Raw genomic sequence first — 576716 nt, 5'->3', positions numbered from 1 at the left:
CCGCATCATAGCATATAATAGTTCTCAAATAATATCACGGGTGTGGTGAATGAATAAGTAGTGGGATTTTATAATTTAAAAATACCAAGGAATTGTGTTCCTATCCAATGACAAGTTATAACAATGCTTTTTTTTTAATCCAATAATCCTCAAATATGTTATCTTTGTCTCGTAGGTTATCAGGTATTATCTTCCTGACCTGAATTCATGCTCTTGGCACTGTTTTTGTTCTTAGCACTGCAGCTAATGACGAGTTGGAGAAAGAGACTGGAAGAGGACGCCTGTTTACTGTCTCTCCTATTGGTCGAGGTCCTGCCTGCTGTTCTGAAGACTGGCCACAGTCTACTTTGAACTTCTTTTGGAATCTCTTAGGGAAACCCAACTTCTTTGAAAACGATAACTTTTACTTTTTTTTTTCTTTTTTTTTTTTTTTTTGCGGTACGCGGGCTTCTCACTGCCGTGGCCAATCCGGTTGCGGAGCACAGGCTCCGGACGCGCAGGCTCAGCAGCCATGGCTCACGGGCCCAGCCGCTCCGCGGCATGTGGGATCCTCCCGGACCAGGGCACGAACCCGCGTCCCCTGCATCGGCAGGCAGACTCCCAACCACTGCGCCACCAGGGAAGCCCTGAAAACGATAACTTTAATGATTTCTCCTCCTTTTTTTTTGGCTGTTAATCTAGAAAAACTGAGGCAACAAAAGGAAAAAGTATCATCCGAGATTTACTCTGCTTCAGCTCTGCGTGCCTAACGGTAAAAGTAGTTTAGTGTTAAAGAAGTCCTTTTAGCACTTCAAGGATCAGCTCCATAGGGATTAAGAGAGAGTAATAAACTCTGTCCGACTGCGCTGTAATTGTGGCAAGAGCACTCCAGAAAGCCCCTTGAGCAGATGCAGGAGAATTTCAGAAGCCCAGGGCAAGGGTCTTTGCCTCATCCTCATTCTCTCTCTTAAAAACACATCTATTGGGCTTCTCTGGTGGGCTTCTCTCCCGTGGGCCATGGCCGCTGAGCCTGCGCGTCCAGAGCCTATGCTCCGCAAAGGGAGGGGCCACAACAGTGAGAGGCCCGCGTATCGCAAAAACAAACAAACAAAAAAACAAAAGAAATCTATTATAGGGCTGGGCAAACATTTTTATAAAGGATCAGATAGGAAGTGTATTACTTTGGGGGCCATTTGGTTTTTGTCACAAGTACTCAGCACTGCTGTTGCAGTGCCATAGGCAATACATAAATGAATGAGCAGAGCTATGTTCCAATAAAACTTTATTTACAAAAACAGGCAGCCGGACTGGATTTGGCTCACAGGCCATAGCTGGCTGACCCCCGACTGATTGGTCACGGAGTGTTGAGATGTATGGTAATACCAGCATGTGGGGATTCACTAAGATTCTCACCCAACCTCTCCCCACCCTTTTTTTCTTTGGCCGCACCATGCGGCATGTGGGATCTTAGTTCCCCCACCAGGGATCGAAACTGTGCCCCCTGCATTGGGAGTGCTGGTTCCTAACCACTGGACTGCCAGGGAAGTCCAAGACCCCCTTTTTTTAAAACAATATTTTGTTTTCTTTCTCATTATGAAAATGAGACATGATCATTGTAAAAACGTACAGAAAAATAGAAAAGATAAAAATGATGCAAGAGGGAGGAGATATGGAGATGTCTGTATACGTACAGCTGATTCACTTTGTTATACAGCAGAAACTAACACACCATTGTAAAGCAGTTATACTCCAATAAAGACGTTTTAAAAAAATCATCCATCAAACACACCACTTTTTAATATTTTGAGATATCTTGTTTTGTTTGGGATTTTGTTTGGTAGAATCAGGATAATGCTGTATTTACAGTAAGTGCAAATTTACCGAATTCTCGCATTTTTATGCTAATTCCTATGTAAGTTTAGACTAATTTTACTAATTTCTACTTTATAGATTATTTTTTCAGGAGCCATGAGAAACTCTAGTGATGTCACTTCTCTCACATTTACAGTTAGAGGTTGTGGTGCTTGAGATTTGGAGCAGCTTACACAGAGAAGGGAGTGGAAAGGATACTGCCCAGTGACTGCCAATAACACATTCCAGTAAGGTCAGGGTGTAGAACAGCCCCGGAGAGGAGTGTGTGTGTGTGTGTGTGTGTGTGTGTGTGTGTGTGTGTGTGCTCGCGCACGCGGGCGCGTGCGTGTGTTGGGGAAACAACTTGTTACTAATATAGTTTCCTGAGGCCCCTGTTAAAATCTCTATGTTATAATAAGCCTGTCAGGAAATTCTGTAGAGGTAGTGTACAGTCCAAGGTTTGAGAAGCACTGTGGGTTCACGGGGTTCAGGACATGCCACCCCCAAATACAGCCCTTTGGCACACTGAATATTTTAAGCTGAAGGAGTCTGAGAAGACAGCAGCAACAGGAAGGTCACTCTGACCTTCTCTCGCTGTCCGCCCCTGAGACCGGTCATAAAACCCTCATGTGAGAAGTGCCCTCCCTACACTCAGGAAAGGAGCATCCTTATCTCCAAAGACAAAGAGACGCCGAGAAGAATGCAAACAGACAGGCCTTGCTAATTTTCCCCCAGTTCACTATGCTAACCTCACACTCCTTAACCTATCATATTCCTCCACGAGGGTCCGCACTCCATCAAACCCAGCACAAAAATACTCGGCTGTTTCTTCAGGTCCTTAGGAAGGCTCCATGTCATGTAAAAATGCGTATGTATAAATTTACATGCTTTTCTCTTGTTAATTTGTCTTTGTCAGTTTAATTTTCAGACCCAGCCAGGGACCTTAAGAGAGTCAAGGAAAACCTTTCCCTCCCCTGCAGGGTATATGAGAGAGGGGATTCCTATATTGAGGAAGCTTTGACCAGTCTGTCACTTCAGGTCAGGACTCTCTCTAGCTCAGATGACCCCACTTTTTTCCTATTGCCCATCTTGGTCATTTATCTAATCATCAGTTTCCACACCAGGGAAGGTAAGGAGTTCTGACTTAATGAGTTTACAGGAGGCAATATGTAGAAGCTGATGCCTAAAAATACAGGTGCTTGGATATTTTTGTGGCTTTCACATCTCACCTACTGTCCTGCTATGTTCCTAAAATAAAGTTCTCTCTATTGTGTTGCTGAAGAGGGGTGAACTTCTTGAGGGAACAAATGGGGAATCACAAAAAGACTTTGGACAGGAATGAACTAAGCTAGACACAAAGATAAAGAACGGAAATAAGTGTAATAAGGGTCTGTTACTGTGTAGGGTAAAAATGATAAGTTGGAGAGAGGTTTCCTCTCTGGCTCATGTGAGATCATATTTGCTCAGCAAGTTAGTCATACAGGGAAGCTGTAGTGATAGTGTTTTTAATGTAGAGAATTTAATTTTTTAAAGAATTTGGAAACCAGAGACTTGCAGTGGCACTGATGGGAATACAAGCTTAGCCATCAAGCAGTCCACGGGTGGGAGGCTGCTGCATCCCACAGTATCCCTTGACCATAGTCATGCCCCTTCTCTCTTCTGCTTGCCTGTCTGGGGAATACAGAAATGATAGATGATAGTATCTACCTCTGGGTTGCTGAAAGGATAAAATGAGATAACCGCTGTACATGCTGGTGACTCATCTAGAATAAATGCAGAATAAATGCTGCTCTTGTTTCTAATAGAACCAGTGAGGTAATTACAAATTCTCCTTGCCTGTTCGTTCTTGCAGGCATTTTATTGACATTTTACTTGCCATAGTTTGTTTCTGTACATGTGTAAAGACAATAAGACAATTATGCTATAAATTGCACCATTAATTCACTCCAACTAGACTTCCCTCAAATTTATACTAATTAGTGATGTTTACTTGTAATTTCAATGGAAGTTAGAGTGATGTTTGCTTTGCAATACCACTGGCAGGGAAAAACATCAGTTTTTGTTTTTTTAAAGAATAAATGGAGAAAGCTCATATAAAGTGAAGATGAAATAATGACTTCCAGCATTTATTCAATCATGTTGCATGCTACTTCTTAGCAATAAAAATTTCATTTACTATGCGTGCCAGGTAGAAGGAAGACTGGCCTGGTGCACCAAATAAGGATAAGGAAAGACAGAAAACTCAGTCTTGTCACTCTCGTGGAGCGCCATGCTCGTTAAAAGTAAATAAATTTAAAAAATTAATCTCGAATCTGTTTCCAAAATGTTCAATAATTTGAGTCTACCCTAACAAACATAGGACACGTCAATCATCTATTTAAACTGTTTAAGCAGGAAAGCTCAATTTGGGAGGCATGGGGGAGTTGGCTGTTTGTTTATTGGCAACATGGTTTATTATTTTCAAAAATCATTGGTGTTCTATCCATTCTAGCGGTGAAACGATCCAAAAGGCTCCCCTTGCACAGAAATCCGGATTTTCCAAACGTGCCAACCACAAGAGTCACCTGTTTAGACATACTTTCCCAGACAGCTCGAGGAAATCAGCATGTCGGGTAAGTGGCTCTAGTCATCAGACAAGTTTGGGCAACACTTCCCTGCAGCGGTTCTCAGCCCTGACCTGTACCGGAGTCTCCTGGGGAAGAGAAAAAGCAGCCGCAGGAACAACAGATGCCCAGCCCCCTTCCCAGACAAAGTAAATCAGCCTCTCTGGAGTTGGCCTGGCCACTGATGAAAATTTTTCAAAAGCTACCCTGATGACGCTAACCATCTCAGACCCCGTCCAGAGGTCCCCTCCAAGGCAACCTGCATCACAACAAGAGCTTCGTCGAAGGTTGACAAGGCTCTTCTAGTGCCTCTCAACAGAACACATACCTTTCCACCCCAGGGAGGAGAGATGTTTGCTCCCCTCTCTCTCTTCCCGTCACACCACCACCAACAAAAGCAACTCACAATCTTGTCAGAGGTCTTTTTCTTTATATTCTTGGCCATTGGAAGCCAAGTGAAGAGGGACAGGGTGAGGTAAACCTATCCATTCCAAAATCATTCATTAAAGTATGTTAAATAGTGTCACACTGCTCTTACCCAATCAAATGCCCCGGAAAACTTGAACTGGCAGTTTCTGTTTCATGTCCCATAATCAAAACCATGAAGGATCACTAGCATTCGCGTCCGTGAATTCATTTAGACAGTTTTCTTTAATTAACGATGAAGACACTACAGTTCTAAGTACCAGACAGAATTGGGGCGGGGGGGGGGGGACTGAAAATAAGCATAACACTATAAAGAAAACTTGGAAAAAGTGAATCTAAATAAAAATATATACCTGGCCTGGTATCCATTACATATATACATAATACATATGTTATACACATATATACAATAAATGTTTTGGTAGCAATACAGACCATGCATTGGTCCTTTTGAACACAGATGAAGTAGCACCGTGAGCAGCACCACCCTCTTAAGATGATAAACCAAACCGCACATAGATTAAACGAAAAATATATACGTATTTAATTTGGCCTGCCCTGTAGCCAAGACACGTAAGGAAAGAACCTTGGAAGAAAAATGGTTCCGGGAACTACATTCTTAAGCCAATAGCAAAGTTCTAAAAAGAAAAAAAAAAAAAAAAAGCACTAAAGATGTCTAGACAGATACAGACAAGTTTTCCTGTGTACTGAATTTGTCCTATCACGTGGCATATTGGTTAACACTGGGGAAATTAACAACAAAAACAAAGGGAGAGATTTAAATGCCAGGTGAATAGCCAAAGTCTATAATACCAGATCTCTTGGTGTATACATCACAGATGCCATCATCAATGAACTAGGAAAGGAAGACAACTCTCCAGCTATGCCCTATGTTTTTCTAATCGTATCAGCTAATTCTAAGCTCTTGATTACTGATAAATTTCATTAAGAGTAGGGTTAAACACCTCCAACATCATTCCACCACTTCCCAGCACCTAATTTGATGCTCTGGTTACAAGTAGGGAAGGAATCCAGTATGCCATCTGACCCACACCTTCTCTATCCATCCTTAGGAGACTGATTTACAGAGCTATAGAAGGACCCCCATGATCTTCTCTGACTTGGCTTTGGAAATGACCAACGGCACCAAGTGTTTAACCCCTTGATGGTCTACTGACCACAAGGCTCTATTTGCCCTCCATGACTAAGCTCACAGAGTGGAGGTCGTTCTCTTACATCTGGCAAGGTCATATTTCCTCACATCCCTAGAAGTGTATGCTTCTTCCTTTCCAGTTTCTCAGCAGCCTATATAAATGCAGCATTCATACTGCAACTAACATACATGAGGTCCTAGGAACACTTACTCCCCTGTCAAGTCCTTGCAAAGGAGCAAGTTTCTATCTGGTCTCTATCCATTCTCCTTCCCAGGCCTTCCAGGGGGTCCTGTCTCTCCCCAGCCAAGGTCTTAATTCCTGCAGTGTTTCTGGTTTCCATGCCTCCTTGTGTGACGGACTGACCTACCGAGCCCTGACAAAGCAGTCGGAACGCTGCACATTAATCTCATTTTTCGCGGTTCTGTTATCAGTGGATGATGAGCTCCCCTTCCCCATTTTGAAACCATCTGCGGTGAGTAAAAATGAAAGTTTTCAACTACACGGCGTATTGCATTCAGGATGCAAGACTGAACAAAACAGGGCCTCAGTATTGTCAAATACTGTTTCTTATAGTTTAGAAAAGCTGTTTAATACTTCGAATGTCTCAGATTTAAAAGACAGCTAGGAGGCAAGCGTCAGCGAAAGAAAAGTTAAAAATCTCTACTTCTGGCTAGATGATTTTTAGAAAATCCATTTTTGCAGTCAACGTAGATTAGTCAAGAGAGTCCCTGACCTTTGAAAGTTAGCAAGAAACAGCCACAAATGTAACATCAGTACTGAATTGTCATTATTGACTCAGGTGGTTGATCATTAATGGATTCTCTTCACTTTTAGCTGGTTCTAGGACTTTTATTTTCTTTTGCTCAGAATAAAGATATCATCAAAGTCATGGAACATATTTGTTCTTTCCACAAAGGAGAATTTTAAAACTCTGCCTAAGTCTCTAAGGAAGAACACTGTAAAAGGTTGGTCTCATGAAGAAAAGCCACTAACTTACAGGTTAACCAGAGGCCACTAGAAGTCCCATTCACGTAAGCCTTTGGCTGGCCTACAAATACTTTGAAATGGATAAAAGCCAAGTCTCCTGAATAGGAACTGAACACAAGGACTTAGCAGCTAAAGGTCAACCCCTCATGTAGACAGAGCAAGAGTTTTTGCCTCAAATACCAGCAACTTCCAGTTTTTTAAATGGGCGAAGTTTGATACCACCAGAAAACCCAGCTCAGGGACCACTAGAAGCAGCTTAAATAAGAATGCCTACCTTGATACTGTTTGACTCAACAAAACGTCAGTGAAACAGAAACCAAGAGATGGCTTTTTCCAGTCTGGTTCATTTCTTGTTCTCACCCAGAATATGTTGATAACCCCACATGCAGAGGTATCTTGGTGATACATATTCAAAGTTTAGGTTCCTTGAGAAATAATAACTACCTTTACAGGAAAATGGGTGGGGCTGACTTTGTTCATTGATTTCTCTTTAATTACTTATGTCTTCAACGGAAGAGAGTGGACAGCTTGTCTCCTTCCTACACAAGCAAGAGTATGAGTCAACATACTTGAAAAAATGAAAGTTAGACTAAGAAAGTCTTTTTTATAAAGAGTAAAAAAAAACAACAAAAAACTTTCATATCAAATTTTTTAAATCGGCAGTGTTCTCTCCTAATAGGAAGTGATGTCACTCAGTGAGTTCCTTGGAAACAATGGATTCTTATGACTACAGACCTATTTATCTTAGAAACTGATGAGCATGCAAACGATTGGAATCTGCAACGATGAACATCGTACAAGAGTCTGTGAGGTCCATGCCATCCGTCTGAGTTAACGGTAACACAGGCCTCAGCAGGGTGAGGGGTTCCACTGATCTCCACTCCCTTTTGAGTAGAGCAGGGGGTACCTGACCCATTGATGAGCAGCCACTGCAATGGCCCCCAACCCTGGCCCCTTCCTGGCAGCCCCTCTCCCGCCCAGGGAGATCAACCCTTCAGTGAAAGAAAATGTTGGCTCCTCTCAATAGCAGGGCCGGGACCTCCTGATGGAGAGTTTACATGGACTCCGGGGGAGTCTGACACTAGCCTTAATTCACTGAACCTTTAGGAAGTTTCCTGGTCGAAGATTCAAAACTCTGTAGGCAATTTCTTGAAGTACGTCCATTGCCATTTCTTTTTCACAAGGAAAAATTCCAAGATGTGTGTACTTTCCAAACAAGAAAAGGATTAACATTTTCACTGCTGGCTAGATGTTTCCATAGCAGGTCATTATGCTTTGATGTGCTCTCTGTGCCCTGGGTTTTATTAACTAATCATGCATAGGCCAGTAGCCACCGGGGCAAATGGACCAAATTACATTCAGTTAAATAATGTAACACTGGACATTCTCAGAAAACATGAGATAAGAGTCTTAAGGAAAGTGACATGTAGCCCTGGTCATGATAAAAAAACATGTTCTGGAATTTTAATTTCTGGTTAGAAATGAAAGAAAAGTATTCACTTGTCTTACATCTTTCTAGAGACAGTGCAGGAAATGAAAGATCCTAACGTGTGCAACAGAAAAAAAAAATGGTGGCAATGGAACAGGAAGCTTACAGGAGTGGGGGAGGGGAGAAGAAAAGATCAACAGTCTCTAGTTTATTATGAATAGAAAGAAATTTCCAGAATTTACAAACACCCACATTGTTCATTCCAAAGAGAGCTTTTGATTCCAAGGGATCACCCATGTCGCCTCCTCTTTACAGTATATACAATGGAAGACACTGAATGCCTTTTCTTGTAATTTTGCTTCCATTCAATTGCCAATTTTAAGCTGACACTTGAAAATACCCAGTAGAATATACCCTTCTTCAGTTTAATTAACATGGCCTATTGCCTTACAGGAAAAAAAAATTACGAAATTAAGATCAGCTCTTGAAAGGATCTCAGCTCAACATCAGGGCTATATTACAAGAGATAGTATCAGCAAATAGAACTATACAATTGAGAACCATCTATGGCACTATGATTCTTATTATATTACTTTTCTGAATTACAATCTTAAAACAAGGATCGTACCCTACTCTACTCTTGTTAGCCTTGTTTTAAGCATTTGCTCCACTCTTTACAACAGAACATTGTATACCTCAGTTCCACATCCCAAAAAAAGATGTGCTGTAAGAAAAGTTACATTTTAATTAAAAAAATTACACTTATAAATCAAAAACCTATGTTAAATATTTAATACTCTCTCCACCCAAAGCAAACAGTTCCGTATGAAATAATTTACAATGATGCTCTGTCGTACACGGTTTCAGCAGCAGATGAAATGTGTCTTGTAAATGCAATGAGCGTAAACCCATTCTCTTGTGGCACGGTGGGGGGCACATCAGCTCATGTGGCCAGCTAAGTCCTTAAGGTCGAAGATGAAGTTTATGCAGACTCATTGTTCTGGTGTCACAGTGCTTTTTTCTTGGCACGATATAGAACGTGCAGTTCAGTCAACAAACTCCTGAGGATTGTGTAAAGTAAACAAACTGAAATGGGTGCATCGTACCATCTACTGAGGAGGAAGATGTGAGGTCCTGGTTGTGAATCATGAAATATTTAGAGTCTGGGTACCCATGAGTTAAAGGAGGATTTGCTGAGGTCATTTAGGTCTTCATTCTGAAAAGGAAAACGAAAGAATTCGTCACCACGGGCATCTCAAAACGCACGTTTGATAGCTTTTTAGGGTTCTTCTTTTAAAAGGGGCAGCACCTTTTAAAAGGGGCAGCTTCAGATAAACTGAAGCTACAGGCACAAGCAGTACTGAGTACTTCAGTACAATCAACAAACTGTACTTAACTTTCTTTCAAAATGCAAGCGTCTAAAGCAATCACAAACTCAAGATAGTCAATATTAAGTCAGTAAACCAATCGATGTGATTTGGAGGTTTCAGAAGTTTAGCAATACAAAACACTTTGATGTTCTTATGATCAAAACAAAAATGTCCACTGCAGCTTTTGTGTAAAACAACTACAAAATATGGTAAGCAGGTCACAGTCAGGCTAGGCTTAATCTTCTTTTGGTTAAAAGTCAACTACAGACTTTAGAATTTGAAGTTGCAGGGCTTAACATTACAAAATCTGAAATCGGTTTTTGACCTGACATTGGTTGACAGGAGAATTTTAGATGCAAAAGGAGATCCAAGCAAAAGAGACCTAGTTAATCATTAACTAAAGCAAGGGGTCCCGATTTAGGTCTAACAGAAATAAGTTATTCTGGCAGAAATACAAAATTTCTTCTATGCGATTTAAAAAGTCAAACCTCAAGGGGTGCTACCCATTCCCCTCCAGAGAGGAGACACCTTTTCAACCTCATAAAGCCTCTTTTGCTCTCAAGTCTTAACATTAGATAATCCTTCTGAGGTCCCCATTTTTCATGCATCCAAAAGGTATCTATAAACATCAATATTTATAGAATGTCCTGAGCAGTAGATGGCACAGAATAGCTAATCAACATACCTGTTGAATGAGTAAATGGTTGCATTAAGTACTGTGGAGGATACAAAGGTGAATTCTGCTATAGGCTCTGCTTTCTAGAAATTCTAGCAAGGAAGGTAAGCTTCACTTACAGACAGACGGAATGCAAAGTAGAAACGGGGTGAATACCATGATAGAGGCACATAAGCAAAAAGCTCTGGAGGTATGGAGGTGGGAAGGACACTTCTAGCTAGGAGAGTAATGGAAGCACCTCGTTGACACACTTGGCTTGGTTTGGCAGAAATGGAATAGTTTGGGGATGTGGAAACAGGGGTGGTGTTTCAGTGTTGCATCTCCAGAGCCCAGCACAAGGGCTGGTACATAGCAGGAACTCACTAAATATGAGCAGAACGAATGAAAGGGACAAGGCACACTTTCCACTGGGGGCGCAGGACAAAACGAGGCCCAGTGGGACGACAGCCCAGCCCTGGACAGGCCAAGTGAGGAATGTGGTTTTGTCGGAGCACAAGATATCTGCAAAGGCGTAGGAGGAGTGACGTCTACAGACGCAGGTTGGGGTGGGTGGTGAGGAACCTTGAAGGACAGGCCAAGACGTCTTTAAATAAGGGAAGGGACCGCAAGGACATGCTTTGTGATATGATCAACACGCAAGCAGTAATGATCCAGGTCAGCCACAAGGACAGCGAGAGACTAGAAAATCCACACGAGGTAAATGTTGACCAACGTAACTTTTTCTTTTCTCTGCCTCTCCTCTTTGAAGGAGAGTATGGCTGGGACCAGCCAGCATTCACCAAGTACAGAATGGCTTTCAGAGAGGTTGAAATTTGCCAGATGAGGACTCAGTTTTACCAGGAGATTTCTGTTCATTTCACAGTCTTAACTCCGCCCCAAATGACAGAGAAAGTCTATTTTTCTACTTACAAATAAAGCCTTGACATGGAGACACCAAGGTAAAAAAAACAAACAAAAAAAGCACTCCAGGCTTATCTCTTTAATTGCCAGAGAAACAGGATTTACTGTGAAAGCTACAAGTGAAAGAAAACCTGGCCTTTCAAAACTGTACTTTCAAGTTTCTCCTGAATTCACACTGCAATCTACCAAAATGTTCCTACCAGGATATCTACATACAGCTTAACACAGCTTCATACATCCCTGCCTAAAATTAAGTAGGAAGGCCATAGTTTATTACAAAGGCTTGAGACAAACAAACCAACCACCAATTGATGTAAAATGGGGGAAAAGTTAAGGATGCACAATGTGCTTTTCATTTTACATCTGGCTCTCATCCAGGACAGCTGAATGAACAGCTTAGCACAGGAACAAGTCGTGTCATCACACGTGCCAACCTGCATGGATGCAGAAGGGCACAAATTGGGGGCCCTTCGAGGAGAGGAAAAAAAAAAAATGGCTTCGCCAGATGCTGAAATCTATTGCTTTGGGCCACTCAGAAACCATCCTTGTAATTTTCCACAAGTAGTATGTTCAAAGAGCAGGAAATAAAAGGATATAACAATTCCTTCATATACCTTCCACTCCAAAATCTCGGCATACTACTTTTCAAAGCCTTTATCGTAAATCCTGATCAACACATGTCTCAGCCACTAACGCCACCTACCAGCACCATCAACTTAGGAGTCTAGAAAGAAGTTAAAGTGGGAAAGTGGTAGGCGAGGCTGACACAGAGGAAATGGGAACAGAAGCTATAAACAGACGATAGAGGCCTGGAAAAATTTAAAGAGAGAGTCTGAAGTTCACAACTGTTTATCTTTGTGCAAGGGTGTGTGTGTGTGTGCCTGTACATAAAGTTTAGCTACTGAGTAAACGACAAAGATTTTTAACAGACATCCTCAGCGAGGACTCTTCCTTCCTGCAGCCACGTCGGTGTCTGCATACTTATTCCAATCTTGCAGACATCGTTCGAAGCATTTTTGGAATGCCTTCTTCAAGTCCCATTTCTTTCTTGCAACGGCCTTCTCAGCCTTGGGCATATTCTTTTGAATGGTCTCTACAGCAGCCAGTTTGGCCGTCTGAGGGCACATTTGATCTTCGGAGACAGCCAAAAAGCTTTGAGAGCCAAATACGGTGAGTAAAAGAGCTGATTAAGCTGGATAATGGTTCGTAGCGAGGTATTACCGAAAGCCAAAGAACTCCAAACACTAAAGTTCCCAAACCATAGCTGTTTACCATTGCTGTAATGAGTTTTGTCGGAAAGGGACTCTCCTAACACTCCACACAGACCCTAGCAGACGCCTCACGGGACTTCAGTTCATCGTATGCCCGCCTCTACACACTTGCAATCAAGAAGGGCTGTGCTTGAATAAAACAACTTACTTGAAGAAGGGCAACCGTGTATATCTGTCTGCATGCAATATAATCTATATTCATACATCTCTGTAACTTGGGAATATGTAAAAAAAAAAAAAAGCAATACTAGCCTCCCACAGTCGTTAAATGCAATAAACATCTGTTGAGCGACAAATTAAAAAAATATACAATGATAAAGGCTGTGACGCACGTGCTGAAAAAGAAGACATGGTAACGTGTGTTTAGTGCACTTGATATATACAACTCCAATCGACTCACAACCGACCATATGAGGCAAATATTGCTACGATGTTTTACAAGAACTCATTTGTAGCTCTCATAAACTGGAAACGGAAAAAGCAAAACATATCCTTGGAGAAGAGCTGTGCAAATATCAAATGGTGATGTTCCTGTTATACATGCTCTCTAGTTACATCACTGGGGAATAACTTCTGAACCCAGAAATACGATGCACCTGTCACAAGATTTAGTAGCAGGAAATTACATTTTGACAAAATTTCATCACCACATCAGCATCTACGGTCCGCATGTGTCTTCTCACAGGATAAAACCCACCTAATCCTGTTGCCAGTAATGAAAAATGTAATTTTTAAAGCATTATCAAATAAGTCAACACTTGGGCAATGCTGCTTGAGACCTATGGATTATTGCATTATTGTATCCAGCAGGAATTTACATCTTCTGGACTCGACCCACTTAAACTATGCCGGCTAGAGCTGAAAAACAAAGCTTCCGCTTCCCTTCACACTATCTCAGCCTACCGATTAGTCTCCACAGAGTAAGCAGCTGAAAACAGCATAAGGTTATGATATGGACCCACACCCTTTCAGCAATGCATTTTTAGTCAAACCCATTGGCTAAAAGTTTTTATCTTGTATTTAAATGCCTTGAAACTTCCTGTCGATTTGTTGAGCTAAGCCCAACATGGTTAAAATACCTGGTTAGAAAGTTACTAGCGGTTTCTGCTTTTACTAAGGAGATGGGAGTATAATACTGTAAGTTGCTTGGCTGTTGTCATGTAGGAAGATGTAGCCAGAAAGAAACTCTTATTTATCCAACTATGCTTGAAAAAAAAAAGTAACTATAGTAATGACTTTTCTTCAATGGAGATCATTGTTTGAGATCTTATATTGTAGATTCAACTAGAAAAATTCATATAAATAAATTCCTCCACTTGAAGAAATGTGTCAAAACTGCACATTTCTCTTTCCCTTAACATAAACAGCTGTGACTTAAAAAAAAAAATCTTGAGCGTAATATAGAAAATTTACGAGACAGTAAATGTAAAGAAGGAATAAACATATAATTCATTATAAACATTATAATTCCTGTCACCCAAGGAACACCACTATTCAGCTATGGTTCTGATTTCATTATTTACTTAAAGGATTTGAACTTTTAGTATTCCATATTTAATGTCAAAAATATTTTAAGTTGCGAGGAAATAATGTTTTAATCACATTTAGGTCTTTCCCATTCTGAAAAATCTGTGATGAGAAGATAGAATGTTAACCAACATTTTAAACCTTCTTGGTATTCTACCCTTTCCCATCCTCCCAATTCATTGTGTATGGGGAGAAGTATGACAATTTGAAAGCAGAAAGAAACCCCTCTGGCTTCCTGGGTTTGGTTTCCAAAAGCCTAAGTCCTTAAGGGAGGGGCACAGGCAAAGTATTCAGAAGAGCCAGGAGGGTAGGGGGAGACTACTCTCGGAGGAGAAAAAGGTTACCTTTGGCTGGGATCAGAGGGAGAAAAAAGGTGGAAGGGATGTGAGAGCAGAGAGGTGGGTAGGGAGCTCTGCACCTTGCAGGATGCGGAACACAGCACCTGTGACATCCTCCTATATCCTGTCTTCCCAGGTCTGTTGATTTCTCACTTCGCACAATTATATTCAACTGTGTACCCCTAACCATGAGCACAGTTCATTTCCTCAGCTACCTCATTGATGCTACTGTAGTTAATTCACGGTACCGCTAATTTAGAGCTGATCAAGTCTTCCAGAATGCTTACCTATAACACCGTATAACACACTGCAAAAGTACTCTGTTTTTAAGCGTACCTGAAATCTGAAAAACAGGCCCAGTAATTTTTTAAAAAAATCATCAGTATCAAATACATTTATAGTCCTGGTAGTGTGTAGGTGTTCCTTATTTTACCATTCACCATGCAATCTCCGATAGATAAACGAAAGCATGGATGCATCTGACAGAATGTGAAACCCCTTCTGAAAGGAATTTCCTGACTTAGAGCTTGGGTTCTACCATGTGGGTTTGATGGTAGCATCTAGGGAGGAAGCAGCATTACCAGCCCAGCTCTGTTAGCTACGGTAATCACCCAAAGAAAAGAACGTTAAATCCAGAGAGCTTGAAGTTTGGGCCAAGGGGAACATTTCTCTGCTCTTCACAAGGTACGGCTGGGAGGTATGGGGGCAAGCTGAGACTTTGGGAAAGGACAGATCTAAGTAGTGAAAAAGGCTTCTGTTTTAAAGCCTTCAGACCATAATCACCAAAAAGAAAAAAAATCAAGTTAGGACTGAACTAAAGAAGTCAAGTTAGAGATAAGACCCAAGATGTTTGCTACTTTATGTTGAAAGGAGAAAGCCGTTTTTAGCTAAAGGAAGGAAACCAACATCTTAGGCCAGAATTGAGCTGGAAAAGACTTGGTTTCATGGTCTTAAATGGCAAAGGGTAACCGATCGGCCAAGCCAGAGCTTTTTAATGGAGCTGCTTAAATAGCAGTTTTGCCTGGTGCGAGTCACATGGGGGAGGGCGGGTGAAAACAACAAGGCTGCTGGCCAGCCCTTCCAGAGCGCAGAGTTGCCAAGGAAGGCTATTCGGGGAGAGTTGCCAACATGTGAGAGGCCATCTCGCTCCAGTTCCCCCTTTGTCCCAGGGAAAGACCTTCTGGCAGGGCTGGTGACTTCAGGAGACCACCAGTGAAGACAGGCACACATATTACGCAAAGGAAAGAAGAAAGGGAGGGCGACCGTCACGCCTGTGGGCTCCCGATGTGGTCCAGCGGAGGGGGGGGCGGGGGCGGGGGGGGGGGGGGAAGGGCTGTCAGCGCCGTGGATTTCTCCTTCCCCAACAACAAAGGGCAGAGGGAGGAGGGTCTGGAAACTTTTCCAGAGAGTTAGGGATTTATGGAGAAGATAGATTTAAACAGCAACAACATATGGTTCTCAGCAATGAAAAGTATTCCGTCAACGATCTATTAAGGAAATCTGAATAAACATTTAGAAATCTTTTAAGGCAAAGAATATACACTTCAGTTATTGCCCATTCTTTTCAGTAAAGACAGAGCATGCTGATAAGGCAAAAGGTAATTAAAAGATAAAGCAAGTGGGGGTCAATACCATAACGGTCTCCCCCCAAAATGTAAATCCAAATGTCTCAGATCTCTCTTCTGCCAAAATTCTAACAAGTCCCCACATACATGATCGTCAAGGTAGAGGAACTCAGAAAAACAATCCCTCTAACATTTCACGTCAGACCACATGTGCTGGGAGACAGGAAGCTTTCGTTTTAACAGAGCTCAACCAAAATAAACCTGTTGCTTGAAGACATGAAAATAACAGGACATCATCTTCCCTACCTGAGGACACAAGTCATAAAAGTCACTCCTTCTCGTGCCTTTGTGGGAGCTAATTCTGCAGTTTATTCCTGACTCCCAGGAAGTACCATCCCAGCTCTGAGGTTTATATTGTAATTTCACATTGGTTTTTTTTTCTTTTTTTGGTGATGTTCAGAAATACAGGACATAGGTTTTGTTTGTCTGGCTCTGATATCAAACTACTAGACTTAAATGAAAATCACGGCTTCGTTTACAACATGGTGTTTGCAATACCGTTTCCGCAATTAGGCAAAAGGAAAAGCAAGCAGACCTAGTCCCCTTGCCTTTACTTTTTCTGTTAAATACTTCATAGAGGTCGCATTCTTTGCCCACTCCCCGGAGTCATCTCATAAATTGAAGAAAGCAAGTGCCTGACTTTACCTTCTAGTAATTGTCCAGCTGCTCAATTGTTTCTCATCTACCATCATCAGCTTTTCTGTAACAGCCCAGGAACCAGAGCACAGAACAAGTGTTCTCACAGACAGCCCTACCGTCTGCAGAGGGCAGAGGCAAGGATCATTAACGCCACTGACATCACTTTTGGCAGCTGGAGAAAAGGGAAAACCCGTGTTTAATTTATTTCCTAGTTACTGCAAGTTTTAGTCGGAGTCCCCGATAATACAGGTTGCGGTTGACTTTATGGAAGAGCCTGGTAATGCAAGAAAAATGTACTGAACTGAACAAGCATCTTTCAAAGGAACCACGAGGTACCTCAGCCATGTGGCCCTGATCTCCTTCCCGTAGGTGTTTTGGTCATTAAACTGGCCTAACACAGGACAGGGCCATTCCCAGCTGTTCGTAAGAAGGTCAAGCTCAGAAGGAAACTTTCCCTACTACACACCTCTAATTAACATCTCCTTAAACGCATCAGCATAAACCACAGACAAAAAGGTTTTAGCCTTTGTCTGTCTTCTTGCTTTGAGTATACCAAGGGGGAAGGTTGGGCAGAATTTCATCTGGGATTCTTTGAAGTTAAGCGAGCTGTCCCCCCCCACCACCGCTTTTTTTTTTCTTTTTTCTTAAGCAGTCTAAATCATGAAAGAATGCTCTCTGAAACCAACTGAAACAGATCATAAATATATAAGTATATGGCAGCGTATTTCAAATGTATACAATTCTCATTCATTTTACCTTAAGAATTCTTGTTAAAGACATGCAAGGCATAAAGATCTCTGGGCTATGAGAGCAATAATTAAACAAAAGTCAACGTGAGGGAGGATGGAAAACTGGACCATCCACCTTAGACTACAGAAGGCCAGAGGTTCTAAAATAACTGGCTTACTTTAAAGATGAGCGTCGTGTTGCTTACAATAAAGTAACAGAATAAATGTGTTTCCCTTGGGTTGCCACTACCTGAGTGATACGTGAGTAACCTGTAAGCAATTTTGAATTCTAAAATGTAATTTAGGAAACCCCGTCCAGGCAGGTTATTTTGAGAATGAAGATAGAGCCATTATAGGGCTGCTAATGCTTTTTAAAGACTGATCAATTTTAACTCAGGGCTTATTTCCAAGTTAAAATTTTAAAAAAGACGGACAATGTACATTATCTCTACTCTCCTTACCCTTCTCTCTGTCATCTTGGGAAAGTTACCAACCCTCCTAAATCGCAATTTTTTCACCTGTAACATGGGGCTAACGGTGCCCATTCCATAGGGTTATCACTGAGGTTCAATGAGATAATACATGAAAAGGTCTCGTCATTGTGTTTCACACATCATAAGCCCTCAGTCATTAAATCTTACTGGAACCACTGTCATGAACAACTAGAAATCCTTGGATCTCATATCCTCTCCGGATACCTGAATACACACCAGCCCAAAACGCCCTGGTGGGAAGAGGAAGCAATAAAGAATCCACAGACCAGACGGCAGCCAAGGACCAAAGGTAGAGCCAAGGTTAGGACGTATCTTGGGAAGAGAGACAAAGTTATTTCAGAAAGGAGGTGGGTACGGGGGCAAGGCCAGAACAAAACGTAAAAGTAGTAGTAGTAAAGCTAAAAATATGGCCCTGTGACACGATTTTAGACAAAGACCTGCTTACTTACAAAGGGCACAGCTCCAGTTAAATACCGGGACGGAGAGCGTTAGCAGATCTTTGAGCAGGTCTTCAGTGAATGCCATCCACAGAAATGTCACGGAAAGGCCACTTCTTCTGTTGCTTTCCCGGAAGAAATTAGAAGCTTGAAGTACCCCCACCCTTTCTAAAGTCGGCTAATGAAAGACTTATAATGCTACAGGGAAGAATTTACAAAGAATTCTCATGAATAGGCTTAAATGGATGTTCAAGGAGGTTCTTATGCACGATTTCCAGGTGCCAAAGCATGTTTCTAATTGTCGGGGAAGGAATTGGGCGGCTTTTGTTTCCGAATTCTTTTCCCCAATCTCTCATCTGAAGGAACCGAACAGGAGAGGGGCACAGCCAGCCGATGCTGCCTGAGTAACTTGACGAAACACTGAAATTGCTACCAGATGCACACATCTAATCGTTGGCAGCTGGAAAAGGAGGGGAAGAAATGGGAAAGATAATCTGCAGTAATTGATAATGTATACATCGCTCGCGCCTCGAAGGTCTTTGAAGCAGACAATGGTGCAGATTTCTAACTAACCGCAAACACTTTTTTTTTGTCTCAGATAAGGAGGCAAATTCTTCCAGTTGACGAAGAGGGGCAGACGTTTCGCCCACTGACCCCAAGCTCCTGGTCCTTTGCTTTCACCTTCCAAGTCTCGCTTCCACTGTGCCCTGTTCCTCCCTCTTTTCTCCATTATCTGACATCTCGGCCATGTCCTTTTTGACTTGGAAAATGGCATTTGCTAAAAAGTTTCCTACCAGCATGCTGAATTAAGCGCATCGTGTCAGTGCAGTACTGAGCTAGCTGGCTGGATGAGCCAGAAGCAGTCTGAGGACAGCTGGGCCAAAATCCTAATGAAGAGGTGGTGACAACTCTTAACTAAGGAACCCTTATGAAGAATACTGATCAGTGACTGAGGGGATCACAGTCCCAAGCGAGGTAAATGGGGTCTGTGAAGGCGACCCCCAGGCCCACTGGAGTGCCAGGCAGGAGTCATCGGGACTGAAGTGTGCTCGTGGGGCTAAACCCACTTCTCATAAAAGAGACCCTCTGGCCTCCAAGCATTCCACAAAGTCTCTAGAGCAACAGTTCTCAATTTGAGGGGGTAGGAATAATCTCTCCTTTCGATGGACACTTACCAGTGCCTGGAGACACTTTTGGTTGTCACATCTGGGGTTGGGGTAAGGTGAGAGGGATGCCATTGGCATCCAGTAGGTAGAGGCCAGGGATACTACCAAACGTCCTACAGTGCACAGGGTGGCCACCTACAACAAAGAATTACCTGGCCCAAAATGTCAGTAGTGCTGAGGCTGAGAAACCATGTTCCAGAGCTATTGCCTGTAGCTGAGAAAATGGAGGAAGCCATGCACACACTCACCAGCTGATTCTGGAGTTCACATCCATCACTTCCCCAGTACTCTTCTAGGGAAGAGTTGGAGGGAAGAAGTGTTCCTGTTCCGAGGCTTGCTTTATTGCTGACTGTCACACCATGACCTCAGAGTCCCAGTGGATGCCTCCCTATTTACCACTGATGGAAAGTTACCTCTACTGCATCCCCCTCCCTCGCGACCTTTTTACTAGAAGCTAGCTGGTGAATCTGATTAACCAGTCCTGCCCCATGTTTTCATATGTCCCTGCTCCAAAGGAAAACAGGAACTTCCGGATGCAATGCAAAACACTGACTGAAGCGGGGAGAATACCAGGATTACTGAGGCCAGAGCAACAGAACTGGGGGAAGACCAGCAGGGTGTGATGCTGCTCCCCTATTCTGACCACGGAAAAGAGATCAACCCCACAAGGAAATACATCTGATCACTCCCACGTCTGTATCTCTGCCCAGCTTAGCCAGGACCTTCTGTATGGTCCTGGACCAGGCATTTGACCTAATTTTGCCTCCACAGTGTAATAAAGTGAAGAGAATACCTTGTCCTCACAATCATTTGCAAAACTCAATGAGATAACAAGAGAAGGACACTGTGAACCAGAAGACACCTTCCTTATGTTACTTGTTACTATTAGTCCCCCTCATTGCCCTTCAAATGTCTGGGAGTTAAAACAAACAAACAAAAAAATTAAGGATTCGGTCCCCTCGGTTCCAGAGTTAGTTGACTTTTTAAAATACATCCACTGACTTTGTTCTCTAAGAGGCTACTCCTAAGTCACCCACATGTTTTGTTTTGTTTTGTTTTTCACTTGATGAAATAAATACCCACCTTGGAAGATGATTTATTACCAAAAAAATAGTCAAAGTACAAGACTGAGATAGAAACAGCAACTGGAATTTCTAAATATAAGATGTGTTCCCAGGAAGACACTTTTAGGTCTGTTTTCCCTAAACTTAAACTTGAAGAAAAATAGCAGGGTCGGGGTGGGAGGTTGTGGTGCAGGGCACTGCACTTGTACCATCATCGATGACAGGATACAGTGTTTGAAAGCCTAAAACCTAGACAATGAACAGAGAGAACAAGTTGATTTCCAGGTAGTTAGATATGAAGTTTTTCTGAATGAATCCTAAGGTAATGGTGATAAGAACAGAGCCTCTTTCAATATAGCCACAGAAGCTGCTGTGGTCCTAAGGTACACAAAGAAAACAACAGCTTCTCTTCTTTCTAGACTGTAGCCTGAGCCGCTGACAAAATGCCTTCAAAATAAAACCGAACCACACAATTTCAATATTACTATCCACCAGAGACAGGCTATAATTAACACTTAATTAACAGCTCTGTGATGAGCTTTGCTTAATTCTGCTCAGAAACTGCCTTACATTTTTTCTGTAAAACCGTGTCACCAATGGACAATGGCCTACCCGTTTGCTTGGTTTCTCCATGCTTTTTTTCCTTAACAAGTTAAGGAAGAATGTGACTAGGTCAAGGTCCAGGCCAAGACAGAGTCTTCAGAGATGCTCCTTTCTTCCTGTCTTCCCATTCTCAGCTCTCCTCACTCCCAACCATCACAGCTCCTAACAGGGCCTCTAAACACAGCCACTGACTTACCACACACCATTTCTTCTTGGAGCCTCCCTAGAGAACTTCCAGTAGAAATAAAGGCTCTCCCAGAGTCTTTCAACAGAGGTGCAAGCCTTGAGAGCAACCAGATCCTTGCTAATTTCCCATTCTAATGCACAGCTAGAGAAAGTCAATAGGAAGGTGACTTGAGAACCACTGGACATGAGTAAATAAGCTGAGACCCTTCCCCATGGTGGCCTTCTGCCCCTGCCTTTGACCATTTAGTGGTTTAGTAGCACTTCTTCCAGGGATAGAGCCAAGAAACAGAAGGAAAACTCAACAAAAATTCAACTAATATGATACCACTTATATGTGGAATCTAAAAAAATGATACAAATGAACTTATCTACAAAACAGAAATAGACTCACAGACATAGAAAACAAATTTATGGTTACCAAAGGGAAAAGGGGGATAAATTAGGAGTTTGGGATTAGGAGATACACACTACTATATATAAAATAAACAAGGTCCTACTGTATAGCACAGGGAACTATATTCAATATCCTGTGATAAACCATAATGGAAAAGAGTATATATATATATATATATATATATATATGTATCTGAATCACCTCGCTGCACACCAGAAACTAACACAATATTGTAAATCAACTATACTTCAATAAAAAAAAGAAAAAATCAACTTAGCAAGTTTTTCCCACCTGAGAGTTCTATCAAAGTGGTAAGGAGGTTCAGACAGTGACTAATCAGAATACATATCTGGATGACAATTATCCCAATTTTTGTTTTAGATGCCCCATTCCTATTTCTATAGGCAACTTCTACTCCATGACCAAGTCACTGTATAAAGGGTTCATGGATTAATAGGAACAGAACAATCAAAGCAGTCCCAGGCCTAGTATTATCAGGACTTTCTTGATCGTGTGGTTAGATAAGAGTTAAAATCATAATTAAATGAGTTGCCCAAGCTCATGAAACTGGTTAGTGGCAGCATTGGGGTGAGACTTGGAGTTTCCCCACCCCCAAAGTAGCACTCTTTCTAACCATGAGTCATTAAAATCTCAAGAGCCCAACTCTTTAGAAAAACAAAACGATCCCAGTAGAAGAAGAAGACAGGGTGGTATTCAGTATAAGTGCAAAGCAAGATTCCTGGCAGCCAAGTCACTCAACTACAGTGAGGGGTTTCTTTAGGTGACTCATGTCAAGACACAGCAGAAAAGGACCTCCCCCAAAGTCTCTGAAGACTACACATTTCTTGTAAATGAAGATTACACATCAATTTAGTTCAAAATATTCACGGGAATTGAGATAGACAAACACTTGCTAAAAATATTTCCACTCTTGTAGTATTGACACCATGTCTGACTTTGGCCTCCACTGTTAAGGCACACTAGAGAAAAGCATAGAGAAAATAATAACCAAATTACGAAGAGATAAAATAAAGTGGTGCTTGTCGCACTTTAATGTGCTTAGGGTCTCCTGAAGATTTGGTTAAAATGTAGATTTTGATTCTCTAGGTTTGGGGTGGGACCCAAGATTCTGCATTTCTAACCAGCTCCCAGGTGACGCCAGGGCTACTGATCTGAGACCACACTTTGAGTAGCAAAGGAGTAAAGAACCTAAAAGAGAAAACATACCATTTAATTGATAGAAAAGAATAATAAGAGGGCTTAGCTGGGGAGTTATAAGGAGGACTACCCTGTAAGCCATCTGTTCTCCATCTCCATAGGGTAAATGGGCTCAAATTGCAAAAACAGCTTTGAATTGAAACACGAAGGAAAATTTCCAGGTGGAAAAGGTTCTAGAAGAGTTAACTGGAGAAGAATAAGAAAGCTCCGCCTCCAGGGCCCTGGAACAACACATAGGATCTGGATGATTGCAGAGAGGACATTGGGGACGATAACAAGAGTTACTGTAGATGTCCTTAAGGGACTCCACACTGATGGGTTCGTACCCTGTCTAGTGTTCAGGCCATCGGAGACTGAGACTGCTGGATTGGGAAAAGGGGGATGGAAACTGTGACCCAATACATTCCTATCTCTTTCAAAAATGAATGCTGATTACTTTGATGTCTGGCAGTTTTGGTCAAGGGGAACTGAGGAGGGCCATGTGTGTTAGCTCACAGACGACAGAACCAAAATAAACGGGCATTCCCCCAACTCAATGAAATGTATGCATCCTGCCCTCTGCCGTCTTTTACCAAATAAACCACAAGGCATAAATCAGAGGTTAATTCCCAACATTGCATCTTTATTATCTGAGGGGACCCGCAGGTGGTAAAAGCCACCAAATTGCCTACTCAGATTTTATCTCAAATAAATGAGCAGATTCAACATAACAATTCAATGATGATAACAATCTACGGCACTCTGAAATATCAAAAGTACTGATACAAAATATGCTTCCCAGGAGTATTAATTCATCCTCTAAAATCTTTCTTAAGGACAAGGATGATTCCACATGCAGATATCTCACCCCAGGACCATCAATGTGCGCAGAGGAAGATCTGGAAGCAGCACATTGGGTAGTTAACAGGGGAAGCAGCAAAGCCATCATGACTTAAAGGTATCAAAATTTGGAAAAGACTGAAAAATAAGCACAAAAAAGACAGTCTGTGGGTGCTAATAATTTCCCTTCAGGTCAACAGGCGGTAGCAGACTGGTCCCAATCTCTAAAGGAAGGCAAACAGCCCCAAGTCCAGAGCGTGCCCATCAGTCTGATTTATCAGGAAGTCAGTTTACAAGATTCCATTTCCCCATCAATAAAGTTTCACAGGAGTACAAAGGCCTTCATTATTAGATGGTAATTTCATTCACTGGGCAGGACCCTGTGCTCTCTGACCAGGAGGTACAAGTTTTTGGGTCTGGAACACAAGCCCAGGCAAGACAAGCAAACATTTCTAATGGCTTTAGGAAACAGCAGGAACATGATGAGGTGGCCAGAGATACTCCCAAGAGCTAATTCCGAAATCACTGGCTGGGCAGTGCAGTTCACACGCCGTGCCATTCACATGACTTGTTACCCTACCCAGGTGGGACAGAGTGGGAACACATTTCACCAAGATCTCTGGGATGCAACAGGAAGTGAAACTGCCTGCAGGATACTCGCTGTTGGACCCACGTGGGCACCGCACAGTGGTAAGACCTTAGCTCCCCCAGTGCCACTTACTGGGACTCAGGCACTTGGTCAACCTCAATGAGCTGCAGTTCCTGGTAAAATGGCATTAAAAGTGCCTAACTCATTGGCCTGTATCAGGGATTAAAAGAGATGGTGACAGTAAAACACATGGCACCGATCCTGACAACTGAGCCAATGCAGAACAATTCATTCATTCTACCCAGCAGCTAGAAGCCACCAGAAACCATAATGGGAGGGCGACAGATGAGGAATGAAAGGGGAAGGAAGGTACTTGATACTGAAGCTCTCTGCTCTCAGTCATGCCGCGGACATGTTTGCAGAGGGGAGTACCTCAAAAAATGTTGTCAAGGACCACCTAGAGGGCTGGGATAGGGAGGACGGGAGGGAGGGAGACGCAAGAGGGAGGGGATATGGGGACATATGTATATGTATAACTGATTCACTTTGTTATAAAGCAGAAACTAACACACCCTTGTAAAGCAATTATACTCCAATAAAGATGTTAAAAAAAAATGCTGTCAAGGAAACACCAGCAATTACACTCATCGTATGATACCACTGGTCTCAAATAAGGAATATTGCCCGAGTTACAGCTGTTTTAACGCTGGGTATGAAGGCGCTTCCTATCCTGCTTTGAGCTTACAGTTTTAAAAGTTGATCCATTATTAAAATGGATTGTCCTTAGCAAGTATAAAGCACCCCGAACTCTTATAACCTGAATGTTTATATTTCACTAGCTGAAAGGAAAAACTATATCTAGGCATGGTGGAATCATACCATACTCCACGTATGCCATGAAGTTTAATTTTCTGAGACTGTGAAAAGTTCCATTTCATTAATATCCTTTCCCCAATAGTTCTTGAGGTTTCTTCTCTACAACTCTCTACTTGATTTATCAGTGTTTGGTACATAATTGGCTCTCAATAACTGTATCGTCTAAAAAAGTATCTAAGGAAAATCATATGTACTCACAAACATATTCTAAGGTCCGTAAGACTTAATTAAGGGTAATTTCAGCCACAGAAAAACTGGGCTCTGAAGTTTTTGTGAGGTTTCCCTCACATTTGGCAGTGAGTAAAGCAGGGGTTTGTCAATCCTTTAAAAGTGTTATCCCCTTTTGCTAAAAAAAAAAAAAAAAAAAAAAATCAACCAATTTTTTAATGCTACAAGTATGACTAAGAAAATACAGAAATTTTACTATTGATTATCACTGTTTTCAAACAATACAAGCAATATGAACTCTTGTATCCTCCTCCCTCCCTAAATATTTCAGTAAACCATTCCTGCGGTGACGGTGTGGTATATAAACTTACCAAACCCACTAACACATCACAGTCACTTAGTGTCTCCCTCAACAACATAGCCAACATTTGTTCCATGTCAGGCACTGCATTAGGGGTTTTAATTATGCATTATTTCATTTAGTCCTCATGACTATCCTGAGATTGTATTACTACCCCTGTTTAAAAACAAAGAAATTGAGGTTCAAAAAGGACGAGCAAATTCCTCCAGATTTCAAAGCTAGTAAGTGGGGCAGTTGGGATTCAAAGCCATGCTCTTGACCACAAATGTATAGACAATGCTATAAAAAGCATGGGTGGAAGTGTTGTCAAACCTCTCATCTAAGTAGAGTCCACTGGAATATACAAAGTTGTTTTTATGAAAGGAAATGGGGGGTAAGCTTCGTGTTTACAAAGGGTAATGAGAAATTACACAGTAAATGCCATTCTGATAAATCTAAACGAAATCAGCTAAAACAACATTTCACATAATAGGCACCTGGATATCAGAAATGCATTCACTTCGGGAAAATAGTTTGCAAAAGAGACTGCCATCATAAAAGCACCTTTTTATCCTTTAATTCGCGCCCTCCTGTAAAAACACTAAATATGAAATCTCTCATTCCTTGAAGACTCTAGACAGTGGTAGACACAAGCAACCGGGTATGACTAATAGATTCTGATAAACAACACAAACAGAGCCCTAAGGTAAAGAGCAAGGCCTGACATTTATGGTCCCCATAAAATAGAAATGCTTTTTACTCTAGGACTGTAGCTCTACTGGCCCAGTGCTTGTAGCTCAAGATCTAGTAGACGCAGGGCTATTTTTATCTGACAACTTTTCCTTCAGTTCTTCCATCCTTTATTTAGAAAGCCAAAATAAAAACCAGAAAAAGTATACTTCCAGAGCCATAAGCCATACACTAGAATAGGTAAAGAGAGGTCCTTTGACATTAGGAGCCACGAGATAACAGAAAGAAGGTTAAAAAGTAAATCATAAACAGCTGCATCTCCCCTCCCCATTGTTTACATTCTTAGACATCCACTTTTAAAAAATATTCCCTGTGAGATCAAAACAGCCTGTACTCTGAGAAGGGGCAAACAATGACGTTAGCTTTAAGATATTACACAGTTTACATATAAACAGACCTGAGTCTGTGTGCTTGATTCTGGTTGGAGAGAACAGATCTGAAGGGCTCAAACGGAGAGCTATCATTGTGTTAATTATCTGTCTACAGAAAACTCTAAAATATATATGTGACCTTTAAAATGCTATTTAGCTTGAGTGTATGTTCCCCATTGTACGGTATAGGATACTACTGGTTTCACTAATCAAAATAACCCAAAAAGCTTTTTCAAGTTGGACTTGGATGGCGCAAGGCCTGGATGACACTGGATGCAGTAATTGGGGGCACTCTGTCCCTTCATCCTCTACACTTCCCTCCCTCCTGTTCCCAACATTTTTTTTTCCCCTTTCCCCTAACACCTTCTCCCTATCACTCAGTGCCACCCATACACGCTTGTCAGCATTGCTATTGATACTCATCGCTGTTGATACTATTGCCCCATACCAATAACCATTGTTTAAATTCTTGCCTTTGAGCATTACAACACTAATGCATCAATAAAGGAAGCTTAAGAGCATGGATCTCCCCCTCTTATCATCACGTATGTACCCAGGAGAGAAAAAGGAGGATTCGAATCTCTAAAATTCTAGTTCGTTACATTTCAAGACATCAGCAGTGGGCAAAACGGCTTTACAACACGACGTCCATTCACAGACCTCATGGCATTTACTTTCAGTTGTCCGTATCAAGAGAGAGACTTCACGTTCCGGTTTCAACTTAACATAAGCCCCCTTCCATCAGAAGCAGCCAATTAACATCAGTGGTAAGAGGGCCAATAAACTCAGGGAGATAAAAGATTTGGCCGCCCTGAGCTATCATTAAGAAATCATTTATCCTATACCCACGTGTCTGAGGTGCAAGCCAAGGTGAATCACCAGCTTCATCCTTCTGAGAAAGTGCTGATGTTAAAATCTGGCATCGATGACCTCGCTGAAATCAAAACATATGCTCCATGGAAGGTGGAGAAACAGCCCTGGATATCCCTGTCACTCACCACTGGCATCCCTGTGGTGAATCACTGTTGCCCAAAAGTTTCCAAGGACTGTTTGTAAACATTAACCCTACAAGAGGTCAATGTCTTGACATCCAAAAAGGTGGCACTGAGTGTTTCACACGCAAAGGTTTAATGATGAAACAATATATTCTACCTTTAGAATATTAACAGGAAAGGTAGTTTTGAAATCAGATAACTCACTGATCAATTATATCCTTATCGATGCATTACAATAGCAATGTGAATTCAGACTCAATGGTCCAAACGACAACTCAGATAGAATTATAGGGAAGCACTGAATTGTCTCCTTTAAGATATGATGGTTCCGAGAAGGCTTTTTATTCATCTTTGCTGCCCAGATTCATTATTAAAAGGGTTGGTTTACGTGTGTAAGTTTGCTACGGAGGGAAGCAAAAACATCTGCAGAACCATGCAATGCCCTGGAATGAAATTCTTCTAATAAAAGATTTATCACTAAAAAAAAAAGATATAATGGTTCCTCTCCTTAATAGCCTTCAGAGAAGGCAGCTCCAAGTAGCCAAAGAGAGGTCTAGATGCTTGTGTGCTTGCTTTCAATGATGAAAGGCAGGTGTAAGAAGTACAAATTTGATTATTTATAAAGTGCTGCAATTAATCGGTCATGACAAATGACAAATGAACTTCTAAACATGGTACCTGCATTTAATAAAGGGGAAAATAAGTACTGGGTTCTTGAGTCTGAAGTTACAAAGGTTTTGACATCGCCAGCAAACCATGGCAGCTGGCAAACATCCTGAACCATTAACCACCAAACAGCAGCTGAAGCAAAGTCACATTCCAAAACTCAGCAGCATTTCCTATAATGTAACAAAACGTTGATGTGCAGGGAAATTTATTTCCTTCACTAAGTCTGAATGAAGATCATGTGAGCGGAGAAGAGCTCATTATGATCAAAGCAGATAGAAATTTTCAAATGTACTTAAAAAGTGAATGAAAAACAACACAGCAACTCATTATTTTCAAAGTTCATGCAAAGGCAAATAAAAATCATTTTCTTAATATAATTTAAAACATGCCACTTTCTTTACGCTAGCGAAAACTCGAGAGAATCAAATGTCACAATAAAATGTAAATATGCCACAAATCACGAAAACACATTGAAATGTTTTGTCTCCTAGAACTCTGTTAGAACATATACACAAGGCTTAGATGAGAGAAAAGTCACTTGCAGGATAAGCCCACCCTCCAAACAAAAAGTCTTTTAATTTATGTGCATAAATTAAATTCAGGGTTGGTTTTGTTTGGGTGGGTTTTTTTTTTTTGCATTGTTTGTTTTGTTGTGTTTTGCCCTAAGACAAGATTAAAAGTTAACTTTAAAACCAAGATTTGATAAGTGGCTTTACTAAAAAGTTATCTGAAATATTAATTCAACAGAAGGTAGCATTAAGAATCTCCTCTCTATTCCTTGGAGCGAGTTGAAATACCCAGTTAGTTTATAAAATGTCAACAGAAGAGGATCTCATGAACAGTAAATCTAATGGTGTCCGGTCCACACTTTGCTACTAAGATAAGCAGTCATCCTTTTTCTTTGCCCTCTTAATCTGCTGCGGCTCCATTAGTAAGCCCCTAAAAATGTAACCTGGCATTTACACTCTTGTCCATCTGGAATGTCCCTACGTCAGAGGAAAACCCTCACCCCCCCCCCCCCGTGGAAGATGAACAAGTACACAGCTGGCAGAGATCTGGGCACGTAGGAAGGAACCCACTTAAGTGCGTACATCCACATGGCTCAATGGTTAATCCCTCCTGCACCCTCTTCTTCCCACTTTCGGATGAAGCTAGTGAGTAAATGAGTGTTTTTATCACTGAATTCTGTACTATTATCAGACACCAAACAATTCCTTGTTGAAAAGGTATTGCAAGAACAAAGCATAAAATCTCGCCGTCAAAGCTGTCTGAAGTCCAAGGTGCTGTCTTCTACCGTCACTAGAAGCCTTGGAAGCAAATGCGCACAAGGCTGAGGCCAGTCTTGTGAAAGTAGCATTGTGAAATCTAACCCTGCACCTCTGCCCCCGTCCCAGCGGCAGACTCACATATGTGCATTGCAGTGGAGATTCGGGAATTGCTGAGGTTTTCCATGCCACTTCCATGAAAACCAACACTTCTAGGTTTCACTGCTGGCTCCTGATGTGAAGCTAAACTTAGAAATAAAGCTGGGCTCTATATCAAGCTACATCACCTCACTAGCTGTGGGCAGGAATGTGAACATACAGACAATTCCAATCCTAAACTATTGGTTTTAATGAGCAAAGGACAATCAAACCCAACTCTCCAGATAATTTAACTACAACAACAGCGTAATTGCTTTGGAATGCTTCTGGTATTAAATTTGGCTTTTGTTGAAACTGAGGTTTTGACATTGTAACCACGGGGGGTGCTATTTACACCATCATCTGTAGGAAACAGTCCTGAGTTGTGCTCAGGTGGTTGTGAGTTTTATTAAGCCTACCAAGAGCTATACCAGAAAGAGTTGGAAATTATCCATTTTATCTCTGATACTTCTTATATAATAGACTTGCTCCATGCTGGTCAACTGTCATTTACAGTGACAAAGTTTTGCTTCTTATTGATATTTACACTGAATAAAGAATGACTGAGGTTTCAAAGAGCTTTTCCTTCTTTCCACAAAGAATCCCAAATTGCAGACGGTACAGGTTCTAAACTTTGAACAGAACTAAGATTTTATAGGTACTTCAATAAATCTGAAATGCTCCAAAGCCAAGGAATCTGCCCAAGGAAGAGGTGTTTGACCTAGTGAAGCTCCAAATTGTCAGCCTCAAAACTTAAATGACTGTTTCGTTAACGTCATTTGGAAATCACGACACAGCCATAAGCGTGGTCACGAATAACAGAGGTTGCCAAGTGACACTGCTTTCCTTTGTAAACTAAAGAAATATTAAAGTTTATCATTATTTTTAGCAAAGACCCCTAGTTACTGGCTTGTACAGGCACTTCATTCTGATTATCCAAAAAGCATGTAAGGCAGGGCAAAAATGACTAATCTATACAAAGGGCTGATGTGTAGCCCTACATCAATACAATCCTTGCTTACTATAGAAGCACTCTCAACACAAATCAGAAGGCTCCCTAAGGCTCACTTTCTTCCAGCAACTGGCAATCATTATTTTCCAGAACAACACAGATTTGACTTTGGTTTGATTCATTAATTTAGTGAAGGTTTTAAAACCCTTGCTCTTTGCAAATATAAAAATGCACTCTCACCATCTCAGTGTGGCATCCTGACTCAGAATCAATGAGTTCTTCGGGAAGCCATTACATATGTCATATTGCACTAACAATTAAAGACACATAACTCATGCCTGCTGTGATATAACCATCCAAAATGCCATGAGACCACAGAAACGTAAAAAAGAGATAAGGAGCAAAAAATCACAGTATAAGTTTTACCTACCATATCTACCTACAATTTCTGTTGCAAGAACTCAACTCTGCTGTTATAGTCGGAAAGCAGCCACAGATAATACATAAGGAAAGGGGTATAGCTGTGCCACCCCCCCAAAACTACAGAAACAGGTGATGGCCAGATTTTGGCCAATAAGGCTAATTTGTTGACTCCTGATCTAGTGTAAAGTCAGCAAAACCACATGTTCCACTGTAAATCAGGAATAGGAATACAGGGACCCTGGTGGTCCAGTGGTTAAGACCCCATTCTTCCACTGCAGCAGCTATGGATTTGGTCCCTGGTCAGGGAAGATCCTACATGTCATGGGGTGTAACCAAAAAATTAAAAAATTATAAAAAATTCTTTTCAAAGAATTTGTAATAAGAATACAAAGGGACTGCACATAGAAACCAAATCAGGGGTGGGGTGATGGGGGAGGGATGGAGTGGGAGTTTGGGATTAGTAGATGTAAACTATTATATACAGAATGGATAAACAACAAGGTCCTGCTGTATAGCACGGGAACTATATTCAATATCCTGTGATAAATCATAATGGAAAAGAATATAAAAAAGAATGTATACATATATGTATATATACACTGAATCACTTTGCTATACAGTAGAAATTAACACAGCATTGTCAACCAACTATTCTTCAATAAAATAAATTAAAAAAGAAAAACAAATCAGCTCAGAGTAACAACCTTACAAACAGAAAACACCTTTCTAATGCAAGGAATCAGGTAAGGAAAATAGGTAAAAAGAGGCCTGCCCAAGTATAAATAGGTATTTGTTATTCTTACAACATACTGTAATACTATTTTGATCACCCAGAAGAGGACAAGACTACTTTCAGAACATTCTGTGTCTTAATCTTCCTTTAAATGCTTTTGTAGTAAAGAAGACACAGAAATTTTCTGAATGGAAAGATAAAAGGGGAAAAGAGACAATACTTTGAAAGGCAAGGGAAGAAGAAAATTAGCATAAGGAATAAAGGACCTGCAGAGACTGCATGGCTGAGGGGCTTACACTGGAGGGTCTTGTTAGCTTTAAATTCACCATTCCCTAAACATTCCCCATACCATCCTATTTTCGGCTTCTTTTTATTCAAATTACTACATTTTTGGGGTTTTTCTTTTTATACCATATTGTGGTTTCTTCAGTCCTCAAATTATGCAAGGTTCTGTATTAAGACTCTCTGGGAAGGCTACTATGCATATTTATGACAAAAATATTACAAACAAGATCCACAAAAAGTGCCATGGATGCCACATCTCAGATCCTGGTGGTTTCCCCCCTTTGAATGCCAACAGGACAATGAAATGAGCCATTCAGAGAGCATGGCTTTCAAAAGATGCCATCTGCTTTCCAAAGGCAATACAGCAGTAGAAATAGTTCTCTCCGTCTCTCGCACCAGCAATCCAAAACATTAGATCATAGTGCATTGGATTTCCAATGGCCACGGTATCAACATTTTTGTGGTCTTTCTTGGTTTCTATAAGTTTTATCTCATCTGGAATTATTCATTATTCTCACAGTAAGTCCAAATCAACTTTAAATGCCATCAAAAAAAAAGACCCTACAGAAATCCCGCATTCACAAAAAACTTTGACTTCTGATTTGAATTTCTCTTTAGCAATACCCAAGCTACTCTTTTCTTCATTAGCAATACCAACAATGAACCTCAGGGTATTAACATATCCTACTTATATCCTACTTAATATGATAATCTTTGGGCCAGTCACTTAGTAGTCAGGACTTCAGAACTCATTTGTATCAATGTTGTACAGTAAATGAACTCCAAATACTAATACTAAAATGAAAATCCCTAGATATAACTCTGTAGAGGGAGCATGGGTAACCTTTAACAGCACACAATCCAGTATCATTTCTACTCCATTTGAAAATGAGTTTTATGATTTCTCCCCATACCAGATTTTCTAAATAACGTTTTGCTTTTGCTTTTACTGCACTAATAAAAGTGTGTGCTCCTTTGGCAATAACAAGGGATCACTAAAGGAATATGACAAAATAATCAGATTTTAAAATACGGAGTTTTTAAATTGCTATGGAAAGTACTCCATAAGCCTGACACATGAAGACCAGGAAAAAAGAGAGAGAATGAATGAGGATAATGTTATGAATCCAGAAAGATGTTGAGACAGATCACAGTGGTGGCATCACAGCATCATCTCTGTACAAGAATGATCTACAGTCTAACTTTGGTGTTGGAGTCGTCAAGGTCTTATGCTCATCTATAGGTGAGCAGATCAGAACCGGGTCAACTGCCTAACTGGTTTTCTTACAAGATTACATCCCACACGCCACTAATGAAGTGCTCCCTAAAAATCTAAAAAATTACAACAAACTAGTGAATGTAACAAAAACGAAGCAGACTCACAGATCTAGAGAACAAACTAGTGGTTACCAGTGGGGAGGGGGGAGGGACAATACAGGGGTAGGGGAGTAAGAGGTACAAACTATTAGGTAGAAAATAAGCTACAAGGATATATTATACCACATGGAGAATATAGCCAATATTTTATAATAACTATAAATGAAGTATAACCTTTAAAAGTTATGAGTCACGGGACTTCCCTGGTGGTCCAGTGGTTAAGAATCCGCCTTCCAATGCATAGGACGGGGATTCGATCCCTGGTCTGGGAACTGAGATCCCACATGCCACGGGGCAACTAAGCCCACGCACCACAACTACAGAGAAGCCCGAGCACCGCAACGAAACATCCCATATGCCGCAACTAAGACCCTGACACAGCCAAAAATAAAAAATAAGTAAATATTAAAAATTTTTTTAATAGAAAAGTTATGAGTCACTATATTGTACATCTGTAACATATAATATTATATAGCAACTATACTTCAACAAAAATAATTAATTAAAAAAAATAAAGACCTAACAGTGCACAATCACACTGATACGGTGGTTACAGAAATGCTATCAGTATAGTACTCAGAACTCTATTGCCCAAACTTTGTTTCTTGGTAATTCTCTTCAAAGCCAAGAAAATCTGCTTCTATTTCCATTTCCTTCCTCTTGGATTATATCCCTATCTATCCCAATCTCGCACTAGCACTTCATCAATTCGTATTTCTTTCTTAGAAAAAAAAATCTGCTCAAACTCACCTCCTTCAGGAAACACAGTGGAGCTGACATGGGAATTAGACACTAGATAATCCCCTTAAGTAGCAAGCCCTTTATGAATAGCTATTTGTTGTCAGACAAACTTCTTTGGTCGGTCCTCTTGATGCAGCTGTCTTCAGAACTGGTCCATATCCAGTTCTAAGGGCCAGGAAGAATTTTTATGGGGGTCCTGTGAGGAATCGATATCTTACTTGTGTTTACTACAAAGCTGGTTAGCATCCCTCTGTTCCAGTGAGTTCTTGAAAACAACCCATGAGCACTAATGGTCTTTCTTGGGTTCACAGGAGTGAAATATCCCTGGAGCTTTGCCACCTGCCTGCTTAACAACTGGCACCACAGCTCTGGAACAATGAGAAACTCCAATGTCTACTTAGCAAAATTTGGGGAGCAAAAGAAAAGGGCTTCCCATGACTGTCTTCTGCCACATGCCTAAAAGAAATATGCAGGATGCCTTTATCAGCTGAACATAACTGGTAGCAGAAAAAGGTCATTTTAAAAAGTAAAGTCTAGGGCTTCCCTGGTGGCACAGCGGTTGAGAGCCCGCCTGCCGATGCAGGAGACACGGGTTCGTGCCCCAGTCCAGGAAGATCCCACATGCCGCGGAGCGGCTGGGCCCGTGAGCCATGGCCGCTGAGCCTGCGCGTCCGGAGCCTGTGCTCCGCAACGGGAGAGGCCACAACAGTGAGATGCCCGTGTACCGCAAAAAAAAAAAAAAAAAAAAGTAAAGTCTAGGGACTTCCCTGGCAGTCTAGTGGTTAGGACTCCGCGCTTCCACTGCAGGGGGTGCAGGTTCAATCCCCAGTCGGGGAACTAAGATCTGCATGCCACGCAGAGCAGCCAAAAAAATAAAATAAAATAAAAAGTAAAGTCTATTTAACACCGGCACCTGATTTTCATAGTGAAAAAAAAGTGGGGGGTGTTGAATGGAATTTTATACTGGAAAACTAAAATGTTGGACATATTGAAACTAAAATATATGGGGAAAAGCTCTTTCACCTTATTTTAACAAAAAAGTCTCAGTTGCATCTACTGGCAAAGTCTCAGAATGAACAGAGTGTGCTTGAGTGTTCATTTTTTGGATTATTTTTCCATCATGTTTCATCTTTGACTTCTTGTTTGGTTTTTACAGAACAATCACATGAAGGATCATTTCTATAGAAATATTCAAAGGCTTTACCAATTTCCCCACAGGCCTCTCTTAATCCTATTTTTACCATGTGCATTAGAAGTACTAAAAGAGTCATTATCTTTGATTTGTTTCTTCAACAGGTGACTCCTGTAATTCTGCTAGACCTTTACTTGTCATTGACTATTTGTGAATCCCAGACCTTCTTTGACATCACTTTCATTGACTTCGTGAAATCCTGCATCTTTTGCAAAATGCACATTTTCAATGTCGAATTAAACCGATGGAGGCACAGTCCTTGGTATTAAGGATAGTACGATAATAAGCAAGGAGAGAGTTTTAAAGTGGTTCACTCATTAGTGAGTATTTTTACAGCTTCTACTTCCCAACTAAACCCTTCTAATTGCAGGAACTCGGATCATGAAGATCACTCTCCCACCACCAGCCACCCAGCCACCACCCTATTGAGGGTTTCATCAACCCACTAGCATGGCCCCATGAAACCACTAGAGCTGGCTGTCCAAAACAATGGTCACAGAATTAACACCTTAAAGCACATGGCATATCCAAACATCATAAAAGTTAACTTGGCCAACATCTTCCAGGAAGTAGGTAAAATCCAGTTTAAAAAAAGCAATAAAAGCCCAAGCTAACTCACTCTACCTGACTGATGCCATATGTTTCCATGATGGGTTTTAAATGTCACAGAAAGAATGCTCTGAAAGGTAGGTGTTGGAGCAGACTAGCATCTAGCATACAGAAGAGTAAAGGATTAAAATGAAGTAATACTGTACTTACTAAAACATACAGACTTCCACTCAGTCAACTGGCAGCCAAGTGATATCAGCCAGTTTAAATTTGGATCTCATAACCTAAAAACCAGTTAAGATACAAAGAGTGCTGAAATAGGTACAAGTAGTAATAGGGCCAATAATGTGAACAGGTCATGTCAGGTGACATGGATTCCAAAACAAAAATGACTGAATCAAGGTATATAAAAACAGGGTTAAATTATTTACAGTTAGTAAGCTTAAATCAATGCTCCTACCCCAGCAGGAAGGGCCTTTGCCATTCTTTATGAAGAACTGGGATCTGGCTTTAAAGAAACCAGATTAGGTGTGTCTTGCAAGGAATGTGTCAACGATCACCAGGTAGGTGGCCAAGCATCCAGACAGGCCTGGAACTAGGACCAAACTGTAGTCATAATATTCAAAGGGCCCAGTTTGGCCAATGGGCATCCCAGAGGCCTGAGCAGTAGGCTGCTATGGCAAGACTAAAGAGGAAATCCCCTGAATGCACCCCTGGGTGATGCTGGGAACACTTCTAGGAAAATCTAGGTCACAGGTGGCTTTAGTTCATATCTAAGAGGTCCCAGCTGATTGGCTCAATCAAAAGAAGAACTCCAAACAGCAGAACTCCATGTCTCTCCAATAGGAAACTTGGTAGGCATGTTGGGTGGTCCTGGCATATAGGCTAACCTTCTTCATGGGCTTCCCATCACACTTAGAATGAATCCAAATGACTCATCACAGTCTATCAAGCCCTCCAGGATCTGGCCCTAACCTACTATTCCAGTCACCTCCCCAGCCCCTCTCTCTGCTGCTATGGATGGGTGGGAACATGCTGGAATTGTTCCCAGTGTAGGACTCCATCTGCTGCTGCCTTTCCTGAGAACAGTCTTCACCAGCACACACTTGCCATAACTTTCTCCTTCACCTCATTCAGGTGTTTGCTCAAACACTGCCTACTTCTCTGACTACCCCGTCAAAATCAGCCCACGCTACCTTTCATCTCTATCACTTTACACTACTTGATATTCTCTGTAAGGCTTACTCCCTGAAATTATATTATTTTTGTTTGCTTGCTTATCATTTGTCTCTTCCACTGCAATAATATATACTCCATGAGGACAAAAACCTATTACTCTGCCTGAGTCACTAGAGAATCTCCATTTTCCAAAAACATGTCTGCGCACAGAGTAGGGACTCAACAAGTAATTGGACAACACTTAATGACAACAAAAAAACCTGACGATCCAAAACCTACGGGATGCAGCAAAAGCAGTTCTAAGAGGGAAGTTTATAGCAATAAAATCCTACCTCAAGGAACAAGAAAAATCTCACATAAAAACTCTAACCTTACATCTAAAGGAACCAGAGAAAGAAGAACAAACAAAACCTGAAGTTAGTAGAAGGAAAGAAATAAAAGAGATCAGAGCAGAAATAAATGAAATAATAATATAATGTTTATTGTATTAATAAACATAATATAAATAAATTGAATAAATATAAGACTGGACACTATAAAACTCTTAGAGGAAAACACAGGAAGAACACTCTTTGACATAAATCACAGCAAGATCTTTTTTGACCCTTCCCCTACAGTAATGGAAATAAAAATTTCCATTATATTAATAAAATAAATGAAATAAAAACAAAACAAAATAGCAAAGATCAAACAAAACAAAACAAAACAAAATAGCAAAGATCAATAAAACTAAAAGCTGGTTCTTTGAGAAGATAAACAAAATTGATAAACCTTTAGCCAGACTCATCAAGGAAAAGAGGGAGAGGAGTCATTTCAAAATTAGAAATGCAAAAGGAAAAGTTACAACAGACACTGCAGAAATACAAAGCATCATAAGAGACTACTACAAGCAACTCTACACCAATAAAATGGACAACCTGGGAGAAATGGCCAAATTTCTGGAAAGGTATAACCTTTCAAGAGTGAACCAGGAAGAAATAGAAAATATGAACAGAGTAATCACAAGTAATGAAATTGAAACTGTGATTAAGTCTTCCAACAAACAAAAGTCCAGGACCAGATGGCTTCACAGGTGAATTCTATCAAACATTTAGAGAAGAGCTAACACCCATGCTTCTCAAACTCTTCCAAGAAATTGCAGAGGAAGAAACATTCCCAAACTCATTCTACAAGGCCACCATCACCCTGATACCAAAACCAGACAAAGATACTACATAAAAAGAAAATTACAGACCAATATCACTGATGAATATAGATGCAAAAATCCTCAACAAAATACTAGCAAACAGAATCCAACAACACATTAAAAGGATTATACACTGTGATCAAGTGGGATTTATCCCAGGGATACAAGGATTCTTCAGTATACACAAATCAATCAATATGATACACCATATTAACAAACTGAAGAATAAAAACCAAATGATCACCTCAATCGATGCAGAAAAGCTTTTGACAAAATTCAGCATCCATTTATGATAAAAACTCTCCAGAAAGTGGGCATAGAGGGAACCTACCTCAACATAATAAAGGCTGTGTATGACAAACCCACAGCAAACATCATTCTCAATGGTGAGGAACTGAAAGCATTTCCTCTATGATCAGGAACAAAACAAGGATGTCCACTCTCACCACTATTATTCAACATTGTTTTGGAAGTCCTAGTCATAGCAGTCAGAGAAGGAAAAGAAAGAAAAGGAATACAAATTGGAAAAGAAGAAGTAAAACTGTCACGGTTTGCAGATGACATGATATTATACATAGAAAATCCTAAAGATGCCACCAGAAAACTACTAGAGCTAATCAATGAATTTGGTAAAGTTGCAGGATAACAAAATTAATGCACAGAAATCTCTTGCATTCCTATACACTAATAACGAAAGATCAGAAAGAGAAATTAAGGAAACAATCCCATTCACCATTGCAGCAAAAAGAATAAAATACCTAGGAATAAACCTACCTAAGGAGGCAAAAGACCTGTACTCAGAAAACTATAAGACACTGATGAAAGAAATCAAAGATGACACAAACAGATGGAGAGATATTCCATGTTTTTGGATTAGAAGAATCCATACTGTGAAAATGACTATACTACCCAAAGCAACCTACAGATTCAATGCAATCTCTATCAAACTGCCACTGGCATTTTTCACAGAACTAGAACAAAAAAATTCACAATTTGTATGGAAACACAAAAGACCCCGGACAGCCAAAGCAATCTTGAGAAGGAAAAATGGAGCTGGAGGAATCAGGCTCCCTGACTTCAGACTCTACTACAAAGCTACAGTAATCAAGACAGTATGGTGCTGGTAGAAAAACAGAAATATAGATCAATGGAACAGGATAGAAAGCCCAGAGATAAACCCACACACCTATGGTCAACTAATCTATGACAGAGGAGGCAAGAATACACAATGGAGAAAAGACAGTCTCTTCAATAAGTGGTGCTGGGAAAACTGGACAGCTACATGTAAAAGAATGAAATTAGAACACTCCCTAACACCATACACAAAAATAAACTCAAAATGGATTAAAGACCTAAATGTAAGACTGGACACTATAAAACTCTTAGAGGAAAACACAGGAAGAACACTCTTTGACATAAATCACAGCAAGATCTTTTTTGACCCTTCCCGTAGAGTAATGGAAATAAAAATTTCCATTATATTAATAAAAATTAAAATTTCCAATAAAAATTGTTTATTTTTGTAAACAAATGGGACATAATGAAACTTCAAAGCTTTTGCACAGCAAAGGAAACTACAAACAGGACGAAAAGACAACCCTCAGAATGGGAGAAAATATTTGCAAACGAATCAAGGGACAAAGGATTAATCTCCAAAATATATAAACAGCTCATGCAGTTCAATATTAAAAAAACAAACAACCCAATCAAAAAAATGGGCAGAAGACCTAAATAGACATCTCTCCAAAGAAGACATACAGATGGCCAAGAGGCACATGAAAAGCTTCTCTACATCACTAATTATTAGAGAAATGCAAATCAAAACTACAATGCGGCATCACCTCACATCGATTAGAATGGGCATCATCAGAAAATCTACAAACAACAAATGCTGAAGGGGGTGTGGAGAAAAGGGAACCCTCTTGCACTGTTGGTGGGAATGTAAATTGATACAGCCACTACGGAGAACAGTATGGAGGTTCCTTAAAAAACTAAAAATAGAATTACCATATGTCCCAGCAATCCCACTACTGGGCATACACCCAGAGAAAACCATAATTCAAAAAGACACATGGACCCCAAGGATCATTGTAGCACTATTTACAATAGCCAGGTCATGGAAGCAACCTAAATGCCCATCAACAGACAAATGGATAAAGAAGATGTGGTACATATATACAATGGAGTATTAGCCACAAAATAGAACAAAATTGGGTCATTTGTAGAGACGTGGATGGACCTAGAGACTGTCATACAGTGTGAAGTAAGTCAGAAAGAGAAAAACAAATATTCTATACTAACGCATATATGTGGGATCTAGAAAAATGGTACAGATGAGCCAATTTGCAAGGCAGAAATAGACACAGATGCAGAGAACAAACATATGGACACCAAGGGGGCAAAGCCAGGGGAAGTGGTGGTGGTGGTGGGATGAATTGGGAGATTGGGATTGACATATATACACTAATATGTATAAAATAGATAACTAATAAGAACCTGCTGTATAAATAAATAAATTAAATTAAATTTTAAAAAAGACTGAAGAAAAAAAAGCAAATAATCATTGACAAGATGAAAACAAACCGAACCACAGCCAAAGGGCTAATCAAAGGCATAAGTGTTTGTGTACTACATAATATGCCAAGAGTTGATTGGCAAAACTGTCTTGAGCACTCTTCTGTATTTGCTGACCTTAAAGTCCATTGGAAACTAGACCGTGGCTATGACCAATTTGTTTTTTTATTTATTTTTAAATTTTTTTAAAATTCAAGTATTGTTGATTTACAATCTTGTACCAATCTCTGCTGTGCAGCAAAGTGACTCAGTTACACACATATAGACAATTCTTTTTTTTACATTCTTTTCCATTATGGTTTATCACAGGATATTGAATATAGTTCCCTGTGCTATACAGTAGGGCCTTGTTATTTGGCTATTACCATTTTGGATGCCCTCAGAAGTTCACTAAGATCTTGGTTCTTCTTGAAAGTCATCAGAGCTGACGGAGGCAGGATAGCTGGTACCTCCTGTGACCCATTCTCCAACAGCTTTGTAATAGTTGTTTGCATAACAGGACCACTCATATTCTACATATTTTATGAAACTCTATTCTATATATTTCAATACTGTTTATGCAACTGAAGAGATGATCAGAACCTAAAAACTGGTACTAGAGTTCTCCTAATCCAAGGCTGCCAAATCGCTCTATGACCGCAAGAATGCTCTTAGAGCATTGAAGACGTGCCGAAGATTGCAGTAAACTGTACAGAGTCAGAAAAGAGTTATGAACAAACAATGAAACGGAAGACAACTAAGGACACCAGCCCTTGCCCAGCCAAGGATGGACACTGGCAATGCAGAACATGGACGTTGACATCTGCTAGTTCAGGGCTTCCCTGGTGGCGCAGTGGTTGAGAATCCACCTTCCAATGAAGGGAACAGGGGTTCGTGCCCCGGTCAGGGAAGGTCCCACATGCCGCGGAGCGGCTGGGCCCGTGAGCCATGGCCGCTGAGCCTGCGCGTCCGGAGCCTGTGCCCCTCAGCGGGAGAGGCCACAACAGTGAGAGACCCGAGTACCGCAAAAAAAAAAAAAAAAAAAAAAAAAAAAAGAAAAGAAGACTGTCCAGGCTGTCTTCAGGAAGTTCAAACGTTAGATCAAAGTACTGCAGGCCTCCAGCTCCCCATGGAACCATAGAGCCACTTCTGGGCCTGGCCATCCAGCCAACCAGTCAATGCACGGAAGACCTAGACACGCAGGACGTGTCATTTCAGGCTTCCTAAGAGTCTCACAGGAGGCTAGAGACCTTCCATTTGAAAAGCAACAACTTATCAACCCATCATCATAACATCAAAGTACTTTAATAAAGTGATCCTTTTATTAGAAAAGGGGGAGATAATAGGGAGGGATTCCTGGTTGTTCTCTCTAAAAAACTGTGCATCTATGACTCTGGGAAAACAGGTGCATAAAAGAAGTCATAAGCCAATGAAATAGTCTTCCAACTTTTCTAAATGAACTCCGGGTTACACTGATAACAAGCATACATTTATCTTAGTTAAGACATATCATCCATTGATTGCCTTACTATTACGTAAGATATACCCTTTCAAGTTGTGTAAAATATAGCATCACAGTTTTCATTGTTCTTCTATATGAGAAGCATAGGCACTAGGAAACATACTCCTCTCCCAGAAAGGAAACAGGAGGTTGAAAAAAGAGCACTAATAAAATCCCAGTAGTCATAAATGCATTTTTTTGTTGTTGTCGTTGTTGTTGTTTGTTTGTTTTTTTGCTGTACGCGGGCCTCTCACCGTTGTGGCCTCTCCCGTTGCAGAGCACAGGCTCCGGACGCGCAGGCCCAGCGGCCATGGCTCACGGGCCCAGCCGCTCTGCGGCATGTGGGATCTTCCCGGACCAGGGCACGAATCCGCGTCCCCTGCATCGGCAGGCGGACTCCCAACCACTGCGCCACCAGGGAAGCCCCATAAATGCATTTTTAAAACTTTATGGTAACGGTTGACTAAATCATAAATACAGGCAGTTAATTACCAGTGTTCATAAATTATTTTCAAGCAGGGCTAATAATCAAACACTCTACATATAAAAGAGGAAACTTCATTTAATGAGCAATCTTTTAAATCCTTTAATTATTCTCATAAATTACAATTTTTTCCCAACATATCTTTGAAACTTTGGATGCTTCCTGCCCAATAGAATTTTTTCAAAACAACCCTCAAAAATAATAAATTAAAACTAAATCTGAGTGTGGTCCACTTAGCTTCTTTGATAAATTCATGATCATATACTTTGCCCACCAACTCCTCTACTCTGCTTGGTTTTTTCCTAAGAGTACTTACCACCATTTGAAATAACTTTATCTGTTGATTGTCTGTTTGTCCCACTATAATATAAACTCCATGAGGACAGAAACTAAATCTTATTCCCCAGCCATATTCCTAGAACCCAAAACAGTGCCTGGCATTAAAAATATGTGAGGAACAAATGAACCAACAATTAAATCTGTAACACATCCACACACGGAGCCCACATATAAAGGTGAATATGCGTAATATATTTTAATATGTATGTAAATTAAAATAGACAAAGCTTTATACACATGCACATCAGTATGGAGTATAGCACGGGGAAAAGCATCAAGCTGGAGATGACACATTGGAGTTCTTGGTGATGCTACCACAAAACAGCTGTGTCATCCTGAGCAAGTTACTCAACTTCTCTGGGCCCGAGTTTATCTATAAAATGAACATTTTCAGCTTTATCATCTTTAAGGACACTTAACAGTTCTAATATTTTTCTTAATAAATTCTAGAGACTCAAACAACAGTTTACATAATCCACTCTACATAGAAAACAAAACAGCAAAATAACTAAAATTCTCACTCCTGACCTCTGGCTAGTTATCAATCATTAACTAACTATGGCCAGTGACTAGCTCCCAAAGTGTCACACAGTTTTACATCTCCTCCAACTGGCCCCTTTGTTCTCATTTGTTCTCTATTTCCTTTCTCCTTGGCCAATGGAGCCACGTGCTCTGAATTCTGGGCTACAAATGCACCTACTGAGCCCCTGAAATTATCGTTCTGGAGAGCTCACTAATGCTTTGCACTTGAGCATTGGAAAGGGCACCCTGCAGGAAACTCCTCTACAGCTATGTGTACCCTATCGCCATTATCCTTCCACAAAACCCGTGACCTTGACAAACGCAAGTCAGGACCAAGAATGAGCTCACACCTGAATACTCACTCTCCCCTGTGGCAGGGGTTGGGGGGAAGGGGGTACTTTCAAAATCGCAACACCACCAAAGCCATTTTATCCCATCAAGAGTAAAGCAGCACTCTTTCAGCTATTGGAGCTTTCACTCTCCAAAGCTTCCTTTCTTTAGCACTGGTAAACTGTACCATTGAGATTCTAGGACCAACCTTAAAGAGCTCATCTAGTTCCTTCACTAAGTGGGTGAGTCATTCTTTCCTTTCCCTATCACTTCAAGATGGTCACCCTTCTGCCCAGCACAGCAAGGAACACCAGGTCTCTCTGGCAAAGGGTGCTGAGACTCCAGAGTAGAGATATTTATCAACAAGAATTTTGTGGACGAAAACATTCATCACCACCCAGTAATACTTTTATTTTCCATATTTAGTACATAATTAAATACACAGGAACTATAAAATGCATGTACATACTTCCTTTTAAAATTTAATAAATACATTTCAGTCTTTAATCCTGATTTATACTTTCAGCTTATAAAATAATTTAGCCCACGTGTAGAACTTTATTTTTTCTATGCCCAGCTAATAAATGCAACCCACTTTCCTAGAATTTCACTGTACAACACACTCAAGCTTCATGAAACAAATATCTGAACTAGAGAGTCAGAGTCAATGCATCTTTTCAGGCACTCAATCACAATATACCCGGTCCAGCCAAGATGTCTAAGAAGCTCACTGAATTTGAAAAATATTTTTAATAAGGAAAGAACATACACCAAAAGCACCCTTGTGTTCTAAGGGCAAAAGGGGAGCGGTGGGATTGAAACTCAAACCACTGCAAACCTTAGGCTCGAAAGGCAATTCATAGTTTACACCTGCACTTTAACTTGATCCAAACAAAACTGTAAGACAGATTGGGGAAATTATCACTGCATCCAATTTTATGGACCAGAAAATTAGGTCAAATAATGCTGGATCCCAGGAAGTGGCCGAATCAGGAATACAATTTACATCTCCTCTTTTCCAGCCCGTGCTGGTTCTGTCATATCATTCAACCTTTCCTGTATGATAGGCCACCTAGCCTTGCATTACAATATATACAGAAGCAATCCTATAGGCATAAACACAGTAGATGGGCCAATGGGATGAGTCAACCATAGTACATGGTTCTTCTCTTAGAGTAAATACCATTGAGTGGTAGGAAATGAAAGAGTCTTATCAAGACAGGAAAAATGATGCTGGTAAATTCTCTCTGGACCCCTGAACCCCCTCCCCGTCCCTCCCCCCTTTTTAATCCTCTTATAGAAGCTGATTACAGGAAAAGAAATCAGGAAAGCAGAACTGAAACCAAAAGCTTATCAGACTGATAAGGATACTTATACAGGATGCAGTAAATTACCATTGCTTCCTGTTTTAAGTATTCTTATCTGTAGGACACTAAATTTTTTTTCACCACAGAACCTCACATTTAGGACACATCCCAAAATAGAATCTTCTGATCTTCAGCTGTCAGCTGAAGTTGTTTCATAAATAGCCCAGCATATGTACTCTGGAGGCTTGCTAACACTCTAAATGCAAATATAGTCCAGTCACACCAATTCCTCTTAGGCTTTGGTGGCAATCAAGAACGTGCAAAATCCAGCAGCCCCAGGAATTCTATGGAGGATCCCATGAATGTCCCTAGTCAATGACCTATAGCACTCTATTTGGATATTTCTGGAAATTTTGAAACAAAAGCCATTAGCAGATATAGATCCCTATTTATAATATATAGTTCACCAAAGAACATAAGATTTATTTCAGGTCAGCTAATTTTTAAACAGTCTTAAAAATAGCTCTTGTTCAGAGAGTCATTTTGGTGAAAAGGATGTGTTTCAAGAAACCCCTAGGTCTTTTAAACAACTCTTCCAGGGGCTTTCATAGTCAACAGGTACAGACAACAAAACTGATTATACGGGAATGTGTTTGAAAAATTACTCATGTAATCCAAGGATAAAATACATGGAGACACACACATGCACACAGGTATAAAAGACACCTAGCTATAATCTTTATGATCTAGTATGTCAGGAATTCTATTGCCAGAATCACACAACAAGCTGAGACCATTTCAGAGAAAGAGAGAAAAAAAACCAACGTCTGTGTTTTTAAAGAAAAAAAAAAAAGACTGTGGAATGGGACTATGGCACAGAACATAAACGATAAACGGCCTGGGATTTTATGGTATTTGAACCAAACATCTGTGCCTTTATGGCCCTCTTATCACTCCCTCCTCTAGTTACCTGCCCCAGAGCACATCCACCCCAGCTGGGTAAGAAGGGGTTTTACCCTGGTCAATGGAAGTCACCCTAGGAGAGTAGCCTTAAGGTTGACTTCACCTTGAATTATAGTAAATGCTCAAAAATTTTTGCTAAGTGTTGAGAGATTCTATAAATAGACTCTTCGTGCCCCTTTTAGCCAATTGCTAAGTAGCTGCCTTTTTTCACACCCGGGTGATAAGCACAGATTCTCACAGAGTGGCCCCTTTATGAGCCAGGAACAATTCTGCAGTCCAGGAAGGGAAGCCCTGTACCCAGACTACAAGTCCAGACAGCGATGAACCTTGTGGCTGCCTTGTGTGAACCACCCAGAACTCAGATCAGACAGGAATGCCTGGCCAGTTCCAGATTCCTACTGGATGTCCAGAATCGATGATGACCAAGCTCACATGAAGTGGATTAACTTGATCCCCTGAGACCTGGGAAACAATCACTGTAAGAGAAAAATGGATATTGTAAATATCTATAGTGAGGCAATATTATAAAATATTTTTTAAAAGACTACTAGTAGAAGGATTCATGTGACTGTTTAAAAAAATCCAACCAGCTAGGTCCTTGAAGCAAGAGAGCTTAAGAAGGTGATCACAGTGGCTCCACTGTGATACAAAAATCTAAGACCTTCTGCTGCCACTGAACAAATAAACACTGACACAAGCAGATTAGAATGGGGGAGAACTGGAGAAATCAGAAAGCAAATCTCCAACTGTACCCTGGGTTACTCCAGAATGCTGGCCAATTCTGGGCAGGAAAAAGATGCAGAATATTTTACAGGTTTTGAAAAGAACCACAAAACTGACTTGAAGGTCTGAGAAGTCAGAATGCCAACTAAAACTTAATAATGGTGAATATGAAGGGAAAACTGAGAGATGACTTCACAAAGGTCTTCAAACACATGTAGGAAAACATCTCATAAAAGGTCAATGGTCTGGATAAACAAACTGTGGTGCATCCATACAATGGAATATTATTCCCCAATAAAAAGAAATGAAATTGTCAAGCCATAAAAAAGGACATGGATGAATTCTTTTTTTTTTTTTTTTTTTTTTTTTCGGTATGCGGGCCTCTCACTGTTGTGGTCTCTCCCGCTGCAGAGCGCAGGCTCCGCACGCGCAGGCTCAGCGGCCATGGCTGACGGGCCCAGCCACTCCGCGGCATGTGGGATCTTCCCGGACCGGGCACGAACCCGCGCCCCCTGCATCGGCAGGCGGACTCCCAACCACCGCGCCACCAGGGAAGCCCGACGTGGTTGAATCTTAAGAGCATACTGCTACGCATAAGAAGCCAGTCTGGTAAATGTACGTTACGCACTGTGAGATTCCAATTATATAACATTCTGGAGAAGGCAAAACTACAGAGATGATAAACAGATCAGTGGTTTATCCCCAGAGGCTGGGGAGAGGGGAGGAGGTTTAAACAGGGAAGCACAGGTAATTTTTAGGATAGTGAAACTGTTCTGCATGATACTGTAATGGTAAACACAAGACATTAAGCATTTGTCAAAACTTAGAACTTGATAGCAAAAAGAGTAAGCCTTAAGTGTATGCAATTTTTTTTTTTTTTTTTAATTTGAGAGATCAGTGATTACGGGTGGAATGTAGAATGTGACCGAAGCATCTAGATGTATTACAGATGCATGAAGCAACCTCACTGAAGCATGTGGAGATTACCAGGCGCTGACCTAGGTAACTGGAAACAGGCACATCTACAAAACTAAAGGCAAAAGAAACTGCACTCTAGTTGATAAAGTCATTTCCTATAGGGCATGGGTTGACAATTCTGACACTTCTATGTACATATATGTAGTGGAACTGAACAAATAAGTAAATGGATGAAGGATGGTGACAGCCACTTTTGGGGTGGGAGGTGCAGATAAGCAAGGGAAGGAGGCTAGAATAATCCATACAGAAATTTATTAGAGTTTATACATTAGTATGAACTCATGCTTAGCTTAGTATAGTCACAGATGGTTCCATGCAGAAATTTTTATAGATATGTGTATATATATAGGGGTTAGTATACACACATACATTTCCTTACTCTGACAGCTGAGAGGGCAAAGAAGAAATAACATCCCAGTAGGAACAAACACATCTAGTGCCAAGATCTTGGTTTCTAATACAATTCTCCAATAAAAGGAATCAGGGCTCCTTGGAGAAACCGATGATTCTAGGACTGGGGCAGGAAACAAATAAGATGATCATGGAGTATCTTATAGTAACAGAAAGTAAGGAGATGCTTAAAAAAAAAATACTACTGAGTTAATAATGAGCAATAAAACAAGTAGTTAATTATAAAAATATTCACGTATTCTGCTCTCCAAATGGTTTTCAAACAACTGTAAGTTTCCTGGCCACTTTAAAGAACCCCAAATTGTAAACTGTATTTGATCTAATTATTGATTTTTTTATAGAAAACTTGGATGATGCAAAATTTCTTTCAGAGGCAACTGGCTCTACAATTAAATTTCAGCAATTAAATATTGATATATATTATACCTGAAACCCAGAAAGTCATATTCAGTTTCATGAGCATTATCCAATCACTTATGAAATATTTTATGTTTATGGCCTATTTTCTTCTACGAATTTCTGTTTAAATTCATTTCCAGTCTTATTTCCTCTTTTAGCAAACTGATTAATAACAGTACCAATGTTGTTATGATTTCTTGTTTTATCTTCTGCACGTTTAAATGTATTCATTGTTTTATCTTTAATTTGTTTTTAGAACCTTACAAAATTTTTTTTTACTACATAAATTTAAATCTCCTGATAAAAATATAACTTATATATTCAATTTACAAAAAAATAAAAGGACAAGGGTCATCACTTGTCACCACTACTAAAATCAGAATGAGGGAAATAGGGCTTCCCTGGTGGCGCAGTGGTTGAGAGTTCGCCTGCCGATGCAGGGGACACGGGTTCGTGCCCCGGTCCGGGAAGATCCCACATGCCGCGGAGCGGCTGGGCCCGTGAGCCATGGCAGCTAAGCCTGCGCATCCGGAGCCCGTGCTCCGCAACGGGAGAGGCCACAACAGTGAGAGGCCCGCATACCGCAAAAAAAAAAAAAAAAAAAAAAAAAAAGAATGAGGGAAATAATCTCAGATTTCGTCACCATAAAAGCTGGTAACCACTAGAAAAGTTACCTCAAAATGGTGGAATTTACTCTCGTGATGTATGGATGTAACAGGAACATACCTGAAGATCCTTAATAGTAAATTACACAGTAACAGCAAAATAGAAGCATTTTTTAAAGAGTAGTTTCAAGATACTGGTCTTTCCTCACATTTTGTATAAGGAATAAATGCAGAGAAAAGCAAACATATTAAATAACTGTCCAACAGAATTTTCAACCAAAACTTCAGAAGAGAATTGGTATGACAAATTACCAGTTTTGCATAATAGTCTTCAAAAGAAACCTCTTAATACGCAGTGAAAACTATCAATACTACCATCCAAAACTACGACATAAGCTGTGGTTCATGACACCAGCACACACACGTGGCCCAACACACAGTGGTGGCCACAGCTGTGGCCAGTCTTTTCCAGCGCCTCCTGGAGACATCACACACCCCGCACACCCTTCCCATGGTGTCATCTGTTCTAGATCTTGCCTTTCACCTAAGACAATCTTCTCTCAAGCAGACACACACGAATTTCAAGTCTTTTCAAATCCTGCCCTTTGACATCAGGAAAATCTGACTTTGCTTCATTTGTGAGTCACAAGGCAACCTTAATCATGACTGAAAATCCCCAAGGAGTACAAATGACGTACTCAGATCCAGGCAAAAGGACATGATGAGTTTTAAAGTAAAAGTACATGAACAAATCAATGTCAACCCCTCAAGTCCAGAAAAAGGGCCAGTATCCCTATTCCTTCTCTCAGTGGATGTTATTTGTCCCCCGAGAAGGCTGATCCTCTCTAGCCTCTCCCTCAACCAGTCCTCATGAAAAAAGCTCTATGAGGGTCTGAATTTTCAGGTGTTTTCTTTACAGTTGTAACTCAAAAACTTAGGGATATGCCTGACACTCAGTAGTATCTCACTAACTCCTTGTTGCATTCATTAACCACGACTACAAACATTTTGAGTCCTTGGCGATTCCCCAAAACTATCTTCAAGACCAGTTATGATTTCTTCAAATTTCCAGGTTCAGTAATTACAACAGTTTAATGATGGAATGAATGGAAACATGTAAGACAAGAAGTACCACCAAGTGTCAGACAGTGGTAACGTAGCTAAGAAAAACTCTCTGTCCTCCTGAATAGAATAGGATTCTGCTCTCCAGATAAATGAGGTGTTGGCACCTTTCCCACACTGTGGTTTAAAAACATATGGTCCCACATTCATTCATTCAGTATCTACAACAAATAGTGTCAACCAAATGCCAGACACATTGCACTAAGCATGTAAACCCAGTCAACCACCTTGGCAGAGAGAAAAATAGCCTAGCTCAATACCCGACACATACCCGCTGGAAACACTTTCAAATTTTAGCAAGTAGCCTGAATGCCAATGTGACGGTGCAGGACCAAGAAAACTGAAGTCCTATTTAAAATAAAATAGAACACATTTATGTTACAGATCCTGGGGACTTGTGGAGTTTTATATGAAAGGATGACAAATGTTTTGCTATATGTAAAATTGCTTGGATGTTAACTGTTAGCGTAATACTTAAAATGTCAAGCAATGTTTAAAAAGAATTGCTGTAATAGCTGAATAGCTAGTTTAGAACATACATTCTACTCCTTTGGTCATCAAATTAGCCCAGCCTTAATCAAGAGCGGAAACGGGAAAAGTCTCATATCTTGGCAATTAGGGTCAACTGCTGAGACCAAGGTAACTTTTTAGCAGTGTAGTAAGAAGTACCACACTTGCAAAATGGACTCGTTTAAATTTAATTCCTTTTCCCAGACCTTACCTACATTTTAGTAGAAGGGCTAATTAGCAACAATATACTGGAGTGGAATAAAAAGAATGAGCATAGGGACAAGTCAGAAGGCTACTCTATGAATCACATACTTAACAACTGGCCTCTTTTTAAAAATAGAGGTAACTATGATACAATAATTATTTTTCAAATACTTTTCTCATTGCTTTTGATATCTTAAACCTCAGTGAAAATGCTATGCTCTGACCTAGATCAGTAGGCTACAATTAACATCAGAAGAACTCTATTAGCAGAATAAAAGTTGATGAACTACTGTTGGAAGCAAAGAAATAAATCTTGTCAAAACAAAGCAAAGTTTCTGTCAATCTTTAAAAGAATGGTTTGGGGGAACAGAGGAAGTTTCCAAGGATTTCAGACACAGCAATGAGGCAGCTGTAATTAATTTTCCCCAAGTTTTCATATCCGGTCATATCAGATTGCAAAGACTCCTGTAATTTTGTTTGACTATTTTTTTTAATATATTGTTAAATCTGAATATGATTTTTTAAATATTTGGCAAATGAAATGGCTTGAGGTACTCAAAATATATCCAACAGTATTGTTTTTGTTTGGGATTTTTCTAAAGCCGCCTTCTCCTTGGTTCAACAACTCTCTCCAGAACTGTTTGTTGATATACAAATTTTTAACTCGGCAAGCATTTTGTGTGCACCTCCACAGATACTGGAGTCATGAAACAATTAGTGACACTACTCTCAAACAGTTTACAATTTTTAGTAGGAAGGAGTAGCATTAATCCAGTAATTAGAGCCAGGACAGGGGTTTCCAGCATCTCTCAGGAAGGGGTAAGCTTTGTAAAAGAAAGGAAAGAGACTGGGTGCTAGGTACACTGGAACCCAGCAAATCGAATACTCTAAATGTTTCCTTTGATCATTTAAATGTATTGATTTTACATTGCAAATGCAATTTTACAGATGGTGAAATCCATTCTGAACTCATCAGAGCTAAGAACTCTTTATTTATGTCCCTAAATACCTCCTGCCACTATTTTTTAAAATAATACTCCCCAAGCCAAAAAAAAGCCTGAAGTTTCTTTATCTCATGAGTAACCATAAATCATCTCAGTTAGGGTGGTGAGGAAGCCATAGAATGGGGTTCTATTCTTAGAGAAGAGACATTCATTTAAAATCCACCAAAAAGTAGCTTGTGAATTAGATCGAATTGGGTGGCATGGGTTTTTTTTTTGTTTTTGTTTTTGTTTTCACACACACACACACACACACACACACACACACACACACACTGTATTTTATTTTTACAAGAGATAAATAAACTGACACCAAGCATTGTAAATGGGTGACCACAACAAAAGCAACAATGATTGCAATTACCAAACACGAAACACACTCATACTAGGTCATGATATTAACATTCGGTCCAGTATGTGGCATGGGTTTTTGTTGAGGATTTCATCCTGCAAAGATGCTTTCCAAGAGCCCTGGTGGCTGGGAAGCAGGCTCTGAAAGGACAATAACATTCCTCCTGCGAGTTTCAAGCTGGAGGCTAAAAGCACCAACCATTCATTTTTCCGTCTTGAGACACATTCCTCACCCGGTTCAAAGGCCCGAGAAACAGCAAGCCCGCACACTTTCTGAAGGTCACCCCTTGCAGGGACTTGCGAGGGACCAAGGCTCAGGCTGCAAGATACCTTTAAAGACCTAGTTTTAGGAATAGAACCCTTTTTACTGGACTATACTTTCCATATCCTAACCCTCTGCCGCACCTCCCCACTCCCCCCCACACACACACGTGCGCGCACGCAGACACGCACACACACACACGCAGTAAAGTTTAGGCAAAAGGGAAAGTTTTAACTATAATCCCAATGTCCAGGGCACCCTACTAGTGGAGGTAAAATATTTTCAGAAATTAAGTCATTACCCATTCTTTAAAAAAAAAAAATGTAATATTTATATTCCTTAATCTTACCAGAGGGATGGGGATCAACTTTGAAAGAATATTATTGTTTAGCTGTGGTTTAAAGCATGCACTGGAATTGGGAAAGGGGGCAAAAACAGCAGGCAAGGGAGGAGTTGAGCAGGGTAGGTAGGAGTTGCCAAGACTGGGTTATAAATACCCTCACTCAGCCAGCCCCTCACAACACTTTAGGGATCTCCCTCCCCTCCCTCTACCATGACATACTTTATACAGTGGCCCCATTTTGTTTTGTTCTGTAACCTCAGGAACATTTAAGACATTGGGGATTCTGGTAAAAGAAAAAGGTAAATACGGCCTGGTAGAAGATCTGGGGCAAAGAGTTTTAACTCCAGCTTTGGTTTTGAGTGGGATGTTGCCAACCCTTTGGGTTTGCTTTCCAATAATAAGCAACTCTGCATTACCCAGATCTGGGCTTGTGCTCAGGTGGGAAAACCTCTTTCAACCCATTTGAAAGTCTTTGACTCCATTTCAGTCATTGCTCCCCATCTCTCCTCACTCAAGTTTAAGTTCTCATCCGGTCCAGCTTCCTGTGTCCATGGGAAAAGGGCAGTCTTGGTGAAGAGGCAGAGGGATCGTTCAAGATGCCTCATGTCCTCGGGCTCTGGGTGCCTTTCTAGGACAACATTTCATTTCCAGTCCTGTGTGAGCCGCCTGAGGACTGTTAGAAAGTATAATTCTCTACTCTAGGAAAATAGCATGAATATTTTCACCAACCACCGATGGCATTAAAAATATAGACAACAGCCTCTGGTACTAGAAGCTCCAAGCAGTCACTTTTTATGTTTTTCTCAGAGGTGAACTTCTAGCTCTCAGTCATCCAGCAAGAGGCATTAATTCATTTGAACTCTCAAAACTATGAGACCCTAGTGTCCAGAAAGTCTTCACAAAGATCCTTAACCTTTATACTTAATCCTACTACACTATATTAAGAACTAGTTATTCATTCAGTCTTGGGGTGGGGGGCTAAGGGGGTTGGGTGCCGAATACTTGAGTAATACCATGAAAATCTGAAAATTCAGACACCTTCCCCTTCTCCATCAATTAGCACAAACACCTCAATGTTAGAAAAGGTGACCATTTCTTAACTAATGCTTTTCCTCCTTCGTGGGTTATGTACTTCTTTTAACCTGAGTATTCAAAAGAGGCATGGAAAATAAAGAGTACTTTTCTTTTTCCCTTTAACAAAAACAAAGCAGTGAGTCTATTGTAAGAGGTATATTGTCTGCTGTGATCCTTTCGTGCAGAAATGTGGGGTCTGTGTGTGTTCTTCCATGGAAGACTGAGCTGTTGGACATTTACCCAACTTTCTATTACTATGCTTCAAATTTTATGAGCAGCTCATCTCTGGAAAGATAAACAAAAAACGAGCATTGGTGGTGGCTTCTGAGAAGAGAAGCTGGGGAACTGGAGTGGCAGGAAGGCTTAATTTTCACTCTATACCTTTAAAAAAATGTTTAAACCACTTGAAACTTACAGCACATGCATGCATTGCCTATACCAAAATATTAACGAAAAAAATAGTGTGAATAGATACAGCAAACTATCATAAAACTTGGTGGTCTTTAAAAAAATGCTTTTTAATGTTTCTGGAAGAAACTACTATAAGCTTAAAAACAAGTATGACTGCACACCATCAAAACAAATAGAGAGAGAGAGAGAGAGAAAGCTTAAAAAAGAGAAGTGGCAAAATCTCAAAGAAGATTATACTTCCCGCCAGAAGGAAGCACAGGAACCAGAGGTCAGAGGCTTAGAGGTTTTCACTACTAAAAATAAAAACCACCTACCCAAAGGGGGAGAAAAAGTCCTTGAATAATAGAGCTTCTAAGACCAAAAGAAAAGATTTTACAATTTCTTTCGCAGCCCTCATCTTCACCCCATGTTTCCTAACACTGACCAACCCGTGACGAGTACTCACAAAACTCCTGTGCATTTAACACCTGGACCCCTCTCCTGGCTGCTTCACTTAGACCAAAGATATCTTTTTCTTGCTTCTTGTAAATATTATGCTTGCTAGCAGAATGGCCGAAAATGCACCATTCTCCCAAAGGAGAGTTTCAACAGCCTTATAAACTATTTAAGTATGCTTGTGCTACGGTGAGGCAGGAAGCCATGGTTAGATAGCTGCAAAACTTTAAGGCAGATGGGCACTTTAGCCCTGTAAGTATAGGAAAAATGCAGATTTTCATGGACTGCACCTTCTGAATCTCAATATTTCCCCCCAAGTAAGCTGTGCCATAAGAAACTTGGTAATTACTTGGATGAATCCTCCTCGCTCCCATTTTTGTCCCCGTTTCCATGTCTTCATCCCCATCCTCTTAACAAAATACGTGTTATTTGGAATACCACAGGTGCTCAATGGTGTTTATTGAGGCAAAGTGGGGGAGGGGAATCATAGTTTAGGGCCTGTCTGGCCAAAGGCAGATCAGTTATTTTGGGGTTGGGAGGTGGGTGGCCTCCATTATTGTAATAACGGAGATGGAAAGTTCTTCTGATTATTCCCACAATCCCTAAAATTCAAGGCTAAGTATGATTATGTTTCATATCCCATAGAGCCCTTTTAATAATCTTTAAAAGAACAGGGAGATCATCATTGGAGAATATTGAATAGTAGTTAAATACATAGTAATTACTGAATATTTCAGAGAACTTCAATTGCTCTATTTTTAGCAAATGTCTTTTTTTAAAAATTTTGCCTGTCTCATTTAGATCATAACCTTCCTAAAAGAATCACAACTTTCTGTGTAAAATATAACTTGTTTGCCACACTAGATATATATGAAGGAAAACAACACCAAAAGAATGCCTCTTTGATCATTTCAACAAACATAACACAACTATCAATTTCTCAAGATTAACTGATACCGTTCAGTACCATGACCTAAATATGTCAGGGAGGATCAGAGAACTCACATCAAAGTATTTTTTGGTCAACAGAAAAAAAGGGGGGGAGGGAAGTTTATCAACATCTTTTTTCTTTACTACAACTTGGGTTATACTGGCATCTTCTTCAGCCCGACCAATTAGCAACCAGTGTATATGGGTTTGGCTCCAACAGGGCCAGGGGTGATGGTGGACAGTGTGACACAGACTGGAAAACAGCAACAACAAACACAGGGAATGGCAAAGGAAGACAATAAAGGCAACACAGCTTAATAAAATATTCAAGGTAGGGTAATAAAACCACAAAAATCTCCTCTCTGCTTGAAGATAAATACAATTAAAATTATAGTCTGACCCACGTATTTAATTCCACCGCTATCGTTCATGAAAATGCAGAAAGGGGGTTGAAAAAGAAAAGCAGCCTTTTCAACATAAACACATCATTTGTAAAAGCTCTGTTATTCAAAGATCACTGACTCACTGAAGAAGCACAAATAACATTTATCCAACCAAATCTGTTTTAACAAATAGATTATAGTAGAGCCTGCAGCAAGATTATTAAAATGGAAAACTTTCCTCTTCCCATAGATGACAGTACCTTATATTTATCTGATCTATCTTCCTCCTATTCCCATAAATTAAGAATGGGAGGGCTTCCCTGGTGGCGCAGTGGTTGAGAGTCCGCCTGCCGATGCAGGGGACACGGGTTTGTGCCCCGGTCCGGGAAGATCCCACATGCCGCGGAGCGGCTGGGCCCGTGAGCCACGGCCGCTGAGCCTGCGTGTCCGGAGCCTGTGCTCCGCAACGGGAGAGGCCACAACAGTGAGAGGCCCGCGTACCGCAGAAAAAAAAAGAATGGGAGAAAATACTACCATTTCTATACTGGCAGATAAGAATAGAAACAAAAAGATTATATTTACTAGTCTATCATTTTAAAAAGCTTTACAACAACTCTTTTTGCAACATTTCACAATAGTTTGAAATGAGTATACAATTATACCATACCAACATCAAAAATGAATTCTGTTAAATTAAAATTCAATGTGATTACAACTTCTGAGCCTGTTTCAATAACATTTTTAAAAGAACTTTTAAAGTTTGCCATATAGCTATGGACTCACAAGGTAATGAAATAATAAGTCAATTACATAATTATAAATGTGGTAGAGTATCTATTATTTTAAACACAAGAAAAGTATTAGGGGACTTCCTGGTGGCACAGTGGTTAAGAATCCACCTGCCAATGCAGGGGAAACAGGTTCGATCCCTAGTCGGGGAAGATCCCACACGCCGCAGAGCGGCTAAGCCTGTGCACCACAACTACTGAGCCTGAGCTCTAGAGCCCACGAGCCACAACTACTGAGCCCACGTGCCACAACTACTGAAGCCCACACGCTTAGAGCCCGTGCTCCGCAACAAGAGAAGCCACTGCAATGAGAAGCTCACGCACCGCAAGGAAGAGTAGCCCCCGCTCGCCACAACTAGAGAAAGCCCATGCACAGCAAGGAAGACCCAACGCAGCCAAAAAAAAGTATTAGTATGAAAAAAAGTTACAGAATCTTTAGTGTGAAACTGACTTCAAACTAATCCACAAGAAGCTATTTTCCTTGAATACAATTTCAAGTAACTCCGTAACATGAGGAAATAATTGAGGAAATGGATTTCTTTAAAACAAAGCAAAACAAAACCTTAACATTGTGAAATGTTCCATTATACTAAAACTACCAACCCACCAAAATAAAAGGAACCATTCATATACCATACAGCTAAGAAATATATATGATTATAGCAGGAGGATTGGAAAAGCATTAGGTCAATGAAGTTTTGATTGAAAAAGTCAATAAACTATTCTAATGATTTATGAAATACACATGGAGGTGCCCAAAGGGTAGGAACCTCTGAATACATTGGCAACTGGACAGTCAGGATTACACTGGGTCAGCAAAGCACTGTACAGCTCAGACGACCAATCAAAAATCCTGAAGCACAAAGTCGGACAACAATGATTTCTGCCAGCAAGAACTTTTTCACACATCTAACAGAGAAAAATGAAACTAAACAAAAAATTGTGCACAAATTCCTATAGTTCCCAATTGCCCTCTCAGATTTCCTCTCCATTCACTCAAGTGGATACCTCACTGAAGGATTCTGATGGAACAAATGAGAAACATTGTCCATAAACAGACCACCAGCGCAAGAAGGGGTGATTTCCAACATAATAAACAGAATAATGTCATAGACATGGATTGGTTAAAGCCTGACCTATACTGTCAGGTGGGGAGGGATGCTTCCAACAGCTGACCTTAGGGAGGAGGGAGAGGAACCGAATCCAGTCTAGAGAAGGTTCCAAAAATTTAGACTGGTGTAGTCAGGAAGGTTTGTCTTAAGGTCTGTTAAAACCTGAAAATGCCCCCTCCAAACAAGAAAGGTTAAAAATCAGTCCTGAATCAAACCATAAAGAGTGATCCAGGAGTTAGAACAGGACAGAACAGTATATTCTAATGCACTTCATTACAACCCCATCAATAGCTTCTTCAGAAAGAATCCTCATTACAACTGACCCATTAAAGAATATCAGCCATTTTCTCCAAAATATCCCTACGTTTAGAGCTGCAAAGGAAGTTAGAATAATTTAGAACAAAATTCTCCAGTTACTGGTGAGGAAATATGTACAGAGAAATTAAGTGACTTTCTCAAGGTCGCTCAGCTTAGTGAAGGGCACAGGCTGTGCTATAACCCAAGATCTCTGGCTCCCAGAAGCTGTTTTTTCCATTGTATCATTCAAGATAGCATTAAACTACTTTCCGGGAATTCTGATAAACAAACAAAAAAAAAAAAAAAAAAAAGGAGGAGGGAGGGAAGTATACCCTTTTGGATTCCAAGTCTCTTACTCTTAAGACAATCTTGGAGATACTGTGTTTATCTGGGGGGCAATCAGATAAATGACTCCAATATATGAAATTTTTTATGGATTTATTTTTAACACAAAAAGCTACCCAAACAATGGCAGGAATTAAGAGGATTGTTAGATGCTCAAAGTTTTCTGGAACAGCAGAGAAGCTCACTCCCGCCTGCTCAGAAGCAGTATTGGGGCACAGAATTACTCAAGGGCATAGAATCACTTCCTTACATTTTCACCTGCGATGTTTCAAAATGCTGCCTTTGGGGCTTATGATTCAGTGATTGCAACAGGGATTGCTGGCTGGTGAGAAATGCTTATTTGAGAGGGATGGGGAGAAGAAAATACTTCCATGGTATTTCTCTTTGTTATTTCCCCTCTTTATTGTACAAACGACAAATCTGAACAAATTTCCGATCTCATCTGGTACCACATTTCACACAATTTTGGTTATGTGAGGGAGCACAACACAAAATCTAGCAAGCTTTCAAAATCAGTTCGCCCAGCCTGCCCTGATGAGCTGTCACTAGGGCTGTCACTGGTCAAAAGACAAATCTGTTTTTGAGAAGCAAGCAGCATTACCTCCAAGCTCAGTAAGGAACCCTACCCAAGCCCTTGTAACGAATTTCTAGATTCTCACGATTTGCAAGCAAGCTACATCAGACGTTTTCATTTCTCAGTGAGCTCCCATGGGCCGAGGATGGTCAGTTTTTGTTGATCTTATGTATCTTGGTGCTTTGCAAACTGCAAGCACTCAATAAAGGGTTGACCCTAACGTAATTTCAAGCCAAATGTGTTTTCCGAATGATCCCCACACGGTGCCAGCCACAGCATTTGTATTTCCTACTCCGTTTTTTTCTCTCCTCCCTCCCAATAGTAAGAGAAGTAAATGTAAAAATCTTGAGCCAACCCAATCAATCCTACAACCATGTGCTGCAGAGCTCCCTCCTGCTTGCAGATTTCAAGACAGGAAGGTGAAGGAACAGGAACGTGGCGTAGTAGTAAACCGTAGTAAAGAGAGGAGGGAAACAAAATGGGGCACGTCACATGGTCACGGCCTGGATTTTTCTCAATTAAATATAAGAGGAAGCGTGTGTTTCCGGCCTCTGTCAGTGGGCTGGTTGGACTTTCTCATTCTTAGGATTCTGGTCTAGATGGACAAGAATAAGGCCGAGTGCATAACATCCTCTGGGAGGGGGGTGGAGGGGGCGTGTACTTGCCTCAGTTCTGTGGGCTCCAGAGGGAGGGGGTGGAGGGAGAGGGGTGGGCTACGGAGGCCCGGCCCGCAGCCACCCCCGGACTCCGGACCAAGGCCCCCAATCAACCCTCGCCCGAGGCCCCTCCCCACCCCTGCTGCGGCTCGGCCTACGCTCGCGCTGATTGGCTCCGGCGGGGCCAATCAGAGCCCGGCTGCCCCGCCCGCTCAGGGCCAGACTCTGTACTGCTCTGCAGGGGCCGCGGCTCGCCCGCCACCGCCACCTCACACCACGCGCCGGAGAAGGGACCCGGCCGCCCCCGCGCCCCCAGGCGACCGGAGGAGGGCCGGGCTGGAGTCTTCTTAGGGTGGCCTCAGCCTCGCTGCAGATCTCCCGACCCCAGGCCAAAGGGGGCTTGCAGGAGGCAGGGGGAGCCAAGCCCCAAATAAATAGGGAGGAATGCAGGAAGCAGAGGTGACCGAGGAAACGGGAAAGTGCCAGAGCCCAGAGGGTGTGCGCCAGACAAAAAGGCCACACAGCGAGGGGACAGGAGGGAGGGAGAGGGAAGGAGAGATGGGAGGTAGTCGTTGGAGGTAGGCATCCTGGAAATCACAACTAGGAAATGCAGTGAAAGGAAGAAAAATGGCCCATTTTGTTTTTCAAGGGCACGTAACAAAATGACCAAAAAAAAAAAAAAAAAAAAAAGGAACCTTAAAGCAATGGCTGGAGTCTGTGTCTTTGCCAAAGCCTGCTCTATCTGCCCCGCTGCAGTTACAAAACTAACACACAAATTGCAGTAAATGCTGGTTGAAGGTAGATGGGCTGCTATGCCCTTTCTGCCCTCCCTTTTGGGCTCTCACTGTACTCTCTGCGGAGAGTAGGCCACAAGTACTACGAAATTATGAAATGGAGCCAAAAAGAAAAAAAAAGACAATGGCAGGAACATGAAATAAGAGGTGGGAAACAAGGGGCATAGGAGAGGGGGATAAAACAATCCAGCAGGTCAGAACCCAGAGGAGACACGGATGGCCAAGAGAGAGAAGAGAAACAGAAAAGGTGGTCAGACAGAAGGTGAATCAAGGGCAACCAGTAGTCCTGGCCACCTGCACTAAATACCTCAGAAATGTTCCAGTGAAAAATATTCAACAAGAAGAGCTGTTTAAAATGAGGGGTTAGGAGAAAGAGCACACACCTCTGAGCCCCTCATTCTTTTCCTATTTCAGGTTTTACCTGAGAAACAGGAAAGATAGGCAAAGATAGCAATTGCTGAGGAAGTTAGGAAAACAAGGTTTTCACAAACTAACACACTCATTCCCAGGCAAAGTGGTTTGCCACAGACAGGTTTGATTTCTTTTTGTTTCAGATGATAGTTGCCTATCGCATCACATCTTTAAACTCAACAGGGCAAAGGCAGACAAGCAGAATTCAGGATGTAAATGTGCCAAGTAGCATTTGGTACCTCACTTAAAACACACACACACACACACACACACACTCACTCATCTCTCTCCATTTACATCTTACAAATACACATTTTAGAATTTTTATTGCATGGTGCTATCAAAGCATGGTCTATTGCTACTCCAGGATTATTAAGGATATGCTTATATGGTTGTTCCAGAATATATTTTCCCTCAGAAAGCTAAGAATAGAAGATTGTTTTGTTTTGGTTGGTTCATTTTTAGTGTATCCTCCATATGAGGAGGATTTTATTTTAAAGCCCTTTTGAAAAACAAAAACTTTATTTGGTCATCAATTTCCTTCAGAACAAAATATTATTTATTCTACTCTCTTAAAAAACAAAACCTGTTCAAATTAAGAAAACAGGTGAGGAAAACATTGTTGGTTAGCCTCATCTTTCATCTCCTTTAAAAGCAAAATCTTAGTTCTGCTGGGTTTTTTTCCCTTCAAATTCTCATTCCTTTATAAGTGAAACACTTTGCAACACAAACAGTTAAAGTGGTAGAGATTCACATTTCCAAAGACATCATTTGAAATAACCAAAATTTTTACTGTTGAGGTAAACAATTAAATCTCTCTTCTAGAGAACGAATCATGAAAATAAATCTTGAATACTAATCAAATAAATGCTTTGTGTAATATATCACATCACCTAAAATCTTAGTTTGAATGTCTGTATACCTGTACCTTGTTCTACAAAACAGAAAATGATATGGGTCAAATATTAGAAACTGTTAGAATCAAGGAGACTGTGACCACATAATAAAAAAATACCTTTCAATAGGAACCCAATACACACATGAATTTCTTATGAATGGACACACATTAAGAAGAAAAAATGCTTTTAAAAGCTCATTCGGTGAAGCATATATAAAAAGACTATCACAAGATAATCAGTTTGTCAGAATAAAGTGTTTGCAAATGCTGGAAATTTCTACATTGCCAATTCATCTCATTATTTGCAAACTATACTCCTCTCCTCCTCCCACAATCATGACCACCAGAAAACAGTCTCAACAGAACCAAGGGCAGGCTAATTTCCTATTACAAATGTTTCTCGTTTTCAATACAGCCTTAGCCACAGACCACCTGAAGCCAACTTTCAACATTTACTGAGGCATCTACTCTTGAACTTAAAAGGCAAACAATAAATATCCTACAAACGAAGAGTACAAGGGTTAGCCCTTACATTCAGCGCAGATGAAAACCAGACTCTTCCATTTCCCTGACTTAATATTCCTTCTTTTCAATGTAAAAATGTTAAGTAATTTTACAGAAGATGTACAGTAGCCCCAATATGACCTGTGTGGTGTCTCTGTGCGGGCCTTTGCAAGAAAAGACAATTGTAAGGCACACAAGCTGAGATGAATTTTCATAACTCTTAACTCAGTAATGGGTCCCAGACGCACGCAGACTTCACTGTATAAAAGCAGCCGTGCCTGTGAGGTTGTGGGTCAGTGTGTGAGTAATATTTCATAAATCTTCATGCAGGAAGGAACAAAAAAAAATGTCGCCAATAATTATGTTCTAAAGAGAGTCACAGACAGGTATTTCTTTAAATACGTAAGCCTAAGCAAGCTCTTACTTCTGAATCTTTTTAGGGCAACAGGAATAAAAATTGATGCTTCCCACTGCTATTTATGTTGCCTTGTTATTGTGAAATCACAGAACCAAAGTACACAGAGCAACTTGATAAAATCACCCTTAAGAGCTCTGAGAAATTACCTTTACATGAAGGGCTTAGCCCCTGTATTAATAAATATTTTTATAGAACTGTCCCTTCCAGAGACTGACCTAATTGTATAGTCAAAAGAAAACTTCGATAAAGAGATCAAGGTTCTTATACATGAACTTCACAAACCTCAGAACTGGTATGGTAGGATATATGTCTCGGAAATACCAAAGTACTTCACTTGGGAACCTCAAAGGAAAAAGCCCTCCTGTGGCTGCTCCTACAGATTTATCGGGCCATCAGCCAGGTGTCATCTCCTGTGCTCTGACCCCTCCCTCCTAGGAGTGCACTCCCTAGAGAAGCCGTGGGGAGGAGAGGGAAGAAGGCGCGGGGGCAGGGGAACAGAATTCGAGAGCAAGGTTAAAAGCAATTTTGTCTTCTGACTTTTGTCACCATGAAACGCACCTGCTGTGATGTCCAGATGAGCTACTGGAGGTCCTCTGGCGGCTTCTGGAAACTGATGCTGGCATAGGCGCTTAAATCCTCGCTGGAGCGGCTGGTGGAGCCGCTCTCGCTGCGTCCCAGAGGCTGATGAGGAGGTGGGGGAGGAGAAGGCTGCGGCGGGGCGGGACGCTCTTGAGGGCTCTGGTTGAAGTCCTTGACCAAATCCAGGTCTATGTAGTTAAGCCCATTCTCCAAACCCCCGGCGGCCCCGCACACTTGGGCCAGCTCCTTGGGGGCTCCCCCGAGCTCCCCAGGCCGCAGCCACACGTTCTCAAAGGAAGCAGAGCTGTGGCGTTTCACGTCCTCCGTGCTGCTGCTGCCACCACCGCCGCCCCCGGCTGCAGCCCCCCCTCCGAAGGGCACCGTGTTGCCTGCCCGGGTGGCACTGGGCGTCGAGGAGAAGGTCTCGGAGCTGTGCCGCCTCCTGCACCCTTGCGGGTCGGCACGGATCACTTTGGCACTCTGGTTGCGGTTGGGACTGAGGTTCACCCGCGTGAAGGCACTCGAGCCCCCGGGTCCCTGCGGGCCCCCCAGCAGGGAAGAGCGGGCCGCCAGCTCCTCTGCTCCTTGAGGCGCGGCGGGGGAAGCAGAGGCCTTCGAGGATGAGGAGGGCGTGGCCGCGGCGGCCCCAGGCAGGCTGGCCTCCTCCACGAGGCCGCCGGTCCGCATGTCCGCATAGCTGATGGGGGCGACTGGCGAGGTGTCCACGTAGCTCTGCCGGGGACAGCCCATCTGCATGGTCATGTAGTCACCCCGGCTGCTGGGCACTGCCCTGGTGGGCCTGCACACGCTAGCAGCTCCAGGGGGTGCCGGGCCCATGCTGCCCGGCTGGACCCCGGGGCTCTCCCGCCAGGCGGCCCTCCGGCCCGGCCCCAGGTCCATGTTCATGTACTCTTCCGCGCCCGTCTCCTCCTCTCTGGGAGCCGGCTGGAGCTGGGATGGACACCGGACAGAAGGCGAGCTGTGGGAAGCCCCCGGGCCTGATAAGTAGCCCTGCTGATCGCTCCCAAATTCAATATTCACATATTCCCCCGGGCTCTTGGGCTCCGGAGGGGGCAGCAGGGGCGGTGGCGGCTGCGGCTGGGGCTGCGGCTGCTCTCGGGCCCGGGGTAAGGTGCTGGCCTTGGGATCCCCCAGGGACAGCCTCGTGGGCCGGGCCAGGCGGCTGTTGGTCTGGGCAGCTGTGTCCACCTTTCGAGGCAGATGGGGCTGCAGGACCTGATGGTGGAGATGCGGGAGGCCGGGCTCGGGCCTAGCCGCGCAGTATCCCCCGCCCAGGCTGTCGCTGCTGGTGGACGAGGAGGAATCTTCCGCCGCCGCAGCATAGAGGAGTCGACCCGAGCTGGAGGAAAGGCGGTGGTGCTGGTGCCGGGCGCCCTCCTCCAGCTCCCCGGGGCGCTGGGTGTGTTTAAAGGACCTTGGCAATGAGTAGTAGGAGAGGACTGGCTTGTGCTGGGGGTCCTCAGGGCCATAGTAGCAGTCGGAAGGGCTGCTGGTGTTGGAGTCTCCCACTGGCGACATGTTCATGTAGTCACCCGTGCAAGACAACAGCTTGCCGCTACTGCTCTCCACAGGGAGTTTGGGGTGTGGCAGGGCGTGAGAGTGGTGGCCCCCTACCCCATTCGTCCAGAGCTTGCCATAGCTGCTCCCAGAAGGGGCGGCACCGCTGCTGCCGCCGCTGCTGGGCCCGCCTCCAATGTCAGGAGAGCAGCTGCCGCTTGGGGACATCATCATGTAGCCATTGGGGTCCACTCTCTGGGGATGGCGTCTGATGGGGTTGATGATCTGCTGAGGGGCAGACACGCTCTTGGGGCTCATGGGCATGTAGTCCCCACTGCCCTTTCGGCTCCCGGGCACTGGGGCCACCCCTGGGGACATGGGCATGTAGCCATCATCGGTGTGGAGGTTGGAGGTGTCTGGGCGGTGGTGGCCCACACGCCGCTCCAAGGGGTGCATTTCCAGACCCTCCTCTGGGTAGGAGTGGGTGGGCACGAAGGCGGAGTGCCGGTGGCTGGGCACTCGGCCTCCACTGCCACCTCCTGGTGGGTAGGCAGGCATCATCTCGGTATATTCCTCAATGGAGGCCACAGAGGACTGGGATGGGGTCTTCTGGTGGGAAATGGTAGGTGACGTGCCAGCAGAGTGAGTCCGCTTTCGGAACCGATTGTCCAGGTCTGCAGCACTGGCTGCTTCATCCCCTGTCAGGGCTGGGCTCGTGCCCAAGCCGGCTGCCGGGATGTAGCGGGGACCGTTGCCACTCCGAGGCAAAATGTAGTGACCATTGGGGGCCGTGAGGGTGGAGGCCCCCTTGCCTCCCATGCAGATGTAGTTGCTCAGTTCCTCCTCACCGCGGGCCGGCGGGGTGTGGCCCAGGGAATCCGGGGTGACACTGCGGAAGGAACTTCGGAAGTCGCAGGGACTGGAGCCATACTCATCAGAGGAGATGAAACCGCCATCACTGGGGGAACCGGACACGGAAGCACTAGACCGCCGCGGGAAGAGACAGTCCGAGGTGGAGCCGTGGCCACTGGTGCTACTGGACGATAGACTGACCGGGCTGGTGGCGGAAGGCGAGCAGCGAGAAGAAGGCATGGGGATGGAGCGGCTGTGGTTGAGAGGCGGGTGCAGCCGGGAACTGCCCCGATGCCGGTGGGCATGGGTCCTGTTGGTGCTGGGACTCACAGGACTGCCGTCCACAGAGGCAGGGCGAGACATGGTGCCTTCGCCATCACTAGAGGCGCGGACCCGGAAGGAGCCCTGCTTCCCGCCCACCAAGCTGGCCGGGGAGGTGGCAGTGATGCTCTCTGTGCGCGAGCGGCGGGTCAGCCCCACCTGGCTGGGTGGAGGGTTGTTGAGGTGATGCCTGCGCAGGGGGACACTGATGGGGTTGGAGCAGTTGGAGGAGGACTGGCTCTTGCTTCGAGGGCGGAACTCATCGCTCATGGCCCGCATGGCTTCCAGGATCGTCTCGTGCATGTTCTGGGCCACCACAGAGTCATCCACCTGCATCCAGAACTCCCCGGGTCCCGTCACTGCGGAACGGCCCACTTCGATGAAGAAGAAGTTCTCTGAGTGGCCACAGCGCCTGATGTTCATCAGCTGCAGCACCACCGCGGCAGCCTCCGAGTTCAGCTTCACGAAGCTGATGGTCTTGCTGGTCAGGCAGAGGCGGTAGATGCCAATCAGGTTCTTTGTCTGACCCAGGCCCTTGGGTTTCAGGATCACCTGCCAGACTTCCTTGAAGGCGGGTCCTGGGGGCACGTCCCCGTAGCTCAAGTCCTCCCCAGCCTCGCCAAGGCCGGAGCTGCCACTGCAGCTGCCCCCGCCGCCTCCCGCCCCGGGGGCCGCGGCCCCGTCGTGGTGGCCCTTGGCACGGTTGTGCAGCTGCAGGAGGGCCTGGTACCAGCTGTCCTGCTCGGCCTCGCTGTCCGCCGCGATGGCAAAGTGCTCGTCCCGGGTATAGAGGGCCACCAGGTGCTTGTTCTTGGAGTCGGCCCGCTTGTTGATGTTGAAGCAGCTCTCGAGGGGGATCGAGCGTTTGGGGGCGCTCGACTTGTGCCGCCACTTCTTCTCGTTCTCGTAGTACTCGAGGCGCGCCGGGCCCCCAGCCTCGCTGGCCGCCCGCAGCACGAAGAATCGCTTGTGCATGCTCTTGGGCTTGCGCAGGTAGCCCACCTTGCGCACGTCGGAGAAGCCGTCGGTCTCGGGAGGGCTCGCCATGCTGCCGCCGCCGCCGCCGCCGCCGCCGCCGCCGCCACCGCGCGGAGGGAGGCGCCGAAAAACAACCGGGCGGGGGGCGGAGGCTCCTCGCCGCGGCCCCGCACATGCAAACAGGGCTGGAGGCGGCAGAAACCCTGACTCCGAAATCCACGCCGCCCTCCGCGCCGGGGAGGGGCAGTAGAGGAGGACGCAGCAGCTGCGCCAAGGCAATAGCCCCGACCGGAGTTTACTGGCGTTTCATGCCCTGCAGGGAGGTTGCGCGTCCGGCGCGAGTGCAGCCCGGATAACCCGAGAGCCAAGTCTCCTCTCAGCCGCCGCGGCCGGGAAGAAGCATCTCTCGCCGCCGGGGCCAGAGTCCGGCTCAGGCAGGCGGCGGCCGGGGGTCCTGGCGTTGCCCCTCCAGACGCGCGCGCCTTCCCTCCTGAGTTCCCCTCTGGAAGTAACGATTCCCGAGGCAAATTAAATATCCTTGGGCAGGGGGAGGCGAGCTGCCAAGTCCCAACGTTGCACGGGGTTCTCCCTCCTCCTCCTCCTTCGCCTCTTCCTCCGCCTCCTCCCACCCCCCCCCCCCCACCGTCCCCGCCGCCACCAGCCGCCCAAATACCAGCTCAATCGCAGAGACCGCGGCGCTGCGGCCGTTGCTGCTGCTGCTGCTGCTGCCGCTGCCCGCGGACGCGTCCTCTGCAGCCCCCGTTCGGGCCCATCTCGGCAGGCGGAGAAAGTGGCTTTTCCACGCGAAACACTACTAGGCAGCCTGGGGAGCTGGGGACGCGCCAGAGGGACAGGCTCATCCCTGCCCCTCGCTCCAGTCGGCAGGGGAGGAGGGGGGGGAGGACTAGGGCAGGAGACGAAACGGGGGGAGGCTGGGGAAGGAGTCGGGGAAGACGTCTCTTCCCCGGGAGGCGCTGCCGCTGCAGTTACTTCTCCCCTCCTCCCTCCTCCTCGGAGAGTTGCCGAGAGCCCCAACCAAAACAAGCGGCGACGTCTGGCTCTGCGCGCCGGCCCCCTCCGACCGCGCCGCCGTCTCACTCGGAGGAGAAAAACACGTGACGGAGCCTCTGCGCTCCGCAGCCTGGCCGCCGCCGCCGCCGCCGCCGCCGGGAGGCTCCCGCCCGGGTCTCTACATTCCCGGCCGAGCCCGCCCCGCGCCCGCCCCTCTCCGCCCCGCGGCCGTGCCGCAGCGGGGCCCGCGCCCGGCCTCTGCGCAGCGCTCGGGCAGCGCCCCTACGCGGCCGCCCGCCCTGGCGCGGAGCCTTCCTCCTCGCGCGCCACCCAGGGCGCCCCCGGCCCGCAGGAATCCCCGCCGCGGGCGCGGGCGGGGGTGTTTGGGTGGCTACCAGAAAGCACGAGGGGAGTCTGGGAAAACGCGGGGGGGGGGCGAACTCAGGAAGACGCAGGAGCGAGGGTGGGGGGCGACGGGGGGGCACTGCGGCTTCAGAGCCCAGCGTAGGAGGGCCCGGGGAGGAGGGGGCGCGAGAGCTGGGCTGGATCTTACCTAACAGGTAAGATCAACCCCTCCGGAAGGAGGTTTCTAGTCAAGGCTTTTTCTCCCTGGAAATATAAAGGCTGGATTTCAGTTTCAGGGTGATAGGCCATGGTGAGATCTGTATTTCGTGTGAGGTTTTCTAAAGGACTTCTGGGCCAGCCTTCCACCTTGGAATCCCCGCATTTGCTGCAATGAAGTACCACGAAAAAGCAGAGGGACGCCCAAGGGCAGTGATTGGGGGGGGGTTATGGTCACTCCAAAACAAGAAGAGGGATCCCTGGGAAGCGTCGTATGTCTGGCGCGGTGGGGTTAGCTGCTGAGGAACTGAGGGAGAAAATGTCAATATCACTGCTTCTCCCCCCCCACCCCGCCCCATCCTAGAGAGAGGGCGGGGATTCACACCTTGGGATGAAGGCTTGGGGAGAAAATGAGACTCCCGGCCCTTATCATATTCTGAAATTTATTTGTGATTTTTAAAAGATGTTAGGGACCTACAGAGGGTTCATAGGGCCAGAACTCTACTGTGTAAATATTGGCTGAAGTGTTTGTTTCACACACAGCTTCCACACCCATTGAACCACCCCGTACAATTTTTACCCTTGACCACAAGGATAATCGGGAGAAAACAGGATGGTGCCAGCTCAACTGTACAGAAAAAGGCTCCACTTCATGAGTAGAACAGGTCAGCAACTTGGGTCTACTTGCAGAGACTCTTACACTGTTAGCTTGCTGTCTCAGTGTCACCACAAGCAAATGCTCCCCAAAGTTTTTGTTTGTTTGTTAAACTGACCTGTAAACAAGCAGTTTGTCCCCTGCTGGTCCAGGTGGCATTAAGTACCCTTAATAAAATGACGCTTGTCACTCTTTTTAACGCTATCTTATTTTCCCACCCCATTGCTGGCCCGTTTTGGGGTCGCCAGCTCTCAAGCACTGCAAGACGCTCGCCGGGAAACGCAGCAGTGGAGGCGCCGGGCATGCTCAGTGACGGGACCCGCTGGGAAGCAGAGGAGCGCGCCTGGGCCTAATACCGGGCTGAGGGGTGGGGGGAGTTTCTTGGGGAAGCCTGCTGATTGGTGGGGCTGCCTGTCTTTCAAGCCTTGCATTGCAGGAGGGAGGTGGGGAGAGAGGGTGAGGGTACCAAGGTAGGTTGCAAAGCGTAGTTAAAAAAGAAGAACAACCAAAGACGCCATTCAGCAGCGTGTGATACGTGAATTGGGGGAGCCGGTATCTGCAAGGCGGCTACTCCCCACCGAAGCCTGGGAGCTTCTCATTTCTTCCCTCACCTTCTTATTCCGTGCCATCGTGCAGCCTCATCTCAACCTGGTTAATATATTACTTGTGTACTCACTGTTGAATTGAAAGCCCGCCCTTCTCCACTTCTGACAGCTTGGTGATGTGGGCACACGTGCCCACTACAGCAAAGCTATAAATAGCAGATATAATCTGGTAACAAGGCGGCAATAACAGTGACCGGGATTCTGGGGGAATAGCGTGCTTTACGGGGAGCAGAGGAGGGAGATGTGAAGCAGGGAAGTCTGAAGTTAGTAGTAAAGTATTTGTGGGGTTTTACCCTTGGAGAGGTAAAAAAAAAAGGTAGAAGTGTTGTTTACTAGTAACAATGTAATCTAAGGCCAAAGGGCTTTTTAAAGGTTGGATGTTTAGCGCGGGGCCGGGGTGGAGAATATTTCAAATTTTGTAGGAAAAACAATCCCAATCCATTTACTTCTGAAATGATCCCCCCCCCCAAAATAAGCTAAATAAAAGAAATACACCTATATGGAAAACAAAATACTCTTTTCTAGAAGAAAGAGTCGTCTGGAAGATCAACTTAATTTGCAACTATTCTAGAATAACCTTCACAGAAAGGTTAGAATTGTGATCATATAAAATTGTTATTATAAAAGCTTTAAAAAAAATCTCAGCGGGAAAGGATTTCTGCTTTAAAAACACTTCAGTGGCTAATATATTCATTAGAAATCATGAAATAAGCCATATTGCTGTGACATTTTGTTCCAAACCGATGGATTTCACGTGGTAGATAATCACTGATCATTGGATGTTCTTGTCCTTTCTTCCTACTTGCTGATGTTTTACTACCAACGTTAAAGGTGGTGAATATTTAGTTATAATTATACTACAGTAATTTCATATTTTCTCTACTTTTTTGTTAATGGGTTGAGATAACTCTGGAAATCTGGTTCATATACAGAATAGAAAGAGACGCTTTTGTGGAAACTAACTGAAGTAACTTGGAGCAGGTATACGTATTACCTTGCCACCGTATGCTAAATTAGTCTTGAGGTGTACTGTAATGAAATATGCTGTATGAAAAATTCACTCCCAACAGAAAATTCACAGAAACCAAAAAAGCAATCTTACCAAATATATTGCTCAACGCTGCCATCTATAGGACAGTTAGAGATGATTTACGTAACAGGCTAAAGTGCGTTTTAAAACTACAAGAGCTGAAATAATAATACATCAAAACACTGGGACAGCTATGTTGATGTTGACAAATGCAGTGATGATTCCAGGAGTTAAAACTTTACATGCCATGGGTGCACTATGGGGCAATATGTCTACAATTAGCTTTAAAATGGAAATATCCGTCTGTGTGTGACACTCTCAGGGACATCATACAAACTTTATAAATTATTACATAATTTCCCTAAAGTGATCTCTAGCTATAAATTTATTTTAGTTATGAATTAATCTGTTATAAATTAAACATTTTATATATGCTCAACATAGAGAAGTATAAGTTACTGGCATAAATAACAGAAATGAGAATTGAGTTGGCTGAAGGGACAACCAACCATTTGAAAATTAGAAAGTATTTCTTATATCAAAGTACATGTTTTACTTAAGTTAAATAGGTCAAAACTGGAGGAGCTGTTTAAATATTTTCAACTCTAGAATTAATTTTGACAATTTAGAATGATGCTTGAAGGAAAATCAAAACTTGTAGATTTTCTCACTTTAGTGGCTTTTTAAAATTTTAAGAGAGCTCTCAATAGTAAGCAATATTTGAATGGCTACTCTGCAAGGCAGTATGAAAAGTATAAAAAGAAGCAGCTTCTTACACCTTTTGTAGGGTAATAAGAGAGAAAATAAAGATAATTGATAACTAAAGTCACGTGTGTGTTAAATGTCAAATAAGTGGTATTTACTTAGAGCAGGTGGATGGTAGGTGAAATAACCAAAGAAATCTTCTGGAGGAAAGGAGCCTTAAGCTTGAACTTGAAGAGTGGATATAACTTGTAAGCAACTGGCAATTTTTTCCCAGCCAGGCGTTTTGGAGCACCTCCTTGGGTTAGACATTAGGCTAGCCACTGAAGATATAAATATCTCAGACATTATCCTGCCCACAGGAAGCTTACTGTGAAGATGAGAGACGAATACAATTACAAGGTACTGGGATCTCAGAGCACTGTGATCTCAGATACCATAAAAACCAACTGCCTTCTGATTTAAAAGTCATCAATCACAGACACAATTTGGGACCCTCCAGATGTCTCTCTACTTAATAACCTTATTTTCTCTTGTAATTAAACTCTTTCATCCTTTTGGATTGAAAATGTGAAGTAGTGAAATTAAAATAGTGAGCTGAAAAGTCACATGTAGCTGGAGAGTCTGCTAGATCAATGCATCTCAAACCTAAGGATCTTGTTAAAATGCAGGTTCTGATTTAGAAGGTCTAGGGCAGGCTGAGGTCTGCATTTTTATCACGCTCCAGGGGACGCTGATTCTGCTGGGTGGGTGGGTGTGGGCACCACCCTTTCAGTAGCACAGTTGTAGGTGACTAATGATTAGTTTAAAGGCACAGTAATACGGTGCTGTGAAAGGCAAGGGGGATACTTACATTTTAGGATTGTACACATACCAAGAACTACAGCAATAAAAACTCTACTTAACTGAGACATTATGGCATTGAGGTTTCTCGCTTTTCAATCACAGGTATTAAATTTTTTGACAAGTGTGAAGAGTTATTCTCTCTCAAACATTTGTGTTAGTGTTTTCCAAAGTGTGATGAAAAATGCAGAGTTCTGGCTATATCCAAATCCTACTGAACCAGGATCTCTCAGAGAACGCTGGACCCCCCACCAAATGCATTCTAAGAAGTATTACAAGAGAATGTTATTTACGCTAAAATTTAAGAATCACTGGTTTAGGCACACAGGAAAATTAATTAAATACCTTGGGAACAGGATTTCAGAAAGACACTAATACTTTCAAAAGACAATTTCAAAACAGTTGTTGGTTTTGGTTAAATAAAGCATGAAATAAACAGATGGATAAGGTTGAAAGACAGGGAGAAGGTGAAAATTCTATGCCACTATTTAATTTTTCCATTCCAGAAATTTTACTGATTGGTGACGTTTTTAGATTAGTCCCTAATAACTGACACTTATCTAAGAGACTTGCTTTTACTTTTTAAAAATTTTCTTGATTTCTTTAATTATTATATTTTCATTTTCTTTTGCATTCTTTGATGAGGATTGGGAGTTTGTCAGTCAAGTTAACTGAGACATTACTGCATTGAGGTTTCTCTCGTTTCAATCACAAGTGTCAAATTTTTCTGACAGGTGTGAAGAGTCATTCCCTCTCAGATATTTGTGTTAGTGTTTTCAGTGGTGATCTGCCTGCTCCCCTAGGTGACCTTGCTTATTATGCATGTGGACATTTGCATAGATGACAATACTTCCCACAAATTTGCTTACTGTCTTTCAGTTTGGCCAAGGTTAATTGTGGTTTCTTTGATAGTAACACAATTGACAAAACAAAAATATTTTCTTTCTCCCTAACAGCTTCTTCAATTTCTCTACTCCCTAATTCCCCTCCTATGTCATTTCAGCTGACTCTAAAAGGGAGCACTCTTCAGGACCACCAACGGGTGGTTCAGGACCACGGAGAGCGTGAGAAAGGGGCACTTCCAAAATATTCTAGTCATGCAGGTGGGAGAAAAGATGACCCTGGAATTGTTGCTGCACAACCTTCACTTAAGGAATAGCAGTGGAATTCTGATTCTCTGATATTTGGGAGGAATTATTTTTCAGAACATTAAAATGTTCCATCAGTGTTTTCCAAACTTCTTTATCGAATTCTATCTAATGACAGATGAGAAGACACCAAAAGTAGGCAGAGCTAGAAGCTGCCAGTGCAAAACGTCTTTTAAAGTTTCAAGTTTATGATGTGCTACCTTTTATGTAAATTTTCACATTTTTTCAGTTATGAGACCCACCCGTCTACCATAGAAGCGAATGGAAATCATTCAGAGATAAACGGAGTTGGAAACGGATAATTAGAGGAGTGTGTGAGGGCTCCAGTCCTAGGTTTCTAGAACTGCCCTGGGAACTTGCAGCTCATCTTTCAGTTCTGTGAACTACGTAGAATCCTTTCAGTAGTTTTCCTCCCCTCTACTTTTAATTTTACTTAAGCTAGTTTCATTTGAGTTTTGTTACTTGCAACTGAGTGTGTCCTACTAATGCAGATAGGTGGGATTTAGACAGACAAATGCGAAGAAAGGTAATCCTAAGCTAGCAGCAAAACAAGATCACAGACAAGGAGGCAGGAGTGTAACTTGGGGTTTTCTGGGACAGTGAAAAAATTGGCTTAAGAAAATTGGAGTGGTTTATAAGGAATAGATTTAAATAACTTCTCTGTACTACAACTGAGTAGGAATATAAATTGTTTCAGCCTCCTCAGAAGGCAGTTGAACAAGAGCTATAAAAATTTCAAATGCATATGCCATTTGACCCAGTAATTCCACTTACAGAAATGAATTTTATGGAAATCATCATACAAGATTCATTGAAATTTATTTTGTAATAGAAAATGACTGAAAGCAACATACATGTCCATCAATAGAGAACTTATTAAATAAGTTATTCCATATTGTTGAAATCCTGCATGGTCATTAAAAATAATTTAGGAAACTTATTTGTGTCACTGTGGAACAATCCTTACAGGAAAAAAAAGGCAAAGTCCAAAACTGTATTAAAAGTGCTATCATTTATGTTTTTTTAAAAAAGCACAAGTATATTTTTAAATACATAGAAAAAAATCTAGAAGGGCAAATAAGAAATCTTAGCAATAGTTTTCTCTGGGAAAGGGATTCTTTTTTCCCATATTCTGTTATAGTGCTTGTTTGTTTTTTCAACTATATTCCTGTACTACTACTTGAATTAAACTACTATAATTATAAATAACAAGTACAGAACAATGAAACTTTTAATGATGTGTAATAGTTATCACTTGCTTAGGAATTTCTACGTAGCCATTGTTTTAAACCCTTTTATATACTGGGTTGGCCAAAAAGTTCGTTCGGTTTTAAGTAAAAATAAAAGACATTTTTCATTTTCACGAAGAACTTTACTGAACAATGTATTCACTAACCGAACGAACTTTCTGGCTAACCCAGTATTTTCTCGTTCAGTCCTCACAGCAACCCTGAGAAAGATGTTATCCTCAAATTGCAGTTAAGGCTGCTGCAAATAAGGCTCAAAGAGTCAATGTCATAATTCCCAACTCTGACTCCAAAGCTTCTGTCTTTAACCATTCCACCCTTTTGACTCCAAGAGTTGCTCCTGACTTTGCTGTGATACCACCAAGGACAGATTTCTGTGGATAAAAACTAAATTTCCTTGCAGACAGTCAACGACATCCAATAAGGATTCTCTTCATAATGGCTAACAAAACAAAACAAACTTGTCCTTCTGTACCAGGTGCTTAGATTTGGTGCAGCAGCTTTCTTAAACTGACAGTTAAGGTACACATCACCTTGTCAATTTCATCAGCAAGCAATGAATAATAATAGTTTCTCTCTCCAGCAGTGAGAGCCATTAAATTGTTTAATCAGGATAACGACAAAGTTGGCCTTTTATGTTGGATAAATCAGTCTTGGAGTTTTCCAGGATGGATTTAGAAGAGAGAAGGTTGGAGGCAGAGAGGTAATCGACATGGAAATTCACTGGGCATCTACCCAGAATTCACCTTCCATCTTTTCCCCAGAGTACCCTGATACCCTGTGGATTAATTCATAGAAGGTGACTAATTTAGGCCTTACAACTGAATCGTCTTGGTTCAATGGGCTCTGCTGCTTACCGTCACTGTAAATGTTGATGACTTATCTAACCCACCTCATGTCTCAAGTATTAATAACATGAGAATTATGATAGTCTCACTGGATCATTGTGAGATTTTAAACAGATAGTTCTTGTGTTATCAGTGCTCAATAAATATTGTCATCATCATTATTGTTGTTGTCTTTAACCACGTGTCTTGAATGGGATTAGTCCCACCACTCCTCATCTCTCCCACCTTCAATCCCTCACCCCATGCAGAATAGGGCCTACGATGTAGTGGTGAGGTCACAGAAATCTTATTGTTAAAGAAGTTGCAAGAGTTTGCCAGGTTGACTCTCGCCTTAATTTACTTTATTTTTTCTTAAGTATCACCAGTTATATGTGTTAAATATATCACCAGACAAATGTGTGTTAAATAAAGATGGCTGAAAGAAGCACTCCAGGTATGAGACTCTCTGAACAATGGTGGGAAAGTCTTGAAGAAAAGCAGGCATCCTGTGTGGACTGGAAGAAAAGGAACACACAGCCTGTCTATAAATGAGATCATGTACGTAAGGCATTAAGCACCTGGTAACCATCATGGTTCCATTATAAGAAGTGGAGACTACAAATTCTTTGAGGAGTCCTCTTCATTTGAGAATCATTCATAGCAGGCACTCAATACTCCATTGTAGAATTGAATATTATTACATTAACCTTGAGGGCCCACACAGATGACTTTGAATGCAGATCAAAGAGCTTGGAATTATTTGGCAAATAATGAGGAGCACTTGGTATGATAAACAAGAAAAGTAACATGAGCAGATCTGAAAAATAGAATAAAATGGAAATCTTGGGCAGGGCAGGCTAGTTAGAAGCCTGTTTCAAAAGACCAAATGAGATAATGAGGGTCTGGGTTACGTTTGTGGTGGTGGAAATGAGGAGGAAGGAACACGTGTAAGAGAAAATTCAGAGGTGGGGATGATGGGCTTTGAAAACAGATTGACTGGGACAATTGTAAGAGAGAAGTCAAACATGACTGGGATTTTAATCCTGAGCAATTGGGAGGATGGTGGGACATCTGACCACCTTTTTTTTATTTTCAAGAAATGAAAGAGTGTATTATGCACAGAAATAGTAGTCAGAAGTCAGCATGTTTGTGCCAGTTCCCAGTCCCCCTACGTCCTCCAGGGTGACACAGTTGGCCGATATGAATTTGCACAGAGAGTGGAGAGGAGTTCAGGGCCACAGGCCTCAAAAGCAGCAAACAAGCCACCCTCCATCCTTGCCATCCCCCAGGACGTGGGCAGTTACCAGCAGTCACACCGTGTGCACCTTGACCTATTTGGTTGCCAATATGACTAGCTACAGAAACTGCTCTGCCTCAGAAGACAGATCCACCTACAGGCTGGCCACTCAGCAAGAATTTTAGACTGCTTTGGACCCACTGAGGTCCTTGCCCCTCCCAACACCATTTTTTTGAAGTGCACACATATGATCAATTTTAGTTTTATTTTTTTGAATTGTATTTTATTTTTTTTTTTTTTTTTTTTTTTTTTTTTTTGCGTTACGCGGGCCTCTCACTGTCGTGGCCTCTCCCGTTGCGGAGGACAGGCTCCGGACGCGCAGGCCCAGCGGCCATGGCCCACGGGCCCAGCCGCTCCGCGGCACGCGGGATCCTCCCAGACCGGGGCACGAACCCGTGTCCCCTGCATCGGCAGGCGGACTCTCAACCACTGCGCCACCAGGGAAGCCCTGTATTTTATTTTTTATACAGCAGGTTCTTACTAGTTATTTTATACATATTAGTGTATGTATGTCGATCCCAATCTCCCAATTCATCACACCACCCGCCCTCACCCCCAGCTTTCCCCCCTTGGTGTCCATACGTTTTTTTCTCTACATCTGTGTCTCTATTTTTGCCTTGCAAATCGGCTCATCTGTACCATTTTTCTAGATTCCACATATATGCATTAATATAGGATATTTGTTATTCTCTTTCTGACTTACTTCACTCTGTATGACAGTCTCTAGGTCCATCCACATCTCTACAAATGACCCAATTGCATTCCTCTTTATGGCTGGGTAATACTCCATTGTGTATATGTACCACATCTTCTTTATCCATTCGTCTGCCGATAGGCATTTAGGTTGCTTCCATGACCTGACTATTGTAAGCAGTGCTGCAGTGAACACTGGGGTGCATGTGCCTTTTTGAATTATGGTTTTCTCTGGGTATATGCCCAGTAGTGGGATTGCTGGGTCATACGGTAGTTCTATTTATAGTTTTTTAGGGAACCTCCATACTGTTCTCCATAGTGGCTGTATCAATTTGCATTCCCACCAACAGTGCAAGAGGGTTTCCTTTTCTCCACACCCTCTCCAGCATTTGTTGTTTGTACATTTTCGGATGATGCCCATTCTAACTGGTGTGAAGTGATACTTCCTTGTAGTTTTGATTTGTATTTCTCTAATAATTAGTGATGTAGAGCAGCTTTTCATGTGCCTCTTGGCCATCTGTATGTCTTCTTTGGAGAAATGTCTCTTTAGGTCTTCTTCCCATTTTTTGGATTGGATTGTTTGTTTTTTAAATATTGAGCTTAATGAGCTGTTTATGTATTTTGGAGATTAATCCTTTGTCCATTGATTCATTTGCAAATATTTTCTCCCATTCTGAGGGCAGACTTTTTGTCTTGTTTATGGTTTCCTTTGCTGTGCAAAAGATTTTAGGTTTCATTAGGTCCCAGTTGTTTAGTTTTGTTTTCATTTCCATTACTCTAGGAGGTAGGCTAAAAAAGATCTTGCTGTGATTTATGTCAAAGAGTGTTCTTCCTATGTTTTCCTCCAAGAGTTTTATAGTGTCCTGTCTTACATTTAGGTCTTTAATCCATTTTCAGCTTATTTTTGTGGATAGTGTTAGGGAGTGTTTTAATTTCATTCTTTTACATGTAGCTGTCCAGTTTTCCCAGCATCACTTATTGAAGAGACTGTCTCTTCTCCATTGTATATTCTTGCCTCTTCTGTCATAGACTAGTTGACCATAGGTGTGTGGTTTATCTCTGGGCTTTCTATCCTGTTCCATTGATCTATATTTCTGTTTTTCTGCCAGTACCATATTGTCTTGAATACTGTAGCTTTGTAGTATAGTCTGAAGTCAGGGAGTCTGATTCCTCCAGCTCTATTTTCTTCCCTCAGTACTGCTTTGGCTATTCGGGGTCTTTTGTGTCTCCATAGAAATTTGAAGATTTTTTGTTCTAGCTCTGTAAAAAATGCCACTGGTAATTTGATAGGGATTGCATTCAATCTGTAGATTGCTTTGGGTAGAATAGTCATTTTCACAATATGGATTCTTCTAATCCAAGAACATGGTATATCTCTCCATCTGTTTGTGTCATCTTTGATTTCTTTCATTAGTGTCTTATTATAGTTTTCTGAGTACAGGACTTTTACCTCCTTAGGTAGGTTTATTCCTAGGTATTTTATTCTTTTTGTTGCAATGGTGAATGGGATTGTTTCCTTAATTTCTCTTTCTGATCTTTTCTTGTTAGTGTATAGGAATGCAAGAGATTTCTGTGCATTACTTTTGTATCCTGCAACTTTACCAAATTCATTGATTAGCTCTAGTAGTTTTCTGGTGGCATTTTTAGGATTTTCTGTTTATAGTATTATGTCAGCTGCAAACAGTGACAGTTTTACTTCTTCTTTTCCAGTTTGTATTCCTTTTGTTTCTTTTCCTTCTCTGATTGCCGTGGCTAGAACTTCCAAAACAATGTTGAATAATAGTGGTGAGAGTGGACATCCTTGTCTTATTCCTGATCTTAGAGGAAATGCTTTCAGTTCTTCACCATTGAGAATGATGTTTGCTGTGGGTTTGTCATACACGGCCTTTATTATGTTGAGGTAGGTTCCCTCTATGCCACTTTCTGGAGAGTTTTTTATCATAAATGGGTGTTGAATTTTGTCAAAAGCTTTTTCTGCATCTACTGAGATGATCATATGGTTTTTATTCTTCAGTTTGTTAATATGGTGTATCACATTGATTGATTTGTGTATACTGAAGAATCCTTGTATCCCTGGCATAAATCCCACTTGACCATGGTGTATGATCCTTTGAATGTGTTGTTGGATTCCATTTGCTAGTATTTTGTTGAGGATTTTTGCATCTATATTCATCAGTAATATTGGTAATTTTCTTTTTCTGTAGTATCTTTGTCTGGTTTTGGTATCAGGGTGATGGTGGCCTCATAGAAGGAGTTTGGAGTGTTTCTTCCTCTGCAATTTTTTTGGAAGAATTTGAGAAGCATGGGTGTTAGCTTTTCTATAAATGTTTGGTAGAATTTACCTGTGAAGCCATCTGGTCCTGGAATTTTGTTTGTTGGAAGATTTTTAATCACAGTTTCAATTTCATTACTTGTGATTGGTCTGTTCATATTTTCTATTTCTTCCTGGTTCAGGCTTGGAAGATTATACCTTTCTAAGAATTTGTCCATTTCTTCCAGGTTGTCCATTTTATTGGCATAGAGTTGCTTGTAGTAGTCTCTTATGATGCTTTGTATTTCTGCAGTGTCTGTTGTAACTTCTTCTTTTTCATTTCTAGTTTTATTGATTTGAGTCCTCTCCCTCTTTTTTGTGATGAGTCTGGCTAAAGGTTTATCAATTTTGTTTATCTTCTCGAAGAACCAGCTTTTAGTTTTATTGATCTTTGCTATTGTTTTGTTTCTATTTCATTTATCTATGGTCTGATTTTTATGATTTCTTTCCTTCTACTAACTTTGGGTTTCGTTTGTTCTTCTTTCTCTGGTTCCTTTAGGTGTAAGGTTAGAATTTTTATTTGAGATTTTTCTTGTTCCTTGAGGTAGGATTTTATTGCTATAAACTTCCCTCTTAGAACTGCTTTTGCTGCATCCCACAGGTTTTGGATCGTTGGGTTTTTGGTTGTCATTTGTATCTAGGTATTTTTTGATTTCCTCTTTGATTTCATCAGTGATCTCTTGGTTATTTAGTAACATATGGTTTAGCCTCCATGTGTTTGTGTTTTTTACGTTTTTTTCCCTGTAATTTATTTCTAATTTCATAGAGTTGTGGTCAGAAATTATACATGATTTCAAATTTCTTAAATTTACCGAGGCTTGATTTGTGACCCAAGATGTGATCTATCCTGGAGAATGTTCCATGTGCATTTGAGAAGAAAGTGTAATCTGCTGTTTTCAGATGGAATGTCCTATAAATATCAATTAAATCTATCTGATCTATTGTGTCATTTAAAGCTTGTGTTTCCTTATTAATTTTCTGTCTGGATGATCTGTCCATTAGTGTAAGCGAGATATTAAAGTCCCCCACTATTATTGTGTTACTGTAGATTTTCTCTTTTATAGCTGTTAGCATTTGCCTTATGTATTGAGGTGCTCCTATGTTGGATGCATATATGTTTATAATTGTTATATCTTCTTCTTGGATTGATCCCTTGATCATTATGTAGTGTCTTTCTTGTCTCTTGTAACGTTCTTTATTTTAAAGTCAATTTTATGTGATATGAGTATTGCTACTCCAGCTTTCTTTTGATTTCCATTTGCATGGAATATCTTTTTCCATCCCCTCACTTTCAGTCTGTATGTGTCCCTAGGTCTCAAGTGGGTCTCCTGTAGACAGCATATAGGTGGGTCTTGTTTTTGTGTCCATTCAACAAGCCTGTGTCTTTTGGCTGGGGCATTTAATCCACTCATGTTTAAGGTAATTATTGATATGTATGTTCCTATTACCACTTTCTTAATTGTTATGGGTTTGTTTCTGTAGGTCCTTTTCTTCTCTTGTGTTTCTCACTTAGAGAAGTTCCTTTAGCATTTGTTGTAGAGCTGGTTTGGTGGTGCTGAATTCTCTTAGCTTTTGCTTGTCTGCAAAGCTTTTGATTTCTCCGTTAAATCTGAATGAGATCCTTGCTAGGTAGAAAATCTTGGTTGTAGGTTCTTCCCTTTCATCGCATTAAATATATAATGCCTCTCCCTTTTGGCATGTAGAATTTCTTCTGAGAAATCAGTGGTTAGCCTTATGAGAGTTCCCTTGTATGTTATTTGTCATTTTTCCCTTGTTACTTCTAATAATTTTTCTTTGTCTTTAATTTTTGTCAGTTTGATTACTATGTGTCTCAGCGTGTTTCTCCTTGGGTTTATCCTGCCTGGGACTCTCTCAGCTTCCTGGACTTGGGTGGCTATTTCCTTTCCCATGTTAGGCAAGTTTTGGACTATAATCTCTTCAAATATTTTCTTGGGTCCTTTCTCTCTGTTTTCGCCTTCTGGGACCCTTATAATGTGAACGTTGTTGCACTTAATGTTGTCCCAGAGGTCTTTCAGGCTGTCTTCATTTCTTTTCATTCTTTTTTCTTTATTGTGTTCCATGGCAGTGAATTCCACCATTCTGTCTTCCAGGTCACTTATCCGTTCTTCTGCCTCAGTTACTCTGCTTTTGATTCCTTCTAGTGCATTTTTCATTTCAGTTATTGTGTTGTTCATCTCTGCTTGTTTGTTTTTTAATTCTTCTAGGTGTTTGTTCTTTAATTCTTCTAGGTCTTTGTTAAACACTTCTTGCATCTTCTCAATCTTTGCCTCCATTCTTTTTCTGAGGTCCTGGATCATCTTCACTATCATTACTCTGAATTCTTTTTCTGGAAGGTCGCCTACCTCCATGTCATTTAGTTGTTTTTCTGGGGTTTTATTTTTTCCTTCATCTGGTACATAATCCTCTGCCTTTTCATTTTTTCTGTCTTTCTGTGAATGTGGTTTTCCTTCCACAGGTTGCAGGATTGTAGTTCTTCTTGCTTCCTGGTCAATTTTAGGTATAACTGGCTTGAAGTTTTTTCTTTTCTTTGCCCAAATGTAACCTTTTTTTTTTTTTTGCGGTATGTGGGCATCTCACTGTTGTGGCCTCCCCCGCTGTGGAGCACAGGCTCCAGACGTGCAGGCTCAGCGGCCACGGCTCACGGGCCCAGCCGCTCCGCGGCGTGTGGGATCTTCCCGGACCAGGGCACGAACCCGTGTCCCCTGCATCGGCAGGCGGACTCTCAACCACTGCACCACCAGGGAAGCCTCCAAACGTAACCTTTTTAAGTTTTCTTCTCTTAATCCTTATTCATTAACTCTGTTGGTAACTGACATTGATTGTCATCATGAAATTTCCCATCAGTAATTATATAAGCTAATTTCTGCAATAAGAATAGTTGAAATTATTTTTCTAAGTTCTAAAATAATATTTCATCATAAACAACTCCCTAGAGTCTGCCTTTTGGAATCCCTCTTCTCATCTAGTTTGGAGATTCGTTTCTAAAATAGGGATCATGAATTATTTGTAGTGAGGTGGATGGACCTAGAAACTGTCATACAGAGTGAAGTCAGAAAGAGAAAAACAAATACCGTACGCTAAGATGTATATATGGAATCTGAAAAAAAATGTTTCTGAAGAACCTAGGGGCAGGACAGGTATAAAGACACAGACGTAGAGAATGGACTTGAGGACATGGGGAGGGGGAAGGGTAAGCTGGGACGAAGTGAGAGAGTGGCATGGCATATATACACTACCAAATGTAAAATAGATAGCTAGTGGGAAGCATCTGCATAGCACAGGGAGATCAGCTTGGTGCTTTGTGACCACCTACAGGGGTGGGATAGGGAGGGTGCGAGGGAGACGCAAGAGGGAGGAGATATGGGGATATATGTGTATGTATAGTTGATTCACTTTGTTATAAAGCAGAAACTAACACACCATTGTAAAGCAGTCATATTCCAATAAAGATGTTAAAAAATATAAAAATTAAACCACGCCCACAGTTGCTTGAGGAAAAAATAAATAAATAAAATAAAATAAGGATCAGCACATCAGATAATACAGTTACTATATATTTCACCCAAGCTTTAAAAATGCATTGAATAGGATAGAGAAGATGTGATACATATATACAATGGAATATTACTCAGCCATAAAAAGGAACACAATTGGATCATTTGTAGAGATGTGGATGGACCTAGAGACTGTCATTCAGAGTGAAGTAAGTCAGATAGAGAAAAACAAATATTGTATATTAACGCGTATATGTGGGATCTAGAAAAATGACAGATGATCTTATTTGCAAAGCAGAAATAGAGACACAAACATAGAGAACAAACATGTGGATACCAAGGGGGGAAGCGGGGGGTGGTGTGGGATGAATTGGGAGATTGGGATTGACATATGTACACTATTGATACTATGTATAAAATACATAACTAATGAGAATCTACTGTATAGCTCAGGGAACTCTACTCAGTGCTCTGTGGTGACCTAAATGGGAAGGAAATCCAAAAAAGAGGGGATATATGTATACATAGAGCTGATTCACTTTGCTGTACAGTAGAAATTAACACAACAGTGTAAAGCAACTATATACTCCAATAAAAATTAATTTAAAAAAATACATTGAATATTTTACTGCTTAAATCCTCTAGGTAATATAGAAATCTTTGGAGAATTTTTATATTGTATTAATTGAAGCATATCAAAGTCGATTGATTCAAAAGACCATGAATTCTACCTACATAACAGGAGGCAAAAGTAAAAATTAGTAATTGCAATTTCTATTCCACTTCATTAATTCTAGTTTAAGCTACTTTTGGTGTGTTCTATGGAGGAAAAGGGTTATTTGAAGAGTTGTCACTATATTTGTCTCTAGCAAAACTAAAGTTTCTTCGTTTGTTTTTTTTTATTCCAGTTGCTCACCAATTGGAAGACTGAGTTTTCCAGGAATTCTTCAAAGTATAATTTTCAGGACTCTGGCTACCAAAGGCTAATTCTTATCTTTCTCTAAGTTATAATACATTCATGGGTTCTTCAGACATTAAAATAAAGGTCAACCCTTTAGGGTGAAGGGAGTAGAAAATAAAAGAGGCCATTTATAGCTTTAAGTTCTTTCTTTATATAAAGAACTGCTCTGTGTGCCTGGTTTGTGAGGTGATGCTGACGGCCCATCTCTCCATGGGCAGGTGGGGCCACCTTTGTCACTGTGTCTGGCTTCAGCTAGGACGTGGATTCAATAACATTATGCTGACTCGCAGGCTACAAAGCCTCTGACGCAGGGTCATCACATCTAAAGCTTGATTTTATGTCAGTAGCTGACCTTCTTTTCACCTTCTTCCCCATGGACTTCTTAACTTAGTATTTCTAAAGATATTATACAGTGCCACCTTGCTGACTTAGACGAGGCAGTGACAAATTTAATGTTACTTCACCTCTGCGAGGGAGAATTTAAGACCCATCACTGTGTCCAGAACCCAAGTAGCGTATTTGAATATTCTGAACTGCAAAACTGGTTGCATTAACTAGACTGGAATGGAAATGATGAAAAGAGACAAGCTGTGCAAGGAATTATCAGTTTATCTTCTGGAGAAGGTTATCTCAGAGGTCAAACATTTCTTTTGTCTAACAATGCTTGGAATAAAGAAACATCCCTACTTATAGTCAAGGCTAAGGGATGAATAATCTCTTAAACTGTGCCCCATATCCAAGATGCTGTTATTTACAGGGTGTGAGCACAAGATAGAAAACACAGGTCTAATGCCTTTTCCTGATCTCAATGTTTTTAAAAGGAAATTTGCATTTTGGTTCACTTTTCACTGAAGCAAAATGACAATTTACATTTCAATTGTGGTTTTCCCTAGGCACGGTGTAGTTCACTGAACATGTCAGTCTATCAGCATTTTCTACAGCTGATGTTTCGGTGTCTAAAATGGTGTGACAATACCACTTTTATGATACTATTTTTCTCCTGTGTAAGAGTGCATAATGAGTTATATACCCCTAATAATATGTTTGCCCCCTGAATGTAAAAGCAGGCAAGGTCAGAAGTTACATTAATCATATGGCAATGGGCTCATTTGGTCAAATGTCATCAGATAATTTCCTGAGAGCTAAAAATTAGTCAAATTATTGGCTTAACTAAAATGCCTAGTGGGTTAAAGTAAATGATTATTCAGTTCAGTCACAGACAGTTGATCTGGTAGGCCTAGTTGATGATGTTCTAATTAATGCATTATAATATCAATCAAAAATTACTTACTGGGCACCGATCAGGTACATTACACTGATATTCAGCAGGGAGCCACGAGGAAATAACCCACTAAGACATTAGCTAAATGAAGACATATACTGAGCAACCATAAACTGCAAGCTAATGGGGTAGACATGTGTCATTATGAAGTATCAACCTGTAACTATGGGATTGAATGACCTGAAAGCACAGATGTGCTCTGGATCACCCAACCAAGCAGGGATCCAAAGGATCCAAAACTTAACCCTCTTTAAATCACAGCTGTCTCTGCCTGGGAGAATAGAGAAGATACAGAAGTTAAGGCTGGCAGTAAAATGACCACATAGCCTGCAAATTCTCAAAGGGAGGAACTCCATTAATAACTATTAGAATCATCTGGGGATCGTGGTGTTTGTACAAAGTCGGACTGCTAGAAGCCACCTGAGACCTAATTAATGCAAATCCAGCATGCACATTTAAAATAAGTTCTTTAGTTAATTGTAAAGTAGGTGGTGTATAGTTCACATATTGAGAAATACACTTTACGGTTTCACATAGAACCCTAGGTCTATATCATCGTTCCCGTTTGTTTTGGGAAGGTACAACTTAAGTGTATTTTTAATGTATATCAAGTCTAGTATACGGGTATAAGAATTCAGAACCATGATAACATTTTCAGGTATTATTTCTATTACTATTTGTCTTATTTCCTTAAATCCGAATTTGCGAACTGGTAGCCTACTGGCCAGATGTGGTCCATAGGTAGCTTTTTAAATTGGCCCAAATAGTATTTTTAAAATTAATTTTCAACATTATAGATTAGAAGATGATACATCAAAATTGGAAATTCTAATTTCTCTTTAAAAATCAGATGATCTGAGAGCATCGGCCCTCGATTCCCAAATGGCCTCAGTCAGCCAAAACTGAAGAGCAGCTGCCCCTTTTGATGGCCAGTCTGCCATAATCCCATGGCTCCAGATCATCTCCCTGACACCATGGCCAAGTGTCAGGTGCCATTTGTCACCACGATATTTCAGATGCTGTCTTCGACCCCGCCCACTTGACTCATTTATATCACCTGCCTACCTCCTCAAGGCACTGGAGTTTGTGACCCTGTTTTAAGGGTACTTCAAAACCAATTGCTTTTGTACAGTATTTGATGATGAAGACAGATATTCCATGTTCAGACTTGTTCGACTGTATCCCCTTGGGATGCCCGTACTATGCTCCTAGGCAGAATCTGGGCTAATTCGTTTAAAAAATGCCCATTAATCAAAAGAAGGTTCAATCTAACTCAAGCCTTTCTAAGAGGCTACACAATTTGCTATGTCTAATTGATGTGCATATTTTATTTTGTAAGTTTTCTTTTCCTTTTTTTTTTTTTTTACAGCAAAAGGAAAGATACTGCTATAGAGACTGTCGTTTTACAGAAAACACAGTTGGTTACAGTATTTTACCAAAAATAAAAATAAATAATGGTTTTTAAAAAATACTCTAAAAACTCACCTTAAATCAAGCACATGTGATCAATAGCCCAAGAATATTCAATGGGCAATTCATGTCCTATGTTTCCTTCATTCCATAAAAAAATATAGTTAAAATATTTTATATTATTTCTCAGCAGGACCTTGAAAATCAAACATGTTGCCTTTTCCCAAGACCAAATATAACCTGGCAATGGAAAAATAAGCATTTTCCTTCGTTATTTTTACTCCCTTGATTGTGTTCACTGAAAATAACTGTCAAGAAAATTCAAGGTAAAAAATCTGTTAATGAAATATCGCCTGGGTTTAAGTTTGAAAACTACATGTCATGATGTTATTTCTCTCCTGCAGTTCAGGTCTCCCTTCTACCTAGGACAGCAGAAGCTCTGTGGATTAATTCATGGTGATTTAGGTTTGGGTTCCAAGTCTCTCATTTTTTGTCTCTGTGAACTTAATACTACTTATTTTGCTTCTGTAAAATGCGATAATAATCCTACTTCATAGACTCGTTAGGAGGATAAATAAAGTACATGGCACAGGTTCAATAAGTGATAGCCTTAATCAGTGAGGGTGACTCTTTCTGAAATTGACTAAAGAATATTTTATAGGACCTAAGAAAAACTCCTGAAAAAGTGAGTAGTAAACCCTTGTTTCAATTTTCCTTTTAAAGAGATTTGTTTATCCAACAAAAGAAAAGGCAAATGAATATGTTACTCATGACAAAGCACTGTTTAGGCTAATAGCTAGTCATCACTCCTACCTAAGACTCTTTCTCAGTCTCTAAAAATTAAAGTCTACAGAAAAGTAAATGTTTCTTTTAAAAATTAACTTTTATTTTTGAAAATAAGATCAGAAGAGCTATTAACACAGATCCAAAAGGGAGTTACCAGAAAGTCAGCTGGTCTTCCAAAGAATCGCGCTCAAGAAATGGGGCCTCTTAACTGGTCCAGGAAGGTGGGCAAGCAGCACCCCCAGAGCATCAGTCAGACCTTTTCTGCTCTTCCTCTAGACCTCTGGTACCCCCATTCTCTTTTATCCCTGCTACTCAAGCTCTTGTTTTTCCTCCTCAAAGCAGAAGATCGAATATGAATGATGGAAAGGTTGATATGACAGTTAACATCTTTTTGAACCCTTACTACGTGTCATTCACTAAGATATACATTTTATGTGTATATATATCAATCAATCCTGACAAGAAGCCACAGAGGAAGGAATTATTGCTCCATTTAAGAGGTTGGCCAGATCACACAGTCTCTGGGTTGGCCTGGGACCCAAGCCTGGTTTGCCTGAATTCAAGCCAGTTATAAATGCAATAATGATTAGTAGTGTTTTCTATTTTTTTTTTAAAGTAGTGAATTAATATTTATATTTTTTTCTATTAAATTTAAAATAAGCAACTTATTCTTTGCTTGAGTTTGTTCCAGAGTTGCTGACTTTGTTTAGTTATATTTTTTTCTTTGTTTTTTTCCTATGACTTACTGGCTCTCAGTAGATAGAAAGTTTTAAACTTAAGTTGTTTTTTGAGTCATGCATTATTTTATAATTTAGGAATTGTCTTTGTAAAAAGCTGTAATTGCGTCTCATGGACATCACAGCACAAGACATATTTATTAAGTAACTGTCAGCTATATTTAGTTTATTGACTACTTCTTGATTCTACTTTCTTCATTCCAAAATATAACAGAACTGTATATTCTCTCCATTTTTCTATACCATTAAAGTTTTACTTCAACTTAAGTGAATTTTTAAATGTTAAAAATTATGGTGATTCTTTACATCTGAAAACTTTATCTTCCCTTTGGCTCAGCAACTCTTCTAGTCACATTTTAATATCTTATTGTCTTCGTTTTTTTTCTAATGTGCCATTTATTTTTTTCTTCTAGATCTTGGAATCTTAAAATGCTTAAGCTGAAGGAGACCTTGGAAATAATTTCATGTGATTCTCTCATCTTGCAGTTGAGAAAATTAAGTTTTGGAGGGTTTGAATGACTTACTCAAGACCACATAGCTAGTGCTATAGCTGAAAATCACATTCTGTGCACTTTCCAAGTCTCCTATGCTTTCCTGCTCATTGTAAGTAAAAATCATTAGAAACTAAAACCTCTCTTAGCCTCCGCAAATAGCTTGAAAGTTCTGTGTAACAATAATTTCTACCATAGCCTGTTAGACCCATACTCCCATCCTGACCTTGCCTCCTTGATATCTTCTTCTTTTATAGCTTACATTATTTTATTCAATCAATTAATTTTAAGGTTCTGGGCTATTATTTAGTCAAATGAACTTAATTTCGTTGGGATGCTTGTTCTTTGGTGCACATGAAGAGAGAAATATTTAAGAGTGAGCCGTTCAGCTCAATGGGTCATTTGCATATCATATTTTTAAAACAAGTTTGTGCTCTACTTAATATTTGGAGGTATGGTCTTGAATAGATGTCAACATTTTCTCACAGCTGAGCCCAATGGCACTTGGATGTCAGCAACTTAAAATGGGTAGAATAGTGTACTAGATTTACCCTGGAAATTGTGAAATAAAATTCATATTTTATGGCAAGACAAAAAAACTTAAACACAAACAATTTTCTCTGCCCTTTGGCCTCCTCTCTCCCCTCTACTGTGTATTATATATCTGCATTATGCGCCAACCAAACCTTCCCTATTGGGAGAAATACCTGCTCAGCCAAAAAGAGCAACATTCTACTAGCACCAAGACAACTCTTTAAAAGATAACATTCCTTCTCGACTTTGTAAGGGGTCACGATGGCCCATCACTTTGTACTTACAGATCTGGATTGTGCAAACTGTCTATGTCACTTAATGTACAGCTCTCTGTCTCAAAAACCTATGTAACTACGCTTTGATCTCTAACAGGCAGAATAGTTCTTGGAGCTTTCTGAGACGCTATTCCTGGGTCATAATCCGCAATTTGGCATGAATACAATTTTCCATTTCTTTCTTAAATTGACTGATTAATTTTTGGTGGACAAAATTTAAGGTTAATAACCTTTTTCTTAAAAAACATTTTTTTGTTCTTTTAGGAAATGCATACTGAAGCTCAACACCCACCAAGAGGCAACCCCAGTTTTTGGGTACTAACACCATCCTCTTACCCCACCACTGACCAATCAGAGGAAGGTCACACACCCTACAGACCATCCCCCACTCCCCCTGAAATTTTGCCTATAAAAACGTTTCCCTGAAAATCATCAGGGAGTTGGAGTCTTTGGAGCATGAGCCACCTATTCTCTTTGCATGGCCCTTGCAATAAACTTTTCTCTGCTCCAAACTCTGATGTTTCGGTTTGTTTGGCCTCACTGTGCGTCAGGCACACAAACTTGGGTTTGCCAACAATATGATTCAGAAAAATGGTGTGTGTATATATATAACATATATCAATTAATATATTAATATTAATATAACATACATATATAGAGAAAGGGAGAGAGAAACAAATGTTAACATTTAGGATATTTTGTGAATATGCAGAAATTCTCTGTACTATTTTTGCAACTTTTCTATAAAGTCTGCAATTACTTCAAAATTAATTAAAAACATAATTGGCAGCATGAAAACTTACATGATATGCCATTCACTTAAGACTGGCATTCTGATAACTTAAGAAAAATAAACAGTGACCTGTAAAAAACCTCTTTCACTTACATATACCTAACATTCTCGGATAAGTGGCAGCCTTTACTTATATAGTTAGCTCTTGAATAACAAATCCCCTGGGAAAGGGATGCTGGTGTTAGAAGTCAGGTGTGTTAAATTAAAACAGAAAAAGAAACATCTAAATTATGTCAAGTGGAGCTATCTGTGATTATAGTTGATGTCAAAAATTCCCACCTCTTCTGCTCTGCCCATAGCTTCTATTTTTCCTAGTCCTATTGTAGTAAACTGGACAAAACCTTAGCAAAAATTCTGCAAATTTTTCTGCTGTGTCTTTTGTCTCAGTTTCTCTCCCTCCGCTCAAGATCCCTCTGCCTCTGGTTCCCTCTAGTCAGGACTGCCACATGCTGGGAGACAGGTGGATTCATTGACCTTTAATAAATTCATTCTCTCCTAAGTGTTCCCTCAACAGCCCTACATTTTAAACAAGTTATGTCTAACTGTGGAGGGAAGGGCATTTTTGAAGAGATTTTAACTATTAGCAAACAGCTGTGTGTATGTGTGTGTGGATATGCTCCCATGAGCCCAAAGAAAGTCTTAAAATCACCGTGGAGCACTTGCGGAGAGGAGAGATAGCCAGAATGCCTGCATCATCTACTGCTACTGTCATCACAGCCTCATTTCCCATATTTTGATGCAAGTTCCTTTTTGAATATTTTTTCCTAGCAAGAACATCCACAGATATTCCTTTGCTAAGAATTCATGATCTGAATTGTTTTTTCATAAAAGACATATACAGTCTTCATGATGTATTCCGCCAGATTTGAGGCGATGTGGTTTAGGAAGGCTCCTATGAGGTCTCAAACGGCACATAGAAAATGTGACGTGGCAGTTTGGAGTGAAATTATTCATTGTAGTCATGGAAGCATCAGAATTTTAGCTGATATGAAAACAGAAATGGCAGTCACAGGTGTAAAAGAAAAATGCTGTTAAAGGATGATTATTAAAATAAGCTGCTTATTTAGGATTTATCATTTGAAAGAAAAAGGAACTCTCACATAATATTCTACAATTGGGGTATCTGGAAACCCAATTTAATTTTTAGATAATAATCATGATGAGTCAAAATAAGAAGATATATCCAAAACACTCAACGGGAAAAAATACTTCCTAAAATAGAAAACTGAAAGACACACAATCATTCAAAATAATTCTGAAATGGATAGTAAGTTGTCATTTTCACTTTTTACAGTTCAGATAATTAATGAAACAATGAAAACTTTATGTAAACATGTACGTGAATAAAAACAAAATTACCTTTTATGTGGACACTGATGCATCCAATGCCAAGCAGTGCTATAGACACTTAATACTCAGAATAGAAATGTGGGGACTTCCCTGGTGGTCCAGCTGTTGAGACTCTGCTTCTGATGCAGGGCGGCCAGGGTTTGATCCCTGGTCGGGGAACTAGGATCCCACATGCTGGGAGGCCAAAAACAAAACAAAACAAAACCAAGAAGTAGAAATAGTGTATTAGAAAGTTTGAACCATTAATCCCTCTGTCCACTAGCTTTGTGAGCTTTGCTAAATTACTTAGACTCTCTGACCCCATTTCCTCATTTACAAAATGGAGGTGAAGTGCCTGGCACATAGTAGACACTCAACAAATGGTGGCTAACAGTAGTTATAGAAACAGTTGATTTGTATTGAGTGTTTATTGTGTGCCAGGCACTTTGATAAGAGGTCTCAATGCGTTACCTTACTGATCAAGTAGAGGTCACAGTAGTGGTAATAGTGAGATCTTACAGGATGTTAGAGGACTGAGAAAACAATTTTAAAATTTACTAAAATGGGCTTCCCTGGTGGCACAGTGGCTGAGAGTCCGCCTGCCAATGCAGGGGACACGGGTTCGTGCCCCGGTCCAGGAAGATCCCACATGCTGCGGAGCGGCTGGGTCCGTGAGCCATGGCCGCTGAGCCTGCATGTCCGGAGCCTGTGCTCTGCAATGGGAGAGGCCACAACAGTGAGAGGCCCGCATACCGCAAAAAAAAAAAAAAAAACAAAAAAAACAAAACCCCCAAAAACTGAAATGATACTTAGTTGTAAGAAAATAAAATCTGTATCTGAAGGTCTTAGCAGCAGAGAGTCAAGGGTTGTGTTAAAGTTCAGGGAATCCTGAGATGGTCAAGCTAACACCCTTCCCTTCTATAAGAGCTTTCAGGGGTACTCAGCCTCCAGCTCTCCCACTGAAGCACCGTCATTTCTGATGCTGAGATGACTATGGCCTCACCTTCTCCAGATCCTCCCAAGAATCCAAGTCCCAAGAGAGAGCCTTTGACTGACAGCTTCCTACTTATATTTCTGCTCCATTAGATTGACTGAGAGTTGATTAGTGACAATTGATATGCAATTATAGTAATGGCCATAATAATGTCAGGATAATTAACCATCACAGGTCTACTGCAAGTGCATTGCTCCTATTTGTAGTTTTAGTAATACCTTATTACTTCCAGAACTTCTATTGGCCGTAGAAGGAACTCAATCATGATAGATTCTTAATTCTATATTCTTCATTTAAACCAATGAAAAGCCACTGAAGTTTTAAACCACCCATTTCCATATAAAGACTCAAAGAGAAGATCATTGTAAGAATTTCTAAAACATGTTCACTGATTGCATTTTTATTATTAATTTTTTTCAAGTGGTATTTAGTATTCTCTGTATTTTACATCCATAATCTACAGCTAAGCTTACCCATTATTCTTCTAAAACTTTTTCCCATTCCTTTTAGTCCAGTATCTATATTATAATGCTCATACACCAAGATTATTGGACATAATGGCATACCCTTTTCACTCATTTTTTTTTTTTTTTTTTTTGCGGTACGCGGGCCTCTCACCGTTGTGGCCTCTCCCGTTGCGGAGCACAGGCTCCGGACGCGCAGGCTCAGCGGCCATGGCTCACGGGCCCAGCCGCGCCGCGGCATGTGGGATCTTCCTGGACCGGGGCACAAACCCGTGTCCCCTGCATCGGCAGGCGGACTCTCAACCACTGCGCCACCAGGGAAGCCCATTCACTCCTTATTCTTGATCAAAATAATAACTCTGTTCGTATGCTACACAAAACATAAATCACCCTAATGACTGATTCCTCATAATACTGTTCTCACTTCACTATCTTTTTGGTTTTTGGTTTTTTTGGTCTGGAATTCTCTTCCATTCACCTCAGTAGGTCCAATCCCACTTACACCTCAAGGAAACTATTCAAGTTTCAACTCCACAAAGCATTCACTCATGTCTCCAGTTCCAGTCAATATTATCTTCCTTTAAAGCCTCAAGTTAATTTAACTAAAACTCATTAGAGCAGTTAGCTCTTTCTATCTGGTTTCACTGAAATTTATGTAGATCCCTCCACTCCAATACAAGACTAGAAGTTCCTAGAGTATGGCATCCATAAACAACTTTGAGGTAGAATCTACATACCATAAAGTTCACCCAATATCTGTGTATAGTGTGTCTTTGTGATCTTTATAAATTTATAGAGCTGGGTAACCATCTTCACAAACCAGTTTTAAACATTTCTATCAGCCCCAAAAGTTTTCTCATGTCCATTTACAGTTAACTCGGCTTTCACCCCCAGTTCCAAGCAAACACTGATGTTTTCTGCCTCTATAGATGTGCGTTTCCTGGACGCTTCATATGACTGGAATTATGCAACATGCAGTCTTTTGGGTCTGGTTTCTCTCAATTAGCATACTGGTTTTCTTTGGGTTTTTTTTTTTTTTTTTGCGGTACGCGGGCCTCTCACTGCTGTGGCCACTCCCGTTGCAGAGCACAGGCTCCGGAGGCGCAGGCTCAGCGGCCATGGCTCACGGGCCCAGCCGCTCCGCGGCATGTGCGATCCTCCCGGACCAGGGCACGAACCCGTGTCCCCCGCACTGGCAGGCGGACTCTCAACCACTGCGCCACCAGGGAAGCCCTAGCATACTGTTTTTGAGGTTCATCCATGTCGTAGGATTAATCAGTAGTTTGTGTCTTTCTTATTGATTTATCTATTCAACACTTGATAAGCATTTGGATTGTTTGCAGTTTGGGGCTATTATAAATAATACTGCTTTGAAATTGGCACACAAGTCTTTTATGGACATGTGTTTTATTTCTCTTGGGTAGATTCCTAAGAGTGGAATTGCTGGGTTGTATCATATGTTTAACTTTTTTAAAAAGCCACCTATTTTCCAAAGTGGCCACACCATTTTACATCTCCAGCAGTAATTCCAGTTTCTCCACATTCTTCTTTTTTTTTTTTTTTTTTTTTTCTTTTTGCGGTACGCAGGCCTCTCACTGTTGTGGCCTCTCCCGCTGCGGAGCACAGGCTGCAGACGCGCAGGCTCAGCGGCCATGGCTCACGGGCCCAGCCGCTCCATGGCATGTGGGATCCTCCCGGACAGGGGCACGAACCCGTATCCCCTGCATCGGCAGCCGGACTCTCCACCACTGCGCCACCAGGGAAGCCCCAGTGTTTTCACTTTCATGCAGTTCAAAACATTTTCTGATTTCCTTTGTTACTTCTCCTTCAGACCATGAGTAATTTAATTTGCAAATATTTGGGTGATTCCCCAAATTTCTTTCTATTATCTATTCCTAATGTAATTCCATTGTAACAGAGGACATAATTTGCATGGTGCCAGTACTCTTAAATTTACTGAGGCTTGTTTTATGGCCTAGCATATACACTATCCTGGAGAATGTACTTCTTAAAAAGAATATAAATTCTGCTGTCACTAAGGACAATGGTCTATACATATCTGTTAGGTCGATAGTGTTGTTCAAGGTTTCTATAGCCTTAGCAGTTTTCTGTCTAGTTGTTCTACCCATTATTGAGAATGTGAAATTAAAATATCAAATTATTGTCTATTTCTACATTCACATCTAACAATTTTTGCTTCATGTATTTAGGACTGTTTTGGGTTCGTGTACATTTCTAATTATTATAGCTTCTTGATGTACTGACCTTTTTATTACAAAATGTCTGTTTCTAGAAATATATGTCTTAAAGTCCATTTTGTCTGACATCATTATTGCCACTACAAATCTCTTATGTTTTCCATTTGCATGGTCTATCACTGTTAAGTACTATTAGTCTTTTCATCATCACAATACATAACGCAACTTTGTACTTACTTTTATAGTTGTCCTTTTATTAATTTGCAAGCTTTTTCGTAACAATAAAGCATAAATTCTTTGATGAGTTTCATATATCTTTCTGTATAGTGTTGGGTATAATAAATACTTGCTCCATTACAAGGAATTAGATACCAAACAAGCTCCTCTTTAAAATAATAATCCAGTTGTGTTATTTGCTCATGGTGTTGTTGACTCATGTTTTCCCACCTTCAGTCCAGGTTTTGAAAGCTGCGAATGATACTCACCTGCCTTTCTGCCAGTTCCAATCCTAGATTTATGAAATGTACAAAGATTTTTTTACCACAACTCCTCTGTACTCAAGAATCACATTTTAGGAACACTCATTTAAATCAGATGGCTTAATCTCAGGTATTTTTGCTCTCCTGCAAAACTTTGATAAAAATAGAAAATTGTCCAGACAATTACACAGGTCTCAAATATCATACGTCATGTGCATAATCCTGTTTTTTCTCACAATAAAGATACAAGAGTACTTTTGAGCTTTAGGAATCATTATCTTACAAAGTAATTTAATAATTGCATAACTTTTGTGTTAAAGGACTTCTTCAGGCATTGATCTTTTTGGTATTTTGAAGCCTTGCCTCAGTAGAAGGATCTTGCTGATTGCCACATATGTTAATGTTTAAGATATACAATTATTATCCAAGTGATCTGTTTGTCAGTTTAAATGGGGATTGAGTATGATACGTGTTGATTTCAATAGGCTTTAAAAAATTCTTGTCTGATCAATGAATCATATAGGACAAAAAAGGTCATTTTTTAAAACCTAGACTTTTTCTTTCCTCTTAAATGGGTATGAAATTTTTCACTGATGTCTGAAATTGAATAAAATTGCCTAAGTATACTCTTAATCCCCATATACAAAGACATTTTTATGAGATTACTGTATTGAGACTTCTTGATTTGTGGCTCCCTTAAAATCACGTCTGTATTTGATATATTCATATAAGGACAAGAAAAATGATGCAATTATAGAAAGGTGTAAATGGTGTTAGAGAATGGAAGATAAGGATTAGCATTAATTAAACTGATGCATAATATCATGGATCAGGATAAAAGGGAATCCTTTCTTTTTGAGAAATTACTTTTATTTTTTCTAGGGAAATACACAAAATACTTCTATTGGCAATTCACCTCCACCCTTCAGTTGAATTTCTATTTCCAGAAATGCAGTTTCTCAGTGTCAGCCAAACTTTCTGATCAGCATATTGTTTTCAGAAGAAACGGATAACTTGTAAGGCTCAAGGAACATAGTTGCAAATTGCTAAGATTCTTCTTTATCACTTGAACGTCTGTTATATACTCTGCACGTGAGCCAAATCTTCATTTAAATTCCAAACTCCATAATAAACATTTCCATGAAAAATTCTTGCAATACACAATAACAAAAGATAGTCAAAACTCTTCTGATTCAGGCAGTTTTTGTTTAAGTAGACTATCTAAACACAGCTGCCACAACTTCCAATAAATACAGAGCAGCATAAAACCACCTGCACTTGGTTTCGTCCTTGGAAAAGACGCATCTTCCCCCTAGTTGTTAGAAAATTCCGTACCAAATAAGATAGTTTTCTCATATTGCATGAAATACAGCATTTGACTTAACCTGACTCCTACAACCCAACATAAAACCTGTTTCAGAGCAGAAACAGACCCATAATTAAAATTGCATCAAATGATACGTTCACAGAAATACTTAACACCTAAAGCCTTAAACGGACAGACAGACATAGAAATGCAGCCTCAGACTGAGACTTTGGGTTGTGAAATGTACACCCACGACCTTGTTTTGCAGGCCTGCTTTGTAACCGCGGGTTCCGCCCTGAGATGGGTGATGGGCCGCTCTCCAGCCGTCTGATAACTCATGAAGATTTCTGTCTCTTCCGCCATGCATTTCACAGGTAGTATGTGACTCCTCCATGCAACAGGTCCTGAGCCTGCGGCAGGGCTGGGGCCCGGTAGGGCAGTTTCTCAGTTGCCACGCGGCCCAGCCGCCGCATCTCCATCCCGCGTCCGGTCCCTCGAATGTAGGCCAGGCCGTTCGCTTGCGTTACCCACGGTGGGCAGCCAATAGTTACTTATGGCAGAAGGAATATTATTATCTACGTGTCACTCGGAGCTTGGAGGACGAGTAGAAAGTACAAGCCCTCCACGCCGCCCTCGGCCGCGGTCCTTTCACCGTCGAGCCTCCTCCAAGCCACCGCCACCGCACGCGGTCCTGGGTGCCAGCCCGCGGGGAAAAAAAGAGCGCGGTCGCGCGCAACTGAGCATGCGCCGCTGCCCGCCCGCCCCGCTTTACGGCCCTCCCCACCCTCCACGGGGCCCGTGGGAGCTGCGTCGCGAAATCAACCACGCTCTCTCCCCGCCCCTCAGGCCGCTGGGACCTGGAGCGTCCGGGAGCGGGCGCCCGTGCGTGATGACGCACGTGGTCGCGAAGACGTGGGGACGCAGGCGGGCCGTATAGAGCGTGAGTTTTCGCGTCTGTTCGGCGCCGCTGCTGTCGTCCGTTGCGCGCCGCGTCTCTCGCCTGTTCCCAGGGCCGCGGGCGCTGGCGGCGGCGGCGGCGGCTGCGGCGGCGCTGCGGGAGGCCGTGGGCTTCCCTGGGGCCAGGCGGGGGCGGGGTTGGAGGCGCAGCCTCCGCTCCGTGGGAGCTCTCAACAGGTCCGAGAACGGGGAGGGAGTTTCCCGGAGCGAGTCTAACGGGGGGGTCTCTTCATCTTCACTCCCGTCTTTGCTTGAGGCCGATCGCACAGGGAACGACGTGCCCAGGCCCTGGGTGGATGGCGTTGGCTCTGGCAGGCGCGGGGCGGGGGTGGGGTGGGGTGTGGGGGGTGTGGTTTAAAGGCACGTTGCATCAGCGACAGTTTGTAGTTTCAGTTTCTCTTGGAAGAGTAACTCTGTTTCTCAGAACAAGTGTGTGGCAAACAATCCTAATCCTAATCTAAGTAGTGGTATTTCTCCTAATACGGGACAGGAAATACACTAAAAGTATTTAATCCTTTTCTGTCCAGGCCTTAAAAACTTTTACAAAAACGGATCACATGCTTATATGATTTTCCAAACCGAGCATAAACTCAGTGTTACTGTCAAAATAAATTATTGCATAGTCATGATTGAGTCATCGAGATGGGTTAGTCTCTTTGCAGTGACAGCTGGACTTTGCTCTTTTTTTTTTCCCCCTTTGGAATTGCTCCTTAAAAATCTGTCTTATATCTCACATTTATATGCCACTTTTTGCTGTCCTAATAACCTTTAAATCTAAAAACTTCTAATTTGCTGCTGGTGTGGCAGGGCTTAGGAAAGCAAATAATCTTAGAAGAAGGCAGTGCATTGGGTTCCCAAATTGTTCCAGGGCTACCAGCATCAACGTCAGCGGGGAACTTGTTGGAAATGCAAATTTAGGAGTCTTACCCCAGATTTAGTGAATCAGAAATCTATTTTAACAAGACTTCGAATTGATCCCAAGGCACCTGTGTGCTAAAGTTTGAGAATTACTGGCCATAGTGATAAAGAACAGCCATTGTGAAGTCACAGAATGGAATTTGAATCCAGGTGAAACCTTTCTTAGGTGTAGGACCTGGGACAAATTAGTTAAAGGTTACTTCATAGGACTGAAAGTATTCAGTGTAAAAATGCCGGAAAAGAGTTTAACACACGTGGAAAACAAAGATGAGATGTTATTAAGGAACTTGTTGGAACTGTCTAAAGTAAGTACATAGATTGTGCTGAAAGGATTCTTCCTTGATTTAGATGTGAGTTGTAGTGCACAGATATTGTGCCTCTTTTGCTGCTTAGAGGGCAGTTTATTTTTATGGATTCTCATTATATTGTATACGATTGAGGCTGTCGAATGTAGGATATTCAGTTAATACCAATGCTGTAGTATTTTTAAGAACTGCATTAGTAATTGTGTTAAAGAGCAGTTTTTAATTCTTTGGCCTTTTGGTTTTTTCAGCTTCATTGTACCTTCTTTTGACCCAGAATTTGGTAAAGAAAGTAGAGTGGATAACTGATCAGAGATCAGCCTTAGCCTTAGAGTTGAGAAGTATTATAGAGCAGTGACTTGGAAACGAGAGACAAAACTGAAGATGTTTCTGTCCTTTTTTCCCCATGTGTCGTACAGCTCCACAATAGCAAAGAAGTTCTCATCATATCTACTTACCTGTGTTTTCTGGAAGCATCACAGGAATTAAGTTAGATGTGCCCTCCATCTGCTGTTTTTACAGAATGTCAGCTGCAGTGTTACAGCTTTTTCCTTCCCCTTTTCAGGGGGTTGGTGTTGGGGGGATAAAGAGAAATATTTGGGATTTGAAGCAGCTGACCTAAAGCCTAGACTCATTGTGATGTTGAGAAGAGTCTGTAGCCCCATGGCCGAAACAGCAGGTCACTTTGATTAGAGTCCACTGCTCCCGAGGCCACCCGTGGCTCCTGGGTATTGTGGGTGAGTTTTCAGATAACTGTGAGTCAGTTTGGATATTTATACCCTATAAATAATTTTGTTAATGCTAGATTAACACTGTCCCATCATGAAGTATTCACTTTTCAAAGACCCCATTTTTCTTGTTCACTGTGTCAGAGAGGCTGATCTTTAGCGGTGGTTTTGGGTCAGGCACACACCCTGCTTTGAACCCCACCTCTACTACATACTGATTGTGTCCAGTAGACAAGTTACATCCTCCCAGCCTGAATCTCCTTTCCTATAGAGTAGGAGTCGTGGTGTGTGACCACCTCAGGACAGTGAATAAAATGAAATCAAGTGGAAAGCATGTCTGTTAACGCCGAGAGGCTCAGTAACTGGTGCATGTTGGACAGGGGAGAAAAGGTAGTTATTACCTCAAACCTAGCTTGATCTCATTCATTTCCTCGTAATATTTTTATAAATGTAATTTTATTAATTACTTGACTGTGCTGCTTTTCTTTTTAAGCAAAATGCTGAAGAGCTTTCACAGTATTGTGAATGAGAGAAAGCAAGCACTTTGGAGAAAGTTAAAACTCTAAACCTGGTAGAAAGGCACCATTTTCAGTTCTATCAGCATAACAGAGCAACTTTCATAAATTGTTTTGAGTGTTTACTGGAAGGTCAAGGTCAGCGGGTGATTACTGTTTAAGTATCTACAGTTAGTTAATGGGGACAGTCAGCCACAGAAGGGGGCACTTTGTTACAGGAGATGAGACTTCACTGAAGACATGCACCAAAGAATAAGAAAATGCTGTTATAGCTCTGAAATCATTATTTTTCAATATGGATGCTTAATGATTGGAAAGTGAAGAGTTTTATGTTCCATTTTAAAAAATGATCAAAAAATCTCATATTTCTGTATATAGTGCATATGAATATGTGAGCATGGAAACGACTTGAAAGGTGTCATACTAGGTCATAATTTCGTTTACTTGGCAATGTATTATAATATGGAGGTAGGGACAAATAATCTATACATTTAAGTAAAATTAGGTAAATGCATGTGTATGTAAAAATTCTTTTTAAAAACCATTACAAAGATAGAAACGCCTTAGAAAGATAGATGGCCTTTTATGCTGTAGCTCTAGTCATCTAAGCAGGGGGCCTCAGATTTTTTAGCAGGGGACCCTCTTTAGCAGCATCTTACCTGTAAAGCTCAGGAGCTGAGAGGTTTTAAGAGAAGAGGGGTTGAAGGGCATAGGACCTGCCTGCTGGGAGCCTCCTGCAGTGACACTTCAAGGAGTCCGTGTGACAGGGTGTGAAACCATCTGTGGGGTAGAAATCCTCAGGAGATGAGCTGTACCTAAAAAGTCAGGTGTTGAGAATTCCTGAGTGGGATCCACAAACTTGTTCTGAAGACAACTCCCAGGGTTATCAGCAATGTCAGACATATGTATAGTTTCTCATGTAGAGAAGTGAGAGATTATATTATTTAGAAAAAAAAATCCAGCCTTCAATCCGACCCATATTATATAAAAATAGGGAGGAATCTATGCACATTTTTTGAGAAATCATCTAAGTTTTTACAGTACGCGGGCCTCTCACTGTTGTGGCCTCTCCTGTTGCGGAGCACAGGCTCCGGACGCGCAGGCTCAGCAGCCATGGCTCACAGGCCCAGCTGCTCCACAACATGTGGGATCTTCCTGGACCGGGGCACGAACCCATGTCCCCTGCACTGGCAGGCAGATTCTCAACCACTGCACCACCAGGGAAGCCCAATTTTGTTTGTTTTTAAATCCCTCTAAGCTGTGACAGCTGTTACCACGGTTAAAACTTTAATATTTTAACTGGCTGTTGTTTAGCATTACAAATGACTCAAGGAAAAAGAAACAAGGAGTCAATGGAAATAATATTACTTGTGTTTACTGTCCTTTAGTATTTTGTTGTATGAAAGCAGCTGGTTTGCATTTATATGGTAAAGGGTTTTTCTTAAAGAGTTAATTTTTAGTTAATAGTGAGCTTTCATAAGAAAAACAATTTCAAATGCTAAGTATTAGCTAGATTGTTTTTAATAGCGATAGTAGTAATATCACATTGTCCTTTTTCACACATTGAGGAGGGTTTCCTGGTGACAGCTGGAGCATGGGGGAGGGGGAGTCACTTTCAATCAACCAGCTGCTCTCTGCAATATCATGATGGTGATATTTCAAAGCCTGTGGATAATTCTGGCTGTATTCAGAAGAGATAATGTATCAAATTTCTGGGAAGCAATAGATAGTGTGCAAGAGCCCTTTGGAATCTAGCTGGTAGCCAACTAACAATGTGTACATTCAGGTTTGCATGTTGGTATTATTTACCATCTCGTTTCTTGGACATTGTTACATGAGCATCATAATTATAAAGCAATAAAGTCTAGTTCCATGGGGACAAAAGGCTCATTAGTTTATGGAGAGGAAGGGAGAATGGAAAACAAACTTTGGGGATTGCTGTGTGCTTTTACATAATATGCTATTTCATTTCTTCTTCTGATGACTCCAGGAAGTAAGTGGAGTTTTCATCATCCATGGATAAGGAAACTGAAGCTCAGCAGGACTGATTATGTGATTTGCCCAAGGCCACGTGCTAGTAAGTGATGGCATCCAGACTTGACCCCATATCTAGCTTCAGATCCAGGAATGTTGTCATTACACCAACAGCTGTTTCTCCACAGTGTTCACTTGCTTATGCATTTTTTTTTTTTTTTAATTTATTTATTTATTTTGGCTGCACTGGATCTTAGTTGCAGCATGCGGAACCTAGTACCCCCGACCAGGGATTGAACCCAGGCCCCCTGCCTTGGGAGCACGGAGTCTTACCCACTGGACCACCAGGGAAGTCCCACTTATGCATTTTTAATCCAAAGTCACAATATCAGGATAGTATGAATGAAAGTTAGATACATATTACAATGACTTCAGTTTTATATAAATAATATATAAGGGTGTGTGTGTGTTGGCAGCCACTTCTAATTTTGGAATTTTTTCTCTTGAAAGTCCCTTGGGCAACACTGTTAAAGAAATTTTGCTGTGTTTTTTATATTACAGATACCAGAAATTTTCAAGGATGTGTATTTTAATGAGTCAGTTGTGATGCTGAGCTTGAACAGATGTAGGAATAAATAGTGTGTGCTGCTCATGTAGTAGAAGTTCCTTCACATGGAAGTATTCAGGGCTTCCTCTTTCTCTTTCCAAGGAATGTTAATTTTGTATTAATAAGGGACCTTTTTGCTTTCTAGATGTTCAGCCTGTGGCAGACCTTTGAGATGCTGTTTGTATACCCTCCATGTTTTGGTTCTCCTGTTAGCTAGAGTGTTGTATGTACTCTGAAAAATGAGAGTTGGTGATGCTTGAAATAAACTAGGATCTGCTGCCAGCCCTTGGCAAATTCCCTAGTATCTGTGTGGGATTATTTGACTACAAACAACAGAAATTAAGTTAACTAAGTTATCCAGATAACTTATTCAAGAACAAGAGGTTTATTGGAAGTATATGGATGAGCTCGGAAAATCTACAGAAAAACCAAACCACAGGACTGCAGCCAGATGAGCTCTTGAGGCTTGGGTAGACTTTGATAGATCTGGAAAATTCTTTAAGTTAATGTTCTGAGTATCAGATGCAGAATTTGTTGGTCTTAGTGTCTCTGCAAAAGTGTTAGATTCCAGGAAGAGAGTTATTATTCCAGTCTCGGTCACTGTTACCCTTGAATCAGTGTAGGAAAGGCATCCTGGATTTCTGGTCCCCCCCCCACCCCGCCCCGGACCACATCCAATGGGGGTGAGAGGCGTCTCTTACCTGTTACTGAAAGAATGAGGTGTTAATGCTGGGCAGAGAAAAAGAAAGGAAACAAAGCCCAAGCCGTCCCCACCACCTGGTAATTAGTGGACATCCTGTGTGCTTGTGGAACGTGCACAGCTCTGACGCCTAGCATGCTTCTCCCCTCTTGGCCAGTTCTTGTGTTGGGAGGATTTCAGTTACGTAAATAGTTCACTAACGTTTCTTACATGAGTTAGTTTAAATGGGGTTATGGCTATCACTTTTTCATTGACTTTAGGTAGACAAACAAAGAAATCTGGTGTGGAGCGAACCTCAGAATAGAATTACTTAAATCTTCTTGAAGGGAGTGATGGTGGGATGCTGGCATTGCTGCTCCCTGTACGTCTCCTAGTTTAAGGACCTACGTCTGCAGGGCTGTCAGTTGGAGAACTTTAATGAGCCCTCGTTAAACTAAAACTTGTAGCCCGTGAGAGAAGGAACCAGCTTATGACTGATATTGGAAATCATAAGCGGTGATGGATCAGAATTGGAGTTGGCACTAATTCACCTCACTGTGGAGCAAAAGTCAAGATTATATACAAAATCCAGTATTCCATTTTTCACGTATAAAGATAATCTAATCATTTCTGTTAAGACTATAACCCTTTAAAAAGGAGGGAAAAATAAAAAATTTTGCCATCTGACATATAGTTTTTTTAATCCTAGAATGGAGGCTCATTAAATTCTCAAATGTAATGGTCATTTAAAGATAATGTTGACAAAAACTCTGATTTGAGATTTTATTACAAAATTTATCTTAGTTAAAAAAAATCGTTTCTATTTTCATGTGCCTTCCACACACCCCATCATACTGTTTTTTTAAAATGTATGTGTAATTGAATCACATGATGCAGTTTAAAAATGTAGGATCAGAGCCCAGAAAAATGCTAATTGGTTACTAAGTTATAAAGACACTTTAAAGCTATTTAAAATTTTTAATCTTAAGCCTTATTTTATGTGTTGATATGCATTAAAAACAGTATCATTTCCCAATTTATGATTTTATATATATAATCTCATTTAATCCTCACAACACTGAATATTGCTGCATTATCTCCTCGTACAGGTGAGGAACCAGTAGTTAAATAACTTTCCTAAGGTCCCATGGCTGGCGTATTGTGGAGCTCTTACCAAAGTCCATGACCTTAATTACTGACCTCTACTGCAAACGTTAATATTGCTAGCCCTGTGTATCATTTTGACAAAAAGCACTGTGACGTTTCTTTTTCCAGAATCTGTCTGTTTACCCCAAGTTCCCTGACAACTTCTTTATGTTTGGAAACTGTTCAAATGTGTTGTGTTATCCATCATCTCGTGCTTCTGTTTGCTGTGAGTATGGCAATAGCTCCTGTATTGCAGTGTGCCCTGTGAAGCCTTTTGTCATTTATGTCTTAAAGCAGTCTGACAGCCTCTCATGTTGAATTCAGCCAGGTTGCTTTTCATTTAACAAAGCTAAGTGTTGCTTTCTAGGTGAAAAATAATTAAATGCTTTTAAAGATGTATTTGATTAACAGGAGGCTGATCTGTGTAAATTAATTATAACTGTAATGATGTCATAGCCTTGTCTTTTGTTATTAACGCGATAATTGACCAGAAGCTTGGAAGCTTATTGTAACTGACAGCGGTTTGACCTTGTATGCTGTCTAGAAGTGAAACATGCACAATGCATGTAAATGCAGTTGGTTTTTTGAGCTTCATGTGTTGTCAGAGCATCTGATCTTGGGTTCTTACTTCACTCTTCCCTTACTTCTTTGCTGAAATTGTTACACTCGAACTGAATATTGTACTGATATCTCTTACTAAAAGCATCTGACCAAACACAGATGTTGTCTGTGTCCTTGAATAACTATAATCAGACACGAAACCTTGGCACATTTAGGACATAAAGTCAAGTAAACAAATGCCAAAATTAAATGAACCTTGGTTTTAAATTCCATGTGAAGGAAGGTAAAACAACTTTTGGTAGAGAAGACATAAAGGGAAAAATAGTGGGCATATTTGCTAGGTTGAAAGAGAATTTTTCCCTTTTATTCTAATTTACCCAAGAAAGTTCAGAGAATGTGGTGTTTAAATATTTGAGTGATGAGAGCTTCTAACTTGGGTGATTTTGGTTAAAGAATGGGATGGTAGGAATAAAGCACAAAGTGGATGTGGGATAACAATGGCTAATGAGCAGCAGTCCCTGGGTGCAGGCTGTCCTCCCTCCCACATGCTTTAGACTAGAGGAAGAGTCAGCTCTGCCAGAAGTGACATAGGCATTCCTAAAACCACCATACTATGTGAAATCACGCAATAAAAACCATAGAGCTATGGTGCAAAGGGTGTTAGGAGCAAAACACTCAAAAAGGTTGTCAGTGGCACATTACAAAAGAAAAAGATAGGAACCTAATAAAATGACAGCACGGTTTTACACCTGTTAAATGCTTAAGAAATGCAGAAGTACATAAGAAATATGGCACTTTACCTTCAAAAAGTCCTGAACTTTGCTTTCAGAAGCGATTGTCAGAAGGACTGCAGCTTGTGAATTATTGTCAAGTGGTGGAAGAAGGGTTATCTGGATTGGATGTCAAGTCATAATTGCAGATGTGGATGGGTGGAACTCATAAAATACTCAGCGAACTGAGGTAGCTGGTAGGTGTTTGAGGTGTGCAAATGTGTACATTTGGTGAATTTCTATGCAGCTTACTTTAGCTGGGTGCAGTTTGCTGCCTTCACCTGGTGCTTGTTGCTGATGAAATTGTGCAAAATCAGATGCAAAATTTGCATCGTGCTCCAATTGTTCCTTGATATATATTGATTGCATTTGAACAAATTTGCTTGTTTCAAAACAAGCACTATAGCAGAACTGACCGGCCTAATGAACTTAAACTTCCCTAAGCATATTTCACATATTTCCTGTCTCTGTGCTAGCAGCACATGCATGCTATTTCCTCTCTTTAAAATACGTTTCCTCCTCTTAATTACTTTCTTTCAAAGTCTGGTGCAGGTGAGGAAGCTTCTCTGAGGTATTCTCTGAATTGAATTAACTTAACATTTTTTATATTGGCACATATTTGTACATTATTTGCCCATTTCTAGGTAATGTCGGTTCTAGAAATGACTTAAGACAGAAGTTGGTAGTAAAGGGGGAAAAATTAGCAACCAAATGGCTGAGCAGCTCTCAACAGAAGAAAGCATACGTGTTTATTAGGTGAAATTAAGTTTTTCTAGCACTGATGGGATTTTGCACAAGGAACAGTAAAGTTGGAAGAGTGTTTTACAGCAATGTGAAAATGATTACTCTGTGGCAGTCCCTTGGGTGAGTGAGACCTATGTCAAGGCCTAATATGAAGGTGCATTTCTGCAAAAGTCATTCTTCAAAGGCAAAGTGACGTGATCTGACCATGCAACATTTGGAGATTTGGCAAAACACAGGGCTAAAAGTTGGGAAAGTGTTCCATTATACCAGTAATTCTTAAAAGGTAGAAAAGATGTTTTTGCCTCTCTGTGGCTTCCTTCTCAGATTAAACCTTACTTTGCAGGATGGGGCCTGGGGGTGAAAGCATGCCAAGCAGGGCACACTTCACATCCTCCCGCCATATCCCTTTCTTTCCGGAGTTCTTGCCAGGCAGATGCCTGGTCCTGGGGGGAAAAAGTCAGAGAAGGCACAGGGGCTTCTGTTCCTCAGCTTCTCTATTTGTATAGAGTATATCCCCAAATGAGAAAAGTGACGTTTGGATTATTGTTACTTTTTCGTTTTTAATTTGATTTTAAAAACAGATTTTTGTTGTTGTTTTTAAAGCTATGACCATGATAACAGTTACCAAAAGAAGCTGGGTATTTGAACATTGCTTTGTACTCTTAAATATAGATCTACAAGTTAAGTTGTATCAAGAAACAATTACATTTGGTAGAGTAAAAGTTTTATGTTCTGAGATTTTCTACATTTGAAATATTTCAAAATGCATATACATTTTGGTGTGTTTAATGGAAGTCACCAACTGCACTTTCTTAGGAAAGACAGTTCTTTATGCTCAAATAATGTCTTTCCTAATTCTTCTGGTGGTTGAAGTGTCATATCTCTTATTAAGAGACCATAGGAGTGACTTCCTGTTTCACCTCTGACATGTAAAGAGCTTGGAGGTCATCATCCAACAAGAAGAACCTTGAACAAACTGAAAATCAGTGACTTTTCTTAGATCCATCAGAGAATTGAGGTCACAGGGCAAACTATCACACCCAAATCTGGAGATACAAGCTCATTTTGAGAATCACAGCCTAAGACCGTGCACACAGTGGCAGTGCCCAGTGATGAGTAACTCAAAGAGATGGTTAGAACTTGGGCTTATATAGCATCTTAACAAAATAACAATACTTTTTTTTTTTTTTTTTTTTGGCTCTATTGGGTTTTCATTGCTGCACGCAGGCTTTCTCTAGTTGTGGTGAGCTGGGGCTGCTCTTCATTGCAGTGCGCGGGCTTCTCATTGCGGTGGCTTCTTGTTTCAGAGCACAGACCCTAGGCGCACAGGCTTCAGCATTTGTGGCACACAGGCTCAGTAGTTGTGGCTTGTGGGCTCTAGAGCACGTGCTCTAGCGCGCAGGCTCAGTAGCTGTGGTGCATGGGCTTAGCTGCTCCATGGCATGTGGGATATTCCTGGACCAGGGCTCGAGCCCGTGTCCCCTGCATTGGCAGGCAGATTCTTAACCACTGCACCACCAGGGAAGCCTGAACAATACATTTTTAGAGAAGTGACAAGGCAAAGGAAAAGGACTTTGAGTTTCTAGGGCAGCAAATGGTAGGAAGGCAAATAGGTGGGGGAACTAATGGAAGATTAGGGCTAGTTAGTAAAGTTTGTTGTGTAGATTTTTTTGGAGCCAGTTGTAAGGTTTTCTCTGGTGATTAACTTTTGTCATACCTGGTAGGGGGAGGGGGGAACACCTTCACAAATTCATGTCCTGCTTTTAAGCAGATGGGGGGAAGCAGAGAGCTTTAGTTGTATCTGCTTTTTCTTAATTGCATTCAGCTCAAGATAATCCTTATGCCAAGTGGCATATTTGGTGTTGCACATTCTGCTACCCTACAATCAGCTTAGCTGGAACTGAACCCCTGATGGCAGTAACTCGTTGGAACCCTTTAACAGTAGTTTTGACAAACAGCTGGAGTGTGAGTGTAGGCTGTCTTGAGAGTTGAAAACTCGCAGCTTTTCTGCAGACAGACCTGACTCACAACTTCATTTTAAGAACAAGGACTCTGGAGCCAGATTATCTTGGTTAAAATCCCCACTCATCTGTAAGATGAGGAAATAATACCTGCCTCATAGAGTTCAGAGGGTTGAATGGGATATGCCAGATGACAAAACTAAAACGATTTAGTAATGAGTTTGATATCCTTTATTCAAAGGAAAGCAGTCCATAGATTGGGGGAGTAGAGCGCTTCACAAGCAGTGGAGCATTCTTCCCAGGGGATTTTGGGCCAGAGTGAGTTTTATAGACTGTTAGAAAAGTCAACGAAAAAAACAGGGTGTGGTTGGCTAGGGGGTGGGGGGGTTTCCTTTTGAGGCCAGCAGGGCCTCCTTTCCAGGGTAAGCTGAGCTGGGGGATGGTGATTGGCGTTAGGTTTCCTGCACAGTGAGGCAGTTCCCATAAAGGCAGGCCGACATAGGGTTAGACTTGTGACATGGGCTGGACCACTGGGACGGCCTTCATTTTGTGGGTCCCAATATATGAATTCACTTTGTCAGGTAATGGCACACGTGTAAAGTTTGAGAACAGTACTACCAAAGATGATCTAGTACTATATAAGTGTGTAACTTTAGCCAATTATTTGACTTTTTTATTTCACCAGTATTGAGGAAAACTTGAAATCAGTAGCAAATGGGTATTTCTGTTTCATTAAAACAATAGGTGAGATTTAATATGTTTACTGTGAGCTTGGCATTATTCTAAGCACTTGGTGTTTTCTGTTTGTTAGTTTTAAATTTATTTATTTATTTTTTGGCTGTGTTGGGTCTTCGTTGCTGCGTGTGGGCTTTCTCTAGTTGCAGCGAGTAGGGACTACTCTTTGTTGTGGTGCATGGACTTCTCATTGCCGTGGCTCCTCTTGTTGCGGAGCACGGGCTCTAGGCACGCGGGCTTCAGTAGCTGTGGCTCGCAGGCTCTAGAGCGCAGGCTCAGTAGTTGTGGCGCACAGGCCTAGTTGCTCCACGGCATGTGGGATCTTCCCGGACCAGGGCTCGAACCTGTGTCCCCTACATTGGCAGGTTGATTCCTAACGACTGTGCCACCAGGGAAGCCCTTCACTTGGTGTTTTCAGTCATTTAATCCTTACAAGAATTCTAGGATCAGATTTAGCTATTATTACTATTCCATTTTCATAGCAGGAAACTGAGGCTTAGGTTAAGTGACTTGCACAAGTTAACACAGCTCTTAACGCTAAAGCCAGTCATTGGGACCAGTTTAGACTCCAGAGTATGTGCTCTCAAACCCCAAGGTACCTGGGGAACACAGTTTGGTAGAGATGATAAAAGGCCTCTGGTGACCGACTGTTGGCACTGGTGGACAGTACATGTGGAAGGCATTGTGGAGGTCGGTGAGCAGTAATGTGGTCAGGGAGCCCGACATTAAGGATGCAAGTCTAGAGCTGGGCTTTGAAGGTTGGGGAGAAACTAAATGGGTTGGGAGGATGAGGAGGGGGTGTGTCTTGGGTCAGGGAGTGATGCTGGCGGTGCTGTCAGGACCCTGCCCGCATCCCCACGCCCTTAGTGTGCCCTGGTGGACTCCCAGCCTCCAGCCCCTGCGGTTCTTCACCTGAGTGTTTTCTCTGATCCCCTGATGCCCACTTTTCCTGCTGTAGCAAGTCACAGGTGACAGGGAGTTAAGGCAGACACCTAACCCTTTGGCAGTTAATACTGAGGCATATCTAGGCTAGCTCCTAGAGTTCCCAGTGAGATTAAGCCTGTCTCCCATAGAGATAGCTCACTTGATGCATTTTAGTGGCTCTCATTATTGTCCAAAGCAATACCTAACTTAAAATGTGTGGCTCTACCTTATCTCTTTGGTAAGATCTTATTTTTCATAGAAGGAAGCCTTTCTACATGAAAAGTGTTGAAATCATCACCCTTTTAATCACTTTTTTTCTCATGTTATTACTTAAAATAGTTCTAATTAAATTTTACACCATATAAGTAGAAGTTGAACTAAAAATGAAACATTGTTTTACTCTTAGTACTTAAAAAAAATTCTCTTAAACTTGAGTTTACCCACCAAGAAGCAGTTATGTGAAAGAAAACTAGCTGATATCTTGTTTAAGGGTTTCTACTGAGTTAAAAAGGATTGGCTGTGAAGTAGAAGTTTGAACTATTTCCTGGTCTGCCTCTAGATCACAGCCTAGAATTTCAAAAGATTTTTATTTAACCCCTTATAGACAATCAAGGAATTTGTTATGTGCTGTGAAAGTGTGGACGTTTGCTTCTTGAGTGATGGACAGGCAGGGCCATGGAGGCCTCTCAAAGGTATAGATAGGGGCTTCCCTGGTGGCGCAGTGGTTGAGAGACTGCCTGCCGATGCAGGGGACACGGGTTCGCGCCCCGGTCTGGGAAGATCCCACATGCCGCGGAGCGGCTGAGCCCGTGGGCCATGGCCGCTGGGCCTGCGCGTCCAGAGCCTGTGCTCTGCAACGGGAGAGGCCACAATAGTGAGAGGCCCACGTACCGCAAAAAAAAAAAAAAGAGGTATAGACAGTAGCAACAAGGCTTGCATTTGTGAGAGGCAGAAGGCTGAAGGGCTTGCTAGAGAAGCAGCACCGTGTGGTGGGAAGAGCTGCATTTGAGTCCTGATAGTCCAGTTTAAGAGCATATTGTCACCTTGGGTTCTTTATATCAGAAAGAAATGGAATTTCTATCTGTCTTTGGCGGTTTCACACCAAAATTGCTGAAAGGATTTCCATTAAATTGGGCACTTATGTTTGGAATGGTCAGGCTTAAAATAAAAGCTATGGGATGCATGTGAAATTCACTTTGGTGACCTCTGGTGGTGAGAGAGCCCCATGGGACTGCCCCTCTGTGGAGATAGCCACACTTATTTAGCACCTTGGACAGAGAAATTTAACGTCCCCAGAAAGTCTCAAGTCTTCACTGAGCTCCTTCTTACCTGGACAGCTCTACAGAGCAGGCTTCAGAATGGCTAAAAGGACAGTAAAGTGATTTTTTTGGTAAGTGCTGGGTAGATCAGCTAGTAGGTAACATGGAACTAACTTTGTCTTCACCAGATTGTGAGAATTAAGTGAAATGAAGCAAGTATACTTAACTACTTTGTAAACTGTAAATAATTGTATAAATATTAGTTATTATTGGGAAAGGTATATACATATTACAAGACTAAAGTATAGGCTGAAATGCTTGAAGTTGATCAGATGATGATTTTATATCAGTTAATACCTATAAAGTCCTTATTATGTTTCAGGCATTTTTCTATGTGTTTTACATATACTAACTCATCAACAACTCTATGAGGCGGGTCTTAGTATTGTTAGTGTCTGTTTTATAAGTGGGGAAACTTAAGTAAGCTTACATTGATTAAGAAATTGCCCAAGGTCATACAATTCCAAGCAGTTGAGCCAGGATTTGAACCCAAGCCATTAGGCTTCGAAGTCCGTTCTGTTAACTGTGATACTATTCAGTCTTACAATGGTGAAGTACAGAAGGCTGATCTAGGTAAGAAAGCACGGTGGATTGAGGGTGGGGATAACATGATGAGATTGGATTTTAAGCAAACCAAGTCAGGTGTTATATAAGTAAGATTGGGGGAAATGTGTCAGGTGATAAGGGTCTGACCTTTGGTTAGTTCTGTCACCACATAACATGTGACCTTATTGATGGCTGCTTACTTGTCTGGAACATTCTTTAACTTCTTAGGTTGTTTTGGTGGTGTTAAATCCTAACTCCCTAGAGGTCAGGTCTTTTGCCTTCCACGTGGATGGCATTGATACTTAAGACAAGCCTTGTAAAAGACAGTCAGACATTGTTCCACTAAGGTATGGGAAATTTTGTATTTGTTTTCATTTTGAGAGATGGCATATGAGGGGAAAAAGGGAAGGAGGAGCTCCTGTGTGTTAAAAGCTAGGTCTTGTGTGTTTAAGCTAGGTCTGGTGGCTTAAAATCAGAAAGATTTAGCCCATTGGTCTTTGAGAGAGAATTTAGTGGTTGTCTCCAGCTGGGTAAGACAATTTCTTATATGGTTATGATGATGACGTCTGTGAGGTTGGAGAACCATCGTATAAATGGAGATCTCAGCAGCCTTCAAAAGGGGGAAGTGCTCTCAATTCCCAATTTCTTCTGGAACAGAGTCCAAGTTGTAGATATTTCCGCGAATAGATACTGGAATGTAATTACTGAGTGTCACAATATTCATGAGGACTAGATTCCCATTAGCTTCTTAATATAATTTGATTCCAGTTTTCATTTTTTATTCATGAAGTCAGTTTTCATTCGATTGACCTCATTTCTTTGTATCTCTCTGCCTTTAATGTGAAATAAGAAAACAGAATCCTACGCTGCTTCTCTTGGATTTTTATCATTAATGTAACTCATGAAGCCATGTAACAGATTTCAATGGCCAGAAAAAAGTTGTCATTTATGTGCAACTTGTCACTAAGTGATGATGGTGCTCTGACACAGATTTCATACTGCACCCCCAGAGCTCCCCATTTACCGATCAACTCAGGTAGATGATGCATTCCGGTGAATTGAACAGGGTGCAGTGGTGTGAAGCCAGACCATCTGCTATTACATTTAATATTTAAATACTAAGTTTTAAAAGTATAATTCACGTTATTGATATAACTGTGTATTGCATTTAACGACTGTGATCACACTGAAGCTATGTAAGCTCTTTGAAATGCATTCATATATTTGAAAAGAGGAACAGATTACTTCACAAGCATTCAGTTAATAAATTCTTGTTTTCCACTAAATGCAAATACATATTATACTGTACCATTTTCTTATTTTCAAAAATAACTTGAAAATCTGCATTTTGTAATTGGGTTTTCTTGAGGCCTAAGGAAGCTAATGCCTTTTAGGAAAAATAAAATTATGCTAAGATATGTTATTGGAAGAACAAAGGATTTTATTATTGTGCTAGACTAAAACGTTCTCATCTATTGGCCCTATAGTAACAGGTGGTGAAAACAGTCTCTTATGTTTGGATTTAAAAAGCCATGAATGAAAAGATTCCTGAGAGAGTTACGGGAGTGAGAAGAAATGATCCAGTTCATTTCATTCCTAAAGAAGGTAGACTGTACTAAAACAGTAAGAGAGAGAAAAAAATGCATCTAGTTGTTTTGTGAATATTTTGCCCAAGTCAATGTGGTATTTATGACGCTCTAATTTGTTGTTCAGCTCTTGTAATTTAAAAAGCAGAGGAAGTTTTCATGTTTAGCATATCCAGTCTGCTTTTTCCATAGCTTTTTTGCTTTGTTTGAAGCGATAAGTCATACTAACCCTCTGCGTCTTTCAAAAAGATTTTACAGGGTTTAGAGTCAAATGTGTTGGCCTAAACCCTGCCCGTGCTACTGAAGTGCATTCACATTCACTTTTAACCCATCACAGTGCAGGGGGATGGTAGTGCTAAAATCCTGGCAGTTTAACCAGGGTGATTTCTTCATGGTTTCATCTTTCTTTCTGAAGCTTTCTTCTGAAGAGCTTGTTAAACTATTTCTTGGAGGGGGATGGCGTGGGGGGAGGTTGGGAGAAGGGATGTGTTTTTCTGTATGGTTACGTGTACCTATGAACACGCATATTTATATTTTAAGCAATGAAAATTTAAGCATTTGCTCAACATCATTAGTCACTAGGGAAGTGCAAGTCAGTACCGCTTCACATCCATTAAGATGTTTATAATAAAAAAGATGGATAAAAGCAAGTATTGTTGAGTATATATGAGTATGGAGAAATTGAAACCCTCATACACTGCTGGAGGGAATGAAAAATGGACAAAAATTTGGAAAACAGTTTAGTAGTTCCTTACAAAGTTAAGCATAGAGTTACTGTATGACCCAGCAATTCTATTCCTAGGTATATGTCCAAGAGAACTGAAAACATATGTTTCTACAAAGAAATTGTACATGAATGTTCATAGCAGCGTTATTCATTATAGCCAAAAAAGTGGGAACAACCCAAGTGTCTATCAACTGATAAATGGATAAAAACACAGTGTGGTATATCTATATAATGAAATATTATTGGACCATGAAAAGGAACTAAGTATGGATACTTCCTATGATGTGGATGAACCTTGAAAACAGTATTCAGTGAAAGAAGCCAGACACAAAAGGCCACATATTATATGATTCCATTTAGATGAAATGTTCAGAATAGGCAAATTCGTTGAGATGAAAGGTAGACTGGTGGTTGCCAGGCATTGGGCAGGATGGGGAGATAAGTGGGGAGAGTTTCATTTGGGGGTAATGAAGATGTTCTGGAATTAGATGGCGGTGCTGACTGTGCAGCCTTGTGAATATACAAAAACCACCGAATTGTGTAGTTTAAGACAGTGAGTTTTATGGTGTGTGAATTTTATCTCAATTTTAAAAAATCAATGCTTAAGCATCTGGAAAGTTAGGCATTAGCAAAATATTCAACCCAAGTGATAGCAGGCCTCTGATAAATACTTGCCAAGTGACTTGAACAAACCTACATTCTCCTCTATGATTCTTTTTTTTTAGAGAATATGCTTAAAATATATGGAACCTAAATGAAATTTTCCAAAGGCATGACAATAGTAATAATGACATATCATTAATCTACCTCATATAAGTATTGATAAACCTTTTCTTGATTCTTAACTAAAAATCTCACACAATTTTAAAAGATCTCAATGAATAATTTTAAGATTTGTTGCACTTTTAGTGACCTGGAAGGCTGTTTTCAGAAAAGCGTTCAATTACTCCTATTAAGACTGTAGTTTCTTTCTTTCATGTGAAATTAATTTGGTTACTGTCAGATGCCAGATTGGGAATATAATTTATAACTGGTACATATTCTTGCAGTTTAATGGCCTGAGTTCTTCTTGAACATTTAAACTGAAAATTGATATATAATGTCACCCTGGTAAATGATAACAATGAAACATTTCCTGCTTTGTAAGTAGAGCTGAAAATCATCATAGTAAGTTTCTTTTCCCTTTTGGTAAAATTCCTTTCTTTACCCCGTGAGACACGTTGGTTTCCCAAGTTATGAATTCAGTTTCTTTTGTTTGTTCTAGCCACTTAGTTTTTCTTATTACAACCTGTTTAATTTTTAATTTCTCATTAAAAGTAAATATGGCTAATTTTCCTATCCATATTTCAAGAGGTCTTCCATTTCTCTCTGTCACAACCTTGATATAGCACTATCTGGTGTGTATTACTACATAATTAAAACGCCATGTTTTTTTTGTTTTTTTGTTTTTCCTCATAAACAGAGCACTTCCAGGACAAGGTAACTTTAACAAACCACTACAGCACGAATTTAAATAAGTTTGGTTTCTTTCTTCTTCTCCTTACCCTGCTCCTCCCTCTGTTTTATTTGCTTTCTCCACGTTTTCAGAAGAGCAGTCTTTGGTGAAGATTTTAACCGACAGCCAGATCTTCTAGGTAGTTCTAATCCTTGTGGCTCGCACTGCAGGTAGCACTGAAACTTGTAAATTGTCGTGAACCTTGTAGCGTTCATGGAACCTACTGACACCAGAGTGACAACCCTGTGGACGCTCTTATCAACAGAGCCCTTGTGGAAGTAGAAGTCAAAACAGCCGTCCGGTCAGGGTTAAAATGCCATGTTTTTTTAATCAAATAGTTCTGGCAAAGCAACCTATTAATACGTTTTAAATGGATCAGAGGTTTATTCCTGTATAGTTGAGATAAATGTTACAACACTCTTCTGGAAGTAAATGCTAAGTGGAATAATATGTACAGTGCTCTGGGGAAGGTTGCTGCAATTGTAGGAAAAGTACTTAGGGATGAATGTATCATAGACCTTCTCAGTCAGTCTTGTTTATTTTATAATGTAGATATATTCAGCATGCTCATCTTCAGTCAATGGACAAACACTTATTAAGCACTGACTGTATACGAGTCACTATGCTAGGCTCTGGGTATTCAGTGGTGATCAAAATAGATAGTTCTGCCCTCAGCATTTATGCTATAATTGTGGAGCTCCCGGTGTGGGAGCACCTGGGTGGTTGGATCATAGTGACCAAGGCAGAGACCAGCGTGAGCTGAGACCAGAGGGGTAGGCAGGACAGCGGTAAGCACGAGTGTGTAGTTACGGTCAAGAGTTTGGACTTCATTCCAACTGTAACGATAAGCCATTGAAGGCTTACTGCAGGGGAATCCCACTTTAGTTTTATAAAAATTACCCTGAGCAGTAGTGAAAAATGGTTTTTGGGTAGAAGAGGAGAAGCAGAGTTTATGTTGTAATCCAGGCAAGTTATAATGGTGGCTTAGACTAGAGTAGTGGCTCTAGAGCTAGAAGGAGGTAGATGATACAAATGGTTTGGAAGAGTTAGCAAAGTGTGGTGGATGGGATTTGGGGGAAGCAGAGTGAAGAGGGAGAAGGATGTGTCGAGGATGTTGTCTGTATCTCCAACCTGAACAACTGGGTAGCTGGAGATTCTGTGTCCTGAGATCTGGCACATGGGAGGAGGGGTAGACTTGGAAGGGACTGTCCAGTGTTCAGTTTGGGGCATGTTGAATGTGAGGGGGAGGATATGTTTACAAGGCAGGGGGTGGGGATGGAGTGCAAGGACCAACCTACTCTTCCTCGCGCTGGTGTAACTGGTTATGGGCTGAGTACAGGTTAGAATAACAAGTCACTTTCAAAACCAAACACATTGTGTTGGTTTCCAGCTTATGAATCATGCCTCTATGCTTTCTGCTACAGCTCAGCTCTCTAAAAATATCTATGTAATTATGGGCAGGATAAAACAATATTCATCTTACAGTAAGATGTGTGCCTGCCTGGCCCACAAAGTCAGGTTACAGATTTGATCTTCACAGGAACCAGTTAGATTTTCTGTTATCTTGTTACAAACAGGCTACATCCCTCACCTTGGATGGCTGACTTGATTACTTATTAGGAAGGAAACTGGACCATAGAGCTGGTTTGAAATAGTGTCGATTTATCTTCGCTACTTAAAACTTAAAAGGTCTAGTGGCCTTTTGGAAAACAGAGCCCAACCTATATTATGCACTTCTCACGTTGGTTATGGTTCTATCTGCCTTTACGTTACGCATACCACATCATTTTATTCAACTTGTGATTTTCTGCAGCCAGTATTTTTATTTCCTTCAACAAATAGAAATGATAGAAATGGGCCATTTAGGGGCCGGGATTGCAAGTGTTTTGGTCTTTGCTGTACCTCTAATGCCTGGCACAGGGCCTGGCATGCATTTGGCACTTGATATTTATTTTACAAACTAAGTGACTGAGGAATGGCCGAATAGTCATTCTGTAAGAAGGAGGGCTAATTCAGTTTTGGGAAATCAAGAGATCAGGTGGACTGTATTCTTCCTACAAGGTTGTGTCCCTGAAATCTGCGAAGTCAAAGCTGTAAAACGTAAATTTGGGAGCCATCCTGATAAAAAGAATTACAGAACCCATGAGAGTGGAATTCCGTAAGTGTACGCAAAATAGCGTAGAATAAGAATAGAGCGAAACTGAGAAGCAGAGGAAGGGGAGTTGGGAGGAGGCAGGAACATGCTGGAGAGCACAGCGTCCCAGGGAAGAAGGAGCAGCCAGCAGTGGGGAGATAGAGCTGAGGGTTAATGTGAGCCTGGGCGCACAGTGTGAGACAAGCTTGGGGAAATTCCACTGTCCTTCTGTTTATACTCTCCACCACTAACGATTCCAGTCGAGAGGGGACTTTTTCTTAAGCAAAGACATAATTATGTTTGATTTTCTGCTGTGAGTAGCCTGCCATCATAGGACACTGTACTGATATTGAAGGGCTTATTTTGTGATTTCTTATAAGCTGGTTACTTAATGATCAGGCCCATATCTTTCCATCACTCCTGTTACAGGTAATGATGTTTGATATATATAATTACCTAGGGGAATTGAAAACATGTCACAGTAGTTGGAGATCTGAAAATCAACCTGCACATCAAGGTGAAAAATATAGACTATTTCTCCAAAATTATCTGGGAGCGTTTCAGTTGAAATTTTATTAAATTCTCTAGTTCATGAGAATGCTACAAAGCTATAATAATAAGCCCTGGCAATAAAGAAACTTGGGGTTGTGCTAATAATGGGGGTACACCCATAACACATACGTATATATAATATTTTCTTGGGCGTTTCTTTTGGATGTGAAGTTGGTAAGAATCCCTGTGTGGAGAGGGATGGGGAGTACATTTGAGTCTTATTATTCGAATGTTAATGTTGCAAAGACTTTTTCTCCTAAGTGAGATTACTTTATAGTAATGAATAAAAGTAGCTACCATTTATTCAGTACCTACTTTGTTCCAGACATGTTACAGTAATCCTGAGAAGGAGGTATGATTTCTAATTTAAAGTGAAGAAATTGAAGTTTAAGTAGTTTACCATAGATCTCAGGGCTAGTAAGTAGGAATCTAAGCTGTTTTTTACTCTAAAGCCCATGCACTTTCTAATGTGCTGTCTGAATGAGAACCTTTAGGGTATCAGAGTGCGTTATATATTTGATTGGAGCCAAGATAGCTCCACAGGGAAACCAGAAAACCATTAGATGAGAACTTTTTCAGCATCCTGTCCCCTAACCTGCCTATTTACCCATATCTGCACCTGAAATTCTTCTTCCTTCCTGTTATGATGGACAAGGCTATTCCCTCTAAGGACTTGATTCTTTTTCTCTTTTGCATCTTTAGTCTGTGTCTCTTTCTTTACTAGCTTTTTCCCATAAGCACAACCTAGACCTTTTCTGAAGCAAATACCTTCTGTATTGGTTAGTAATTGCTGTATAACAAACCAGTCCAAAATTTGGTGAAGTTAATTTAAAATATCATTTATTTAGCTCACTGTTCTGTGGGTTAACAAATTAGTCTGGGCTCAGCTGGATTTACTTATGCATTTGTGGTCAGTTGCTGGTCAGCTAGACTACTTTGCTTCTGAGGCATTAGCTGGTCAGTGGCCAGGGCCATCAGGGTGACTAGAGCATGTGTCTTTCATCATCCAGTAGGCCAGCCCGGACTTGTCCACGTGGTTGCCTAGGAGGATTTCAAGAGAGAGCAGAAGCCTGCAAATCATCTTGAGGCCAAGATTCGGAACTAGTGTCGCTTGCTTTTCATTCTGTCAACCAAAGCGGGTCACAAGGCCGGCGCAGGGCATGGAGAAGTAGACCCGTGAATATGGCACTCTTCCTCATGGGTAAATCCAATCTACCCTTCAAGACCACCTCAGCCTGAGTTGTGTGCCTTGGGTCTGGGCTTCCTCTGTCCCTGCATTTAGAACATTGTGTGGCAGTTGTTGGTTTACTTCTTAGTAGAAAATGAGCTCCTTAAAGACAGCGACTGTGTTTTAATCCAGGATTTGGCTCATAGTAGGTAACTTTTAAAAGTGGAAATTTTTCTGAAAATAAAGCAGTCTAGCAGTTGACATCTGGCGATATGGCATAGAAGATAATATATGCTTGCATTTTACAACTTGCTTGCTAATGTTGAAGAACTTTGGAGCAGACTCTATCTAATATATAAATATCGAATATTTCTTTAAAAAAGTGAAGGGGTGAAGAATTCTCTCCAGCATTCTGAGAAGAAGTAATTATTAAATATTTGTGCACTATCTTTGTATGTTTTTTTGTTAGGTTATAAGTTTGTTTATAAGGAAGACAAGTTACATTTTCATGGCATATTTGTCAGCAAAAGCATACCCATCCATTAACTGGTCCACGGGGATCTGGGATGACATTTCTCCTTTAGGATGTAAAATGAGGAGGGACATCAGCCAGTGTCCTGGGCGTTACTCTGGAAGACACAGAAAATAATGCTTCTGTTAGATGGGAGATGAGATATACATAATGTAAGCCCATCTTTTAAGTGAGCACGTCTTGTCACTGTCCTAATTCTCAATTGATGGATTTTCATGTGCCTTTTATTTTACATCTTAGGCTCAGCTGCCTCTGTATCTTCCCAGATTCCTCACGTCTGACCACATTTTCCCGTCACAGGCTTGATATCTAACCATGCAGCGGAGGTCAAGAGGAATTAACACTGGGCTGCTTCTGCTCCTTTCTCAAATCTTCCACGTTGGGATCAACAATATTCCACCTGTCACCCTAGCAACCTTGGCTCTCAACATCTGGTTCTTCTTGAATCCTCTGAAGCCGCTGCTGGGCTCCTGCCTTAGCGTGGAGAAGTGTTACCAGCAAAAAGACTGGCAGCGCTTACTGCTTTCCCCTATTCACCACGTGGATGATTGGCACTTGTATTTCAATATGGCTTCCATGCTCTGGAAAGGAATTCATCTGGAAAGAAGACTAGGAAGTAGATGGTTTGCCTACGTCATCACCACGTTCTCCCTACTCACTGGGGTGGTGTACCTGCTCTTGGAATTTGCTCTGGCAGAATTTATGGATGAACCTGACTTCAGAAGGAACTGTGCTGTAGGTTTCTCAGGTAAGGCAGATGCATTTCTAAGGTAGTCCGCGTGAAAACAGTCGGGGAGGTGCAGCTGTTGTCATTTTTTGAAGCAGGGGTCCCAGTTGGTGAGGGAACTGAATGCTGAGTGGCTAAGCACTGCTGGGGCTTGGATTTTGGTGAATAGGCTGATTGGAGCACAGGAGAGACATAGATTTTGCTGTTTCCCATTATGCCGCATCATTCACTCTTGGACAGTTGAGACTAGGGTCTGCCCAAAGGTAGTTTTGTAGGAGACGTGGTCCTGGAAATATGCACTGGCTCCATCATGGTGGGACGAGGGAGAGAGACACTGGTGTGCTTGTGGGAGTTCCCTAAAAAGATGGGTATGCATCTCAATAACGCCATTAAAATAAATGCACCACACCCTACAATGGCATGCTCACTGTGTTTTCAGAGCCGTGATAGTCTTTATACATAATTCATGCTGTTTAATTAATGTAACAGGTCCTTAGGGAGGTGGCCATGTCTTGATTTTGTAGATGAGGAAGCTAAGGCCCAGGGAAGTCAGGTAACTTGCTCAAGGTTACACACCTCATAAGTGACGGAGCTGGGATTTGAACCCAGTCTTCGTGGCTTTAAACACGTATTACATTGCCTCTCACTGTTCCCCTCACTAGTTCCTTTTTTATATTTTTCTCATAGGACTAAATTGCCATCAGGACTTAAAATAGGTATTGTGAAAATTAGCATGTGAAGGGTAGGAGGGAAATAGTCCTGAAACCAAAGGAGATCAAACCCTTCCCTCTCTTTTCCCTGCCGTCCTTACCCCTTCCCTCTAAGGTGCATCCTCATGCGTCTGATGGTGTGAGAAGAAAGGAAATAAGCCCCGCCTTCAATATGTCTTTCCATAGGAGCTAGAAAACTACACGTTAATGATATTTTTTAAACTGAGTTAAAAATCACATAAAATGAATGATTTTGAAGTTTACAGTTCAGTGGCCTTTAGTATTGCACCATTGCGGGTGTCTTATTCCCATTTTATGTGTTATATATTTAGTAGCATACTCAAAGTCAGTATGAACTTCCGTGTTAAGAAACATCAAAGGAATGATTGCCTTGAAGACTGTCTTTCTACCGAATGCTGGGTTGACTTGTAAGGAATAGAGTATGTTTCGAAGCAAAAAGTTGGATGTAATGGAATAACCATTTTCACTTTCAGTTAGTTTTCTTTGTAAATGTTAATCATCTCCACATTTGGATTGTTGATATTTATATGCTCTTTATCCTTTTTTAGGAGTTTTGTTTGCTTTGAAAGTTCTTAACAACCATTATTGCCCTGGAGGCTTTGTCAACGTTTTGGGCTTTCCAGTACCCAGCAAATTTGCTTGTTGGGCAGAACTTTTGGCTATTCATTTCATCTCGACAGGGTAAGTGTTTACTCTCAGAGAATACAAATGAAGAACCTGATGTTCCATAGAGAAAGAATTATAGTCATAATGAGGTAATCAATTGTCTTTTACAGTGAAGTTTGTTCTTTAACTATAACGACAGAATCCAGCTTAACGGTTTTAATGTCAGATATTCCCGTGTTTGAATCTAGTCAGCTACTGAGCTGAGTGATTTTGATGTATTTGTCTTATCTGAGTTTCCATTTCCTCACCTTTTAAGTTGAACCTGATACACAGATTTGGGGATTAATATTAACCAGCCTGTCAATTAATTAATTCTAATAACAATAATCCAAAGAGGCACATAGAAACCACATAATTAGAAAGATACGAAATCAAAAGGTATGTTGGTCCAGTGCTTTTAAGCCATTTTAGTTGTGAATTTTCTTGGTGGTAGACTCTTTAAACAAAAGACTTTACTCACAATTTTGATTTAGAAAATGGATCAACTCTGAACTGTTTTGGGTGGAGAGGAAGCATCGTCCTCCACTCCCTTTGCCTTACCCCTGTGTCACTGACTGCCTTAATAAGAGGCGCCTCCACAGAACCTTAGAGCTCCAGGGAACACAGTTTGGGAATCACTGATGTCTGCGAATTTCCTTTATGGGTGAGGACAGGGAAATTCAGAAGGTTTAGGGACTCATCAAGCAGTGTTGTGGTAGACACTAGACTAGTTAGGATTCAGGCCTCTGGACTCCTGGTCTGGGTGTTCTCGGGGGGGATGGGGGTGAGGTGGGGCGTGCTTTTCCGCTTTGGTTCTTTTCTCTACTTTCTGTTCAGGAAAAAGAGAGTGAATTGTGTTATTTTCCCACCTCTTCCACCAGCTGCACTCCTCTTAATCTGTGTAATGCACCTGGAAGCCTATGGTTTGCTCATTTATTTTTACTTCGGGGACCTGGACGCTGTCTGGAGAAGGGGGAGATTCAGGAAGATTCAGAAAGAAGTAAGGAGGATATTTTTCTGCTGCTGTGCTTTCCAGACAGGAGCTTTTTTCCTCAGCTTTCCGTTTGTGTGACCGCGTTGAGTGTCGTACTTTATTTGAGAGTATTCTCCTTGGGCTGTGTGTCAGCCCAGCAACCTTGAGTCCTTCTTTAATGCTAATTTCCCATCGTGGGCAGCCATTGCCAGCTGGTCCGTAAAAGGCAGTGATGTGGCCACTGAACACCACTCATTTGCAACTGTATTGTTATCTTGTGACAGTTCCACGAAGAAAGCCTAACAAAATCTTCAAAGTTTTCTTTGAAAAAGGGTCCGGTAATGTCTGTCCCTTATCTGAACAGCCCTCTCTATACCTTGTCACTCACAGCTCCCTGACTTGCTTGATGTGACTCGGTTCTCTGTGGAGACCAGAGACTCTTGTGTGTGAGCGCAACACCCAACATTCATATGAAAATCACTCTCTCTGGTACTTGAACTTTTATTCTGTAATGAATCCATTGAACAGCAGTGCCTTTAATAGTCTCATGCAACTATTTCTGAAGACTCCATCACGCATTTTATTTTTTTAGGGTCCCCCCCCTTTACATAGATAAGGGATGGTTGCATTTTTATGTAATATGCTTATTCTGCGTGGAGGGACCTGATATTCTGAGCTTGGGAATTAAATGGAATTTCCTTTGAAGTTTGAAAGACGAAATCTTTTGGTTTTTAAGATTTGACTACTTTGAATGATAAACTTCTGATATCCAGGCATCTGCTTATGCGTGTGTCCATTAAAGACGGAGCTGAACACTGGTCCAGGAAACCATGCTTTTTGAGATGGATCTTGGAAGGATGGGGGAAACCAGAGCTCTCTGGGCTCTGCATTGTTATTCTCCTGGTGGTTGTCAATTAGAGTTTTCATTGGGAAAACACTGTAAATCTTTACAACAAAGCCTGCTTTATCGACGGACTTAATGAGCTGCCCTTTGGGAGAAAAAAAAACCTGCCAGGCAAACATTTGGTGGACCTCTGTGTTTTATGAAAGCCACAGAATTAGTAATTTCCCCAGTTAGGGAGTTTTATGGAGGGAAGCCACTCCAAACAGCCAGCCGTTGGTTCAGCACTGTGAGAGGTTATGGACTTGACCAGCAGAGTGACGTAATCGCACTCCTTTGCTGGAGCTTTTGCTTTTACAGTTCTCGTGTGTCCCTTGTTTCAGTGACATCTTTGCCTCACATGGTCTTTTACTTTCCCTGCATGTCCTGGGGCCCTGGTAGGTGGTTGTGTTTAAAGAAGTGACCCTGCTCCCAAGGTGGCACAGTGGGGAGGTGATTGTGAAATTCTAATTTTCACCTTAAAGCTCAAATTTTATCATTGACAATAAACATCACTAGTTGTTTTTTTTTTTGTGGTACGTGGGCCTCTCACCGTTGTGGCCTCTCCCGTTGCGGAGCACAGCCTCCGGACGCGCAGGCTCAGCGGCCATGGCTCACGGGCCCAGCCGCTCCGCGGCATGTGGGATCCTCCCGGACCGGGGCACGAACCCGTGTCCCCTGCATCGGCAGGCGGACTCTCAACCACTGCACCACCAGGGAAGCCCTCTTTTTTCTTTTTAAATATGCATGTGTGCCTGTGAAAAATACAGCGACTACTGGTACTCTTTGGAGTCACCGTCTTGATTCATTTGATTCAAGCAGCCAAGGCACAAGCAGTTGGACCCGCCATTGCTTTTATACCACTAATGCAAACATCAACACGTGGAAAACGGCACATGATACCTCAGTATAATTATGAAAATAGTTCTGACTTCATGAACTGCTGGAAGGGCCTCTGGGACCTCCAGTGGCCCATGGAGCACACTTTGAGAATCGCTGCTCCCAGTTCTCATGCTGCCTCTCTAGCACTACTCTTGACCGTTTCTTAGCTTGTATGAAAGGAAAGATGGGGAGCTTCATGCAGTCGGCGATGGCAGAGAAAGGGAAGCAGTGAAGTATGTGAGAACATATATTGTATAACCACTGAAATTGCTAATTAACAGTTGCTAATTAGCATGAACTGTTAACACTGTCTGAAGGAGAATGGCCACTTGTCACTCTCATTACAGGGACTGACTATAAGATCTGCCTGTGTTCCACACAGGACAGAATTCCTTAGATGCAGGGAACTCCCGTCCTACTTTCAGTTCTCTCCTTGCGTCTGCTTACATTTTGTGCTAAGGTGCTTCTGGCATATTCATCTAAAATGCAACATACAGTTCTTTCTTCCCCAGTAGTACTGAGATAGGGAATATAAAAGGAAAGTGCATTCGGCTGGCATATACTGTTTGAGTGTCAGTTGACACCCCTGTGGATCTAGCTACGTAGTAGTCTATTGGATTTTTGCCTTGGGAATCAGAACTGAGGTTGGGGAATAACAATTTGGAAGATGACGGTAACACCATCTCCTGTCCCACATGTTCTTTTAGAACTTTGCCGCTCTACCTAGAGGTGGGGTCCAGTGTACCTCCCCCTGAATTGGGTGGATTTGTGACGCAGTGTAATCAGTAGATGGCAGCAAAAGTGCCATGTTAGTTCTGAGGCAAGAAGTTTCTTGCCTTGTGAGCTGAAACACTTGCCCATGGAGCCCACGTTCCCTGATTGCACCATGCTACGAGGAAGTGGCGCGTGACATGTGAGTGAGTGGCCATTATATACAGCCATGAGTCCCCTCAGCCTCAACATTGTGGAGCAGAGACCTGTCACCCCCTGTGCTTTCTGAATTCCTGACCCACAGAATCTGTGAGTGGAAGAAAACAAGTGTTGTTTTATGTCACTACATTTGGAGAGATTTGTTCTACGTAATGTCAACGAGTTGAATGAAAAAAAAGGGAGGGGAAACTAGAATGAAAAGCAAAGGAGTACAAAGGGCAGTGTTTGGGCAGTGGGGGAGAGAGTGGAGTGAAAGCAGAAGAGAGCCAAGGATGGAGGCCTGGGGAGGAATCCATGCTGAGATGCTGTGGTACCACGAGTCATAACATCACCACTCATCAAGTAGCAGGGCTTTAAAGCAGTGGTTGGCAACTGTGGGTTCTAATCCTTTAAAATGTTCTGAAATCAATGTAGTGGGTCACAACCAGCATTTGAAAGAAAGAGAGAGAGAGGGAGGGAGGGAGGGGAGGAGGGAGGGAGGGAAGGAAGGAGGGAGGAAGGAAGGAAGGAAGGAAGGAAGGAAGGAAGGAAGGAAGGAAGAGGGGAGTGGGAGGGAGGGAAGGAAAGAGAAAGATGGATTAGTGTTGAATGTGGTAAGGGTATTATTTCAAGGAACTTTGGTTTTAGCTATATGTATGTGTGTGCTATATTTCTAAAAATGTATTTTTATTGTGGGACAGAGTACAAAGATTTTGGGAGGTGTTGCTTTAAAGCAGCTACTAGTTGCTTAAACTAGAGTTAAATACATTTATAGGATCAGAGACATTTATTGCCTTCAGCGAAAGAGGATTAGATTGCCAGGTCTTTGGTGGCAATGAGGTGAACAGGCTGTGACTCCAGATTTCTACTAATTTATTGTCTTTCATTAGAATAAGTGCTAGTTTACAAGGCTTATCAATGACCGAGTGAGCTCTCAAGATAGCTGTCTGTATATGGAGATGTATGCTAACAGATTTAGACTTCACCTAAACCAGAAATGCTAGTAACGGTCGTTCAGTTGTAAAGTTATTCGTAAAAATCCTTTGAGAATTCAAGAGAAAGGGGTTATCTAGAGCAAAGGAGACAATGAAGTGTAAAAGTTACCACATTTTCCCAAAAGGTATAATATTCCTCTCCAAGCCTTTTAAATGTAGACGTATTCAATAACTTAGTAGAAAATAAAACAAAACCTGAATGGATGTAGGGTTAAAATATACATTGGGAGTTTGTGTAAGCAAGCAAGTGGCAAATAGGTAAATCCAACGATACTCAATTGTGCTTTGGAGAGAATGCTCCTTTGACAAAAATGGCCTGATGGATGAGAGCTAAGCAGGAACTGTGGTCTTCTCAGGGCTGGGGCCGTGTTATGGCAGCCCATGGAGAGGAGAGAGGGCTGCTGTCTGAGATTCCTGTTCTTCAAGGGCGGATTACGTTGTTTTTCAAGAAGTTATATTACACAATTGCATCTTTTGTTTTGTATCTACTGGGACGGTTGCATTTTTCTACTAAACTTGGATGACAAATGTTGCATATATAGAATTGATACTCACCCTCTGTTTTATTTCACGGAAACATGTTTTCATAGCCTGTTAAAGAGTTCAGTTTGAATCAATGTCCCAGGACTCTCCTGAGCAGATTTTTCTTCTGCATTCCTTGGATGTCCATTGATATATTTCCTCCCTTTTCCCTTTACAGACTCCTGTAAAGCAAGGTTATATGAGTTATATAAAGGAGTTAGTTAATTTGTCTGTCTTCAGGAGGGCTTCCAGTTGACCAGGACTCAAGGTGAGAGCAGTACTTAACCAAAGCAGTGATTCCCTTGAGTTAGGTTTTACGAGATGAGAATGAGAAATTTCGAGGCAGAGAACTTTCCCTCCCACTAGAATTTGAACTCTTCGAGGGAAAGGGAGTGTGTAAATCATCTCTCTAGCTCTGGAGTCCAAGTTTGTGGCAAGAGAGGAGACCCAGCCTTGTCCTGAGCCCATCCCTGACCACCGTAGGAAGAGCTTCAAGCTAAATAGGAGGTGCATTAGGCACAGAAAAGAATTGTATCTGACTACTAAGTTTCTTCTTTCTTTTATAAGAGACTTAATGTAACAATTTCTTTAAAAAACTGGTTATATTACGTAAAGAATTAAACTGAAAAGAAAGCAGTAGCTGAACGAGAGTGTAACCTAATTTCTCAGCTCCTAACTGAAAGAACAATATATTCATTGTAGAAAAGTTGACGATATATAAAGTATGATAAAGAAAACAAATTGCCCATAGTCTCCTTCCCAGAGAAAACTACTTTTAGCTTTCTGCCATCACACACTCCTTCCCTTATACGCAATTATATTTCCTATTTTCTCATTTAACTTGTTATAAGCAACAGCTCTTCAAAATCCTCAGTTTTAATGGTGTATAATGATTCCTGTTGTGGTTCCTTTATTTTCTCATTCACTAATTTTACATGCTAATTTTATTACCTAATCGTCCAAATTATAAGTGAGGATGTCTATCAAAGCATTATTTGCTAGTCTTGGCTCCCAGGTCTGAATATGTCCTCAGAGTAGATTTCCAGAATTAGAATAATGGATTTGAACTATTTTCATGGCACTTTTATACATTTTACCAACTTGCTTTCTATAAGTTTGTTCTAGTTCATAGCCTACCAACAGCATATGAAAGTGTCTGCTTCCCCACTTCTTGGCCAGCCTGAATATTTGCTGTAAGGTTTTTGGAAACCTGATATGTAACAAAACTCTTGCTGTTATTTACACTTCTATTGTTAGTGAAATGGGACAACTATCTATTTCCTTTTCAGTAAGTTATATTTCCTTGTCTGTGATTTGTCTTTGTGTCCTCTACATATTTTCAGGATGCTATAATTGTTCATTGTTAGAGTGATGATACTGAATTTCAAGGGGTTCTTATTAGATTATATATACTAAGAAACCTTAAGTACACCGTACAATTTTAAGTTCTATAAATAATAACTTAGCCAATGTCTATGGGGATTTTTTTTTGGCTGATATGAATGGATAAAGATTTATTCTAAACTATAGCTAAGAACAGAAAGTCTTTTACACTGAAAATCAAGAAATGATATGATAGGTTGTTTTGGGAGTAGGTTGAAGACAGGATTTATTTATATGTTTTAAATAAATTTTATTTTTAAGAATGGCTTTATAGATTTACAGAAAAATTGTGAAGAGGTACAGAAAGCTCCCACATAACTTGCACCCAGTTTCACCTAATTTTGACATCTTGACATGAGTATGGTGTATTTGTTGCAGTTGATAAGCCAGTATGACACATTATTGTTAACTAAACTCCGTGCTATATTCAGATTTCCCCAGTTTTCATGTGATGTCCTTTTTCTGTTCTAGGTTCTTATCTGGAATACCACATGACATTTTATGTATCCTTAGGCTCCTGTGTTAGTCAGCTTGGGCTTTCATAACAAAATACTGTAGATTGGCTGGCTGAAACAACAGAATTTTATTTTCTCACAGTTCTAGAGGCTAGAAGTCCAAGATTAAGGTGCCAACATGGTTGGAGTCTGGCAAGGACCCTCTTCCTGGCTTGTATATGGACGCCTTCTTACTGTGTCTTCACATGACAGGGGGAGAGACAGAGAGAGAGAGAAAGAGAGTGCATGAGAGCATGACATCATGAGAATCCCACCCTCATGACCTCATCTAAACAGAATTGTCTCCCAAAGGCCCCATCTCCAGATAGCATCACATTGGGAGTTAGGGCTTCAACATATGAATTTGGGTAGAGACAAAATTCAGTCCATAGCAGCTCCTCTTGGCTGTGACAATTGGTTTTATTTTTAATGAAGAGTTGTAAGATATCACTCCTGAATGTCCATGTGTATAAGCATTAACTTCCTTTTACTTGCCCTCTTGTAACCCAGAAGTAGTGTTCAGTTAGCCATGTAGCATGGTTTCTAAGCAAGTTTTAATTTAGGTGTATGGACACATCTTGTCTTCTGTTAAATGGAACTGCTGTGGCTCCACTGTAAAATGTGCATGTCATACACAGAGGTAGATATGAGAAATTTCCATCCCGACTAGAGCACACCAGCATGGAGGACTCCTGCTGTCTGTAAATTACTCAGACCTTGTTTCAGGCCTGCTTCACCCAATTGGCTGGCTCAGAACAGCAGAGAAGAACAGTAGGTAGAAATAAGGAAGCAGCTGTTTTTCCAGTTGAACACAGAGTTGTCTGGAATAAGGTTCACTACTCAGGTTGAAACTAATTGGCCATCATGCTGTGATGTAATTGTGGATGTGTGGATGATAGCACTTACCCAACCTGTACTTAACTAACTAGGCTTGTTAATGGTCAATTCTGGTGACTTAGTGACAGGTGCAAGACTTGGATTTACTGTATTGGATGTCTCAGGTAATGACAACTAGAGGCTATTTTTAAAAGATAGAATTTTTTTTTTTTTTTTTTTTTTTTTTTTTTCCGGTACGCGGGCCTCTCACTGCCGTGGCCTCTCCCGCCGCGGAGCACAGGCTCCGGACGCGCAGGCTCAGCGGCCATGGCTCACGGACCCAGCCGCTCCGCGGCACGTGGGATCTTCCCAGACCGGGGCACGAACCCGTGTCCCCTGCATCGGCAGGCGGACTCCCAACCACTGCGCCACCAGGGAAGCCCAAAAGATAGAATTTTTTAAAAATCAAAGAAAAGTCATACGCCCTAAGTTAAAAGGTGATATCAATAAGTACATCTTATTAAATTAAAGAGCTCTGTATAATGTGTGTTACAGGAAAAAGGGTGTTTTTTAATCTGAGAAGTTAATTACCAATTGTAGCAATTATTTTGAGTTGACTTTTTTTCTTACTAGTATTTTTTTTAATGGAAAAAAAAAGAACCCTGTGAAGCACATTTATTTCCCTTTGGAGTATTTAGAATATGCACTTTGGTCTGTTTGGAATTTTTTTTTTCAGGAGACACTATCGGAGATAAATGTTACAACTTTCACTCTCAATTAATAAGATGATAAATCACATCTCTGGAACTTCCTGATGTATTTTCTTAATTCTTCCCATTTCAGTATAAGGAGGATTGTTTTTAAATAGAAAGTTCTTTATATTTGTTAATTTCCCCCTTCCTCTTCTGCAGTATTAAGTGATTTTTAGTTAAAAGTGTTGGGAGTTAAATAGTCAAGAGGACTGTTTTCCATTTACATTCAGGTTTGGTTCAAATTATACAAAATGAAGACAGTCGGTGCTATGAATTGAAATCATTAGTACGTCAATTATTCTGTGATAACCAGCTGAGAAGAGGCTGTAGACTACTTGAATGCTCCTTCCATTTAAACTTGGCTTCTCATTAGCTTATATGAGAGATGAAATAATTTGATTCTAATTTATCTCTCTTTAAATGAACATTGTTCCCCTCTGAATTCAAGAGTAGAACATTTTAATTTTGTAGTCATTTATAACACACAGGTCAAATAAATAACAAGTTTTATTTCTAGCAACATATCTCTTCTATTATTTATATTACTATAGTTCCTTGATTCTAAGACACACTTTTTTCCCCCTATGTCTTTTTAGGGCAAAATAGGCCACAAACATAATAAAGATAACATCATAAATCAGTGGGGGAAAATAAGGGTTATTTAGCAAATGGTACTTGAAGAATAGTTTAACCATTTGGAAGAAATTAAACTTATAGCTTTAACTCACGGTACTCCAAAACAAATTTCATATAGATTATGTTTAGAAGATTTAAAAAACAGCACCTGAAAAATGTCTAGGAGTGTGTGAGGGAAATTTTTCAGTTCTTGAATTGGGAGGAAATTTCTAAACCTAAAAACAATGAATATAACCTCAAATGAAGTCAAAAGCAACACTTTTTTTTCCAGGTCCAAATACATTATACATTAAAACAAAAGGCAAAAAAGTTAGAAATATATGTGGAAAAAGAGGATCATATCTTTGCAATGAACAGTAATAACTGCAAGAAAGAAGTCCATCAATAGACAATGTACAGAAAAAAATTAATCGGTGACTAATAAATGTAAAACATAAAAATCCATTGTTGACCAAATACAGAAAATTAAAATAATAAGCTATTTTACTTATTAAACCAACAAGATTAGAAAATTATTACTGTTGTTAAGAGTTTGGTGAAATGGGAGTTTACATAAACCTCTGATGCGACTGTATCTTGGTACAGACTTTCTGAAAAGTAATTTGATGATCTGTATCAAGAGCTGTAAAAAGTTTATACCCTTTAGTTTGGTAATTACCTTTCTAGGAAATTGTCCAAATTATAACTGTAAATACAAAAAAAATTTTTTTGACGTGAGTATATTTATTGTCATGAAGTATTGGAAAATTGGGAACCACTTAAATATCTAGTAGTAGGTAAGTGGTTTAGTAAATCATGTTGTAATAGAATATTATATAGCCATTAAAATGGTATTTTCAGAGATTATTTTAATGGAATTGGAAGATCATCAAGGTAAGAATAGAGGGAGTTCCCTGGCAGTCCAGTGGTTAGGACTCCACGCTTTCACTGCCGTGGGCCTGAGTTCAATCCCTGGTCAAGGAACTAAGATCCTGCAAGCTGAGCACAGCAGGCCAAAAACACAAAACAAAAGATAAGGGTAGAAAGTAGAATACAAAATATTACATATGATGTCGTTTCAGTTTTTTTCCAAAGTAAGAATAGTCACCAAAAGGACTAAGAAAAGCACATAAAAATATTATTACTTGTTAATGTTATGGAATTATTTATTGTTTTTATTCAACGTTTTTTGGCCAGATCCTCTATGGTGAGCATGCATTATTTACAGTGGAAAAATTGAGTTATTAAAATATTAACAGTAGCATATTTTCATGAGTCTTTAACTTACCTGTGCCTCCTAAGTTCCAGGAGGGCAGAGCTATAGTCTGTTCTGTTCGCTGTGTATTCGCAGTGTCTAAAACAGTGCTTGCCCCATCACAGTTACTCAAAAGTGTATGTTTGTTGAATAAAGACAGTTTGGGGTGGCTGGCCCAACTAAAGATAATAGGCAAAGTGTAAATTGTTGAGTTACTGACCCAAGTTCAGAAGTCTAGAGAGGAAAGAAGTCAGATGCAAAACCTGAGTGCTGAGTTAGAAGGCAAAGTCAATTCAAATGGACAAAAAAGAAAACAACACTCAGGAGGCTTGAGAGGCAGCTCAGCAAGGGGGCTAGAATGCTTGAAGCGCCCCTCAGTGCCCAGCAGTGCCTGGGCCCGTCGGCCCAGCCTCATCTTACACAGAGACCACACATTCCTACATGAGATAATAAGATAAACAGGGATTTGTACCAGGCTACAAAGGCAGCTTCAATCACATCTAAAAATAGAGATTTTATAGGCCATATTCTCTGATCACAAAGTAATAATAAAGACTTTAAAAATTAAATATCAGTAAAAGGAAAAAAAAACTCCAATAATCATTCATAATCACTTGGAAATTTAAATAACTCCATGATTAAGAGGAAAGTTAAAAAAAAAAAAAACCTTTAGAAATGAACAATGAGAGCACTCCATGTCAAACTCTTAAGTGCTATTTATAATATAGCAAGGAAGTTTTAAAAGTAAATAAATGAAGTCCTCAATTTAAGAAGCTAGAGAAGGAATAAATACAAGATTAGAGGATGAAGAAATTGATAATGATAAAAGCAAAATTTAATAAACTAAAAAGGAAAAAGATGATAGGTAATTGGAGGGCCATATCTTTAAAAAGACGAATCAAATGGACAAGTCTATGGCAGGTTTAATTAAGAAAATTAGAAGGAAAACTTGAAACCGTAGATATGAAAAAGCAGATGTAAGTAGGTATGGAGGAAGCTAAATCAACTTCTAAAAGGATGTATATTTTCATAAAAAAATTTTTTCTGGGGCTTCCCTGGTGGTGCAGTGGTTAAGAATCTGCCTGCCAATGCAGGGGACATTGGTTCGATCCCTGGTCCTGGAAGATCCCACATGCCACGGAGCACCTAAGCCCGTGCACCACAACTACTGAGACTGTGCTCTAGAGCCCACGAGCCACAACTACTGAGCCTGCGCATCACAGCTACTGAAACCTGCGTGCCTAGAGCCTGTGCTCCGCAGCAAGAGAAGCCACTGCAGTGAGAAGTTCGTGCCCTGCAGCAGAGTAGCCCCCACTCGCTGTAACTAGAGAAAGCCCACGCACAGCAACAAAGACCCAACGCAGCCAAAAGTAAATAAATAAATTTATTAAAAAAAATTTTTTTTTTCTGTTTTAAGAGATCACTGTTTTTTTTATTATTAAAGTTTTGGACTAATATTGTTAAACCCAAAAATTCTTTTTAAAAGAAAACATTATAGAGATTTTGTGATCCAAACAATATTGATATATAATCTTTAAAATGTCTTTGAGTTTCTCAGGTGTATTCCAACATCAGTATTGCATCCAAAGTTGTAGAATTTATTTGATGAGATCTTACTGAGTCAGTTTGTGAGGGCTTAGATCCTGTAACTTCTGAGGGAAGATGTCCCAGTGTAACTGACATTGTGCAGATTTTGGTGAAGCAGTTAATTTTACTTTGAGGGTGATATAAATTCATTGTATGATATAAACCAAGTAACTTGAACTCTGAACAAAGGCTCACATTACTTCCTATTCCTCTGAAATGATTTTGTGAAGTGTGATGCACCAGTGGGTAAAAATACTTCAGGACTTGCTAATGAAAGACAGAGTATATAGAATCTGCTTTTCTAGCACATATTTTTATAGATGTTGAAAACGGTGTTGTGAAACGATATTTTAAAAGCTGTCAGGTGTGTATGTTTTTCAAATGAGTTTTAAATAATTCAGTACCATGCAGGCGGCAGAAAAATGGCCTTATAAACTTGCAGTGCTCTTTTGTACTGAATATACTAGTGGAGTCTATGAATTAGAAATGAAGACTATTCAATACATCTTTTTACTAATAACCGGTATGGTGTTGATGGAAATTCTCTGTTACTAATGTTTCTCTTTTTGTTTGTTTTTTTGTATTTTCCCATTAGAGAACTGCCTTAAAGTCGTTTCAGCACAGGTACCACATGTGTACTTATGGTAGGTTTCTAATAGGAGCCGTGTCTGGTTTATCTAACCTGATCACTGACTCATGGCAGCCTCCTCCCCTTTTCTTCCCTCTTGTGTGCTGCTGAGTGAGGGATGAGGGGAGAGTCCACGTGGAAGACAGTTCACTTTGAATAAGTGTGAGATTCCTAAGAGCTTGCCTACCCAGATAGGTGGTGGCCAAATAACCTTGTGGAATATTAAGTCTCCTCCTTAATTCAGGAGTCTAATTGGGAGTGAAAAAGTAAGGGTCATAGGTTATGATGAGTCTTCGCCACATTTCTCATTGACTCATTGCTCCTCTCGTATTTCTCCTGATCTTATCCAGGAAAACTTGTTTATGGGGAAAAGCTAAGTGGCATGTGTGGTCCTCTGTACAGTTCTTCCTCCTGACAATAAAGAATTGTGGTTTTTCTGAAAGCGGAAGAATTTTCTCCTTCATCATGGTCATTATTATGGTTCGTATTTGGTTTTGTTTACCTCAGGTATTTTACACTAATAATAGCGGTCTTAGTCATGTTCTGGAGTTATCAGATCTATAATCTGAGAATCTCAGAGTTAGGCATTAAATGGCGTTCATGGCAAAAGATTTAAGGTGTGTTTGCAGGGATTGAGAAATGGCTCAAGTCACAACCACAGTGATTGGAGGGTTATAGCTAGACACAGGAAGGTTGAAAACACCTGTCTTTAAGCTTTTTGCATTGTAGCAGTAATTTTAAAGATCTGCCCTAAGAAAGAGTAGAAGTTCATTTAAAATTCATAAATTCCACTCCCATGTCTCTCTGAGTACACCACATATGGTTGCTATCAATGTCTTGAGCATACTGATTATACACTATTTAACGCACATTGTTTGCAACGATGTTTCAAATGATACAGGATTGGCTCATTCTGAGTACCGTAGGCCCCCCTTCTCCTCCGAGGATACGTTCCAAGACCCCCAACGGATGCCTGAAATCATGGATAGTGCTGAACCCTGTATGTATGTTTTTCCTCTACATACATACCTATGATAAAGCTTAATTTATAAATTAGATACAGAAATAAATGAACAACAGCAATAATAAGATAGAACAATTATAACAATATACTGTAATAAAAGTTATGTGAATGTGGTCTCTCTCTCAAAATATCTTATTGTACAAATTTAATACCTTTTTCATCTTAACTAAGCGCTTATCATACATTATGATAGCCAAACTTTTGCAGTTTGAGGTGTGACAGCAATACTAGCACAAATTTCTTTTTCCTTCTTCACAATTTCATGGACAGAAGATTCATTCTTATCGTAGATTTTAGCAACCTCATCGTACAGTTTTTCCTCTTTATTAAGTTGAGAACTGTCACCTTTTCACTTAAAGGAAGGACTTTATGGCTTCCCTTTGACAGATCCAAATTGCCAGCATCCCTACCCTTGCACTTTGGGGCCATTATTAAGTAAAATAAGGGTGATTTGAACACAAGCCCTGTGATACCGTGACAGTCGATCTGATAACCCAGATGGCTACTCAGTGTCTAACAGGCATACATGCTGGACAAAGGGATGATTCACACCCCGGGCATGACAGAGCAGGACAGTGACAGGTTTCATCATGCTACTCAGAACAGCACACAATTTAAAACTTATGAATTGTTTATTTCTGGAATTTTCCTTTGGACCACGGTTGACCTTGGGTAACTGAAACCTTGGAATGCAAAATCATGGACCAGGGGGCACTGCTGTATTCAGTCTGAAAAGACTCATGAGAGCTGTTGTTCCCTGTCAGGTAGAGGTGGACTGCCCAACTAATGAGAGAGGTGTTCTTCCTGTGGTCCATATTTTCTAAGATCCTCCTCAGAGGTCTTCGTTTTTAATGATGGCTTGATCTGGATTTCATAGATTTTTGCATGTCAGTTTCAATTGAGTTTTCTTAAGGTTCAGCGCAGAATCGACAATAAAAAAAAAAAAGATTGGATGGGGAACAGGCGGCAGAAGTTCTTAGAAAATAGTAAAGAAGATTAAAACCACCTGGTGAAACAAATTTTTCAGTAGATTTGAAAAAGGCACACATTGTTTCTTGAAAAAGTTTGTTGAGAGGTGCAAATTAGAAATCAGAGTAGATTAATTCATTTTTTGGAAGTGTTTTGTGGGTAAAACATGATCCATTATATTGTTAGACTTGTGTTACATGAATAATTATATGGCTCCTGGTTATATATGTGGAGTCTTGTTCTCATGTTCCTCATGGCAGATTATACATCCTACTTATGCTCTCCTAGACGCACAGAAGCTGAGCAAAGGCAGGCAGAGGTGTATCCATCAGTGAGCGGTACTGGGGATGGATCCATTACTCAGTTCTCCTTTCAACACACACTTATTGAGTGCCGCTTCTACGGTTCCTCATCAGTTAAGTGGGGCCAGTAACAGTACCCATCTCATGGGTTTGTTGGGAGGACTAAAAATACAACACAGGAAGGTCCTGAAATCAGTGTCTGGCTCCTTGGAAGAGCTGCCACCACTTCAGTGCCCCTGAGCTGTCTTCTGTGGGTACGAGAAGAAGGGTTGATGAAGCTTACACACGTCTGAGCACATCAGAGTCCCTGAGAATAACACCTTACTGGATAAAAGTATCTATGGATTTCAAAGAGCTCTTGAGTAGAGATAGTAAATGAGTAATTACAAATAGTGTTTTTCAGTTTACAAAAATGAGGTGGGTGGATTTTGACTCACAATTTTGTTTAATAGCTACAATGTATTAGGCATTATATGGGACACTTTTATGTGTATTTTCTCTTTTAATTCTTGCAATTTTATTTTTATTTCTCCCACACGTGACGAATGGAGCTGTATCTAGTCCAAGGGTGTAGGTTCTGGAAATTCATAGTGACTTGAACATCTGGGTTAATATTTCTTTAGTGTGGTAACATCCTTTCTGACAGTTTTATTAGAATATTCAAGCCCTCCATTCCACCTGGAGTCTTGGCCAACACGGGAACTGAAATAGTGTAGAGCAGAATTCTCTTTGAGACTTTGAGATCTGTTGGTTCTACATTGCCTCTGTCATCTTTGGACAATTTAATTGAGGTTCTTTTAGTTACAATTTAAAGAAACCCAGCTCAAACTAACTTGATCAAAGACAAGGACCTCTGTTGGCTTACATAATTAAAATTTCCAGTGGTGCTTTTCAGGGTTTCAGAGACATCAGATGTGCTGGGATTCAACTCAAGCAATGTTGTCAGGATTCTATCTCTACCTTCTGTCTCTGTTTTTTGTTTTTTCCTGTGTTGGCTTCTGTATTAGTTATCTATTGCCATGTAACAAGTTATAGTAAACGTAGTGGCTTAAAACACACATTTATTATCTCATGGTGTGTGTGGGTCAGGAGGCTGGGCATGGCTTATCTGGGTCTTTTGCTCCAGGTTTTCTCGTGAGACTGCAACAGAGGTGTCAGTCAGCACTGAGGTCTCATCTGAAGGCTTGACTGAGGAAGGATCTGCTTCCAAGCTTATGTAGATTTTGAAAGAACTCAGTTCCTTGTGGGTTGTTGGACTGAGAGCCTTGCTGTCTGCTGTCAGCCAGAGTCTCAGTTCCTTGACACTTGAATCTCTCCATAGGGCAGCTTCCTTCATCAAAGCCAGCAAGGAAGAGTCTGCTAGCAAGGCAGAAATTACAGTCCTATGTAACATAATCATGGAAGTGGCATGCTCTGTTCTGTTGGTTAGAAGCAAGTTGTAGTCCCATCCATGCTCAGGGAGAAAGGATTTATGAAGGGCAAGAATACCAGGAATCAGGTATCACCAGGCCCATCTTAGAATTTGTACACCGCAGCTTCATTCTCAGGAAAGCTCTCTCCACATGCTGACGGAGTTGACCAACAGCTCCTGTCTTACATCAGCGTAAGGCCAGCAATTCTGGAGAAGATAGAGCCACATATCTCCTCGGCATCCATATATGTACCTGTTCCTTACCAGTCAGGATTCTTGATTGAAAACAGAAATTAACTCTGGCATATTTAACCACAAAAGACTTATTAGAAAGATACCAAGCAGCTTCTAGAATTGTTGAGAATTCTGAAGTTTTGGGCTGGAAAAAAACCTGTGAGAACTGGATGGACACTTGTGCCATTGCCACTGCTTCCTTGGACTCTCATCGCCATATTCTCAAGATTAGGAATGAGGTGTATCTCATTGGCCAAGTGTCAGTCCCACAGTTGTGCTCTAGCTGACAGGAAGGGAGATGAGGGAACACCTGCCCTGCTTGGGCCTCCATCAGAGGTGGAACTGTGTATCTTTAACTGTGACAGTGTTCCTCAGATGAGCCCACATGGGTCTCGTGGCTTCACTGGGTTACTTTGTCTGTAGATGTTCAGCCTAGCATGTTGTCTTGCATAAACAAATATGGGCGGTTTTCAGAACTTTGCAGGTGGTGGTTCTGTGCTCTTGTTCAACACTAACTGTGCCTTACAGGCATACCAGTAAAGCTGCTGCAGGAGCAGAGTGTGCTATGCATGGCATGCCCAGGTCTCTTGAGTCATATAATAGGTGGGGCATTCATAGTTACCAGATTTAACCACAAGTAGTATTTACCTTTTCTGAAATTGTAGGCTAGCTTTATGATCCAGTTTTGTTTCCCAGTCTTTCTGTTGGATTTCGGGATTGAGGGGTTACCTTAGCTCTTTACTGTCTTCATCTTTGACTGTGTGTATATGACTGTCTTGAATATGTGGGTACATTAGCTAAATTATCATGTTTTTATAAGAACAAAGAACTTGTAAATCTTTTGAAGTAAGTTCATATGTTTCCTTGCATATATTTTCAAAGCTATACCTACTTCTCTTGCAGCATTTCGGAATATATTAAGACCAACTTCCCAAGGAGGGAAACAGATGTCACTTCTGTGGGGTACTTTGTAGGGTGAAGAGTCTTGCCAATACTCAAAATGTTTTTCTTATTGGCCTATTATGCCAGCCGAAATCTCGTGAGAATTTGAATTTTGGCTTAAGATCAATGGTCCTCAACCTCAGCACATTAAAAACAACATAAATTGTTGTTATTAAAACAACATAATCAAAATTAAAATTAAATTAAAAACAACATAATCAAAAAGTAACCCAACAAACACAACAGTGTCAGGGTCCCACTCGAGAGCAATTCTGCAGAATTTCTGGGAGTGGAGTCCAGGGGACTGTAACTTTGAGAATCTCCTTAAGAGATTCTGTTTTGTAGCCAGGATTGAGAGCCAGTGGATTAAGATCACCACCTGGCAAGGGCTCCCTGTCCATTTGTGTCCTGGTGTACAAGCACAGTGTCGTAGTTACCGCCACAGTTCACAGTCGAGACTGTTCCTTGCCGTCCTCTCTTCCTTGTGTACCCCATGATGAACTCGCATTAATCAGGGTCACCTAAGCCAGTCTCTTCCTGCAACCTCAAAGAGCCCAGCTACCATAAGGCCATAGGATTTCCAGTTATGACACGGCTTCTGAAAATACCTCCAAAAGGCCGATTTGTGTCATAACAGTAGCATATGTTAAAATCAGGCTATAAACAATCCAACTTCTCTTTCATTTTACATTTACTTTCTGCAGGTGATGTGCACATAATCATTCATGTGGTATCCAGAAATATTTTCGTCTGTAGTAATAGCAGATGGCAGAGTGGTTCCATGTGCCAAGCTGCATTTATTCTGCCACAGCGCAGCGTGGAAGTGATCACGGCCTCTTCCAAACAGTCTCGCTCCCCACGTGCGTGTCAGTTGTGGTGGGAAGTTTTCTTGCGTATCAGTTCAGTATGTTGTAAATTTACTTGGAATCCTTGGAATTTGTGCATGATGTGGTCACATGAGACGTACTTCGAAAAGAAATATTTTTGAGGCCTAATGATTAAAGGTCATCAGTTCCACAAACATTTCATAAGCATTTGCTGTGTGCTAAGCTAGTGGTTTTCCACTGGGATAGGTCACATGGTCCCCAGGAAGGATCTTGGACATTTACAGGGCTGTGTATAGGTGTCATGATGATTAGTGGAGGTGCTACTGGCATTTGGCGCGTGAGGACCAGAGGTGCTGGCTGCCCTGCAGCGCGCAGGACCGTCCCCTTCAACAGCAATGTCCGGCACACCCCACACCCCAGTCTGTTGAAAGGACTTTTCTGTAGGTAAAAAACCTGTTGGTGATTATCCCAGCCTAAAACCTGATTGTGTTTTTCATATAAACGCAAAGACTTTTTTTCTTTGGCATAGATTTAATATACAGTGACTTTTCCAGGAAAATTGTAAATTGAATTGTAAATGTAACTGAAGGGAAAATTGTATTATACTTTGCTTTATTTGGAGTCAAAAGTTAGTTACCCTCACGTAAGATCACGTGACCGGCGGAACCCTGCCTGTGGTGTTTGAGTCACAGAAAGCCCATCTGTACCTCCCTGCATTTTTTAACCTCACCTTCGTGCAGATTCCGTACATAGAGGGGCAAGCAAAGGACGACTTTATATGTCTTCTGGTGGTGTTCTGCCTCAACGTTTATAATTCATAGTATTTTACTATGTGAATTAAAATTTTCTTTCTTAATTTTTACAAGTGGGGCGTTGTGTTGAGTTGAGATTGCACGTGTTTGTTGTGTCTGTGTTTTTAAAAGTATGTGTGTAGGTAAGTTATTTATACATTCCATTACAAGAAAATAGAAAGGGCATTAAAGAATATTTGGGTTTAAGGGGGCATTGGGTGTGATAGGGTTGGTAGCCAGTAGCTTAAGCAGCAGGGCAACGGCAGAAAAGTCAGCAGACAGGGAAGGTCCTTAAATGCTAGAGGAACTCAGACTGTACTGCAGGAGCCCAGAAGCAACCCCTGCCTTGTCCTGAGGGAAGGCAGACCAGGAAGGCTGTTTTGCTAGGGCTTAGCTGGGCAAAGGGAATAGTGCATACAAAGTTGAGAAGAGTGGAAGCATGGTTTTTGCAAACGGCTCAAGCTTGGGGTGGGGCAGGACTGGGCTGGGGGCAGTGCAGAGCAGATGGAGAGATTTTGGGCAATTGGAATCTACTCAGCAGTGATATGGAAAATACAGGAAAGGGGACTCTAGGAGGTGTCTAATTATGTGAAGAGTTTGGTGAGGAGAAGAGCACCGGCCTCACGTACAGAATTACACTGACTCTTTAACATCTGTCCTCCAATTAAGTGTACTGGGTTATCCCTTTATTTTGCATGTAATTTCACTTACTTGTTTCTTTCATTTAATTGGGCACAACTTCTCATTTTGCTTTGAAGGAGATTGGAATAACAACACAGTTCCTAAAGAAACTTATTAATACCACAAAGCTAGTGATCATGATTTTCATCTGGAGTTCGTTTTAGAAGCACTAGCACGTGCCACGTGGGGGAAAGCTTTCTTGACGATTTACCCCAACAGCAACGAAAATGTTTAGATTTATCCGCCACAACGATGAGAGAAATATTGTTTTTCAAATGGGAGCCTTGCTCAGTTACTGTTCCCTTTATATTTCAAAAAACAAAATAATGAAATCACTAAAACACTATTATAAGAAATTTGGAACAAAAAAGGGGGGATGTATTTTCCCCATATTATCTGTTGCTGTTTTTATGTATTTCCTTTAAGTCTTGTTTTTAGATATTATACATATAATTACGTGTGTATAATGCATTATATATCATATACTTAAAGATATAATATCATGGTCCTATTGTATACAAATGGTCTAGGAGTCAAATAAAATGAAATATGTGAGCAATATTCTGAATTATTCTTCCTCTCAGTTTCCAACTTGGTATCTAGCTACCTACTGAACACTCCCCTAGATATTGCCATTTGATTGTCCTGCAGGCATCTCGGAGTAAACAACAAAACTGAGCACTTGGGCTCTCCCCGCACCCTCCCCCTTTTCTCCCATCTTCCCCATCTCAGTAAGTGGTTCCCTCGTGCATCTCCTTGCACAAGTCAAAAGCCTAGCTTTCTCACTTTCCCTCACCCCAGACACTGAATCCGTCAACAAGTCCTTTTATCTCCGCCACCAAAACAGACCCCAGGCCATTCACTGCTGCCCACTCTTACTGCTGCCACCCTCTCCCAAGCTGCCACCGTTTCTCACCTGAGCTACATCGGCCTCCTTCCTGATCTGCTTACACTGGCCATTTTTGCCTCTCTAGAGTCTGTTCTCTCAGCAGACAGGATAGATCACTCTTAAGAATTCTCCTGTTTAAGCTTCTCCAGTGGCCTCCCAATGTACTTATAAAGCCACCCAAATTCCTCTGCATGGCACATAAGGCCTATAGGACCTGACTTTTACCTGTTTTTCTAAATTCATCGTATGCTGTACCCCATGTCCTTACACTACCCCACTGTGCTCAGCCACCTGATAGCCGCTCAGTGCTTTTAAATCACCAAGTTCTTCCCTGCCTCACAGCTCTTCCATATGTGCTTTTCCCTGCCAGAAGCAGCCGTCCTCACCTTGTGACCTGCCAGCTCCAAATCCTGCGGGTGTCACTTTAAATGCCACTTACAGAGCCATCCCAGACCACTCTAGGGAAAGGAGACTTACTTTCCTACACTTCCCACAATTTGCAGTTATCGTGTGTGTGTCTGTCTGTGTCTGTTACCCCCGCAAATCGTAAGATCTGTGAGGCAGTGACTGTGTTTGTCTTATTTATGTAGTAGTCAGTCAGTGAATATTTGATGGATGGATGGATGAATGAATGAATGCTACTTTCTTGAACCAGCTCATGGAATTCTCTTCCTGCCCGGCTGAGAGACATGGGCCTGAGAGCCAAGGAATTGCTGGGCATCGTCTATTATATTGGAAGCTCTTTTGTAAAAGAGACTTCTTCCACCTTTGTAATGCTTGTTTTTGTCCAGGTCATGTTTGTCCGGGACTGAAGTAAATGTCAGCAGTCAGCTCCCAACCCTATGTCTGAGGTTGGAGCCATGTTTATTAAACCAGCAAGAGTAGTAGAGGTCGCATTGCCTTTGCGAGGATGTAATATTGGAAGGTGACTAGTTTTTACTTCTGAAGCCAAAGGTGGCTGGGTGGGGCGGGACAGGGGCAGAATGAGGGAGGTATGGTAAGAGAAACAAAGAGGACATACAGACCGAGTCTCTCCCAGATTGCCATTGCCAAAGACACAGGCTGGTGTGGTTGAAGACAGCATCACGGATAGAAACAGATGGCTTAAGAATAGTTTATCTTGGGAAGAAGCAATACGATCAAGATTTTTTGTAGTGGCGTTCATTAAACCTGAAAAAATTCTTGCTACATCTTGTTGCTCTAATGCCAATCTGGGACCTTTTATTAAGATCCCCAAACCCCAGAGCTTCTGATCAGCTCAGTCCCTATCTGGTAATAGTAACTACTTTTACAGGAGGAAATTCTGGAACGTACAGTACAAGAGGCCACTTCTAGCTGATTGCCTTTTACCTTGCCTTATTATCTTACCTTGTCCAACCCTGTGTCTCCATCAAGTTACGCCCTTAATGAGGTCATTTGCTCTGCATACACGGGAGATTATGTCATAGAGTAATTCATTTTCTGCTTTCTGAGCTGTGCCTGAGAGGGCAGCCTCTTCAACTGTGGGAAGAAGCTGCCATTTAACAGAGGACCTGTATAGCTTATCCCAGATTTCAATCATAGCTTTAGTTTTTGAGTCTTCAGTAGTGCACATGACAGCAGGAACATTTGCATAAGCACGTAAGGTAGCTCAGCCTTACAAGTAGCCTGTTTAAGGAGTGAGGATCGGCCAATGCTGGCATCATAGGAAAGAACACTGTGTGCTGGTGTTAATAATATCCGCATATAGTTTGTGTAACTAAAGTCCACAATAATATCTTTTTTTTCAGCTTTATTGAGATATAACTGACCTGTAATCCACAAGAGTATCTTTTTTTTTTTTTTTAAACATCTTTATTGGGGTATAATTGCTTTACAATGGTGTGTTAGTTTCTGCTTTATAACAAAGTGAATCAGCTATACATATACATATGTTCCCATATGTCTTCCCTCTTGCGTCTCCCTCCCTCCCACTCTCCCCATCCCACCCTTCCAGGCTGTCACAAAGCACCGAGCTAATATCCCTGTGCCTTGCGGCTGCTTCCCCCCAGCTATCTACCTTACTACGTTTGTTAGTGTGTATATGTCCATGACTCTCTCTCGCCCTATCAAAACTCACCCCTCCCCCTCCCCATACCCTCAAGTCCGTTCTCCAGTAGGTCTGCGTCTTTATTCCTATCTTACCCCTAGGTTCTTCATGACATTTTTTTCCCTTAAATTCCATATATATGTGTTAGCATACGGTATTTGTCTTTTTCTTTCTGACTTACTTCACTCTGTATGACAGACTCTAGGTCTATCCATCTCATTACAAATAGCTCAATTTCATTTCTTTTTAAGGCTGAGTAATATTCCATTGTGTATATGTGCCACATCTTCTTTATCCATTCATCCGATGATGGGCGCTTAGGTTGTTTCCATGTCCTGGCTATTGTAAATAGAGCTGCAATGAACATTTTGGTACATGACTCTTTTTGAATTTTGGTTTTCTCAGGGTATATGCCAAGTAGTGGGATTGCTGGGTCATATGGTAATTCTATCTGTAGTTTTTTAAGGAACCTCCATACTGTTCTCCACAGTGGCTGAACCAATTCACATTCCCACCAGCAGTGCAAGAGTGTCCCCTTTTCTCCACACCCTCTCCAGCATTTATTGTTTCTAGATTTTTTGATGATGGCCATTCTGACTGGTGTGAGATGATATCTCATTGTAGTTTTGATTTGCATTTCTCTAATGATTAATGATGTTGAGCATTCTTTCATGTGTTTGTTGGCATTCTGTATATCTTCTTTGGAGAAATGTCTATTTAGGTCTTCTGCCCATTTTTGGATGGGGTTGTTTGTTTTTTTGTTATTGAGCTGCATGAGCTGCTTGTAAATTTTGGAGATTAATCCTTTGTCAGTTGCTTCATTTGCAAATGTTTTCTCCCATTCTGAGGGTTGTCTTTTGGTCTTGGTTATGGTTTCCTTTGCTGTGCAAAAGCTTTGAAGTTTCATTAGGTCCCATTTGTTTATTTTTGTTTTTATTTCCATTACTCTAGGAGGTGGGTCAGAAAGGATCTTGCTGTGATTTATGTCATAGAGTGTTCTTCCTATGTTTTCTTCTAAGAGTTTGATAGTTTCTGGCCTTACATTTAGGTCTTTAATCCATTTTGAGCTTATTTTTGTGTATGGTGTTAGGGAGTGATCTAATCTCATACTTTTACATGTACCTGTCCAGTTTTCCCAACACCATTTATTGAAGAGGCTGTCCTTTCTCCACTGTACATTCCTGCCTCCTTTATCAAAGATAAGGTGTCCATATGTGCGTGGGTTTATCTCTGGGCTTTCTATCCTGTACCACTGATCTATCTTTCTGTTTTTGTGCCAGTACCATACTGTCTTGATTACTGTTGCTTTGTAATATAGTCTGAAGTCAGGGAGCCTTATTCCTCCAGCTCCTTTTTTCGTTCTCAAGATTGCTTTGGCTATTCGGGGTCTTTTGTGTTTCCATACAAATTGCGAAATTTTTTGTTCTAGTTCTGTGAAAAATGCCAGTGGTAGTTTGATAGGGATTGCATTGAATCTGTAGATTGCTTTGGGTAGTAGAGTCATTTTCACAATGTTGATTCTTCCCATCCAAGAACATGGTATATCTCTCCATCTATTTGTATCATCTTTAATTTCTTTCATCAGTGTCTTATAATTTTCTGCATACAGGTCTTTCATATCCTTAGGTAGGTTTATTCCTAGATATTTTATTCTTTTTGTTGCAATGGTAAATGGGAGTGTTTTCTTGATTTCACTTTCAGATTTTTCATCATTAGTATATAGGAATGCCAGAGATTTCTGTGCATTAATTTTGTATCCTGCTACTTTACCAAATTCATTGATTAGCTCTAGTAGTTTTCTGGTAGCATCTTTAGGATTCTCTATGTATAGTATCATGTCATCTGCAAACAGTGACAGCTTTACTTCTTCTTTTCCGATTTGGATTCCTTTTATTTCCTTTTCTTCTCTGATTGCTGTGGCTAAAACTTCCAAAACTATGTTGAATAAGAGTGGTGAGAGTGGGCAACCTTGTCTTGTTCCTGATCTTAGTGGAAATGCTTTCAGTTTTTCACCATTGAGGATGATGTTTGCTGTGGGCTTGTCATATATGGCTTTTATTATGTTTAGGAAAGTTCCCTCTATGCCTACTTTCTGGAGGGTTTTTATCATAAATGGGTGTTGAATTTTGTCGAAAGCTTTCTCTGCATCTATTGAGATGATCATATGGTTTTTCTCCTTCAATTTGTTAATATGGTTTATCACATTGATAGATTTGCGTATATTGAAGAATCCTTGCATTCCTGGAATAAACCCCACTTGATCATGGTGTATGATCCTTTTAATGTGCTGTTGGATTCTGTTTGCTAGTATTTTGTTGAGGATTTTTGCATCTATGTTCATCAGTGATATTGGCCTGTAGTTTTCTTTCTTTGTGACATCCTTGTCTGGTTTTGGTATCAAGGTGATGGTGGCTTCGTAGAAGGAATTTGGGAGTGTTCCTCCCTCTGCTATATTTTGGAAGAGTTTGAGAAGGATAGGTGTTAGCTCTTCTCTAAACGTTTGATAGAATTCACCTGTGAAGCCATCTGGTCCTGGGCTTTTGTTTGTTGGAAGGTTTTTAATCACAGTTTCAATTTCAGTGCTTGTGATTGGTCTGTTCATATTTTCTATTTCTTCCTGATTCAGTCTTGGCAGGTTGTGCATTTCTAAGAATTTGTCCATTTCTTCCAGATTGTCCATTTTATTGGCATAGAGTTGCTTGTAGTAATCTCTCATGATTATTTTTATTTCTGCAGTGTCAGTTGTTACTTCTCCTTTTTCATTTCTAATTCTATTGATTTGAGTCTTCTCCCTTTTTTTCTTGATGAGTCTGGCTCGTGGTTTATCTATTTTGTTTATCTTCTCAAAGAACCAGCTTTTAGTTTTATTGATCTTTGCTATTGTTTCCTTCATTTCTTTTTCATTTATTTCTGATCTGATTTTTATGATTTCTTTCCTTCTGCTAGCTTTGGGGTTTTTTTGTTCTTCTTTCTCTAATTGCTTGAGGTGCAAGGTTAGGTTGTTTATTCGAGATGTTTCCTGCTTCTTAAGGTGGGCTTGTATTGCTATAAACTTCCCCCTTAGAACTGCTTTTGCTGCATCCCATAGGTTTTGGGTCGTTGTGTCTCCATTGTCATTTGTTTCTAGGTATTTTTTTATTTCCTCTTTGATTTCTTCAGTGATCACTTCATTATTAAGTAGTGTATTGTTTAGCCTCCATGTGTTTGTATTTTTTACAGATCTTTTCCTGTAATTGATATCTAGTCTCATGGCGTTGTGGTCGGAAAAGATACTTGATACAATTTCAGTTTTCTTAAATTTACCAAGGCTTGATTTGTGACCCAAGATATGATCTATCCTGGAGAATGTTCCATGAGCACTTGAGAAAAATGTGTATTCTGTTGTTTTTGGATGGAGTGTCCTATAAATATCAATTAAGTCCATCTTGTTTAATGTATCATTTAAAGCTTGTGTTTCCTTATTTATTTTCATTTTGGATGATCTGTCCATGGGTGAAAGTGGGGTGTTAAAGTCCCCTACTATGAATGTGTTACTGCTGATCTCCCCTTTTATGGTTGTTAGTATTTGCCTTATGTATTGAGGTGCTCCTATGTTGGGTGCATAAATATTTACAATTGTTATATCTTCTTGGATCGATCCCTTGATCATTATGTAGTGTCCTTCTTTGTCCCTTTTAATAGTCCTTATTTTAAAGTCTATTTTGTCTGATATGAGAATTGCTACTCCAGCTTTCTTTTGGTTTCCATTTGCATGGAATATCTTTTTCCATCCCCTTACTTTCAATCTGTATGTGTCTCTAGTTCTGAAGTGGGTCTCTTGTAGACAGCATATATAAGGGTCTTGTTTTTGTATCCATTCAGCCAATCTGTGTCTTTTGGTGGGAGCATTTAGTCCATTTACATTTAAGGTAATTATCGATATGTATGTTCCTATTTCCATTTTATATATTGTTTTGGGTTCGCTACTATAGGTCATTTCCTTCTCTTGTGTTTCGTGTCTAGAGAAGTTCCTTTAGCATTTGTTGTAAAGCTGGTTTGGTGGTGCTGAACTCTCTCAGCTTTTTCTTGTCTGTAAAGGTTTTAATTTCTCCATCAAATGTGAATGAGATCCTTGCTGGGTAGAGTAGTCTTGGTTGCAGGCTATTCTCCTTCATCACTTTCAGTATGTCCTGCCACTCCCTTCTGGCTTGTAGGGTTTCTGCTGAGAGATCAGCTGTTAACCTTATGGGGATTCCCTTGTGTGTTATTTGTTGTTTTTCCCTTGCTGCTTTTAATATGCTTTCTTTGTATTTAATTTTTGACAGTTTGATTAATATGTGTCTTGGCGTGTTTCTCCTTGTATTTATCCTGTATGGGACCCTCTGTGCTTCCTGGACTTGATTAACTATTTCCTTTCCCATATTAGGGAAGTTTTCAACTATAATCTCTTCAAATATTTTCTCAGTCCCTTTCTTTCTTTCTTCTTCTTCTGGAACCCCTATAATTCGAATGTTGGTGCGTTTCATGTTGTCCCAGAGGTCTCTGAGACTGTCCTCAGTTCTTTTCATTCTTTTTTCTTTATTCTGCTCTGCAGTAGTTATTTCCACTACTTTATCTTCCAGGTCACTTATCCGTTCTTCTGCCTCAGTTATTCTGCTATTGATCCTATCTAGAGTGATTTTAATTTCATTTATTGCATTGTTCATCGTTGCTTGTTTCATCTTTAGTTCTTGTAGGTCCTTGTTAACTGTTTCTTGCATTTTGTCCATTCTACTTCCAAGATTTCGGATCATCCTTACTATCATTATTCTGAATTCTTTTTCAGGTAGATTGCCTATTTCCTCTTCATTTGTTAGGTCTGGTGGGTTTTTATCTTGCTCCTTCATCTGCTGTGTGTTTTTCTGTCTTCTCATTTTGCTTATCTTACTGTGTTTGGGGTCTCCTTTTTGCAGGCTGCAGGTTCGTAGTTCCCGTTGTTTTTGATGTCTGTCTCCAGTGGCTAAGGTTGTTTCAGTGGGTTATGTAGGCTTCCTGGTGGAGGGGACTAGTGCCTGTGTTGTGCTGGATGAGGCTGGATCTTGTCTCTCTAGTGGGCAGGTTCACGTCTGGTGGTGTGTTTTGGGGTGTCTGTGGCCTTATTATGATTTTAGGCAGCCTCTCTGCTAATGGGTGGGGTTGTGTTCCTGTTTTGCTAGTTGTTTGGCATAGGTTGTCCAGCACTGTGGCTTGCTGGTCGTTGAGTGAAGCTGGGTGCTGGTGTTAAGATGGAGGTCTCTGGGATATTTCCACCGTTTAATATTATGTGGAGCTGGGAGGTCTCTTGTTGACCAGTGTCCTGAAGTTGGCTCTCCTACCTCAGAGGCAGAGCCCTGACTCCTGTCTGGAGCACCAAGAGCCTTTCATCCACACAGCTCAGAATAAAAGGGAGAAAAAGTAGGGAGAATTAGTAGAAGTATGAGTAAAGAAAGAAGGAAAGGAGGAAAGGAAGGAAGGAAGAAAGAAGCAAAGAAGGAAAGAAAGGAGGGAGGGAGGGAGGGAGGGAGGAAGGAAGGAAGGAGGGAAAGAAGGAAAAAAGACAGAAAGAAAGATGATACAGTAAAAATAAAATAAAGTATAATATAGTTATTGAATTAAAAAATATTTAGAAAAAAAAAAAAAGGGACGGATAGAACCTTAGGACAAATGTTGGAAGCAAAGCTATACAGAGAAAATCTTACACAGAAGCATACACATACACCTTCACAAAAAGAGGAAAAGGGAAAAAAATCATAGATCTCGCTCCTAAATTCCACCTCTTCAATTTGGGATCATTCCTTGTCTATTCAGGTATTCCACAGATGCAGGGTATATCAAGTTGATTGTGGAGCTTTAATCCGCTGCTTCTGTGGCTGCTGGGAGAGATTTCCCTTTCTCTTCTTTGTTCTCACAGCTCACAGGAGCTCAGCTTTGGATTTGGCCCTGCCTCTGCGTGTAGGTCGCTGGAGGGCGTCTGTTTTTTCGCTCAGACAGGACGGGGTTAAAGGAGCCGCTGATTCGGGGCCTCCGGCTCACTCAGGCCGGGGGTTGGGGGATGGGGGAAGGAGGGGCACTGCGTGCGGGGCCGGCCTGCGGCGGCAGAGGCAGCATGACGTTGTGGCAGAGGCCGGCGTGACGTTGCACCAGCCTGAGGCCTGCCGTGCGTTGTCCCGGGGAAGTTGTCCCTGGATCCCGGGAACCTGGCAGTGGCGGGCTGCACAGGCTCCGCGGAAGAGGGGTGTGGAGAGTGACCTGTGCTCGCACACAGGCCCCTTGGTGGCGGCAGCAGCAGCCTTAGCGTCTCCCGCCCGTCTCTGGGGTCCGCGGTTTTAGCCGCGGCTCGCGCCCGTCTCTGGGGTTTGTGCTTTCAGCCGCGGCTCGCGCCCGTCTCGGGGGCTCGCGCCCTCAGCCGCGGCTCGCGCCCGTCTCTGGAGTTCCTTTAAGCAGCGCTCTTAAACCCCTCTCCTCGCGCACCAGGAGACAAAGAGGGAAGAAAAAGTCTCTTGCCTCTTCGGCCGGTGCAGGCTTTTCCCCGAACTCCCTCCCGGCTAGTCGTGGTGCACTAACCCCTTCAGGCTATGTTCAAGCCGCCAACCCCAGTCCTCTCCCTGAGCTCCGTCCAAAACCAAAACCCGAGCCTCAGCTCGCAGCCCCGCCCACCCCGGTGGGTGAGCAGCAAGCCTCTCGGGTTGGTGAGTGCTGGTCGGCACCGATCGTCTGTGCAGGAATCTCCCCGCTTTGCCCTCCGCACCCGTCGCTGTGCACTACTCCGCGGTCCCGAAACTCCCCCCTCTGCCTCCCGCAGTCTCCGCCCGCGGAGGGGCTTCCTAGTGTGTGGAAACTTTTCCTCCTTCACAGCTCCCTCCCACTGGTGCAGGTGCCGTCCTTATTCTTTTGTCTCTGTTTTTTCTTCTGCCCTACCCAGTTACGTGGGGAGTTTCTTGCCTTTTGGGAGGTCTGAGGTCTTCTGCCAGCCTTCAGTAGGAGTTCTGTAGGAGTTGTTCCACGTGTGGATGTATTTCTGGTGTATCCGTGGGGAGGAAGGCGATCTCCGCGTCTTACTCTTCCGCCATCTTCAAGGTCCCCCCCCACAAGAGTATCTTAATCTTACTTTTGCTCCCAAATTATCTTTCCACCGTCACTGTCCCTTATAAGTAATATGTAGCAATATTGATTTGATATTTGCTTTTCATCTTTTTTTCTTTTTTTTTTATAGTTTTGTCTATAAACATGAGCTCCCACTCTGAGTCAGGAAATACACAAGTGCTGTATATCTAGAGGTCCATAGGACAAAAAACAATGACTGAAGATTTTTCAGAATTCCAGAAAGACATGAGACCTCAGATTGAAAAAACACAGCAAATCTCAAGGAGGGTAAATTAAACAAATCTACACCTGGAATGATTGTTCTATAATGATAGTAAATCCACCACAAAGGGAAAATCTCAAAGGCTGAGAGAAAAGACATTACCTGCAGAAGAATGACTGGCCAATTGACAGTGCATTTCATAGCAGCAGTAGTAGATCACTACACCTGTCAACAAAACAGGATGCAGAAATAAGGACCTTCTCGAACATACAAAGACTAGCAGAATTTTTTAGTCTCAGACTTTAACTGAAAGAATTACTGAAAGTTGGATTTTAGAAAGAAATAAATTGAACCCAGATGTAGGTTCCACCATTAGAGAGCAATGGGCCAATAAAGAAATTGGACATGTTCATAAACTTAAGTAATCTAAGTAAATGGCTGCCTCTGTGTTAGGATTTGAGTATAAACAAAATGTTTTTCCAATTGAGTATATAACTGCTTAGACTTGGTGCTGATGTTCGAAATTCTTCTGTTTGTGATGAATTGTTTTTAGGCAAGGATTTTTAGTGAGAGGTCCGTGGATAGGATGCAAGCCATCTATGAACTTCTAAAATTATAAATGACATATTTTGTGTATGTGTAGTCTTTCTGCAGACAGGATTCATGGCTTTTGTCAGATATTTAAAGGGGTTTAGAACCTGGACAAGTTTAAGAACTACTGGATTATGGTATTGTCCCCTATTAAGATAAAATTACATCAGTACTTAACTTGCTCTGACGTTGAGATAGAACGATATGAATTTGATTGCTGGATCTGTCAGTTACTTTGTGGAACTGTTGAGACCCTGGACAGATGATGTGCCTTCTCACAGTAGTGTGTGCGGTGTACGACCTGAGTAACCACACACAGCAACAGTGTATCTGGCTCTTGTGACCTCTTCGCACCATCACAGTCAGTGTTTGATTATAGCTGTTATGATTTTCTCAAGAGAGGCACTATTGAGCTATCAGAAGAAGTGAAGCTTCTCAGTGATCGATTTTAAGCTATAATAATAGGCTTAGTGCTGTTGCTCTGTTAATTGAGCACATGTTTTGTGTAATACCTTGTCCAAGTGTGCACAGGGGAGGGAGGGGAGGAGGTGTTGTGTTCAATCATTAGCTCTCCCAGTGAAATTTGGTACAAAAACAGCTATTAACTGGTGACCGGTGTGACTTGTGTTTTTAGAATACAGTTGTAATGTACATTAGATATGTGCATTTTATGTGTTATTTTAATTCCACTTCTCCACTCATTCAGTAGTTGTTTACTGAGTGTTAGTGTCAGGCCATTTACTGTACCAGGTGTGATCATGGATGCAGCATTGAATATGGTGGTTCTGTTCCTGAGGACTTACCTTAAATTAGGATGTGAGGAGGCAGGTCATCACCAAATCCTCAGTCCCAGCCTAAGACCTGCTTAGGTCAAGAATAAGCTGTTCCTAAGAGCAGGGTTTTCCCAGCCTGCCCCTTGGGGTGTCAGCCTGAAGGTATAACTAAGAACAGAGGGGAGTGCATGCCTTCCAGGAGGGCTTCTGTGGAGCCACGGGCATGCTCAGACACCACAAATGTTGAAACGTGTTTAGCATGTATAATTATGATCATAACACAGTCTGTTTCTAAAGCTGTTACATTTGAAGGTAGTTCCCAGCCACTGATCAGCACCCAGATGTGTCGTCTTCCCCCGAAGCCCAGGGCCTCCTTGTGGCCTCACAGCACCCCCTGGGGGTGGAGATAAAGCACCCTACCTAGGACTGGGGTGCCCCATCCTGCTGGGGAGAAGGTGGTTCCCAGCTCCATTTCCTGTCTGCAGGTCTGTTTCCTCTCTCAGGACATGGGTATCTCTTAGAGGGCCAAGAGAGGTAGTTGGTCACATGGTTACCTACGGCATGGAGCAAGTTAACGTACGTCTTGAAACGAGCATATGATTCCTTTTTCATTGACGGTATCCTCCCCTTTCTGTGTGTAATGTTGAGAGGTTCTCAGTTTTGACTGAATAAGCTCATTACCTCTTCTTGTTTTTTATTTTAAAAGAAGCACACTAGTATAGAGCTTGAAGAAAATGATAAGGACAGCAAGAGTGTCGAGTTGCGACTTTTGTGGAAAATGCTGAATGTTGGCAGATAATGCTGTGTGGTCTCTGGTCTGCCAGCCTCCCTTTCCTAGTTATTTGCAATTAGGTTATAACTCAGACTTCTACAAACCCATTTAGAGAGAGAAAAAATTCATTTAACTATATTAGACTCTAACTTGTAAATGAGATTCAAGGTTGATTGTTTAATAGGTTGGGATTTAAAATTGAAACTTTTCTTCCTTGTCATTTTATATCTATATGATGCACCATAAAGATTGGCTTAATAAGTTTCAAAAATATTGATGTATTTTATTCTTTTCAGTTAAATTGAGGTTACTGTTTTTAAAAAACTGATTCTGGCCTCTTCTTTGTTTCCCTCAAACTACCACTTTCTTTGCCATTCCTAGAACTAGTTGGAGAGTGTATTTAGCCTAAAAATAGAATAAAATAAGTACAATTTTGGGTTTTTTTGGAAAAGCTAAAGGAAAGCACAGTTGATACTATTCTTCCCTGAAAATGGGAAAACTGAGTATCTGATCCATGTTTTTATTATCAGGTTAAACATACTGTGAGGTAGATATATTTGATGAAAATAATAGCTGTCCTGAGGGATAATTGTGTGTGTGTGTGTGTGTGTGTGTGTGTGTGCACGCACGCACAGATGGCGTGACTTTCGGTGTGTGTAGACGTACGCAGGACCTTGTTTGGGCAATAGTGTGATCGACTTGGCTGCTGGGAACAAGAGGCAGTGCCGTCCTGTCTACAGAAAGCTTCCTTTAGTCTTTTTCTCTGACGTGTTCCCTTGCCTGTTTCTTTCCTGAGAACCAGCAAGTCTTTCCCTGGCTCTGAGCTAATGACAGTCACTTGTGGCTGCCTTGCTTGTGGCATTTAGGGCCTCTTTTCCCTGTCCTCTGTGGCCGTGGTCACAAGGTGTATTGGATTTGATTCTAGGTTTTGCGTGGGTGACAACGTCAGCACCACAGTTCGGTCACTGCCATGGCACAGCCAGTGCTCTGAGATTGAAGATGCAGAGGTTTTAACTTGCCTCCTGGTGCTTTTGGTTAAACCATCCTGGGTCACTGGAATCATGCATTCAACACATATTTGAGTGTCTGTCCTGTGCCAGGCACAGTCCTAGGTGTATGACATACATATGTGAAAACCACAGAAGTCACTGTTCCCTTGGAGTTCACATCCGGCTCCTTGGTAACTTTCAGTTGCCAGGCAGCAGAAGGAAAGAGCAACTCTTCCACTGGGATGTGATTCTTTACGAGAGGCGCGCTGTTCCTCCTAGCTTTGTGGTCACCAGTGAGCACTTGGGGGGGGGGTCTGTGGGGATGGGTTTAGCAGGTGACGGTGGAAGGAGGAGGTGGGCAGGTCCAGGCGTTGGGAGGCCTTGACTGCAGGCTAGAGCGTCCTGTCAACGGAGAAGACGGCGATCCCCACAGCATGGCAGTGACATACATGACCTCACCTCAGTTCTGGGAGAGTAACTGATGGCAGGGTATGGGCTGCATTGAGAGGAAGAGCTGGGGGGTGGCAGAGAGCCCCATTGGGTGATCTTCTTTCATTTACTCTTTTACCCATTCAGCATATACTTAGCTGAGGCTTGCCTTGTATTTATATTTAGAAATGATTGCCAATCTTAGATGCTATTTTAAGAAGAGTGGAACCAATTTAATGCTCTATCTCATCTTTCAAGCTTGAAGTTTACATTTTTGGGTTTTCTTGGCTGAGCGACTGAAAGATGCATATTTGTAGCGGGGCTAGGGGGGCCCAGTGTGGACATCTCTTCTGCCGAGTTTCTCTTGCTCTCCGCCTCACTACTCAGGGGTGGGTAAAAACGTAGCGGTCTGCTCTGTGGTGAACACAGATAGCTCCCATCCCTCACAGTGGCTAGCTAATTCAAGATTTAATTCAGAGAAAATGCGTTTCATTTATGTTTTGTGATAAGAGCTACAGAGAAAAAACTGGAAGAAGTGTAATGGGTTGTCTTAACAAAATGCTTCTGCTACTCTGAAGGAGCCAGCCCACTTTTCTCGGTCAAGGAGGGATATTGCCTTTTAAACATGTCGTTGTTATTCGTTGTACTTTTTTTTGGTAAGATAGGAAATGTTGTTCTTGGGACTAAGTTAAATGCTGCTCTGCGTGAAACACGTGATGTGGAAGAGAGCCTGCAGACTGTGACTAATCGACGCGCCCTGGGCTGATAAGACGGCTGCTAGTCCGCATCAGAGCAAACACTCACGGAGGCTTTCCTTCTCCCCTAGGACTTCCTTCGCCGGGCATCTGGCCGGGATCCTTGTTGGACTAATGTACACCTGCGGACCTCTGAAGAAGATCATGGAAACGTGCTCAGGTACAGAACAGAGCACTTCTGGCCTGACAGGTTGGAAGTTCATCTTCATTTTAACGGGAGCAGAAGCATCTTCATTTTAACGGGAATCTTCATTTAACGGGAACAGTTCCCTGTGGTTCAGCTTAGGAGCTCCCTAATAGGCTCTTTTTAAACCAAGAGATAAACCAGCTGGTGCTAGTCCTCACACTGCTCCGAAGAAGAGGCTGCAAACCCCAATTTTAAACCTGAGGCTTTCTTAGGGGACAAATAGCGTTGCACACTTATACCCACAGCATTATTGCTACTCACCAAAAACCATGATTTTCTTGAAATTTGGAGACTTAAAGCGGGTTTAAAATATGCTTTCTTCTGTAATATTCCATGAATTCAAAGTACAAGGAAAAGTTAAAAAAAGAAAGACAAATCTGTACTGAAGTGCAAGGCCAGTATTTTAAAGAATTCAGAATGACCACTAGGTCCTTGGCGGGTGAGACATATATTCATGCATGGCCAAACCAAGTCTGTTATTGCTTGAAGTGTGGCTTCTGCTTTTTAATTAAAATTTTTTTTTCATCTAATTGATGCTCAATGAAAATACTTTATTTAGAAACCTATGAATTTTTTGGATCTCTTAATTGAAAATGCTATACTGGTCTTGACTTAGAAGGAAACTATTGATATTTTGCAAACACTTGTTCTATAGACCATATGAGTTCCAATATTTCATCTTTTTTTTTTAAAATAAATAAATTTATTTATTTTTTGCTATGTTGGCTCTTTGTTGCTGCACACAGGCTTACTCTAGTTGCAGAGAGCAGGGGCTACTCTTCGTTGTGGTGCGCGGGCTTCTCATTGCGGTGGCTTCTCTTGTTTTGGAGCACAGGCTCTAGGCGCACGGGCTCGGCAGTTGTGGCATGTGGACTCTATAGAGTGCAGGTTCAGTAGTTGTGGCACGTGGGCTTCAGTAGTTGTGGCATGGAGGCTCAGTCGTTGTGGCTCGCGGGCTCTAGAGCACAGGCTCAGTAGTTGTGGTGAATAGGCTTAGTTGCTTCGCAACATGTGGGATCTTCCCGGACCAGGGCTCGAACCCATGTCCCCTGCATTGCAGGTGGATTCTTAACCACTGCGCCACCAGGGAAGTCCCCAGTATTTCATCTTTTATTCATGGGAAATCTTCTGAGACTATTTTACCTTTTCTTGAGCCATAAATAATTTATTTTCACAGTTTGTGCCAGTGACTGGTATTCTTGAGAACCATATGATATTCATGATATTAGAAAGCTTTCCAAGCACTGTGCTGTTGCTTTTATTAGCTGGTTGTATTCACTTTCTGGTGATTTTTACAGATTGTGTTGCATCTACGCAGATTTTTGTTTTCCTATGTTTGCCTATTACTGTGTTTCTAGTGTGTGTGCTTGGAAGAGGCAGCAGGAGCTTCCTTTATTGAAAATGTCCAGTTTTATTATATTTTTGATACAACTTAATTATGGAAATCTAGTAATGAGCTTTTTTGCCCAGATGCTCTCAGTGCTGGCAAGGGAAAAGAAATGATTCTCGGGAGTCTAATGTTTTGTTTCCTTTTTCTTTGTGTGTCTGAGGATTAAGTGGTTAGTAAAGCTTTCTACAGACGTATTATGAAATTTAGGCAAGTATTTTGGTTTTAAAGAGGATTTTCCCCCACAATTATAACATTTAAACTCTTAGTTTCCTTCTTAAAACCCTGTCTATTTTCTAAGGAGACTTACTTTTATATCATTCTATTTTCAGTGTAATACAGTAGAAAATTAAATGCTAAAAGTTGAAACATTCAGTGCTATTTACAAATGGCCTGCAATCTGTCCGCCGTTTTTTCCGGTGAAGTCGGAGAAAGATCTAGAGTGATCTGAGAATTGAGGTGACATGGGAGCCCTGTGGAAAATAATCAAGTACATGAAGGCTGCTGTCTGATAACTCCTGGGAGAGGAGCATCACACTGAAGGTGTCCCCTGTCACTCCTCCCTCTCTCCTTTCCTTCAGCAGTACTGAGTCATCTGTCCTACTGCTTTCTTAGGGATAAGAAATGGGAAAGTCCCTTAGGAGGGGTAAGAACGTGGCTCACCTAGCATCTTTGTTGTGGGGCAGCTTCTCTCAATAGCGAGAGCATCTCTACTTGTCAGAGCTCTCAAAGACCAAGCTTGGTCCCTTGGAAGGCAAAGTCCATTTTATGTCGTTAGGAACCTTAAGGAACTTCAGAGAGTATAAGTTAGGGTTTCATTGTCCCCACCACATTCTGTTCCCTGTAGGGCTAACCCCAAACAAAAGAGAGCTTATTTTAACAATTGTTTAGAAATCATTTATAATGGCTTTGAGCTTTGTTACAAAGAATCTCTTAATTGTTGGAAAGGTTAGTAGTTACAGCCTTATGGCTGTTGTGTTCTATCAGATGTGTCTGTTTTTATGCTACTACCATACTGTTTTGTTTACTATAGCTTTATAATATAGATGGCAATCAGGAAATGTTAAGATAGCTATTATCAAAAAGGCAAGAGATAACAAGTATTGGTGAGGATGTTGGTGGGAATGTAAATTGGTGCAGCCACTATGGAAAACAGCATGGAAGTTCCTCAAGAAATAAAAAGAACTACCATATGGTCCAGCAATCCCACTTCTGTGTGTATATCCAAAGAAAATGAAATCAGTATCTCGAAGAGATATCTGCACCCCCATATTCATTACAGCATTATTCACAATAGCCAAGATAGGGAAACAACCTAATGGATGAAGAAAATGTGGTATTGGGCTTCCCTGGTGGCACAGTGGTTGAGAATCTGCCTGCTAATGCAGGGGACATGGGTTCGAGCCCTGGTCTGGGAGGATCCCACATGCTGCGGAGCAGCTAGGCCCATGCACCACAACTACTGAGCCTGTGCGTCTGGAGCCTGTGCTCCACAACAAGAGAGGCCGCGAAAGTGAGAGGCCCGCGCACCGCAATGGAGAGTGGCCCCCTCTTGCCCTCACACAGAAACAAAGACCCAACACAGCAAAAATTAATTAATTAACTCCTACCCCCAACATCTTCCAAAAAAAAAAAAAGAAAAAGAAAATGTGGTATTTATATATATATAATGGAATATTATCAGCCATAAAAAAGAAAGAAATTCTGTTATTTTTGACAAAATGGGTGAACCTGAAGGACATTATGCTAAGTGAAATAAGCCAGAGAAAGATAAATACTGTATGATCTCACTTATTTGTGAAATCTAAAAAAGTTAAACTCATAGAACCAGAGAGTAGAACAGTGGTTTCCAGGGATTGGCGTGGGGTGGTAAATGCAGAGATGTTGATAAAAGGGTACAAACTTTAAGTTGTAAGATGAGTAAGTTCTGGGGATGTAATATACAGCATGGTGACTATTGTTAATAATACTGTATTACATACTTGAAATTTACTAAGATAATAGATCTTACGTGTTCTTACATATATACCCACACAATGGTAAGTATATAAAGTGATGAACTTGAGTTAATGAACTTGATTCTGGAAATCATTTCATAACATATATGTATATTAAATCATCACATTGTACACCTTTAAAAAAATCATGTTGCCCAACTTAAACATGTACAATTTTTATTTGTCAGTCCCACCTCAGTAAAGCTGGCAGAGGTGGCGGGAGAAGCCTACCCCTGCAATTAAAATGTTTGTTTCCTTCATATTTAGGCGTTTTTCCCTCCAACATTGATTACCCAGGACAGCAGTACTACTTTAATAGTTTAGGTAAGTACTGTGTTTCATTTAATATATTTAAACTTATATTTTCAAATGATAGTGTTTGCTACTGTAGAGCTACTTTAAAATAATACTTTATGCCTTTGGAGAGTACTTCACACATTATATACTTGTGCCTCTAACATGCACGGAAGCTAGATGGAGGGGTCACCCGGGGAGCACATGTGGGCGCGTTGTTAGGGAAGGCTAGGGAAGGAGGGAACTCTGGTGTGAAAATACTGTATGATTGGTTTGAGGTCTCTCAGACGTGGTTAGAGTCATAGTAGACCCAGATCCCTTGATTCTCAGCCTAAGAGACCATTCTGCTGGCTAAGTGTTAGAAGTTAGTTTCAGATATATATACAGTTCTCCACGGTCCACGCCACCTACATATTCAGAAAGAATCATGCTTGCCCTAAGAGGCTAATATAGGCATTCCTCTAATAGTTAATACCATGTGACTTAAAGAGGAGAATGTATTTTTTCTAGATATCTTTGTAAATAGATAGAAAGGACTTCCTGTTGAAGCATATGACGTGTTTTAGGCTAAAGTTCTTACATTCCAGCCTGGGGAAGCTGCACTGCAATATCCTGGATCAATACCAGCAGATAGGTGTCCGAGAAGCCGTAGGCTCTGGGAGCAGTGGGTGGCTTTATTGTCCTGCCCATCGAGAATTGCTGCAGCTTAAATCTGGGGTCAGCAGCCTTTCCTGTAAAGGGCCAGATAGCTACTGTTTGAGGTTCTAAAGGCTTTGTTGACCATATGGTCTCTGTCTCAACTAGTCAACCTGTGTCGTAGCATGAAAGCAACCATAGACTATTCATAAGCAAATGTGCATATTTGTGTTCCACTAAGACCTTATTTACAAAAACAAGCAGTGGGTTGTACTTGGACTATAAGTTGTAGCTTTATATACACAGTGCTTTTGCTTTATTTTCCCATACAGGTTCTTAGCCTCAGTCTGGTTTACTCAGTAGCACTTTGTAAGTGGTCCATTGTGCCCGTGTCAGACTAACCACTATGGGAGAGAAAGAAATAGCTATAGTCCCTGTCTCAGTATTTAACCAGGAGTGAGAATGTAGGTGCCATACATTTAAAAAGGTGAAACAGTAGAAATGAAAAGGACTAACTAGGATATAGAAAGTAGAATGGTGAACTGTGGAGTGGGGTGGTACACAATAAGGCAATGATAGCTAATAATGACATTTGTTGAGTTTTTACTAAAATGTCTCCTTCCAGTAACTGCCCCCTGCACTGTTCTGGTTTCATTTCTGTCACCATAGATTAATTTGCCTGAGCCTGAACTTCATATAAATCTACTCATTTACTAAGTACTCTTTTGTATCTGGCTTTTGTTATTCAACCTCATTTTTTATGATCCATATATGTTGTTGTATGTATCAGTAGTTATTCTTTTTTACTGCTGAATGGTATTTTATTGTTTCAATATGCCACAGATTTTCTGGATATCATTTTTTTAATAATTTCTAATTTATTTCTCTTGTTGTTAGGGAACACACTCAGTGTAGTTTAATCCTTTTACTTTAATGAGGCTTTCTTTTGGCCCAGTGTATGGTCTCTCCTGGTGAATGTACCATGTGCCCTTGAAAAGAATGTGTGTTCTGCCATTGTTGAAAGTAGTACTCTACACATATCAATTAAGTTAAGACGGTTTACAGTCTTGTTTATATTTTCTGGGTCTTTACTGGGTTTTGTATCTAATTTTTTATCATGTATTTTGTCTTTCACTAAATTTGGAAGGGTTTCAGATACAATTTCTATAAGTATTTTTTTCTCCACCTATCTGCTGCTCCTCTCAAGGCTTTAATGACATGAATTTTAGACATTTTAATAATGTCCCTCAAGCTCCTCAGGCTCTTAATTTATTTCTTTCGATCTTTTCCCCTCTGTTCTTCATATTGGATAGCTTTTATTGATTTATCTTCAAGTTCACTGACTCCTTTCTCTGTCATCTCCATTCTGCTATTGAACCTAGCAAACCTATCCAGTGACTTTTTTTTTAATAATGTAATTTTAGTTCTAAAATTTCCATTTGGTTCTTTTTTTAGTGTCTGTGTCTCTGATGAAAACTCTGTCTGTGCATTTCAGGAGTGCACCTTATCTTATAGAGCACAGTTATTGTATATCTTTAAAATCCGTCTAATAATCCCAACATCTGAGTCCTATTTTGTGGCTGGCACCTGCTGATTGTCTTTTTCTCCTGAGAATTGGTCACATTCTTCTGTTTTGTTTTGGTTTTGTATGCCTGGTAAATTTCTCTTCTATCTGAACGTTCTGACCTTTATTGTGAGATTTTAGATTCTGTTAAAATCCTCTGCAGAATGTTGATTTTTGTTTGTTTGACCAAGCAGTCAACCTGGTTAGGTTTAGAGCACAAATTCTGTTTTTCTTTCTGTGGGTGGTGGGTTCCAGTGTCAGTTCAGTTTTCAAATCCTTTACTGTACTATTTGGGCCTATCCCATTCATGTACCACTCATGAGATGATCTGATACTTGTGTAGTTAAGTTATGTGGTAGTTCAGTTTTCCCAGTCTTTGCTTCCTTTATTCCCTTGGGTCTGTTCACTGCATGCATAGCTCAGGGATGGGCCCAGGGCTTATTCGGTTGATCTGCAGAAATAGAAGGTTCTTCTGTGCAGATCCAAATTTCCAGGTAGTATCATTTTTCTCCTGCCTCAAGAGCTATCTTAACCATTTCCTCTAGTGCAGGTCTCTTGGTAATCAATTCTTCTAGCTTTTGTCTTACTAAAGAAAGAATATCCTCTCGCATCTGATTTTCACCTACACCAATGTTAGACTACTTCATGTTGTCCCACAAGTCTCTGAGGCTCTGTTTATGTTGTTTGATGTGTGTGGGCTTCAGTTTGGATAGTGTCTGTGGCTGTGTGTTCAAGCTCTGTGATCTTTCTTCCACAATGTCGAATTTGCTTTCAATCCCATCTAGTGAATTTTTCCTCTCAGATACTCTCTTTTTTAGTTCTGGAAGTTCCATTTAGTTCCCTTTTATATCCTCCATTTCTCTTCTCATTAAATTCATGTTTTTATTTATTTAAATCATGGGCATAGTTATAATGGCTATCCTAAAGTCCTTGACTGCTAATTCTGTCTTATCTGTATATTTTTTGCATCTGCTTCATTAGACTGATTTTTTTCCTGGTCACAATTTTTTTTTTTTTTATCTTGTGAGTTTTGATTGGATGCTAGACATTGTGTATTTTGTGGTATTGAGTGCGAGAGTCTCTTTTCTTTTAAAGAAAACTGGACTTTGTTCTGGCACACAGTTAAGTTTCCTGATGATTAGTTTGATCCTTCTGGGGCTTATTCTTTAATTCTTGAGGGTGGGTCTAAAGTAACTTTTATTCTAGGGTTAATTCTGTGCTGTGGCTGAGATGTTATTTTTGTGGGATCTCTCCTGAATGCCCTTTGTTCAGCAGGGACTCTGCTCTGGCTGGTTGGAATGCAAAGGTCTCCCAGCCCTGCCTGAGCTCTGGGAATTGTTCAGTTTATAGCTCTCAGGCATCCTTTGCCTGGTCTCATGGAATTTCACACTCATGGCTTAATATTCAACAACATCTCCAGGCGACCCCATGGAGATTTCTGGAGGTTTTGCTATGCACGTAGTTTTCTCCTTTGCCGTACTCTGCCCTGCAAATTCCAGCTCAACTCAGGGAGCCTGCTGCATCTGACTGTGTTCACGCTCCCTGCACCACCGTCTGGAAAGTGCCTCCAGGCTCATTTCCTTTATTTCCTTTCTCTCAAGATTCAAAATCTTGTACTGCCAATTGTACAATGTCTAAAAACATTTGTTTCATATATTTTCTCCAGTCTTCTACTTAAGATTAAGTAGAAGGGCTAGGCCAGTCCCAGTTACTCCTTCCTGGCAGAGGTAGAAGTTCAGTTCAGCGATATTAATGTAGTGCAGTCGGGGCTCAGCCTGGAAGGAAGGAGCAGGGCTGTAGTCACTGGAGGTTTTACCCAGAAGAAGTGGGGTGCTGTGTCTTGATGAGTAAGTAGAAGTTAAGGAAAGCCATGAAAGGAAAGGGCTCTTCAGTCCTTTATGAAAAAGCCTGTCTGGGATTATCCAGAATGTACTGGAGTGCCACTGAACAATTTATTCAGTAGAGTGACCCTGTGGGAGTTATAGTGAAGATACGTTTTTGGTGTAGTTCTAAAGGCTCGGAGCACGGTTGTCCATCCTGGCTGTTTGTATGAATCACCTGAGGCGCTTTTACAACATGTCCATGCCTTGAATTCAACCCACGCCAATTAAGTTAGAATAGGGATAGAGACAGGGACTTTGACTTTCTTTTTTAAAGCTTCCCAGGTGATTCTAACGGGTTCAGGAACGAAAACCATAGGCTTAGGTGATTGGCTTGGGGACTACCGAGATGAATGCTGTTGCTGCCCAAAGAGGCTTTACTCTGAGGCTTTCGCTGATGATGATCTGGATGCTTCAAATCCTAGAAACGTGGTCTTGGTGTAGGAGAGGAACGGTTGCTGGACAATGCAGGCTCACCTGCTTCTGTCTGTGGACTCACCCGAGGAGAGGAGGTGTGATGATTAGTTGTCAACGAAGCTGATGTAGTCGTTTGGAAGAGCATTGGGTTCTTTTGGTTGTTTGTTATGGAGGCCAGTTTACACTGACTTAAGTATAAGAAGAGGCTTCTCGGCCTATGTGACTAGGAAGAGGTGAATTGTACAGGAAGACCATTTTGGTTCTGTCTCCCATTGTGATTTCTCTCTTCCTGTTGACCTTGTTCTCTCCAGTAGGCAGAGGACATGGCTCCTAATACCTCAGAGTTGCTAGAGGAAAAGGAGCTTGTCTCCTGGTTCATTTTTTAAACCTCCAAAAGAAACAAGAATGTTCCTCTGGATGAAAAGAGTAATAATAACATACTTGTGCACAGACATGACTTGAACTATCATAGATTACCTAGTCCTAATATCTTGTGTGACAGCTGGGAACTGAGGTTTAGAAATGTTAAGTAATTTGGCTAAGGTCATATCGGTAGTTAGTTACAGAACTAGGACTAAAAATGCAAGTCACTGATTCCTAGCTGCTGCTTTTTCTATTGTACAGGGATATGAGATGGACATTCTACTGATTTAACCTTACAAATTAGGGAAGTTTCCCGTATTGACTTTTCTTTCATCTTTTTTGAACTTATTTAAAAAAAAGGAAAAAAAACCGGAAACCTGCAAAGAGCCTCCTTCATATGAAAGAGGCATAAGCACAGCAGACACATAGGCCAGAGAATTAAAGGCAAAAATAAAAGCCCCTTTCGCCTTTCTTTCTTATTCCCTGTAAGATTACCATATTTATATTTCTTCCGCTGAAGTGATTGGATTTCTTCAAAGGCAGAGCTACGTAAGGCCCGGTGGCCATGCTAATGGTCATCTAGGGAACTTTTATGAGAGCATATGTATCTCTTACAAGTAATGATTTATTCTTAATATGGCCATCCTTAGCTGGAAAAGTCTTTATAGGTCAGAGAACCTCATGAATGTTTAAAAAGCTGTTACCAATTTTTCTAATCTCGGTGGTGTTTCTTGATCTCTTCTGCTGTGAAATTCTGGTATGTGTATAAGGAACAGATGGAGTAGTTTATAGAATAATGATAACCAGAATTTCTTTTATTACGGAGCCAAAGTATATAACTACAAAAAATATTAAACTAGTATTCATTGCAGGATATAATTTAAACTTTTTTATCTTAAGTGTTTGATTGTTAGGTTTTTCCAGCCATGTTTATTACGAAGATTTAAAAACATCTGATTGGGCCAGTGGAACAGCTGTAGAAAATTTTTGGTCCTAGGAGACTTGTTCTCATTATAATAGATATTGATGGGATTTTCGGTCCTGTTGATGATTTATGACTGATGATATAGAACCTTTAACCACACTAGTCTTTTTGACTTAAGGCATTAAAACTTTCCCTTTCTCTCTCCCCATGTTTTGTCTCACAAGTACCAAATTAGATTTTATAATATTCAGATGTTTAGAGTTGTAGGCTTATATTTTGTTAAGGCACTGCTCGGTTGTATTTTAAAAGAAATACACAAAGAAAGATGTTTTTCTCTATCAAGAAAATGTTGCCTCAAATCGTAGCAAATTTACCTGTCAATTGAAACTCTATAGATGTATGTCGTATTTCCGGTATCTGCATAGATAGCTCTTCAGAGCTGTGGGGTTACTTTGGATTTTGAACGAGCTGCATATTTTTGAGGGTAGAAAGGTAGAAATGCTGCTTAGACCTTCTGTAACAAAATGACTTTGCACAGGGATTTGAAAGTGGTAATGAGCCATATGGGAAAGTGCCCAATGTGCTTTTTGTGTTGCAATAAAATAATTGGCACTCTTAGGGAATTGGGCAGTCTCTCTATTCAGGCATTGCTGAAGCATCCTGTGGTATTCAGCAACTTATCCATAAATATTCTATTATGTTTTGGAATGGTTGCCCCTTTCTTTTATTCTTTGTGAAGTAGATACATTTATTGTGTTTTGACCATTTGCCCTTATAGAAAAGGTTTTTTTGGGGGGGGGGTTATTTTTTGTTTGTTTTTTGGCTTTTTTGGTGAGAAGCATAGAAAGCAAGATTTGTAGCAGTGCCACAGTCGTCTTTATCTCAGGCTGTGAACCTTGCTGGTGGGTGTCCCCAACACAGTAGTGGGAGCTGGATTCTTCTGACTGTTCTATTGCGTAGAGACCAATTTGAGGAAGAGTGTCCTTATTAAAAATTGTGTCCAGATCCCATTTCAGTCCTAAATCCTTCAGTATACTTATATCCTTATCCTGATTCAAATATCATAATGTTTATATTCTGACATGGGAAACATGTGAGAGAGAATATGGAAGTTGCGTTATAGGAGGTATTTAGTAAATGCCCACTCATTTTTACTACATTAGAAGAAAAGATTAGCCCCCGAAATCCTGAACAATTTTATTTAATGTTTGTTTAAATCATTCATGTCTGTGACTTTCAAGGACATTAAATAAAATAGTACCAACATAGAAGATTTTGTAATAGATGATAAATAGAAGAGTATTGTAGTAATCAGTAAGAGTGAGCAAAGGCTCTGAATAGACTGTTTTCCAGAGCAGATATACAAATGGTTAATAAGCACATGAAGAGATACTCAACATCATTAGTCATCAAAAACCACAGTGAGATACCACTTCACACCCATTAGGATGGCTATAATTAAAAAGACAGATAATAACAAGTGTTGGTGAAGATGTGGAGAAATATGAACCCATATATGTTGCTTGTGTGAATATAAAATTGTGTAACTGCTTTGGAAAACATTCTGGTGGTTCCAAATGGTTAAATATAGAATTACCATATGACTCAGCAATTCCACTCTTAGGTATGTACCCAAGAGAAATGAAAACATATGTCCAAATAACAACTTGTATGCAGATGTTTATAGAAGCATTATTCACAATAGTCAAAAGGCAGAAATAACCCAAATGTCATCAGTTGATGAGTGAGTAAACAAAATGTGATATATTTCTACAATGGAGTATTACTTGGCCATGAAAAAGAATGAAATACTGATTCATGCTGCAACATGGATGAACCATGAAAACATTATGCTGAATGAAATAAGCCATACACAAAACACCACATATTATATGATTCTGTTTATAAAATTGTCCAGAATGGGCATAGCTACAGAGATAGAAAGTAGATTAGTGGTTATTTAGGGCTAGGAAGGTCAGAGGGTGATAGCTAAAAGGGTACAGATTTCTTTTGGGGGTGATAGATATGTTCTAAAATTGATTATGGTATTGATGGCACAACTCTTATGAATATACTGAAAGCCGTTGAGTTATATGCTTTAAATTGATGGATTATATAGTATGTCAGTTATATCTCATGAAAGTTGTAAAAACATACCAATAGACACAAATACTTTATATGACAAATATTTATGTAAACACATATATTATCAGCTGAAACTAGTGTGTTTTATTGTCATTTCACTTTTTATTTGAAAATAAAGACTTTTAGAGTGCCTGAAAGCTTTTTATGGGAAATTAACAGTTTTCATTTTAATCTCATATATTAGGAAAGCATTTTTTTCATAACCAACACAAAAGTAAATTTTAAAATAGCCTCAAGACCAATTATCAAAAATTCTGAATATGAAATTTCAATTAACCAGGTTCTACCCTACAGTGTTCCCCTTGTTGGCTTGATTTTTTTTTTCTTTAGTCTTTTTAAAGCAATAAGAAGCTTAAACTCAGGCATGTGCTATGGTGGGTGATATGGAGACATATGACACAAGACTTGTGAAGGGTAGAAATTTTCATCAATAATAAGAAGCACATTAATTAAACATTTGAAACATCATCTTCAAAGGGTGTGATCATGGAAGGAGAGAAGGGAAAAAAATCAAACATACTTCTCTCTCATTATACCAAAATTAGATTGGTAATCGTCTGTGGGGAAAAATAATATCTTCCAAACAAATTCCATGAAAGTGGTGATTAAAGAAAAATGTAAGGAATAAACTCAAACGGACTTGAAAAGGTCGATGGAAGTACCTTGCAAAAGTCAACTTTGCCCTTTATTAATGGTATGTCGAAGTTTGATTCTTAAAGCATTATTTAATGACCAGGTTGTCTCTTCTCTCATTTAATCTTGCAACCAGTTTCTCGGAAGTGCTAGTAATAGAAACTATGATCTCTGACTTAGGATTCTAATTAGAGAGACACTGGCTTGTATTTCTCAATGTAGTTATCAGCATCTGAAGTATCATACCTAGCACAGAAGCCCGGCAGAATGTGTGTTAAATATTGGTCTGCCTCTCATTGTTTGGAGCCACCAGACAGTGAGGCTTTATCAGCTATCAGTTCAACCATTCCCTTGACTCCAGCCAGGACTTCACTGAAAATACTCCAAGTATTCAGTAGCTGTAAACTGAAAGAATCCACTCCATATGTCAATAGCCCATTCCAGTCCCCTCTCCAGTACTGCTCATGTCTTCAAACTATCTTCTTATATAAAATAAGTAACTAATAAGAACCTACTGTACAGCACAGGGAACTCTACTCAATACTCTGTAATAACCTAATGGAAAAAGAATCTAAAAAAGAGTGGATATGTGTATATGTATAACTGATTCACTTTGCTGTGCACCTGAAACTGACACAACATTGTAAATCAACTAGACTCCAGTAAAAATTGATTTAAAAAAATAAACATCTTCTTCGTCTTCAGCACATAAGGACTCATTCATATCCAGTCCCGTGTTCGGCCTTGTGGCTACAACAGTGACGGGACAGTCATCGCCCGCCTTCGTGGAGGCATTCTCCATCCATTGGTCATCTTTTCTTATTTTGAGGATTATCACTGTAGTCAAAAGAATGACATAAATTATTTTATTGTCTTTGCTAACAAAATAGGAAGTATGAAAAGAATAGTCCATGGCAACATTCCATAACTTTTTCATTGTGCCTGTAGGCTACTCTGGATATCAGGATTATTACCCACGTGGCAGGCCAGGTCACCCTGAAGAAGTACCCAGGAACTTTGACGCGTATACAGCGGGACTGAGTGAAGAGGAGCAGCTGGAGAGAGCGCTAAGAGCCAGCCTCCGGGACCAAGGTAGGAGTTTGGCGCCCTTCACTTTATTTTAAAGTACATACCTTACGTGGTGAGATGTCTGAAAAAGGACTATTTGTAGCAAATTAAACTTTAAATAGTTTATAAAAGGGATATGTAGATGAAAAAATGTGTGCAGCTCGTGATTACAAAGAATGGGGTGTGATGCCGTATTCCTAGCAGCTTAAGCTAATAAGGTGCCAGACTATGTATGTATTGTTAAAGTGGTTCTCTTTATAGGTCTGCTGCACTCAGTGCTTTGTCATTAAAGTCAAGGAACTTAAAAAAAAAATTCTTAGGTGCATGAAAGAAGGGGTTTACTTTGAAATTCATATCTGTAAAGTAGGCTATATATCGCTGTGTATCAAATTGTTGGCCACAAGCCTTCCTCAAAATCACATGAACAGCTTGATAAGAATTCAAACTCGGGGTTCCACCGCAGGCCTGCTGAACCAGTCTTCCTGTGGGCAGAGACTAGGCATTTGTATTCTTAACCAACTTTCCAGAAGATCCTTTTACAAACTGATATATGAAAACCGCTGTATTTATTTTGCCATATTCCGGGGTTTGGCTTATGAGTTTGGGTATTACCGTTTTTAAAGAGCAGTAAAAATCATCTATTCATTCAATAGACATTTATTAAGGTCTTACTGTGTTTCATGTACTGTGATAAAGAATACAGGAAGGTTAAAAAATGGAATCTCCCCCCACCACCCAAGGTTCACAATCTCTGGTAGGGGAAATGCATGCTAGATGCCATAAGTAACCATAATGTCAGGTACCTAGGAGAGGCTTAGGCCAATTGCTAGAGGCAATTGCTAGAGGCAGTGCCGCCTCACAGAGAGGCGGCATTCGAGTTGGGCCTTCAAGAATGTGTAGGGTTTGCAGAGATGCGGAAGGTCCTTCCGGGCAGGAATCGGTATGTGCTCAGACACAAGCAAGCGGGGTGGTCATCCCACCTCCACTTTCGAGTGGAGCATTAAGAGAAGAAGGGGAAGAAGAGTGAGCAGCTAGGCTGGGGCCTGATCACAGAGGTCCTAGCATTAAATAGGCCACGTGGAAAATGGATCTGCTATATGATGTGAATGCCAGTAAGGGTTCTGCACAGGGGAGCCATGAGATCAGACCTGTGTATGTGAATCGGCAGCAGTCATTTCACGAACAAGAATTGAGCACCTCCGGCGGGGGGGTACCAGGCATCACACCAGATGATGGGAATACATAAGTTGTGACTACTTGGTGTCTGAATTGAGGGAATACGGTCTTAGCAGCAGCAGTGTGCGTGGAGGGGGTGACCTAGGAAACGGGGAGGAAGAGAGAAATTAGTACTTGTCAGGTGAAGAGTATCAGAACTGTGGTCTATCAGTTGTCTGTTACTGGTTAAAATCACCCTGCCACCCATGGCTTAGAACAATACACATTTCTTCTTGCTCCTGTGCGTACGGGTCCACTGGGCCAGGCTTCCGTGACCTCGGCTGGTGTGCTGAGGTGTCTGCAGTGGTCATCTGAGGCTGGCTGCTCTAGGGTGACCTCCTTCACGTGCCTGACTGACTGTTGTCTGATGCGATGGTGGAGACTGGGCCGTACATGACTTATCCTCCAGCAGGCCAGCCCAGGCTCATTCACAAGGCCTCAGCACGAGGGTTCCAAGGGAGAGTGTGGAAACAAGTGAGACTTAGGCTGATGCCTTGTCGGTTCCGCTGTATTTTGTTACTGAAGCAAAGTCATGAGACCAGACAGGATTCATGGGATAGGGAAATAGCCTCCATCTCTTCATGGGAGGAGCTGCAGAGTCACGTGGCTGCACAGAAGGAGAGGTGGATAACTGGGGCCATTCTTGGAATCACTAGATTCAGTGGACTACTGGTATTACAATCACTGCAAGCATGCCTTAGCCTTGGAATCCTGACCTCCGGGGGCAGGGCCCCAGAGGCTGTACTTTAACCAATTCTCAAGGTTAGTCCTGTAAGCACAGCTGCTTAATCACGCCCAGGTGAGACATGAAATATTACTGGAGGTTAGGATATTATGTATTTAATTTAATTTGGAACAAGCCATAATCTTAACAGAACTGTGGTCTGATTTGTTATCTTGGATTGTCCATTGCACGTAAATACGATATGCTCTCTTGGATGTAAATCTTAGAAATACAGTAGGAATGTTATCATTGATAAATATATTAATCCCAGTCTACCACACACAAAAAAAAGTTAAGTAAGTCAGGGCAAACCTACTAATCATGGACTTTGTACAAAACTTTATTTAGTACCACAAAGGGACAACAGGAGGGAATTTTTTGGAGTGATGGAATTATTCTGTATCTTGGTTGTTGTGATGGATACACAACTCTGCATTTGTCAAAACTCACCTAACTATATCCCACAAAGGGTACATTTTCCTAAAAAGGAATTTTAAAAGAAGTAAATAAAAATTAACAAGAAACCAATGAAATAACTGGTAGCCTTGCAAAGATCATCAAGCACCGTAAACCACTAGTTAAAAGGTTGTTTAGAAACCGGACGTTGTATAACTGATTCACTTTGCTGTACACCTGAAGCTAACACAACATTGTAAATCAGCTATACTCCAATACAAATTTAAAAAAGAAACGGGACATTCACATGATGATAAAGTATCACCTCATAGAGGACATGCTAATAGGAGCGGGAAACAGAGATTTGACAATCACCACCTGAATCCAGCGATCAAACGTGGCGGCATTGTTGGTGGGAGGGCCTGATACTGTGTGTCTCCTGATATGACGCCATGTGAGGAACACAGCACCGTCTATGACATATTCTTACTAAAAATGTTTAGCCTGACTCTAATTAAGTCTTCCAATGTAAGGGGTCCATATATAGGAAATACATGGAATAGAGGAATAAGTTGAGAAATCAGATAAAACGTGAGGTTTCTACAATTCAGTGAGACTGGTCTCCTGCGGGGGCGGGGGGGAAGAGTATCATAAAAAAAGCAGGATGTGATTTTATATTAAAAAGAAATAACAAGCAAATATAACATGAGAACCTTGAAAAACTGGTTCTTATAAAAGAAAAATTTTGAGGAAATAGGAGAATTTTGTATTTGTACTAGATATTAGATGTTATTTGGGAAATTAACTTTCTTTGGTATTATGGATAAGTAGCAGAAGGTCCCTGATTCTTGGGAGATACACACTGAAGTATTTAGAAGCAAAATAATATGTCTGCAACTTTCAATTTTTAGCCGAAACAACTCTCTCTGCTCTCTCCTTTCCTGTCTCTCTCATTCTTTCACTCACTCACTTCCCCCCTTCATAAGTTCTACATTCAAATAAGTTTGGGAAACTGCAAACTATACCCCCTTGAAGATCCAGAATGGTACTATTATACTGACGATTCTAATTAGTTCTACAATTAAGAAACCAATTTATTAAATTAATGTTTTCCAAACTTATTTGACCACAGAATTTCATTTTCAGTGGATGTTTTTAAGAGCATATGGAACTAGTTCCAATGAAACTGATCTGAAGAGACTCCTTGAAGTGCATTATACAGTAACAGGTGACAGCAAAGGAAATAGCTTTGCAAATTGTTTATATTAATTTCAATTTTATTTTCCTTAAAACACTTCATGACTGTCTTATTAAGAGTGAGAAACCAAGGAGACATTTTTTTAAATGGCCTTTATTACTTTTTAGCCTTTTTTTCTGGTGGAAAAATATTTGGTTTGAGTTTATTTTATAAAAGTTGGCCATATGATATGTACTATTTTGAACCTTACTTTTTTTTCATTCAGTATTATGTTGTAATCATTTTTTCACACCACTAAAATTTTTTGAACATACAATTCCTCCATATATTTATATATTTTCTTAAACTTATACCTAAGTCTTTCTTTCTTTCTTTCTTTCTTTCTTTCTTTCTTTCTTTCTTTTTTTCTTTCTTTCTGCAGGGAGAGGTATGCTATTAAAAATAGTATTTTTTATTCTATATTTGTAGAGATTATTATATACTTTTTCTTCTTTAGTCTATTGACATACTAAATTATTTTGATTTTCAAACTTGAAGCAGGTTTGTATTCTCAGGATAAGCCTCACCTGGTTTTGATATTTTATGGACCATCCTGGTGAAAATGCCACGTGCACCTGAAAAGAATGTGTGTTCTGCTCTAGTTGGGTGGAGTGTTTTACAAACGTTAGTTAGATTAATTGAGTTGATGGTGTTGCCCAGATCTTCTGGTCCCTGTGGGTTATCTGTCTACTTGTTCTACTGAGTACTGTGAGTATTGTGAATTATATAGAATTACTGTGAGTAATACTGAGTAGGTACTGTATGGTCCCCTCAGTGCAGCAAAGACTGCGAATTCCTCTAATGTTACCTTGTTTTTAGGGTGGGGGCTGATTTGCCAGAGTGCCTCTCAATGTCCGCTTGAACTTCAGTTGTAAGTCTTTGTGCTGCAGCTGGGATAGGTACTCCATCCCCTCCGTCGCCCCTCCCCCGGTGGCACACTGCTATTACTTGTTAACCTGTGTTTTTTAGTTTGGTGGTGGAGACCAGTGCCTGGGGGTGCCCTGATTAAGCCTTAGTCCACGCAGTCACTGTGTCCCTCGGTTTGGAGGTGTGGCCTTCTCAGTATCCCTGCCCCTCTCCCCCAGTTTAGACGTTTTTTTTTTTTTTTTCCTCCTCTTCCCTTCTCTAAGCTGCAGGAGGTTTTCACCATTTCCTTAAGGGAAACTTGGCTTTCGCCTTTCTCCCAGGCATTTAAGTCTTTTGTTCCTTAGGGACGATAGGGAAGAAGGATCTAGGCAGCCTTTCATGCAGACCTTTCCTGCAGTGGCTGCTGTTCTTTCCCTCAGGACTGTGCCAGGAATGACAGAGGACAAAGGACACTTTCTCTGGGCTCACATATGCCTTTTGCAAGGGCCACATGAGGTCCTGAGAAGAGCCTGAAAGTGGGTGTGAATTCCTTTGTACTGCATCTCCCAATATGTTCCGTGTTATATATTCTATGAATAGAATCTTGCTAGCTCACACTCAGCCTTTAGCAGTTTAACAGTTTTGGCTGGATTCTTTTTATTAGTGTCCAGCAGAGCCTGTCCTAGGTAAGCAAGTGTTCCTATGCTGTTTTAGACTTCTGTCTAGTTGGCTGCCCTACTGCCTCAGCTTTCTGTTGGGTTCAGGAAAAGGTATTGATTTGCAGATTGTCCAGCATTCATGTTTATTATAAGGATAGTAGTGATGCTTTTTCCTGTTTTCTACATCCTCAGTTTGAATCTGTCATTTACTAGACATAATCTGTCTAGTAATTTATTTATTGGTTTTTTAAAAAAAATGTGATCATTCCCTCATGAAGTAGGTAGAATCTATAGTCCTTTTCTAAAAGGCTAGGTAAATGCTTAATTCTTTCTCTTTGATTCCCAGTTTTCAGAGTAAGAAGTTAGTGTAATAGTCATCAATAATACTGAGATTTGAAAGAGCCAACTAATAGAAGTTCATTTGGTAGAATGCCAGTCCAGCAAGAGACATCCAGCACCAATTAGTTTCTTTAGTTCAATATATTGGAAGAGTAAATTAGAGAATCAAGGTAACAACTTTTTTAACCTCAGAATTTGCTGTGGTCATATTTCTTAATAGTACCTGGCCATAACTATAAGTCCTAAAGCTCATGCCAGGAATAATAATACCAAAGTAGCCTTTGTAGAAGAAATATCGAAATTCCTATTATTTCAAGAAGCTTGCACATTTACTACCATTAACAGAAATCTTGTCTTGTTCTGTTGGCAGTCTCAGTTCTTATAAACGAATCCAAGAGGCAGCTGATACCACAATAATAGAAAAATTTTGGACGAGAGCCATCTCCTTTCTTTGAGTCAAAAGGCAGATGCCAGCTAGGAACATTAGCTCATTGCATTTTCCTCTCCCCTCTCCCCCACGTCCTTCCATGTATAATTTGTGCCCTTTATTATTATTTTTTTTAAATAGCCTGCCACCAAGTTCAGCAGGTGGCTGGGTACAAAGCTGTGTCCTTTTCAACTTCTATCTGCCAGTCTGGAGCATGTGTACTGGTTAAAACTGGAAATCCTCGTGACATGTGGAGTAATGTGTGCTTCTTTTCTTAGACTCTTCTGAAAGGCAAATGGCCACAATCACACTTTGGCTCTCTTGTGAAAATCAAGCAAAGTTGTCACCCACTCCCCACATTGTACAGTTGGGGTTGCTGGCTAGCCATATGTGAAGCTGTGGTGGGACATACGACAAAGGTCTTGGCTTCAGAATGAAACTGGTTGCTGCTTTGTCTCTAAGTCTTTACATGTAAAATTACCAGGAGAGCCATATTGGAAAAGAGTATCTGGGTTCCGAATTAATATCTAGGGCTTTTATTATTAAAAGATCACTTGACAACATCTTTGAATCCTGTTTATAGGCATATATGTTCATAGGGGCCAATTCAGATACGTTTGAAATAAAAAGCAGAAAGAGAATTTATTTTAACTGTGTTGTATATTTTGCTTTTTATTGAGGCTACACCAAGGTAAATAAAAATGACATCTGTCTTGTTTCTTTATTGTTGTATGAAAAATTTTGAAAAAAATGGATACATGTTCTTTTAATCTTTCATCGTGTGGTACAAAGAGAAAAGGATGGGAATTCAGTGGTCTGAGCTTCAGTCCTGGAATATCAGTGCACTAACTTTACTTGAGGTGTGAGTCACTGAATCTGATCAGACCTTTGTTTTATTATTATTTTTTATAATAAGAGAGTTGAACTGGGTCCTCTTCAAAGCTTCTTCCTCTTCCATTCTGAGGTAATGGACTGAGCAGGACGGGCGTAGCTAGAAAGACATGCGGATATTGAGAAATGTCAGGAATATTGGCGAGTGTTTGTCATCTAGGTCTCAGGGCTGACGGATGAAAGATCATTTCTGGAAGATAAATTCACACAACTGTCTAAGGCAGATCTAAATTGATAAATACATGCATTTGATGGTGGTATCTGCGTCAGTTGCATGATTATTTGAGCCTTCACTGGCCCAGTGCAGGCATAATGCAGTTGGCGATTTTTAACATATGCAAATGATCACGGCCGGCCTGCTTGGCTTTGCAGGCGTGTTGCAGGCCAGGACAGAGAGGTACAGCTCATTCCATGTGACCACTTCTTTTTTTTTAAGTAATTTGGTGTGTTTTCCCCCAGGAAAACGTTCTCTGTAATGAAAAAGCGCCATCTGCCAGATTCCCTAAAAGCAGTTTCATTGCAGAACACTTCCTTTGGATTATAGGTTCTTACTCCCTTCTCTCTACATTGGAGATATTCATTTCAGTGAGTAAAGTTTGATATTTGAGACTGTATCTAGATGTGAAATTGTGCATGTAAAGAAATGTAAATACATGATGTTTCAAACCTGCAAAAGAACATGTGAATATATCCCAGTCAGGAAAAGAAATAATAAAATAAGTGGACCAGAGTTCTGTTTAGGTCCCTATGGGGAAGGAGCAGGCTTCTGTGGAGGTTTTATACCTAAAAAGATTAACTGTAGCTCAGCCGCTGCTAAAATAATAAAGATAATGATACATGAAATTGAAACATATTTGAGAAATTAACATTAATAGTTCTATGTGAATTTATAATTTTTCCTCCGGCTACCTAACCCCACAATCACCATTTCTTGAAAGGGATCATTCAGATGCTAATGAGTAGATTTAGCAATGAAAGTATACACAAACCTCTAATGAATTAATTCCACCTACCCACGTCCCCTTCATCTTCCCCCACACGTGGACCCTGTTTCGTGGGCTACCAAGTCTTGATGGTTTTGGAAATACTACCTTGCACGCTCATCATGTTGCTCTGGATCATTATTCATTCTGTTCCTCAGGAAATCCCAGTTGGAGCCCCTTGTTTGTATACGGTATTGTTAAGCACTGCAGGTACGGAAATGAGTCAATCTTGTTCTTTGCTGTCAAACCAAAAACATTGTTCTTTCTGCTGAACGACAGGAGATTTTAGTGACTGACTGACTTCGCTTCAGCTACCCAATATATTAGATTTAGGAAAGAGATACAGTAACTTTTGAAATGAGCTGATCACTTTATTTACCCATCTATGAAATTCTCTGCTTCAGCAACTATGATTCCCTAAGTTATGTAAGAATTTTAGAGAATATCAAGTTTACTAATATGATGATTTGGGTACTCAGGTCATCTATACAATTTTTAATCTTGAAGTTATTGAGGTGTATATTCAGTGTTTCATAAGATCAAACTTAATAGGAAGAGAGATGTCAAATAGTGCGTTAAAATTATAGTGGATTTTACATTCTTATTAATCAAACAATTGAGGGTGTGAAGAAGGTTCTAATTCTCTGTGTCTGTACTAAAATATGAAACCAAACAAAACAGTATCTATTTTTTTTTTGAGCTGAAGGCCCAGACTTTGAGACTTTATTTCATAGACTCAGTAGTTGAATAAAATTTTATTCTTTTTTATTTGAACCTTTCTAATTCCTTTCTAAGCGTGGTAAGTACAGATAACATATACCACCTAACTTTAGCATATAATTTTAAGCACATAACTGCAGTCTTGGGGAGGGACCTATTGTTTTGATCCTTCGCTTAATTTACTTAAATTACTTTTTAAAGTAGATAATGTAGAATGAGACAAGGCTGGACCATTATCAAACATAACTGGCACTGAGAGTGACCTTAGAGGTCAGCATATCTGACACCTGATCTTACTCAATGAGGAAGCAGACTCGGAGAAGTCAAGAGACTTAATATCCCATCATTTATATCTATGGCCCAATTATTGTGGACGGTGTCCTGCCCTGGGGATGCTGTTGTGATGTAGGTTGGGTTCCCCGGGCATGAAGAGCCTGGGGGTCAGGACCTTCCTGGAAGGTGCTAGATTGGATCCACATTTCCTTGGGCTCCTGTGTGTCCACCCTAGAGCAGAGCTGAACCCTGAATTAGCTTCCACATCCGCCTTCCAGTCTGGCTGCAAATGGACTCTCAGCTTTCTCCTACCGCAGGGACAGAGTCCTCTGGCCTTCAGAAGGAAGGGAGGCAGGTGATGACGCGTGTGAGACTGCTCTGATGTGTGTGTGCTAACACCTGTTAGATGCGTGCTGTGATTGCCGTGCGATTCTGCTTTTGTTTTGCCATGGGAATAGGCAGCACTCAGCTCCTTTTCTGGAAGTCCTCCCTGAATTCCAGATGTCCCGGGGTGGACGGTGCTGAGGGCCTGAGACAGGTGATGATGGGTCCCTGAACTCGGTTATTATGGTCTTTTAGAATTTGGACAAGCATTTGTCCTGCTGGTTATAAAAGCAGAACATATTCACGGTGGAAAATAATCAATACAAATCACCAAAAAGAAGACAAAAAGTGATCCATAACCCCACCACCCGGAGAAAAGCCACATCACATTTGAGGTGTATCCTTGCAGCTACCCATAACACAGGCACCCAGAAGAAACCACGTAAATGTTTTGGTGAATTCTTTCCAGGTCAACAAGCAGTACCTCTTCCCTCGTGGTTACTGTGCTAGGAAGGTTCACATCCCCACACAGAACCCTACAAAATAAGCATTTGTAATTATAGCCATTGTTTTAGATTGGGAAATAGAAGCACAGAGAAATGAAATGGCTGGCCCGGGGTCACATTCTGAGTGGTAAACACCAGGCAAGAAGGCCAGACTTCTCTGTTCCTAGTCGGGGCCTCTTCAGAAAAAGCGCTTCTAGGCTGTCGTGAATTGTCAGTTATGGAAGAGACCAGCATGATCCTGTCTGTAGCCTTCCACATAGTCAGCCCGCGTGGCCGAGCTGGAGTTATGTTTGTGTTTTGGGAGGTGGATTGGCCATTACGATCATCCTGAAATCAGAACACTGAAAACGCTTTGGTAGGTGTGGTCACTATAGAACAGTCTTAGCTACGTTTAAAAAGACAGTATTACTTGTAGAATGACAATGACATTTCTCTTACTGTTGTCCTCACATGATTGGCTAAGTTCTTTTGTTTGGTTGGGTTGTCTTTTTCTTTAAGCAAAAATTCCTGACATTAATTAAAAATTGTGAAGTAAATAGTTTGTTTACGGAAAGAATGCCCTTCTTACACAAGAAACTGGCATCTCAGGTACCTAATAGAACACACACCAAAAAAATGCTTCCTATAGACAATCATAAATAATCTGCTGGGCAGTGATTTGTTTCTACCAAAAATCATAGCGTATGAGTGTGAAAATACTGTTTTTACTCTGGACAATTAGTGACATTTGAATTAAGGATATTTGCGATGTTCATTTAAATAGGACTCAGTTTTTCTTCCGTGGCTTTCTTTTTAGAAAAGAAAAGATTCATAACAAAAAAGAATAAATGGGCTTGCACTAAGTGTGCTTCAAGGCAGAATTTTATGTTGAGCCACCTATCAATGTTACACGTGAATCATTCACGTGAGAATTTTCACTGTCGTTTACTTAGCCTCTTGAATCTCACTCAGAGGTGCACGTGTTCATCCGTTTTGTTGTGTTGTTTTGCTAGTGAGAAAAATCAAGTCATGTGTTGGTTTCCATTTATTATAGAATCACAAATAGCTTTCAAAGTGGTCTAGTTTCATCACATGGCAGTTCTCCAAGAATTCAAAACTATTTATAATTCTGTTGAACTTCGTTATGGAGAGCCAGATGTGAGAGTCATGCATAATATATATTTATATATCTTCAAGCATCTCAATTAGGGACCAGCAATCTTCCTGTGTCACATCTGTGTTTTTTAAATCTACTTTTGTTGCAAGACAGGACCAAAATTGCACAGCGTTATTAAGATTACTATAAATATTAAGCTGATTAAAATTACATTGTAATCATCTGCTTTGGAAAACTCGCAAATGGCCTAATCATGCCCCAATAGGAAGTAGGTGAAATAAATCATGATCTAGAATAATACTTAGCCGCTAAAAATAGAAGCAGGTTCACAGTGAGTCAAATGAGCAGGATATAGCAGTAGTCTTAGTAGAAACTCATTTATTTTTGTAAGACCTAGTAAATGTACTATAAAAAAGATTGGAATAATATTTAGCAAAATGCCACTCATCCTTATTTCTCAGAAATAAGATTATGGTGACTTAACTTTCTTGTTTTGGCTTGACTCCATTTTCTAAAATGTCTGCAAAATCACGGAGAACCTTTATTAAGAAAAAATATGAAAACCTATGCATTGCTAAAAATATTTAATATTGACCTTCCTCTTCTTTTTTTTTTTTATTTTTTATTTTTTATGCTGTATGTGGGCCTCTCACTGTTGTGGCCTCTCCCTTTGCGGAGCACAGGCTCCGGACGCGAAGGCTCAGCGGCCATGGCTCACGGGCCCAGCCGCTCCGCGGCACGTGGGATCTTCCCGGACCGGGGCACGAACCCGTGTCCCCTGCATCGGCAGGCGGACTCTCAACCACTGTGCCACCAGGGAAGCCCTGACCTTCCTCTTCTTTGATATTCTCCACAGTGCCATCCCATTAAAGGCATCAGGTCATTTTTTGTAGAGAAATGCAGAGAAAACTGCACCTCATCCCTTCACCTCCAGCTTCTGTGGGCTACTTATGGTCTGTCAGTGTGTTGAGGGAGATTGCGCAGAGCCGAGCATCCAGACTAGGACCTCGACGTCCTGTCTCCACTTTTCCTGTTTGCTCATTGCCTTCTTTCCCTTCTCATCTCTACTCCAACCTTCCAGGCTAAAGGTATCCATACACTTTGGGCAAGAAGACCAGTGGTTCCTATTACTGGTAGCTAGCTCTCCCCTGGCTGCTACAATGATTTCTTTCTTAAGGGTTCCAGAACACACTGGATCCTGTCTCAGTTTGAGGCTGCTTTAGTGCCATGGCACTAGGCATTTCCATTTGACTTTACAGTTTACAAAAGTTAAAGCAGCATACATTTTATCGAGTGCAGTCCTTTCAGACCTGTTCTGCTTCGTCTCACTGGAAGGTGTGAGGTGATTGACACTCAGAGGTTTGGGTCGCCAAGGAAAGGGGGAGTCTGGCATCCTTTCTGGGGAGTCTGGCATTGCTTTCATTGTCACCAGAAAGCAATAGGAGTTGACTCTGGAATCATTGTGTTCAGGATTCCCTGCAAATCAACCAAAACAACCCAAAACCCAGTCGTTTTTAATTTTCAGCTCAGTGAGACTAAAGGGAAACAGTTTGCTTTTGGCTCGGGTGACGCTGAAATAAAATGCAGCTGAGCCCACCGAGGTTAAGGGAGAATAAAGTGTTTCGCATAGGTGTCTTCTAAAAGAAGAGACATCTGTATGGAACACCTGCTGTCTTCATTATAACTTTAAATAAGCTGCGTCTCTGGGGGTTAGAAGGGCCCTTCTTTTGGCACACTGTGCTGTGACAAAGATAAACTTTAAGCCCCAAGTAGTTTACCATTGTGTAGAGGATGCTTTTTGGCGAGACGCATGGGGGTGAGGAGGGAAATGAGCCCCTGGCTTAGATAACTCAGGGCCAGCGAGGCCCGTTTTGAGCAGAGCTTTTGACACTATGACACTTGTCAGGTTGTGACAGTGTTTCCTTACCCCTTGGCAGCCCTAATTATTTGCTAATTATTATCGTCTTAATGTTTTATACATCAGGGAAGCATAGAGACAGTGCTTCTTGCCAAGTGGGCATAGCTGTTTCCTGGACTTCTGGGTTTCTTTGTATGCTTTGAGGAAGGGATCTGAACAGTCACTGTGCAGGCCTGTGTTGATGGCTTGTGTCTCTTATGATTTTGCTTATTATCACAGGACCAGATGGTCTTGCACATAGGCACAAGGGTGGGTAGAGGGAAAGAGCACCAAGGAATGCCTTTCTCGGAGAGCCTTTCAAACCAGTTGGCATTTGGGCAGTTTCCAGTCCAACCAAGAATGATTTCCATAAGCGGTAGCCGTGAAAACAACCTTGTGGCCCCAGAAGATAATATTTAATCAGCGATGTGGTTCATCTTATTAGCCTGAGGGGGAAATAACTCACCACCAAATTCTACCATATAATAGATGGGATTGTTTGAAACCCATATCAGAACGTCTGCTGTTTTCTAACTGTGCAAACCTAATGCTTTGTCCCCCTAAAGCAGCAGCAGTTGTACAGCTGCTGTGTACCCTGTCTCTCTTAGACCTTGACACCAGACAAGGGGACATCTTCAGAGTTAATGAGCAATTAGGATGTTCTTTCCTGTCAACTAACTGGCAGAATAATGAGATCAAATGAGCCCTGTCCTTAAAAACACCCAGACTTGTGTTTTCCAAAAAGGGTGTCTTTCTCTGCTGTTTTAGTTACATGAATAGACAAACAACTATTTAACATGGAAATAAATTAAATATCGCACCTACAGCAAACAGAAGAGAGAGGTATACAGACCGGATACTATTTATTCTAAACTCAGAATTCACAGGTTTTCCTCTTGAGTGACTGTAATGACGTCATAACATCTGCTATCACCTTAATTATCTTAAAGATTGGCAGGCAAATATTTAGGGAGTGAGCATCCTTTCTCATATGAATGAATGTATCATATCTAAGTTTGGGGCAATCGAGGTACTGATTCTAAATTTGAATTAGTGGGCTCCAGACCATGCGCCATCTAAGGATTTTGGTCTTTCCCTGAATGTGATGAGAAGTTAGTGAAGGGTGTGAACAAAGGGGCAAGGGAAGCAGAGAAAATGGGCAAAGGCCCTGAGATGAGAGGGTGGCCCATTGTAGGTACTGCGATAGTTGTGGCTGCAATATATTTTTCATTGTCGGACCAGAGTGGCAAGATGGGTGGGAATCAGGTTGTGAAAGGCCCGGAATGTTGTGTTTAAGGGTTTTGTACTTGACCCTGGAAACAGGGGAAACCATTGAGACTTTTAAGTAGGGAGGGCAATAAGATGAAATCTGGATTTTAAGCTCACTCTGCTATGTGCGGGGACTGGGTTGCAGGGAGAGAGATGGAATTTGAGTGAGTTCCAGCACACCAGGCACCATTATAAGTGACATGTATGCATGTTTAGTGTGTGTGCATGTGTATGCACTTGAGTGTGTGTGTGCGTGTGTGTTCACTCAATCCAACAACCACCAATGCAGTGTTACTGTTTACCCATTTCAGAGAAGAGACTAAACCGAAGGAAGGCAAACTGAGGTCCCATAGCTAATAAGTGACAGGGCTGAGATTTGAGCACAAGGAGTCTTGGTTCCAGAGTCTGTATACTTATTACCCATGACGTCATTTTGCCTTTCATATTGTATTGGTATGGTCATCATCATAGTAATTTAATTAATAATTGATATAATTAATAATCTAATTGCTACTAGTACTTTACTAGCTTAGTGAACTTTTTTCTGTATTCATACTCATTCCTGTTGGAATGAAATTAGAAGTTTTAGTGAGTTAGAGTTTTCTGTAAAATATTCATCAAAAAGTTTCAAATTAAGTTTTTCAAATAGAGGTTATTAATGTCTTCTTGGTCAACTTTAAATTTCCTATGGGAGTTTCTACTGCAGATTTCATGGTTGAGTGTTTTCGGGGCCTTCAGTGGAGACCTGTGAAAGTCTAGGGAACATGAAATCCCCAGCTGTTTTCTAGCCCACAGGTAACACTCAGCTAACTATAGATAGAATACTCCCAATTCAATGGAAAGTTAGAAAAGACCATATTAAATGAAGGAGAATGGACATTTATGAAAGCTACAGCTCACTGACATCAAGGAGAATTAAATTTATTCGAGCAGTGACCTCACTTGATTTCTGAAAAAAGAATAACCATTGATGTGCAATGTGTTTCAGTAAATGAATGGTGGGTGCATTCAAGGCTTGTAAGACAATGAAAGGCCAAGCATATAGTTAACTAGCATTTGTTAAGTAACTAGAGGAGGGGTTTCAGAGATTTTGGTAGTTCTCAATCCTGGCTTCCTGTTACAGTCACCTGAGGAGCTTTTAAAAATGATCAGTGCCGGGACTTCCCTGGTGGCGCCGTGGTTGAGAGTCCACCTGCTGATGCAGGGGACGCGGGTTCGTGCCGCGGTCCGGGAGAATCCCACATTACGCGGAGCGGCTGGGCCCGTGAGCCATGGCCGCTGAGCCTGCGCGTCCGGAGCCTGTGCTCCGCAACGGGAGAGGCCACAACAGTGAGAGGCCCGCGTACCGCAAAAAAAAAAAAAAATTATCAGTGCCGCTTTTTCCCTTCGAGAAGGCGGCGGAGGCTGACTCTACAGTCATGGCCAAGATTAAGGCTCGAGACCTTCGCGGCAAGAAGAAGGAGCTGCTGAAACAGCTGGAGGACCTGAAAGTGGAGCTGTCCCAGCTACGCGTGGCAAAAGTACCAGGCGGCGCGGCTTCCAAACTCTCCAGGATCCGAGTTGTTTGCAAATCCATCACCCGTGTACTCACCATCATTAACCAGACTCAGAAGGAGAACCTCAGGAAATTCTATAAGGGCAAGAAGTACAAGCCTCTGCATCTGTGGCCCAAGAAAACGCGTGCCACGCGCCGCCGGCTCAACAAACACGAAGAGAACCTGAAGACCAAGAGGCAGCAGCGGAATGAGCGGCTGTACCCGCTCCAGAAGTACGCAGTCAAGGCCCGAGCAGCCAGGTGTCAATAAAACAAACAAACTGGCAAAAAAAAAAAAAAAAAAAAAATTGTCAGTGCCTTGGCCCCCAATAAATCAGAATATACAGCTGGTGGGGCAGGGGTGAGGGCAGGTGAACAAAGACGGCAGCGTGGGCCCAGGTACTGGGACTGCTTCATAAGTTCCCCTGGTGATTCTCGCAGGGCTTTAGGTCTTTAGGTGGGGAGTTCCTTGAGGGCCACGGAGAGAGGTTCCCATTTCTCTCTGCGTCGCTCTTAGCAAGCTCTAGCAGAAGACAATGGGTACTTTTTTTTTAATTGAAGGTACAGATAGTACCATCCATTTTAGTAGTTACCTAGATTTCTAAATTCTTTCTATGTAATTTTTAGAATATTTGGAAAACCCATATTGTGCCACGTATGAGCAAGGTAGCCATCTCTCTTCCCCCCAGATGAAGATAAACAAAACCCAGATTCTCTGCCTTCAGGGAACTTAGTCAAGTGGAAGAGAGAGTGAGGAAAGGTGGAGGGAGGGAACTAGGAAGGCATCAACAAAAATAGCTATTATCTGGGTGAAACTGTTGCTAATCAAAGAGAAGGGTGACTGATGGTTGGGAATATTTAGGAATGGGACGGATGGATGGAAAGAAGGAAGGAAAAGCTGTGGATGGTTTCCTAATATGTTTCGATGACAAGAAAAGAAACCATTAAGACCGACTTATTTCACATACGAATTCTTATTGGAAATCATGCTATTAAGAAATCGTAAAATAGCATGTTTTTTTGTTTGTTTGTTTTTTGTCTTTTCTGTTCTCTAGGCTTGTTTTCACCGATGAGGAATGTTAACATAAACATAAAGCAGTGAGTTTTTTTGGTTTTTTGCGGTACGCTGGCCTCTCACTGTTGCGGCCTCTCCCGTTGCGGAGCACAGGCTCCGGACGCGCAGGCTCAGCGGCCATGGCTTACGGGCCCAGCCGCTCCGCGGCACGTGGGATCCTCCCGGACCGGGGCAGGAACCCGTGTCCCCTGCATCGGCAGGCGGACTCTTAACCACTGCGCCACCAGGGAAGCCCAAGCAGTGAGTTTTAATGATTATTGCTCATAGTGTGCTTTCTTTTTTAATTATTTTGCCTTTTAACATGTTTCTTATTACAGAGGAATGGGATTCTTTTTCAGGCCTTCTAGTGGTTAGGAAGTTTGCAATTCACGAAAGCACCAATTACAGACGATTATAACCTGACAGCACAACTGCCATTTGAGGAGAGCTCAGTTGACACTTTCAGCAACTGTGCAAAAAAACCTTAGCCTAAGAGCCCTGTGGCGGCGGTTTGGCCTTATAAGAATTACACAGAGTTCTTGTTAATATAGTTATTCTTAGATTATAACTCTGTAAGAGCCTTAGAAACGGCCTGGTCCTAACCACCTTGGCACACTGCACCCTAGAAAGAGAGGGTGTTGGCTAGAGCCGCACGGCTTAACCGTCCCTTAGCTAGTGCTGGAGCCTGCATCATCGCACTCCCCGTCCGGAGTTTTCACCACATCCCCCAAGTCCACTTTTAAGCATAACATGCAGTCAAAACAACGAACGGGGTTATTCGCAGAGTAATGATGCACATTCTGACCATTACTGCTCCATATCCCCCACTACCTGTCAGCAAGATCCTTTGGTACCTGCATTTGCTTCGAGAACTGTCTAGTGAGCAACTAGAGTAGAGGGGGGAAGCTCTACCCTTTAAAGTAAGCTTTAAGGGGTTCCAGGGAGCAGCTGGGAGCAGCTTGCTGTCTAACATGACATCGGGAACTCGAGCAGATTTACCAGCGTCTTGCATTTAACCGAGCTTTCTTGTGAGTGGATCCAGAACATCCTACAACTAGGTTTTCTTTTTATGCACTGATTATTTGACGCTGTGGAGTTTTGGCCAGATTGATCTTTAAGGCATCACATAATTTTTAAGACAAAATTAGGAGTCATCAACTTACATTTTATTAGTCTAGTTTTATAACATTGGTACAGAAATGGGTTTTTAATTGAAGTCAAGTTTAGCATCGACATCTTGCTGCATGCAGAAGCATTAGCTTTTTGCATTGGGAGGGACCCTGGGAGATGCTTCTCATTCATGCCCCAGATGCTCCCTGCAGCCTCCATGAGTCGGGCCATCTTCACACTGTCAGAAATGTGTGTCTCTGGAAGACAAAGCATAAAACGAGAATAATTCTCTCTTTTGTGGACCGTTGCCAAGTTGGCACTTAACGGGATTAAAAAATTGATTAACCGGCCTTAATTTAAAATTGTCTTACGGTAGTTATTTTATGGTAGTTATCAGGTAAAGTTTACCTAGCCAGCCGGAACAAGCTTTGCCTATCAAGAATTTGATGACTGTGTTTTTAAATATATGTAAAGGTGGGGGGAAGGAAAAAAAGTAGGAAGAGCTTAGAGTCTGTTTCCCCCACAGTCTGTGATGAAGCCCTTTGCAGCCTGGCTTTCACGCCTTGACACAGTGTGGGCTTCGCAGCCATTCAGGCCCCAGTTGGAATCCCAGCTGTCTTTCCTTCACCAGTGAACAAGGTAATTAGGGGATTTATGGGGATTCTGTGGCTGGGGAGTTAAACCCTCCTCTTGGGGCTGTGGTGACGGCCGGTTGAGACAGGGGATGAGGGCACCCTTCCCAGAGAAGGCCCTCGATAGATCCTCTTCATTTCCCTTCCTCCTCTTTCACATGTGCTCTCTCCACTCACCTTAGGTCACTTACTAAAATTTTTCTTTTGGCATTTATTTCCATGTCTCAGAGATTCCTCCAAAAAGATAATAATGGTAACGAATGCTTGAGCACTAATATTTAGCAAGCCTCTTTTAGGTACCAGGCACAGCAAGTGCCTTTCATGCATTTTTTTAAATTTACTTTTTACAAGGACTCATGAGGCAGGGCACAATTGAAGCTTAAAAATTAAATGTAACAGGCCTGGATTCATACCTCGACTCTATCTGACTCCAAAGCACTGCATCCTGCTCCAAGGATCTCGTTCTTGGAGCTCGAAATTCTGTTTCTGCTGCCATCCCAGGTGATGATTATGAAAACAGTAACAGCCAGCACGTAGCTTGTGCTGGGCACCGCTCTAAGCCCTTTATATATGTTGACATTTAAGGCTCACCACAGCCCTCTACAAGTTCTTTTGCTGTCCCCATTTTTCAGATGAGCAAACCAAGGCACAGAGAGGCTTAGTAACTTGTCCACTTACCCAAGGTCACACAGAGTTAAAACTGGGTCTCAAACTCTAGTTTTTAATCCCCCAGCTGTCCTTCCCGTTTCACTTAAGCAGTTCTCAAAACTTGTTTTACACTAGATCTCAGACTAATCAAAGATGAGACAGGAACTCTCTCTTGCTCAACTTAACCATCCCTGCTACTCTACTTTTCCAGTATCTTGCAGAATTTTTTCCTTATTCTTGCTACAGTCCTTGTAAAGTAGTGATACATTGAATATTTCGTCCAAACGCTAAACCAAGAATAATGCCTAAGCAAGGAAGAACAAATTCATTAACTAGGAATCCATTTACAGTCAATCCCCAGGGCTCATTGTGCAGTCAGTGCTTCTGCATCATTTAGAGTTGCTAATAAATGAAGGTCTTTGCATCTTTCCAAGTGTCTTCATATTTACCAGTCTCGTATTTTACCATAGGAAGCGGCTTCAACAAGCATATTCATGTGTTGACAGTTCTAATTAATACAAGTAATTAGTCCTGACAGTAGAACTGTGAAAAGAAGACCCATTCATAAATTTGCTAATTATGTCACTCTGCTCAGAATTTAATCGCAGTCTAGTCTTTAATCATTTCTGTATATGGGCAAAAGGCCAGCTCACTAAATTCTTCAGACTTTCACATTTACTTCTGATAAAGGAATTTTATCAAAGTTAATTTATCTTTGGAACTTAATATTCCAGTGTGCAGGAATTGGTGAAGAACAGAGCTCCTTCTGGAGAGAAATAAACAGGAGAATGGGAAAAACCAGGCAAGGAAGGAAGGAGGTAGGAAGAAGTCATCGAGGGCATCCATATGCTTTCTTACATATCTAAGTCTACAAGGTTTTGTGCACTCATATATTGATGTTTTTCTAAAAACTAAGGTAGTTTTATTTAGGCTGTTGGTATATTTGTGGTACAGAAAATTTGAAGACAGTTTGTTACTTGGATCCCAAGTTGAGCCCTCCTCTCTCTGATGTAAATAGTGTACATTTGCAGGCATGTTTGTTCTGGAGCAGGGTTTTTCAACCTGAGCACTATTGACATTTGGGGCTGAATAATTCCTTGTTGGGGTGGAGCTGTCCTGTGCATTGCGGGATGTTGAATAGCGTCCGGCATCTACCCACCAGATGCTCGTGCACCCTTCCTCCCAGTTGTGACGGCCAAAAGTATCTACAGACATTGCCAGTTCTCCCTTAGGGGGCAAAATCTGTTGAGAACCACCACACCAGAGGGTAAGTTTAGATGATAAAGAATCAGGTAAACTTGTGTGTAGGACACTTACATAGAATCAGTTATAGCAAAATCAATAAAATCAAGCACATCGCTTGGAAGTGATTTAGTGGCAGGAAATCCAGATTTGGAATGATATTCCTTGAATTTCAGTACCTCCTTCTTACCTTTTCAATGTAAAGGTCCCTCTGGTTCTCTTTGATAGCAAGTAGGGTGGCACTTGGTACCCTGGTAGTAGAGTGGTTGTATCTAAAACTCCTTTGCTTCTTGTGTTAAATACACTGGGCTCTTAGCTTTCATGGACTTAGTATGTAGTGTTTCGACCACTTTTAGGTGACCTTAAAGTTCTGGGTACTCAGCTGCAGGTGTTCTTTGTTCCCCTTTCCAGTCCATTAATTCCTTCCCTTCTTGTCTTACTTGCCTCCATCCAGTGCTTAGATTTCCAGTCCTTTGTTTCAGTTACTCTCTTACAGATACCTTCCGTGCCCTTGTTGCTCAGTCCTTCGTCCACCTATATGGAAAAATTCCACAGACTTAGATGAGCCCAGCCACTAGGCTTCTCGGACCCTGCACCTGGCAGCGGAGCCCAATTGGAGACTGTGCCCAACAGAGTAAACTGAGTCTATTATAAATGATATCAACATCTCACCTGTCCTCGACTTCCCCCCAAAAATAGAATCCACCTGTAGGTAATGCCCTCAGCGTCCCACGATGAAAACTACAAACTTACCTGTATCCACCCCCATACTGAACTTGTCCCTCCTAATAGCTGGGCAGGGAAGTCTCTTTCCTCTTACCGCAAGCTAATCCTTTCCCTGTCCTAACTTCTCAGGAAAAGCTCTTGTTACTGATTATCCCCCTTTCCCTCTGTCTTCAGCTTCTGAGTGTTTACCAGATCCTTCCTGTCAATATTGAAACCTACTCGAGTCTCTTTCCACCCTCATCCCCAAAGAGAGAGAGACCAACAGCACAACTGCCTTTCATTCACCACCTTTCCTTTCCACTTACGGTCTGCAGAGTCTCCACTTCTTCAGTCGTGCTGCTGCCCCCCTTTACGCTCATGAAACCGTTCTAGCCAAGTTCCCCAGCGGCCTCAATGTTGCTAAGGCCCGGAGACACTTCTCTTCCCCAGGTTTACTTAACATGACTATCCACTCCTTGAAACCCTCCTTTTTTCTACCCTCCTGGCTTTCCCACTACTGCTCTGACCTCTTTCCTTGGTCTCCTTTGCAGGCTCACCCGCCTCTACTCTACCTTGGAATATCAGTTTTCCTAATGACTTCATTCTTGGACCTCTTTTCTCAAGGCTTTAGTTACGATTTATACTTCAAATTTATCTTCCCAGCCCAGATCTCTTTCTGAAATTATATCAATATATAAATGAACTCAAGGACATCTCAAATGCAACATGTACTTACCTTTTCCACCTCCCCAACTTGTTCCTCGTCAGGTGTTACCTCCTGGGTGTTGTCAGTAACCAGGTGATCTTGATGCTAAGTCAAAACATGTCTCAAATCCACATCCGCTAGTCTGGGCCACTGTTATGACTGGACGGTGGGAGGTGAGGACAGAGAGGTTTAAGAGCCAGATCACACAGGGCCTTTTAGGCCGGCAGAAGGACTTTGGTTTTTCTCTAAGTGAGATGGGAGCCTTTAGAGGGTTTTGAGCACAGAGTATCATAATTTAACTTAATTTCTTAAAGGCTCACTGGGGCTACTGTGTTGAGAATAGTCTGTGGGGCAGCATAGTGGGGTGAATGCTGACCTCCAAAAGAGCTGTGCCCCCAGAGCCTTAGAATGCAACTGTATTTGGAGTAAGAGTCTTTGCAGATGTAATGAAAATGACACTGGCAAGGTGAGATCATCCTGACGAGGGTAGGCCCTAAACCCAATGACAGGTGTGCTGATGAGAGAGGGCAAAGGGGAAGATGGACACAGAGGGATAGGCCATGTGAAGACAGAGGCGGAGGGTAGCAGCAGGAGGACCAGTTAGGAGCCTGTTGCAGTACCCCAGGCAAGGGAGGACCACAGCTCCCACCCGGACGGCAGCCGTGGAGGAGGTGCATGGCGGTTAGCTTCTGGGTACATTTCAGAGGTAGAGCAGAAGGATTCTTTGACAGAATGGTGAGGATTGTGAGAGAAAGAGAAGTGAAGGGGGAGTAAAGTTTTGGGCTGAGGGCACTGGAAAGTTGGAGTTTCCATTAACCTGAACATGCAGGTAGAGCAGGTTTGCAGGGAAAAAACTGGAGTTCAGTCTTGGACCTGGAGAGAGTGACAAGTTTATGAGAGTTCCATGTGGGGATGGAGTAGGTAGTTCTGTATGAGAGCAGATGACAGGTATGGTCTGGAAATAAAAATCTGGTAGTCATCGGCATGCTATAAATGGTATTTAAATTCATGAAAGTGGGTGGAATCGCCAAGGGAGTGAGTAAAGATGGAGAAGAGGGTCAAAGCCTGAGCACTGGGGTCTTCCAACATAGAGAGGTCAGAGAGAAAAAGAGGTACCAGCAAAGGAGAGGGAGAAGGAGGAACCAGTGAAGCAGAGTGGAAAACCGGAGAAAAAGAGAGCAGGTGGTCCTAGAAGACAAGAATCTTTTTCTAGGAGGAAAGAGTGTCCATCTGTGCCCAATGCCCCAGTGGACCCAGGCAGATGAGGACTTGAGAAATGATCCGTGGATTTAGCAACACGGAGGTCAGCAGTAGCCTTGCCAGGAGCTGTTTCAGGAAGTGAACAGTTGATGGCGCAATATAGACCCTACTTTTGTCCTTTGTTCCACCAGAGTTAAAACAGAGGCCCTGAGCTTCTAAAGGCTTTGAGCTTCTTAATCCCCACCCCCATCCCTGTGAAAGAATAAAAAGAAGGATTCTGGGCTTCCCTGGTGGCGCAGTGGTTGAGAGTCCGCCTGCCAATGCGGGGGACACAGGTTCGTGCCCCGGTCCGGGAAGATCCCACGTGCCGAGGAGCGGCTGGGCCCGTGAGCCACGGCCGCTGAGCCTGCGCGTCCGGAGCCTGTGCTCCGCAACGGGAGAGGCCCGCGTACCGCAATAAAAAAAAAAAAAAAAAAAAAGGATTCTGATGACTCACGTAGCCTGCGCTACTGCTGCTGGGTTCCCCAGCCTTAGTTTAACTAGTGTTAAATGCATAAGTCCCTGATGCTACTCTTCCTAAGCTACAGAGAATCGCCCACGTGAGAAGCAACGTAACCACAAAGGAACATTTGCCTTTGATTTGGACCACCTGGCCTTGTGCTTTTTCAGCGTAAGGCTAATAATGGAAATTATTTTCCCTGCCTGTAGTACCTGACGTGTGTTGGAGGGGTTTCTCCCAGGGGTCCCTCTCAGTGGCTCCAGAGCATCACTGTCCTATAGAACTTTCTGCAGTGATGGGCATGGTCTTTATCTTCAGTGTCCGACATGGTAGCCACTAGCCACATGTGCTAAGCACTTGGAATGTAGTTAGTACAACTGAGGCACTGCTTTTTAAAATTCATTTACATGTAAATAGCTATGTGTCCTGGGTGAGACCCAACAGTCTTTAGTTCAACGAGCTCTGCAGGTGATTCTCTTACACACTAAACAGAATGGTTTCCTGTGTTTAGAGCTGGGCCCCACCCCCAGAGTTCCTGACTTAATGGGTTTGGGGATGGGGTGTGAGAACTTGACTGGTTAACAGGCTCCCAGGTGACGCTCTGATGCTGGTCTGGGAATCACTTTGAGAACCTGATGTAGAAAATGGACCACCTCTTTGTGAGGCGACCCCAGATCCCCAAGAGTGAATTCCATAAATGCCACAGGACAGATATTTTAAGTCAGGATATCCCAAATGTGCCCTATGAACTTCATGAAAATCTTGCTGTTTTCTCATGATCCAGTAACAAGCAGTGCCTGACTCATTGAGGAGCTCACAACTGTGGGAGCTGAACCAGCAAGTCTGAAGTCTGTAGGGCAGGCCTCCGGGAAGGGTTGGCTGGAACTCTGGGACATGTGCTGAAGTTGCAGTTCATCAGTGGAATTTCTTCTTTGTTGAGGAAGCTTCAGCTTTGCTCTTAGGGGGTTTTCCAGCTAATTAATTAATTAATTAATTTCAGCTAATTAATTAATTTCAGCTACCTAGATTAACTAGGATAATCTCCCTTGAAGTCAACTGATTAGATACTCAATCACATCTACCACATACTTTCAGAGCAACACCCCAATTAGTGTTTGACTGAATAATTGGTAACTGTAGCCTAGCCCAATTGATACATAAGAAAGACCATCCTGCTTGGAGATTTAGTGTTCAGGGATCACATCTTGAAAGGTGTGGTATATGTTCTGGTCCTTGAAGAATGGGAGATTCTGGTCAGTGGGGATAAAGGGAATAGGTATTCTAGAGAACATGACTATTAAAAATTATCAAAATAAACAATAAAAGATGCCGAGACAGGAAAGTACAATTGGTATTTGAAGAATGGCTAGTTGTTGCTATATGACCTTTCTCCGAATCTCAGTTTCCTCATCTAAAAATGGGTTAAATACTTGTCATGACTATCCCCCAGAATGGAATGAGGTGATGTTTGAGGGTGCATTTTGGAAACAGTAAACCCTGTGAATGCTAAGGTTATTTTATAGCAATGTTGGTGGTGGTAGTATTCGTGTGTGAACTTTGTGTGGTGAAAGAAACCACAAAGTTTGGGCAGGTAAAACAGAGCCTGATTGTTGTGGGCTCTGTCTAAAATGTGTGTCTTTAATTTTGGGCGAAAAAGTATTTCGTTTCAAATGGATTAATAGGAAATAAAAGCATCCCTATATATGCAGTCATACCTGATTGCCGCAAAGATGCGGTAGCCATTTGCTCTCTGCCTAAGATGGCTCAACGTTTTTTACAGAAGTGGACCTTAGACCACGATTTTTGATGCTTGAGATAGTCGAGGTGAAGGAGAGTCATTTATTATTATAAAGTTATTGAATACTTTGCCTAAATAGGGAAAGAGAGTTAAACGATTTCCAAGAAAGTTGTTCCTAGGCAATGGCCACTGTAGCCAGTTGACTTGGTCATCAAAGAAAGCACCAGAGAAGGGATGCCAAAGCGAGTGCCGTCTGACAAACTTCTTTTCTTTTTTTTCCCAGAGCTCTGCTCTACAAACTAATTTTGCCAAGCAAGTTTCTGCTTGATTTTTAAAGCCCTGTGCGTTCTGAAGGAAATTTAATCCATATGCTCCTGAGTCACTTAGGCCCAAGTCATGAAAATGTTATTTGTAAATGTGATTTCATGTTTGAAGCCATTGTAAAGTATTTTTAGTAGATTTTCCTTCTTCATCATGCAGAATTTTTCTTGGTTTGTTTTCTTGTTTTATTTAAACACGTTGTACATCATCCTAACACACATCCCGTGGTGAGACACAAAGGAAATCTTGAAGCCAGAAGGAGGGTCTAGTCGTACACATTTGAAGCGGCCAGGTTCTATTTGCAGAAGCTTATAACTGCTATCCCTCTTTCGTTTATGATGTTGTGTCCTGGGCTGCTTTTAACCTGGTCATACCCTGCCCCAGCCCCATCCCAGCCGGCTGCCTAAAAGGGAGCCCATGAAGAAGAATAGGAAAAAGGACAAATAATAGAACCAGACTGCCTCCTAGGATATATTTCTGTGTTATACCACATGATCCTTTCTTTCCAAAACTGAGTTCATTTTCCTCTTTTACCTACTAATGTTTCCTGCTGGGAAGATTAAGGTATTTCATGAAATGTCTACAAAAGAGAGAAGTAAAATTGACTTTAGGAGCAGTCCACAGCTTTTCATTCTTAGGGCAAAATAGATGATGGTGTCTGCTTAGGGCTGAGCTAATTGAAAAATGGTTTCATTTTTACCAGCGTAAGTGGGGGGGGCGGTTTTTTGATTTTTTGTTTTTCTTTTTTTTTTTAACCTCTGTCTCTTTGGAATCTCACGATACAGGCCAAGTTTTATCTTTACATGAAGCGTCCTGGTTTACGTGTGTCTGTCCATCAGAGACATCTGTGGGCTGCAGAAGGGCACCAGAGCAGCCTTATGTTTAGGGTGTGGTAGAGATTTGTCTCTGGTCTGAGCACCAGTTCCCAGGTAGGCGGCAGGTGTAGCATCCGACATGGTAAGAGGCATTTACTACCAGGAAGGGCAAAGACCAAAGGGGTTAAAAGTTTACTTCTCATCACTCTGAACTTATGAAGTACTTTCCCATCTTTTTTTATTTTTAACTTGGACCTCAGAACTGCCCCAAAGGCCATGGTTTCTGGTTTTCAGTAGGTTATTTTTTCATGAAGAAAATGAGGCTCAGAGGGGTACTTTCTTAGATATTTCACAAGGTGATTGTGGCTACTGGCGTGTGCCTCTGTCTCCACTACACTATAAACTCCGGGAGAGCACAGATGTCCTGTCCATCCTGTGGGGACTTTTGAGGACTTATGTGGGCTTTTATTTTTAGAAACCCCGCCCCGACCCTGTGTCATTTCACGTGTTGAAACATGTGACAGCCCATCCGTAGTATATAAATATATATTTAAGTAAACGACTATAAATATATATGTCATATTTATGAGTTGAGATATAAATGATTGATATGGTACGTTTCATAGGCATTTAATCAAATACTTATTACTTTTCAGTTTTATAGATTTTTTTTTTCACTGAGGGAGCCATTTAATTACTTTGAGATCTCAGACGTTTTCACAGGCTTCGTCCCTGAGCACTGTTTCTACAGTGGATAAAGCCATGCCCCTGCTCTTATTCACTCCTGTGCACCCCACACCTATCACAGACCCCCCGGGAAAGTGCTTAATAAATGTCTGTTGGATGAATGATCACCTAATAAGAGAAAGAGTGAAAGAATGAACAAACGAATGAATAATAAGTGGTGAAGTCTGGCATTATATTAAAGCCCATGTCAGCCCTGGATGGCTTATTTCTTTTACACGGCCGTCATGGTGGACGTCCCCCAAACAGTGCATTCAAAACGTAGTCCTTGTCTTTCTGTCGTTGTTCTTTTCCAAGCCAGTTTTCTCCTTTGTTACAGCTAAGGCACAAGAAAGAACAGGCTATAAGTTATTTGCATTTTGGTAGCTCTTAGGAAGGAGTAGCTACTTTAGGGTGTTAATTCTTTTCTCTGTTTAATTGCTATAGTTTATTTGCTTTGCCTTACAAGTGTGGGATAAATGTGGTTATTATTAATATTCAAATAAGTTTCTTGACAAAACCAAAGAAGTGCCTGTCTTTTTTGTTTTGTTTTGTTTCGAATTCTAAGTGTTTTCTCTTAGGTATTTCTCATTGTGATATCTGTGTTTTCACGAGATGTGACTTTTTTTAAATCCAAGGGTGAATCTTCGTGGTCTGTCTTCAGAGTTCTTGGATTTGGTAGCTATTGAACATGTTGGAAAGCTAGAGAGCCCCCTTCTTGTGAAAGAAAGAAATACAAAGGGACTACATGAGAGGGGAGAGAGAGATGAAGATTGTGTAAGAGCCATCCTTTTCTGCCTCAGCCCTGATCTCACCCCTAGAAAAGTGGATCCTCATTTTTCTTATGTAAATGGACACCAGGAGCAATTTCTCCTGTCAGCTCATCTGGATCCCCAGGGTCTCTAGTTGGATCTCACTGGATGGCTCCAGGGCAGACTAGGGCTAAACCAAAAACCTGCAGCGCCCCTGGATGGCTGAGTTTGTGGGTCAAGGCAGGAGCTGGAAATGGTGGAACTTAACCCTCCATCCATGAAAACTCTTTGGGGTTCATTCAACAAATTCTGATTGGCCACCTGCCTTGGGAATACCACCATGACCAGGCAGACTTGTCTCTGGAGTCCAGACGCTCCATCAAGTTCTTGCTTGAGGTATATTTGAAATGGCTTTGGTTTTTATTTCTCTTTTTTTGGTTGGATTTGGTTGTGTGTGCACAAGTGTCCTTGTGTATTCAAAAGACTGAAGCCTTCAGTTTATAAACTGAAGTTAGAGGGGGGAAGGAAGCCTATAACATAAAAATTGGAAATGTAAAACTTCAGTTTCTCCACTGCTATATTCTTTTTATGTATTTCTTTTAAGATCTCTTGATGGACCTGGACTTCAAAATAGAGGGATGCAGAACCCTTCTTGAGTTTCTGCTGTCTCCCTGGCACTATCCTTCCTCATGGGGTTCCTACCTGGACCTCCAACCTAGGCACTCTCGTTCACGTTTGTTATTTTCTTTTTCCAGTGTGTGTGTGTGTGTGTGTGTGTGTGTGTGTGTGTGTGTGTATAATTTTTTTGATTGTCCTTAAATGATCTTTCTCTAAACTCATCTAGACCATTTAACTTGTGGCAGGAATCCCAAATATATTCTCCCCAGAGAAAGAACAAGATTTTCCTGGCATCAATTTAGGGAAATAATTACTCAAGAAAATTGTGTGAGATGTTTTCTTGCACTGGAGATGCTCGTGACTACGAAGTGGTTGCCTGACGGGGGGGACCTCAGGCCTAGTTTTGTCTAAAGAAGTTGGGAAAGTGGTGTTTTCTTTTTTTTTAAATTGAAGTATAGTTGATTTACAATGTTGTGTTAATTACTGCTGTACAGCAAAGTGATTCAGTTATACATAGATATAGATATATATATATGCATTTTTAATATTCTTTCCCATTGTGGTTTATCACAGGATATTGGATATAGTCCTCTGTGCTACACAGTAGGACCTTGTTGTTTATCCATTCTACATATAATAGCTTACATCTGCTGACCCCAGCCTCCCACTCCATCCCTCCCCCAACCCCCTCCCCCTTGGCAACCACCAGTCTGTTCTCTGTGTCCGTGATTCTGTTTCAAAGATAGGTTCATTTGTGTCATATTTTAGATTCCACGTCTAAGTGATATCATATGGTATTTGTTGGGAAGGTAGTATTTTCATATTCCCTTTGCTACTCAGCTTCCTCATGCTTTGCCATTTACCCAAAACTATCCCCCTTTGAAGATTGGTATTTCTTTATTTAGAGCAAAGTCCATTGCCTTGGGAGTGTTTCCAAAAACAATTCCTAGATATGGCCTCTCACTTTCCCTGCCCAGTCCCTGCATTTTTTTTTTTTTCCCGGCCGCGCCGCATGGCTTGTGGGATCTTAGTTCCTTGACCAGGGATCGAACCCAGGCCCTCAGCAGTGAGAGTGCAGAATCCTAACCACTGGACCGCCAGGGAATTCCCTATTATTGGCTCTTAAGGAATGATAGCCAGAGAAAAACCTTGATGTGCTTCATTCACTGACAAAATCACAGCTGATCGTATCTCCCTGGTAACATGTCTGTGAGCCTTAGCATAACTCTAGGGCCAATAAATAAGAGTATTCTGTCCTAAAACTGTAATCCTGACTGTTGCCCCCCTAGCTGCCCACTCCGGAGCGTCCCCTTTTGTTCACGTGAACTAGTTGGTAGCAGAATGGCTACGTCGCCCACAGTAGACGTGAGGGTTTGGGGGAGGAGGCCCACACTGCCTCACAGGCTTTCCACAATCTTGACAGATGGACAGCCGGTGTGTTTCTCATCCAGGATGCCTTTTATGCAGCGCTGGGTGTCATAATTTAAGTAAATAGTTAGAATTCTGACCCTCCTATGCCAAACGCTCAAAGTTCTAAGCATACTTCGTTGTCAAATTTAAGTCTTAAATTCGGTTTGCAATTGACTGGGCCATTTGCTTGCTGTTGAACCAGGTGGGAGGAGAAGTCGGTCGAGGGACACAGAATTCTTTGGCAGGAGGTTAACAGCCTACCAACTGCACGTTGGACTGTCTGTGGCCTGGCTTCAAAGAGAAGCCACGGTTCTAACACAGTCCAGTTATGTGTTACCTGTGTGGCCGGCTGAGCTGCCAGGTGACCCCTCGTGCTTGAAATCTTGCTGGAGCACCTCTGGCTCCTCTAGGACATTCATTTCCCTGAATTCATATATCAGGCTGCTGTCCCGGGGCAGGGAGAGGGGAGAAGGGAGGGTTAAGAGGGCACCCCCTGGTGCCTTGGCGTTGCTTCCAGATCTGCAGCAGGTCCTGTGGCCGCGGCCTGCTGTGGGCATCTAGAGTGATCACTGTACTGTTCGTTTGATTTTTTTTTTTGCACTTGATCATATTGCACATACAAAACTTGTGCTTTATTTATTCTGCCCCTTGCCCTTTCAAGAGGCATCATCTTTTTCTAAGAGGCCCCAAACCAACAGGGCAGTGGTGAGAAGCTGTGTGTTTGGTACAAGACACAGGTTTCTAGTGCTGACAAATCAGTCTTGGAAAACAGGTCACTGCCCCCCTGAGGCTCCTATCTTCACGGAAAAGGGACCTTTGTGGTCATTTTGTTCTGTGCCTTTGTTTTCAAAAGGAGGAACTTGAGGCCCAGGGAGACGAAGGGCCATCACTAGACCTTGCCTCTTTGATTTCCCAGTTTGGACTTTTGTCTGCCCTTCAGCTCCTACTCCGTTTTGTTTTGCATTCCCTATGGCCTTGCCTTCGTGACTGCCTCCTCTTTTTCTCTGTAAACATTCATGTGAAGTACATTTGATTTGCTTTTCAGCCTCACCCGCCCTGTGTGTGTCCAAAATAGCCACCGGAATTCATGAGAACGTTGTGTCTTCAGATGTTTATAATCCAAAAGAATCCCTTACGGTTTTTTATAATAAAACTACTTGGATGTCGGTATTTTATGTTGGGGAGGCGAGCCAAGTTCACAATGCAGCAATTACAACGCAATGCATTATGTATAATTTGTCGTGCGCCCCAGGAGCAATGGTAAACCGTGAAATGCCGTCCCGGCTCCACGGCACAATTAGCAGGATCAAACGCTGCCCAGGGAGGAGCACAATAGTTGTCATCCGAGGTCAATAAAAGTAAGGAAAAGTTCCGATAAAAGCGGTACACCCCAAATTGTATAAAAAGCAGCCCCTATACCAGGCTGCAAATATGTCAAAACCTTCATTGCTAATTGAGGAAACCTTTTGAGGTTTAACAGCTCATAAATTTGCGCTGGGAATGCCCCCATTGTTCTGAGGTTATAAGTCTTGTCTTTGAAATTTAGCAGTTGTACTTTTATATTATTCCTCCAAGAGTACCATTGTAAACATGAAGGGTTTGCATTTTAACATAAATTTGAACAATGTGGTTTGAAAAGAGCTCGCCACATTAAAGGGAGACTGTTTGGGCATGTTTCATAAATTCTTTTTTCTATAGTATTTAAAGCTACAAATGACTCATGGAAGTGTGTTCCATTTAGATCAGTCATACTGGTGTAGCAACCTTGCTGGGGCTTTTACCGCTCTTGTTTTTCCTTCCCTAAGAGTACCTGTGTCGGAAAACAGGTCTAAGCCTTTGGCCAAGTCACTTGCCCTTAATCTAGAATCTTCAGATCCATAGAGACAATTCTGGAAATGTTGTTCCATTTGGTCTAAATGGCAACAAATCTTGTAGCTTTGGATGGTCTTTTTTTTTTTAAACTCAAAATCTCCCCGTTATTAACTTGCAATTTCTTCCTTTTTCCATGTGACAATTATAGTCCCCGCCCCCCATGCCCTCAGAGCCTCCTATTTTTTTTTTTTTTTTTAAAGAACCCACTAATTTTTTGCTGAGCCACTGGCTACTGTGAAGAAAGGTTGGATGGTAAAGGAGAAATGTGGGAGCTGGTTTCTGAAGCGGCGTGGTGGGCGGTGTGTGAGGACCACTGCGCTTCCATCCAGTTCCTGGGGGCTCTGACCTCGGGAAGTCACACGCCTTCCTCGAGCCTCAGTCTGGCCATCTGTAAAATGAGGACAGTAGTTACTCCTCTACATCTCCCTCCTGCCCATTCCTGCTGCTTTGTTCATTTATTCATCCCTGGGGAGAAGGTGAACACAAACCCGCCGTGTTCTCACCCCACAGAGCTCACCACCTAACGAGGATGCACTTGACTGGGATCATCAGAGTCCCACGTAACTACTAACTGTGGCATCGTGTGCTTGGGAGAAAGGGGACATGATCCTGGGAGAACTTAGGGCAAAGGGGGATACGGCCACTCTCCTGAGAGCTTGGGGAGGCGGGGAGGGGTCCCTGGGAGTTGGAGCTGTGGGAGGGCAGGCTTTCTGGGCTGCGTACGAAGTTTGATATTTGTCCTTGAATGAAAGGAAACTCCTGGAGGGCTTTAGGCAGAGGATGAAGTGGATGAGATGCGTGTTCTGGCAAAGCTGTCCAGCTCCCCTTTGGAGGGTGGCTGGTTGGAAGACCAGAGCAAGGGCAGGACATCATCTAGGGGCTCAGGCACCAGTGTAGGCTCACGAAGCAGGTGGCTCAGACAGGGCTGGTGACATGGCAGGTGCAGGGAAGGGGGGACGAGTTAGGGGAAGGTTCAGGTTACAATGACAGGATTTGGTGGCGGGTTGAAGGTGGCACATGAGGAAGGGGAAGCTGTCTAGGATGACTGGGATCTGGGTGTGTGTGACTAGCTGGATGGATGGTGGGGACATTCCCGGGGTGGGGAAACCTGGAAGGGGTTTTTAGCATAATAGCAGGAACCACTGACCCTCGATTGCTTTGAGCCAGGTGCTGGCGTCCTTTAGTTCCTTCCATTCAGAGCAATCCAGGGGTAGGTTCCTGCATCCACACAGATAAGAAAAGAGAGGGTTGGTGAGGAAAGTGACTTGTCCAGGAGCACAGAGGAAGGGGCAGAGCCCGTGTACAAGCTCAGCTCTGTCTGGCACCAGAGCCCATTCCCTTCCCGTGCTGCCCACAGAGCCGGGTAGCAGAAGGCACTTGTATAAAACACCAATGTCCACTCCGGACTTGAAAGGGAGGTTTGGATTCTTCAGGATGAAATGGCTAAAAGGGAAAACAATGAAGTCTGGTGACATGACCAGAGCACTGAGAGACCTGGGTTCTGATTCTGCCCCCATTAGCTGTGCAAAATGGGAGACCCGTTTACCCTCTCTGGGCTTCCGTTTCTGGGCTCTGAACTGAACAGATTGGATTCCATCATCCCAAGTCCTCCCCCACCCCGCTCTGAAAATCCACGATTTTTTTTTTTTGGCTGCGCCGTGAGGCATGTGGAACTTCCCTGATCAGGGATCGAACCCACGCCTCCTGCAGTGGAAGCACAGCATCTTAACCACTGGACTGAGTATGTGTGTTACAGACACGCCTTGTGACTGAAACTTCTCCCATAAACAAGCCCTCCCAGCCTCAGGAAGAGCCGGGGGCTTTCTCAGACCGCTGGCACACAGTCTTGTGTGTGCCAGGGAAGTCCTGAAAATCCTTGATTTTAAGATGCGCTGGATGCATCTCACACAGAATCTCCTTTCCACACTTGCCATGGTGTCTTTAAAGCTTCTTTCTTAAAACTACAGGTAGGCCTAGGATGGACATATGTACGCTACCTTGCATCAAATAGCTAGCTAGTGGGAACATGCTGTAAAGCACAGGAAGCTCAGCTCAGTGCTCTGTGACCACCTAGATGGGTGGGATGGGGGGCTGGGAGGGAGACCTAAGAGGGAGGGGATATATGTATACATATAGCTGATTCACTTCGTTGTACGGCAGAAACTAACACAACACTGTAGAGCAATTATACTCCAATAAAGAAAAAAAAAACTGTAGGTAGGCCTTGTAGTACTCGCTTTTTCTCTGGCTACAGCAAACACTTAGATGAAACATCTGTTTCCAAAGATGCTCAGAGAACAACATATTCCTCCCCACTTATCTAAATCATCAGTTATCCAAGGTAAGCCTCGCTCTAGATTCCTAACTTGGAATTGAAAGTTCAAAAAATTTCATTCTGTGGTCTCCCTTTCTGTTCATAAAATAAGTTTTGTTGTACTAGAAATTATTTAACAGACATGTAAGAATAAGCCATTTTTGTTACTGAGTCTCTCTCCCTAGCACAGCCCACTTTAGAATCATTTTTTAGCCATTCTAGGTTAGTTAGAGGCGGGCTGTTTCAAGACTGTGTGCCAGTGGTCTGAGAAAGCCCCCGGCTCTTCCTGAGGCTGGGAGGGCTTGTTTATGGGAGAAGTTTCAGTCACAAGGCGTGTCTGTAACACACATACTCGAGACCACACACAAGGGTGCATGTACACACACAAACACACATACGGTCTCTCACTAGTGGATCAGAACTTGGTGTGGGTGGAAGTGGGTTAATCAGACCTAAAAGAACAAAAAGTGGCAGTTCAGCTCAGGGTTACGTTACATACCATCAGAGCAATATATATATATATATATATATATATTTTTTTTTTTTTTTTTTTTTTGCTGTACACGGGCCTCTCACTGTTGTGGCCTCTCCCGCTGCGGAGCACAGGCTCCGGACGCGCAGGCTCAATGGCCATGGCTCACGGGCCCAGCCGCTCCGCGGCATGTGGGATCTTCCCGGACCGGGGCACAAACCTGAGTCCCCTGCATCGGCAGGCGGACTCCCAACCACCGCACCACCAGGGAAGCCCCAGAGCAATATTTTTTTGTGCTTTTTTTTTTTTTTGGTTTAGTTTAGTTTTGTTTTCTGGGCCGCTCCACAGGGCTTGTGGGATCTTAGTTCCGTGACCAGGGATCGAACCCAGGCCCTTGGCAGTGAAAGCGTGGAATCCTAACCACTGGACCGCCAGGTAACTGGTTAAATACCACCAAATACAAAAAGAAGCGTGTTTTTAAGATGACCGTCCTACTTCCGGGATAGTTTATCGCATCCCAGAACTTCACAGCCATCCCACTTCTAGGCCAACTCTGACCCACAGGAAGCATTTCTCAGCTTCTGGTGCAGAGAGCAAGGCTCCTGCCTGTTGGCGTTCTGTGCAGATGCTCTCACCCTGCCGCTTATCTCATTCAGAGCTGGTCCGCTCTGAAGGGATACGCTTGTGTCGTCCTTACCTCCCAGCTTATCTAGGCCTTTGCCGAGGAGCCCACCCTGGTTTTCTAAACCACCAACCATTCAAAACTCGTGGGGCTCGGGCCGCTGACAAGGATGTCATTCTTCTTCCAGTTACCTTCCCTCTTGGCTCTCCCGCCCCCTCCCTCTCCTGCCTTTTTTTTTTTTTTTTTTTAACCCAGCAAGTGCATCTGCCGAGCCCCTTGCGTTGCTGTTTCCTTGTGGGGTTGAGCCGGTGGTTCTCGGGGTGCCCGCCCCACCTTCACCCTGACATGCATGCACCTTTGAGACCAGCTGTGACGCACGCTCACTGCAGGCTTTTCCCAGAATAGTTCATCTTCCTCTGTCTCCACCTGAGAGAGGAGCATGCCGGCAGCTTCTAGCTTTTGTGAGAGCTTCGAACCATGGTGTTCTCCTTGGCGTCTCAACATCTCAGGGACAGTTTCCTAGGTCAGGGATTGTTTTCATAATTATGCGTTGATATCGGTATCTCTTGATGTGTACTTATGCACCAGTCAGGCTTATGATATCTGAAAAATAGAAATAATTTGAATGTTTACAGCATTCAACATGGATGTACGTAGTACATCTCATATCTTGGCCTACTTCTGGATACTGAAGTTCTCTAATGTAACGGAACCCCAGAGCCCAGACCAACTTCATGCACTTGTTAGAGGAAACAAATAGACTGAATTGTATTCTGTCGCCTGTTCTCACCCACTCATGTCTCAGGGTTTGAAAGCTGGTTGTTGGCTGAGGCCAGGAACCAAGACTCTTGGGCCTTGAAATTCCCTACCTGCCAGCATTTACCCACATCTCTCTCACGGTCCTCTAGCCCCGTTGGCCTGGCCTGGGCCCCTGGTTCCCGGCCCCCTCTCTGCTCAGCCCCGATAGCGTATTAGTTGGTTTTCTGTTCATTCACCAAACATTTATGACGTGCCCACCAGGTCCCAGGCACCTGGGATCCAGAGGTGAGTGGCTTTGCTCCTACGGCTGGGTGAGTGGCCAGTTTCGTCCACTCTCATGTTATAACTAATAGAATCTTTAGGAGAGCTGGGTTGCGTTGGTGTCTTACTTTTAAAATTCACGTCTTCCAGGATTGAGCACGGCACAACCTGGGAAACCACCAGAGCTTCTGGCTCAGGGAAGATGTAACAAAAGACCTGTGTGTACAAAACCAGATGCCGTGTTGGTGCTGATCGTTAGTTACAACCAAACAAAACCCCAGAATGTAGTACGGCATCCCTCGGATCCCGGTTTCTCAGAGTGGGGCTGGTAGCATCAGACTCACACGAGGTGCTTCTGAAAAATGCAGATTCCTGGGTCTCACCACAGCCGTTGATCTGGGATCTCCCAAGTTAGAACCTAGAATCTGCCTCTTACCGTGCTCACCCACATGAAAGTTTGGAAATTACTCTTCTAGATCCAGTATCTAGTCTCTAGAGCTTTGACGTGCTGCTGCGTGTTTCACAGGACTGTGACATGAGAGCAGTGGGAAGGTGTAGGGCCTGTCATGTGGCTCATTTTATTTGCTGCCAGTCAGTCCGGCCACCAAGCCTAGGGTCAGCTGTCCCTAACCCCTTCCCTCCCAGGCTCCACATCCTTGTTTCTCCTGACAAACAGTCACTGGCGACAGTTGTCCAGTGTGACCTGGACGTTACCCCTCAGTGGGTGGTCTTGGCAGAAGTTCCCGATCTAAGTTTCTTTGTCCCTTTCCAGAGTTCTCCTCTTGACTCTCCATCTTTTCTCTTTCTTATTCTTTGATTTCTTGGGATGATATTTACTTATATTTTTCTATGCCCAAAGGTTAAAAGGTATTTTCAGAAGATTGAGGTTTCTGTGGGAAATATGGGCTAATTCCAAATGGGCTATGATTTTAAAAGTCAATGAAAACATTACCTTGGGCTGTTGCTTAAAAAGCTGGCCATTGGGCTGTCTCTGATTTGAAACTCAAGTTGAAGGGAGTGAGAAAAAAAATGAAACAGGTCTAAATGTCATCAACAGTGCTTCTCTCTGCCTCCGTCTGAGAATCTGGGCAAAGAGCAAGCACATTGGGGATTTTGTTGTTTCTGAGAGGGGGACCTGCCCCTGTTCGTGAAAGGGGGGGCACCATCAACTGACGTTTTATCCCTTGGAGGGAGGGAGCCGCTGTGCCAGGCAGTTACGAACCCACTGCTTACAGCAGGGCCTTATCCACCAGGAAGCACATCTGTGCGCCCCTCAGGTGACTGAGGGTCTCTCCAGCACAGAGACAGCAGAACCTGCTGAACCACCCGTCCCCAAGCTGCCAACCTCAGAGACGCCTTCACGGCCTCTCTGATCCCGGGCTGACCAGCACAGCAGCAGCTGAGTGCCTGGGATCACAGGCTAAGGAACTGAAAACATTCTCTACGGAGGAACCGTTGACGCTTGGAGGCTGTTGTAGATTTCCAGGACTCACAGAATACTCCATTTGTAAGCCCTGGTCCTGCCCACTGTGGACCAGTGCATCAGGCACAGTCAAGTGCATGCTAGCTGGCCTTCCTTGCCCTTGCTTCCTCCCTGCTAAAGCCAGCTGGGGTAGCACAGGAGAGGGGCAGAAGGAAAGAGGATGGGGCCAAGTGTAAGTGGGCGTGTGGGTAAAAATGTAAACCAGGAAACAGACCACTTTGATTAGGCTTAAAGTAAAGCAGTTTTAGAATTATTGCATCCGGGATTTGTTGTCTTATCATCACAGATTGTATCTATTTGGATATGTGTGTATCCAAATGTATCTATTGTATCTACTCTTCTGATGTGGCGTTAGAGGGATCCTGATCGTTCCAGGAAGATGCAGTCAGCTATGCAAGGCGGTATGCACCAAAGCAGGAGTAAATCCTGAGTTCAGAGCTGGTTAAAATACCTGTGTCCACATCCATATCCATAACCACATCTGTCTCCCAGGGTCTTGTCAGTCTCCTCTGCTCTGGAAGAAACCTGATATGACACAGAAACTGCTAGATGCTGGAGAATAGTCCCCGGGTTTCAGACCATCTAGACAATGAACAACTGCGTAATACTCAGTGCGACGGCTTCTGTAGAGCCCATCTGTTTCAGAATAACCCTAATTCTGCTTGCAGTGCGGAATGCTTTGTTGCCTGGAATTTGTCCTAGTTTTCTTCAGCAGATTGAGTCATGAGCCTCTGGCTCCACCTGCCGGCAAGTGTAAATACTGGCGTGAAACCCAGGGTGGATATTTTCAGTTGAAAAAAAAAAAATCTCAGCTGATTCTAAAAAGCTAGTGTAGCTCCGAATCACCTGGGAACTCATTAAAATACGGTAGCCTGGGCTCCATGCCAAGCCTGCCAGATCGGAAACTCTCAAAGCGCTCTCCTGGTGATTCATGCACTCACCTCTGTGTTGGAGAACCTGAATTCGGTGAAGGTCAGGGATGACCCCACTGTACCCTGCTCATCCTCAAGCAGGGAGAGTGACAGAGGCTGCTTGAGGTACCCACTTCTACCTATTCCAGTTTATCCAGCTAACTCTTGGTGATGAGAGTTAAAGCTTCATTGCCTTGGAGCTCACCAAAAAGTTTTAAAAGGGGAAGAACCTGGCAAACACTCCTTAACCCAGTGCTCAAGGTTACATCACCAGTGATAAGTCATATGATCGGATGGCAAGGGCACTTCTCCTCTGCGGTCTTCTTCCCAAAACCCTAACCCCAGAGTAATGATGAGGAAAAGCATCAGACAAAGCAAACTGAGGGACGTTCTGCAGTAGGCTGGTGCTGCACAGGACTGTCAAGGTCACAGGAAGTAAGAAAAGACTGAGACGGTACCACAGACCTGAAGAGACTAAGGAGACCTGACAACTAAATGGACTGCTGGCTTTAGTTGGGAAATTAGTGGCAAAACTGGTGAAACAGAGAAGGGAACAGAGAAGGGAAATTAGTGGAAAAACGGGTGAAATACAAGTGGAGTCTGGAATTTCATTAATAGTAGCGCACCCATCTCTGTAAGTGGTTGATTTTGACAACTAGGTCATGATAATGTAAGATGTTTGGCTGTATTGCCTTTGTAACTTTCTTTAAATCTAAAATTATTCCAAAATAAAGAGTTTAGGGCTTCCCTGGTGGCGCAGTGGTTGAGAGTCCGCCTGCCGATGGAGGGGACACGGGTTCGTGCCCCGGTCCGGGAAGATCCCACATGCCACGGAGCGGCTGGGCCCGTGAGCCATGGCCTCTGAGCCTGCGCGTCCGGAGCCTGTGCTCCGCAACGGGAGAGGTCACAACAGCGAGAGGCCCACGTACCGCAAAAAAAAAAAACCCAAAAACAAAACAAAAGTTTATTAAAAATTAAAACGTTGGGGCATGGGGAGGGACACTGAATTTAGACCAAATTAGTTGGAGGAAGTTGCCAAGAAGCACAGCATGGCCAGTTCTTGGCCCAGCTGTCAGAAGTCACGGCCAGGCTGGCTGACGGGGCAGGCGGAGTAGCTGCCCGGACTGCAGGCAGTGGAGGACGCAGGTTGCTGGTGTGGCCCATCTGCACCCGGCCTTCTTAGGCCAGCCAACCCTGATGGCTCACTGAGAAACGAACAGCCGCGGATGTTGCGCCTCTGTGCGGAGGTCTAAAATGTCCAATCCAGCACCCATCGTTGCACAGATGAGGAGCCCGAGGCCCAGGGAGAAGTGCCTCGTCCAGGGTCCTTGTGGAGCCAGATGCAGACCCACATCCAGCGAAGTGTGTTCTTTTCCCCCAGTGATTCTCAGTGAGCTGGTACACCGTCTGCAGCAGAAACGCCGCCAGGGTGGGTTTTCATTAAAATGCACCTTCTTGCTCTCCAACCAGTTGATGCATAAGAATCTCTGGCTGTAGGGTCTAGTAAATCTGCGTTTTTAACAAGTTCTCCATTATGGTGCACATGAAAGTTTAGGAATCACAGCAGCAAACCAGACAGCTGTCCCGTTCATAGAGTCTCCAAGACTGCCTGGCTTTGCCCAAACCTCTTGCATTTGAGCTACTGAAAACTGGGAGCCTAGCTCTGACTCCTGCCTTCACCGGCCAGTTGGTTGCTGTTCTATGGAAACTATGCTCATGGGACGGGGCTGCTAAAGGCCAGCAAGGGGAGAATTCAGCCGCAGCCAGTCTTTTACGATGATGCCATAGCAAGTGGCAGGCAGCAGGGCTGGAACCCAGTGGGTCTTGGGAAGACGCAATTTTACATCTCTTTGAGCTCAATTTATTATAGTTTAAATAATCTCTTACCCGCTTCCCTCTCCTAAAAAAAAAAAATTAAAACTTACTCAAAGATAATTAAATTTAGAAAATACTTAAATTAAAACTTACTCAAAGATAACCCCATGATCAAGAAGCAAGAGGAGGGGTGGTATCCAGGCTCTGAGGAAAAGGCTAGAAGTTCCATCCTGCTTGTCCTTCCCCTGCCCCCGCCACTGTGGCCCCATCTTAACATCATCAGGAAATCCGGCCATAAAAAGGCAGTGGAAGGCCTCCTCTGTCTAAGAGATGACGATCAGAGGGTCAGAGCTGATAGAGGGCCAGGAGCCGGAGGGGTCAGAGATTTGAGCAGGTAGCCATTGGACCTCGGAATCCTTAAGGTTGGAGGGTCCAAGTCCAACAAAGATGCAGGCCAGGCGGGAGGTACAGGGCAGCGGCCCTCTCTGGGGGGTTCCTGCTAGGGCCCTGTTTGCGGGCAGGTATGGGATCTCTATCAGAAACATCAGGAGAGGCCCCAGGCCGCAGCTGCCTGTCCTGGGCAAGTCAGGCACATTGGCCCTGGAGCTTCAGAGAGGAGTGTGGGATTTTAATAGTCCAAAGGGTCTTCATCTTTTTTCTAGCTTTGTCTGTACTTATGTGTGTGTTTGTGTGTGTGTGTGTGTGTATATATATATATATATATTTTTTTTTTTTTCCATCAGAACTCCCTGCCCACAAAAGACTTCCTCATTCTACTTTCAGTTTTCTCTTTTTTGTTGTAAAATATGTTCTCAAATCTCTCCCTCCAGGCAGGGCCCTTGTCTGGTTTCTCTCTGCTGTCCGAGCCAGGCACGTAGGCCCTCGTGGGTACTAGGCAATGAGAATATGGAAGCAAAGGGAGCCCCGCATCTAGTTTCCAAGAATTTTCTTATATCTGTCCCGTAGATATCAGTAGGTGATTTTGAATTTAAAGAAAAAAAAAAGGTACAGCCCCAAATTATATGGAACTGGGAAGGCTGTTCCTCCAGAGGAGACAGTCAACCTCTTCTCAGTTTCCAGAATCAGCTGATGTGATTGGGTAAACTCCATCTGAGGTACCTTCAGATTGCTGGCCAAAAGGCATGCTGTTTTACATCAAAGAAAATTTGAAACATCCTAAAGCCATTAGATATATATAAAAGGTGCTTGAAAATCATTCCTAATCTCATTTAAATCCCTCTTGATAAAGTGTTAAGGTGGTGACAGAATTGTGAAAGGATTTAAGACAGATTGATTTTTAAAAATGGAAAATCCCTTTAGTATTAAAATTTGCATCCGGGCTTCCCTGATGGCTCAGTGGTTAAGAATCCACCTGCCAGTGCAGGGGACACGGGTTCCATCCCTGCTCGGGAAGATCCCACATGCCGTGGAGCAACTAAGCCTGTGCGCCACAACTACTGAGCCCACGTGCTGCAACTACTAAAGCCTGTGCACCTAGTGCCTGTGGTCTGCAACCAGAGAAGCCACCACAAAGAGAAGCCCACACGCAGCAACAAAGACCCAACACAGCCATAGATAGATAGAGAAAATCTGCATTCATCTGTTTAAAGAAATATGTGCTTCATGTTACAGTGGTTCCTAATGGGAGACCCTCTTCTCCTCAGCCTCTCTTTTTGCTGCCCCTCCAGCCCATCGAGAGTTATTTCTGTAAGAATTTATAAGCTGTTCTCTGTTTAGAAAATACATGATATAGTTAATCACCAAGGCTGACTTTTGCAACTGGGCCTCTTGCTAAAACCTTGTCAAGGGAGATCCTAGATACTTTGTTATCCAGAAGATCTTACTGTTTGCAGTGAACTTTATCTAAAGCAGAAGGTAAAATTTCCTGCTGCTTTTTAAACAGATCCTGCTTCCAAATCAAGTTGAAAGGAATAGTATTGTTCGGGTTTACAGATTCTGGTTTTGGGGTTAAGAAAGACAACTAACACACCTCATGTCTGGAGCAGAGTAGAAAGGGATCTAGGTGTGACTCTTGCCTCAGTCCCTGAGCAGCTGTGTGGCCTTGGTAAGTTCCTTGAAATCTTTAAGCCTCCATTCTTCTTTCTATAAAACAGATGAGGAAATTCTACTCAGAAGGATAAGTAGAATAGAAAACACATACAGCAGTATGGTGAGTCTCACAAACATAATGTAAAATGAACCCACAAAAGGTACATATTATGTGAATCCGTTTATGGACAAAAATAGACAAAATGAATCTCTGCTGTAAGAAGTCAGTGGACCGCTTCTGGAAGGGAGCCCATGGAGGCTTGGGAGTGCTGGAAATACCGTATTTTGGTCTGGATGTTGGTCCCATACGTTCAGTGCATGGGAATCAATAAAGTTGTACACTTTTTAAAAGGAAGGGAGAGTAAAGTAGAGGGAGCATGTAGCAATTGCCCAGCAAACATTTATTGTCTCCTCCCGGACTTCCTCTTTTTGTTCTAGAGGTCATACCATGTGTTCTCTATATTGCAAAAAAACCTCTAGATCTGACAGAGTGGACCCAATATTTTAGGTTACTCAAATTGCTAACTGGATTATTAAGTTGATTATAATTATCAACTTAACTTGATTATGAAGCCTGTTGATTTGAAGTCAGTTGTGTCCATTAACGGTCCCCCAAATTAACCAACTAGAACAGAGAGAAAAGTACAACAGGGAAAGTAGCAACTGAGTTGATTTCCATTCAGAGCTTCTCATTTTGGGATTCAAGATACTGTTTCAGAACTAAGGAATCCCACCACTGTTGATTTGATCAGTTGAGGAGTGGAAATGTGAATTTTTCTCTCTCAAATCACATCTAAATGTTACCTTTATTGTAAACCATAATGAAACGTCCACCTGTATGAAAGTTATGAGATTTTTAGGTGAATTTCAAACTCTTTTTTTTTTTTTTTTTTTGCGGTACGTGGGCCTCTCACTGCTGTGGCCTCTCCCATTGCGGAGCACAGGCTCCGGACGCGCAGGCTCAGAGGCCATGGCTCACGGGCCCAGCTGCTCTGCGGCATGTGGGATCTTCCCGGACCGGGGCACGAACCCGTGTCCCCCGCATCGGCAGGCGGACTCTCAACCACTGCGCCACCAGGGAAGCCCTCAAACTCTTTTTAAAGCGATGGATGGATGGATAGATAGATCATTATAATTAGTGCCTCAAAAAGGAAAGTGCTCGTATTGTCCTCGGGCACCTCCTACTTTAAAAGAATATCTTGCTAATTGTTGGACTTGGGGTTCCTTCCAGGCCTTTTTGGTCATAGTAAATGACTTAGCAACTGTCCTGTCAAAAGACATTTTGGAAGCTTTAGAATTCATGGAATTCTAATAAAGTAACATTTTTGAAAGAGAGAATATGGGTCCCATGCTGTTGCCCTCATTTGACAGAAGCAATCCCAGAGAGTACAGGAATATTTAGAGGTTTCTTGGTTTAAAAAAAAAATTTTTTTAAGTGATTGCCTCCATAGGTCCCCAATTTAGGGGAAAGACAAGCCATCTTGAGGCTTCACTTTAGTATAATTTCACTGAATGGCATAGAGGGCTCGTCAGATCATGGGCAGGATCTATGAATACAGCAAATTAAACATCTCTATTTACAGGGATGGCGAACAGTAGGGAAAATGGCCATCAACTCATGGCATTCTTTTTAGCAATTCTTATGTGGATGAAATTGCTTCTCCTCCCTTAGATGTAAAATGCAGAGGTTACTGCATTATACATAAGGGTAGAGAACTGAAAATTTTTCCATCAGGAACCACAAATCAATAAATCTTATGATCTCACTACTGGTGCTATAATTGAGCTAAATCTTCTTAAACTGGGCACTGCTCCTGAGGTCCTTTGAAGCATGCTCACTGTTTCTTTGAGTAAAATTGAGGGCTGACCTCCATTTACAGGACCATAGAAGCAAGGCTCATAAATACTAATGTTCTGTACCAAGTTCATCAGAGCAAGGCTGTTTCACCCAGACCTGTAAATGTTCAATGCATGATTTAACTCAGTGGAGAAAAGAGGTCTCAGCTGGGCTCTCCAGTTTTCGCAGTGGCCGAAAGTCACAAAAGTGTGCTGGCATGTGGAGGTTGTGAATTACCTTTTTCGTATCTGTCTCTTAGAGGACAAGTATTTAGTAAGTAGTGACTCCACACTTTGTACAAAACACTGCCGGCTGGTCCTCAAACAGAATTGGGCTCTATCTTTTAAGAAGTCTTTGGTCATTTGTTTGGTATCTGTCTTTTAGCCAGTGATATTAACAGGTAGACATTTAACCCATATGATTCTCAGTGATGTTCGAGGTTAGGAGTCCTGACATCCAGTGCTCGTCAGGCATTAACTGCACTGCTAGCACTCAGCTAAGCATTTTATATGCATCCTCTCTTATTCTCTCAACAGTCCAGCAAAGGAGCTACTGTTACTATTTGCATTTTATAGGTAAGGAAACTAAGGCCGCGTGAAGGTAACGTACTTGCTCAAGGATGTGTAGCTGTAAGTGGAAGAGTCAGGATTTTATCCCAGTCATCAGACTCCAGAGTCACGGCAAGGACCCTGGCAGCCACCTTGTTCTGCACCCTCTCCCCTGACAAGTGAACCAACCAGAGCCTGCCGAAATGAAGACTTGCCTGGGGTGTCCTCTCTAGTTCCAGGCAGGGCCGGAAGCATCTCCCATTTTCCTAGCAACACTTTTTCCAGTATACCCACGGGGACCTCTTCTACTTTTGCCGTCTAGCTGAGGCCCGTCCAGATCCTTTTCTGTGTGCTTAATAAATATAGGTAGATATGGAAAGTGCATTTCTTAGACCCTTTGAGAAATGCCTGCAGAGGGTCCTGGAGACTAAGGAGAGAAATAATAGGTCATGTGACACAAGCGGAAAATATAGAAATGGTTTAAAAATAAATGACAAGGTGGAGAATTGGAAGACAGAGCTTAGCTGAGACGGAGGGGAGCAGCTGGAGGCCTGGTCCCCAGTGTGGCACTGACCCAGAGCACAGATGTGACGAACAGGTCTGGGGGGTTGGCTGACTGACATCAAATACATAACTGCCTTCAACATATCACAGGTTAATTTAGTCTTGAAAACTTTCCAAGAAAACTAACTACCAGCAAGAAGAATGCAGTTCAAAGCCTGAAATGAAGCAGTTGAATCATTCTGCAGTCGGGTGGCTTTGATGTTAACAGAAACACTGAGTTTGAAGGATTTAAAATACCCATAAAACATCCACATCAGGCATTGTCATTATTGTTGTTTTGTTGCTATACACAAGGCCTTTCCAGGGGTCCTAAAAACCCAAACCACTCTAGTAGTCAGTAGAATTTAAGGGGACCCAGTGCGGGAACTTTGTAGTCACATCTGTGATGACAGCACAGCCCAGTCGATTTGAGAGCTTAGGCTGGATCTTCTTCTTTTTCTATTTTCAGATAACAGTGAGCTCCCTGCATATCCATGAAGGAAAGGGACTCTCTGGGTTCTGGCAGGAGGATAAGGCATAGCGAAGGGATTTGATAACATACTCGGTGTGTTAGTAGGATCGGCAGTGTGGGGCTGTGGAAGAGGAGGAGAGCTAGAACTGCAGCCGGAAGACCGATAGGTGCAAGTTTTTGCTTGCCTTCACGCTAGCTTTGTGACCTTAGGTGTGTCCCTAACACTCCCTGAGCCTCAGTTTTTTTCATCTGTAAAATTGGCATCATGAAATTGGGAGTAAAAGCTAATTCAAATTGGGTACCTTAAAAGGCTCTCGTGGGGCTTCCCTGGTGGCGCGGTGGTTGGGAGTCTGCCTGCCGATGCAGGGGACTCGGGTTCGTGCCACGGTCCGGGAAGATCCCACATGCCGTGGAGCGGCTGGGCCCGTGAGCCGTGGCCGCTGAGCCTGCGCGTCCGGAGCCTGTGCTCCGTGACGGGAGAGGCCACAACAGTGAGAGGCCCGCGTACCGCAAAAAAAAAAAAAAAAAAAGAAAAAGAAAGGCTCTTGTGAAAGAGTGATTATTGTTCCTCTCTTGATGTGAGTTTTCTACTTCAGCACGTGGCATTTCTTCTGTTGGCTCAGCCGTGGTTCTCCTTAAATGCCCCGAGCATGGGTCCAGAGAGCATTTGTGCCGGCTGGCCATTTTGAGAGCTGAACCCCCAGAACCTTCACAGTCTGCCCCCTCTGATTCCTCCCTGCATTTCCCTTCATGGAACAGGCTTTTCCTCTTGGACACTGTGATTCCCTTTGGGAGTCTGAGCATCTTTCAGCATCTATGGGCTCGTGCCCTGTGGCCTGGAGTCAAGATGCCACGTTGAGCTTGCTTCTAACTCCGCCCACAGCCAGGCCTCCCGGTTCCCTGCCCAGCTGGAATGGGCTGTCACACACTGGCCCGCACTCATAAGTGCAATTAAGAATGGACTTGTTAAAAACAACCGTTAAAAGGAATGCAGGAATTGGAGCTCATTGTATAAAGCACTTTTAAGCAATAAACTAATGGTAATTGGATTCATGAGTTTCTCTGTAATTTCAAAGTGTTTACCACTTTGAACAGAGAGAAATTCCTTTACAAATGTATGTGGTGAAAACGATATCCAGTAAAACTTTGAATCTTATAGTATTCATAAAATCTTTATGGTAAAAGTCTTACACGTTTGAACAGCATCTTTAGTGAAAGTTGGTAAAATGACATATACTTCACTTATCAAAAAACCTCGAAGTGGAGTTTACCCAGCGCGAGTGAGTGCCGGGCTTGGCCCACCTGGATCACTTCTGGGTGGACTAGTCAGGAAATGTTACAAGGGGTCCAGCAGGGGTAATTCCCTCACGTCTCAAAAGGAAAGGACAATCAGACATGGGTAAGTGTTGGGGTCTCTATCACTGTGGGGGAAAAAAATGTAAAAAGGGGTTGCTTTTGACTGCCTTTTTAGAAAGTTCTCATTGTCTGACAACTGAAATTCTAGTGGTGGCTTAGCAAACTGACTCTTAGTTTCACACTGCTTTCTCTAACATCTTTTCATCATTGTCTTAACAACCACCATGTCAATATATTACCTGTCAGCGTCTCCGACAAGGTACCACGCTTGGAGCGAGAGCGGGAGGGGTCAAACCGTTCATTTGTTTTCCCTCCTGGCTCTGACCCTCTTGCCCATCCACCCTTCCCAGCTAGGCCAGGGCTTCCAGACTCAGTTGTGTCAGAACCTCAGAGGGCAACGTTGAATGTGGTGGTCTGGCCGTAACATATACCTTTGGAAGTCATAGGCATGTGCCGCTGAGTCAGGCCCATATCTTTCTTGAACAGCTTCTGTGTGTGCGGGGCTGTACCGGGCACTGGGGAGCAGAGAGAAGCGTCAGAAATGTTCCCAGCCATTGAAGAGCTTATGCTTCCAGTAGGAGAGGGCAGCGGTATGCACAGGGGCTGCCCTGTCTGCTGGGATGTGGTGACTGTTGCATGCGGACCACTGAGAGGAAGGTGCTGGAAGCTGAGGAACTTGAATTGGGAGAGAGCTCTTCCTTTGGGGGTGGCCAGAGGGCAGTGCGATTTGGATGGGGCGTTGGAAAACGTAGTTAGGACTTTTGCATGGAGGGAGGTGATGGGAGTGGGCCTTTCAGAGTGAGTTTACAGGGTTAGCAGAGGCTCAGAAGGGGAAAGGTGCGATCTTTCTGGTCCGCACGCTTAGACGTGAACCTACTGTTTGCGTGTATCCATCAGTGACGCCCTGCATGGCTGCCTTATGGAGGATATTGAAGCTCTTTCATTAGATTTAGGTTTCTGGGTCCTTGAGGTCAAGGACTGTCTATTGTTATTCCTTTATTATCCCCCTACAGTGCCTGGAAGAGTGTTTTTTTTAATGCAGTGATTGAAATGCTTATATCACTGCAAATTATATGTTCTGTTTGTAGCCCCGAGAAACCCTTTTCAGTGATGATTTCCATGGCCCACATGATCTTCAGATATTATGCCTGCATTTTTGTCTGCCTGCCCAGATATTGGTCATTATGGTAACACAGCCCCTGCTCTATGGGCCATGATGCCCTGTGGGGGCTTGTGAGTTTCAGGCAGGCGTGATTCCCACCAGCTGGGGAAGTACAGGAGGCAGCAGGTTAGAGGGAGGAAAAGGGCCCAACAGGAGAACCCTACGAGCACACTGGGTGAGGATGTTATGGACAGTGACAGTTATTTCTGGGCATTAAAAGAAATAAAGTAAGCCCTTGAGACATTTTGGAAATTAAATGATGCAAATTGTGGAACATGATGGAAAAGAACATAGAAATGGGAGTATTGTCAAGAAGTTTCAAAGTGAGTCAAATTAGTTTCATGGACTGGACCTCGCTGAAAATGTTTACTTTACGTTGAAATGTAGTATTGACCTCTGAAGTTGAAATATGTTTGTTACATTTCTGTTTCATGCTAATATAAAGATGACACCCAAGCCATCTTTCTTTTCCCCCTTGGGAATCCTAGGATGCAGTGCCCTGTAAATGTCAGGACAGTGGGTGGGCAGCGCTTGAGTCTCCCTTGTGCTTTCTCTCTACAGGAGATCGCAGAAATAGCCCCCCGGCCTATGGGTTCCAGCTCACACCAGAAGAAGAAATGAGGAGAAAGCGGCTTCACAGATTCGACGGCCAGTGAGGTGACGCAGCCATGTGAACAAGTGTGATCCAGCTGTGTTACCATTGTCTCCAAGCCCCCACTTAGTTTTGAACAAAAGCAGAAGGCACTATGACCGTCCCAGTTGCTCACATCTGCCGTGGCCCTTCGTCCTATGGCCTCTGTGAGTCTAATTTGCAAGCAGATTGACATCTTGAGACCAGGCTTGTTGGATGCAGCTCACAGCTCTCTGGGAGTGGCCCACCTCCTGGCCTTGTCTTCTTGCAGACAGAAAGTCAGCGTCTCCACCTAGGGACCAGTTTCCACACTCGTTTCTCTCACTGCTGACTCAGCCTTGTTTTGTCTTTGAAGACCGTGACCTTCGCCAGGAGGTTTGTGTTCACCAGCCCAGAAGATCAGGCCCTCATTCTGCTCAGTGCTCGACTTGGAAGGAAGCAGGGAGCCATCCCTCATCCTCCTGGCATGTTTCCATGGTGACTTTCCAGGAACAGGACGTGGCTACCATCGCAGGCTGTCGTTCCGGTCTCCCTTGCCCAAGCGCCTTGGCTCCTTGGGCCCCCCATATCTGGATGGTGGTTGCAGTGAACCTGCTTTGCTATGCTATCACTCTGCCTTCACGGGATGTGTAACTGGAAAAGCTTAAGTAAGACCTCAGATGGGAAACCACTTACACACTCCATGACACAGCAGGCGGCATCCACAGTTGGGCTCCCAGCAGCCTCTCCAGTGGCGATGTACCATCCCGGAGATGCAACTTGTATTGAACTAACCAGCAAAGCAGCCAGATTAGTGACCAGTGGGTTGGTCACTGCGAAATCCCTCGTGGCGAAGTATTTTTTTCTCATAAAAGTGCCTTTTAATTGACCACTGTTAACAGCCGCTTGTCCTACTCACCCGTCCAAGACACTCCCCAAACCCACAGACTGCAAGTCACTTAAGGTGTTTCCTGGTGCTTGTGTTCCATGAATAAAAGGAAAAAGTCACATATCACTGATGTCTTATTTCACTGAGATATTTATGTTTAAAGGGAGTTAGAAGCAGAAAAGGATCTTCCTGTTTTGCTTTATCTGGCATTTATATAGTTTTCTGATTATGAAAGTAATATATATACCTTGTATATGCATAAAGCGAACATCTGGCAGGAAATGTACCCACATGTTAACAGAGGTTATTTTGGAAGGTGGAGTGCATAGGAGTTTGCTCTCTGTTTTTTACGATTTTGTATTGCTGTCTTTTAAAAATGTGTGTATACGTATGTTATGTGTACTACTTTTGCGGTAGGAAAACTGATTTATATGACAATAAATCAAGAAATATATAATCAGGAAAATGGACTCAATAATAAGTATTGTGTATCCATTGATAAAATTTACAATATAAACAGAAATACAAAAAAATACATGTGCGATTTAAAAAATCACCTGTATCCCCACCACTCAGAGGTACCCAGGGTTAACATTTTGGGGATATTGCTTTCTCAGTCTTTGTATACATTTGACAGATTTGGAGCATACCAACTATGCAGTTTTGTATCCGGTTCCTAATCTGAATTGACCTGGGAGAGGCTTTGCCACTTGCATGTACATGAGCTAAGAAAATCACCACGTGGGACCTGGGAGCACCTTGACCTGCCAGCTGGCACGTGTTACCTGAGCTCCTTGGGTTAATTTTTGATTGATATAAACCTACGAACAGCATGTTTAGAGTATGAATTGTATCTCTGAGTCTCGTAGCTTCAAACATTTTAAAATTTAAACGTTCAAGCTAAATGTCATTCCTCTTTTCTCCCAAGCTCTTCGAATTTGTTTCCCGTGACCTCTGTTGGGAGTAAGCGCATTCTTTTTTTTTTTTTTTTTGCCGTACGCGGGCCTCTCACTGCTGTGGCCTCTCCCGTCGCGGAGCACAGCCTCCGGACGCGCAGGCTCAGCGGCCACGGCTCACGGGCCCAGCCGCTCCGCGGCACGTGGGATCCTCCCGGACCGGGGCACGCACCCGCGTCCCCTGCATCGGCAGGCGGACTCCCAACCGCTGCGCCACCAGGGAAGCCCGGAGTAAGCTCATTCTTAACATGCCGTCTTCTCATAGCACATTGTAAAGGTAATTCTGTTATAACACTTACATCTTTTGCCCTATGACTTTTTGTGCACGACTGTAGAAAGACGTGCCTTCCGCGTGGGAGCGCGGGTTATGAATGGCTCTGGGATGAGGCCTGTGTCTTGTTAACTCTTCACTTCCGCCTCAACCCTGCCACCCAAAGGCTGGCCTCTGGCTCCCAGTAGGGGCTTATTAAATGTTAGCTTCCCCAAAGTGTTTTCTCAATGCATTAGAAGTCCAACCACTATATATGGAAGTATATATATATATACATGTTTTTACTGCTGTTGAGTCCAATGATAGTAGCCCCTTGCTCTGTTTCACTTGTCAGATATAAAGACACCAGAACTGAATTTCAGATGTGTACCTGTAATATGCACGCCGTCTTTATTTATGGAGTGGAACATCACTAAACTTGACAGATGTGGGAAAGGTCACTTTAGGTACAAATATAAACCAGTTATCTTAGCACAACAGTAAAGGCGTTTTGGAAACTACTATAATTACTTTGTTCAGTTAATAGGCTTACTTGTAACCGGTGCTTATTATTTTCAACATCCGTCTTATTTTTTTTTCCTACAAGAAGGAATCTCCAAAGTTATGCCAAAAAACTGGAATTGGATTGAGAAAGACAAAAGCCAGTGCATTCGACTGTCTCTAATAGGAAATAAGCATTTAGAGCTGGTTTTAAATTTGGTTTCTTTGCTTTAATAGTAATTTCCTGCTTGTTAAACATCCCCACACTTTGGTTTTGGTTAGTCAACTTATGAGACCTCTTAATTCAGAATCTTTCCTTGGTTCTCAAGATGAGGGAGCAGTTAAATTGCTTCCTCTTTGTGACCTTGGAAGTATTTAGTGCCGGTGATTCCAAAGTTGTACATGATTGTTCAAGGCTCCTCTGTGCTTTTAAGCTGTCTGTTTTTGAGGCCCAGACAGTAAATGGCTGGTTTTTGTAGAATCGGGGCCAGTCTACATATTGGTCACACATTCCGCCGCTTGGGGAGTAAGTTAAAGGGCTGAGACCCACCACCAAACAAGGACAGTAAAACAGAGAGGGTGTGGCCCACTTGGCCACCGACTTCCCAAGTCCTAGTTCATCTTGGGAGATTCAATCAAATAGTCATTAAAACAAAACAAAACAAAACAAACCTATCATCTCTTCCTTTCCCTTCCCATGGATTATTGCAGTCATTTCCCTTTTTTTGCCCCTAGTCTCTCATTTTAGAGTCACAGACTCCCTGCTTAGAAGGACCTTAAAATCTCTCAGTACATTGCTCAATACTTAAGATACCTCTTCACTCAGTTCTACACAGCGCTGCCAGTTATCTTCCAAAACCTACTTTTGCGACGCCGCTCACCATCTCAGTGCCTTCTATTGTCTCTCTGTTGCCAAAGGATAAAGGTCAAACTCATCTGCCTCAACCATGGGGCTCCAGCCAGCCCTTCAGCCTCATCCCCCCGTACCCATAACAGAGTCTGTGCTGCTAACTGGTCTCGCCGTCTAAGCTGTGAGCTTTCCTGACCCTGTGACTTAACTGAAGCAACCTTTTCCTCTCCCTCTGCCCATCCAGATTCTCCCCGTCCTGCCATCAGACACCACAACCCAGAATGTTCTGCTCATATAGGGTGTTCATCACAGTTACCACAGACCACTTAGAACTAATTGCTAGTTATCCTTCAGTGAGAGGACTTTCTCTCTAGATTGTAAACCTCACAAGGGCAGGAACCCTGAATGTGTTACTGTGTCTCTCTTCACAGTACCTGAAACAGTGCTTTGTCTGGAATGTCAAAACCAATAAACGTTTGTGGATTGAAACACGCTCATTTATACCATCGCCAGCGGCACACACGAAGAGGTGCCTGTGGCTGCTTGATGCCGTTGAGGGTTTGTGTGTGTGTGTGTGTGTGTGTGTGTGTGTGTGTGTTTTCTTGAATCACAGGAAAGAATCACTTGAAAGAAAGCTTTTGTCCATAGAAACAGAAAACTCCAGGCCTTTCCCAACACTTCATAAGACAGCATGCTCACCAGATGGTGGGGAGAGGTCTCCATCCTCCCTGTGTCAGTCTGAGGCATGCCCCACGTCACGAATGCTGCGACCTAGTGCACAAAACTCAAGATTCCAGGACATTCAAAGAGTATCACCAGGGAGCCCCTACGGGTACCGCCAGATCTGGCCACCGTACTTCTGCAGGTGTGTTTGATGTGTCTGTGCTAACCCTTTTTTTTTTTTTTTTCCCTTCTTTAGGGGCAAGGAGAGAGTGATCTTGACATCTTGTTTAGATCTTCAGATGAACTGGCAGATTGGAACATACGATTTATACTTTATCGAGGAAAACTGAAACATTGCTAGTAGAAATCATTGAATTTGGAGGTAATACATATTGCTGCTTGGGAAGAGAATTATGTAATGAAATCAATAGTATGGGAGGCGATGGTGTGGGTAAAATACAATCTTTAGCGACTGATGGACCAGGGTTCAAGTTCTACTGGGTGCTGACTGTGTGACCCTGAGCGAGTTATTCATTCTCTCCAAACCTCAGTTTCCTCGTCTGTAAAATAGGACAGTTGAGAGGTTGAGGGGAGCACCTATAACCGGGTTCATACAGTTTCTGTCACATAGTAGGTGCTCAAGAAATGTTAACAGCACTATTTTTCTGTTGAGAAGTTGGACCAAATACCACTCAAGTTCCCTCCTACTTAAAAAGAGCTAAATATAATCATCACAAACCCCTAACTGTCAGTTACTCTGGTCATCAGTAACAGTACCTTACGTTTTATATCTCTTTGTAATTCTCTCTCTTACTCTTAACCCTCACAGCAACCTTGTGAAACAGGTGGTTCAACTAATGGGACAGCTGAGACCCGCGGGGTCTCTGCCCCATGCTGGAGAGTGCGTGCAGCTCAGCAGAGGCTGCTGCAGGACGCCCCGGGCCCTGAGGCCTGATTTCATGTCTACCCCACCCCATCACTGTGTACGGGACAGCGCTTCCAGGAGCTTCAGAATCCCACGCTTTCCCAAGCCAAGGGGGTCACTTTCCACACTCTGCTCACATGCTCTTCCCATCTGCAGATCGCACCTCTACCACGTGTAACCTTTCCTGTTTTCCCTACTGAGCCAGACCCAAGGTAGGCTGTATTACAAGGTAGGTTAGGTAGTAAACTCACTTCGGCTTGAAAGAAAATTAATGCACCAGATAAAACACAGTTGTTTTTGGAGGTCATTGCAGAAATTTTATACGTAATAAGTGATATTATAAATTGTAATACAAGATTTCAATGTCAATAGCAGGTCAGGCATCTTGCAAAGTTTACATGTTGAAAGTCTTTAACTTTACAGCCCTAGGTTAGAAAAGGGATGCAACTTATCAGACACATTTCACATTTTTTCCTATGAATCATTAAATATTTAAGCACCATAAAATTCAAGCATTTCACACAGATGTGGCAGCCAGCCTTGGTGCTCGAAAATGCACTATGCAGAGTCTCTGGCAGATAGTAACAGCGACAATTGCAGAGTACTGACTTTTTAATGTCAATTGTTTTGTTCCCTGCAGAACTTCCTGATAATGACCCTGCAGGAAATTGTGAGTTTTGTGTGTGTGGTACAATAACTTTGAGACTTGAAATAAAATAGCATTCCCAAAGACATTAAGAATTGGCCAGGTATAAATAATTCTAATCAGTAATTTATATGCCCTGTGAGAATCCTTATGTTAATTCTACTATGTAAAGAATCCCAAGAAATATTTTTCATATTAAACAGCTTGTTTTAAACAGAAGATGTGACCATAATAAATATACAAGGTCTGCTATCTGCTGGACATAGAATCTAACTTAATTTTCAACGCAGGAGTAGGTGTTACGTCCCATTTTGTAAATGTGGAAAATGAGGCTCAGGGAGTTGGTATAACTCCCCCAGGCAGGGTAACACCTCTGGAGAGTGACAGAGCTGGATTGAAGCTTGGACTCAGCCAACCCTAAGGGCACATCTTTCCGCTGTTCTTGCAGCCACACCAAATAAAAGTAACTATTGTCATATTAGTCTTGTGAGCCGATAGGAGCACAAATGTCATTTCCTGGAAAACAGACTGATTTGCTTTATTATCATCTCTAAGAGGCTCAAAATAAAACCCTTGATAAAATCCAGTTTTAGTGGACCATTCTGTTCCTCTTTTCCCAAGCACCAATAACAGGTACACAAACTCTGTAGAGGTGATTCTATAGTAGAACGCTTTGACGATCATGAGGGAGTACAGACTACAGCATGAGTTAAGTCATACCACATTTCCATGAAGAGTCTTCTCTCATTGTCACATCTCTCAAATCTTATTTCTGAAATTTCAGTTCATGGAAAAGTAAGCTATTTTTCAGGAGGGGGCTGACTCACTGTGGAGGACTCACTCACTGTGCAGGAACGTGCCCACTTAATTCGGGCTGTTTTTTCAAAATTTATTTGACCAGCTTATTAAGATAATTCTAATACCAAAGTTAAGGTGTTTAAAATAGCAAGCAAGATATGTTTCCTATGGCCCATCGATCACCCTTACCTCTTCCCAGAAAGTGTTCTCGGACCCATTTCATGAATGAACATGGTGAAATTTTAGAAGGCTTGAATTTTGGTAATATATGATAAAACTTTTGGCAACAAAATTGTTAATTATAAACAAGGTTGAAGTTGGGTTCAATATCAAATATTTAGCATGCCATAGGAGAGTTTCAAAAAATTAATAAATGGGTCAAATGAATTAGGAAATATTCTGGTACATCAAGACAATATTTCCTCTTAAAATGTATATTTTTTCTTCTTACCAGGAAGTAGCCTTAAAATAAATTGTCCCCCCATCCGGGGGACACCCCAGAGCAAAATTCATTTGAAATATATTCTGCATGTAAGTGCACACTCCCAGTCAATGTTTGCCAAGGAAAGCATTTCTTATAAACAAAGTTTTAACTGAGTTTTTCTTAATTATTAAGTGCATTGAAAATAAGCACTGAAATGAATGTCACTTTCTCATGAGAAATTTCTTTAGTTTTCTCTAGAATAACATTTATTTAAATAAGGAAGGCAAGTTTCCTAGAAATCTTTTCCAATAAGCCTTCTAACTTTTAGGATTAGACCACTGAATTCCCAGCAAAATAGAAAACCTATCCTTTGCTATACAGAAAATTACTCACTATAAAGTGACATATCTTCTAAGCTTTTACAGAAGATATTAATGCCAATATCAAACCGCTGCTTTGCTCTAGTACTGACTGATATAAAATATAAGAATGTTTTTAAGATTAGAAAAGCAGGATGCGCCTGTAAAAACCAATAACAGGAACAGAAAATTCAACTTGTAGGTTATCTTTGTTTCATTTAAAAGAGTGCTAGGTCTTTTGGGGGCATGGGGTGATGATGACTTAAAATGAATCTTCTTACCTAAGTTTAATTAAGTCGGCCCTTAATTTTCTCCCAAGTGCATAATGATAGCTCTGTCACTTCCCCGTATGAGATGCCATTATGTGGCTGGAGGGAAAGTGTCCGTGGCAGGCCCTCTCTGTGAGGCAGCTCTGCAGGCGCCCCCAGGGAGGGGAACAGGATGCTTTATGTGAACATGGCCCCATGTGGCTCCAGTCCCATTAGCACGCACACTGGAAGACAAGCCAGACCCCGACTGGGCAAAAGCGGTCTGTTTGGAAGTTGACGGCAGTGGGGAGTCAATTCTTGTGAATCGCTGCCTTAATATTCAATAATGGCTTTTCGACTCTTAATCCCTCACTGGACGTATATTTTTCCATAATTGCTACTTTTCCAAAGGGTTGCCAAAGCGGGCATTTCTGTTCTCTGAAAAATGCAGACGAGAACATAATGTTTTATGTTCATCTGTGATGTGTTTTATGCTAATGTCGCATCTCTGGAATACAGCGGCCGTGGTCCTTCCTGGCATAATGATTCATTCTGCTTTGAAATGAACTCTTCAGGCTGGCTGTGTGGATTTTTGTTTAATCTCCGTGGGTCATAGTTTTACAATTAAAGTGCATGGAAAAACAGATTACAGAGGAAATCATTTTGAAACGTAGGAAATCTCTACTTTCTAGTTTCATTTGTTGGCCTATTTATTTTTTCCTGTAAAATCCATCCAGAAGCCCACTGTGTTACAGAGTAATTGACTTCAATTGTTTGAGTTGCTATTAACCAATGAATGACGTTTTCAGTAATGTAATTTGTATCATCTATTTGCCTTCCCCTGAATTAGCATACTTTTAAATAAAGCCAGCTAAGAATATCCGGGTTTCATGTAGGTTGGTAGGTCCAAACAAATCCATACATGTAGCGTTTGCTTAATCTGTCCCAAACGGAGGAAGGGATTACAGTACTGTGGGAACAACCACATCGAAACAGAAGGAACAGCTAAACCAGGAGTCTAAGATGAGCACCACTGAATCTCTTAGCACAGCCTAGGATGCCTTCGCCTCCTAGCAAATTTCTCTTGGTGACCTGATGACAAGCGGTGGGTTCTCTAGCTATGCTTCACACAGACCTGGCACCTGCTAATTTTCTGGCGCTGGGCTTGGCTTTCTTTCAAGGTGTCCGGTGAGGGTGCTGAGGAAAACTGCAAGTCAGGTCTCACAGTTGTCAGCCAGAAGCTATACTCATTTGCAAAAAAGTGGCAAGTTCCCTGACGTCCTTGGCATTCAAGGAACGGTGCAGCTCTGAAATCCTCCAGGCAGCTGCCGGGTGACATGAGGGCCTGGCCGCCTCCTTGGTCCCCAGCGCCTGTGTGCTACCCGGACAACAAGAGAGAATTAGGGCTCAGACATCTGCAGACAACCCCCTTACCCATCCAGTGACACACCGAGGTCTGGGCCTGATTTACATTTTCCCTGAAAGTCATCCCAGGAGGGAGAAACTACAATCTGCTGAGGAAGGGAGGCGCGGGAGACGTGAGGGGTGTGCATGCAACAATAAACCACTTTCGCTGAGGGCTGATGCAAACCCATCTTCCAAATTCTACCAAAGTTAAGTTTAAAAAAAAAAAAAAAATCATGGACAATAAGAAAAAAAGAGTGGCCCTGCATCTCCACAGGCTATAGTCTGTGGTGGCCTTCGTGACCCCGTGTCCTACTGCCATCCGGTCTGCACAGCACTCTCAGAATTACAGTCCAGTCCGGACGGAAGGGGGCTTAGGGACGGCGGGCGTGCAGGGGCTCACCATCAGGAAAGAGTACCCAATCCAGAGGCTCCTCCAGGTCCGCGGACACGGCGGGACAGACTGGTCCTGACTGTGCACAGCCACGGCTTGCGCGGGGGCCTCGCACACGGCGCAGCGGCTGATGTACGGGCGGATCTCCTCCTCCGAGAGCGGCGTCATAGGCAACGGTGCGGCGCTCGCCAGCCAATAGGACCTGTCGTTCCTCCGGGCATACTGGCACACTTGGTGGATGTTGCAGTGGGCGAAGGGCAGCGTGCTGAACATGGGGAGGCAGGAGCCCGCCAGACCTTGGGAGGGAAGGCAGCAACATGGTGTGCGGGGTGCAGAAGCGGCCTCCCCGACGTGGCCCATCTGTGCGCACACGGTCTGGCATCTGGAGGCTCTGGCCAAAGCCTGCTGCTAAGGCGGCGAGAGCACGGTGTGCCCCTGACCACTTGGGCCGCCTCCGCGGTCTCAGGGGCCAGCCCGCGTTCCCTCGGCCACCTGTCACTTTCTCATGAGCCGAGCAGCAGGCCGGGTGCTAGAGGGGGAGGGGAGCACGGCTCTTCCCCGAGAACTTCGAGAAGCTCCTAGCCCGGCCTGATGGGGAACGGGAGGCGCAGACGGGCCCTGGGAACACAGCAGCACAAGCCCTGAGAAGTGGAGGCACTGGGGCTCACAAGAAGGATGGCTGGGAAAAGTGACTCTACGCTAGGACCTGAATTATGAGAAAGATCTGGCCGGGTCTGGAGATGGTGGTGACCATTCAAAGGAAAGGCCTATTTATACAGCAGTAAAGAGGGCCAGGGGTAGTAAGGGGGCATGGAGCTCAAAGAACTCAAAGAAATTCATTGGGGGGAAGGTGGGGAGAGCAGGTCTGGGTCTGTCTCAAGGGCATCCCAAGGTAAATCAGACCAGAGGATGCGGGCTCTGTCCACCTTGTTAAGGAGTTTGGATTTTATTCCCAAAGCTCTGCAGAGCGAGGCCATGGTGGCTCTGGCTAGACCAGGGCCGAAAGGTGACCCGTGGTACACATGTAAGTAGCTGCCCCTCTAGGCCTGCACCCTTTCACCACCCTTATGGACTGGGGGGGTGGGTCACAGCCCAATGAGAGCCGTGACGAGACTCATCTTAACACCAGCTGTCCCTGTGGGCACAGCCCTCCTGCACCCACCACTCCAGCCACCACTATCTCGGGGAGACCACGAGTGCCAGCACCCAGGGGGCGGGGGGACTCAACCCTCGGCTTAAAAATCACTTCCTGCGGCTCACAAAGGCACTATTGCAAACTGACAGGTAGTGCCAAGGATAACTCCCTGAATAAAGTTCTGATGTTGCTTAAGGGTACAAATTTGCAACTAGTAGATAAATAAGTCCTAGTGAACATAGACAACAACGTTGTATCCTAATCATCAGATTCACTAAGGATTAGATCTTCATTATTCCCACCACAAAAAAGAAGTGATAGTTATGTGATACGAGGGAGGTGCCAACTATCGATCCAATGGAATCATCTTATGATATATCGGATCAACACTTCTGTACACCTTAAACTTACATCGTGTTGTATGTCAAATGTATTTCAATTTTAAAAATTGGCGTAGGTTGAGGAGTTGATGCTGGCTAATGCCACACCATATAACCATCTAAACTCAGGAACCAACCATATCCTGATCAAATCATTTACATTGAGAAATAAAAATTGCACTTTATATCAGAGTTACCCTTAAGAATTATTTTTTTTAACTAATAGTAAGTAGTCAGATAATAATAACTATAGCCAGAATGAGCTTCTTTGGCACCTCTCAGGATCATAGGTTTAACAGAATTAGTTGAGAATTAGCATGGTAGTTGAAAAAGAAAAAAAAAATCCCATAGATGACTGATCGTTTAAGATGTTGATGAATCCGTAAAACTAACCCCAAAGTTTTGCTCTTAAGCAATGAATCTGGGTGACCGCGTGCCAGCTACGTACCAAGGTCTTGATTGTGAGCTCTCTCCTGTCCTTCCAGGTATAACAGACTATACCCGGTCCAGAGCCTGGGCATGCCCGCGGGGCAGGTGGGTTCTCCATCTGTTTGACTGTGGAGAACCAGGAGGAAGCCACTGGGGTATACAGGGCCGAACCCTTCGGGCCCAGGATCCCCCACGGGCCCAGGAGGGCCTGGAGGAATAAAGAAACACAAATAAATAAAGGCCATTTAGCGAGTTCAGTTTAACAAGCATTCTTAGCACCACCCCGTCTGCTGCTGTGCTAAGTACTCAGGGAGCAGAGAGGAATGTCCCCCTCACACAACTGCAATGTACACCAACAACTCATCCAGCAAGGACCTGTTCCAAGCAACTTCTAGCTGCTTGTCTTACATTAGCATAAAAACAGATGAAAATCCCTGGCCTCCTAGAGCTTACGTTTTACTCAAAGAAGAGAAAAGACAATAAGCATAATCGAAAGGTAAATTGTGAAATACTTAATAAATGCTAAGTGCTGAGAAGAAAAGAGCTAGAATGACACACCCCATGTAGGATCTCCCAGACCCCTCCGACTAGACCGGGAACCTGCTCTCTGAAAAGGCGAATCTCAAAGTTAGTCTTTCTGACACCTCCCAGACCTGTCCCGTTGTTCTGCCATATCGTCAGTTCCATTCTAAGGACAAGGGCTTGGAATCCACATGTTTGGCTTTGTAGCTCTTCTTTTATAAGGGAGGGAGGCGGAAGGAGGGCCGAATTCTAGAACTCTTTAAGTGGCTGGTGGGAAATGAACGGTTGTACAGAATGTGGGCAGGAGCCTCTCCTTTGGCATCTCTAAAGGGCTGACCCACGGCAGAAGGCCCGTGGCTACTTCTAATTGCCAAAAGCAAAAGGTGAGGTTAGACTCTGAAATCAAACGGTGTTTTTAAACTGTGTTGTTTCTGGAAGACTGGCAGCTCTTCTCATCTATAAACCAGAAGTTACAAAGTGGTAGCTCGCGGACTGCATCGTGCTCACGTGTTTTGTTTGACTTACCAAGATTTGATGAGTTAAGATTTCCGGCTAGAAAAGCAGAGTGTAGGGAACGTTGAGCCCGCATTTCTACAGGGCAACAATTTCTACAGAGCAGAAGCTGAGCTGCTGCTTTTGGACTGCAGCTTCCATTTTCTTGCAGTGCCCCGTCCTCAGTCCCTCTCCCACCCCTTCACCTGCTTCTCATTAGTAACCCGGTACTGCCAGACAGATACTCTCTAAGGATGAGAGGGTATCTGGGAGTCTTTGGGCCCTAACGTATTGCCTAGTGTGTTATAGTTCAAATTTATATTCTGTAGAGTCTTTTCTCATCCAAGGCCCACTCTCAAATATTTTTCTTAAGGAACAGCCTTGTATTCTCTATAAGTTGATTGATGGCTGTATGCCAAGATGAGTGAACTCAGAAAACCAGAGGCCAAGTGATTCAGTCAGTTGCAGAGGTGAGACCACCCCCGCTGTCCCCAAGATCTTCAGCACGGCCTCTCAGCGGCAGTCACACAGCCCATGCCAGGCTCACCTGGGGAAATGGCAGAGCCTTTTAGGTTAATGTACAGTGTTTTGGGAAAATAATGGACACAGGGCCTTGACCTGTTTTTATGATGGTCGAGTATCAGTTAAAATGTGGAGGACACATCCTGTTCTGTTCTTGTTGCTTTGTCTCCCTAAAGCCTGGTGAGTGGATGTCTAAGGCACATGCTTAAGAGGCAGGGGATCTTGTAAACAGTCTTAGATCCACTGTGCCAGGGAAAAGAAGAGAAACAGAAACTCCTTACCCGGTACTCCTGGGCAGCCCGCTTCTCCCATGTCACCTTTGTGTCCCGGAGGCCCAGGGGACCCTGGAAGGCCATCCTCGCCTCTCCTGCCATCCAGCCCGGGCTCTCCTTTGCACCCTGCAGGGAAGTTCACAATGGTGGTGATGACAGCAACGTGACACCCACTAGGCTAGCATTTACTGCATGGATTCCTCGTGTCAGCCCTGGGCCTCCCATTTGGACCAACCTGCACTGGCTCATTTCATCCCTGCAGCTACCTGAAGTTGAGGTTATACTGTCTCCACTTGGCAGTGGGGGTAATTGAGGCTCTAAGAGATCAAGTAACTTGATCAATTAAGGCCAATGAATCATGAATGGGCAGAGTCAGGGTCTGAAGCCAGAGCAGCGAGGTGTTGAGTGAGACATTTTCACATTTTCTTCATAGTCTTGTATATTTGACCTGGTTGGGTTTTTTTGGTTTGTTTTTTGTTGTTGTTGTTTTTAACATTGAACACATCTGGCTTTTGTAGTTAAATATTTTCCTTAAGAATAATTTTTTGGAAGCCTGAATGGAGGAATGAATACAACTTAATAGCATTTAGTTGAGAGTCAGGTTAAATTTAAAGCAAGGGCAGCAATTTTTTTTTTTTTTTTGCGGTACGCGGGCCTCTCACTGTTGTGGCCTCTCCCGCTGCGGGGCACAGGCTCCGGATGCGCAGGCTCAGCGGCCATGGCTCACAGGCCCAGCCGCTCCGCAGCATGTGGGATCTTCCCGGACCGGGGCACGAACCCGCGTCCCCTGCATCGGCAGGCGGACTCTCACGCACCGCGCCACCAGGGAAGCCCTGAGCAGCAATTTTTAACAACAGTTCCTTGTTGAGGGTTACAAGGTGCTACCCCTTTATGTAAATTATCCAGTTCAGTCTTCACAGGAGCCACGTGACGAGGTGCTCCCACATGCCAGGCTACCAGTGGGGAGACGCAGGCTAAGAAAGGCCATGGTGCTGACCACGTGTAGTGAGGAAACAGGCCTGGCAGGCCAAGGGCAGAGGCTGTGCCATCCATCTCCAGACCCTGCTTGGTGACCAGGGCTCAGGCGTGTTCCCTGGGGCCTCGGCGGCCGGCCGTCACACTGAGACTCGAGCGGTTCTTTAAGTGTTTGGCTCCTTTTGGCCCACGACATAAGTTCATTAGCCACGATCTCCTTTGGTCTGGGTAGCGGATTTGGTCCCTGCCTGAGGGGGACTTTGCAGCCCTTCCCCTAATTACCTGAATCACTAGTCCCTCAAGGTTTCCGTTCTCTACCTCTATTCTCTCTCCCTCTCTCCCTTTCTGGATCAGTCTTCTCTGTCCAATCCCTCTCTCTGCCACAAATTAGCCTAAAACCAACCATTAAGTCCAAGAGGGCTCACTTCAGTAGCTGCCCCTCTTTTCCACGCCGGGACGTGTTCTTCAAGGCAGCGGGGGCCACCTGAGGATGTGGCATAGGGCCCGCCGTACTCAGGGAACCAGACATCTCACTCGACTCCGCTCTCACACAGGCACCCTTAAAGCCATCTGAAGTGCACGCCCCGAAAACGTCACTGCCTTTACATTTTGTCCTAACATCGCCTGCCCAAGTGGCCCCCACAAACCTCCTCTTTTCATCCCACATCCAGCAGCCACCACCCCGCCTACACCCGACGCTGGTCACACTACGTTCAGCGTGGGCGTGGCTTTCGGGGTGCTGTGATGTCACTCTGTCTCCTCTTGGATCATAAACAAATTCTCTTGGAACGTCCCGCAGTGCCTGGACTACGTTCTTACATGGTCACCATTCAGTAAGTGAGAAAGGAAGCCTCTCCTCCCCATGGAGGGGAGGGACACCCTCCCCTGTCTAACTGGGCAGAAGCCTCTTCCTGGATGGCGCTGCGGTACGCGAGTTGGTGCATCTCTTTCCACCAGCTTCGAAGAGAATATCCGTTATCTCGGAAGGAACCTGAGGCTGCACGGTGAGCTCAGAGCACTCTTTTCTCTCCCACCCAACGAGGTGATTCCAACACGTGGCTACTGTGCGATCCTGGAAAGGGCTGCCCAGGGCTAATGAGACAGTGAAGCAATGGGCGTATCACAGACAAGGCAGCAGACGTTCCTTCCCAAGTATGGACATGCGACGAGCTCACCGCCCCGTCTGGGAAAGAGTTCCCTGCTAGATGTTACAATAGAGGCTTTGCTCCCTTTAGGGGAAGACAAAGGGAAATTGTCAGCAGATGACGTTTCTGAGAGTCAGGAAGGAAGGCTTTTGTTAACTCGAGTTGTGTACCCAGAGCTTTCTACTTGGAACTTGTTTTACAGAACAGACCTACGTCTAAAAGCCCAGCAATGTTGGATGGAGTCCCTCCTCTGAGAGAGTCACGTGTTGACTAGAACATAAACGCTCCCAACAGGATGTGGGGAAGTCCATTAGGCAGTGACGGTTCAAACCAGAATGGAAACCACTTTTGCGTTCATCACAGGAAGTCTCAGCCTTTGAGGGCCACCCAGGAAGGAAAAGTTGTAGATCAAAGAGATGTGTGGGGCTTCCCTGGTGGCGCAGTGGTTGAGAGTCCGCCTGCCGACGCAGGGGACACGGTTTTGTGTCCCGGTCCAGGAAGATCCCACATGCCACAGAATGGCTGGGCCCGTGAGCCATGGCCGCTGAGCCTGCGCGTCCAGAGCCTGTGCTCCGCAACGGGAGAGGCCACAACAGTGAGAGGCCCGCGTACCGCAAAAAAAAAAAAAAAAAAAGAGATGTGTGAGTAGAGAAGCATTAGACCTTCTGTGATCGAGAGCTCTTAACAGACTCAAGTTTTACTTAGTGTGGCCATTACCCACATGGATAGCAAAGAGTCAGAACTTCGTTTTTCTCTATGTAGGTTTCAGCAGCAGCCCTTGGATACAAAATCAGCTTAGCAATGAAAGAGGTTTTGAGGGAAAACAGGAAGAAAACCACAATGTCATTTTAAGCGAAGGTGGTACTTCGCAGGGGCAGCTGATCCTTCACAACCAACCTTGGGGTGGTCTTTACAGCCCCACACACCCTGCTGAAAGAATCGCCTTCAGAAAAGGACAGATGACGCAAGTCCATCACGGCTGGGCCACTTCAGACCCTCAGAATATACCTGTCACTTTTCAGTAACTGGATAGCACAGCCAATGCATCTAGGGTGGCCAGTGGGAGCAGACAGGGAGAGGGGACCAAGGAATACATTGCTGGCAGAGGGTTCTTTACAACAGGAGCTGGGTTGGGGGCTGTATCAGAGAAGAGGGGGCCCCATAGAAAGCAGTGGGTTGGGAGCAGGTACACAGCGGGGCCAAAAGGAGCTCCAGGGAAGCTGGACCACAGAGCAGTGCAGCCCACACTGTTAGACGGCTGGGGAAAGTGGGTGATGCTTCCCGGGAAGGACTGTGCACTTTTTTTTTTTTAACATAACAATCATATTCTGTGGCACAACGGTGGCCTCGGGTGTCCCCACTGCCAGCAGGCAGGGTCAGTGACATCAGTAAGGAGAGGGCATGGGAAGCCAGAGACGGCCGTTCTGTGGCCACCTGCGGCTGGATAAGCCCATCCGACCCCAAGTCAGGAGGAATTCGAGATGACAGGTGATCACACCTGGACCACAGAGACAGTCAGCCCTCTTTCAGAAGCTCACAATCTATGCAGAGAGAATCTTTTATGTGCCCAAGATAACTACTAAGTTAAAGTGTGCAGAATTTGCCCATTTGATTTTTTTCTTTGTCACTGTCTTCGGTTATTTTCCAAAGCCACCAAAGTGAACCCAACTACCTGTCTGGTCTCTAATGATATTGGGGTGAAGCAATGGGTCTCAGCCCTGGCTGCCTGCTACAGTCATCCGGGCAGCTTTCTCAAAACACTGATGCTCGGGCCCTGTCTCCCTCCGAGTTTTGCTGGTCTGGGATGAGCCCTGGACATCAGTGTTTTTTCAAGCCCCTCCAGGTGACTTTAACCTAGAGCTAGGACTGAGTCACTCAAGAAGGCGTCACTCTTAGCTGACTACTTTGAGGACAGCATTCATATAATATAGTTAGGGTTTCTCAAACTTGAATGTATACACAAATATTCTGGGGATCTTGTTAAAATGCAGATTCTAATTAGGTGGGTCTGGAGGGTGGCCTCAGTTGCCACTGGTCCTCAGACCACACTGTGAGCAGCAAAGATGTAGCCGGTTCTCAGTTTCTGGATTATTAGGCCAACCTGCCCCAGCTTTGCTCCTGCCATCTCCCTGTTGGACAATTCTGGTTCCTCCAAGTCCAATCTCTCCTTACAAGCTCTGCTCAAAGGTCAGCTCTTGCTGGGGTCTTAAAAGTCCTACAATCCTCCAGGCTGGAATTACCTCTCCCCATCCCGTTTTCCTAATGCCTTTTGCTTGAAACTCCTTCAAAACACGAATTATAATTTCCCATTATTTAGAATTACTTATGATCTGCCAGCTATGTCTACCATGAGGCTGTGAGACCCACATCTCATTCACATCTGTATTGCCCACAACGCCTAGTACTGCATATAAAGAGTAGAGGGGGACTTCTCCGGTGGCGCAGTGGTTACGAATCCGCCTGCCAGTGCAGGGGGACATGGTTTAAGCCCTGGCCTGGGAAGATCCCACATGCCGCGGAGCAACTAAGCCCGTGCGCCACAACTACTGAGCCTGCGCTCTAGAGTCCGCAAGCCACAAATACTGAGCCCACGTGCCACAACTACTGAAGCCCGCGCGCCTAGAGCCTGTGCTCCACAATAAGAGGAGCCACCGCGATGTGAAGCCCACACACCACAATGAAGAGTAGCCCCCACGCTCTGCAACTAGAGAAAGCCCGCGTGCAGCAATGAAGACCCAGTGCAGCCAAAAATAAATTAATATAAAAAAAAAAGAGTTGAGGGGTTCTGGAAGTATTCTCTGAAATGAATTTGCAGAAACCCATTACAGGCCACATCTTCTACTTGAAAGTTAATTTTTTAAAGGGGGGATGGGACCAGCCCTCAATATTGCAGATATATACACAACAAGGCAGCTTGGTTTTAAAATAAGGTTGAGTGATGAGTTCATTGACTGACTAAGGGTTTATTCATGCAAAGAGTGCCAAAAAAAAAAAAAAAGTAACTACTCTCAATTCCCAGCGCCCGTGGGCCGTTAAAGGAAGTTGCTCCCATCCACACTCAATTAACTGACCGCACAAACGCAGATGCAGTGCAGCAAACACAAACAACAGAACCCCATATACTAACATAAACAAGGCTCCAGAGCTGTTCGGGATGCTACCCAAGAACTACGCAGACTCCAGCGGACCGGGACATCTCTTGGGTCCTTAGCTACTTGGGTTTGGGGAAACACAAGGAAAAACAGGTGGTGCAAAATTCGGTTTTACTTCCAATTTCTTTGGCCCTGAACCAAAATGAGCCAGAGGGGGGACCTTGAAGATGGCGGAAGAGTAAGACGCGGAGATCGCCTTCCTCCCCACGGATACACCAGAAATACATCCACACGTGGAACAACTCCTACAGAACTCCTACTGAAGGCTGGCAGAAGACCTCAGACCTCCCAAAAGGCAAGAAACTCCCCACGTAACTGGGTAGGGCAAAAGAAAAAACAGAGACAAAAGAATAAGGACGGCACCTGCACCAGTGGGAGGGAGCTGTGAAGGAGGAAAAGTTTCCACACACTAGGAAGCCCCTCCGCGGGCGGAGACTGCGGGAGGCGGAGGGGGGAGTTTCGGGACCGCGGAGTAGTGCACAGCGACGGGTGCGGAGGGCAAAGCGGGGAGATTCCTGCACAGAAGATCGGTGCCGACCAGCACTCACCAACCCGAGAGGCTTGTCTGCTCACCCGCCGGGGCGGGCGGGGCTGCGAGCTGAGGCTCGGGTTTTGGTTTTGGACGGAGCTCAGGGAGAGGACTGGGGTTGGCGGCTTGAACATAGCCTGAAGGGGTTAGTGCACCACGACTAGCCGGGAGGGAGTTCGGGGAAAAGCCTGCACCGGCCGAAGAGGCAAGAGACTTTTTCTTCCCTCTTTGTTTCCTGGTGCACGAGGAGAGGGGTTTAAGAGCACTGCTTAAAGGAACTCCAGAGACGGGCGTGAGCCGCGGCTGAAAGCGCAAACCCCAGAGACGGGCGCGAGCCGCGGCTGAGGGCGCGAGCCCCCGAGACGGGCGCGAGCCGCGGCTGAAAGCGCAAACCCCAGAGACGGGCGCGAGCCGCGGCTAAAACCGCGGACCCCAGAGCCGGGCGGGAGACGCTAAGGCTGCTGCTGCCGCCACCAAGGGGCCTGTGTGCGAGCACAGGTCACTCTCCACACCCCTCTTCCGCGGAGCCTGTGCAGCCCGCCACTGCCAGGTTCCCGGGATCCAGGGACAACTTCCCCGGGACAACGCACGGCAGGCCTCAGGCTGGTGCAACGTCACGCCGGCCTCTGCCACAACGTCATGCTGCCTCTGCCGCCGCAGGCCGGCCCCGCACGCAGTGCCCCTCCTTCCCCCATCCCCCAACCCCCGGCCTGAGTGAGCCGGAGGCCCCGAATCAGCGGCTCCTTTAACCCCGTCCTGTCTGAGCGAAAAAACAGACGCCCTCCAGCGACCTACACGCAGAGGCAGGGCCAAATCCAAAGCTGAGCTCCTGTGAGCTGTGAGAACAAAGAAGAGAAAGGGAAATCTCTCCCAGCAGCCACAGAAGCAGCGGATTAAAGCTCCACAATCAACTTGATATACCCTGCATCTGTGGAATACCTGAATAGACAAGGAATGATCCCAAATTGAAGAGGTGGAATTTAGGAGCGAGATCTATGATTTTTTTCCCTTTTCCTCTTTTTGTGAAGGTGTATGTGTATGCTTCTGTGTAAGATTTTCTCTGTATAGCTTTGCTTCCAACATTTGTCCTAAGGTTCTATCCGTCCCTTTTTTTTTTCTAAATATTTTTTAATTCAATAACTATATTATACTTTATTTTATTTTTACTGTATCATCTTTCTTTCTGTCTTTTTTCCTTCTTTCCCTCCTTCCTTCCTTCCTCCCTCCCTCCCTCCCTCCCTCCTTTCTTTCCTTCTTTGCTTCTTTCTTCCTTCCTTCCTTTCCTCCTTTCCTTCTTTCTTTACTCATACTTCTACTAATTCTCCCTACTTTTTCTCCCTTTTATTCTGAGCTGTGTGGATGAAAGGCTCTTGGTGCTCCAGACAGGAGTCAGGGCTCTGCCTCTGAGGTAGGAGAGCCAACTTCAGGACACTGGTCAACAAGAGACCTCCCAGCTCCACATAATATTAAACGGTGGAAATATCCCAGAGACCTCCATCTTAACACCAGCACCCAGCTTCACTCAACGACCAGCAAGCCACAGTGCTGGACAACCTATGCCAAACAACTAGCAAAACAGGAACACAACCCCACCCATTAGCAGAGAGGCTGCCTAAAATCATAATAAGGCCACAGACACCCCAAAACACACCACCAGACGTGAACCTGCCCACTAGAGAGACAAGATCCAGCCTCATCCAGCACAACACAGGCACTAGTCCCCTCCACCAGGAAGCCTACACAACCCACTGAAACAACCTTAGCCACTGGAGACAGACATCAAAAACAACGGGAACTACGAAAGTGCAGCCTGCAAAAAGGAGACCCCAAACACAGTAAGATAAGCAAAATGAGAAGACAGAAAAACACACAGCAGATGAAGGAGCAAGATAAAAACCCACCAGACCTAACAAATGAAGAGGAAATAGGCAATCTACCTGAAAAAGAATTCAGAATAATGATAGTAAGGATGATCCGAAATCTTGGAAGTAGAATGGACAAAATGCAAGAAACAGTTAACAAGGACCTACAAGAACTAAAGATGAAACAAGCAACGATGAACAATGCAATAAATGAAATTAAAATCACTCTAGATAGGATCAATAGCAGAATAACTGAGGCAGAAGAACGGATAAGTGACCTGGAAGATAAAGTAGTGGAAATAACTACTGCAGAGCAGAATAAAGAAAAAAGAATGAAAAGAACTGAGGACAGTCTCAGAGACCTCTGGGACAACATGAAACGCACCAACATTCGAATTATAGGGGTTCCAGAAGAAGAAGAAAGAAAGAAAGGGACTGAGAAAATATTTGAAGAGATTATAGTTGAAAACTTCCCTAATATGGGAAAGGAAATAGTTAATCAAGTCCAGGAAGCACAGAGGGTCCCATACAGGATAAATACAAGGAGAAACACGCCAAGACACATATTAATCAAACTGTCAAAAATTAAATACAAAGAAAGCATATTAAAAGCAGCAAGGGAAAAACAACAAATAACACACAAGGGAATCCCCATAAGGTTAACAGCTGATCTCTCAGCAGAAACCCTACAAGCCAGAAGGGAGTGGCAGGACATACTGAAAGTGATGAAGGAGAATAGCCTGCAACCAAGACTACTCTACCCAGCAAGGATCTCATTCACATTTGATGGAGAAATTAAAACCTTTACAGACAAGAAAAAGCTGAGAGAGTTCAGCACCACCAAACCAGCTTTACAACAAATGCTAAAGGAACTTCTCTAGACACGAAACACAAGAGAAGGAAATGACCTATAGTAGCGAACCCAAAACAATATATAAAATGGAAATAGGAACATACATATCGATAATTACCTTAAATGTAAATGGACTAAATGCTCCCACCAAAAGACACAGATTGGCTGAATGGATACAAAAACAAGACGCTTATATATGCTGTCTACAAGAGACCCACTTCAGAACTAGAGACACATACAGATTGAAAGTAAGGGGATGGAAAAAGATATTCCATGCAAATGGAAACCAAAAGAAAGCTGGAGTAGCAATTCTCATATCAGACAAAATAGACTTTAAAATAAGGACTATTAAAAGGGACAAAGAAGGACACTACATAATGATCAAGGGATCGATCCAAGAAGAAGATATAACAATTGTAAATATTTATGCACCCAACATAGGAGCACCTCAATACATAAGGCAAATACTAACAACCATAAAAGGGGAGATCAACAGTAACACATTCATAGTAGGGGACTTTAACACCCCACTTTCACCCATGGACAGATCATCCAAAATGAAAATAAATAAGGAAACACAAGCTTTAAATGATACATTAAACAAGATGGACTTAATTGATATTTATAGGACACTCCATCCAAAAACAACAGAACACACATTTTTCTCAAGTGCTCATGGAACATTCTCCAGGATAGATCATATCTTGGGTCACAAATCAAGCCTTGGTAAATTTAAGAAAACTGAAATTGTATCAAGTATCTTTTCCGACCACAACGCCATGAGACTAGATATCAATTACAGGAAAAGATCTTTAAAAAATACAAACACATGGAGGCTAAACAATACACTACTTAATAATGAAGTGATCACTGAAGAAATCAAAGAGGAAATAAAAAAATACCTAGAAACAAATGACAATGGAGACACAACGACCCAAAACCTATGGGATGCAGCAAAAGCAGTTCTAAGGGGGAAGTTTATAGCAATACAAGCCCACCTTAAGAAGCAGGAAACATCTCGAATAAACAACCTAACCTTGCACCTCAAGCAATTAGAGAAAGAAGAACAAAAAAACCCCAAAGCTAGCAGAAGGAAAGAAATCATAAAAATCAGATCAGAAATAAATGAAAAAGAAATGAAGGAAACAATAGCAAAGATCAATAAAACTAAAAGCTGGTTCTTTGAGAAGATAAACAAAATAGATAAACCACTAGCCAGACTCATCAAGAAAAAAAGGGAGAAGACTCAAATCAATAGAATTAGAAATGAAAAAGGAGAAGTAACAACTGACACTGCAGAAATAAAAAAAATCATGAGAGATTACTACAAGCAACTCTATGCCAATAAAATGGACAATCTGGAAGAAATGGACAAATTCTTAGAAATGCACAACCTGCCAAGACTGAATCAGGAAGAAATAGAAAATATGAACAGGCCAATCACAAGCACTGAAATTGAAACTGTGATTAAAAACCTTCCAACAAACAAAAGCCCAGGACCAGATGGCTTCACAGGTGAATTCTATCAAACGTTTAGAGAAGAGCTAACACCTACCCTTCTCAAACTCTTCCAAAATATAGCAGAGGGAGGAACACTCCCAAATTCCTTCTACGAAGCCACCATCACCTTGATACCAAAACCAGACAAGGATGTCACAAAGAAAGAAAACTACAGGCCAATATCACTGATGAACATAGATGCAAAAATCCTCAACAAAATACTAGCAAACAGAATCCAACAGCACATTAAAAGGATCATACACCATGATCAAGTGGGGTTTATTCCAGGAATGCAAGGATTCTTCAATATACGCAAATCTATCAATGTGATAAACCATATTAACAAATTGAAGGAGAAAACCCATATGATCATCTCAATAGATGCAGAGAAAGCTTTCGACAAAATTCAACACCCATTTATGATAAAAACCCTCCAGAAAGTAGGCATAGAGGGAACTTTCCTAAACATAATAAAAGCCATATATGACAAGCCCACAGCAAACATCATCCTCAATGGTGAAAAACTGAAAGCATTTCCACTAAGATCAGGAACAAGACAAGGTTGCCCACTCTCACCACTCTTATTCAACATAGTTTTGGAAGTTTTAGCCACAGCAATCAGAGAAGAAAAGGAAATAAAAGGAATCCTAATCGGAAAAGAAGAAGTAAAGCTGTCACTGTTTGCAGATGACATGATACTATACATAGAGAATCCTAAAGATGCTACCAGAAAACTACTAGAACTAATCAATGAATTTGGTAAAGTAGCAGGATACAAAATTAATGCACAGAAATCTCTGGCATTCCTATATACTAATGATGAAAAATCTGAAAGTGAAATCAAGAAAACACTCCCATTTACCATTGCAACAAAAAGAATAAAATATCTAGGAATAAACCTACCTAAGGATACGAAAGACCTGTATGCAGAAAATTATAAGACACTGATGAAAGAAATTAAAGATGATACAAATAGATGGAGAGATATACCATGTTCTTGGATGGGAAGAATCAACATTGTGAAAATGACTCTACTACCCAAAGCAATCTACAGATTCAATGCAATCCCTATCAAACTACCACTGGCATTTTTCACAGAACTAGAACAAAAAATTTCGCAATTTGTATGGAAACACAAAAGACCCCGAATAGCCAAAGCAATCCTGAGAACGAAAAAAGGAGCTGGAGGAATAAGGCTCCCTGACTTTAGACTATATTACAAAGCAACAGTAATCAAGACAGTATGGTACTGGCACAAAAACAGAAAGATAGATCAGTGGAACAGGATAGAAAGCCCAGAGATAAACCCACGCACATATGGACACCTTATCTTTGATAAAGGAGGCAGGAATGTACAGTGGAGAAAGGACAGCCTCTTCAATAAATGGTGCTGGGAAAACTGGACAGGTACATGTAAAAGTATGAGATTAGATCACTCCCTAACACCATACACAAAAATAAGCTCAAAATGGATTAAAGACCTAAATGTAAGGCCAGAAACTATCAAACTCTTAGAAGAAAACATAGGAAGAACACTCTATGACATAAATCACAGCAAGATCCTTTCTGACCCACCTCCTAGAGTAATGGAAATAAAAACAAAAATAAACAAATGGGACCTAATGAAACTTCAAAGCTTTTGCACAGCAAAGGAAACCATAACCAAGACCAAAAGACAACCCTCAGAATGGGAGAAAACATTTGCAAATGAAGCAACTGACAAAGGATTAATCTCCAAAATTTACAAGCAGCTCATGCAGCTCAATAACAAAAAAACAAACAACCCCATCCAAAAATGGGCAGAAGACCTAAATAGACATTTCTCCAAAGAAGATATACAGAATGCCAACAAACACATGAAAGAATGCTCAACATCATTAATCATTAGAGAAATGCAAATCAAAACTACAATGAGATACCATCTCACACCAGTCAGAATGGCCATCATCAAAAAATCTAGAAACAATAAATGCTGGAGAGGGTGTGGAGAAAAGGGGACACTCTTGCACTGCTGGTGGGAATGTGAATTGGTTCAGCCACTGTGGAGAACAGTATGGAGGTTCCTTAAAAAACTACAAATAGAATTACCATATGACCCAGCAATCCCACTACTTGGCATATACCCTGAGAAAACCAAAATTCAAAAAGAGTCATGTACCAAAATGTTCATTGCAGCTCTATTTACAATAGCCAGGACATGGAAACAACCTAAGCGCCCATCATCGGATGAATGGATAAAGAAGATGTGGCACATATACACAATGGAATATTACTCAGCCTTAAAAAGAAATGAAATTGAGCTATTTGTAATGAGATGGATAGACCTAGAGTCTGTCATACAGAGTGAAGTAAGTCGGAAAGAAAAAGACAAATACCGTATGCTAACACATATATATGGAATTTAAGGGAAAAAAATGTCATGAAGAACCTAGGGGTAAGATAGGAATAAAGACGCAGACCTACTGGAGAACGGACTTGAGGATATGGGGAGGGGGAAGGGTGAGTTTTGACAGGGCGAGAGAGAGTCATGGACATATACACACTAACAAACGTAGTAAGGTAGATAGCTGGGGGGAAGCAGCCGCAAGGCACAGGGATATTAGCTCGGTGCTTTGTGACAGCCTGGAAGTGTGGGATGGGGAGAGTGGGAGGGAGGGAGACGCAAGAGGGAAGACATATGGGAACATATGTATATGTATAGCTGATTCACTTTGTTATAAAGCAGAAACTAACACACCATTGTAAAGCAATTATACCCCAATAAAGATGTTTAAAAAAAAAAAAAAAAAAAAATGAGCCAGAGCCGCAGCTGGGCAGTGGGAAAGCCAGGAAGAGGAATGGTTTCATGCCTCTTAGGCTAATTTGCACATTTGTTTCTAGAATTTGGTATCTAGAACCACAGGCACTGCCACTGGTCTAAAAAGATAAGTTATCTCTAGATGACCAGCCTAAACTCTCTAATCTCTTTGTAAATTACCCAATGAGATGGGGATATATGAAGAGAAAATAAACCATTGGGAGGGCACCTTTTAAAGGAATGGTTTGGTTTAAATACTTAAATAAGAATCCTGCCACCCTGACAATGACTGAGCAATGCTCAGATCCGTTAGATGAATGACGCGATCTTTGCCATAATTTATCGTGACCCTCCCCTTCTTCCCTTTTCCTCTTCCAAGTGATATACCTCCTTCTCCCTTCCTGTAGGCTGTTCTGCTCCACTGGGTCCCAATTCAATTGTTTTTAATTCAAGGTCAAATCAACACCTAATAATGACTACTCACAGAGCATCTACTCTGTGGTGCTAAGAGGTTTCAAAACCTCATGCCCGGGCTTCCCTGGTGGCGCGGTGGTTGAGAGTCCGCCTGCCGATGCAGGGGACGCGGGTTCGTGCCCCGGTCCGGGAAGATCCCGCATGCCGCAGAGTGGCTGGGCCCGTGAGCCATGGCCGCTGAGCCTGCGCGTCCGGAGCCTGTGCTCCGCAACGGGAGAGGCCACATTAGTGAGAGGCCCGCGTACCGCAAAAAAAAAAAAAAACAAAAAAACTCATGCCCAAAAGCTGCCCACAAGTAAAAGATTAAAGTAGGCGTTCCTCATCACAACAGAAGGGATGTGTCGATCCTGTTACTACATGATTAAACCTTTGGACAGATGCAGAGAAAATGTTTGAGGGGAAGGAGGTGTCCACTGCTTCATCCCCACTAGTTGTTGTGGCTCCGTACCAAAAAGCTATGTAGCAAACACCCAGATCTTCATTTCAGCGATCCACGCTGCCAGTAACAATCAGCGTGAGGCTCATACCTGGTCCTGGGGGGCCTCTCATTCCAGGGAGCCCCATGGTTCCTTCTGGTCCTCTTGGGCCTGGTACCCCAGGAAGCCCCGGGATTCGGGGGCAAGCATCCACGTCTGCAGGGGGCCCAGGTTCACCTGAAATTAGAATCACCACCTGTGTGAGGGATTCAAATGCTTAGGAACCAGGTCCTTCTGCCGTCTCGAGCTGGATGGGCTTCTGACACTACGCTGAAACGTTATCGAGCACCTTCAAGCATCCAGTGTCAGCTCTGTGAAGATGGGGCTTTGTCTTGTTCGCTGTGAAAACTTCTAGAATGCTTTCTGCTGACTGAATGCCTGAATGAGTGAGTGAATGGGATCTCAGAGAAAGCAAAAGAAGTATGAAATAGTGAAAATGGGCCGTGACAGCGATCGTGTGGTGACCTTCACAGGATTCGCAATCTTTGGGCCATTTCTTACCGGGAGCTGGCCACAGGTGGCATGGGGAGAGGTCCCGGTGTGCTCCTCATACCCAGCTTAACATCACCCTAATTCATCGGTCTACACTGCAGCCACCTGGGTTTCCAGAGCGTCTGCTACTCAAGGGGACAATTTCAGGACTGCTAGAGGCACTGAGGCAGTGACTTTCAACCTTGAGCGCACATTGGAATTATCCAGGCGAGTTATAAAAATACTGATTTCTGGGTCCCACTCCAGAAATACTGGTTTCATTGGTATAGGATGTGGCCCGGGCAGTGCCCTCAAGCTTGATTTTACAATAATCCCATCTGCAGAGCTTTTCAAAGATACCACTGCCAGCATCCCATCTAGATAATTAAAAAGGAATCTCTGGGGGTGGAACCCAGGCATTACTGATTTTTTAAACTCTCCAGACGATTCCAGTATTAGCCAGGGCTAAGAAGCACCACCGGCACGCTGCAGTTCTGACGTGAGCACATCACAATCATCTGTCAGGCTTGTTAGAGCCCAGAGTTTCTGAGTCAGTAGGTCTGGAGGTGCGGGGCAACATTTTACATATCTAACATGCGCCCAGGTAAAGCTGACGGTGCTGACATGGGGAATCTCACTTAGAGAACCACTGTCCTAAAGGTTTAATATTGTTTTTCTTCTTGGGCACATTCACAGCTCTAAAAACTGTGTTTTGGTTTGTTTTTTTTTTTTTGCTAAATCTTCATTCGGTCACCCTGCAAACATTCCACAAGGAAAAAGAAATAATAACACTAAGCCACAACGCTAACAGCTAACACTTACTGGATGCTTCATCACGCATCAGACCTCGTGCTAAGTGCTTTATGATTGAATGTTCCCACCCAGCCCGTGTGTGTGTGCTGCTGTCATTAGAAGGTTACAGGGAAGAAAAGTCAGGCTCAGGTAAATAAGCAACATACCTAAGGTCACGAAGCTACTACGTGGCACAGTCCAGATAAAAATCCAAGACATCCTGGCTCCAAAACTGCCCTCTTCACCTGCACCCCATAATGCCTTCCCTGAGAACTCTGAACACCTACGTGGTGAATTCTAAGAAATGCAACATATTGTAAGACACATCACTGATTACTTATGGTTTTCTTAAAATTCATACAAATGTGCAAAATCATTTTAAGGACAGTGATAAAGCCGTGAGGAAATCCTAGAAAACCTGGCCACAGTGACAACGTAGTCTACACGGTACTTACTCTGCCTGTGGGAAAATGAACTAGAACCCTATAAGCTGTTTGGAATTTAAACTCCTCGAAAATATTGTGTGAAACCACAAGTGACACCAAGTTAGAGACCTTTTTACAGTACATACAGTTTAATGTAAAACTTGGCTTTTTCGCTCTGAGGGACTTGAGAGAGATGCATGTAGGTATTTCCTACTTTCCCTGGATAATCTGGTGCATTATGGTGGGAATCCACCAGTGAGGGTAGAGGGGAGGAAGCAGGTTAGTGGAGGATGGGCGGGCATTTGGCTGGCACTTCACATTTAGGATGTTGATGTTATATTCCAGTGAGTTTATATATACAGTCAGAGAGACACTAAAAGGACTGAAGTGAAACTCATTAAATATACAATAGTAATTTCAAAATATAAACATTTAAAATAGCAGGATTTCTTAAACTTCTGATTTTGCATTTCTTTACTTTTTGACAAACCAGAAGCTGAAAGAAAGGGGCCGAGGTATCTCTTGTAAGGGCCCTAAAAATAATAAACGGTGTCTGTATTCAGGGCAACGTTCCTTAGGGTTAATAACAGAGGCCTGGAAAGAACAAATGCACACTTTCACGATTTTTCTTTTCTTCTTTTGAGAAACTCTTTTTATTCTCTTTAAAAGTGCCAGACACGGGCTTCCCTGGTGGCGCAGTGGTTGGGAGTCCGCCTGCCGATGCAGGGGACACGGGTTCGTGCCCCGGTCTGGGAAGATCCCACATGCCGCGGAGCGGCTGGGCCTGTGAGCCATGGCCGCTGAGCCTGCGCGTCCGGAGCCTGTCCTCCGCAACGGGAGAGGCCACAACAGTGAGAGGCCCGCGTAACGCATAAAAAAAAAAAAAAAAAAAAAAAAAAAAAAAAAAAAAAAAGTGCCAGACACAAAATCATATGTTGCTTTCGCGTAGTGGAGGATTGAGTGAACACTTAGTTGAAAAGAATAATGGCATTTTCATTTTAACACACAAAGAAACTTGCTCCTTGACAGTGGACTTTGGGTGTGATGGGAAAGGCTCGTCACAGCCCCTTACTGGGTAGTAAGGACCCAGCTTTTCATGTTGTTGATACTACTTATTTTAGGGACGTTCTCTGTATTTATATTGTAGAATTTAGAAAGGAAACCTGCGTTGGTATGTACTGTAGCCTTTCACAGAGAACGCACTCATACTCTGTGCCTGAACTGAAATTCTATAAGCTGAGTCTCCATGCCACCTTGACAACCTGTAAGGAGGCTCAGCATTGGGGCACTCTAATATGGGGTTACCATATCTGTAACGAGGAAGCAAAGGCATTAAAACCCAATATAATTACAGCACCCCATCTGAAAGATGCAACAAAGTTGCACTCACACATACAGTGAAAAAGGCAAGTACGGAAATGACTGCAAATGAGATTTAGAGGAAATTATTCATCTTATAGCAATGCTTACCTCTGGAACCTGGAGAGATCCAAAGCCCAAACCATGAGGCCACACAACGATTTTCATACGGCAGAAAGAGATTATAAATGTGTGAATTAGGACAAAAGTGAAATGACAAGTAGAATGACAGCATCTTATTTACATAAAAAGTCCACATCAATGTTACTGACAAGAACATCTATGATTAATGGAGTTTTCATATCTAGAAAGTCCTGAAGTGAAACTCCCTTGCACAATATAAAATTCGAGTTGATTTCTTACGGCAAATATGCCCCAGTTTAATGTATGTAGAAATTCCGTCCATTCGAAGGCTTCTGAAAATTCCATATTAATTTGCCAAGTTTTGTAGATTATGCACAGAAAGGAAATAAGAGATGAATCATGGTATAAGTTCTTTATCATGTTGTTCCGTGATCCATCATAAAGCAGAGCAGTGTACTTATTCTTTAGACTAGAGTGCTCATTTACGAGATTGCAAAATATTCTGAACTGACACCATACTGTCATAGTATTGATTTAGGATCTTCAAAGGTATTACTTCTGCCAATCTCAAATACACGTCTGTTTGCCCTTCCAACCCTTTCTTTGCTTATTTTGACTCTCTGATGAAAACCTGTTGTCTACAGAGCTTAAATCGAATAGCCTTTCATCTTCATAGCAACTAATGTACTTTACAGGAAAAGTTTAATAAAACATCTAGGAGAATCGATAGGAGGGAATTTGGGGGCAGGAACTGAATATACTGTCTTCACATACAATAATCAAATCAGTCTTTGCCTCCTGTGTGAGGGAACACAGATTTATGGGTATTTACCTTAGAAACAGTACACGGAAAATCAACTCCTAACTTTCAAACTTACTTGCTCTGATAATAAATAAGTTTAACAAACCTGAGACTTTGCAGTGCAGCCTGAGAGAAACATAATCTTCATCAGAAAAAGCTTAACATTAGAATTTGCTGGTAATTTCAGGATAATTACCTTCTGAAAGATGACCCTCATCGTAACTATTTCAACAAAACACTGTATGGAGGCTGCTGGGTGGAGATGACTAGGCATTAGAAGCTTACCTGGAGGACCCAAGGGCCCCTGTCTGCCTGGAGGTCCAGGTAAACCCTTCTCTCCAGGTGGCCCAGGAGTTCCAGGTGGCCCCTGCAGCCCCGGGAATCCCATTGGTCCTAAAACAGACACATGAAAAGGAGGACACTAGAAGGAAGCAATATAAAGATAATGACAGCTCAATGGACTGAATTCAGAGGTTTGCTCCAGCAAAATGCAGGGCAAAGCCAGCCTTAGAGTGCAGAACAGACCCCAACTTTCTCCTGCGAGGTCGAGAAGAGCTGCCTCTGTCAGATAACTACCCATCAACCGGACTAAGGAATATTGTTCCATGACCAAGACAAAACTAAATTAGAATGAAAAGCCCAGTCATCTTGAACTTTCTCTGGAGACAGTCAAAGGACCGCGACGGAAAGGAAAAATAAGGAAAGATGCTCCACTGTCTGGAGACCACCGACCCTGAGTTCCCACCCCCTCTTCCTCACTCTCTCAGTTTCAGCCACACCAGCCACTCAGTACCTCACACATACTGTTCCTTCCCCCTGTCCAGCAAGTGCTCCTCATTCTGTAGCGTGCAGATCACGCCAGGGAAGCCCTCCCTGGAATCCCAACCCAAGTCCACTTGCATTTTTTTTTTGCGGTACGCGGGCCTCTCGCTGTTGTGGCCTCTCCTGCTGCGGAACACAGGCTCCGGACGCGCAGGCTCAGCGGCCATGGCTCACGGGCCCAGCCGCTCCGCGGCACGTGGGATCTTCCCGGACCGGGGCACGAACCCGTGTCCCCTGCATCGGCAGGCGGACTCTCAACCACCGCGCCACCGGGGAAGCCCAACATTTGCTTCTCTGGTATCAAGCTTCCTTATTTATGACATAAGGGAGGTAAAGTGGATAAGCTTCCTTGGTCTCTTCTCAACAAAATGTCCTATGAACCTCATAATTCTCTAAAATTCTCGTAACCAAAAACTAAGGTCCCCAAACATTAGCAGTTAGGTAAAAATTAGTTAAAATAAATATTTTAGCCTTAAATAGTGGGAGACTATTTAGTAATGGAGACTCTTGTGATTATAAAAAGACAAAGTCAGCAGTCTAAAACTGAACTGTCCAATACAGAAGCCACTAACCACAGGCGGCTACTGAACACTTGAAACTGGCAAGTCCAAGCTGTGTTGTGCCATAAGTGTAAAATACACACCAGATTTCAGCAGCAGAAAGGAGTGTCTTATTTGGGACAAGAACCAGGCTTATACAGCCAGACCTAATTATCCCTTTGATAACTCATATCGATTTTATGTTAAAATAATATTTGAATATATTATGTTAAATAAAATAAAGTATGAAAATTTCTTTTGTTTCTTTTTACTTTGAAAACGTGGCTACTATATCTTTTAATTACATACGTAGCTTGCATTAAATTTCTATTGTTTAGTTCTTGTCTAGAAGATTATCAAGTATGTTATTAGGGACTAAAGATGAACTTGTGTTTCTTCTTCTTACTTGTCCAACTATTACCCAAATTTTAGGACTCTGGGAAAGTCAGGACATTTTGGAAATGTAGTCACTATTTCCACAGGAAATGAGAAATACCTCATAGTGGTGCATACCCCAGACCCTTAAGGGCTAAATAATGAAAGTCATCCAGTACTACTTAAAGAACTACTTGCATTCATACCTTTCTGGCCATCTTTTCCATCACATCCTGGGAAGCCTTTGCGTCCTGGAGGGCCTGGTGGGCCTGGGGGACCTGGAGGCCCCGGCAGACCACAGTCACCTGGTTCACCTTTCATAAGTTCAACCCTCCCAGGGGGCCCTGGAGGCCCGGGTATTCCTGACCACAGAGAGTAGGCAAAAAGATTCTTTCAGTCAAATGTGCATGCTGGCTGCCTTCGAGCTTCTTAAGGAAAGGAATTTAATGGCTTACAAGCAAGGGATGCAAGGAATTGGAATAACTAAGTCAGTAGTACCAGAGGTGAAACAGTATGTCTAATACTGGAGGCCAAGTTGAGAAATGGTGTGAATAGTCTGTTAGTAACTGTTAAACAAAATGAGCTAAGCAAAGCCTTCCTTCCTTTCAGAGCCACTCCTTTTGGCAGTATCAGTTTATGATTTTGTTTTGCATTGCCATCCTGCTGCTTTCACACGATGGATGGCTGGATGATGGATGGATGGATGGATGGGTAAATGGATAGATGGGTAGATGAATGTGTGGGTAGATGGATGGGTGGACAGAGAGAGAGATAATAGGCTTTTAAGAAAATCTGGCTGATGAAAAAGGAATATCCGCTCAATTAAATTTAAAATCCTATTTGAAAACCAGAGTCTACACATGGGAATTGAGCCCAAATTCAATTCCTACTTAGCTTCTAAACTTCTCAGCACATTTTTATTTTTCTCAGTGTAAAAGAGAACTATATATTTTATCCTACCCTTACTAAAATGCTGAAGATTTTAAGGTTTCTGTCTCTCTGGAAGAGTTCTGTGAGCTAGTAGGAATGTGATCGCCTGCCAGTTGGCAAAAGATTGCACTGAGCCACAGTCTTTTTCCAACCCCCTGACCATCTCTGGTCCAGTCTTACTCTGTTAAATATTGACTGGCTAGAGTCTGTCCCAGTGAAGTGACACGAGGAACGACACGTAATGTTAGCAGTACACGAGGAGAGTGTTCCTGTGTGTGAGTCAGGCCTGGGTCCTGTCACCCTGGGCCAGAAGCAGTGCTCTCTGTGCGGACGCTGAGACCCACACGATGGCTTCCTGCTTGTCACTTCTGCACCCTCACGCTCAGCCTCGAGCCGACAACGGGAAAGGCTTGCTCTGAGTCAGAGGTGGTCCGATGGAGTTGAAACAGAAGTGTGAGGGGCCTAAGCACCGGTCCTGGGAGCCCGCCACCGCCCACACTCCCCCTGTTTCCATCTGCCACATCGATGGGGCTGCTACTCTCTGCTCCTCCATCCCTACAGAGCTGGCAGCATCTAAGGAAAGGGGCATCACCATCCTTTGCCATGATTCTTCTCATACCTCTTGGACCACTGGGGCCAGGAGGTCCCTGATCTCCAGGCAGACCCGGGTCCGGAATGTCACCCTTAAGAACTCTTCCTGGGGCACCTGCAGGACCAGGCGGTCCAGGTCTCCCTGAGAAGGGACATGTTCAGTTGTTAGTCTCATTACCTTTGGAAGGCTTGGCTTTAGTTACTGAGAGAAGGGAAAAGCATGCCGCTTCTTACCTGGGGGACCTGGGGGACCTTTGTCTCCGAAAAGTCCTGGAGGAGAAATTCCTGGGCTCCCGGGGTCTCCTGTCTCGCCTTTTGGCCCGGGCATTCCCACTGGACCAGGTGGGCCCGTTTTATGGGAACCTTAACGAGGAAAACAGCATTAGCACTGCATCTTCTCCTGGTGTGTCCCTGCTGTGGGGCCTGGAAAGGAACTGCTTCCAAATAGTCATGTGACAGGGATGCTGCCGGTCCTGCTGAGGCTCAACATTGGCTGTAACGGTGACCCAGATGGCCGCACACCCTTCCTGGGTCGCCGTCTCCTTTCTTAGGACCCGTCACACTTGTCCAGCATAGCTTTGATTTATTTTATGGTTATTTCCCAGATTTCAAAACACAACAGCTTACTGACAATACTGACCCTTCAACCTCTACAATGGAAAGAGTGAAACGAATGAGATCCGACGATAAGTGATTGTGAATTAACTGGCTTGAAATTTAAGGTGGAAACCGGAAAATAAACAGAAGGAATGTGCAGTTTCACGATGAAAAGGCAGAACTTCACTGGTTTCTTGGAGAGGGCACACGTTTTACCAGACTATTCGGAAGAGCCGCTAACTGAATCCTACGTGAGGTAAATTACTTCTTGACCTTCCAAACCGTATCAAGGTTTTGTCCCTCCTCAACAACAGATTCAAACCACGCAGCACAGCAATCCAATCCTTTTCCAACAGTCCCCCAAATCTGCATGTCTGATTCCAGCTACCTCGTCTGATTGTGAGCTCTTTTCCTGAGAAACCAATGCAACCAATGTGCATTCTATCCAAATAATGGAACAAGCTAAGATCTTGATAATTAGCCTATTTGTGGTATCAAAAATAACAGCAATTTGTTCAGGTAATTTGTTTTAGCAGCAGGCTATTGAAGGATGCTAGAAGTACTAATTAGACCCACGTGGTTGTACTTGGCACGACTATACATAAAACAAAACAATACCCCCAAATCCCGACTATTTATTGGTTCTTCGTAACATTTTGGAAGCTAGCTCCACCTAAGCGATTATTCAGAGTATTTTTAATAGACAGTCACAAGCAGTAACAACAAAAGGCACTGTTAACAACCATTCCTGCTTAAATTGGGTTTTCTCAAGTGTCTTTTTTATATGTCATCACCAGCACTAAAAACAGTTCCAACATTGTGATTCTGAGCTAAACCACTGTCCTAGTTTCGCATCCGAATTTTGTGAAGGGAGGAAATACCAGCAGACTCTCGTGGTCCCCTGCCTGCTGTTCAGCCTCCTGCAAAGGGTTTTCTCTTACCTGAAGTGCCTTTGCTGCCTTTCTGACCCTTTAAACCGTGCAAGCCGTTCAGGCCGGGCGACCCAGAGGGACCTGAAACACATCACAGGTCTGTGACACAAAGTACACAAGGTACATCCTCTGGCTGTACTTTGCAGGCACAGTCCAGGGGAGGGTTAGCTGACGGGGACCCACAGATTCTCCAGGCAGGAACCAGGAGACCTCACCTTCCGAACATCACTATCAAAGCAGAATCCATGCCAGTGGTCATCACTAGATACGTTCATTTGATGGATGTTTTCTGTTAAGACGGCTTAACACATACTTTTCTTTATATATATATATATATATATATATATATATATATATATATATATATTCTTTTTTTACATTCTTTTCCATTCTGGTTTATCAGAGGATGTTGAGTATAGTTCCCTGTGCTATACAGCAGGACCCTGTGGTTTATCCATTCTATATATAATAGCTTACATCTGCTCACCCCAAACTCCAAACTCCCACGCCATCCCTCAGCCGGGCATATATCCTATCACATAACTTGCTTTGGTTTTAACACAGTGCTGTTGGTTTATGACCGTATCATGAACCTCTCGCTCTTTCTTTCTCTCTCTTTCTAATCAGATAGACTCTAGAATTACTGAATCTTGGTATAGGAAATGACCTCCAATTTTACAACAATAGAATGATCCTAGGGCTTCCCTGGTGGCGCAGTGGTTGAGAGTCCGCCTGCCGATGCAGGGGACACGGGATCGTGCCCCGGTCCGGGAGGATCCCACGTGCCGCGGAGCTGCTGGGCCCGTGAGCCATGGCCGCTGAGCCTGCGCGTCCGGAGCCTGTGCTCCGCAACGGGAGAGGCCACGACAGTGAGAGGCCCGCGTACCGCAAAAAAAAAAAAAAAAAAGATCCTAGACAAGGAAAGGGATTAGCTGGGAGCAAACGCCCTCTTCCTTCCTCCCAGGCCCAGGATCTTCCCACACTTCACGGTCTGCAGATCCTAGTTTCTTCAGAATCTATCTGGATAAAGGTAGTAAGACAGTTAAGGACAGGTGGGGACGGTGGCACACTGGGGAAAACACACCCTACTGATTTTTTTGAGCACTGTGTTACTCAGAAAGAACAGGCCTGCAGGTCAGGTGTGGCTGCAGCTGTTCCTCTGCCACCCCTTCTTTCAAAGAGAACCACTCTGATGCCTCTTGGCAACTAGTAAATTTAGTTCACGATGATCATGAAAACTCCATTCTCTGTAATTACACAGGATCTCGCTGATGCCTGCATCTTCTTTCAGAACCTTCTGTCAGGTGTCAATAGAGTTCTCTAAGGAGCCGTCTACTAATCTGACTTTACATAAGTTGTCACTGAAAGCCGAACACCTATAAATCTATAGATTGATAAATATTTAGGTATTTGTATCTATATTTATATGATAATACATATAGCATATACATAATATGTTATATATATTTGCCATATATAAATATATAGATTTGTAGGAAGCAAGTAAAGGGAAGGGTGGGGGGGAAGAGGCAGATAACTAACAGACATAGAACATCTCCTAACTGCTGCGCTTCTGCCAAGTGCTGCACCCACGTCCCACTGATTGATGGGGGAGAAAGAATCTTCTCCTCAGCCCCTGGCCAAGCCTGGTAACCTTCCTATTTCATTAATGGATCTTCCAACCAGAAACTTTTCTTTCTCATCTGAGGCTAAAAGCCCCTCAGAACACAGCCAGCCATTCATTCAGTTAAGGGTCCCAGCCCTCGAATTTGTGATAATCACACCCTCAGCTTATGACCAACACAGAGAAGTGCCCCTCATCTACCCCCATGACACCTATGTAGAGTTCCCTCAATGCCCTTCTGCCAGGCCCATCCTACTCTGTACAACAATCCTGTCTGTGGTGGCTGGTTTACTTTGGATGAATTAACTGAGTGTGAGATCAGGTCTTATTAGTTGTTCTATCCCGCCACTTAGCATATCTCCTGACACACAGTAGGTGCTCAATAAATGTTTGTTGAATGAATGAGTGAGTGAATGAATGAATCAGTGAATGACCAAGTGTGGAACAGGGAGGGTGAGGCATTGAACAGGTGGAGAGAAAGCTATAAAGAAGGGTGGATTCCAATCTCTATTGGCATGTCACATCTTTCATTGGTAGATTTATCGGATGAGTAAGATTTGAGGAAGTTAGTACTATCCATTTGCATATAAAGAATTCAAGTGCTAATTATTATCTCTTCATTAAAGCAAGTCTTCTGTAGACTTCTTACTGGACGATGGAACAGTTAGTTGGCTCCATTTTATTTTTTATCAGTACTAGAAACAGAGTTATTCTATTTTTTAAATCTAAACGTTAGATTGGTGGGAATAAGCCATATTGTCTTGCACCAAAAGAAAAAGCAGGGGTGGGGGGTGGGGAATGCACCCTTTTTTTCCCTAAAGCTCTTAGTTCCTAACCACTTTTATCAGTTCTGGCTGAGCTTATTCTCCAATTCTCTTTTCTATTTATGAGCAAATGTTTCAAGTTTGCACCAAAAGAACACACAGACCTTCATCTGCCAAATCTGGATACTTATTGCCATCTATCTGAAATGATAAGACATTTTCTGAGACTCCTCTGCTATTTCACTGTGTTTTGATCTCCAGCTTAAGCCACCAAGATTGATGGCTTGGGGACTTGGCTGGGGGTGGGACATCTCAGCTCCTGCCAACTCTCCATTGTCACATCAACACATCCAGGTCCTGCACTGTCACAGCCTCAGCCTCTCGCCATTGTGAACTGGCTGACCCTTATCTGACGCAATGTTACCTTTCTAAATTGAATGCAGCTACATCTGGGTAGAGTTTTAAGGGCAATTTTTCCTTTTTACTGAAAGCTTTTTTATCCATCCCATCTCTAAATCAAAAAGTTGTTCATGCATAAAATATATACCAGGCAGAGGAGAGGCAATTAGTCTCACAAAGCACATTCCTTGGTAATGAGCATTTTCTGTTCACCTCTCTGGTCATCCTCGGGCTTAACAACCATCATTTAAGGCTGCATCTTGCTGCACTCACAGGCCAGGGTGCCCCACCTCTAGCCGGAGAATCTACTCTCCCACCCCAGCTATAATCATAATAGCAGCTTCTATCTATGTGAGCCAGGTGACTCTTCGTGACTGGCTTCCCTCTCTGAGGTTTTCTTTTGTTCTAAAGCCTGAAAATGCTACTCTATCCCCAGGGACCTTTAACAGGTGTACACTTTTACTAGGGTGACCAACTCGTCCCTGACTGCTGGCAACTTTCTTATAGTTCTAGCACTGGAAGTCCTGTGTCCTGAGCAACCCCTCCGTCCCAGGCAAAACGGGACAGCTGGTCACCCTAACCTGAAAGCCGAAGGGAAAGAGAGACCTTTCTTTGTGACTACAGGTAAAGGCTGAACGAAGTGGAAAACGTATCAAAACAGATTCTGAAATAAGATTGAATTCTTTTTTGATTCAGAAAATACACGAGTGCCTACCAAGGGGACACACAAGAGCCTAAGACATGGTCCCCTAACAGCGAAGTTTCAGTCCCCAAATGCACTTAGTGACAGGAGCTGACCAGACAATGAGAGCAAGAGAGAAACAATCCCTGACTTGACAGAACGAACAGGCAATTACCTCAAGAGTGGTAAGTGCTGTGGAGGCGGGAGAGGGAGGACACTAGTTGTAGAAAAGGAGGGAGGATATTTCTGTGGTTTTCACAGCTGCAAGGTGCCCCGCATTTCTATGCTGATAAAAGACATTTCTAGGTGCTTTTTTCTTATGAAATAGTTTACCTGCCACCCACCAAAATAACCCAGTCCACATTCTTTACACATTCTCATGCTAAAGCTTATCATTCTAGGTTTCCATTATTACATTCTTTTTTTTAAAATAAATTTATTTATTTATTTTTGGCTGCGTTGGGTCTTTGTTCCTGCGCACAGGCTTTCTCTAGTTCTGGTGAGCGGGGGCTACTCTTCGTTGTGGTGCGCAGGCTTCTCACTGAGGTAGCTTCTATTGCTGCGGAGCATGGGCTCTAGGCGTGCGGGCTTCAGTAATTGTGGCACATGGGCTCAGTAGTTGTGGCTCACAGGCTCTAGAGCACAGGCTCAGTAGTTGTGGCGAACGGGCTTAGTTGCTCCGTGGCATGTGGGATCTTCCCGGACCAGGGCTCGAACCCGTGTCCCCTGCATTGGCAGGTAGATTCTTAACCACTGCGCCACCAGGGAAGCCCTCCATTATTACATTCTTATATGAATGCCTAACTAGGAAATCGAGCATCTTCCTTTTAGAGGCATAGGTACTGGAAAATTTAAGTCTAGGCATCAAGCCATTTTTACATATGTTGAAGTTAAAGTTTAAATCTGATTGAACACAAGCAAGACTCAAGAGTCCATATGGCTTGTTCCAGTGGAGCAAACAACTTTGAGTTCAGCAGCTGGTTTGTTCAAACAAGATAATCAGTCCCTTTGACTTATTTAGAACATACTTCAAATATTTAGTTTCTCAGTTCAAAGCGTTTCTGCCCGAGTGTGGTTCATTTTTCTATCAGCATGATAAACTGCAACAATGGATTTATATTGGAGACGTTTTCATTCCTAGGAATGTATTTCACTGTTTTGTGGGTTTTTTTTTTTAAAGACTGTGCTGTTCACTGGGCTGTTTGCAGGGAAACAGTGTCCCTGCATGGTCAGGAAGCATCACTGCAGCAACCGTCTGTGCACTGGTATGAATATTTGGGTTGATATATTCATTTTCTCACCTTCTCTTCTTAACAAACTTATTATTTCATAGCATCAAATTATGATGTAATTGGAGATAATTTTGTTGTTCTGTCAAATTCATTAGCTATTAGTTTTTTAATAACATATACTGAAGTTACGTGATAAATGTGAACTAATTCAAGGGAAGGAAGAATCAACAATAGCGACATGAACCTTGTCATTTTAATCAAACTGAGTGCAGAAAATGGCACCAGGACACTTGAAAATCCTTGCCATTTCACTAAACTAGGAGGGTAGGAAGAAGTGGAGATGCAGCAGAAGTAATGGAAAACGTTTTCTTTTGGTTCTTTATCAATTTTGTCCTCCAGACACTCAAAAGAGCATCAAAGAATATCCCGCCAGGGCTATAGGGATTGCCAGAGACAGGAAACAGCCACAAGAACCAGTGAAACTCTTAAAAATACAAAATTATTTTGCTTGGAACCCTAAATTTATCACCAATCACTATACTTCACATTACTAAAAATGCCAGTGAAGAGGAAGGGTGACAGTACAAAGGTATCTTGTGGTGGGAGCTTTTCCTGTCTGCTTATTTGGCTGCATAGAAATTCGTAAGTATACCAACTCTTCAAACTAAATGGCTTCCCTCTGTACAGAGGCACCAGGTAATACTTACCACCACACTACTACTTGCTGGACAACTGGAGTTATTTGAAATCTATCTGATGAGTGAAGAGGTGGGAGCATGGAGAAACATTACTTGGATTTGCAAAACAATAGACTGACTAAGCCCAAAAGAAGGGATTTCCAATTCTTCTGAGAGGCAGTACTTTTTATTTGACCAAAATTTAGTGTATGTATGGCCAACGAGCAGAAGGTAAGTGGGAGGAAAAAAGAGGAAGGAGAGAGAGGGGTCTCAGTTATAGAAATCTACCAAGTAAGGCTGGACGCTTCAACTATTGATCGAAGTGAGGACAGACTCTCAGCCTCATAGCTACTTGTTCAGTTGTTCATTCTCTATTTTTCCATTAATTAATAATTGTATTTATTTATAAAAATAAATTTATAAATTTTTTTAAATTTATAAATATATTTAAATTTTTATTTATTTCTATAAATAAATAAATACAATAACCAACCAACAGACTTACTAGGAATATACTGGTTCCAGGATACAAAAAATAGTTCTTAAAACTAAAAGAGCTACCATATGATCCTGTAATCCCACTCCTGGGCATATATCCAGAGAAAACCATAATTCGAAAAAGATACATGCACCCCAACATTCACTGCAGCACTATTTACAATAGCCAAGACATGAATGCAACCTAAATGTCCACTGACAGATGAATGGATAAAGAAGATGTGGTAACATATACACAGAGGACTATTACTCAGCCATAAAAAAGAATGCAATAATGCCATTTGCAGCAACAAGGATGGACCTAGAGATTATCATACTAAGTGAAGCAAGCCAGACAATGAAAGACAAATATGATATGCTGTTGCTTATATGTGGAATCTAAAAAAAAAAAACAACGATACAAATGAACTTATATTCAAAATAGAAATAGACACACAGACATAGAAAATAAACTTGTGGTTACCAAAGGGGGAAGGGGTGGAGGGATAAATTAGGAGTTTGGGATTAACATATACACACTACTATATATAAAATAGATAACCAACAGGGACCTGCTATATAGCACAGGGAACTAAAATCAATATTTTTAAATAACCTATAAGGGAAAAGAATCTGAAAAAAAATATATGTATGTATAACTGAATCACTTTGCTGTACACCTGAAACTAACAAAACATTGTAAATCAACTATACTTCAATTTAAAAAAACGATTCTTGCTTTTTAAAAAAGACCTCTAAACAAACAAATGTGATACAACGTAAGTGTTATGCTAGAGGTATACACAAGGTACCCATGGGGAAAAAAAAATTCTAAAATGAAAGAAATGGACTGAAAAGGAATAAGTACCAGGGCTGTATGGAGGGGCATGAATATTTGTTAATAACAAATTATTCTATTTTATTCTATTCTATCCCACCAGACCTATATTATTACCAGTCTACTATACTTTTTTTTTTTTTTGCGGTACGCGGGCCTCTCACTGTTGTGGCCTCTCCTGTTGCGGAGCACAGGCTCCGGACATGCAGGCTCAGTGGCCATGGCTCACGGGCCCAGCCGCTCCGCGGCATGTGGGATCATCCCGGACCAGGGCACGAACCCGTGTCCCCTGCATCAGCAGGCGGACTCTCAACCACTGCACCACCAGGGAAGCCCAAGTCTACTATACTTTTAAAGGGAAAAAACTTAACCAGGAAAAGAATGTTTCTCTATCAAACAAAGATAATAAATATTAATTCCTCTTTCTCCATAGCATCTTACTCTTTTCCTTTTCCTTTGCACAACTGACAAAAATACATTTAATATCTGTCTCCCCTACTAAACTGTGAGCTCTGTGAAGGCAGGAACCATGTCTATTTTCTTCAAAACTGTGTGCCTAGTATCACACAATTAATTGTGTCCTAGAATCTAGGACATAACAGGAGCTTGACTCTCTGGGGAAAGAATAAATGAAAAGGCTGGAACATCATGGAAAACAATAGGGGAAATGCAGCTGCATAGCACAGCGAGATCAGCTCGGTGCTTTGTGTCCACGTAAAGGGTGGGATAAGGAGGGTGGGAGGGAGACACAAGAGGGAGGAGATATGGGGATGTACATATATGTATAGCTGATTCACTTTGTTATACAGCAGAAACCAACACACCATTGTAAAACAATTATACTCCAATAAAGATGTTAAAAAAAAATGAGGGGGCAGCAGCATCATTTTGGTAGAGCGGGTCAAGAGACCAGGCAAGCGCTGCCCAAGTAAGAAAGAACAGGAGGCGGCAACAGGCATCCTTGGAAAGAGCCAGGCCCCAGAGCATGTCATCAGGGTGCTAGAAAGGCACTGTGAACTTGTGGGAGCATCACCGGGGGAGCTTTCTGATGGGTCGGGCCTCCTTTTGACTTACCTTTTATTCCCGGAAGACCTGGTGCCCCTGGATCCCCCACGAGGCCTCTTGGCCCAGGATCCCCCATTTCTCCTGGATGTCCCTGCAGCCCAGGCAGCCCTGGATTACCTGAGGACGACAGGGAGGTTTTGCAGACACCCAGACGATATGAGTTTTGTGAAATGGGAAGGTCATCTATATTCTTAATCTATGGGTAACTGGGATACTGTTTTATTACTTTTTCTTTCTAGACCTCCTAACTTAATCTCAAGAGGAGAAAATACACTTGAGTGATTAAAGTTGCCAATTATGATTTGAAATGCTCACGATTCTGAATTGGCAAGAGGAGGAGCCGTTAAAATGTTGTGTTGAATGTGTGCTGTTTGGCTTAAGTCTAAAGGAGAATAGGAAACCAGCCTCCTGAATGGTAGGTGCACGAGGGAAGGTTGGAAAGGAGCTTTCCTCTGTCAGACCATCACTTTGTGCCTGGTATCTTCCTAGGTGCGTGACAGGCGCTGTCTTCGTTCACTCCCAGACCAACTCAGTGATATTGGTCTATCTCCAATTTATAGGTGAGGAATAGTACATTTAAGTGACTTGTCCAAAGTCACAGGTTGGGGAAATGGCAGAGCCAGCTTCTTCCCCTACACCAAGAGATAGATGAGTGCCCGGGAACTCTCCAGGCTCCTTTCGAGGTACCTGGACACCCCGCTGGTCCAGAGGAGCCAGGCGGTCCTGGCCTTCCGGGTGGTCCTCCAGGTCCTTGAACACCGGGCAAGCCCTGCTCTCCAGGTGCTCCCAAATGTCCTAAAGAAAAAAGGACCAAACATCTGAGTAGTTGTAGTTGCTCTTCAAGGTGGTGAATCTATAAAACCTCCAACTTCAGCTCTTTCTTTTCTATTCTTACTTTTTTACATGTACAATTTTTCTGTTGAAAAGATAACATTAAGGAAAAATGGAAAACAAAACACCTATAATCCCACCAATTTAATATAGTGTTTCATGTGTATAACAAATGTGCAAATAAGGCCTACAATTTTATATTCTGATTTTTTAATTAGCTAGCATTGCATCATAAGTAATTTTCCAAGTTTGATATCGTTTTCCTAATTACTGTTTTTAAATAACCGGCTGATAGCTTATTGAGTTAACCCTAATTAAATTAATTAATCAAATTTTCTCTACTGTTGGCCATCCATGTTATTTCTAACTCTTGCTGTTATCCATAATGATCTTTATACATCTTTAATCAATTTTTTCTCCTATTAAATTATTTCCTCAGGAAAAATTCCTACGAGTAGAATTTTTGGTTCTTTTTAATGCACTTTTAAATGCTCAAGGATTTTCAAGTAAATCACAGACATCGTGGAATTTCATCCCTAAATATTTCAGGAGGTAAGTCTGAAAAATAACATTTTCCTATGTGGCCAAAGTAACATTATCACAGCCAAGAAAATTAATAATGACCCTTCATATCATATAATCCTCCTTCCATATTTGAGTTTTCTCAATCGTCCCCTCAATGTCCTTCACAGCCAGTGAGTCCACACCAGGTCCCATTCCAGAACCACACATTACATCTGGTGGATACATCTATTAGGTTAAAAAAAACCTACTACAGTCCCCTTCTCAGGACAGTGACGTGCTGAAGAGAAAGGCCCAACTGTTCTGAGTCTTCTAGAACAGACCATTCAGCATTTGGTTCTTGACAGAGGTTGCCAAATGGTTTGGATAAATGCTCTACCAGCTCACAGCCCTACATGTCACCCACACACAACCCCAAGACCATCATTCTATGTGCTCACTGAGGACTTTCTAATTTGTTGATTTGTTTTCTTGCTAATTTAGTAAGGATGAAATGATATTTCAGACTTCCTTTAAATTACATTTCTTTGATTACTAGAGAAGATGACTTCCCCATATGTTTATTTATAATGTATGACTTTAATTAATATCAATACAATTTATATTTGTAGGATAAACCAATAGTCTGTGCTGAAAATGACCAGTTGAATCTGCAAATAAAATATATGGTTCTGTATTTACAAACCCACGGGGGTCATAGTCACTATTTATTATAACACACAAGAGAAACAAGCCTATGTTAGTCTATACTTGTTCCCCATCAAATTTGAGATCTATGAGCTTCACTGTGTATTGTTTTCTTCATCCTGAAAATATTCCTGTGGTAAAGGGAAGGCAGCCTTTTCCCACCTCCAAATGAAGAAACTGAAATATTAAAGCCTTGCCTCTCCAATCACAGTTATATTAAGAACAGAACCTGTGAGTTAAGCTGTACTGTATTTTCTCTCTGAAATAGAGAAAAGGGAGGTAGAACTGAACCCAACACAATCATATAAAATCCCCTGAGACAGGCTGCAGATCTACGCCTTCTTGATAGGCTTGTTCACATTCAATGCAGCTTTTTTCAAGCCAATGGAAATTGCATGTTTAGGTAAACTCTGTGCTGGTGAATAACATATGATGCAATTTTAAAATTTTAAGCAAAAGCTATGGCATTTGGGAAAGGGAACCATTTAAACGGTGACAACCACAGGAGACCAGAGAAATTACACCAAGGTAAATTTTCTTGAAAAAGCCTACATATAAAATAACTCAGTTCTATGATTTTTAACTTACAATATTAGGTAATATCAAAGGTTTCCATTTTGGACTCTTTTTAGCTTATAAAATCTTACTATCTTAAAGGTTTACATAAAAATACCAGTAAGTGTGGAAAAATCTCTTCATGTTTTGCTGACTGCTGACGATGATGAATTACACTTTCCATTTGTGTAGCAATTTTTAGTTTATAAATTGCTTTCAAGGAATCTCATTTGATCCTCAGAACAACCTGTAATATGCATAGGGCCAGTTTACAGGTGAGGAAATAGCTCAAAGATGATAAGCAACTTGCCCAAGACCATATGCTCAGTGGTAAAGGAGGTTGACTTTGAACCAGTCATTTCCCTTTCTGAGACCTCCCTCTGGTACTTTTTATGAGCCTCCACAATGCTAACCTCAAAGCTATTTTCCCCTCCAAATGTACACGTAAGCTGTACATTTCAGTTAAAATATTATATTATCTAAATCTATTTGACCATGCCAGAGGTAAAGGACCCGTATGAAAGGGAGTGGGGAAGGAAGTTTTTGCCAGTGCAATAGCTTGTTTTCCTGTTAGACTTCCATTTTAGCAATCTTATGGTATAAAAACAAAGATTAATTCATTCTCCTTATTTTAAATGTTTCTTCCCAGTGTCCATAATTTACTGAATTGTGGATATTTATAGAGTGTAAAGACGACTCAAAATCTATAGGGCTTCCCTGGTGGCGCAGTGGTTGAGAGTCTGCCTGCAGATGCAGGGGACGCGGGTTCGTGCCCCGGTCCGGAAGGATCCCACATGCCGCGGAGCGGCTGGGCCCGTGAGCCATGGCCACTGAGCCTGTGCGTCCGGAGCCTGTGCTCCACAACGGGAGAGGCCACAGCAGTGAGAGACCCACGTACCACAAAAAAAAAAAAAAAAAAAAAAATCTATAAAATTTCTGAAGTTAAAAATAATTTAAAAATTGATTTATTCTTTAAAGTAAATAAATAAAAATAAAGAAATAAAATTTCCCATAATACTTCTTCTCAGATATTCTTTCTGTTGTATGGAATGAAACATGGCCACTGCCAAAGAGAATTTTAAGGTAATACACAAAACTATTAATATGAGATATTTTAATTTACAGTGGACCCATCTAAATACAAGCCTGGCTTCTAACCTGTCCACTATCTGCTGAATGACATTGGGCATCACTTATTGAACCAATCATCTGTGGAGAAACAAATTCCTTCCAGGCAGTGGATATCCCTGTGCACAGAGCTTTGTACATTTGTCTGATTATTGACTTAAGATATATTCCTACACGTGGAATTACTAAGTAAAAGCATGTGTATGTTTTGTCAGCTGTGGGTCGTCTACTGTAACGAGCCACAACCTCTACCTGCGAGCAGGAACTCACTGGAACATCACAATCTGTTCTGAGGGATTACACATCTATTGTTGCTGATAAATGAAGTGCTGTTTTGAAAGACTGAGATTTGTTGTTGATGATGACGCTTTACGTTTCTTTGGTTTGGTTTTGAGTAAACCAGATACTTAGTAAATGAGGTATTCAATCATAACTCAGCAACTGCACTCCTCCGGGCATTCACCTATGCTTTTCTTTTTTCTTTGGCCACACCATGAGGCTTGTGGGATCTTAGTTCCTTGACCAGGGATCGAACCCGTGTGCCCTGCAGGGACGTGCAGAGTCCTAACCACTGGACCCCCAGGGAAGTCCCTCGCCTATGCTTTTCTGAGTAGGAAAGAAAGGGCTGGAGTGACAACCTGCAGCTGTAGTCAGCAGAGTGGTTATCGTTAATGTATCATTTTTAGTTATAGATTTGCAAAACAGTCCAAATTTTAATTGCTTGCAATAATCATTTTTGACCCTGCCAAAATCTGGGCATGCCTAGGGAAGTGTGTTGTTAACATCTTAGGTCATGGGAGCCATAGTGGAGAAAAGATGGTGAGTTGCTGGTGTATAATCCTGGTGTCCTCCTAGGCCAGTGTTTATACATAATCCTTCTGATAGGTATCTTAATGAGTGAAGGGAGGATATAATACTGATACAACCATTGCCAGCTAGGAAGATCAAGTAATTGCACTATTTTTCAAACCAAACTTACTCTTTTTTGTTTTAATAAGAAAAGTATGTAGCTATACCTGGATATCCAGGGCTACCTCGCTCACCCTTTGGACCAGGTAGGCCAAACTGACTTGCAGGTTCACCTTTGTATCCTGTAAGTGATAAAATGCACATAACATTATTTAAGAGAGTTTAATTTTGCTCATACAAGTGACTTAATAACTTTCATGAGACTTCCCTTTATAGTCTATCCTCAGTGTTCCAGGAGAGGATTTTTGAAACAATGCTTTTTTTTTTTTCTTACATAAGAACAAATAGAAACATAGATGCAAGCTGTGATTTAAACACACACACACACACACTATTTTATAGTTCATAACAGTCATAACTTCATAACTATAGATCTTAATAAGTTTAAATTTTCTAAAATAATTTCAAATTTAGGGATCTATTTAAGAAATTACTTGGCATTGAGTATCCTTATATTGTTTTTTAGAAACAGAAAGCAGAAACTGTCACTGTTTCAGCTGCTGCAATCACATTTCAAGCTCTCTTCAAGGAAGCTCAACTCAGTGTCCTTGTAAAAAACCGAAATCACAAGTCATCTTACTGATGACTTCACAAGAGATGGCACTTTGGAGGCCATTGTAGGCAGTGACCCCTACAGTCCCACAGAGCTGTTCCACACTGCTGCTGCATCCTTCCAGACACAAGGACTTACATTATAGCTGGGAACCAACTACAAATGGAGGACTCAAAATGGTATGGTAGGGAAGGGCAAGAAATTGATGGGATCACAAGAGAAGAAGAGAGCTAATTAGGCATGTTTTAAAGCATCTACACACGAACACCCCTTTTAAGGGGTCCCACCCACACCTGTGGTAGGTTCTCTTCCACCTGACCCTACTCATAATTGTGGTTAATTGTTTGAAGGGTATGAATCTGGTCCATCCCAGGTCGGCCAGTCTTTCCTTTAGGAATTGTAATAAAAAGTAAGAACTTGAGGCCCTTGCCTATTGAGGCAGAAATCAAAAGCATTTTCACGACGTCCTAATATACAGCATGATCAAGTGCAATCCAAACACATCCAGAAAGGATACTGAATAGAGAGTGATAAAGCCAACTGGTAGGCAGGTAAGTAAAAAACAGACCACGGAGAAAAGTCACAAGAGAAAAATCCATGGATTTCCCAAGGGCTAGGTTCCTTCAGACTATGGTTCTGCAGAACTGTCTTATCTGTGGGCTCCACGAGACAGCTTCTACTCCAAGTACCTTCACTGCATTTTGTTTCCTTGCAAACATGGCCAAATACAAGTAGGAAGGAAACAAGAAGAAATAGGTTTGTTCTTTGAGAGAGGCAAAGGGTCTATAATAAATGGACAGATGAGTAGAAGAGGACTGAGTTCTGAACACTGACTGAAGCTATAAAATGTCAAAATAAAATATGAAAACTTCCCTATTTGTAACTATTTCTAAAGAGAAGATCTAAGTTATTCTTTCTGAATAGATACATGTTCACAGTTCATTTTTTTCTTACAGCAATTATCATGTTATTTATGGAGTGTCTCTCAAAGCGTAAAGCATGTTTCACTGGTAGTAAGGGAGAAGATTTTTAGGTGGTTCACTAATTACTGTTTCTGATTTTAAAGTTATTTATTTTAATCTGTATTAAAATAAAATATAACTGTACCACAAGCCTGTGAATTCACAGAAAGTGAGATTAAGGCTAAGGTTAAAAAGGTGAATCATTTTAAAGTAGATTTAAAGAAAAATATTAACCCAATGGTACACAAAAATAGTAAAAATATTAAAGCTTTTGCGTAAACGCTGCAATTTAAGATGCCCTGGATTTGTTTGTTTTGTTTGTCTGGATAAAGGGTTAACGAAACCTCTCTTTCTCTGAGGACATTTTTTACCTTGGGTTAACTTCCTGTTCCTATTTCTCTGGAAACCTGATAAAGGCAGAATGTAAGTTGTGTTACAAGGCAATACTGTCTTTGGCTCAAATTAAACTAAGGCCTGTGAGGCCAAATCCAGCCTGCAGCCTGTTGCAAAGAAAGTTTTATTGGAACACAGCTACAGCCCTTTGTTTGCACATTGTCTATGGCTGCTTTCATGCTGTGTGTGCTTTCATGCACAGCTGTTAGAGCAGAGACCACACAGCTGAAGATATTTATGACCTGGCCCTTTGAGAAAAACACATTTGCTGACCCTTGGCTTATGGTAAAAATAACTCAACTGTAAATTATGTGTGGCCCAGGAATTCTTAACTGAACTATTAGCACTTGGTGGGAAGTCACGGCTTTGGCCTTCTCTGTGTACCGTGACTCTTGTAACTGGGTCGCCAAAAGCTGTACCTATGGAGTCCTTCAAAGAGATACTGGCTACTATGGGGCACGGGGCCATGGACCACCAATGCGGATCTGTCTCCTGGCACCTGAGCTGTCATTTATAGAGCTGCAGTCACTAGGACAGCTGAGAGTACTCCCACCAAGGAGGAAATTATGCTATACCTGCAAGCATGCTGTTTTCTGTATGGCACCCTTAGATCTGAATGACAAATATAGATGATTTAGGTCTTGTCTGACTACCTAGTAGAGTCTAAAAAGAACTCTTGGAATGTTGCAGTTTGTTTGATATACTTCACTTTTCATGCCAGAGGTACTTGCTCACAATGCTACAAACACCCAGGACTATGAGCTTGATGGATGGCTGCTGTATCTCCAAACCATACCTTTAGGTCCTCTTGTACCATCAATTCCTGAAAGTCCAGGGGGCCCTGGAGAACCTGGCTCACCCTGATAGTTTAATGAAACAGAAATAAGATTGTAATTGAATTTCAAATACAAATGACACATGCTTGACATGATCCACTTATAATTTTCTAGAAAGAACTTGGTTTTTATAATTTGCAGTGGTAAAGAAAATTGGAAATGCATTGCAAGCATACTACTACATGCATCTAGGTTTGAAAAGTTGACGAAACTCTTCCAGAATTAGTGATACCAACAGGGGGCATCCAAATCTCAATACTTGATTGCAAAAGAGTAATTGCATCACATCACTTGAACTTTAAGTTTTGAATGAACAAATTGATATGAAACAAACTGTTACAATTTATACCCAAAACTTGAAAAATCTATTTCATTCCAAAAGATGGGTAGCAAAGTATATTATACATTTTCCAGAAATTAGGATGTAGGCTACTACATTTGTACTTCCTGGGTTCTCAAGGGGTATGTTGCTCATGACTGTAAAGATAAAGTATATTTACAGCAAAATCTACGATGTCTGCAATTGGATAGGAAAGCTTAGTAACCAGAATTTGGGTCATTTTTCAGATGACTCTTTGTGCTGGTAAACCAACAGTCCTCAGGCAAGTCTCTATGGAGCTGTTTAAACAAGGCTGGGGGTAGAATGTGGAGTAAGTGACTTGATCATTTATGTCACCGGAACCAGGCATAAGCACTGGCCAGAATTACAGTTACATCATGGCCTTCTAGAAGTTTCCATTCTTCCCCTGACCAACTCCTTACATTCTAAAAGCCAGTGAAGGACTGTGATGTACACTGGCAAAGTAAGATGACTTACGGGCATCCCGAGAGCAGAAAGGTATTATTATTTCTTTCCTTCCAAAACAGCAGTTGCTTACCTGGTCACCTGGAAATCCCGGAAAGCCAATGAGCCCTCTCAGCCCAGGTGAGCCTGGAGGGCCTGGGGGTCCAGGAAGGCCTGGCTGCCCTTGCCTCCCAGGCTCCCCTCTGTGAAATCCAGGTGGTCCACAGCTTCCTGGCTCTCCTTTCTTCCCTTGTATCCCAGGATGGCCTTTATCACCTGATGGGGTTAGAAGTGTTACAGACCTCTTGGAGGAAATCTCTTGAACTTTAGGGGATAGTTAAACTATCCTGACAGGTGATAGTTAGGCTGTGGGTCTTGGTCCTGCTTATAGGAGACAAAGCCATCTCCCAGGAACTGGGAGTCCTAATTCCTGCCCTAAGCTGCATCACAACGGGTTTCTGGCTTCCGTGACCTCACTGTAAAAGGAGCTGCCCAGGGCTTCCCTGGTGGCGCAGTGGTTAAGAGTTCGCCTGCCGATGCAGGGGACACGGGTTCGTGCCCCAGTCCGGGAAGATCCCACATGCCGTGGAGCGGCTGGGCCCGTGAGTCGTGGCCGCTGAGCCTGTGCATCCGGAGCCTGTGCTCCGCAACGGGAGAGGCCACGGCAGTGAGAGGCCTGCGTACCGCAACAACAACAACGAAAAAAGGAGCTGCCCGTGAAGAGACTCAAGACTACCCCGGGGGGAGTGAGCAGCATCACTTGCTTTATTTGTTTTGTTTTGTTTTGTTTTACGGTACGCAGGCCTCACTGTTGTGGCCTCTCCCGTTGCAGAGCACAGGCTCCGGATGCGCAGGCTCAGAGGCCACGGCTCACGGGCTCAGCCGCTCTGCGGCATGTGGGATCTTCCCGGACCGGGGCACGAACCCGCGTCCCCTGCATCGGCAGGCGGACCCTCAACCACTGCGCCACCAGGGAAGCCCACTTGCTTTATTTTAACATGCTCATTTTACAAATGAGGAAGGACTTAACCAGAGGACTTAAAACATTTGTTCCCTAACTTGTTAAGGAGAGGGCCAACAAAAGAACCCAGGTCCCATTCAAATTAAGTCTAAACTGGGAAAAGAAAACACAAACGTGGTTGTCAAAATCCTTGCTCTGGGGTGTTTCTGAGGACCAGCAGCCCAGGCAGGGAGGGGCTTGTTAGAAAGTCAGAGGCAGACCCGCCCCACACCTGCTGACTGAGCAGCTGTGTTTTAACAAGGGCCCCAAGGGATGCACACTGAAGGCTGTGTAGCACCCATTGAAATGATCTGGACAGTCACTGTGCTACTCATTTTAAGATCAGCCAGCAAAACCAGGAATACTTTAAACCTGGTACCAGTATTTCATGTATCTGTCTGGACTGATTCAAGTTTGGAATACCCAAATCTATAAACACATATGAACTACAGCTAAGTTCTAGCATGGAAAGAAAAGTACCATGAGGTTCTTTAGTGTATGTTTTTATTTTTATCTAAAGAATGACCTTTCCTAATCTCCGAATTACAGTTTTTTTTGGAAAGCTGTCTAATATGCATGCTTGTTTGAATGACCTGTAAAGAAGTCAACTTATTTGATATGGTTAAAAAAACATAAGCATTTACCTTCTTCTCCTGGGAATCCACCATCTCCAGGAGGTCCAGGTTCCCCGGTTTCCCCCTTTTTCGAAATAATATCCATTTCTCCTTCATGTCCTGGGGGTCCTCTTGCTCCTTTAGATATTAATTATATAAGAGCAAAACAAAAGGAAGCACCACACACGTGATTATTCTGTTACAGCTCCTCACGTCCAGTTTGCAAATCCCCATTTAACCTGCTAAACTGTATTTATGTTCATAGACTGCACGGTATCAACATTGTTGATTGACTTCCTAAAGGAAGGGCCATGCCTTTTACATTCCTTTCCCAACTCGTCCAGCAAAGGGGACCGGTGTACACTGAGGGCTCAGTGAATGTTTGCTAAATACAACCAAACTCGTCTCAGAGTCTTCAGTAAAAAGAGACAGGCTTGAAAAGTTCCAGGTCTAAAATACATCTCTGTTACATATATAAAATGGAATATTACTCAGCCATTAAAAAGAATGAAATAACGCCATTTTGCAGCAATATGGATGGACCTAGAGATCATACAAAGCAAGGTAAGTCAGAAAGAGAAAGAAAAATACCATGTGATAATCACTTATATGTGGATTCTAAAATACAAGACAAATGAACGTATCTATGAAATAGAAACAGACTCACAAACATAGAGAACAGACTTGCAGTTGCCAAGGGGAAAGAGTAGTGGGGGAGGCAAGGACTGGGAGGTTGGGATTAGCAGTTGCAAACTGATATATATAGAATGGATAAACAGCGGGGTTCTACCATATAGCACAGGGAACTATAGTCAATATCCTGTGATAAAGCATAATGGAAAAGAATATGAAAAGGAATCTGTGTATAACTGAGTCGCTTTTGCTGTAGAGCAGAAATGAACACATTATAAATCAACTATACTTCAATAAAACTTTTTAAAACTACATCTCTTTATCCTGTAAATTTTGAATTGTCCATCTCATGTTTTCCAGTTCCTTATCTTCCCCTTCCTAACCAGCCTCCAATATTTTCCTTACATTAAAAGAACAGACACTTAACTTGGTTCTCCACATAGAGAATTCTAAGAGGTAGGGAGGGTTTACAATATTTCTCCTGATTTCTGCAAACACTATCCAGTTGTAGATGTGGGCTGGAGTGGGCTCATCTCAGCTTGATGAGAGCCACTTACTAACAAGTCAAGAAGTTTGTAAACTGGCTGTTAAACCATCGGTAGTTTTAAATCAGTCATGTTGAGTGTATTTATGGTGGGAGTATTTACACCCTGGCAATCAGCAAACTGTAGTGTAGTAATCAGGGCATTTTTAAAAAACTTTATTTTAGAGAGCCAGCTTACCAGAACATCACTGGCATTAACCCAATTTTAAATATTTTTAGTGGGATAATTATATAGAACACAATAGCACAGCAAACATCACTTATCTAAGCTAACAGAGAATGACTCTGATTCCTTGATTCTACATAAATAATTTACAGGCTAGTAAAACAAAAAATAATAGTAGGATCAATCAACTAAAAATAATTTGAATTAAATAGGAGGCTACTTTCCCAAAGGGCTTTAAAGACAAAAACCTTGTTTCTAGAAATTGTCAAGCATTCATTCTTAACACTAGAAATGAAATCTTACCTTCACTCACCACAGCCTCATGGCTAAGAGATCAAAGTAAATATTTAACAGGGATGGGCACAGAACATTGACACCAGTGGTCTTGAAACTTTTTTTTAAAATAGTAACGGAAACTTTTCTTTAAATGAAGCTTGGGAGAGATGCAATTCACGGCCCAGATGAAAGCGGACTCATCTAGTTCAGCGGTCAGCAGACTACAGCCCACAGGCCAAATCCCACCTGCTGCCAGTTTTTATACAATCCATGAGCTGTGAATGACTTTCACGCTTTTAAATCATTGGGGGAGGGGCCTCAAAATAAGAATAATACTTTATGACATGTGAAATTAAGTGAAGTTCAAGTTTCAGTGCCCATAAATAAAATGTTACCAGAACACAGCTATGTTTGTTTGTTTACGTGTTGTCTCAGGCTGCTTTTGTGCTACAAATGCTGAGCTGTGTAAGTTCGACAGAGACCGTATGACCTTAACAAAAAAACTGTTTTTTTCATTTAGAAAAATTGAAGGAGGGTTTGGGGACCAGGAGTCCTGCCTGCACCCCCTTCCCAAAAGGTGAGAAGGTTTTCTGAAACCCAAAAGCTATAAGTCAAAGCCCTTGTTAATTTTTTTTCTATTAATAGAGCAATTCATTTCCCATAGTTATATGGGATAAGATTGGAAGGAAAGGAAAATACATTTTGTTTAAAATCCTAAAACAAACACCATAGATTCAAAAGGCAGCAGAATCCAAGCTGCAGGATAGTTCCATTTTATTTTTTCAGGGATCATACTTATAGGTTCTGGTCAAACACTAAAAACGATCTATGCTGCATCGCTGTGCCATTAGCTGCGTTTACCTTTGTCACCTTTCACTCCTCGCTCTCCCAGGGAGCCGGGCCAACCCTGTTCTCCGTGTTCTCCCTTTCTGCCAGGGTGTCCATCCGGGCCAGGTTTTCCTCTCTCTCCCGGAAAACCCAGGAAGCCGGGTAGCCCCTGGGGTCCTGAGGAGTAACATGAATTTTTAGGGAAAAGTTTTATAGGCTAGTACGGTTCCTAGATCTGCGTTCTTTGCCGTCCACGTGGAGGCGCGAACTCCCCCTAACTCTGAGCTTGTGCTGAAGGGAACAGTCACTACCAGCCTCTCGCCTGTAAGAGACAGTCTGTCCCATCCAAGCCTCAGTATTCCCCCCCACAGATCTGAACTGCAGGCCTTTATGCTTCTGAGTCCAGATCCCACAAAGCTTTAAGAGAACTGGGCTTCCCTGGTGGCGCAGTGGTTGAGAGTCCGCCTGACGATGCAGGGGACACGGGTTCGAGCCCTGGTCCGGGAGGATCCCACATGCTGCGGAGCGGCTGGGCCCGTGTGCCACAGCTGCTGAGCCTGCGCTCTGGAGCCTGTGCTCCGCAGTGGGAAGCCACCGCAATGAGAAGCCTGCACACCACAATGAAAGGCAGTCCCCACTCTCCGCAACTAGGGAGGGCCCGCATGCAGCAATGGGGACCCAATGCAGCCAAAAATAAATAAATAAAATAAATAAATTTTAAAAAGAAAGAAGCAGAAGTTCAAAGATGTTGGTCTGGGCCTTGGCACACAGGTAGTGCCTAAAAAAAAAAAATAGAGAACTGGATATTGGGGAGGGAGGGAGGGGGGTGGGGAGGGAGGGAGGGAGGGTGGAGGGAGGGGCCCATCCAAAGTGGAAGCACATCAGCCCTGACCTCCCCCCTCCATCAGTACCACCCAGTCCTCCGGGCAGAAGTGTGTGTAGGTTCTGTGGACCTAACCCCTCCCCCCAACACTCCCGTTTACCTAAACCAGAACACTCTGCCCCTGGAAATTACAATACAGAAGACAAGAAGAAGGGAGAAGTCACACAGGAAAGGACAAAGTCAAGATAATATACCAGTAAACTCCACAGTATGGTCACCTGTAATTGTCTTCACCTGGCAGTGGATTTCAGGTTTATAAAATGGCGGGGTTGGGGGGGGGAATAATGGAAAAGCAATACCCACCCTTTGGGCCTGGAAGACCAGGTAGCGCATCATCCCCACTGGGGCCTGGGACTCCCGGGGGCCCTGGGGGTCCATCTGCCCCTGGCCGTCCTGGGACTCCGGGGAGGCCCTTCATTCCAGCGGGTCCAGGAGGCCCCGTGTCCCCTTGTTGTCCTTTCCAACCTGGGGCACCTGTGACAAACCGCAGTGACAACAGTGTAGGAAGACTGAGAACTGGCTTCACACAGGGCAGGAAAAAAATCCATGGTAGCTTAAATTGTGTATCTGTGGCCAAGTAAACAATAATTATCAGCTAAAATCACAGTAGCGACTCTCCATCAGTCTAAGTATGTATTTTTCTGGCCGCTATAAAAAGAAAGGCAGATTACTTGAATAAATATTTCCCAGTTGAGATGCATTATAAAGTCTTTTAAAATGGAAAATGGATAAGGGTAAAGAATTTATATTTACTCTTAGGTGGGGAGAGGGTGGGAACTAATAGAAGAAAACATTCCAGGTGCTTCTTAAAGCTACAGCCAAGTGAATTTTGGTCAAGCTGTTCATTTGTAATGAGAGAATTATAGGAATCAACAACGTCATCTAGAATTACTGGTGATTAAAAACAAAGCTGTAGTGGCAGGGTTTGCTCCAATCTCGTTTTGATCCTTTGAGAGGGTGTATTCTTGGATTTGGATAAGCACAGCAGAATTTAAATAACAGGTGACAATCTGGATGGTGAAATAAAGATCATATTGGAAACAGCCCCCCAGCACCTTGTGTTGAGAGACACTTTCTCATGGGTCTCTGATGTCTTGCTGGGTATTCCAAGAACAGAGGGTCCTGACCCATCCTCACTCCAGCTATTTCTCAAGGTTGTGTTGGCAGCGAGCAGCCTGACAGATATAGTGCCTCCCCCAGTAAGCAAAGCAAGCTGTCTTGCAGGTTAATGTATAGCTGTTGTATCCCAGGCTCAGAAACTGCAACCCACCATGTGTGCGGCATCCACTAGCCCCTCTTATATCACCCCAGAGACACTTGGGTGACACAAGGAAATGACACAAACCAACATGAAACTCCTGCTACTTGCGGTGCCGTAAATAATCAAATCCTTTGTTTCTGACCCAAGAATCTTGCTTCTGCCAGCAGCCGTAAAAGAGCAACAGGTGAGCTTATTCCTCTGTAAGTAGGGTAAACCCCACACCTGTCACAGTTCTTGACACTTGCCGACACTTACCTGGACTTCCTGGAGCTCCAGGGAGCCCTGGTGGCCCTGGTCTCCCTGGAGCGCCTCTTTCACAGGAATGGCCGGGTGGACCTGGGATCCCTGGAAACCCAGCACTTCCCTCTCTCCCTTTGGGACCTTTGAGACCCGGGAATCCGGGCATGCCAGCTGGCCCTGAAATGACACAGTTCATCTGTGACATTGAGGGCATAACACTACATAGACGGCCTACAGTAGTATTCATGTATATCAATACTGGAGGTAAACATTTTGATCCCGGCTCTGGGCTCCAATGAGCTAAGCCTCTGAATGGATTTTCTTATCATAGATGATAGTGAGCTCCAAGTACACGGTAAAACCATGCATTGCTAAGAGAATGACTTGATAAGGTTATGCAGACAATGTAGAAGTTGCTTATGCAAATTAAAAATCCATGCAGTTCTTCCTGATTTCCATTAACCTCTAACATTGCGGCAGGCTTTACACCAAACCACCACAATGCTTGCACGCCCCGTCTGTGCTGTCTGAGTTTGCATTCCGTAAACGACTTCATCATTCCAACTCTCAAAGTTTGTATTTATTGGAAAGATAGCGTCATGATCTTCAGGGGGAAGAAAGTCTTCCATAATTCCACACCCTAACCTAAAAATCTATTTTATCCTTTGATGTTTTCATTGTATTTCGGTTCATATGTTTGCATTTTTAAAATAGTAATCCCAGTGCACTTTCAATTGTTGGGTTATTTCATATTGCATGTTAATATGCAAATGTTTTCCATTTTATTGTAATCTTTGCAAATATAATTTTAATTGTTAATAGCTGAATAGTATTCCTTTGAGTGTGGTGTGTGAGTATGTGTATATACGTATTACTTAGCTCTCTTTACTGTTTGCAATTGTTCCTCTACTGTGAATAATACTACAACAGTATTTTCGTACTAACCACCTCCTGTTGAATTCTTCTCTTAAATACATTTCACAATTGAGATAGTGGGATTACTGGGACAAAATTATTTTCATTGACTCACATAATGTATTATCTTGTTATGTTCCAATTAAATGGGTTTTTGTATATGAATGCTTCTGACTTACAAACTATTGGATAAGCTCTCTGAGGACAAAGAATGTGGCTTATTTCCCCGCCTTCCATTTTCCCTGTACTATTGTACTATCATGGGTACCTAATAAACACTGGCCCATCCATCATTAGAAAAGAACCAGAACACTGTTTGTATCTGGGGTCCACTTTCCGTCACCATCCCCCAGGGGTTGAAATCCAGACTGGACTGCTGGGCTCCACCCAGTTCTGATGTAATGAATCACAATTTCCTAGACTGGGGCCCAGAAGATGGTGGTGTTAATGACCCCCACCTCTACCCCTGTTTTTTGGGGGGCGTGGTATTTTTAAGTACATTAAAATCTGAAAACCTCTGCTGGGGATCCTGAAGAATCCATAGCGATTTCAGAAAAGGATGTGAATCAGGGCCAGGGCCATCTCCCCATCTTAAGTTTCACTGCCCTGCCTGCTACCCCTGCTGGAATGAAAGTCCCTCTATCCTTTCACCTGTCCAAAGAACACAGCGTCTGCCAGGACTCAGCTTGTGCCTAGCTCTCCCCCAGAGCTTTCCTTTGAATGCCAGCCCACCCTGCTTTGCCCCACGGAGCTGCTCTTCTCTGACAGCCTGTCCTGCCCTCCTTCAGCCTGGCAATGGCAGTGGGCGGATCACCCAGTCCCTGCCCCTTGGAGCTAACATACTGTCCTGGAGTCCAAAGCAGGCAGATGTCTGGTAGCTGCTGAATCAAACTGAACAGACTGAGCCACGGTGAGCTGGGTTTGAAAACAACCAATAAAATGCAAAGGCAACGCTGTGGATGCAGGTTATTAGAAATGTAACCACTGCCCATGTATGCAGGAAGATGCTTGACTGAAAATTTTACATTCTAGATTTTTAAGGCAAGATAGTCTAGACACTCTTCAGGAACCTGTTCCAGCACCGAGCTGGCTTTATGGACCACAGGAAGAGCAAAGCCCTCATACCTGCAGCCCCCGGTCGTCCGGGATCACCTCTGAGTCCTTTTGACCCTGGTACTCCTAAAAGACCCCTCTTTCCTGGGGGTCCTGGGTAGCCAACAGCAGAGTCTCCTGGAGGTCCTTTCTGACCATTCACTCCAGGTGAACCTGGAGAGCCTGGGGGCCCGACAGGGGAGGACCCCTTTTCACCTCCAAAACCTGGATCTCCCATATCACCATGAAAACCTATTGAACAAAAAATTGTTTAAATTGTTACATGTACAGATATAGAACCAACACACATATAAGACTAGTACTTTGATAAAAACACATTGTTTTAAAATACAGGGTTACCTACTAAAATTAAGAGTAACTTAAGAGGCAATATTGTTTTTTGCCATCTTTTGTCAGAAAATGAATTGTAACTTCCGTGTTTCCTATAAGCCAATGACGTTTCCCTAATTGCTTTCACTTACCGGCAAAACAGTCTGTCTAGACTGAGCAGTTCCTACAACATAATATAATAGCCGATAACTCATGCTCCAGGTTTAAGGAGCCCTGAGACATCACAAAAGTATCATAACCTAGAAGTTATCGAAACATAGCTAAGAGCTTACTCTATCAAGAAAAACCACTCCCCCACCATCTCGGGATCCCTGGGCCATTTGCTGACTAAGAGCTTACTCTATCAAGAAAAACCATTCCCCCACCATCTCGGGATCCCTGGGCCATTTGCTGACTAAGATCATGAGACATTCCTAAATGAAAAGCCCTTATTTACCAGGTGGACCAGGTATTTCTGAGATTCCTGGTTTGCCACGTTGACCCTTTTCCCCATCCAGACACCTCAACCCAGGAGCTCCCCGACGACCTGGAAATCCCTTTGGACCTAAACAAAAACAACAAAACACAGACACAATAAAATCAAATGAGGACAAAATAAGATGATTTTTAAAATAAAATCTATGTAAAGTCTTTCTTAGGGTATTTCTACTTTATGGAAGTATAGGTGGTGCCTAGCCTTGGTTTTTATGTGTCTTGTGCTCCAAATAAGCTTTTCATAGAGATTGTGTTAAAGTACTTTCTCAGAAGCCATACTGTAAAGAATTCTTTCTGAAAGCCTTTGGGACGTACACCACCATTCAGATGAATCTTTTGATACCTCACCATGCTGAGTCTCAAACACAAATATGTGAGGATAGCCTTCCTTGTAAGAGGACAGAGGTGGTGGCCAGAGTGTGGCTTGATGGAGAAAGCACCAGAATAAAGACCAAGTCTATTTCCCTGCATCTTACTGCATTTGCCCTTAAATGAAGTACGGGCAAAAAGCACCTGCAAGGGCTTCCCTGGTGGCGCAGTGGTTGAGAGTCCGCCTGTCGATGCAGGGGACGCGGGTTCGTGCCCCGGTCCAGGGAGACCCCATGTGCCGCGGAGCGGCTGGGCCCATGAGCCATGGCCGCTGAGCCTGTGCTCCGCAACGGGAGAGGCCACAGCAGTGAGAGGACCATGTACCGCAAAAAAAATAAATAAACAAATAACGAGCACATTTGGGCTTCCCAGGTGGCACAGTGGTTGAGAGTCCACCTGCCGATGCAGGGGACGCGGGTTCGTGCCCCAGTCCGGGAAGATCCCACATGCCGCGGAGCGGCTGGGCCCGTGAGCCATGGCCGCTGAGCCTGCGCGTCCAGAGCCTGTGCTCCGCAACGGGAGAGGTCGCAACAGTGAGAGGCCCGCGTACCGCAAAAAAACAAAAAACAAACAACAACAAAAAAAAGCACCTGCAAAAGGAATTGAGATTTTTTTTAAAACCTTCTGTGTTTTCCTACAGGGAGTTCTCTAGGCTAAAATAACTTATAAATCACGAACTTCAAAGGAGATGCAACTGCTAGCTGAAACTTTGAGTGTTCACTTCCCTGCTGAAAGTGACCATGCGTGCTTTTTATCCACCCATGACAAGGTACCAGCAAATGTGAAGATGAACGTACAATCAGTCAACCAACCATTCTTCACTCCACTGATACAGAATTATATTTCCACACCCTTGCCACTGCCTTGTGGTGGGTGGCCCGTATTTCCCACACTTTGACCCGGGGCTTGGCCATGTGACTTGCTTTGGCCAATAGGATAGTAACACCATGAAGTAATGAGAGGTGTGAACAGCGCAAGTGAAGCTGGGCCCCACCCTCTGGCATTTCAGCAACCACAGGAGCAGAGCACACCCTGGCCTCACAATGAGATGCCCGTTGCAGACCTGACCTGACCCAGGACCAGGCATGAAGCCGATAGAGACCATCTTAGATCAGCTGAACTCCAGCCAACGACAGACCCATAGAGAGAAAATAAATATTATTTGTTAAAGCCCACTGCAATTTGGAGGTTGTAATACAACACTATTGTGAAAGCTAGTGGTTATAGAGGGCAACGGAGAGTCATTCATCATTCAATGCTTAAACACTTTTTGTATTGATAGTTACGTAGAACAAGAAAGGTGACCTTTAGTGGCCATGCTAGTACTTAACAGGTCAATTTAAGTGAACTCTAAATAAATAAAAAAGAATTAGACAAAATCCTTATATAGATCTAGGGTTTAATTCAGCTATAAATACGTGACTGAGTCAAGTGCAGTGGTTGTATGAAAGTGTAATCAGGGGTGTAGATGCATGGGCATTTTTCAGAATGTTTCTGGTCAGATATTTGGGTCTCTTGGAAAGCAGAATAGAGTAAAACTTATCATCAGTAAGCAAGTAATCAATTTTCACTCTCGGGGCACAAGTAAAGAAAGAAGATATAGTTTTAAAATGCTCAAAAGGCAATCATTTTTGCTGATATGTGATCAAATCAAAGTAAATCTTGTTGCACAGAAATATTATTCAGAGTGGGTTTGGTGGACTGGGGACCCAAGAGGAATGGCTACAAATAGTGTTTCCCCATAGTCCCTCAAAACTTTATAATCAGGGTAGAAATATCCTAGATAGTTCCTGAGGATTTGCTATTGGTTTATCTGTCTTGCCAGTTCTTTTAGTTGGGAATGTGTATGACAGTAACTTCTCCTTGATCGTACCTGGAGGTCCATCAAAACCTGGCGGGCCTGGCCTCCCAGGGTAGGTTAAGTTACAAGGAATTGTATCACCTGGAATGAAAAAAAAAAATTGGCATTCACATAATTGATAGTCCAATGCAACATGAATCTCAATGACAACTCGATCAAGATACTTCTTCACACCATGGAATTCAAAGGAAAAGAAGACTCTTGAGTCTCATTAGGTCACTTGAACTGCGTTTATTTTGAATTTCTAGAAGATCTGTCCTGAAATCTGAACTTCAACTATCAGACAGTAATAGACAGAAGGGGAATAAGAAAAATATTGATTCCAAGAAATATCAGTTTAATAACCTACAAAAAATAATGGATGCATAGACCCATGGATGTCTAATACAATGGAATCAGAAGCTTCGATAAATCATGAAATAGCAGCAAGCATCCAACACTGAGTTCCCAAGATTTGACTCCTAGCTTGGATGTGGGGGAATTGTGCAAATGAAGAGACTGGGAGAGATACTAATAACAGCTTCTGTTTACTGAGGGCCTGCCATGGGTCAGGTGCTTCAAATATATTGTCTCTGGGGGCTTCCCTGGTGGCCCAGTGGTTGGGAATCCATCTGCCAGTGCAGGGGATGCGGGCCTGAGCCCTGGTCGGGGAAGATCCCACATGCTGTGGAGTAACTAAGCCCATGTGCCACAACTACAGAGCCTGTGCTCTGGAGCCTGCGAGCCACAACTACTGAGCCCATGTGCCACAACTACACGCCTAAAGCCCGTGCTCCGCAACAAGAGAAGCTACCACAATGAGAAGCCCGCGCACCGCAACGAAGAGTAGCCCCCGCTCACTGCAACTAGAGAAAGCCCGTGTGCAGCAATGAAGACAAAACGCAGCCAAAAATAAAATAAATAAATCTATTAAAAAATATATATATATACTGGCTCTTGTTTTTCTAATGACTTTGCAATGTGGTTTTGTCATCCTTCATTTCACTTGGTAAAGAAAATAAAATTTCAAAGTTGTGCTCTGAGTTTTCTTCTCCTTTAAAATGGAATGTTTCCCTTTTATAACAGAAATTTCATCTCATAATGTATTACACCATAAGCTCTTAAATAAAAAATGTACCATATGAATAAAAATAATGTTATATTTTGATGGTTCCAGACCATGATCTTAAACCATATCAAATTCCAAGGTATTCGTCTTTCTATGTTGTCAAAGCAAGAACCAAACATATTATTATATTATAAAAATTCACAAGTACCTATGTAACTCAAGTCATATGCACATATTACAAAAGAAAAAAATCTTAAATCAATCTTTTTCCAAACTTTTTAAAAGTTTTCAGCTATAAAACTACAAGTCACTTTATTGTTTGAAATCCAAATAACTGTCAAATATATTCAAAATCCCTCCTTTTTTTCTCCCTAGAATGCCTACAAATGGGTTTTCATGGACAATGCTGTATTTTTAAAATGAAATATTAGTGGTTTTATTCAAATAAAATGCATAATCTCAAAAGATAGTACAAAAAAAGAGAGATTTTGAATATATACATGTATGTAATTTTAAGTCAGATTGTCCACACTGATACTGAGAAATGAATGAAAGGCAATTTGCCAAACCAATAAAACAGCAACGACATCTTAGCATCTTAAAGATTTGTTTTAAGTATTGATTGTGCTGTAATGCTTTTATTTGTTGGACAACATTCAAGGTTTGAACAGTGAACTGTGGGAATTTTATTTTAGAGGTTCTACCATGACTGTAATAACTTTGCCCAGAAGAGAGGCTTACTTTAGTTTCCATGATTTCACTTGACATTCTGCCACAAAAACATTCAAAATTACCTTTCTGACCCTTCCAGCCATCAGGGCCCCTCTTGCCTGGGCAGCCTGGAGCTCCTGGTTGCCCTCTCTCTCCTGGTGGACCAGGAAATCCCAGTCCCGGAGGCCCCCTAGGTCCTGCTCTGCCCGGGGGGCCTGGTGGTCCAGGAGGCCCTTTATCACCTGGGGCTGCATCTTCATGATCTCCCTGAGAACATTTGCATCAAGAGTCAATCACCAACCTTTGAAAGGCCATGAACTCAAAGCAATCATTGTCACTGTAGGCTACAAAAATGCAAGCAGAAAGCCAGTTAATTCCAGAAGTTACTTAACAGCAAATGCAATTTTAAATGATTAACTAAGATTCTTCTTAATGTTTTACATACATATCTACAGACATATATATGCTCTTGATGTGTGTTTTATGACTCAAAAACAGAAAATTATATGCGTTATGTCTTAAATACAGAAAAAGAAATTTTATTTAGAACCACTCTGTGACAGCAAATACAATAAAATATAGAAATGCATAAATTAAGGGAAGTAGTGGGCTTACAAACTAAATAAATTCTTATCTATTAGAAACGTTTTTTTCTGCATTATTGTAAGACACAGGGAGGGACTTTATCGCCCTCCACCTCTGTGGGCCAAGGGCTGACAAATCCTTTCTCCTCCTGCATAAGAATGTGACCTTTGGTTAAGGGTCTAGTTCTGCTCTTCAGGAATCTGCATAAAATGGATGTCAACTGCGTTACTAGACCACATTGCTTATGGTAAAATTAATCCCTGGCTGCAAAACTTGCATGTGGTCTGGAAGAACTATAAAGACCTGTGTGGAGCCTTTGTCAGGGCTTCCTTAAGAGGTGGCTCCTGTAACTGGCAAGTTCCTTGTGGGGTCCCCGCAAGCTAGCTCTGTGGTGGAGATAACACTCCCGTGGAGAAGCAGGCTTTCAAGTCCAGGCTGCTCACACTTCTGCATATGAGAATCTCATTGCCTTCACCCCAACTGAATGAAAAGCTGCAAGGACTCCTGTGTAGGAGGAACGCCTGACACTGCCCTGCAAGGCAAGCTGAGGGTCACGCCTTCTAGCCTTCTGAGCGGCCTGGTCCCAAATGTGGTCTATGAGTCTGAATTGTTTCAGACTCAGTCTGAAACTCTAGAGAGATTCCCCCATCCCTAGCGGGTGGTATAGAAATTCCTCTCCCAATCTGATCTGTAAATACACTTCGGTTTTTCACAGTTAGGTTAGTACATGATGACACTTATCACTCAGTGATGTCGGTTTCTAAATACAGCAGTCCCCTGCTTATTCACGGTTTCACTTTCCAAGGTTTCAGTTAGGCATGGTCTGAAAATATTAAATGGAAAATTCCAGACATAAACAATTCACAAGTTTTAAACTGCGCTCCGTTCTGAGTAGCATGATGAAGCCGTCTTGCTCCATCTCACTAGGGACGTGAATCAACCCTTTCTCCAGCATATCCTTCAGTCGGTCACTTGTAGCGTCTGGTTATCACATTGACTGCAGTGGTGTCGCAGTGCTTGTGTGCAAGTCACCCTTATTTTACTTAATAAGAGCCCCAGAGCACAAGAGTAGTGGCGCTGATAATTCAGATTCTTGCCAAAGAGAAGTTGTAAAGCGCTTCCTCTAAGTGAAAAGGTGCAAGTTCTCGATTTAATAAGGAAAGAAAGAAGAATCGTAAGCTGAGGGTGCTACGATCTATGGTAAGAATGACTTTTATATCCAGGAGATTGTGAAGAAGGAAAATGAAATTTGTGCCAGTTTTGCTGTCACACCGCAACCTGCAGAAGTCATGGCACAGTGCTTGCTAAGTGCTTAGTTAAGATGGAAAGGCATTAAATTTGTACAACAAGATATTTTGAGAGAGACAGAGACACTACATTCACATAAATTGTATTACAGTATATTGTTATAATTGTTTTATTTTATTATTAGTTGTTAATCTCTCACAGTGCCTAATTTATAAATTAAACTTTATCATAGGTATGTATGGGGTCGGGTACTATCCATGGTTTCAGGCATCCACTTGGGGTCTTGTACCGTGTCCCCTGTGGATGAGGGGGGGACCACTGTAGTTTCTTAAGTGGAAGAATGAATGAAACAGGGATTACCAAATCTAAAGCAGAGAAGATTATTTATATACTCAATATCCGCTGAAAGGCCAGAAAGCTATAAATATCATCTAACCCAACTTCCAAACTGCCGTCTCTTATTCACATGTATTTTATCAGATAGGAGTCCTATAAAATCAGAACATGGTCCTTCCTTTTTACAACACTCTCAGTGGCAGACTGCATGATCTGGTGGAAACAGCATGTACTTGAAATAAGAAAGACTGGGTTCTCCCTCCTGCTTAGCCTACTTGACAGACTGTTGACCTTGAGCAACGTACCCTAAGCCTCCATCTCCTTACTGTAAAGTCTCAAAGATAATTGTTCCTCAGAAGACAACAGTTACGAGTAAAACATCTAGCTCAGTTTGTGTGGCATTGCAAGCATTCAAAACTACCTCACATGCCAAGATATTTTAAGTTCCTGATTATGTCTCACAGTCTTTTCTTATGAACTTCATCAGCTACACGTGGTCTCCACCCAAAACATGTTTGAAAAATGCAGAATTATCATTTATCAGTGGGACCTTCCATCAGCCAATATGTCTATCCAGTGGATCTGCACTAGTTCATCCTTTCTTGCTTGCCACTTCCCCTCATGTGCTTCTTCATCAGAGAACAGAACTGAAGGTAATTATCAGGACCTGTGTGCTATCCTCCACGCTACAGAGTCAACTGAACAGACCTGAAACCAGTGGGGGCTCTGTAGAGACAAGGGCCCCGTAAGGAAATAAGCACCACGAGAATAATATAAAGACTAGAGACAGAAACTCTTGCTATGATGAACTGCACTCGGATTTTAGACCATCTGCAATAAGCCATACCTTTTGTAACAGCCATCTTTTTGTGGCAGGGAATCAAATGTGACTCTGATTTACAGCACGTTGACACGTTACTGTTCAGCTTTTTTAAACTGAGAAGGGGAAAACAGATGCTTTGTGACCATGTAAGAGAGTGAAACTCTATAGCGGGAGAAGAATTATACACACCAGCGGTCCTGGGTCCCCTTTTTCTCCAGGATATCCATCTTGACCGTGTTGTCCCTGCTGCCCTGGAAATCCTGGGGGCCCATCAGGACCTCTTTCTCCTTTGTGCCCTGGTAACAAAGGCCGAAAGAGTCAAGCCCTTCTCAGCAATGGAATAAGTAGAAGGAAACAAAGGACTAAAGATAAAGGCAATGACCATGACCCTGGGCTGGTAGAGGTTCCTCTGAGTGTCTCAGTTGACTAAAGTCACACGAAGACCATCATGCAAAAGTCAAAGGGGAGATTGACAATTGCCAAACTCATTGAATCTCTTATTTGGGAAATGTTTCTTTTCCCGTTCTGACGAGGAGGTTGTGTGTGGAGGTGCCAATCCCTACAGCATCTTCCTCTGCTTGTGTGACACCAAACACGGCAAGCCATCCCCTGGCCATAGAGAGTGGGGGAATGGTCCATGCTTGGGCCCATGCCCCAGGCTAATCCAGTCCTTCCTGGACCTTTTTTATTCTAACTGGAGCAGAAAGAGGTAGAGCTCTCTTTCACCTCTGGCTGTAAGAACTTGGAGCTACCTGGGGGCAGGTACCCATAGCCCAGAGAAAACCAGACAGGGCGAAAATGCAGGTGGTGCAAAGAAAGATGCAAGATGCCGAGACAGCCTTCTCATGCAGTCGTCCCAGTGCAAACCATACACCTAACCTTTCAAATTTTGTTTAAGTCAATAAATTACTTCTCTAAAAACACTACTTCAAGCTGGGTTTTTGTCGCTTACAACCAAAATACTCTTGATTAATACAGGATACTATAATGCAGCGAATAAATGCTAGGCAAATCAAAGGAGGTCTTGTTTCAAACCCAATTCACAACAATGAGGATTTGAGCACAGGATTTAGGTTCAACATTCACACGACGCTGAAGGGCAGGGAGTATTTTTTTTAAGCAATCTCAACAGTCCCAAATCTTATTATAGAATTCATCTGCAGTCACAGGAGAAATTAATGCAAGAGAATGGTTCATACATCATTCATAAAATGGCAGGGAGCTAAGTGATTGATTATGCTCACCTTTCACTCTTGATACAACCAGGTCACCTTTCTCTCCTTTGCTGCCAGGTGGTCCTGAGGTACCAGGTTTTCCCTTGGTAAAAAATACGAGGAAAAAATCAGTTTAACTGTGATGGGTCAAAAGTTATTTGTATACATCTAACCTCTCTCTTCTTTCCTTCTAAATCACCTGTTCTAGATTCTAGTTTGGTACTGTTGGTGTCATTCTCTTCCCCACCTTCCAAGGGGGGGTCCTGCCTTACAAAACTGAGGTTCTTGAACTGCATGTGAAAGCTGGTGGAATCTGAGTCACCACCGTGCCTGAGTCAACAGAAATGTATCACTGTCAGTTTCTTGGTTTGGGCAATGTACTGCGGTTCTGTAAGGTATTCATTGGGGGAAGCCAGGTGAAGTGTACATGGGACCTCTGGGCATGATTGCACAACTCCTTGTGAGTCATAACAAAAAAATTTATCTCAAAATAATTTACAATTAAAAAAGTTAACTATCTTGAGTGTTGACATGTAGAATTGGGAGGAAAGGAGGGGAGAGGTTAACCACTGCAGCTGGCACTAGAGCAGAACACAGAGGTTTAGGAATGAATGTGATGAAAAACACTGTGATAGTGTAGGACATTAACGAGCAAGAGAAGGAATCTTTCTGTAATCAGTGTATTTCCTCTGTATGGCAAGTAAACAACTAATTTTGGCCAATGGGCTCATCATCTTTTAACTTCAGCACTGCCCTGAGCCTGGACTATTTCAGTCACAGTTTTGTGTTACATAGTATTAAATAGTAAGACATGTCAAAAATCTGTAATCCTACGTTTGGTGTATGAGAATGACCAAGCATTACAGTAAATGCAGTTATAAGCACTGTACCTAGCTTCAGGTCACTTATCTGCTGACCTCAATGATCAAGAAACATAGACAAGAATTTGGAAGGAGGTAAAAATGACTGAGCAGACCACTTGCTTTGCTTACACAGATGCCACTTTGTCTTTTTTTCACACAATCTTAACAGCATGGTCAAGCAAGCTTAATTATCTTTTTAACTGGCCTCTATTAGTTCATGAGCAGTGAAGTACAAAGGGGGATAGAGGTACAAGCAGAGAAAGGACAATGGCAGCATCAAACAGTAAGAGCAAAGAAAAAGCCTAAAATGTATACAACAGGTATCAAAACTAAAGTGGACAAAATGATTGGGAGCCATTTAATGTACAGAAAAAATACAGCTCCACACACTACTCAATACTCCCATTCAGAGCACCACCTAAATGAGCTCCAGAGACGGGCGCGAGCCGCGGCTAACAGCGCGGACCCCAGAGACGGGCATGAGACGCTAAGGCTGCTGCTGCCGCCACCAAGAGGCCTGCATACGAGCACAGGTCACTCTCCACACCTCCCCTCCCAGGAGCCTGTGCAGCCCGCCACTGCCGGGGTCCCGGGATCCAGGGACAACTTCCCCGGGAGAACGCACAGCGCGCCTCAGGCTGGTGCAACATCACGCTGGCCTCTGCCGCCGCAGGCCCGCCCCGCACTCCGTGCCCCTCCCCCTCCCCGGCCTGAGGGAGCAGAGCCCCCAGATCAGCTGCTCCTTTAACCTCCTCCTGTCTGGGCGGGGAACAGACGCCAGAGGGCAACCTACACGCAGAGTAGGGGCGAAATCCAAAGCTGAACCCCAGGAGCTGTGTGAACAAAGAAGAAAAGGGGAAATCTCTCCCAGCAGCCTCAGAAGCAGCAGATTAAATCTCCACAATCATCTCTGGAATACCTGAATAGTCAACGAATCAACCCAAAATTGAAGCGGTGGACTTTGGGAGCAACTGTAGACTTGGGGTTTGTTTTCTGCATCTAATTTGTTTCTGGCTTTATGTTTATCTTACTTTAGTATTTAGAGCTTATTATCATTGGTAGATTTGTTTATTGATTTGGTTGCCCTCTTCCTTTTTTTTATTAATATATATATATACTTTTTTTTTCCTTTCTTTCTTTTTCTGAGGGTGTAAGTGTATGCTTCTTTGTGTGATTTTGTCTGTATAGCTTTGCTTTTACCATTTGTCCTAGGGTTCTGTCTGTCCGTTTTTTTTTTTTAGTATAGTTTTGAGTGCTTGTTATCATTGGTGGATTTGTTTTTTAGTTTGGTTGCTCTCTTCTTTCTATCTTGCTTTTTTATTTTTAATAAGCTTTTTATTTTAATAAATTTATTTTATTTATTTATTTTTTTCTCACATTTCTTCTGAGCCATGTGGCTGACAGGGTCTCGGTGCTCTGACCAGGTGTCAGGCTTGAGCCTCTGAGGTGGGAGAGCCGAGTTCAGGACACTGGTCCACCAGAGGCCTCCCAACTCCACGTAATATCAAACGGCGAAAATCTCCCAGAGATCTCCATCCCAACACTAAGACCCAACTCCACTGAGCAACTAGCAAGCTACAGTGCTGAACACCCTATGCCAAACAAATAGCAAGATAGGAACACAACCCCACCTATTAGCAGAGAGGTTGCCTAAAATCATAATAAGTCCACAGACACCCCAAAACACAACACCGGATGCGGTCCTGCCCACCAGAAAGACAAGATCCAGCCTCATCCACCAGAACACAGCCACCAGTGCCCTCCACCAGGAAGCCTACACAACCCACTGAACCAACTTTAGCCACTGGGGGCAGACACCAAAAACAACGGGAACTACAAACTTGCACAAAGGAGACCCCTAACACAGTAAGTTAAGCAAAATGAGAAGACAGAGAAACATACAGCAGATGAAGGAGCAAGGTAAAAATGCACCAGACCAAACAAATGAAGAGGAAATAGGCAGTCTACCTGAAAAACAATTCAGAGGGCTTCCCTGGTGGTGCAGTGGTTAAGAGTCCACCTGCTGATGCAGGGGACACGGGTTCATGCCCCGATCCGGGAAGATCCCACATGCCGCGGAGTGGCTGGGCCCGTGAGACATGGCCGCTGAGCCTGAGCATCCAGAGCCTGTGCTCCGCAACGGGAGAGGCCACAACAGTGAGAGGCCCGTGTACCGCAAAAAAAAAAACCCCAAAAAACAAACAAAAAAAACAGTTCAGAGTAATGATAGCAAAGATATCCAAATTCTTGGAAATAGAATGGAGGAAATACAAGAAACGTTTAACAAGGACATAGAAGAACTAAAGAGCAAACAAACAATGACGAACAACACAATAAATGAAATTAAAAATTCTCTAGAAGGAATCAATAGCAGAATAAGTAAGGCAGAAAAACGGATAAGTGACCTTGAAGATAAAGTAGTGGAAATAACTACTGCAGAGCAGAATAAAGAAAAAAGAATGAAAAGAATTGAGGGCAGTCACAGAGACCTCTGGGACAACATTAAACACACCAACATTTGAATTATAGGGGTCCCAGAAGAAGAAGAGAAAAAAAGGGACTGAGAAAATATTTGAAGATATTATAGTTGAAAAATTCCCTAATATGGGAAAGGAAATAGTCAATAAAGTCCAGAAAGCGCAGAGAGTCCCATACAGGATAAATCCAAGGAGAAACATGCCAAGACACATATTAACCAAACTATCAAAAATTAAACACAAAGAAAAAATATTAAAAGCAGCAAGGGAAAAGCAACAAATAACATACAAGGGAATCCCCATTAGGTTAACAGCTGATCTTTCAGTAGGAGCTCTGCAAGGCAGAAGGGAGTGTCAGGACATATTTAAAGTGATAAAAGGGAAAAACCTACAACCAAGATTACTCTACCCAGCAAGGATCTCATTCAGATTCAATGGAGAAATTAAAACCTTTACAACCAAGCAAAAGCTAAGAGAATTCAGCACCACCAAACCAGCTTTAAAATAAATGCTAAAGGAACTTCTCTAGACAGGAAGCACAAGAGAAGGAAAAGACCTACAATAACAAACCCCAAACAATTAAGGAACATACATATCGAAAATTACCTTAAACGTAAATGGATTAAATGCTCCAACCAAAAGACATAGACTGGCTGAATGGATACAAAAACAAGACCTGTATATATCCTGTCTACAAGAGACTGACTTCAGACCTAGGGACACATACAGACTGAAAGTGAGGGGATGGAAAAAGATATTCCATGCAAATGGAAATCAAAAGATAGCTGGAGTAGCAATTCTTATATCAGACAAAATAGACTTTAAAATAAATAATATTACAAGAGACAAAGAAGGACACTATATAATGATCAAGGGATCGATCCAAGAAGAAGATATAACAATTGTAAATATTTATGCACCCAACATAGGAGCACCTCAATATATAAGGCAAATACTAACAGCCATAAAAGGGGAAATCGACAGGAACACAGTCATAGTAGGGGACGTTAACACCCCACTTTCACCAACGGACAGATCATCCAAAATGAAAATAAATAAGGAAACACAAGCTTTAAATGATACATTAAACAAGATGGACTTAATTGATATTTATAGGACATTCCATCCCAAAACAACAGAATACACTTTCTTCTCAAGTGCGCATGGAACATTCTCCAGGATAGATCATATCTTGGGTAACAAATCAAGCCTTGGTAAATTTAAGAAAATTGAAATCATATTAAGTATCATTTCCAACCACAATATTATGAGACTAGATATCAATTACAGGAAAAAATCTGTAAAAAAATACAAACACATGGAGACTAAACAATACACTACTAAATAACCAAGAGATCACTGAAGAAATCAAAGAGGAAATTCAAAAATACCTAGAAACAAATGACAATGAAAACACGATGACCCAAAACCCATGGGATGCAGCAAAAGCAGTTCTAAGAGGGAATTTTATAGCAATAGAATGCTACCTCAAGAAACAAGAAACATCTCAAATAAACAAACTAACCTTACATCTAAAGCAATTAGAGAAAGAAGAACAAAATATCCCCAAAATAAGCAGAGGGAAAGAAGTCATAAAGATCAGATCAGAAATAAATGAAAAAGAAATGAAGGAAATGACAGGAAAGATCAATAAAACTAAAAACTGGTTCTTTGAGAAGATAAAATTGATAAACCATTAGCCAGACTCATCAAGAGAAAAAGGGAGAAGGCTCAAATCAGTAAAATTACAAAGGAAAAAGGAGAAGTAACAACTGACACTGCAGAAATACAAACGATCATGAGATATTACTACAAGCAACAATATGTCAATAAAATGGACAACCTGGAAGAAATGGAAAAATTCTTAGAAAAGCACAACCCTCCAAGACTGAACCAGGAAGAAATAGAAAATATAAACAGACCAATCACAAACACTGAAATTGAAACTGTGATTACAAATCTTCCAACAAACAAAAGGCCAGGACCAGATGGGGTCACAGGTGAATTCTATCAAACATTTAGAGAAGAGCTAACACCTATCCTTGTCAAACTCTTCCAAAATATAGCAGAGGGAGGAACACTCCCAAACTCATCCTACGAGGCCACCATCACCCTAATAAGAAGACCAGACAAAGATGTCACAAGAAAAGAAAACTACAGGCCAATATCACCGAATAACACAGATGCAAAAATCCTCAACAAAAGGCTAGCAAACAGAATCCAACAGCACATTAAAAGGATCATACACCATGATCAAGTGGGATAAAGTTTATCCCAGGAATGCAAGGATTCTTCAGTATATGCAAATCAATCAATGTGATATACCATATTAGCAAACTGAAGGATAAAAACCATATGATAATATCAATAGATGCAGGAAAAACTTTTGACAAAACTCAACACCCATTTATGATAAAAACCCTCCAGAATATAGACATAGAGGGAACTTACCTCAACATAATAAAGGCCATATATGACAAACCCACAGCCAACATCTTCCTCAGTGGTGAAAAACTGAGGAAGAAATCAAAGAGGAAATTCAAAAATACCTAGAAACAAATGACAATGAAAACACGATGACCCAAAACCTCTAAGATCAGGAACAAGACAAGGTTATCCACTCTCATCACTATTATTCAACATAGTTTTGGAAGTTTTAGCCACAGAAATCAGAGAAGAAAAAGAAATAAAAGGAATCCAAATCAGAAAAGAAGTAAAGTGTCACTGTTTGCTGATGACATGATACTATACATAATGATGCTACCAGAAAACTACTAGAGCTAATCAATGAATTTGGTAAAGTAGCAGGATACAAAATTATGCACAGAAATCTGTTGCATTCCTATACACTAATGATGAAAAATCTGAAAGAGAAATTAAGGAAACACTTCCATTTACCATTGCAACAAAAAGAATAAAATACCTAGGAATAAACCTACCTAAGAAGACAAAAGGCCTTTTTGCAGAAAACTACAAGACAGTGATGAAAGAAATTAAAGATGATACAAACAGATGGAGAGATATACCATGTTCCTGAACTGGAAGAATCAACATTGTAAAAATGACTATACTACCCAAAGCAATCTACAGATTCAACGCAACCTCTATCAAACTACCAATGGCATTTTTCACAGAACTAGAACAAAAATTTCACAATTTGTATGGAAACACAAAAGACCCCGAATAGCCAAAGCAATCTTAAGAAAGAAAAATGGAGCTGGAAGAATCAGGCTCTCGGACATCATACTATACTACAAAGCTACAGTAATCAAGACAGTATGGTACTGGCACAAAAACAGAGATATAGATCAATGGAACAGGACAGAAAGCCCAGAGATAAACCCACACACATATGGTCACCCTATCTTTGATAAAGGAGGCAAGAATATACAACAGAGAAAAGACAGCCTCTTCAATAAGTGGTGCTGGGAAAACTGGACCGCTACATGTAAAAGAATGAAATTAGAACACTCCCTAACACCATACACAAAAATAAACTCAAAATGGATTAAAGACCTAAATGTAAGACCAGACACTATCAAATTCTTAGAGAAAAACATAAGCAGAACACTCTATGACATAAATCACAGCAAGATCCTTTTTGACTCACCTCCTAGAGAAATGGAAATAAAAACAAAAATAAACAAATGGGACCTAATGAAACTTAAAAGATTTTGCACAGCAAAGGAAACCATAAACAAGATGAAAAGACAACCCTCAGAATGGGAAAAAAATATTTGCAAACAAAGGAACTGACAAAGGATTAATTTCCAAAATATACAAGCAGCTCATGCAACTCAATATCAAAAAAACAAACAACCAATCTAAAAATGGGCAGAAGATCTAAGTAGACATTTCTCCAAAGAAGATCTACAGATTGCCAACAAACACATGAAAGGATGCTTAACATCACTAATCAATAGAGAAATGTAAATCAAAACTACAATGAGGTGTCACCTCACACCAGTCAGAATGGCCATCATCAAAAACTCTACAAACAATAAAATGCTGGAGAGGGTGTGGAGAAAAGGGAACCCTCTTGCACTGTTGGTGGGAATGTAAATTGATACAGCCACTATGGAGAACAGTATGGAGGTTCCTTAAAAAACTAAAAATAGAACTACTATATGACCCAGCAATCCCACTACTGGGCATATACCCTGAGAAAACCATAATCCAAAAAGAGTCATGTACCACAATGTTCACTGCAGTTCTATTTACCATAGCCAAGACATGGAAGCAATCTAAGTGTCCATCAACAGATGAATGGATAAAGAAGATGTGGCACATATATATGATGGAATATTACTCATCCATAAAAAGAAAGCAAATTGAGTTATTTGTAGTGAGGTGGATGGACCTAGAGACTGTCATACAGAGTGAAGTAAGTCAGAAAGAGAAAAACAAATACCATATGCTAACATATATATGGAATCTTAAAAAAAAAAAAGTTTCTGAAGAACCTAGGGGGAGGACAGGAATAAAAAGGAAGATGTAAGTAATGGACTTGAGGATATGGTGGGGGAGGGTAAGCTGGGACGAAGTGAGCGAGTGGCATGGACATATATACACTACCAAAGGTAAGGTAGATAGCTAGTGGGAAGCAGTCACATAGCATAGGGAGATCAGCTTGGTGCTTTGTGTCCAGCTAGACGGGTGGGATAAGGAGGGTGGGAGGGAGACGCAAGAGGGAGGGGATATGGGGATATATGTATATGTATAGCTGATTCACTTTGTTATACAGCAGAAACTAACACACCATTGTAAAGCAATTATATTCCAATAAAGAGGTTAAAAAAATACACAACAACAAAATCTCAGCAGCCACAAGAATTCCTCTCTGCAGGGCATGTACTAGTTATTTTATACACAGTCTAGATCAGGGACTTCAACCGTAGATGCCCACTGGGGGGCCATGCTCTTCCGAAAAGCAGGCGAGAGGGCATGGTGGAAACTTGAGGCCCCAGACCTCCTCAGCTTCCGGCAGTGGTGGGGATCCAGTGACCTGTGCTAATGAGCTTCCAATTTCTCAAGGGCAGCCATAAATATATTAATAGTACAAAAGCAAACACTGTGAGGACAGAATGAAACATGCTGGAGGTTCAGATTTAGTCCATGGCAGTTTGTGACCTGTGGTTTGCGCTGCAACTCCTCAGGGGCAGCGACCCTGGCCGTCTGGTTCACTGGTGTGTACCTTGTAGCTCTCAGAATATACTGTTGAATTGAATTCTTACCAACAAACTTGTAGGACAGGTGTTGTTATGTCCATCTTACAGGAACACCACAGAGCTCACCAATGTCAGAGTTGGGATTTGAAGCTTGGTCCATGTGCTCCTAAGCCCTGTGCCTTCCAATAGACCCATCCTGGGAACTGCTCTCAGGCTAAGGCAATGAATACAAGGCTTTGGTCCAACCACAGAAAAAATTGCAAAGAACTTAAACCTACTTTTCTGTTTTCTACTTTCTCACAAATCTGTGGCTTCTGGAGCCAGGGACCAACAGAGGAGAGAGATGTACAGCGGAGTGAGAACACCCAAGAATGCTTGTCTGTGGGTCCTTCAAGCTCCCTCTTTCTGTCCATCCCTCCCTCCCTCCTTTCCTTTCCTGTGCCCCATAGTATGAACTTGGTCCCTAACTGTGATCACAGTGAGATGAATTTAGTACAGAGAAGTCATATGGACAGAATCATACACAGAACAGAGACATCGGAAACACGGCCAGTTTAATGCAACATTGTAAATCAACTACACTTTAATTTAAAATAAAAAAAATTTTAAATTAAGAGGTAAGCCCTGGAGCAACTGAATTACATAAACCTCCACCAGGATAACCCTGGCTGAACTAGTAATCCACACTCCAAGATGTTAGCTCTGAGAAGTGACTCAATTGAAGGAAGAAAAATATTTTAGAGCCAATAAAACCTTCATTATGAAAATTAAGTAACAACATAAAAAAATAACTATGGGACTTCCCTGGTGGCGCAGTGGTTAAGAATCTGCCTGCCAATGCAGGGGACACAGGTTTGAGCCCTGGTCTGGGAAGATCCCACATGCCGCAGAGCAACTAAGCCCGTGAGCCACAACTACTGAGCCTGCGTGCTGCAACTACTGAAGCCCACGTGCTTAGAGCTCATGCTCCGCAACAAGAGATGCCGCCGCAACGAGAAGCCCGTGCACCGCAATGAAGAGTAGCCCCTGATCGCCACAACTAGAGAAGTCCCGTGCACAGCAATGAAGACCCAACGCAGCCAAAAACAAATTTAAAAAAAGATTGTTTTAAAAACTAAAAAATTTTAAAAATGACTATAAAAAGTTGAATTAAAGAAGCAGACAATAAAATGCAGCCTACTTAATATTGATAATTACAATTATATTTATTCAACATACGCATATTAAGGACCTAACTTCTCGTTGAGTTGACAAGGTTGGTGCAGGAAGAGCTTAACCATCACCCTCACTTAAGGCTCTCAGACTGGAGAGCTCTTAATCCTGGCCACCCCAGGATTAAGCCCCTGTAATAAGGGCTGTCTCCAGCCTCCAGGGGAGGGCCCCCGGGGGCAGTGATTTTATTCTGAGGGACCGCTCTGCCTCAGCCCGAGTCACTTGGAATGGTCCCTTGGAATGGTCAGCAAATAGAAGTCACCGCAAGATCTCATGCATCCTCTGGCACGAAATATAACATAAACTCTGACGAAGCCAATATCTACAGCTCCACCCGATCTCTCATCTGGATCCCTCACTTGAATATTATCCCACAGCCTACTTGAGGCCTCCGCCTGCTTGTCTAATCGGCACCCCAAACCTAAAATGTGCCCAACAGCACTGCTTCCTTTCCTGCCCCCCAGGCCTGCGCCTCACATTGTCTGCCCATCTTGGCCCCATCCTTTATTTCTCTGCTTTTCATATCCCACATCCAGCCTCACAGCCAGTCTGTTGGCTCTATGGTCAAAATATACCCAGAATCTGACCACTTCCTGTCACACCCAACAGTAATAGGTACACCTGTCCGCCATCATATTTCACCAGGATTACTGCAGCAATAGCCCAGCTAAATCTCCCTACTTCTTCCCTTGTCTCTGCTGGCTGCTCCATGTCATCCAGAGTACAAGCTTGAAGCTAACCCACCTACAATGCTCCATGCTCTCCAACCCCTCCTAATCTCCAGCCATTTGACTTCAGGTCTGCTCTTTCCCTCACTCTCCATGCAGGCCACACCAGATGGTGATGGTCTTTATTGCCATCGGCCATACTCTATATTCACCCGTCTATCTGTTATATGGTGTATGTCCTCCCAACAGAGTAGAGGCTCCCAGAGGGCAGAGATAGTGTTCTGGTCCCTGCTGTATCCCCAGCACCTGGAATAGTACCTGGAACATAGTAGGTGCTCAATAAATATTAGTTGACTGAACAAATGAATGAATGATGAATGAATGAATGAAAGGATAGAGATGATTTTTTGTCATGAATATACTTATAGATTCAAAACATACAATATATATATCACTATAAATTGGAGAAAGGTACAAGTGAATTCTATCTCTACCAGTCTCTTTTAACTAGAAAGATTGATACTGGAGAGAGTTACTCACTGGTGGCCCTGGAGATCCTCTGGCACCAGGAAGGCCTGGGTAACCTTTTTCTCCAAGTCGCCCAGGGAGTCCCAAGTCTCCTTTACTCCCTTGCCTCCCAGGAAGTCCTGGAGGGCCGGGTGGGCCTGAGGGACCAGGCTGGCAGGCACAGAGCCCTGTGCTTCCTAGACAGAGGATAAAAGGCAGCTTTGTCAAATTTCCTGAATGAAATCCCAATAAAGTCTTTACTATACAAAACCAATAGTGCGAATAAGAACTAAAAGGGTCTGATGTGCACAATTCTTATCACAGAAAACTGATAACATGTGATGTGGAGAGCACAGGGCATGACCTGGGGGTAGCTATGGTCTATGTGGGTGGACATATCATTTCCAGACAAATGGGGTGTTCTGTCTTAATAAATGCAAACTGACAAAATCTAGGGGGAAAGCCGATGTCTGATTCTATGGAAGAAACTTTGAAAATAAGAAAGTTTCTTATTTTTAAAAGTTTAGAAGTCTCTCATTTGGTTCCTACTAAAAAAAAACAATGTCTCTTAATTTGGTTCCTGCTGAAACAACAACAACAGAATTGGTTAGACCATAAACCCTGGGCATTTAAAGAACCCAAATAATATGTTAAGAGGGATTATTGATTGTATTGCATGTTACAGTTAGTAACTCCCTACAGTGCATTTTCTAATCATCAGGACCTTTAGTTTTAAAAAATGCCTTTTGGATAGTCAAACTCCTCAGCTCTCATACCTACCTGACTCAGTTGGTCAAAAAGGCACCAAACAATTTAGGGTGTAGAAACATAGAGCTATAGGTATTTGATGAGTCTGGGAAAGATGGGACCCACAGAGAGAAACCAAAATTAAAGATCAATACTGTCCTATCTCTGCTTTTTTCAAGTAATTGAGAGGATCCTGTGGAAAAAGCCATCACTTTGAGGCAAATTTCATGGCAGGTAAGTGTCTCCTTTATGCTGTAAGATATAGATTTGACTTTTCGGTAAGTTCTAATCACATCACAAGCACACAGTGAGTTAAGTACTCACAGGGGTAACTACCTTGAGTGAAGAATCTAAATGAAATCCACATTGTACATTTCATAATGCCTCCCAATCCTCCATATGTTGTTTTCTAGAAATTCTACTTTGATGCATACTTGCCTTTTTCTCCTTTTGAGCCTCTTCTTCCTGGAGGACCCACTTTGCCTTTTATTCCTTGTGGTCCAGGAGGCCCAGCACTACAATATACAACTTTCCAGTGGGAAAGGGGGTGGGCAGAGAGAATCACAATTTTTGTGAACATCTGATATAGAACATCTGATATAGATCTGATATAGAACAAGTAGAGCTTGGTGTGTTCACATTCACACCATCCCCTCAACACCATTCTTTCTTCCATTCCTTTCTTATGATTCTTTCTCTCTGCTATAAGAATATGTATACAAATAGACCATACAATTGTCACAGCAAGCTTCTACTACCATAACCATTGATAACACTATCCCTAATCTCAGCCCTAATTTAATGGGTTGCAAAGTAGTGGATAATAAAACAAACAAATATACCAAAACAAAACAAATAAACAAAAAACTAAAAGTAAGTATATGGCAAATATATTTTGCCCCTTAGTTATCAATAATTACCTAATAAAGAAAGCATAAAGCAGGGTTTGTAAAAATTCAGAGACATCTGATTAAAAATGTTAGATAAAATGCAAACAATAAGTTCCTTGTCTCCCCAAATACCAGTAAGATAACAGACAGTAAAAGAATATTATAAAAAGGTATAATCTTTCAAGACAAAGAAAAAGAGAAACCAAAGCAAAAAAAAAAAAAAAAAAGTAAAAAGATTTAGCAGACCTTAAAAAGCTGAATTCCAAGCAGGCTGTGGGGAAAGCAGAGACAGAACACAGTTTACCTAGGAAATCTCTTCCAAAGTTCAAGAATTGGTACCTCTGAAGTAGAATGACAGTGAGACCCCAAACAGGATGATTGGTCAAAGAAGCAGCTAAATAGTAAGAACACCTTCTCAAAAACTGCAGCAGGAAAAAACAAACGCCCTCAAAACTGGAGGAAAGAGACAATGAAGTAAGAAGAAATCTTTAAAATAAACTATATAGTTTAGAAAGCAGACAAAGGAAGGCATTTCATTCCCCAAACAGAAACAGGATGCTGCAAAAAGAAACATTAAAAGGGAACAACAACAAAAAATGAGAGAGAGAGAGAGAGAGAGAGAGAGAGAGAGAGAGAGAGAAAAAACAACAGCAACAATAAAATCCTCAGAAATTTTTTTTAAAAATGGTTATGAAAGCAGAAATTTAAAAATTCAGGAGCAGACTTGGAAGATGGAGTTGAGGAAGTCTACCAGAAAGTGTTACAGAAAAATTAAAAGGTGAAGAATAATAGAGTGAAGATTTGAAAAACAGACATGTAGGATTGATTCTCTAACAGACAAATATATTGAGTCCAGAAACAGAAAACAGAGGGAAAAAAAGGAGGACAAAGTATCCCCAAAGAAATACTTCAAGGGCTTCCTTGGTGGCTCAGTGGTTAAGAATCCGCCTGCCAATGCAGGGGACACAGGTTCAAGCCCTGGTCTGGGAAGATCCCACATGCTGTGGAGCAACTAAGCCTGTGAACCACAACTACTGAGCCTGAGCTCTAGAGCCCGTGAGCCACAACTACTGAGCCCGCAAGCCACAACTACTGAACCCGTGTGCCACAACTACTGAAGCCCACGTGCCTAGAGCCCATGATCCAAAACAAGAGAAGCCACCTCAATGAGAAGCCCACGCACTGCAATGAAGAGTAGCCCCTGCTCGCTGCAACTAGAGAAAGTCCGCATGCAGCAATGAAGACCCAATGCAGCCAAAAATAAATAAATAAAATAAATACATTAAAAAAGAAATACTTCAAGAAATTTTTCCAGAAATGAAGGACTTGTGTTAAATTGCTCCTAGTGCCTGCAAATGTACCCACACTGAGGTAAATCACAGTGAAATTTAAGGGCATTGAAAACAAAGGAGAATTCCTATAAACTTTCAATAAGAAAAGGGATTTTAAACAAAGAATCAAGTATCTAAAGGTTACTGGACTTCTCAGTAACACTAAAAAGCAATGGAAAATGCCTTCAAAAACCTGGAGGAAAAATTATTCCAATCTAGAATTTTATATTCAACCAAACTATCAATCAAATTCCACAGTAGAATAAAGGTATTTCAAACAGTGAAGACACCCCAAATATACACATTTTCTCACAAAGTATAATGAGTAAACCATTAGAAGAAATATATGAGTTGTGGAAACAAAGGGACCCAGAGAGACAGAGAGTCAGAGAGACAGAGACAGACAGAGAGATAGAGACAGAGAATTCCTAGGATAATGGTGAAGGAAGATCTCCAGGCAGTGTCACAGCATCAGCTTTTAAAATTCCAACCTGACCTAATTTAAACAGGTCAAAAAGTTCCAGATGAGATTTATTCAAAGAGATAATACTAGTAATGAGTTAAAATGTATGATTAAGAGACGTATACAATTCCGGATGGTTTGAGGTTGAATTAGCAATAAGTATATTGAAAACCAAGCAAACACACAAAGTTATGACAATTATTACCAAACGGTTATGCTAGGAAAGTAGTATCATATATTATTATATGGCTAAACTGGTGAATGGCATTTATATAATCTTCCATGTAAACACTGCATATTTATTTAACTAAAATTATGACGCTAACTATATTGATAGGTTGGAGGAGTGGAAAATGGCACATGTGTGGTGAGTGGGGAAAGAGGTGAATTCACCCGCTACAGAGGAAAGTCAATAGATAATGTGCAAACTGAAAAATTAAGAAATAGCAACACAAGTATGTTGAATGGCAATACAGAGGCAAATCCCAGGAGATCCAGCTAATTGTGGGGAAAATATTGCCCCTGGGGAGGAGAGAATAGGAGAAGGGGTTGCCTGGGATGGCAGTTTTTTCACAAAAGGCTTTGTAGAGCTGTTTGACTCAAGCCAGGTCCATACATAACTCTATAAAAATGACAACTACATTTAAAAAATAAAAATTGCATTAATTTACAACATTCTATCAGCATACTTAAATTCCCATCCAAATATTTTCACATAATTTAAGAGATGTGGCAGTCCAACATCAGTTTACTTTTTTGTATTTTTAATACAACTAACTTGGCTTATGAAATATTAGATAACGTTTTTAAAATTTGGAAAGTCACGGTTTCTGAATGATATGCAAATATCAAATGCAACATAAATGCCAGTGAATGTGAATGAAGAGCACTTTACCATCTGATCCTGGAGGTCCCGGCAACCCTGGCACTCCAGGCAACCCAGGTGGTCCCTGGTTGCCTGGTTTCCCTGGAGCAGAATCAGCTCTCCCAGGAATACCAGCTGCCCCTGGAAATCCTGGATGACCAGGAAACCCTCGTGGCCCAGGGGGTCCCATCATGCCTCCAAGAGAAATCAAGAATGAAAACCACACATACTCTCAGATTACATTTTTCTGTAGAAGAAATGAAAATCAGTACATTCTTCTTAGGCTGTGGAATTTTTTTAAGGAAAAAAAATGTAGCTAAAAAATAACTGAGTATCCCAGCCATCAGAATGCCTCACCTCCTTTGAAACAAGCACACAAGTGGTAATAAAGGTTTAGGGAATCAGATTTTCTTACCTTTTTGTCTATTCTTTAGGATTATTGGAAAAGAAATATATATTATTTAATTAAAATTAATTTTAAAATACCAAAAAACTTTGATAACTTGATAAAAAATAACCTGAATAAACACATTAGCACATATAGTGAATTAAAATATGGACTCACAGAAAGACAAATACTGTATGATACCACTTACATGTGGAATTTTAAAGATACAACAACTAGTGAAAATAACAAAAAAGAAGCACATCCACAGATATAGAGAACAAACAAGTGGTTACTAGTGGGGAGAAGGGGGAGGGGCAAAATAAGGGTAGGAGATTAAGAGGTACAAACTATTACACATGAAATAAGCTATAAGGACATACTGTAAAACAAGCAGAGTATAGCCAATACTTTTTAATAACTATAAATGGAGCATAACCTTTAAAAATTGTGACTCACTATATTGTACATCTGTAACACATAATACTGTACATCAACTAAAGTTCAATAAAAAATTTTAAAAATTAGAAGAAACTAAATAAGGTAATACATTAAATCATGTAGATAGGTACCTGGTATATAATTTTAAGCTGTTTGTTTTTATAATTATCAATGACTAGTAGAATTTAATGAGAAAACTGGTGTTGCCATTTAGATACTAAAATGTAATATTTGGATATGATTGAGATATGCTTACACGGAGACAGTCTTCTAATCTTTTACCCCAAAATTAATTAGCACAGCCAGAAAAAAATGGGACTCACAAAATTATCTATGTAGATGTAAAATACTATAACCACTTAGGTTTGTGGAAAAGCAAAGAGGTGGTAGATTTGAACCTGGCCTCTCCCTCTCCAGCCACAGGTACTTAAGTAGGTTATTTAACTTATTTAATCCTCTATATCTTCCTCAGAGGCTTGTAATGAAGATTAAATAAAAGAACCCACATAAGGAGCTTACTGCAATATCTGGCATGTTCTCAGTGAACGACTGGATGCTCAGTGTGTTTAGAGCAGGTCAAAGTAATGCAGCAGCAGCTAAATCCTGCTTCCCCTTGACATGCTACTTCCCCCTCGCTGGTGGCTTTGGCTTAAAGACAGCTGGAAGCCTTGGTGTGAGCGTGATCATTACTCTGAGCTGCTTCTTCCTAAGCATGCCTGGTTCCAGGACCTCTCTGTGGAAGACTGACATTATCAAAGATGGCACCATGGTAGCTCTAGTCCCTCACGCTCTTGTAGAACCTTGACACTCCCCTAGCAAGAGGTGGAATGTTCCCCGTCCCTTCAATGTACCAGCCTTTTGTGGTTGTTTGGACTAATGAAGTATGGCGGGAGTGACACGATACGGTTTCCAAGGCCAGATTATTAAAGAAGATTCAGCTTCTTCCTTGTGAGCAAAATGCTTGGACTGGAGTCCTGAGGCACCACAGAAGCAATATCACTGCTCGGAAGCCACTGTAAGGAAGCCTAAATTAAGTACAGAGTCACACAGAGAGACTTGAGACTATATGAGAAATGAAGGAGAGAGATGCCTGGCCATTCCTCATGTTTCAGTTCCAGACACGATGGCTGCAACCAGATGAAAATCCCTGCTCCATAATCGCTCAGCTTAGCCCTTCCTGAATTCCTGAACCACAGAAAGAGTGAAGGGGAATATACTGAATGTTGTTGTCTTAAACCACTAGGTTTTGGGTTATCTGTTCAGCAACAGACAATTGAAACCCCGTCCGTCATCAGTAATGTAGCATGCAAGTTAAGTTGATGGCTTTCATTATTGGGTGCATACGTGCTGGGGCTTTACGTGTATTTTCAAACATTATCTTTACTCCTTCAACAACCTTGAAAAGTTCGTACCTTATAGATAAGGCACAGAAAATTTAGGCCAAATATGAATACTGATAATCGGAGCTAACCCAGTGAGTCTTTACTATATCCCCAGCTGTATTCTAAGAACTGTATACATATTATTTCTTTCAACTGTAACAAGAACTCCGTTTTGCAGACAGGAAAACTCAGGCACAGAGAAGTTTAATAAATGCCCAAGATCACACAGTTTGTAAGTACTAGAACCTGGAATGTTTTTAGTCCATTGTGTAAACGCATAACTATTTCACTATACTATACTGATTGGGAAGGTTGGGATTCAATCACAGGTGTCTGACTCCAAAACCCAACTCATCTCATGGTAAATACTATAGATGACTATAAAATAAAATATGTATAACAAAGGCTACATACAATGGTATGTTTAAAACAAAATGAACATGTACTCCTGTGGACTTGGCTACCATCTTGTCTTCATAACAGTCCTAAGATCTGACTCGGAATCTCCACAATCAGTCACTGGATGGTCCCAGATGCTGCCTGCTATCTCGTCCCAGTACCAGGGAGAATGCTCAACCAGCTTCGAAAAGGCAGAATGGGTAACAGTGTATGGCATATCGCAGCCTCGACCACCAACTGATAGGACATGAAATCAATTCAGTTGTGGCCAGCATTAAAAACTTTTTTTTTTCAAAAGAAAAGAATGGAATAGAAAATAGAGTGCATCAGATACCCCAGAGATATTATTTTGTGAAATCTGTGTTTCAACCATATGTATGTATGTATGCATATATGTGTGTGATGTAATGTAAATGCTATACAATAAAAAATTATTTCTTACTATAGGTTGGAGTCAAAATATGGATTCTTTTAAAAAAGATTTTTGGAATTAAGAAGCTTCCTGTTATACTTGGTTTGGACTCTGCTAGAGACAGGTGTTACTTACTCCCACTGGGTTTTGATTTCAATCCGCTGGAGGTGGTATTTTATTATAAACAAGCCCGAAAGGAGAAATGTAAGAGCGGAGTCTAGTGCCTCCCGACCAACAGAGTATTCTGTATGATTTATATAGTTCTGGGTCAATTAAGCTATGGCTGCGATACCGAAAGAGTAAATGAACTAAACAACAAAGCTTTATTTACTGCCTTTGTGGTCATCAGATCCTACAAAGTGAAAGCTAGCTTCGTGAAACATTAAACAAGAACTCTGTAGTTCACAGATGAACATCTCAGGAAACTTCTAACTCCTCAGGAACTATAACATGAAACAGACCGGATAAAATTACATTTATACCAGACTTTTCTCCCCACACGTTTAATCAGTCTTCCTGGGTTCACAGAATGCAAATATTCCCTAAATTTCCATTCTTAATCTCACTGGGAATATCAGCTAAGACAGCACTTGAAGGAGTTCAAAGTCCGTGTGTCAACAGGATTATTTCTCAGGCCTTTCATCAAATACTACCATGAGTCATAGGGGTTTTTTTGTGGGCGAGAGGGCTGTTGTTTTTTGTTTATTTTTTAACTAAGTCCGAATCAAAATTTTATTTTTTAATTTGCAATTTTGTATTTCCACATTTCATGCAGAAGATTTAAGTTGGGGCCTAGGTGAATGAACTAAATTTTAACAAGTAGATGTCCATAGAGAGAGCCTTCCAAGAAAGTGGGAACGACCTAAAGACACACTCTAACCCTAGCAGCAGTTTCCACATCTTAACCGCATCTGGTAATCTTGTGGGAAGCTTGTTGTACATACATACTTCTTATCACACCCCTGAGATAGTGATTGAATATTTCTGAGGTGCAGTCCAGGAGCCTGGATTTCTTCCAATTAAATGATTAATTGGTTTGAGCTCTGTGCTTCTTAATCCTGGCTGTGCATTAGAATTAAGCAGGGGTTGGGGGCGGGTGGTGGGTACTTCCCTGGCAGTCCAGTAGTTAGGACTCCGTGCTTCCAACGCAGGGGGCATGGGTTTGATCCCTGGTCAGGGAAATAAGATCCCACATGCTGTGCAGTGCGGCCAAAAATAAAAAAGTATGGGGACACTTTTATAATAGTAGGTGCCTTGGTCCATCCATCCCTCAGAGAGTCCAACATTCCCGATCTGGGGTACGCACAGCCATCAGTATTTTTGAAACAATGCTGAGGTGATTTTAATATCAGCTAGAGTGGAGAGGCCCTGGTGTGGAAAAGGATGCAGCAAACCTGGCATGTAAAAGCCATACCTGCACAGACTTCCCCTGGTCTACCAGGGGGACCAGGGGGACCAGGTGGTCCAACAGCCCCCGTTTCTCCATAGCGGCCAGGGTGCCCTGGATCCCCTGGAGGGCCTGCCAAAAATAATGGCATAATGTATATAGTAAACATATATATACATTTAAAGGCTCACGCACAATCACTTCTTGTGAGACTTCTTAAAGTACAACAGGAGATTGTTTTGCAGTTTCTCATCACGTTTAAAGTGCAATATCTTAGACCCCCCGCTGCAGACACATGAAGTAGTGTGGAATTTGTCATCGATCTAGGCTGCTTTCTTCCTGGAGGCAGCATCTTGGCAGGTCTTAGTCAAATGGTTTCACACATTTCTAGCGATTAAAAAACCTACTTTCTGAAAGGTAACATAATAAAAATTCCAGCATGCAGTTCACCCACTAAAATAAAATTTGGTGTCTTATGGCTGATAGAGACAAACCAAGATGCACATCTCTACTTGCACTAGTATAAGTATACATTCCTGGTAAAAGTTCATATATGTAGCCTGCCGAGTGTGTAAACTACAGAAGGACTAGGCCAAACCCTCCTTTTGGGACTATGCAAATCCCATTTCAGCATAATTTATAGAGAAAAAAAATGGAACACAAACCTTTGAGTGGAAGAGCTGGAGTTGCCACAAACCCTGGTGGTCCTGGGTGCCCGCGGTCTCCAGGATCTCCCTGAAATCATTCATTCATTCACTTTTCTTAGAAATATTAATCTTTTTCTCATGTTTCCTGGCACGAAGTAAATATTAGCATCACCAAGTAGGCATTCATATAGGAAACAAAGCCTATAGGCTGACTAGAGAAATAAATAGCTCATGGTGGTCTAAGAGGAACAAAAGTATGAGACCTCCCACCTACAAGCAGAAGTTAACAGCCAACTGGGAAAGTTCTCCCAAAAGAAAAAAAATTCAAACTCCAAAAACGCTTCCATGTGCATCAACTAGATACCTCTGAAGCCATGAAGTTTCTCAGATCTATTACGAGCATTAATGTCTAACTTGCACTCCAGAACAAATAGTTTATTTGCCTACAGGATCTGAACCTACATTTTATTTTAGCAGCAGATATTGTCCCCCTTAATTGTGTCACCTTAATGCCACCATGGCTTGTCCTGCACAAGTGCTGAAGGTGAGGTCACATAAAAAGGAAAGAAAAAATGCAGTGGTGTTCAAAGCAAAGAACTCTCCACGGTTCCCTATGTTTTTAATCATGATACTGTATAATCCCTAGGGAATTTTTGAATCTCTCATTATTATTCACCTTCAAAAGGATCATTGCTCAAATGTAAAATGTAATCATTACCACATGCATTAAAATAATATAAGCAAAATGAACTCAATTTTGAATGATTCTTTGAAATATTTTAAAAAATAAATTAGATAACGTAAGGGATATAGGATGTTATCAGACTGTACTCAGATAGGCTCACTTTTTTACCTTTGGACCAAGAAATCCAAACGGCCCAGGATCTCCAAACACTCCTGGTTCCCCCTACAAATAACCAAAAACATGCCTTTTTTTATTTTTATTTTTTAAGCATATATATTTATTTTTATGCACATATTTACCTACAAAATTTACAGGAAATAAAACAATGCATAATATATACAGTGCTGTTTTCATGAGGATCAAACAATGAAGGTAATTGCAGAACATCAGGGATGAAACACGCCTTTTTTAAAAAATGTGATTGGGTAACAAATTATCTCATTCTCATTTAATCTGAATGACACATGCTCACTGAGATTCTGTACAGAATCTTAACACTGCTTTGGGGTTGCATCCGACAGTTTTATGCTTTAGTTTTTGTACCCACGGTGAAATCATGTAACTTATAAAATAAATGTGTTCCCTTTCTCATTACTGTGTGTGAGTCTACAGGCGCTGGTACAACTTTTGAATGATACTGAATTGCATTTACTAATGAATATGTATTTATCCTCTCTATAATCGTGTTCATTTACCTTTAATCCTGGAAAACCTGGAGATCCATAGAAGCCAGGGTCCCCCTAATAAATTCACAAAAATCAACACAAGCAGAATTAAAACAAAATACATAAACCAGTTCAGTGAATCATTTTTCACCTTATGAGATTGATTCGTTGGTATTTAATCTTGTCTGCAAAGGTAGCTGAATAAAGGAAATATAAAAGAGATTCCATTTCTTTATAACATGTTATTTTAATTGATGTTTAATCTTATTCAAAAAATTAATGTCCTTGACAGTGCTTTAAATTAAGAACACAGTTTTGTTGTTTTTGCTGTTCTTCCATTTCAGTTTATTTAATTTAATGCTTGCACTGAGCTAAATATCTTTGAATCGTCGCAATATAATTTCTCTAGAGATTAATAGCTGCTCTATGCATTGTCAGCAATGAAAATTACTACGGAAGTCAATATTGTCTCGTTAAGTACTAAATCTGAGTCAGATAAACTCAATGCCCATGCTCGCCAAGGTCTGGCCTTCATACTGACTCTATGAATGGGGATCCCATTAGTGACATGTGTGGAGATGTTTGAGGCCTGATGCTACAGTTGTTTTCTAGCTACTGCCCCTAGATCAGTACCTTCTTTTATCAAATAGGCTTAAATGAACAATTCCAAGCTACTATCACACTGACACTGAGCCAGTAAGAAAATGCCACGATCCCATTACTTCCTGCCAATTCTCCCATCTTCTGCTTGCCTGTTTTATCCAAATAATGTCCATGAAAGGGATGCTCTGGGGCACTTAGCTATCACACAATTCTTGCTGACCAAAATATAGCATTCCTCTTAGAGATAATCTCCACTTTTGAACTCTCAGAAATATTGATCTAGTCTTATAAAAATGGGAGAGAGAAATGCCTCCAAACTCACTGAAGTTAAGGACGCCAAGAATGATCCTTACCCGAGGTCCTGGAAATCCAGGAATACCTTTCTCTCCTTTTGTCCCAATACCGGGTTCCCCCTTAAAGAGATGACACTTTTAGAGGAGTTCAAGCAACAATATTTCAGCAATACGAATGCAAAAACAAAACAAGAAATAAAAATTATTGCCAGCAGCTTAAAGAAAACAGCTACTTTGGAAATAGTCTTCCTACAGAATTATGATGAAATATCGAAAAGTTCTAGTAACATATCGGCATTTAAAGCAGTGATAATAACCATGTAAAAATTTTTAATTAAGATAGCACATCATACAATTTTTTAAGTTCTTTAAATAAATTACCTTGGGGCCTGGTGGTCCGGGAGGTCCAATGATTCCAGGCGTTCCTTTAATACCCTAAAAATCACAATGAATATAATCTGGCTTACCGGCTTTATTCAACATACTGAGTTCCATCTCTTTAAGAAATTACCTCTTTCAACAGCCATTCTCCTAATTTTTTAATAAGGGATTACTCGTCAACTGTCGGTAATTAGCAACTAAGATCCAAGCGCACCTTTGAACCTGACACTCTTCAGGAGGCCAGTTCTGTGTAAAAGGTGTAGCATTGTGTGGTGTGGGACAGCAGAGCAGTGGGGGGAGCCACCATGGAACCAGGGCAGCAGATGCAAGCTGGGAATGCAGCCACTGAGAGGAGAGGCTCATTTTGAGCAAGGTAGTGAAACTGAATCCAGTAATTGAAAACTGACAAGAATGTGCACATGGCATCAGTAACATCAGTGCTGGAGGGTGACAAAGGAATTAATATTTGCCAAGAGTCTATTACATGCTCGGTCCTATGCCTCTGTCACCTTTCAATTACCAAAGCATCAGATCCATATGTAACATCTAAAGGACAGCTGGATTTCCAGTGGTATTTTCAGCGACCATATCAAAGACATGAATGGGGGACTATATCCTGGAGGACATGTCACAGTTTAGCAGCCCAAGCTAGGTCTGCCACTCAACAGCTGGGTAAACTTGAGAACACTGGTAACCTTTCCAAGTCTCACTTTTTCAACTCTTTATAATGGAGCTAGTAATAGTACCAACCTGTAAAGGTTACCCTGGGATCAAGGCAGCGTTGCATGTAGGGTGCTCAGCTCTTCGCTGGCACGGAACATGTTCAGAAATGTTGGCTATGACTACTTTACCAAGGTCACATATGATTGAGAATTACCTTTTTCTCCTTTATAGAGACCAGAGTCAGTGGCGCACCAAAGGGTGGGTCCTGGAGAACCCTGTTGGCCACCCTCACCCTTTAAAAAAAATCAAGATAATGAGAATTTTCATATTAACTTTATTTTGAAATAAAAATTGAAACTAAGAAGACTTTCACCCACATATTGTGGTATAATGCTTACAAGCCTGTATGTCATGGATTTAAAATAAAAATCATGGCAAATACATAATGTAATTTTAAATGTTTATTGTTTTTCATAAATAATACATACTTACTGTTAAAAATGAATTTAAAAAATAAAAGTGATCCATAATCCTACCATCCAGAGGTAATCTCTATTAAAACTTTGGTACAGTTCTTTGTGGTGTGTGTGTGTTTGTATGTATGTGTGGGTATATAACTGTGTATACACACATGTATACATATACATATGTCTACATATACACATATGTGCATAATATGCATGTGTGCATACATGTATATGTGACTGAATGGTGCGTTAAACATAATTTGAAACTCTAATAGAAGACTCTTATTCAAAAAGACACATACACCCCAATGTTCATTGCAGCACTATTTACAACAGCCAAGTCACGGAAGCAACCTAAAGGCCCATCAACAGATGAATGGATAAAGAAGATGTGGTACATATGTACAATGGAATATTACTCAGCCATAAAAAGAAATGATATTGGGTCATTTGTAGAGATGTGGATGGACCTAGAGACTGTCATACAGAGTGAAGTAAGTCAGAAAGAGAAAAACAAATACCATACATTAACGCATATATGTGGAATCTAGAAAAATGGTACAGATGAACCTGTTTGCAAGGCAGAAATAGAGACACAGATGTGGAGAACAAATGTATGGACACCAAGGGGGGAAAAGGGGGGTGGGATGAATTGGGAGTTTGGAATTGACATATATAAACTAATATGTATAAAACAGATAACTAATGAGAACCTGCTATATAGCACGGGGAATTCTACTCAGTGCTCTGCGGTGACCTAAATGGGAAGGAAATCCAAAAAAGAGGTAATATATGTATACCTATAGCTGATTCACTTTGCTGTACAGCAGAAACTAACACAACATTGTAAAGCAACTATACCCCAATAAAAAATATATATATATATTATAATGAAAGTAACACTATATAATAATAAACATAATTTAAATGAAGAATATAGTTTACATTTCAGTAAAATTTTAAATCATTTAATATATTTTACAACATTATTTTTGCACATTTTCCTATCATATTGGGTGGCCAAAAGGTTCGTTCATTTTTTGCCATAAGATGGCTCTGGTAGCACTTAGTTGTCCTTTAACTTCATTCGAAACAATTTTGTTAGACCGTATGTGACAGGTGTCATATCAGCGTGCATTTTAAAAAAAAGACATCAAAATTGGTGAATTTTTGCGGAGCCATTTTAATATTGAAGATGGAAGAAAAAAAGCAACATTTTCGGCATACTATGCTTTAAAAAGGTAAAAACGCAACTGAAACACACAAAAAGATTCGTGCAGTATATGGAGAAGTTGCTGTGCCTGATCGAACGTGTCAAAAAGTGGTTTGCAGAGTTTCGTGCTGGAGATTTCTCACTGGATGGGGCTCCATGGTCGGGTAGACCAACTGAGGTTGATACGGTCAAATTGAAACAATAATTGAGAACAATCAACATTACACCACGCAGGAGATGGCCGACATACTCAAAATATCCACATCAAGCATGGAAAATCATTTGCACCAGCTTGGTTATGTGAATCGCTTTGATGTTTGGGTTCCACGTAAACGAAAAAAACCTTCTTGACCATATTTCCACATGCTATTCTCTACTGAAACGTAATGAAATAGTTCTGTTTCTAAAAACAAATTGTGACGGGCAATGAAAAGTGGATACTGTACAAACAATGTGGAATGGAAGAGCTCGTGGGGCAAGCGAAATGAACCACCACCAACCACACCAAAGGATGGTCTTCATCCAAAGAAGGTGATGTTGTGTATATGGTGGGATTGGGAGGGAGTCCGCTATTATGAGCTCCTTCCGGAAAAACCAAACGGTTTAATTCCAACAAGTACTGCTCCCAATTAGACCAACTGAAAGTGGCACTCGACAAAAAACGTCCAGAATTAGTCAACAGAAAATGCATAATCTTCCATCAGGAATGTAAGACCGCATTTTCTTTGATGACCAGGGCAAAAACTGTTAGAGCTTGGCTGGGAAGTTCTGATTCACTCGTCGTATTCACCAGGCATTGCACCTTTGGATTTCCATTTATTTCAGTCTTTACAAAATTCTCTTACTGGAAAAAATTTCAATTCCCTGGAAGACTGTAAAAGGCACCTGGAACAGTTCTTTGCTCAAAAAGATAAAATGTTTTGAGAAGACGGAATTGATGAAGTTGCCTGAAAAATGGCAGAAGGTAGTGTACAAAAGGGTGAATACGTTTGCTCAGTAAAGTTCTTGGTGAAAATGAAAAATGTGTCTTTTATTTTTACTTAAAACCGAAGCACTTTTTGGCCAACCCAATAAGTACTAGAAACCTGGAATTTCCCCACATCATGACGTCTTCCAGTATATTTTTGGCAAGCATGTTAAATGGCTGTACCATAAATTTCCCAACCACACTGGAACTCCATGAGAGCAGAGATCAGGTCTGTCTCGCCAAATCCCCACACCAAGCACCAATCCTAGCCTGGCACAGGGTAGATGCTCAATATCTATTTACCCTCAGTTGTTGAAAGAGCTCCTCACCAACTCTTAAGCATTCAGATTGTTTCCAGGTGAGCTTCCACCTTAAAGCACTTTTCTAAAGTTTATCCTTACTTAGTTTTGTGTTTCAGCAGAAAGGACTATGGGTGTGAGGGTGGATGGACGGTGTGTTGCTCAATGCTTTGGGTCACAGTTATTCATATTTTTATTTATGTGTGAAGTTAGGACTCTGATGAAATTTGGCAAGTTAAGCTAAACAATCCATAATTAAACAGATCGTTACCCGGATATATTATCAGAAATATTCCATGTCTTTGGGCTAGGGGGAAGTGTGCTATATAAATTAAATTGAATTTACTGTTAGGTTTTGTCAGAACTGTCATTTTATAGTCAAGGGTAATGGTGTCATCATAATTCAGCAAAGACAAATTCTCAGCCATAAAGCTGGACAGTGACCGAGAGAACGAACACAAGTTAATGGTAATCAGAAACCGTCTCCTCGACCCGGGTAGCCCATACATTTTAACATGTGCTCCTCCACGCAAAAGGGAGTTCTACCGGGTCTCCCATTTGCCCCTTTACTCCCACGCCAGGATTACCCTGAAAAGAAAAGAAAAAGGAAACTAATTGCTTTGGAATATTAAAAGTAGTTACAAGTCATAAGACTTCTGGTAAGCAATTTGTTGAAGTGTATTTATTAAATAGTTCGGGAATTCTAAAAGAGGGAAGACATGATTCTGACAAATATTAGTGGTCACTTATCTCATTGTACATGGACTTCATTTGTGTATCTTACTCATGGCTGCCTACCTTCAAACCTGGACTCCCAGGAGGGCCTGGAGGTCCCTAAATCAACAGCAAAAACACACAGATCAGTTATCAGTGATGGAGATCAGACTGTGTCCTTATTGGTTGTCCCAAGCTCCTCCTTAGGAAACGCTTAATTTTGAAACACACATGATGGACTTCCTACCACGGCTGGGCTGCTTGCCCCCCACCTCCACCCCCCTCCTGTCCCCCATCCCCTCCTGCCCCCCACCTCCAGGGACCCGTGCTTCAGGAGGGACTCACGCTCATAATGGTGAGTGTTGGCTGATTCATCAGGTGATAATCTCGAAAAGAACCCACCTCTGCCTGAATTGCCCAAGACTGCAATTCTGCTTTCTTTTGCTTGATTTAAATATCAAGTCAGGGCTTTTGGAGAGACAGAATCAGCAGTGCTGTACTTACTGCCAACCCCGGCTCTCCTGGATATCCCACTGGGCCTGCTGGTCCTCTCACTCCCCTTGAGCCCTAAACATGAGAAAAATCAGTAAATTCGTTACCAGAAACCATAATCATCGTTCATGGGAGAGCTGCATGTAATCCCAGTTGGATAAAGACCTCCGGAGAAATCACAGTCCCGGCCACACCCGCCCTGCTGCGTCATCTTGAACAGTAGCTCTGATAGAGCTGGGAAAAGGGCACAGAGCTGGCAGGCAGTAGCACTTGGTGTGTGTGACTAACTCCTACGTTTGGGATTAAGACCCAGAGATCAATCTACTTATTCACAAATAAATCTTGTAGTAGCAAAAGTAGAGAACAAAGAAACCTTGTTACTCCTAAATTCCATATATGTTATAAATTTAATATACATCAAAATGCTTTTATAATATTAATATTACTTAGCATTAAATAAATTATTAATGTAGTTATACTCTAATACATCCTTTCAACGTGCCCTGTAAGATCAGTGTGAATAGAAATGTCCCCAATTCAAGATCAAGGTAATTAAGCCATAAACAATTTTCTGCAACATGTTAAGTTACAGCAGAGTAACACACAAATTCACAAGGAAAGGTTATAGTTGGGCAGTTCTAGAAGTATGGAGAAAGGGGCTCTGTTCTCCCACTCACCCTGCCCATGGCAAACGATTTGAGAGTGTGCAATGGCATTACTCTCTCCTAGAGAATGAATTGGTATTTATTTTAACAGTGACACCAAGGTATCTCATTGATAATGTAGAACTGAGCTGCCGGAGTAGTAAGGAAAAACCAACCTGGGAAAGTAATCCTGTCAACAGCCAGAAGTTACCAAACACAATTATAGGTGAACCATTAGGAGGCCAAATTGCTTTCAGTTTTAATCTTGTGAATATTGATGAATTGGAAAGACAAATATAATCAGTGAATCACAAATTCCAGGAACATGAAGACAGGGCAAAATACTAAACATAATACACAATTACTGATTCAGCAAGCAAAATCATTTTCACTGGACATATATTATTTAGGTAGTTTCTAAGCGGAATTATCTTCCTAAATATTAAGCGACTATAGCTACCCAAGCAATACCAAATGATCATTGCAAGATAGAAGTGAAAGGTAAGCCAGAGCTGACTGAGATTCAAGGGCGGCTCTGTGGGCCCAGGACCTGTGCAGTCTCACGGGGCCTCATGCTTGATTTAATGCTCTGCTGTCACCATCTTAAAATTTGTAATAATTTTTGAACAAGAGACCTACATTTTCATTTTGCACCAGGTGGGCCCTGCAAATTAGGTAGCTGGTCCTGCTGAGATGCAAACTAGTGGAGACCATAGGCTATCTGAGGAGCAAACAGAAGCGCACGGCCTGACCAGGAGACTTACTGGTAAGCCGGGAGGTCCTGGGTCCCCTCTGTCACCCTGCAATAGTATCAGGACACTGCATTAGAAGAGCAACACCATTTCCCTAAAACACACAACATAAAAATAAACACACACACACGGGACTTATTTGGACTGTCTGTGCAGTTTGTTCAGTTTTTCAGTGTTGAAAAGACAGCTGTGGAAGGGCTCTATGGAGGTGTTTTTCTGTCTCCATTCTTAAGCCCTGAATTCTACTTCTACCCAGCTGAGACCAGGGAAAGATTGCTGGAGTCGTGAGGACATGGAATCAAGGTGAGATTTCATCTTTCAGTTTAAAATGTTCTAAAGAAAAAAACAAAGCTCTAAATTCTCGATCCAGTGGTCCCATTTCATCAGTTTAACTGTCTGTCACCTGATTGGCAGACCTTTCCTCCCTTAATTAACACCTTGTTATCACCCAGGAGCAAAGGTAAAGGGCATTCGTGTGGAAACCCTCTCTGCCACTGTGCACATCTACCGCTTTGTGACTCGACTCTGCCCTGAGACTCTACTCACTTTAAAGGATCAAGGGGTGTATATTCTCTTGAATACAGACTCTTCCTTTTTTTTCCAAAATGTAAAATATACCGCAAAATATACGTATGATAAAATTTAACATCTTAAGCTTTTTTAAGTGTACGGTTCTGTGGCATTAAATACATTCATCATGTTGTGCTTCCATTGTCCAAGCTTCTTCATTTCCTCATGGAAACCCTGTATCCGTTAAATACTAGCCCTCCATCCCCGCTTCCCCAGCCCCTGGCAAGCACCATCTACTTTCTGTCTCTATGAATTTGACTACTCTCGGGACCTCATCTAAGTGGAATCACACATTTCCTGTCCTTTTGTGACCAGCTTATTACACTCAGCACAATGACCTCAGGGTTCAACCATGTTGTAGCATGCTTTAGAATTCCCTGACTTTTTAAGGCTGAATAATATTGTTTTGTATGTGTGTATGTACTACACTCTGTTCACCCATTCATCAGTAGGTAGACACTTGGGTTGCTTCCACCTTTTGGCTATTGTGAATAGGCTGCTATGAATATGGGTGTACAAGTATCTGTTTGAGTCCCTGCCTTCATTTTTGGGAGAACATATCTAGAAGTAGAATAGCTGGGTCACAGGGTAATTCCACATTTAAGTTTTTGAGCAATCACCCTACCATTTTCCACAGCAGCTACACCATTTTACATTCCCACCAGCAATGCACAAGGGTCCCGACTCTTCCACGTAATTACTAACACATTATTTTGTTTTTCTTTTTTTAGTAACAATCATCCAAATGGGTATGAAGTGGATATAGGCTCTTAAAACCACTGTTTCTCCAAGGTTATTGATCTGCATGCCACTTCCATTAGGGATCCTGTCTCTCTTTAAGATGAGGAATTCTCTATATTCATCTCCCTTTCTGTCTCGCTTGTTCTTTCATGCACAATTACCAAAAAATACTCACCATAACTAATATTGTACTGTACATTATACTCTACAATACATGGCAGTATAAACTATTATAACAGACCATCAGCACTGAGAGGAAGGCAGGGTAGATATTAATTTCCTTTCACAACTAAGGAAAATGAGGGGCTTCCCTGGTGGCGCAGTGGTTGAGAGTCCGCCTGCCGATGCAGGGGACACGGGTTCGTGCCCCGGTCCGGGAGGATCCCACAAGGCACGGAGCGGCTGGGCCCGTGAGCCATGGCCGCTGAGCCTGCACGTCCGGAGTCTGTGCTCCGCAACGGGAGAGGCCACAACAGTGAAAGGCCCGCGTACCGCAAAAAAAAATAAAATAAAATTTTTTAAAAATAAGGAAAATGAGGCTCAGAGAGGTTGAGGGGGTTGCTTAAAGTCACAGTAGTAGGTAAGGGTCAGTTCACTCCTTCCAATACATCATACTGGTTCCTAGAATGACCCTGTTTTTGATGCTAAGTTTATGAATGTATCATTTAAGCTACAAATAGAAGCATAGTGCTTGCTGTCTAACAAGTAAGAATAGGCACAGAGGCTATAAACACATATTGTAAGCTCACTTAAGGGATCACCGCTCAGGTGTGGCCACTCCAGGTGGCACAGAACTTGGAATCTGATAGAAGCAATCTAGGACTTCTTTATCTAATTATTGTAGAATATCTTTCCTTAAGAGAAATGACCATGTCTTGACTCCTCTTGAGTCTATCGTATCTAGTGATCTCCTTCTGCTCATCCACGGCTACTCAGATTAGAGAGATGCGGTGGTCATTCAAGAGTTTATTTCTGAATATTTGTACATCATTCTCTGTGAAAAACACAAAAGCATTTCATTTGCTAAGGATAGTGCTATCAGGTTTCTACAATTTTCAAGTTCAATAGTGGTGACTTCTATCATCATGAATGGTAAGTATTAATATCACAATATTTTAACTACAAAGTAATTAATGATTCTCAGCTGGAAGTGATTTTTCCCCCAGGAGACATTTGGTAATGTCTGGAGATATTGTTTGGGTGTGTGTGGGGAGTCAGGGGGGTGTTACTGGCATCCAATGGGTAGACGCCAGGGAAAATGTTCAACCTCCTACCATACACAGGTCAGCCTCCACGACAAATGATTAACTGGCCCAAAATGTCAACAGTGCTGAGGCTGAGAAACCCTGAAATAAATGTATTCATTGCAACTCTGCGAGAAGCATAGGGAGGGAGGGGAACTCTGCAGCCAGAGAAGCTAAAGCCAAGTGCCTTCACACAAGAAGTATGGGTCATCCCAGAGGGTCAGGGTAATGATCAAAACCAGTATCCTCAGAGACATTTTAAAGGAAATCTCAGTCCATGTGTTTTCTTCATGGGTTTACTTATACAGAAAAAAGTTGTTTCAAACCCACCCTGATTGTAAAGCTTACCTGAATACCTTTAATGACACCTAAAATGAACACTGAATTTCCTTTTTCTCCTTTTTTCCCAAGAAGGCCCTGAAAATAAAATATTCACTTTAAGAGAGGAAAAGAGCTATTACTATTTCTGTATTTTCTTTTGCAAATGAAATATTACTCACCAATAAAATTACCATTATAATCATATTTCACTAGTGGAGATTTCTTTATTCTCATTTTTATTATCATCCTAGGTTGTCATATATACTTATTTAATATTTGGTTAAGATCTACTGAGGAATCTCCTAAGACAGAATATCTACTAATATATTTATAAATATATTACAAATATTTTTATATATTATAAATATGTAATGTATTTATATAGGTTATATATAATACTAATACATTTATAGCTGTTTACTAATTATTCAGCAGGAAAATTGCACTCTTCTTCACAATATAATGCACATAATACTTGTATTATACTTATAAGTAAACAATTTTGCACTTGTCAGTTAATAATTTATGCCCTAGAGATAGCAAAAAAATTATTTTATCCATTTAAGTATTTGTATTCAAAACAGAGCCTAGTTATCCGCTGTAAGATTAACTTTTAAAAAAACATAACACGTTCCTTTTAGAAGGTTTTTATACATAGCTGCAAGTTTGTTTACTTAGAGTAATTTTTTAAAGTGAATGAAATACCTCAGTGTACTTTCTCCCCAAAGTTTTCCTACTTAATATCTTAATATCCTACTTAATATCTTAATACATCTTAACTTGGTTACCATATGAAAATTCTACCATCTTCATGTATCAAGCTCCTGTGAAGGACATGCAGATTTCAAAGCTAATCCCTCTTAGGAGAGTGCCTGACTTTGCTTCCAGTGGGAGATACTAAACAGTTTTGTGGTAAATTACACCAACGCTTTCCCTGAGAAATCAGATTTGCCTACACAAGCAACTGTTGCTTCGCACAGTCCCAATACGTGTGAGTTTCAGTTCCACATATAAGTTACATCACACCAGTCCTCCCACCAACTGGTTCAAATTTCAGTTACCACTGCGTATTAATTAACTGAGTCACTGCATAAAGCACAAACATCACTGCTGACTCATTGGTCCACAGATCACTACACAAGTAACATGTGAATCATGATCACCAACTGATCATATCACTCCTTTCAAAGTCTATCAGCGACTGGTCACTAACATCTGTTAGTTCACACACAGACAACGAAGTGTGTAGCTGTGTTGCCCCTTGTCTCCCAGTGATAAACCCAAAGGACATTTCATAAAAACAAATCATTGAAAGAGAGGGTTGCCAAGAAAGATGAAAATGAAGTGAGGAAATGAAAACTGCTAATAGTGCAGGTGAAATTCAAATAGAACATAAGTGGAATTAGGGAAGGAATAGATATTGTGGGAATGTTGTCACTGCTCTCATTCAAGCCAGAGGGACTTAGGAAGGCAAACTTATCAACATAAAAGAAGGAAGTGGTGTGACCAAAAGGATGAAGATGTGCCAGAGGGAGTGACACAGGCAGAAGAACTTCACGTTAAAGAAACTCTCAGAGATATTTCACCACACTGGAAGCTGGTCCAAGCTTAGAGAAGAGTATGACATTCACCAAAGCATAGAAAACACATTCACTTCATGTCTTAAGTTATGGGACCAGATGACAGCAAGCACAGTTCAAACTGCCTTGATAAGTTTTTACAAAGAAAGAAAACCCTTTAATTTTCAATGTTCCTAATGCTTTAGATTACAACATACTAAATAAATATTAGCTTAAAATTTTTTCTCTATATATTTATGATGTTTTAACAAAATATCTTAAAGGTCATGGAACGATAGTAATTTTCCCATTGGATGTAAAGGCTGCTTTGTGCGCCTTCAGATTGCATGCCATTCTTAACATCTCACACTGTGTGCAAAGTGAGCTCTGCCCATATAAGAAACAGGTCAAGGGAAAGAAAATTGCTTTGCAAAGAGATCATTATGACAAACTTCAGTACTGTGGTCAGTACTACCTGCTGTGTTCAAGCTAAAATCGAGAACCCTCCTCTCCTGAATGTTCATGGATGCTCAGAATGAGGCATGAACCAATTTGAAGATCTTAAGAGATGTGCATTCACCAGACTGCACCCCTGAGCCTTCAAGGGGGCTGAGTCTGAAAATAAAGAGTGGTTGAGAAGCTTAACAATGGGAGTTGGTTGTTACTTGGTACCACAAGAAAAAATGTGAATATGGAAAAATTCTTTTTTGAGTTTTGTGTTCAGATCGATCATTTCTACTACGACCTGAAACAAAAGGAAAACTCACAGAAGAAAGCAAGATGATTGTGGTGGTGATGAGAAAACCTTTTAGAAGGAATCTCAGGAAATGATATTTAATTAAAGAAATGGAAAGGCTGAAAAACAGTCACAGAAAATCAGCTTTGAAAGGGTAAATTATCTCTAGTCTTTATTTAAGTGAGAAAAAAGGAAAAGAGAGAGAAAGGAGATACAAGTGGTAGAGGAAAAGGGCAGTTCTTGCTGAAGTTATGTTTAAATAAAAGTCCAAATTTTTGAAGGAAAAATAAAAAACTAAGAGCTGTAAAGTTAAGTGTTGGATATTGTCAGCTGTTTCTGGACCTCCATTCCAAATCTCTTCCATTTATCTTTTTGCATTACAGGAGCTAGAAAGCTAAAAACTACATTTCCCAGACTGCTTTGCAGCTGGGTGTGAAGTAGGTTCCACCTGGGAGATGTACTTATGAGATTCGGGAGGCAGAATTGAGGAAGACATCCTCTTCGGGTACTGCTGATGCTGCCAAGCAAGAAGTTAGAAACTTGAGTGTTTGCTGGTGTCTCGACATTCAGAAGTGCGGCCAGTGGCTGAGGTGCAAGAGAAGCTTCTGACTTCTGAATCTCAGCTAAGTGTGAGCCCTTGAAATCAGCAGTCCCATAGTGACCCTGGAGTTTCAATCCTCCAACCATAATAATCAGTGCCAAATTCCTGGTATTAAATTCCTCTTGGGCTTCCCTGGTGGCGCAGTGGTTGGGAGTCCACCTGCCGATACAGGGGACACGGGTTCGTGCCCCAGTCCGGGAAGATCCCACATGCCGCAGAGCGGCTGGGTCCGGGAGCCACGGCCGCTGAGCCTGCGCGTCCAGAGCCTGTGCTCCGCAACGGGAGAGGCCACAACAGTGAGAGGACCCCGTACCGCAAAAAAAAAAAAAAATTCCTCTCGTCTTGAAATACCTAGAGGGGTTTATGTATCTGCAGTGAACCCTGAATGATAAACAACCTAAGCTTTGCTAAGTGGCCTCCCTTCCCCTATCATCCATTCTCTGTATGGCAGCCAGGAGCATCGTGATAGAACGTCAGTCAGATCATATTTCTTCCTTCCTTAAAACCATCCAGTGCATTCCCATGGCATGGAAAAGAAAACCCAGCTTCCTTCCATAGTCTACAAGGCCCCGTGTCTTCTAAGTCCTGTCCAACTCTCTGTCCTCATCCTCCAGCCACCCGCATTTGTTCACCAGGCTCCCAGTACACTTGTAATAACTCTGTTTCTCGAACACATCCAGCCTGCTCCCACTGGAGGGCCTTTTCACTTAAGATTCCCACTAGGCTGAACTGTGGCTGTCTTACTGGGGAGCCTTGTGGGCCAGGAGCTCCTCTTTCTCCTGGAAAGCCTGGAGCACCTCTTGAGCCGTTGTAGCCGTCTACACCAGATTTGCCTCTGGATCCAGGAGGCCCTGGGTGCCCCTACAAGAAACAAAATGATAGGTGAAGCATTTTTGCAAGAATACCATCACAAAAAGGTTCTGCGATATGGGTCCCCAAATTATGGCAATTGTGACTCACATGTCGATCAGTTTTGTGAAACCTCCTTCCCCACCCACAAGAACTATGTAGCATAGTAAAAATAAATAAATCTATTTTCATACACCCCAATTTAAATTAATTTAGTCTGGAGTATTTTCAGAGATCAGGGAGGAAATCTTCCTTGAAATCCTTAGAAAGACTCTAATGAATTATAAACCCTGCCAAATACCTTCTCCTTCTTTCCTCTGGTTTTCGTATCAGCAATGAGAGGTTTAAGCCCACTCCCACCATTAGGACTCGCCAGCAAATAAAAACTTTTGTAATGAGTATAAATTTATTTCCAGAACATTGTACTTGACCTGACAAGTATACGAGCTCATATCTTGGAATGCTTTTCTCCAATCTTTTTGAAAACCTTGTTCTTCAAGAAAAATGTTTTGGTCTCAGAGTTATTACACAAAATTGAAATGCAAGCACCCTTCCATTTACTAAAATAAGAAAATAAAGAAGAGTTTGCCATATATATTATATATAATATATAACATATAAATATATTTTATATATATACAAACGTGATTTTAAGCGCTTTGATGAGTGTCTCTCCCTTCTTTAAAAAAAATGGAGAAAATTTAAGGATACTTACAGGTATCCCATCCAAACCTGAGAATCCAGGAACACCGGTTGGACCCTAAAATCCCAGAAAATAAAATGAAGATATAAAAGCTACTAAATTATTAGATTAACAGGTTAATTTACTTAAAAACATTAATAATTAATAACTTGTTAAAAAAAACCTTATCAGTCATTGTCATCTATTTTTACATTAAGGAGCTCAAATGCCAACATTTTGGAAATCAACCATTTGTGCTTTTCTTTTTGTACCTAGGAAGCCAACATGGCGATATTAGTTCAAAGAATACATTCAATACTCTATAACTGGAAATTCAACTTCTCAGACTCTATTTATCCTAGAGAAACAAACTCTTAAATGTAAACACAGGTAATTTACAGGACTGTTTTTGCACACTTGCATTACACGAACTTGGACTAGGATCTCAAATTCTCATCAACAGGGAATAAACTATAGTTTTATCCATATTATGGCCTATCATAGAGTAAAGGAGTAAATTCAATCTACATGAATTGATAGGAAATGATCTCCAAGCCATATGGTTGAGTAAAAAAAAAGGCTCTGCATGATACATATAGCATCAGTTAGGTTGTTTTAAAAAGCCATAAAGAAAACCACTCCTTACTGGGTAAACTCATGTATTTAAGTGTCTAGAAAAGGTAAAGAAAGGCATGCTCCTCTGGAAAGGGGTTAGGAATGAGTACTGAATATCCAAGAGGAGTTTAGATTTGATTTTTCTAAGGTTCAGATAGGTACTACTCGTGATTATTAAAAAATCTGGCATAGCAATTCTGGTGAGGGTTTAATATGAATCTTTCACTTAAGAAGAGGCTTACCTTATCACCCTTGTCACCTGCTGCTCCAGGAAGGCCACTGTCACCTCTCATCCCTTTCTCTCCTGGAATTCCAATGGGTCCTGGTGGCCCCAGGGGTCCAATAGGACCCTGTGGCCCTGGTGGTCCTGGTTGACCCTGAGAAGCAAGATTAAAAAGGCAGGGGGATGGATGACTCTTAAGTAATGTTTTCTAACAAAAAAATATGGTGACTTGGGTTTACAGAAGACTGGAAAATTAAAGATGGAGCAAACTCTAATAATAGAAGCACAAACGATCAATTAATTATAAAAAAAGAAAATGTTGCCTTTTTCAATCTGAATCAAAGCTGTACGATAAATGTGAATTACTGCATGTACACACACATCTATAAACTGATTATAGTTCTCTTACTATTTTCATTCTGTCATTGAAATTCATAAATCTTGAGCTGTTTAGTGCAGTAAGGAATTTTTAAAAATCAAGGTCTCACTAACATTACGTAAGTGACACAAGGTAAGAGTGCGGAAAAAGTGCCAGATATTTTATTTACTTCAAATGGCTCATAATTTGTCTGCCCTTTTAGGGGGAGACATTTCTTTTTTAGCTGCTTTTATTTAATTTCTTATCCATAATTTGGAATCAGGCTCTCCATGTCACAGTATTTTTATGCAATCCAACTTTCTTTCCATGAATGAAAACATCACCTTTTATTTTAGGCAAAGTTTCAGGAACTCAGTTCTCCCCCTAAACCCACAGTGGGAACATCTCCGGGACAAAGATGAGGAACTCCTTGCTCCCTTTAAGCCTGTTCTCCGTTGCATTTAGATGCACTGTTGCAGTGAATGAATGTTCAGTTACGACAGGGAGTCTCACAGCTCTTTCTAGGAGTAGGAAGGTTGGTATGTCTCAGCATCAGTTTCTCTAACTTCCGGATGATCGTATCTAGCTGCCTCTTTGACATCTCCTTGAATACGATGGTACCCTCAGCTTAAAAAAATCCAAAATGGAACTTTTGATTTTACCCCCAAATTTGATTCTCTATCTACACAGAATCCAGCCCCAGAATCCTGGGATTCATCCTGGATATTCCTCTTTCTACCACACCTACATTTAACCCATGATCGAGTCCTAGCATTTCACTCCCGAAATGGGTCTGAAACTCACCCACCCCACTGTCTGCCTTGCTGTGACCCTACAGGTCAGCATCAGTGAGACCGGTGTTCCAGGCTCCCAGATGGCTTTCCAGCTTCCTCTAACCCTCCTCCCTGCCTCTCTTCAAGTGACATTAAAACAGAAATCAGAGGGACTTCCCTGGTGGCACAGTGGTTAAGAGTCTGCCTGCCAATGCAGGGAACACGGGTTCGTGCCCCGGTCTGGGAAGATCCCACATGCCGCGGAGCAACTGGGCCTGTGAGCCACAACTACTGAGGCCGCACGCCTGGAGCTGGTGCTCTACAACAGGAGAGGCCACCGCAACGAGAAGCCCACGCACAGCAACGCAACTAGAGAAAGCCCGCGTGCAGCGGCTAAGACCCAATGCAGCCATAAATAAATACATTTATTAAAAAAACAAAAAAAACAAATCAGATCATGGCATGGCCCTGCTTTTTAAACTTTCCTTGTCTTCCCACTACATGTAGAATAAACCTCGTGCTCCTCCCTTCCAGGCCTTACAGGGTGTGGCCCCAGATTCCCTTGCACCCCATGCTGTGCCCGCCCCACACTCACTAAGTCCCAGCCACACTGCTCTTTTCTGTCTTCGGGCCTCGGTGCGAGCATTCTCTCTAGATCTGCACATAACGTGGATCTCTCCTAAACTGCCACCAGTGAAGTAGGATCTCCAATTCAACCTCACCCCCATGAGTCTCCCTCAGGGTATCCTGTCCACTTCCTTCTTAGCATCTTAGCATTTCACATTTTTTAAATTATGTATTTGCCCATTAGTTTGTTGTCTGCTCTCTGACTAAACACTAGCAACATAAGGGCAGGGATATCTGCTCACCAGTTAAGTCTTCCATCTACCATCTACCGTGGCCTTTGGCTCAGGAATGAATGAATGAATGAGGGATAGACGTGGCAGTGACTATGCTCACAGGCTTAGTGGTCCAGCCTGACCACCCATCCGCTCCAGACACACTCTACGAGGGCCCTGTATGATCGGGAAAGTGATTTTTGAATGCTGCAAAAAGCTATTCTATCAAATGTAATCTTTATGACATACAGATTGATTTTACACATTCAAACTTGTTTACTTTTTATGAAATAATCAACTCATGGGAACAAGGAGGCTCTTCAAATGAATTTAAGAATCTAAAACCAGGGTTTCTAAATGATACTTCTAGCCTCAGCATTCAATCTCTGTCTATAATTTGATGTGAGCAGAAAGTATCTTAGATTCATATGTTTTTTTAAATAACTCGCTTTTGCATTCTTAAGATAATACTCTTAGATTAGGTAAAGAGAAGCTTCATAATGAGATGTTTATAACAAGGCTTTCGCCGATGCAGGGTGATCTGGTCACATGACACCATGCCCTGTGGTGGCTAATGCGTCCAGCTGTGTTGTCTAACACGTGTCAAAATCCATGCTTTATTTCACTACAGTTTGAAAACACTCTGTATTCATCTGAAGTCAGGCTGTCACCTGCAATTATTTTATGCTTTTTAAAAATTTTTCCAAAGATTTAAGAAAAAATCATTTAATATCCCCTTTCCCGACCCAAACAACACAGATAACTGCATTCAAAGAGCAAGTAAGTCTTGATATGTGGAGAGAAAAGCTGAGTGGATTTCAGGAGATATCTGCTTAGAACTTTTAAACCTCTGGGCAATTTCAACCTTAGTGCTCAACTCTAACCGTGCACGGGACTCTGTATAAGAATGTAGGGCTATCCTTCGGGTGTATGGGGCCCAGAGAAAAATATGTTTTGGAGAGTCCCACCTACATAAAAATTTGAGTCACCTGAAATCAGTGTATCAGTGTCATTCTGGTGACCCAATCTCAGGAATTCCATGAACGAATAACAAAACCCCACAAGCGGGCAAGGGAGGCTGTCCTATTAGGCGGCCACCCTCTGGATACCAGGGCCCGGCCATGGGGCCCCAGCCCAGCCCAAGAGCATGAACCCCAGGGCTCCTCATGCGGTCAACTCCCACTGGATAAAGGGTCAGAGAGCATCCTGTTGAAACTACTTTTAAGCCCAAGATGGCGCCGCTGCTGCCTGGGTGCCACTTCAGCCAATTTATGTAACTTCTGTGCCCCTGTAAATGCTCCTTATAAGCAGAAATGGAATCCATCCAGGCAGCTAATTGCCAGACGCCAAGCCAACTTTGGGCTCTACGCGTACTTCCTTGTTCCTTATTCATTTCTATTTTTCTCTTCCTCGTTCCTTATTCTTTATCCTATAAAGGTTTCTCGATTTCTCCCCATTTTGCAGTTCTCCAGATCCTCGGGAACAGAGGCTGCCCACTTCATGAGGTGTTAAATAAAATTTGTTTGTATCACCTAAACTGTCTTGAGTTTTAACAACCTTAAAGGGAAGAAACAGATGCTGGGACCCATCGGTCCTGGTCCCCAGTGCGGCCCTGCCTGAGGCGGGGCCTGGGGTCAGGAGCCCTGCTTGTCCTGGTCTAAAGACAATAATGCAAGAATATTCACCACATCATCTTTGGTAATATCAAGAAAAACTGGAAATCCCATAAAAATCCCAAATGAAACTGATTGAATAAATTATGGTATCTTCATACAATGAAATACCGCACAGGCTGTCTTAGTCTGGGTGCCCCAGAAGCAAATTAGGACACAGCATCAATGCAAATGGTTTAATTGAGAATAAAGGAGACACGGTAAGAAGGAAACGGGATGAAGGAGCAGGGATGTGACACAGAGAAGGAAAGGCAGCCCATAAGGCTGTGCTATCAAGCCAGTTACCACCGTGGGTTACTGGAGCTTAACCCAGAGCAGAAACTCTGGGTGTCAAGGTAGAATACATACCTCAGAGTTATCCAGCCCGGGGTAAGGGAGTTAGGGTGTTTACCTCACTGGTGGAGGGCCACTGATGGTGGGTGGGAAGTATCTGCTCCTGGGGCTTTGAGAAAGCCCACAGACAAAGAGATGAAGAGACTGGCAGATGGAGACCCCCCCTTAACTCCCCCGCAAAACAGGAGCACTGAAGTAACAGGCCTCAGGGAAATGCACAGGGCCCAGATACTGAAGGATGAAGTAGGTCTCTCTGGATGGATATAGGACAGCCTTGTGGTGCTCATGAAGAAGAAACAGAGTGACTGAGCTCCAGGCTCTGCAGTCAGCGCCTGTGTGTGAAGCCCAGGCCCACACTTACTAGCTGTGGGACCTTGGGCACGTTTCTTAACCCCTCTGTTCCTCAGCTTCTTTATCTGTCAGTGGCTTGTGGACATAAAAAGAACAATGCATGTAAGGTGTGTAGCATAGTGCCTGCACAGTAATGCTAGCTATTGTTATCATACATGATTGTTATTATAAATAGTTCATTGTTAAGTGGGGAAAAAAAGCCGTGCATCATATGATTCCACCGGTAGAGAAACAAATGGACATACATTTTCTTAACATATATGTTTGTAAATGAACATTTCTAGACGGATATACAAGAAATGGCACATTACCACATCTCAAGAGTGAGAAATGCAAACCAGGGCAATGATAAAGTCTGTTTTGTGAGCATCTTACCAACAGCAAATGTGACTTTTATAATAAAGATTAATTACGATTTCTTTCATCATTAAGTCATTGACCTTACTAACATTACTGACAAACTTTACCATCTGCCTAAATTTTATAAATCAAAATCATACTTTGTTTGTACTTTCCCTTCTCTTCATGCTTTTTCATCATCATTATAATAGCTACTATTTCTTGAGTATCCATAAAAATACTAAAAGCTCAGCATTTTCAAGGAAGCTTAAATGTATAAATATGTGTTACAGAAAAGACAACAATAATATATAAAGTCAATTCTATGGGCACAAACCATCTGGGGGCACTTTGAGGGCATATTACTTTTCTCTAGGTATTATACAATTTTTAAACTACAATCTAGAAGTAAGAATAAATAATGAATTCAGCTGACCTTTTCTACCGGTTTTAATCTTACTTGGTTTAGATTAATTACCATAAGTGAAAAGCTCCCATTTTTCCTAAATTAAAGGCTCAGGAAATAACTGCTTTTTCATTAAGTTTGGAAATTATCTTTGTGTCTTACATATAATTCACAGAGACTCCTAAATTATCTTTTGTGAATGCTGTACTTCACAATAACGTATTATTTAAAAACAACAAAATGCATGTTTGAACATAAAGGGTAACAGAGAGGACAGCCAATTCACTGGCTATAATTCTCTTTAATGTATTTCATTTTAGACACGTGATGCCGGATCCAGGGAGCTAATGGAACTTTGGGGAGAAAACAAAAAGGAGTGGAAATATTCAGCACTGGGGCAAGAATGATAAAACTCCATTCAACATAGAAATGTGTCCTGGTTTGAGAAAGTGCCATCTAAAACACTCACGAACAGAAGTACAACGAGGGATGGGAATTTGCATTATTAAATTCTTCCTCCCCCCCTTCCCCCTCCTCCCCCAGCCCTGATGGGTCACACTGACATCCCTGCCATTTCTCAACAAGCTCTGTTCTTTCACAGACTTCGGTGTCTTGTCCCTGAAGTGTCCCTCCCATGCCCTCCATGTCATCTCTCAATCCCCGACTGCCCCCCCGCCGAAAGACTCCAGTGATCTCCTGCCCTGGCCCCAAACCCTTCAGAATTAAATGCCTCTCCAAGCCACCTCTATAATAACACTTCTCACTGGCTCCTGTGATCACCTCTTTGTCTGTAAGTTCCCAGACCTACATCCACCGGACCGTGAGCTCCTGGAAGACAGAGTCTAGGTGCCCAAGGCCACGATGTTAAGACAGGCAGAGAACAACAAATACTTAATAAAATAATGTTAATAAAATCTTAATAAAATAATTAATCTTAAAAATAATTAAAAATAGAATTAATAAACAATAATTAATAAAATAATTTAAATCTTAATAAATTAATAAATACTTAATAAAATAATAAAAATAAAATAATGTCAGATCCACCCACCCAACCCAAAGGAAGACTGTAAAGGAGGAAAAGGATCTGCTTTCTCCTGTCTCTAAACTGACATCCCTAGAAGTCTGGCTGAGAATAGCTATGCAGATCTGAGATGATTCCACGCTGGGGCGAGCAGAGCAAGTGGCCTTGAACACAGTAATGTCTGGTGTCTATTGTTGTTGAGATATGACACAGGTGGCCTCCATCTTCTTTTCAACCATGCTAAATGGCAAACACAACCCCTACCTTGAAAAGTGAAAAAACTAACAGAAAGCACTAAATGCCTACTTTTATACAGGGCAGACTGTGGTTTGTTTTCTATGCAGTGCTGTTTTTTCCTCTTAATAGGTATTTTATTACAGGATAAATGTAAAAAATACTCTAAACCTTGTAAAACAGTATTAAATCTGTCAGAAACCTGTTCACAGAAACTTCCCAAACACCAATCTTTGAAATAGTCATTGTTAGTTCACCCAATTTGAGTAAATAATTTATCCACAGTGATGGAGAGAACAATTCCACTTTCGTTATTTCATGTAAAACAAGGAGTCAGTAAAAGAAAAAAAGACGATGTTTAAAAGTAAATAGTTGAGCTTACTAATTTATCAGACTACACCAGAATTAACTTCGGGATGAAGGGGCATACATAAATAGCAAGCCCAGAAAAGACATTTCTATAACTACAGAATCATTAAATAATCACAGGAATTTTGCATCTTTAAAATAAAAAATTTTAAAGAAATAGTCCACTCCTACCCATGCACCCTCCACCCACGATAGGCAATGGACCACTGCACTGAAGTCACTGTAGCAAAAAGAAAAAATGCCCAGGGGAATGGCTGGCTTCCAGATGCGGGATCTCTGAATTTCTTTTTTTTTTTTTTACATGGAATTGCCTCTGTGGTTTCCGACTTTCTGTGAGAGACAATGAAGTCAGAAAACGGATTCACTAAATCCAGAAATGCCAATCGGCTTGACACCTGAGGAAGCTCTGGCATGCCATGGGAAGCCACCAGGCCATCGTCTTCTACCCAAAGGCCAGGCTGACACCGTGTCATCAGACCTGTTATACGCGCCTCCCCACTGTGGCTACAGGTGCACTGGGCTCTCGGGCCAGCTGTACATATAAAGGATGGAGGCAATCGGAGTGGACATGGAATCCTACACCTGGCTCTCTGAAGCCGGAACATTCCTTTAGGATTCTGTCTTGTTAATCGTCTGTGTCAGGCACGTTTCTGGAGCTGGGCTAAGATCAAACTATTTTTATTTCACAACACTTGGTAGATGAGACCAACAGATAAGAGGATATGTACATTTTTAAAATGCAAATCTCCACAACAGTCTTTTGGGCTGCCACGGATCTGCTTGCCTCCAGGGCCCAAACCCTATGGGGAATGACAAAAATCTAAGAAATCCTTTGTCATTTTAGCAGTATGAGGATTGAGAGAAATAGCTACAGATATACAATGACAAATGCATGTACAAACACACTTTTTGTGCTACTTCTTGCTCTTTTTTAACCAGAGAATCAGTGCAAGGAAGTATAAATGAATGAATGAATGGATGAACAAACAAATGAGTAAGAAAGATGATTTTATTATACTAGTTACACATAAATTTCCAAATTAACCTTGGTCAATAAGATCATGACATTGATCATCAAAAGTGTCGCAGGAAGGGGAAGGTATTTCTTTATTAAGCTTGGTTATGTGCCTCCCAGTGTCCATACCCTTCCTCACTTAAACCAACCAGCAACACTGAGATTTTTATCCCTGTAGAAATGAGGAAAGCCTAGGGGGGTCTAGCTTACTCAAACTGAGGTGCCTAGTGAGCTTGGGTTCATACCTGGATCAGTCAGTTTCTCTCCAAACCTCACCTCCTTCCATGGCGTCATCCTGGCACCATGGAGGGTCCCTGCACTAAACCACACTCACGCTCTGCCTACCATGACATTTCAACTGCTTCCAGCCTTATCTTATTTGTAAACATTTTAAACACTTTATCTTGATGTATTTTATTTTCTCTTATGAAGTTTTTTTTGGGGGGGAAACAATAGTATTCATCAAATGAGTTACCTCCATTTTTGTGGTTCTCAAATCTAACTTTCTAGTCCCATCCTCTATCTCTGTTTTCTAGAAACTTCCTTGAATCTTCTTCCCTGTAAATTTACACTCATCATATCAGAGGTGAGCTCATCCCAGACTAGTTTCCCTGCCTTTTTTTTCCCTGACTCAGCAGATGGCAACTTGGTTCCTTCCATCATTTAAACTTCCCACGCAGCTGTCAGCTTTGGTGATCCCCCTTTCCCTCCTCATCCATTCCGTCCCAAGACCAAGCCTATCACATCTTTCTTTGAATTAAGTCTCAGGTGTCTGTCTTTCTTTCATCCCACCGTGGAGACCCTGGGTCGTGGTCTGGTCATCTCAGGTGGGGGACACAAGCACCAGCCTCCCCAGCTTCTCTAACTCCAGTCTCCTCCCCATTTCCACATGTAACTGTCAACTGACCTTCAGTCTTCCCTTTGCTGTGTTATTGCTTCCATCAACACCTGCAATGAGCACAGTCTACCTTCCTCCACCCCAGCCAACCCTAGTCCCTGTGTGTCCACACCTACACCCTCTGCTCCAATTACACTTGCGCCTTCTGTTTGCCTGAGGCAATAGCAGCCTTTGTTCATCTGTAGCTCAAATTCAACCTTCCTCCAACCAAAACTATGATGACAGCAATGATGAAAATGATGATGACGATGTTAGCGTACCCTTCACTGAGCACTTACTCCATTCTGGGCACTGACACAGCACTGTGCATTCTTCTCATGGAATCCTTACATCCTTAAAGCAAAAAGTCATCCTGTATCTACTTTTTCATTCTGAAATGAGGAAGTTGAGCCTCAGAGAGATGAAGCAAGTGACCCAAGGCCACTTGGCTACCACCTGGGCAAGCAGAGTCATACATGCTTCCCTTTTCACCCTAGTCCTTATTAATCTCACTCTGGTACAAACTCTCATGTCCACCCTCAAACAATTAACATAATACCTAAATAGGCTCAGCATCTCTTTTCCATTATTGTTTTGGGCATGTAACTTTCATATCTGCTTGGGGTGATGTCGTCCAGTAAGATTTTTGAGGCCAGGAATCCGTGTAAATTTTTATTACCACCTCAGCACCTTGGCTACTGCCTTACACAGTATAAATTCTAAACATATACTCATGGCCTTTTATTATTAAAATCAACAAAGAAGCCTTCGGCAGCACCCCTCTGCCTTTTTAACACTTGACTGAAATTCAACCGTTCAGCCCCGAGGTGGCGCTATAACATCGCTTAAACCCTCAAACGGGAATCAATGCGCAGCTAAAGAGCTGGTGCCTCCAGGGTCCTCCTGTATCACAGATGTAAGGACTGCTGGAGATCTAGAAGGATCATAAAATAAATAACAAAAAGGTTTTACTCAAAGAGTAGACAATCCAAGGAGACCGGACTGCAATGGCAGAGTATTTTCTTGTACCTTAAGTTCACCTCACTCAATGAGGGCATAAATTTGTCAGTTTAGCCTGTAGTAACGCTGACTCAGGATCTTCAGCTGTGTGTGTTTTTTTTTTAATGGATGTAAAATGAATACTATTTTTTTTCATAAACACAAGCAGGACAATAAGGTGGTCTTCCAAACCAGTCAGGTAAAACTCACTTATTAATGTCTTTTTATTTAATTAATAAGCTATATTTTCTGTATCTTTTTTTCTTCCAGGTTCTTTTTTTTTTTTTTGGCCATGCCACACGGCTTGTAGGATTTTAATTCCCTGACCAGGGACTGAACTGGCCCTCAGAAGTGAAAGCGTGGAGCCCTAACCACTGGATCACCAGGAAATTCCCTATGCTGTACATCTTAAACTTATACAGTGGTGTATCAATTATATCTCAGTAAAACAGTGGGAATTCCTCAGTCCCAGGTTCGATCCCTGGTCGGGGAACTAAGATCCTGCAAGCCGCACGGTGCAGCAAACAAACAAACAAAAAAGATAAAAAAGACGTACAGCATAATGAATCACAGTAAGTGGAGTGAACATCCATCATCTCCTATGACATAGATACAAAATGTAAGAAGATCAGCTGTTTTCTTAAGAGGCAGCTTGGTGCAGTGGGAAAAAAAAACACTGCACTGAGAACTAGAAGACACGGCTTTGCCACCGATCAATAAATAAGGTCCCCCACCTACTGTATAGCACAGGGAACTATATTCAATATCTTGCGATAGTCTAAAATGGAAGATAATCTTAGAAAGAACGTGTGTGTGGGGTGTGTGTGTGTGTGTATAAAACTGAATCACTTTGCTGTACACCTGAAACATTGTAAATCAACCATATTTCAATAAAAAAAAAAAAAATAAGGCCACCCCTTGAGCCAGGTCATGGAAGAGTGGTTTTCCCATTTTTAGAAACAGCGTTTACCATCAGCCCAGCATCGCCCACCTGCTGTGGGAACGGAACAGGCAGCGCTGAGAGCCCCTGGTCAGCACCTGAGAAGCTTGAACCCAGGCGTCTCTCCCTCCCTCTTCCTTGCTCTGCTCTCCCGGTGTCCCTGCCCCTGGCCCTGGCCCTGTTTTCCCCTGCCTGTGTCTCCCGTGCTGGCTCCCCTTCCTCTGGGGGCAGGCGGGCTGGGTGGGATTGCCCCTGCAACTCCACTGGGCCGCCCTCCCCTCTTTCTCGCTTTCTCTATGGGGTCAATGACATCCAACTCTGAGCAACCCCTCTATTTCCCTCGCTCACCCGGACGCCCTTCAGGAGCCCCGGCCACACGTCCACATGCAAAGCTGGACTCAGGACCATCCCCCAAAACGTGCTCCTCGGCCACAGGCCGCCACCCACACAGCTGCTCTCACGCCCCTGGGCGTCCTGGGCGCCTCTAACCCTAACCCCGGACAACCCCGCATGGCGCCTCCTTCTCCCGACCAGTCTGCCTCCCAAACATTCCGACACCCATCCTCTCCCCCACCCCGCCCACGCTCACGCTCACGTCCACGCCCACGCCCTTGCTAAGGCACCGTGACCTCCACCGGGGCAGCGACAGCGGCCTCCTGACGTCCTTCCTAAGGTTGCTCCCACCCCGCACCACCATCACTGTATTCTCCAAAGAGCTTCCAGAACGATCTTCTTATAACGCAAATTCAACCTGTTTCCACTCTTCCCAAAATCTTTCGAATCCTCTGCTTATTCTTCAGGATAAACTGTATCTCTGCTTTTTCAACTGCATCCCTTACCTCTTGCTCCCTCACCTGCAGGATCAAACTTTTCCGGTCACCTTTTGGTCCACCAAACATACCACCCCATCTCCTTCTCAATTCAGGGCCTCAGTAGGGGCTGTTCTCTCTGCCCAAACACTTGCAGTGGTTTGGAGGGTGGCCACAAAAAGATATGTGCACGCCCTAACCCCAGAACCCGTGCATATCACCTTAGGTGGCAAACGATGAGGTAAAGTTAAGGATTTTGAGACGAGGATTTTGTCCTGCGTTATCTAGGTATAAATGCCATTATATGTATCCTTATAAGACGTGGAGGGACATGGAGGAAGATTTGAAACACACACACAGAGGAGAAGCTGATGTGAAGACGGAAGCAGAGATGAGAGTGATGCAGCCACAAGCCAAGGAACTCCAGCAGCACCAGAGGCTGGAAGAGGCAGGGAATGGGGGTCTCCCCTATTGCCTATGGAGAGCGTATGGCAATGGTGACACCCTGCTGGTGGACTTCTGGCCTCTAGAACTTGTGAGAAAATAAATTTCTGTTGTCTAAAGCCACCAGATAGATATGTGGTCATTATTACAGCAGCCCTAGGAATGAATACACCGTGCTTCCACCAGGCCACTGCTAGTTGACCGCCAGTTCCACCAGGTCCAAGCTTCCCCGGCACTGCCTACCACACGCACAGGCTCCAGTGCAAAATCAAGGTAGGGCACCAAATATCCACCTGGGGAGGGCACCAGGATCTTCGTCTGTCCTCTTCCCTGATGCATCCCGAGCACCTAGACCACCCCACGCCTGGCACTCATCAGGCACCCAGAAATAACGGCTGGGAGGTGAATCTGTCTCTCCTGTTGGAACCCGAGCTCCAGGCCACAGGGACTGTCCTCTTTATCCCCGAGGCCTCACAGCCTCGTCAGATGCCTGGCACACGGTGAATGCTCAACGGCTGTTTGCTGAATGAATGAATGTTTATTTGCTGAGTGAACTGCAAGTTCATATATGTATGACAGAGGAGTGGCAAAAGAGCACCTTGGAGACATATGTTTCCCTGGGGATTTCTTGGCAACTTATTGAAAATGGTATTTGAAAGGAGAAGTACACTTTTCTTTCCTAAAAACTCTGTAATTCAGCATTTCAACTAGTTTAGTCGGAGGCTACCTTTGCACTAGAGAGGTATTCTCAGAATTACAAACACCACTCCCTGTGTTCCTGTGTGGAATACGCCCTGCTTTGAGATGCACCTTATTTCTCACCAACAACAAAGGCTGACTCCACTTTGGTAATGACCTTGATCCTCTCAAGTTCAGCCTAGCCCCACATTTGCTGAGCTCTGCGCCCGCCTGGCCACGGTCCACACTGGGTCGCAGAGCTCAGCAATCATCGTTGCTATGGGATTGAACTCCACACAGGAGACCAAGGGTTCAGGCTGCAAATCACTGCCCGTTTAATGAGGTGACTGACTGGGGCAGAGATGCCAAAATCTACCTTCAGACATCCTCTGCAACCAGGATTCCTCAGTGAGGTTTTGTACACTTGACCTGTTTGGTAAATAATACTGGCAAATTATTTAATGAAAGTAGCAGGCAGATATGAGCTTGCTTTCTCTCCTTTTTCAAGCACAAACGCTGGATCTAAAGAGACAGATTGTCAAGCACGCTGAAAGCCATGTTAATTAGTTGGAGTTATTCCTCTGCATAGATATCAGCTATTAGTGACAGCTAATAGGCCAAATAATATAAAGTGATAGGCATATATCCCCCCTCTACCCCCGCAGGTCTCCCATACCCTGTTCAGAAATACTTCCTCATGCACTGACATAAAAGATTCATTCTTTCAACTTCTGCAAGTTTTCCATTCTTCAAAATTTAAGCTTAATATTCATGACAAGGAGAACACTTTAACAAGCTAAACCAGTTACAAGCTGGCACGTGGTGGGTTGAATTCTACCAGGAAATTTGTTTAATTGTTAGGCACTATGTTTGTTTGTTTGTTTAATTCTGAATTCTGATGCCTTTACATGACAAGCGCCCTGCTCTGCTCCTCATATAGTCTCCAAGGCTGAGGCCCCTTCCCAGGGCCCCTCACTCAGGTCACCTGCTGTCCCCTGAAGGCCGCTGAGTGTGTCAGCATCTATCAGAGAATTCTCCAGTAGAGACACAATGAGCTAGGGAGTTGGCGCTTGGAGGAGAAAGAAGCAGCAAGAAAAAGAAGAAATCAAAACCAAAACACGAAGGGGTGGTGACAGACCAAATCTGCCAACTTCTCTGCTGTCACTGGAACTTGCTTCTATCAAAATGTAATATAATTGACTTAACGCAAACTTTGGGACATGAAAATAATTGCTCTGAACCATTTATCAGGCTACAGTTAGAGAGTGTACCAGAACGCAGCTGTGTGAGTGATAAAGAGGTTGAATTCTAGAACTTTGTGTGCAAAAAATGTAATGATATGAAAAATGTTAACAACAGTTAAAACTACCCAAGGAAATTCCATTTTTATAATGGAATGCAAGCTCTTAGGAGTGTGAGGGACAAGTGAATGAAATTGCAGGAAAGATACTTGTATATACTTTAGTGATTTAAAAGTCCCAAAGGAAAGACTGGTTTGCTGATGTGTGATTTTGGTTTTCAAACCAAAAAAAACTAAGACAGGCCTTGAGTTTTAAGCCATTTGACCTTCTTGTGTATAAAGCTACCAAACTGTAAAGTTCTATTGACTTAACAGTTACTAGACGCCCTTGAATGGAAAACAATACAAATATACTTTATTCTGGAAAAAAGTACAGAAGGTGTCTTTATTATCAAACTAGTTACTAAAGCAGAACTTACAAAAGGTCCCATCCTAGTCTATGAAGACATGTCATTTTCCCTACAAGAAGACCTCCATCAAAGAAACAGAGATTCTTCCCTTGAAACAGATACAGAATAATTTAAAATCCTGCCCAAGTCCACCTCATTCATATCCTTAAAGAGGGACCATAATGATGCTTGGGTAAACGTTAGGCAGAGTCACGAAGTATTCTGGAAGCCAGTAAATCGCTGTCACATGTGAAAAGTCGTGCCACACGTCACAGAACCACAGGGTGTTAGGGCTGGGAGGGACAGGACCAGCCCTCCAGCACAAACCCTTATTTCCCAGGTGAGGGCTCTGAAAACCAGAAAGACCAAAGGGGTGATCCCCAGTGTCCCACACTGAGAATGCAGGATGCTACTGAACCTTTAAAAGATCTGAGTACAGCAACGGTCATGCTCCTTTCTGTGGCTCGAAGTGCTTATTTCTGGCCCTACCTGAAATTCCAAGAAAATCTGAACTCTGTGAGATGGTCACTTACTACCAGGTTTACATGTTGTGTGCGGGAAAAAAAGACGCGGGAGGGAGAGACTTACCACTAATTCCGTTCCCGTTTCCCTTGGACTTGGTGGGTGTCCCCACATACATGCTGCATGTGGCCACCAGCTCAGGCTCCCAAATCCTGTCCAGGCTGAGCTCTGAATTTTAAGTTATTGATTTATGTGTATTTATTAACTACCTGTTAGGTGCCATCTGCTGTGATCACCTCAAAGAAATACCAAAAAAGGACCCCCATCTCTCAAAGAGGAGAAACAAACATAGGCAACTTCTATTTCTAGAGCATCCACGATGGGCCGGGAGCCAGCATTAACATTTCGCACATGTCCACACAGCCCCCTTTAAGGAGCACGGGCTGACAATCTAATCAAGAGGGTCAGACAGAGCCACACTCGAACCCAAGCAGAGGTCAGGGTATGAGAAGCATCACAGAAGGGAAGCAGGTTCACACGGGGGGACCCATCCACACCAGCTGGGACAGGCAGGAGGCCTTATGGGGGCAGCGTCTCTTCTGAGCTCCTTTGAGGAGGGCTCAAGATGGAGGCCGAGTGGAAGTGGGAAGGCTTTCCAGAAAAGGGTAGAGGTGGTGTGTCAAAAAATTAATAAATATTGAGTGATTGCTTCCTTGTAGTGAATCCATGGATGATTTATGTTGTGCCTTCTAGTTTTCCAGTATTATCTAAATGGTCTATAATAAGCATACATGAATATTACAATAAAAACTACTATAATTATTCTTCTAAAAAAATAAAAAGGTAGAGGAGTGGGAATATTTAGATTATGTTCAAGGGAGAGTGAGTGGCCCAGCTGATGCAGCAGGAGATGGTCCAACGGGAGGTCACAGTGATTACTGATGAGAACACATGTTGAGGCTGGGCTGTGAGCCTCCAGCGGTACAGCGGTGAGATGAGGGAGCCCCCCCTTGGCACCTGCCCTTTGATGCATCCCAACTCCCCCTCAAACCCCAGCTTCCATCTCCAGTTGAAACCCTCACCCAGCCTGGCACCCAACCCTCGCTGCAGACACAGCAGTTTTGATTTGGGGCTGAACAAACCACTCACTCAGCCATTCGACCACACGAGAGGAATCATTTCCTTCTTAGGAAGGCCTGGCTGTTCCACTCACGGGCTATGCCGCCTCGGGCAGAGCCTCAACCCTCGGAATTCGGTACGTTCCTGTCTTTATAGTGCACCTTGAGCTGTCACGGCGGCTCGAGAGATGATGTGCGAGTCGGCTGGTCGCCTCCAAACCACCTGCCGGGTATGCACAAGCCACGTTCCCAAATTCCTAGCTGGAAAACATCACCAGCGACCTGTGCTGTCACAAAGGACCCGTCTGTGCCGGGAAGAGCAGAGGTTGGCGGTGCTCCGCACACAGCTCTCCCTGACCACCCAGAAGCAGGGACGCAGACAGCGGGGCGGGGCGCAGCCCACCCCCGTGAGCCCTCCTGACCCACGGCGCTGAAGACTGTGTGAAGGGAGAGACAGAGCATCCTCTACACGTGCAAATGCTTACGATGGTTTTAGGGCCCAAGGACACAGAAGACAAAGCGCCAGGCAGGTAAATAGGAGAAAACTGGGCAGAGGAAACTGGGGCTTGGGCAGATTCAAGCCACCACGAGGGCTCCCAAAAGTTAGGGCTAAAACTGGTGTTTGAACCTGAGTGTAATCCTCTTCTCATTGATCACGGGGCAAACTCGGGGGCTGAGACCAAATACCAGGAGGTGGTTCCTGCCTCTTCCACATACTAGCAAGTGATTTAAAATTCTTGTAAATCCAGATTCCTTGTACTGACCAATGGAAATACTGGTAATAATCCTACTGGCCTCAGAGAGTTGCTGTAGGATTAAAGCAGGGTTTCTCAACCTCGGCACTACTGGCATTTGAGGATGGCTAGTTCTTTCAGTTCTTTCATGTGGGGCCGTCCTGTGCATTGTAGATATTGAAGAGCATCCATGGCTGTGACTCACTAGAACCAGTAGCACCCCCTCCATCCAGCTGTGACAGCAAAAAAAAAAAATGTCTCGACATCATTAAATCAGAGGACCACACCTAGCCGGCTTCATCAAAACAACTTCATGAAAACAACTGTCCCTCTTTGTTTTGTGGTGTCCCCATCCCATTCCTGCCACGGAGCTGATCACTACATTTTTCTTGGGCCTCAAGCTCAAAGGGTCTTAAAATCTTGGCACGTTTATAGGGACAACCTCACACAAACGCCAGGCTTTTTTCCTGAGTATTGTGTCCATTGACATGAAAAAAGCTAAAGCACTTCTGCTCTTTTTTAGGGTCCTAACTTTGTTTCCTGGAAATGCAGTTTTTAAATTGTATCATGAAAGTGGCTGGGAAAAGCTCGAGATAAATTCTGATCACCAAAATTTTATTGAAGAAGAAACAAATCCATTTAAGTAGAAAGCGATCTGCCATAACTTCAGCTCAACAAGGTAGCTGCTTACAGCAAGAACACAACGAAGGACCTGCACATGTGTCACACAACTCGTGTGACGATAAAGCAATGCTGTGGGAGAAAAAATGGTCCTTTCTCTCAGAAAGGTAACATTTCACCTCCTTGTTGACTCATCTTGACTGATTTGTGTTTTTTGAGTGTCACACACAGCCCTGTGGGATCGATTTGGACATGTTTCAAAACGATCACTGATCTGACTCAAAAACTGTCCAAAACTTCTGAAACATACTCTTTTCTTGGAAGATTGTGGAAGTATTTTTAATCAAGAGGATGGTTTGATCTAATACTCCAGCACAGATGAGTTAGTGCCTGCCAACTGCTGCGGTCAGAATATATGAGAGAGGTTCATAAATAAATGTGTAAGAGACCCTATATACCGTAAGGGTTACTGTGCATCTCCGGGCAGAGAATCGGGTGTAGTCATCAAGAGCACCGTCCTGGGTGGACTTAATTGCTCTGTGCTGAAGTCTTCGACACTGCACAGATGGTACCGTAAGATGGGAAGAGAGTTGTTGTGTGGGATCAGTGAGCTAAAGCATCTTGAGCACATAGGACAGTGCCTGGCACATAAGAAGTACATGATAAATGCAGCTCTCACTTCGATTACGGAACACTATTCCACGGGATTTTAATAGGTGCTGTCCAAAAAAGAGTCATGTGGTCAAATGTCTGGAAACACTACTTTAAACAAAGTTAAGTAGGTTGTTTTTCTTTTTAACACACTGCAGAATTTCTCAGACAGAGCCTTTAAAATGTTGATATACAACACGAATATCAATAATGGCGACCCGGCATGGACCATTTGCACCAGGATCCTTTCTGTACAAGGTGATTCTACAAAATTTTAAGTGAACAAAACATTATTGCTGAGAGTGGGTAGAACGTTGGACGGAAGATTTCTAGAACTTATTCATCTTGCGTAACTGAAGCTTTATGCCCTTTGATTAGTAATTTCCCGTTTCCCGCTCCCATTTCCCATGCTGATTTTTATATCACTTACCCGAGACCCCTTTTCAGGAAAGCACTGGCAAAGAGAGCAATCTCTTCCCCCGCAGGGACCAATAAACTTCTTTTCACCCTAGAAAGTGAATAATCTGCTTTAGTTTACCTCGATGGGTACATGGTATATACCTTATAACAAGCACTGTTGGTTTATCTAACTCATGAGAATGTCACAGTATAATTTTACCTCTGAAACTGTGAAAAGACTAATATTGATATATAAAAAGGCAAAAAACTTACATTGTGGCTTGATAATAAAAGAGTTGATGGTTATGTGAGCAGGATAAAAGTTTATGTGAGCCAGGATTAAAAAAAAACTCCTTCTGAAGCTACTCTGCTTTAATCGGAATCTTCTGCAATCTCTCTCTCGGTAAGATTTCGTTTACCAAGTTGTGAACAATCTTAGAATGTTAACTATGTAGTTGTGTACACAATCAGACACCACAGTGGTGTCAAGTTTAAATTATAAGCTTTGCTTTTTTTCAATAAGACCCTCTTACTTTACCTCCAAGATCAGCTAGGGTATGTGTCCCACAGGGAGGCCCTCCTGGGTCAGAACTGCAGTCATAGCCTTGGACTCGGATTAAACTTATTCTTCCTACAATTTGCCAATACTCCAAGATGGCTCCCTCTAATGTGTGTCTCAACCAGAAAGCTCTTGGACTTGAATAATTTGAGCACTTTCCCCACTTTTAGCTAGCTTTTCTTCAACTCTCTTTAGAGAACGACCCCACAGTCGCATCTTGTCTTAACTTTAACACACACACACGCACACGCACGCACGCCCCGTGGGAAGAATCAGCCCCTTTTTCTCACAAATTCTGTGTATATGGTGAGTCATCAGTCACTTCAATACAGCAGTCCCAGGGGAACTGTTTCCATAAGTAGATCCTTAACGACAGCCAGCATCATGCACCTGCAGTGAAAATGCACTGAGCATTTGTTCACAGACAGGGGTGCATGTTGAGAGGGAGGATGTGGTAAAGCAGCTCTCGGTGCCAGGAGTCGAAGGTGTGGACAGGACCACGTGCTTCTATAACCGATAGCTCTCTTAAAACTAACAACACTGTAGACTTTAGCCTTTAGACCAACATATAACGGGGAAACATAAAACAACTGAACCAATATGTACAGTTCTGATAGAAGATATATATACATAAATATACAAACATACTTATGTACATAAATATACATGATATACATATGTACACATGAAATACACAAATGTATACATACGAATGTATATGTGATGGGAGGGAAAGGAGTCTACGCAGCATTCATTTCTCTTTTCAATCATACAATTAAGACCTCTTTTTTCTTGAAAAGTATGTGCAGACACAATAAAAAATCTTTAACTTAAGCATGAATAAAAAGGACATCTTTATAAACATAATGCTTATGGGTCATTAAAAGTATATAAAAATTCGAACCTTGACATGAGCCAAGCAATTAGATAATTTAAGTTTTAAAAAAACGTATTTGAAGTTTCAGAAACATATGCCTCTCGAATTTTGAGGAACCCTGTTATCTATAAATGCAGAAACAATAAGTTCAAAACCCTGATTAGGTAAAAACAATTTTTTAAATGCTCAGGGCCAGGTCAGGACAGCATGAAAGCACTTAAAATAACTAGGCTGAACACTTGGGTTCATTTAAGGTTGGGATTCATTACTATGTGTTCAGTGAAATATCAAAATAACCAGAGAAAAAAGAAGGTCAGTTGATTAGATGGCTTGAAAATAAAGGCAAGTTTGTTTTTTTTTAACTTAATTGTGCCAAGCATCATTGAGATGTTTGTAGCAAAATTAAATTTCAGACAAGAATCAGTTTAAAGTAGATTAGCAGAATTCTAATAAAGGAACACATGTAAAGCTTTGACTTGGACCAATAAAAGAAAAAAGCGAGGTGATTTTAGTCCCTACAAAGTTCTTCTACATCAGACATATCCCCAAAAACATCACTTTAAAGGGGGGGGCATTTATAGAGGAAGAAACTGCACCTCAGAAACAGATTGTATAATCCCATTAAAAAGAGATCAAGACAATATCTCAGACAAGTCAACATCCAAAATATAAACCACATTCACTGGGAATACAGTGGCATTCTCAAAAACCAGTGTCATTCTTCTTCAAAGAGAAGAAAAGTCACTATTTTATCTCAGATATTTTTAAACAAATACTTGTTGCATAGAAAGTTAAAGGAAATATTTTACTAACTTCCAGATTAGTAATCAGTCTTGCATTTTTTACTTTTATTGGGTTTTTTTGGCAAAACAAATAACATATGCACATGATAATTCAAACAGTACAAAATACAAAACAGTACAAAATCTTCCAACTCTGGCCCCCGGCTCCCTCCCCTAAAGGTAATCGCTCTCTTCAAACCCATGTCTGGGCATTTATGAGCATATTTACACAATGATCACACACACACACACACACACACACACACACACTTTTGGTGATTTTTGTCCTTGTTTTATTTTTACCCAAATGGTATATTTCTTTGTACCTTGCTTTTCTCACTTAATCATTCTGAATTAATACATACGACTATCCACCAAACAAAGTACTATTTAATCAGTCCTTATTGATGGTCATTTCATTATCTCCCTTTTTTGCTATCAAACACTACCTTTAAACTAATACTCTTGTGCATATACCTTTATGCATAAGTCAGAATAAATATGTATGATAAATTCCAAAAAGGGAAATTGCTATGTCAACAGGCATGTGCATTTAAAATCCTGATAGATAATGCCAAATTGCCTTTAATAGAGATTGCATCAATTTATTTCTCTATCTTTAAAACCCACCTACAGTATAGCCACTCTCTGTGTGAAATCTCTAGAATCTTCGCATACCAGAATTTGGTAGGAAGGTCCAGGATAGAATAATCTTTGGTTCAGGAGTTATATGCACTTATATGAGACATAAGTAACAAAGGAAGTAAAATTTAGTGCTCTGTAGACTTTTGTAATAGAAAAAAAAGAATGTAATACAAAAGAAACTTAGAAAAGTCAGATAAGAGAAAAAATAATTCACACACAAATATTTCAGTATGTTTCTGTTTATTATTTGAGGTGATTCTCTGAAATGCCTGTGAACTAAGTTGGGCAAATTTTATCATGCCCACTTCCCACAGGAGAAAACTGAGTCTTGAATAGGTTAAGAGATGAATCAATGGCAAAGCCAAAAACCTAGGGCATCCTATTCTTTAATGCATGTGCTTTTGCTCCTGACTAAAAGGGAAAGGAGAACGCATGGCAACTTTCTATTTTGATTCACTCTGCAAAGACCTATGATAACTTGAAATCACCGAAGTTGGATCGGGTGGATCCAAGCTAGCGGACGGATAGACAGACGTGTGTTCACTAGCGTGATTTAAACCAGTCTGGCTTTCTCAAGATGAACCTGACTAAAGGCTGCCTCTAGTAGGACTTCCTAGAAATGTCTGAAGTTGGGTTTCATAACTTAGATTCTCTAGAGAGGAGGCAGAAGAAAGAGGGCTTATTACGGAATGTTCTAGGCTTATCCTTCTCCAGAATTAAAACGTTCAAATTTAATCTTATACTTCTTGATTTAATCTTGTAATGGCCCGGCTGCTTCCTGCCCACTCTGAAAAAAGTTTTGAAGAAAGGGTTATATTATAAAACAAAAAAAAATCTCTAATATCTATGCAATTTGGTAATCAGTCTTAACTGTAGAATATAAAAGAAACCTTACACTTGAAACCAACACTTCATTTTTACAGATGAGAGAATAATCCCAGAGAGTGAATTGTTTAAAAGTATAATAAAGAAAGAAGAATGAACAAAACCCAAAGGTTTTCATCATAAAGGAAGGAAATAAATCACAAAGATCAGAGCAGAAATAAATGAAATAGAGACTAGAACACAAGAGAAAAGATCAATGAAACTAAAAGCTCATTCTCTGTAAAGGTAAACAAAATTGATAAACCTTTAGCCAGACTCATCAAGAAAAAAAGGAGAGGGATCAAATCAATAAATCAGAAATGAAAAAGGAGAAGTTACAACTGACACTGCAGAAATACAAAGGATCATATGAGACTACTACAAGCAACTATATGCCAATAAAATGGACAATCTATAAGAAATGAACAAATTCTTAGAAAGGTACAATCTGCCAAGACTGAACCAGGAAGAAATAGAAAATATGAACAGACTAATTACAAGTACTGAAATTGCATGTGTGATTTAAAAAGTCCCAACAAACAGAAGTCCAGGACCAGATGGCTTCACAGGCCAATTCTACCAAACATTTAGAGACGAGCTGACACTTAACTTTCTGAAACTATTCCAAAAAATTGTAGAGGAAGGAACACTTCTGAATTCATTCTATAAGGTCACCATCACCCTGATACCAAAACCAGACAAAGATATCACAAAACAAGAAAATTATAGGACAATATCACTGATGAACACAGAGGCAAAAATCCTCAACAAAATACCAGCAAACCAACTCCAACAATACATTAAAAGGATCATATACCATGATCAAGTGGGATTTATTCCAGGGATGCAAGGATTTTTCAATATCTGCAAATGTGATATACCACATTTACAAACTGAAGAATAAAAACCATATGATCATCTCAATAGAGGCAGAAAAAGACTTTGATAAAATTCAACAACGATTTATGATAAAAAAAAAACTCTATAGAAAGTGGGCATAGAGGGAACATACCTCAACGTAATAAAGGTCACATATGACAAACCCACAGCTAACATCATACTCAATGGTGAAAACCTGAAAGTATTTCCTCTAAGATCAGGAACAAGACAAGGATGTCCACTCTCACCACTTACACTCAACATAGTTCTGAAAGTCCTGGCAATCAGAGAAGAAAAAGAAATGAAAGGAATCCAAGTTGGAAAAGAAGTAAAACTGTCACTGTTTGCAGAGATGACATGATACTACACATAGTAAATCCTAAAGATGCTACCAGAAAACTACTAGAGCTCATCAATGAATCTGGTAAAGTTGCAGGATACAAAATTAATGTACAGAAATCTCTTGCATTCCTATACATTAACAATGAAATATCAGAAAGAGAAATTAAGGAAACAACCCCATTTACCATAACATCAAAAAGAAAAAAAATACCTATGACTAAACCTACCTAAGGAGGCAAAAGACCTGTACTCTGAAAACTATAAGACACTGATGAAAGAAATCAAAGATGACACAAACAGATGGAAAGATATACTATGTATTTGGATTGAAAGAATCAATGTTGTCAAAATAACTATACTACCCAAGGAAATCTACAGATTCAATGCAATCGCTATCGATTTACCAATTGCATTTTTCACAGAACTGGAACAAAAAAAATTTTAATTTGTATGGAAACACAGAAGACCCCAAATAGCCAAAACAATCTTGAGAAGAATGGAGCTGGAGGAAACACGCTCCCTGAATTGAATTAAGGTTATACTACAAAGCTACAGTAATCAAAAGAGTATGGTACTGGCACAAAAACACATAAACATCAATGGAACAGGATAGAAAGCCCAGAAATAAAACCATGTACTATGGTCAATTACTCTACAACAAAAGAGGCAAGAATATACAGCAGAGAAGAGACAGTTTCTTTGATAAGTGGTGCTGGGTAAACTGGATAGCTATATGTAAAAGAATGAAATTAGAACATTCTCTAACATCATATACAGAGATAAACTCAAAATGGATTAATGTGTTGGTGGGAATGTAAACTGATACAGCCACTGTGGAGAACCGTATGGAGGTTCCTTAAAAAACTACAAATAGAACTACCATATGACCCAGCAATCCCACTACTGGGCATATACCCTGAGAAAACCATAATTCCAAAAGAGTCATGTACCAAAATGTTCACCGCAGCTCTATTTACAATAGCCCGGAGATGAAAACAACCTAAGTGTCCATCATCGGATGAATGGATAAAGAAGATGTGGCACATATATACAATGGAATATTACTCAGCCATAAAAAGAAACGAAATTGAGCTATTTGTAATGAGGTGGATAGACCTAGAGTCTGTCTTACAGAGTGAAGTAAGTCAGAAAGAGAGAGACAAATACCATATGCTAACACATATATATATGGAATCTAAGAAAAAAAAATGTCATGAAGAACCTAGGGGTAAGACAGGAATAAAGACACAGACCTACTAGAGAGTGGACTTGAGAATATGGGGAGGGGGAAGGGTAAGCTGTGACAAAGCAAGAGAGAGGCATGGACATGTATACACTACCAAACGTAAGGTAGATAGCTAGTGGGAAGCAGCCGCATAGCACAGGGAGATCAGCTCGGTGCTTTGTGATCACCTGGAGGGGTGGGATAGGGAGGGTGGGAGGGAGGGAGACGCAAGAGGGAAGAGATATGGGAACATATGTATATATATAACTGATTCATTTTGTTGTAAAGCAGAAACTAACACACCACTGTAAAGCAATTATACTCCAATAAAGATGTTAAAAAAAAAAATGGATTAACGACCTAAATGTAAGATAGGATACTATAAAACTCCCAGAGGAAAACACAGGCAAAACACCCTTTGACATAAACTGCAGCAAAATTTTTTTGGATCTGTCTCCTAGGGTAATGGAAATAAAAACAAAAATAAACAAATTTGACCTAATTAAACTTAAAATCTTTTTCAAAGCAAAAGAAACCATAAACAAAATGAAAAGACAACTTATGGACTGGGAGAAAATATTTGCAAATGATGCTACTGATAAGGGATTAATTTCCAAAATACACAAACAGCTCATACAGCTTAATATAAAAAAAAGCCAAACAACCAAATAAAAAACGGGTAAAAGACCTAAATAGACATTTCTCCAAAGAAGACATACAGATGGCCAAGAGGCACATGAAAAGATGCTCAATACTGCGAAGTATCAGAGAAATGCAAATCAAAACTACAATGAGGTATCACCTCACACCAGTCAGAATGTCCATCATCAAAAAGTCTACAAATAGGGCTTCCCTGGTGGCGCAGTGGTTGGGAGTCCGCCTGCCGATGCGGGGGACATGGGTTCGTGCCCCGGTCCGGGAGGATCCCACATGCCGCGGAACGGCTGGGCCCGTGAGCCATGGCCGCTGAGCCTACGCGTCCAGAGCCTGTGCTCCACAACGGGAGAGGCCACAGCAGTGAGAGGCCCGCGTACCGCAAAAAAAAAAAAAAAAAAAAAAAGTCTACAAATAATAAATGCTGGAGAAGGTGTGGAGAAAAGGGAACCCTCCTACACTGCTGGTGGGAATATAAATTGGTTCAGGCACTATGAGGAACAGTATGGAGGTTCCTTAAAAAACTGAAAATAGAGTTACCATGTGATCCTGAAATCCCACTTCTGAGTATTTATCCAGAGAAAACTCTAATTTGAAAAAATACATGCACCCCAATGTTCATAGCAGCATTATTTACAATAGCCAAGACATGGAAGCAACTTAAATGTCCATTAACAGATGAATGGATAAAGAAGATGTGGTAAATATATATATATATATATATATATATATATATAAAATGGTGTATTAGCCATAAAAAAGAATGAAATCATGCCATTTGCAGCAATATGGATGGACCTAGAAATTATCATACTAAGTGAAATAAGCCAGAGAAGGACAAATATATGATATCGTTTATATGTGGAATCTAAAAAAAATGATACAAATGAATTTATTTACAAAACAGAAATAGACTCACAGACACAGAAAACAAACTTATGATTACCAAAGGGGAAAGGGGGGGGAAGGATAAATTAGGAGTTTGGGATTAACATATACACACTACTATATATAAAATAGATAACCAACAGGGACCTACTGTATAGCACAGGGAACTATATTAAATATCTTGTAATAAACTATAATGGAAAAGAATCAAGATATAGATAGATAAACAGAATCACTTTGCTGTACACCTGAAACTAACACAATACTGTAAACGAACTATACTTGCATTTTTAAAAATGGTTAAAAAAGTATAATAAAAATGATTCATTCAATACAGTGAATTTTCAACATGCAATCAGAGCTCATTAATGGACTTACCCCGTACGCATGTTGCACAGAAAAGAGAAGAAGTACAAGCAACCTACGAAAAAGCAAAAACGCAGATTAACTTAAACTGCTGGTTTTAATGCAAAACAAACTAAAAAGAAAAAGAACACAAGAATTAACTCCAGAAACCTTTTTTTTTAGTTTCCAATAAGGCTACTGTTGCCAGTTGATTGTCACAAGTGACAAGATAAATGTTATCCTCTCTCTGGATATCATCACTACATTTCCTCCTTTTAATCAGTCAAGTACTCACAACCTTTGGTGTGGTCCTCATTGTGCTGGGTGCGGTGGGGACACTTGGAAGGTGAGACCTGGATGGACGGATGATTGGAGGGAGACGACTCTCATAATGAAAACTAGAGGAGAGCTGGAAGGAGGCAGCCTTGTCCAGGAACTGCTGCAAAGACTAGTGTATCCTGGATGCTGTTAAGTGGAACCAGCCAGAAGGAGGGAGGATGGAAGAAGGTCTCCTAACCGGACTGGGGAGACGGTTTGGGAAACAATACGAACAAGTCAGGGGAGAGTTAGGTAGTTCAGGGTCTTATAAGTGAGGCAGAAATCCAACTGGGGTAACATCATTATTATAGAGAAATTTTAACAGGAAAGATGCAACCAAAGAAAGACTGAATGTGTGTGTCCTACCCCAATTCCTATGTTGAAATCCTAACCCCCTTGTGATAGTATTAGGAGGTGGGGCCTTGGGGAGTATTAGGTCATGAGGGTGCAGTCCTTGTGAATGGGATTATTCCCCTTCTAAAAGGACCTGGAGAGCTCTCTCTCACTCCTTCTCCCATGTGAGGATACGATGAGTAGCCAGCAGTCTGCAACCCAGGAGAGCGTCCTCACAAAAACACGCCCATGCTAATACCCGGATCTCAGACTGTCAGCCTCCAGAACTGTGAGAAATAAATGTGCATTGCTCATAAGCCCCCCAGTCGATGGTACGTGTCACAGCAGCCTGGAGGGACTAGGACAACCACTCGAAACTGCATATGTCTGCCTCGGCCTTATGATTGTCCAAGAGCTTCCACATCCATCATCGCACTGAATCCTTAAAACAGAGCTTGGATGAGAGGAGAACGGGGGCCCAGACTCGGGCTGTGATTTCTCTGCCACCCTTGGCCCTTTTTTCGTGTAGAGCCTTCTCCCCTCTGAAACCTCCTGTCCAAAGGAGGCTTATTTCTCCATCCTCGGCTCCTTCTTCTTGCACTGAGATGCTGATAGGCATTACAGAAACCTACAGAGCCATGCCTCTGCGTGAGACCCAGGCTAGGAGATGGGAGCCTGGGAGTGGGTCCGGCCCACACTCACTGGCCTCCACACTAAAGTCCCCCTTCTCCACGACCCTTCTCTTGGAATTCATGACAATTCCAGTATAGGCCAGGGTGGCATTTCAGTGTAGTAATGGAGTAAATCAGAAAAGAAAAAGGGGAAAGACGTGTTAAATAGAGGGAATAAACTGTTTTAAATCAAAAAGTATTTACAACAACGGTTGTTTAATCAGGTCGTTATCACTTTGGACATTTGTAAATAAGGACAGGTTACATCTTATAGCAATTTTGGCCTCCGTATATATAGTCTCATTAAAATTGTAGGCAGGGTAGGTTTTTCCACATTTTACACCAGAGCAAACTGACTCAGAAATGTTGGATAACGTGCCCAAAAGGCTGTAGGCAGAGTGGCTCGGAGGTGGCACTTCAGACAGATCGGAATCCCTGTGACTGTCCCTTCTCCCCCCACCCCATCCCCCATTTGTTCCTCCCGCTGCTTAATATATTTAAAAATAAGGCAATTCCTTCTTTTTTTTAATACAGCAGGTTTTTAAAAACATAAGGCAATTCTATTTTTTACGTTTTTTTTAAAATTATAGTTGATTTACAATGCTGTGTTAGTTTTAGGTCTACAGTAAACTGATGCAGATATATATATACACACATTCTTTTTCAGATTCTTTTCCAATATCTATTACAAGATACCGAATATAGTTCCCTGTGCTACACAGTAGGTCCTTGTTGATTATCTATTTTATATATAGTAGTGTGCACCTGTTAACCCCAAAGTCCTAATTTATCCTTTCCCTCTCTTTCCCCTTTGGTAACCATACGTTTGTTTTCTATGTCTGTGAGTCTGTTTCTGTTTTGTCAATAAGTTCATTGGTATCATTTTTTTAGATTCCACATATAAGCAATATCACATGATATCTGTTTTTCTCTGCTGGACTTCACTTAGTATGATCATTTCTAGTTGCATCCATGCTGCCGCAAATGGCATTATTTAATACTTTTTTGTGGCTGAGTAATATTCTATTGCATATATCTACACCATATCTTCTTTATCTATTCATCTGTCGACGGACACTTAGGTTGCTTCTATGTCTTGACCATTCTAAATAGTGCTGCTATGAACACAGGGGTTCATGTTACCTTTTTGAATTAGAATTTTCATCTTTTCCAGATATACGCTTAGGAGTGGGGTTGCTCTTTTTTTTTTTCTTTAAAATTGTTTCTTTAAAGAACAATTCAAAATTAAGAGTACTTTGCAGTTTCCTTCACATTCGCTCCAAATAAATAAGACTTGGCTGCATTTCTGAAAGAATTGCGTCCTCCCTCCCATCCCCCTCTCTCCCTTCACTGCCCATCAATACATGTTCATCAGCTCCAAAACTTCTCACATTTTTCACTGTTTAACATTTCCCTGTCTTAATTCCCAAAATTTTTTTTAGTCACCTCGAATAATCTCATATTAGTTTCCTACTGCTGCTGTAACACATGACCACAAACCCAGTGGCTGAAAACAATACAAATTTATTCTCTCATGGTTCTGGAGGTCAGAAGTCTGAAGTAGGTCTCACTGGCAGAAGATCAAGGTGCTGGCAGGGCTGTGTTCCTTCTGGAGGCTCCAAGGGAGACTCAGTTTCCTTGCTTTTTCCAGATTCTAAAGGCTGCCTGCATTCCCTGGCTCACGGTCTGTTCCACCTTCAAAGCCAGCGGTGACCAGCTGAGTCTCTCCCTTGCTGCAACCCTCTGACCTCTGCTCTTTTCATCACATCTCCTTCTCAACTCACTCTTCTGCCTTCCTCTTTGGCTTCTAGGGACCCTTTTAATTATACTGGGCCCACCCAGATAATCCAGGATAATTTCCCCATGGCAAGGTCAGTTGATTAGCAACGTTAATTTCATCGACAACCATAATTCCCCCTTGCTACATAGCAGAGCACATTCAGAGGCTCTGGGCATTAGGGTGTGGACATCTCTGGGGGTCATTATTCTGCCTACCCCACTCATGAAGTGCGTTGTCCTAACTCTCCTAGTTATAGGGACCCTGCTGCTCTGGACATATGAGAAGGTTTTTGGTATTCAAACCCAGTGAATAGGAGAGCAAGAATCTGTAGCCTTGTGCATCCTCCCACTGGGTGATCATGTGGGTGCAACTGGTGGAGAGGAGAGAGGACTGCTGTTTAATAATAAAAGTGAATCACAGAATGGCAGCAGGCATAATCCATAGGTTTCTGGAATAATTGGGCTTTTTGACATGTGAAGCATTCAGATAATTTACACCTGCAGAACCAACCTTTAGGGGAAATTATTAAATAAAAACCAGTGATCGTACTTGAGGACACTCACCAGGAATCTGTGGCCAAGGGCTTGATCCACCTGAAAGAGCGCCTTACCAATGCCATGTGCACGAATTACTTCATAGTCAAATCTTGGTACTTAAAAAAAATTCTGCCACTCTTCTCTTCCAGAAGACTCTCATCTACAAGTGAGGTTCTATGTCCTGGGTTTAAAGTCTGTATATGTTAAATATAAATATATCTCTTAAAACAGAGTATGCATTATAATGTTGAAAATAATAACTTTCATCATTCAGAGTTAGTGATGGAAATATTTTCTAAAGGGGAACTTCAACAGTGTTTTGACATAACAATCTTTTCTTAGCAATGGTTAAACTGAATACTTAATTTTTAATTCTTAGAAGTAAAAATATTCTCAAATTCTTTATGGCATAAATATATTTTTGAGAAATGAAAAGATATATGTATGTAATGCTTGTACAAAAAATATTGCTTCATTTTGCTAAGGGGAATTTTCTTCGATTTAATCTTTTCTCTTAAAAATCCAAGCTATGATACTTTCAAGTGCTTTTTTTATTTTTTGAAACTAAAAAGGAATCCCCTAGTATAAAAATACACATTTTGCCTACATACAGAAAACACATATAAACATGTTTTTATGGAAAATGGTACAACATTCTGGCAGGTCGTCAAAAAGTTAAACATAAGAGTTACCATATGACCCAGCAATTTCATTCCTAGGTATATACCCGAGAGAACTGACAACGTATGTTCACACATAAACTTGTACTGCAGCATTAGTTGTAATAGCCAAAAAATGGGAACGACTCACTTCAACTGATGAATAGATAAGCAAAACGTGCTACATCCATACAATGGAATACTATTCGACCATAAAAAGCAATGAAGTACCAATCCGTGCTACAACATGGATGAACCTTGAAAACATTGTCCCAAGTGAAAGAAATCACATACTGTATAATTCCATGTATATGGAATGTCCCGAATAGGCAACTTCATGGAGACAGAAAATAGATTAGTAATTATCAGGGGTTGGAGAAGGGGAGAGTTGGGGTGATGGAAATGTTCTGGAACTGGATAGTGGTGATGGTTACATTCTAAGAACACTAAAAACCACTGAATTATAAACTTTAGAAGAGTAAAGATGGTGTGTTTTATTTTGTGAACTTTATCTCAATTTTAAAAAAGAAAAAATATTTTGACTCAAAGAACTGTATGCTTTGATAAAAGATCTCTTTGGCTGAACGAACTGAAATGTCTCATCTTTAAAACTCTGGCTTCTCTGAAGACCTGTATCTGTAAGAATTGGGTAGAGAGAAGGAAACTGGGAGTGTAGAATGTTACAAACTATTTTTAAACTTCTGGATAAAATCTGGATAAACTAACTCAGTGTTGCATTTATGAAAGACTAGTTTTCCAAGTAAGTGGTGGAACAACATTCCATGATAGTTTCAAAACCAAGTAGAAACAGAATCACTTTGAGTACCTATCAAAGTCTTCTCCCATCCCTAAATCCATCATTTTAAATATTTTTTTACTTGCATTCCAGAAGCAAGTCTCAGTAAAACAAATTATTGTTTTATGAGGAATACACAAATTGGTTTGAATCATTCAAAATGTATTTGATATTTTAAACAAATAGGAAACACAGTCAAAAATTAAAGAAAACCAGAGGTATTTGCATTTTAACCAAAAAATAGATACATCATGCAATTAGTCTCCAGACGTCTTGTGATAAAGCATGCATCAAGGGGACTTTGTTAAAATAGTGTGTTGCTGTGGTCACCTTTCAGAGGAAGAATGTGTGATGGTGGCCCTAACACCTAGGAGTGTCTCGGTACATTTTAATTGAAAAGATGGCTGGGTGGATAGATGCATGAATGGACAGCTGAACCAACCTGCAGGAACCTAACTGGTCTCCCATTAGTCAGTGGGACTGTCCAAAGTGAAAGGACATTAACAGTGAGAGGACACTGCTAGGCTGGGAGTAGCCAATGCATTCCCATCACCATGCACTTAGTTACTATATAAGCTCTATGACAATAGGGATTTCATCTTTTTTTATTCACAGGTTTATCCCCAGTGCCATAATAGTCTCTGAAATATAATAAGTACCCAATGTATATCTGTTGGATGGATGGACTTATAGAAGACACTCTGGGACCTTTCAAATGTGAATCAAATATATTTAATAGGGGGTGTAAGATGAGGCTAATTTTGAATATACAAGAGGGTAGAAGAAGGGAGAATGAAGGAGATGGAGAGAAAAATCATAATGCCACTGGAAGAAGTAATGAGAAACCAACACTTACTGATTATACGTAGGACCCTCTGCCTAGAGTGTTGCCCACAATCAAGTCACCTCTTTTCACCACAGTTTAGTAAGAAAAGTATTATTTTCATTGCGTAAGAAAAGCAAACTGGGGAATTCCCTGGCAGGGTCCAGTGGTTAAGAACTCCACGCTCTCAATGCCATGGGCCAGGGTTCAATCCCTGGTCAGGGAACTAAAATCCCACAAGCCCCACAGCACGACCGAAAAAAAAAAAAAAGGACACTGGATCAGTTTAACTAATTGCGCAAAGTTGCGGAGCTACTAAATGGCAGAATCTGGATTTCTGGACTCCAACATATGTCCCTTCTCCCAACTGACACCCCAGCCTTCAGACTTTTCTGCTCTCAAACTCCCATTAGAATTTTGAGAAACCTATTTGAACCCTCTCTTCCTTTTTTAAAGTTAACATATAAAATCTTTAATCTTTTTATTGCAAGGAGTAAAATTTGCAACATTGTAAACGGTTACCTATAAAATAAAACTATTTTTTATAAAAAATAAAAAACTATTTTATTGTTTTTATTGCAGCACTATTTTAGCTGTAGCCAGTACATCACCAATGCCAGGCAATCTGATTTTCACCATCATCAGTGTAAGATATATGCACACGGTTTTTAACATCATTTTTCTTCATGATTTTGTCTTTCCATTCCACTCCCCCACATATATCCTTGTGCAATATAATTTTATGCTTGAAAATCATATTGATCACCCCACACTACTTCTCTGCAACAAAAATACATATAAATTCGATATTTTTAAAATTTCTTATGATCACAAATCTCTGAATCTTAAAAAAAGATTTTTCTCCCGGATTGACTTATGGTTATGATTAGTAGTAGCATATGATTCATCAAAGACATAAATAAATTTAAATCTTTATAAACAATTACTAAACATTAAAAGTGAAATTATATTGGAAATGTCATTGGCAATGAAAGAAGTGGGCTCTTTTGTTTCTCAGTTAGTTTATTTAGCCCTAGAGTAATAATTCTTCTTACTGGAATGAGACAGGTTGAGCAACAATGTTACTTCCATTTTAATTTTTAAAGCTGTAAAGCCTAATAAAACTTATTCACAAAGTTCAGAAGTTGTGAATGGAAGGAATTTGTAACACAAATGTCACTCAATTCTGAGAACTTCTCTTGAGTTGTATATCAAAAGCAATATAGAATTTATCCTCCAGAATCATTTTGAAAGATCTACCAGTTGACAGAGTCTTCCTTCAATCGTGATGAAAACAGAAAGTGGGAAACCAACTGGCCCAGGGGATGTGCAGCCCAGAAGGTAGATGCTTTCTGTTCTCAACACACTTCATCCGGCCCCACAAACAGTCTGGACAAAGCAGGCTGGTAACATTTGGGATGGATGGGGCAGAGGGATGGGGTGGAGGTATGCCTTTCTTTTGAAAAGTAGAAGGACAGTCGTGAAGGGGTGGTGAGAACCTAGTCCAAAGGCCCATTTTCAGATAGAACAATCCTAAGAAATAATATCTGTAACAGTTGAGAAATTAATTCCTTTAATTACTTATCCAAGCTGCTTGCATAACTTTTAAGAATCTTTTGGTCTCCCAAGGGTACATGTACCTCAGTTTGGGGCTCTGTGCTTTAGACGAGCTGCAAAAAGGAAAACCACTGCCTTGTTCACCGTTTTACCTAGAGCATGACTACTTGCTCATCCCACGCATCTGTTTAGCCTGTAAACAAAGCTACAGAGGAGTCGCAGAGACTTTAGGACTGTTCTCCAGCCTAGGGTGCAGCTCCTAGGTCACAGCTAAGTAAAGGCCCATCTGGCTGTCAGCTGGACACCGTGAACAGCTGTGTGTACAGCACTCTACAGTTCCCAAAAGGCTGTCACACATGGTACCCACAACAGTCTAGGAGGATTTCCTTTGTTGCAACTGCCTGTGTTAAGAGCAAAAAACCTTTGGTCTCAACCATGCTTTTGATGACACCAAATAAAAACACCCCAGAACAGCATCCCTCTAACCTATCTTCTCATAAATAAAAGGCTGTCATCACATAGGAGTGGCCAAGACAGTATGTTTCTAATTGGAGTCTATCAAAAAAAAAAAAAAAAAAAGCCTAATCAACCCAAATGCAATGCCACTAAAACATATAGAAACAACAGCTTTGGGAGAATGCCTACCTTGGAAACTTTTTCAAAGCTTCTGTACCTTTCAAGGGGTATGCTTTATTCTGCCAACTGTTATTCTCAAGAAGGGAGTGTTGAGTGCTACGGAATGCAGTATCAGAGCCCCCTAAGTCCCCACCTTTGGCTCTTAATTGGGAGCATGACCAGGTTTTCACCACCTGATTCCATCTCCCCAGGCACACGGAAACTTGGGGAATAACCAAAGCTTGACCCAACCCAGAGCTTGGCTTGGTAACACAGAACTCTGGGCCAGAGGATGGTACAAAAACATCTTCTGAACCAGTCCTCTGAAATTAGGACACTGAGAGAAGAAAGGGAGATGAGGGAGGAAGGATGCATCCAGTACATCCTGAAGTACAGCCAGGCGTTAGAAAACTGGGACAAGTCAAGGCCAAGTGCAAGCCTGAGTTTAGAGGAAACAGATAAGCTAAGTAATCAGAAAAAGCTGTTTCCAAGAGAGGAAAACGCAAAAAGAGAAAGACAGATGGTCTCATGAGAGGATGAAAAAACCAGCTCCTTCCCGAGAGCCCCCCCAATTCCTGACACAGTCTTGCAGTCAATTCCCCTTTCTTAAGCAAACTGACCTGTGCAGCTGAGTCTGATAAAAAGCACTGCCCTCATCACAGCTGCTCCCAAGGCTGCGACATACCTCAGGGAGCTCATTTGAAGCCACCCACCCCCAACAGGGAAGCTGAACGTCCGTGCCCTGGGCCTTTGCCATCCATCTCCCTCACTGACCAAGTCCATAGGCTCTTGCCCAGCAGTGTATTTATATCAGTAATTTCTAGCATGCATATTCAGCAGATATCATTGTGTTCTCTTCCTCCAACTCCCTGGGATTATTTTTTTTTTCTTCACTCCTTTATGAAAATTCCTGGACTCCCATTCCCCTGGGACTGCTTAGGAGTCTGTGCCCAAAATTTTCCAAAGGCTAGGTCTGGGAACAGGATCTGAGATCTTCCAAATCATTCTCTGTACCATGGGGAATTTGTTTTCTCTGCAACCCAATCTTGAATAGAAATACACCGTGCTGGAGTTCTCATCAATTGGGGGATGGGCGGGGGCAATGGCCAAGATTGGAGGACCAGATAAACAGGAGACTGAGGAGTGGAATCTTCCAGTCATAAAAGGTAGCAGAAATATAATGTCTTTTCTTTTTGCAAGTAACATTAAGTCTCTGAGCTCTTTTTAACAATATTTGTTCTTTCAGGGAAATCATTTCTTATTAACTCAATGACTACATGGTCTTTCCTTTGACTTTCTGACACTGAGCTATCTGAAGACTCTCTTTCCAAGCCTAAATTTTTTGGATGGTCTGAACACCTATTTTTATATACCTGTATCTTTCCAAAATAGAATTCCTAAAGGCTCAGGTTTTGTAAAGATATAAGCAAGGGGCCTCAGGGGTTAGAAAAACGCTCCCAGAAAATGAATGGCATGCCTGGTGGCTGGATATCTACTTTGAGGCTTATGCTTTCCCTGTTAAGAGATCACCTGACCTTTTCCCAACATCTAAGTTGGCTACTTTCTAAAACCCCGTATCTTTGGGTTGACTCTACCTGCAGACTTTCAAAGCCTTCAGGTTGATTTCAGCTTTTTAGCGAAAACAGTCAATGCCATCAAACATCACAAGGTTTTGAAAGCAAGTCACGAATCTGTGTGGTCCATGCACTACTGGAATGTGGCTGGAGCACCATGTTCCCTGAGAAGGAACCGGGGAAAACTTGAGAACTGCTCAAGTCAATTCTTGAGAATATCTCTAAGTTCCAACGCGAGCGCCAATCCAGAATGTTGCTGGATTCCGACCAGGCTTGCCCCCGCCTTGCCTTCCCTCTAGGTTCAGCTGACTTGTTTGAGAGTACTGCACAGGCCTCAGTTGACCTTGGAGTTGACTTTGCCAGTCCAGGGCCAAATGGACCATATCTCAGCTAATCCACCATTCTGCCAATATAGGCTTTTCTTATCATTTTTCTCCATGAGGTCTCCTCCCAAAACCAACAGAACATTTGACCACAGTCTTAATAATGTCACCACGTGGGAAACACACGGAGGTGATATAGGTTCCACAAATACACAACTGATTTTCAAAACCAGATGCTCCCTTCACCTCCAAGTTAAGAACGACATTCTTTTTTTTTTTTTATGCGTTACGCGGGCCTCTCACTGTTGTGGCCTCTCCCGTTGCGGAGGACAGGCTCCGGACGCTCAGGCTCAGCGGCCATGGCTCACGGGCCCAGCCGCTCCGCGGCATGTGGGATCCTCCCAGACCGGGGCACGAACCCGTGTCCCCTGCATCGGCAGGCGGACTCTCAACCACTGCGCCACCAGGGAAGCCCAAGAACGACATTCTTAACTCAGAATGCTAGATGTCTCTTGTCAAAAGCACTACTCCCCCAGGTCATTCTTGGTCTGTGATTTTACCTGCAGGGGGAGCGACTCTGGATTCCCTAGACCTTTCAGACCTCTGAGAGCTGCCTTTGGAGTAAGCTCTGGCAGTAACAGCCCTTGATTCCACTGGGAAGTGCCCACCCCCAACCAACGTACTGAAAGGCTCGCATTTGCTTTTGATGACATCTTCCCTCCTCCCTAGAGACCCGCTGCCTTCTTCTCCTGGTACCTTGTGGTCTCGTGGTGAGGGAATGAAAGCAGGACTGTAGAGTTACAAAGACTTGTGTTCAGATCTTGATCACTTACCAGTATAACCCTGAGCAAGTTTGTACCCACCCTGAGCTCTTGATTTCTCAGTATGTAAAATGAATGCTTGAGAGAATTACTTGAGTCACAATCCGTGCCTAGCACAGTCTCTGGCATGTGGTAGCAGCTCGATAAATGTTTATTTCCTTCCTTCCTAATTTGCCATGCGGGCAAAACGAGCTCCGGATAAATTAGAGAAGGGTTAGAAAACTGGGAACTGGGGCAAGCCTGGCAGACCTCAGGAGGGGGGCAACACTTGATCTGGGAAGGAAGGAAGATCAGGGCAAATGAGAAGGAGAAATAAGCCGTGACAGTCTCTCCTAAAGTACCTTTTATAACGTCAGGAGAAGTTATCCAGAGGGATGACTCTTCAGTTGGTGTAGAAGAAGGTATACAGGGGGACAAGTCTAGTCAGAATCAGAGTTAACTGGACTCTGAGAGGACTCTTAGGAAAAGGTCAGTATCTGGTTTTCTCAACCAGAGAGCTATCATCATCTTCCTCCCCGTAAGAAATTATAATAAGCAGCATTTTCAGCAGGCAACTTCTATGTTAAGCCCTGCGCTAAAGGTTTAACACAGATCTTCAATCTTCACAATAACCCCACAAGGTAAGTAATATGACTATGTCCTTTTACAAATAATGACAGTTAGTATGAGACATTTCCAGGGCTCAAACTCTGAAGCTTCCCTTATTAACCACTACACTGCACAGCTTCAAAATTCACGGGTAAGTTTCGGAGAATTCATCTCCGGAAAGAACAACTTTAGCCTTCAATATAGTAGTAGCAGGGAAAGTCATTTATAAATGCAACAGTGCACTGTGGAATAAAGACACAGACCTACTAGAGAATGGACTTGAGGATATGGGGAGGGGGAAGGGTTAAGCTGTGACAAAGCGAGAGAGAGGCATGGACATGTATACACTACCAAACGTAAGGTAGATAGCTAGTGGGAAGCAGCCGCATAGCACAGGGAGATCAGCTCGGTGCTTTGTGACCGCCTGGAGGGGTGGGATAAGGGAGGGTGGGAGGGAGGGAGACGCAAGAGGGAAGAGATATGGGAACATATGTATATGTATAACTGATTCACTTTGTTATAAAGCAGAAACTAACACACCAATGTAAAGCAATTATATTCCAATAAAGATGTTTAAAAAAAAAACAGTGCACTGTGATACACAGACATTCAGTTTCCCGTGAATCCCAGAAAACTACAGTTCTCCTGTGAAGGTCTTTATGTTTGGAATTTCAACCCTGGAAACTCCTATAGGACAGTTGGAGATCTTAAGGCACCATTTCTAACTAGATCATAGGAAAGTTAAAGCATTTCAGGCAGATATGTAAGCCAAAAAAAAAAAAAGAGAGAGAGAGAGAGAAAAAGAGAGAGAGAGATTTCACAAAAGTGTTCAAATGAACTTTTAAGGTTAAACAGAAATACTGGGGCAGGTGTCCAATTGGTTCCAAGAGAGGAGAAAAGCTTTGTCTCGGTGGGGAAGGAGAACCGCCTTGGTGTGAATCTTGGGCCCTTTCTAAGGAGAGCTTAACCACCTGCTTTTCCTCATGGTTGCATTCTGTCTTGTGCCCACCCCTGTTTGCCTTGCTTCCGGCAGGAGTTGGCTCTAGAGACTGAGTCTCCTAGTGGCTTCCTCCCTATAGGACAAGACCTGGAGCTAGACTCCTCTAGGAATGCTTCTGCCACTCTGGAACCTAATAAAAGATTCAAGGGCATCCCTCAAACCTGGGCTTCAAAACTATGCCATCCCATAGTCTGCTACAGACCATAAAACACAGTCAGTGTTTCAGCATCAAATTTACACATTGGAAAATAACTGAGCACAGCCAAGAGAATGTGCTGTGTACTGGATACGGATGTCATGTGAGCAGAATGGCCAAGACAATCCATGGTTGGAAGTTTCACAGAACCACAAAGAATTCCATTATTAAAGTAAGATTATTTCCCCACTAAAATTTGAAAATGAGAAATTTTTGAAACTTCAGAAATTAAGGATAAGAGGTCTATGTTAAATTTTTACAACTACAACTTTACACATATGGGAATGAAACAAAATAATACATAGAATCTTAACTACATAAGAAAATTACAGGATTTGTAAATTCAAATCCACTAAATATATAATAACAGTTAAAATTTAAAGTGATTTTCTATTAACTAGCCTGGCATTAACCAAAAAAAAATTTTTTTTGGAATCATCTCCATATAACTTTGATACAACATAAAAAACACCTATGATTATTATTCATTCAAGAAATATCTGTCAATATATGTCAGTTTCCCATTTTGTATCAAATGCCATGCTAGGCACTAGGCACTATGGATACAAAAGTGAATTTGATTTACCTGAACTCAATATTCGGTAAATCAAATTTTCAACTTACTGAATATTGAATTCAATTTGAATTCAACTGAATTCAAAAATTCAATATTACTTTTAAGTAGACTGGGTAAAGTTAAAGATGCATATTATAATCACTAAAGTAACCACTAACAACAATGCAGAGAGATATAACTAGAAGTCAAAAAAAATTTAAATGGAACACTAAAAAATATTTGATTAACACAAAACAATGCTAGGAAGAAGAAAAGAAACAAAAAACAGATGAGATAGATAAAAAGTAAATGGAGAGATGGCAGACCTAAAAACAACTATAGCAACTACATGAAAATGCACTAAAAACTCCTATATAAAGGCAAGATATTGGATTTAAAATAGAAAAAAGAAAAATCCAAGTATATGCTGCCTACAAGATACACAATTTAAATTAAAAGACACAAATAGATTGAAAACAAAAGGCTGAAAAAAGATACACCACACAAACCGTAAGCATAAGGAAAGCAGATGAGCTACCTATATATTTTTAAGGTAACAAGTGGATTTATTTACAGAGAGACACACTCCACAGAGTGTGGGCCATCTCAGAAGGTGGACGAGCTATATTAATAGCACATAAAAGAGACCTCAAGATGGAAAGTGACAATAATGATCAAAAAGTTAATATATCAGAAATCGATAAATATTACAAACATATGGGCTTTGAATGGTTAATGAGTTCTCTGAATGGTTAATAAGTACATGGAAAGACGTTCAACATCTCTAGTTATTAGAGAAATCAAAAAGCACGTTAACTGCCACTGTGTAACCATTTGAAGAGCTAAAATTTAAAAAGTTGGCAATACCAAAAGAAGGCACCAAAAATACATGGAGGAACTGGAACTCTCATACATTGCTGATGAGAATGAAGATACAGCTACTTTGGAAAACTCTTTCTTTTAGGATTAAATATACATCTACCCTACGGTCCAGCCATTTCGCTCCTAGGTATTTATTCAAGAGAAGTAGAAACACATGTCCACACAAAGCCTTGTACAAAAATAGTCATAGTGGCTGTGTTCTAGTAGCCCCAAACTGGAAACAATTCAAATGTCCTACAGGTAAGTGGATCTTTAAAAAAGCGATGTCCATACAATGGAATTTTACTCAGCTATAGAACAGCACAAACTGCTGATACACGTAACATGGATCAATCTCAGTATTGTTCTGTTGAGCCAAAGAACCCAGACACCAAAGACTCCATTTACATAAACTTCTAGAAAATGCTAACCAACCTACAGTGACAGGACACAGATCAGTGGTTGCCTGGGAATGGACAGGGAGTGAGAGATGGACTGAAACGGGACAGGAGGAAACTTCGGGGAGTGATCGAAAAGCTCTGTATCAGGATCATGCTGATTTCACAGGCTGTAGGCATCTGTGAAACTCCATGAATTGTGTACTTTAACTAGGTACAGATTTGGGTACATAAATTAAACCTCAATGAATTTATTTTTAAATGCCACAGTTACTATATTAAAAAAATTAATCTCTGTACCTGCCCTCAAAGGCCTTGTAGTACGGAAGAGTAAAATACATGACACTGTTTCTGTGATACATAATAAAGGTCTGGACAAAGGTCTTCACAGCGACCATGATCTTTGACCTTTGATCTAGGTCTCAAAATTCAAGGGTTGCGCCAGACAGCCCGAAAGGGAGGTCCCTCAAGGTGGAGGGAATGGCAAGTACAAAAGGGTGAGGTAAAGAAGGCTGTACGGTGAACTTGAGAAGTATGGGGTGACACAGGAGATTTTTCAAAAGTTGACTTTGGACCACTCTCTTCTATCCTAAGAAGTGTGAAATAAGCTGTAAAGAAAAAGAGGAGCTTCTGGAAGTTTTAAAATAAGCGAGTTACACGATGTATGTGATGAGCATTACTAACATTCATCAAATATTTCCAGAGCTCTTCCAGGCATGTGGTAGATTATTTCCCCATCACTTTCAAAATGAAGTGACCAGTTTGGTCAACGAGATGGTGAAGTAGATGTATCGAGTGTCACACCCAGGTGGCAGCTGTTAGAGCAGTTTTTGATTTCCCCGCATTCTCTTCCCCTTTGGAGGAGATCAGAGAAAACTACGTTGAGTGGGAATTTCCATGAGGTTCCTGAGTAGTTATGATAAGCAGAGCCCTCTCCCCCTTTCTCACCTCCCCATACCCTGTGATGAATACTCAGTGTAAAGGGACAAGAAAAATCTTGTTATGTAAGGCTCTGAAATTCGGGGGTTGTTTGTAACTGCCCCCAAAGTAACCTGTTCCTTCTGATACAATGTGCACTTTTATTTTGACAATAACATAGAAGGTGGATTTCAAAGGAAAGAATCTGCAGGGGACTAGCTAGAAGGCTACCGTAATCCACAGATGATAAGTGTAGGCACTGGGACAGGGGCCATGATCTTAGAAACGAGGAGAAAGAATCTGGAGATGTAATGGAGAGAGTTGAAAATGACTCCGAGATTGTAAAAGAACCCGAGTCTAATTGTTTTAGAGGTGTTGAAAAGAGAAGGTTCTTGAAAGAAGAGAGGTGACTAAGTGGGGAGATGAAGTTAAAAAAAAGATTAACTTAAAATGTAATTAAGATTAAATTTAATCTTTTTAAAAGATTAAAGGAGAAGCTACAGGCAGCCTGGCAAAGTACATCACATCAAAAGCTGAGGCACATCCCTACACAGGGAAGGCTATAGAAAGATCATAAGCTTTGGAAGAAATCAGACCTGGGTGTGAATCCTGAGTGAATCTGTCAAGTCATCCAGCTTCATTCGTTCAGCAAATAATAAACAACTTCATTCATTCAATAACATTAAAGAACACCAAAAAGTCCACTGTCCTATTGGAGTCAGCCTTCAAAAGTAGGGAAGCAGGGGTCTTCCCTGGTGGCGCAGTGGTTGAGAGGCCGCCTGCCGATGCAGGGGACGCGGGTTCGTGCCCCGGTCCGGGAGGATCCCACGTGCCGCGGAGCGGCTGGGCCCGTGAGCCATGGCCGCTGGGCCTGCACGTCCGGAGCCTGTGCTCCGCAACGGGAGAGGCCACAGCAGTGAGAGGCCCGCGTACCGCAAAAGAAAAAAAAAAAAAAAAGTAGGGAAGCAAACATTACACATTTAAGCACTGTGCGAAAAACAGACATGATATTGTGATTATGAAAAGGGGGAAAAAACAATAAGACAGGGCTTGTCAAAGGCCATTACCATTTCCCTTTGTTCAAAACCCTTATCTGGCACCAAATCAAAAGCAGAGATTTGTGTGTCCTTTGTACTTACAAAAAGAGAACCATCCTCACTTTCCTTTAGTTTTATCACATTTCAAGAACCAACTGGGAAACTCTCTTGACTCTAAGACTGTTTTTTAAAAATCAAAAATTCTGGTTAATTAACACCTAGTGAGCATACCAACATTGTACTAAAGCAGAGTGTATATATGTGGGGAGTGAGAAATGGGTTTGGTTAAACCTGGCTCATAGGCAAGCCACTTCTCAACGTTTAACCACGTGGAGAGCTTGGTGAAAAAAGGCTCTAATTCAGTGGGTCTGGGGTGGTGCCTGAGATTCCTTCTGCATTTCTAACCAGCTCTCCAGGATGCCAAACCTGCGGCTCCCAGAGATGCCAAGCAGCAAGGTTCTAGATGCCTTAAGAGTCTACTGACCTCAAGGGAGCTGGTGGAGTATGCTTGACTCTTGCCACTTTAATGCTGCGCTGAGAAAAGCATCTCTACCATGTGCCACTATTTCTCATCAGCTTCGTTTTCCTTTACAAAACTGGAGAATCAGATTCCAGTATGTGACTGTTTTATGAAGACCCCGGACAAAGGACTTCTAATGGATTACTGAATTAGATTCCTACAGTTCTTTGAGGTGGGTACCCTGATTATGCCCGCTTTATAGAAGAGAAGACCCCAAGCCACATTAGTAAGTGTGGAAAAGATTCAAAATCTAGAGTCTACTCTAGAGACCATACTCTTAACCACTGCTTCCTCCTTGCTGTGGTTACATCACAAGTTTCTTTCCTGCTCTTTTGCAGTGTTGGAAGTGACTTGCAGTTGACTGCTGCCTCCCCTTTCTAAAGTCGATAAAGCCAAGTCTGGACTTCTGTCAGAATGACTTGGTTTCATTTCAAAGGCAATTGAAATCCAAATTAAAAAATCTTCTGGAATTCAGCAAAAAGAAGGAAAATTTAACTCTAGCATTGAAGGTTGTTTTTTTTTGTCCAGGAAGTAATGTCAGTTCATGCAAGATTGTCATATGCCTCAGAATTCTTGGGCACTGTTATTTTATCAAGAGAGCACCTGATGTCCTATCTAACAAGGATGGCAGGAGAAGGTTCCACAAGAACCCTCCCTATCAATGGCGAGAAGCTACTATATACCACACAGCAACATCTGTGGTCTGGGCACTCATAGGACTTAATAAAGAGTTTAATACATGTCCTTTTTTATTATTCTATGAAGAAGAGTCCCTGATTCAATGCAACTAACTGAACTATGCATGGAAAACAGTGGCTCTCAAATTTGGTTGCACATGGGAATCTCCAGAGAGCTTTAAATACAGATACCTGAGTCCTACTGCTGGGGAGTCCAGTGTAACTGACTTGGGATGTTTCAGGATTTTTAGATGGTCCTTAGGAGATTCTAATACACAGCCAGAGTTGACAATCACTGGCATAAAAAAACAGGGGGAAGGGGCTTCCCTGGTGGTGCAGTGGTTAAGAATCCGCCTGCCAATGCAGGGGACACGGGTTGGAGCCCTGGTCCGGGAAGATCCCACATGCCGCAGAGCAACTAAGCCCGTGAGCCACAGCTACTGAGCCCGCGCTCTAGAGCCCACGCTCTGCAACAAGAGAAGCCACCACGATGAGAAGCCCGCGCACCGCAATGAAGAGCAGCCCCCGCTTGCTGCAACTAGAGAAAGCCCGTGCACAGCAACGAAAACCCAACTCAGCCAAAAATAAATAAATAAATAAATAATATATATATATATATATATATATATATATATATATATATATATAAACGGAGGGAAGTGTATAATGTTCACTCTACAACCAAAAAGGGGGGTGTGCATCTCCATTCACTCACTGTCAGGGTTTCGCCTACCTACATAGCTACATAGGTCTAATACACATTCTAATTGCAAGCAAATGGTTCTCCACCATCAGTGACCAAACCACATATTTCACACTGTGTGTTTGATGACCGACTACATCAGCAACGCTGATTCAAAGTAGCGGTTCTTAACCTGGAGATGGAATTCAGGTGGTCTGTGAACTTAGATGGGAACAAATATTACCTCTCTACGTTCACTAAACTTTCCTGGAAGTTCAGCATTTCCTTCAGTTATGAAAATAGCTAACAAACCACAATAGTATTAGCAGTTCTTGAGAGTTTGCACCCACTGGTATTTTCACGTCACATTTCAGTTTTGCAGTCATCAGTGCTTTGAGATTACAGTTGTTTAATAGATCTGCTGTTAGATCTAGGTATTTAGTGCAATAATAATGATGCACCTATGTTACTATTTCATGACTTTAATACTTTGATAATGTATTCAAAGTTAAACTGATTCTGATAACTGAATTATTCTAAGAAGGATCTAAATGCTTCATCAAATCCGATGTGGTCAGTGGCACAAGAAAAGGGCACGAGCCCTGCTCTGAGGACGGTGCCCTAACAAGCCAGATATTGCACGTTTGCGTCCAAGGCCACCTCCGAGAAGGGCCCTCTCAGGAGGGAGTCACCCCGACAAAGTTGGCTCTTGGCTTTCCCTGCATTTCCGCAGATAAGATTTAACGTGAAAAAGCCAGTTCAACGCGGCAGAAAATAGAATGGATGGGCTTTCTCTTTACCCTCAGCTGCCTCTTGCTCTTGGCATTTCGTTGTGCCCAGTCTGCCAGGCTGGTAACTCGAGCCTCCAAATTAATCAAAACACACAGCGCCCAGTTCAAGCCCAGGCAGACAAGCCGGGAGCCAGACAAGCTCTCGTCTGGTGACCCCCAGCCCAGCTCCCCCGCCCCGCCCGCCAGCCCGCGCGCCCCACCCTGGGATGCCACGCTCCCTCCACCGCCCGCGCTTCCAGGCGGGTGGCCCGGGCCCTGGGGCTGCCATCCGTCGCCCAGACTGGGTCGGGGGCACCTTACCTCGTGGGGACGCCCGCCGCCCCGGGAGCCACGACTGCGCCCGCCCGCGCGGCGCGCACCTCCCACCGCGCCCAATTCCGCGGGCGACTCGGCTGCCTCTTCCCCACGCGCTCACCGCCGGGTCCGGCGACTGCCGGATTGGAGACGCGTTGAGAAAGGGAAAGAGGCGAGACGACAGCGGCCGGGAGCCGGAGCGAGCGGAGCCGCGCGAGTGCAGACGCCCGGCGCGCCTCCCGCTTAATCTGAGCAGGGCCGCTGGCCACTCCCTCCCCCGTGCTCCGCCGCCTCCACAACGCTCACCCACCAAACTCCCCACCTCCGACTCGCAGCCCCTTGCCCCGCCTAGGCCCCTGAACCTTGGGAGCGTCACCTCTTTAACCCCTGACCCTGGCCCCGCACCCACCTGCCCCGCAGGCGCGCAGCCCTTTCTCACAGCCTCCTGGCACGCTTCCTGGGTCGGAGGGACATCTCCCGGTGAGTTGGCCGGGAGGGTGAACGGGGGCGGGACCTAAGCCACTTCTTCCCTCCCTTGAAGCCTCGGTGGGGAGGCTGAGCCCTACAAAACCCGCCCCGGGCGGGCGGGCCAGGCTAGCTTCACAGCCGGGACCCTCAACCCGCGCCGCGCAGGGCACGCGGCGGCCCGAGAGCCTGCGGGCCCCTGGACACGCCGGGGCTCCTAGCGGACGCCCACGATGCGCCCTGGGACGGCGCCGAGGCCGCCGGCGCTGCTGCTTCTGCTTCAGCTGGTGCTCCTGGTGGCCGCGCCCACTGCCGGCAAGGTGAGTATGCGGCGATGCGACCCCCACCCCGCGTCCTCCGACAGGCCGGCCCCGCCCGCAGGGGCGCTGCTCTTCACCCTCTGCTGGTGCGTGCGGTGACTGCGGGCGCCAAGCAGATACCTCAGGGGGCAGCGTGGGGACGGGGGCAAGCGGGGATGCACGGGAACAGGTGGAATGCGCGGGGCTGGAGGGAGGGGCGAGGAGGAGGCTTGGAGGGCTCCTAGGGGTCAGGGATGGAGAAGGCCCTGACAGAGGTAGATAGGTAAGTAGGTAGGTAGACGGATGATAGATAGATAGATAGATAGATAGATAGATAGATAGATAGATAGATAAGATATGCAGGCAGGTAGATATAGAGATGTGGAAAGATAGATAATCTCCAGGGATGAGCGCTTGAGAACACGGGATATACAGACGCGCGATGTCACACCGGTGAATCAAAGCAGGCACATGGCCTGGCAGAGAGGACAGAGGGCTGGAGTCCCAGCCCTGCCACTTCCTAGATGTCACCTCACACTGAACTCTGACCTCTCTGGGGCTCGCTTTTCCTCGCTTTTCCTCCTTGTCAATACTTGCCCTCAAGTGTTCCATCAGTTTTGTTGAGAAAAGCAAATGCCGTCACTGAAAATTTAATAGCACCTTAGAAATAGAACTCACGTTAGGATAAATTAAACCATCTGTCGCTGTGATTTCTATTCAAAATTTGAGGGCTCCTGGATTCATTTATATCCACCCGTATATTTCTTATTCTTTGCGAAGAAAAATTAGTGTCCTCAAAACTGTTATGACTCCTAGAGTTGACTTACTTGATCTTAACTGGTGAAAGTGCAATTTAACTTTTCAGCCGCCTTCTGTGACTTTTACGCAGAAAACTTAATCTGGGATGACAACGCAGTGTAAGTTTCGTTTCCCAGAATGATCAGATGTTTTTCAAATTTCACGATTAAGACTGTGATTGGAAATTAATAGTCACATAAATATGTGTTAACGTGAAAATGTTTTTCGAACCTTCCATCACAGGAAATACAAGTATTTTCCATTTAAGTTAAATTTTAAATTATGACATTACAGGTGAAGCTAAAACCTCCTTTGATCACCTCCATGCCTTACCCCACCCCGTCTAAAGAGATATATCCACTCTCACCACTTTGTGTTTCTTTTCAGACATTTTTCTAGGCATTTACGTATTCATATATGGACCTACAAACAATATGTGTTTTTTGTTTGTATTTTTTAACATAATCGATACTATATACCTATGCTGTATATATCCTTTTGCATCCTACAGGTCTCCCCATGGCAGTATTTGAGATAGATCTACCTCTTTTCTTTTTGCCTTATTGCATTATTGTATAGTTTTCCATGATATGAATATGCCAAAGTTAATTGAGCCATTCCCCTACCAATTTACATTTAGGCTATTTAGTGTTTTATATTCTAAAGGATTTTGTAATCCATGTAATCCCTTCAGGTAGTTATAGTTCTAACAAAAATGTGCTTTGCATAGACTAAGAATGCCCAACCCAGGTAGCTCAGTACTTCTGGGCATGATGGTTAGAACTCATCTAAGTCAGTATTGAATGTCTACCAGCATTAATCCAGGAACAAATCCAACAACTAAAAAAAACTAAAGGAAGTGTATGTATGTCGTGGGAAGGGCTGGGGAAGAGTTCCAGAGCAGGGTTTGCACATTCTTCTAGAGTTCAAAGAAGAGGGGAGATTGGGGACGGTGGAGAAAGAAGGGAAGAATTACACACCGGTAAAGATCAGCCTGAAAAAGTGATCCTCTGTAGTCATTCAACCTCTAGTCATACCAATTTTCAATTATACTGTCATATTCCCTTATTATTTTTTACATAAGAATTTTTCTGTCTTGAGTTTGGCCAAATCTTGGAGGCTTCCTGCTGATTCTACAATTAATCCATTCATATTATTTTTAACAGCCCTTGAAGTAAGTCTCTGTTAAAACTTTCCTCAGTTACACAGACGATGTCATTAGAAATCATGAAACGTACCCTCATCGTGTAGAAAAATGGAATCACAGCAAATTAACTGATAACTGGTCGACACAGTGCCAGCATGCCTCCCTCCACGCGGTAGCTCTGATGCTGTGCAAGCCTCTTGGAGCCTCAGTCTTCTCATCTGTAAAATGAGGGAGTTGAAACCCCTCATGGAGCCAGTAGATAAGGTTAATTGAGTGAGGCTTTGAGGTAGGGGGCAGTCTTCAGGGCCTGCTAATTGTTGACATTCTAGAATTCAGACTCAGTAATACCAGAATCCAGCTTTTTCAGAAAAGAAGCTGGTAATCTAGTTTCCATGAGAAATCTCTCAATTTCTAAATGTTAGGAAAAAGGAACAAACTCTGTATAAGTGAGAGCTAAATGTAGTCTTTGGGACATAATATTTATCATCTTTGTGCTGCATAGTTAAGGACATATTTTGCTCTAAATTCCTGTGATTTTATGTTAGCATTTCTCAAAGAAATAGGAGTGCTGTTCACCCCTTATTCTGAGTTCAGGCGGGGTGGAACTGTCCACCCACACAATTTGCTCTGAAGAGCCCTGAGTAAAATCCCTCAGCGTCTTGCCTGCAGGCATTCAGTTCCAGGCCTGGCTGTTCAGCACATCCCCAGGTTTTATAGCTATTACCAGGCCCAGCTCATCAACTTGAAACTGGGAGGCACTGTGCTGTTGCCTCAGGCAACAGGTCTGGGAGAAGAGTGAGAGGGAAAGCTCCTTCTCTGATATCTAGAGAAGGTGAGATTCATGGTTTGAGATATCATGGTTTATCCTTCCTCTTTTTGCCTTAAAATTCCAGACAAGGCAGAAATCAAGTATCAGGAGCTGAATAACAGCTGCATTTAGGGAGGAGGCTTCTCAACTGATTTGGTTTTTAAATCTAAAAAAAAAAAAATTAAGTTGAATTAAGAAACATTTCAAACAAACAGAAAGTAATGTAACAGACTCCAATTTATCCACCCCTGAGATTAAGCTAGTATTAATAAGTTTTGACCTGTTTGTTCTCACATCTCTCCCCTTAGGAAAATAACAGATAAATACAGAAAGTCCTAAACACATCCTTTGCCTCCTCTTCCATGCATGGTTTTATATTTATACTCCATGGATATGTGTGTACGTGTGTGTGTGTGTGTGTGTGTGTGTGTGTGTGTGTTAGTAACCATAAAAAATAAATATTGTTTTGTGGTCCTTCAAATGTAATAAATGGTTTCACATGATACATACCTATTGGAGCTTGCTTGTATCAGTCAGTATGATGTTTTTGGATTTTATCCATGTTGATACATAGAGATGCGATTTGTTTATATACATATAGATGTGAGAGCTGCCACATAGTATCCAGTTACATAAATAAAGCAGTTTATTTTTCCATCTGCCTAAACGCAGCGAATTTGTTTCCATGCTTTCAGCTTACAGAGTTGGAATTTATATCTTTGTATATGTACCATCGTGACAACTAGATTTTGAATTCCTACGTGGAATTCAAAGAGGGTTATAAGAGAAAACGTATTTTAAATTTTTTAGGAATTGTCAAATTGACTCCAAAAGGATTGTACCAACGTCGTGCCAGAGTACCTGTTTCCCTATATCCTCAGCAAAACTTGGTGTGCTTAGATGTTAATGGGTGTGAAATAGGATCGTGTTTTGACTACTGAGTTTAGGAATCTTAGCATATTTTGATTGACAGTCTATAGTTCTCTCCGAGTGAATTGCGTGAACAAGTCTTTGCATATTTATCTTTTGTGGCCTTTGCCTTTTTGTTGCTAATGAATTAGAAGCTATTTATATATTTGGGTACTGAAATTTTGCTATGTGCAGCAAATATTTCATTCCAATCTTTGGTTTATCTTTTCATTTAGTTATTGGTACCTTAATGTATAATTTTTTTCACTATAATCTCAAACTTATCCATCTTTTCCTTGATTTTGTGTTTTGCGTCTTGTTGAAGAGATCCTTTCCTTCCCTGGGATTGTAAAAATGTTCTCCTACGTTTAAAAAAAATTACAGTTTAATTCTTTTACATTTCAGACTCATAATCCTGGAACTGTTTTCTACTTCTGGGATTATAATTTTATCTTTTTCCATATAGAAAATGAATTGTCCCAACATTATTTATTAAATAGTCCATCCTTTCTCTCACTGTTTTTCAGTGTTACATCTGCAAACATGTGTACCAAGAACTCATTCATGTATGATCTGTTGGTATTCTTACATGAGTCTGTTTCTTCAGGGCTTTAATTTCTCCCAGCGTTTTAGAGTTTTCTGTTTTTTTGATTTCTAAGTATTTGACATTTTTTAGTGCTATTATATTAGAAATGGTATATACTTTTTAAATTTTATAGTTTAACTGGTAAAGATACAGCAAAACATAGTTGAGTTTGTTTTGGCTTTGATCAAGCAACTTTGAATAGTTCAAATGCATTTAAGGCTAAAAAGTTTTCCCCAAAACACTGTATTAGCTGCATCGTACAAATTTTAATATCATTAAGTTCAAAATCTTTTCTAATTTTTTCCTTTGTCTTAGTGGTTATTTAACTGTTTATTTCTTAATTTCCAAACGTACAGAAATTTTCTAGTTATTTTTTTCACTGAATTGTGGTAGAGGTGATATATTTTTTTCTCTTTTATTTTTATTATTTTTTTAATTTTTATTTTTATTTTGAGATGATATTTTGACTTCAAAGATTTCTACGTGTGTCAATTAGGTCAAGATTTTTTATCATGTTATTAAAATTGTGATACAGGTGCACATGTGTTTTTTATAAAGCCTACTCAGTGGATATTTAACCTGAGATTCTCTCTTTTTCATCAGATCTTGAACATTCTCAGACATTCCTTTTTTATATTTCTCCTTCCTCACTCTGTCTCTACTTCTGGCATTCTCAGGATGCTAGCTGGGCCTTCTCATTTCTTCCTCCAGTTCTCCTTCCTTCTCATGTCAGATAACCTTTCCTGTGCCACTCAGCTCCGCTTGGCCTCTCCTTGCTCCTGGGCTCTGGGCACTTTCTCCCCCAGTGGCCAGCTTGGCCACAGACTTCACACAGGCACAGCCTCGTGTTCCTTGAGACTCTCTTCCACGTCTTCCTGTTGCACCCCGGAAGTGCAGGGCATTAGCACCTGCAGGGCAAATCTCTGACCAGTGGGAGATGGAAGCCATTGGATAAATTCTTCTCTTCTGCCCCCAGAAGAACGGTCCTAAAGTGCAGAGGTTCTCACACCCTCTCCAGGAGACCCATCATCAGTTGTATTTGAGACCAAATTGTAACGTATTGAGCTTTTGTTTCACATGCTGCTCCCTCCATGCTGTATCCTGTGACGTGTCCTCACATCAATCTTTCAAAGTTTAATTCTCTCTCCTGCCGTTTGTAATGTTCAGTAGATTTTCAATCTACTGTAACTTTCCATAATGGAAAAGAACTCTGGAACCATTCAACAATGGCTATAACCCCAGGTCTATTAACTACCAGCTTTTTGAAAATTTTTGTCTTGGTTTCCTCATCTTAAACTGGAAGTAAGAGACTCACCTCAGGATTTTATGAGGATCAAATGATTTAGCGCATAAAACACATACTTTACCATGCCTGTCACATAGTAATCATCCAATAAATGTTAAATGTGATTATTTTTATTCATTAAATTTTAATTTCAATGACTATTCATATTTCTAGATGTTCTTTTTGGAGTCTAAGTCTGTCTGGGGTTTTCTGACTTGTTAGAGTTTGGTTTTTTTGGTCTTTTTTGTAGGGGTTTTCCCCTCTTTTTTATGACTTTAGTCATTTTGCACTTATTTGTATTATCTTTCTGATTCTTTTTGTGTGATTTCAAGATTTGGGAGTCTATCTTGTTTCTTCAGTCTGTTGACTGACTCTCATCCATGGGAAGACTATGTACATGAGAGATTTGGGGAAAATAAGCCTTCTCTGTCATCACAGCTTGCTCCCAGATTGGAGCTGTCCTGCCCTGGAAGAAAAAGGAGCGAAGTAGTTCTGAGGCTTCCAGGGGATTTTCCCCACTAAGATGGCCTTAGGTAGTAATGATCTGGGGGGAGGGGTGCACCAAAGGTGTTTCCTTTCCTGTTCTCAGGGTCACCCTCCTCCAGTCCCCTCCTACTACCCACTTCCTCCAAACATGCTAGACTCATATTTGATGAGGTGGGGCAGGGTCAAGACCACACAGCAAAGCCGCCAGCTTTGTCTCTCTAACCAGACTAAGGGTCTTCCTCCTTTAGTATTTCTCTGGGGTTTCAGTCCTTGGTATGTTTTCAGGCATTGTCCATGGAAAAACTGTGAATTAAATGCAATTTGTCTTTGTATTTCCCTTATCATTATGGCCGTGTTACCCAGAACAAAGTAATAACTGCTTAGTGTTACCTATGACTAAGATTAACTTTGTTAGATATTACAATTGATTAAGACCCTCAAACCTATAAGTGTATGAGTCTGACAGCCGGGCAGTCTGGTCTGCATATGCCTTGTGGTCCTTCAGCCACGTGCAGTTAACCACACTCATGTCATGGCCTTCAGCCAAAAAGCAGCCATCCACCACGGAGTCAAAGATTTTTCAAACACACGGTGCTCAGAGCATTTTTGCTCTACAAAGTTTATATCCAGCCTCAGTCTAAACTTTTGAATCATAACAGACTTCCACCATAGGTCATTTATTTCACCTCTGTTTTCAGTTTGAGAAAATAAGGAAACCAAAATTATATCAAATTCTTAACGGAGTAGACATGTTACGTTATCAGCCCTACCACCACCACGGCCTTGAACTTAACCTCTCAGAGTTGTCCTCATCTCTAAAAATCTGATAAGAAAGCATCTTACCCCAAGTTCTACTTCATCCCACAAGATCTAATCATTGGCTCTTGTCTTCTCTAAACACCCGTGTCGGTCTTCCCATTCCTCCTGGCGTTCTTTCGGTAACCGCCAATTAAGACCTCTGGCTTCAGGTACATTTTCTAGCCAAGACTGAATTAAATTATATCAGCTTTATAATTTTCCACTTAACTCACTTTCATAAGTTCAGATAAACAAACATCTATGTCCACGTCATCCAATAGAAATATACTGTGAGCCATAACTAGGAGCCACATATGTAATTTAAAATTTTCCAGTAGACACATTAAAAAAGAAAAAGCAACAGGTGCAATTAACTTTAACAGATTTTATTTATTCTAAAGATCCATAACAGTATTGTTGCAACATGTAATCACTATTAAAAACATTAATGGATATTTACAGTCCTTTTTTCATATTAAGTTTGCAAAATCTGGTGCCTATTTTGCATTTTTAGAACCTTTCAATCTAACTACATTTCAAGTGTCTATGGCCACATGTGGCCACCATTCTGGACAGCAAAGATCTAGGTAAATGGCATCCAGATATGAGAGAGGGTTACAGTCCGTAAGGACTTACCTCTGGATGGAACACATTTTGTTTATTTACCATAAGAAATAAACATGTGGCAAAATGATAAACTTTAATTAAAGACAATAAATCAGCATGGGTTGTGCCTGAATATCCATGCAGCTTTTTCTCCAGAAAATTAAGATAGTTGGCCTTGACTACAATGCTTAAAGCAATACAAATTACCACTCGTACAAATTTAATTATAGTGATCCATTATCAAAATATGAGTAAGTTATGTGCATAAAGAATTGAAGAAACATCACAAAAACAGCAAACACTTGGCCAAAGAAATAGAGAAGATGAGAAATACATTGAACACCATCATGCCACGCCTAGCCTTTCGTCTAGACTAAACTGTCCCTAGACTTCAGCCAGGTAACAGGGTGTTACCCTGAACAAGTTGCTTCCAAAAGCAAACTAGCTTTCCTACCTGAAAATGATGGTGCTGTATCTATTACAGGTTAAGTGCTCAGTACAGTCTTTAGTACAAAATAAGTACCCAGCTTTTATATTCTAGCTACAGTCAATTTGTTATCGTTAATAAAAGCAGGAAGGAGAGAATAGGACAGAGACACAGGCATATGGCAAGGTGCTGGGGATAAACCAAACAGCCTGACTCCCTGGCCATGATGGATTTGGGGTTCTAGTGGAATAGGTGAGAGAAACAAGAGCTCAGTAAACAAATGTGCAACTATGGATTTTGGTACCTGCTGGGAGAGAACGGGATGTGGTGATGGAGAAGAAGAGGTTCTACTGTAGCTAGTGGTGGTCGGGACCCGCCTTTCTGAGGGAGCAGCATAGAGGCTAAGGCCTAGGGAAACAGCATGGAGAGTGCCTTGGGAAGCACTGAGGAATATGGTCCAGGACCTCTGGACAGTGAGGAGAGGTGAGACACTTCCAATTTTATGGCTCCTGGGTGGTCAGAGAATAAAACCAAGACCAAGAGAACTTTTTTTTTTAAGGGAGGAAAAAAAGCTGAGTTTATTTACTCACCACCAAGGGAACACATGCGCCTGACGGAATATGCTGAGTACTTTGTTAGAGGTGGACGAGGGATGGGAAGCAGGGAATCAGGGGCCCCAGAGAGGGCCAGCTCATGGCGGTCCTGCTAATTAAGGATGGAAAATTGCTTTCAGAATAGGGTGGGGTAAGTCCACAGGCCTGTATGTAGTTGATCATGGTATGATTTTAGTGTCTGCACTTAACAAGTTTGTATTTTAACAAAAAGGACACAATGCATGTGTTTACGCTACTCGCAGGACAGTTGGCGTATTAGTAATGGATGAGTAACAAATTCACACTGTGGCTTGGTAATGGGCCCACATGTAAAGTGGTGTGATGAAAACCTCCTTCTGCTCCTGTCTCTTCATCTTCTTCTCAACCTCACAGGGACGGGTCTAAATTTGCCAAATGTGGCTGTGAGGAGGTAAAGCTGAGCCGAAGAGTCCCTGTCTCAGCTGACATAGGCCCAGTCCAGGGAAGGCTCTAGGCCAGAGAAGGATGAAACCCAGTTAAGGACCTGGAGACCTCCTCAATCAAATGACCAGTAACACCAGCCTCCCCTGGGTGTGGGTTAGGAAGACAGAATGTCATGTCGGGCTCCGCCCCAGACCTCCCCAACTGGAATCCGCATTTTAACCAATCCAAGGGATTCCTGGGCATATTATTGTCTGAGAACTGTACCGGCCTTGATAAGGACACTGGAGGGTCCTTCAAACTGTGATGTGATTGGTGCTGGAGTGTTTCAGAAGGATGGTGACATGACCCCTATTTTAAAGATGTATATGGCTGACCCCTGGAGAGGGTTGACTGTTCTGTCCTTGGGAACCCAGCCTATGTAAAGGTGAAGTAACCAAGCAGGAAACAAGTCTTGCTGGTGCTTTCTCTTTGGATTCTGGTGCCTTGAAAATCAGAAAGAGAGGAAGGGAGGAGAACCAGTCTAGACCAGTATAGCAGTCGCTCAGTCTGTCCCTGTTAATTGTGCAGTTAATTTGATAATTATTTATGTACAAACAGAGGAAGGTTAAAAATCCAGTTCATGAAAAAAAATCCAGTCCATGGTGTAATGCTCTGTATATACAAGATCAGACTATCAAAAAATATTTCCACATATCATGGTAGGTATTATGTATGTCTGTATGTGTGTGTACATATAGATATACACACAAATATATTTAAAGAGTAGCTTATATTTTCAGAATTTTTATGTTAATTGTTGTAGGGAGATAATGGCCCCCCCAAAAGTGTAATTTTCAGGGAGACGCAAGAGGGAGGAGATATGGGGATATATGTATATGTATAGCTGATTCACTTTGTTATAAAGCAGAAACTAACACACTATTGTAAAGCAATTATACTCCAATAAAGATGTGAATATATATATATATATATATATATATTGAACATACATAAAATAGAAATAAAGTTAAGATTTAAATTTTTTTTTAAAAAAGTGTAATTTTCAGAGCTATTTAAAATGTAACCATATAAAAATGTTTTATTTTTCTGACAGTAGTTTTGGGGTAAGTTGGGAATTTTCCATTTTTAATCTTTAAGATTGATGGTTGTTAATTAGATTGTCTCTCTAAATCGGTTTCTTAGAGAAGTGATCCCCATATTTAAAAATAAGTTCAAGTTATTTAGAAACCTTGGGAGGTTTATCGTTATGTAGACAAAACAGTCAGGTCACTGGATTTTTTTCCCACCAGTATATTTTGCTGTTACATGAACTTTTCAAACAAAAAGTTCTACAAAGTGGAAAGTTGAGAAATCTTCAATATTATCCCTTTGAATCAAATGACAAAGGGAAGAGTGTCTGGGAAGAGTCAACACGGCTAATATTCATTTTCTTTGTTTAACCAGATGATAGGATAATTTTATGCTGTTTATTTATGTATGAAATTGGGAAAGCTGAAGAATTCACATGCTGGCTTTAAAAATAAGAAGTTGTACGGGTAGTGCAAAATTTGGAAAGTGTTTAAAAGTACAAAAAGAAATATAAAAATAAAAATTATCCATAATCATATTGCCCATAGATAATTACTGTTAACATTTTGGTCTATTTCCTTCCCGACTTTTTTTTTCATTCTACTTTTTTTTCACCTAAGAATAGACTGGAAAAAGTTTTCTGAGTCATTAATTGTTGCAAATATCATTTTAAATGTCTACAGAGTACTTCATTATAGGTGGTACCGTAACTTATTTCAGTAATGCCCTTTTACTGAATATTTTGGTTATTTCCAGTTCTTTAGAAATAATGTTACAATGGAACTCCTTGAAGATAAACATTCACTAAAATTACATTTTAAATAATTTTGTGTGTAGATGGTTTCTTATCAAGTGTCTGATTTTGTGCTTTTCTGAGAGTTAGATGGCAAGGTGATACCATTTCTGATTTACAGATGACGGTCTGATGGAAGAGCATTCATCAAGTCAGTGGAGGGAGTGGATTTAGAATTTGGAGTTACGCTTATTAGGGCTCTTCAGTAGGGCTTTTTACTACCAAAAACATCACAGATAATGGAAAAAGAGTGTCAGATGCCACTTTATCCATCATTTAAATAACTAAGTACTATTTGAGAAAAGATTGATTTTTTTATTTTTTATTTAGTTATTTATTTTTTGGCCACACCGCATGGCATGAGGGATCTTAGTTCCCCAACGAGTTATCGAACTCATGCCCCCTGCATTGTGAGCGTGGAGTCTTAAACACTGGACTGCCAGGGAAGTCCCAAGATTGATTTGTTAAGTGCTTCAGTTATCCAGAATGAATGATTCCTGACACCGCTATCCTTTTACAATCAAAACACCAACGGAATACCTTTATTTACTGAAGTGTTAATTATCTTGCCAATCTAGAAAGGATTTAACCTATTTCCATGTCGCTTTCCCTACTGGACTTCTTGCAGACAGGTGTCTTACCCATCTTTGTGATTCCAGCTCTTGACAGCACACTTAGTATTACTGGTCCTCAATGAATGTTTATAGAACTGGATGTACATTTTATTAAACACTAAAACAAAAAGGTTGATAAAGAATTAACAGATCTTTTGATCCTTTGGCATAAGAATAAAAATAAAGCATTATTTTTCAGATGAATATTTTTTAATATTATAGTCCATTTATAGATATTATAACATATTGGCTATATTCCCTTGATGTACAATATATCCTTGTAGCTTATTTATTTTATACCTAATAGTTTGCACCTTTCGATCCCCTACCCCTAACATGCCCTTCTCCCCTGCCCTCTTCCCACTAGTAACCACTAGTTTATTCTCTATATCTGTGAATCTGTTTATTTTTTGTTATAGTCAATGTTTGCTTTATTTTTTAGATTTCATATATAAGTGATAACATACAGTATTTTGTCTTTCTCTGTCTGACTGATTTCAATAAACTTAATACCTTCCAGGTCCATCCATGTTATTGCAAATGGCAAAATTTCATTCTTTTTTATGGCTGAGTAGTATTCCATTGTATATATATATATATATATATATATACCACATCTTCTTTATTCATTCATTTGTTGATGGACTCTTAGGTTGCTTCCATATACTGGGTATTGTAAACAATGCTGCTATGCACATTGGGATGCATGTATCTTTTCCAATTAATGTTTTCATTTTCTTTGTCTATATACCCAGGAGTGGAATTGCTGGATCATATAGTGGTTCTATTTTTAGTTTTTTGAGGAGCCTCCATACTGTTTTCCATAGTGGCTGTACCAATTTACATCCCACCAAGAGTGTACAAGGGTTCCCTTTTCTCCACATCCTTGCCAACACTTATTTGTGGTTCAAGAGAAATATTGAATGCTTCATTCATTAAGTCAGCAAGACGATGGGAACAAAGATAAAACCAACACAGCCCCTCCTCCCTTTATGGAATATGTCACCAAGTGAGGGGTTTAGATAAGTATGCAGACAATAGCAATAAAATTATACATGCTGTAACAGGGCAAATATGCAAAAGCGAAATTTAAGTGGAGTTGTGAAGGAAGAATAAAGGTCCGCAAGTGTACAGAACATCAAACATACAGGCTGTATATAAAGCAAGTGTGTGATGGCAATGGAGCCAGAAAGTAGTAAGATTTCGGTGGCTTAAACACATAGCTTCTCCTCAAAGTAGAGTACGAAAAATAAGGTTGGAATGAGTGCAGAAAGCAGCTCATAGAGTTACCAGTGGTATTTTCACCTTCTAGCCTCTGCCTCAGCTGGAGCTCTTGTCAGCGTTCGGCAGCTGTGCCCGCAAGGTTTACGCACATGGACTGGATTCTCCTTATTTTGCTCTCTTAGGCAAAAGCAAGTTCCACAGTCCCTTCCAAAAAGTGATAAAAACTAAGAACAGGGACGTCCCTGGCGGTCCAGTGTTTAAGACTATGCCTTCCAGCGCAGGGGGGTGAGGGTTTGATCCCTGGTCGGGGAGCTAAGATCCCACATGCCTCGTGGCCAAAAAAAACAAAACATAAAACAGAAGCAATAGTGTAACAAATTCAATAAAGACTTTAAAAATGGTCCACATCAAAAAAAATCTTAAAAAAAAAATCTAAGAACAATACTATATCTGAAATCTCATGAGATAAGGTTCCTACTGATTGGAAGCCAGACTATGTGCTCCTGAAGATGCCAACGCTCTCTAGTTGCTGCAGATAAGGCTGGAGAAAGCCAAGGGATTGATTTATCCAGTCCTGCATGTGCCTGGGGCTGTGCCCACAGAACTAGTCAGAGTTTCTGCTCACTGAGACCTGCTGAGACCTCTTGGAGATGAAGCATTCAGAGCCCATGAGACTGGAACAAGCAACATCTCCAGACCCTAAGAGGGCAGTCCTGCAGGTAAGGGCATCTGAGGCTCCCTGCCATCCAATGAGGCAACACTGGGCAGCAGTAAGAACCCCTCATCCCGTGCCAGCAGGAAGACACTGTTGTGACAGTCTGGGGCAAATCACTTGAATTCCAAGACTCTTCATTTCCTCAATCATAAAATGTGGTAATAAAACCTCTCTCTCCTAGCTCCAGAAATAATACAATGGAACACATTTTGCACACAGTAAAAGCATGCTACAAATGCCAAGTAGTATTGAGACAGGAATGAGTTTCAATATCAGGAAAGCAGTAGTCCAAATATGTTTCTTATACTCATTTAATTCTCCTATTATGTTGTTACCTAGTATCAACTTCCTGGAATGTATTAAGGAGTTTCTTATTTTCAAAAATATTATTCAGTGCATTCTTTGCTGCTGGTATTTTCTAATAACATTATTTGGAAACATCAGCAGAAATGGCATCCTCCCTTAGCACTGTCTCCACCAAAAAATGAACAGTTTATTGACTTTACGTCCCATGTAAATACTAATGCTAAAACTCAAGTGATATGATTTCATCACTTTTCTGGTGACTTGCCAAATACCTGAACTAAAATACCTGTTAATGACAGGGATAGTCCTGGATAGCATTTCATATTAATAATTTGTTCCTTTCTTATCTTTAAAATATAGGCTTTGGGGCCTGTCTTTAAAAGAAAAGCCATGTAACCAGCTTTGACACACAGCCTCCCTCAAATTCTGTTAATGAGTAATCAGCTGCAACATGGTAGAAAGTGTAAGTTCATTTTGTGCACGTTCACTGAGCACCTTAGATACAATGTATTGTGCTAAGGAAACTCTTGGACTATCTTTCAAACAGAGGATTGATTCTTGAGGAGTTTCCAGATGAAGTTGCTAGAACCAGTTATCAGACCTACAAAAATATTTTTTCTATGTTGCTTTTTTTCCTAACAGTAAAAGTACTATATGTGCCCATTTGTGAACATTCAAGATATATAAGTATAAAAACAAAGCAAAACAAAAAGTACTCCTAACATAAGAACCTAGAGGTAGCCAGTGTTAATATTTTGGTATATTTGTATAAAAATAAGGTCATACAGCATATGGCATTTTGTATCCTGCTTTTTTGACATATTATATTGCTAGTATTTTCTCACATCAATAAATATCCTTTAAAAATTAATGCATACCATTTCATCATGTTTATATGCCGTAATTTAACCTAAATTTTTGATGTTATAAACAAAACTATGAAGAATTCTTAACTCTTTATAATTTCTTTTTATAACAGACTCATATATTGATAGAACTATTAATTAGATCAACTGGCATAATGTTTTTCTTTTTTTATACAAGTTCTACTTGTCCAACAATAGACATAGTTTAAATACGAAGCAAAAAGAAAACAAAATTATGCCAAATTCTATCATGTAAATGTAACTAGAGTAAACATTTTGATATAAGTTCTATCTTATTTTTTAATTTAATCCAAAATATTTGGTGTATGATGTGAGCAAAGGATATAAATTTTTTAAATTTCTCCAAACTAGCCAATTTTCCCAACATCATTTCTGCAATAATCTACCAGTCTCCCACTGAATTCTAGTGATCTCAGTTCTGCCCGAAAATGAATATCTTGAATAGAGTCAGGATTTTCTTAGAACACAGATCTGAGAATGAGATACACAGCTAATGGCCACAGATTAAATATGGGGTTTACCAGTTATTCTGCTTGTTAGGGAATAGACCTGGAGTCAGCCTAGTGTTAGATAGATTTAAAGATGCTCACCTCAGTCAGCCCACCATTTCTCAGTGACCTCCACCCTCACCCTCAGCTGTAAACCTAGAATGAGGTTAGACTCAAAGATCTCCATTAACCCTCCCTATAGCACATCCCACTGGTTTTAGATCATTCTAAGCATTTGGAGAGAATGAGCTATTTCCAATCAATATCAATGAAAATTTTTTTCCTCTCAATTTCACTCTACGTACCCTATCTCCTCATGCCTCTCTCATGCATTTTTATGACCTCCCAGCAGGTGACATTCGGGCCAAGAATCCATTAGATTTTTTTTTAGGTGTCTTGAAGGCCAATCGGGTTTAAACCATGCGTCTAAATTAGAACTAAGTTGATTTCCTTTTATCAAGTTGAGCAGTAACTTGATAAACATTATAGTACATTATAATCCCAGGAGTAGATTATATAATGATTGCATTGTAATCTCATATGCAAATAACAGTGCAGAGAAAAACAGAATTGAAATAAAGACCTGAAAACTCACGATTTTGTAAAAGAGGAAAATGGAAATTTTGACCTGCACCTACTGAAACACAGTATCAATCAGACCCCCCTTGAATCATCACACATAGGATTCAAGAACTTTTCTTTAAGCAAGTTAACATGAATGCAATGTATTTAGCATTTTCTGATGTAAAACCAGGAGACTAATACCAATTACTCTCAACATCCACCCACTAACATACTGTAAATGATTTACTTGGGAGTCTATTTCAGTAAAGTTCACTTTCAGAAAGTAGCAGTCAGAAAAACTTCGCTAAAGCCAGACTTGTTTTTACATGTGAAAATGCTGTGCTTTCTCATTTGAATAAATCACTGAATTGGTCTAAATAGAGTGGGTTCTTCATTGTTATTATAAGCTTTTCTTGGCCTAGAGTTTTCCTGTTTATTCACTATGAAGAAGGATGGTGCTTTTTGTTTCTAAAATTAGAGTGGTAGGGCTTCCCTGGTGGCGCAGTGGTTGAGAGTCCGCCTGCCGAGGCAGGGGACACGGGTTCGTGCCCCGGTCCGGGAAGGTCCCACGTGCCGCGGAGCGGCTGGGCCCGTGGGCCATGGCCGCTGAGCCTGCGTGTCTGGAGCCTGTGCTCCGCAACGGGAGAGGCCACAGCAGCAAGAGGCCCGCGTACCGCAAAAAAATAAATAAATAAATAAAATCAGAGTGGTAGTTCTAACAGTAAGCAAATTGAAGATGATCGTGTTCATCAAAACCACCACAGTGAACCACGACCCCAGGAGATGACCTCCAACTGTCCATCTGTGGGGCCTTGTAGAGAAATACAAGCGTTCATAGCTATGCGTTAGAATAAAATTAAGAGACTGTTAATTCCAATCACAGTTTCTCCCTCAACACTGAATTCATCATTTTTAATTGGAGGCCCCTTTTCTCATGTAAAACTTTTCCACAGACCCAAACTTGTTTGAGATGATAGAAACTCAATCATTATATAACTCAGTCCACCAACAACTAGTTGTCTGGCCTTGGCTAAGTTGTTGTTGAGGTTTATTTTCCTCATCTATAAAATGGGAATAATAATACAAACCTATAGGTTCCTATATATGACGATGATTAAATAAGACAAAGTCTATAAATGTTTAACACCATGGCTGGCATGTTGGGAGCTCAGTACGTGTTCATGGCAGTGGGCGGTGGTATTGGGCAGTCTTCGACCAAGTCAGCATATGGTTTTTACTTACTAGAACCCAGCAGTCAAACTCCTTTAGTTTACTTTACAATCTCCTGTGGCATACTGAGAGGACTATTGAGCTGCTCATTTTTAAAAATGAGATCCTGGTTATATCACAAGGTATTTGTTTCAATTTTTAAATTTCAGTTTACCAAGAGGAATAAAAATAAATTAGAATTGTTCCTAATGACATTGTACTCATAGGCATTGTATTTATGAAAGATTTGACTTTCAAGCAGATGTAAAGTAATTTCTAAGTAGATTGATTCTTAAGGGTTATGCATTTCCAAAGGGAGGAGAGTGGTTTGGTTTGCTTGCTTGCTTTGCCATTTTTTTAAAAATTGGAATTGTATAGATAAACATCTTGAATTTTTCTCCTTAAAATAACCATTTGGGGCAAATGAGCCCAGAATAACAGTGACCAGCATAAGGACAGGGTGAATCTGGGGAATTTCTCAGAAGCCAGAGGCCAGAAACATCTGAATGTTCCAACCAGAGACCAGAGCAAAGTAGTTCGTGGGAATGAGGGAGATGTAAATCAGAGGGGTTTTTTTTTTTTTTTTTTGCGGTACGCGGGCCTCTCGCTGTTGTGGCCTCTCCCGTTGCGGAGCACAGGCTCCGGACGCACAGGCTCAGCGGCCGTGGCTCACGGGCCCAGCTGCTCCGCGGCACGTGGGATCTTCCCGGACCGGGGCACGAACCCGTGTCCCCTGCATCGGCAGGTGGACCCTCAACCACTGCGCCACCAGGGAAGCCCCAGAGGGCTCTTTAATTAGGTCAAACCAGGTAGAAGATTGACTCAAACTTGGTGGTTATCAACCTTGACCAGAAGGACCCAAACTAAGGGGAGACAGTATGTCCAAAGCCAACAGACAGACAGATGGAAATCAGGCAACACCCGAAAACAGAGTGCAGTGGACATCTGCTCTTCTTTTCTGACCACTCTCCTTTCTTCCTTCTGGGGGTGGCACGTTGATTTTGCTTTAGGGAACTATCCTCCCTTCGCTGCTTGACAGTCCCTGAGCGAGGGGTTGGCACATGACCTGGGCTGAGCCAGTAAAGTGCCCTCTCCCAGGAATTTGAATTTTCAGCTGAAAGGGCAGGGAGCTTATTCATCCTGACAGCAGCGCCCAGAAAAACTTTCCGTTCGTTTTTGTACCTTGATCCTCACCACAGCCCTGAGGCTGGTCTTTTCTGAGGCCTGTTTGTTTAACTTTTCTTCAACTTCTGTGTGCTGCCCCATGTCATTCCAGCAAATTCCTCTTTTATCGTTGAGTTAGCCTAAATAATTTCTGTTGCTTGCCACCAAAGAACTCAGGAATCCAGACACCAGTCTGGCCAGCAGAACTGGTGGGTCAGCAACCTTCTAACCCAGTCAAGGAGCCTCTTATATTAACATGTGAGGAGAGTTACCCTCAGCAGCAACAAATTCAGGCCAGCAAGTGCACATGGATGAACTTTTGCGAGGAAACTGATCTGGCAGTTACCCAGGATGGACTGGGAAATGTGAGAACTGAGTTACTGATTAAGCATTGCTTATCACCGAATTATGAAGCACTGTTTTGTATGCATCCAGTATGAGAGCCAGCCCAGGTAAAATCAAGATTGACTCAATCAATCGATAAAAGAAACGGGAACTATTGAAGTATTACCTCTTCCCAAAAGATGTAACTTGGAATTCCAACTACTTGACTTAGCACATTTATCAAGGTAACCTTGTTTGCCAGCTTGGCTTCAGCCCTCAAGAAGTTATGGTCCTTGCTTTTTGTAACAAGAAGGACCTGGTCAACATTTTTGCTGCACTGCTATATTTTGGTATTCATTTCAAAGTCTATTTTCATTAAATATATCCTTTTACTTTGTAAGGCCTCCCTTTTCTTCTCCACCAGCAATAATATTTTAACTGCTTTAAATAACTTAATTTGAACGTGTTTAAAGTTCATACTCAGAACCAAGCAAACCGAATAGAGCATTTTTACTCTATAAAAAGTCTAATCTTTTTTTTTCATTAGGCACATTTTGGAAAAATTCTCTCTAAACTTGTGTACACATTCTTGACCCTTACTTTGCATAGCTGACTTGTTTGACTCTTGACATTAGGCTGATTTTTTTTTAAAGAAGTGGATTCAGTCAACCAAATTGTAAAAAAATAAAAAGCTTCTGGCCAAGTGCAAGGTTTAGTTGATGATTGATGAAATGAAGGATGGGTGGCTAGAGCTGATTTGCCGCAAGGCTGTCAGCAATTACCCCACGTAGATAACCAGTGCCTGGTGCTGCTAGTCAGGACACGAAGTACAGATCAAATCTCCAGGTGGACTGGTTAACTTCTAGCCGTCTGAGAAAAAGAGCAACCTGGCAAGCTGTTCCTGCTCTTGACTATCAGGCAGAGCTGTCATTACTACTGGAAAAGCAATGCAAAATGGAGGTTTAAAGTTCATCTTCAACTATAAAAGGAATATATATTTCATTTAATGTGTTATACACTGGATCTCTAACACACATAGCAGGAAAATTAAATAACACATTAATACTAGCAACACAGAGCCAAAATGTAGAGAAAATGAAGAAAATTTAGTTCTTGACAATATCATAAACTTAGGTGCTTCTCAAGGGGACGGAAAATTCTACCTGGAACGACTAGTTAGAAACTACTTGGAGCCACTCCTCTCATTGGTGGCGGTCTCCTCACTTACTAGACATCTTCCAGTTATTTTCACTACACATGGCCAAACGGCAGGTGCCTAGCAGTGCATTTCTTCGATCCTTGTAATCAACTGACATATTGTCTTTAAAAGTTCAGAGCACCTGACTCAGATAATTGAATAATTCTCCATCTTCTTCAGGAATCGGATCCCAGCACCCTTTCAGATGTTGACTTACTAAGTTGCTGAATGGGTTCTTCTGCCAACTGAGAAAATCAGAGGTAGGGTGAGAGTGAGGATGGGGGAAAGATGGTGATGACACTCCTCTAATTGGGGTGAGACTGGTACATCTGGCAATGCTTTTGCAAAAACGGGCTTTGAATGGTGTGACCACGGCAAGAGAAAAGTATGGCAGAAGGGAAGCACCCTGTACAACCCAAATGAGTCTGCATGCTGCTTTGGATATATAGATAGATAGGTAGATAGATAGATAGATAGATAGAGATATATATGCATATATACATATATGTGGATGATGCTTTTTTGATGAGGAACAGAGTTTCTCCCAGTATCTCAAGAAATTGTTCTCTGTAAATATATACACTGAACAATAAGAAAAACAGGAATGTAGATGGGGGGAGGAACTTTCTTTTTTTATTTTTATTTATTTATTTGTTTGTTTATTTATTGGAGTCTAGTTGCTTTACAATGTTGTGTTAGTTTCTACTGTACAGCAAAGTGAATCATCTATACGTATACATACACCCCCTCTTTGTTGGATTTCCTTCCCAGAGAGGGATCTAAATCTTGAGGCAGGTCTCACGGATAGTGGAAGATGTTTTAGGAATGTGCACTTTTAGTGACCAAGTCACCTCACTGTCCCTTGAACAGTAGTAATTATAGCAACTCCGTAGAAGCTTCTGCTTCTGTTGTTCCTGCCCCAGCTAACTAACCACTTCACCGTCTTCCCTGTGTGTGTTCCAGCTCCCGGTTTCTGCTTACTCAGCTTCCACCTCATGGTTTCTCCTCATTCACATCTTCTCCTGCCAGACTTTCTCCCTTCTGCCTTCTGTGTGCTGTTCTGGGCTTCTGTTCCCATCACCAAGCACCTAATTCCCCACCCCAAGGAGAATCTGATTGGTCCAGCTAATCATTTCATCCTTGCCTTGACATAGCTTTTGGGTCAGGGCAGATCACAGGACAATGGATTCACCCACCTTGGTCCAACCAGCTGTGCCCAAGGACGCGGTCCGTAATAAACTCTCAAACAACAATCCCTATTATTTTGCCTTTATGGGGTCTTATGAGAACAATGTCTCAAAATTACTTCCTTTTAAAAATTAAAGTAAATGTTAGTAACACAGGATATTTATCTGATGGTTCTGCTCCCCCCAAAAAAGTATTTTAAGCCCAAATCTAACAACCTTTCTTTATAGGAATCCTGGTTTCTTTCTCACTAAGTCGTTAAAGGACTTACGTCTTTTAAAGTCACTTTTAGTATTAGCACTGGATTTTTTTTTTAAGTATCTGGAGTTAAAAAGTGATAACTATTTGGACATTGTACCCTTTCTCTAGGAGATTTTTAGTCCGATTCTGTTGATAAGCAGATATTTAACACTGAAAAAAGGATCCCAAATAGCCTTTTCAAAGCTCAGCGATCCATTGTGAGACATTGGCTTAACACAAAATACTTTTACATAACCCAAGCCACCAAGAGGGATATCCGGTCAGCTATTTTTAAAGCCTTCTCCCCGACACCATCTCACGTAACAGAGTTACAGCAGTTCACTTAGAAAATTGGCACAGGTTCTGTGATTCATGAAATGAAAACCCAAATGAAATGTTTTTCACTTGTTTAAAGCTGGAACCATTTTCACTTAAATGTGCTACCATACCTGAGAAATAACTTTCTGGTTTAGACACAAATATATGTACACAGAATGTAGTTTTTTGCGTTGCTAGATACATATGGTATTATGTATTGGGTTTACCGGATGAATAATTTTCTAATTAATTAACTCATCCAACAAGTATTTCTAAAGCACTTATTGTGTGCCAGGTGCTGTGTTACAGCTGGGGGCACGAGAGTGAGAAAGGTGGGCCTGCCCTCACAGAGCTTCCCGTCCAGTAGGAGTTAGGCAATTGCAGTGTCATATGATAGGAGGGCAGTGTGGTAGTAGAGGATGCCCGCACACAGAAGAGTGTCCAAGAAGACTTCCCAAAGAAAGTGATACCCACATTGAGACCTGAAAGATGAGGAAAAGGCAGCCAGGAAGGATGGGAGGGAAGAAGCTTCCAGTAGAGAGAGCAGTCCATGCTGGACTAGGGCTTCCTGTTGGAGGCCCCAAGAGAAGATGAAATTGCCTGGATATAGAGAGGTAGAGTGAGAAAGGAAGGAGGCTGGAGAGGTGGGCAGGGGTCCGTCGTGCAGGGTCATGTTAAAGAGTTGGAACTTGGTCGTGAGCGTAATGGGGAACACAGAAACCAGAGATATGATCAGATTTATGCTTTGGAAAGAGCACCCTGGCTGTGGTGTGGAAAAAGAATCAGAGGCATGGTAGTGATCCAGATGAGAGATGGCGGTGGTCCTAGGGAGGATAAGGTCAAGAGCGTAGAGAGAAGCAGGCAGGTCTATGAGTTTTTTGTATCTAATCAATAGAACTTGATGATAGATGGATGTCTTCGGATCTACCCCAAGTCATCATCAAAGCACTGACCTCGAGTAAGGACTTGTGCTACACTCATTTTCAAATTAGTGTCAGTGAAGAGTTTGTCTATTTTACTATGTTAGTATGTATTCCTTTTATCAAGTAAGAATTAGTATGTATCCCTTTTATCAAGTAAGAATTAAATAACCCAGAGTTCCAGTTAGCAGCCTTGTAATTGTAAGTAACCTAAAACTCTATTCAAAATGATGTAAACAAGAAAAAGAATTTTTTTGTTCCCATAACTTAAAAATCCAGTGTCAGGAGTGTTTCAGGTGAGGCTGGGTCATGTTTCAGTATCGTGAAAGACCTGGTTTCTTGGGCCCCTGCTTTTTTTATGATGTCTGCTTCCTCCTAAGGTTGCTTTCTGTCATGGTCTCAACAGCATACATCCCTGTTGTGTTATGTCCACAATGAAGAGGAATCATCTCCACCAGTTATTCCTCCCCTCCAACCCCCAAATCAGGAAGTTTCATTTCCCAAAAATCTTCCGGGAAATGTTTTGGAGTCCTATGCTCTAAAGCAATCACAGTTGCCAGGGAGAAGAATGGAAGGGAAAAGAGGAAGGAAGAAGGATGTCAAGCGGAAAGGGGAAAAAAAGCAAGTATCCACTACATTCAGCACGTTTCCCTTTGCATCTTAACTACCGTCACTGCTGTAAATGAGTAGAAATATTCACCAAAGAGATTTTGAAATAAATTCTCATCTTTTAGGGCAAAGTATATGCATTTCCCTCCAGAGCTGGAGGCATACTCGACGGAGCCATGCTTCTGCCTCACTGCCACCCTTGTCCACATGCCCCATGACTCTTTCTTACTTTCTCTGCTGGTTGTACAAACATGCCTTGAATATCGTCTTTTGCAGATTCTGACACTCTTTGAAAGCACGGACATAAAATGATGCTTCTCACAGCAGTCTGTTATTCCTGAATAACTAAAATCAAAATACTGCTGCAGTCTAAGTCAGACACATAAATACATAAAGGTATTTAACATTATTATCTAGAAACATACACAGTTTCTTCTTTCAGGTCCAAACATCTTATGGATGAGGGACTTTGTATATTCTCTATATTGAGGCTGAGATATAGTGAATAATTAAAAAGTATTGATGATTTTCTATTATAAAAGTAACGTATGCTAATGAAAGAAAATGTGCAAAATTCTGAAGATTTAAAAAGAAAAAAGTCAATCATAATTTCACTACTTAAAGTCAATATCATTAATGTTTTTAGTATTTTCCTCGAGCATTTTTATTATGTATAGAATTTTAAAAAACATAGATGTAAAGATATTGTGTGTACAATTCTATGCCCCTTTTTCTCTTGCAAGAATAGACTCCATAAGTAATATTTACATTGTATTGAAAACATTTTTTCAACATTCATGCTTTCTTGACTACTTCTCTCTTAGCAGATTTAGAACCTTTCACATTTTTTTAATTAATTAATTTATTTATTTTTAGCTGCATTGGGTCTTCCTTGCTGTGCGCGGGTTTTCTCTGGTTGCAGCAAGCGGGGGCTACTCTTGGTTGCGGTGCATGGGATCCTCATTGTGGTGGCTTCTCTTGTTGCGGAGCACGGGCTCTAGGCGTGCAGGCTTCGGTAGTTGTAGCACTCAGGCTCAGTAGTTGTGGCTCGCGGGTTCTAGAGCGCAGGCTCAGTAATTGTGGCACACGGGCTTATTTGCTCTGTGGCATGTGGGATCCTCCCGGACCAGGGCTCGAACCCGTGTCCCCCGCATTGGCAGGCAGACTCTTAACCACTGCGCCACCAGGGAAGTCCCCTCACATTTTTTTATTACTGTAAATAATGCTGCGTGTAATCATATTTGTATATAAAACTCTGCTTCAGATTTTGGATTATATTCTCTGTATAAGTTCCCAGAAATGGAATTCCGGTATGAAAGGGTGTGAAAGTTTAAAATTCTTGATGTATACAAAGACCCATTTTTTGAATTTGGACTTTATTCCAAAAAAAAAAAAAGGGAGTGAGAAAGCAGGAAATATAATCAGCTTTAGAAAAGTGTTTTGAAAAGCAGTCCACAAAATCACTCTGCATCAACAGTATAAAAATGTTGAATGGTTCCATCTAAGAAGCATTTATGGAGCTCCCCTGGTGGCCAGGCCCCATATCAAGGATGCCAAGGGGCTGTAATAGAAGATTACAGTGACTCAGCAAAACAGAGTTAGCAGATTTCAAAGTCAGCCTAATAACTCATCTTGGAGGCAGATGTGGCTCTAATTTTACACTATTGCCTTCAACTTCAAGAAATTTCAGTGTAATTCTAATAGAAATAGATTGTGACCTTTTAATGAAAACCACTTATTTTAGCCATTGAAAAGACTTTAAGAATCTTTAAAAATAAAGATTCTTTTCATAATTCATGTTTGGGACACTAATAATAGTGAGAAATTAAGAGTATTACAAATGCTCCTGTAAAGCACAGAGACTTTGGAATAAATTTGATAATTTCTTCAAAGGCAGTGCCCTTATTAAAACAGGCTAAGTATACTCATGAAGAGTAAAAAAACAAAAACAAAAAAACCCCCAGTGATTGAAGGAAGAAAGAAATTTATATTTGCTTCAATTTACCTAACTGTGAATGTAGCGCTGTTAATTTCTTCATTCTCTAAAGCACGCCTTTTAGAAGAAAGAATTTGCTCTAAATTATTCATTTTTGTCACTCAGGTTATAGGCTGAAAAGCAAGACACGCCTTTACCATTCAGATGCAAAATGTATTTGAAAGACGGACGGTGAATTTATCCCAAACAAGTGTGGCTCCAGGTGCTGATATCATATTTCATCTTGAATAGCTTGTCCAAACCTAGTTATGGGGTTGTGAAGAAGGCTAGGTTTGTGTCTGGTTGTTATCTTTCCCCTATCATTTTATTTAATTTCTCTATGTGCACAAAATGCTTTGAAACATTAAATGTGATTTAGTGTACACTATCTCATTTGACTTGCTTATTTCATTTTCTCCAGAACCTAAGGAGGGGGTAATAAAGTCAAAAGAACAAGATAAGTACCAACCCAACCCCTAGGCTTCAGTTTTCTCATCCACTCTTATTACATCTCAGCTCATTGTGGGGATCAAATGGTGTCCTACATATAAACATGATCCTCTTGTCCCGGGAGTGGTGCTGAGGTGTGGGTGCCCCAAATCCTCAATCTCTGAACGTGTCCCTTTTTTCTGGAACTTTGCTCTCTCTCTCTCTCTCTCTCTCTCTCTCTCTCTCTCTCTCTCTCCCTCCCTGTGTGTGTGTGTGTGGTGGAGAGCTGGGTGGGTTAGAAGTGGCCTGGAAGGCAGAGAGAGGTGTTATGTGTCCTCTGTGTGACAATAGTGAAGAGTGAATAAAAGATCCTTGATCAGCCAATTTAACCAAAGTAAGTAAGAGTTTAGAGCAATGTTTCTCAATCTTTCTATGGTGAAGGGACAGTTTTGTTTTTGGCTTTTACTTTCCATTCTATCGTGGACCAATACTTGTGTAAAATTTAATGAATATGAAGGATAAGAAAGTAGAATAGGGGCTTCCCTGGTGGCACAGTGGTTAAGAATCCACCTGCCAATGCAGGGGACATGGGTTCGAGCCCTGGTCCGGGAAGATACCACATGCCACGGAGCAACTAAGCCCATGTGCCACAGCTACTGAGCCCACGTGCCACAACTACTGGAGCCCGTGCACCTAGAGCACGTGCTCCTCAACAAGAGAGGCCACCGCAATGAGAAGCCCACGCACCGCAACAAAGAGTAGCCCCCGCTTGTCACAACCGGAGAAAAGCCCGCACACAGCAACAAACACCCAACACAACAAAAAATAAAATAAATTTTAAAAAATGTAGAATAAAGAAGATATAAAATATAAGCCCAACTATTTTATTTTAGATTCAACCGTCATGAAATTGCTCTGTCAAGTTGCTCTAAACTTTCTAAATGCTTACTCTCAAGGTCTAATTTTACTTTGTCATGTTCAGATGAGAAACTGAGACCCATGCTTTGAATTGCACTGTATTAGAGAAACTGAATAATGCAATTAGTAATTAACCTGATATGTCAAACTCTTACCTCCTGCATCCAAGGATATATATCTTTTCCAGTGTGCACAGAATATTTATAAAAATCAAACATAATTTGAGCACAAAGAATAACTGAAAGAATCCCACAGATTTTACAAATAAAGTAAGAATCAAAATCTGTTTACAATGCAATAAAGTTACAAACAAATCAAATTAGAAGAAAACAACAACAAAAAGCTTACCTGTACACTTTAAATCTTCCTCCTAAATGACTCTTAGCTTTAGGAAGAAGTCAAGATCACAATGGCAGGATATTTCAATAAATATTGATAATGAGAAGACGAGGAATGAAATTATATGGGATGTATTCAATAGTGTCCTCCGAGGAAAATGCATAGCTGTTGTGTCAGTCAGGGTCCCAATAAGAAACACGTGGCACATTCAAAATCCGATCCTTTTAGCAGAGTTTATTTATGGAGACACTGTTTGTAAGGATGAGGTCCAGGGAAGCCATCAGAGATAGTACAGCAGGCAAACTGTTTCCAGTTCTCTCTGCTTCCTTTCCCAGGACCCTGAAATACAGTGGTACCAAGTTGACCACTGTTTTGAGGGGTTCCGGGGTCATAGGTAGAGGGACCCAGGAGTGCGAGGCAACCCAGCAGGGAGGGAGACAAGAAAATAAAGACCCTGGCTTCATCTGCTCTCCCCCTACCTCTCCTTTCCTCCATCTCTGGCCAGAAGCCTGACAGCTCAGAAGCCCCTCATTGTGTGAGCTCCTCGCCTTGGCCCTCACAATCAGCCTCCCAGGACAGAGGGCAAGCCTGGAGGGGGACTGGAAATTACCTGCCTTTGCTGCAAACCACACTGTTGTCAAAATAAAGAAGATAAATATAGGAAACAATCAACTCAAAAAGTTTCTTAATAAATGCAAATAGAGAAAATTAAATCAGAAGGAGAAAATTCAGTAAATATTCCAGGAAATAGTTCAGCTTCAGTCTATTAAACAGTTCCACGCATAGAGAAAAATAATAGGTGTCCTGATTTTTTGTTTTCATTTTTGTTATTTTACAAATCATCGTAAATCAATTGCAAACTTGAGCAAAATAGCACAGGAAAATAAAATCATAATATCATGTAAGTATCCTGATGAAAAAGTCCAGAATAAAACATTAGCAAAACAAAATAAAATAATAAAAGTACAGTATATTTGCACCAAGACCAAGTAGTATCATTCCAGAAATGCAAAGTTGTTTAATGCTTTTATGTATAAAATTGACCATGTTTATAACTCAGAAGAGAAAAACATAACCGTATCCCTATAGATACTAGAAAGCATTTGAAAATTTTCCAGTCATTTCTCACAATACACACACACACACACACACACACACACACACACACACACACACACAGACACACACCCCTTGGAAAAGAAGCAGCAGTTGGAAAATTACAATGGCTAATACTTACTGAGCCCACCTACTGTGGGCCAGCATGCCAGCATGGTGGCAAGCTTTTTATGGGTATTAATTAGAATGTTCCAGCACTCCCATGAGATAGGTTACAATTATTATCCCATTTGACTAATGAGGGAATGACAGCATGAGGTATCCCATTTGACTAATGAGGTAAATGTGCAGGGTCACAGGCTTGATGAGCAGTGGAGCTGGGATGTTAGCCTGGCAATCTGGCTCTAGAACTCTGGGTGGGTATCATCACTCCAGTTTATTGCCTTTCCCATGTCCTTTGTGAATTGTGGAAATCATATTTATGCCCAGGTGAAGAAAAGGCAAAACGCCAAATCTCTTGGAAATAGCCCCCCTTTGACTCTTACCTGAGTCACTGGCCCAGCTTGTTGGCTTGTTGTTCTAGGGATTGTTGCATTTTTCTCTTGGTCAGAATAGATTTAATTCAGTTCTTGGCTATCTATGTGGATCATCTTCTGTAAGTGATAGCAGGGCAGCTATCTTTATTTTGTAACCACTCATGGCATTGAAACCAAAGTCTGGAAGTGAGATGTTTGTTTCCTGCATCCAGGTTTTATCAAGCAAACTTGGATTTGTGAATGGCCATCATAGTCTGACTAGAAGTAGGTTCTTAACCTCAAACTTGGATTTTTTAAATTATCACAATTACTGTTTAAAATTTCAAATATAGGGCTTCCCTGGTGGCGCAGTGGTTGAGAGTCCACCTGCCGATGCAGGGGACACGGGTTCGTGCCCCAGTCCGTGAAGATCCCACATGCCGCGGAGCGGCTGGGCCCGTGAGCCATGGCCACTGAGCCTGCACGTCCGGAGCCTGTGCTCCACAATGGGAGAGGCCACAACAGTGAGAGGTCCGCGTACCACCAAAAAAAAAAAAAAAAAAAAAAATTTCAAGCATAATGTATCATGTATTAAGAACATAAACTATCTTGTCAATCAAGTATTACTTATGCTTCAAATGAACCAAGTAAAATTGAATACGTTGTTACAAATATATTATCTGTATTTATAGTATTATTACTTCAAATGAAGCACATGAGTTATATACATCATTTTTTTAGATAATTAAATAATTATTTCATTCTTTTTTTTTAAATGCATTCATTTAATGAACACTCGAGGTCGTGTACTGGGGATATGAAGATGAATGAAAAAAAAATCCCTGACCTCATGGAATTCCCATTACAGTGGTAGATGGAAAAGTTTCCAAACTACTTGTAAAACTATTAAAATGACATAAGAATTAAAAGATGGGAGAGAAGAGCCTCTAGCAGCCTTGGCTGGAGGTCAGAGTTCTTGTACAGAGGTGGAGGGAGAGGCAGAAAGAGAAAGAAAGGGGAGAGGAAGAGGGAGATATACTCTATAGTTATGAAAGCGCCTCTTTTTTTCCAATGTAAAAGCATTTCAATTTTATATTGAAGGCAAGGTAGGGTTTTTAGCAGGGAATCAACATAGATTTACATTTTCAAGGCAGTGTGACGGTATAAAGGATGGCTGGAAAGGAAACTGAATGACTTGGAAATAGCAGGAACCAGGATGGTCTTTCTGAATCAAAGCAAGGAGCCTGGGACTTATACCCCACCCCGTCTTACCACAGCATCGTGGCGTGCAGTCCAAACCACAGAGGGGGTGTGACTTTGGACAAGGGACTCCCCTCTGCAAAGTTTAGGAATGTTCACAGAAGATCCAAAATAGTGCTCACGGTAGGGGTGGGGGAGTGGGAGGTACTTAGTGTTGGGGGTAAGATGGGCTCAAGGATGCATTTTGCAACACGGGGAATATAGCCAACATTTTGTAATAGCTAATAACTATAATTGTATAAAAACAAAACAAAATAGTGCTCACAATACTTGAAAATAAGATGACTAAATCGAAGGGCTACCTTAATATTTTCCACGTATCTGAAACTTTTCCTCTGCTGGTTTAACCCTGGAGAGTACCAGCTGTAGTCTTAACCAAGGACACACCAGAGAAAAATGACTTAAGGAATAAAAATTCAGGTGAGGCACAAAGAAGCACATTACCAGTAAGTGAAGACTGGTAAGCATAGCAATGGGGCATCTCAAAAACAAACATCTTGAGATGTTTATCACAAGAATTCCATGTTCCTCTGGAGGATTTACCTGGGTAATTGCAAACTCTGTAGTTTTAGAGCAGAGTTAGTTACTAATTTCCTTGTCTATCCTCCCCCTCCCCACTACGCCTTGGGTTGTTTCTATCACTGACACCGCTTGGACAATTTTGCCTCTGAAAGTTTTTGCCCCTGGCACACCATCATTCTAGAAAAGAAGTATGTAAGAGATTTAAATATAACTGGGTAATCAATGTCCCCTTTGTAGTTTGTTTTGCCTCAGCCTACAACCATGACTGGATCAAAACAGATCTAAGGGATTTATCTCTAATCTGAAGCATTCCAAAGAGATTGATTTGAAACTTTCCTAAAGTCCCTGAAAGTACTCAGCTGGAGAAATGACTCAGGGTCAGGCTGAATCCCCTGCTTCAGTGTTCCAGGACAACAACCATGGCATCAACATCACCTGGGGGAACTTCTTAACTATACAAATTCCCAGACTTAAGCTGAATCAGAATGAAGACTGGTTGTAGGAAACAGAAGTCCAGAAGGGCTTGTGCTTTTACCAAGCTCCCTGGGTAATTCCCGTGCACATAAAAATGTTAGAAAACTAGTATGAAGGATGGGTCACGCCTTCGATGATTTTTAAGAAAATTGGAAGGTTGAGGCAAGTGTTTATGTTTTGTATTTTAATTTATAAATTACTCTACATGTTTACTCACAGCCTTGAAGGTACCACATTTCATAGGCATGAGAATAGTTTGACCTCGTAATAGCATGCTAGAAGTAGAAGGAACCATAGAGATGGCCTTGACCAATCTAAGGAAGCTGAGTGTCAGAAAGACTGAAGTCTTTAACATGTGCTCATGGCTAAATGCTGGCAGAGCCAGACTGTGGGCTGAGCCTAGTCCGTCACCTTACCATCTTCAGACATTACTTTTTGTGATCCGGATAGTCATTGGAAGAAAAAGAGCAGAAACAAATTTTGTGTCTTTACATAGTGTATATATGTATATCTAGTTCTAAGCAAGGGCTTTTTTTTTTTTTTCAGTCTAAAGCTACTTTCCATTAGAATATTGGATTCAAGTGTTCACAAAGTCCTTCCTGGGTGTCAGCAGCCCAAGGCACCCAACTGTTCTCCATTTCTCAAATAGTACTGGTTCCACATAGGGTTTCAACCCTTCTTTGTTCTCTCATTGGTTCTCATCCTCTTCTCTTCTAAATCCTTGACTCCTTGAGGGCTGGCCCACTACGGAATTTTTTTCGTAGTTCCAAACACAGCTACTGCACATGGTTGGTGCATAAAGAATGCATGTAGATTTAAAGGTTACCCAGTTTTAGAAAACCAGAAGGATGATGGTGGATGTTTCTAGTATGCACTAGAGCTAGGACTCAGAACTGCTCAAACTCACAAAACCATTCATAGTAGACCCTTTGGCAGTGTTAGGGAGGAAAATCTTTTCCTCTGCCCTCCTATGTTTGTACCTGAGGCTTTGAATTAAACTGACATAAGCCAGATTAACAGAAGAAAAGCATACAACTTTTATTTGATGTTGATTTTTTTACATGCATGGGGGCTTCACAGAAAAGAAGTGAAAAAGAAGTGAAGAAGTGGTTAGACTTGGGGGCTTATATACTATTTTAACAAAGGGCAATAACTTGTGGAGAAGTGACTAGACAGAAGAAAGGGGTTTTGGGGTTTCTACAAATAGTAAATATATGGGAGAAACTAATAGTAGATAAAGGTTACTTGTTAAGGTTATGCAGACTCATCTTGGTGCTTTGTCTCTGGTGATAAGGGAAGTTATCTTCTTCCTGGAATGGGAGAGGGGAGAGCTCCTTCCCAAGGGAAATAAAGGCCCTGTGTTGAGGCAGATGGGGGAGGGCAGATGGCACTTCCTATATCCATTCCCATTTGCCTTCAGCTCAAAATAATCCTTACACCAAAGTAGAATTTTTTGAGATGACGTATTCTGATCCCCTTCAGCAGCACAAACAGAGCTAAAATGTGCTGGGGTCTAGATTCTAGAAACCTATGCACACATTCCCAAAGCAGGGTTCTCTAAGAGAACATTTTAGTTCTCTGTGCTTTGTATTTGTAAACTTGTCTCTATAATCAGTTACATGATGTTAATTACAATTAAGTTTATGATTTCAATGTTCAACTAAAATGGTCAAATCTCTGCTTTCTTTTGGGGGGGGTTGTTTTGTATTTTTTCTAAAATTTTATTATAAAAATTGTTAAACATTCAGAAAATTTGGAAAAGTTTTTCCTTTTAATTTACTGTTAAAAATTACACGTTTTACATTTCATTTTAATGCAAAAATCATGAAATGTCTCAAATGTTTTTAAAAATAGTTTTGCTTGAACAAATACATCTACGTTAATTAGATTGAAATGTTACCCTGATGAATCTCTGTTCTAGAGCCAGTCAGCCCCCAGAAAGAACCAAGAAGGTAAAAGTTGAACAATATTGACTTCACATCTATATAAAGAGCAAGGGAATATTATATATATATATATATATATATATATATATATATCCTCTTACTTACAACTTCATGAGTAGTTTTAAGACATGAAACTTTTCCACTGAGGAGGAAAAAAATTTGCCCTGTTGGTAAAATTTTAACAGTAGTTTAATAGGAGGGACATAGTTAAGTGGGTTCAAAAAGCAAAATCCAAAATAAGAAAAATGAAAGAACGAAAATCCAACATATTTTGGGTTGGAAAAGCAAATTTGTCACATCCAGGCTTACATTGTATTTGGGGGCTATCCTCTCAGTCAGTGGTTTTACTTGAACTCTGAAGGCAAAAAAGAAGAATGGAAGCAGAGGATTAGTTTCCAGTTGACCTCGATTTCAATAGACTGTGAAATCCAAGGTGTGGAGTCATGTGTTTAAAGAAACAAATAGTCCATTCTAAATACTGAGAAATACCTGATGTTACTACAGACAGCAGTCAAAATAGAAATAGAAAATAGAAAGGATTCTGTAAAATAGAAAGGATTCTGAATGATACCAGAGATTTAAAACCATCTATGGGACTCAAGCATTCCAGTTGTATGTATTGATATTTCTCCTATTGAAATTAATGACTCCTATCTGTTGGAAGCGGATAACCAGATTCATTTTGTCCTAAACACCCCCTAATCCCAAATAAGGTATTGGTCTAGTTTGCCATTACTTGTTTTGACCGATTCTTCAGACACCAAAGGATGATGTATGATTAACTAAAGTACTAAAAGGAAACTATAGTATACTTTAAATACCAACCCTTAACCATTAACCTGAACGCTGGTTAAAAAAAAAAAAAAAAGACTTCAAGATTTGCCAGTGCACTAAGCCCTATTTAATAGTTTGATTTCAGGGTTGGTTAGCAGCATGAAAATCCATGTGCAGAATTCCTTTCCAGAATTATTGTATTACTATGTTCTATTACAGGTTCATTGAATTTGATGTTTTGAATACAGCACGTATTCAACACAATGTAACATTGTAGGTGTCAACACCAAGGCATCACAAGTTCTGGCTTGCCTGCAGTATATAATTCACCTGTGTTCAGACAGCTAAGTAATTTATACTTGTCTGCATTTGTGACTATTCCCATGTATTTTTTTCATGTTTAATTATCCTTCCAATCAAACGTTGCCATTTGTTACATACTGTATGTATTTCTTGAAGCCTTAATTTCTATAACTATGGCCGTCTTTCTTTGGCACCCCAAGTTTGCTGTCTGTTTTGGACTGATGATGTTGGTATGCTTGTGTTTAAAAAAGAAGCCGTATATCACGGGAGCAAAGTCCGTTTTTATCTCCAGCAGTAATATTCCACGAATATTTATCACATATCAAGCACATTCGCTTAGAATATAGCTTCTTGAAGGTGGGATGCTCACAGCTGGATCTCCGGCACCATTCATCGCTAGGCACATAGTAAGGGGTGAATAAATATTCACTGACTCACAGTCTTAAATAGAACCTGGGAATACAGTAGTGGAAAATGTTAAGATCCTTGACAGTATGGAGGTTACCTTCTTCATGAGGAGGGCAGTTTGCAGCACGAATATCATTGGGTGGCATCTTCACACAGCAGATCTAGACTGTCTGAACTCAAATCCAAGTTTCATTATTTCCTAGCTGGGTGCCTTGGGAAAATTACTTAGTCTCTCTGCGCTTCAGGTTTTTTAATGTAATATGTTGTAAGGATTAAATGAATTAATAGAAATAGCATATTTAGAACAATGCCCAAAACAGTAATAGACTCACATAGAAAACAAATTTATGGTTACCAAAAGGGAAAGGATGGGAGGGAGACATAAATTAGGAGTTTGGGATTAACATATACATGGTACTATATATAAAATAGATAAACAGCAAGGACCTACTGTATAGCACAAGGAACTATATTCAATATCTTGTAATAACCTGTAATGGAAAAGAATCTGAAAAAGAACATATATATATATATATATATATATGTGAGTCACTTTGCTGTATACATGAAACTAATACAACATTGTAATCAACTATACTTCAATTTTACATGTTTTGTTTTTTTTTTTTGGCCACACCACGTGGCATGTAGGATCTTAGTTCCCAGACCAGGGATCAAACCTGCACCCCCTGCATTGGAAGCAAGGAGTCTTAACCACTGGACCGCCAGGGATGTCCCTATACGTCAATTAAAAGAAAACCAAAAAACGATGCCTGGCACATGAATGTTCAATAACTCTAAGCTATTACTTTTAGGTATAACCCGATACTACCTTTACTTGATCTTTTCTTCCTTTGCTTCTATCTTTTTCTCTCTCTCCTTCTTTCCTTCTACCTCACTTTTTTCTTCTCCCTTTACCCTTCCCCCTTCTCCTTTACTATAATCCTGGCAGGGACTCTCACAAACATTACTAAAACCATCACACATGAAGGGGCCTATGGAAATGCTGGCGAGTCAACCATATGTCTGGGGACATTGGGAGCAGCTCAGCTGAGGCTCTAGGGCAGTGGCTCTCACCTGGGTCTCACCAATGGAAATCACTGGGCAACTTTTGAAAATACTGATGCCTGAGTTCAACCTCCGGGGATCTGATTCACGAGGTCTGGGGGCGTAGCCTGGGACTTTGGAGGGTTTTAAGAGTTCCCCAGGTGATTCTGATGTGCCAACAATCAGTGTGGTTCTGAAGAATGGATAAGATTTTGATAGACTGGGTTGGGGACTAGGGAGAGGGCAGGAAGAGAAGAATGAGAGCCAGGAGGTCAACAAAAGTGAGTTATTGTGGGAACAACAGGAGAAGGAATTGGCTGAATTCTTCTGCTCAAAGTGTGACTGGTGGACTCACACCCTGGGTTTCACCTGGGAATTTATTAGAAATGCAGACCACGCCCCCAAGACTTACTGCATCAGAATCTGCATTTTCAGAAGGCCCCCAGGTGATTTATACTCACAGTAAGATTTGAGAATCCCAGGCTAGGTCACAGGACAACAACAGTGATGGCAACCGCTGAGGTTTGTACATTGGTGTGCAATTTTACATGTTATCATCTCAGCTAAGCCTCCTATCAACCCAGAAGGAAGTATTCTTTATCATTGCCCATTTTTGAAATGAAAAACTGAAACTAAGGAGGGTTTGGTAGTTTGCTCAGCCAGAAAGTAGTTGGAGCAGGGATTTGAACCCAAGACTCCTAACTCCAAAGCTCTTGCCCATATTCATATAACATGTCACCACCTCTGAAGGGGGTCTGAAGGGGGTCTATGGGACACCCTGGAGGACGGGGGCTTTGAGATATCCCCAAGTGAAAGCCTAAGCCCTGGACCAGGAATGGCAGGCCTGTGAAAGGGCAAGAACCTCCCCGCCCCTTGCCAGAGCCCTAGGGGGGTAACCCCAGGGGGCTTGCTCTCTTGTCACCCCTGGGCTTTCACTCCAGGTTTCTAATTAGTTAGAAGAACTTCTTAGAGGAAAAGTTCTAGGAAAATGACAACAACAAAAGATAATACCCCCGTACAAATGGAATGCCTAGTCACTCACACTTAAAATAAAAATCAAACACACACTAAAAGGACATGCGTATTAGTATAACACAAAATAAATGTCTTCCAAATATTTCCCTCTCTTCACTTCTTATTTACTTTCCTGTCTCTTCCCTCCTCTCTCTGACACACACAGTTGCACATATAGAAGTTACCTTGACACAGGATTCTAGAAAGAGGAGCAAGATGCAAAATAAACAAAGTCAAATTAGCAAAAGAAGAAAGGATAGGAGCAAAAGAACCTGTGTGATATCAAATATTTCTACTACATTAAAATTGTTTTACCTAAAGTTTTCATGATATCATTATTACTTAAAAATGATGAGGGAAAGGGCTTCCCTGGTGGCGCAGTGGTTGAGAGTCCACCTTCCGATGCAGGAGACGCGGGTTCGTGCCCCGTTCCGGGAAGATCCCACATGCCGCTGAGCCTGCGCGTCCAGAGCCTGTGCTCCGCAAAGGGAGAGGCCACAACGGTGAGAGGCCCGCGTAACGGAAAAAAAAAAAAAAATGAGGGAAGGAAGGAAAGGGAAGAGGATAAGAGTTGAGAAATTCCCAAAGGAAAGCAGAGGGGAGGAGGGCACTAAAAGTAAACTTAAAAAATAACCTAAGTTTTGGCCTAAGCCAGCTATTTTGTTTGTTTGTTTTGCGGTGCGCGGGCCTCTCACCGTTGTGGCCTCTCCTGTTGCGGAGCACAGGCTCCGGATGCGCAGGCTCAGTGGCCATGGCTCACGGGCCCAGCCGCTCCGCGGCATAGTGAGATCTTCCCGGACCGGGGCACGAACCCGCGTCCCCTGCATCGGCAGGGGGACTCTCAACCACTGCACCACCAGGGAAGCCCATAAGCCAGCTATTTTTGAACAATACAAAATATGGCTTGAGAAAAAGCAGCTCTGCTAACCATGGTCATATGTCACCGACGTGGTATAAGTCACCAACACAATGCTAGGTCCTGTTACATGCTGGGGTACTTGGAAGGTTATCCGAGGATAATCCTGGGAAGTTCCCTAGGAATGCATGGTCCAGGCTGCATCCAGCTGTGTCAGGATGCTCGATTCCGATGTCAGTTTTCTGGAAGTCTAACCTGCTTTTTCAGTGGACCAAATAGGCCTTCCCTTCCTGCTGTCCTCACTGTAGCCAGTGGGGTCCAATAGCATGAAATCCTCAATATGCCTTGTATTTTTTCACCTCTAGCCTTTGCTTTTTATTCTTCCTTCCTGATATATCTTCCCCAATAGATCCCTTCTTTTGAATCCTACAGTCTTTATAAGCCAGCTGTAGCTCCACCTCTTCTGTGGAGCCTCTGTAACCTTAATCTTATGTGATCTTCACTTCCTATGTATTAGGACAAGTAGATAAGACTCTTACCTACCCTGGCCCCTTTGTCATCCTTTTATTTCTTTTTTGCTTTTTACTGGAGTATAGTTGATTTACAGTGTTGTATTTCTGCTGTACAGCACAGTGAATCAGTTATACATACATATGTATCTCCACTCTTTTTTAGATTCTTTTCCCATATAGGCCATTACAGAGTATTAAGTAGAGTTCCCTGTGCTGTACAGCAGGTCCTTATTAGTTATCTATTTTATATATAGTAGTGTGTATATGTCAATACCCATCTTCCAATTTATCCCTCCCCCCGCCTTACCCCCTGGTAGCCATAAGTTTGTTTTCTACCTCTGTAACTCTATTTCTGTTTTGTAGGTAAGTTCATTTGTACCCTTTTTTTTAGATTCCACATATAAATGGGTATGTCCTCACCAACCCTCAGGTGCTTGATGGGTTATTTAATGTCGTCTGCCTCAGTCTTCTTGTCTGTAAATTGGGAATAATACTATATTCTCAAAAGGTTGTTGTAAGGATCTAATGAGTTACTGGAAGTAAAGTGCTTAATACATTGCGATGCACCTAGTAAAAGCTGTGTAAGCGTTATCCATGAATCTGACTACCTTTGCTGAAACAAACCCAAACTGACGTTAGCTGTTGTTGCAGAATTGGGACAAAGGTTCCAAAGTATCCTTGTAAGTCTATAACAAGCAGTACATTATCAAATGCAGCATACATATAAAAGACTGTGCATATTGCAAACACACAGTGTAAAGAGGACACAATAAACACACAGGCAAGTGCATGCACACACACACATCCACCTTAAGATACAGAACTTCATCCGTGCATTTAAAACTCCAGTGGGGTCGACCACGACTACGTTCCCTTCCCACAGTCTCCTCACCACCAAATGCAATCCGGAATTTTATGTTTATCATTTCCTTATTTTTCTCTGTAGGTTTGTTCTACACAGTTATTTCTAAACAAACAAATGTATGTGTGTATATATATATACATTTATACATATATTAGTTTTGCCTATTTTTGAACTCATTGTAAACGGAATCTTACTGTATGAATTTTCTGTGACTTGCCTTTTTCACTCTACGTGTGTTTTTTTAAGTCATCCTTATTAATTGTAAAGCTGTAGTCTCTTCATTTTCATTACTGTATAATATCCCATCCTAATGTAATAAAATTTATTTTTTCATCCTTCCGTGAAGTATATGTGGGGATTTTCAGTTTTTACTATTAGAAACAGTACTGCTGTGAATATATGTTTGTTCAGTTGTCCTGGTGCACGTGTGTCAGGGCCTCTGTAGGGAGTATCCTAGGCATGGAATTGTCATGGGTGTGCATGTTTATCTTGATTAGGAAATGCTAACATTTCCAACGTTCACATTGGAAAACAGTTTATGTTCTCTCCAGCAGGTTATGAGAGTTTGGGTTCTCTTCATCTTCACCAACATTTGATGCCGTCAGACTTAATTTTCACTGGTCTGGGACCCACTTTTAATTTTGCCAAAATGATTCATGTGAAGTCATACCTGAATTTGGATTAATAATTCTTTATGATTAATAATGGTGTTGGACATGTTTGTGCATGTTTATGGACTGTTTATGTTCCCTCTTCTGTGAAATGACTGGTCATATCTGTTGTTTATTCTTTTGTCTTTTTCTTTTTGATTCTCAGGGTACTAATTCTCTGTTAGTTTTGTGTGTTGCACATATCATATTACAGCTCATGACTTATCTCTTCATTCTCTTTATGGTATCTATGGGAAAGAGAAAATTTTCATTTGAATATGGTAGAATATATCAATTTTTTTAATGTATAATCTGTGTTGTTGCATCTTGTTTAAGATAGCCTTCCCTACCAAGGTCATAAAAATACGCTCTTAAATTTTCTTCTAAAATTTAAAAATTGTGTCTTGTTCCTTTGAGTCCTTAGTGCATCTGGCATTGATCCTTTGTAAGACATGAGATGGAGAAACTTTGCATTATTTTCTATATGCATGACCAATTGACTCAGCACTGTTGATTGAATAGACCATCCTTTCCCCAGGGTTCTACAATGCCGACTCTGTCATATACAAGGTTTCCATATCTGCAGGTCTATTCCAGGTTCTTTGTTGTTCCATTGGTCTGTTGTCCATCTCTATACCAACAACACACTGCTTCATGACTATAGTTTTATATCATATGTCTTGAAATCTACACCAGCATGTTCCCTCCTTGTTCCTTTTTTTTTTTTTGGATTTTTAGAATTTTATTTATTTTTTTATACAGCAGGTTCTTATTAGTCCTTAGTCCCTGGTCCTTTTATTCAGATCTGTTCTACTGTGGGCTTATTACACTTCCATGTACATTTTAGAACGATGCTTCTCACTTACTGTAGTTCTTGGTCATCCCTGGTGCATATTGCTCCTGTCTTACCGCTAAAAGCACATTCTCAGCTCTTACTCCCAGGCCTCAAATGTCAGGCCATAGTGTGGGGTGAACATCCACGATTTGTAGGGTCCTGGTGAAAGTCATTGAGAGGTTTCAGAGTCAAGACACTGTTGTCTATTTGAAGGCTATAAACCTGTTTAAAGTAAAACTCAAGACCCTTGCACTAGAGATGGTTCTTGACTCAATCAGTATAGCCTTGGCCATTCATAAACAACCTGTTTCCGTCAAACTTTTTGGTTTGACATTTAGAAACTTGTAAACACCATAATTACTTCCTTTCATCTTGACCCAGCTTGGCTTCCTCCAAAGCAAATTGAGGTCACAGTGCTATTCTCTGGGTGCTGTGCAAATTAGGTTGGTTAGAATTTCTTAAATAGCTACAGTGTTGTCGGAAACACAAATTAGAATTAAATTAAAAGAGACCATATGTTATAGGAATATGGAAACCCAGAGAAGGTCCTTAGCCAGCCCAAAATCACACAGTCTGAAAACTAACTCAAGTCTTCTTGCTCTCTGTTTAGTTCCAATCCTTTCTACTTTATACCAGGGCCAACAAATTCTTTTTGGAGAGTCAGAAAGTAAATATTTTAAGCAACTGCTCTCCTGGAAAGGCTGATTATGCTTTTACATCTTTAGATTCTTAGCTCGAGGGTCATACAAAAACAGGTGGTAGACCCGGTTTGCCCTGAAGGCTATATTTCTACCCCTGCTCTAAACCACACCTATGAGATGTAAATTCTTGTTTCAGTCTTTTGCTGATAAGAGGCATATGAAAATAAAGTTAGAGCCCCAATGGAACAAGAGTCTGGTTGCATTTTACAGGCAACCACAGATGAAAATATGTTCCTGGAAAGAAACTAACTCTATATTATTTGAGAATCAGTTCTGAAGATGACTTGAGTAAATTGGATTCTGGTTCATTATACCTTCCACATATTGAGAAATCTGAATGCTTTGGGGACTCTTAGGTACCAAACCACAAAATCAAGAATGGTAATTGATGTGAAAATTCCCGATAACCTAGTAAAACACAATGTCTTAGTATTATAATCCCTTAAATATGCACACTTGGAAAGCATATCAGACATGCCATTAATATTTCCAATGTTCTATCAGAGATGGCTTCTTTGATGGGGATTTTGTCATTCGCATCTTCTCTGGTTTAGACATATGCTGTTTGTCTCATACATTTTAAAGGAAGTTGCATTTTCATGACAGCTAGGCATCCAAACCTTTTTTCTCTGTTTCTTTCTCTAAAGCCAGATGACTATAGAGTGTGTTCAGAATTGTGTCTTTTTTTGGTTTTTATTCCATAAGCCAGAGCCTGTAAAACACATTACAATCCTAAAGCTATAGCTCCTGGTATACGACTGGCTTTCCATTCTTCAAATGCCTATTCATTACGAATTAGAGGCACTGGCTGTGTAAAGTGGAAAACGTGGCAAACATCTGTGTGTAGAGAACTTGAGAGTCACTGCCGAGCCCTTTGAAATATGGTCATGGACATTGTTAGCTTCCTTCTTGTATGTAGCGCCCCATATTCTGAAGAGCTTTCTTGTAAACCCATAGAGCTCTGCAGTCTGGGCGTCTGCTTTAAGAACCTCTTATCATATCACATCATTACCCAAGGGCACTATTTACCCACTCCACAAAAATGAAAAGCGTGCACAAAAATATTTGTTTTCAGACTGACTCATTCTTGAATGTATGAAACTTGTATTCGAATTTTGGGGTTTGTTGTTGTCGTTTAGTTGTCTTAGAACGTAGGACTGAAATGAAAAACTAACATAAGCTGAACCTAAAACATAGACATTTCTCAGCAATGAATTTTTTTTTATATTTGTGGATAAGTCAACAGCCTACCATTCCCTCATAATCATCATTATTTCTTTTTTTTTTGAAAGGAAAGGAAAATTGTTATTATTGTTTCTTTTCCAGATTAGGAAGTAATGTACATGCAAAAGTTTTAAAACAATTAAAGAAAGTAAAAAGTCAAATATGAAAGGCATATTTGAAAGGCATATCCCACCCCCAGTGATAATCATTTTTAACCATTTCATGTATATACTTCCAGAATTTCTACACATATACATATATGTTTCATACAAAAATGTGAAATATGACCATGCTGTTTCAGCAATTTATTTTCTTCACTTAATGTCATATCTTCTCTCCGAGGTAATAAATATGGATCTGCCTTGTCTTTTTATGTGTTTCCATAATACTCCACTGTACTGATATGCTGTCATGTATGTAACCAGCCCCTTTTGAAATCTTGTGTCTTTTATGGGCAGATTTATACTCCCTCAGTTTTTCCTAGCTTCATGTAGGCAGGTATGCATTTTGTGACCTTGGCTTTCAATGACAGATGTTTGTACTACTCTTCTGATATTAAAATTTTAATTATGATAAAGCAAATAAGAGAGTGTTTACATGTTACAACATGGATGAACCTTGAGGACATTATGCTAAGTGAAATAAGTCAGTCACAAAAAGACAAGTCATTTGTGCGTCCACTTATATGGGGTCCCTAGAATTGTCAAATTCATAGTGACAGAAAAAATGATGGCTGTCAGGGGCTGGGGTGGGGGGACAGGGAGCTGTTGTTTGATGGGTATAGCATTCCAATTTTGCAAGATGAAAAGAATTCTGGAGATTGATTGCTCTATGTGAATGCACTTAACGCTACTGAACTGACACTTAAAAATGGTTAAAATGGTAAATTTTATGTTACGTATATTGTACCACAACCAAACATTTTTAGAAATAAGAGGATATGTAAAATATGACTGTATATATTTTATTTAATAAAAATGTAACATTTACTTATTAGTTATATAAACACCACCCTTACCTAGCAATTTCAGTTATCTAGAAGATAATAAAAAACCTGGACAAGACTGCAAATCTCCTGAACTTTGTTTACAGCTGAGGCCTTCAGACTTTACCCAGAGTCTTTTTATTCTGAATTTGTAAGCAATTCTACCAAACTCTAGTTACCTGATTTCTTAATAACACATATGAAACAATTAGAAATGCAGCAAGAACTACAGACAGCTACAGGCAGCAAACCAACAGCAGAAAGAAGGAAAGGCAGAATGCCTTCAAAAAAACCCTTCCTAAAAAAAAAAAGGATATTTAACAACTGAAGCCATATACTATGTTGTAGTCAAATGATATAGATGCAAACCTCTCTATACATGTAATACCATCAATCAACAAATATTTCTTAATTATCAGTGAGTTGCCCAGAATCCATTAAGATATGAAAATGTTGACAGTGACAGCAGTAGTGTTTAGAGAAGGAAGATTATGCCACTTAAAATCTATTTACAAAGGCAGAGGGCTGTGTAATACAGTGACAGATGATCGAAGTTTGGGCACTTCAAGGCATAAACTCCAGTTATCTAGAAATTAGAATATTTCATGTTTCCCAACAACCCTGGGTCAAAATGAGACTTTTTTTAATCATCATAGATGGATTAGTGACGTGACTTGCTACCTCACCCACTTTGCTCCTTTTGCAACGGAGCAATTCGTAAGCATGGTACTCACCAAGCAGCCCGTGTGCAGTGATGAAGGCATAGTTGCTAGTTTTAAACATCTGCAACAGGGTGTCTTGATTTTAACCATTGTTTTCTTGGCTATAGCCCTGTTGTATTTGGGTATTTGTGCCAAGAACCACAGTTTATAGATTTGGGCTGTAGAAAAAGCTGATATCAGACAGAAAAAAAATAATACTTGGTGTACGCTACATCACTACATGACGGTGAATTCTGGGGCTTTCCTCCCTTTTTCCGGGGAAGCTGTAAATTGTGAAAAATTATCAATATGTCATCTAGCAGTGTATTTACCATGCGAAGATTCAGAAATGAAACTTGTGGTTTCAGCAACTGAATTCAATAGCAGAGATCATTGTTCAAGAAAAGTGTGCTTGTAAAAAAGACTTGATCAGTGCAGTCTCTGATGGGACCTCAGTATTTTTCTTTAGAGATGAAGTAATAAAGTTTGGAGGCTTAGGGACTTCCCTGGCAGTCCAGTGGTTGGGACTTCACCTTCCAATTCCGGGGGTGCGGGTTTGATCCCTGGTCAGGGCGGTAAGATCCCACATGCCTCGCGGCCAAAAGGCCAAAACAAAACAGAAACAGTATTGTAACAAATTCAATAAAAACTTTAAAAATGATCCACATCCAAAAAAATGTTTAAAAAAATATTTGGAGGCCTTCGAGTTAAACATTATTTTGGACATTACTGGCTTTGCTTGTTCCGTTGGGCAGCCTGTTTCTGCAAACAAGACTGTGCTTGCCGAAGGGCAGGAGATGCTCTCAGGGCTGCTGTGATAGCCACATTCATCCATTAAAATACACATTCAGGGCTTCCCTGGTGGCGCAGTGGTTAAGAGTCCGCCTGCCCATGAGGGGGACACGGGTTCATGCCCCAGTCCGGGAGGATCCCGCGTGCCGCGGAGCGGCTGGGCCCGTGGGCCGTGGCCGCAGGGCCTGCGCGTCCGGAGCCTGTGCTCCGTGGCGGGAGAGGCTCGCGTACCGCAAAAAGAAAAAAAAAAAAAGTACACATTCAAACTCCCAGAGTAAATGACTTTTAAAAAACCTGAATGTGACTGAATAAAAACATTGTATAATGACTATAGCACAGCACGACACTGCAGCTCTCATGAACTCTGACTAGCAAAGTCCTATTAACAGACAGCCGCACCATTTTACTTGTCTGCATATATATATACATACATGCTGTGTATAAATTGTGTGTGTGTGTATATATATATATATATATATATATATATATATATATACATTATATACATAATTATTTTGAATTTGCCAGAATAGCTAAACCCCTTTTAGGGTTCTCTATTACGCAATCACACATTTGAAAAGATGTCATGTAAAAACACTGCCTTTCTTATTAGGATGTGATGCTGATTATATCTCTGTCCTAAGAAAACTAATTTAAATGCACTTTTGTTGTTCTTTCTGGAGTCTTCATTCCAAAACTAACAGTGAAGCAAGCTATCTAGATGCCTTCTCTGAACAAGCAAACTTTATATTTCAGCAACAACACAAAGATATTTTTAATAATAAGAGAAAAGCAAAGCAAACATTAGGAATTCCTGGTGTGCAAATAGAATCATCTCAGAGAGCTCCAAAACATATCTGATGCTTAACAGTTAGAAATTTAGTGATCCAAATTTCAATTGTTTGCATTCGAAATTATGTTCTTTTTGCCTACTTGTATTTCTTATTCTGAAATACAGAATTAACTTTAAAAATCCGTTTATCGTGTCCTTCTGTATTCCTGCAAAACAGATACCACAATTATGCAGAATTTCTCATCTTCTAATCAAAAATGAAATAGCATAGAACGAAGTCTCTATCCTCCGACCCAGCTTTTCTCTTGTCTTTGCCTTTTCCTCTTACTCTGCTTTCCAGCTCATGTGTTTATTCTTCTTAGTGCCCCTCCTATTTATAATAGTACACTCTGCCAGCTAATGGATTTTTTTTCCCCAGTGCTAATCCTAAGGACTCTGGTTAATTCTCCCGTGGCTTTCTCATTTATCTGCTCCTACGATTTTATTTACTTGGCATTAGTCATGTGGATGAGAAGAAATATTCAGTCAATCATTAAAATGTCTAAAATATCCATGTTTGTTTTTCCAGAGACATAGCTTACACTTTTTTTTTTTTTAAGATGTTGGGGGTAGGAGTTCATTAATTAATTTATTTATTTTTGCTGTGTTGGGTCTTCGTTTCTGTGCGAGGGCTTTCTCTAGTTGTGGCGAGCGGGGGCCACTCTTCATCGCGGTGCGCTGGCCTCTCACTATCGCGGCCTGTCTTGTTGCGGAGCACAGGCTCCAGACGCGCAGGCTCAGTAGTTGTGGCTCACGGGCCTAGTTGCTCCGCGACACGTGGGATCCTCCCAGACCAGGCCTCGAACCCGTGTCCCCTTGCATTAGCAGGCAGATTCTCAACCGCTGCGCCAAGCAGGGAAGCCCTACACTTTCTTACTTATTTTTGTAGGATGTCTCACTCTAGCTGTCGTCATTATATTCCCATGCTTATCTCTCCATGGTCTGTTTTCAGAGCTGTGAAACATTGTATTACTCTTGATATTTGCCCAGTTTCATTTTTAACCTTCCTTCATCACTATAATTAGAGTTATATATTTTATGTAGTTATATAAATTACCCCTACCACCGATTTTATGTACCATCTTTATGTATTTAGCAACCTGTAATCTGTCTTTCATCCAGTCAACATATATTGAGCATCTGCTGTTTGTGATTGTAGCCCCAGTGCTATCTAGGAGTACCCTATCCTTTGAGGTTTAAAACCACTTGAAATTCTTTGAATCCCATCTCAAATCCATGGGAAGTCCAAGTTCTGCCCAAGACGTCTGCAAATTCCCTGGGGTCTGCATTTTCTTGGTAGCTTCTTCTTCTGATTTCCTGTGCTTGCTAAAGACTGAATCTCCCAAGCATCTCAGTTTCCACTTCTCTTGTTCCATTCGTGGATCAGAGCAGGACAGAGAGCCACTTGTTCAATTTTCCCCAGAATAAGACAGTTTCATAGAGCAAACTTAACTGAGGATTCAGAGACAACAAAGGGGACTCCAACTGTATTTATAGTGTGGTATTTCTTACTCTGGGTGGTAGGCAAAGGGGTGTTTGTTACATTACTCTTTTTACCTTTCCATACATATGGACCACTCCCACCATTCTGGTGTATCTAGAGGGCCTCGTTTATAAGCAAAGGGGCCCCTTATGTCCTGTGCCACAGCTAAGGAGACAATTTCTCCCCTGGGGAGGACGGCTCCTCCCCCCCAGACCTGCCCTGGGAAACTGTCCCCACTGCCAGAAACACAGAGACGAGTAAAGTGTGGCTTCCTATGAGAAGGCTTGTCAGGAGATAGAGGAAGACATGTAAACAAATACCTACAATGCAATTAGACATGTAATATGAGAGCAGTTATGCACAAAACAGAGGAGAGAGGCACTAACTACCTAGAGGATTTAGGTAGGAAGTCGTCTTCCAGAAAGAAGTAAACTTTGAACTGCTCCCAAATGAGCAAAACTTAGCCAAGCAAGGTAAGGGGTGGTGAGAAGTGCGCATTCAGGCCAAAGAAGGACCATGTGGAAAAGCACAGGAATGGGAATGAGAGCGAGGGTGAGCGGTGGCCTCTGAGGCTGGGGAAATAGAGGGACCAGTATACAAAGAGCCTCATACATCTTGCTGATGGGTATCGTGCTGAGGAACAAATAATTTTAATAGGGGAAGTGATGTAATGCAATTTGGGGTATCTATTTAGGGTTGGTAATTAATCCAACCATCTTCTATTTTTAAAAATAAATGCTGTTTTCATTATTTCATAAATAGCGCAGAGGTTAGTATAATAGTTTTCCAGATGAGTCTTAGTTCCTGCTTCATGCTTGATATGCTGAGGAGACTCTCAAAGTGTGGTCTGGGGAACCCAGTCTTCTGGGCCACTTGTTTCAAATGCAGATGCTAGGTCCTCAGACTTACTCATGAGGAAGGGATCCTGGGAAAAGCATGCCTACCTGGAGCTCCAGGTAATTTATAGATACTAAAAGTTGAGAGCTGTTATCCTAAATTTTAGTTGTAGTACCGTGAAACGAAAGAGAGAGGTTTTTCTGAATCACAATTAGATTTGAATTGGTGCTATCAAATAAGGATGCTAATCACAACCAATGCAACAAACCATCCAAAAGGTCTATATTAGACGTCTTCCAAAGCAAATTCAGGGTATCAGATTCTCTTCTTATGCTTTATAGAAAGTTATATTCATGATTTATTGGCTTATGTCCAACCCTAATCAAAATGTTAATTAGGCAGCATCTACTATCCACTGTTACGGAGAAGACATTTTCATAGGGGTGACCAACCTAAGCCAGGAATTGTGCCCGAGCACAGTGCAGCCATAGAGAATTCTCCTCCTCTACGGTGAGCTTGCAAGTTTGTGGGCAGGAGAGCTTGTGTGCGGCACCGTCTCTGTGCATGAAGTTTGCAGTCTCTCCAAAAGGCAGTCAGCTCCTCTAGCCAAGGGAAAATTAGGAGTTCCGGGCTCTAGATAAAATCTGGACCAACCTCAGAATCGGTATGAGATGGATGACCCTAAGGCCTCTTGCAGTCTTAATATTCCATGATTTATGACAAGGGAGAACTGGTAGGTCTCCACTACCAGCAACTGAGCTCTCAGGCAACCTCCAGATTTATTTTTGTCTCAGAGAATTGTCAGCTTGAGGTTTCTTCATCATGTGTCTGAATCATTTTTCTTAAAATTTTCCTGTGTTTATTCTGACTGTATTTTTTTTTCTCCCGGGAAGTCAGAACTAATTGGTAGTTTCCAATTGAAGGAAAACATCCCTTAATATGAACTTAGAATGCTTCTTTCTTTGAGAATACAATAAATTATAGAACCTTAAATGTAAAGGAACAGGAAATTTTCTGTTTTTGAGGTGAACTTTCTTTTTTATTGTTATGAGTGAACTTTATTTTTTTACTATTAACTTTTAGCAACATAAAGTATGCAGATAGTAAAAAAATAATAGTGATAATGATAAAATACTTGGAATATTAAAGACAGAACAAAACAAAGCCCCTCTTCGGGTTCCCCTCTCTGAAGTTCCCCTCCGCAGAGGCAACCACTTTCAATTCTTGTGTCTATTTTTTCCATTTATTCACCTCCGTGTTCTGAAAACGGGCTTATAGAGTTACTTCTCAGTTTGCCACTTTGGACATTATCTATCGACTTGCAGTCTGGTAGGGGAGGACGCTCCCATGACCCACCTCCCTCCTTTTCCTCAAATCTTCTCAACACGCTTGTATCGTAACTTTTGGTTAAATCAGTATTGCATGATTTTGGAAATTTTGTCCACTGCTGAGCCACTACTTTTCACGTTTGTAGACATTCTTGGACAAACTTTTGTTTTACCCGAAGTCTTCAAATTTCCTACTGTCTCAGTCGTCAGACAATTGTCTTGTCTCCTTGGTGTCCCCTTGGGGCCCCAATTCTCTGGTTCCAATCTCGGTCAGGTGTACCATCGTCATCTGAGACTGTCGTTCTGAGTTAGGTCTCTCTCCTGGATCTCATATCTTTCCCTTTTCCTGACCTAATCCTCTTTTTTTGGTGGAGCACATCTTCCTGTAGTTTACTCTGAAAGTGTGCCTGGAAGGTAATATTTTTGTTCATTACACATCTGAAAATGTCTGTGTCTTCTCAAACTTATGTATCATTGGGTGAGTATAAAGTGTGGGTTGAAAATCAATTTCCTTCAGAATTCGGAAGGCCTCAAGCCATATGTCCCGCGTGATCTTGCTGTTGACACATCCAATGCCTTTTCGACTCTAAGATCTTTGTATGCGACTGTTTCTTGTTGCCTGTTTACTCCTAGGATCTTGGTTCCCAGTGTTCTGTATTGTTATGATAATGTGCCTCAGATGTGTGTGTTTGTGAGAGGAAGACATTTCCTAGGCCCTATCAATCTGAAAATTTATTTTTTTCACTTGAGAAAATTGTTTCTTGTCATTATCTTTTTAATAATTTCCTCCTTTCTATCTTCTCTCTTTTATCTTTCTGAAACTCCTATTGGACAGACACTGGGCGTCCTGGATTGATGTTCAAACCTTAGTATTTTTCTTATTCACCTCTTTTTGTTGTTGTTGTTGAATAACTGCAGTTTATTAGATTGGAAAGTTGTTCTCTGTAAATCTGTATCATGCTAGTACTTTTTTTTTTATTAATTTATTATTTTTGGCTGTGTTGGGTCTCTGTTTCTGTGTGAGGGCTTTCTCTAGTTGCGGCGAGCGGGGGCCACTCTTCATCGCAGTGCGCAGGCCTCTCACTATCGCGGCCTCTCTTGTTGTGGAGCACAGGCTCCAGACGCGCAGGCTCAGTAGTTGTGGCTCACGGGCCTAGTTGCTCCGCGGCATGTGGGATCCTCCCAGACCAGGGCTCGAACCCGTGTCCCCTGCATTAGCAGGCAGATTCTCAACCACTGCGCCACCAGGGAAGCCCCCCCTCTCTTTCTTTTGTCCTATTTTCTAGGAAGATTTCCTGAATTTCTCCTTCATCATTTCCATCAAACTTGCAATTTTAGTTGGGCCTAACAAGTCATCCTACAATATTGCACTTTAAGGCATCAAACACTGGTTATCTCATACGTTTTCTGAGGGTCAGGGATCTGGGAGCAGCTTAGCTGGTTGGTGCTGACTCAGAGTCTCCCATGGAGCTGCAGTCAAGCTATAGACTGGAGCAGTAGTCATCTAAGGCTTGACAGAGTTGGAAGAGAAGCTTGAAAATAGGTCATTCACAGGATCGTTCCTCAATATATGGGCCTCTTCCTCAGGCTCCTTGACTTATCAAGGCAGCTGGCTTCCCAAGGCAAGTAATCCAAGAGAGAGAGCAGACGGCACAATGTCTTTTTATGACTTATTCTCAGAAGTGACATAACATCACATCTGCCTTATTCTATTTGGTTATACAGACCAACCTTGGTTCAGTGTGGGAGGGGACCACACAAGAGCATAGACACCAGGACGAGGTATCGCTGGGGCCATCTTGGAGGCTGGCTACCACAGCTCTGTTCCAACTTTTGTTGTTTCTTTTCTCTTTCTCCTCTGTGTGTGCCAAGCTTTTTAGGGCTGCCTTTCTTGGGAGTCCTCCAGGACCCCAATCCAAATAGTGTTAAAATGGTGTTTCTTGGTTCGTGCTCCCTATTCTGTCCAGGAGCCAGTCTCCCGGGTACCACAGTGGGCTTCAGACTCAGTCCAGCCACCTAAGGCTTCGGCCTCTCCCACTGCTATATGTTGCCATGACATTTTGCTCACCGGAAACATACATCTTGTTTTTTGAGTTTGTCTGTTTTATTTTCTATTTTTATATCTTATCTTTTATTGGAACAGAGACTATGTGCCAGTGTATTCATAAATGTACCATCCCACTTGACTTGAAGATTCCACTCACCTCCATCTTCCAAAAATTAATTGACACTTTTAATCTTGTTTTGTCTTCTCACCCATTTTACTTGACTTTTAAAATCCTTTATCCATCATCTTATTCTGGTGTTCAAAAGGAGAGGACACATACGAAGTTATTTAAGCAACTGTCTTTCTGGATTAACTCTCATATGAGTGAGCCTGTTTTTCTTGCTTTTCTTCAGAATAGTATTGCTACTCAAGCAGTGTCCATATTCCCAGATAATGTAAAATCAGAATCTTCCCTAGAATCCAAAGAAGGCTTCCATTTGGAAAAGTGGCCTTGTCTTATGGGTGACCCTGAGCTGCTTCTTTCATTCATACTTTTAAGTTCACGGATACAAAATGGATTTTTCCTTAAAATGTCTTAACATTTCTGTGATTAAGTACCAGGTTTCTAAGAACTCTTAACAACCGTCCCAGAACCAAAGTGGAAAAATATAAAACTTTTAAATGCACTTTAGATTCGCCATTGACAATTGGTGCAGTTAGCCAAGTCACAGCTTGTGGAAGTGGTGAAAGGCATGTGGTCATTCTCCACACGGACAAGGGCTAAAGGCAGCTTCTCCCAGGAGATTTACTCCCATCTGAAGCAGCACATTCTGGAAAGATCAACCAGAACCCTGAAGTGCCTGGTTCAACTGTCAGTTAACAGGTAAAATCCTATTAAGTGCTTATTCACTGATTATCAAATGAAAACGGGAGAGCTGAGTTTTGTATATAAGCTATATTTTATTTCTTTTAAACAGTATTATCAAAGATATTATCTGAAAGATGTGGTCCTATGCCCAGGCAAACCAGGCATGCAAACTGAGGGGCCCCATCCCCCAACATGTGTCTCCACCTGTGGGTCTGAAGTTGGAACTTTCTACCATTTGTGGCTGGGGTTTGTGTGTTTGTGTGTGTGTTAAAAGGCATTGGTTCTTGAAAGATGCATCCGATTTTTAAAAATTAATTCATTAGCGTGCCTTATGCAGCGTGAGATTAACTTGCTGTCACCTCTCAAATAGAAAACCATGCTGCAGTACGTCACTAAGCAAATAGTGGCCAGCCAGGGGGGATGGGGGCAGAGAGGGGGGGCAGTCATGCCTAGTTTAGCGCTTCACAAGGTCATATCTGTGTAGACTTTCATCAGACTAAGGCAAATGAAAGAAATAAGAACAGTGTAGAGATTTTTTTTTTTTTTTTTTGTGGTACGCGGGCCTCTCAAGAACAGTGTAGAGATTTTTTATGAAGAAAAAGTTATTTGTTTTCATTTTAAAAGAACATCTTGTACTCTGTGAGCATTTCCTTGCTTCCTTCATAGTTTTTAAATTAATTCATTTATTTTTACAGAATGACGACAGTGGTAGATGACAGATTGGTGAGTGAGAGGTTAGATTTGTTTGTTTGTGTTTGTAGGTGGCCATTGCCCTTACAGAGCAAATTATAAACAGGACAGTCCTAGGTTTGTGTCCATTAAAAAAATATGTATTTTACATCTCTGTAAATTCCAGAGCACTAGGAACTTTTGGATTAGATGATCTTCAGGGTTCTTCCAGTCCCAAAATTGCATTATCTTGGGCTTAAGTGTAATGGAGGAAAAAGCAAATAAGGGAGGGATGGGAGGAAAAGAGACAAATTCCTGTCTGACATTTGGAGGCAGAAAAATCATCTCTCACCAGAGCTCAGAGCTGGTAAATTCCTTAGTTTCTCTTTTAATGTTTTTATGTAACTTTTGTACTGCCACAAAACATATAATCAAGATAATTTACACCAGGGGCTAACAAGCTTTTTCCATAAAGGGTCAAGAGGCAAGATCAAGGATATTATGTAGATACCTACATAACAAGACAGAAAACAAATACCCACAAATACTTTAGTGAAGAAACACCAAACTTTATTTACAGACACCAAAATGTGACGTTCACATAATTTTCATGATACAAACTATTATTGTTCTTTTGATTTTTTTTTCAATTATTTGAAAATATGAAAACCATTCTTAGCTCACAGGCTATACAGAAAAAGAGGGCAGACTGGATTTGACCTGTGGACTGCACTAGCCAACCCAGCTGATTTCATGAGCAACCATGTTATGCTTATTGCTGGGATTTTATTACACCCTTGCAGCGCAGTGACGAGATGAGGGCAGGAGATGTGCATTCTCTCTCCCCCAATGTCTCGGTAGCTCACAGAGCCGGTCAATAATGACACAGGGCGGGGCTTCCCTGGTGGCGCAGTGGTTGGGAGTACGCCTGCCGATGCGGGGGTCGCAGGTTCGTGCCCCGGTCCGGGAGGACCCCATGTGCCGCAGAGCGGCTGGGCCCGTGAGCCGTGGCTGCTGGGCCTGCGCGTTCGGAGCCTGTGCTCCACGGCAGGAGAGGCCGCGGCGGTGGGGGGCCCGCGAACCGCAAAAAAAAAAAAAAAATAATAATAATAATAATAATGACACAGGGCATAGGGTTGAGAATATGGCATGGGTCAACCCTCCTGGGTTCAGATTCCCCAGCTCTGTTCCTTACCCCCTGCAGCCTTTTAATCTCCCAGTTGTCTTATCTGGAAGAAGGGACTAATAATAGCATCTACTTCACAGAACTGTTATCAAATGTCAATCAGATCATGCACTAGGCAGTGCGCCCTGAGCAGTGCTCCCAAAATGCTGCCTCCTGCTATCATTAGAGTCCTGATCGAAGTTCATTTTCTCCACAGCATCCTTTACATAGGATACTGTAGAGTCTATTAATCTTACATGAATGGCAACGGCCTCATAGTCTTACTGAACTCAAAACATTTTAGGGCAAGAAAAATAAAAACCTGGGAGTTAATGATTATAGGTATAAAGGCCACTCACTGCTTTATGTGAGTTTATTCCCCAGTGGACCAAGAGACATCTGATTGCCACCTTCTTAGTCAGAGCCAGTAATCTGAGCATTTGCTGTCGTCCAGAAAATCACAAACGGGTGGCTGGTTTAGAAGTCTAGACTAGTGTTGTCTCTCTGGACAGAAAAACAGGAAGTGGCAGTTGCAGTGAGATCCCTGTGATACACAAGTGCGGGGACAGTGGCTCCTGGGCGGGGAAGAAGGGGACACTGCAGAAAGCAGCACATGGATGTCAGCCTCGGTCACTGGAGGGCAGGCTGCCAAGGCTCACAGTTGGTTGCTTAAGGCAGACGCGGATGTAGGGACCCTGCAAAGAACAGCACTGGAGTCTGTCTGGCACCGCCGGCCCGCAGTCTGTCAGCTCTTCTTTTCACACACAGAAACTTTGGCCTCAGGCTATTGGCTGGGCAGGGGGGTCAATAATCATAATGCAAAATCAACAGAGCTGCTCAGTAGAGTGTTAACCAGCTTTGAACGCTGCCAACTTCCCCTTCTGCTAAACCAGGCTGGGCTGCGTGGGGGGGAGGGGAGCCTGGAGGGAGGGCTGGGAAGGCCACGTCTGTTGCACAGGGATGCACAGAAACTGGGCCTGCGATGCTTTGAGAGTAGAAAGGGGAAACATCCAAGCTCATTTGGAAATTGTTTCCTGGTTTATTCATGAACAATTTTTAAAATGTATGTGCATAATTAGATCCTTTATTAGCTTTAAGAGTAAAAATCAGATAATTTTTTTACTGCCTGCCGGTGCTGAAGGGATGTAAAGATTGTGAGACCCAGTTCCTACTTGCAGACTAGTAAATGTAATAAGCCCTCAGCTCATGGGCATTTAAGTAGCAATATTAAGTTAATATATTAGTAATAGCCCACCTTATGGATAGCCCTCTGTAACAGCTGTAGGGGAGGAAAAAGTTTCCTAGACCCTCTTAGGGTTCCTAGCTGGATCTGAAAATTAAACCGACAAAAACAGATTAACAGGAGAAAAGCATACACATTTTAAAAAAAATTTTACAGGTGCATGGGAGCCTTTGCAAGAGAATGAAGATCCAAGGAAGTGACCAGAGGAGGAAGCATTTAGACCTTTCAGACAAAGAAACAGTAAATTTGTGAAGAATTGATAAGACAAAGAGGTTTGGGCTAGAGGTAGTAAATGGTGAAGGAGTAACTAGGAGATAAGGGCTAGTTTAATGAGGTTTATATGCAGATTCCTCTAGTGCCGTCTCTGGGCTAAGATTCTGTCTTTATTAAAAGGAGAATTATTTCCTGAATTTAGGCACAAAAGGGGAGAGCTTTTTCTGCATTTAGTGTTTCTTAATTAACTTCAATTCAAAATAATATTTGTATATCAAAGAGGCAAATTTTGGGTGACACATTCTGGTTTCCTTCACAGCCCTCAGTAGGCATCCTATGTACCCTTCTAAGTGCTTTACCAGTGTTAACCTATTTGACCCCATTTTACAGATGTGGAAACTGAGGCACCAGAGATCACCTAAAGTCACACAGGTGGCTTGGCAGAGCTGGCATTTAGACCCAGGAAATCTGCCCTGGAGCCAGTGCCCTTTACCTTTCTGCCACACTGTCCCCGAACAGAAGGCAGTGTGCAGGTGATACACGGGCAATACATGGTCACGATGGGAGTTGAAACAGAGAGAAAAGTGTGAGAGCTGATTGATTAGCGTTCCCAGAAGTGCTTGCTGCTTTTGTAATATATCTGATCTACCACCTTTCATTTTTAAGCATCAAATACAATTGATGTTTCAAACCCCAATATTTATTTTATTAAACAAATAAAACAAATTGTTTCTGTGCTCAGGTACAAATCATAATTGGTTAATCAGCTAATATATTCAGCAAACTCTAAGGGGACTATTAACAAATACTACTTAATCCGTTTGCAGTTTAACAAAAATACTTTTTAGTCTCTCTGACAATTGCTCAGGACCCGTTATTTGGCAGTGGACAAACGACTTCAGGAGGAAACGTCTGGAAAGGCGGTGGCTAGTTTGGAAAAAAAAATATCAGAAATTAGCATGTATGTGCTTTGGCACAGGACTGCCGAAAAGGAGAGAGTGGCCGCCCCCGGTGACTGAGTCTGCTGCTGAATGCAGGACACCCTGCCGGCACCCTGTTGACCTATAGAGATGATACTGGGTTGGCCAAAAAGTTCATTCAGGTTTTTCCGTCAGATGTTATGGAAAAACCCGAACGAACTTTTTGGCCAGCCCAATTGCTTCCTTTACAGGTGAGGTAACTTGGAAGGATTAAGTAATTTGTCCAAAGCTCCAGATAGTAACTGGCAAATCTGGAAATAGATCCCATGCAGGTCTGGCAGAAGGCGTGTAATTCCTGGACTTCGTAGGCTTTTAAGATGCTCTACCACCAAAGTTTATTTTGCATCCTAAGTGAGGTCATAGAAAAATGAATGTGATTATTAAATGAATGGGTCTCACAAGTGCAACTGTTTAATATGCAATGATGCTAAAACGTCATGTAATCTTGGATCACTTCCTGGTGTGTTAATGGTTAGCAGGGGGAGAAAAGCCATAAAAGCATTATTAAGAGCTTTCTGCTCATGACAAATGATTTCTCACTTCATTAAGTTACATGGAAACTAAGAGGTACTTTATTGTTGGAAGAGGAAAAATCATTAAAATGTTGCTTAAGAAATATCCGTCGTTATGCTTTCTTAAGAGTTCATAGCATTTGGCCGTACTGGTTTTCAAGTGATTTAGCATTTGAGTAGTAATTAATGGGTTATATTCCATTAATATAATCATGGTGTTTTAAAAGGGAGTCCAAAAAAGTGGATCAAACTCAACAAAAATGAAGATATGGCCACTATTATCTTCTAGTCAAATAACCTATCTGAATTATTGAATTATTAAAACACATTTGCAAAGTTAAAAATTTATTTCAAGAAAAGCAGCACAATTAAGAGAAATGGATCTCTTGAGTCTGGGGCTGCTGTCATCATATCCAAGAAAAGCAAAGTGCTTTATTTCACATGGCCCTCTGCTCAGCTCTCTGCAGCACTTGGAAGCGGCTGAACCTCTGCCAGAGAGCTGCCCAGACCATAATTATGAGTTTATTCAATCAGGTGGAGCACCCACATGTCAGCAAAATTGTCACGTCCTCTGAAATCCTAGTCAGTTCCATTGTGCAGATATATAAGCAGGCGATGCCTTGCCAGTTTCACTGAAAATTAAAGTTGGAAAAATTTTGGAGCAGTTCTGCTCACCTGGGCACAGAAACACAGCCCTAGCCCTGGCTTTGGAGTCTTGCCAACAGGGCTGAACATCTACACCGTGGATGACACTGCAAATGAGTAGATAATACAGTAGACCCTCTCTCAATGACTCTCCTTTTAACTTTCAGCAACTGACCAGAACTCTCCATACCTTCTATACGGTAGACCAGTTTGATGCCCACTGTCTGCTGCTCCCTTGACACCCGTAGGCTTCCCTAGCACACTGACATATGCCCACTCCATGGTGGAGCTTTATGATTGCCAAGAGTGAGCTGCTTCTGCCAGTTGTACTTATTATTATAACGAGGTCATCTGATTAAATGTTAAATAACAAATTGTTTAAATACAAATGCATAAAAAAGACATGTTTCTCTCGAACTTATGGTTACCAGGGGGATGGGTGTGGGGAGGGACAGATTGGAAGTTTGGGATTGACAGGTACACACTGCTATATTTAAAAAGTAAATTAATAAATAAGAAAATTCTTAAAGACATGTTTCTGTGAAAACTAGGTTGGAAGATTTGAAAAGATAAAATTGATAGAAAACTGCTGTTCAACTAAGTGTGTCTGAGGAAACATTTAAAAAGTTAGAGGGAGGGACTTCCCTGGTGGCACAGTGGTTAAGAATCCGCCTGCCAATGCAGGGGACACGGGTTCGAGCCCTGATCCGGGAAGATCCCACATGCCACAGAGCAACTAAGCCAGTGTGCCACAACTACTGAAGCCTGCACACCTAGACCCCGTGCTCCACAAAAAGAGAAGCCTCTGCAGCCCAACAAAGAGTAGCCCCTGCTCGCCACAACTAGAAAAAGCCTGTGCGCAGCAAGGATGACCCAACACAGGCAAAAATAAATAAATAAATTTATTTAAAAAAAAAAAGTTAGAGGGATACATGGATTCGTATCTAGAAGGACTCTATACTCAGATTGCTCCACAAGCATCTTTAAGCAATTGGCCTGTTTCAAAGAAACTCAAACTGGAAATGTCGGTGGTGCATTATGCGTGTGACTTAGCAAGAGATGCCCTACACCTCTCAATAGCAGACCCATTCCCAAAGAAAAGACCTGGGCCCTATTTCACAACATTGAAGAACTGTTGTGCATTTATGTATTTTAAGTTAAAATAAAATGCTTAACATGTTTACGTTTCTTTTGTTAGTTTGTTTTTGATTCCTCACTTTCACTAACTTTTTCAACTAACCGACCAGCTGGCTCCAAACCATTAAATAAGGCTTCCACCCTTGTGTGAAAACAATGAAACCAAATACAAACAAAAGCTAAATATGTCACCCCTGAAGATTCAAGCAAACTCAAGGGCAATAATGTAAAAAATCAGGTGCCATGGTTTTGATGACAAAGAACAAGGATCAAAGTTGCTCTCGGTGTTGTTGGGTGACCAGTCCCCAGGCAAGAGGGAATTCAGAGGAGCAAGGGCTGACACGCAGAGTCCCACGCCTGGCCTCTGGGTGCAACCGTGTCGGCTCTAAAGCTTCTTGGATCTGTGACAGTCACTTGTTAAGATCAGACCTCATGTATTGATTATATGTGAAATCATTGATTAAGACCAAATCTCTGGTATGAAATAAAAGATTTGTGGGACTTCCCTGGTGGTCCAGTGGTAAAGAATCCGCCTTCCAATGCAGGGGACGTGAGTACGATCCCTGGTCAGGGACCTAAGATCCCATATACCACAGAGCAACTAAGCCTGCACGCCACAGCTATTGAGCTCGCGCACCTCAGCGAGAGAGAAGCCAGCGCCCCACAATGAAAGATCCTGCGTGCTGCAACTAAGACCCGACACAGCCAAAAAAATAAAATAAATAAATATAAAGTAAAAAAAAGATTTGTTAAAAATTAAATAGCTTTTCATTTTCTAATGGTCATCAAGGGCCTTGTAAAGCTGAAGATCTTGTTTAAAAACTAGTAACTCTACGTTATTTTATCAATGTTGCTTCCTTAGGTTTGGAAATAATGTTGTAACTGGATAAGAATATACTCTTGTTTTGGGGAGATGCATGCAGCAGTATTAGGTGTAAAGTGTCATGGTGTCTACAGTCTACTTTTGAACGGTTTGGCAAGAAAGTTTGTGTGTGTGTGTGTGGGGGTGGGGAGAGAGAGAGAGAGTAAGAGCTGTAAAGGCTGGGAAAGCATGTTAACAGTTGGGAAACCTAGATGAGAAGATACATGGGTGTTCATTGTACTGTTTTTCAATCTTCTGAAGATTTAAATTTTTTCCAGAAAAAAATTTATATCCAAGCAAGTAACAACTAATTAGCCTTGTGTTAATTTTAACATGTGTTAAAAGAGCCAAAGCTTCTAGTTTCATTCTCTTCCACTTCAATCACAGTTGTTCAGAATTCATACATATAGAATCTATATACATTTACATAGGAAATATCTTAGTCATGGCAGCCCAACAACAGCCATAGACATCACATGCATTGAAATTCCAGGACCAAACTGGATGTAAACAAATTACCAGCGCTCCATCCACTCACTTATCCATTCAGTCAATCCACAAGCATTTGTTCAGGACATATTATATGCCCCAGTTGCCATTGTGAACAAGACTGGACAATTCCTTCTTTCCTGGGGCTTAGGGCCATCAAGGAAAATATACATTAAACATAGAACTGCAAGTGGCCCAGGGGAGCATATAAGAAGGGGGACCTGACCTAGTTTGGAGGAGCTCAGCAAACATTTATTTGTTCAAGCTAAGGTTGAAAGGTTCCCAGTAGTATAGAGCGACTATGACTTTTACTGTAAGAAATAAAATTAAGATGACCTGCATGCATTTTCTTCGGAGTTAGAGGACGGCCCAGTTGCCTCCTCTTACCTGTGGTCCAGAGATGCTTGGAATCCAGGTGTTTTGTGGTGTCTGGGAGGCAGAAGAATCAGAGATGCTCATGGTCTCTGACCATGTAAAACAGTGGCCACACTGCTGTGGAAACTTGAGCCCCAGCTCCTTGCCCAGGTTGAACTTCCTCGCCCCAGTATCTGGTCCCCTTGGGTGTAGGACTCGGACTTTCCTTCCCGAAGCCCTGCTGCTTCTTCCAGACACCGTGTGGGAGCATCTTGCTGGCCCTTCCACTCTTGGGGCCAACGGTCAACAGGTCCCTACACTCCAGAAACAGAAGCCAGGAGAAATCTTGTCTTCAGGCAGCTTTTGCTTTCAGCCCAGTGACAAAAGCATCCCTCAAGTGAGGGGCATACAAGCCTGGCTACTTTCCTGGAGTGAGAGAAGAAATGGCATCATAAACAAAGAGCAGATGTGCAAATGAGGGTCTCAAATGGCATAGTGTTTAGAAATCTTCAGAGAATTAGCTCTACCCTACAGACTGGGAATTTAGCTGTTGGTTTAGACTGGTAGTATCAGAGTCACCCAGGAAGTTTCCAGAGAACGCTGATGCTGCTGGTCTGGAAATCCACACTTGGAGAACTACTGCTTTAGTAGATATTAGCATACTAGTATACTAAATCAGTATATTAGATTTAGTATATACTTAGTATACTTAAACTTGTGACTGAAATGAACACTAAAGTTTAAAAACCTAGAAAGACAAGATTAAAATAATTAAGCTAGGTATGGCTTAATAACGCCAAGCATCTGGGAGGAAAAGCGGAAAAATTTAGTCTTCTAAAAAAAAACCAAATAGCCAACCTTGGGAAAAATATAGACTTTCCTTTTCAGTTAATTACTTTCCATTCACATAAATTGAGATGCGTGTAAATGTGGTGAGGATCAATGATGAGTGTATGAAAATTACTATGGACTCCCCTTTCTTTTTTTTTTTTTTTTTTTTGCTGTACACGGGCCTCTTACTGCTGTGGCCTCTCCCGTTGCGGAGCACAGGCTCTGGACGCGCAGGCTCAGCAGCCATGGCTCACGGGCCCAGCCGCTCCGCGGCATGTGGGATCTTCCCGGACCGGGGCACGAACCCATGTCCCCTGCATCAGCAGGCGGACTCTCAACCACTGCACCACCAGGGAAGCCCTCCCCTTTCTTGAATAACAGCACAGCCTACTGCCCTCGGCTCAGAAAATATATTCAATTAAAGATGTTTGTGTATTCTTATTTTGATTGCACAAACAGGGTCCCCACTTTGGGAATATCTGAGGCAATTTCTTTTTCTTTTTCCTACCAGCCAGCACATCTCCTAGCCTTGCCCTGCCTCTGCTGTCAATTAATATTTTTTCCTGGGGAAAATAAACTGATTTCCAGTCAATATTAACACTGCCCCAAAAAAGATAAATATATAGCCATAGAAGGTGTGTCAAAAATTTTTTTTAAATCCACTGCTTGAATCTATTTCTCTTTGTTCCTCTGCTGGCAGAGAGGAATTTAAAAATTGACCTTCATTAGAGTCAGCGTGTGCAGAGATGTGAAAGCTGGGCCTGTAAGTGTGTCAAAGTGACTAGTTAGATGGGTAAGAGTTCCCAAGTTCACAGCTAAATTTTTCGTTTTGTTTTTTAATAAGAAAAAGCATTTTGATATTAGCTTCAGTGAATTAGTTTGTTCTTTACAATACATGATGGGTACTGATAATCTTTTCTCAGTATTGAACATTATTTCAGGAAAAGAAAACCTTAGAATTACCCATAGAAGATATCACCAATTAATATACACAAATACATATATGTTCATTTTGCTGAACCTAAGAAATTTGCAAACATTAGACCACTTTCTACCTACAACAATGGAAATTTCATATGGTTCAACTATATATATATATATATATATTTTTAAAATTTTATGTATTTATTTAACCATTGTTTAATTGAAGTATAGTTCATTTACAATGTTGTGTTAGTTTCAGGTGTACGGCAAAGTGATTCAGTCATATATATGTTTTCTTTTTCAGATTCTTTTCCATTTTAGGTTATTACAAGATATTGAATATAGTTCCCTGTGCTGTACAGTAGTAGGTCTTTGGTTCAACTATATATTGTTCTGAAAAAAAGGAGAGTTGACTTGGCTTTTTGCATAAATAAATTACTTGAAATTCCTAAATACAATAAAAATGATGTACTCTCTACAGTTCTATATACATCTCACTTTTCTACTCTCTTTCTATTGATGAATTGCTACAGTATCACAGGGATCCTGCTAAATAGTGTTTGATGCTCAAAGAACAGAAAAATATGTTTGCTTTTGTTCTGTCAGTTGGGCTCTATTAAGCCATTTTTAAACAAAACCCTTTCTCTTTCCCTCTTCCTAGGGCTGTATCTGTAAAGACAAAGGCCAGTGCTTCTGTGATGGGACCAAAGGGGAGAAGGTAAACACAAAACCTTCATTCTGCTGCTTTTCTCCAGAGAGCTCATTAAAGGATTCACACTCTTCTTTCATTCGTAGCAAAAAGATCAGCAGTATGATATTCCATTCCCCAAATCCAATTTTAAAGTAACTGTATATAAACATGAACCTGGGGTGGTAGAAAAAGGCCTTGGAGGGAAACTTCAAATAACTTGTATAAATACCGGCAGTTACTGTAACTCTCTTGATCTGTAAAGAAAAAATAGTAAGTTAAAGAACAACAAAGTTTATAAGAATGCCTGCATGTGTATATATCTATTTACGTTGTTGCTAAACGCGAGAGAACAACTGAAAACAACTTGATTGCCTCACTTTGACAGAAACATTGAAGCCTGCAGATTTTGTCCTGCAGCATTGGTGTGAGGGCGCCCCCTGGCGAAAGAATCTTGCAGCAGCACTCTAGCTGAGGCAAAACTTCGGTGAAGGAAAGCATCTCCACTGTAGAATTGGAGTGAAAAATGAGTGCCGTGAAATCTCATTAATTCGCTCCATTAACTTTCAATTTGTGATAATTAAGACAGAGGCAGAACTAAAGTTTTTCCTTTGTTTACAAAACCCTTTTCTCAGATATGCTAATGAGTGGCTTAACAATATTGAAAGATGACTGCTTAAAAATATTTTTAGAAGAACATATTTTAAGCTCTTTAGACAAAATAATAAAAATTACCACATTTATTTTAAAGTATTCTATAATTCATGTGTAGTTTGACTTAGGGTATTTCGTGAAGCTATGAAAGTAGTATATTCAGATCCATGTTGGAAAGCTATGATTCATTCTCGCATTCAAGAAGCATTTATGGAATCCCTACTCTGGGTGAGATGCTGTTCAAGGTGTGTGAAGGTAATGGAGTATTAAGAGGGGTCTAGCAGATTCTTTTATTTCTCTTTTTATTGGGTGTCTATGCACACACAGTGTGAAATCACTGACTTGATCACTGTTTTAAAAATCAAAGTTGCTAATTGTGTAACTAGATTGACTGAATCAACCTGTGGCCTTTACTATTAAAGAGTAACCGGAGGATCTGTGTCCACGGGAAGATTATTTGTGGCAGAAACATGTCCCTCATTGGGCCTAAATTACTAAATTACTCTCTCATCCCTGAGGGCTTTCCCGTAATATCATCTCTTAACTATTTAGCTCACACTTTTCGTTTTGCCACTCGATATCTCTCCTGCATCTCCTCCACAGACAGCAGATTGAATTCCTAATCCCTGTGTAATCAAGAAAGGACTAAAACTCATAGCCTGTGTGTTGTTCTTTCAAGCTACATAGCAGTTATGCACACTCTCAAGACGTTCTTGTGCCTGGTTTTCACTGTCTCTCCATCCCCCAGAAAACACACTCCACCAACCTCCATCTTTCTAGCTGGGCTTTCCCCTCAGTTCTTGATTCATGCTCCCTTAATCTCTGTTCTGGGTAGCTCTACCATTTGGGTAAATGTAGAGTTTCCAGGAGATAAAAGACAAACACTTTCAAGCCTACAGACAAATACTAACAGCTGAAAGTTTAGAGTTACTCTTGTACTTACTGCTGAGGGCTATTTTTTTTAATCCAAGGAAAAAATATTATCATTACATCATAAAGAAAAGAAAATGATGGTTATGAGTGTGTTTATTCCTGGGAATTGCTGTTCTCTGTGTTTATTGTCTTGTTTTAATTTTAACAGGGGGAGAAAGGCTTTCCCGGACCCCCTGGGCCTCCCGGCCAGAAAGGATACCCAGGTCCGGAAGGCCTGCCTGGACCACAGGGACCCAAGGTATGCCAGTCTGTGAGTTCAAAAAATCCCCAGTCCACTTAACCTTCTTTATGCTGACCCCAGGGCTGCTGAGAACCTGGAGAGAATTCCACATCGCAGCCAGCTGATGGACGCTCTGGTAATTTCCTGCTCCAGTCTTAGCTGGGCCCTCCGAACTGAATCTTATTCCAAGATGATTCAAATGATTATCATTATCTTCAAGCTCCCTGCTCTACCTCTTCCCGCTCCCTGAGCTACGGTCTCCCTACCTGCATCGGCCCCTCCCTTCTATCGTCCCACATGAAACGATGAGTTCTTTTTACCTTCCATTCAGGACCTATCCCTCTACCGGTATCCTGGTCGCTGGGATTCCTACTAGAACCCTGTTCTGATGGTGTGTCCTCTTTCTCAGCCATTTCAACTTTCCTTTTGACGTTGGTTTTTCTCTTTCCATCCTTAAGCATGCAAATATAAAACCCGTACCAATGTAAACTTCCTCTAGATCGTTCAGGTCCTGTAACCAAAGGATTGCCATCCTTTCCCTGTCTTACCTTTCTCAGTCAAGCTTCTTTAAAAAAAATAAAATAACTAACCACACTGGCTGTGTTTCATCTCCTTTTCACTCCTCGGCCAGCAACAATTTGCCTCCTGCCCACTGCCCTGAAAACCCATGACCTCCAGGTCACCCATGACCTCCAAAAGGCCAATGCAGAGGGATACTCTGTGTCTTTACCTGACCTGGACCCCTCTGCTTTGTTTCCAACTGTGTGGATCACTCTCTTCTCCTTGAAACACATGTCTTTGTTTCTGGAATCCTCTTTTCTTTGCTTTCCTCTTTCTCAGCTGGTCCCTTACACATCAGGCTTCCTAAGGTTTCTACCAGAGCCTACTGCCCTTCACACTCATCACAGATTTTTATCCTAAAGTCTGTGATACAACAAAGGGCTTTGTTTCAATAAATGCCCTGGAGGATTTGCTAAATAACTGTATAACCACTAGATCTGCTGATGGCTCTTTCCTGCTGTGGACTTAAGCCTGGGCTCTCACGCATCCACTGGGTCACTCCCCCGGCTGCCGGTTTCCAGGGAGCTGTGAACTAATTAATAAATTATGAAAATGCAATTATAATTGATCCACACAGTCTTTTTAAATTTCATATGTATAGAATATTTAGGCAACATTTTCTGCTAATTTATTCTGAGCCAGGCATTGGGACATTTATTCTTGACTAGATCTCATTTATCCCTCACATTGATCCCATCAATCATGACTATAGTTACATATTATTATCTCCATCTCAGAGATGAGGAAACTGATTCTCAGAGCACTTAAGTAATTTGTCCTGGATTACATAGCTAACAGGTGACAAAATCACAGTTCAAATCCAGTATTAGATGACACCAGAATCAAACTCCTACAGCCAAAGAAACTAAACCCACACCTACAGTTTCCAAGTAAAACTGCAAAGCTTATTATTTCCCAGGAATTCTACTTTATTGTATTTGTGTGTGCTTTTTGTTTCTTCATTTCTCCTTCCTCTGATCCTAATTTTGAAAAAGTCATTCAGATTCTGGACATTCGGTGTCTGATTTCAGACATGTTTAGTGTCTGAACATTCCGCTGTGTTCCTTCAGGGTGTGGCCTCAGATTTCCCTCCATTCTCCTGGTAGAATGAATTTGTCACTTCAACGCTGGACTTAGGATCAGCTTAATGCCAACTCCTTCCTTTTTATTTTGTCCTCTGCAGCCCACTCTGCTGGTTTCCTTAGCATTTCTTTAGAGAAGCCAGCAATAAATTAAAATTTTAGTTGTAAATACATGGTGCTTCGTATAGGTTACATGGTGTGCAGGCATTTCATAAAGTTCATCCAGAAACTTATGTTGTCATGAGTTCATATGTTAAAGTATAGCTCAGAGATGTAGTCACAAATGATAATCCGATCAAAGGCAGACAATCAGAGAATATTAAAACCTGACCAAAAAGATTTTTCAGGTTTATAAATGTCTTAATTTTAAATATTTTCTATATATTCTCCTATAGGAGATATGAGAAAATTTATAATGGGGATGTGAAACCTGCAAGTCACGCTTCTGCCTTTGCAGATTACACACAGCATCCTGCAGAGGAGGGGGCCATGGTCACACACCCAGGAATTCTACCTCAGACAGGAAAGGCTGACTTTGGCCTTGACGGTCCAGTCTCAGAAGGCTTTTCCTCAAATAATCAGAAATACCAAAACATGCTGAAACTCTCAGGAATGATGAAAAACTTTTGGATAATGGAACTTTCACACCAAGTGGCCTCGTTAAAACAGTTTTGTTTGTGGTTATTCTCTAAGAAACAGGACCTCCCAATGTATTCATTGTGTTCTTGAAGCAAGTTTATCTCTGGTTCAGGCAGTCCTTAGTTTGCTATTTATTTATTTGTGCCCACCAGGGACATTTTGCTAATAAAGTGTTTCTCATGTACAGAAATATCGGCTGCCATTCTCATCCACTGTTGTAGCCGTGTCATTCATCCTTATCAGCCCTCGGCAGCTGTCTGGCTAATGTGGGGCTTTTCCAGAGGCACTTCTCAGACACGAATGTGAACGAGAATTATCATCACATCTTGTTGAAATGCAAATTCTGAATCAATAGGTCTGGGAGGTGAGGGAGCTGTATTTCTAACAAGCTCCCGGATGAGGCTACTGTTGGATCCCGCACCTTGAGTAGCAAGGGTATGAATGGATTTTTGTTTGTCCTTTCGGATAAATACTGTAGCGCCAATGAAACAACAAGTAATTGAACCGTGTTGACAATGAAATAATCGCAAGAGCAAAACTCTTTGGCATGTGAATAAAACTGGGACCTTTCATTTATGGGCTTATTAGTGCCAGATAATTGTCACAGTGCTTACCTTTTGTTTTCTCCTTTGGATCTAGGGCTCTCCAGGACTTCCAGGATTCACTGGTCCCAAAGGCGTGAGGGTTAGTAGTCCAACCAGTCTAGCCTGACTGTTTGATGAAAATTCTTTTTTTTTTTAAAAAAGAAATCTGCACCGTGAAAGTTATACAGATGTCACAAAGGAGTACATTGTGTGTGATACACTTCTATAGATGAAGTTCAGGAACAGGTAAAACCAGTCTATAACGGCAGAAGTCAAAATAGCCCTTACTTTGTTGAGGGTAGGGGTTAACTGACTTTGAGAGGGCATGAGGGGACCATCTGGGGTGTTGGAGATGTTCTCTGTCTGGATGGGGTGACGGTATCACCGATATGTGCATATGCACATATATAAACATTCCTCAATCTGTTTGTGGAAGATTGGAGCACTTTACTGTATGCAGATTAAACCTTAAATAACCTACCCAAGAAAGGCCCCAAGCAATCTTAATCATCTCTTTTTAAAAGTTATATAAATGGAAGATTTACAAAGTTTGTCAAGCCTTTTTTTGTTTCTCAAATAGTTTTTAGTGTTCCCAATTATAGTTGCAGAACGGGGTTATTGGCATGGTACATCATTTTTTGTTTATAGGTTGAACATCTTTAAAGAGTTTTTTTCTTGCCACCCTTTCCGTTTTCTCTGTCTTTAGGGAACAACTGGATTACCAGGATTTTCAGGTCCTCCTGGACTTCCAGTAAGTAATGAGAAAAATGTGTAAATGGAATAATAAGAAGTAAGCTCATTTTAATAAAGATGTTAAAGCAATAGCACAAGAAAATGAGTACTGATACATTTGCTACATGATGAAAATATCAGAATCACATAGTGTATTAGAGTGTGGATTTACAAGACATACAAGTCTTTCCTGAAAGACAAACAGATGGAACAGATTGAGATGGAATGGGATGGGGTGGGATGGGATAGAATAGAAGAATAGAATAGAATAGAATAGAATAGAATAGAATAGAATGAAGTCTGCTTGATAGCACAGGATAATAAAATAATAAAATAGTTACCTCTGTGCACACTTCCCTCTTTCCTTTACGCCAGCTTAACACAGTGTGCTAATGGACTTATTTTATATAGAAAGACCTTTTGTTTTATCTTAAATATCTGTATCTCACTGGATAATTTTTGGTTTTAATTAGCCTATTTTATTTGCTATGATTTTTATTTAAATTATTATCTAAAATAACTACTTTATTTAAATAACCATTTATACTTAAAGAACTATCTAAGTTTGCCCATCTTTTCCCACCATGGTTTCTGCACTGTTTCCACCTGTTCCCGGGGCCTGATTATCTCTCCTTTTTGAGACTTGCTCTATTGTTTAGGGCATCCCAGGCCATCCTGGACCGTATGGACCTGTCGGTTTGCCAGGATGCAATGGTTCTAAGGTATGTATGCCTCACACAGGAGAAGGTTAGTTAATGTTTTGCTAAATGAATAAATCAAGGTGAAGTAGTAATGAGACAGACTAGGCTTTCCTTGAAATATTCTTTTAGCCAGAACCAATGGTATGTGTCTTCAGGGCAGACATAGGATGGTTTTCTTTCTTCTTATGCCTTTTTCTTTACTTTCTTCCAGTTTTATTGAGATATAATTGACATACAGCAATACATAAGTTCAAAGTGTACAGCGTAATGATTTGACTTACATACACCATGAAATGATCATCACAATAGTTTAGTGAACCCACCATCTCTTATAGATACAAAATTAAAGAAAGAAAAAAAATTTGTGTGTGTGATGAGAACTCTTAGGATTTACGCTATCAACGTTCATATATAACATACAGCAGTGTTAATTAGATTTATCATGTTGTGCATTCCCTCCCTAGTACTTATTTATCTTATAACTGGAAGTTTGGAGTACCATTTGAGTGTCTGCATCCGATTCCCCACCCCTCCCCCACCTTGCTTTCTTTTTTTTTAAATTTATTTATTTATTTTTGGCTGCCTTGGGTCTTCGTCGCTGCATGCGGGCTTTCTCTAGTTCTGGCGACCGGGGGCTACTCTTAGTTGCAGTGCGCGCGCTTCTCATTGTGGTGTTTTCTCTTGCTGCGGAGCAGGGGCTCTAGGTGTGCGGGCTTCAATAGTTGTGGCACGCAGGCTCAGTAGTTGTGGCTCGCAGGCTCTAGAGCGCAGGCTCAGTAGTTGTGGCGCACGGGCTTAGTTACTCCGCGGCATGTGGGATCTTCCCAGACCAGGGCTCAAACCCATGTCCCCTGCATTGGCAGGCGGATTCTTAACCACTGCACCACCAAGGAAGTCCCCCCCACCTTGCTTTCTGATTGCTTTTTAAGGAAGTTCTCTGATGTTCTCCCACCGAAAGATAACTGGGGGCTCAAATGGTTATTTGCATCTGAGGTTGAGTGTATATAAATCAGAAACTAAGGCTTGGAATGCAAAACTGGTCTTTGGAATAGAATGACTGAGCTTTTCGATGTTCATTCATCTTCTTTGTTTCCTGACTGCACTCTCCTTTTCCCCAGAACTGTGGCCATGAAAGGAGTAATTAGTAAAGTTTCAAGGAAGCAGCAATTGAAAAGTTCTTGGCACAATTAGCCTTTTGCCATTTATGCACAATTTGAGAAACAGTAGATTCTAATCCTGTTTTCAATTAAGATAATGGTTTCCTGGCCTTCAGCCTCATGACCCAGTAGCTGTAAGGAATTTGGGTTACTTTGTCTAGATTTACCACTGCAGGGTTGGAAGAGAGAAACAGGGAAATTATCTCAATAGGCTGTTCTAGAACAACTAAGAAGAATGACAAGCTCTGTATGTCTTCCAGGGTGAGCAAGGGTTTCCAGGACTTCGGGGGACACCAGGCTACCCAGGCATCCCAGTACGTTTATATTTCTAACTCCCCATCCAAGATATAAAGTACAATTACAAGGAGTTTCCTTTGGAATGACCACATACAGAAATCTGTCATGACCTTGGGGAAGTGTGAGGCAGCCGACAGTAGACATTCAACTAATAGTTGAGAAATGAATGAATAAATGCACTTTGAGACTTTGTTTTCCTTTTGAGGCACTGAATGGGAGGTGTGAACTAGACAGTGGGAGAGGCCTGGATTGTGGTGACTCAAGGATGAAAGAGAGGAGAGAAGGGCCCTGGAACTGGGACTTAGAGAGCTCCAGCATGTAATGTGAGATCAAGGACAATAAGCCTGTAACGGAGGAAGGGCCCTCAAGGTAGAAGAAAACAAGGAGGAGTGAATTCTGGAAGCCCAGGAAAGATGTTGCTAAATAACATAATAATAAAAATTTGACTGAGTAAATCTGACCATCTAATATTGGCCTTGGTGGATGATTCATGAATCCGGCAGCATCCCATCTAACAAGGAAGGAGTTTCTGCATCCAACCACAGATAGGAAAGGTTTTTAAAGCCAGAGAGGGAATGGAAAAAATGACATTATTAGCAAAGAATATATTGTTTTATTAACAAAGAAGGCATTGTCTTAGGCAAAGCTGCCTCTTAAGGGGAATGGAAGGTGTTATTGGGTGGAATATCTTATTAGTGCAGACCAGGAATTTCCAGGTTGGCGGGTCAAAGGTCACATTCCTAGGGTAGGTTAAAACCGTAGTCAGGTTAGGTATTTATTAAGTCTTGGTTTACTGCTGTGGACCTAACAGGAGTGATTCCATCTTGGACCCATCTCCTTTTTAACAATTTCCAGTAAAGGGGAGTGACAGCTGCCTAGTGCTGCTGAGAAATCCAGTAAGGTGGGAACTAATGTGTTGTCGGTTTCAGTAACATCAAAGCCACTGCAGACTTTAACTTCCATGACAGATGGAGGGAGGACGTAGACGTGAGTGTAAGAAAGATGTGAGAGATGAAGAGAGTGGGAATTTTGCCGATGACATGAAAGATAGACAAGGCAGTGTGGGGAGGGTGGATTTAGGGGGAGACTTTCTTTAAATGAGAAAGACTTGAGCATGTTTAAAAGCCAGTGGGAGGTACAGAGCAGGGAGAGAAGGCAGAATAGCAGGGAGGACAAAGCAGGGATGCTGTGTATTTGATTTGCCTCTGGTCGCTAATATGCCGCTCCTTTTCCTAGGGTGCCGTTGGTTTGAAAGGAGAGAAAGTAAGTTATTTGTGGCATGTTATTGTCAAAAAATCTCTAATTGTACATATGAAAGGGACTTGTATTAAACAATAAGACATAAGTAATTACAAATCAGATCTCATGATTAATTCAGAAATCATAGTAACTAGGACATGATATTTATTCCTATTGAACAACTTCTACTTCTTGTCATAGATATGTCTTCAGGAATACAAGTTTTGTATTACTCTTTAGGAAAATAGGGTCTGGGAAAAGAGAGCTGAACTTATGCTCAGGGCCCCAAATTCTAGATAAGGAATTGCCACTCATTTTGGTGTCTTGGGAAATGGTCTGTTATTCTTGTGTCTTTCTTCCCTCCACAGTAAATGATCAACTTTGGAAAATATGAAAATGCTTTAAATTCTTCAAAATGGAATAACTAAATAATCCTAAAGCATTTCTCTAAGTATATATCCTGAAAGCGCTTTTATCCTTGAAGCAATGTGACCTTGAATAACCATTTAAAGGAGTTTTGAAGATATAACATTGCTTATGTTTGATGAACTTCTTCATTTTCAAGGGGGCTCCTGCTGAAGGAGAAGGTGTAGCCCTTGATGGAAAAGGTGACCCTGGGTTGCCAGGAGCTCCAGGATTCCAGGTATGCACTTCAGAGAAGGTCCCTATCATTCTCGATCTCTTTCTCTCTGTCTCTCTCTTTCCACCTCTTTTTTCTTCTTCTTCTCTCTCTCTCTTCTTCTCCCTCTTTCTCACTCTCTTACATATATTCTTCATAGATATTCATATCTCTTCTATTTACATATTTACCTCATTTCATTCTAACACATTCACCTCATTATAAGAAACTACATTTAGCTCATATAAAAAAGGTGATCTTGTACATATGTCTTTTAGCCTCTTCTTAAGTCTCAATCACCCAAGCTTTACTAAATCTAAGAAGGAGCCTTCAAGGAATGGTTGTGTTCCACTTTGTATTTGTTGAAATCCCGGGTAAGATTGTATTACACGTTGAATACAATTTAAAATCGTGATATTACGTAACAGTCCTATTGTAAAGTTTGCATGATAGTAATATTTTATTTAACTGCACCTTTCTCCTGTTGAATAGTTTGCTTTCTGAGCTCTATGTACGTAGCCAGAGGGTGATCCAGAATAGATACAAGGACAGAGCTATTTGGTGGCTGTGTGTACTTTACTCTGTGGTTCAGAAGGATCTTTTGATAATAAGTTATTTGATCGGTATATGTTTTTGAAGGCCCTCAAAAAGCTTTCTTGCTGTAAAGAAGTAGGAAAAATAAACACGTCTTAGCCAAAAAAAGGGGGGGGATCTTTTGATACTACCTTTCAGGTTAATTAATCAGAAACATTTTAACTTAATTCAGAAGTATAGGTGGAGATTCCTGGGCAGAGATAGGAATTTGCCTGAGTGAGTCAAAGAGTTTGAGTTAAGGTTGTTGAACATCTATATGGTGAGCCACGGCAGCTAATGATGGGCTGCAAAACTGAAGAATGACACGGTTCGGAGCCATATAAGCTTTTGAGAAAAGATGCAGAATATGATGGCTCTTGTTTTTTTGCTTAGGAAGCATTTAGGGAGCCAGATGCTGAGGGCAGGGCATCTAGTAAGAGGAGACAGTAGCAATCTGGGACACGGATGTATCCCTTCAATGTGTATTGAGTGTTGGCCATGTACCACATTGAGCTACTGCTGAAAGTATAGCGGTGGGACCTTCAGTCATACAAGAAATCCTTATTACGTGCCAGGTAGGTTCCAGGGGCTATTTAGGTGCTGGGGATACCACAGTGCACAAATCTCCAAAAATAGTTTAACAAAAATGTTTGCCCTCATGGCACATTCTAGAAGGAGAAAATATTTAAAAATGTAAATTACTAAGTATATGTTGTATTAGATAGTAATAAATGCCAAGGAGAAAAATAATGCAGGGTTGGGGGATAGGAAGTGTCCAGATTAGAAGGAAGGTTGTGGCATTAGATCGGATGGGCAGGAAGGCCCCATGGAAAGGATAACGTTTGAATAAAGATAAGAAAAGGGAGAGAAAGTGAGTTATAGAGATATCGGGGGAAAGAGGATTCTAGGCAGAGGCAGAGCAGGTGGAAGGGCCCAGAGATAAGAGCGTGCTTGGAGAGGGAGAGAGAGAGAGAGAGAGGAAACATTTCTAAAAATTGTAAAACTCTTCTAAAGTAAAGCAACTGCTCTGGTCATTTTCCTGGAAATGGTACCATCAGGATGATCCTGGTAGCCTGTTATACATGGCAACACATGTTACACACGGCCTCTATTGAAATTAATTGCAGCCATAAATAAGAAACATTAGGCTCTGATTTTTCTAAAATAGTTTAATGCATTTAACTAATGGACATCGTTCTTCAGTGAGAAGTAAATTTAAACTTATTCTAATTCTTCTCTTAATTTAAAGGGTTTGCCAGGCCTTCCAGGTTTTCCTGGACCTATTGGTCCCCCTGGCCCTCCAGGATTCTTTGTGAGTATGAAGCCACCATTGCTGTAGACATCGTAACTAATAAAAGAATTATAGCCTAATATTTTAAATAGAGTTTTAGGCTTGATTCATTACCTGCTGTAATTTTAACTGGTGGATTTTTCTAGGGCTTTCCAGGAACCATGGGACCTCCAGGACCTAAGGTAGATGACAATTCATATGTTGTGTCAGCCAGAACATCCTAACCGATCTAAAAGCCAAACTCAGTCTGATTCCACATGTGGGTCACTGCTGGGCACCCCTCTGGAACTCACAAGGATTCCCAGCAGGGAAGTAAGCATGGCTAGCAGCTCTGCACCTCCTACTTCCCTTCTCCCTGCACTTCAGTAACTTGATCTTTGATACAAAGCGTCTTAATTCAATTATAAGGAGTTCCTCATCAGGAAAAGGGCAAGGATTCCTACTCTTTATGTTTCCCGCAACACTTTATATATTTTTTTACTGGGCTGCTTCCCAAAGCCAACCTGTTTTTATACTAGTAAATAAAAATGACTATTCATGGACTCATTAAGCACAGTCCTGCATTTCTTTCTATTACAAAGGCCAACTGTTAGTATGGGGGAGGAAAAAAACTTTTTCTTCTATCTTCTTAGATTCAGTGAGTGGGTTAACTGTAGGAAGAAAGTTTGATTTCATATGCATGTGGAGACCTCACAGAAATGAAATGAAAAACCCCAAAGAGGCAGTCAGACCCAGAGGCTTGTATACCATTTTAACAAAGGGTGATAAATTTGTGGAGGAGTGACAGGACAAAGGAAAAGGGTTTTGATCTTCAAGGGGCAGTAGATTGTGGAAAGGTCAATATATGGGGGGAAACTAATGGAAGATAAGTGTTATTTCAGTGAAGTTTGTTTATGCAGACTTAAGTGAGTGTTGTCTCCAGTTATGACTTGTCTTCTCTTCCTGGTACAGGAGAGGGGAGGGTGACACCTTCACAAAGGGAAATTTAGGCCCTGTCTTGAGGCAGATGGGGGAGAGCAAGGAACTTTTTCTGCATTTGCTGTTTCTCACTTGCCTTCAGCTCAAAATAATTCTTCTGCCAAAGTGGTATATTTTGGGGTGGCATATTCTGATCCCCTTCATTATTTTAAGTAAGAAAATGTTGAGCAAGGCTGAGCCCCACCAGGAAATTACTTACTATCAGAAAGCCTTTTTGTGTAGGGTACTTGCCAAGGTGCTTTCACATTTATTGTTTCATTGATGTGTGTACACACACACACACACACACACACACACACACACACACACACATACCCTGTGAGATGAATAGGTTCAGGTTAAGTGCTTTTCTCTACAGCTTGTGGCCTAATTGGGGGAAAATCTGCAAACTCAAGAGCAGAAAAGCCAAGACACATTGGTTGAAATGATAGATTACTGAAGAGAGATGATTCACAGACTTATCTCATGTCACTAACTTACTAGTGAAGTCAGGTTGCTTGAATTCTATTCTTAGTTCTTTTAAAGTTTTGAATTTCAGAATCCTGAAGATCAGCTACACATCCCTCTTATTTTTAAGATGGGGAAACTAGGGCATCAGGAAGTTACCAGCCAGAGGAAGCAAAATTGGCTGGTGGCTGAGCCAGAAAAATGTCCTCCGAGCTGGGTTCCTTCCCCTGCCGCACACCATCTCCTGTTATCACTTGCCCTATTAAGTAAATGCCTTAAGCTTTCTGCGCTTCAAGATCTCTACTTTTAAAAGAAACGTGTTGCCATTCCACTCCGAGAAATAGCTAAAATAACTTTTACAATACTAACATTACCATTAAAATATAAATGTTCAATTATAAACATTGAACCTTAATGGGTTTAGACTATACATTCATGTTCATTTTTTAAAAAATAATTTGGTTTTGTCTTTTCTTACAGGGTCACATGGGCGATAAAGTGATAGGACAAAAAGGAGAGCGGGTAATTTAAATTCTGTGGTTTATTTGTGGGCAAGATATTTTAAGTTCCCTAGCAATCAACTTCCACAATGTATTCATTAAGTCACATTGAAACGCAAGTATTTCCTGTGTCTCAGGTTCCATTTGCTTTATCTTCCCAGGTAAGAACTAAAGAGGAAACGTAGATCTCTCAAGCTTCGTTTTTTATTCCTGAGTGTGTTTGTCTTTAGGGTATGAAAGGATTAACAGGACCGCCCGGACCACCAGGAACAGTTATCGTGACACTAACCGGCCTGGTTAACAGAACGGTAACTCTTCAATTTTATTATTAGGGTTGCACCTTCCCTTTTCTGGGATGAGGTCCTTTGATCCCTTACCTCTTTTATAAGCTCTGTCACCTAAACCCAGCTCAGCCAACCTGGGCCTCTGGATTTTATTCCTGCTCCATCTTTTACTTGAGAACTAGAAAACATAAAATGGGGAAGATACAAGGCAAGCCACTCCCAACATTCTTTTTTTTTTTTTTTTTTGCGGTACTCGGGCCTCTCACTGCTGTGGCCTCTCCCTCTGTGGAGCACAGGCTCCGGACACGCAGGCTCAGCGGCCATGGCTCACGGGCCCAGCTGCTGCTGGACCGACCGGGGCACGAACCCACGTCCCCTGCATCAGCAGGCGGACTCTCAACCACTGCGCCACCAGGGAAGCCCTCTCCTGACATTCTTGAAGGAAGAGCCTAGATCTAATTTTGCTCACCCATTATCCCCATCCCTCTCCTTGTTGCTAACATAGGGTGGGTATACGGTGAGTATTTTTGAATAAACAGTAGCAAAATGGTGTGTGGCTCTGATGCAATTGGGTAGCAATGACCTAAAGATAAGGGTAGAGCAGTATCATAACCAAATGGGACATTTTTACCTGCCGTCATAACCCCAAGGCAATGTGGCCCCCACTCCTCTCCAAGGACACTGTGACTCGTTATTTTGACATTATCATGTGCTTTTTGCTCCCACACTGGGGTAGCTAGAAGGACCAGAGGATGGAATTGAATCAGATGCTCAGAAGAAGTGCATCCCAGCATCATACACCAATCCTAGACACCAGGTTGATCCTGGAATGTCTGGGAAGGGGAATGGGGAGTGAGGGGGAAGCTAACAATTTTCTTGTGGATTAACTAAGAAATAAACATAAATCATCCTTCTCCTTTAAACTTATGATTAATTGTTTTTAATAATAGCTTGATTGCAATATAATTCACATACCATAATTTTCACCCTTCTAAAGAATAAAATTCATGGGTTTTAATTATAATTAACTTTTAACAGCATTATTGAGATATCATTCACATGCCATAAAATTCACTTATATAGTGTACAATTCAGTGGCTATTAGTATAGTCATGGGTTATGCAGATATAACCATGTGCAATTTTAGAACATTTTCATCACCCCCAAAAGAAATCCCTTAATCATCTCTTTCAATATAATTAATTTTTAATGATAGAAATTATCAACACAAAACTAGAAGGGTTAAAACAGAACATGGTGAAGTTTTATATGGCCAAAATACTAACTCTCATTGAAGACTGGAAAAAAATTGGCTGAGGAGAATAACTGAACTTTTCAGAATTAATCAACAAAAGTATATTTAATAAAGTCTAAAGCTTTATTGGCTGAAAATTGATGGGAAAAAATCTTGTTTTGACAAAAGCAAGATCTGGAAGATTTGACCCAGGGGACAAAATTGAGTTATTTATAAAAATGATGCCCTCAGGAGGATACTCACATTGGGAAAAAATTGATTTTGAAAATTATATTTTCACAATATAGGAATAAAATGTGATAAGGGCAAAACAAACCTAATTAATGAATTCAATCCTCGTTGTAACATTTACTCAGAGAATTGTTGATCTCAGTGAAAATAATTTCAGCATATTAAAAATGAAAGTAAACTGCATTAGAGATGATCTAATTGTGCTTAGAGAAAACTGATTCAAGAATTAAATTAGTTTAATACAGTTTGATCTAAAGGAGACTTTCATTTTTTTTTTAGAAAAAGAAAAGGTTGTAAGAAGGATATATTGTACAGCACAGGGAATAGAGCCGATATTTTATAGTAACTATAAAAGGAGTATAAAAATCTTGAATCACTACATTGTACACCTGAAACTAATATAATATTGTAAATCAGCTATACGTCAGTTTTAAAAATAAATAAAATATAGCACACAAAAAGTTTGTATATTGTTTCAGGGGGTTCCCAGGTATAAAATTCAAAATATGAAAATTCATAATGTGGTGTGTTAACAGGAGGTATATAAGTAGCTTGAAAATCCAATCCATTGAACAGACAGAGGACTTTTCCAAGTATAGTCAATAATATCTTGTTTGATCTGTTTGTAATGACCTTAACTTGTTTTTGTGACAGGACCTCAAGGGGGAGAAGGGAGACCAGGGAGCCATGGGCCAGTCTGGACGCCCTGGACCCTCAGTAGGTCACTAAGAATCATGTTGTTCCCTTGAAACAAAAAGCAGAACCTTAGAGCATATTTTGATGTATGATCTACCTTTAAATCTTAATATTAGCTAAAGCACGGTAGTATTTTACCGCAGAGATCGTAAATACTAGAATTATTTTATGGCCACTTCTAGCTGAAATCCCTGCACTGTTTTACGTGTACCCAATGGCACCCATCTTATGATTTATCTCCAGCATCTGTTTTTAAATTAATATTCATAAATAAGATGTCCTTCTCAGATAACCCACCATTTCAAAAATTTTAACAGAAGGGAAAAGTTAATAAAAATCAATGTAAGTCAAAAATCAATAATTTACAAAACTTGACCTAACTCTCATTAATACAGGGGCCACCTGGAGAATCTTACGGATCAGAAAAAGGTGCTCCTGGAGAACCAGGCCCGCAGGTGAGTTTGGAAATTCAGTGTCATGTGCAACCTAAATTAGTAAGTACTCGGGACTCTTGAGGTCGTGAATATAAGGTGCTTAACTCAAACTAGCTTAGATTTTCTAAACTTTTTTTTTTAATTTGGGAGTTAGAATTTATTTGTTCAAGTATCTGAGAAGTTTAAGGTTAAAACAAGCTTCAAGGACTTCTGAACCTGAAATGAAACGGGCAGGACTCTGTCCATTTCACTTCTGCTCCTCTCTGTGTATCAGCCTCATTCTCTTCTTTGACAAACGATCTTCATCCATATAGGGGGTGATGGGTAAAAAAAGAGGAGAATGTAGAAGCAACAGAGGCTCACTCTCCCTCCCAGCTCTATTTTGCAAAGATTTAAACACATATATTGTTTTAAAAGTCTAAAAATTATACGCTGGGAATATATTTTTTTCTAAGAAAAAATATTCAACTAATATGATTTTTAATTTTATCATATCATTTATTATTTTATCATAATAGTTAATCCCAAAAGCCCTGTCTGTTTGAATGCTGCAAAATACCTTTTATACATATATTTAAATATAGGCACATCTGGAGTTCAGGGCATTGCCAACACCGCAAATGAATAGACTGTGAATGCCTCCCTCTCTCTGGATTTTCCTGTTTGATTCTCTGCTCAGTGCTTCCTTGATTTTCCTTCTAAGCTTTGATGGGTAGTGTTAACTCTAGTTTAAGCTTAGCTCTTAGTATCCTCTCCTTTTTCCAGTGACCCTCCCTAATTTCCCATTCTGACTGGCTTCTGCCTTCCCCGGCAAGAGAAGGTCATCACCTGTTCTGTGGTTAATAGTTTTTCCTTTTAATAAGTGGGGGAAACCTCAGTCAGGCTTTCTTGCCTAAGGTCAAGAGATGATCATATCATTTCATTTTTCATGTTTATTGAAATTACCCATATTTATTAAGTTACGTGTTTTTGTTTTGTTTCTGTTTTAGGGAAAGCCTGGAAAAGATGGTGCCCCCGGTTTCCCTGGCACTGAGGTAAAGACGTGACTTGGCCCGTTAATATAGTGAAAGTGTCGGTCCTATTAGACAAAAGGGTTTTTGAGAGTCACTAAGTAGTTTTAAGCAAACCAAAAGCATATAGCTTTTAAAAATTATGTTTGAGAATCATAGTGTTACACCCTCACTGTGGAGAGAGGTCATCTGAGCACATTTTTTTTTCCCGAAAGGAGTTTAAAGCACTTTGCTTCCTACAGAAGAGATTGATTATCAATGTGTCTTCTGACCTACGCACTTTGCTGTTCTCCGTAGGGAGCCAAAGGCAGCAAGGGTTTCCCTGGGTTAAGGGGCGAAGATGGCATCAAGGTAATTCCCTTACTAACATCTATCTTCAGCTTTTTTAATTGGTTGGGTTTGGTCACCCTTTCCCCACACGTCCTGAAACTCGGTACAAGGAATTGCAATTAGAGCTCACTGAAACATCTTAGCCTATTTGTTAAGAAGAAACAAGAGATGTGGCAACTATATTTGAACACTTGAAGGGGAAAGATATTGCACCTGTCCTCTGTAGTAGAAGCTGACTTAGGACGAGTGAGATTTCAGCTCAAATCTCAGCTGAGATTTCAGCTCCCTGAGGAAGAAGCTGGAAAGGACCTGCGATTGGAGGAAGTTTCAGGTCATCAGAGGTCAAGGGTAGGCTGGTCCCCGTGAGTCTCAACCTGGGTCACGATGTACTGAAAGGTCATCATCAGTTAACTGTGGACCATATTCCACATCATTGTTTCTGACAACACGTTACAGATATTTTCAAATAGTTTTCGTAGGTAGGTATATATGCAGATTCAAGATTTTTATCCTGTGTTAATATCGTTTCCAGTAGAATCCTGGAATGCCCTCTTGAGTAGGTAAGAAAGGAGGTTGATTATAGCTGGGACACCGGGAATTGCCTACAACCCACAGCCTGGTTTCCCTGTGCCTCTATTCTGGGTGGGAACAGGAGAGCACGCAATGATGCAAACATCCTTTGAAGGGAGTGATGTGGAAGAAACCTAGAGAACAAGAGCCACTTCTTCCAGACCTTGTAGATAAGATTCTTGACTCAGATATGGCCCTCCAGGAAGATAATCACAAGTAGTATCCCTTTCATGTTAACTTGGTTTGTACATTTCATAGAAATAACATCAATTCTAGCATAGATTTGTTTACCTGTGCATTTTGGTTTCTAAGTTTACCTGACATGTAAATACTTTTGATTAAAGTGCTCATAATTTCTAACTGTCTTCCAACATAGGGGTGGAAAGGAGACATGGGCCCTCCAGGATTTCGTGGTCCAGTAAGTGTAATTAAAGACCATTTTAAGGTCATGTTTGATCAAGTCTTTCAAAATATCAAGGAAATTTTGAATCATTGTCTCTTATTGACTGCTATGATAGAGATTACAGTATTTACCTTTTTATCAAACTGGGGCAAAAGAAATAGCTGTTGTCATTATTTGTCCATTTGATAATGGACAAGTATTTTTCTTTGGTCCTACTTGGTCCCTGGAATGCACTGGCCATGCCCATCCTGGGCTGTAGAGAAGAAAACCTTTGTCTAATCAGGCCTGGCCCAAGGTAAGTAATTCCTTGCCCTTAAGTAGGGCAGGAAGGCAGCAGAGGAGGACTGCTTGGGCAGCAGGGTGGCCGTCTCCAGCTGGGCCCCATTAAGACAGCCCTGCACTGTGAGGCAGCAGCAGCTCAGCCCTGGGTTGAATACAGGACCAGCAAAAACCAATGACCCCAGCCCATGCTCCTTAGCGGCAGGCTGTTTCCTCCCCTCCCCGGCGTGAACATGGATTTGATGTCTGTCAGCTCCTGACTGCAGGGTGGCTACATTTTACAGAGTGACTCTGCAGCTTAAGGAGATGAGTGCAAAAGACCCAGGCTCTGAGGTCTGGCCTCTTCCTTTCCTGCCTCAAAAGACGGTGGTTCTCACGTTCAGTGTGACTGTGCAGGTGTGACAGAAAGCTCCTCCATGGTGGCAAAGGAGTCACTGGGGGAGTGTGTGTGCGTGTTATTACAAACGCAGTTCTCAGACCCTTCAGGCTGAGTCAGTCAACTCAGTAACCGGAGGAGGGTCCCAGAAATCAGCCTCTTTACACTACAAGCAAATGATTCAGATGGCAAGTAATCCCAAGATACTTTTAAGGGGTTGCTGGGAAAATGAAAGAGGCTATTCTGTGAAAGTACTTACTTGGAAGGTACTCACATGTCTTTACGGCTTTTATGATGGAGGAGATTATTACATTATTAGTACTATGATTAGTAGTAATTCTTTCTTGTGATTTTATACTGTTTAACCACAAAGCTCTAGTTACCTATTCTTTAAACAAGTCAGTGAACTAATTGGCCCCGTGCAACGTATGAAAAAACTAAGTTTTTAAAAAACTTTTATACTTCCATCTTCTTTCTATCTTCTTTTCTCATGCTCAATACCACATAACTCTGCAGCTTCTGCTAACTTCAGAGGAAGTTCTGCTTTGGAAGTAGATGGTTAAGGAGACCAGCAGTAGGTCCACTGATCACTTCAGAAATACGTAATAGTCGGGCTTCCCTGGTGGCGCAGTGGTTGGGAGTCCGCCTGCCGATGCGGGGGACACGGGTTCGTGCCCCGGTCCGGGAAGATCCCACGTGCCGCGGAGCTGCTGGGCCCGTGGGCCGTGGCCGCTGAGACTGCGCGTCCGGAGCCTGTGCTCCGTGGCGGGAGAGGCCACAGCAGTGAGGGGCCCGTGTACTGCAAAAAAAAAGAAATACATAATAGTCCTTGGACTGAGGAAACCTTTGTCTGAAGGTCAACAGTGTCCTGAAATTTAAAGAAACAATCAATGAAGTATTCTTGATGTGTAGGTCCCAATATACTTTGAAATACATTTAGTCCTCAGGACAATCATTTTTAAAAAGTGAAACCGAATAGAATAAAAAAATCAGAGTTGATCATATGTTGTAAGAAGTCACTATTTTGTGAAACTTTCATTTCTGTATACATATTCACACATATATAGATATGTATATGTATATTGAAATGTGTATGTGTGATTTGGGCCACATCATAAAATGTATTTCTAATTGAAAGCCCATGAAATATATGATATCATGATACCAGATTAACTTTTATTTTTAAATGTATCCATCCCATATACTTAACTGCCATATCCTTCTGACACATAAACCTATGAATTCAGGAAAATAAGGAAAGTATCATTGTAGCCAGAAAAGAAGAAACTGAAGTAATTGCATTTGGCGAGCTGTCCATAAATAGCCGTCTTTTTTCTTTATTAATTTCTTTTTCCTTTAAGACAGAATATTATGATGCATACCAGGAAAAGGGAGATGAAGGAATTCCAGGCCCACCAGGGCCCAAGGGAGCTCCTGGCCCACAGGGTGAGAATAAATTTCTTCCTAAAGCATTTGCTGATCATTCCATGTCTTTCTTTCAAGGCAAAATGTATAGCATGTGTTTACAGACCCAGAACTAGCAAGAAGAGAAGGGAGGTCTCCTAATGTTCATAGGTGGTGATATTTTTTGGTGTTTCCTAATTTTCATAAGAAAATTCCATAGGTGGTATACAGTAGAAGGTAACTGAATTATCTTTATGTAGGAAAGCATAACGTTCAAGTCTGGTAGGAAGACACAAACATTACTGGAGAGAAGGAGGTGGGAGTGTCCGAAACCAGCAATCTCAGTGGGATACAAAAGAGAAAATGGAGTCCCTGAAAAGCTATAATTTGAGCAAATCCACACAAATAGTGACAAGAAGGAACTGAAGTCCTGGTTTTCTGACTTCCAGCATCATGAATTAAAGTCACATTTACTTACGTTCTATCTCTTTTGATAGATTGCAAAGATCTGGCTAATAGCTCTTATCTCTTACTACACATTAAAATCCCCAGGAACTGCTAAATAAGAACCATGTCCAGGTCCCATCCCTGTGGTTCTGATTTAATTGCCTGGAGGAGGGCCCTGGATACTGGCAGATCGTTAAAGCTCCCCAGATTAATTCTAATGTGCAACAGGATTAAGAACCACTGATCTAGGAAAATTATTGATATAAATAAGATTTCAAAGAAGAATTTTACTTAAGAGGGGTAAAAGTCTCAGTGTACTTAAACAAATGGACAGATAAGTATTAGACATGGATTTTTAAAAATCTGATATGCTTACTATAAATCACTCATATACATCAAAGAATTAGAGCCCTATGCAGTGTTACAGCTATAAGCGATCGGAGATGGATCCAGACCAAACTCATATTCTTGACAATTCCAGCTATTTAATATTCTGGCATCTGAATCATCCCAGCAAAATACCAAACACAGAGCCGACTCTTAGGAAGTGTCTTGTTGAATTATTTGAAGATGATAAAGTAGCATGATTTACTTTTTTAAAAAAATTGAAGTATAGTTGATTTACAATATTATATTGGTTTCAGGTATACATATTTCTCTCTGCTGTACCATATATCCTTGCTGCTTATTTATTTTATACATAGTAGCTCATGTCCCTTATCCCCTACCCCTGTCTCTCTTCCCTCCCCCTTTTTGAGTGCTAGACATCTAAGATGAACTTAGTTTCTTCTTTAGAGTTTGTTTAAATGAGTGAAGTTTTCTCATATTTACCTCTGTGAGAGTGGAGAAAAAGTATGAAAAATGTATTATTATATTATTATTATATCGTCATCCAAGATTTCAACAACCAGGGGGAGGGAATATTTACATCTTTGTAAACAATTAATTGCTATTATGTATTCACAGGTCCCAGTGGTCCCCCTGGAGCCCCTGGAAGTCCTGGTAGGTACATGTTTCTCAGGATACCAATAGAAACGCTATTAAATGGAAAACACACTGCTCTCTAGTGAGTCTACAGTATTTACATAAGACAAATGTTTCATTAATTGACATACAAGTGTTTCCAACTTCTTAATCGTTAACTTTGTGACCTGCAGGGGAAAAGGGAGTGGAAACTGGGAAACTGACACAAAGTAATAAAGAAATGCTCTTTTTTACTTCTCAGTAGTTTTAACTAAGTGTAAGACAGTAACTTCAGTGTAAGGAGCAGAAGGCTTGAAACTCAGAAGAGGCACAGAGCTAGAAAAACAATAATTTTATGGCAACTAGCTTGCTTAAAATGATAGTTTTCATAGTGTATCACAAGTTGCCTAAAGACACATAGATTACAGCTGTTGTGTAAAGTTTTAATTTTAAAAATATATTGTTTGTGGTACATAGACAATTCTGTGAAGTGGAAAAACTATCCATGAGTCATTTGAGTGGTTGCCTCTTGAGAGAGGAAGAATAGGATCAAGGATGGTTAAAGATCAACCACCGTAGCCTCAGTTATAACTGTCGTACCGTAATGTGTCATTTTGTAAAGGAGACAAAACTAAGAACAAAATAGCAAAGATTTAGTAAGCCCTGCCATGGACTATATTTTTCTCTGTACTATGCTGTATATTTAAACTATTTCATAATTTTGAAAATGAATTAAAATTAAACAGACTGAAGAACTACATGTATATTATAACCCTATTGCAAAAGAAAAAGATCAATGGATAAATATTATGTGTTCTTGCATATGCGTGGAAAAATATATACCAAACTCTTAACAGCAGGTATTTCTTGAAGTTGAAATGATGCAAAAGGGGATTTTAAAGGCCTGACCAAATATTAAGAAAGACTTCCTTCCAAGTAATGAATAGAATGGTTTAAAAAGCCAGCAAGTGAAAATTAAAAAGCTCTAAAACAGATGTCAATCCGAAGGATTATTAGCCTTTAGGCCAAAATCTTCAAGCTCAATAATCAGAAATAATCGGATATTACCCCCACTGGTTTCTCAGCAGAGATTCTTAACTATGAGGCAGAGATTTGAGACTGCCCTTCTCACATCCGGGTCATTTTAGAAGGGACAGAAGAAGGGGGTTTTGTATCACCTGGCATGGCTTCTCCCCCAGGAGATGCCTGCCTCCCCCAGGGTACCCTTTAATATAACTAAGACGATTGGCAAGAATAGAGTCCAATTACAATTTTCTCTCTTTCTCATTGGAGACCCTGAAAGATAGGCATCTTTTAGTCTCTAATAAAAAGAATTTATAAAATAACATATACTGAAGAATTTCTCCTGAAGTCCTTTTGAATCAAGAGACTACAGTGCATCCCAACCTCTGTTTCAGCCCCTTGTAATAAGTCACATAAATTATCTTCTTGAAATGGAATGGTCTGAGCTCTGCTGTATTGTGATAGTTTAACAAGGCCACAGATAAGGGACATCAGATAATTCACTTTTATATGCTCTATATACTTTTCAATTGTACAACTTTTATAAGAATATATCACTTTTTGCAATTGAAAAACAAATGTATATTAATCAGGGAAACATCTAAAAAACAATAAATGATTATTTTCTCCAAGGGTCATCAAGGCCTGGCCTCCAAGGAGCCCCTGGAGTACCAGGAGCAAAAGGAAGTAAAGGCGAGCGAGGACCCCCAGGAAAGAGCGCAGTGGGGCTTCCCGGGTCCCCTGGCTGTCCTGGTTCACCAGGCCCTACAGGGTTGCCAGGACCTCCAGGACCACCAGGTAAAGATGCCCTTTTGCGTACGTTGCCCGGTGACAGAGATCTGCCCATCGGGGGCGATGAACCTTACGCGCGGCTTGGCCATCAGTGTGGACCGTAGGAGTTATGTTTCCACTGGAGTTTCATTTATTAACTCTCTGTGGAAGCAGCTACGGTGGCAGGGCTACTTTGCAAGCGCAGCCCGGTGTTAGCCTGAGTTCCCACAGAGGGTGGAGCAGGAAACAGGGACAAGGGGAGAGAAGCAGGGAAGGAATGACCATTATCAAGTTGGCCTAGGCCAAGCGCAACTGCTCATTCAGTCCCTGGAGACTATCTTCCAAGAAGCTGTATAACTTCGTCTCAGGATAATCTTTCCTGGGGAGACAAAGAGGCAAGAATTTCCCCACCAGACCCTATTTCGCATGGGTCAAGGTTGTGCCCCACAGGACGGGACTAACACCCTACCATCCCCACCCACATCCCCCCACAGACACACACTTCCAGGCTGTGTTGGCATGGCTCCTGGGGCATCCTGTGGCTTGTCATCAGCAGGGAAGCCCCAGGACAGGAGGCTAGAGGTGTGCAACATGGACCAAAGCAAGATGCTGCCAGGAAAAGTGGGTCAGAAACCAGCTGCAGCCCAGAGGCTCTGAAGCGGTACCTGGAAGTTCTGATGAAGTTATCCTTTTCTCTCCATCCCCTGATAGAGCCACTTAGCATTCTGTATGTGGCTGATAGGGATATAGAACCTCAGGAACATACAGATCGCTCTATATATTTTTACATGCCTTTCCTGGCAGGTTCCTGGGAGGTCTTGTGTTTTATACCCAACCCTCCTACTAGCCTTAAGAATCTTCCATGCATCAGTGATATTTTTAAGAAAGGAAGAAACATTATTTATAGACAATATAATTATAAACATAGAAAATTAAAAAGAATAATCTGGAAAACTCTTAGTAGTAATAAAATAATTCAGTTAAGTGTCTAGTTATATGAGCAATATTAAAAATAAAGAGAGTTCCCTGGTGTTCTAGTAGTTAGGATTCGGCACTTCCACTGCCGTGGCCTGGGTTCAATCCCTGGTCGGGGAACTAAGATCCCAGAAGCAGCACATCACGGCCTAAATAAATAAATAAAAGCTTTCCTTTAGGCTAACAACAATCTAAGAAATTATCCTATTAACACAAGACAATGTCTAAGAACAAGCTGTTAAGCTATGGAGTGGATCTATGGAAAACAAAGCAAAACTCAACAAAAATACTTTACTGTATATCAGGGGTTTGAACAACTTCTAGCCCTCCAAGTCTTTCTCCAGGTGTAGGTTTTGTGTCCTCATTTTATCCATGACAAGCCTGATACGCACAGCTCACTAAGCTCAGGAATGTTCAAATCAGGATCTGGCCCACAGGGCGCCTGCCGTAGATCAGCTCCCGCTCCAAAGGCACCATGCTCCCTCGCCCTTCAGAGACTGTTCTTGTTTCTTACCCTTTCTTCTCTAAGCAACACCTATCTGTCCTTCCTGTTGGAGCTTCAAAGTCCTGCAGAAAGTTTTCACTGAGCCCACCTACCTCTTATAACACTCAGGTTTATCCTGATCATAGAATTTTCCACATTGCTTGTCTGAGTCAGTTTCCCCTATAAGACTCAAAGCTCTTTGAGGTCAGGGAGTGTCTCATTTACTCTTTGAAGCCCAGCATACAGCATGGGGGCTGGAACATTGTAGGTACTCAAATATTTGTTGAGTTAAATATGAAATGAATATGAAAATGTATAAGTATCTACAAATGTATAAATGTAAAAGTATACATGAGTCTACGTTAAGTGTAAAAGTGCCATAAGATTTTACTTTTTTTCTATTTTTTAAATTCAGTTTGTTTTATTGAAGTATAATTGATGTACAACATTATATTAGTTTCAGGGGTACAACATATTGATTCAATATTTGTATATATTATGAAATGATCATCACAGTGTCTAGTTAGTGTCTGTCACCATACATAGTTACAATTTTTCTCTTGTGATGAGAACTTCCAAGACCTATTCTCTTAGCAACTTTCAAATGTGCAACACAGTATTATTAACTATAGTTACCATGCTGTATATTTCATCCCTATGATGTATTTGTTTTATAAGTGGAAGTAGATTTTACTGTTCAGAGATAACTACCCATTCAACTTAAAGACACAGATAACTGGATCACAAAATAAGCATTCTTTCATAATGGAACAGACATAATATAACACATACATATTCCATCCAAATTAAATGTTTCCACTGTTACCTGTTGCTCTGAAATTGGGGGAAGCTATAGGTATTGTTTGTACATATTTAGTTTCATCAGCATTGCCTTCAACCTATATTGGAAATGGCAAGACCAAAAATTAGATCATAGAACACAACAATTGGAGAGAATTAACTATTGACCGTACCATTATAATAGCAGATGTATGTGGAAGACTGGGAACAGCTTTCTTGAAAAGCTGCTTTAAGAATGACAAACTCGGGCTTCCCTGGTGGCGCAGTGGTGAGAGTCCACCTGCCGATGCAGGGGACACGGGTTCGTGCCCTGGTCCGGGAAGATCCCACATGCCGCTGAGCGGCGAGGCCCGTGAGTCATGGCCACTGAGCTTGCGCGATTAGAGCCTGTGCTCCGCAACGGGAGAGGCCACAACAGTGAGAGGCCCCCGTACCGCAAAAAAAACAAAAACAAAAACAAAAAACTAGCTTTGGTGTTTTCTCTTTGTAGGTGGTATTGTTCTTCGCAGAGGTCCCCCTGGAGATGGTGGACCTCCAGGCCATACAGGGTCTCCAGGAATCCCGGGAGTCGATGGGCCCAAAGGTTGGTTCAATCAGTGATGTTTCTCAACTAGAATAAGCCATTCTCATCATCTTTATTATCACTGATTTTATATTTCCCTGAGACAACAATGACCCCAAAATAGGAGACAGTCAGAGACGGCTTCTTTTCCAAAAGGATTACCTAACGGTATTTATTTATCTGGAAATGAATCATTTATTTAGCACCTATGCAATAAATCATTGGCTCTTCCTAGTATGTGGGTTGTAGCCTGCACTCAAGGAGAGAAACACTGAAATAGTAAATATTTAATACTAGGCTCTTGGGATTTCCTCTCTCAGAACGCAAAAAATAAGCTCAGATAAAGTAAGCAGGTATAATAGATGAATGATGTTTTTATTAATATGTACAATGTCCTAAATGATTTTCACTACATGAAAAAATTTTTAGGCGTAACGAATGATCGTGTGGTTCGAAAATATGTCCTTTCTAAGGACTCGGCATGGGTTTGTGAGTGATGCAAGTGTGTTCTCATTGCAGGGGAGCCAGGCCTTTTGTGCACACAGTGTCCTTGTGTCCCAGGGCCTCCAGGCCCCCCAGGATTGCCGGGGTTAGATGGCGTAAAAGGATTCCCAGGTACAGACAATTTGCACACAAGTATCTTTTCAAGTACCGAAAGGGTCGATTCATTGGGCAGGAAGAAAAGGCATCAGACTGCTAGATGTCAGGATGTGGTTTATATGAATTTAGAGGGAGACTTTCAGAAACATACTCTGTTAACATAAAGGAAGCCAAAAATCCCATAAAAGCTGGCATTTCCCCTTATTCCGTCTTAGTTGCTGAACTCTAGCAAACCACTGTGTTATCCAGGAATTGTAAACTCACTTTTCTACAGGGGACCAGCTGGTAACCTGGAGGAGTGAAGCAGCCATACCAAACACAAACCACTTTTTTCTTCCATAAAGAAATAAGCCCCTGGGACTTCCCTGGCAGTCCAGTGGTTAAGACTCTGGGCTTCCACTGCAGGGGGTTGAGGGTTCGATCCCTGGTTGGGAAATTAAGATCCTGCAGGCTGAGAGACGTGGCCAAAAAAAAAAAAAAAAATGCAAGAAACTGTCTCCCATTCTTTTTTTCAAGAGACATGACCCTTCTCAGTCTAATTTTTCATGTTCCCCCTTTTGATATCATCATGGGCACATGCACTATTTCACATTATTCTTAACCGTACAAGCATGATAACAAAGTTCGCCAGTGGCCCCAGTGTTGGGGAAGATAAGGAGTGGTGAGGACTTCAGTAAACTGAAGGGGCTACGCAGTAAATGGGGAGGTGCCATCAGGCACTCAACTCCAGCCTGTTGTTACTTGGCAGCCTTTTAGGCTCTGTGCTAATAAATCTTCCAATTTTTCATGGGAAGAATAAAATTGGGATTTTTTATCTGAAATCTCATGTTTTAAAAAAAATATTAGCCGTCAACTTTTGAAGGAAAAAACATTTCATAGGCCAGTATCCTGAGGACTAAATAAAGCATATGTCGCTTCCCTTGTCGACCTCTGTGCCAGACCAGAACTCTCCACCTCAGCGCTGTTGCTCCAGGCTGTCTCTGCCTCAGCTCTCCTACCTTCCCCTTCCCTGGTCATAGAAATGACCATGGACAAAGCCTTGAAGTAGAAAAAGTCTCTATTTTATTAGTTGGGTTCCTCTGCCCCTGTGCCACTCTGCTGGCTACCCAGGGCCTTCACGTGGTATCACACACCATCTAGGTTCTGCCATTAGCACCTTGGTCTATAGACACCATCCTCAAATGATTTCTCATTAACTAATAAGAGCTCTCAAGTTACAGAGCCCTTGCTCAGTGCCCTAGGCATGGTTCTAGATGTCTTCTGTGCCTCCATCCCTTAGTCCTCATGTCAACCCTAGAGCTAAGTGTTACATTAACCCCATTTAACAGATGAGGAAGCTGAGGTATCAGATGACATAGCTAATAAGTGGTAGAGCCTGACCCCAGTCCGGACACTGTCCTCTGGAGACATGCTCCGCCTTCTACACTGGAACCCCTTAATTGCTGTACCAGGCACTGCCCTTTGAGCCAGGTTAATCCAAAGCTCTACCTTTGGAGCTAAGAGCTAAAAGCTCTACCTTTGGAGATAAGAGCATGTTTGCATGTTACCACCATCCAGTAGACATTTGCATTGACACAGAGTCTTCGGGGAGGCTTGGTCTCAGTCCAAAGAAGAAAGGCTCATGGTGGCAGCTGCGAGCACTGTGGCCAGCCAGTAGAGGACACGCATTAGGGCAGGGATCCTTTGTCACCCTCAAATCCTACCCACCTCTTCATGAAGGCCTTAGTTGCTTTGCAGTGACTGCCCCCTGACTCCCTGAGACAAGCCTGACAGGAAAGGATGGGGCAAAGAACAGGGGGCAGTGTTTTTCATACAGCACCTATTTGACGCCCAAGTCTCTGGGGGAAATGTTAAAACAAAAACTAAAAGGAAGGGAGGAAGGTAAAGAACAAAAGGAAAGCCATCATAATTTTCCTACATCCCCAGAGCGATCTCTGGCCCAAGGCTGGTGATGCAGGCAGGCAGCTCACTGCTGCTAACCAACCAGTTGCATTGCTGTATTTTCCTTGGTTTTCCTACATTTGAGGTACTACAGGTATAGCTCAAAGAGATACATAAGCAGTAAAACTGTTTGGATTACTATACAAAAAATTCTCCTGGCTTAAATCTTGCAAAAAAAAAAAATCTGAATAAACATTTGTTAATAAACTGACCTGAGATCCATCCAAAAGTTCCTCTAAAGGGATCCTCTTTACAGAGACAGTTAAATAGAGGAAGTATAAAATAATACAATAAAACGCAATTTGGCAACCGATATACAAAGCCTCAGAAAGATTTGTACCTGTTTGGACCTGCAGTTACACTTTTAGCAATTTATTGTAAAGTAAATCTTTGGATAAATTTGCAGAACTAAATATCCAGAGGTATTTATCATAGCATTGTTTACAACAACTAAAGTTGAATAAGACAATCTTAATGTCTAAAAATAGCTGTTAGCTGAATGAATGATGGTTCACCCATACAATAGGCTACCATGCAGCCATTTAAAGGGAAGCTATAAGTCCATATTTATTGACATATGTACAGTATGATTCCAGAAAAGTGTATTACGAGTCCTATGCATTTATGGATATAAAATTTTATGAGTAATGCACATGAAAATTTTAGCAAATACTGTCATCTGGTGGTAGATTTATGCGTGATTTTTATTTTATTTTTATACAGCAAGTTCTTATTAGTTATCTATTTTATACATATTAGTGTATATATGTCAATTCCAGTCTCCCAATTCATCACACCACCACCGCCCCCGTATGTGTGATTTTTATTCTCTTTCTGTATTTTTTTTTACAATGAACACCCATTACTTTTATCATTAGAAGAAATAAATGTGTCTCCTTAAAATTATAAAGACGAGAATTTTAGGAAGCTAAAATTTAAGAGTTCTTATTTTGAATGTTATCTCTTGTTCCAGTTATTTACTCCCATTCTTACCTTGCACTGTGTGTTTTAATAAAGAAATTTTCTTTCTTCAGAAGAAGACATCCTATTTTCTTCACATACTGCATTACCCTGGCTGTTCAGAGTTTTGTGTTCAATGTATACTTAATAATTTACTGCTTTCAGGAAGACAAGGGGCAGCTGGCATTAAAGGAATCCCAGGGTCCCCAGGAAGCGCTGGTCTTCCAGATTTCCGGTAAGATTCATGGTTTTAAAGCTTTATTTACTTTCAATTTGGAAAATGGAGCCCTCCGGAAATATGGTTGCGCCCCATATAGGTTGTCAGTTTGGTGCCTGGCAAGGAGCACTTAATAGTAAAGCACTTAGTAGATACTTGTTGATTGAATGAATAAATGAATGATGTGCGAAAGAATAAGTGAATGAATTAATGAATTTATAATCATTTCAAATGGCATCAGAGACAGAAGCTGATCAGTGGCTGCCTGGGGCTGAGGCTGGGAACAGGGATGGGCTGCAAATAGATTTGCGGGAATTTGGAGGAGTGGTGGAAACATCCTAACACTGGATTGTGGTGATTGTAGCATGAATGTGTAAATTTACTAAAAATCATTGAATTGTATTCTTACAAAAGATTCATTTTATAATATGTAAATTATACATCAATCAAGTTGTTAAAAATTTAAATCAGAAAGTTATACTTGGATAAATATATTTAAATCAAATTATCCATAGATGCATATTGAAATTTACCAATATTCTAACATAATCTGAATTATGTGAAGGTTGTATCATATTGAATTATATTATTGTATATATATTGCATTGAATTACACTAATTGAATTTTTTTTATAGTTTTGGAAGAAAAAAATAAAGCCAAAAAGCTTGAAGCTTTACTTATGGGCCAAAGAAAGGGTCTGGAAAAAAAAGCCATGTTCATTGAAATTGAAAAGTTCTTATTGACATTTTTTAATATTGACACAAGAACTGTACCCAAATGCAAGGTAGGCTCATTTTTGTACCACCCTAGGGATTCCCGGGTGATCAGGGTCATCCGGGACTTAAAGGAGAAAAAGGTGAAGCATCTCAGCCAGAGAGACAAGTGGGTGCCCCAGGGGATCCAGGCCTCCGAGGACATCCTGGAAGAAAGGGCTTGGATGGAATTCCTGGAACTCCGGGAGTAAAAGGATTACCAGGACCTAAGGGAGAACCGGTTGGTATCTAGACACTGTTTTCAAATTACCCTCCCTCTGAATGAAGGGCTCTAAAGTTAAGTCATCAGATGATTTCTTTTCAAAAAATTGTTGCCCATTCAGCACAGTTCATCCCTTTAACTGCAGGATGAGGCATCTTCAAATGAGCAGTAATAACCCGAACAAATATTTATAGTATTTTGACAAAAAAAAATAGCACTCCATGGTTTTTTTAGCCCATAGAAAATTCTACATTGATAATGACCTTGTTTCACACACAAGTTACAATTCCACATTTGTATCAAATGAGTTTATAAGGAAGTTCAGAAAATGATTAATAATGGAAAGTTTTAGTCAACATTTGGGGGACAACGTTCATTCTTTTTAAGTAAAATAAATGCATAAGAGGACAGAATATTTAGGGTTTTGTCATTTGGGTAAATGTTTTGTCATTTACCGTATTTAAGTTTATATAATTCTGTCTCTTTTCATGGGATGGAATCTCTCACACGTTCAAGTGAGAGGTTCCTACTAGGATCTTTTTTTTTTTTTTAGCATCTTTATTGGAGTATAATTGCTTTAAAATGGTGTGTTAGTTTCTGCTTTATAACACAGGGAATCAGCTACACATATACATATATCCTCATATCTCCTCCCTCTTGCATCTCCCTCCCACCCTCCCTATCCCACCCCTCCAGGTGGTCACAAAGCACCCAGCTGATCTCCCTGTGCTATGCAGCTGCTTCCCACTAGCTACCTAGTTTACATTTGGTAATATATATAAGTCCATGCCACTCTCTCACTTCATCCCCAGAATCTGTTTTTAAATGTCATAGAGGCAGAGGCTGAGAACCTATCGCATGTATCTGAGAAGTTTGCAAGGCATGCTGCCCAGCCTGTTTTATGAAATCCCAGTTTCTCCCAGGGTTAATCAGTGTCGTCCAATACAAAGGGTTCCACCTCAAGCAGAGAAACTTGTGAAACAAATTTAAAGATTCACTCACAGACCCTTTAGTATGAGAATATGAATAGTGACTCCCCAGGTTGTGGATATGATATGCAGACTTTCCTAAACCTTTTAACTACAAAATGCTTTTTGAGTGGAAGCAGCTAGCAGGGCCAATGTTTCAGACTCTCTTTGGCAAACTGTCAGCTGCCCCTCCAGAGTGGCAGTTATCCTTAAAGAGGGCTGGAGTCGGGAACTCTTTTGGTCTAATATCAAGACAGTTCATGTGATGCTTCCATTTGCATCGCCCTAATTTTTTTTATTAGTTCCAGTAAAGAAGTCCCAGAAAGTAAGAGAAAATCAAGGAACTGATTTGAGTCTTACACCCTGCAATTATAAAAGAAGGATTGCTCAGTCCCGCATTGACACTAAACAATGAAAAATCCAGTCAAATTTATTATTTGGGGCCATGTTGGAGAAGAAGGGGAACTTCGATTATTTTGTCAAATTCAACTTCTTTAAAATAAACAACTCATTTTCAAAGTGACAGACTATGGAATGAACAATAAAAAAATTTTATAAGAAAAAAATTACTATAGATAGAATATCTCCTTTATAATGAAAATACCTGGTGAAAAACCAATTGAATTAAAGTTTGCTGTACTGGTTTTATTTTAGAAATGTGCCGGTAACATGAATGTCACCTCTCATGCCATTTGAGTTGTTGGCCAATTTGAGCTAAGTTTTTGGGGCTGTTGTCATATGTGGCATCCCATTGTAGGACACCTTAAGTGGGACTCAAGAGAGTCAAGAGAGTTAATGAAATGTTGCTGGATTCCAAAGGGCAAAACAACAGACATCATTCAGTGCTATTATTTTAGGAACAACGCCCTTCAGGTAACAACTGCTTTTTAATTCAGGATCTTCTCCATGACAACCTAACTGGTATTCGTATTCATGGTGAGGTTAGCCTGTGTAAAGGGATACTGGATGAATCACTAACCAAACGTACTTCTATTGATACAGGCCCTGAGTGGGGAGAAGGGAGACCAGGGTCTTCCAGGGGATCCTGGCATCCCTGGGTCCCCAGGACCTGCAGGACCGGCTGGACCATCAGACTATGGACCTTGGGGAGAGCCTGGTCCAAAGGGCACCCAAGGACTTCCTGGAGCCCCTGGACCACCTGGAGAAGCCGGTTGGTTAGTTTTCTTTCCAGTCCTGTTTTCCTGTGGAGTGGGTTGATGGTTCCTAGCGCTAGTGAAACTCCCTCAAGACTAATGAATAGAAACATGCTTCTAGTAAATAGACGATGTCAACTTGTAGACACTGGGAAATAACATGTAGAATATGGTAGAGATAATCCTCTTTTTCCCTGTTACTGAGCTGTACAGCTGAAATTTCCTAGGAACAGTCTATATCCATTACTGATGTAAATAAACGGAGTGAACAGATCCTAAGACATGAGTGGAAGTTAGCTATGATAAACAAAGGGAAGGCAAAAACCTATAGGATTGATCTTGAGAAGCCTCTTCCTGGGCCCAGGGCCCACTCATGTTATTGCAAATTTGTTCTTTTTGATTCATAACCTCATAAATGGTTTCTAAAGAAAACTTCAAAGTATCTAAGACAAATGAAGAAAAGTTGTCTTGATAATAAAGTCCCGTTAATTTTGGGATCCACGTATACTGAACGTACTTGCGGGATTCAGGAGGGATCTGAACCTCAATGTTTATCCGTGGTGGAGAACATGGCGAAAGATGAGAATTTCATGTTACTGACAGTGTTAAACAGATAACGCTACCATGGTCTTTTTTACTTCTAAAATCACTTTAGAGACCCAAAAAACCACTGGTCTCCAAATCTTTTTATAGCATCCCTCACCAGGAATAAAATTTTTGAGTGCAGTATCCCCAGTAGTATTCACATACAGGTGACCCTCAGATAACGCAGGAGTTAGGACGGGCAACGCTCTACGTGTATAACTTAGAGTCAGCCCTCCTATGTGTGGTTCCTCCGTATCTGTAGTTCATGTAGTACTCTAGTATTTACTCTTGAAAAAATCCGCGAATGAGTGAACCCTCGTGGTTCAAACTTGTGTTGTTCAAGGGTCACCAGTATATTATAAATTGTATGCATGCATTTCTGTCCACACACATATGTAAAGCTTATTTTGTGATTATTCATACATGTGTATCTTTTTCTGCACCTTACCTTTGAGGCTGCTATTCTAATCCAGGGATTGGCAAACCATGGCAGACCTCAGTCTCAATCCAGCCCACCTCCCACTCATGTATAGTTCCCAAGCTAAGAATGTTTTTTATATTTTTAAATGATTGGGAAAAAAAACTTTTGAATAATATTTTGTGACATGTAAACATTATATAAAATTCAAGTTTCAGTGTCTATATAGTTGTATTGGCACACAGCTACGCTCATTTATTTACAGATTGTTCCTGGCTACTCTCACACTTGGATAACAGAGTTGAGTAATTGCAACAGAGAACCACCTGGACCATAAAGTCTAAATTCTTTACTATCTGGTCCTTTACTGAAAAAGTTTACTCAGCCCCCTTCTAATCCATCTTCAAATCTTCTTCTGTTCTTTCTAAATGTGAATTTTTAGTGAAGGACTCCACTGTCATAAAATATATTATTACCAAATTTTCCCCATCACATTACTGTAAACTTATTCTTTCTATAAATATATGAATATATGGACAATACTGATCACTAACATGTTTTTAATATTGGCCACTGTGGTCAGAATGTTATCTCAAATCTTTACCAGTGACACAGGCATTATTTTCTCAACACATTAGGAACTTATGTTAAAAAACGTGCCCGGGCTTCCCTGGTGGCGCAGTAGTTTAGAGTTCGCCTGCCGATGCAGGGGACGCGGGTTCGTGCCCCGGTCCGGGAAGATCCCACGTGCCGCGGAGCGGCTGGGCTCGTGAGCCATGGCCGCTGAGCCTGCGCGTCCGGAGCCTGTGCTCCGCAACGGGAGAGGCCACAACAGTGAGAGGCCCGCGTACCGCAAAAAAAAAAAAAAAAGGCAGGGCCAAGATTCAAGCCCAGATCAACTTGTTAGGCCTCACTTCATGTTTTGTCCAATAAACCATACTGCCTTCCTGTGAAAACTAGTCACCCAATAAATAAATATCCTACTAGTATTCACCAGCCATTAGGCTGAATTCCATATTACCAATATTTTTAAAAATAGGCTCTCTTTTAATAGACCAGCATGTTGGGCTCTTAATTAAAACAAGGCTTAGACAATAGTAGATGCTTCCATGTATTTGTCAGTGGAATTTCTATGAGCTGGTCATCTTTAAGCCAGTTTTGAAGCCTATGGAAGCAGATTAGTTTTTATATTCCTTAGGGTATGTTTATGAACCCCTTATAATTGTGTTTTTCCCTTCTGAAGAAAGAAAAGCTTCAATATGCACGCCAATCTTATGATGCAAATTTTCTTAAGGTCCTAAGGGAGAAATCGGTGTTTTGACACCAGTTCCAGGGCCCCCAGGACCTCCTGGAGCCCCAGGCCGTGCTGGCCCCCAAGGTCCACCTGGTGAGTATCCCTCTGCCACATCTGGTACATGGCATCAGATGGCACCCTGACTCTCCTAGTTATAACTCTCCCATTCTAAGGAAAGCATATAGTCACTGGCTCCAAAAAAAAACAGTGCAGGCCAGAAGGGACAAGCCAACAGACAGGAGACTTGCTGTTGTCCTTTGAGGTTACCCAGATTATTCCTGTTAGTACTTCTGATTCCAAAACAGAATCTCTACCATTACTTAAGAGGAGTTGGAATGCAGAACAATCTGCATGGATTTTTGGTGGAGGAGCAAGGAATGTGGGCTGGTGTTTAATCAGGACAGTTCCCACAGCTTCTTCATTTGAAAACTTAGCTTCTTTGCCAACATCATCTAAAACTTAACTTTGCATTGATGGAGGGAGACATATAGTTCAAGATATCGAGAATATTTCTTTTTAGGAGTTAAATTATATTTTCAAAATTATTTGCACCTCCTAATGATTAGCTCATTGCATAGAAAGGGAGAGGAAGGTGGGGTTATTATTTCTTAATTTTCAAAAAGGTCTGGGATGACCCAGAAACAAACATTTTGTTTTAAGGCAAGATAAAGGGAAGGCGCTGATGTAAATGTATGCATGTTTTTAAGGTATCCCTGGATCCACAGGAAAATGTGATCTGGGTCTTCCTGGGCCCGATGGTGAACCAGGAATTCCAGGAATCGGATTCCCTGGGCCTCCTGGACCTAAGGGTAAATTTTAAAAACTTTTTAAACATAAGGTTCATTGTGGATATTTATAAAATATAAATGCATATAATGAATAATATAGGAAATATCCATTAAATCCTTTAAAATGATGTTTTCCACCAGTCTTAAATGGGAAGAAAACCTTACAATAATTTTAGCGAAAAAGGGAGAATTCACATTGATTTATGCAATCTCATCGCAGTCATATTTTTTAAAGTACACAGAAAAAAACGTAAGGAAATTCACTAAAATGTAATAGTGATTCTTCTTGATTGTGGGGTTATGAGGAATTTATTCTTCTTAATAAATGCCTGTACTTTGTACATTTACACATTTCTTCACCTTATACATTTCTTTTATAATTAAAAAAAAACTGTTAAATCACAGACAGCTGATCTCCCTATATACTCCCAAATAAATTACGGAAGTTATTTTCCTTTAGGGAAAAATGCTGTTTCTCATCAAAGCGGGAAAACACTCCAAAGAAATCCAGATGCTAAGAACCCAAACAGTAACCTGAGGCTCCCTGCTGACACATACATCAAAATCCTGTCCAGGATGGCATATGAGTAATCTCAGTCCCTGGGATGTCCCATAGAACTTCAGATTTTATGATAATTTCATGTTTGTTTCAAAGTGCTTATCCAAATATAATCCATTTTTTGGTGCTTCATCTCTTACATTAATATGTCAGCAATGTTTATCATCCATCAGTTCTGCCCAAATATAGGAATATTGATCTCAATTTATGAGTATTTGATATGGAAAACATAATCACATTTCTCACATGGTCCCAAGAATGGCTTTGACTCCAGTTTCTTAGATTTCTTCCCAGTGATCTTGAAGTAATGCAACCTGGCCCATGTTTTAGCCAAGTGCTTCGTGGACCCTGCCTTGAGACATTGCATCCTAGCTTGTAACCCTATGGATTTGCCTTCTGGAAGGAGACTGTAAACTATGGGAAACAGAACTAGCATAAGGGCTTCTTGAAAGTGGAGATTCAGAATTTCCCAGTTGAACCTAATGAATCCCATGAAATAACTGTGAATTTAAAATTGGTCAAATTAGGGACTTCCCTGGTCATCCAGTGGGTAAGACTCTGTGCTTCCAATGCAGGGGGCCTGAGTTCTATCCCTTGTCAAGGAACTAGATCCCACATGCATGCCGCAACAAAGAAGCCCACATGCCACAACTATGAGCCCACATGCCACAAAGAAGATCCCACGTGCTGCAACTAAGACCCGACACAGCTAAAATAAATAAATAAATGAAATTGGTCTAGAGGCACAAAGGAACTCTCTGAACGCAGCCTTGCTCTACCAGGCTTTCCTCTTTTGAACCACAGACCAGAGAAAAAGATGTGTATTAACTCCTTTCTCAACTCTCCTATTATAAATGAGTAAAAGAGAAGTTAATGTTCAGTGGCTATTATAGAGCTTTAGGAAGTAATTCTCTTGAGCAACCCATGTTAAGAAAGGCTACCCAGGACTTCCCTGGTGGCGCAGTGATTGAGAGTCCGCCTGCCGATCCAGGGGACTCGGATTCGTGCCCCGGTCCGGGAAGATCCCACATGCCGCGGAACGGCTGGGCCCGTGAGCCATGGCCGGTGAGCCTGCGCGTCCGGAGCCTGTGCTCCGCAACGGGAGAGGCCACAACAGTGAGAGGCCCGCGTACCGCAACAACAACAAAAAAAAGAAAGGCTACCTGGATGCTGGAAATGCTTTATATCTCGATCTGGGTCATGCTTGCGTAGATATATAGACACATTTAAAAATTCATTTGGCTGTACACAGTATGCAAAATACACTTTTTAAAAAGGCACCCAAATGGTCATTTGGTATCAGTGGTTTAAAGAATTGCTCAGTCAAACTTTAGTGGTGCTAAACAACAAGAGTGGAGAAGGTAATTTTTTTAACTGGGAACTAATGTAATCTGATTTGGAATTGACGTTTTTTAAGTGCTAATTTAGCGGTTGGCATTCTCATCATTTAAACTTTCATAAAAATATCTAAGAGCTACTGTTCAGAATCTTTTAAGACCTGTCTTACAACCTTTGTTATTTTTTTCTCTGTAGGAGACCAAGGTTTTCCAGGAACAAAAGGATCACCAGGCTGTCCTGGAGAAATGGGAAAGCCAGGGTTACCTGGAAAGCCAGGCCTCCCAGGAGTCAAGGTCTTTGAGAATTAACATTCAGACTGATATTGGGGAGGGGAGGGGAGGGGCAGTCAGTCAGCCAGTTAGGATGCTCTGTGTGTAGAAATTGTCAATATATTTGTAGATGATGAAGATGCCGACATTTTGAAAAGTTTCTCTGAACCATCACTCCCCTTTAGAAAGGAGAATAGAAGGTGTAAGAAGACCAGTTTGCCTCTCTATTTCTTCCTTAATCTTCAGAAACATTCAGAGTACTTAAAATGGGAAAACTCTAGAAACAGACGTGGATATCTATGAGAAAAACTAACAAAAGGAGAGACATCTAGACTGTTTACAGAAAATTCCACAGTCTTCTTAAAAAGTGGAGGCTGTGAAGAATTACTAAGCACAGTTTTATTTAAAAAGTCAGCAACTACAATTGAAAAAGGAAAATGGATGGAATGGTGGTGACTGTACAAAAGGGACATAGAACCTCCATCACAGAGACGTTGTTTTCATGTAAATAGCCCTAAAGACCGGTCAATAGTCGATAAGGATTTGAAAGCATGATACAGTAAAACTAACGTAATTTCTGTGCTATAGGGAGAACCAGGGCTAGCCATGCCTGGAGAGCCAGGAGCACCAGGTTTGCCAGGAGAAAGAGGCAACTCTGGGGAAAAGGGAGAAAGTGGACTCCCTGGACTTCCAGGTCTCCCTGGAATTCCAGGAACTGGAGGGCTTGATGGACCACGAGGTAAAATAGCAAGTGTGATTGCTTTTCTCCACTGTGAGCTCAGCTAAAATGCTGCACGTTGAATGTGTAGGTGCTCTAGGGGTCAAGAACTCTTCTCAAACTTCTAGCTCAATAAATTGAACGTGCGAGCCTTAATTAACTTTCCGTTCAAATTTCCATTCCATTGCTGCCCTACCTTTGTTCCCTCTTTCTTCCTTCTTTCCTTTTTAATGAGTGTCCCCTCTATAAGACATATCAATGGTATTAACTCTAAGTTCGATTCAGGGGGGAAAGTTATAAGAGAATGACTGGGATAGCAATACTAGGACCCTGGGTTTTGGCACCCGATTGTATTCTTGGACTCTATTTTGCAGGGGATCCAGGGCAGCCTGGACCACCTGGAGAAAGAGGCCCCCCAGGAAGGTGCAAAGAAAGTCTCAGTGGAGCTCAAGGACTTCCAGGCTTAAATGGATTGAAAGGGCAACAAGGTAGGGGGAGGCCCTTGAAACCAGTCACCAGGCGGGCAGATGACATGGGACTCCTGCTTTGAGTTTTGCTGCTTAACGTGAGAACTACCCGGTAACAAGTCCTGACCACTGTTCGATGGGAAAAGTGATTTCAGAGACAAAAACCTGTTGTCACGAACTTGTTGCAGTGAATACCAACTATAGAGTAAGGGACCTGAAGTTGCTACAGTAAAATTGGTTTGTGTCTTGTATGCAAGAAAATATGAACAATGAAGATATATACAGATGTATACTTACATATATATATATATATACACATATAAACTCTCAAATAACTTTTATCTTTAATACTTTCATAGGTATATTAAAGTGGTAAATGTATCCTTATTATTGAAACAGAGTGAATGTATGCAAAGGTATCTGTTCACAAGTTACAAACTAAAATACATAGTTGGTTGCTTTACAGGCAACATAAAAGAAAGGGTATGAAGGTAAATCTAAATTATGAAAGCTAGGCAGTCATGGGAAACTTACCATCTTTTTCACTCCTCTCAACCAGATCTGTGAACTGTTTCTGGGTAAAAAATCCTTTAGAACTCTCCTATTATACTTCTTATATGTTCACAAACAAAATTTTGGCCAAGAAGTTAATTGTTGTTGTAGTGGTGCTGTTATTGTTTCTAGAAGCATCTGGTGGCTTGCTGCCACGTGAGTGGCTCTGTATGAATTCTGCCGGTTAAAGACTGCGCCACGGTCAGAAAGTGCATTCCCAAGATGTGCCTGCAGGACTAGAAAATAAATCTAAATTCTACACTATCATTACTTCATGAATCATTGAAACACAGAATGTTAACTCCAGAAGGGATCTTAGAATTTTACAAAAGGGGACCTAAATCTATCAATTAGAAAAGTCTGTGGTTTGCCCACAATCACAGAGCTAAATATTTACAGCCATAAAATATATCTGGAGTTGGTGTGGAAAGCAATCGTGCGTTCATTCATTCATTCATTCATTCATATATAGGCAGAAGAGGCGAAACGGGGCCAAAGGGAGACCCAGGTATTCCAGGCTTGGATAGGTCAGGATTTCCTGGAGAACCTGGACCACCAGGAATGCCGGGTCATCGAGGGGAGATGGGACCACCTGGTACAAAAGGATATCCAGGAAATCCGGGATTTTTAGGGCCACCAGGTACCCTTTATGTGCTTTTGTTTTTCTTCTTCTCTGTTCTTCCACATATTCCTTTTAAGGTAGCTGTGTAAACTAGAGACCCGCATAGGCTTTTGACTCTAAGCTTCTCTTTCATTTAGTATAAGTTTTTCTTCTGAGTTATTTGCAAGGAGCCAGAGGGCTGAGAACTGGTGGTAGTGGGATGGTCAAATTTCACAATTACCCACAATATGACTATTTTTGCTGTGTAATCTTGTTAATATATTACTAGTGAAATACATTTGCTAGTATTTTGTTGAAATTTTTTGCATCCATATTTATAAGGGATACTTACTGGTCTGTTTTCTTGTGATGTCTTTGTCTGGTTTTGGTATCAGGGTAATGCTATCTTATTGAACAAGATGAGAAGTGTTTCCTCCTCTTGTATTTTCTAGAAGAGTTTGTGAAGAATTGATATTCTTTAAATATTTGATCGAGTTCACCAGTGAAGTCACCTGGGGCTTGGGTTTTCTTTGAGAGAAGTTTTAAAATTACTAATTCAGTCTCTTTGCTTGGGTTTTCTTTGAGAGAAGTTTTAAAATTACTAATTCAGTCTCTTTGCTTCTTATAGATCTATTCAGATTTTCTATTTCTTCTTGAGTCAATTTTGGTAATCTGTGCCTCTTCTAAGAATTGGATTTTCTGGCCTGTCATTGTTCATAGTATTCCCTTATAATTCTTTTATTTCATCACTTTTTATGGTTTATATGTTTGGGAGAGAATATTTCAATAGTCTTCTCATGGCATAAGGACCTCACTGGTCTCTCCTCCAGAGAAGAGTCCAGAATAAGAACTTAATCTGCTAATTAACCTTTCATTTATATTATTGAACTGCTATCATATGCCATCACCGTTCCAGACCCTAGAGACACATTGGTGGATAAGACTCCACCTCGAACCATGGGGAACACGATAACAAACACATTTAAGAACTAAGTTCATCTAGCGACAAATGCTATGAAGAAAGTAAAATAAGGGAATATAACAAAGTTATTGATCAAGGGTTGGGACGAGGGAATGCTCCAAACCTTCAGCATATTTTCTCCTCATCCACAAGTGTGATTTGCTACCAACTTCCACATCCACGATGTAAAAAAAGACCATTTACTGACCCATCCCTAGACAAGTGTGATTATTTTCCTGTATACAGAAACCATTTTTTCAACACTCTTTCTCTCTTTCTAAGTATAATTCATTTTATTTTACGGAGTATTTCGCTTTTCTCATTCTTTACAGCATGTGCTGCCTTGTGTTAATTTGTTTCCATAGGTGAAAAAGGAATGATTGGGATGATGGGGGTTCCCGGAAACATTGGCCCTCCGGGGCCTCCTGGGAAGCCAGGCACCCTGGGACAGAGGGGTAAGTGATAGAATATCTTTCCAGCTATCAGGAGGCATGAACAATGTTCATTTAATTAGCAGAAAAATAAATTATATTTTATTCTTTGAGGAGAAAGTAGTTCTGAGAAAACCTTATATTTGATTTTGCAGTTTTCTGTATTCCTTTGTCCCTTTTGAATAGTCATATTTTCTCCCTACAGGCTTAGACAACTACCCTCATGTGGCTGCCTGTTTGGGGGCAACTATTTATCAAGTTCTCAGCCCTGTTAACCTTTTTTGGTTTATCTGTCTTGTTTTGTTTTATGGTAAGCACTGTTAACTTTTGAATCCTCATGAACTTTTAAAGAATTAAGGAACTGATGTTGTTACGTCTGTCTCTTAGGGAGCTTTGGAATTCCAGGAGTAAAAGGCGAGAGAGGAGCCCCAGGTGCCAAAGGGGAACAAGGAGATAAAGGAACTCCAGGGCCTCCTGGAATATTACGCTTAGTCGGGGACAAAGGGGAACCAGGACTCAAAGGTACAAACGTTCTTACGTTTAGAATCGGAACATCAGAGCTGATTCTGGGACTAAGAAATTATCCAGGAAAATCCCTTTAGTTGACATAAGAGAACAATGAGGACCAGGGTTTAATTTCCCGCCCAAGCTCACAAAGTCAGTTGGTGACCAAGCTGGACTAGAACTGGGTTTTGTGTGCCTTGAACAGTAATATGTTGCCTCCTTAAATCGTAACTTTTTATTTCCAAGTTAATTCTGCATTTTGGTCTGCTGTCTTTAAATTTTCACTAGCCAATCTTTAAATTCTAAGCCTCAAAGCCCCCTTTTACCAAGTATGGTGAAAATTAAACCTTTAGAAAATTCCACATAAAAAACTTCCCTGGCTGGAGTAGAAAACTCCACCCCAAATTCAACTCTATTCTGTCAGCTGCTAGGGTGAATTTTTCTGATTGCATCTAAAAACTGCTTCTTATACTCAGAATCCTTTGGAGAATAATTACTAAAGAGAAAATATGTTTTGATTACAAATCAGTGCCTTAAAAATGCTGTTATTTGGACTTCCCTGGTGGCGCAGTGGTTGAGAGGCCGCCTGCTGATGCAGGGGACACGAGTTTGTGCCCCGGTCCAGGAAGATCCCACATGCCGCGGAGCGGCTGGGCCCGTGAGCCATGGCCGCTGAGCCTGCGCGTCCGGAGCCTGTGCTCCGCAACGGGAGAGGCCACAACAGTGAGAGGCCCGCGTACTGCAAAAAACAAACAAGCAAACAAAAAAAACAAAACAATGCTGTTATTTGTTGGCTATAGCTGTTAAGCTCAAATTCAAACCCATTCAAATTATTTCAAGTTATTTAAGCACTTTGTATGACAGGCTTTTTTATATGATCAATAGAGCCAATATCAAATCAAAATTTAAGGTTTGCCTTGCGGTCTTTCTGATCCAGTCTAACCCCAAGTAACTTTAATAAAACAAAGGATTTCTGGGTAAAATTAAATGTTTGCAGATCAAACTTCTACAGCAGGGAAGAATAAAAGAAAAATGTGTTTGTAGTTGCAAAACCATATCAAGTTTTGAATAATTTGTAATCAACTTTGAGAAGTTAGATTGTAAGATTTGCTTTAAAAATTCTGGATAGAGTTCTGTAGACCAGGCTGGCAAGACTGAATAGCTGTCTTTCCCAGAATTAGGAGGGACTTCACAGAGGTGACATTGGAGCAGGGTTCTGGAGAGTGATTGAATCCAGCTAATTTGCTAACTTAAAAAAGGATAATCAGGGACTTCCCTGGTGGTCCAGTGGTTAAGAATCCAATCTGCCTTCCAACACAGGGGATGCAGGTTTGATCCCTGGTCGGGGAACTAAGATCCCATATGCCGAGTGGCAACTAAGCCCACGTGCCACAACTAGAGAGAAGCCCATGAGCTGCAACGAAGATCCCGCGTGCCGCAGCTAAAACCCAATGCAGCCAAATAAATAAATAAGTAAATATTTTTTTTTAAATAAATAAAAATAAAATAGCCATTCTGGCCTTTTGCTATTCCTCAAATGGGCCAAACTTTAAAAATAAATAAATAAAAGGATAATCATTGGGAAAAGAATCAGATTTTTTTCTATAAAGGAAAATTAGCAAGTAAAGGACTTTTGGGTAGTCCCCCTTTAATCTGCTGTCAAAGGGATGGTTTAGTTCTGGGTGCAAACAGAAGACTGCATTACATTTTTAACAATAGAATAGAAAGTAGTATGAATTTTATAAAATTCTGCTAGAACTGGTCTAAGCCAAGATGTAAAAAAAAAAAAATACTGGCACAAGTGTCCAGTCTTCATAAACTGTCAGACACCACTTCACTGGATTATTCTAGATGATTTAGGTAGTGTTGCAAACATTTTGAAAAAAAATATGAATAGCATATCTGTGCCTACAGAAACTAAAATTTGACTCTAACATCATGAATGCACAATGGGTACTAATTTACACTTAAAGAATTGCTTCTGTAAAATATATAGGGACACATGCTATTTTTATGCTTCTAGCAAAGTACAAGGTGCATGGAAGCTGTCCTACATGTTTCCTTTTGGCTTTTCAAACCCACAACCAAGGAGCAGAGATAGAACCACCACCACAACAAAAGATCATACTATCTAGGCCTCTCTAATTTCTATATGATTCATTTTTCGCCTGAGTTTCTGACTTAAAGACTCCACTGCAAATGTGGAAGAGCTATTGAAGGTATGAAAAGCAAAGTCGTCCTCTCCTCAAGGAGTCTGCATGGAAGATTTAGACATATGTACAAAAAGGTAAAGAATAATACAAAAGAACTGTTATGCTATTTTAGCAAAGACCTGTGAAGCCCTTCCCACATGCAGGTACTGTTCCAAGCTTTACAAATATTGACTCACTTAATTCTCACAACAACCCTAGGAGTAGGTTATTGCTGTCATCCCATTTTATAGATGGGAAATGGAAAGGTCACATTACTCAGTGTCACTCTGATAGGAAGTGCAGAGATGGACCTCACACTGATGTTGGTGGTTCCAAAGTCCATACTCAGCCTTCTCACTGTGCTGCCAGCTGGGTACCACTGGCAGTGAGCCTTGTGGGACATGAGCAAAGCAGAAAACACCTGAACCAGGGTGGTCAAAGAAGCCTCCATGAGCACAGGGAACTATATTCAGTATCCTGTAATAAACTACAATGGAAAATAATATGAAAAAGAGCTTATACATGTATAACTGAATCACTTTGCTGTACAGCAGAAATAACACAGCATTGTAAGTCAACTATACTTCAATAAAATAAATTTTAAAACAGAGAAGCCTCCACGAAGAAGCATTTAAATTATGAGTAGGTTTCAGATGAGCAAGGGATACTCTTGGCTTAAAATCTTTCCAGGTCTCCCCTTGCTTTAAGAATTCAGGTTTCTGGGTTTCCCTGGTGGCGCAGTGGTTGAGAGTCCGCCTGCCGATGCAGGGGACACGGGTTCGTGCCCCGGTCCGGGAAGATCCCACGTGCCGTGAAGCGGCTGGGCCCGTGAGCCATGGCCGCTGAGCCTGCGCGTCCGGAGCCTGTGCTTCCCAACGAGAGAGGCCACAACAGTGAGAGACCCGCGTACCGCAAAAAAAAAAAAAAAAAAAAAAAAAAAAAGAATTCAGGTTTCTTTGACTGGCATCCAGGTTTCTTTATCACTTGCCCTTTGCCTACTTCTCCAGCCACATGACCTTTATTTACTTAGCAATTATTTTTTAGTACCTATGACTAGACATTTTTACTATGTCCTGAAGACACAGAGGTGAACAAAGCAGAGGTAGTATTCTGGTCATGAGGAAACTTACAGCTTAATAAGCGAAAGAAACAATAATGTCTCTGTAAACAATTTATATCCAGGGCCAGGTAGTAAATATCTTAGGCTTTGTGGACCACATATGACACCTGTTGCATATTCTTCTTTTGTGTGTGTTTGTCTGTTTACAGCCCATTAAAAATAGGAAAAGCATCCTTAGCTCTCCAGCCATGCAACATCAAGCCAAATTTGGCCCACAGGCGGTTGTTTGCCACCCCTTAAAAACCAAAGCAAATGAATAAACTAAGTGATCTATATTTTTAGGTTATGATAAAGGATATAAATGGAAAAAAACCAAAAGTTACAAAAGAAAATATTCTGACTCCCTGCTACTCACCACTCCTTTGCACATGTTATTTTCTTGCCTAAGAATTCTGTCCCACTCCATGCTTTCTCCATCTAGCTAGCTCCCACTTGCTCTTCAACACTGAGCTTATAAATATCCCCTCTTTGGGCTACCCTGGTGGCGCAGTGGTTGAGAGTCCGCCTGCTGATGCAGGGGATGCGGGTTCGTGCCCCGGTCTGGGAAGATCCCACATGCCGCGGAGCGGCTGGGCCCGTGAGCCACGGCTGCTGAGCCTGTGCGTCCGGAGCCTGTGCTCCGCAACGGGAGAGGCCACAGCAGTGAGAGGCCCCCGTACCGCAAAAAAAAAAAATCCCCTCTTTTTAAGGAACCTCCGTACTGTTCTCCACAGTGGCTGTACCAATTTCCATTCCCAGCAACAGTGCAAGAGGGTTCCCTCTTCTCTATACCCTCTCCAGCATTTACTGTTTGTAGATTTTTTGATGATGGCCATTCTGACTGGTGTGAGGTGATACCTCATTGCAGTTTTGATTTGCATTTCTCTAATAATTAGTGATGTAGGAATAGAAACGGAGAGGTAGAGAATGGACGTGTGGACACAGTCGGGGAAGGGGAGGGTGGGATGAATTGGGAGATTAGGTTTGACATAAATACACTACCATGTGTAAAACAGATAGCTAGTGGGAACCTGCTGTATAGCACAGGGAGCCCAGCTCAGTGCTCTGTGATGACCTAGATGGGTGGGATGGGGGGCGAGGTCCAGGCGGGAGGGGATATATGTATACCTATAGCTGATTCACTTCACTATACAGCAGAAACTAACACAATATTGTAAAGCAATCACACTACAATTTAAAAAAAATCCCCTCTTCTCAAAATTCTTCCCTGTAGCCTATTGTGCCCAACTCTGTTACAGAAACTACCTCACTGGGTGGTCATTTTTTGCTTTGCTGTCTCCCCAGTTAAACACTAAAAACTTGGGAAAAGAGAACTTGATTTTTCTATGTCTCCAACACTTAGAACAAGACCTGTCTATTAATTAGGTACTCAACGCGTATGTGAATGAATGAATATGTAAGCAGGGAAACAGCCAAGGGAAGTGAATCTGCTCGAGAAAAGGCACAGGCTGCAGCCGTGGATAGATTGTAGAATGTTTCAAGGGCCAGTGAAAGGAGTCTGTCATTTACTCTGTAGGCAAAAGAGATGCAATGAATATTTTTGAGCAGGAGAATGTGATCAAAGCCATGTTTTAGGGAAGGGAGGATGGTGTTGTGGGAAACTTATGAGACTTCTAGCCTGCAGAACTGGATTCAAGTCCCAGCATTACCACTAACTGATGGTGTGACTCTATATTATTTCATTGACTTCTTAAAGAGTCTCAATTTTCTCATCTCTACACCCTATCTGGAAAGGCTCAAGAATACACTGAGGTTGCCTGAAGATTAAATAAGATAAATAAAAGAAAATAGTGTCTTCCATAAACCAGTTACTTAATAAATGATAGTTGTAATAAATGGATTAAGAATGAAATAGTCCAGACAAGAATAGTAGTAGATAATCCTCTGTCATTATTTAAAAAAAAAAAAGCAGCTGTATTTAGGCCACTAGTTCTTAAAATGGTGGTTCAAAGTGTAAATGTTATGAAAATTGCTAGAGTTCTTTGAGAACTAACTCATGCCAGGCACTGTGCTAATGCTTTTCATGTATTACCTCTTTTAATCTTCTTTTTAAATAAAATATAAGCCCAAATCTGCCCGTACTCTTAACAAATATGCTATGTTGTATTTCAATAATAGCTCAAAAATTTTAATCAGGACATGGATAAGCCTGATAAAATTCTAACCTGTATTTTTAATGCATAGTTTTTAACTTTAGGACTTGCAGGGAAGCCTGGCGAGAAAGGAAACAGAGGCATTCCAGGGTTACCAGGTTTCAAAGGACTCCAAGGGCCACCTGGACCACCAGGATCACCAGGTATAGCTGATTCTCTAATAGAAATATCAGGTGTTAAGTTTTCCTAGATCTAAATGTAACAAAAATGTGTTTCTAGAATATGAATTCTGCCCCAACAGAAATTTGCTTCTTATAATTTAACCAAATTATATTTCTTATAATTTAACCAAACTGTAGTCAGCCTGTATTAACTAAAAAATGTTAACCTACATGAAGTTCTGCTTTGCACTCAAAATTTTATTTTGAAATAGCTGATATGTATTCCAAACTATAATTTATTACAACCTCATATACCCTAGAAGAAAGTAAGATAATGCTTTAGAGGTTTTCAAATTTGCCTCTTTCTATTTTAAACAAGTTATTGAGTTTGCAAAGTAATTTTTTAAATAAATAATGTAGCCCCCTATTCCCCGTGACCACATCTGTGATGAAATTTATTGCATTGTAATAAAATTTCCATATTGCATTTGAAAATCTGTTACTATATTGTCACAGGAGCCCCCTCTTTCCTGCTGGCTTTGGTCCTAGGATGATTCTGATGTTTGAAATCCAGGCCTGCTGACAAAAATCTAACTTTCTCTAATTTTACATTTTCTGAGTCACCAGTCCCTTCCTTATTTGAAGGCATAAATGCAGCTAAACAAGTACCTAAACCAGATGGTCTGGCTGCGCTGGATTCATTCATTTGTGCAAGCAACAAGTGTTTATTGAGCATCTACTATGTCCAGGAACTACACAGAGCGTATGACTATTTATTTGTTCTCAAGACTCCAGAGGAGATCCAGGCAGCATTGGGAATCCTGGTGAGCCAGGACCACGTGGTGTGCCAGGAAGCATGGGAAACATGGGGGTGCCAGGTAATGCATAATGTCCTGTTACCAGCCTACAGCCTCAAGATGGGTCCTAATTCTAGATTTTCTGTGTTGTCATATTGGTTTTCTACTTGGTAGAAAGTTGGTGTAAAACAACTAGATTTGCTTCTAGACAAATGTACTGTGTGCAACCAGACCATGAGTGAGAACAAAATAAACATTTACATTGTGTAAAAATCATCCATTAAGACTACCTGTTTTTAGTTTTTTAAGGAAGCTCCATACTGTTCTCCATAGTGGGATGTAGCAATTTACATTCCCACCAACAGTGCAAAAGGGTTCCCTTTTCTCCACATCCTCTCCAGCATTTTTTGTTTGTAGATCTTTTTTGATGATGGCCATTCTGACTGGTGTGAGGTCATACCTCATTGTAGTTTTGATTTGCATTTCTCTAATAAGTGGGATGGGGGAGTGGGAGGGAGGTCCAAGAGGGAGGGGATATATGTATACATATAACTGATTCACTTTGTTGTACAACAGAAACTGACACAACATTGTAAAGCAATTATACTCCAATTTTTTAAAAATTGAAAAAAAAAAAGACTATCTGACACATCAGTGCTTCTGAAAAACCAACTTCTTGGGAGAAAGGTGGTTTGTGAAAAGGTGAGAAGTAGAACCCTTCAAGATCTCTGCCTTTACCGATTTACCTGATTTCTTTCCTAATTTCAGGTACTAAAGGAATGAAGGGAACTATGGGATTCCCAGGTCTAGCTGGAAGACCAGGCCTCCCAGGTACTCATGGTCCCCAAGGAGATAAGGGAGAGCCAGGTTATTCAGAAGGTACAAGGCCAGGACCACCAGGACCAAAGGTATATAGGCCACTGAAGTATTTATGTTTTGGTGGTGGAATGAGTCCCTTTAAATATCAACAAGTATCTGGATTCACTGTGGGCAAAGAAAATTGAAAATATTACTGTATTTTCAGACAGGTATTTGAGGTTTTCTCCCCTCTCTCTATAACTAAGGATGCCTATCACACAACTTCAATTTCTGAGTTTATTCCCTCCAGTTTCAACCCCCAAGGAATTTCTCATAACCAACCCTGCAATTTAAGTGTGCTACCAGGAGGAGGTAGTGATCACAAGCCCATACAAGTTGCCAGGGCAGTGTTTGTTTTTCTTGTGCTACAAAGTGGCCAGTCTCTGCTATAGACTCATCTCACACAGGCTTACAAAAATAAATGTTCCAACTTTGTAATAAAAAATACTTGTCTTCTTAAACACAATAAAAGATGAAAAATAAAATAAATTTAGAGCATTATTAAAAAGCAAAACCAAAAAAAAATCCTAAGATATATACATTTATCTTTCTTAATCATTTTAAAAGTTTCTTGTCATTGCATTACACAGAAGATTTTCTATCTTGTCACAGTGTTCTCAGCGCTTGTGCTCTGTCAACTAGAGACTGGATGCCGAAGCCCTCCCTTGTATGTGGTGTCATGCAGCAACCAAAGGTTTCAGTGTGGCTCAGCTGTTCTTTTAGGTTTATCTTCTTCCATCCTTTCTGCATATAGCAGTTACACAAGAGCCAGAGCTAGAGCGATAGAGAATAATTAATAGAAATTCCCAGAAGCGGGGTTCTTCACGTGGGATTCCATGGATCCCTGGGGAAGCCTATTGTATCCAAAGAAATCGAATGAAAATTGTTTGGATACAGTTTTTGTTTTTGTTTTTTTTAGAAGGAGTCTGTTATTTTTCATCAGACTTCCAAAAAGTATAAAAATCATTACTTAGGAGACTTACTCCCTGACTCTCTTTTGAGCCAATAAAACACCACCTTTCCTAAAGATTTCCTCCAACTGTAAAACAACAAGAAAGAAAACTTTTAGAAACCACAAAGACCCGAAAAAGTAACCCTTTACTACTTGGAGTTCAAACAAATTTCCTTTGCCCTTTATTTTTAACGAGGTCCTCAGAAAACCAGAAAGAGGCTCCTTCCACTGAAATTTTTCCTGAGTGAGGAATCATATTTGACTTAATTCACATTCAATTAATGAATAGTTTCATTTAAAGTTTTCATAGGTAACCACAGGAGAAATTTTTTTAACTATGCGTTGAACACAAAATGTGCTGGTTTTACCATGCTGGCAAATCTTAGTAACAGAATAATGAATCTTAGTCAGCTACCATCGAGATTTTGTAAGTTACTATCAAATCCATATGTTCTGGCTTATCATAAAAGTGAAGTACAGATTTAAGGAATATTAAGCCATGGGAAGTTTGTGTTTTTGTTTGTTTCTTTTTTTACATGTGGTTGACATACATTTATCTGCATGCAGAGTATATGAAGAACACACATCCATTTGTTCTATTTCTTTCTGACCGCTGAGTTAATCATCACAATTTGAAATTATCTGTGTGTGTGATTATTTAGTGTCTATCTCCCACTGGTCTCTAAAGCTGCACGGAGGCAGGGACTGTATCCATCACATATTCGTACATGGTTACTATTATATTCCTGGCTTCTTGGGCACAGGACTCGTGTAGCCACAGAGGTCCCGTGCTGACAAGGACTCCATGTTTGGTTTAATGCTCTGCCATTTCTGTCTTCAATTACTTTTTAAAAGTCCTTTTAAAGAGAGCTGCATTTTCATTTTGCACTGCACCCCACAAATTATGTAGCCATCCTGTTCCCAGCAGCTATCAGGGTGGTAGCACACAGCAGACACTTACCATGAATTGCTAAATAAATAAATACATAGATAGAAACCAACCTAGTTTATACTTAATTCTGATCACATGTCCTGCTTATATGAGAATTTTAAAGGTGTTTGACTGAATTTAAGGGAGATCCAGGATTGCCAGGTGACATGGGAAAGAAAGGAGGTAGAGGGCCACCTGGCACACCTGGATGTTCGGGCCCTGCTGCACCAGAGGGAGTTCCTGGGAATCCCGGAAGCCCTGGCCACCCAGGTGAGCTCTGGTTTTGCAAGCCAAAAGCTGCAAGCGAGAAGTGTGGTATGGCCCTTGCCTCCTAGAATAGTAAATGGAAAGCAGTTTAGGCTTTTGTACTACAATTGATTTTATTCAAATCTGATCTTCAAATTCGAAGACACTAAGAAACGGCAAATGAACCACAAGGAGTCCATTTCAGTCGACTTTGGTGACCTGAAATCTAAAAACCTCCTCCTGTAAACAAAACTTCGAGGGCGCTGCCTCAATGAATTCAGCCTAAAGACCTGAAATGTTAGCTTGTTGTCCAACTTTATATTTATATTAGTTTTCCAGGGCTTCCAAAGCAAATACCACAGATTGGGTAACTTAAACAGAAATTAATTTTCTCCTAGTTCTGGAGGCTGGGAGTCTGAGATCCAGGTGTCGGCAGGGTTGATTTCTTCTGAGGCCTCTCTCGTTAGCTTGTAGGTGGCCACCTTCTCCAGGTGTCTTTCCTCTGTGTGTCTGTGTCCCAATCTTTTCTTATAAGGATATCAGTCATATTGTGTTAGGTACTGCCTTGGTGACCTCATTTTAACTTAATTGCTTCTTTAAAGACCCTACCTGGGAATTCCCTGGTGGTCCAGTGGTTAGGACTCCTCCAGGGGCCTGCGTTCAATCCCTGATCAAGGAACTAAGATCCCACAAGCCGTGTGGCATGGCCAAAAAGAAAGACAGAAAAAAAAAAAAAAAAAAGACAATAAAGACCTACCTCCAAATGCAGTGATATTCTGAAACACTAGGGAGTTAGGACTTCATCGTATGCATTTGGGAGCAACACAATTTAACCCATAGCACTGTTGTTCTGAGGGTTTTGTTGTTGCTGTTTCCAGTTTAAACATTGGCTTGCTTTCTTATTTGCTTGTTATTTGGGTTGAAGTTTTCACTTTGATCAAAAACAACTGCTAAGCCACTGGTTTGCAGCTTCAAGTCTTACCTAAAGACAATATTTAAACTATCTTTTCAAACACGGAAAGGTTCAGTGGCTTTGCTGCTAGCTCCCAATTAAAGTAATAAATCAGATATTGAGCGGTCCAAGGGGCTGGGGTATGCACACCTTTGAGGATGATTGGCCATGTCTCTGCTGTGCTTCCCTGGGGAAATAACAGCCTGAAGTGACTTGTCGCAGGAGTGCCCCTTGAAGGCCAGCTTGAGCGCAGCTGACTGTTTCAGCCATTGCTGGAATCATTTATCTTTTGGTTTTCTTTTTTTCCTTCCCCTCTCTCTTCATTTATAGGAAAGCCCGGTCCTGATGGTGATTTGGGGTCTAAAGGAATCAAAGGTTTCCCTGGCTCTCCAGGAATAAAAGGCCCTCCAGGTTCCATTTTTGTACTTTGTCTAGTTCCCTTTTGTGAGGGAAGCATATTTTCTTCTGAGGCTGGAATCCCTGTCTACCGGTACCTCTGACCCATGACTGCTCCTTAGAAGGTAGCTCCCAGTTACCCAGTCTCCAGACGACAATGCAGAAAAGTGAGGTTAGGTATTTATACGGATCTAATTCAAAGATCAGCTGACCTACACATTCCAAAGTGAAAAATCCTCACGATAGCACTAACCTGTCCATGGTTTTCACTGTGAATTTAGCTTCATGTAGCTTCAGTTCTGAAAAATGAACACATTTCGCAGAATTCCACACATCTGGGGTTCACATTAGGCCACTGATAGGAAGTAAGTCCTCTCTTTGAATGGCTTTTTTTTTCCAGGCCCTCCAGGATTCCCAGGAAATCCTGGACCAGCGGGTGAGAGAGGTAATCAAGGACGTGATGGAATTCCTGGTCCAGCTGGAGAAAAAGGAGAAACAGGTACTGCTTGCTCATCATCTTGGATACTCTAGTTTATTTTTCGTAGGATAATTAGTGTCACTGTAATCCTTCATGGCTCTAGAAATTCTTCCCTGACAGAACTGATGATCTTTAATGTGTTCTGGGTGTGTGATAATTCTTTCTGTAACCAAAGTGAAATTGACCAAGTGGAATAAATTTTGTATACATTGGTCAGTTTCACAATTTATATATATAAATACATATACATTTTTATATGTATATATAAATTAACTGTATGTATAGAATATTAAAATGCCAAAATTTTCTCTTTCAGGTTTGCTGGGAGCACTTCCAGGCCGAAGAGGGAAACCTGGTCCTCAAGGTGAGCAGTTCTTCCTTCCTGAACCTGGTGATATACATTTTCAAGGACAGAATCTAATTTAATATGCCTGATAGATAAAATAAACCTAGCATACTGAATTAAAGAAGTCCCAGTGGTAATATAGGATATGTATATGCTTAGTGTTCAAGTAAAAATGCTTCATTATTACCATCACCACGAAATGAACAAACTAGACACTGTGATCCAATTTTGGAATTTCCTTCCATGAAGGTCTTTAAACATGAAAAAGACTTCTGTATTTGCTTCGATGTTGTTAGCATGGTTTAAATGTATCACCTCCTAAAAAGTTGGAGGTGGAATTGATAGCTTCTCAAGGAGTTTCCTCTCCCTGCTGTTCTGAGATGCAGTAATAACACTAATCCTTTCCCACTTTGTTATCTTCATAGGTCTGATTCCAACCCCACAGAGCCAGCTTGTGGCTCAGGTTACTGTTTATTCAGGGATTCCCAGTAACTCTCTCAGCATCTCAGACACGGCAACTTACTGAATATGTCATTCAAAGAATATACAAGTTTTTGTTTGACACACTGCCAGTCTGGATTTCTCATGCCATTGTTCCATAAGATAAGCAGCTTCTTTTAACTTTTTCCATTTTGCATAGAAACCTGCCAGAAGAAATACTAGATTATTTGCACCTTTTATTGACCCTTCTCAGCCGTAGGTCCTGTAGGTAGGAGTATTTTATTAGCAAAGATGCCTAAGCCCAGTGACGGCCTCTGGTTATTGATGCTCAAAAGAACCAGCAAAGAGTAGCCTGACGCTACAGAGAAACCCCACGGGGCAGGAACTGCTCTGACCTACCAGCTCAACTGTGAAAGTAGACAAGAGCCGTTCTTTCCCGTTTCTGGATGATGCGATAGTCGTTTTGGTTGAGCTCAATGTCTGCACGTCTCTCAGACCCTTCCCTCCCTCCTGAACATAAAGGCTTTTCATAGCCTAGTTTTAGAATTATGGTCAAAAGGGGAGTTTCCGTTCATTTTCCTAGGCTAAGCTCACAGTTTAACCATGTGTAATGAGGACACTTTAGCATTTAATTGGAAATAAAATTTGATACCAAACGATCAAATCTTAAATTAAAAAGCCTTTAAAAACAACAAATAGCCTAATTATGAAAGTAAATGATTATGCACCTCAGTCCCTCTAGGATAAATAAATATGGAGACGAGGTCATTGATACTTGGAAGGTATGAATCCTTTTAATTAGTTTTAATTCTCCCAAATCCCCAAAAGAAATCATATTGTAAAACAAGGAAGCATCTTCATGGACATGGAATATACAACTCAAGACAGCATCTTGGTGCCTCAGACCATTGCCAGACCCTGTCGTACAATTACAGCATTTCAGAGCTTGAAGAGAGCTGAAATCATCTAAATACTTTCTTTTAAAAGTATAAATTGCAGGCATAAAAAAAGCTAAAGAACATGATAGACAAAGGGCTAGATATTCAATAGTCATCAGTTTTATTTTCATCATCCCCCTAAGCCTTCCCTGCATAATAAATAACTTCCCAAGCCCTTTCCTGTGCCACCAGCCCCCTCCTCACTTGTCCTTCTTCCTTTCTTCTGTCTCCCATTTTCATGCCATTTACCACTTCTAGAATAACACAAAGATGGGAGAGAAGAGGGAGAGATTATTTTCAATTCATACAACATCTTCCATTTATGAATGTCAAAGCACAATTTCTTGAAAGTTCTCTGAGATGAAAAATATTAGTATTAAGTTGTGACCTTTTGCAGGGTCTTCTTTGGTAAATCCAAACCTCTCGCCACATTTGTCCCTTCCAGACTAGTGTTTGTGTTATGGGGGAGAAGTAACCAGAGGACAGAATGGGGATGGCAACTTTGTCGTTCCTTTCTCTGGGTTTGTCTGGGCAACACTTTAAATGCACAAACCAGCCATGAAGTTTAGCTTTTTTTTTTTAAATGTATGTATGTATTTATTTATTTACTTTTGGCTGCTTGGGTCTTTGTTGCTGCGCGCGGGCTTTCTCTAGTTGCAGCGAGCAGGGGCTACTCTTCATTGTGGTGCGTGGGCCTCTCATGCGGTGGCTTCTCTTGTTGCAGAGCTCTAAGCACGCAAGCTTCAGTGGTTGTGGCTTGCAGGCTCGGGATTAGTTGCTCCGCAGCATGTGGGATCTTCCAGGACCAGGGCTCGAACCCTTGTCCCCTGCATCAGCAGGTGGATTCTTAACCACTGTGACACCAGGGAAGTCCCGAAGTTTAGCTTTGTAGTGCTCTATTGAATTATCAGTGATTGAATAATATCATTGTAATTAAATATCACCAGATAATAATGATTATGGCTTACATGGACAGAGTACTTTAAAGGTTACACCATGCTTTTCCATCTGTATATTCTCTCACTTGATATTTAAAAAACTGAGTTAAGTCAGATATCACCTTCATTTTTTATCTTTTTTTTTTTTTTTTTGGCTGTGCTGGGTCTTCGTTTCTCTGAGAGGGCTTTCTCTAGTTGCGGCAAGCGGGGGCCACTCTTCATCGCGGTGCGCGGTCCTCTCATTATCGCAGCCTCTCCTGTTGCAGAGCACAGGCTCCAAACGCTCAGGCTCAGTAGTTGTGGCTCACGGGCCTAGTTGCTCCGCGGCATGTGGGATCCTCCCAGACCAGGGCTCGAACCCGTGTCCCCTGCATTGGCAGGCAGATTCTCAACCACTGCGCCACCAGATAAGCCCCCTGGCAGGAGTTCTTTAGACCCAACCAAGTTGTCAATTACTTGCCGCGCAGTCTTAATTTGGATGTTTGGTGGTCATCTGGGTGGATCTTTTCACGTCCGAAGAGATAGAGCAATAGGAGAATGAGAAAGACTGAGGGGGAAAAGCCTTGGCCTCAGTGCGCTTCTTCACGGCCAGAGAGCTGGTCTCTGCCAGACCCTGCAGGCGACGTCAGCTGCCACTTAACGGGCTACTCGAATCTCCATGGCTCAGGATAAGGCCCAGCCACCCTTCAGAGGGGAGCCATAGCCCAATAGGCGGATCGAGATTATGGCCTTTGAGGCCCCGCACTGGGTGCCAGAAAAGATGTTGCAGGAAAGAGATTGGGGTGCGAGAGGATGGTCACATCCCAAGTCATGTCTGAGTCCCTGGGATGGCCGCCAAGTGTGGGTTCTTGGCTTTGTGCAGGCAAGAATTCAAGAGCAAGACAAAGTGAAAGAAGGTTTATTCAGGGAGATACACACTCCATAGACAGAGTGTGGGCCATCTTGGAAGGCAAGAGGCCTCACCTTCATTTTTTAAATAAGAAAACGGAGACTTGTAACAGTGAAGAGACTTTATCAGGATCAAACAGCTAGTTGGAGTCAGGACTGAGTCTAGTCTAGACCCAGTCCTTGTAGACCTGTACCTCTTTTATCAGCCGCTTAAAAAAAAATATCTTGTGAAGCTTAACACCTTTAATCAAAGTGTCTACATTATTAGGGATAACCACAAACTATAACACCACATATAGGGGCATTACAGGAACTTATCAGGCGTTTTTCTTTGCAGGAGCCAAAGGAGACAGGGGAGCCCCAGGCTTGCCGGGCCTCCCTGGCAGGAAAGGGCCAGTGGGAGATGCTGGGCCTCGAGGGCCCATTGGCATGACAGGACCTCAAGGGCCACCAGGCTTTCCTGGTTCAATCATCCCTGGCCAAAAAGGAGATCGAGGTCCACCTGGCAGAAGAGGAAACCCAGGTAGAGGATCTACTTCTAAATACGATGAAAGAATGAAAGTAACATTTGACGTCTTTCAATCTTCTCGTGACCATCTTGCTTCTTTTCCCCTCTGGTCTCCTCTGTCTTCCCATGCCCACCTGTCCTCACATGAGGTGCAGTAAGCCTGTTGGTGTTGAGGCAGAGGGACCTGTTTGAAAAATTAGTACATACCAAATTAATGAGCCTGGAAGAGAGAGATGCATCCATTCATCAATATTTATTGAGCTCCTACTCTGTATAAGGTACTGGGTTAGACACAGACCCTGCTCTAACAGACCATCATCAGGCAGAAGCAGTTCCTGCCCTGTGCCAGGCACTTGGCTGGCATTATCTCATTCACAATCCTGTCACACCCCACGAGGCAAAGTATGTTCGCTGTAACGATAAAGTGCAGAGTTTGCTCTTCATTCAAAAGGGTAACTGACAGGAGCTGCAAAGCCCCCTGAGTGGCAATACTGACAGGCTTTCTGTAAATTCAGGTGAGCCTGGTCCCCCTGGACCTGAAGGGGGTCCCGTAGAAGGCATAAAAGGAGACAAGGGATTTATGGGCCAGCCTGGCCCAAGAGGTCCGCCTGGAACTGTAGGAGACATGGGGCCACCAGGTCATCCGGTAAGTGTGGAAAATTATTTTGACATCTTAGATTCTTCTAAATCGATTGCCAGGATCAGATGTAACTGGGGGCAACAAAAATTTCCCACTTGTGATGCTTCTGTGTAGTGCACCCCAAAAAAGATGGAGTCCAGGAGGTTCAAAGAATCAAAGAATCTTAAGAGTTGGACAGATTTGGTCTCCAAGAGGCCTCTGAAAGTTTGGTCCATATGGGACCCTTCTCTATGTCATTCCCGACCTTTTCTTGTTTAGACTCTGAACAGTTCCATTCTAGATGACAACATATTTTTTCTCTATTAATATGCTTTCAAAATGATCTTTGCTGGGCTTCCCTGGTGGCGCAGTGGTTGAGAGTCCGCCTGCCGATGCAGGGGACACGGACGGGTTCGTGCCCCGGTCCGGGAGGATCCCACATGCCGCGGAGCGGCTGGGCCCGTGAGCCATGGCCGCTGAGCCTGCGTGACCGGAGCCTGTGCTCCGCAACAGGAGAGGCCACAGCAGTGAGAGGCCCGCGTACCACAAAAAAAAAAAAAAAAAAAAATTATCTTTGCCATCCCCTAAATGTCTATTTATTTTCTCCCCATGACATACCTTCCAGTATTTGTAAATAGCTGCCATTTCCTTCTACTTTCTCTCCCAATAAATACATGGGTTTTTTTTTTCTCAAATTCAGTTTAAGATGTCATCAGCTCTGCCTCTATTCTGAATATATCTTAGTTTGTCAATACCTTAAAAATGCAGCCCCTGGGACAAACACCTTACAGGAGTAAGAACTCAGTACCCCACGGAGTGGCTAGAGGATGGAAGAGTCTCACTACCCTGAACATTCTGTTTTATAATCCAACCTAAAATTCCACATGAGCTGTTGGGCAGCCTCATTACCACACAATCATCACACATTGAGCTTACAGTCAACGAAAGACCTTGTGCCTTTTCCTCATGAACTGCTACTAAGTTTTCTCCATTACTTTTTTTTAATTTTTATTTTTGGCTGCGTTGGGTCTTCGTGCTGCGCGTGGGCTTTCTCTAGTTGCAGCGAGTGGGGCTACTCTACGTTGCGGTGCACGGGCTTCTCACGGCAGTGGCTTCTCTTGGTGCGGAGCACAGGCCCTGGGCACGCTGGCTTCAGTAGTTGTGGCACGCGGGCTCAGTAGTTGTGGCTTGCGTGCTCTAGAGCACAGGCTCACTTGCTGTGGCTCACGGGCTTAGTTGCTCCACCGCTTGTGGGATCTTCCTGGACCAGGGCTGGAACCCGCATCCCCTGCATTGGCAGGTGGATTCTTAACCACTGCGCCACCAGGAAAGCCCTCTCCATTACTTTTTGTCTTGTCTATTTGTGTACTTGCGACATAAGGGCAGAACTTTCACATTTACCTTCCTTAATTATCATCTTGTTCCTTCAGGCTCATGTTTCCAGCCTATTAAAATCTCTCAATTCACAGCATCTCACTCAACACTATGGCACCTTCCCTAGCTTTCTCCTAACAGCATATTTGAAAAACCTGATCCCTCTGTTTACATCAAATTCTTGGAAACTAATGAGGAAATCGGTTATGTCATAGATGTTCTGTGTTTCCTTGTGATGGGTAATGAGGTTCTTCAGCATGGCTTCTTGTCAGGAAACATGTTACACTCTCTTAAGCTCTCTTGGTATTTGGTTTCCAGAATCTACCTTTTTAAAACTTTTTTTTTAAGTGAGATATTTGCCCAACTGCAGTCTTAGGTATTTCTCATGTTCTCCGTGATTCTTTGAAAGTGGCAAACACTAATCCTATGATCACACTGAAAGTCCTTCCAAGGACACTGGGATGTGGAAAGTCTGGTTTGGAAATGCGATCTCTCTTAAATCCCCTGTGCCTCCAAGGTTAGTCTAGGCTTCTACATTTGCGCTTGAAAGAAAATTCTTCTTGATGGATATCTAAACTGACTCCTTGCCCTTAACCGCTCTCTCCTTGCAGGAAGCAGCTTCTTCTCCACCCTAGGGCAGGGCCTGGCACCAGAGCTTCCTCCCTGGTTATCTTTACCACTGGAGAACAGGCCAGACTTCAGAAGCCTGAGGCTCCTTGATCACATGGTTGTTTTCTCTCTCTCCTTTTTTTTTTTTTTTTTTGTGGTACGTGGGCCTCTCACTGCTGTGGCCTCTCCCGTTGCGGAGCACAGGCTCCGGACGCGCAGGCTCAGCGTCCATGGCTCACGGGCCCAGCCGCTCCGCGGCATGTGGGATCTTCCCGGACCTGGGCACGAACCCCCGTCCCCTGCATCGGCAGGCGGACTCTCAACCACTGTGCCACCAGGGAAGCCTTCTCTCTCCTTTTTTAACCTCACACCACCTTATGTAAGAAATAGGACTGTTCTTTCTTTCATCTTCTAGCTCCAAAGACAGCAGGCTGAAAGACCAGTTTTGTTATTGTCGGCATTTTCCATGACCTTCAATTCATTGTTTTCAAGTAATAGCATTCTGTCTCATTCATATGGACAGTATAAGAGTAGATGCAATATACATTCTGACATAGAACTCTTTTCGGAAGCCCTGTTCCCTCCCGGCTCCTCTGATGGCCTTGCTTGAGCATCTCATGGTCACAACAGCAATTAGTCTGAACCTCATAAGGAGGGAGCATCTCTGCCCGGTCAGACCACTGCATCTTTGCCAAACATGCATGTCAAAACTCCCCTGTCAACCCCTTCATGCTCTCATCCCTGGAACCTTTACTTCTATCACTCTGACCAGAGTAAGTTATAACCCTGATGGCTTAGTTAGAATGATGGTGGGTGCTACAATTCAACAGCAACTCTGTTGCCTTTGCAAGAATTACAAATACAAATTACAATTTTCATCCTGGCAATCTGGTACCTATTCTTCCTGAAAGATCTTCAAATACTGGGCAGTTCACTTTAGAATACAGAATATCCAATTGTATCCAATACTCACACCAACACACATTAACATGAGAAGTTATGTTGGCTCTTAGGCTTAAGGGTAGTTTTTACTTCTTTCTTATTGAAAATGACAGTCGTAAGGTGAGGTAGGTGGCACAGGAGTTACAGGAGGTGAAATACTGGATTGGAATGTAAAAATGATGTCGGACAACTTTAACTCATTCTGACCCAACATAGCATTATATCCTATATGCTTTAAAAAAAACAAAGTGTAGTGAGTATTGTGATTTAAAAAATATGTCTGTTGCTCTGCTCTTTCTTTTTTAAAATATAGGGAGTACCAGGTGCCCCAGGTCTGCCAGGGGTCAGAGGTGATCCTGGATTCTATGGATTTCCGGGCATAAAAGGTACTGTTTTTGTGCACTACTCTTTGGATGCAAAGACAATGACCATGATTCATATTTTAGGGTACACAAATGTTTACTGAACCCCTACGGTCACCACAGACAGTTGGGGTACAAATAGGACCTCAGTATGAACGAAGAAGGAAGACTTCACCAGCACACAACCCCAGGGGCCTTAAAAATTAAACCATACCTTAAGGATGGGAACTATAGAAAAACTCAAAACAGGAACAGTTTAAAGTGGTTACCTTTGAGAGTACTGATGTGTGTCGGGCTGGGGGATAAGGAACTACATCAGTGGCAACAGTACTGCTTTGAATGGTTTATTTTACTTTGTGCATGTGTGATAATTTTAAGAAGCTGAAAATCTAAAAGAATATTCACCGAGCTGATAATGGGGGAGGGTAAGTAAATTTTTATATGCAGATTCAAGCACTTGTTTTTTTATGGGGCACATGTATTATGTTTTTAATCAGAGAAGACATGTAATTTGGAGATTTTAAGTTTAAAATGTTCATACACATAAATTTAAACTTCAGGTTTCAGAAAATAATTCTCAAATCTTCCGTAAGGGTGCTATGACCTCAAATGACATTTTGAATATTGGATTTGTTGTCTTAGCTGGTTAAATCCACTGGTATTGTTTTGTGTGTGCAGGGAATCTATTATCGTAGACTAAATAGATGCTACACAAGAATTTCAACCGAAGTGAACAAAACCATGTTTCTGTGAAAGACAAACTTTTCCAGGTCTGAGGGAGGACAAGCTGGAGTTTAAAGAGAGCCTTTTCAATGCTTTCAACCACTGGCTCTTCAAGGAGCAAAATAGCATAGAAGAAATCAAAGCAAGTGATTTTGAGGAGTCTCCCTAGACACCGGGTTGGTGAACACTGTCAGACAGCCTGGGGAAAAGGTGTGCACCTGCCACTGCCCCGAGTCTCAGAACAGGAGCAGCTAAGACTTGAAAACTTATAGAAAGGCCCTACTAAAGAAAGAACTATTCTGGTGAAATATTTACAGGTATATAGAGGGAAGATTCGTAAAATCAGTTCTTTGGAATATGTTCCATGAAACACATTCAAATAGTCTCTTAGATTCCAGAATAAGACTGTCTGTCATCTGGCACTACCTATGAGTTTGCACTTCTTTATGTGGAAATTTTTAATCCCCAAAGGGAAAAATACTTAGGCCTCTTCTGGTAGATGTAAGCAAATGTTAACACTATCCTCAAGTTCTGATATCCAGTGGATAATTTATAGTGTAGTTGCCAGTTACCTTTGGGTAATAGAATTGTTTTATTATATTTCTGCTATGAATATCATGTTTAGTGTTAAGTTCTTTCTAAGTAATCAGATGTAATGTCTACATTTCGTCAAGATTTTTAAAAGAGAAGATTTCTCCAAATCGATGGTGCTTGGTAATATTTCATTCATGTCAAAGACTGTTTGGGAGAGAAATCTTACCACTTTCATAGTTTACGTCAAAGTAGATATTCTATATGAGCTCATGGAGTTCCTAACATAACTAACTTTGGGCTACTAGTAAAGCTAGAGTAATAAGCTGATAAAGTAGATAACTATTGACAACCAATATAATTCACTAGGAAGTGCTAAAATAGGTTTTAATGTCACTTCATATTTTACCTTAAATATTAAATTGAATTGGTTTCTGAACTTAAAAAGTGAACTCTTAGGAATGCTTCCCCTTCAATGCTAAAATACTAGTTCTTAATGCCTACTTCTAGAATATATTTTTAATAGACATTAAACATGGCTAATTGGGTCCAAGTGAAATTCCACAACCCATACAAATATAACTAATTTGCAGCCATTGTCACAGAACTCATAACCTCCGGTCATAACTGCCATTATCTAGAGTCGACCATCAACCTAAAGAGCTAGGAACCCCATTGTTCTATGTGGAATCACATTGCCTTTTTATTTTTTTTTAAGGGGAGAAGGGTAATTCAGGATTTCTGGGACCAAGTGGACCTCCAGGGCGAATTGGGCCAAAAGGACCACCTGGTAAATATTATTTCTTTAGTATTGCTGTCCATGAAGAAACAGTAACTCATCAGGAAAGCCATCATCTTCTTATATGTTCATGTCAATAGGTGTACGTGGAGACCCTGGCACAGTGAAGATCATCTCCCTTCCAGGAAGCCCAGGCCCACCTGGCCCAGCTGGAGAACCAGGGATGCAAGGAGAACCTGGGCCCCCGGGGCTACCGGGAAACCCAGGTGTGGAACTGGCAGCATTGACTGGGATCACTAGGAAGCAGTTGAACCAAAATACCTGTAAAGAGCTTTGGAAACAAATGATACAACTTAACAGAAAATGTTACACATTACAGTGTTTTTAATATTCAGCTTTAGCACTGAGCTCATTTTACTCTTGACCAGCAAATAAAACTCCTTTTGAATCTATTGCAAACTGTTGTGTATAGTATAAACTTGAACAAATACACCTTAGGAAACTCAGGATTTTTTTGGTTAAGGTAAAAGTATGAAGTCTATCTTCTCTGACAACTGTCATTCTTAGAGTTCTGACTATTTATAAATGATTGCCCAAATAAACCTGAGTTTCAGGTATTTATACTTTTCTAACAGTTTGTACGGTACTTGGAAGAGTAGTAAATGCAAATGTATGCTTAATATTATGAAATCTTTTCCAAATATTGGTTCATTGTAATTGACTAACCCTTTTTTATAGTCTTAGCATATTGTAATAGACTTCTGAATGGAATTGTTGTGTTCTACGTTTGCCTGAATCACCTGGGAGATAAGAGAGAGACGATTTATTACTTTGATCAATACAAGGGCATAGTGAATTCTGGAGCGGCATAAATCAAAATGGTAGCACAATTTTAAACTGCTGTATTTCATATACTCCTAGTTCACTTTTCAGGGCTTTTTTTTTTCCCCCTGGGAAGTAGAGTGTAACATGTTGGATGACCAACTGTCCCAGTTTGCCCAGTCTGTTCTCTTTGCAGGACTTTTATTGCTGAAACTGTAGAAGTCTTGGGTAAACTGGGATGGTTGGCCACCCTGCTTTTTTTTCTATACCATCCATTCAATACAATGTTGGTTTTTTTTTGCCTAGGACCCTGTGGGCCAAGAGGTAAACCAGGCAAGGATGGACTACCAGGAACCCCTGGACCAACTGGAGAAAAAGGCAACAAAGGTTGTAAAGGAGAGCAAGGTAAACAAACAGCTGGCTGTTCTCCTTCACTGAAGGAGAGCTATTACCCATATATATACAGGGAAAGGAGCCTTGTTCAAATTTGTGACTATAAGATCTAGATCAAGATCTAAATCTAGATCTTTCAACTTGTGTTGTGCAGATTAGACTAAAAGCCGGGGCAAAATGTTCTTTCGGAAGAAGACAGAAAATCAAGAGTTACTGGAATAAACCATTCTTCCTATCTGTTAACTGGACAAATGTACTTCAGATTTTTAACCTGAGGACACACAGGCCTAATGAAACACCAGTTCTATTTTCAGAAAAGCGGATACTGTGTACTTAGTTGATAATATCTACTTGTAAGAGTAGCACCTAAGTACATAGTTGGAAAAACATTACCTTGATATGAACAGAAGAGCAACTTAGTATCCCTATTTAGGAAAGCTGTCTTTTAACTTTGCCATTCTTGAATACTAACTCAACAACTCATGTGCGTGTCCCAGAAGGGGGCCTCTTTAAGTACTTTAGTCTGAACATAAACTTATATGTGTCAATTTGATATGCCCAGATCAAAACCTACCTTCTGCAAAAGTTTCAAAAGCACCTTTCTAGAAAATACCCAGCTCTCCAAATCTTACTTTTTAGGATTGCTGACTTTGTTAAAGTAAGAGAAGCCTCTAAATGTGATTTCGAATTCATTGACATATGCCCAGATCTACTATAATACAACTGTAAAGACTAGACATTTGTCTATAAATATGCTAACTAATAATATTAATTGTAATGTTAACTGCCTAATCACTCATGACTTAGTATTATCCTGAGTGCTTTAAAACATTTAAAACATTATTAATCATTCGACTTTCCTTAAAAATGTGTTTTTCAAAATGGTAAAAAATAAAACTCTTATTAATAATCCCATAAATTTAAAAACTTTACTGACCAAGTCTGGGTTACAGAATGGGGCCAAAGCAAGAGCAAGGCTACTACAACACAAACTGTGCTGAGAATTATTCACAAGTAGACAGAGTTTGTCTTGATGTCAGGCACCACAGGGCAATACGAAGATGAAAACGTGATCTCAAAAGACTCATCATCAGATATACACAAATATCTATCGTAAGAGGCATTTGTAATAAAATAGTCAACATTTAAGAATATTCTTTGGCCATTTTATAAACCATTATTCTTTAGGACTCCTTTCTGTATTTGAGGCTTAATAAATATATATAAACATTTAAATTCTTATTTTGGAAAAACAAGTTTGAGGTTTCATTTGTGTTGCAACGTGTTTAATGTGTTTTTTAAAGGACCGCCTGGATCCGATGGCCTGCCAGGCTTGAAGGGGAAACCTGGAGACACTGGACCACCTGCAAGGGGGACAACGATGAGGGGCTTTGTCTTCACCCGGCACAGCCAGACCACAGCGATTCCCTCCTGTCCAGAAGGGACAGAACCACTCTATAGTGGGTTCTCTCTTCTCTTTGTACAAGGAAATGAACAATCCCATGGACAGGACCTGGGTAATGCCCTCGTTCTCATTTCTAGCTACTTTGTTCCACATGCAGACTCTGCATTTTTATGGCATGGGGTACTTCCCTCTGAAGTTAAGTATAAACAACCTGAGTATCTCACAGCACTTTTTAAAGAGAGTAAATAAGACATTGGCCTGTCTAATATTCATTCCGGAATGTAAGCTCTAGAAGGAGCCTGGCTCATGAATGTCAATTTAGCTCATCCTGTACAACGCAAAGACTTTTCACTAAAATACCTGTCTGCTTTTTAATCTTCAAAGTAACATCTTTTCTAAAGATTTGTCTGGTCATTGGCTAGCATATACTTATGAAGAACTGGGAACACTTTGAAGCAGACATTTTTCCAAGCAACCTCTGCTAGTCCTTAAATTCTAGACTGATTAGAAACGGCCACAGGAAGTGTTAAAGGTGGAAGAACGAAGGAGGATTTCTTTCCCTATTGGATCTTTAATTTCTATCAGTATTAAAACTTTTCAATCACACATTTTGTAAATAGCTCTTTTGTGTTGTCTTTCTCCAGTTTTTGCCATAGGTTGTATTTTAATTAGCCTCTATCTAGTAATGATAATCAAAATAATTTGAATTTACTGAAAGTGACACCCAGTCTGATGTTTTATTAGGAACTCTTGGCAGCTGCCTCCAGAGATTTAGTACAATGCCATTCTTATTCTGCAATATCAATGATGTATGTAATTTCGCATCTCGAAACGATTATTCATACTGGCTCTCAACACCAGCTCTGATGCCAGTGGACATGGCTCCAATTACTGGCCGGGCCCTGGAGCCTTATATTAGCAGGTAAAATCCCAATCCCTTAGTTTCGTGATGGGAGCAGTTGAATCACTTCATTTGTAATGGAATGTAAGGCAGCACGTCATGGTGCAGAAAGTGGCGATGCTGCCATCTTCTTTGTTTTCGTGTTACAGATGCACTGTCTGTGAAGGTCCTGCAATTGCCATAGCTGTTCACAGCCAAACTACTGATATCCCCTCATGTCCTCCTGGCTGGATTTCTCTCTGGAAAGGATTTTCTTTCATCATGGTAAGGAGAAAAAGAACAGTAAATTCATAGTAAAGATAATCTGTGGAATCTTACCTTGGGCTGGATGAGACGTGGCCCCAGGAATACTGCTTGACATCAATAGGCACAGTCTGCTGTGGATATTTGCTTGAAAATCTGCAAATATACTTTTTTTACTTCAAGTAAGTTGCTCTTTGGTAAATAATGGAGCATTTTAAAAAATAGACTTCTCAGAAAGAGACTACCCACAAATTCTAAGTAAGACATTTAAGTGTAGAGTAGCTACCATATTGGTAATAGAATGCCTTTTTTTAAAAATGTGGCAGCTGTTTTATATGTCCTCCAAAAGCCTTCTGAAAACCCTGCAAGGTAGTTTCTCTCATCTACAGTTTTACAAGTAAGAATGAAGTAAAGAAATTTCCCCAGGGTCTCACAACTAGTAAGTGGTAAGACTGGGATCTGAATCTGAGCCTGTCTGCTCCAAAATCTTTGTGCCTTATACTGTGACCCTTTGAAGTTCCTATGAAGATGGGAACTAAAAGAAACAGCCTTTTAAAGAAAAATTCCTGAGATGTAAGTACTAAATGAAGAAATCTAGGGATTGACATTTGTGATTCTGATACCTGCACAGATGTGGCTAGTGGTCATTCATATTCTGTGTAGCATCATTTATGATATACTCTTCCCCCTTCTTTACTCACAGACGTCCATTCATTCAATCATTAATTCACCAAATATTTATTTAACACCTACTATATGCCTTGACCATTCTAGGTACTAAGGATACTGGCAGTGAACCAAAGTTCCTGCTCTCATGGAGCTTATATCCTAGTGATAGACATAGAAGCAAGAAGACAAAATAACAATAATAGTAATGAGTTCAGGTGGTGAACAGTCCTAGGAAGGAAATAAGGCAAGATAAGGGGAGAGACTGATAGGGATGAAGTCGAGGAAATCTTTTTGGAGGTTATATTTAAGCAGACCCCTGAATGACAAGGAAGAACCAGTCAGACCTGGGGAAAAGAGCATTCCAGGCAAAATAAAAGGCTTTTATTTTTGATGACTATCCTTCAACTTGGAAGGTAGCTGGAGTGTTAGTAAATTTGGGTAAAGAAACACAAGAGGTTTAATTCATCCTTTCTGGGGTTTTTTTCTTACTGTCTTCTATTACAACAAAGAACATTTTCGAGCATTGAAAATGTGAGCAGTATGCAAAGAATTCTTATTTGGATACTTTTATTATGATAGTTCACAAGTGCAGGTTCAGAGGGCGCTGGGCAGGCACTGGCATCCCCCGGCTCCTGCTTAGAAGAATTCCGAGCCAGTCCATTTATAGAATGTCATGGAAGAGGAACCTGCAACTACTATTCAAATTCCTACAGTTTCTGGTTGGCTTCATTAGACCCCAGAAGGATGTTCAGGTAACTATTTACAGTCACGTTTAATCTGATGGCTCAACTGCATAACGATTCAAAGGTTGCCTGTGTTAGATTTTCATGCCCTGTGTGTTGATGTACTCACATCTAAAACATCTCCCCATGCCAATAAAATCCTGTTTAGCCTGTTTAGCCAATAAAATCCAGTTTACAAGTGGTCTAGAGTCAACAGGTAGCCCTGGTTTGTGCTACTGTACCCATAAAGACCAAAAAAAGTGTGATTTTTGTCATCACTAAATGTATTTAATGTTTATATATGAATTTATAGACTACTGAATGAAACTGTCAACACTAAATGATCTGCTAATCTTAATTTACTGTATTGGAAGACTTGCGAGTAATACAGAGTATTAAAAGGATAGAAGTAGTTTTTATTTCAGAAAAAATGATCCATAACTTTGCACCTGCAAGTTGCTGCTAAACAACTAATATACGGACATAGATACCTTTTCAGAAATATACCTCCCTATAATAAAGTTTAGATGAGCTACAATATTCATTAATAAAACTCGAACCCAGGAAGTATTTCCCTTTTATCTATAAATTCATGAAACTTTTTGTGGGTTTTTTTCTTAGTTTTGTTTTGTTTTTTATTTCAGAAAACCTATTCCGTCAACTGTGAAAGCTGGGGAGTTAGAAAAGATCATAAGTCGCTGTCAGGTGTGCATGAAGAGGAGACATTGAAGAAATAAAGAAAAAATAGAACTGTGACTTTTCATCCTAAATAACCAAGTAATGATAAAGAACATGCAGTTATTTAAGTATTTTTCTCTAACCGAACAGTATCGCCCTACGATGGCTTAGTACAAAGTTTCTATTTGTTTCCCCACACAACAAAGCATTCTTTTAAGTTAGTTCTGTGATACTGCTCTCTAAATCTGTACTGTGTCAAAGTTCCCTAACTCAAGGCAGTAGGCTTTTCACAAAATATCACTGAAATTGTATTCCATTTGTATCCAATGCACTAAGTAAATGGTGACTGTATAAAGTTTGATGCTACAAGTTAAGAGCTATTTGGTCTACTGGATTCCCAGGATTTGCCCCCCTTCTATTCCAGTCTTTGAGACTCAGGAGGCTAAATCTGTTTTAGATTGCCCAACCACCCGCTTCCTAAAGCTTTAGACCCTGGGTAGGGAAGGGGATGGAGACAAGTGGAATACTAGAGCATCATGAATAAACTGGACTTTTAAACCTGGTGAGTAACCTAAGGCCTAAGGGAACCGGAATTGAACTGAGGTTCATGGATTTTTCTAGTGCTTTTTCAAACATACCCAAGACTGTGGCCAAAAGGGGGTTGCTCTGAGTGGAATCATAATAGCCTTGGAAATACTGTCTGGTTTTGGTTTACATTTTTTAAAAGATATTTTTGTTCATTGAATTCATTTCACTGCAGCAATATAGCTTACTTATATTCAAACAGATACAATTTTTACCCTAGTGAATTAATTACATCCACACAAATAACAAGGACACTACTTCCTAGATGTGCACTTTATCCCCATCCCTATAAATCTTGGTGCATACCTTATATAATAGTTCAGCAATCCATGGAAGAAAAGTCATTTGTTAGCTAATCAGGCTCAGAATATTTTTCCTTTGCTCTAAATATTCCATTTAAACTGGGTGTTCAGAGATTTATTCCCTTGTTAACTGTCTAATTCTTCCTTTGTAAAAACATGTTTTTGATATTCTTACAAACCACTGAAAGAGTCCATTGTGTAAAAATCTTAACGTACGAATTGTATAGTTTGGCAGTTGTATGTCAACTATGCTTCCTGATCCACCTAGGTGGAGTTGGTGGTGCTGATATTTAAATTCAGGTTATTGTTTCAGCCTCAGTTGCTCTGTAAGTGAAGATGTGACCCCAGAGGACAGCACAGACTGTGACCTTGGTTGGCATCCTTCACTGCTCATGTGACTACTGTCAAGCCATTTTTACATTTAAACTGAGAAGTGCATTTTACTTATTTACTTAGACTCATTTTTTTTTTAGACTCATCTGATACTAAGACTTCTTTTGCTCTAAAAATATCCTACTCTCTTAATTGTACTATCACGGCATAGGGCTAGCTGATCTCCACAAACCCTGTGTAGGTCAGCAATTCTCTAAATGTCGTCTCTAGACCAGCAGCATCAGCAGTATCTGGGTACTGGCCGTAAGTGCAAATTCGAGGGCTCATCCTAGACCTTTAGAATCAGAAACGCTGGGGGTAAGGCCCAGAAATCTGTGTTTTAACAAACCCTCCAGGTGATTTCTGATTGGGAAGAACTGCTCTAGGCAAACACTTAAGAAACAATTCTACAGACAGTTACCAGGTACAGCTGGCTTTGGTTCACTGCCAGTATCATTGCTCCATCCATGCCTCTTTTTAAAGTCCAAAATCACAAATGACCTTAAGGTCATCTAATTTTACTAATAAGTGAATGCTCTATACTGGTGCTAATGCCAAATGACTGGCCTCTGCTTGTCCCCAAGCCTCCATCTTTTCTTGCCCTCTTATCAGTGTTTAACTTCTGAGGAAGACAAGTGATGCTAAAACCTTAAATTCCAATGAAGCCATATTAACAGTTGCTCAGTCCCACTTCTAAGACTGAGCATTAAAACATAGTTCATGTGCATTCCTTTCCAGATACCTATCAGTAGTTTATAAGGTTAGGAAGATTTAACTTTGTAGATAAATGTAAATAACTTGTTTCTTCTAAATTTCGGGCTTCAACTTTGGAATTTCACAGTGTGCTGAAATAATGGATTTCTCAAAGGTCTTTTTACAAGATAAACATTATTAAGTAACTTATTTATAAAAGTATTACAATAATTCTAAATTTGAATTTTATTGCTAATTTAACTTACAAAGATTTTTCTATGCATCCAGTGTAACTTACTGCTACTAAACTTAATTTAATATTTACTCTATAACCAAATGAAATATATTTAAAATATATTGAATATTTTATATTATATCTTGACAAAATTACAATGTTATAATGTACTAATATTTCTGTAATTACAGCTTAAATATTATTTTATTGTATTGTTTAAGAATAAAATTGAAAAAATTATATCTGGTCTTATTTTTTTCAAAATATAAACAAATTTTTTTGGATTGTAAAAACAGTATATGTTCACTGTAAAAACAACAGCAATTATGAAGAAGAATATAAAAATTGCCATGATCTAACCCTCACCCCCACCCAACTTTTTTCTTGTAAATATATTTTTAAACAAAAATGGAATAAAAAGCATGCTGTCTTGAAACTAAATTTTTTAATCAAACTTAATACACTGTGGACATATTTTCACATCAATAGATAAGAACTAATCATTATTTACATGGATTTCCTACATAAATCAATGAATTGATGGACATTTATTTTAGTTTTATTATGGACATATTATACACATTTTATCTTACATTTGTCCAATTATTTACTCAGGATAAATCTCTAGGAGGAAAACTGAAGAATCAAAGGACTTGCAATCTTAGGCCTTTGAGAGAGAGAGAGAGAGAGAGATACATATATATATATAAATGTTCTCCAGGAACATTGCTAGAATTTCCAGTTGCATCAACACAATGTAATGAAAACACCCATCTCCCTATGATTTTATCAATACTGGATATTCTTTTGTAATTTTGCCTGTCTCATTTTAATTTACATTTTGCTCATTACCAGTGAGGCTGAATATTTATCACTTTAAATTAGTATCTGGGTTTTTTAATTTAGTATATTTAATTAGTGCGTGGTTTTTTGTGTTTTTTTTTTACTGTGAAAGGCCTAATAATATCTTTTTCATTTCCTATTGAGATATTTAAGGAGTTTTTACAAGTCAATAGGAAAACATACAGATTACAGAAGTTATGGGTCATATATTTTGATAAATGTTCCCCATTTATAATGCAAATACTCCTTATTCAAGGAAAAATATTCATAAAATTTCAAAGGTAGAGAATTGGTAAAGATGAATGCCTTTAATACACAAAATCTTAACTCTCATAGGTAAGAAATTTTGGGGCCGTGTTAAATGACAATAAAGATATAATCAAAGGAAAAAACAGAATGAATGAATAGTGATGCTGGGTAATAATTCTAAGAAAGCCAAGAAAATTGTTGCTCAAATAAATATTTAGAAGCACTCTCATAATTGGGACAAAAAAACCTAATTTGAAAACATTTTGAGTCAAAAAATATACTCATCTATTTTAATGAACTTATTTTTACTGCTGACAGGTAGAACAATGAGTGCTGTATTTGAGTTCATTCTCTCTACTTATAAGCCTGTTTAAAAAGAAAAATCTTGATCAGTCTCTAAGGGATTCTTTGCAACTTACTGACAGGGCACTTGCAGAACACTAAGAGTGCCTAATTCACCTCACCCTAATCCATGCTCTGCTTACTGGAAACTAAGAGACAACCAAACACAGGAGGAAACAACTGATTTTGAATAACCGGGCTCAACTTAAACATTCAGATAAATATGACCCTCTCTAGGTTTTTGGAGGCCCTATGGTGTTTCTAAAAATGCTAACACTGCTCAAAACCTGTTTAGAACTATTGCTTTGGAATCATCTTTAATTCCAATTTATCAGTCAAACAGGGAAATAGATCTCATTACTTTAAACCCAAGACCTACAACATGCTCAATATGGCTGCTCCATAAACATAGAGAGATGAGTGAGATAAAGACCTTGGTCTCAAACATGGAACTTATCACCTGGTAAGGGAAAATAAGGCAAATACATAGATAATTATAATACTGAACAGAATATGACAAGTACTGTAAGAGTCAACAAACAGTGGTTCAAAAGTTGGAGCCCTCAGGAAATCATAAGAGAGAGGACATTTTAGGTGGTCCTTTAAGGGCAGTTAGGATTTCAAGAAACAGAAGGTGATCAGAGGCAGGATGGCATTCTAGGTGGCAGAAATAGCATAGATAAAAGTAAGTACTTAGGAAAGCATGAAGCAATCTCACAGAACAATTAATGGTCAAGAATACATGGAATATATACATATATATCATATACACACACAAGGAGTGGTAAATAAAGTGGCATAGCAGGAGGTGAGGGCCATATTAGGGTTTAGAACACCAAAGTGAACTTGCACATCATTGGTTGGCATTAGAGACCCACTGAAGATTTTGAGCCGAAGAGTAGAATGATCATACAAATGGTAACATGGAAGATCCAATATTTCATATACTACCCTCCCAGTTTCAAGTGTTTTAAAAAATTACTGTACTGCTGTACGGACATTTGAATTTGTGGAGAACTATAAGTCATCAATTTATTTTTGTATTTGGGGCTTCAAATTTGGGATGTCTTTGTCACAAATTGTAAAAATAGGTTCTTTGTGGATCCAATAGCCAGGAATAATTAGAGAAAGAAAAATATTGGAAATGGGGAGGCCAGTTAAAAGGGTAACAGTCCAGATGATTGGTCATGGTCTCGTAGCAGGAAGAGAAATGACAGAGAAAGTGGACAGTTAGCCCTGAGGTGGGAGAATATAAAGGATGGGGGACAGTGAAAGGTGATTTCAGAATCTTGAACCTTGGTGACTGTAAAAAATATCTTGCCATCAACTGAACAAGGAAATTCAGAAGTTATCTGCATTAGGAAGAGGGAGAAAATTTGAGTTGGAAACCCTGTTGGGATCAAAGCTCCAATGGGACACTTACGAAGAAATGGCTAGAACTACTGTAACAGGATGAGACAAAATGGTCTGTTAATTTTATTTAGATTTAAATACCACCTTTTCCCACAAAAGATTTGAGGCAACTGTGGGTGAAAAGACAGTCAATGATGGATTGAATCATAAACAGGAATGCCCACATTAATGACAGAAGAGACAGAAGACCCAGCATGAAGCTTTATTACAAAAAACAAGGGAGCAGGGCTTCCCTGGTGGCGCAGTGCTTAAGAATCTGCCTGCCAATGCAGGGGATATGGGTTCGAGCCCTGGTCCGGGAATATCCCACATACCGTGGAGCAACTAAGCCCGTGTGCCACAACTACTGAGCCTGCGCTCTAGAGCCCGCAAGCCACGACTACTGAAGTCCGAGCACCACAGCTACTGAAGCCCATACGCTACAACTACTGAAGCCCATGCACCTAGAGCCCGTGATCCACAACAAGAGAAGCCACTGCAATGAGAAGCCCGTGCACTGCAACGAAGAGTAGCCCCTGCTCACCACAACTAGGGAAAGCCCGCGCACAGCAATGAAGACCCAACGCAGCCAAAAATAATACGTAAATTAAATAATTAAATTTACTTTAAAAAAAAAAGGGAGCAGAGTTTCCAGGTAAGGGAGAGAAAGAGCCTTTTCTTCTTCTTTTAGAATTTACTACCAGTTAGGTGTAACTGGTAGGTGCTTTCATGTATTGATACTACAATCTTGTCTAATTTAATTTAACAGAATCAACTGATGCAGGAAGATTATGGTTTATCAAGATTAAGGGAGAAGACTTTGGATTTGGTAATTGGATCACAATCCTCATTTGAAAGTGAATTCGATTTCCCTGGAGGGTAAGACACAGGAGTAAAAACCAAACTGCAAGTAATTAAGATATAGAAAGATATTAATACTAGTGGAGCAGGAAGACCCTCACTTCTAAAGATTTTGGTCATAGTGGGCTTATTCAGCTTGGTCTCTAAATTCCCCCCGAAAGTTTGGCTTGTAATGGCTGATCACTCCTAAAATCAATCTTTTTTTTTTTTGCGATACGCGGGCCTCTCACTGTTGTGGCCTCTTCCGTTGCGGAGCACAGGCTCTGGAGGCGCAGGCTCAGCGGCCGTGGCTCACGGGCCCAGCCGCTCCGCGGCATGTGGGATCCTCCCGGACCGGGGCACGAACCCGTGTCCCCGCATCGGCAGGCGGACTCCCAACCACTGCGCCACCAGGGAAGCCCTTCAATCTATTCTTAAAGGATGATTTGTCACTATTAAGAAGGGGCCCCAAAACGAAATTCTCAGAGGACTTCCTAAATGGTTTTAAAGAATGGTAACATCTCTGGAGTATCTTTAGACTGTAGAGAAGTACCTACTCACGTGTATGTCTCTGGTTGTTTGTTAACGTCGAGGCACACAAAGTATTCCGTGAATTGGCTTCAGTCCCTCCCAACGTTGATGAGCATGGCACTGACTTTCCCCCGGAAAGTTAGTGGTTAAGTGGTTAGATGCAGACAATTCTTAGAAGCTAAACAAGGCTGCTAACTACTGTGAACCCTAACTTCTCCTTTTCGGTGATTCTCATCTTTAAGGATCAGTGGAGCCAGTCAGGGCAGGGGTCACTGTTTAAGGAAGACATAGAGGACTTGAAAAGTCGTCAAAATTGTACTATAGTGTTTAAGAATCACTTGCAGAACAGGCGAAATATGCAGATTCTTAGGCCTCACACCAGTCCTGATTTTGACGCAGACAGTCCTGAAAACTAGTTATTTAACTAGCTACTGAAGGTTTACCTTGTAAACAGGAGAAGCGGTTGGCGCACCTTGCCCATAACAAAGATGTCGGCTCATCGGCGTCGTACTGCCCCCGCTCCTATGCGTGGGCCGTACGTCCGCCCTTCCCTGAGTCACATGACCACAAACCTGCCTCAACTACGGCTCCTGGGAGGGGCCAGTCCCGGAAGTTCTCGCGTCTTTTCCCGCCCGCTGCGGGCCTCTGTGGCCGGTGATTTGCCCAGGCGCCTCCGTGCGCTCGGCCAACGGTCTCTGACAGCGCCCACCCGAGCGCCCCGGGAGCCGGCGGGCGGCGGTCCTCGCCAGGGACCTTCAGCGGGCCCAGGGGTGAGTACTGACGTCTTCCCGACCCGGGACCCGCGGCCCGAGCCGGCTGCCGGGCCTAGCGCCGCGGCTCTGACCCTCCGTTGATGGAGGGACCCGCTGCGGCCCCGGCCCGTTAGTAGTGTAGTCTTGGCCGGAGGCCCGACCCCAGAGCCTCTCGTCCTCAACCCTGGGCTTTCCTCTTCCTTAGGGCGTCCTGAGAGCTTAAAGCGCGGTTTGGCTGGTAGTCTTCTCTCATCCTTCTCAGCCAAGGCCCTGGTACCTTTTAGTATGACCTTGAACCCGATGCCTGCCGTCTTTAAAAGTAGTTTTTGGTTTGTTTTGTCTTTACTTTGTGGAAAAGAACGTGTTCGTAAAGAAAGGTCTTGTTGGAAGCCCAGGTACCTCGGGGAGGCCCCTGGTCGGGCTGCTGTGTAAGCATCCTTGCTCGCAGGTGTGGATGCCCGGAGATGCTCCTAGATTTCATTCCAGGAGCTGGGAAATGGGGAAAGCTCGGATTCCCGTTCCGACAAGCCTCTGACCTTCGTCTGCAGGTGCAGTTCCGCTTATATGGTATTTAGAAGAAAACCCTCGGTGGCGGCCTACAACTTTAGAGCAGGGGGCATTCTCGAGGGAGGAGAATACTTTCAAAAGTGGTGGCGTCTTTTAGTTGCAGAAGATAAAAGCTTTAGGGCCCTTGTTCCCAAATATAGAACCAGTTGTTTACAGGCCTCTCACCCCACTGAGAGACTTTAACTGAAAGATTTTAAATGTTTTCTCACCCTAACTGAAAAAACATTTGTTTCCGTGTCTGATATCCCAAAGGAAAAACCCTGAAGAGGATAGATTCAGAAACAATTAGAGCGATTTAGTTGTACCTAGTAGTCTCTTCCCCTGTAATTAAATTGTGGGTGGGACCTGCTATCTATTTGGTTTCAAGCACTCGTGAGTTGGTTTTGCTGGATTTTTCCAAAAGGAAATTGTGTTTTCTATCCCTTCCTGTCTGATAGGGCTGCCTTATTTTATGATTACAAAGTTTAGCTGTTACTGTCCTCCCTTCTTGTGTTGAAACTTGTTTTCTGTGGATTGATAACGTTATTTTAAAATTCGTTGATTTTTATTTTTCCAAGTTTTCAGTGATTTTTCTTTAAAAATTAAAATTAATCTTGGGTTACTACACTGTGATTTTTTAATACACCCATTCTTTAAGTATAGTTGCTTGAAAAGAGAACTGAAACAGGGTGACTGTATAAAAGCCTTGAACTAGGTCCACATAATAAGCGACAAACAACCCAACATTTTTTTTGGTAATTGGAGAATTATATAAATCTTTGCAACCACAGTCAGTTTGACGCAGGTTGTTTCTGTGACTTCCTGGGCTACTTCTTTGCATCCCAGTGTTCTAATATAGAAAATAAGAAAGTCAGGCTTGAATCATTGTGTCCCCAAATTGGGACACTTTCCACGAGTGGGATGTGACTTGACTTTAGGTGGTTTGCAGATGAGGGTTTTTTGTAAGAGTTATGTTTTTGTTACCTGTCTTTATATATGTACATTAAGTCCATGGTTTAAAAAAGTAATGTAAGGGTATTCCCTAGTGGTCCAGTGGTTAGGACTCAGCACTTTCAAAGCCAGGGTCCCAGGTTCAATCCCTGGTTGGGGAATTAAGATCCCTCAAGCTGCATGGCCAAAAAATAAATAAATAAAATAAAATAGTAATGTAAAATTTCCTTTTAAAATACACTTAAGTTTTTTAAAAATTGAGTTAAAGAAAAGATTAAGTATAGCTGAGCGTAAACGTACTGTGTGAGTATGAAAAAAAAAGCATGAAGTTGGTAAGTTACTGATGGTTGGGAACCACCGGGCTTAGAAAGTAGAGATATAAGATCATCTATGATTCTGAGACAGATTTTTGTCTCCTTAGTTATATCACAGAGACTCATGTACTTGTTGCCTAGTAGATTGTAAGTGACAAAATTGGAGTTAATATCTTAACTCCAAATGAGAAATTTATTTTCTTTATTGCCAAAAGATATTAACAAAAATGTCACAGTCTAATGAGGGAGAAAAAAATTAGATTTTGATCTATTTTACTTAAGCAGAAAAGCCAGTAATTGGAACAGTACAATGTTAAATCTTAGTAGAAAAGTTCCATCTACTTTGTCAGTAGCTCATATTGGCTACAGGAGAATTTGACTTTTTCCAGAAGGTGTCTTTTCATTGTCCACCTTTATGATCTAAGTCTGGGATACTTTGCAAACTCAGAGAGTCTTGTAAGAGAAGATGTTGCTGTAAAATGAAACGTTGAGACCCGTGGGATGTACTAGTGGAAAGTTAATAAGAAGGCTGAAATGTAGTAAATGGTATGTGGAGAATAGCACATTTCAGGGAGATAATGTTTTTTCTAGCAATTGCGTCCCTTGTTTATTATTATAAAGTTTCAGTTTATAATGTCCCAAGGCTATACTCCTTTTGAGGTATCTCTTTTCAGTGTTAGTTTTAACTATAAGCTTTTACTGTGCTTCAGATATATACGCACAATTATAAGAAGAGTATCTCACTTAGAATGATGCACAGAAATTGATGAGAGATTGCCTATGGGGACCTAGGTGGTTATAGGATAGGATCTGGTGGGACACTTTATTTTCTTTGTGCATTCTTTTTTTTTTCTTTTCTTTCTTTTTTTTTTTTAACATCTTTATTGGAGTATAATTGCTTTACAATGTTGTGTTAGTTTCTGCTGTATAAGAAAGTGAATCAGCTATATGTATACATATATCCCCATGTCCCCTCCCTCTTGTGTCCCCCTCCCACCCTCCCTATCCCACCCCTCTAGGTGGTCACAAAGCACGGAGCTGATCTCCCTGTGCTATGTGGCTGCTTCCCACTAGGTATCTATTTTACATTTGGTAGTGTATATATATGTCAGTGCTACTCTCTCACTTCGTCCCAGCTTACCCTTCCCCCTCCCCGTGCCCTCAAGTCCATTCTCTACGTCTGCATCTTTATTCCTGTCCTGGCCCTAGATTCTTTAGAACCATTTTTTTTTTAGATGCCATATACATGTGTTAGCATATGGTATTTGTTTTTCTCTTTCTGACTTACTTCACTCTGTATGACAGACTCTAGGTCCATCCACCTCACTACGAATAACTCAACTTCATTTCTTTTTATGGCTGAGTTATATTCCATTGTATATATGTGCCACATCTTCTTTATCCATTCATCTGTCGATGGACACTTAGGTTGCTTCCATGTCCTGGCTATTGTAAATAGTGCTGCAATGAACATTGTGGTACATGACTCTTTTTGAATTATGGTTTTCTCAGGGTATATGCCCAGTAGTGGGATTGCTGGGTCGTATGGTAGTTCTATTTGTAGTTTTTTAAGGAACCTCCATACTGTTCTCCATAGTGGCTGTATCAGTTTACACTCCCACCAACAGTGCAAGGGGGTTCCCTTTTCTCCACACCCTCTCCAGCATTTATTGTTTGTAGATTTTTTGATGGTGGCCATTCTGGCTGGTGTGAGGTGATACCTCATTGTAGTTTTGATTTGCATTTCTCTAATGATTAGTGATGTTGAGCATCCTTTCATGTGTTTGTTGGCAATCTGTGTATCTTCTTTGGAGAAATGTCTATTTAGGTCTTCTGCCCATTTTTGGATTGGGTTTTTTTGATAGTGAGCTGCATGAGCTGCTTGTAAATTTTGGAGATTAATCCTTTGTCAGTTGCTTCATTTGCAAATATTTTCTCCCACTCTGAGGGTTGTCTTTTCATCTAGTTTATGGTTTCCTTTGCTGTGCAAAAGCTTTGAAGTTTCATTAGGTTCCATTTGTTTATTTTTGGTTTTATTTCCATTTCTCTAGGAGGTGAGTCAAAAAGGATCTTGCTGTGATTATGTCATAGAGTGTTCTGCCTGTGTTTTCCTGTAAGAGTTTTGTAGTTTCTGGCCCTACATCTCTGGTTCTTGTGTACTTTGTGCCATGTGCGTGCGTTACTGGTTCAAATTAAATACCAAATTAAAGTTGGGAATGAAATGAAACAAATATGAAATTAAATACTGAATGAAAATAGCTGGATGAAAATTTAGCCAATGCATTTGCTTCTCCTTAATTTGTGTGTATGTATATACACTTATTTATGCACATAAGTATTAAGATTCTTTTAAACATAAGTATTTTTCATCAGGTATGTTTTCCTTTGTTTCAAATCAGAAACAATGATTGTCTTTTATCTTGCATTAACTAGTGAATGGCTGTAGGGTTCTGTCTCTAGGCCTAAAAGAGGTGGTAAGCTTGTTCATTTTTTCTTTATTTTACTGTTTTTTTTAAGGTAAGGTTGTACATCTTTAGTGACTTTCATTATTTGGAGTATTTCCAACAATGAATCCCTAATGGTAGTATCATCTAGTTTTTCAGTTAGCTCCTGTTTTTTCTCCCCCAGGGACAAAAGTGGCTCTAAATCCAGCACATGCATATTGAAGCAAGTTAAAGGATTTAATATGAAGCACAGAAACAGATAATGCCAAAAAGCAAGCAGTAGTTGGTACACTTTTGTGAGTAAAAATTTTCTTTTGGCTCTGTTTTCTTAGTCTTTAAACCATTTGCATGCAAATCCTGAAAATTCACACATTTTGGTAAAGAATAAAGGGTGCAAGTTAGCAGTCATAAGTAACCATTTGTCAGGGCTTAGCCCCTTAGCAACCTCTAAGAACCCTCCAAAGCATGTCAGTAAGGTGGAGTTTAAAATGTGTGATATATCTCTGACATGGAGTTTAAGAAATGTCCCAGCTATGGCTTACATTTATACTGTCTTTAATTTTTTATTGACCTGGATTTATATATAATATCTCCTGCTGAAAATGTAGTGTAATTTGGCTTTCAAAGTTATTTCCTTTTAAAGAAACCATTACTTATACATCAAATATTAGGTTACTTCAAATACATTTTTCTGCCCTTTACATTATTTTCATAATTTTTTCATTTGTACTTAGGCTGAAAAAGAAAAGGATCTTTTGCCCCTTTAGAATATAATAATTAGAGGAGTTTTATGGCAAAATGTTTTCTTCTAATCTGACTTCACATTTGTATATACATTTAATTAGCTTTTCTTTATCCTGTTTGCAAAATCATAATACAGTGACTATGCTTAAAACAGTATATTTTTTTGAGGTATAGAATAACTCTTTTTAGGAGAGATTTGAAAATTGATTTTAGTTGAAATCCAAAAATAATTTTAAGTAGATATTTACTTTTATTGATAGTTTTCTTAGGAAATGAATTGTTGAAATACTGATTTTTATTCTTTCTTTTTTACAGCTGGAAAAGCAGTTTCTGTGTTGTTATGTCCACCTCCAAAAAATTCAGATCTTTAGGGGAATTGTTGTGTAAAGTAAACTGAACTACAGGGAGGCAGTACTTTAATAGCTATTATAAACGTGTATTTACTGTATTAAAAATGAGTAAACGAACAAGCAATGACACATCACTAGGAAGGTCAGTGACATTTTATTCAGTTGAGCTGATGACATTATAGGTTTGAGACATAGTTGCTTTAAAGCTGATTGCCCATAGGCTAATCCTGTTCTTTTACACTTCTGTCAGCATTTTGTATCTTGGGGCAACTTCCTTTCTGCTGCCTTACCCTGGAGCATGGATCCTTCTCTGATTTAGGTTTCTCAATGCATTTGTCCTGTCTTTCCGTTTGAAGGCATGTCATGTTTTTTAAAAATATACATGTAAATATGGTACTGAGTAGAAATTAATAGTGTGAAACTTTCACACTATAGTCCCTCAAAATGAATGCAAACATTAAGGATTTATTAGTGTATATTCTGTATTTGGTATTCATTTCATCTCAGTCATCAGATATACATTCAGTAAGAGAAGTTTTAATTTTTATTTTGTGAAATTCAGGGGGTTGCTTTTTTAGTAAATTGAGAATTAACATTACTTACCTTATGAATCTGATATTCATCATTAAAAGGTTTTATTTTTTCCATGCATGACCGGAATTTCTAATTTCATTTTTATAAAGTTCTAGCAGCTTCCCTTCATATAATTCATTAGGAAATTTCTATTTAAGTTTTATTTTAGGCATTTTTTGAGTTATGTAAGCAGCATGCATATCTCTATGCAGAGAGGAACAGAGTGTATGTGTGTGGACATTCGTCTTGTGGTTATACAGTAATTTAAAAAATTTGCTCCTAAGCAATATCCTCAAGGTGCAGTTTCAACTAAGTGAGAAGGTATTATGTTGAGGAGGACATTTTCTTCGGTCTTTTATTTTTCCTTTGGATGTATCCAGTACTCACAAATGAGAAGTCTCCTTTGCTCTTTCTAAAAGGTATCCTAACTTCACTACATAGAAAAGACTGACATTTTAACACTCAGTCACCCCTGTCTAAATTTTTTGCCCGCAGAGTGAGTGGGGCAGCATTTCCTTCTCCCAGTGCTGCTGAGATGGCGGAAATTAGTCGAATTCAATATGAAATGGAATACACCGAAGGTATTAGTCAGCGAATGAGGGTCCCGGAAAAATTAAAGGTAGCACCACCAAATGCTGACCTGGAACAAGGATTCCAAGAAGGAGTTTCAAATGCTAGTGTGATTATGCAGGTTCCAGAGAGAATTGTTGTAGCAGGTATTTTATATTTGTTTATAAAGTTGCCTGATAAATGTATTTTATATATGTTTATGAAAACTTTTGGGATTTTTCAAAATATTACTTAGAAAAGGGGTTGGGAAATGCAACTTTACATTTTCTTCAAAAAGTTTATAGATTACAATAGTCTGAAATTTCAACTAGTATTTTTTAATAATTCAACTAATTATTGAGGTATAATTTACATACATAAAATGGTGTAATTTTAAAGTGTACAGCCTGACGAGTTTTGACAAATGTATACTCCTATGTAACCTCTACCGCAGTCCAGATATAGAACATATTCATTACCTGCCAAAAGGTTTCTCATTCAGTTCCTACCCCTCAATTCCAGGCAACCATAATCTCCTTTTTATAACCAGAGATCACATTTGTCTTTCCCAGAGTTTCGTATGAATGAACTGATACCCTATATACTCTTGGGTCTGGCTTCTTTTGCTTAGTGTAATGTTTTTGAGATTCTCCCATATTGTTGCTGTATCAGTTGTTCATACCATTTTATTTCTAATATTCCAGTGTGTGGATAAACCACAATTTGTTTATACATTCACCTGTTGGTGGACATTTGGGTTGTTTCCTTTTTGGTGCTATTAGGAATAAAGCTGCTATGAAGACATGTGTTTTCATATCTCTTAGGAGTGGAATTGCTAGATCATATTATAAGTTATGACGTTTAACTGTGAAAAGCTGTCAAGCTATTTTTGAAATTGGTTGTACCCTGTTATATTCCCATCAGTGACATAAAATGAGAGTTTCATTTGCACTCAACAACACTTTGTATTGTTAGTCTTTTTAATTTTAGCTATTGCTAGTGGGTGTGTAATGGCAAATACATTTTAATAAAACCTATGTCTTTTAAAAATCTCCCTCCTTTCCTTTTTTTTTTTTTTTTTTTCCCCTACGCTTAGGAAATAATGAAGACATTCCATTTTCAAGGCCAGCAGATCTTGACCTTATACAGTCAACTCCCTTCAAACCTCTGGCACTAAAAACACCACCTCGTGTACTTACGCTAAGTGAAAGACCACTAGATTTTCTGGATTTAGAAAAACCTCCTCCAACCCCTCAAAATGAAGAAGTAAGTGCTAGAGTTGTAACATCATCTGAATTTGAAGTAATAGAGACAGAAGCAAAAGTTAAAGAGGAGTTAAGAGGCTATAAATCATATCATTGGTAATATGTAATGGAATCCTTTTGCATGGAACATTGATTACTATAAATTCTGGCTTATGAATACCCCAAATGAGATACTATGCTGTTGGGTTTTTTAAATTTAAATATTATATTTCAGGAAAATGACAATTTTGTGGAAATCATTAACATTCATGTGGTCTTGAAGGATGAGCTTTTATGGCTGGGAGTTACACTTTAAGCAATACAGAAAAATTGGGGAAGTTTAGCATGGGAAAAAATTAATGCATCACTTTGTTATAAAAGCAGTCTGGCAAATGGCAGAGAAAGCTCTTTTTTCCCCTTGATACTACCTATTCTCCCTGCTTGCTGGAAAGTTTCTACTGAGTTAGTTACCGTGTCGTGTAATGTTAATGGCCTTGTTGACCTAAATATGATAGTATATGGACTAATAAGGTGTTAGTTGCAAAGTTCAAATCTTGCCTTTGCTGTTGATTCAGGGCCAATCTTGTAAGACTCCTTTCTGTGGTTTCTGTAGTTGCAACTTTTTCATTATAACTTCTAAGTTCCTGTGTTGTCATGATGCTAGTATAAAACAGTGTGCAAAGATATGTTTTTATTGATAATGGAACTGCCCTTGTCTTTCATTTTTCATATAATCCTTTCCTAAGAGAGTAAATCACCCATATAACCTACGGGAGTGCAGTTTCCTAGTACTAGGTATGACCTTTTCTTAGGTTGGAAGTTTGAGCTGAGGTGACTCAGATAATACACTCCTAGGTGCCAGTTTAGACATTCTAGGTATTTACTCGGTGAAGAGTACTAAATTTGAATGTTCACACGATGAAGAGGCACTAAGGTACTTGCAGAATTGTACTGATATTTATTTAACAGACATTTTTTGAGCTTTTGTGTAAGACACTGTGCAGTGAGACATGGTTCCTTTGTAGTGGTCTGTGAATAATATTGTCTTGGAATGAGGATTCTGCCAGGAGAGAAACCCTCCCTTTGATATTCTTCAGGTTTTGTTTGTCTTCTGATCTTTATGCTCCCACCATTTTAGACATTTGTGCCTACTTGGTGTGAATAACCAACTGAAAACAAGACGAGTACTGTCTCTCAGGAGACCTAGGTTTTAAGCCCATGTGGGGTTTACTCCTGCTGTAATTGATATATAGTCAAATGTGATAAATGTCCAAAGTGTATAGCACTGGAGTGAAAAGCTGAGGCTGAGAATTAACCTAATTTTGAAGGCCTACTTTGCTACTTATTAACCACATAACTTTGGGCAAGTTATTTAACAATTCCAAGGCTCATCTCTAAAATAATGATAAGAATAATGCCAACTGCATATGATTATTGAGAGAATTAAATGTAATAATATGTGTAGTATGTTTAGCACATGTTCTAATTGATGTGAAAAGTTCAATAGGTACAAATATCATTGTTGTGAAAATTAACATCCTGTGGCAGAAGATTTGGAAGCATCTTAAGTGTCTATCAACAGATGAATGGATAAAGAATATGTGACATACACGCACACACTCACACGCACACAATGGAATACTACTCAGCCGTAAAAAAAGAATCAAATTTTGCCATTTGCAACAACATGGATGGACTTGGAGGGTATTATGCTAAGTGAAGTAAGTCTGAGAATCTAAAAAATACAACTAGTGAGTATAACAAAAAAGAAACAGACTCACAGATATAGAGAACAAATTAGTGGTTACCAGTGGGGAGGGGCAGTAGAGGGGTAAGGGTCTAAGAGGTGCAAACTGTTATGTATAAAATAAGCTACAGGGATATACTGTACAACACAGGGACTATAGCCAGTATTTTATAATAACTATAAATGGAGTATGACCTTTAAAAATTGTGAATCACTATATTATACACCTTTAATTTATGTAATATTGTATATCAACTATACTTCAATTAAAAAAAAAAACCTTTGGCAGGGGCCAAAGCCTGAGATGCAGGAGAGGAGTTTCCGATATTAGTACTAGTTGCCTATTAAAAGGAAAGCAAAGGTGATGATCTGTGCTTCATTCCATAGAAGGGTCAGGTGGCCCTCAAGAGGCAATCAGCTAGTGAGCAGAGGAGAAAAGGGAAGGAACCAGAGTTCTGGTAGCGTCTACAAAATGGATTGAAATGGAAGGGTAGTAAGGCCCTGAGTGCTGATAACATTGATGATTCATTCGGATGCTACTTGGAATATGTCAAGTAAGATTCCCTAAATCATTTATTCTGTAATAATCATTTTACAACATATGCCAAGGTTTCTCAACCTCAGCACTATGACATTTTAGACTAGATAGTTCTTTGTTGTGGTGAGGGCTGTCCTTTTGCACTGTAAAATATTTAACAGCATTCTTGAGCTCTATCTACGAGACGCCAGTAGCATCCTTCAAGTCATGAAAATCAAAAATGTCTCCAATAACCAAGAGGTGGAAACACCCAAATGCCCTTCAGCTGATGAATGGATAAGCAAAATGTGGTATATCCATACAGTGGAGTATTATTCAGCTATAATAAGGAATGAAGTACTTATACATGCTACAACATGGATGAACCTTGAAAACGTGTTAAGTCAAAGAAGCCAGACAGAAAAGGCCATATGTTGTATGATTCTGCTTACATGAAATATCCAGAATAGTAGTTGACAGGGGTTTAGGGGAGAGAGTACTTGGGACTGACTGCTTAATCTTGGGGTTTCCTTTTGGGGGGATGAAAATGTTCTGAAACTAGGGAGTGGTGATGGTTGCACAGTACTGTGAATGTTCTGAATACCACTGGATTGTATAATATATATACTTTAAAGTGCTTAGAATGGTGAGTTTTGTGTTATGTCTATTTTATCACAATAAAAAGACAGAAAAGATGATCTGCATACATTGCCAGATGTCCCTTGGAGGGAAAAAAATCACACCCAGTTGAGAACCACTGGCCTGTGGCAAGAAAGAAGAATACCTGAAGGTGACTTATGAGGAACACTATACAATTTTTGTTTAAAAGCCTGACTGATACAAGAAATAAATTTGCAGAAAACAACGTACTGACTTCTTAAACTGGCTTGAAGTATCCAAGTGAACATATGAAGAGGCCTTAAAACACGAAGCCTATAATCCCCCTAGCTCAGAGAGGGTTTATAAAATCTGGAGGTAGAGGAAATTGATGGACCTTTCAATATGCCTAACCTCTGCTAATATTCGGAAAGACCATTGCTTGGTGATTCTACCTACAGGCAACTAATAAAGCAACTGTGCAGTAAACCATCTGATCTGGGTATGAACTGCAAAATACACAAATCATGACAGCTCTCAGTGTTCTTAGAATAGGTTAGGCAGTGTGAGTGAGGAGAAAGAGGCTGTGACACTGACACTGCCTCCAGATGGGAGCCCGTGAGAGAAGATCTTCCAGAGAACAAGAAGGAAGAACTGTAAAGAAAAAGAGTTGGAAGATATGAGGATTTGACACAGCTTTGAAGCAGTGTGACCCAGTAAAAAATTTGGACTCCGTCAGTATATCCCATCACCCAAGCAGTGGTTTTCTTTGAAAAAATCAACTACAATAAATGGCCAGGAGCTTTGTGAAAAGACCACTGAAGTGGGAAGAGGAAACAAATTGGACTAAAGACAGGTTATAAGAGCTTTTGCCTGAATTGGCAACTTCTACTTCAAAGAAGAGAAGGATGAGAAAGCCATTCATTTTTGCAATAAATCTGGAACAGCAGTGAACCCCAAATGTCCCAAGAATTGGGAAGATTGGTCTGTATAAACCCTGACCTGGTTTTAGAAAAGAACAAAGGCAATGAACATTTTCAGAAAAGGAAGTGTATCCAGGCCATGCAAGCTTTACACAGGATGCCAAATCCTACAGCAACCATGTACAAAGTGTCTAGCTCAAGGGCTAGGAGGAAATATTTCCAGCTAGGACTGACTGCTTTAAAGAATACACTTGGAAAGCAGCTGCTCTAGAAGCTGTCATTATGGACAGCACAAAGGCCATGGGTGTCTAACAGAGGGCTCTAGATCTGTAATCCAACAGTCTATAAGGACGTAGCAGGTGGTTATCAGTGCCGGGTGATGGTCCAGTTCAATTGCCATGACAACCTCTAGGATGTGAAGTGAAAGTACATAGTTGACCTGAAGTGTAATGAGTGACTTAGCTGTATGGCACGTCCTAAAACAAATGTGGAATTGAGAGATTGGGATTGACATATATACACTGCTATGTATAAAATAAATAACTAATGAGAACCTACTTTATAGCACAGGGAACTCTACTCAGTGCTCTGTGGTGACCTAAATGGGAAGGAAATCCAAAAGAGAGGGGATATATGTATACGTATGGCTGATTCACTTTGCTGTACAACAGAAAGTGACACAACATTGTAAAGCAACAATACTCCAATAAAAGTTAAAAAACAAAAAAGAAATGCAGAAGGACTCCCGGACACTCAGAAGGACTTAAAAGGGTCCTGGCAGTAGCTCTGAAAATTGAGAGGCTGATGAACGTGGGTCTGATCACAATTTGGTGATGGTTTGTTTAACTCCCTTTCCTTTCCCCTCCTGTGGAAAGAGGAGCTGGGGCTGTGATGAGTAGAATGGAGCAAAAGGGAGAGAAGAGGAAAAAGAACAGCTTAATTAATTGTATGTATGTATGCACATTCATCCATGGAAGATTCAGAGATGTGCACTCACATCCTTTGTGCAGTTACTGTTTCATGGCCCTATCGCATGGGCATTGTATTCACTGCTGACACATGTATTCCATGTTTCCTTCCCATTGGGTTCATTATTTTTCCAGGTAGTTTATTATTTTAAATTTTGGGCAGTGAATATGTTTTGGGGGGTAAGACTGTTCACCCCGATTGTTTGGCCCACATTTTTAACTCTGCTTTACCTCTTCCAATAAAAGTCCCACAGCAATTCACAGATTAATGTCTCTGAACTATTATTTTTAAAAAGGGGATCAGTATCCATTAATTTGCCGAATAATTCTATTCAATAGTTATATATTTTTATTTCTTAACTGAAAATGCAACTAACATACTATTTGAGGATAAATCTCCATTTTTCACTGAGATTATACCAAATGATAAAATGGAGGATTTCCCTTTCTCTGGACAGAATTAAAAGAAATCCTTTTCTTAAAAAGGTAAAATTGTTTAAAAAGTACTAAAAAGAATAAAAAACTGCCTAAATGAAAGGCATAACACAAACATTTCAGAAATCAGTTTTCAATCTTAGTTTTTGCTACAGATTTTCTGAGGGTTGTTTAGTAATCACAGTGGTTATGAAGAACTAGGCTATGGTAGGGTCTATGTGCCTGTAATACTTACTGGTTGTTTTAATATAATTACAGTTTTTTATTTTGTATGTGTTGAGAAGTAAAACAAGTGTCTTGTTAAAAAAGGGAGTACGGGGAATCAGTATATATATCCGAAAAAAAACAAAAACACCAATTCAAAAAAGATACATGCACCCCAGTGTTCATAGCAGCATTATTTACAGTTTCCAAGATATGGAAGCAACCTAAGTGTCCATCAGTAGATGAATGGATAAAGAAGACGTGCCATATATGTGTATACACACACACACACACACACACACACACACACACACACACGTACACATATACATAATGGAATATCACTCAGCCATAAAAAAGAATGAAATTTTGCTGTTTGCAGCAACATGGATGGACTTGAAGGGCATTATGCTAAGTGAAATAAGCCAGACAAAGAGAAACACTATATGGTATCACTTATGTAGAATCTAAAAAATACAATAAACTAGTGAACATAACAAAAAATAAGCAGACTCACAGATATAGAGAACAAACTTAGGGTTACCAGTTTGTGGGAGGGATATGAGGATGGGAGAGTGAGAGGTACAAACTGTTGGGTGTAAGATAAGCTACAAGGATGTATTGTACAACATGGGGAATATAGACAATATTTTGTAGTGACTGTAAATGGAGTGTAACTTTTAAAAATTATATAAAAAAATAAAAACAGGGACCGGTATAGGGGAAAATACTGAGGCATCTGAGCAGATTCTTGAAGGAGAGACAAGCTCTAGATAAATCTAGAGAACCAGTAAACAGAGACCTCGGGGACACTGATTTGTCCAGGATTCTGTGAACAATCGAAAGTAACTCAGAGTATAAGCACATTAGAGGAGAATTTTATGCCTATAATTAGACACAGAAGACCCTGTGACCTAACTTCCAGGAAGTTACCTGAAGCTTGGAAACTATTTCTCAGCCTAAGGAGTGCATGTAAGTTTTATAATGGTTAATCGATGCAGGATGGTTCTGAATGACATTTTAAAACCTTGAATTGTCAGTTGGATCTCAGTAATGTTGGGAACAAATGTAATTAATTTTTAAAAATCGTTGAATTGAAAAAAACAACCATCATGATTGTGAACTAAAGGGGAAAGTATTTAAAGATCACCGTGTCCCTTATCACCTCAGGCAGTATCAAAGTTCTTTGGTATTACAGTATACAGGCTGGTCATATGAAGGCATAACAAATATATGCTTTTGTCTTATGTTGTCTTTTTCCTCAATATGTTAGTAATATCGAGCTTAATGTTCCTGTTAAGATATAATTTAAATCAGGTCTCAAATGGCGAAAATAACAGACCTAGGATCCTCTACTTTGTCAGGTTATGTTGGAGTCATAGACTAATTTGTCTTGTCCTGTCTCTTCCTATCTGCTGAATGTTAGTTCTTACCACATAGCAGGAGGAACAGTTCTACTATAGTAGGAAATTCATCTTAATCCCTACAACATGGAAGAACAGTTCTCTAGAAAAAGCAAGCACAACTGTGCAGTAGGTAGGCAGGCAAGCATCAGTGGGATTCTCACAAAGCAACCCAACACTGCTCACTATGGGTAAAGTGTATTTGATTGTGGAGGTGCTAGTTTTTATATATAAATGCCTTCAAGTAATTTTGATTTTTGGTTTAACTGTAAAGAACTCTTGCAGTAGTCTCTGAACCGACTCCTTTTCTGTTTTTTTCTTTCTTTTGTTTGGATGGGTAAATGGTTTATAACCATAACCAAATCTAAACAGTCTCTGAAATTATGTGCTGCATAGTAGTTTTAAGTTTTGCTGGCATGAAATACAGGATTTATTCTGCTTTGATGGTGCTTATAACCTGATAATCTATTCCCAAGCCTTTGAGCATTAATAGATACTGGGTGTGCATTTTTGAAAATCTTAATTATTAAGTCCATTGGTTCACACACCAGTTGTCCTTTACAGTAAAGTTCATATTTTTCTTTAACCATTAAGTTGCCATGGCTGTTTGTAGTAAAAAAAAAAAAAGAAGAAAAAAAATTCTAAAAACGAAGTGAAGTTAATGATTACCATTGTTCTAGTTATCTATTGCCCCTTAATAAGCCACCCTAAACTTAGTGGCTTGAAACAAAAACAAATAATTTTGCTCGTGGATTCTGCGGGTGAGGTATTTGCATCAGGAATAATGAGGAAAGCTTATTTCTGTTGTATATTATCTGGGCCTAGGCTAGGAAGTATCAAAGGCTGTTTATGACTCACACAGCTTGAGGCTGCAGTCATCTAAAGGTTTACTCACTCATGTCAGTTGATACTACCTGTTGTGTGGACCTCAGCCAGTATTACTGGCTGGTGCACCTACACATGGCCTTTTGTGTGGCTGCTTGGGCTTCCTCACGTCATGGTGTCATTGTTCGAATCTCAAACAGCTCCCCTGGGGAAGGGGAAAAAGGCAGAAGCCTTATTGTTGTTTATGACCTAACCTCAGAAGTCACATTGTATCATATCTGCAGTGGTCACTAGAGTACCCAATTTCAAGGGAAGGGAACATAGATTCTATTCCTTAAATGGAAAGAGGTCAGTGATAACATTTTGTAAGAAGAGCGTGTGAGATGGAAGATTGTGGCTATTTGTAGAATGCTAAAACCTTTAAGCTAGTAAAACTTTTTTTAAGTCTAGTTTTCAGATATCCAATCAAATCTGAATTTGTTTTAACCCCAGAAGCCAGGAACACTTATTTGAGTACAAATATATCCCATGTCCTATAGTGTTTGTGCCTTTAAAAACTATTGTAAATTGTTCTTAAATAATGTAAGTATATTGTATAAATTATGATAAATAAAAATATTAATAATTGTACCAAGTAAGATTGATACTTAAAAAGAAACTAGAAGTAACTTTTTTTGTAAAGAAGATAAGCATTCCTAAGTTTATCTGCATTATAATAAGTAGGGTGTTCTTTTTTTTAACATGTCTACGTATAATACACATACCTGGTAGCAATTCTTGGTTATTTCTTTGTAAATTTTGTGGCTAGTCTTTGATAAAGGTCCTTTTGATGCTAAGCAGTTACTAGGCTATTAAGAATATTCTCTATTCCTTTCCCCTTCTTTGTGCCTAACAGATCCGTGCAGTTGGCAGGCTAAAAAGAGAACGCTCTATGAGTGAGAATGCTGTTCGCCAAAATGGACAGCTGGTCAGGACTGACTCCATGTGAGTAGAACCACTAAGCATTGTATCTCCTTCATTAAGTTTTCTCCATACACTGTCTGTCCCATCCTTTTCTAAATAATTTATTTCCTTTTTTAAACTCTCAAATATTAAAAAAGAGGAGGAAATGTATGTTTTATGCCTAAGAACCTGGAGAAAAAACTAATTCTAATAGTGTTTGAAATATACTATACATTTACATCAACTTTATATTTTTGCAATACTCTTTATAGCCTTAAAGTCTGACCATTTTGTTAGTTGAGAGAATTTTTCAATCCTGTTATCCTCTTCTATGTGTATGATAGTCTTCTATAAATATGATTTGCTTATTTTGGAAATCTCCTATAAAGTATACTTAAGAAAAATTGATAAAAGTAAGTGCTCAGTTCTATGTAGCCTTCCAAAATGCTTATCTAGCATATAGGTTGGGGGGAAAAATATAAAATAAAAGGAAAACAATTTATTAAGGAAGCATCTTTATTTTCAAGTTACTCAGTTTGTCATAAGATTGTCACAGGATTAGCCCTTTCCAGCTCTGCTTCTCATGAGCCATGGTAAACAATGTAGCATAAGCAAGTCGAATTTTTTTACTTTCCAGGATTAATTTTTAGTTCTCTGCCTACTGAGTCATTGAATTCTTGGATCCCTTTCATTTTCCAAAAATTTAAACACATTAACAGACTATTTGTGTCAGCCTTTCTTGCTCATTTGGTTACATTATACACTGATCTTAAAGCTACCCCACTATAAGATGTTTTAAATTGGGCAAGTGCTTTTTGTTGTTTTATTAAAATTAATGGGTTTTTAAAAATAAAATATCTCTTTAAAAACTGGTCAGAATTTTAGGTCTCAAAGCCATTGATGATTTAGATTGTTAATATAAATTAATGTTTCTTCCTCATTAAATTTTCAGTCAGTTTTCATAAGCTCATTCACCATGAACCATATTTGATATCAAGCATCATGTTAGCTTCTCAAACTGACTTTTATTTTTGGCCACACGGCACATGGGATTTTAGTTCCCTGAGCAGGGATCAAACCTGCACTCCCTGCTTTGGAAATGTGGAGTCTTAACCACTGGACCACCAGGAAAGTCCATATTAGTTTCTCTGGGAACGGCCAAAGAATCAGATGATACGTCTCTCACAGAGCTTGCAAATCTAGCTAAAAGCAAAACTTTTAAATTTACATACAAAATAACTAGAGCACAATGCAATTATACTATTTCTGTTAAACCATATCAAGTTCTAATTCAGACTTGACTAAAGAGTATAAGGATGCAGAAGGGACTTTGATGGGGGTAGGATCTCTCTTTTTTTGTGTTAGGTGCAAAGGAGAACTATAACAGTTCTCATTTCTTGGGGAAGCTTTAAATGTCTCCTCAAGTAGTTAGAGTTATTCTGAAGGGGTATATAGGAAGATAGTAAGTTTAAAAGAATATATGTCTCCTTCAGGGAAGGCCTATCTGCAAGATTCAACCATTATTAATATGAACTTTTTATGATAACTGTATGTTTCCCTGAAGGTACCTGGCTTACAGTGATGTCAGCCAGTCCATGGAATCCGTTTTTCTAGAATATATTCGATTATGCTACACAAATGGTGAAAAGACCATATAATTTATGGTGAAGGTAGCTTCTTGATATTTAGTACCCTCTCAGAATGATTAAACTTACACCTGAGGGCTTTTGTTATTTTCTATTGGTAATACTTTCTAAGGCACCAAAAGTTTCTAATAAACTTTCCTATTATATAAAGATACGGCTTATTGTTTAGGTCTGTAATTACTTTGAAACTTCCCGTTAGTGAAAGAAAAACAGGACTGTTTTACTATAGCATCATTTTTGGTTTTTTCCCCCACAAAGTATATATTATTGATAGCTGAGTTAAGTTGAAGAGAAAGGAAACAGCTCTATTATATATAAAAACCAGCCTAGTGAAGTATGATTTATAGTAAATGATTAGTTCGTAGATATTTTTGCAGTTACCTATAATGTAAGTCCTCATAACAGAAAAGGTTAACAAAGTTAACTAATATTTGAATTGTTTCTTTGAGTTGCCTTAATGGCATTTTTAAATAAAACAGAATCTCACGTTTTAATTTTTGGTAGTAAAAATAACATGAATATTTAACTATACAGTTTTTGCAATGAAATGCTTACATTACTCAACCATACTTTTTGTTTTAGTAGTTATTTATGTTACCGTTACCTGGTAACATACTTAACCATCTTTTTGTTAATAATGTAACCTTGCCCTTTCTTCTCCTACCATTATTAATTTTATCATTTATAATTGTATCCATCTTTAAGAATCTACATTGAGTGAACTTTAGAATTTTAATATAATGAGCACATTATGTAATTAATGTTGGCAATGTGGTAAGGAAGAAACTATTAATATAACATGGCTGTATTTTACCTCTACCAAAGTAATTATTAGACTCTTCCTGTCTTTAACCTACTGTAGTCTTTTCTTTGTAATGTGAGATTACTTATGTGTCATTGTGCACGAACCATTGCCTACCTCCACTTTATTCCTTGGCTTTAAGAATAGAAGTCTATATGGGTATAAGAGCAGAAACACTGGCCTTTGTTTTCTTATTTACCTTCAAGAGACAATGGGATTGATTATTGTCAGCTATTGACACAGAAACGATTGACCGGTAGAATCATATTGAGCTTTCTGTTTGTGTTATAAAAGCTGAATATATAAAAAGAAGCATAATTATTATTTAAGGTGGCACAGATCAGATTCTGCTCCAAGAAATAAAATTTCAAGGTTCCAGGCACCGATTTCTGCACCGGAGTACACGTAAGATTTTATCTGCTCTGCTTTTCACAAATAGGAGTTGTTCTAATTTTGCAGGCTTTTTGTTATACTAATATTTCACCAGGTAATTGGCATGTAATGCCCTAATTCTTTTACTGTTTGGCTTTTTAGTACCTCTGTTTCAGGATTTCTCAAGCTGTCATCATAAACTTAGTCAAGAAAAGAAATAACTAGACCAAGGAAGTTATGTATGATTTTGGGTATAAGGGTGAAAGTAAAAGGGAATAATTTACACCAAGCATCCTTTTACATTTCCTTCATTTTGCTTTGGTTGGCACATTAGTCCTCTATAGATTCATTTGAACGAGGTTCAGTGATCCCAATCTTTTTGAAAATTTTAGCATACTATCTTTTCTTGTTCATTTTCACCCAGAAGGAGAAAGAGTCTGAGTGTAGTTTGTCATCGTTTTTTTTTTAATTCCATAGATTAAAATTATGCTTTGGAAGAATATTTTGAGATCATTAAACCCACTCTTTCTGTACATGTGCTAGAACTAGGTGTGGGAATGACTGGCCTCCTAAGGGGAGGGGGCACTTTGGCATGCAGTGTAAGATTCATCAGCTAATGTAGTTCTTAGGTATCAGAAGCCACTCCGGCAACCAATGATTTTTCTCCTGTTCTCATTCTCTTGTTCTGCTTCTAAGAACTAGTCAGGTACCTTAGTGGCAACAAATTAAAGCTTTCTCTCTATTTAAAATTTCAAAAGAAATGGTACAGTATTTGTGTTTCAGTGAGAATTTTTTTCTCCCCCATTTTACTGTTTTACCTTTACTGTATTTTTGGAAGAGGCTGGACCCTCACCAAAGAGATAATCCTCACAGTTTGAGAAACACTGTTCCTATGACAACCCACGCGAAAGAGGTGTTTGACTTTGGACTTACCTTGTAATAATGACATAGTTATGCCAAGTAAATCTTTTAAGTTTGAGTTCTGACATTGGCTAGTGTTGTTTACTCAGCAGTTGTGTAGTAAGATTTCCTGTAAGCATGAAAGAGAGCTATTACTAATGAAATAGCATGGTAAATGTAAGTGCATTCTTCAAAATGTCCTTACTTTTTTTTTTTTTTTTTTTTTTTTTTTTTTGCGATACATGGGCCTCTCCCATCGCGGAGCACAGGCGGCTCCGGATGTGCAGGCTCAGCGGCCATGGCTCACGGGCCCAGCCGCTCCGCGGCATGTGGGATATTCCCGGACCGGGGCACAAACCCGTGTCCCCTGCACCGGCAGGTGGACTCTCAACCACTGTGCCACCAGGGAAGCCTGAAAATGTCCTTATCTTTTATGAAAGAAAGAGATAAAACAGATTTTGCTGTTTTATAACATTACTAGGATCAATTTATCATCAACATGCATTTTTATTAAATTACTAATATACCATCTGCTTAAATAATCTCAGTGCCTTCACAATATGTTTACTTTTTAATTTTTCACAATAGTTCATGCGTCAAAACAAACAAACAAAAAAACCAAAAAGTCAGTCCACTTTGGTTGGGTGGATGCGTGGACAGAGATGAAACTCAACTCTGAACTGTTTTCCTGTCACAGTTGATGCCAGTGCTGGACATCCCAGCTAGCGTCAGACCAGTTGCTAAAATGGGGCTTATTCTTTTTCGATCTCAATTTTTTTTTTGAATTTTATTTTATTTATTTTTTTATACTGCAGGTTCTTATTAGTCATCCATTTTATACACATCAGTGTATACACATCAATCCCAGTCTCCCAATTCATCACACCACCACCACCACCCCTGCCACTTTCCCCACGTGGTGTCCATACGTTGGTTCTCTACATCTGTGTCTCAATATCTGCCCTGCAAACCGGTTCATCTGTACCATTTTTCTAGGTTCCACATATATGCGTTAATATGCGATATTTGTTTTTCTCTTTCTGACTTACTTCACTCTGTATGACAGTCTCTAGATCCATCCACATCTCTACAAATGACCCAGTTTCGTTCCTTTTTATGGCTGAGTTTAAATTTTTTTATTTGTAAAGAGACTTGCAAGACTGCTTAAAGCTTGAAGAAAAAAGAATTGCTAGACTGTTTCTTCTAATTCGGGTGAACTATGGTCATCTTATGATTTAGTCATTCAGTTCATCTGTAGATAGAAATAAATATTAACAATCAAGGGCATTTAATCTATATGTACACTGCCTAAAGTGTTGTATAAAATGCTTCCTACTCTGTTTTTGCTGTTTATGAAAGATTGCCATGTACATTAATGAAAAGTCAGATTTCTTACTAAATCTTTGAAACTAATTTCTTTTCAGAAACAACCTGAAGTCCAAATATGTTTTTGATATTAGTCTTTGATGAAATATCTTTACTAGTATTGATGAAGACTTAATTTAACTTTTATCTTTCTTCATAAACATGTTTTCTTATTAAGTTACAATTACCGACCATGTAGGATTTTTTTCCATTTAATACCATATTCCAGTTTTATGTGATCATAGAATCTTAGAATTGAAAGTGATCTTATAGACTGTTTTTAAAACTCAGTCGTCTGTGCATTCCGTGTTAAGAATTCCTTGCAATTAATCTGAAAATAATTTATTCTAGATTACCTGATTTTCCTATGCAGGGACAGGAAAAACTTGAACTTTTAGAACTTAAATAAACAATTCCTACTGCTTATTTCTGACAAAATGAGTTCTATCAAAGGAAGCCTTCTGGGCTTCCCCGGTGGCGCAGTGGTTGAGAGTCCGCCTGCCGATGCAGGGGACACGGGTTCGTGCCCCGGTCTGGGAAGATCCCACATGCCGCGGAGCGGCTGGGCCGGTGAGCCATGGCCACTGAGCCTGTGCGTCTGGAGCCTGTGCTCCGCAACGGAAGAGGCCACAAAAGGGAGAGAGCCCGCATACCGAAAAAAAAAAAGGAAGCCTTCTTTCCTTTTAAATTTTAATGGGCAAAAATGCATCAATCTTTTTTCATGGATTTGGATTCAGTTTGTCGGCGTTTTTGCTGTAAGATTATAATTCTAAATATTGATCATTATAGACTTTAATATGTATGTAGCTAATTTATTTACTAGTACAAAGTGATATGTGAAGTGTTCAATTTAGCCCCAAAATACGAAGACAAATGCTTTAATTATATCAATAGATATTGTACTGATTAGTCTTTTAAAACTTGCTTAAGTATAAATTTATCCAGGTATGTTGGCACTGCTATCAAGAAGAGTGTAAGATGGATTGCCTGTTTATGTTGACGCAGAACTGGCCACTCCATTCCTGCCTCTGGTGACACTTTTCTAACATGAATTCAGTCTGGTTTCTCACAAAGAGCAAGAGCTTCAGGTTTTCTCCATGCTGCCTAAAGAGAATTATGAGTGCAAGGCTAGTACCTAGACTATGAGTCCCAGATATACTGATTCTTTTACTCTTCTTGGATACCCAGGGTGGGTTTTTGCCAAGTACCGTGGGTCAGTTGATAAGCTATATATATATACTGTTGTTGATACGTTATATATACTACAGAAGATTCCTAGTCTGTGGACAGATGTTTAAGGTAACCATCCATGAGCCTGCGTCTGAAAAATTGCATTTATCTTGACACGATTAGGCCTAATTCCTGTGGTGAATCAGCCCTGACAGATTAATTTCTCAGTATGCCAAGATTTGGCTTAAATCTTTGTCTTTTAAGTAGTCTTTGGAAAACATGGTTTTCATGTTTATTGTACTTCTCACTTTGGATCATCAAGACATTGAAAGTTATTCGCAAAATTGTGGAGAAGATTTTGTTTTTAATTTTCTGGGACTCGGAATAATATTAGTCGATAGTTACCCCTTCAAACATTATTGCACTTATTTTGTGGTTACCAAACAAATACATGTTAAGTTAGAAAAGATTTACACAAATCAAAATAAAATCTTTAATCTTTTCAGTTGTTCACTGTCTGCTCCACTTTCACCCTTTCGTGCAGAATACACAAGGATGAGGTTTAGTCTAAGGCGTTCTTGCCCTGACACTGAGAAAAAATATTGAGCCCACTTCCCATAGTCCTCTTGTAACAAAACCTCTTACAACAAACCAGATGCCAAGTCCATATATCAGTTAGATACCTCATATGGCTGATCATGCTCTAACATTAGACAGGCCTCTGAAAGTAAAGAGTTCAGGTTAGAATTGTAAAATTGCTTCATTCAAATGCTCTCAGCTTTTAGGAGGTGCTGTCAGGGGAGCCAAAGAAATTGTGAATCGCAACTCACGTGTGAAAGAATGGTTAAGATCACTGTCACTGAGCAACCCAGAAATAGCTGTTTAACATCCATCCTTACCTTTTCATTGTATTCACAGAATTGGGAGTAGTTTTATGTTTTAGTCATTTAGCTAGGGAACATATGCTTTAATGTAACTAAGTAATCAAAATGCTTTTGTTAGCTTTCTGAAACTTTAATTCATCTTTAAATTTACTCGTCATAAACTCAGATTGCTTCATTGTCTTTGTGAAGTATTTGAAATGGCATTTTCATGGAATCACTTTGGATTCATGTGTGTAAACCTTGACGCCTATATACCAGAATTCTCTATCTGACTGTCCTGCCCATCCATAAGTTGCAGTGCAGTGTTGTTTGTTAGAGGCTTGGTTTACTGATTTGGAATATACACACAAAGCAAAGAATGCCGCTTCTCCAAAGCTGGGGGTTGAATATACTCCTTGCCGTAGTTCTCTTCCCTGTTAAAGTTGTTCTTTCATATTCAGTTTGTTTAATTTGATGTTTAAAGCCACAGTTACAGATGCTGCATGGTAGCCTGTTTTTTAAAGCAATTTAATATGTTTATTAACTTCTTTGGCTTGACTCTTTTGGGGGAAAATGAAGGGTGGGAAAAATGGGCAAGAAAACGATAATTCTTAAAATATGAGTTTTTGGGGAAACTGCTGAGCTGAAGTTTTATACAAATCTGACTTGAGTGTTTTTCTCTTCATTTGCTGTGCTTGTGTAAACAGTGTGACACCATCGCCACAACAGGTTCGGGTTTGTCCTCCCCGTATGCTACCTGAAGATGGAGCTAATCCTTCCTCCGCTCGTGGCATTTTGTCGCTTATCCAGTCTTCCACTCGTAGGGCTTGCCAGCAGATCCTGGATGTGCTGGATGAAAGCCGCAGGTGATCGGCCCTGTGATTCGCGCCAACTTTACCGCCTGTCTTTCGGCTCCTCATGAGTGGAGTGTGGTGTCTTCCTTTTATGTTCGCGCCTTTGTCTCTTTCTCAGATGCAGCGGTTTAAAACAGCTTGCTTTGCTTTCTTTTAATTTGAAATTATTGTCCAAAATTCACATTTCACAAGGTTCTGTTAGCTTCTCTTCAGTCAGGGAGGGAATTCAGTTAATAACTAATTATACACGGGAAGTATAATGGTTTTTTTCCCAAGACTTTGTTGACCTGTTTTTAAGTACCTGATTCCATTTTTGGATATGCTGAGGGGTACTTTTGGATTGAGTGTGTGATGTTGGACTGAACTGTGCTCCTTTTCTTCAGTAAGTCTTTTGATTCACTCATGTATGTTACTAATGTGGTTGGATTAGGAAGCAAATCTGAGAAGATGATATCAGTGTAGCTGCCAGGACGTTTTTTTTCTTTCTTCTTAACTAGGGATTTCCACACCTGTACTGAAAATCCCAGGTGCTGTTGTCTTTTTAATGCTGATTTTTTTCAGTATGGATAGCGTGTCTAACTCTCCAACATCTCCAAGTAAAATCATTAGTAGTGTATACTTAGACTTGTTCATTCAAATAAATTTTTTGCCATTATTTCAAATACTTTTTTCTCCTTGCTTCATTACTAGATGGTGTTTTAAAAAGATGGAATTTGGGAGTTTTTTTGGCATAGTATGAGGAAGGTACAGTCAGTTTCACTTCAACTCTAAACATTTTATGTAGTAACTCTGTAAGTCAGTGTTTGAATTTTCATGATCATTTTTTTAGACTGTTAATTTTGCATTTTGAAGAATTCCCAATAAATTTAGATGGCCCTTCAGTAAACCTTTTTTCTTGCTTTAGGAACTGATACGTCTTATGACTTGCTCTGAACAAACTTTTTCTTATTAAGTGCTTTTGACCCTCACGTAAGCCCCAGGTGTTTCACCTCCTGCTGCTCGACTAGTGTTTCTGACCCTTCCCAGGGCTCCCATACGTGTGGGTCCAAGGACTTAAAGCTGTACCAGAAAGAGCATAAAAGAGAAAACTCATGGCAGGGGGAAAATTATATATACATCTATGGACATATGTATTCATGTATAGGTGTGTATGCATGTGTGGGTGTGTGTGTATATATGTGTGTGTGTATATATATATATATATATATATATATATCCCTCCCCAAAGGTTTAGAGTCCCTCTTACCTCTTTGAAGCTTCAAGGACTATCTTAGAATATTTGGAGCCTGTAAGAAGCATCATGGTTCAGAAGAAAAAACATGGATCAAGGGAGGGGGTCAGATTTAATCTTGATCCACCCCACTGAACAGCTATAGCTACATGATGGCCTTGGGTGAATTGCTTAGCTTCTCTGGGCCTCATTTTCTTCATCTATTTTTTAAAAAGAAGGGTAATACTAATATTAACCTAGTTTTCTGGATTCTTATGAGGAATCTTCCCCCCTCCTCTGCTTTTATTTAAGATATAGGGATAATGGGCTCAAATTCTTTGTTTAGTGTCATGGGAGATCCTTAAAAAGATATTGAATATAAAGTACCTGGCACCTGACTAATATTTCCAAAGCCCTGTTTTCTCCTCCTTCCTTAACATAGATTTATTCTTCACGAGGTATCCTCTTTAACTTTTTAATTAAAATAGGTCCTTAGAAGAGACTGGATTATTAGGTCAAATTACATCATATCAAATGCTATTATAGTGAAAATATCTGAATGAGAAAGATGTTTATAAATCCTATATAGATTAAATAATAGCTAGATGACAAAGCCCCAGTATGTTAAAATTATTTGTCCCATCCCCCTACATATAGACAGTTCAGTGCAGTATATGGAAAAATAGTTGGATTTTTTTACTCTTTAATGGAAAAATTTTGCCTCAAGCTCACAAGTACAAAAATCTTACTAATTATAAAATTTACTTTGTATTCTTTTATTTATAAAAAACTATTTTGAGCTTTAAGTGATCTTTTTTAATTGTAATAAATTGATAACGAAAATTCCCTTTTCTGGGAAGGAAGTATCTTTTCTTATTCACTTAAATGAGATTTTTAAAATTCATAAAGTAGTTGTATTAATAATTCTTTGCTCCTGGATACACACCTTGGAGCCTGGAGGATTAGATTCTCATTAGTGTTATTGGATGCTTTCAATTCTGAAAGTTTTTTTTTTCCCCATTGCACTGAAATCTCTTATGATCAAATGTTCAGCAGGGTTTAATCAGAGTTGTAAGTGCCGAATCAATTTTTATTTCTACTATGAGAACTATCTAGCATGACTTACCAGATATAAGAAATAGGAATGTGAAATTTGGATAATGTTCTATTTGCATGACTATAAAATAATACTGCTTATAAAGTTTTAAGTGCTTTTATGTTCCTTGCTCTGTACATCATTTTTTTTCCTTTCTGCTTTTTATTCCTGGCTGTTACGCTAATGCAATATCTTATCTTTGGTCTTAAGCCATCACATTAGGTATAGTTAAATTAAGTTTGGCAGAATGAAAGAAAAAACCTGTCTGCCTGTTTTATTATCATAAAATAATGCATTTTCACAGTTGTTTGGCATGAGAACTATTTTTAGTTTATACTTTGAGGGACACTGTTGAAAGGTTTATGTATTTTTGTTTTCTCATCTTGAGAACTTACATGATCTAAAACCAAGTTCATCTGAAAACAAAGTTAAATCCTAGGTGTACATTAGAAAAGCTTATTTACATAGGTCAGTGCTGTGCATTTGGAAAACTGAGGTGTCAAAAATTTACCAAAACACCTGGGACAAGCACCGGATTTAAAATGCTGTTTAGTCCTTGCTAGTTATGAAATGCTCATGTCTTCTGACACCTGCTAGAGCTCCATATCTCACTCACCAATGCAAAATATTAATGTTTTTAAAAAGAAACTTAGTCCCTATGAAAGAACATGATTTAAGTATTGACAGATTAGTCATGTTCAGCATGCTTAAGTTTTACTTTTAGAAGGAGCTTGAGGGACTTCCCTGGCGGTCCAGTGGTTAAGACTCCACGCTTCCACTGCAGGGGGCGAGGGTTCGATCCCTGGTCAGGGAACTAAGATCCCGCATGCTGCGTGGCATGACCCAGAAAAGGGGGGGGGGGGGGTTGATTATTTTTTTAACAGATTATACTAGCTTTGAATGAAAAGAATAAGAAACCAGTATGTAAATAATTTATATTTTTTGCAGGTATCCATATAAATATATTACTTGGAAGACCTAGAAATGCAAAGTTGCAGTTGAAACAGTGTTTGTTATTTATCATTTTTAAATTTAAATTTTTAATTTTTAAAATATTCATATAATTCCTGATACATCCAAACTATTTACTTACTGTAGAAGTTTCCTTTTTTTTATAGCAAAGAAATATATTCTACTAAGTCAGACCATTTATTTATTCAAAAATGTCAGTATACAAGTTAATGCGGGAACCTGTAGAGCCTTGAATCTCATTCCCTTTTGCCACTTTAATTACGAAACATATTTTCAAACTTAAAAAGATTTTTTAATGTATTAAGTCATAGTTAGAGTAGAAAGTGGTACTTGAAGTTTCTAACTTTGCCAAATACCTCTCTAATTTACTTTTATATTATATGTGTCAATTGCCAGTGTGAGAAGACAAAATGAAATACGTTGTGAAAGGTAACTTATTTTCTGGCTCTGCATTGTAAAAGGGAAATCTCTGTGGTGGAATATGTTGAATATGGCAGCTCCTTTTGAGCAATGTATGATTTTTTTTAAAAAAAAGCTTTAGGTAACACAAAGCAGTGGCTTCATTTTTAACCTTTCTTATGTTAATGTAGTGTAGGATTGTAGTTAGGTAAGTTTTCCTAATGTCACAGAATAAATTAATTAATAGGATGGGATGAGTTGAAAACCTGTCTCAAGCATATGTAATTTTTCACTGTTCTTTAGCTAACAAAATAGAAGTCTTAACATCTGACCCAAAAGTCTCTTATCCTGTAGGCTCTGGAAATTTTCTTTAAGCACCAGTAGTGCCTTTAGGAAACATACAGGCTAAACATTAAAATTTTCTTGTATAAACTGACCTGACATAAAATAGTGATTTGTATTGTAACCAAAATTCTACAGCTGTGCCAACTTGTAGGAAAAAAATAGTGCATTTGGTACTAAGTGTTTACTGTAAGAATTGTCTTGATACTTAAATTCAGACAAAACCTGATCCATCTGTAGAGTAGGAGACATTCAAAATAGAATGTAATAATTCTTCAAATCCTTATATGGATTCTATACCCCAGTCTCCTTTCTCTGGTTATAAATATTGCTGATTACTTTTTGGGGAATTGACCAGTGACCACATAGAGCTTTTGTTTTCTGATTTAAAAAATAAAATAAAATTTATTGGAAAGGTTACTGCTTACCTAGGTAGAGAACTAATTGTCATCTAGAATCAAAGTATGTACTCGGTGAAAATCCAGTGCACCTTAGTCTTCATTTCCAGCAGTCCTGTATGTCGCTTCTGGTTGTCTCAAGGTCAGACTCACATATTTGATTGCACTTCCTGTAATGTGCTGCAGTATGCCCCTCAAAGCATGTCCCTGATCTCCTTAGCTCCAGAGCTGAGGCTTGCAGTTTTGCTCTTGAGAGCTGAGGGTTTGAATGAGACACAGCTATATTAAGGTATCAGGCACTAAGCAAAATTAATGAGGTGGGAGGCAAGGAATTGTGAGAAATGGGAGTTTCTTGGAATTTTTGAGATAGAGCTTTGATATCAGATGAGCAACCATGATGATGCAGGTGCTACTAACCAGTTCTTGGCATGCTTCTAAAGTTGCTGGTGATTTTTTTTCCAACTAGAAGAGAGAAATTATACATTTTGAACAGAGTTGTCCTCTGTCTTGAATTTCATAAATCAAAATATAAGCACCAATAAAATTATATGCTGGTGCTATTTTGTTATGAAAAACGTAGGTTCCCTTTGTTTTTTACCACATTGTAAGATACTAAACTTATGAAAATCATAAAATGGAGGACAGTGAGACAAAGATACTTGAAGTGTTTGAAATATATTGTATTGAAACATACAAACGTATTTGACATTTATTTGTCTTATTTTTGTCTTATTTTTGCTTTTATCTTGTTACTCTCTGGTTCCTGATTCTGTCTTGTGCCTTCTCCCGCAAAAACCCGCCTTAGACCTGTGTTGCGTGGTGGGTCTGCTGCCGCCACCTCTAACCCTCATCATGACAACGCCAGGTAAACTTTGAGACTTTGTAATTACCAGGGTAGAGAGTTGACTGAACGTGTAGTTTGCAGGACGTAATGCATGTAGCAGCCACGCTTTTTATATTATAGCTTGAATCTCTACAGCTTTTCTCTGAGTACATCCTGTTTTTCTCTGAGAACAGTGAGTCTAATCATTCATGACATTTGGCCAAAAGAGTATAAAGAAAAATAGTTATGATACATTATCATGGGAACATCAGAGACAGGGTATTTAAACATGGTTTTAATAGCTTATTGGCGATCATACTAAAACACAGAAAAAAATAATCTTAAACCTTGTTTTATGTGCATCATTTTAATTGTTGCCTGAGGTTCTGTCCAGCATTTCCTTTTTAGTTGTTAATTGTCTGTAATGTCACTTTCAGTGTGTAGATAAATGTGTCTGTAAAGCATCATCTTAAATTGGGGGAAATCAGCATTGGTAACCTGAGAAGTTAAATGTTTAGAAAGAGAATTTAGTTTTAAGAATTTTTGTCATCCGTTGATTAAGCTTTTCTCTCTTATTTTTGTCCCTTTCACACTTTCAGATATGCTTAGCCTGAGTAGTTATTTCTTCCTGTCACGCAGAAGGACAGATAGAATGGCACATACGAATACTTTAAGGTTCTCAGGTGCCAAAATCTCATTTCCCAACTTCTTGGGTAAAAAAAAAAAATTGGTTAGTATTTACAGATATCATTTCTGTAATATTTTCAGAGCCAATTTTATTTATTTTAAGCAGAAATGGATTATCTGTAGCAGTAGATTTAAAACTGTCAGCAGGGGCTTCCCTGGTGACGCAGTGGTTGAGTGTCCGCCTGCAGATGCAGGGGACACGGGTTCATGCCCCGGTCCGGGAAGATCCCACATGCCGCGGAGCGGCTGGGCCCGTGAGCCATGGCCGCTGAGCCTGCGCGTCCGGAGCCTGTGCTCCGCAACGGGAGAGGCCACAACAGTGAGAGGCCCACGTACCGCAAAAGAAAAAAACAAACAAAACTGGCAGCATTATTTCTATCATGAGAGGAAGCAAGCTGGCACGTTCATTTTTAGGCAAGAAAAGAGGGAAATACTGGTTTCTCATTAATACTGAATTCAGGTTAGAAAATTGAAAAGTGTGTCCTTAGGGGTCCCTTTCCACTCTGCTTCTTTTTACAATATTAACTCAGTCCGTTTTAAGTTTTTCCTCGTGTATTTCTCGTAAGTTTGTGATCCTTTTATTTTTCTGTGAAAGTATTTTCAGGCAGTGATCTGACTTAGATTTCTTACAGAGTTTTTAGCTCTGATCAATACAGGTTTTAGTTTTAAGTCAAATTACACAAGTAAAGTCTTTTGTCATATCCTTAGATTTCTTAGCAAATGAAGATTTCCTTTACAGATATTTAAAACCTTAGTTCAGGATCTAAATTGTGGGGAGTCCCTTTCAGTTATACTTCATTCTCTCTCTTCAGTCTGGATCCCTTTACCTTTGAAGCAATTGCTTCTAATGTTGTTGTTTTTTTCCCAATTATTTATCTCATGTATGACCTCACAGAAATAGAAGAGTTTTATTTTGAGGATAGTGTAGAGAAGAGGAATCTTCAACCCTTATGTTTTCCACTAATTGTTTAAGAATTCTGCTTAATGTTCAAAGGAATAATTAACTCAGATGTTTGTAAAGCCATAGTTCTTAGCACCTACTAACTTAGTAGCTAACTTCTCCATCTGATGCCGTTACTTGTGGTATTCCAGTATATTTGCTGTGTTCCCATGAAGGAAGGGGCAGATTAGGAGAAAGCAAGTTAATTTAGCCCTAAAAAGAACATTTAGAGATTGTTCTAGATTATCTAAAGTCAGTACGTACCATCTATCATTGAAACTGCAACCTATGTAATTAAAATCAGCATTCAGAATGATGACACTGCAGGATTATACAATTAAAAATTGTTTTACGTTATTTATTAAAATATTTTTGAATTATTTTCAGTGGCATTTATAACAAAAGGATTTTCTGAATAGACTTGTCTTTAACGTGTCTGGAGGAAAAATATAATTCTCTTCATACACGTTTGTGTAGTAATATGCTTTTTGTAATAGGGACTTGCTTGAAATATTAAAAATATCAATATTACGCTCTATGTGCCAACTCTGTAGATTGCATAGGAGTAACTTTTAAATTCAGTTTATTTATAATCCACTCATTTGGAAAAGTTAATGTGCCATTTTACTGAAATAACCATACAGGATTCAAATAGTAAGGATATAAATATACGAGGTGAATTATAGGGTATGTGAATTGTATCTTAATTAAAATATATTTTAAAAGTGGAAATCTGGGCAAAGAGGAATAATAGCATTTGTGTGCATTTGTATCTCAGAAGTTTATTGTCATTCATTTAAAAATCGGTGCGCCTTTAGAAGTAACTGCATTTGAACAAGAAATACTTTTTAATGTTTCTCTAAGGTTTGTCTTAGTGGCTTTCCAGTATTATTTTATACACCACTTCTTAATTATAGTATTTAAATTCTGGATCTGAATGTAGTGACAGGATGTATTCAGGTGATTTTATAATTGCTTCTCTGGAGACACAGTAGATAATAAGTAATTAGAAATAAGAAGTGAAGAGTGGAAATGGCAAGAGAAGAGGCACTGAGAAGAGTAGGAGAAATAAAACATGATCAGTCTTCCTTTTTCAGCTGGAGTTTGTTTACTTTGTGTTCCCTGCCATGAGTCTCAGCAGGGACTTCTGAGGAACCACATATAGACATCAGATGGTGGGAGAATTGTATTTCGTTATATGCTAGCACAGCAGCTCTCAAATCTTTTCAGCCAGGTATCCTTTTTAACACTGCCCATCCCTCTGAGTTGAAAAGTGTCTCCTTATTTATATCTTTAGTCAGGGTTTCTTCTCTTTCTCAAACTTTCAGGACACCTTCCTAGTATTGTAGGTAGTTGTTACGCTAAGCTCTTTCCTTTCCTTTGTTAGTACCCGTTCAGATTGGTAAATATTTTAGTAATTTGTACTGTTAAATACCAGTCTTTTTAACAGTTCTCTGAGCATTACACAATATATTACATGATTTGACTTGCCAGGTACTTTTAGTTCTATTCTAATATTAAATCATATTTTTATTTCTTATCTGCTAGGTATGGCATTTCACATATAGATACAACGATTGAAGGAACCTCAGATGACATGACTGTTGTAGATGCAGCTTCATTAAGACGACAGGTATTTAATGTACCAAATATCATATAATCCTAAATTATATTCATATAATATTTAAAGTGGTAGTTCCTAACATTTTATCATTTTCTGTCCAGTGGAACCCATGGATTAAAATATTTTATCTATCAAACTATTTATTAAACCATAATTGACTTTCCCATTTTGATTAAAGACATATTAAACCACTATTTACATGTTTTGATCAGCATAAAGCAGTATTACCAAAATGGATTGATGTAATTCTAGCCAATAACAAAGAATCCTAACATTTTAAGCAAACCAGTGCATCCATAAATTGCTCTGAAGCTGAGATGACCCTTCACAGTTGGAGCAGGCGGCCTGGGCCTTTTAACCCCATCACAGACCAGTCGGTGGATTCATGCTGCCTTCATAAGGGAGCATGAACTTGGGCAAGATAGTTGTTCAGCCCAGAACTATTCACAGTAGGGACCAACAGCCGAGGACAGTGCTGTCAACCAGTGACACTCCTAACAGGTAGAGAATTAGCCTTTTAGTCCTGAAGGGTGGCAGGTGACAGGGCCCACTATAGTAGGTTAATTATTGGGATCCTTGTAGTAACTCAGAGAAGGCATAAAACAGTTAAAGCAGGTTAAAGGTGAAAAACTGAAGCTGAGTGACAGAAGCTCATAAGAGAAGAGAATTTAAGTGAATTTAAGCTGTCGTGGGTAACATTTTTTCTATATATAGCTTTCTTTATTTTGCTCCAAATGAAACTCTTCATGTTTGTAATAATTCTTTTTACAAATTAAACTACTTTGTAAGAATCTGATTGCGTCATGCATTAAAGCTTCTATTCATTTTTTGATGTTGTTTTTTACTTAGATAATCAAACTAAATAGACGTCTACAACTTCTGGAAGAGGAGAACAAAGAACGTGCTAAAAGAGAAATGGTCATGTATTCAATTACTGTAGCATTCTGGCTGCTTAATAGCTGGCTCTGGTTTCGCCGCTAGAGGTAACCTCAACTCTCAAAAATATTGTCTCAACAGCTGGAAATATAAAGAATTTGCAAACTTCTTTATTTCTGTCTTTGCATTGTATGCCGTTTTACAGTCCCCACCCTGAAAATGTATTTCTCCCAGAAAGGATGGGGGAAAGACTTATATTTGCAGAAGTAAAGGTATGTCCTGTCACTCGACTGTATTTAGTTTTAACCAGTTCTGCCATAACACCTACTTAAAATTCTCCCTTTGCATGTTTTGTAAATAGGACCTAGTTTGTTTGTTTTGTTTTGTTTTTGCCTCATCAATCTGCACAGCTAATTCTATGAATGGGAGAGAAAAAAGTGTACAGAAAATGGATTTAAAGAAGTGTCTGTAAAGGAAAAATAATACTTTGTATTGTCCTGTTTCTCAAACACTGTTAGATTAAACAGTTTAGTTAATAGACATTTTTGCATCCACATTTCAACATTAACACTACTGAAGTCATGGTCTGGTGTCAGATTTAATAAACTCAAGTCACCTCATGTTTCAGGATCACCTTCAATAAAATAATTCCTAACATTTTCAGCAGTTTAAGATGAGGGCAAAATGTGCATTTTTATTTTTATTTTAGTTTTGCAGATGGTTTTCTATAAAGTACATTTTTACTGAGTCCGTGTGTGAATGATTTAAAAAACTACAGAATAAGGTACAAATGTAGTGTTTTTAATAAACTGTCAACCAAAGCTATATTTGTGTATCAAAAGATTTTATTTCATCATACTGTGCTGTGAGCTATATTCCATATTATGTTTCTTTATATGCACCTAAGTTTTCCCGGCTCTGGAGCAAGTAAAGCAATTAATGACTTGGCAGGTAGTAAGAACCCACTTGCTTCCTTTCAGATCTTTGTCCTGGTAGTGGTAGGCACTGGTTTTGTTACAGCTGTTTTTGTAATTTGTAGTGTCTATAAAGTGGTTCAGATAAAAATACCTTCAGTTGGGCTTCCTTGGTGGCGCAGTGGTTGGGAGTCCGCCTGCCGATGCAGGGGACGTGGGTTCGTGCCCCGGTCCGGGAAGATCCCACATGCCGCGGAGCGGCTGGGCCCGTGAGCCATGGCCGCTGAGCTTGCACGTCCGGAGCCTGTGCTCCGCAACGGGAGAGGCCACAACAGTGAGAGGCCCGCGTACTGCAAAAAAAAAAAACCTTCAGTTGTGTTGCTTTTTCCATTGTATTTAGCTGATATACTAAATCTGATGAGATTAAATGCATCAATGAAACCAAGTGCTGGGAACCTTTAGTTCCCAAACTTTTTTTTCCTTTTTTTGTTTCAGAAGTGGATAGAATTTTACTTAGGTGCAGTATTCTCCATACATCTTCAGTATCTTTCTACCAAGGCAGTGAGTTTTGAGAAAGGCAATTAGGGGAAATTCCTTAGATGTAGGTATATTGAACTGTTCTATTCTTGCTTCTCTCCTGTCCTTCCAAAAAAAAAAATACTTGGAGGAAGGATTCTTTTCTTTAATTCCTAGGGTTTATCCTGAGTTTGGTGACAATTTTTTTTACCCACGAAAGTCTTCTTTTATAATATCCTAATGGTGTCATTAATTATATTAATTCTATCTTTATATATATATATCTCAAGGTAATTTCTGTGAATAATTGAAACTACAAAAATGATTTAAAAAACAATGGATAGGGCTTCCCTGGTGGCGCAGTGGTTGAGAGTCTGCCTGCCGATGCAGGGGACACGGGTTCGTGCCCCAGTCTGGGAGGATCCCACGTGCCGCGGAGGGGCTGGGCCCGTGAGCCATGGCCGCTGAGCCTGTGCATCCGGAGCCTGTGCTCCGCAATGGGAGAGGCCACAGCAGTGAGAGGCCCGCATACTGCAAAAAAAAAAAAAAAAAAAAAAAAAAAAAAAAATGGATAAGGGCTTCCCTGGTGGCTCAGTGGTTGAGAATCCGCCTGCCAGTGCAGGGGACACGGGTACAAGCCCTGGTCCAGGAAGATCCCACATGCTGTGGAGTGACTAAGCCCGTGTGCCACCACTACTGAGCCTGCGCTCTAGAGCCTGCGAGCCACAACTACTGAGCCCACAAGCCACAACTACTGATACTCACCTGCCTAGAGCCCGTGCTCTGCAACAAGAGAAGCCACCGCAATGAGAAGCCCGCACACCGCAACGAGGAGGGGCCCCCGCTCGCCGCAACTAGAGAAAGCCTGCACGCAGCAACGAAGACCCAACGCAGCCAAAAATAAATAAATTAAATTAAAAATAATAGTGGATAAAGTTAACACCTCTTTTGTTGGGCAGGCGTGAAAAGGATTGATTCCATAAAAGTCAAAAATGAACATGAGCAGGAATTCCAGGAGATAAGCACAAAAGCTATTTTTCTCCCTATTGACTTTTACCAAACACTGGAGACCTAGAACTTTCTCTCTTAATGGCTGTACGGGGGTAGGAGATATAATTACATGTCTTCTTAGGCAGGCCTTAGCTATAACAGGAGACTCCTGCATGAAACTCAAACCCCAAAAAACTACACCCTCAGTGAAAGGGTAAATGAGAAATCAACTTAGCAGCCAAAAGGGGACAACAAAGAAACATGTCTTCACCTTGTCACAGATCTAAAAACAAAAGAGCTTGAGTCTCTCTTAACTCCAAAACCAAGTCCAGCTATGCCAGCCTCCCTTCCCTAGAAGTCATTTTTCATCATTGTAAGAAACTGGTTTGGGAGTTGAGAGGAACAGATTCACTCCTGGTCAGGATGGTCAGGAAATACTTCTTAGATATTTGAGCTGAACCTTGAAATAAATAAATATATGATTTCAACAAGCAGAGAATGAAGAAAAGAGTCCAGATGCAGGGAACAGTGGAAGAAAAGGATACAGCCAGGGCCAGTAACAGAGTAATCAACCTACCATACTCACTAGTGCCATACAACTAAGTAGCAAGTACAAGTGTAGCAAGTACATTTTGCCACTACTTTCGGAACTCTGTTTAAAGGTTGGGTGTTTTTCACTTCTAGGAATATTTGTTGAAGCATTTGCTGGTTTTTGACACTTTAAGGGATAATTTTATGAAAATATATTTGCAAGAGAGCTTTCCTTCTTTTCCTGCATGAATGTCTGTTATCCAGCTTCTTGATCATATTTGACACTGAAATTGAACTTCTTCTGGCCTCAAGTTTGGAAAAATGTAACTACCATAACTTGTTCTTTTACTTAAAATCTATTATCGTGTCAGTAGGTAGAGTCGTGTGTGCACAGCAGTGACCTCAGTAGTAGGCGTAGTAGTAGCAGGTGCACCACAAGCCCTGCTCTTAAGGAATTGACAGATTAATGGAGGAGGAGGGAAATAAGGCTTATTAAAGAAGTAGAGGATTATAAAAATAATGTTTTGAAGGAGAAGGAATTTGAGATATATGCCCAAGAACAGGGAGAGAGTGTTTCAGATGGTGGATGCAGTAAAAAAATAAAAGTATAAAGATTCCAAAGTGAGATTGAACATGGGAATGGAAGTGAGAAATAAAAAACAATGAGCTTTGTAGATGACTAGGTGCATGTTGTATGTGTGTGTGTTGGGGGGGTGTATAGATGTGCATTTGTAAGTTTAGGTACCGGGGTGGAGATGGCATGTCCCCAAAAGCCACCTCACCACAAGTGGCCCGTCGGCTTTAGGGATTTAATCAAGGCTGCAGTTTCCACAAGACCAAAATTGCAAAGAACTAACTTGCCAGCTATTTCAGCTGATTCTGCTACTGCCAGCCATCCTTTCTTTTGCCCTCTGAAATGAGAGGCTCACGTCTCTGTTCATGACCCTGTAGAAAACTGGGGTCATCTCTCACCCATTTCCAGGCTAATGAAGATTATATGCACTGTCATTGACTTGTTCAGTCAAATACAGTGAGCTGTCGTGTTTATTTTACTTGTGTTTTAGTTTTGTGGCTCTTGGCAGTTTGACATTCATTTAGTAAGTGTTGTGATCAGTACTGTAAGTCAGCAGTCCCCAACCTTTTTGGCACCAGGGACCGGTTTCGTGGAAGACGTTTTTTCCACGGGGTAGTGGGGGATTGTTCAGGTGGAAATAAGAGCGACGGGGAGCGGCAGATGCTGAAGCTCCGCTCGCGCGCCCACTGCCCTCCTTCTGTGTGGCCTGGGTCCTAACAGGCCATGGACCGCTACCGGTCCACAGCCCCTGCTGTAAATGAAAACGCTAAAGGAGAGAGTAAAGGGAAGCCTGCCTTCCATTAGGCTGTTAGGGAAAGCCTCTCAGAAAAAGTGATACTTGTGCTGAAGTCTGAAAGATGAAGAGGATTTAGCCAGAGCTTAGACAGGTGGGAGTGGGAGGTGGGAGCTGGGCAGAGAAGAGGCCTTGCTGAGGACCTGAAGAAGGAAAGAGCTAATGAATAAATGGATGAGAAGGACATGGTCCCTGTTCTCTTAAATTGTCTTAAAGTGATGGATTTATAAGCAAAAATATTTACGTTACATTGTGACAGGTATGATAATCGTGGTTTGGGTAAGTGCCAACTTAGTTTGTTGAAATCATGCGCTCTGGGAAGGCTTTCTCAAGTAGTAGATTTTTAAGCTAGACCGTAAGGATAAATAGGTATTTATAGGAGTATAGGAAGAAGGTCTTTATACAGTAAATGGGTTCAGAAAAAAATGCCTATAAGTTCTTGATGTTACTGATTGGGGGGAGGGGGACAGCTATAATATATGTATTGTAAATTATTTCTAAAATCTTAAGCCCAGTGAATATAAATAATTGAAATAAAAAGCAGGAATGATCATATTCAGAAAACTGTAGATTTTGAGTTTTGTCTATTTTATAACGTTTTAACATGGTAAATACGCTGTTTCGTTATCCTGTCTTAAAGTTTGGCATATATATAAGCCAGATTTCGAAAGACTGATTTTTTTCCCCCTAGGTATTTATTGTTTTTTAATTATTGCGAAAAATGCGAACATAGGAAAATTGAAGAGTGTAATGAATTGCCATATGCCTATCACCTAAATGTAACATTTTTCAGTTGCTTCATTTTTTAACTGAAATGTCTTAAAAACATGACATTTTCCCCCAAACACATAAATATGCATTTCTGAAAAATAAGGACATTTTCCTACATAACCATAAAACCATCATCAGGCATAAAAAAACTAACAGTAAGCCCTTAATATTACCTAAACCAGTCCTTGTGCAGGTTCCCCCAGTTATCCCCAACGAGGTTCACGTAATCTATTTGGTTGAATCATGTCTGTCTCTTTGCTCTCTTAATCTAGAATAGTTCCCTCCACCCATCCAACTTCTTAGTTTTCTTATACTACATTTTCTTGTTGAAAGCAGGGGACTATTGTCTGTTTACTGTCCCACCTTTTGAATTTGTCTGAATAATGTCCTCTTTCCCTGGATTTTCTGTAAGCTGAATTAGATCTAAAAACTTGATTGTATTTAGACTACTGTTCACACTTGAATAACTCAGGGGTTAGGGGCGCCAGCTTTCCACGCAGTCAGAAATCCACATGTAACTTGGTTGGGCCTCCATATGCTCGGTTTCTCTGTATCCAGGACTCTGCACCCACAGATTCAACCAACTGCAGATTGTGTAGTACTCTAGTATTGATTTACTCTTGGAAGAAATCTGCATTATAAGTGGACCTGCACAGTTCAAACCCGTGTTGTTCAAGGGTCAACTGTATATATTTAACTTTTTTGAAGTATAAAGAAATGCAATAAAAAGGTCCCATACTTTGGCTTCCAGTATAACTTCTGTTCCTGCTTACCCTCCTCCCTCCCTCCCTTCCTTTCTCCACATATGAGAACATAGTTAGAAAATCCGAATAGTACAGAAAGACACAAAACAAATTGAAAGCTTCTCTCCACTTTTCCCCAAAGTCAACCACTGATGATATTTTTCTTTCCATATGAAAATGTGCATTTACCAACGTGCTTCAGTGTGGAAGCTTGACTTGTTTTTTAAGTACATCAAAGGTGACTTTAAAAACAACCTTTGGATTAAACTGACTCATCCACAGCTTTCTAGATAATGTTCCATTATTGAATTTCTAAAAGCATGTCTTTTAAATGTCATTCTAAAATGGTTCAAACTAGTATTTCCGTCTTATTATTATTAAACTACACAATTCGGTTTCTTCGCTTAGAGACTCCTCCACACAGACAGCCAAGGAAGCCGATGAGTGTCTGACTGAGCCCAAACAGGGTCTCAAGAATGCCCACAAGCAGTAGACCTAAAAATACTGAGACATGGCTAACCCTATGATTGTTTTCTATAGAATTGAAGTGTAAGCTGTATGTTCTCCAGTTACTGGCTGTTGTGATGTTGATGGAGGGATTATTGAAATCCATAGGAGAAACACAAGAGTCGTCAAAGAACCACTGCAGATCGAAGGGTTCTGGATGAATGGCACTGAACAAAATGAAAGAAATGATAAAGATAAGATATTCAGGAATACCACTGACCATCTAAAGAATGCAGCATTGTGCCTAGAAAAGGACATGTATAGTAAAACAGTGCTTTTGAAACATCGTGCCCAGAAACTAGCGAAGATGAGGGTTTCTGAGCATGTACCGTGGTACTCTGAACAGCTGTAAAACGTTGACATGGTATATCCCATCACTCAACAAGCATCTACAGAGGATCTACTCTCAGGTTGAACTGTATGAAATTTTCTGTGTCAGAAAGGGTTGCATATTAAGTTTCCTGTGGTCGCACCTATTCATGCAGGCGCTCTTCTACTGGCTAAAGAAACTAAAACGAGCTCCCCCGTTCAAGGAGCTCAGTTCTTAGTGCAAAACTGCTGTGTTGCGTCTGTTCTTAAACCCGATGTACAATGTTCACTCACAAAAGGCATTTCAAATATGTCTGGTTAAAACCTTGTTGTAACAAGGTATGGAGAATGAGAAACTTTTAGCCCTAACACATCTGTCCTGACATGATTTATCTTTGGTTTTCTACAGTAGGACTAAGTGTTCTTAGAGAGTTTGCATTTCTGGATACCAGCAACTGATGTGCAGCCTGGGAAGAAGAACAGCATGTCAGCACGTGGAACATGAGTATGCTCATTGCAGTTTGCAGCGAGCGTAGGGTCACTCTTCTGTAATTGTTTACTCTCCGTAACTGTCTGTCTCCCCAACTAGAGTGGGAATACCTTGATGCTGTGACCTCCAGCTTGGCCTGGCGCCTGGTACATGGTGAGTAGCCATGCGCTGAGGACTGAATGTGTATAGCATGTGTGGTTGAAATCTCTAATTTTCTACTCCAGCTCTACTAGTAAAGGGAGTTTCTTTGGATTTTGATCCACAACAGCTGTGGTATGCAAATTTTGAGAGATTTTTCTTTTTTAATGCAGCGAGATAAGGAAAAAGGGAAAAAAAATTTTCATGTAACTACAAAAGTGAATTCTAGTTATTTTCCATACTGAACAATATGTAGGTAACGAATGAATTAGGTTGTTCTTTTCTTCCAGTTTTACAAATTGTGCCTAGATTCAGGCACAGAACCATCTTACAAGACTGAAATGAGCCATTTCCATGTAACTCTTCAGCATTATTTGTTACTCTGTGAGTTAAACTTTTGATTCATTGTCATGCTGACTGTGTTTCTATTATGTTTGCATGATTCCATTGGCTGCTGCTTTGTTTCTTTCTTAAGGCTTATAGGTAAGCCTCTAGATTTTTTTTTTACTTATTGTGTTTTTATTCAGTTTATCAAATTATAAAGGTAATGTATGCTTAGGGCTTACAATTTTTTTAAATATTTATTTATTTTGGCTGTGCCAGGTCTTAGCTGCGGTGCACAGGATCTTTGTTGTGGCACGCGGGATCTTTAGTTGCGGCATGCAGACTTCTTAGTTGGGATGTGCATGAGGGATCTAGTTCCCCAACCAGGGATCAAACCCGGGCCCCCAGCTTTGGGAGCGCAGAGTCTTACCCACTGGACCACCAGGGAAGTCCCAGGGTTTACAGATTAAATTAGATCAGAAGTGGAGAAAGTCAGTGCTCCCTTCCTTCCCCCAGGGCATCCTCCATTACCATTCTCCAAAGATGAAAGTTAAGTTTTTGGTGTATATTTCCAGAAATTTTTAATATACATGCACATATGCAGCTGTAGATTTTTAAAAGACAAGGATAATCCATCTCAGTCAACTACCCCTTTTAGACAAGACCATACCCAAAGCATTCTGAATGCAGTGATTCCTCCATTTCTCTGCGATTGGGCCAATTGGGATTAATGTGCTAAATACCTAAGAATCTGTCCCACGCCAGATAACGTGGCACTGGGGCAGCACCACACTACTATCCTAAGCTAACTAGCTGCAGCTGTGTAAGACGGCGAACGGTTACTCACGTTAAGTTTTTAAATGAAAATTCACAACTGGAAGTTCTGTTGCCTTGAGAGTTACAAATGAGAGGGCCCTCCGCGAGAGCCTGGATGGACACCGTCAGGCAGTATGCAGCTCCAGTGACTGTGATCACATTCAGAAGTGATGAAAGAAACATCTGAAAAATAAAGTAGGCACATTTGCACACGTTACATGTTGCCTGTCTGTTCCCAGTTTCAGCAGCACATGCAGTCTCTATCATCAGCTGCTGCCATTCTGCTGACACCTTACAGTCCTAGATCTTCAGATCACCGTTTGATTAGGTGTGACTTACACAAGAAGGCAGAGGGCAGAGTGCCTGCCATTTCATTAGACTTGCTAAAAGGTCATTGGTCTTGCCACTGTTTCTGAAAAACCTGAGCTCTTATGCTCTACGTGAACCTTGTCCGTTTCAACGGACCACTACAGTGTGTCAGGAACAAAGATAGACTGTAAATAACTAGCAAAGTAACTATAATCCTATATGAATACCAAATGTCAGGGAAAGGTAATTTAAAAAATAAATAAACCGAACTCATGGCTATAAATATGTACCCTTTTAAACAGTGGCTCTCACCCCTATGAGCACATGAGAATCACCCAAGGTGTTTTTGAAAGATACTAATGCAGAATCTCAGGGGGGCCACCAGGCATTGGTATGTTTAAGATTTTCCCCAGGTGATTCTAATGTTCCCATCAGGCTGAGAACCATTGCTTTAAAACCTCAAGCTCAGTCAGGAATATTTACTGTGATTTCTTATTTATTGATCTACCTGCTTCCTTAAAGAATTATGAGAGCCCTCAGTGTTACTTCGTAACAATGTTCATGGCATAAATAGTATGATGACTGGGAATTTTGGAGTCTGATGGATTTGGATACAAACCTACCTAGTAACTGTGCTACACTGGCAGGTTATATGCTTTCTCTGAGGATCAATTTCTCAGTAAAACAGATCATAAAATGTATGGGTTTTCAGAAAAATAAGATAGCGTATTTGAAAATGTTCTGAGTATAGTGAGAGAAGGTTAATAAATATTAATTTCCTTTACTTTTAACGTAGTTACAATTTTATACATACCAAATGTTTGAAAAAATAAGTGTTGTCTCCTTTAACTTAACTGGATAAGGACAATTAACATTCTCCTCCTAGTAAACCAGTCTTTCACATGCATAAGAGAACTGAGGATACTTTTTCCCTAAGTATTTTATACACACCACAAAAGTAACAAGTATTTGAGTATTATGAGATTGATTACAGCCCTGAGTGCAGACATAAATCTCCTTTCTTTGAAAACTTTTAGACTGAAACCGAAGATTGAGGAGAGGTCTGAAAGCTCGCTCCAAAACCAAATTTTTATGGGAAAACAAAAAGACAGGCTTCACACTTTCAGCATTATCATATAAATTATTCTAAATAACATGTTTCTAGGACCAGCCCTACCACTGGAGCCACACGGTGATTCAGGAGATGCTGACGCTTCGGCGGCTTTGCTGAGATGCCGGTAACTGCTTATGCACCAGACCAGCTGTGCTGTGCTCACCCCGGTTTTGTTATTGCAGCGTGCTCTTTTCCTCGCTGCTAAGGACATCGTTGTTGCTGGAATGACCTGGAAATTACATCAACAGGAACAAAGAATATTATTACTTCTCATCAGATGATAAAGCAATAATCTTCACTTTCTACTTGCCAGCAGTTGTGGGAAGCCAAGAGGCTTAAGAGAATAAAAAGGAGATGTGACAATGTCCTTGATCTTGTGACCCTTAACGATCCCCATCTGGACCATAAAGATTAAAAAGGGGGAAAGGATGGGGGATTTCAGTATAGCAATTTAAAACTTCCGTCTACATTTTTACTTTGAGTCATCATTAGAGAGACTTGGATTTTAAATTTATTTATTCATTATTTTGGAGGAATGTTTCTGAAGGAATGGTTGCATCATCCAAAATTCACCTTTTTTTTTTTTTTTTTTTACTATAATCTGCAACCACTTACCCAATTTCCCCAAAATAGTGTGAATTAATCTGGCAAGGATTCAGAAAGGAACTTGATGGTTTTGTCTGCCTGGTAGTTGGGAACTAAGAATTCTGTCACTACCCTTCTCCCACTTCCCTAACTTTCCTCTCACTCCCAGGGTCACCACCAGCTCAGTAGTTCCCCAAACTTATGATTTGAGAATTACTTTTAGTTCTACATTCTCCTTTCTACTCCTGTATCCATGGTATGGAATGATCTCACTTCGCACTGACGTTTAGAAATCTTGTATTACATTCTGTGTCAAGGGAACACATATTGCTGGGGAAAGCTGTAAGAAATGATGCCATGTTCACAGGACTTAGGTTAAAATTTCTACTAATAACTAGTCAGCAGCTATAACTGGAAATTCTTCATGAAAGAAGTTTTGTATTATTGGATTGTTGAATGTCGATTACTTCCTTACACTTAAGATATTTTAGCCATAAGTTTTTTGCCATCTCAGCACAGCTGCCCTTGAGTAGTTCTCTCTCTCTCCTTCCACTCTTGTTTTCTAACATTTTACTGAGTCCTAACAACATACCAGGCACTGTTATAGGTGCTATACGTGTTTTAGTTCATTCACAGCCTTGTAAAAATCCTATGAGGTAGGGCTTCCCTGGTGGTGCAGTGGTTGAGAGTCCGCCTGCCGATGCAGGGGACACAGGTTCGTGCCCCGGTCCGGGAAGATCCCACGTGCCGCGGAGCGGCTGGGCCCGTGAGCCATGGCCGCTGAGCCTGCGTGTCCGGAGCCTGTGCTCTGCAACGGGAGGGGCCACGGCAGTGAGAGGCCCGCGTACCCCAAAAAAAATCCTATGAGGTAGGTGCCAATTATCCCCATTTTACTGGGTCGGAAAACTGAGGCACAGAAAGCTTGAGTAACTTGCCTGAGGAAGTGGAAGAGTTGGGAGTCACAGTTGGGCATTAGGGTTCCAGAGCCCAGACTCAACCACTATTCCAGTCACACTGGCCGATTGTAGCAATTCTCTGTTCCCCCTTAGAGCTTGCACATTCTCATCTTCCCCACCACCATCACCCCCTCACTCACCTCATTGTCCTCCTCCTAATTGCTCCTTCCCCAATCCATTTTTTCAAGACCATGTCCACCTTTGTCCTTTCAGAGCAGGTCTCGGATTGAACAGCCTTACAAGGCAACTTTCCTGACAAACTTCACCCCACTCTGACCATGTGATGACTCCGTGTCACGTATGGAAAACACTGTATTGTTATCAAGCTTTGCTTGCATACTGCCTTGAACACCAACACTCTTATAATTCAAAGGGCACGTGTATGTATGGCAGCCTAGCCATTCAAGGCATAGCTGAGAGCCCAGAAGAAAAGGGAAAAGAAATGTATGTACCCAAATAGGTGTCAGTGTTCGTGGGCTAAATTTCTTTTGTTGTACTTAGAAGTGATACTGCCTTCTGAGCTTAAGGAACAAATCATTTAGAACAGGAACTGGCAAACTGGCCCACTGCCTCTTTTTTATAAACTTTTATGAAAACAGACATGCCCATTCGCTTACTTATTATCCACGCTGCTTTGGCGCACCAGCAGTAGAGTTGAATTATTGTGAGGGAGACTGGCTCACAGAGGCTAAAATATTCACTACCTGGCTTTTCGCAGAAAAAAACGTGTTAACCCCTGATTTAGAAAATCTGTTAAAAGAAAGAGCAACATTAAATTATAATTAAAATGGATAAATCATTCCATTTTCCTTATTGATGTAAATTGAACTCTGCTAACTTTCTTGAAGGTTAATTTATTCCAGAGATGCTGAAAGAGATACTTTCATAGTTCCCTTCTCTTGCAAAGGAATTTTATAAAGTAATAATAGCTTATCATGTATGAATCCTCACCTGGTTGACTTCATGGCATGTTGACACATCTTTGTTACATCATTATGGGTAACTTGATAACTCTGTATTTCAACAATTTTGCTTATTCAGAGCTTTGGAAATTAGAGGGGCTCTTTATAGGATGAACATTAAAATGTGAAAGTGTGTGTGTGTGTGTGTGTATGTGACTGAATTATAAGTCTTCCAGATAATCTCCTGCACAAATAAGTAATCTTGAGAATAATCTTTCTCTTCAATTCCTAAGCACATTTGAATGCATGAGTTTTTGTGAAACTTTTTCTTGATAGTCGTTTGTTTTTATAAAGAAAAGAAGTAGCACTGTTTATTTTTCCTTACAGAAACCCATATTTTCATCCAGTTTTAGAAATAAAGCATATGATTTCATAAGTGAAGTACAGAAGAGCTTTAGACCATTACAACTCTAATAGAATTCAAACTTTCAGGGTTCCTCTAAGTACTTGAACATGAAAATAACAAACAGTGGCTCATTATATAAAATCTATTTTGAAAATTTTTGTTAGACATAATATTTTCTAATGTAACGTTCAACAATTTCTTCTCTTAAGATTTTAATAATTGGTGAATTATTACACAATAAGTGAACTCAGTAAATAGGCATGATTAAGATTAGGCTTGCAATTAATCTATAAAATAAAATGGCCTTTATTTTTTAGAGGAAACATTTCAAGGAAACATTTCAAGTCGTTTTTTCAGGCCTTGGAAAAAGAATGTGTACTGATTTTTCCATTTGGCAGATAATAGGTGAAGGTAATTACATAACATTTTTACTCTTAGTTATGGTTTCAAAGATGATAAGGTTCACCTCTGTTTTGGGTAAATCATAAAACCATAAAATGACTGTATTTTATGAAGTAATCAGTAATGAATTCCATAGTTTTTATTATTGACTACTTCCTGCAAAATTCCCTGTTTTTGAAACAATACTAATTTAAAATGCTACAGATTAGAAAGATTTCAAGAACTATGACAAAAGTGCTTATCACGACAGTGATTTCTTCATTAACTTTTCTGTGTATTTACAAGTATATTGAGAGTTCAATGTTTTGAACTAAGTCAGTATTTTGATAGATGTAAAGGACACAATTCCCTTTGAAAAAAGATATTCTTCCACATTCTATGTATAGCCAAGGATCAAGAAAATAACCTTTCTATCACCCACTTATTTGCTTGTGAGCCTAGTCTAGAGTTTGAGGCTCTAGCTATAAAATGTCTATTGAACGTTTCAAAGAGTTGTTTGATACTTTGAAGATATTCCACAATACCGAGTAATAGTTAGAGCCTGGCGTGATACCAGCACATTGTTAATATTTATTGAGGTGATAAAGCAAACTTAATCCTGGAACAAGAAAAGTCCAGGACTTCCCTGGTGGCGCAGTGGTTGAGAGTCCGCCTGCCGATGCAGGGGACACGGGTTCGTGCCCCGGTCCAGAGCCTGTGCTCTGCAACAGGAGAGACCACAACAGTGAGAGGCCTGCGTACTGCAAAAAAAAAAAAAAAAAAAGTCCAGATTCTCTGAAACAATTTCATATTTATGTAATTTTTCTATGCTTCAGTTTCCTGGTCACTTAAGTTTATTGGTTAAGTTATAGATCTTGTCTTTCCCCTTTGTCGGCCTGAGACAGGTGATGAGGATTAGGTTGCTAATACTGGTGGAAAACAGAGATTTGGAGTCAGATAAATCTGGAATTGGGTTTCACACCTACTATGTGACCTTGTTAACATTCTTAACGTTCTGTTTGCTGGTCTGTTAAAATACAAATGTTAATAACTACTCAGCCAGATTATTATAGCATTTAAATAAGATAGTGTAATATATGAACCCAGTCGTTAGCACTTAACAGTGGTCTCTCTGTTTCATATATAATGACGTACAAGTGTTTTCATGTTAAGTCTGGAGATAAGACTAGAATAAGACTAGAAGCAATAACTGATCATCATTGTAACACACATACACACACACATATACATCCAAGCAAAGGCGCATTTCTCTGGCATTAACGAGACCGCAAGTGGGTGTCATAGCACCCAAGTGGTATAACAACAACAAGGCTCTTGAATGCTGAATTTTCAAACTTCAATTACATCCCCATTTGACTTGACTGATAGGGAAACAAAATCACAGGATAAATGATTTGCTAACAGTAGTATATCGGAGGAGAATATACAACCAGAATATCTCAACATTCTGTCCTGTCTGAAAACAGGATTTATTGCTCTACACAGTGGGTACCACCCAGGCCTACTGAATCAGAATTCCCAGAAGGTCTGTGAATCTACATGTATTACAAGTGCCTCGGGTGACTTATGATCAGATACATTGGGGAGTTCTATCTTACACTGCTCTGCTGCAGATTTCAACAAAGATTGACCTATTAAAAATTACCGAACATTAAACAAGCACCATAATGTATGAGCTGTAAAAGATCTGAGTCAAAACATCCCTGAGGTCAGAAAGCCAGGGTTTCAAGTCCCAAACCCCCCAGGCCAACTCCCCTTGGTGCAGGCAATGCCATATTCATGCCTCACAATTGTCATCCAGGAGACTCATCGGGCATGGAATGCTTCTTGCCCTTCCTTTTGAGCACTTCTTGCTTTTGCTGTATTCCCTGTGAATACTTAGAGCTGGTTTTGGCAAAGGAAAGCTGAGGGAATAAATTCAAAAAGTCCCGAGCACTAACTATGAAGCTTGGAAGAACAGCCTTATATGCGAAGAAGTATGATACGTAATTACCCAACCAACGTTTATCAATATCTTATTTTTTGCCCAAGCTCCCTAGCCTGTACCACAGTTCATTTAAATTGTTCTTCACTGATGCCAACATAAATTAATACCATACTCACTGATCCTCACTATATCCTAAGCCAAGACATAGCTCACGGCAAGGCTGCAAGATGGTCTTTAGACCATGTTCAGTAAAATGGCTCCAAATCAAGTTAAATAAATTTCACTCACCATCAAACCTGCTCCAGTAATCCCAGGGAACAACCATTCAAAGCGAGAGATGGGGTTTTTTAAAGTTTGGTCTTCCTCCACTAAGTTGACAATTAGAGGTATTGCATTGAGAGTTGCTCCCAACAGAAGTAGAACCTGCAGGCTGTCCATCCTTCACAGCAGGTCATGGTCACCCCCTGGTTTGAGGAGAAACCCTGTCAGGGTGGCTGTTTTTGTGGCACTGTCTTGCCTTTTATCCTGAGCTTTCTAGTTAAAGCTCAGCACTTACAAAAAAAAAAAAAAATTACAGAAATGAGTTCAGAGTCCAGTAGGGCAGGACATTATTATGAGGAGTATTGCAGGAAGTAAGGACGATTTTACATTACCATGGGGTGGGGAAGGTAGGTGGGAAAAAAAATCTATGGTTGCTACTAGATAAATTTATGCATGAAAATCGGCAGATAAAAAAATGGGTTTAAGATACACTCTTCTAACATATTTTACATTATACCAGTATGCCATATAAAAAGTAAAAACAAGAATATCCAGTTACAATAACCTATTTTTCTTGTTGTATTGATATTATTACCAGCTATGGAAGGTCCTTGTTTTGAAATTGTTCAACAAGGAAATGAATATATATGAGATTGGGAGAAAACATTTTCTCTGCTGCCAATGTTCTTGATTAGTCAAAATGTTAGGGTTCAGTTTCAGGCTGTATGCTCACACACACAAAACAGGCTTTCTACTTCTTGGTCTCTACCCTGTGAAGACTGACTGGTGGTCCTGTGTCTGTTTACTGTGAGATGCCTCTATATTCTCATAATAAATTATCCCCCTGTTAGTACTTTAAGTGGGTTTCTTTCTTTTTTTTTTTTTTTGAAAACAAAGCCAAAGTTACTAAAACCAAGGATAGAAAAGTATACAAATAACTTGCCGTACTAAAATAGCAAAAGGAGTCAAGCAAACGGAAGGATTCTATCAAGATGGGCAAAGAAGCAGGATTCCTCTCGGCTTTGGAAGATGGCTAGAATTTGACACAAAAAGATGGTCAGAAAGGTATTTCATGTACCACTGTCAGTTGCAGAAAACCCAAACTCTTCTAGCTGTGCTAAGCTGGAAGAAGGATAATTGGGGAATCGAGTACAAAACTGTTGGGAGGGCTGGAGGGGCAGTCTCCAGGAATGCCTTCCAGGGCATGACTGCTGAATGGTCCCAGGGGAACTTCTGCCTCTGCAGTCCTCACAAAGGCAGGGAAATCAAGAAGCCACCTCTGGAATGCATACACCATGGCAGCCGCAGTCCAGGAACCCACCGCCACTGCTGCTGCCACTGCCCCTCCTCAACCTCAAGGGTAGACAGGACCCTGGAACGCTGAATTTGACTTCTGCTGCCACTGCAACTTCTTCTTAGCTTCCGTGAAAGTAGTATCTGGACCCAGGAACGTTGTGGCCGTGCAGAAAACTCAAAACCCCTGCCCCCCATCTTCCTTCACAGCCACAGACAGAAGCAGCAGAAAGAGGGCCTCTACCTCCTTGCTGTCTTCCATATTGTGACTGAAAGTGGGGTCTGGCTGCCTGCCACTCAGAAGCCAATAAAGAGGCATGTTGATGGAAAGGAAAATTTGCTGAGGGGAGGGCGGACTCCTGTCCAAAGGCCGACTCCCCACCCCACTGACAATCAGTGGGCAAGAGCTTTTATAGACGGAGGCTGGGGGCTACCTGCAGAAACAGCACAGTCAGCTCTGAGAGTCATCTTGAAATTGGTCATCGGTGGTCTGACCAGGGTCATCTTGATTGTTTTAAGGACAGTTAATCTTCAGTTCCAGGGTCGGTTTGTTCCCATCGCCTTGAGGCCTGTTCTCGGAATTGTGGCAGCTTATGTCGTGGCTACAGTCTGGTCATCACGTAGTTAACTTCTTCCACCTGGTGGGGCTTTCAGTATCTATAACACAGCTCGCAGGATACAGCTCAGAATAGTATCTATAGCCCCTGAGGAGGAACTAAACGTCCTTGACTTTGCTTAATGACCAAACTATTATTATTTGGTCTCCTTTGACTCTTTTCCTTTGTTTCTGCATGTTCTCACTTCTCTGATTAAGCTTACTCTTTTCTAAAGTTTTTCTGCAGACAAAATGCAGGCTGAGGACATGGGGTGGGGGGCAGGCAAGGCCCGCAGGGTCCTGCTCCGTTTCAGTATCGCTCAAGGATTGATCTAATTATTGCAATATCCAGACTTAGATGTAGAGTATTCTGGAAAATGTAGTTTTGCCACCCATGTGGGATCTTAATTCCCCAACCAGGGATCAAACCTGTGCCTGCTGCATTGGAATTGTGGAGTCTTAACCACTGGACCACCAGGGAAGTCCCTGGAAAATGTAGTTGGTAATCATTCCAGTCTCTACTGTACCGAAAGCTATACTAGAATGACATTGAAATGAATATTGAGGAAGACAATTCACCAGGGTGATTTCATTTAAATTGTATGGAAAAATCTTTCTCTAGAGTAGCTGGGATTACCATTACTATGTACCATTTTAAGTGATTTCAGTCATGTTTGTGTTTCTTCCATGTCTTAGATGTCTAGAATGTCTAGATATACTTACATGTCTAGGATGACATGTAACATTTTAAAAACGAGTTAAAACTACCTGTTTAATTCACATGAGAACACATCTCAAGAAAACATATTAGAAAAATATGTTTTTTCGAGGGATAGGACTTAATATATGAGAGAGAACGGAGTCACAGCCAAGTCATATTTGTGCCATTGGTGAAAACAAGAGGTAAAGCAAAAGCACTCTGTTTTGTCCTCCCCCCGCCCGACCCAGTGCTTCTTCTCCTAGCCCACTGCACACCACGGACCTAGGAGCAGTAACGATTGTAGTCAAACACCAGGGACCACATTTCCTAAAATTCTCTAGCTTTTACTGTCTTCTGCTCACTCCATGGTTGGAGTTAAGTAGCTCCAACCATGCACTGAGTATGCCTGACAGTACTACCCCAGGAGGAATTCATGTGATATGAATGGGTATTAAACATTCACCCGTGTTATGTCAGTCATCCTCTTCTAAACACACTTCAGTCAAATCAGTTGAGGCTGATTTGACTGAAAAACTTGGGCTTTATACACAGATATGGCTAAATGTCCACTAACGTTTGTGTTTTTACATTTCACGTAGAGTGGTTGAGAAGTGTCCACCCAGCCCCGGACTACATTTCCCAGTTACCCATGCCTCTGGGTTGGGCCATGTAACTATTTCTAACCAATGGGAAGTTATTTTCGTCTAAGGAGATTACAAAGTGATGGAGGTCATCCATTTTCTTCTTTTCCATCTATAGTTTGGAGACAACCAAGCTACTCTGGAAGTCATGTGCTGAAAATATCAGCTTCCACAGACCTAAATCCGTACCAGCTAGAGGCCTCAACCCCTGCCCCTTCTGCCCACCTAGGACTGCTCAGGATAGTTGACATCAACAAGCAATAAATGTCTACTATGTTAAGTCATTGTATGTTTTTGGGTCAATGTTAGAGTAGCTAGCATTACCCCAATGTATTCAGTGTGTCCCTTGTCTTTCACCTTAAAACCGTCCAGACCTTTGCAACATATTGCTGGAAGTCAACTCCATCATTTCCACCCCTCCTCAAAAACATCCAAAAAAATGAGAAGCCCGTGCACCGCAATGAAGAGTAGCCCCCGCTCGCCGCAACTAGAGAAAGCCCGCACATAGCAATGAAGACCCAGTGCAGCCAAAGATAAATAAAAAACAAATCAAAACAAGACACGGAGATACCGTATTTTCCTAGAGTTTTATTCAGAAATTATATTTAGGAAGATTAGGGAACATTAGAAACTGTAAGAAATATACTGTACTGGTTATATACTTACTGTATATAACCAATATAAGTACGAATACAAGTGCAGAAGTTCCACAAACAGAAAAGTAAATGTTTCAAAAGAATGAAATATATTTAAAAGTATCATTTCATTCTGCTGACCTCATTAGTGGGAATTTTTGCACCCTCAGAACCAGGCTGTGACCTATTTGTGTTGCAGGGAAGATTTTGACTGATGGATCATATTGGATTGAGAGTTGTTTATATATACATAAACAAATTTTAATGCCCACTGTAGCCAAAGTATATACAAGAGTCTGTGGGGTAGAGAACCCGTGAATTTAATTTTGAGAACTCAGTGGACTCCTGTGCTGCTAAAGCTGAAAAGGCTTGTGGAGATTCTCAGCTCAACCTTAGTATTTTATAGATGAGAAGTAAGACAGATTCAGGGAAGCTAAGGTGACTCACTCATGGTTAGGCTGGGACTCCTAACTTCCAGTCAGGTGTCTTTCTGTTCAGTTGTAAACTTGATATTTAGATGAACCAGCTGGTGGACAGAAACCAGACGCAATCCCACAGCATGAATCAGATCCTGTAGACAGACCCACCTTTGGATCTGTCGGCCCCGGAACACGAAACACCCTCTTTCCAAGAGCATGGTGGCTCTCCACCCGGCCACATAAACAGGATGGCAGGAGTAGCTAGAAAAACAGATTCGGTATAATTTTCTATTTGGCAAATTGAGTATATGTCACCTTGGAAACACAGCAAAGTACCAGTAAATTTTGGTTTTAAGCTATGGGCCCTCAAGGAGACTGCAGGGGAGTGAGAGCTTATGTACAAACAAGCCATCTCAGTGCCACATGCTGAGTCCTGTTTTAGAGTCAAGTCCCAGTGGTGGTCCCTCCCTCCCAGAGGAGGTCTCCATGGGGGTGATTCATCAATAATCACAGGAGTTTTCCATGCACCCAGGAGCACCCTTAGATTTGGGCAAGAGGCCTGAGGCCCTGCATGTTAGGGTCCCACATACCAAAAGCATATGGACATAAATCTGTTAAAGAATACAAGGGCCCCTCTTCCACGTAGGATCCAGAACTTGGCCCGTAATCCTCAACATTCGCTGCTGCGAGATGACACACCGTTCGGGCCCTGGGGCAATGGTGTCCACAGCCCTTGCCCTGTGTCCTGGAAACAGGGGCTCACGACTGCCGTGGAGGTTTGTGGGCTGATTGCTTCAGAAAGCATGAGGGAGGATTTGTGGGATGGAGAGACACTTAGGCAAGAGAAGCATCTGACTGACTTGTCAAATGCTTCCTCAGAATATTCTTGTATCATAAAGTATCATTTCCATAAGGAGTGGCAAGCATCCATTTTTTTGCATCTTCTTGTGTTCTAATTCCTTGTCCTGGAGATACTCACATGTCCCTGTGGTGTCCACAACATTTGAATGTGGTTGCTGAGCAGTGTTTACAGTATTAAACAACACATATTTTTCCTACGTTTGTTTACATGCATGAAATGGGCTATTGATCCTTTACTGTGGCGCTACATGGACATTAAACACTAGACACATAATGTATCTGCTAAAATTTAATTACATATTTTTGAAAGAAATATTTTAGTTTTACTTAAATAATTTTAATTTAAAATGTTCATTAATTATAATTTGATTTTTATCTTTTAACTTTGTAGGTAATTTTGAAGATTTTTTCCAAGAAAATTAAGCATGTGAAAAAAACTTTAAATTTTTTTACTTTTACACTTTCTATTTTTTTGATGAAAATATATTTAAATTTTGTACAGTTTGAATACTTTTACATTTCATTTTTAATCCTTTAGATCATTACTGTCAATAGACTACAAGTTATTTTTTAATCTTTATTATTCCAAATAGTTAATAATTTGCTGAAATGAAGGTAAGGAAAAACACTCTGTAATAAACATATAATAATTTATGTGTATCTCTATTTTACTACTCATCTGACATCCTGACCCATCAACATAATACCCAGACACAATGCAGTAGTGATTAAATTCAGTTGTCTTTGGCATTTTGCCAAAAGTCACACAGGTATACATATTTTTTCTTTTTCTTTTTTTTTTTTTTTAACAGTACGCAGGCCTCTCACTGTTGTGGCCTCTCCCATTGCGGAACACAGGCTCCGGACGCACAGGCTCAGCGGCCATGGCTCACGGGCCCAGCCGCTCCGCGGCACGTGGGATCCTCCCGGACTGGGGCACAAACCCGTGTCCCCTGCATCGGCAGGCGGACTCTCAACCACTGCGCCACCAGGGAAGCCCTTTCATATGGTTTTTATGATGGTATATCTGACCAGGCAAAAGGATGGAGCACACTGTAACAGTCTGTTAGCATGATTTACTGCTTTATAGTATTGAGACTGTACAGTCTGCAATTCCATTTGTACCCAAGTCTCAGCCCTGCAAACGTTAGGGCTGGGCTGCATGCAAACAAAAGTGGAGGGCATCCGAGCCGAAGTACAAAATAGGCACACGGAGAATGGGGCAGGCTTGGGATAGTCAGGGTGTGTGTGGCTGGAGTCCAAGGAGCAGTGAGGGGCTGGGGTGGCAGGGGCCACAGTCCAGAGAGGCCTGAAAGCCACTCTTAACTGTCTGTGCTCCTCCCGTGGGAACTGGCGGCCCTGGAAAATTAGGCGTGGGAGGAGGAAGTCCCAGCAGTCCAGGGGATGGGTGAGATGTTCTTCCTGCAGGGCAGTCAGTTAGGATGCTCAAAACCATGTCTTCTGGGAGGGAAACCCAAAGATGCCCTTTAGTCGAAGGATGGGAGGTAGGGTTTGGATAGGTTCATTGCAAATCTTGCTTTCATATGGAGTTGCCACCCCCCGCCCCGTAAAGAAGTGGGGACTGATTACTGTTCTTCCCTACATCACCTGAGGCAACAAAAAATATTAAAAGAGAGTGTGTTCTTTCAAACGGAATATCTGGTCATTCCTTGTTTGTTCATGGGATGCTATCGGGTAGAACACCCTTCGGGGAAATGTTGTGGAAGGTGAAATTGGAAGGAAGTCATGACGTAGTAGGAAAATGCACTGGTGATGTGAGGTGGCCCCTCCAGATGTCTGGCTTATGCAGGTCCCTCTGCTTCATGTGTCTTTCTCACAAACAATTTCTTCTTCATGTCTTATGTTGCTATGATGTGGTATATTTTCTCACAGAAAATAAACAGTGTGTTTTTTAAAAGCTTTATTGGAGTGTAGTTGATTTACAATGTGTTAGTTTCTGCTGTACAGCAAAGTGAATCAGTTATACATATACATATATCCACTTTTTTTAGATTCTGTTCCCATGTAGGTCATTACAGAGTATTGAGTAGAGTTCCCTGTGCTATACAGTAGGTCCTTATCAGTTATCTATTTGACACACTATTTTATATATAAAATAGAAAGCTAAAATAAACATTGTTAATTTAATGGGATCTTGGTTTCAGTCCACAGTCACCATGAACCTTGACATTCAACTTCCTAAAATGCTCCACTCTGCCCGTAGGCTCAACTTGGAGCAATAAAAATGAAGCAGACAAGAGCTTGCTTTCTCCACCTTCTTATCCCAGAGGAAAGAGGAACATACCTCTGTGTTAGAGTGAAGGGGAAAACGGGAATAAATGCACAGCTCTTTTAGAGTCGTGTGCCTTGAGTATGGCAGAGCAAAATGTAAAACCTCCAGGAAAAGATCTGAGAAGCAATTCTAATAGAGTTGTTTATTATGTATCTGCAATAAATAATCACGAGCAAAATAACAGCGAGCTGTTTTGCCCATAGAGGTAGTTTTCCATACAGTTTCGAAACTAGCGTAGATTAGATGTAGAGGCTCTGACTGCGGTTTTGTGTATGTAGAAGCATATATGATGATGTTTGTAGTGTTCTTTAGAGTCATGAAAGCGTATAAGTCATTGGGGAATTGGCTGAAGTATAACTCACTGCTTAATTCAATTCATCCAGCAAGTATTTACTTGAGAATCTACTGTGTGATAGGCTCTGTTCTAAGCACATGGGATACAGCAGTGAATAAACCCAACACAAATCCTTGCCACCTGACATTTCCATGCTCATGGGAGGAAACAGAAAATAAATATTAATGGATAAATATTGAGGACATTAGAATGTGCTAAGTTCAACGGAAAAGTAAAAGAAAATTACAAATGTGGTGTGGTTTTGGAATTTCAAATTAAACCATAGCCATGATATATGCTATTATGCAGCTTTTAGAAAATGAGATAAATGCATATAGTACACATTGAAAGCTCTCTAAAACTAAGAGGAAAAAAGCAAATTACAGAACAATAGAAATTCGTTTAGACGTGTATGTGCGTGGGTCTGAGAAGATCTGAAGAGATATACACCAAAACACGCTTCTGCAAATCTCCCATCTACCCACCACCCAAACCGCTGCAGACACTAGATAGGTTGCTTTGTCCTGGGTGGGTTTTTTCCAAGCCCTCCTTTCACTGAGGGTGACACTTAGAGGGTCCACACTTCCCACAGGGGTCTCTGCTTCAGTTCCCCTTTGCCCAGCCCAAGGATGCTGCATGTCAAATGTGTAGCCCTCTTGCATCTCTTCCCCTGGGGGCTGCCTTTACTCTCCTGAGCCAACTCTACAATTAAAGGGGAGCTTGTTATATTTTGTGCAGAATCTCTAACTGTTTTGCAGAGACAGAAGGCTTTTCGGGGTATCTAGCCTACCATATTGCCAGAAATGGAAATGATCAATAGAGTTTTTAAAGAAGTTATAAAAAGTTAAAATTAAAGTTAAAAACAATTAATTTATTCATTCCCTATCTGCTCTTGAAAGGAATATATTGACAATAGGATGCCACATCATGGGGAGGGAATTCTTTGCCTATCAAAATATTAGGAGAAATGCTTAGAGGAAATGAGGGAGCCCTCCAACATGTTGTCAGGAAAAATATGCCAAAACTCTGCAATCAAATCTGAGTTATTTGTCATTCTAGAAATGAGCACACAGTGGTAATTATAACCTATATTTTACTAACCATAAAACAAAATAATTTATATGCATCATTTTTAGCCACACTTTTAAAGATAGGATTGCAATCAATCTTGTTACTAAATTATTTGCTGTGACACTTTATTTCCTGTTTAAATAGATTCAAGTTTTTTCCCCCTGTACCAATTATCCCTAGATAATGAAGACCTCCCGTATTCCCATTTTAAAAAGGAGGGTATTGAGACTCAAAGAGGTCAAGTACTTTGCCCCACATCCCCCAAGTGCTGACTTAGAGCCGGGGTTCTAGGCCAGGTCTCAGTGATGTCAGGTTCAGGCTCTGTCCATTCTGGGCGTGAAGCCAGGGCGGGGTGGCCGGCACCTGCGGCATTGCTCCAGCCCACCTGCTCTAGGACTTGTTCCCCTTCCTGTTTCTCATCCTCTCTCCCAGACCTGTGCCTCCAACTCCATTTGGCCTCAGGATCCGGGGTCCAGTTTTAGGTCTGCTTTCCCGGCTTCTACCTTCAGGGCGGAAACGCTCTGTCTCTCTCTCAAGTCCCACCCCTCCCAGCTCCGGGTGGAGACCACTAGTCTGGTGGGACCTGATTCGAATGGGCCAGTCTCCCTCTGGGCCCAGAGCTGACAGATGAGGGGTGTGTGAGGGGTGGGTGTAATGTCCCATATTCTATTCCTGTGACATCATCGTGATTAGCTTAAGGCTGTGACCTCAGCCGAGCACCTGCGTCAGTGGGAGAGCTGACTGGTTATTGACGACGGTGGCTACCTTGTTCCCTTGATCCTTGCCTGCCTCCGGGTCCCAATACCCCATTACCTGGGTTCCTGCCACAGACCTCTCACATGTTCAAGATGCAATGACTGGTGATTTCTTATCACTGTTAACACAATTCATAACATAGTCACGACAATGTTATCAGGTAATTTCCAGACTTTGTTTCCCTAAGATGAAGATTGTCTATTATGGAAGACTGAGGAACTAGCCTTTCTGAGCACACAGAGAGTAAACCAACACACAGTGTTAGAATCAAGGCCAAATTTTCCAAGAGTGAATATAAACATGAGACCAAATGATCCATGACTGTGTGGATCCAATTGCTAGGGACACGCGACAACTGTCTTCAAATTAGATTTCACCCAGCTAAAAATCACTAGTTGTCTATCTTATTTGTGTACATTCTCAAGAAAAGAGGGCATTCAACCTCTTTCTACAGTCGGAGATTTTTTTCCCGTGCCACTAACCTAAATGCTTCTATGGTTTGAGGCTGGCTGGCCTTCCTCTGTCTTTGGAATAGATGGAAAATATGGGGCAAATGTAAAAAATCAAAAAGAGCCCTTCAGATGTTGACAAATAATTACTAAAATACCTTTTAGTCACTTTTGTCTTTTCTAGAACATGTTATTCTGTCTCATTATTTTTTATTTATTTATATTTCCTTTGTTCTGTTTCTTCAGTCTGGTTTTGCCCACTTCTCCCCTTTCCTGTTTAATTCCCTCCCTCGCCTTAACCCCCCCAGTGCCTTTCCAGAGCTTCCAGAATAAAATCCATACTTCTTAGGATGCTTCACGGGGCCCTTCTCCGGGTGGGTGTGAATTACCTCCGGCTTCTCCCCACTCCGGCATCGTTTTCTCCTCCTCCAGCCCTGCCAGCCTCTCTCTCTCTGCAATACATGTGTTCCCACCTCAGGACTTTGCACTCACTGTGTTTGTCAGCTGGAATCGAATCAGGAAAAGAGAAGCCCCTCTAGCAATTGTTTTTGAAGGAGAGAAAGATGTCCTTCAGAGGATTCGACGCGTCGGGTGAAAGAATTGGAAGGGGATGGCTGCTCTTAGCTTTGCAGCCACAGCTGAACATCAGGGTACCAGGGGGGTCGGGGAACCGCTGCTGATGGGCACAACTGCCAAGTGTGGGGTAAGGGGGGCAGACCGGCAGGGAAACTGAGCCGCAACACATGCGAGGCCAAGCCCCGCAGTTGCCAAAGCCCACGCGTTCCCCTTGCCCCACAGAGGAAGCATATGGGCCTCTCGTATACATACATATGTATATCTACCCTGCAGTGATAGGGGACACCTCACAGCTGTAGACTCCGCACGCACCTTAGATCGCGCACACAGTGTAGACCCTGAGCTCACTGTGTGGACCCAGGGCCCACAACAGTGCCTGACATAGAGCAGAAACAGGATGAACAGTGCCCCTCCCAGCCCCTACTCAGAGCTACATCTGGAGGACTCTATAGGCAGTCCACATAGTCAGAACTGACTTCTCCAAGATGCACAAGCTTGGTAGACGAACCGTGCAAAGAGTGTGGATTTTGAGTGCCTCAGGCCGAGCTCTCAGGACTCCTCTGTCTGGACGGCTGCTCACAAGTGAGACTTCTGCCCGTGCTTGTGGTGGCTGAGAGTGCCACCGGATCATCTTGTATGGCCTGCCTCTCACAGCCTCACGGCGAGAGGAGCCTTGGAAGGTATAGGCCGGCACAGAGATGAGGTTTGAATCTGGGTTTTGTCTTTTCGGGTTATAGAACTTGGAGGAGTTGTTTTACGTCTCTGAGCTCAGCTTCTCCATCTGAGCTCCCTCCCAGGGCATCAAAAGGTGTGAAATGGCCCTGTCACCATTTCTCCTTACTCTAAAGAAAGGAAGAGCAAGCTATGGCCCCAGGCCAAATCTGTCCTTGGTCTGGTTTGGTACTGTCCCCAAGCTCAGAATAGTTTTTACATTGCTGAAGGGTTGTAAAAAGAAGAAAAAATAAAAATATGCAGCAGAGATGGTAGATAGCCTAATTTACTACCTGCCCCTTGACAGGAAACGTTTACGACGCTGCTCTAGAAGTCTAATACTGTTAAAACGGGGACGCGTGAGCCAGTCGAATAGGTCTTGAGAAACTGATGTGGGATCGATACCGTATTCACCTTTGTCATCGTCCTGGGATTTATTCCACCTGGGTGTGTCTGGGGACATATAAATCAGCTACATATAGGCCTTAATAGCAGCTCTTCAGGAACACTGGATGCAGCTTCAGCTAACATTGATCTTGGGGAATTTCCGAGGTAACGTTCACAGCTTTTGTTGTCTGACGAAAGCGGGGTACAGGCTGGAGTCCGCCCTGCCTGTCCCTCCCTGCTGGCCCACTTCTGCACCGGGCCGCCCCAGTTATCTTTACTTCCTGTTTTGCCCCCACCCCTCCCCCACCCTCCTCCACCAAGTCTGCCGTGTGGACATTTGCAGGAGGATGGTCAGGTAGAGTGGACATCCATCCCACAGAGTCTGTCTTGATCATGTCAGCTCCTACAGACATTTCTCCTGCCACAGCTGTCCTTGTTACTTGGAAAAAACATTCTTTCGGACTCAAGTTTAATAGGAGTTAAGTTACCCAGGGAGAAGTCTTTTACACAGACAGGTAGATCTGTTGATGCAGTCCTGGGTAAATAGAATGTTTTAAGAGTATGCTAACTCTGTTCTTCAAAGGGCTTTTCCAGTCACTCCACTTGGGCCCTCTCTGTACCCTTTGTCCCATAGCATCCACCCCTCCATCCCTCATTGCTCCTGTTTCTGGATACCTCCGAGAAATCCAGTGTTGTCATTGTTACTGTATTAGGTAGAATGTTTTAGTTTTCCCGTACACTCTCACAGTCAGACTCCTTAAGATGTCTAGCGGTGTCATAGGTTCTGCCCTCCTTGGAAGGCAATTGTGATTACAAAGAATGAGAGATATGTTTTGGTTCCAATGGTGAGGGGTGCTGGGAAGGAGAGGCTTATAGCAGAGGGATCTTAACCAAGTCTGTGGGTCAGGGAAGGTGCCCCAGGAAGAGACAGCTGCCGGCTGAAGTCTGAACAGGAGCTGGCCACCAACGTGTGGGAGTGAGAGCATTCCAGGCAAAGGCAAGAACAGGTTCAGAGACTCAGGTAGGAACATTCTGGAATTAGAGGACTTGAAAGAAAGCTGGAGGATGTGGACTGTGGAGAAAGAAGGGGCAATTGTTGCAGTGAGACTGCAGGGAGAGAGTGGGGAGCAGGTCTTGCCCAGCACTGCAGGATCGGTGAGAATCCTGGCCTTTCTCCTGGGGGCAGCGGGTATGCTCTCAGCCTGGCAGTGAGTGGCCCCTTTGCTGTCATGTGGAGAATGGGATGGAAAAGGGTGGAGATGGGGAGAAAGGAAGCCATTGCGATAGGCAGGCAGGTGGGATGGATTAGATTTAGGGGAGGAAATTGCTCTGGAAAGGAGTGAATGGGTTTAGTATATGTTTAGGAGGACGTGTAAAGGAGGGAGGGGCAGGGACAAGATTGCTCCAGGTTCTGAGTGACCAGGTGTGGGAAGACCGTTTCCTTGCTGGGGTTGTTTGGGGTGAGGGCAAGATTGTGACGTTCGAGCCAGTCACGTAGGATTGGAAATACCTGTGCATCGTCTACATGACGATATCAAGCAGGCTGTGGGAAGGTCAGGCCTGGGACCAGAAGAGAACCAAAGAGAAGGAGCCTTCATAGGAGACACAGAAGGAGAGGCAGAGGGGTGGCAGGAAAACCAGGCAGGCAGGCTGCAAATGCCAAAGAAAGAGATGTCTTCAGGAGATGGTGGGCAACGCTGAGAGCACAGGGGTGAGGCGGGCCAAACATGGTGCAGAGCATCTAGCAACGTGGAGACCAGGAAAGAGCCGTGGGATGGTGTGGTGGGCTTGACGAGTGTGGGCTGAAGAATGGAGACAAGTGGTATATTGAGACTTCTCTTAGATTCTTCACCCAACAAGAGCCCCCTCTCAGGCCTCAGAAAAGGGAACCGTCTTCAGGAATCACTTTGAAATGCCAATCAACCAATCCGATTGGGCACCCTACACCTTATGAGCCAGGCTGGAGACGGAATTGTTGTTATGTTTTTAATCGAATCCCTTTTACAGAAGAAAACTATGAACCCAAGGGCCCTGCCCTTTACCATTAGCCTCAATTTACTCTAAAGAGAAATCAGAAAAAACAATTCCTGGAATAATTTAGCTCAGAGCAAACAACACTCCCCTTACCCTAGGTACACTGGTGTGATCACTATTGCCTTTCCGAGCCCCTGGAGGGAAAGGTCAGATGTATTCCGCAACTGGGCCAACTGTCCTTTGATCAGTGAGACTGGGATAAGAGAATAAAAAGAGAGCGAGAAAGAGAGGCTTCTCTTCACAGAGATGACAGAGACAGGCATAGAAAGCCTGCTTAAAGGGCTATCAGAAATGTCACGCTACCCCAAATACATCCCTTACCTGCTGGTCACCAGCAGAGCTTTTATCCTCTGAGATAAGGGATTGTGCCCTGTTAGAAGTAGGGTGCACCTTGAAAGACAAAGGATGGGCAGAAGACCTAAATAGACATTTCACCAAAGAAGACATACAGATGGCCAAGAGGCTCATGAAAAATGCACAACATCACTAATTATTTGAGAAAAGCAAATCAGAACTACAGTGAGGTATCGCCTCACATGGGTCAGAATAGCCATCAACAAAAAATCTACAAACAGGGCTTCCCTGGTGGTGCAGTGGTTGAGAATCTGCCTGCCAATGCAGGGGACACGGCTTTGAGCCCTGGCCCAGGAAGATCCCACATGCCGTGGAGCCACTAAGCCTGTGCACCACAACTACTGAGCCTGCTCTCTAGAAGCCTGCGAGCCACAACTACTGAGCCCACATGCCACAACTACTGAAGCCTGCGCACCTAGAGCCCGTGCTCCGCAACAAGAGAAGCCACCACAGTGAGAGCCCGTGTGCAGCCACGGAGAGTAGGCCCTGCTCGCTGCAACTAGAGAAAACCTGTGCACAGCAGTGAGGGCCTAGCACAGCCAAAAATAAATAAATAAAATAAAGTTATTTTTTAAAAAATCTGCAAACAATAAATGCTGGAAGAATGTGGAGAAAAGGGAACCTTCTTGCACTGCTGTGGGAATGTAAATTGATACAGCTACTGTGGAGAACAGTATGGAGGTTCCTTAAAAAACTACAAATAGAACTACCATACGATCCAGCAATCCCACTACTGGGCATATACCCTGAGAAAACCATAATTCAAAGAGTCATGTACCACAATGTTCATTGCAGCTCTATTTACAATAGCCAGGACATAGAAGCAACCTAAATGTCCATCGACAGAGGAATGGATAAAGAAGATGTGGTACATATATACAGTGGAATATTACTCAGCCATAAAGAGGAATGAAATTGAGTCATTTGTAGAGACGTGAATGGACCTAGAGTCTGTCCTACAGAGTGAAGTAAGTCAGAAAGAGTAAAACAAATATTGTATATTAATGCATATATGTGGAATCTAGAAAAATGGTACGGATGAACCTATTTGCAGGGCAGTAATAGAGATGTGGAGAATGGACATGTGGATATGGGGGGGCGAAGGGGAGAGTGGGACAAGTTGGGAGATTAGGACTGACATATATACACCACCATGTGTAAAATAGCTAGCTAGTGGGAACCTGCTATAAAGCACAGGAAGCTCAGCTCAGTGCTCTGTGATGACCTAGATGGGTGGCATGGGGGTGGTGGAAGGAGGTCCAAGAGGGAGGGGGTATAGGTATACATATAGCTGATTCACTTCATTGTACAGCAGAAACTAACACAACATTGCAAAGCAGTTATACTCCAAAAAAAAAAAGTAATGTACTACTTCCATTGAAGAAAATTCAGAGGGCAAAGAATGTATGCAATGAAAAAACTCTTCCATAATGTTAACACCCAGTGAATATTGCTATTGGCATTAGGTTATATTTCCCCTTATTATTTTTTCTATGCATGTATAATTTACAAAATTATCAGGTTGTATAGTCAGTTGTGAGTATTGTTAAGTGAAAAAGCAATCTGTAGAAGAGAAGGTGAATAGCAGCATTTTTGTCGTATTTATGTGTATATCATACGTTAGTACTCTCAGGTCTGGGCAATATATGCCATATTGTTGATATAAATAGATTCTCTGTGGAAGTAAAACACAGGAGACTTTTACTTTGTAAGCCCTACGTTACTATATTCCCTGAACTTTTTGGAAAAACTATGGGTTTCCTTTGTAACCTAAATAAAGATAAAGAGCCAAAAAAAAAAAAAAAAAGACAAAGGATAGAGGAGGCATAATGATCAATAAGGAAAAACACAGTATCGGTGGGATGAGAATCCAAGAGGCGAGGAGGTAGGAAAGCCCAGTCCTGACTTACTTCTTGAATTT

The 576716-nt window shown here is 41.2% G+C and overlaps 7 protein-coding genes and 1 long non-coding RNA gene across 40 annotated transcripts; 4 read left to right on the top strand and 4 right to left on the bottom strand.

Annotated features, from left to right (window-relative positions):
- Positions 1–4846: 4846 nt before the first annotated feature.
- On the bottom strand, positions 4847–68421 carry IRS1 (insulin receptor substrate 1). Of its 2 annotated transcripts, none has more exons than XM_032637653.1 (2): positions 64159–68421; positions 4847–9645 (listed from the first exon to the last, which is right to left on the bottom strand). In XM_032637653.1, the coding sequence occupies exon 1, from the start codon at positions 67915–67917 to the stop codon at positions 64180–64182; it is 3738 nt and encodes a 1245-aa protein (XP_032493544.1). In that variant the 5' UTR covers positions 67918–68421; the 3' UTR covers positions 4847–9645; positions 64159–64179. The 2 variants fall into 2 exon arrangements, with proteins under 2 accessions (XP_032493544.1, XP_032493545.1); XM_032637654.1 differs by lacking the exon at positions 4847–9645 and adding an exon at positions 43371–47137.
- A 30715-nt stretch (positions 68422–99136) lies between these two features.
- Positions 99137–226813, top strand: RHBDD1 (rhomboid domain containing 1). 7 transcript variants are annotated; one of them, XR_004350631.1, is made up of 9 exons: positions 99149–99272; positions 103743–103829; positions 122213–122660; positions 123919–124051; positions 158528–158616; positions 162295–162351; positions 171833–171976; positions 220499–225038; positions 225486–226813. XR_004350631.1 is itself a non-coding variant. In XM_032636658.1 (8 exons), the coding sequence occupies exons 3-8, from the start codon at positions 122228–122230 to the stop codon at positions 220591–220593; spliced, it is 951 nt and encodes a 316-aa protein (XP_032492549.1). In that variant the 5' UTR covers positions 99149–99272; positions 103743–103829; positions 122153–122227; the 3' UTR covers positions 220594–221902. The 7 variants fall into 7 exon arrangements, 6 of the variants coding, with proteins under 6 accessions (XP_032492550.1, XP_032492549.1, XP_032492552.1 ...); XM_032636658.1 differs by lacking the exon at positions 225486–226813 and having other exon boundaries at positions 122153–122660; positions 220499–221902; XM_032636660.1 differs by lacking the exons at positions 99149–99272; positions 225486–226813 and adding an exon at positions 99318–99466 and having other exon boundaries at positions 122153–122660; positions 220499–221902.
- LOC116756402 (60S ribosomal protein L35-like) lies at positions 187137–187574 on the top strand. Its single transcript, XM_032636664.1, has one exon. It carries the CDS (start codon positions 187173–187175, stop codon positions 187557–187559), a length of 387 nt encoding a protein of 128 aa, XP_032492555.1. The 5' UTR covers positions 187137–187172; the 3' UTR covers positions 187560–187574.
- LOC116756403 lies at positions 189487–192214 on the bottom strand. The gene is made up of 2 exons (XR_004350632.1): positions 192165–192214; positions 189487–189709 (listed from the first exon to the last, which is right to left on the bottom strand). It is a non-coding gene; the product is annotated as an uncharacterized LOC116756403 (long non-coding RNA).
- COL4A4 (collagen type IV alpha 4 chain) lies at positions 225886–372776 on the bottom strand. Of its 8 annotated transcripts, XR_004350630.1 has the most exons (49): positions 372690–372776; positions 356622–356788; positions 352990–353032; positions 344928–345005; positions 326781–326915; positions 325957–326001; positions 325137–325253; positions 321524–321592; positions 318633–318668; positions 317237–317299; positions 316817–316852; positions 316565–316606; positions 313290–313365; positions 312410–312465; positions 312089–312148; positions 311163–311207; positions 310636–310689; positions 309801–309870; positions 309163–309267; positions 304760–304924; positions 301619–301708; positions 300467–300630; positions 289569–289641; positions 288514–288620; positions 285416–285599; positions 283586–283654; positions 281306–281413; positions 280552–280770; positions 278527–278688; positions 277314–277484; positions 276161–276304; positions 273711–273818; positions 272161–272342; positions 271243–271306; positions 268586–268660; positions 264534–264641; positions 263856–263963; positions 256098–256169; positions 254794–254922; positions 254588–254701; positions 253245–253400; positions 251588–251695; positions 250528–250536; positions 247421–247546; positions 233616–233732; positions 231818–232006; positions 229864–230150; positions 228090–229434; positions 225886–226743 (listed from the first exon to the last, which is right to left on the bottom strand). XR_004350630.1 is itself a non-coding variant. In XM_032636649.1 (48 exons), exons 2-48 carry the CDS (start codon positions 356675–356677, stop codon positions 229171–229173), a joined length of 5058 nt encoding a protein of 1685 aa, XP_032492540.1. In that variant the 5' UTR covers positions 356678–356788; positions 372690–372776; the 3' UTR covers positions 225886–229170. The 8 variants fall into 8 exon arrangements, 7 of the variants coding, with proteins under 7 accessions (XP_032492540.1, XP_032492542.1, XP_032492541.1 ...); XM_032636649.1 differs by having other exon boundaries at positions 225886–229434; XM_032636651.1 differs by having other exon boundaries at positions 225886–229434; positions 268613–268660.
- Positions 372777–372847: 71 nt separating this feature from the next.
- Positions 372848–507086, top strand: COL4A3 (collagen type IV alpha 3 chain). The gene is made up of 53 exons (XM_032637762.1): positions 372848–373065; positions 434858–434914; positions 436620–436709; positions 439613–439657; positions 440264–440308; positions 440949–441011; positions 442408–442461; positions 443681–443707; positions 444249–444326; positions 446125–446187; positions 446313–446348; positions 448072–448113; positions 448322–448399; positions 450516–450578; positions 450953–451012; positions 451981–452025; positions 452299–452352; positions 453278–453319; positions 455321–455405; positions 456777–456812; positions 458430–458594; positions 461318–461410; positions 461909–462004; positions 465056–465125; positions 465208–465226; positions 465919–466101; positions 468054–468222; positions 470503–470595; positions 471210–471311; positions 473383–473480; positions 474045–474195; positions 474549–474662; positions 475666–475833; positions 477121–477210; positions 477574–477708; positions 483200–483298; positions 484045–484134; positions 484822–484961; positions 486938–487064; positions 488323–488403; positions 488789–488887; positions 489183–489230; positions 492755–492940; positions 493441–493571; positions 496783–496855; positions 498804–498875; positions 498965–499090; positions 499953–500051; positions 501344–501556; positions 502189–502366; positions 502495–502609; positions 503837–504009; positions 504624–507086. The coding sequence occupies exons 1-53, from the start codon at positions 372979–372981 to the stop codon at positions 504706–504708; spliced, it is 5031 nt and encodes a 1676-aa protein (XP_032493653.1). The 5' UTR covers positions 372848–372978; the 3' UTR covers positions 504709–507086.
- A 4525-nt stretch (positions 507087–511611) lies between these two features.
- On the top strand, positions 511612–556499 carry MFF (mitochondrial fission factor). Of its 19 annotated transcripts, XR_004350670.1 has the most exons (14): positions 511660–511811; positions 516233–516344; positions 517108–517284; positions 518211–518431; positions 519361–519530; positions 528023–528111; positions 530848–530922; positions 535895–536053; positions 539716–539748; positions 541264–541323; positions 544457–544541; positions 545382–545515; positions 552646–552699; positions 555299–556499. XR_004350670.1 is itself a non-coding variant. In XM_032636996.1 (13 exons), exons 3-12 carry the CDS (start codon positions 517247–517249, stop codon positions 545511–545513), a joined length of 1062 nt encoding a protein of 353 aa, XP_032492887.1. In that variant the 5' UTR covers positions 511660–511811; positions 516233–516344; positions 517108–517246; the 3' UTR covers positions 545514–545515; positions 555299–556499. The 19 variants fall into 19 exon arrangements, 18 of the variants coding, with proteins under 18 accessions (XP_032492896.1, XP_032492888.1, XP_032492894.1 ...); XM_032636996.1 differs by lacking the exon at positions 552646–552699; XM_032636995.1 differs by lacking the exons at positions 552646–552699; positions 555299–556499 and adding an exon at positions 552466–552626.
- TM4SF20 (transmembrane 4 L six family member 20) lies at positions 547700–560880 on the bottom strand. The gene is given in 5 exon segments (XM_032637011.1): positions 547700–551914; positions 553856–554007; positions 555411–555476; positions 560714–560850; positions 560853–560880. Coding segments are annotated over 5 exon segments (675 nt in total). The 3' UTR covers positions 547700–551622.
- Between the last annotated feature and the right edge of the window lie 15836 nt (positions 560881–576716).

The sequence above is a fragment of the Phocoena sinus genome, chromosome 7 (assembly GCF_008692025.1).
Source record: "Phocoena sinus isolate mPhoSin1 chromosome 7, mPhoSin1.pri, whole genome shotgun sequence".
Lineage (NCBI taxonomy): Eukaryota > Metazoa > Chordata > Mammalia > Artiodactyla > Phocoenidae > Phocoena > Phocoena sinus.
The sequence above is the reverse complement of the archived record's forward strand: the minus strand, read 5'-3'. Positions and strand labels throughout refer to the sequence as shown.

Bases quoted from the DNA above. Each gene is read 5' to 3' on its own strand.
- IRS1 (XM_032637653.1), bottom strand. From the start codon at position 67,917: ATGGCGAGCCCTCCCGAGACCGACGGCTTCTCCGACGTGCGCAAGGTG.
- RHBDD1 (XM_032636659.1), top strand. From the start codon at position 122,228: ATGCAGCGGAGGTCAAGAGGAATTAACACTGGGCTGCTTCTGCTCCTT. The intron at 124,052-158,527 runs GTAAGTGTTTAC...CTTCTCCCCTAG, and splicing joins ATTCATTTCATCTCGACAGG to GACTTCCTTCGCCGGGCATC. The intron at 171,977-220,498 runs GTAGGAGTTTGG...TTCTCTCTACAG, and splicing joins AGCCAGCCTCCGGGACCAAG to GAGATCGCAGAAATAGCCCC.
- LOC116756402 (XM_032636664.1), top strand. From the start codon at position 187,173: ATGGCCAAGATTAAGGCTCGAGACCTTCGCGGCAAGAAGAAGGAGCTG.
- COL4A4 (XM_032636649.1), bottom strand. From the start codon at position 356,677: ATGGCATTGGTAAGGCGCTCTTTCAGGTGGATCAAGCCCTTGGCCACA. The intron at 289,642-300,466 runs GTGAGTAACTCT...TTTTTTACCAAG, and splicing joins GAGGATCTCCAGGGCCACCA to GGAAAACCTGGTACCTCAGG. The intron at 273,819-276,160 runs GTAAACGCAGCT...TAATATCTAAAG, and splicing joins AGGAGTGAAAGGTGACAAAG to GAGCAAGAGGACCCCCAGGA.
- COL4A3 (XM_032637762.1), top strand. From the start codon at position 372,979: ATGCGCCCTGGGACGGCGCCGAGGCCGCCGGCGCTGCTGCTTCTGCTT. The intron at 488,888-489,182 runs GTACTGCTTGCT...TTTCTCTTTCAG, and splicing joins TGGAGAAAAAGGAGAAACAG to GTTTGCTGGGAGCACTTCCA. The intron at 499,091-499,952 runs GTGTGGAACTGG...TTTTTTGCCTAG, and splicing joins GGGGCTACCGGGAAACCCAG to GACCCTGTGGGCCAAGAGGT.
- MFF (XM_032636996.1), top strand. From the start codon at position 517,247: ATGAGTAAACGAACAAGCAATGACACATCACTAGGAAG. The intron at 519,531-528,022 runs GTAAGTGCTAGA...TGTGCCTAACAG, and splicing joins CAACCCCTCAAAATGAAGAA to ATCCGTGCAGTTGGCAGGCT. The intron at 541,324-544,456 runs GTAAACTTTGAG...CTTATCTGCTAG, and splicing joins CCTCATCATGACAACGCCAG to GTATGGCATTTCACATATAG.